The sequence below is a fragment of the Micromys minutus genome (assembly GCF_963924665.1).
Source record: "Micromys minutus genome assembly, chromosome: 1".
Taxonomy (NCBI): Eukaryota; Metazoa; Chordata; class Mammalia; order Rodentia; family Muridae; genus Micromys; species Micromys minutus.
This window is the reverse complement of record NC_137969.1, coordinates 229708119-230284834: the sequence shown is the minus strand read 5'-3', so window position 1 is coordinate 230284834 and position 576716 is coordinate 229708119. Positions and strand designations below refer to the sequence as shown.

General features: G+C 44.4%; 7 protein-coding genes and 1 pseudogene across 11 annotated transcripts; 2 read left to right on the top strand and 6 right to left on the bottom strand.

Moving 5' to 3' along the window:
* Positions 1 to 18907: 18907 nt before the first annotated feature.
* LOC308424452 (high mobility group protein B2-like) lies at positions 18908 to 19513 on the bottom strand (annotated as a pseudogene). Its single transcript has one exon. The product of its transcript is annotated as a high mobility group protein B2-like (transcript).
* Positions 19514 to 36340: 16827 nt separating this feature from the next.
* On the bottom strand, positions 36341 to 84555 carry GPATCH2L (G-patch domain containing 2 like). Of its 2 annotated transcripts, XM_080914639.1 has the most exons (10): positions 84497 to 84555; positions 81888 to 82559; positions 69731 to 69795; positions 67037 to 67213; positions 66122 to 66201; positions 62623 to 62690; positions 60741 to 60780; positions 59073 to 59158; positions 46985 to 47079; positions 36341 to 39325 (listed from the first exon to the last, which is right to left on the bottom strand). In XM_080914639.1, exons 2-10 carry the CDS (start codon positions 82547 to 82549, stop codon positions 39174 to 39176), a joined length of 1425 nt encoding a protein of 474 aa, XP_080770765.1. In that variant the 5' UTR covers positions 82550 to 82559; positions 84497 to 84555; the 3' UTR covers positions 36341 to 39173. The 2 variants fall into 2 exon arrangements, 1 of the variants encoding a protein (XP_080770765.1); XR_013974976.1 differs by lacking the exons at positions 36341 to 39325; positions 46985 to 47079 and having other exon boundaries at positions 59074 to 59158; positions 66085 to 66201.
* A 73604-nt stretch (positions 84556 to 158159) lies between these two features.
* IFT43 (intraflagellar transport 43) lies at positions 158160 to 229618 on the bottom strand. The gene is made up of 9 exons (XM_080917949.1): positions 229555 to 229618; positions 227221 to 227313; positions 201076 to 201140; positions 179950 to 179982; positions 178709 to 178755; positions 159259 to 159331; positions 158972 to 159047; positions 158461 to 158523; positions 158160 to 158334 (listed from the first exon to the last, which is right to left on the bottom strand). The coding sequence occupies exons 1-9, from the start codon at positions 229606 to 229608 to the stop codon at positions 158215 to 158217; spliced, it is 624 nt and encodes a 207-aa protein (XP_080774075.1). The 5' UTR covers positions 229609 to 229618; the 3' UTR covers positions 158160 to 158214.
* Positions 229619 to 233202: 3584 nt separating this feature from the next.
* Positions 233203 to 256564, top strand: TGFB3 (transforming growth factor beta 3). Of its 2 annotated transcripts, XM_080933284.1 has the most exons (8): positions 233203 to 234101; positions 234442 to 234589; positions 243664 to 243827; positions 244072 to 244201; positions 249430 to 249537; positions 251708 to 251879; positions 253906 to 254059; positions 255428 to 256564. In XM_080933284.1, exons 2-8 carry the CDS (start codon positions 234484 to 234486, stop codon positions 255584 to 255586), a joined length of 993 nt encoding a protein of 330 aa, XP_080789410.1. In that variant the 5' UTR covers positions 233203 to 234101; positions 234442 to 234483; the 3' UTR covers positions 255587 to 256564. The 2 variants fall into 2 exon arrangements, with proteins under 2 accessions (XP_080789410.1, XP_080789409.1); XM_080933283.1 differs by having other exon boundaries at positions 233203 to 234589.
* Positions 256565 to 257233: 669 nt separating this feature from the next.
* On the bottom strand, positions 257234 to 476755 carry TTLL5 (tubulin tyrosine ligase like 5). 2 transcript variants are annotated; one of them, XM_080928217.1, is made up of 33 exons: positions 476646 to 476755; positions 475103 to 475274; positions 470580 to 470686; positions 459943 to 460025; positions 458450 to 458556; positions 454518 to 454648; positions 447098 to 447180; positions 440062 to 440131; positions 439079 to 439163; positions 427970 to 428071; positions 426117 to 426208; positions 425092 to 425199; positions 415762 to 415843; positions 413904 to 413965; positions 412779 to 412873; positions 405668 to 405781; positions 405291 to 405382; positions 395843 to 395905; positions 392790 to 392828; positions 388642 to 388799; positions 387454 to 387760; positions 383768 to 383888; positions 381293 to 381439; positions 380127 to 380230; positions 377090 to 377217; positions 374372 to 374455; positions 373444 to 373836; positions 368144 to 368328; positions 350918 to 351072; positions 319605 to 319800; positions 303143 to 303357; positions 292791 to 292873; positions 257234 to 260193 (listed from the first exon to the last, which is right to left on the bottom strand). In XM_080928217.1, the coding sequence occupies exons 2-33, from the start codon at positions 475174 to 475176 to the stop codon at positions 260171 to 260173; spliced, it is 3888 nt and encodes a 1295-aa protein (XP_080784343.1). In that variant the 5' UTR covers positions 475177 to 475274; positions 476646 to 476755; the 3' UTR covers positions 257234 to 260170. The 2 variants fall into 2 exon arrangements, with proteins under 2 accessions (XP_080784343.1, XP_080784344.1); XM_080928218.1 differs by lacking the exon at positions 373444 to 373836.
* Positions 274203 to 274685, bottom strand: LOC308438799 (large ribosomal subunit protein eL21-like; the record flags this gene model as incomplete). The annotated part of the gene is made up of 1 exon (XM_080940301.1): positions 274203 to 274685. The coding sequence occupies one exon, from the start codon at positions 274683 to 274685 to the stop codon at positions 274203 to 274205; it is 483 nt and encodes a 160-aa protein (XP_080796427.1).
* Positions 476756 to 477183: 428 nt separating the features above from the next.
* Positions 477184 to 485046, top strand: ERG28 (ergosterol biosynthesis 28 homolog). Its single transcript, XM_080909020.1, has 5 exons — positions 477184 to 477256; positions 479328 to 479488; positions 481861 to 481951; positions 484267 to 484385; positions 484475 to 485046. Exons 2-5 carry the CDS (start codon positions 479356 to 479358, stop codon positions 484552 to 484554), a joined length of 423 nt encoding a protein of 140 aa, XP_080765146.1. The 5' UTR covers positions 477184 to 477256; positions 479328 to 479355; the 3' UTR covers positions 484555 to 485046.
* A 2268-nt stretch (positions 485047 to 487314) lies between these two features.
* On the bottom strand, positions 487315 to 548353 carry FLVCR2 (FLVCR choline and putative heme transporter 2; the record flags this gene model as incomplete). The annotated part of the gene is made up of 10 exons (XM_080910155.1): positions 487315 to 488197; positions 492959 to 493014; positions 493485 to 493596; positions 493713 to 493818; positions 494892 to 495002; positions 498741 to 498844; positions 501325 to 501392; positions 510068 to 510208; positions 512915 to 513056; positions 547580 to 548353. 10 exons carry the CDS (start codon positions 548351 to 548353, stop codon positions 488117 to 488119), a joined length of 1695 nt encoding a protein of 564 aa, XP_080766281.1. The 3' UTR covers positions 487315 to 488116.
* Between the last annotated feature and the right edge of the window lie 28363 nt (positions 548354 to 576716).

Below are 576716 nucleotides of genomic sequence, written 5' to 3'. Positions count from 1 at the left end.
TGGGCAGCCAGTAGGAAACGATTTTACTGACAGCGATAGAGGAAGTGAGGCAGCCTGCTCCTGTCCTCTCTTCACAGCCCAACTCTGGCTTTCCTTGTCCTCATCCAGACCAAACCACCAGAGAGGTCACACTGAGAGTCCAGTTGCTGAGCCACAGGGCTCCTATGGCAACGGGAGGGAGTCGCTATTTATCTTTGTTACTGCTGCAAGTGTCCAAGAGAAAACAGCTTCAAAGAGCCAGCCTGTTGGGATAACCTATTGATTTGTGTCATGTTTCTCCCAATCCCTGTTTTATTGTTCTTCAAGACAGGGTCAGGGGAGGTCAGAAATCACTGTCTCTACTGGAGTCAACAGAGGAACAGAATTCTAAATTCTGTGTGGCTGGGGAAGCAACGGGGCTGATGACTCAGAGGCTGGAGTGAGGAACAGACTCAGAATGAAGTGCTGTGCTGAAACAGCTCAGGGAGAAAAGAAGAAATGAAGTGAGAACGGATTTTGACTTATCACCAAGAGCCAGGACACAATTTTGGAGAGTTTAGGAGGCTGACTTTCTCATCCTGGCCAAATCAGTTGGCTAATGTGTCTAAGTATTTATGCCAATGGATGACAGAGTAGACACTTCATTAAAACCTGTTCGTTGTTAACTTTTGCTATGTAGACATGATCTCACTATGTACTTCTGGTGGCCAGAAACCTTGTAGACCAGGCTGTCCTCGAACTCACAGAGGTCCATCTGCATCTGCCTTCCAGGTGTTAAGATTAAATGCACACACCACCAGGCCTAACATTTACTTAATTACATTAAATTATTTGGGGAGATGCCAGGCGCATGGCACGGCACACAAGTAGAAGTCGGAGGACAGCTTGGGAGTGCCCGTTCTCTCCAGTACCATGTAGGTCCCGTGGATTGAATTCAGGTCAGCAGACTTGGCAGCAGGCACCTGAGCCATTTCGATGATGGTAGCGTTTCATATTTATGAATGGTAGATCACTTTCCAGACAGCTAATCCATAGCATACGTTGGCACACTTCATCCCCATCCATCCACTGCTGCTTTTTAATCAACCAAGCTTTGTTGGAGCACACTGGTGCCCATTCACCAATGTGCCTGGCCACTGCTATTTTATTACAATGGTAAATAAGTTAGGCAACAGAGATGGTTTGGGCTGGGCAGCCTTAGATGTACACAGTCTTGCCTGTTACAGAAAACAGTTGCCTACATGCCCTACCAAACATAGTCTTTATATTCCCATTTTATGTAAGGAAGATTTAATTATAAGGGCTAATATATCTGCCCAGAATCAAAATCAAAGATGATGTTGGGATCTGAACACAGTATGTTTAATATAAAAATAAACAAATTCCCAAAATGTACACTATTTCCAAAGGAGACATTATTACCCCCCATTAGTAACAGCCTGTAAACTTTTTATGAGTACAAATCAAGCTTCTATCTTCAAGTCAGATTTGACCTACTAGTGTTCAAATCTCAGATTCAATAAAATAGTGGTCCAGTTAAGTCTTTTTTTAAAGATAGTTATTTTATGTGTATGAGTGTTTAGTCTGTATGTGTTCCTGGTGCCCACAGAGGCCAAAAGAGAGTATCACCTCTTCTGGAACTAGAGTTACAGATAATTGTGAGCCACTAGGTGGATACTTGGAATCAAACCCAGGCCCTCTAGAAGAAGATCCAGTACTCTTAGCTGCTGAGCCATTACTCCAGCCTGGTTAAATAGTTAATAGTTCCTTATAGTGTGTGTGTGTGTGTGTGTGTGTGTGTTGCTTATTTGTTTGTTTTATTTAGGAGGGGGTCTCTCTCTATAGTACTTTCTGGCCTGGAACTTTTTATGTGGTCCAAGCTGGCCTTAAACTCATAGAGATCCTCTTACCTCTGTCTCCCCAGTGCTAGGATTAAAGGTGTGCAAATGCCTGACCCATTTGAGTAGTTTTTGAACTTGAGTAAGCTATCATCCTACATTTAGAAAGTTTTTGATTCTACTGAGTCCAGACTAAAGTGATTGTCGCAGAGTTAACTTGACTTCATTTCATCTTACTGAGCCTTTCCTTGGTCTTGACCCAGCCCTACCAATTGGCTGACGGAGCTGATGTGAATTCTCCTGCGCAGGACTAGAAATGGAAGCATGTGTTGTGGTTTGATTGTGGAATGCCCCCAACCTGGCCCCATGGGCCCATGTGTTTGCACACTACGTTCACATTTGGTGGTGCTGGCTTGGGAGGTTATAAAAGCTTCAGGACTTGGGACATGGGCTTAGCTGGAGGATAGAAGGCACCGGTGGGGGCCTAGCTCTGCTTCCTGATCTTCCAAGATGTGGGAGGCACTTTCCCGCCTTCCTGAGGTCATGAACCTGCTCTACCAGCCTTCCTCACCAAGATAGTCCCCTACATTCCTAAGTAAAAACCTGTCACATTTGCATCTCAGAAATATTAAAAAAGTGGGGGCTTAGAGAAGTGATTTGGAGAAGGTTGTCAGTCACCTCCATAACAGAACTGGTAGCTACGTAAGCAGAGGAAGTAAGCAGAGCCAAATTGAAGCTCGCTCGCTCTACCTTATGATAGCCTCCACCAGGCAGGGATACGGAACAGACAGATGCCAGTACCATGCTCCAGCCCCCAGAATCCTGTGGCTAAGCCTCTATTCTTTAAATTACTTCCAGGATTTTGTTAGGACCCCAGGGAAAGACATCAGGGTATAATCTATAATGGTTTCGGGGTGAAAGCCAAGTGCTCTGTGTCCTGCACCTTCCCTGGAGACAGAACTCTCCCCAAGATGCTGGGTATGGTTGAGAAAGTGTATCAGAAAGGTGGGCATTTGGGAAATATTGTGAATGTAGTACTTTCTACACAGTCTCTGATTCTCCTTGTAAGGCAGTGAGTAGTGGAGGAGTCACCAGGCTCAGAATAAAAAGAAGGAAAGGGTTGTTTCTAGATTCCGAGAGAAAACCGTGAATGGGTGAGGTGGGGTTGGCCACATACAGAGGGGTCAAGCCAGGTCTACTAGCATCTCAATAGAGAGATATTTAAGGAGAGCCAGGAGACAGGTCCCTCAAATGTGAAATGCTGAATAGCTCCTCACTCTGGAGGGCTCATGCAAGACCCTGTTTCCTGGGGCCTCATGGCTCTGTGACCTTGGAACAACATACCATGTTACAAGCAGGTTGACAGCATTGTCCTGAGGCTTGGAGAGAAGATGTGTAGAACCTGAGGAAAGACCTCAAAAGATTGAGAAAGAGTGGCTCTATTAACTCATTGGATAATGTGGGACAACATCCACCCAAACAAACATTGTCCACCTTCCCAACTCTACCCAACCTAATTCCCAAACAAGACAATTTCAGGAACAGGATGATGGGTCAGTCAACCTGTGTTCCCAGGAGACATCATGAACTTTGTCTGCTTTTGGAATAGGGTGGCCCAGGTAAAAACCAGTTCTTTCAGGGATCCAAATCTGACCCAAAATTCCAGGCTTACTTCTCACCACTTGATTCCTTCCCTTCAGACACGCTAGGACTCAGCTTCCCATTCATCTCCTGAGCATACAGGCCAGGCTGCATGACCCGATCATAACCCCTCAGCTGACCTGCACAGGAATCCTTGTTGCAGAGCCAAGGCCAGTCCCTCAGACCACCTGTCTCTATGGACACTCCAGGATTACAGTGTGACAGCTTGGTTACAGTGATACAAACACTGGAAGGCCCAAACATAGACATATCACAGAAATCGATGAACTCACAGACAGAGGAGAGAGGAGACAGCCAGACTGCACTGCAGAAATAACCTCAATTTACTTTGTTTCTGCAAACTTCTGACCTTACCACTAAAGGGGAATAGAGGTTGGGAGAGGCAAATAAACAATAGTAAAGATGGGAAATGATATGCCCTTACCACCACCCCTGACCCTGGCTTCCTCTCTCCCGGGGCAGCCCTTCTATAGGTGGTCGACTACCCTGGTCTCAGGTGAGGCACCTCAGGAGTTAAGCTGCTATTTATTTACAGGTTAAGGAGGCAAGCGAAGGCGGGGCTGGGGTAACACTGAGCACAACTAACTAACAAGCGGCTCTCTCAGGCAGCATTCTGGGCGATTACTCCAGAGCACCCAGCCATACCAAAATCAATAAACAATTTCAGCGCAGCCCAGGGAACTTTGCCACACTTAATAAAAGTCTCCAGCTGCGGTTATGGCTTCATTTCACCTTAACGTCTTCTTTAACTGTCCCTTCTTTTCAAGATCAATTAGAGGAACATGCAAAGAGAATAAAGAAATACATGCGCACACACAGGGGCGCAGGGGCCGGCAAATGCCCCCTAAACAAACAAGGTCAAAACTAGTTAACTGTATGGAGCCTCTCCCCTCCTAATTCATGACTCCAGTTTGAATGGACCAATGGAAGTAAGACTGGGGGCCGGGGGTGGGGGAAGGACATGGTTGCAGGACAGGAACTGAGCCTTAGGAGGAAGGACAAGGAAGGAGGTGAGGGAGAAGCCTCAGTTCCTAAATGTGCATAAGGAATTCTAGTGTGGAATGTTTTCTTATTCTCTTCACGGGCTTCTTGGGTCCTCTTCCTCTCTGCAAACCATGTATCCTTTAGAATGAATAAAAAGGGGGGAAATGGAGAACTGGAGCAACGGCTCAGCTGGTAAAGCACCTGCCATGCCAGCCTGAAGACCTGTTCAGATCAGATCTCCAGCATCCAGATAAAAACCTGGTGTGACAGCATAAGCCTGTCCATCCCAGTGCTGGGGAGGCAGATATAAGAGGCTTCCTGGGGGGGCTGCTAGCCAGCAAGTCTAGCCAGTCATCAAGCTCCAGACTCAGGGAGGAGAGAGACCAGATCTCAAAAAGAGAATAATGTAGCAAGTGGTTGATGAAGACCTAAGGCGTTGATCTAAGGCCACCGTACTCATGTGCACACACTTGCACGCACATCTGCATATGTACAAACACAAATGTACGCACATCTATGCTGCACATAAAAAGATAAAGGGAAAGGGAAAAGGTATAGCCGTCACTATTGGAGTCTTCCTCCGAGGGCTGAGGGATACTGCCTGAGGTGGGCAGGTCCTCTTCCTGTGCAAGAGCCTGGATGGTGGGTGTAGTTGAATAATTCGTGTGTCTGCATTTTGGCTCCCAAAAAGCACTTGCCGGGCACTTGTCAGCCCTGTTAGGATGCAACAGAATGAAATGAAAACCTGCTGGCTTTTCTCAAAATGGAGTAAGCCATGTTCTGGGAATTTGCAAGTCCACATCTCCACAGGGCTGATCCTTTCCTCCCACTGTTGAGATTACCGGCCTGCTCAGTGTTCAGAACATCAATAACACTAACTAATTCATCATCTTCCTTGGCTTCTCGGCCACTCAAGTGCACAGATAGGAAAACCCATCAGTGAGAAGTGGAAAGAGCAGGACCTCCCACGAAAACACTTCACAGAATGGTTGGAGAACCTTCTGTGTGAGAGAGACTATGGTAACCCCTGGTCTCACCCTTCCTTCCAATGGAAACAGCTCAGCTAGGACCAAAAGCTCCAAGAGGGGATCAAACAGGCAACATCCTTCTAGGAAAGAGGTTCTTACTCAGTAACATAGGCTGGTCACAGCAATCCTCCTGCTTCTGGCCTTCTACACTGCTAAGACGACAGGGCTGTGCCCCAACAGTTGTCTTGCTTCGTTGTTTGTTGTCCTTTGGTTTTTATTAAGACCCGACGTTTGTAGCTTCGATGGGACAGTACCGTGACTTGATGCATGTGCTCAGCGTTTGAGGATCACATCAGGGTAATAAGCACTTGCCCCTCCTCAGCATTAATCACACTTACACGCTGGGGATGCTTGTGGTGTTCCAGTGAGTATATCAGATTCTGTAGGCAGTGGCTATCCTGCTGTGCTGTCGGAAGTCAGGGCTCATTCCTTGTAGTAGCGTTTGGCTGCCTCTTACCCTGCTCTCTTCTGTACATTCTCCGGTACCTGCCCTCTGCCTCTGGCCTAACTGATGCTGTCCTTTCCCTGACCTTAAAAAATAAAAAATAAAAAGCTTTACCATTATACATGTGAGGGGTACACTTGGAGAAAGGAGTGGCTTGCTGAAGGACCAGAGTCCCAGCATCCTCTCTGCCCCAGCCTCCCATGGCTTGACTCCACCATCACAGTAGCCCTATCTAATGAACTTTATCTTCTGTCTCTGGATCATCTCTCCAGTTCCCAGCATGCTCATCTCACTTGCCTCCCCATTCACTCCCGGGGTACCATTCAATCCAGTTTCGGGAGAACCCGGGAGGGAGAAGAGCTGAGAGCAGTAATTTTAGCAAAATCCACCTTCTCCTTTCCCCCTCCAGTTTATAAAGCAACTCTGCTTAAGTCTCATTTATAAGGGGTATAAAGATGATGCATCTGACAACTGCATGCCATCACAACGGACCAGAGTGCAAAAGGAATTATTAATCTGTTGGGACAGTGTTTAGTAGTTCAGAGTGAAGAACAAAGGCCTGCCAACCGCAGCGATAAAGCAAGCTCTCTAAGAAGCTCCAGTTCTGTTCTAAGACCAAACCCAATTTGTCCACGAGCCACTTACCCAGCTGCCCAGGCTCCACGCATGTCCTCGGGTTCTGGAAGCCCTCTGAATTGCTCTCTAGGTGTGCCGGGTTCACGACACCTAGTTAGCACATTAGGTAAGCAATCCTAGCCCTACTGGGAGATAACACAGATGAAGCCACAGGTCCACCTCACTTTCTAAAACTGTCAGTAAACACATTTGTAAAAATATTCCACAAAACGGAGACAGAACCACAGGAGCCAGTGGAAAACAGAGCTACAAAGGTGTGTGTTCCCGCACCTTCCTCACACCTCCATCCTGTTTAATATTTTCATGGGGAGCGCAGAGGGAAAAGCTCATGGCTAATTCTGTCTTTTGATAGCTGGCAGGGGCTCAGGATGTACAACTGTCTTTATACGCAACCTTCACCAACCGAGAGACACTCGCTTGAAAAAGAAAATCAACTGGGAATCCGGTTAACGGAACGCTTTGCAAATGAGGATGAAGAAAGGCCCGGTGAAGGTAGATGCTGACTCTATCAGGAGGCTGGAAGTGAAAGGCAAGTGGCCGCGTGGGTGTCTGAAGACCTCCTTCACTGTGGGAAACGCTTAAGACTTGTAGGACAATAAACCATCAAGAGGCAATTCAAAAGGCGTCATTCACCGAATCCACAAGTGACAAGATCTGCTCTTTGTAGGCTGTCTCTTCTCTCTACGGCTCTGAGCATCACACAGAGCTTTGAAATATATATTTGGAGTGGAGTGACCTGACTAGGAACGGATTCAGTTATAAATCAACTCCTGGTTCACTGATTACTTTTGCGTCCATTTTTACTAGTCTGTATTAATATACAAAGTGCTGAGTTTTACTACAACATTTGCATTCCTGCATGTGGCACACGCTCATCCCCTCTCATCCCCACCCCCTTCCTGCTTCTCCCCACTGTTCACTGAGGTACTCCAGCTACTTCCACATCCCTTTTCCTTTTTTTCTATTTAAAAGTCTAGGTTATGCATGGGGAGAAAAAAAGATACTCGTTTCTGTAGGTCTGGCTTATTTTTCTTATCTTGAGGATCTCCAGTCCCGTCTGTTTTCCTGAAAATGACATGACTTTGCTTTCTTTCACGGCTAAAGGAAACTCCTTTGCTTTCTTAGTCCACACCATCAATGGGCAGCAGGCTGGTGCCACAGCTCTTGTGAATAGTGCTTCAGTGAATATGGCCGTACCAATTGATGTCTCCAAATTAGACTCCTTTGAGTGGCATAGCTGGATCTGTTTTGGGGTTTTTGAGGAGCTTCCATTCTGATTTCCACAGTGACTAGCTAATCCACATCCTCTCTAGCACATGTCTTCTCCTTCTTCCCCTTCTCCCTCTTTTATTTTTTATTTTATTTTATTTTTTTTTTTGAGGGTTTCACAGGGTCTCACTATGTATCCCTGGATGTCCTGGAATTCACTCCCTAGACCATGCTGGGATCAGACTCAGAGATCCACCTGCCTCTGCCTCCTGAGTGTTAGGATTAAAGAAATGCACAGCCACCACTACCTGGCTGTTATTTTCTTCAGGGGATTATCTGCAAACTGCATATAAGTCACACGAGGTGAACAGAAGTCTTGCCGTAGAGGGGAAAAAAAAAGTCTAGAAATGTACAAACAATAAACTGACCTGCTTTCCTCCAAAAAGGGCAACCTCTAATGCCCACCGTCACCCCACCGTGACAGACATAGTAATTGGTCACCCCAGTCCAGTCTTAATCAGATGTACTCATCTGCAAGGATGTCATGCTGGGTACACCTGTAGTCACACCTTACCCTTTGTCAACTCGATACTCAGATAATCACTGTCAACCCACAATCTTTTCTTTCTTGTTCATCCTTAAGATCACACATTAATAAACACAGCACAATAGTTTACAAATGTAAAAGGTCCCACGGCCTCTAAAAAACTTAAACCCTTAAAAAATTCAGTCTCTCCAAAATATCTAGTCTCTTAAAAGCCAAGGTCTTTTAAAATGTAATGTCTCTCAACTGTGGGCTCCTCTAAAATCAAAAATTAGTTAATTACCTTCTTACTTCAAGAGGGAAGAACCAGGAAATTGTCACAACCAAAGCAAAGCAAAACCACATTCCAACTGCTTTAAAAAAAAAAAAAAAAAAAAACCACAGTGTCCAATATCTGGGATGGACTCACGATTTTCTGGGCTCCTCCAAGAGGCTTGGGTCACGTCTCTGGCTCTAGGTAACACACGGCTTGTCTTCTAAGCTCTGGCTGGCTCCACTCCACCACTGCTGCTGTTCTTGGTGGTCATCTCATGGTACTGGCATCTCCAAAATGCTGGGGTCTCTGCTGTAACTGGGATGCACACTCGCCAATGACCTCTCCTGGCCTCTCCCAGTGCCGAGCCTCAGCTGCTCTCCATGACCCCTTCATGCCTTCAAAACCAGCACCACCTGGGTGACTCTTACCCATTTCCAAGCCCTGTTGCCAGCACGAGGTACAACCTTGACCACCTCTGGAACACAGCTCTTATATGTTGACACAGAGGAAACACTTCCCAGAAGATTTCACCGCAACGAGGCTGGTTTCTTTTTAATCGCTGCTGTTTTCTCGGTTCCAGCATTAACTGCCCCAGCAAGTTAAAACTTTCACTTCAGTGGTGCAGATCTCTTGTTGACTCTTCATCCCCAGCACAACAGAACCACAGGTTCTTAATTCAACCATCCAACAGTCTTTAAATGACTCTTAAATTTCCCCTGGAACTTCACAAGCCAGGTCTCCCCAATCCACACTACCAAGATCCCATAGAACAACTCACCAAGGTTTGAACCCTCAGTGGCTTTTCTAGCTCAAAGTTCCAAAGTCCTTCCACAATCCTCCCCCAAGGCACACTCAGTCCTGTCAGAGCAATATCCCACATTCCTAGTACCAATTTCTATCTTAGGGTTACTATGTGATGAATACCATGACCAAAAAGCAGGTCGGGAAGGAAAGGGTTTATTTGGCTTACACTTCCACGTGATAGTCCATCATTGATAGAAGTCAGGACAGGAACTCAAGCAGGACAGGAATCAAGAACCAGGAACTGATGCAGAGGCAGCGGAGGAATGTGGCTGACTGGCTTGCTCTCCATGGTTTGTTCAGCCTGCTTTCTTATAGAATCCAAAACTGCCCTCCCAGGGCTGCATCATTCCCAATGAGCTGGGTTCTTCCCCAACAATCACTAATCAAGAAGCTGCCCGACAGGACTGCCCGAAGCCTAATCTTATGGTGCCATGGTCTTAATCGAGGCTCCCCCATCTCAGACAACTCTGGCTCTTGTTAAATTGACATGAAACTATCCAGTATACACCTCTACTCCTATTTCACTCAGTGGAAGAGCTTGCTGTATCCCACTGGTGAGTTGAGCAGGGTCCCCTGATGGGCAAGAAATAACATGCATCACTTCTTGGTTCTGAAGAGCAAAGAGGAGGGAAATTACAAAGGCTTTCTTCCCTCTCTCCCCTTTACGATCAAGGAGCTTGTACTAGTGACTTCCTAGAGCAGTGGTTCTCAACCTATAGGTCGCAACCTATATGACCTATACGAACAGTCTTTTCACAGAGGGTCACATATCAGATATTCTACATATCATATTTGTACATTATGATTTATAGTTAGGAGTAAAATTACAGTTATGACATAGCAGCAGCAATAATTTTATAGTTGGGATTCACCGCAGCATGAGGAATTGAATCAGAGTTGAAGCATTAAGGAGGTTGAGAACTACTGTCCTAGAAGGCTCGTAAGGACTGGAGAATTCCATCATGCATCCTAAGTGTCCATGATCAAGCTTCCACCATTTGCTGGAAATATGTTTACTCTGCTAAGCCATTTAGTACCTGTGCAGTTCTTGGTCACGGCAGAGCACCCACTGAACGCACTTGCACACAGTCAGGCTTCCATCCCTTTGGAAGAAGATTCTCCATTGTGGTGCTCCTTCAGTCTCAGGGTTAATGTGGGTCACCCATAGAGGTCACGCTCAAGAGTTGTTCCTCCTCTAAATTAGCATTTCCTAGTAGTTGGACTTCAAATGCATTTCGTTTATTATGAATCCTATAGTGTTTTCTGATACCGCTTTGCATTTCTGTTTGGAGTCCTTGTTGTTAAAAGATGATGTCCTGGGTTTCGGCACTAATGTTATGAAAAGGATGAAGAGAATTGGGGGGGGGGGTATGGCCCCTGGAGGTGAGGCAAGGCCTGGAGGTCAGGGGTATGCCTCTGGGAGATCCGTGTTGGGAATCCCTTCCCCCTGAGGATCCAGCCACATGACGGTATAGTACAGCATAGGGTTTATTCAGGTCATGGGGGAGTTAAGAGGGTAGTAGAGGCAGAAAGAGAAGAGAGGAATAGAGGAGTAGAGGAGTAGAGGCCGGCCATGAGCACATGGAGAGGGAGAAAGGGAAGGGGGAGAGGAGGGATGGGGGAGAGCAAGAGAGAGCAAGAGAGGAGGGGGCAAGCAGCCCCTTTTTAGTGTCAGGTCACTGGGGCAGAGCATAACTGAGGGGAGGGGTATACTTGGCTGTTGCTAGGTAACTGAGGGGTGGGGTATACCTGGCTGTTGCCAGGTAACTGAGGAGTGGGGTTTACAGAATCCCAGCAGTCCTGTTTTCCTGAGTGCTTGAATTAAAGAACTGTGTTTTTGGCATTTAAATGGCAGCCATCTACACCCTACATAACGAGAGACACATTCCTGGACTCATCCTAACCAACTCATAAAATTTCCCTGAGACCCAAGATCACAAACACTAGTTAATTGTTTTTCCATTAGAAACAGGTAACAGAGCTAAACTTATGGTGCAGGGCTGTAACCCCAGCTCTAGGAGGGCAGAGACAAGAGGATCACAAGTTCAAGGTCAGCCTACAGACATAGTGAGTCTAAGGGCATCCTGTACGCACTGTGGTAAGCCTCTGTCTTTAAAAAAGGAAAAGGAAAAAGAGGCTGGTGATAGGTTAGCCGAAGTCATAATTCTAGACTTTTCCATGAGCTTGGAGGTCTTGGATATTAGTGGTTTAATATCAAAAATGTATCACTTGTGGGAAATTATATATTTATGAACAACATTAGATTTTTCCCATGAGACCAATGGAGAGCAAATCAAATATATATTGTTGAGTTCTACTATGATTAAAAAAAAAAAAAAAGATCCCAACACCACAATGTTTCCTTTTACAGAGAGTCTAAAGATTGATCCTGGTTTTGTGAGACAGCTCATAGAAGAACTATGTTAACATCACACTGCAGCCCAAGTTGTTTCCAGCGGATGAATGAGGAAAAAGCATGCAGGAAAAGGTGGCTTGTTGAAAACAAAAATAATTCTAAAAAAATCAATACTGCATCTGAGACCTTGGCCTGGCAGCTTTTACTAGACTGTTCTCCCAGCGAACGTTTTAGTCTCTGCTCTAAATAGCCCACGTGGAACATCTCCTAAGGACGGTGCTGTGGCAGAAAAGCCTCTTTGCTCTGCCTCCTTACAATTTGTCAAATAACCATAAGAACTAAGTGAATTACAGCAACTTCCAGAATGCAAGCCAAAGGCAGCTGAAATATTCCTGGAGACGAATCCATTGATGACAGCATCTAAGATGGGAACGGCCATCCTTGGCTGTTCTCGTATCTAAGGTTGTTTGACACTCTATTATGCTATATATTTTATATTGTATGTCATATATATTTTATACACATGTATCTGTGTACACATTTGTATATGTACACCCATGTGTATGTGTGTACATGTAGTCTTACATTTATATGCACAATGGTGTTATAAATATCATATATATGTATATATATATATATATATATATATATATATATATATATATATACTTTGTATGAAGTAAGTTCTTTGAGTGTGTAAGAACACAAAGAGAAGTAAAAAGTACCTGTAAATTCATTTGGAAATATTGATACTGAGCACAAACATCAGCCTACTCTGTAGCCCATCAATTCATCCCAAAGTGTGTACACACAGGTACCTAGAGAATGTGTGCTTGTTACAGCAATACTGTCTGCAATCGCCCCGAAGTGGAACAGTCTGTCAATAGACTGTCTATAAAGAGTGTGGTAGATATTATGCAATGTTCCTAGTCCACAGTATGAGCACATCACTGGCACATACAACAAGCCGGTAAACCCCACAGCTGTAATGACAAGCAACAGAGCCGGGTAAACCCCACAGCTGTAATGACAAGCAACAGAGCCGGGTAAACCCCACAGCTGTAATGACAAGCAATAGAGCTGGGTAAACCCCACAGCTGTAATGACAAGCAACAGAGCCAGGCCAAAACGCATGCTCACTGACGTTCTGCTTCATGAAACTGGAAGATTCTTCACCCTGACTCATGTTCTTAGAAGCAGAATAATATGACAAGGGGTTGTGATTAAAACAGGAAGGTTAATTTTTTTTCTTTTCCTGCAGAGCTTTGTTGGTGTATGAGCTTTCTGCCTCAGTCTCCCCAAATCGCTAAATGGTGAGATTTTCCCCTTCCCTCCTATCCCATATCCTTCCATACCCCAACCCTTTTCTTTCCTGCTCCTCCCTTTTCTTATCCCTCTCCCCATGAGGGATCTGACCAACCTAGGGCTGGGCCAATCTAGGCAAACAAACATTCTTCCACTGAGCTACATCTGAGTCAAGTGGTCCGTTTCCTCTCCTGAGCACTGCTTACGTAAGTTATGTAAAGCTGATAATTTGTGAGCATTCATCGAGCTAGAACTAGAACCATACGGATTTACTTCAATAAAATCCAGTCACCCTGTTCCGACTTGCAAAGGGATACATAAAACGTGAGTGTGAGGGTAACTTGAGCAAACCTTTCTTTTTCTTTTTTTCATTAGAAATAAATTATGTCTTTATTTTTATTTTATTTTATGTTTCTTTTTTCCCCCATTTTTTTTATTGTGAGCAAACTTTTCTATTGCAGACTTTCTGTGCTATTAGGAAGTTACCATCCGTAAGTAACAACAAGCTCACTCAATCTTCTCTGGACTATCGAATACAAGAGTTCACATACCATGAGGCCAGGAGCAGGCAGTAACAGTACTGGCTAATTTATGTCCTGACAAAAGTCATACAGGCAGGGTGTGGTAGCACACACCTTTAATCCTGGCACCAAACACAGTACTCAGGCAGATCTCTGTGAGTTTGAGATTACTCTTGTCTGCACAGTAAATTCCAGGCCCAAAACAAAAATAGACAGACAGACAGACAGACTCCCACAGTTCCGTTTTCTTGTCCTCTTTACTCTTCAAACATTCTCGGGCTGCCCTCTTTGTGTTAATAAGACAGTAATCATGGTTCTAGACATGAAATTAACGTGCAGCAAAATTGCAGTTATGAAGTAGCAATGAAAATAATTTTATAATTGGGGGTCATAATAGGAGGAACTGTATCCAGGGGCCGCAGCAGCACTGGGGAGGTTGAGAACCACTGCATTAGGGCAAAGGACGAGGCGCTGATGCTGAGAGCACATTGGAGAGCTGGGTGCGCATGATGTTTGACTGACACTCAAATTCAGGAAGTCAGTAGCTTTGGGTATCAGACTCAAGAAGACTCAAGAAGAGTTAAAAGGCAGGATCCTGGAGCTGATGAAAGTCTGAAAGGTGTTCAGACTTTCAGACAGTGCCCAGTCGAATGTACACTGCTTATGGAAACTGAGGGAAAGGACAAGGAAGACTTGTGGTCTTCAGAGCTGTGAACTTGGATGTGAAGTAATAAGTCATGGGAGGTCTCTTCGAGGGATTGTTACATGACTAGAGTCCTGGCAATGGTGGCATCAAATTCTAAGAAGTGCCAATTATTACCATGTAACCAGCAATCCCAAACTTGTGCCTTAAAACTACAGATGTATAAGTTATGGTTTCCAGGAGTCAGGAACTCGAGAGAGGCTTATCTAGGTTGTTTTGGCTCATAGTCCATTCAAAGTTGGAACCAAAGTGTTTGTTAGGGTTGAGTCATTTGAAGGTGTGACGAATGTCCCCACTGTTACGAAGAGGTGTAGGTTCCACACCACATGCCTTTCTATTGCTGTGCTTGAGCCTTACAGGGCAACTGGGTCTTCAGAGAGAAAGACCACAGGACATGGGGAAAGGAGAAAGCTACCATGCCTTTCATGACTCCATTTCAGATGTGGCCAAGAACTGGGTACAATCTAGGCTGGAGAGATGGTTGGTTCAGTGGTTAAGAGCACTTGCTACTCTTGCAGAGGAGCCTAGTTTAGTCCCTAGCATCTGGACAGGGTAGCTCACAGTGACCTGAAATGACAGCTTTAGAAGCTCTTATACCCTATTCTGGTCTCCAAGGTTGTACACACATGTACACACACAAAAATTTATTTCAAAGAATTAGGCAAAGTAGAGTTTCTACAGTATTATGTTCGCTCTAGCCACTGGTGAAGCAGAGCCTACAATCGTGGGAGTCAATGAGTATGTTTGCTTCTTCCAGAAAATTCGGAAACAAATTAGCAATTGGACATGAGTCTGCTTTTGGTATAAGAGGTTCAGGTGGCTCTGTCCCATTTACTCTGCCTTTATTTCCCTGATTGACCTGCCTTTCTTCTCTCTATGTTGCTATACTATGCAGTAAATGGATCCCTGTTAAAAGGGGGAAGAAAGAAAGGCTCTTGCCTTGGTGGAGAGGCAAGGGTTCAGTTAGTTGAAGAGTCTAAAGGTGTGGGGACTGCAGTCCGGCTGCTTAGCTTCTGACAGAGAGAGTTGGGGACAGCAGTTACTGGTGGCAGAGATGCTTTGCACAGGTTATTGCCTGTAGTTGGAATCAAAAGGAGGTTGAGAGACAAACAAGACTGTGGTCTAGCATCTGCTGTCTTGGGGAACAGTCACCTTGGAACCCCTTGCTTTGAGACCAACTAGAATTCATAGGGTATTAGTGAGCCTGCTGCAGCCTCCTAGATGTAAGTAAAGTCCCTCACCATGTCATGAACCTGCCTTAGCTCTAGCCCACTGTCCTGGCTACTCTTATTGACACACCAACCAGAGGTATCTAAATAGAGGGAGCCTCAATTGAGAAAATGCCTCCATGAGCTGGCTGGAAGGCATTTTCTTAATTAGTGATTGATGGGGAAGGGCCTGGCCCATTGTGGGCACCATCACTAGGCAGGTGGTCCTGGGCTCTGTAAGAAGGTAGGCTGGGAGAGTCTTGAGGAGCAAGACAGGAAGCACCACTTCTCCATGGCCTCTGCATCAGCTCCTGACTCCATGTTCCTGCCCTGCTTGAGTTCCAATCCTGACTTCCTGTGGTGATGAACAGCAATGTGGAAGTGTAAGTGGAATAAACCTTTTCCTCCCCAACTCACTTTTTAGTCATGGTGGTTCATCACAGCAATAGAAAGCCGGACTGAGATGTCTACCCTGCTTCTTGCTCAGAATCCTTGGCAAGAAGAGCCAGTAGAACCAGGATGCGAAAGTAAAAACTTCCAGGAGCAACCGACTTGGACTTATTTGCAAATCCCAACAACATTCACGTTTGGCTCGATCTACCTAGTGTGGAATGGGTTGTGCCCCCATTTCAGTAGCAAGGCAGTCTGCCAGGAAAGGGATGGGAGACCACCCACAGAGCAAGGCTGTTGGGAGGAGCAGGGTGCTCCTTTGGCCAGCAGCACCTTCAAGGAATGACTGACTAAACAGCTGTCAGGACTCAGTGCCAATCTTGACCAGTCATTTCTAACCCATCACACTGACCAATCATTTCTGACTCTTCTTCACTGACCCCTGCGGACATGACAGATGAGAGGGCTTCATGGAACATGTCCCAGAGCTGTGACGGGAATCTGTCTCACTTCACTGCAGGGGGAAAAATGCATCCCCCGAAGAGCTGTGAGGAACCCGTCACTACACAGCCACATCTTACCACTACTCTTTCCTTCATCTTTCTATAATAAAAACAGGTTAAATGGTGTATTCTGACCACAGTTTTCAAACACCCAGTCTGGAGTAGGAGAGGTGGCAGAGGGAGTGCTAGAAATAGAACAGGTCTATCTATGGGAGCCTGGACTACAAAAACCAAGAGAACTGCCCTGTGTGTGGAAGAGAAAGAAAGCTGCCCGGGGTTCTCCATCATGAGGTGACCACACAACGCCAGCTCAAAGATAGGCGTTTCGCTTCAAAAGCTTCTTGAGAGCAATTTACAGTCATTCAGAAATCAGACTGGGGAAGCTATGTGTAAAGCATACCAAAGGCAGAAAATCCCAGCGGGGATGCGGTACAAATAGCGGATATCACCTGCCCAGTGTTGCCTGGTGTCAGAAAAATGACTTTTAGGTCTATTGAGCAGATAGGTACTTAGCTCTCCAGAACTTCACCCAAGGGTCCACAGAGACACCTGAAGAGGAGATGGTTAATGAAAAGGAGATAGAGGAGCAAGTGTTGGGTGTACCAGTGTCAGCCAGGGAAGGGAGCTGAGCACACTCAGTGGTGATGTGTCACTAGACCACAAGGCTATGTGGTGATGAAGTTTAACCTCCCAGTCAATGGCTAGAATATGTGTTTAGTGAGTGCTACAAACCACTTCAAACTTGGCAGCTGTAGACAGCATACACTTATCTCTAATTTCTCCAGGTCAGGTGGCTGCATTTGGCTTGGCTGATTTAGCAGCTTTAGGCACACCTGGGACTGCAAGCCAGCTATTGACTGGGACTGTGGTCTCATCCAAGGCTCAACCAAAGAAAGCTGTTTCCAAACCACTTAGTGTTGTTGGAAGAATGTATCCCTTCATTGGCTTGCTTAATCTGCCATAGGTCCCCGTATAGAAACATCTGCTATTGTTCCCCTAAGGGACATGATGTGTCCATCCAATTGCCTTCTCGATAACAATGTTTCTGACCCAGGTTAGTGTTGCCATCAGCTTGGGTGAGGGAAGCTTCCTTCCTGCAGTGATGACTACAAAGACACTGGTCAATGCACTGAGACACATCCCTGATGAATGCTTGGTGAAGAACAAGGTGTCTAGAGCATCCCCTCCACCCAGTGGATACTGCAGAAAAGGGCAAAATGGATGTAGGAACCAGAGAAAAGGGAGAATCGCTGGGATGCTATTGACCTCTGGGTATGACATTCCCATTTCCATCTGCGTAAGATTGAATCCATCAGTATCCTATCATGAAATGGGGACCCACCCTTCTGTGAGGATTTATATTCATTGATGATTGATGGGGAACATTTTCTTCAGTGGTATAGCCATTGGTATGTTCCTATAAACAAACACTTATCCACGATCCTGTACACAAATCTACTAAAACTCATTGATTGGGTCAATGATGATGATGATGATGATAAGAAGAACAACAACAACAACAATAATAATAATAATAATAATAACCCAGCCAGGTATACAAGCCTTTAATCCAAGCACTTGGGAGTCAGAGGCACGCAGATCTTAGTTAGCTCAAAGCCAGCCTGGTCTACCTAGTGAGCTCCAGAACAGCTAGAGCTACGTAGTGAGATCCTAGAGGGGATGGGGTGGGGGAGGGGCAGACACAAAAGATACCAAAGAAGAAGTGAGTTAGTTGGAAAGAGAAACAATCTCAGAGGAGGGGGACAAAAGGTGGTAACAGGTGAACAGAATTAAAATAGATTATGTACATGTATGAAAGTGACATAAGGAAACTCACGATTTTCATATCTGTTAATAAATGATGACAATTTAATACTAACATGATAGAAAGCTTTATAAAATGTCAACACAAAATATTTAATATATAGTATAGTTACTATTCGAAAGTAGATTTTTCTTCTTTTCTTGGGGAGTACAGGGCCTCTCTACATTTCTCTGGCTGTCTTGGGACTTTGCTATGGAGGAGACTATCATCAAAGTCACAGAAAGTCACCTCTACCTCTCGCCCAGAGTGCTAGGATTAAAGTACAACTGTGCCCAGCCCTCAAATACAGACTTTTCTCTTTGTTTTTTGCAAGTAATATACATTATTTTATTACAATTTTAAAAAAGAAAAAAAAAAAAACAAAAAAATGCAACATCCTTAAAAAAATTTACTGGTAATACAAATTCCTATGAAGTTTTTTTTTTTTTTTTTTTTTTTTTGCTACCATAAGAAATTAAATAAACCATTAAATATTTAGAAACATTCAACATTAAAAGCTTTAAATCTAACTGTACATTGTAGCTCCTGAAAAAAAAGCTACAAACTCTTTTTTAAAAGTACTTTCTCTACAAAGAATCTCATTAGCTATACAAAAAATCTGTACAGTTTTTTATACTGAAGCTAATGCTGAGCTGCACTTGAATTCACATTCTTAGCAAAGTCGCCTGAGCACATATACTTTATGTACTTTAAGCACTTTAGGACAGCTACTTATTCTTCATCCTCATCTTCCTCCTCTTCATCTTCATCATCTTCCTCCTCCTCATCTTCTGGTTCATTCTTCTTCTTTGAGCCTGGCAGGACCCTTCTTTCCTACCTCCCCTTTGCCTTGGCACGGTGCACGGTGTGCAGCAATGTCCTTTCCGTACTTCTCCTTTGGTTTAGCTGCCTTCTGCTCATACGGTGTTTATCTTTGGCAGACTGCTCAGACCACAACTCACCCAGTTTCTTTGCAGTATCTCCAACAGACATATGTGCCTGGGTGTTCACTTTTGATCTTTGGGCGATGCTCAGAACAAAACAGGAAGAAGGCAAAGGTGGTCTCTTTGGAGCATTTGGATCTTTTTTTTCTTTCCTTTCTTATCACCTTTGGGAGGAACATAGTTCTCCCTGTCAAACGAGCTTTGTCGCTCTTGGCCAAATCTTCAAATTTCAGCTTTTCCTTTGCAGACATGGTCTTGCGTCTCTCGGAACATTTCTTCGAGAAGTTGACCGACGAGTCGGGATGCTTTCTCTTGTGCTTCTCCCGGCAGGACTGCAGAAGAAGGCGTACGAGGACATTTTGCACCGCGGTTTGTTGGGGTCACCCTTGCCCATGACGGCGTCTGCCTAGCGCGAGTTCTTCCCTCAGACCTCCACAGAGAGACTTCCTTCGCCAAGCTCCGGCGAGAACTCAAATACCGACTTTTCAAACAGAGAAAAGGATCCAAGGGAGTTATATCAAGACGCCCAATAAGAAGCTGTTTTGAGGCGGCAATATTATATCATTTAGCGCTTGTGCTGTCTAGTCTGATTTTTTTTTAAAAAAGTGGTCTGCAATACACTAATATGCATGATGTACTTTGTTACTGGTGTCTTAGTCTTTGTGTGTGTGTGTGTGTGTTGATATGGGGGGGGGGGGGAGGTTTGCTTATCTCGCAGTTCTGGAGACCTAAAAGCAGGACAGCAGAGCTTCCAGGCCAGAAGCTCAGAGCGCCAACGCCACAGGATGGGAGCGTGCGTCAGGCAGAAGAGTCACCTAGGAGCGAGCGTACCTGAAACGCTTGAGCTCCCTCTGCATCTGGCCCTTCTCATGGGCCTGCGGACCCTAACCCACTTCCAGTGGATGTGCCTGACGACAGCAGTGTCAAAGGCCACCCTGCCACCCAGAGAGCCTCCTCGCCTGCCTACAAAGTCCACCACCTTTCGACAAGGCTACAAGAACTCCTGAAGAATGGACCAGATCCAAGCCATCAGCACCCAGAGCCTCTCAAAAGCTCAGAACTCACCGTGGAACTAGAAACGGAGCCAAATGGAGGGAGAGAGAGATGAAGTGCGAGAAAATACAGACGTTGCAGGCGACGCTCGGTCAAGCTCCATGAAAGGTCAAACTACGAGAAAGGCGAGGATTAAGGGAGAAGCAGCCGCTCCTGGGTCTACCCGAGCCAAGGCCCTCAGCACCACAGCGTGGGCCTCAGAGACCAGCTCCGGATGCTGCAGAACAGAACTTCCGGATGACAGACAGCCTGTGTCTCCAACAGGCCTTAGCCTGAGGCTAAGTGTTATTGGGTAAGTGCTATATAGGCTTAGTCCTGGCCTGGAGAATACTGGGAGGTGACACAGCCCCAGGAGGTGGGGTCTCCTCTCCTCTGCTCTATCCCCCTCCCACCGCTGTTTTTGTTTGTTTGTTTGTTTGTTTGAACAGGATTTCAGATAATGAACCCAGGATGTACATCTGAGGGTAGCCCTGAGGTTCTGATCCCCCCCTTCCCCGTCTCCCTCTACTGATAACTTCTCTCTATATAAGTAGATTGATTATCCCAGGCGTTTGTCATGCTAACAGGAATTTCACTAACCACCACCAGTTTTAGTAATAAATACAACATTTGCTTTAAGGGTGTCAGAGGCTGAAGAATGAGTGGAGACATCAAAAAGTCATCAAGGTAGATTTTTAAAGTTAAATTAATGGCAAATAGAAGAAAAAAAAAAAACCCACAGTGACGCAGGCCACTGTTTAAAAGCAGTCATGACTTTTTATCAGAAAAGAGGCAGCACCTCTGTACTCCTGGCTTTCTCCCATCTTTACTGTCAAACACAATCTTTTACCACGAAACGGGTAACAAAGGCATTGATAAGAGAGAATTAGAGCTTAGAGTTTAGAGATTATAGAAAGTGCCCCCTTGCTCTAGCTGTGTAATGAATTAAAGTCACTTACCTCGATGAATTACTTCCCAGGATGCTGATAACCCTTGCAAATGGCGTTGCCACTGGGACCAACCAGAAAAGCAGGTGCCAGAAAATAGGAGCTTGAGTTTTTATAACACACACACACACACACACACACACAGAGAGAGAGAGAGAGAGAGAGAGAGAGAGAGAGAGAGACAGAGAGACAGAGAGACAGAGAGGAGAAAGGTGTTTTCTGTATACCTTCCACTAACTAGTCACACACATTCTTGTTAGTGGAGACAAATAAGGGAATAACTATGACGCAAGCAGTAATACCCATGCACTAGCTTGAAGCTATGGTCAGTGGAAATGACGTAAGTAAGCACTGTGTCCATCTTATAGCTGGAAGAAGCTGAGGTTCAAGCGGACTCATCCAAGTTACACTGATGGCTCATTCTACAAGCAGGAGCTTGTTAGTGACCTACAACCCAAGTTCTCAGATCCTAAGTAAACCCTGAACATCAGAAAACACAGTGGTGACCACCGAGTAACTCCTGGGTTTACTACACACACACACTCAGACTGGCATTATCTTTTGCCATAATCCTAGGCTTCTCCAGTATGGCTCACAAATATGGGCATGGTATATGCATCTCATCAAAGTGGTTCTTAGTCCCCTCCCTGCCAGGCAGGAGGCTGAGCTAGGTCTTGATAGACAGGGGACGCTTATAGAGCCAACACAGAAACATGGCAAGTCAGATCAGTGGGGCTAGATGCTGTGAGTCCAAGCAGGAGCTAAGCGCCTGATTGCAATTGAACCTACCTTTCATGTTACTCGGAGTCTCTTTGCTATGGGTAAGCAGCTGTAATCCCTTAGGCATTTAAGAGCAACAGAGGACTTTCCTGAGAAAATCTTGAAGAACTCACAGGCTAGCAGGAAGAAAGGGCTGCGTATGGATGGGTAGAGCTCACTTGCCCAGACCCAAGGAGGAGTCTAGGAGGTAGGAAGGCAGAGCTTGGAATCCACATTTGCCCCTTGCTTCTGAAGAAACAGACATTGCATCTAGAGCTCACGAGTAAGAGTGAAGGAGCACAGACCCCAGAAGTAATCTTTTTTTGTTTGTTTTCTTGAAATAAAGTTGAGGGGACATAACACCACCTTACAGCTCTTTTGCAGGGATCCAGGTGGAGGGCTCCTTGGGAGAAGCTGTGCTTCTGGGACCCATGTTGACCTTAGAGGGACTTCAGAGAGGAAAATACCCTTCATCCCACACACTAGTCTAGGCAGTGCGAATAAGAGGGGGGCATGGAAAATGTCAGGGAGCCCCAGGACACTTCCACCTCCACTGTCAAAAATGGGGGGAGGAAGGCCTTGTGAACTTGCAGGAGCTGCCTTCACCCCCTCTGATGGCCTACTCTGCTCTCTGCTGTGTCTTGACTTGGCCAGCTAGGCTCTGTCCTCTTACCAGAGAACTGAAACCCCTCTGTGTATCTGATGCCTCCGTATCCTGGGTCTTTGTAGCTGACATCTGGGTCTTCTGAGCCCCGCCCTCTCATGTTTGCCAGGAGAGAAAACTCTTGCTTACAGCATTTCCAGATTAGCCAAAATTGTGAATGAAAGTGGATGTTTTAATAGTGGGACCTGACTTCAACAGAAGGTGATACAACAAATGTGCCCAACCTGAGGATGTGTGCTGACAGGAGCTTCACGGTTCTTTGTGTAGGTCCAAAAGAGGCCAATCATGCAGGTCTAGGATGGAAAAGTGTTACTTCAGATAAAGCATGCATCAAAAGTACAGACACCGAGACACAAGGCTTGCCACAAGTTCAAGGCCAAGCTAGACAGCACAAAGCGTACAAGGCAGGGAGCATGTAGCTCAGGTGGCAGACTCTACCTAACATGCATTGAGATCCTGGGTTCTATCCCTGGCCTTGCATAAAACCAGGCATGGTAGCACACATCTGTATTCTCAGCACTCAGGAGGCAGAGGAAGGAGAATTATTCAAGGCCACCTTCCGCTACATATCAAGTTGGAGCCTAGGTTCATTGCTCCGCCCCCCTGTAATAATAAATGTATGACTTCTCCTTGGAGATGTGAGTATCTATTCATCCCAGCTAGGGCAGCCGCAGCAGACCAAAGAAGGATCCCACCCAAGTCTAGCTGAGTGAAACCATGAGTTTACTGGGGAGGTTTACAGGAGGGTAGAGAAGGGCTCTCAGAACGGTGCACCCCAGCATGGATGCACCCCTGGAGTTCCTGCCTAGCTGGCAGGCATCTTCAGTGGTCTCTTCTTCATCTATTGTTCTTATCCCCTGGGGAGGGGATTCGAGAATGTTGGGGCTTTCTGAGTTTCTTCACTCTTGCAAGTTTCCGTTGAGGACCTTCTCCCCATTCTCCAGGACATGGGTACCCAACAGAAAGCGAAAGGGACTTTAAACTAGAACCACCATCAAACAAATTCAAAGAATATCTGCTGAAGCCTTCAGCACTGTGCACACAGGGAAAATGGAAGGAATCTTTCCCACATACCTCTGGGCTGAAGTGTTGGGGACAGGGCAGGGCAGAGAGGCTACCACAGGGGTTGAAAGAAGGGGCCTGGCATGCTTGAACAGAGGCATGAGGCCTCAATCTAAAAGGACTTCATGGCCTTCTAAGTGGGAGAATGAGGAGTGAGGAACCAAGTCGGAATTGAATCTGAGAGGCCTGAGGAAGTATGGCCCTGAAGCAATGCCCCAAGGGCTTGTACTGATGGCCAGCCCAGCACCTAGCACCCAGCACCCAGCACATGAGGGAACACCAGCTCATAATGAAACTCCCAGGTTAACACACATGAGAGCCCCTCCCAACCTGCCAAGTTTGTGAGAAAGAGTTGCTTACAGAGAGTTCAAAGAAATGGGTCCCAGTGCTCATGGAGAGCCTGTGGTCCCCTGGCCGTGAGCTGCAGGCCTCTGGATGGGAAGCATGTCTGAGTTGGTGCCTGTCAGGAGACAGATGGAAGTGGCCACATGACCCCCTGTCGTCCCACATCCATTCCACCAAGTGGAGAGATATGACAAGCCTTTTATTTTCAGGACAGAGCATCATTGATTATTCCCCGTTAATGCTTCCCCATCGATGGCGGGCAGGCACTAGAGGGAAATGGAAGGATGTGATATCCGGCCCTCCCCACTCCCCCCCCCCAGGGAAAATCGATGTGATACGGTTTGATATTTCATCCTAGGATAACCTCTCTCTCTAAGCTGCAACCCACAGGCCACAGATTCTCCCTCCATCAGCTTGACCAGGCATTGTCATAGCCTTCCATGCCTACCATAGGGCAGGGAGGAGGGCAGAAATGGGGTCCAGGAATAAGGAGCCCACTTCTACCCTCTCCTAGGAATTCATAACAACTAGACACACTACGAGCTACATCAGGCCTCACTCCGCAGCTTCCTGGTCCAGCTTCCCTCCTGAGTGAGCCAGCAGTCAGCCAGTCTCAAAGGATGACCTTGGGAAACCGACAGACTAGAAACCGCCTGCCCCCTGGCAGAAGTTAACAGAAGTTTAGAGCTAGAGAAGAGTCGTAATGCAGAGGGGTGACAGGAAGAAGCGGCCTCTTTTCTGTACACACAGGCACCACCACCAAAAGGAACCAGAAGCTCCTGTCCCCCAAAGTGGGATAACATTCAAAACAAGACCCCTGAGGATCTTGGAATGACAAAGGGGGCCTTGGAGTAAAGAGGAAGTGAACTTACCTGGGGAAGCAAATCTCGACCATCTGGATGCCTGGAGCAATGCGCTGGTGTTCTGAGCAGGCTCCAGTGAGCATTTAACTGAGTTTGTGCAATAGGCACACTGCTTTCTGACATGTCCTGTGTGTGTGGTGGTGTGGTGTGGTTGCCCCAGAAGAAAGTAGGTAGTTTTGTTATTTTCCCGGAGGCTGGGAATCATGGAGTGAGCCTCTGCCTGGGAGAGGCTGGAACAGATGACTTCCTATAGATCAGTGGTTTTCAACATTCCCAGTGCTTCATAATGCTGTGACCCCTTAATGCTCCATATGTCATAGTGAACCCTAACTAATATAAAACTACTTCATAACTAATTTTGCTACTGTTATAAACTGTAATGTAAACATCTGATCTGCAAATGGTCTTAGGTGACCCTCATGAAAAATGGGTCACGACCCACAGGTTGAGAACCAGCGCTATCAATGTTGGACTGTCAAGTCATTTAGGCATTGTGAGTTGCAGATCAGAGTGGCTGAACCCATCCGTCTGTCTGCTGCCTGAAAGGGGAGTTAACTTGTGTTTACACACCTACCTACCTGCCAGGGCATGACTACAGTTTGGATGTGGTTAAATGTGTTCCCCAAGTTAGTTCCCATTTCAAGCACCAAGAGATTGAAAGCCGAATCTCATCTTGGTGTTTACAGGTAAAGCCATAGGAGGTGGTAAAGTTAGCTAAGTTCATTAGGTGGGAGCGAGCCCCCTAAGATGAATCCCAGTGGTTCGCTAAGATGAAACAAAAGCAGAAACACAGAGAGACACCTGTCCTGACTTGACATTGATGAGCCAAACAAGTTAGAATTCTTCCATTAAGGACACATTCTTAAATGTGAACACTAGACCTTGTACATCCTGAACAGTGAGCCAAAACAAATCTCTTTTCTCTGTAATGTTATCCCTCCTTGGGTATTTCATTATAGTAATGAAGGCTGACCTAACCCATTACCCACTGTCCTATTAATTCTACTAGAGTTCTTACAGGTGATACTTCCTCCAGTGCATTTCTAAACGTCGGATGATATCGGTGCTGTGAACATGTACTACTTTTTAATATCTTAAAAGCTTTGTGTCTTAGTAAGAACATGATCCAATCCACAAATGACCTATGAGGATGCGGTCATGAGCTAAAGATTGTGAACATCCAGTGTGGCCTTGAGAGTGTCCCTGCATGTCCCTGAATTCAATCCTCAGAGAATCAGCTTCACACATGGGCTTCTACCCCACCATTGGCACAGTCACTGCTGCCGAGACTCCTCAGCTCAGTAGCTCTTTTGGCTTCGCTCTCCGAACTCCTTCCTCTATGGTAGGCAGGTGCTCAGAGCATCAGTGGATAGCAGCTGAGTCCCATATTGAGGCTTTTGTGAGAAGTTATCCCATCAAGGGAAATGGTGAGTGATGACCGAAAGTCAGAATCCCAGCTTCCCCTCTGCTGTAGGAGTCCATTTTCACAAACGACCTAACATTATTCGTGGCTTCTTGAGGTATCATGAAATAAAATGTCAGGGCACTCCAGCATCCTCAAACGATGGGGCAGAGGGGAGAATCTGAGGCCAAGAGGGGAGGCCTTTGTGCTCCCTAAGCTCTCAAGATCCCCTTACACTCAAAAAACATTCTTTTGTGTTTGCAGGCGTTTTGTGGGTTTTGTGTTTGTTTTGTCTTGCCTTTTTTTAAAAATGGAAAACAACAAACTATCAGGACAGTGCACATCCCAAGGCACAGAACCGAGACCACCTCAGCTTCCGGGGATCTTCAGCCTCTCTTCCCATTCTCTAGGTGAGCAGGATCCCGATTTGCAGCAACACAGTTCGGTCTTCCCTGCTGTACCGATTGACTTTCCATCCCTGTAGCAAGAGGCCTAAGGTGAGCAAAGCATAAGGAAGAAATTTCCTTCTAGCACCAAAGTTCAAAGGTTCCAACCCATGGTCACTGACTCTGTTCCATTGCCTCGGGACACGAAGAGGCCTATTCACCTCATGATGAAGGGAAGAAGGGAGAGGCTATTAGGACCCTAGCCTCTCTCCTCTCTTTTTCTTTGCTTTTCTGCTACCATGAGTTAAATAACGTTTTATGTTTTGTCACACGCTGCTGCCATAAAGTGCTGTCATTGGCCCAACACAACACTGCCAACCGACCAGTGTCTTAAAAGCTCGGAAACTGTGACCCTAAACAAATCTTTTTACTGAAGTTGATCACATGAGGTCCCCTCCTCCTACGGATCTTACCACATCTCCCAGTAAATGCCATGGAGGGCAACCTAGTCTTTACACGCGGGGACATTGCAAATCTACCCCATGGTACTTGGTGTTTACCACACACAAATGGAATTAGATGCTATGTTCACTACCTTCAGATTTGGGGAGTATGGAGTTAGGATCTTCCGGAGGCATTGCCTTGTTTGTTTGTGTTTCCTGTGTTCTATGTGACGGTCTGAGTCTCTGAACCTGTGTGATCTTGTCCAGTTTTATTTGGAAATTTTCCTAGTGAGCAGCCTACTCTTTGAGGACACAGTTACCACTACCCCACAGATGGAATCCAAACCACTGTAATCGTAATGTTGAACTGAGCCAGAATCAGAAATATACTTAGAATATACCAAAGCCCACTAGGATGCCATCAGCAACTGCAGAGAAAACAACGGCAGAGACGATGTAGACTATACTATACCCTAAATTTCTAAATTATTTTATGTATATAGGTGTTTTGCCTACATGTGTGTCTGCACACAATGCGCATGCCTGGTACCCATCGAGATTAGAAGAGGGTGCTGGGTCCCCTGGAACTGGAGCTGCAGACAGTTGTAAACTACCACGAGGGTACGGAATATCAAACTCAGGTCCTCTGGAAGAGCAGTCAATGCTCTTAACCATGGGTCCACCTCTCCAGCCCAACTTTGCTATGAAGTTGAAGTTATTTAGGGTAAAAATAAAATGGTAGATGGATGAAATAAAGTGAGGAAGCTGGGAAAGGGGGAAAGGGAGAGGCAAGGTTAAATGACAGAAGACAAAGAAGGATGGCGATTAATCAAAGGGGAGAGAAATAAGTAAGGGATAAAAGGAGCTGACTGCCCAAGGCTGAGAATGAACAAACAAAATAAATGTAAGAGGAGGAATAAGAATGTAAGCTTTTTTAAAAAAAGAAAAAGTAAAAGCAAAATACTAGTAGTGAGAAGAAAAAAAAAAAAAAAAAAAGAAAGAAACATTGGGGCCAAATAAAGAAAGGAAAGCATGGGAGTATCACCGTTCAGGTCTTCTAAACATGGAGGCTGATGGGTGGGAGAGTGTGGGTGCTCAGCCGAAAATGGAGCCTGGCCTTTTGTACCACTTAAACTGGTGCTGAGTCCAGCTTCCCACACTCATTAGAGCCATGCTGCCTTTTGTACTTGGCACCCGCTCTAGCCACACTTAGCTTTACAGCCCGGGGCCAGGCAGACCCTCTCATGCTCCTGAGGCTACCGGTTTGTATACTTTATATTGACTAGCCATGATGTGTCTGGCCGGTGCATTGGGAGGTAGGGTGAGCAAACGTCACAGGGATGTGTGCTGGGGAAACAGGCTGTTCTTAAAGCCAGCCCAGCTTCAGCGCTTCAAGAAACAGGACCTCCCCTCTGCTGGTCCATCCAGGGAGTCGATTCACAAACCTTCAACTGCTTCCAAGGCTTGGGAGAGCCCTGGGCATGTCCTTGGGTAGGAAGGTCGGTCTCCTTTCTTACCTATTGTCCTAGGCTCTCTTTCCACTCCTGCCAGTGAGCCACGGCTGCGATCCTGTGCACTGAATCCCACCGCCTCTACGTCTCTCCACACTTCTCCACAGCCTCGCTGCCTCTCTGTGGCTCCCGATGCTCTTCCTTAGGAATGAAGTCAATTCTTTGTTATCCTGACTCCTCTCACTCAGCGTCTCACAGACAGCTTTTCACACTCACAGGACATTTTAGATGAGTTCACCCTTAAGGATCAGCATATGGTTTATGGTAAATATTCCATGGGGACTTGAACAGAGTGTCTTAAAACACTGTTGCTGATAGTGTTCTATACCTAAAATGAGTAAACTCTGCCTTCTTCCCCACTCTGGGGACTGAACCCAAGGCTAGGCAAGTGCTCCGCACTGAGCTAACACCTGACCCTAGCACCACAATTTAGGTTAATTACTCCTCTTATCCTACCTTCCGCATTTTAAATGTCTGTACAATTCTATAATTTTTCTTTTCGTATTTTGAAACTATAACATTTGGTACACAAAAATCCAAACTCTATCTTCTTTCTTATTTAATTTTTATGAAAAGATACTTCCGGAACTGTAATCACGCTTCTCCGCTCATACCTACCCAGATATTTAAATAGCTCCACTGGCCCATTGCTTAGCTCATCTTTCCCACCCTTTTACTTTAGCAGTTGATCTTTGCATTTACATTAAAATGTGCCTCTTGGAAGCAACTATGTAAGGTCTGAAGATATTTATTTACTCACACATAGTAGGCAGCCTCTTTAAGATTACCCTGTTCACACACACACTCACACACACACACACACACACACACACACACACACACAAACCAAGAAATCTTTCCTCTTTGTAATTCCCCTCCCTTTTGATGATTATTATTTTGGCCTGTAAAATATTTTTATTTTAACATCTGTGTCACTTAAAAGCCACGTGTGTCATTTTTATATCTATCCCTTGAAATTCCCTCGATCTCTTTGGCTCAGCTTTATCCTGGACTGTAGAGTTCACTCTTTATAGAAACTCTTCTGCTTTAGTTCCTCACCATAATGAAGTTGCCAAAACTTTGCCCAGGCTCTCATTTGCTTGTGGTACTATTAACAAGAATTTTTCGTTTCTTTTTTAGGTTTATATATTTTGTGAAGGAAATGTTCTTCTCAAGTGTATGTCTTGCGCACCACATACTTAGAGGTCAGAAGAGGACATCAGATCCCCTGGGACTAGAAACACCAAGTGGATGCCGGGAACTGAACTCCGGTCCTCGTAAGAATAAGTGCTCTTAATGGCTGAGCCATCTCTCTCTAGTCCAAGAACATTTTATCTAGGAGATTGAATCTAGTAACTTTTATAGCTTCCGTGCGTTGTTTCATACTCAGAAGCCTTCCCACTCTGATGTTTTCTAGCTCAGTAGGTGAAGTGCTTCCCGCACAGGCATGAGCACAGCCTCAGCACCGCGTACAAACACCCAGATATAGTAGCACTTCCCAGGCCAAGGCGAGGCTGTCTTAGAAAATGAGGTGGATGGCTACCGAAGAACACCACCTGAGGGTTAGCCTCTGGCCTCCACAGACACAAACACACCCACACAGCGGTTCCTATGGTTCAGTGGACTCTGTACAGACTGTCCTGGGGTGAGTGAAGAACGGCTGTGCTCATTTTCCAGAGCACCATGGCGTGCTCCCATGCACATTTGGTCTATCTCCGAACTGTTCCATTTCCCGCTCTCTATAATTATTACCACACTGTGATTGCTACGCACTTGTAAACACTAATGTGTAGCAGAGCCACTCACATCCCCATTTCCTTCTGCCTGGGCTACTGCTATTTATTTTTCCATGGGACTTTAAAACAGCCTATGTAAATATTTTTTAAAAGCCTACATGTGTGCTTCTTGGAGATCATAGTTAATTTAAGATTTATTCTATTTTCGGTGCATGTACGTATACATGTGGATGCCTACAGAAGCCAGAAGAGGGCACCGGGTCCCCTTGAGTGAGTTCAGTTGCCTCCTGCAGGAAACTGCTGGAGGTGCTGGAAACGGAACCTGGATCTTCCAGGACAGCCAAGTGCTCTTAAATGCTGAGCCATCTCTCCAACCCTGAATGTTACATAGAATTAACAGATCAAGCATGAGGAGTTGATGTCTTCATGACGCTGTTCATTCTTACGAAAGAACGTGAACATGGCATCTTTCCGTTTGAGCTGATTTTCTCTGGGTCTTGCTTGGTCCTTCACTAGCATTTACATTTTTTTTCTGCAAATAAACAGATTCCTAATATTTTATTTTTTGTTTTAAGCCGCTACTGGAAGTTATTTTCCCTTAAAGCATTAAATTGGACACCATGTATATAGAGATGATCGTTTTCTGAAAATTAATTTTGTAAATTATTTTGTCTTTGATTAGTCCTCTTTTGCTTCTAGGTAAACAATCCAATCATTTCATCTGGGAATTAGTTTTATCTTCTCTTCCCTTCGAATTTCTCTGTCTTTAATTTTATTCTCGTGTCTAATTGTTTTGTCTACGTCCTGTGGAACAATTTTAAATAATACTGATGATTAGTAGACATCTTTGTCTTGTTCCTGGCTTTAATGAAATTGCTTCTGGTATTCTCAATTAAGCATGTCGCTGACTTCGAATTGAGATAAATATATTTTATCATATTAAGGAGACACCCAGCTATTCCTAATATTAAATGATCCTTGTATTCCTGAAATAAGCCTCACTTAGTCATGGTGAATTACTCTTATCTACAGCCATCTGGCTGGATTCAAATCCTATCTCCACTACATAGTACTGGTGTTCAACAGAATACATTCCCTCTTAGGACTCCGTTCCCTTGCGTTTAAAGTGAGGATGGGCAGCACTCGCTGATAGGAGACTGTGCATACCACATAGCTATATGGAAATCTGAGTATCTCTTTAAATGTTTAAAAGCTATTTCTACACACACACACACACACACACACACACCGAGCAAGCTTTTCTTATTTATCCCCCATTCTCCTATGGAATAATTTCTATTTTTAAAGTTCCTTATACATTAAGACTAGCCATAATCAGTGATGTAAATTCCACTGTGCTTCCCAGTGACTACATTTTTGTTTGCTTACATGCAAACAAACGTGCATGTAAAAGCCCTTCTTTAAAGGAGTCAAGTTTCCAGCTGCAGCTGGATTTCAAAAAGCAGTGAGGGAAGATTCCTGAAGGTGGAGAATTTCCTACTAGTCCAAGGAGAAAGAGGACCAAGGAGCAGAGCTGCCCCAGCTGACCACCCCATCATAACCTGGCAGCTGACCAGCACCCCTGGGAAGCTTGCCCACTCCCAGCTTACAGGTGGCCAACTTTCTTATGTAATGTCTTAGGGCTTGCAGCCACAGAACAGCTCCATCTCCCGCTATTCCTTTCTTGCTGAATCCTAAAATTGTGTGTGCATGTGGTAGACCAAATCAAACATTTCACAGCTCCTAACAGCCCTGAGATGGGCATTGGGCTTCCTGACTCCTGTTAGAGATATCTGTCCTGTCATTTCCCCTAATAATTGTATAGTGTCATATAATTAAATTCCTGGCCAGTGTGGGAATTATCCTGCCATTAAGTCTGAGGGTCAGGTTTAATTTCCCTCTTCTGTATTGCTATCTATGAAATTCTATCCAGTTGTCCCAGGATCATTCCATCTTCTAATCCATCTCTACCCACCCACCGCCGCTGCCGCCGTGACTGAGCACACCAACTTTACCGTATCCTGAACTTACCCATGCAGTTGAGCCCATTTCTGAATTGACTGTTTCTCTTCTTGCCTATATGTGTCCCTGTACAACACTTTCAGAGTTAGGTTTCATGTTAATCTGGGCTAAAACAAAGTCTCCCTTCCAATTGCTTTCTCAGGCTGGTCTTCTCCCTTTGTTCTTTCTTATCACAAACACACCCAGCACCAGAAGGAATGGAATGGGGTGGGGGTGGGGGAACAGGAGTGGGTCACAGATCCTTCTACAGAGGACAGATTTTAAATTAAAATCAGGTTTGCTTGATGTCACAGAATTAATCCATCTTTTTCTTTCTCCTGACTGGATAGTTTTAGTAAATTATTTGGGGAGGTTTTCAAGTTTCTTGGCTAAGGTTCTCCACAGCATCACCTTGTTACCTTTCGTATCTTGGCTTCATCTATTCCTGTGCTCGTTCATGGTTTTAACCACGACCTCAGCTTCTGCATCAGCTCACCTGTGGGACTACTTTGCCACTTGTATGGAAGTTTGCTCTTGCCGAGTTTTGACATTGCTTCTGCTAGTCATCTGAAATTATGACAGATCCAGGTCTGCTGCAAATGTGATGCCACACAAACAGTCCACATTGGAACAGAAACCTATGTCAAGGACAACTTGTTAAACATTGTCTAGGTGAAAAATGACATTTCTTCCACTAGGTCAAGATAAAGGCGAACTTGCTTCCACGTAGGTCCATGGTTTAGTTAGTACTTACTTCATACTAGTAGGTGTCATGCTTGGCAGGGAGCTGGCTTTGTGGGACACCTCAGCGAAACCCCCTTCCTTGAGCATTCTGTGCCTGACCTCAGATGCTCACCTCAGTCTTCGTGCCAGAAGCTCAAGTTCATTGGGGCTTGGCGAATACTTTTAAGGTGAAGAGTGGCACTGTCTAGTTTGCCTCCCTAATCTCTGTTTTGTGTATTTAAGATTTTCTTTTTATTCCAGGGGAGTAAAAAGTCACTCCCACAAGTGGTCAGTAGCCAGAAATAAAATTAGCATACAAAAATCAGTATCTTTTATAGAGAATTATAGTGAGAAGGTACAATGGCAGAGAGCCTCTCGATAGCAAGTACTTTGACTGCTAGGTCACACAATTACTGCAGAAGTCCCTTTCTGGAGTGAATCTCATTTTAATCATATGTCACCCAGTTATGCATAGGTATAAGACAGTAAATACGGGATAGACACTCCGTAAAGTTCACTTGAAAACTGTTTTGCCTTTAATGAAAAAAAAAATCTTATTTATCGTGCACATATGTGTCATGGCGTATCTGTACAGGGCAGAGGAGCAGACACATGTGAGGACTGATTCTTTTTACCACGTGAGCCCCAGGGGCAGAACTCAAAGTATCAGGCTTGGCAATAATGCCCTTTACCTGCTGAAACACCATCTCTTTTAAAACTCCCAGTTGATCCTCATGTGCATCCCGGATTAACAACCCTGCTTCAACAGACAACAGAATTCACAGGTAAAGTAAGGGGGCATACTTCAGTGGTATAGCTCAAGCAATGCACAAATCAAGAGGGCCGAGGGCAGCAGACTTGATCGAGAGAGGAAGTGTGGTTGGGAGGCAGGGGGACACTCTTCCCAATGGGCCGAGGGCGAGAGCGTGAGATCCGTTTCTGAGAGGCTGAGGTTAACAGGGTTTGAAATGGCAGGAGGGGGCAGACACCGACCAGTGGGACTGTTCCGTGATTCTGGGTGTTGCTTTGCTCAGCTGTTGTTCAGCAGCCATCGGCTGCAAGAACACAGTTTATAATATTTGAAGATTACCAGGGCCATAAACTACCTTTTAGGAAGCTTTGCTATGAGGTTCAGGCCAGCCTAGACTCCCCCTCTCTGCCTCTGCCGTGGCACTGCTGGGCTCACTGGTATAAACCACCATCAAGACTTTAACAGCATTTCTCTATGCAGCTCTGGCTGTCCTGGAAGTCAATATGTAGACCAGGCTGGCCTCAAAATCTGAGAGTTCCATCTGCCTCTGCCTCCCCCATCCTGGGATTAAAGATGTGCGTCACCAGGTCCAGCACTTTTGGTAGTAATTTAGTAATGCTGCCATTTTTGGCAACTGGTGGCTTTAATTGGGTTTCCCATTTAAGATGGGAAAGAAAAGCCATGTCGTGTTCTAAATGGTTGTAATAACTGAGAGCCAAAGCAACTACACAGGTAAGAAAGAGTATAAAGAACAAGGCCAGACCGTTCTCAGAACACCTTCGCAAACACAGCAAACTCATCACGTCTGTCTGGAAGGGAAGAATTGGGTTGTGAGCTTTGGCAGTAGTCAGGACCTGCTTTAATTATGATGCTAAATCATAAAGAACAATGTCCATTTCTTTTGAAGGCTTCAAGATGAGAGGGAGTGTCATATTCTGAAATGCTGAAGCCACGACACAGATCACAAAACAGTGTGCTATTCCGTCTGGATTCTGAGCCCTCACACCAGAGGAGTTGTGTGTAAAGCAGCCGTGAGAATGTGGGTGGGCTATAAAGAACTGAAGTTCTGAGATTATCAACCTCAATAGATGCTTACTGCATGCCTGTGATGAACCTGGGGTGTTATTTTTAGCTTTCATTTTTCTGAGCTATCTATTGACGTATATACACCATTATGTGGAGAAAAATGTGCTTGACTTTCCCCTGAAACTATGATTTAGTGGACAAATATTTAAGCTCACAGGTGGCTGTATTCTATGACATACATCTTATATTACTGACAACTCCTATCTCAAGCCACTCCCATCTTCTCCTTGTGGCCATTGGGACAGTTCTTCCACATCATCCTTTCTTAGTATTCAGGTGTCTGGGAGGAAACACACGGGAACATGCCGAGTCGGTAGGTAGGTGCTGCTGGTCTGAGGACTGCCCTGAGTTGACCCCGTCCCTTTGCTGGAGAGACCGTTGCCTGCTGTGACTATCTTCAGCACTGAGTTACTGCTAGTCTAAGGACCAGTCTGAGGCTCTGCTAGGAGCGCCCCTTTCCTCTCTCTGCCAAAGATGGCTCCCCTTTGAATCCTCAGCATCAGCTGAGGCTCTGCTAGGAGCGCCCCTTTCCTCCCTCTGCCAAAGATGGCTCCCCTTTGAATCCTCAGCATCAGCGTCATCTTCACATCTGCTAATCTGCCGGGAGATTTCCCCACTGCTAGGAGTGTATTATTCTGCCCAATTTGCATTGCTAGGCTCTTTTTGAAAACCTTACAGTCCACACTCTTCAGCATTGCGGCTCTCTTTTCTTCCCCACTGCCCCTCCCAGGTACAGGCCTCCTTTTTCTGAGACTATGACGCAAGAGTCACCTCTGGTGACTTGCGTGTGTAGTGTCTGTGGTCTCACTCCTTGACTTTGCTTCTCTTTCTGACAGGCTAGGGGCCTACCCTGACTGCTGTTAACAGCTGTAACTCTGACTGCAGCAACAGGAGATAAGGACGTTCTGACAAGCAAACCTAGCTTTCAGCAGAGGGAGGCTGACTAGTGTAAGGTGCTCCCACCAGTTCAGCCTAAGCTCTGTCCCCAACAAGACAGCAGCCATGTTTCGAGAGCCAGCCACTGTTCTCAGCCCAAACAAGGTTCCTAAGACACTGAGTGCAGCTTTTGCTGCTGAAGTATAACTGAGGCGTTTTTCCCAGGAAGTGGGGGTAAAGCATTGCTCAGAACCACAGGAATGATGTCAAAATAAAGCAAAGACCTTAAACGAACCATGCACCCCAACATCCTTCACCCAGAGCCAAGGAACCCATTGCACCAGCAGAGACCACAGCAGCCTGGCAGCGCCTCCTAATACCCACAACTCTTGGCTCCGAGCGGCTTCTGTGACAATAACTCAGGTGCAACAGAACCTCCTAGACCACTGAAGGGAATTTTAGATAGACGGGTATAGGTAGATACAGATGACAGACAGACAGACATGCTTAGTGTCACTTGTCCACAAATGCAAAGCTTAATCAATCTTTTCAGGACTGGTAATTAATTTAATTACTTGTTCTACATTGACCTTTAGTTAATAAAAGACCTCATTCATAAGCACCACAAGTTAAGACTTTATTTACTTTGGGTCATTTGCTGTGAGAACTGCCTTGTTTAAGGGCCAATGTCATCTGAAATTTCTCATTGTAATTGACTTTTGAAAATCTCAAGGCCCAACCACATGTCACTGAGAACACTGTATTCTGCCCTCCGAGTGTAGCACCATGTAAACAGCACTGAATTCCTCTTCTCATCAGCTCTGACCAAAGAGTACCCGGGGGTTGAAACAAACGAAGCTCTTCGTTTAAATGCTGCATCTGAGAATAGTCTCAGATCCCTTGAAACTTCTTGGTAAAGCTAACATCTCGTGAATGGACTTCATGCAAGTAGATAATGTGACTTTTGTCCACTATAGAACAAAACAAAACAAAACGGTGAAGTTCAGAGACATCCATATAGTCCTTAAGGATATATCACAACATGGAAATCAGAACATGGCACTTGACTTCATTAACTCTGATATGAAATGCAGGAGCACAATCAATGGCCATCTCTCAGGTCTGTCAGGTGATTTTCCAATACTGACAACAAAACTTGATTGCAAAACGGTATCTCTCCTTGAAAAGCAGATCTGAATTTATGACATTATCCACTGTGCCATAAAAATGTTTTTAAATATAAGGTAAGGTTTAAAATACAACAGATATTGAAGTTTGCCCCAAGGCTGGTTAACATAGAAAATGCACAGGATAAATGGCTTCCCTAAGCATGCATTTACACTTTAAAATGAGCATAAGTTACAACCCTGTTTTAAAAAGAATTATGTGCTTAATATTCTATTTTCTCGGTAAATAACTTTATTCCCGTTCATTATAGGTAGATGCTATAGTCTTGGATGATCCCTGTCAAAAGTATTCAGAAATGTGTAGAAATGCATGACCAACAAAGATAATGAATAGTCATGAAAGCGCTTCATAGATGTGGGCTTCAGGCTGACTCAGGGCACCAATGAGAAGGAACAGATTATATAACCAGGGCAGAATACCATGAACATCTGCTGTTTCAGTTTGGGCTCGCTCATGTGACTGAGTAAAGCATGCAACTCTGCCTTCACCTCTGGAAATTGGCATGGCTTCAGAGAGATATTTAAAATATAAATATGTATATATAAGCTCCTTTAAACCCCAGGTAAAGAGAGGGTGACCAGGCAGAGTACCACATGAACTACAAAGGAGAGCTACAGGAACACCTTTGCACCTAACTGGAGCCATCATCAGGACCAATGTCTGCATCAAACTGTCTGGAAATACTGAAAATGCATCGTCAGTAGATTTCTCCTCAACCCAACCCAGAACAGCAGAGATGTGTTCCATAGGCTACTGCAGGAACATGATGTCACAGGCGCCCGCTTTCATCTCTGAACTATGTAACAGTGCCACCGGCCCTATCTTCTGTGGATGTAGCTGAGACACCCACAAGACAAGTCAGTCACTCCTTGTAAGAACCAGGGTTATTCTGGGGGACAGGTTTTGGTGTTACCCTTCTCATCCTGTGATCTCTCTGTGCACCCCCTTCCACCATTTTTGTTATGATCAGCTGATACATTCTCAGACATCCACAAGATCTATAAACACCGAGCTTCAGGTTCCCTTTGTAAACAGACTCACATTCTGGACCCCTGCCCACCTCACTGCTAAGGAGTCACAGAGCATTCTCCCAAATAAATGTAACTCCCAAGGGGAACACACTGATTACACTCCGTGTGGGAGGGATAATTACCCTTCAGGAAAAGGAGGCACCGGGTCACCTGGTAGCTGCCTTAAGGAGAGGTTATTCTTTCCTACACAACCAAGGCAGTGAGCATTCAGCTGACGTTACCTCATTTCAGAGTCAACACATTCAGCTAATACAGAAAGAGCACCGTCAAGGAGGCCCGCGAATGACAGGCACTCTGGATGACATTTTTGGGAAATGTGGCTCTTCTCCAGCAGCTCCAGGCACTCACTTATTCCTCACCTTGACAAAGTGGCACTGACTTTGGGCATGACTGTATATACAAGTGTACTTGCAGCTGAGCAGTCATAAACACACCACATAGAAAGGCATGTCAAAAAGACATCTTTCCTTTCTAAACCATGGCCCAACCAACCATTACCGTAACCGATAACAGAGCTCGAGTTTCTGCTTATCACTGGTTACTGACCTATAAAACACTAACAGTGAATCCCACTTAGGAGATAAAGCCTTAGAGCAGGGTCAGAACGTTTTCCACTATTTTGCTGAGCACCCAAAGCCCCATTTGTACTGTGTCCTCTGTCAGCACAACACTGGGCATGAAGATGAGGTCAGGTGCAATGGAGCCGCTGGCCATCCTTGCAGACCATGCGCAGGCAAGGGAATAAGCTCCCAGCCCATACTGCTGGCGTCTCTTCTGGGGCCCCAAAAGGAGAACTTGGTTGATGTACCTTACTGGCACTGAGTGAGTCAAGGCTTCACGGCAAGCCTTGCTGCATAGACACAATTCCATCCAGGAATGTGTTTTGAATTGGCTGAGAATTTAGGACTTCTTCAGTGATATTAAAAGCTCTACACAGAAGGTATGCAAAATCTGTTACTAAATTTTCAGGAACAAAGACACAGCTGCCAAGGAGCAACAGCGCTAAGGCGGGGCAGCTGGAGACCAATGGTGGGTCAACAATAAGGAAAAAATACAGCAGAGGATGCCCCACCCATGTAAAGAAAACTGATATTTCACAAAAGAACATTCCCCAAATATCATTTTCTAAAGAAGAGCGACTGCTGCGTGTGAAGAGGAGTTGGTCCTGGTGGCATTAGGACCAAGACTGCCGATCAGAATGCTAAGACTGTACAATACAAAGGTTCAACACCCATTGGCTACTGGGCTCTAGCTGCATCCAGAACTCTTTTCCTGTGGCGCTTTGAAAAATGTGGCTGGAGGAAAGGCAGTGGCTTTCTCTGCTGCAGAGGTCCCATCCAACCATTCTGAGTCAGGAGGCTTCTGTGCTGGGATGGCTGATTCCAGAGCATCTGGGTGCACTGTGTCACAACAGAAGGGGAGATGGGTTAGTGTAAGTCAGGTGACAAGACATCTAGAAATAAGAGTCTTGGGGGCTGGAAATAGAGAGATAGCTCAGTGGTTAGAGCACCGACTGCTCTTCCAGAGGACCTGAGTTCAATTCTCAGCAACCACATGGTGGTTCACAATTATCTATAATGGGATCCCATGCCCTCTTCTGGTGTGTCTGAGGACAGCCACAGCATACTAACATATATAACAATAACTCAATCTTGAAGGAGGAGGAGGAGGAAGAGAAGGAGGAAAAGGAGAAGACTTGAAGGAGAAGGAAGCAGCAGCAGGAGCTTTGTATTTCATGTCCTATTCACCCATTACTATTTTCTTCATATACAGCATTTAGAACAAATTCACAATTTAAGAAAACCCAAAACATTTCACCCATAGAACATACATGTGCCAGGCACAACTCTGCTAAACACTGCACACTCAGGATTCCCTACCCGACTCTTTCGCTCCCACCCCATGTGGTGTGTGTGTGTGTGTGTGTTTAATAAAGGACATCTTACAAAGTAGCCCAAGATGGCTTTAAACTCATGGTATCCTGGCCTCCGCCCCCGAGTGCTGGGCCCACAGCTGTGCCACTCATTACCTGCATGACCTGAGTTCTGAACAAAACCTCTGAGAAGTAGGCACTGCCATCTGCATTTTATGGATCAGAAATCCAAAGTTACAATTCACACTCAAATATTGGCCTGGAAGCCCTATGGTTTTTTCACCACACTGGACCCCCCAATATGATGGTGTTACTAGTAAAGACAACAAGAAAATACACAGAATCAGGCCCAGTACTTTAGGGAAGTCTCATGAGACACACTGGACTGGGTAATAGGTGCTGGTGCAGAGCTGTGTTGTGTGCTCAAAACACTCAGCACCCTGGATCCTGTCCACTGAACACCAATGGCAACCTACCACAGTACTGTGACTTTCTTCACCTTTTCCAATGGCTCTAGGTTGATCGTGACAGACCACCCTCACCCCCGCCATCATGAATAAAAATTCAGATACAGTAAAATACAGCACATTTTAGATTTTTCTTTCCCATCCAGTAATTCTACCCAAGGGTATACCCTTGGTACCTTTGTAATAGCAGGGCACACAAACAAACTTAGCTAAATGTCACTCCATGTGTGAGCACACCCTGTTTTGATGCTCATTCACCTGGCCATGAGATCTGGGCAGTTCTACTGTGACCAATGTTGTTGTGAACAGCAGTATAGGAAAACCCATGTTTTGGGGGCTGCAGAGATAGCTCAGCAGTTAAGAGCACTGGTGGCTTTTTCAGAGAACTTGGATTCAATTCCCAACACGGAGGCTCACAACCTTTAGTACACAGACATACAAGCAAGCAAGGCGCCACACACATAACATTTTAAAAACATTTAAAATTTTCTACTTTTAACTCTTTAGATGACATTACCGAGAAGCAGAGCTGACCTCATGGTTTTATGATGACCACTGTGAGAACCGGTTCTGACCATGTCTCTGTCAAGTACTGTCTGGTTTCTGAAAAACCACCCTCAAAGGAGTGTGAAGTAACGCAGAAGAATGTCTACGCCGTCCTCGGAAAGTATAAAACAGGATATAATCCAATGGCCATCAAGAACACTGAGCTATGGCACAGGCCTCTTTACAACAGTGACATACTCTGTCTTTTCGTACAAGAAAACATGCATGAATCTCAGGAAAGGAACTGGGAGAAACTTGTCAACAAGAATTCTTTTGTAGGAGGTCCAGAAACACTAAAAAGCAGACAACATATTCTTTAGTGATATCTTTAAAGATGCATCTCTGTTAAAACTACTTTAAAAACAAGTGATGGTTAAAACAAAAGCCAACTAGGAAAACAGCTGCTGCTGAGCAGGGGAGACTTCAAGGTGAACGGGCATGTGTGCCGGCCACACTGTGGTTCTTCACAGCTTATGTATCAATAGCCCTTTATAGCCATTAGGTCTTTGATAAGGGGTTAGAATAACCTGGAGGACACTGTTCCAACTTAAAGATAACTCAGATTTCTCATTTGGAGGTTAGCCCCTCAGTTCTCTCACATTCTCACAGTTAGCTGAGGCTAGCCGTAATGGTCTCCAGCTACTGCAAAACAGAGTGTCATTGAGAGCTGCACCTGATGGCCTTCCCTTCAGTCTCTGCTCCACACTTCATTCCTGTATTTCCTCCCTTGACTATTTTGTTCCCCCTTCTAAGAAGGACTGAAGCATCCACACTTTGGTCTTCCTTCTTCTTGAGCTTCACGTGTTCTGTGAATTGTATCTTGGGTACTCTGAGCTTTTGGGCTAATATCCACTTATCAGTGAGTGTATACTATAGCTATTCTTTTGTGTCTGGGTTACCTCACTCGGGATGATATTTTCTAATTCCATCCATTTGCCTAAGAATTTCATGAAGTCATTATTTTTAACAGCTAAGTGCTACTCCATTGTGTAAATGTACTACAATTTCTGTATCCATTCCTCTGTTGAAGGACATCTGAGTTCTTTCCAGCTTCTGGCTATTATAAATAAGGCTGCTATGAACATAGTAGATCCATCCCATATACAGCCACCAAACCCAGACAATATTGTGGATGCTGGAAGTGCATGCTGACAGGAGCCTGATATAGCTGTCTCCTGAGAGACTCTGCCAGAGCCTGACAAATACAGAGGTGGATGCTCACAACCAACCATTGGACTGAGAACGGGGTCCTCAATGGAGGAGTTGAATGGGTTTGCAACCCCATAGGAAGAACAATAATATCAACCAACCAGATGCGCCACCCCCCGCCCCCCCCAGAGCTCTCAGGGACTAAACCACCAACCAAATAGTACACACGGAGGGACTCATGGCTCCAGCCATATATGTAGCAGAGGATGGCCTTGTAGGGCACCAGTGGAAGGAGAAGCCCTTGGTCCTGTCAAGGTTCAATGCCCCTAGTATAGTGGAATGGCAGAGCAGGGAGGCGGGAGGGAGTAGGTAGATGGGTGGGGGAGCATCCTCATAGAAGCAGGAGAAGAGGGGATGGGATATGGGATTTCTGGAGGGGAAACCAGGAAAGGAGATACCATTTGAAACGTAAATTAAAAAGATATCTAATAAAAGAAAAAAAAAACAAATGAAATAAAAAAAGAAAGCTACACTTAAGGGGACATATTAAGACTGCAGTTAGAGAGCATATTGATTTAAGAAGGTGGCAGCAGTAGATTTCCTCAAGGTTCTATGGCCTCAGTGATTATGTGTAGTTGGCTAGGTTTATAGTACCAGGCGTAAAATCCTACCTATTGACCATGACTTAGGACCAATCAGACATGGAGCTGGAGAGATGGCTCAGCAGTTAAGACGATCGGAGTTCAGTTCCTAGCACCCACTTGGTGGCTATAAAGGGATCTGATGTTCTCTTCTGGCATGCAGGTGCATATGCAGCAGATCACTCATACACATAAAAATTTTAAAAAAAGACCACTCAGCTGTACTATGCATTAATAGTGATGTCGTGTGTTGGTCACTGTGTACAACCTAACCCCTGCATTTAGGGCACACTAATAAAAGATCAACAATATGTCTGCTTAAACAAGACCTAGACAATGACATCGTCAACTGACATGCCACATGAACAGGGAAACAGACAGGGCCTGCCTCTAGATGAAGAGCTACAGAAAATGAATGGCTGCTGAGAGGGAGAATCAGTCTCCCCCAGTGGTGGGTCTTAAAAACATGTACATATGAGCAACACTAAGCGAATCCAATAGGTTGTTCATATATATACACATATGTGTGTGAGTATGTATTTGTATGCATGTATTAAATATATGGATATATGTGTATTTCACAAAAATACTGAAAAAAAAAAACCGAGAGAATATATGAGAGTAGGAGTGCTTAGAGGAGGGGGGAGGGGCAGTGGGAGGGAGAGCAGTATATGAAAATGGGAACTGAAGGTGATCAAAGAATATTATTTACATGTATGAAATGTCACAGTGACAACTAGTAGTTTCATAAATGCTAATAAAAATAAAATAGATACTGTTGGTCTATTCATGAATACTACCTATTAAGTCCGCTGCAGTGTTTGGTGTCTTGTTAGAAGTTGGGGGTTAGCAGTGAACAAATGGATGAAAAACACCCAGCCTTCTGAACATTTGACTAGCTTGATGCTCAGGGTCACTAACAGATCATCTGTTAAACAGCTTCTCAATGAATCATAATCCCAGAAATTGGAAGGTTGGGGAAAGGCTTTGGGAATAACCTAAACTATCCAGGTTCTGAACACAATCTCCAATGGCCCCAGTTCCCCTATTTTAAAAACCATGGTTTACCTTTTGAAGGTAGAGAAGCGGTTTGCATGTCAAGGGCGCTGAGGAAGACAATCACTTCAAGCAGCATGGCTGTTCAGTGAAAGCCTGGTGCCTTATATTTCTTACGTCATCAACTCTCAAGTTTTGAAGAAAATAATTATTTCCACTCCCACCCCCCAAATACATTTTTAAAGTGCCTAATACAGCTAGTTTGATCCAGCATGAGGTACAGCCTGGGAAGCAGTCTTAGAAAAGGCCTACACACTTACTCAGAAGGATCCAGGAAATAACTATGCACTAAACCTCTACCTGCTATAAAGCCAGGGAGGGAAGGGAAGTGAAGCAGAGACAAAGAGAAGAGAATAACAGTGCTCTGGTTCCAGAAGGATCTACTTAATGACCCGCGAGAGTCCTTTCCCAGCCTTTAGACTATTAACACACACGCAAACAAAACAAGAAAGACTTGGGTGCCTCTTCCTTTCTTCATCCCTCTAGCCTTACTAAGATCTTTAAATTCAGTCAATTTCAACTCAAAACTTTCTACGGGTGGGGGAAGGGCAGAGATTTGTGGCTGCATGCTTAAGAAAGAAGCTGAATTCATCACGATGACAGGGAGAGTGTTGGCAGAGATCTGAGCTATTTATTCTTTTAGGAAAATCCTATAAAGAATGACACAAGGAAGCCTCTATCTGCAGTCTTGTTCATCACACGGGTGAAGAGCTGATAACAGATGTATGCAGCTGTGTGATTTAGTGCCAGGAGCTGGCCCCTGATGTGTATTAATACAGCGGCAAAGCGGGACGCACCTCTCTTCATCACTCATTTCTATAAAAGAGGTGGGATCCGAGATGGCCCGATGGTAGGCAGAGCAAGCCCATTTGTTCTCCTGACTGATGGCGCAGGCTCAGGCTGTGTCCTTCACCTCCATGGGGCACTCAGGTTGTGAGTAGAAAAAAAAGGAAGAAAGAAAGAAAGTGCTCGGTGAAGCCAAGCTTAGTCAACAAGTTATGGGAAATGAGTCGGCCCCATGGGACACACTTACAGCTAACATCTTCTTTAATGCACTAACTACACTTCCTGCTTTGAATGTGGAATAAACGCTTCCCAATGTTTCTGTTCTCATAAAGCGTTAAAGCTGTGCTGGCTGGGGTTGTAGCTCAGCACCATAGTACTTCCCTCTGGACATGAGGGCTTGATCCCCAGATCTGGGGGGTGGAGGGGATTAAAATTAAAAGCACAAAATAGGACCAAGGTATTAAGGAGGGGAAAGAACAAAAATGAAAAGGAAAGGCTTAAATTCTTTAAACAGCGCAGGCCAGGCAAGACAAGGAGAGCTGAGTCTCAGTCTGGAATAATCCTATTATTCATGCAAAGGACGCCCAAGATTCAAAGGGCGAATCTAGAGCGGCAGGGAAATGTCTGCTCTGACCCTGTAAAGTTACTAACACTTGCCTTCAGAAGGTGACTTATGCTTACCCCTCAGTTTTCTCATGCATCAGTGGGAATAATAAGAACTGCATTCATTCTTAAAGCTGAGGCAGAGGCTGAAGCAACTGCCATAGACAAAGTGCCTAACTCTGGGCCTGGTCAGGTCAAAACCTCAACAAGAATTCACGATATCCATAGGCCTGAATTAACTAACTGTTCAGGGTGAGCCACAGAACAACAGTTACCCCAAACAGAAGTTCAAAAAGGTCCACTTTAGAGCATGAGAGAAGTCATCTGAAAGGCAAGGTGGGGCCCACACTTGCCTGTTCCCTGTCTCCACCCAGCTCACAACTGATCTCAAGTATGTGAAGTAGCTCAGGCTAAGTAAGCTTTATCCCAGCCGTTTGGGTGCAGGTCTGTTTCGCAAACATCTTATCCTCTTATCCTCACAGCTGAAAGAGGTCATGCGGATGATTGGTTACCAGCTTGCTTCTGACCGCAGCCCATCACACAAAGCCAGGCGGAGAATTCTACTTATGTGCGCATGTCAGTGATTAAAAGTTCTTGTTTGTTTGTTTGTTTTTCAAGGCAGGGCTGCTCTGTGTAGCCCTGACTGTCTTGGGCTCACTCTGTAGACCAGGCTGGCCTTGAATTCAGAGATCTGCCTGCTTCTGCCTCCAGAGTGCTGAGATTAAAGGCATGGGCCACTCCTGACTGCTTTCATATTTTGAATTGCTTCAGAGCTTGAACTTTTAAAATTAGAGATGTTCAACCTGTAGTTTATCTAGGGAAACTAATTTATGATGAACTTGAAATTCAATATATTTGATAACATGTATGGTAAAGTATACACATTTTAAGTGTAAAGCTAAAAACATGTACATACATGAACCCCCATCTCACCCCTCTCTAGTCTATAATGTAGAACATTTCCAGAGCCCAAATTTTTCTGTTTTCTCTTAGGCATTCTCCCACCAAAGATAGCTACTGTCTTAACTTCTAACAACTAGTATGAGTTTTATGTAGAAATAAAAAAAGGTTTATCTAGAAAATTTGTTTTTAATTAGACATTTCATGATGAGTAAAAATGGGCATGCTATTATACATAACCAGCAAGGATGCACTGGACTATATTCACTAATGAAGAAAGTAAACAGGGCCAGGCACAGTGGCACACACCTTTGATCTCAGCACTTAGGAGGCAGAGGCAGATGGGTCCCTGAGTGGTAAAGGCCAGTCTGGTTATATAGTAAGACCCTAACTCAAAATAACAACAGAAAGAGAGAGAGAGAGAGAGAGAGAGAGAGAGAGAGGGAGAGAGAGAGAGAGAGGGAGAGAGAGAGAGAGAGAGAGAGAGGGAGAGGGAGAGGGAGAGGGAGAGGAAAAGAAGCAGACAGGGACTAGGGAGATGGGTCAGTGGTTTAAGAGCACACTGGCTGTTCTTTCAAAGGACCCAGGTTCAATTCCCAGCACCCACATGGTGGTTGATAATCATCTATAACTCTAGTCCTAGGAAATTCGACACCCTTTTCTGGCCTCCATGGGCACCAGACACACACATATGTAAAATATAATAATTACTTTTTAAAGAAGTAAAGGATCCCAGTTAAGCACTGACTGCTGACCAAGCTGCTCTCCAGCTGGGTGTGCACCAGCATGAACCTCACTCCAGCAAAGGTCCAGACAACTGACAGCTGACAGGAGCACAGAAATCCCACTGACAGGATGAAAAAGCAGACTCCACTGTCAGAGAGACCTGTGAAAATTACTGTCAGCATCTCAAACTTCTTACATAAAACAGGATTAGAGGTTCCTTAGCACGAAGATCACAGGGAAAGGCATACAAGTACATAACTTATCGTGCAGAGCATGATAGGTGCTCTGTAAATGACGACTGCATATAATCACCTGTGCTAGGGCTAGAAAAAGATGCTGAGGCCACAGGTTTCCGTTTCCTTTTAATGTCACGTGAACATGGTGGTCCCCAGTGCACACTTGCCTGCCTGCAGAAATGAGAAGAGAAAGAAGAGGAAGAAAGATGTTAATGTCACGGTCCTTGTTATAAGGCACTGTGTTGTCTAGATGAAGTCTCTGTCCTGCTATAGATGGTAACCAAGTAGGCATCACCTCCTGCTACTCGGCCTGCAGCTTCTGCGCATGCTCAGAACTATCCAGAACCCACAGTGCATGGCACTCGCAACTAATCAGATCTCAGGGAAACAAATTCAAGTAAAGATGTGTTTCTTTACATCACTTTTTACAATGTAAAAGAGTTTCTGCTTTCACACAAAAACTCTAACTGCAATTGAGCAGAACTTACTAATGAAAGACCTACTTCCACATGAAAACACATTGAAAGGGTGCTACATTTACATAAAATTATAAAAAGTCTAACCCTGCTGGGCAGTGGTGGTGTACTCCTTTAATCCCAACACTCTAGAGGCAGAAGCAGGTGAATTCCTGATTTGATGCCAGCCTGGTCTGTAGAGTGAGTTCTAGGACAGCCAGGGATACACAGAGAAACCCTGTCTCAAAAACTAAACAAACAAACAAGCCTACCACTACCACCATCAGAAAAAAATCTTAAAAAAAAAAAAAAACACACACACACACACACACACAACAAAAAGTTTAACTCTGCTGTCACTGCATAATCTGGACTTTTAACATTTTAATCTTCTATGTACAAGTACTTCGTCTACAAGTATTATGCACATCCTATGTGTGCCTGTGCCTGATGCCTGTAGAGGAAGGAGGAGGAGGGACTTGGATCTCCTGGAACTGGAGTTACAAACAGTAGTGAGCCACCATGTGGGTGCTGGGGACCCAGGTTTCCTGACCATTGAGCCAAATCTCTAGCCCCAATAATCTCAGTTGCCTTCTTTTTAAAAATTTTATTGGTTCCTTGTGATTTTTCATATCATGTACCCCAAAGATAATTTGGATTTTTTAAAATACTGTTTATATCATAAGTTAAATATTTGGTTTCTGAGACCTTAAAAATATAAATTATAGGTCAATGGCATCTTACACTGTTGGATTTTCAGGTTATTTCACAAATATCACACCTAAACAATCTAAGCTCAAAAAGCAAGATTCTCCAGGAAATGACAGACTTAAGGCTGGACAAGCTGCCATAATATCTTAGTTCCCCACCTCCTCCTTCCCTGCCGTCTGATTAAGCTGAGTGTCACTTTTACACAAAGCTTTCCTTCAACACTGCAGGGCTTACGTGCCACGAATCATTATCTGACTGGTGAACATACATCATGCTTCCCTAATGAGGCTTAATCCCCTTGAGATTAGAACGGGGATCCTGAAAGCAGGCACCATATTTACACTTCTTTCATAATTATCCCATGATCTACTATCCTGAGCACAGGACCAGCGCTGGTCCTCATTAAGTAGATGGTAGCCAGAACTTACAGGAAGAAGAATTTTAAAAATCAAAAGGTCAAATGAGTGAATGAACCCTGAGCAGTAGATTAAAATTGTAAACTGTATATTATTTATATTTTGTCACAAGTAAAAAATAAACAGCTATAACCCATTTAAAAAGAAAAAAAGAAAAACCAGAAAGGAAGTCTGGTGTGGGCAGAGAGGACGATCAGGAGCTGCGAGAACCCAGGTTCCCTTCCCAGCACCATATGAGGTACCTTAGCCCTGCCTGCACTTCCATCCCGGGGATCCAGTGCCCTCTTCTGACCTTCATGGGCACTGTGTGTGCACATGTGTGTGTTTGTGCACACATTAGATGTCTTAGCACTCACAGGACAGGCAAGAGGAGATCACGGCCAGCCTGGGCTACATAGCCAAGTACTGGACTGCTAGGTCTACAGTACTTTTTTCCCCCTAAAGCTAAACAAAAGGAAAAAAGAAAATCCATTTAAATCATCTTTACTGATCACCCTGTCCTACATGCAAGAGTTAACTTCAAGTTATATACTTCATGATGTTAATTCCAAAAGCCGAAACAATTAATTCTGTATAAATGGGAAAAGTAATGAAAACGGTTGATTTTTTTTATATCTTACACAGATCCACTGGATGGCTCTACATCAGCATGCTGACTTAATAAATTAAAGTAGGTGACTGAACACCAGAAGTACACAGGACTTCTGTCAGGATGGAGGGACAGATACTTTGATGCCAAGACTTAGGCAGGAAAGGAGGGGACAGAACAGAATTGTGTTCCTGATCCAGAGACGTACAGATCAGAACTGCACCTGTCCACACAGGGTGCTCACCACACAGACTGAAACTCCAACTACCTGCGCTCTCACCTGGCTTGGGCACAATCAGCCACCTGTTCTCCTCACCATAAGCTTGTCCAGAAACAAAACAAAACAAAAACACTATTGACATCCTTCTCAGAATAAGTGCTGGAAGCAGTTCTTAGATCAGGACAGTCGGAAACAGAAAAGGGAGCGGGTGGTATAGGGGATCCTGGGTTTCTTCCTGCCAAGATTTACTTTTTAAATCTTTTCCAAAGGATAATACAAAAGACAAAACCAAACCAAACCCAAATTGCTTTAAAAGCAGCATTTACGGGGCTGGGGAGATGGCTGCTCTCGCAGAGGATGCAGCTTAAATTCCCAGCACCCAGTTGGCACCTCACAGCCACTGATACCCCAGTGCCCTTGAGGCTCCACAGGCGCTGCGCACACGTGGTGCACAGACTACTTGCCGGCAAAACACCCACAGCACACATAAAACTGACAGATTAATGAGGTGAGTGGCATTTATTTATGTCACATCACTTCCCACGCTTTGCATTTTTGGTTTATGTCTATAATACGGTAAAGGCCCAGATGATCAGCTTCTTTATGTATGTACTCGGGAATACTGACCACACACTTTCAAGAAATCTATTTCAAGTAAAAACTGAATTTGTTAATGTATCAAAATGTTAAAATGTTAACCACGTTAAAGTGAAAATACAGCAGTTATAGAAACACTTCTTTGACGAATGGAGTTAGAGCTACTGACTTACAAGCTCGGAGCAGCCCACACTCTCCTGCCCCGCCCCTGGTGAGCAACACTAAAGACTCGAGGATCAGCTGCTCCTCAACTAAACAATCCCAATGTCTAGGCCCATCATTTCTCAAGGTTTATTTCTATACCCTATTCCCACTTCCAACAGCTTCCTGGGACATTCCAATTCTTCAGTTTTTGGAACTCTCTCTAGTGACAGCTGCGCAAAGAACTGCAGGATTCCTAAGCAAACCAAGCACCCCACCACCACCAAAAATGTAGTTGATCATTCTACTTAATTGTAAGAGTTTATTTTGTTTTGCATCTGTCGTTTGCTAAGCTCTAAATGAACACCTACTATGTGCTGCACATAGTACTAAGCATTAAGAACACAGTGATGAGCAGACCAAGTCTGATCTGCAGTTTCATTGCTTTTCTAAGAACAGACATAGGTAATGGAGAGACTGGTGTTGAGAAAGAGAAGGCACATACATTCCTAAATCTCAGTATAAACACACCTGCCCTCTTACAACACTGAAACCAAGCTCCAGACTGGAGAGCTGCTTCATAGGAGGTAGACTGAGAACATGGAAAAGATTTTGTTCTATGTCCTTTCCTTGTCGGGACTTGAGGAGGACACAAGAAACAGTCAAACGCTGACAAGAGGGGCAGCAAGTCCCTCCCTCTCTGATATTGGAGGTGTACTGGAACTGAGTTCTGCTGGCTTGAGGAGAGCCTGAGAAGAACAAAGGACAAGGAACCCAAAACAAGCCTGAGGAGATGGAGCTGAATGCTCGGAACAAGGAGGCAGGAAGGGGGCTTGCTGTGCTCCTTTCCGGGAGCTCAGGTTATCCCGGAGACTGCTGGCAGAGACAACTGTTGAGCCTTCTGCTTCCTACCCAAGTAGTTCTGATGTGTATCCCAAAATTTCAAAAGTGGATATAAAAATATTTTAAGAAAGGAAAAGAAAAATAAAGCGACTAAAATAAATCCTACTCACATCCTAACTTGCAGAGATCTGGTTCCTGGACTTTTTTTAATGTGATGCTTCTCAGTTTATGTCCCTGCACGGTGACAATCCCAGTCAGCTCTTACAAAAAATGGCAACAACAAAACCAGCTCACAGGAAGGAGAAGGAAGTTACGCTCTTCAGCCTGCAGAGTCTCTCTATCAGGGAAGGCAGAAGACATAGACCTCACCACAGACTTGAACACATTCTTGACAGCAGCGTGTAGTTGGTCCTGCATTAGAGACAACCCGTTCTGGACGAGTCTCCCAGCTACTCTGGGAACAAAGAAGGCCATGAGGAAGTTAGGCCTGTGTGTCTACCAGGCTACAACACCACTTTTGACTGGTGTGACTAGAATCACATAAGGAGTTTTCATAAAATACAGGTCTGGCTAGCATCTGTATTTAGTGTACAGAAATGGTAAAAGGTTTTTTTGGTTTTTTTTTTTTGTTTGTTTTTTGAAATTTGCTCCTGGATAATTCTGATAGCAACTGTGATAATTATGGAATCACCCCCAAAGATAATCTAGTCAAGAACATAGTATTATCCCCCAAACCAATCTAGTCAATAACGGAGTCTGAGCACTTAGACTAAATTCTAATTGAATAAAATAATATCCCCAGCGTATAAGCTGAGAACCCACTCTCCTCTTGCTCCATTCCATCTGCCCACAGGCCGGTGAGTACTTGGGTCAGGCACTTCCTTCAGTGTGAATGTTGGAATCAGCGTTTCTCCTACTGGTGCCATAGTCTCCTACTATGGGTTGTGGTGGCATTTGCCAGAGAATGGAGATTAGAAGCTGGAGGTGTGGCCAGTGGCTGGTAACGTGCATGGTGCACACTGGTGAAGAGCTGAGTTTGGACCCCCAAGACTGATATCACAGTTGTACACAGTTGTACAACACGTGCAATTGCAATTCTGCCACTGGGGAGAAGGAGACAAAGAAATTCCTAGAGTCCAGGGGATGGGGGTGGGGCAGGTGGGGGGGTGACAGCGAGATGCATTAAGGTGCTTGATGCCAAGCCAGATCCCCAGGACACATGTGGTGAAAAGGACAGACCAACTCCCACAAACTGCCCTCTGACTGCAGCCCGAGTGCTGTGTACACGTGCCTCCCCCCCACCTCCAAAATAAATAAAAAACATACAAGTGAGAACCTAAGGTGCAGAGCAGCTGAGGGCGACACCCAATGGCGACTTTTGGCCTCCATGTTCAAGCGTGTGGACATACACACACGTACAAATACCACACAGACACGTACACACACTCAAAGAAGCAGGTGTGGGGGTAGGTAAGGAAAATAATAGTTAAAAATTAATGCTTTAAAAAAATATATTCCTTCATGAGCAGCCTCTAAGTTCTTCTGTGAAGGTGAATGGTGAAGATTAACAATTAATGAAAAGAAAACTCTTTCTATGCTCCTGTAAACACAACATTTCTACTTTATTTGTGCTGCAGAGAGTAAAGAATCAGGTGAGCTGCCCGAACTGCAGGGTTACTTAGGTAACCAGGCAGATTACTGTGTCCCAGGGGCAGGAATGTACTTTAGGTGGAAAATACTTTGAGAGAAGTATATACATGTTTAATAGAACCAGTGCTCACAAAAAAAAAAAAAAAAAAAAAGAAGAGGAGGAAAGAAAGAATGAAGAAAGGAAAGAATGAAGAGAGGAAAGGAGGGAGGAAGGAAGAAGAAAGGGAAGAAAGAAGGGAAGAAGGAAGGGAAGGAAGGAGGAAGGAAGGGAGGGAGGAAGAAGGAAGGAAAAGGGAAAGAAAAACAACTTAAGTGCCGTTACTGGTCTAGAACAAAGACACTGAAAGTCACTTGGAGGAACAAACGCAGTTTTTGTCTGCAAATGGTGAGCCCATGTAAGGAACAGTTCACCTTCAAAACTGCTTGTTTTTAAAAGCTATGAAAAAAAAAAAAGAAGAAGAAAAAGAGAAAAAAGCTAGGAAAAGGATAGTTTTTGGTGTTTAAAGAAAAGAGGTTATTTACCTGCTCTATTTTTCCATATACAACACTCAAGGAAAAGCTGATGTTAGGAAGGACCAAAGGTCATACACATCATACTCTGTAATTATTCTCCTTAATTACAAATCCACTCACCTCAATTTTTCAATAAAAATGTACAGAGACTTGACCTGTGTAAAAAGCTGAGGCAGGAGGCACACAGTGTGGATCCATGTGACTGCCAGGACTCTGTCCCCAGAGAAGCATGGTGGGAGTCAGTTACAGTCAAGGAAGAAGCCAAGCACTGGGTGGGATGAGGGAGAGGGTGGCTACGCCTGCAGAGCAGGGACACCCTTCCTCCCTCCCTCCCTCTGAATGTATCTTTGGAGTCCCAGGCACTTATTAAACACCCAATAGGAGAAAGATCTTCCTTCATCTGCCTGCACAGGGGCTAAAAATGAAGGCCCATAGCACAAAAGGGAGAAACCCACTTTACAAGCATTCAAGAGGCAAGCACTGACCTAGCAAGAAGAAACCCTGACACCTCCTTCATTGCCCCCTACTTGAACCTAACTCTCAGCAGCCTGTGGCAAAAAGCTCACAGCACTTAAAACTGTCTTTACATTCTTACTTTGGCAAGGCCAAGACAGATGTTACCCATAGGAAGAGAATCACTTGGCATCTGTTGGGAAGATGTGTATTACAATGGAAGAACAGATAGACAGAAAGTGCTTTCATCACTCCACACAGGCATTAAGATGGCAGCCATCCAAGAGCTCCTGTAAATAAGCTTCTCCAAGAGAAGGTTTAAGAACTGTGTGCTACACAGCAGGAGGCTGTACAGGCCCAGATGACCTATGGACATATGTGGACACCATTACAGCAAAACCCTTCCTCTCACACTGCTGAAACCCAGGCACTAAAGAGTTGAGCTACTGTGCGTTTCAGCAGCCTACACAGACAGAGGACTAATAAAAGGTTCCTTCCCCCAAGCCCTGGGGTAAAACCCGAGGCTGTTTATTATGGCTCCAAAGGTCAAAATTAATAGCATGAGTTGAGTCTTCTTCTTGCTCTTTGAAACTCCTTGTCAAGTGGTACAGCCAGCTGGGCACACAACTCTGATATGCAGATCGTAGGCTTATGAACAGATAAAATGAATTACAATGAGCTAGGCCCATCATATTTCAACTCTCTAATGGGCAGGAAGGTCTCTCTCGCTCTCTCTCTTTCTCTCTTTCTCTTACACAAGCGCCAAACACTGTCCAAATGTTTCTTCTTAACGCCATTTAAAGTCCTCAAGAATCTGCACGGCATCTTATTAGCAAAGACACCTGGAGCCAGCTGAAAAGTCTTAAAATTGAAATCATCCTAAGGACAGAATAATAAGGTAAACTCAAAAATAATGGTGGTTGCCAGGCTACCGAATATTTACGTGCATCATTTCATTTTGATCCCCACTAGTGCCATAAGAGAAGTTCCACTTTAAACATGTGGAAACTGAGGAACAAGGAGGTTAAGTGCTTGTCCAGGTAAAACCAACCTTCTCACAGGTGTCTGCCAGACATTAACACCCATGCTTTTAAATGCTCTTAATGTTATATCTCTGTCCAACATCTCATGAGCAATGGTGACCATAGGAGGTGCTATGAGACTTTTTGTTCTCTCATTAAAATTCATGTATGTTCTATGACTACAAGCCTAGGAATCTGCCATCCTTAATCAACCAAAAATAAGATTTCGCAAGTGAAAAAAAATATGTACAAGGAAGGAAACTGGCAAACTTGGTGCACATAAGGGGGAGCACATATGCACATGGACACTAGAACAAGTGTTCCCCCTATTGCAGAACTTAGGGTAAGTGGAAATGGATGCATTTCCAAATCACCCAAAACAGAGAAAAGGTCACAGCAACCTGAGAAAACTAGAAGTCCATAAAGCGTTCAGTTATGTGGGCCACTAGTGCACGCTAGGGAGATATAGCAATTGGTAATCTCTGCTTGTTCTCTATAGATAATAATGTTAAGGTTTTCTCCACAGTCGATCTCCTTTGGGGGAAGCTGCCTACAGCTCTGGTCTGTTTGTCTATCATGGCCCTGCCCCTAGCAGAACCCAACCACCCTATCTGATATTTGATCAGCAGCAGTTCTTAGACTGCACATCACTACTTCACGGCAAACGCCAACACTAGCAAACAAAAGTAATGTAAAACAGCTATCTGGACTTAATGGAGCCATCCACCAAGTGTTTATGCACCCTGCCCCCACCTAAACTCGGCCTGCTCACACTCATTCACCAACTATGTGCTTTTTTACCTGAAAAGGCTTCTCTCAAGCTAAAGGGAATCTCAGTGCTCTGCCTTCAGGAAGAATAGTGTTCACAATACCAAAGCATGGAACCTGCACCAGTTACAAAATAGGAGCTCCTGCAAAGGACCAGCTGGAAACTACCGAGGGCAACAGGACTTAACCCCAGCTACCCAGAAGTCACCTCAGAAGCTGGTGAGAAGTTGGCCTTGCCCCAGACCAACAATCTGTGAAGGTCAGTCTCAGCATGGATGATGATGATGATGATGATGATGATGATGATGATGATGATGATGATGTGTGTGTGTGTGTGTGTGTGTGTGTTTGCATACAGGTGCACATGTATGAGTGTGGAGACCAGAGGTTGGTATTAGGTGTCTTTCTGAATCATTTTCCAACCTGGGGCTCACTGACTTGGCTAGAGTGGCTGACCAGCAAGCCCTACAGATTCTCTTGTCTCTGCTTACCCAGTGTTGAGATTACTTATCCAAACTGTGGCACCCCACTTAAAAAAATATGGGTGCTAGAGATCAAACTTAGGTCATAGTGCTTGTACAAGTCCTTACCAATTAAGCCATCTCCCTTATTGCCCATAAATACATTTTTTAAGGCTTCTAAATGACTCCCAAGTCGAGTCAGGGTTGAAAACTATCAGCAAACTTAAGTACTTTTAGAGTGACCCTCCAAATTTACTGAATGGTACGACCACGAGCCTCCTTCCAACCCCCTGCACATGACACATCCACACACTGTTACCCTAAACTAGGTCTCATTAGTTATTTGATTATAGTGAAATGCTAAACTATAGTACTTGAGGTCACTCGCCACACCACAGTGGCCTCAGCTTGTTCTGAGATGTATGTGGTTTTTAAGGTGGTCATGTTCAGATGCTGAAGTCGAGCTGAGTGCAACCGGCAGTGTCCGGCAAGGAGGTAGCTCAGCTCAGATCCCTGACAGGAGGGAACCTTCAGAGCCCAGGCATGATTATCAGACTCTTTGTGCTCTTAAAGGAGAGTAATTATAGGCATGTGAGAAAAGGGAAGCACTCCCTGAGGAACTCTTCCTCACATGCTTCCCAAGAGGCACAAGGGCCATTAAAAATTCCATGATGAAGAGGAAAAACAGCCTGGGAACAGCCAGGAGGCAATACAGCAAATTAATACAGCAGCCCTCCTCAGGGAAAGCTGCGATAAAACAGGAAACACTTCTCTCTTTGCAAAATAAAATTATACCACTAATGATAACACAGTCACCACACACGCGCACAAATCGTTCTAATGATGGGTGTAAAATTCCCACTGCTGCCCAGATGCTTTGAAAGAAATGTCTTCCTACAACAAATAAAATGGGACAAGAAAATGATAAACTCCATCGAAACACTCTTTACTAGAGACACTCAGCTGCCTCTCTAGCGTCCCGCTCCCCCACACCCTGTCCTTGGTGTGAGGCTTCTGCTGAACAGTCCGCTCTTCCTAAAACCCACTCACACCTTATGAAATGGAGTTAGACAGGTCCCGCTGCAGTGACACCTAGCTGCATGGACCCCATCACTATCAAGGTACTGAGCACTCTCCCAAGCCCTCAGTGTTTCTCACTCCTGCTTTCTGAAACCTGCACTGCGGATGTCTGCGCTGATTATTCTCACAGAACAGCCCCTGGCAAACCTTCACGTGTGCTTCACTAAGTGAAACCTGTTAGGAACAGCAGAAATTACATTTATCACACACATGTGGTTTTAGGGCAAACACACATATAACTTAAAACAAAGAAAAATTTAAGGATAAGGGAATGAATGTTTTCAACTTTTTCTTTCCCAAATTCAAAGAACATGCATGCAGCCTACTAACCTGGTCTGTTACCTACAGACCAGACAGAGACAACCGGAAGCCATCTCCATTCTCTCTCCTTTGCTTCCAGCAAGCGCTGAAAACAGCAGCAGTATGCCCTGAGCTGTGCGCTGAGACTACTGAACGTTTCCAAGGCCAGCCACACACGTCACCAGTCAAGAGAACAACAATAATGGCGCTAACAGGACACAGAGGACCAGGGATCCAGCTCTGGGTCCTGGCCACGCAAAGAAGTGCAATGTTCCCCTTAGTGCAGCCCGAGAGTGAACGTGAGGAAGGAGTCAGAGTAATCCACTGCGTTGGATTTGTGTGGTGCTGTTCAGCTGGTTGACCCAAAGAACGCACACGGCCGCTGCTCTGGATTCAAGACAAAATACAGAGTGTGTTCTTCTCCGTACTAAACCTAGAAAACTTCCCATGGCCCTGCACTAGGAGCTTTACCTCTGTGTGCCATAACTTTTGTGTGCAAACTTATCATACTTGTCAGTTTTCATACCTGATTTTTTCATTAGAGGTTCAGTTCTAGACAAAAAGCCTAACATATAATAGGGAGTCAGCAAATATTGAATGAATGAATGAATAAATGAATGGATGGATGGATGGAGGGATGGATGACACTGGTGGAAAGACCTATGGGAGAAGTTTGTATCAGCCAAGTATTCCACATCCGTAGCAATACTGATTACAATGGCCTTTTTTTCTCAAAAGATTATCCTTATTAAAATACTTCTTAGTAAGATCTAGCAGCAGGTTATGAACTAGGGCTCATCATCCAAACCCTATGGAACTATATCCAAAGAATAGTTAACTTCTCTGCGTAGTCTACAGACAAGTCTGAACACATTTACTTAAAGAGCTGACTAATAAAAAGAAACAAACCAAAAACATACAAAAAAAATCATCAGAAGACAGGCATTTGTGAGGCAGAAGGTGGATCTCTGGGAGTTCAAGGTCAGCCTGTTTTAAATAGCTGCAAGGTAGCCAGGGTTACACATAAGAGTGAAAGCCTATCTCACATAAGCAAACAAACAAAACCAGCCAACCAAAACAACAACAGAAAAAGCAATAGAACCAAGGAAAAGAAATCCTTTATGCTACCAAAAATAAAACAAGAGTTCTTCGGTCTAAACTGTTAAGTTTTTACACAGTAACACTGTTAAGAAATGCCATCATCAAACGTTCAGGTCACCTGAGCTAAGAGAGTCTGTAATGACATGACAAACAAAATGTCTAACAAGTGTCTATGTCTAACAGACCTATGTGCTGGGACTTATCTGGGAATGAGACAAGGTCTCTGCATCACAGTGAGAAAGTCAATGGGTAGGGGTGTAATTTTAAATAAACTAGTATACAAAGTCATTTCAGACGAGGTAAGCACTGTGTGGAAACAGATACAGATGGTGCTGCAGGTGGCCCCCTAGGTATCCAGGGCCTCAAAGAGCTTTCCAGGCAGAGGGAGTGAGAGCAAAGGTCCATGGCAGGAAGGACTGCCATTTTATAAAAAGAAAATGGAGCTCCCTGGTACTGTCTGATCTTTCCACCTCAGAGAGAAGCAGGACTGTATGAGAGGAAGGTAACCACATTGGCAGAAATCAGATTATGCAGGACTTTGCAGGTCAGGGCAAGAGGCATTAATAATGTTCTTTGAGGATGGGCTTTTAGCAGCAGAAATAATGCGAAATGTGAGCCAGAAGACACAGGCCACAGTTCAGACTGAATCACAGAAGCATGTGATCACAGGAAAAATTCCCGAGGCCTCAGTCTGCCTCTGCATCTGTGAAACTCCAACTTACCTCTGAAGATTGCTGGGAGGACCAAATTGAATCCTTTGCACATACTCCACATAATCTCAAGTGTTATGAAAAGGGACACAGAATTTTCCAAAAGAAAACAGCAGCCACTGGAAGCCAATTACCTGGCAGAGCAGTGTGCAGGTGAGCACCTTCGGTGAGAAGCATCAGCAAGAACATCCAGGGAGTAAAGGGGAGAGAGTGGATTAAACTGTGGGATGAAAGATTATTTCAGTAAGGCTTAAATGAAACAGACCTCATTCCAAAAAGCAGCTTACATGCTTTTTTAAACAATGTCCAACCCTTCAGCCATAAATACAGATACCATTCAACAAGGATATGCATGTCAAACCTTGTCCATGAATGTCCTAGCACAGAGCAAACAGAACTATTGCCTGTCAAACAAAACTTCCATGCAATAACCACTTAAAGACCAAGCACAGCATTTAACTGACAGTCCAGGAACTTCCACCTCGCAGATATTCACAGTGTATCAGCCCTTTCTCAAGCGGGCTAGCATGAAATTACCTTTTCAGGGACAACTAACTAACCGCATAGCACATTCCAGTGCATGGTGTAAGTGTAGTGTGAAGAGAAGGCGCCTGGGGTGAGAGAGCCCAAGTGAATGTACCAGAGTTGCTGTACGTTTAAGAGTGGCATCGCCTTCGAGCTTTGCTAGCCCGCTCTCCAGGAAGTGTATTCGGCCACCTTACCTGTCTTTCTTTATAACGGGGTTTACGGGCAGGGCTAGCTCAAGTACTGATTTTTCAGGCCATAAAGCAATTTCTATTAACCTTAAAAGATGACTAAGAGAGGGCGAAGAGTTCAGTGCACATGTTAGCAGGACATCCTCAGCACCAAAACTACAAACCCAGAAATGAGGCTGAAACAAAGCTGGTATTCACTGCTCTGCAACATTAGGAATAGCTGAAACTCATGGACATCGGATGTGGAGCAAGTGATGGTCACAAGTCCCCTTCTGCCTTTGCATGCTCTAAAGCAAATACAAGCTTCGTGACTCTTTCCTTGTCTGCCTGCCACCTGCACTAATGTTTATCTAGAACTTTCCTTTATACCAATTACTTACACTTAGCTTTGTTCTGTTTCCACAAAGTAAGCTCGACATAATAATTACTTTTTTCTAATGTATATTATAATATATAACTTAAAATGCATGACCTAAAATTACCTCATAAACACACTGGTTTTATCTTCCACTGTTCTAGTTAATTGTGAAGCAGCAACATCACAGTGAACTTTCCAAGTGTGAACTGTGTAACATAGTAAGCTACTAAGTAGTAGCCAAAAAGACCAACCACCAAGCAAGGAACAAGAGGAAGCCTAAGAACATTCTTTCCCCCATCAGTCTCCAATCCCATGCCTGAACTGAAAATGGCTCAAAGACCTATAAACATAGCAATGACCACCACCATGAGTCAGTTTTAAGTCATGGATACCACTCAAAGGCCTGATCTATCAGGGCCTCCCTAAACATGGAGCCAGGGAAAAAAGACTAATAAACCAAAATAAAACCAGGTTTCCCTTGAAATGTTTGTTACTAATAAGAAGCTGACATCTGCAGTGGAACCTAAGAGGGAACTGGCTACAGTTCGTATAGATGAGCATGTGGCAGTCCAGGAACACAGCTCTCAAAAAGTCACAAGTAATGGCAAAGAGCGAATCTTACTCACCTCATGTGCACAAACAGAAATGTGAGGAAAACCAGAAGCCAATGCTTTATTCTTTCTAAAGAAAAGGAAACTGAATGATAAAGTAAAGATGGCCAATCTTACCTGACTGCGCTCTCTTTTCCCAGCTGATGGTAACCAGAAACTAAAGAGAACAACAGGAAAGATGGTAAGAGGTGCGAGGAAAAGATCGAGAGAAGAGAAAGGGGGGCACTGCAGCGAGGACAGAGAAGGACTCAGAGGACACTGCCACAGGGGAAGTAGCCCTGACAGCCAGCCAGCCCTTAGCTCAGCTGTACGGTCAGAAGAGGGCACTAACTCCAAAAGTAGACTAGGCGTATACTATATTAGGTGAGGCAAGTATAGGACTACCACTGGGGGTTGACCAGAGCATATAAGGAGTACCTTATATAGACAGATGCCTCAGCATATACAATGTGGGGCTCTTTTGCATGTGTGGGTGTGTATGGCATGTGTGCACAGCGTGTGCGTGTATGTGTCTGCAATGTGTAAATTCACAGGTATACATGTATGTGCAGGCCAGAGGCTGATGCCTGATGTCTCCCTGGATCATTCTCCATTTTGTTTATTGAGTCAAGGGCTCTCACTGACCCTAGAGCTCTCTGCCAGACAGCCTGCCCTGGGATCTACTTTTTAAGTGCTGGTATTGCAGTCAGCCCAGCCACACCTGCCTGCTTTTATATGTGAATGTTAGGGAATCCAGACTCAAGTCCTTATGCTTGATTCACCGAACCACCTCTCCAGCCCCAATATGTATGTATTTATTCAGCAAATATTTAAAATTTTGCCACGGAAGATACAGCAAAGCCAGTTGTTTAGGAGACGAAGCTTTTATGAGAAAGGCAGATGATTTGGGCTTTCCACTGTATTCGCCATGGTAACAAGGACAAAAAGACTTCTCCTTAAACAGGTCTAAAGGAGGACAGAAGTCATTTGAAATGACAATTTAAAACAAAAAAAGATTAATTTTTATTGGTTATTTTATTTATTTACATTTTAAATGTTATCCCCCTTCCTGGTTTCCCCTCCAAAAGCCTCCTATCCCATTCCCTCCGACCTGCATCTGTGAGAGTGCTCCCCCATCCACCTACTCCCACCTCATTGCCTTAGCATTCCCCGGGCCTCAGCCTTCACATGGGCCTCTCCTCCCACTGACGCCAGATAAGGCCATCCTCTGCTACATATGCAGCTGGAGTCCATGGGTCCATCCATGTGTGCTCTATGGTTGGTGGTTTAGTCTCTGGGAGCTCTGGGGGAAAGTCTGGTTGGTTGATATTGTTGTTCTTCTTATGGGGCTGCAAACCCCTTCAGTCCTTCCTCTAACTCCATTAAAACAAAACTTTTAAAAGAGAAAAATACATTTAAAATGTGCTCCACTTCTCTTCTCTGTGCTCACGCCCTTTCTCTTCTCTCTTCCCCTCCCCTCTTCTCTCCCCAGGGCACCTCCCCTGGTCTCAATCCTTGGGGCCAGTGAACTCGCCAGAGGCAGCTTCCCAATAAACCTGGCTTTAAAATAAAATATAACATCTTAGTGGTGGACACTAGTACAATACCTAGAAATATAAGAGACAACAAAATAAACACTAATCTAGAAGGGAAAAAGGAAACCAGGGTCATCATTTTTGGACATTAGCCATCTTAAAATCTTATTTCTTAATCAATTGTATGTGCCATAGCGCACTTGTGGGAGCAGAGGACAGGCCTGTAGAGCTGGTTCTTTTCTCTACCTTTATGTGGACTCTGGGACTGAACTCTTTTCACACGCAACACCAGGTGGCAAGCACTCTTAGCCAGGTAGCCATCTTGCCAGCCTGACTTCAGCCATCTTAACTGCTAGGCAGCAGCAATCTTTAAAATCTCCACTTTCAGCTCTCAAGTCTGATATAAAGGTTGCTTTATAAAAGCCTCCTCCGCCTCTGTCTCCAAGGAACAGGCTAGGCCAGCCAGTGGGTGCTCAGTCACTTACTCTGTTTGCCGGGGGTCACTGATGGAATGGCTGATCCTCTCAGTTCCCAGGCTGCTTATGCTGGTCTCCTAAGAGGACAAGAGCAAGAGTGTCACCTAACCACAGAAACAAATGTGTACAATGCAAGCTGTCACCAAGCTTGAATTTTCCCCAACTATGCCAGCCAAGCAGCCTCAAGGTTGTGCCAACCTTAAAAACCAACAGCAACTCTTTTCTATGTGAATCCATCTTAGACATATTATATTCTGCCTATCTATTCTCTGCTCACCATCTATTCTCTACTGATCAAAAAAAAAGTCTTTAAAAAGGCTGTTGTAAATACTGTTTGTTGGACTTGAGGTTTCTTCTGTTTTAAATTTAGCTTTGTGTACGTAAGTGGGAGAGTATATGTGTGTGGACATGTGTAAGAGTATATTATGTTTGGAATCCAGAGGACCATCTCCAGCACACATAAGTGTGTATATGTACAGAATCCAGAGGACCGTCTCCAGTGTGTGTGTGTGTGTGTGTGTGTACAGAATCCAGAGGACCATCTCCAGCATGTGTTAGGGGGGGGGGATCATCTCCAATATCATTCTTCAGGCAATGCTTGCATCTTAGCCAGAGGTTACCATACACACTAGGCTGTCTGGCTAGTAAGCTTGAGGTATCTCCTGTCTCTGTTTCCCCATTGCTGGGATTACAAGCATGCCACCACACCTGAGGCTTTTCCCCCCCTCACATGGATGGAGAACAAACTCAAGTCTTCTGGAAATGCTTCACCAGCTTGAGCTTTCTCTCTAGTTTAATTTTTGATTGGCACATAAGTAAAATATAAAACTAATACCAACAAAGATACTTCCTGGAGTACTAATATAAAAACACTTCCTAGTACTAAAGTATAATAGGAAAACTTTTTCAGAAGATTCAACACTTTTGTTGATGTTGGTTTGAGATGAGGTTTCACCATGTAGGTAAGCTGGCCTCACAGCCTGTAGTGAAAATGAAGGTCTGTGTCACCAAACTCAACAACAGGGGCCATATTTTAACACAAGAGCACACTAAACTCCATGAACTATCTGACTAAGGCTCAACAACCACCATGGGTGAAACCTAAAACATCTGTGTGTTAAATGTGGGTTAAAGAACTGTGTCACTTATAAAAACAATCAGCCAGGCTGGATATACAACGTTCAGTGGCAGACTGCTTGCCTAGTAAAAACAGAAAGCTGTATAAACTGAATCTTACATTTGGGGCTCTCAGGGCTGCAGTGTGAAAGCATACCCGTAACCCCACAGCCAGCCAGTCACCTCCACTGGAGTGAAGGCATTCTCCTCCACATTTACATGAATTTTACCACAGCAACCCACACAGAGCCCAGAGTCACACACCAGAATCAAGTGCTAAGGTAACAGGTCAGTCATGTCATAGGCATGAGCATCAGCATTACTCAAACACTCTGTATCTTGGCAGATGCTGTGTGTATTCAACTATGTGTATGAATTAGCCTCAAGAGTAGGAAACACACTTCAGTAGAAGCACAAGCTTTAGAAAAATTAAATTGAGGTCAGATTCTAAACAGGGGTGGAGCTAAGTGGAAGGTCCATACCCATTAATTTTTTATCTCTCTGGCTATGGCTCCAGGTCAGAGATGGAGAATGGTAGAGAGGCCAAGAAAAAAGATGGATGAAAAATGAGCTATTTATTAAGGCAGAAAAATTATTAACTTAAAATGCCGTAATATTTAAATTTACAGTTTATTACTGTGTAAATTACAAGCAGTACTTTACGTAATTAGCAGCTCACTGGCAGGGAGCTGTGAATGAAACTCATTATTTATGATTACAGTTTAGAAAGAAAGGAGAGGGACTGGGGAGGGGCAGAAGGGGAGGGAGTGGTGACCTCTGCTAGAAATGACAGATCTCCCTTTAAGGTGATGAAGATGAATTAAACAAGTGTATATCAACCTGTTCACTTGAGATCATTAGCTGCACGCCCAATAAGCCCTGGGTCCCTCCGAAGCACACTGAAGAGACTCATGATGAACTAACTCCCTTCCATGGAAGCAGAAGGCTCTTACTTTACATGAGCCTAAAGCACAGCAGCAGATGGTGGGGAGAGCATGACTTTGCTGCTCAACAGAAGGGAAAGTAAAACCTTCTCACTGTCCCCTGCTCCCAAGCTCCTTCTACCTTCCTTAACCCTATCCACACAAATGCACTCCAGTCAAGGGTGAGCTTCCTAAACAGCAAGGGAGAAAGAGGTCCATGGTCTGGAAATGGAACATGCCAAAAGAAACACTGTGTGATCCTTTCAATGATCAAATGCCTCTCCAGTTTGAGGCTGGAACTGGAATTGAAAGGTAAGAAATAAGATCTGGTTGGAGAGGTAGCTCACTTGCTGCCAAGTCTGATGACCTAAGTTCAATCCCCAGGATTCACATGGTAGAAAGAGAAAGGACTTCTGCAAGTCGTCCTCTGTAGTCAATATACACAAATTAATTAATCTCACCTCTTTTCTTCTTCCATGTCCTAAACTTCTAAAATAAGTCCTTAAATAGTTCTCTGGGCAGACTACAGTATAAAGCAACAGCCAGAAAACTGGCCAACAACCACATGCATGGCTTGGCAAACAGACAACCTTGTAGCAAGCTTTCTAAGAGCTTGACAAACTCTTCCTTACTGTTGTCCCTGCCTGTATGGGTAACCTTTGCCTTAGCCTATTTTCAGTCTCCAAGCTAGAATGCAAATTAGGTCAAGCCCTAGGGGCATGCCTATAACCCTAGGATTCAGGGAGTTAGGATACTTTCAAGTTGAAGGCCACAGAGCCAGTGTGGACATCATAGAGACCTAAAAATTACAAGATAAATCAATTTAAAAGAAAGAGCGTTACCCTGGGTCCAAGTCTTGTCTCTACTACTTTTCAATGCAGGTAATGCCAATGTTTCCTACTTCTCCTTGTGGGAGGAATCAAAGGCCAGCATGGATGCCCCTAGCAAGGACAGAACTGAAGGAGCAGTGGATGGCCCTGGGGGCCACAAGGAGCTCCTGGACTTCTGCAAAGCAAGCTTAGTGTTGTTTGTGGAGGGAGGGATTGCTTGTTTCTGTGTATTTACTGTTATATCCCTTTAAATGATTTCTAGGATAAGAAGTTATCTTAGGATAAAAACGCACTCCTGAATTCAGACATCGTAAAGAAGTCAAAATAGATTTTTAACTTAAACAATAATATAGGATTAGTCAAGGAGAGAGATCAAGCCAGCTGGTTTACATTCAACGGAGGCTACAGGGAATGTTTGCTTGGTCAGAACATCTATGTTGGTAAAGTGCTTATCTTTCATGTTTGTAACCATTCAAATCCCACATAATGGTCATTCACCCTTCTTAATTCCCAGAACATTTCAGTTGCTTTCATTAACTCCAGAGAGTCCTGTGATGCCTTCAATTGTCAGTAGGGGACGCAAATCCTATGGGGACTACCACCTTCCCACAGCACCGGAGAAACCATGAGATCTGTCACCTTCCCAGCCAGCCTTCTCCGCCCCTTCCTGAGGCACCGAGCTGCAGCTCCTGGGAACCGATTCAGGCGACCATGGTATCCTGTGGAAAGAAGGCCTCAGTTACTGAACGCACAAACTGTGTAAGCACACGGAGGCCTTACCCCAGCATCCTCAGAAGGCTATCTGCCAAAGACTTCCTATGCCCAAATCTTTGTCCTGAACAATGATGGCAGGGGAGCCACACTAAGGTACTAGATACTAAGAAACTAGACAATGGCTGACTGCCACCTCTTGAGAGCCCTAGATTTACAGAGCTAAAGAAACCTGCACAACAGTTCTCTTCCTCATCACACATCTCAGGCAATGGCTCTGACATGCCTAAGAGTTAAATGACTGGTCACAAGCAAGGAGCTAACTAAAATAGAAGTACCACCACATTTCTGTCCATCATGGGCTCTTTCCACCCCATTCTGCTACTTTAGAACTGGAAAAAAAAAAAAAAAAAGTAGATATGCATTTGTGTCCAAGTACACTATGAGAGGACCTTTAAAACAAATACATTTAAAGAAGTATTTTTAAACCTTCCACTTAAAAATGCTGTCAATTCTTGTATGTGAATGTCCTTACAAAAGCCAATCTTCCAAACTTCCAATGAGCACTCAAAGAAGAATGCATTGGCATTGCCATGCTGTGTGGTTGTGACCGACACCAGGCTTCCTGATGCAGCACACACTGCTGCTGAGCCCCAAGAGCCTACGTGGATCGACTTAGGAGAGCACTGGGCTTTGAGACTCACCCTTTAGTCCTCTAGAATCCTATGCTAGCTCCGCCTTTCAGAGAGCAATGCTTGGTCAGAGCATGCTTGAGCACAGCATGCTGAGTCTTCCAGAGAACCATAAAGCCATGACCTGGACTTCCATCTTCTCCAAACTCACCTCTTTGAGCTGGCCGGGAAGGTAAGAGGAATGTGGGGTCTGAGAGCTTATCCAGTCCGGAGTCCATTCTTTCTACTTCAGTGCAGTGGTCAGGAGCCCACTTGGGCAGAAGATTGTGGACAGTGAATCCGGGGACACATTCTCCTTCATAAAACCAATCACTCTGCTCATCGTCCCCTAAAGCAAACAGATCGTGTGCTAAGCTGTCACAATAAAGTCCAAATCCAGGAGGGGCTCTCAACGCTATAGCTGTAAAACTTTCAAGTAAGCCAAGGTGCAAAAGAACCTGTGCAGCCCCTCATGGTATGCAGCGCCATGAAAAGTGAGGCCCCAACCTAGCTCCTCATGGGCGGTGGGCTGTTTTCACCACTGAAGCAGTAGTCTTAAGTCATGTCCTCCAGAGTCCACACGGAAAACCTGAAAGTAATTTATCTCTTCCAAAACACACAACAGCTCCAACTTACAGTGGGGCAATAAATGTCTGGAAGTTGGGGTTCAACCAGTAAATGAAGTCAGAATTTGAACCCAGAACCTGACAAATGAAGCCCAAGGTATTTTTTATAAAAAACAAACTGCCTTCCTGACCATTACTCACAGTACAGATAAATAGAGTTCAAAGATATAAATGTTCCTCAATTCAAAAATTAGCTGTTACTGATGAGGGGCGTTATTTATTTACATTTTATCATAATACCTCAGTGAAGAATGTACGGCAACACTTGATTTGGCTTTGGTATCTCATTGATAGGACAGAAAATAATCCTGAACTAGAAATCCAAGCTTCCAGGAAAAAAACCAACCACAGTAACAAGCAATCAAACTCCCTAAGGCTTTCCAAGTAACTATGCCACTTGCCTGAACCCACATTGTTCATAAGTGGTAAGTCCAACTGACCCGTACATCCAAACTCGTGGTTCAGACTGCCAGCTAGCTACAACGACAACAGCTGTGTCCACTACAGTGTATTCTGCCAACAAGACAGGTAGGAAAGAGGCAGCTTCATGCCTGCTACCTCATCCCCTTTCCAGACTGCAGGAGTGCAGTCAACTATTACAGTAGTAGCATCTAGTGTCCACGCTGCCCCTGTCCTCTATCATTCCAGACCCCACTTCCCCACTGACACCCAAAATAATAATGACTCTAACAATTAATGTGGAACTTTCCAAGAGGGCAGTGAGACCTGCATCCTGAAAATAGTAGCTAGACTATCAAAGGAGCTGCTCTTTGGTGTATATCGGTGTCTCACTATAAACACTGCAAACAGCTGTCTCAGAAGTAGGGATTCCTAAGCTCCAGCAAGCATCAGAAGCACCAGAAGGGCTTGTTAAAACCAGGATGTGGGGGAAGTGAGAGGATGTCAACAAACAGGAAGGAAGACACATGTCAGGTGACATACAATCTGCTGGGCCCTAAATACTAAAGTTTCTGATTCTGATTTGAACCAAATACTAGCAAATTCCTAATGAAGCTGAGTGTGTGGGGGGAGCACAATCTGAGAACACTATTTGTAGACTGTCCTGAAGCTGTCTGTATTTTAATGTTAACTCCACTTCCCCTAGAAGAGCTGCCTAGTCAGTCATATGACTCCAACTGAACCTTCTCTTTTTAATTAGTAAAATAAAGGAAAGCCAGTGACTGGGCGAGGCAAGGGAGATGGAGAGGGCTGAGAGGTCTGAGGGGAGAAGACGGAGGGTAAAGGTCTTGGCAAGATGGAGGTTCTCAAGGACCAGCTAGACCCAGGTGATATTGCTTGACGTTAAATAGCTATGAACATTAAGGATTTTATAGGTCTAGGATCTCATATAGAAGGGCGGTTTGTGTCTAGTTGATGTAATCTTTTTGTGTAGAGGGTTTGTGGATTGAGAATTGAACATATAAACATGAATAAAAGCTATCGGGCTATAAAGTTGTATATATGTGGGATTTGGGGGTAGAGAAACACCCTGGGACAGAGGCAGAGAACAGGCGGTACAAAACCGACAGGTAAGGGAGTTGTGCAGACAAGTTGGGCCATGGTGGCTTGGACCGGGGACCAGAAGTGTGCACGACTCAGTATCAGGGTCTGGCCTGAGGAGTGAGACCCCAGGGCCGGTAAAGAGATAAACATAGTATTTTTTAATATTTACTGCAACAACTATTCTATAACCAGCCAGTGATACCAGTGGATCAGGACAGGGACTGACAGACATGGCTAGTTTATGCAGTTTGACATGTCCACTCCATTTTCATCCAGAAGCATTCTCAGGACATGCACTGCATGTAAACCGATTAGGTTATGTTCTCTGATAACAAATTGACCCAAAATTTTGGCTTTTACAATTCACTCATGAACCAGTAATAAACATTTTTTAAAAGGACTTGTAACTAGATGTGGTGGCACACTCCTTTAATCCCAGCACTCAGGAGGCAGAGGCTGGAAGATCACTGTTAGTTCCAGGTCAGCCAGAACTACACAGAAAAATTCTCTCAAACAAAAACAAAAGAGGGATGCAATGACTCCCTAAGCTAGAAGAGTCTTTGTGAGATAGCCTTAGCAGTGTGACCCCAATTCATAGCATTTCTACCCATGGAGTAGACCCTCTTCTGGTCTCTGTGGGTGACTGCACGCACGTGTATTTACCAACACTCAGACACACGGGTATATCTATAACTCAAAAATTAAAAAATAAGAGTCTTTAAACACTTTAAGATTACCTTGCCGTCCTTCATCATTGGTGAAGAGCCCTGTGTCACTGCTGCTGCACACACTGCTAGTTTCACTGGGGGAAAAAAAGACAAGAGGACTCAGCAACTCTGGTCAAAAACTATTTTCAAATATTCCAACTGCCTCTGTAAGTTCACTTCAGCCCATTAGCCAATCTGATACGAACATTTCACACAGAAGACACAAGTAAAGTTTATCCATCCTCCCCTCAAAAGGTAAGAAAAGAATGCTAAAACTCTTACATATTAAACTAGTTTCAAAACACTTAGAGCTGCTGTTATAAAAGCCATAGGGAGCCTCAAGCACTAGCTGTTCTTCTTTCTTCTTGTTCTGGTCTGACCCATGAGGACTCTGTGGGCTCTCTGTTCTGCACCACACTGCTTACCTGTGCAGTTGAGTGCAGATGCTGGCAAATGGTTTCTGCAGTTTTAAGTGGTTGAAAGAAAAAAAAACCTCAAAAATGAGTATTTTCTGACACGTAGAAACCACATAAAACTCAGACTTCAATGTACACAGGCTTTGTTGGAGGCAGCCACGTGCATTCATCATGTACCAGCCAGGGCTTCTGCACTCATCCACAAAGGTAAGCAGTTGCAACAGAGAATGCACAGCCCAGAGTCCTCGGATACTGGCTGTCTGGGTCATAGCAGAGCTCTACTCTGAGATGACTATGTTCCCACTGTTTTCATGTTAAAAAAAAACTAAGGGAGGTGTTTATCATAATGTCTGCCAACTCTTTCCATTAATTTCAAGTCACCAGCAACACTACAACATACAATGCCTCTATGATTATTTTTACACGGAATCTAGTCCCTCTTTATAGTGTAAATTAAAAGGGCAGGTTCAGAGGATCTGTTGATCATAAATGATAAAACATTTTCTGTGTCAACAAAATTCACTTCAAGAAAATATTCTTGAAAGAACTTGGACTGAACTTATCTAAGAGTTTCCTATATGGAGTTTTTAAAGACAATGATGTCATGAAATTATCTTCAGGACTCAAAAGACTCTGACCAAGAGAGGTATGTATTTTCTTAGTTTAAAAAAAAAAGTTTATAGATACTTATTCCATGCAAGTATCTTATTCTATCAATTTGGAAATGAGTGTATTACCTGATGGCATTTTCTAACCCTGTGCATTCCTGTAGTGTGATCTGTATTGTAAGTATAAGTAAAAAACTGCTAGTACACTGCTAAGAAAGAAAAAGTGGGCGTGTCATGGCAAGCCTGCACATAAAAGCTAAGAAGCAACTGCAGGAAAGTGTCCTTGCTAAAAGGCAAGTATCCCTTTCTGAGCTGGGGCAGAGGTGTCCAGTCCCACAGCCTCCTCATTTCCTGCTCAAAGATTACAACTTGTTAACAACTAGACTGATTTTATCTTATGTGTGAGGCTGTTTTTGACTGCATAAATGTGCCTGGCTGATAGCTTTTGTTTTGTTTTTTGAGACAGGGTGTTTCTACATAGCCCTGTCTGTCCTAGAACTCACTATGTAGACTAGGCTGGCCTCAAACTCACAAACACTTTCCTGCCTCTGCCTCCCTAGTGCTTGGTTAAAGGTGTACACCATCACATCCGGATGAGGCTGTTACCTTTCAATAAAAACTATTTTCTCTTAGCACCTTTGTATACCATAAGCCAAGAACTGTCAGGCTCCTGCACATTCTTTCCCACCACCAAGCCTTCAAAATATGTTTATAATTTTGTCAAGAGCCTTCTGACTAGACAAGAAGAAAAGCTCTGTTCAGACAGAGAAACTGATCCTACCTCTCTAGCATGTGTACCAACTGTCCTCTGAAGCTTCATAGGAAGACAGATAATGCAATGCCAATCTCTTAAAGAGGCAGTAGCTTGAGTGGTGTCTGCTTTCTAGCTTTGGCTCTGGAGATATCTTGTCCTCCCCATTCTCATGGGTTTATGAGATCCAAACCTACCAACAGTGCGAATACAAACCCTTTCTAGACTAGCTTTGAAATAATGGAGAGGACATTATCTTTACAAATAACTTGTACATAGCCCTCCCAATCCTCTCCAATCCTAATGAGAGAATAGACATTTCCAACAAAAAGGTGAAGAGAAGAGACCCTCTCCGCATTAGCCCAGAGCTTCACAAAAGAAGCATTTGCTCCATGTTTACCAGACACTGCTGGAATCACATCAAAACCAACAAGAACCATCTCAACAATTTAAACGATGGATTTGATACACACTTCTGGTCTAGCTAATGGGAGAGAAATATAAAGAATTAGGAGAGCACTTCCCAGACTCCTCAATCAATAAGGGATAGTGCAGGTCCGGAGTTTGACTTCATGGCACTAGAAAAATCATCCCCTTTAACAGCTAAAAAATCTCTAAAAGATTCATAGGAGGATAAAAAGAAATGTAGAGGTGATCTGAGACAAACTTGGAGGTGAGTTCTCTGATTCACGTACTTATTTGTGTATAGGTGTGTACACTTGTGTGGTGGTCAGAGGACAAGTTCTGGGAGTGGGATCTTGCCTTCCACCATGTGCATCCTAGAGATTGAACTCTGATCATCAGGTGCAGCAGCAAGCACCTTTACCTATTGAGCCATCTCACTGACCCCATACTCCTCTACAATGCTTTCTACTAAAAAAAATAAAAAGTTTCCATTTTCATTGAGCAGCATAACCACAATTTTAAATGAGACACAAAATCAGAGCTAGATTTTGGACTACCAACTGCATTATCTAATTATTACAGTATTATTGGAAAAGCTACTGAAGCACATCCAAACGAAATAACAGAAGTGTAAGGGAAGCCACCTTCGCCAGCTCCTCTAAAGACTGATCCTCCCACCAGCATTCTATTAGAATTAAAGGTGGCTGGCGCCCGCTGATCACTTACACTGAGCAAGGGACACCCTGCTCTATCACACAGCCATCCATCCAAGCCTCCACCAGAGCCTCCTTGTAATTAGAGGCTCTCTCAGTGGAGCAGATGATTGGGCACAGGATTCACATCCACATAAGCATGTATCACAGGAATGAGACCAGTGAACTGCCTGATAGTCTCACCTACTGCACCCATCTCAATCACTGCCAGCCCATCGGTATATATATTATAACCCTCCGCAGTGACTCCGCTGCTTTTGTCTCTGGATGTTGCTCTTTCTGAATTCTGAAAAGGAAGTGTATGTACTTTTGGGAGAACTAAAGATTACCACTTCAAATAAACACAAGGTCTCGGTTTTAAATCTATGGTATATTTATTCTATTGGGAGAATCAATTGTTTCATTTTACCTCATTTTCTCAATTTGAAACCCACGGTATTATATAAAGCTGAGCCAATGAAGTGAAAACCCAATCTCAGCAGAGGAACATGAGCAGTCATTCTCAACGGAGGACTCTGCATCCCACTCAGGGTCCTTTAGCAATGCCTCCCATCTTCTCAACTCTGTTCGAGATAAAAGCTGGGTCTCACCACTGAGTACATGTATGCCACCGCAGTCCTCAGAAGCCATTTTGTAATTCTGACGCATACAGTGAAGAGAGAGGCAGAAGTGCACAGCCACTTGCTATCTAGACAGCCTGACTGACAGCCACAAAGCTCCAGTGTCAGTGGGAGATCAAAGGACTAAAGTGGACAGGCAGTCAGAGAGACACCAATGACCTCCTCATCCAGGGGTACACATCTAAGTGCACACATGCATATAACACACATACACACACACACACACACACACACACACACACACACACACACACACTGATGCGTTGTCACCACAGGTTTATTGCTCTTCATATACTAACCAAAGAGTTTAAAAAGAAGTTATCTTTTTACACATAACTTTCATATATTTAAAATGAAACAGAAATGTATGTCTCCTATTACAAAAACTAAAGCTTTTTAGGTTAATTATTCAAAATAAGTAAAAATATTTAACAAAAACTTTAAAACTGTTAAGAATCCAGGAGAATAAAGGCAGAAAAATGTCACCCCTATATATGTGGCCCAGAGACTCCACTCTAAATCTGCTTTCTGCCGTGCCCCACCTCTGCAACTGCACATGAACCTGATGCCCACAGTGGAACTCAGGTGGCCCAGAGAAAGCTCTGCCTCCAATTCCAGACTAGTCCTGCAAGTCAGAATGGGCAGTTTGGGCAGAGAGCAGCCTCTCCAGGTCACATGATCATAAACAGAAAGGGACTAGACAGTTGGGTGGTTTGCTGAGTAATACAGGCTGGCACTGAGCTCAGAGAAGCCCACCGATCCTCTTAATGTGTATCTTCCTATGTGTAGCTTTAGTAGTAATTCACCTTTAGGAGGGTAAGGGTTCGTTTTTAAGAGGCCTACATATCTGAGACTTGCTTAAAATCTTTTTTTTAATGTATATGGGTGTTTTTCTTATATGTAGTCTGTGTTCTGTGTGTAATTAGTGCTTACAGAGGCCAGAAGCAGGTGTCAGAAGCCACCATGTGAGTGCTGGGAACCAAATTTAGGTCTCTGGAAGTGAAGCCAGTGCTCTTAACCACTGAGTCATCTCTCCAGCCGCCATTTCTGAGACTTTCTGCTACCATTCCACATAAAACTTACCTTTTCTATGTGTGAAATTCAAAATGAGAGACAATGCTTTTCTCCTCAAAATAATACCAGCAAACACAGAAAATTCTTCCCAGAGGATGAAGGTCATGGTATGTTCTTTTTTTTAAAATCTACCTTCATAGCTGTTTCCCCAGACTGCCAATGTAGAATATAAAAACATGCCAGAACACGTATGAAGAGAGGACTGCTTTCATTACTTCTCCCTTTTAAACATTAGGGTTCATTTCTTTTATTTTTTTTAAGATTTATTTATCTATTTATTTAATATGAGTACACTGTAGCTGTCTTCAGACACACCAGAAGAGGGCATCAGATTCCATTACAGATGGACCTGAGTCACCACGTGGTTGCTGGGAATTGAACTTAGAAAGAACACCCAGTGCTCTTAACTGCTGAGCCATCTCTCCAGCCCAAGTTTAATTTCTTAATTGAGGAACCCCCCAGCACCCCTCCACAACCAGCTGTATCTCCTAACTCCTTCTTTTCCAGAACCTTCACATCTCCTTTGGGAGAATGCTCACAGACAGAGCCTCTAATCCCTTATCCCTCACATCTGGTGTCCTCTCTCACCAACATCTCTTCCATCTGTGTTCTATAAAGACTTTGAAGTTCTCCATATCATCAACGCAGTTTTCTGTCCTTTGTTTTGTAATTATAATTACACTTTAAATTTCCTTATAGTTCTCCTATGAAATACTGGCTGTCTGAATAGCTGCTTTCCAATTCCGGTTCCTAGTTCAGAATGTCGTTTGTTTCCTGATCTGCTCCTCCTTGAACTTTGAGAAGAATGTTCACCTCCCCTCCCGCCCCCTTACTCCACAAAATGTGTCCAAAACCCTCTATTTTAGCGAACATGTCCCAAATTACTGCAATATTTCTCTTTCATAATAAATGAAACTGAGCAGAATTGAATTCAGTTCTCCTGACTTTATGTTCTAGTGTTTTCGTCATATCACTGTGCACAATGTCATTATGGTGAGGACACCTGCACACCACACACCTTGCTCTTATTAACTCTTCCTCTGACCTTCTCTTCCCACGCTGGCCCCTGCCTCTTCCTCTTCCCAAATGGCCACCCCACTGCTTTATCGTATATATATTTTTAATGTCTAGATTCCATAAAAGAAAGAACACATGTGATGTTTGTCTTTCTGAGCCTGGCTAGCTTCATTTAGCATAATCTCCAGTACCAGCCATTTTCCTGAAAATAATGTAAATTCATTTTTAATAGCTACATAGTACTCCATACTTTATGTCTGCAGTATTTTCTTTCTCGGCCAGACTGAGTTCATAACTTGATGACTGTAAATAGTATCACAACAAACATGGGCATGCAAGTATCTTCTCTGCCTGCGTTGGCAGGAACTCTAACAGGTACCTCACTGGGAATGACACAGCTGAATCGATAGTTGTCTTAGGAGTCTCCGGGCTAAATTCCATTGCAACCACACCGTTTTACATTCCAACACTGTGTAAGTGCCCCCAGCCCACTCTTGCCAGCATTTTGACTGGGGTGAAACTGAATGAATGTCAGTGTACTTTTGATTGCTTTGCCTGACAGCTAAGGATAATGAACATTTTTTCACCTTTTTATTGGGATTTTGTACTACTTTTGAGAACTGTCTGTTCACATACTGTGCCCATTTCCCAATGGGTTATTTATTTTGGTGCTTAACGTTCTGAGTTCTTTGTAGACTCTGGATATTAATCAGATAAATAGCTGGCACATTTCTTCCCATCCTAGATGCTCTCTTTATTCTGGTAATTATTTCCTTTGCTGTGTAGCAGCTTTTTTATCTTATGCAAGTCTTAAGGTTATCTCCAGTTCTCCAAAGGCCATGGGTTCCTATTTGTCCACAGATACTTATATGGCCTCAGACCCATTACCCTGTGCCAGACCCACACCTGACCAATGGGCATGAGGCGAGAAAGCTTTGAAGAACCCCCGGAGCTCCTGGAGGTTTCAACTCACACAGGTCTACTAGATCATCTCCCTACTTCCATCCCACCCCACCCTAGACATCTGTAACAAACTGAGGTATATGAAACACTACAGTCTCTAGAATGTACTACAAAGTGGGATTTCTCTTTTCTTTTCCAGCCATGCAGTACTAAACTGTCCGCTTGGAGGCCCAACTTCCCAGGACTCAATACCCTGTGGCTGCCTCCAAAACACACAGAGAACCAGACTTCCCCATCCAAGTATACTCCAAACAGAAAACTCAGTTATAAGTTGAAAGTTACGGAAGAAGCAACATTCCACCTGGAAAGTTCAAGTGATGCTTGCATTTCTGAAGCTGGGACTGCCTGGGGAGAAGGCACACTGGGTCTTGCCCATTTGGGACAGACGGACACATTACATTCTGCAGTGCACAGCCTACGGCAGAGGAAGCAGCATTCCCGAAAGTTATTAGACAGGCCAGCTCTCAAGTCCTGATGATGTGAGGGCACAAATGCTTCTCTTTCCTGGTGCCTTAAGCTTTTATTACATTTGTTTGACTGGCTGACTGCACCTGGGTAGTTGAGAGGACAGTCTGTAGGGACTGGTTTCCTCCTTCCACCTCACGGGTCCTAGAGACCGAATCACATCTGCCAGGTTTGATGCCAAGCAGCTTCGCCCACTGAGGCATCTTTTTGGCCCAAATGTTTAACTTTTTGTAAGTATTCTAGCAGGTAGCGGAAACTGTTTCTTAGATGCTTTTTAAGATATGAGTTCACAGAAGCAGGTAGACTAAGAAGCACAATCTTCGGGGCTGGAGAGATGGTTCAGGGGTTAAGAGCACTGATGCTCTTCCAGAGGTCCTGAGTTCAATTCCCAGCAACCACATGGTCGTTCATAACCATCTGTAATGGGATCCAACACCCTCTTCTGGTGTGTCTGAAGACAGCAACAGTGTACATATATAAGAAATCTTTTTTAAAAAAAAGCACAATCTTCTATGTCAGGGTCCTCAGAAATGTTCCAGTTTATGTTCTTTAGAATGCTATTTACCATTTGGCTCTGAACTTCATAGCAAAGTTCTTTCCGGGAAGGAGAACCTAAGGGACAGACCTACAGTCATCTCACAGGTACCTTCAGAGGTGTTTCTAAGACTCACCAGCAGAACCAGACTAAGCTGTAGAAGCAGTCTCCTCTAGCCTTCTAATACCTTTCGGGGAACGCTGCCAACTGCAGAAAAGGTAAGCATGCTCTTGGTCGGCACCTGATTACAGACAAGCAGAACATCCCAACACTACAGATATTCTTTCCACTGCCCCAGTAACCCCTGATTAATGACCTCCACTTGCAAAGGAGACTACTTACCTTAACCATGAAATAATGAAGGCTATTGATCCAACAAGCTACTGCTATAGAGTGTTATTGATCACCCAATCTTTGGTTAAAATGGTGCTCATTTAGCAATTTCACTGTCACAAACACCTGGAGCAAAGCACACTCGTAATTAAAGAGTTTGGGGCAGTTAAAGTGAGAGGTGATGGACAGAGATCTCAGCTTTCTCCCATTTATTCTTGCTTCTGAGCTATTGTTTGTGTCAGAAGGGATATTGATTTTCTATAAAAATAAGAAAACAAGAGGCACCAAGGGGCTGCAGAAGGTCAGCTTGGGCTGGGGAAGGAGGGGGAAGGCCTAGCACTCCATCTCTGTCACTTGCCTTCCAGGACAAGGGAATATTTTCTTTCCTGTGAGACTGGCCTCTAATACATCACCTGAGGAAGGCTCCTGATGTGACTTTTGGGCTACCACCCAACCAATGTGCTCATAAAAGAACTGAACTATATTCAAGAGGAACATCGTGCTGCTGAAGAATCACCTGACGGATAGGTGACTCTCAGGAAATCTGAATGAGGAATGGCAGGAACTAACTTTACAGGACTTGTTAAATCTCAGAGCATTCACTCCCATAGACACACAGAAGACACGACAGCCTGGATCTTTATGCAGCATAAATGATGATACTATGTTGTACCCATTTCTAGATCCTCACTATTCTTGACTAGAACACAACTGAATAAAGAACACAGAGAGAAAAGCAGAAAGCAATGGTGGTAGGGCTTAAAGCTGTTGGCAATTTTCAGTTGTTAGTAATAAGTGAATTTAAGTAAACTAGAAATAAAGCCAAATTAAGATATATATTCCCAATTGCAAAATATGTAACATGTTTTTTAAAAGAGCTATCCATAGACTAGGCTAAGATTAATGATCAACTTCTTATGTCAGTAATTTTACAAGGTAGATCAAGATTAGTAATCTTACAAGTCTGTTAGTAAGAGCCCTCAACATGATGGACAGAAAGTAAAATCCAGCACTTTGATCTCTATGTGCCTGAACCATGGCATTTCCAAGCAGCTCCATTAAAGAAAAACCACTCAAGGACTCTTGAAAGTGCTTCTTTTAAAACAGGAGGTAGGGACATTTTGATATAGCCAATTCACCAAATATTTTTATATTTGTAATATACAAATCAACTATTTTCTATTTGCAGTCTAGTGTTAGCCCTGTTTATAACAATAAGCTTAATACCTGGGGGCAGGGCTGGGGTGAGGTACAGTGTCAGACTACCTGCCCAGCAAGTGCAAAGCTATGAGTTCAATCTCCAGCATCAAACCAAAACAAAGGCCAGGGCACACGTCTGTTAATTCCAGCATTTAGAAAGCTGAGGCAGGAGGATTGCAAGTTGAAGGTCATCCTTAGTTAAAGACCCTATTCCAAATAATGATATAGTAATGAGTAGAAAAAAAATAAAAATAAGTAATAATTAAGAGCTGCTTGAAAATTATAAGATTTTATTCCCCTTCACTGTTGAGCAAAGTCTGGACATACTCTGATGAAAACGAGTAAGAAGCACCGTCTCTACACAGAACGTATTTAGGGGGAAAAATACAAAAGCATTTCCTTTTGTAACTACCCATAAATGGAGACAAAGTCAAAGAGTGACTTAACATTCCCTTAAAAATCAGATCCTACTTATTCTTTTAAAAACAGGGTCTCATATAGCCAAGGCTGGTCTCAAACTCATTATGTAGCTGAGACTGATCTTTAACTCTTGATCTCCCTGCTTCCACGTGAGGTATCCTTTTAGAATGTCTTCTTCCCAGCCATGGTTCACACAGAACCAATGTCACACTAGCACTTCACCCACTGTTTCTTCACAGTGACAAGGACTTTGACATCCTATCACTGCAAGGCTCTGAAGTCCTGGCAGGAAAGGGAGCCCACAAGGGAGAACCAGGTCTCCTCAATGTGAAAACAAGAATTTCACAAGCACTCCTGTTGCCTTTAGGGTCTCTAGACTTTCGAGTGACCAGAACTCAGAGCTTGACAGCCTGGGTGCAAAGGGACAGCACAACTGGAAAACACACACACACACACACACACACACACACACACACACACACGGTAACTTCAGTTTAACAAGAAACTCTGAATAAGAAAAAGACACAAGTAGCATTCCAAAGGGCTAATTTAATTCTCCATTCTCAACTATAAGAATCTAAGATGTATATGCTTAATCTTAAAGTCAACTTGAATTTCTCAATAGGTTTATTATAAAGAACAACAAGCTAGTTAAGGCAATTCTTATTTAATTAAAAATAGTATGATTATGGAGGAAGAGAGTCTAAATAATCTAAAAGCTACATATAAATTAGATAAATAGACTTTTAAAAAAAATCAAATCTAGAAGAGTCAATTGTAAGCCTATCTCAACACAGCTGAGCATGCTGGCAAAATATACAGTTAGTAAAAAGTTTTAAAGTTAACAAACATACAGAAAAGAGGAGGCCTGGAGAGATGGCTCAGTGGTTAAAAGCACTGACTGCTCTTCCAGAGGTCCTGAGTTCAATTCCCAGCAACCACATATATGGTGGCTCACAACCATCTATAATGGGATCCTGTGTGTCTGAAAACAGCAACAGTGTACTCACATACATAAAATAAATAAATCTTTAAAAAGAAGAAGAAGAAGAAGAGGAGGAGGAGGAAGCACACAAACCTACAACAGCTTCACCTCAGCTTACCTAAGCTTCAAGTCTTTGGGGTGCAAACCTTAAAAGAATGAGGTCCTAAGAAAAGTTACTTGTTCTATGGCTGCAAAACAGAGCAGGCAGCAAAACCCACAAAACATGAGCCTGGAAATCAGATTTGATTCTCAGTGTGGCCACTAGATGACCCTCCCAAATTAGCCAAACTCTAAACCTAGTTTTCGCTCCTAAAAAATTAAATAATGAGGTTCTACCATACAGTAGCACTGTAAGCACTAAATAAAAATACCCAGCAGGCAGTTCAGTGCCTACCAGAGTTCTTAAGAAATCTGCAATCCTCAACCCACCTAAAGGCCACCTTTGGCAGTATCTGAGTGGATACAAGGAAACAGGGTAGCAACATGGCAGAGCTGTTAAACATCCTAGTGTGCCACAAGGTACTTCCCAGCCGCAAAAGGCATCTTCACTGAGAGGTTATGTATTAAATATCAAGCTACCAAGGATCCACGTTTTCAGGAGATCTGACACGGAGAAGTGAGTTACCAAAATTACACTGACATTTTAAACATGCAACCATCAGAATACTTGATCCCATGTGATACAAGGTTAAAGGGACTCACTGTCACTTTCAAACCCCACTCTACATGCATACAACTTAAATGTCTGCCATAGACACTCAAGGACTGGTAAGATGGCTTGGTGAGGAGGTGAAGGCACCTGTTGCCAAGCCTGATGATCTGAGTTTGATCACACACACATTTATTTGTGTGTGAATAAAAGAGACTCAAGAAGCCGAGGAGCTGGCTCAGTGGGTAAAGCGCTTACTGAGCAAGCAAGAGGACTTGAGTTTGGAGCCCCAGCACCCAAGTGAAGGCCAGGCACAGCGTGCACCTCTGTAATCTTACTGTCGAGCTGAGACAGGTGGATTCCCAGTGCTTGCTGGTCACCTAGTTAAACCAATTGGTGAGCTCTGGGTTTAGTGACAAACTAGTCCCCAAAATAAGGTGACAAGTGATAAAGGAAGACACATGCCTTCCTCCTTGGGCCTCCACATGCACCTGCACACACTTACACACACAAAAAGGAAATGCACTCGATATAGCCAAAGTAATAAGTAGCAGAGAACAGAATTAGAGCCCCAAAGTCTACAAAGCCACGGTTCTTAAAGAGCAAACATAGCTCGAGTTCATTTACAAACTGCCTAGTCCTGGCACCTGCATGGTTTCTCTGTCATAACTGTCAACGCCAGCCCTTGCTGATGCCTGGGTTCTAAATACCAGTATCTTTGTATGAACCGAGTGGTAGAAAGAACAGCAGATGATTTTTAAAACAAATTCTTGGTTATGCATTTGAGGTACATGTTTGAAATTATTTTTAGGATCAAATTATTTCTGTTACACACAACCTTCCTGACATAGCAAAAAAGATTCACGAAGGAGGCTTTGCAAAGCAGAGATCAATTACTATCTGACTAAAAGAGGGCTGCAAAGGCAGTTCTAGTAGGGCTAGTTGAAAAGAGTGGAACTTATTCAGAGGTTGCGGGTTTTCACTTTGTGGACATTAGCCATGGAAACCCTCACTTTAAGGAGGGAGAGCTCACCATTCAGACATGTTCTCGTCAGAGCCGTGTTTCTGTTCCTCTGCTTCGCACTCCATCCTCTCTTTCCTTCCTGTTTTGCTTAGGAAAGTCCGATTTTCTGCTGATTCACACAGCCCGTGGCCAGATGAGGTCCAGGGAGTATTCTCCTTCCAGCGGGATAAACGCTGCTTCTTGGCAGACTTGAACCTGCAGCCTCTCTCATAGCTCCAATCTGACACTTTCAGCTTCTGCTGAAGGCTGGCAGCCACCTCGGATGTCACTCTCTTCACCTTCCGCCGGCGCCTGAGTGGTCGACAAGGTGCATTTTCTGTAAAGGAGTCAGATTCGTGCCAAGAATGCTGCTTACCCCTAATGGCGGCGCTGAGAGCTGGGAGCCGTTTGGCCACCACTGTGTCATCAGAGTCACTGAAGTTGGTAAGTGGAGCCACTTCCCGACAGTCCTTGGTGGCCTCGTCCAGACTTGACTCAGAGGCCTCACTGAAGCAGCAGGCGTGCTCTGGTAGATGAGTAAAGTCAGAGCGGCGCTTCCGGCCCCTGCGCTTCCGAAGCTGCCGCCTCTGTTGTCTGGGGCTCAGGGCCATCTCCTCCCACAGTTCACCGAGCTTATTCTGCTCAGATGTCTGCTCCAAGGCTGAGGCTAAGTCATGCACCAGCTCATCCATGAGGCCACATCTGCCAAATAAAAGAAGAAATGCTTGCAAAGACCTGCTGTTTTTCCAGTAATTTTATAAAGCACATAATGACATCGTGGCTCCCTGCCTGGCTACAGAAAATAGACTTTCATAGCTTACGTTTCTACCATCCATGCACCACAAAAACAGGTTTCCGTTGTGAAGTACTGGAGATGAACATATCCAGGAGCTCGACAGGTGACAACCGTGATATTAGCAAGAATGAACAAACCGAGCTTTTCCCTTTCTCCAATTAAATGCACCTCTTGGTTGCCTAATCATGAGTAAGTGTCTCACTGGAAAAGTAAAGCAAACCACACGTCATCACTGTGGTAGAGCCAAGGGAGCACCTGAAACGATCCAGCCATGATGGAGGGCCACAGTGTGGTCTGGGATACCTGCTAAAAAGCTTTCGGTGGGGAGAAAAGAGCTGAGAAAGAACCTGAGGAAGACTTCACAATGTTCATAATCCCAGAACATGTGGTGACCCAAGTAGGTACCCAGGATGGGAAAAAAAGAAAGCCCACATCTGGTACTACCATGGTACCAACTGCCACCTGAAAGTTCCTAGAAGCAGACTGCTGTAGAGTCTGTCGCTGACTTGGTGTTGCTATTATTGGTAGCATCAGCAGCATTGTACCATAGGACTTCTTGGACTCCTTATCCTGGTCACCCCAATTATGTGCTTTAGTACCAATCACACAAAAGCAAGGACATAAATGAAACCAAAATGGAGGTAAAATCTTTAAGAAGCAACCTTTCAAGGCATGCGTAGTAGAGACAATCCTCAAATGTTTGTTTTTCAAAAGAAACGTCTAATACCATCTGCACAACACCTAAATTTTGTATGCTAAATTAGCACTTTCTCTCCAGCTCTTGGTAAGCCCAAAATACATCTTGCCCATAATTGGAGCTTAAAGCTAAACTCAGCCCATATTTCTCTTCATGCAATTTACATTTTGCAAGGGGCTTTCTAAAAATTAATTCTCACAGAGTCCCTATGTCAACAAATTCAAAAGCAGGAAAAGTCTTCTGGCTTATGTGTCACACTTGTGAGAGCAATGGGGCCACCTAGCTCCAAAACCACCACTTAAACTTCCTCAAAGTGTCAAAAGCCTTACACATAAAAAGATCATTTCCCTTTATCAATCAGTAGTAGTTTAAAATGCCAGGGCTGCGGTTTGGAAGACAACTGTCCCTAAGCCCAAAGCTGATAAACAAGTGGGAACAATACGTCTAAGTCTCTAATAAAGAAGTACAGCTTTGAAACTCAGGCAGAACTGTGTAAACTTTAACGGGGGACAAGTGTCCTAAACAACATGTCATCAAAAGCTGCCACAGAATTCTCCTGCGTCTCAAAGGGGACAGACAGAGAACCCTGGTACACCCACACCTCCAGTCTTTCTCAGGAGCACACCCTTGAGACCTTGGTCTGAGGCACAGGACGCTGGTGGGCCACAAAGCAGCGAGCCACTCTCTGGGTCAAAGTGACAAGACGTGGGGAAGACAGGAGTCTCATTTGGATTCACCCGAGACTGAGGGTCAGCTGTCTAGGGCAGAAACTGACTGGACTCCCTCTGTGATGCTGGGGAGAGGGATATCACAGCACCACCATAGATATGAAAAAAGCCATGTTTTGGAGGACTCTCCACCATGCCCAGCCCGTCCTCGTGGGGCTAGGAAGACCCTGGCTAGGAAAACCAAGCCTGAGCTCTCGCTGTCGCCCACCGAAGACACAGTCAGAGTGGAGGGCACTGTCGCCGTACAGGCGGCCCGACCCTCATAGCCCAGGCTGGGAAGATGCGCCTAGGGCAGCCAGGCCCCGCCACCCTCCGTCACTCGCCGCAGCCCTGCGGTGCCCTCGATCGCCCTGACGCAACCCGGAACCCTGATCCCGCCCGGCACTGGCCCCAGCCTCGCCGCCATCCTTTCCCTCACCGGCTGCCGCAGTCGCTTGCACCCGGCGCCGCCTTCGGGGCCGTAGCTCCCAGCCTGGGTTTCCCTCTCTGACCTCATTTCCGGTCTGGGCCTAAGAGGTGGGGCTGAAATGGTAAGGGAGGGACGGGCTACAAGAAAAGACAGGCGCCCGCCCTGCACTTCCGCCCTACGGTGCGCCCACTTCCGCTCCACGGTGGGCGGGGCTACTGGGAAACTAGGAAGTTGTGCCTGGAGGCAAATCTGGACAGAATGGGCTAGTACGGGGTGAGAAGACCCTTAGGCCTGAGTGAGACAGGACCTCTCCCTTAGGGTGCTGATGTAAAGTGGGTCATCTACCTTCACATTAAGTTACTCATGACATTAAAAGTATACCTGGCTTGGGCAAAAAGCAAGTCATATATATTATAACTCAAAGCATTAAAGAAATATTAATTCCATATTGAGTGGTTATTGACATTCCATATTTAGTAAGTGGAAAAGAGATACATTTCCCATAGAAGACATAGGCTTTCTTGGAACATAACGGGTTTCCTCTTAAGCATTTTAAACTGTGCATAGCAGCTTCCTTTGGAATAATGCAGCATCAAAGAAGTCATTTTATACTAGAGAAGCTGGCTAGCCTGGTCTATGGAGTTTGTTCCAGGACAACCAGGACTACATAGAAAAAGCCTGTCTCGAAAAAGCAAACAAAACAAAGAAATTACACCACGTATGGTTAAGAACTAGCCTATAGAGCACTTCACCAGTATTCCTCAAAACTGTTAAGGGCATTGTATTACTCAGGGTTCTCTAGACTCACAGAATGTATGGAGTTTATTATGATGATTTACAGTCTGTAGTCCAACTTCCCAACAATGGTCAGCTCTGATCTGGAAGTTCAAGAATCTAGTAGTTGCTCAATCCCACAAGGCTGGTAGTTTCAGTTGATCTTCTGTAGAAATAGATTACAACAGGTGTGCTAACAAGAAGATACAAGTGGTGGAGAGCAAGTCTTCCTTCTTCCAGAGTTCTTATGTAGGTCTCCAGCAGAAGGTGTGGCCCAGATTAAAGGTGTGTGCCACCACGCCTGAATCTGGGATTTGTTTTGTCCCAGGCTGGCCTTGAACTCAGAGATCTCCTTGCCTTGGTCTCCTAGATTTAAAGGTGTGCACTACCTTGTCTGGACCTAAGATTTTCATAGCTACTATGCTTCAAGATCTCCAAGCCAAGATCCAGTTGGAAACTTGTGTCTTCCAACCTCAAGATCTGGATCACAGGTTAGCCCTCTAATCCTAGATTGTAGTTCATTCCAGATAAAGTCAAGTTGACAACTAGGAATAGCCATTACAGGCATCAAAGATAAGGAAAGCTACCTAAAACACTTGTCAAAGCTTAGGGGAGCCTAAAGTAAAACATGCCAAGTTATATTCTAGGTGGGATACTGGAATAGGAAAGAAAGAGTTTCAGATAAAACATAAATCTGAATAAAGGATAGACCTTGGTTAATAATGTAGTAAATGTTGATTAATTACCTGGATGTTTTGTATAGTTTTATGTCAACTTGACAGTGGGAAACCTCAATTAATAAAATGGATAGGGCTGCAGGCAAGTCTATAGAACACGTCTTAATTAGTGATTGATGGGGGAGAGCCCAGCCCATTGTGGGTGGTGCCATCTCTGGGCTTGTTGTCCTGAGTTCTATAACAAAACAGGCTAAACAAGCCATAAGGAGCAAGACAGTAAGCAGCATCACTCCATGGCCTCTGCACCAGCTCCTGCCTCCAGGTTCCTGCTCAATTTGAATTCCTATTCTGACTTCTGCCAATGATGATCAATTCTGTGAAAGTGTAAACCAAATAAACCCTTTCCTCCCAAGCTTGGTTTGTGTTGAGTTCAGGAATCGCTTTTCAAACCAAACAAACACCGATCTTAGTTAAGCGATACTGGACATTCAAGACCAAAAAAGGACTGTGGTATGAGTCTGCTCTCGGTGTAGACTTTTTATATGAGAAACCAAGTTCAAAATTTAAAGGGCAAGAAGAGAAGCAGTTGGCTCACTAGGTTAAGTATTACCAGCTGACCTTTAAGCTGATTGGTCCTGAGTAAAGTAGGGGGAGGTGAATGAGTGGTGAACAGGGGAACTGCAGAACATTGAGATAACAGCATGAGTATGATAGTCATAACTTTCTGTCTTAGTAGTAGTATTCTTCAGTGTCAGTCACATAAACCATGGTGAGCTCAATCAGAAGTGCACAAAGGGCTGCCCAGTGGTCATCTCTGACTCAAGCCATTTTAGACATAACAGTTCATATTGTCCTTTGATTTGACGGGTCCTATGTTAAGCTTTGTGGAATTTCTTAAGATTAGCAAACCTCATACAAAACCTTCAGAACATACAAAGAACAAAAGAGGGAATGTGTTCAACATGTCCTTGAGCCAAGTCACTTCTCTGTGTATGTTACCGCAACAAAATAGCTGGCAGACATGGATCAACGTGGCTACAGCTATAAGTGGGGGTGGGGGGGTGTCAGAGTTTAACAGTTTGGTCATGGTGTTTTGTTGCAACAACATAAACCGTAACTATGACACTGGGCGTGGGGAAACATGCCTATGATCCTAGCTCTTAGAAGGTCAAGGAAGAAAAAATTGCCAGCTTGGTGCTAGTCTGAATTACACATCAAATCCCAGTTAACATAGCAAGGCTTGTGTAAATAATGTGTTAGGGCTGGGGAGATGGTGCATTGGTTAAGAGCACTGACTGCTTTTCCAGAGGTCCTGAATTCAATTCCCAGCAACCTCATGGTGGATCACAACCATCTGTAATGGAATCTGATGCCCTTTTCTGGTATGTCTGAAGACAATGACAGTGTACAGTGTACTTACATAAAACAAATGAATAGATCTTTAAAAAGTATTAATTATGATGAATATAGTATATGTTATATAAAATGTAAACAAAAGAAATTGGGTGTGCAGCAGCTGATGGAAACAGATGCAGAGACCACAGCCGAACATTAGATGGAGCTCAGGAGGTCTTGTGAAAGAGTTGGGGGAAGGACTGAGGCGCCCAGAGGGGATAGAACTCCACAGAAGACAAACAGACTCAGCCAACCTGGATCCTTGAGTGCTGCCAGAGTCTGAGCCACCAACCAAAGGGCTTACAAGGGCTAGAACTAAGCTCTCTCCCCCCAACCCCCGCCAACATATATAACAGATGTGTAGCTTGATCTTCATTCAAGTCCCCAACAACTGGAGCAGGGGCTTACCCTCTGTTGCCTGCCTGTAGATCCTGCTGTCCTAACTGGGCTGTGCTGTCTACCCTCAGTGGGAGAGGATGTACCTAGTCCTACAGTGACTTGAGGTCTGCAGGGTAGGTTAGTTCCAGAGGTGAAGGGGAGGGGGATTGGGGTAAGTGCTATTTTGGGGGATTACTGAGAAGAGAGGGGCTGCGATTGGGATGTAAAATGAATAAATAAATAACTGAAAACTTTTAAAACAAACAAATATTAAAATTAAAATTAAAAGGACTGGGGGCTGGAGAGATGGCTCAGTGGTTAAGAGCACTAACTGCTCTTCCAGAGGTCCTGAGTTCAATTCCCAGCAACCACATGGTGGGTCACAACCATCTGTAATGAGATCTGATGCCCTCTTCTGGTGTGTCTGAAGACAGCTACAGTGTACTTATACATAATAAATTTTTAAAAACTTTAAAAAAAATTAAAAAGACTGGATGTGTATGGTTTATATAGAAACTGTACAAATCTTCATAATTTTTATGTACACTTAAAACTATCTCAAAATTAAGTTTTTTTAAAAAATGCATATGAATTTTGGCTCAGAAAGTCTTCTAAGACTTATTCTAAGGAAAATTGAAATAGACTTTTTAAAAACAGCAAATATGTAAATATTTTTCTGCAGCATTCATTGCAGAAAACAAACAATGCCTCTGGCTTAAAATAGCCATATATCACAGGTATTAGCTAATGAACTCATGGTATATCTATGAAACAAAATTGTTTGCAGCCTCACAGAATTGATGTCATCAGACCTAGTTGTCCTCAATGATAAAGCATGTGCTTAGCATGCACAGGGCCATGCTAAGGCCATCAGTTTCATTCCAGCAATAGAAATAAAAGTTGACGTAGCAAATTATTTGATGACATGAGAAATTACTTATTTAAACCATGCTTGGTGGTGCACACCTTTAATCCCAGCACTGGGGAGGCAGAGACAGACAGATCTCTTTGAATCTGAGGCCAGCCTGATCTACACAGAGTTTTAGAATTGTCAGGACTGGGCTAGAAAGATGGCTCAGTGGTTAAGAGCACTGATTGCTCTTCCAGAGGTCCTGAGTTCAATTCTCAGCAACCACATGGTGGCTCACAACTATCTGTAATAGAATTGTCAGGACTACATAAAGAGGCATAGTCTCAAAAAAGTTACTGATTTATAATTGTATATATTTCTATATGACATTTCAATAAAGAAATGACTATAGAAAGTTAGAATTAGACTCTTAATAAATATGTTCATACAGGAATAAAACCAGAATATTACACTATGTAACACTCCAAGTGCTGGGCATGGTAGCACATGCTTTTAATCCCAGTATTCATTAGGCTGGGGCAGGCATATATCTGTGAGGTCAAGGTGGGATAGGTCTACATAGGGAATTCTAGGCTAGCCAGAGACAGGTACATAGTTTGATGCTGCCTGAAAAAAAAATGGTTTGTATAAATACCTGTATCTTCAATCTGCTGTTTTGTGGATTTCCAGAATTGTCTGTCGGTAAACTGTGTGAAGAATTAGGAAAATAGGAGCTGTAGAAATGGCTGAGTGGTTAAGAACTTGATGCACAAATATAACTTCAGATCCTCAGAATTCACATCAAAACCCAGGTCCCCGCCTATTTTAATATTCTTGGTGCAAATTAGAAGGACCTTGGGGCCTACTTGACAGGCAATATCTGAAGTCATCCTCTGTACACACACACACACACACACACACACACACACACACACACACACAAATTGCCCACAAAGAAGAGTTGGGGAGATAGACAAAGATAACAAACTTGGAGTCAGAGTAACAGAGAGACTGATCAGCAGAGTTGTCAAAGAAAGAAAGAGGTTGGTGGGAAGATGATTCATTCTGTTTTGATCTTGAATTTGTGACTCCCACAGGGCAGGAAATATGGATATATTCACCAGGTATGCACAGCCAGCAGACCTCTGTTCTGCTTAAGTGAAAATCCTCTCCCATGGGTCTTGTCTGCTCCTGTCCTGTCAGATTCCTCATCGACATTGAAAGCTCCCAAACGTCTTAAATTCAGCTTTAGTATCTGCTTCCTGCTAGATGTCATGTGTACACACTCTACCGCCATCTATAATTTAAGATGTCAAAATATAGCTCAGTTTCCTCCATAGTTCATATCAAATCTGTCCCTGTTTTGGGAAATGTCACTGCCACCATGTAGTCACCAAGGCCCAAAGCTCCAAAATGTTTTCCAAATCTTGCTGCTGCTCCTCCTCCTCTTTCTCCTCCTCTTCCTTCTCCTTTCTCTCACCTCCCTCGACCTCCGAACAGGGTTTTTCTGTGTAGCCCTGGGTATGTCCTGGAGCTCACTCTATAGACCAGACTAGCCTCACAGGCTCAGAGATCTACATGCTTTTGCCTCCCAAGTGCTAGAATTAAAAGCAGGAGCCACCACCTCCTGGCCTCTTCCGTCTATCTAGCCTGTGATTAAACCTAAGCCTCAGGATGCCAGACTTACAGTATTCTTGAACCCATCTATTTTGTTTGCTCTCTGCCACTGACAGGCAGGCAGTCTGCTAAATGACGCAACAGCGTCCTTACTGGTCCTAGCCCTTGTCACCCACTCCTCCAGAAAAGCCATCTTTTGCTTCCACCATTTAGCTTCCTAAAACACAATTTGGATCATGTCATTTCATTCATGGTCTACTGCCTCCTGCGTCACACTTGAGCGAGGCATACCACTTGCTGCTTCTGGAACAGCCGTGGGATTTGGGGATGATTTAAAGGCTCTAAACTAGAGGCACCTCCATGACGACTTCTCCTTGCTGGTTTCTCCACTCCTCTGCCCCCTCTCAGCATTTATCAGAATCTTTATTACGGCACTTTCTTCATTCAACCTTGAATTAGAGGCAATTATGAGCAAGTTTGCCTCTCCAACTAAATCACTCAGCAGGCAAATATTTACTGAGCACCTTCAGATATGACTATGTAAACAAAGCAAAGGCTGTACCACCTCCCTGAGGCCCAGTCCTATGTTCATCATCTTACAGCTATGGCGTGGGGCTATGCACATGGCAGGCACTTGATAGATACAAAAACCAAATGGTGGAGTTTGTTGTTGTTGTTGTTGTTGTTTTATTTTGGTTTTTGACAAAATACTGAACCAGGAAATTAGAAGCACTTGTCCACGATCCTAAAATAGATTTCTAGTAAAAATTCCATCCTTATGAAAAGATGGAGGCCATGAGCAGAGATTCAGAATAAAAGAACTAAGGAGGCAGATCATTTGGAAGAGTTGTTGCCTAGCACATGTGATGTCCTGGGTTAATCTCCAGAACTGCAGAAAGCTGGTGTGGTAGCACATGACCCAAGTCCCCAACCCAGGAGGTAGAAACAGCAGGATTAGAAGGTCACAGTCACCCTTGGCAACAATGAAGCAAGCCTGGAATACAGGACACAGTGTCTCAAGGGAGAGAAAGGCAGAGGACAGTGGAGGCAGAGGTAAGAGAGAAGGGAAGCAGGACAGGGAAAGAGGAGACTGTCTAGACACTTTCCCAGCCTGGTCAGGATCATAGCTCTGTCTGAGGACATCTAGCACAGTAAACGACCATTCTTTACATTTCTCCTATTTGTAGCTTAAATATTCTCTAAACTAATCCCTGACACCTGGAATTTTCCCAGAAGTTTGCTGTTGTTGTTGTTGTTGTTGTTGTTGTTGTTGTTGTTGTTGTTGTTCTTCTTCTTCTTCTTCTTCTTCTTCTTCTTCTTCTTCTTCTTCTTCTTCTTCCTCCTCCTCTTCTTGTTTTCAGCAACCAAAGAGGGCAATAACATTACCGTTTACTTAGAAAACAGGTGATTCCCAACAGTGCATCTTCCTCCCCTGCCCCCAGAACTCTGGTATCTTCTTGAAAGCTCCCTGGAGACAGGCACTTAGAAACAGGGAGAGTTTTGGTCACTTCTTGGGAGCAGTGGTGGTAGACACAGAGTTGCTGCCTTAAGGCACGTCAAGAGAGGTCCCTGTTGTGGTCCAGGATGACAGAGGTTTTCCTAAGCCACATCCCTCAACTTACCTCCCTCTCTTTCACTGTTGAATTTTGGGGTTTTGTTAAAGTGGTGCTTACTAAAGGCTTCCAATAGGCAGGCACCATGAGAAGTCTTCAAAGTTACTATTTTCTTCAACCCTCTTGTTGTGTAGCTATTTGAAACATCCCCTCCCAGAGGAAGGAAGAAGCTCCTTAAGACTCAGGAAGTGGAGGAAACAGGTAAGGCTAAGGAAGTACACAAACTTAAAAGCGTCTGAAGATTCATAAGGCCCCCTTCCCAAGCATATGTAAGTGGTGATAATGACTGCTAGAGAAAAAAAAAATCTCCCACTGGCCTTCTAGACCTGCCAGGAACTTAAGGAATAGGGATTTGCCCCAGGCAGGGGTCAGCTTTTTTGACAAAGCCACAGCCTTGGATTCATCCATGTTACTGCAAGTTGCCCTCCACCTGGACTTCTGCAATCAACCGCAATACTCACAGGTACACTATACTTCCGTGGGATCATTTGGTCTGTAATCTGTGTCCTGTCTGAAGTAAATATGGAGACATTTGTTTGCATCTCCCCTAAATGGAAAAGTCTACACCTTACTATCTCAATAACCACTTGATATTAGTGGCTATCCATTTCCTGTGGCTGCTGCAACAAGCCACAAAACACATAGTGGCTTAAAACATCAGTTTATACCCTTACAGTTCTATACAATATGAAATTGTATGCAGGCCTCGTCAGGTAAAACTCAAGGCATCAGATAAACTATGTTCCTTTCTGGAGGCTCCGAAGAAGAATCCAACCTCTGGACTCTGCCATACTCAAGAGACCACCCACCATCTTTGGCTTGTGGCTTCTCCCACCAACCTCAAAGGCAAAGACATAGAATCTCTTTGGCCTGTGTTCTGTCCTTACTCTTTCTCTGTGGTCGTAAGGGGAAGGAGGGAGGGTGGTCCCTGTCTTTAGGAGCTCATGAGCCTAGACTGGGCCCACTCAAATAAACTACACTGTCATCCTCCTAAGGTCCGTGACTGGCTGGATTTAGGCTGGGGGTGGTTTGTTTGAGACAGGGTCTCACTATGTAGCCCTGGCTTGTCTGAAACTCTCTATGTGGACCAGGCTGGCCTTGATCTCACAGATTATCTGCCTGCCTCTGCCCCCTAAGTCCAGGGAATTACAGGTATATGGTACCACACTCAGCTCAAGGTCCTTAGCTTTGACAACAGTGGTAAAAACAAAATTCCTTTTATCACAGATTGTGTGGGGCCATTTTTCTCACTAATATACTGTTTACTATAGATGTTACAGATGAGAAAACCTAGAGCTACAAAGAAGCAAGATTTGCCTGAGTCCACAAGCTGGCAAATGATGGAGGCAGGATTGAAATTTAGCTCCATCTGATGCCCTGGTTTTATATAAACTATGTTCATGTATTCCTACTCCACACTGCCCTGGCACACCTTCTTTCAAGAACACTCTTGGGTCCTCACCAGAAAGCCCCCTTCCTACTCCCTTTCTACATTGGCATTCTCACATGGGGCTTTGCTAATGCTGCCATGATGCAATAGTGGGTATCTTACCTAGTGGAAATTTGTTCTCTCCATATCTAGAGAGCCGAAATCTAAGATCAGGGTGGCACAGGAGTTATTTCCCCTGAGGCCTTTCTTTCTGCTTGTTTTGCTTTTTTGTTTATTTGTTGTTTTTTTTTCTTGTTTGTTGTTTTGCTTCTCAGCAGTGTTAAACATCACTCAGGTCAGCAAGGATTCTGCCTCTGAGCCACACCCCGAGCTCAGGACTCCCTCCTTAGCTTGCAAATGGCTACCTTCTTGCTGCCTCTTCAGATGGACATCCTTCTGGAGAATGTGCTCCCCTGGTGTCTGTGTGCTTCTTCTTTTCAAGTCACCAGCCAAACTGGATTAAGGTCCATCCTCACAGCTTCCTTGGAAGTTAGTCACCTCTTTAAAGGTCCATCTCCTGCCAAGTACAGTTGTTACATTCTGAGGTATTAGAGGATCGGACACATCCCATAATATCCCAGAATATCTCAGCGAAAAGATTGCTGCTCCTTACCCTGTTTCAAGAGGTAACCAATCCCAGTCTCTGTGCTGATTGTTTCAATATTAGGTACACAACTCCACCACTAGCAATGAGATATGAGACACCTTCTGAGGAGCATGTCTGCTCCTAAGTAGAATCCAGCACGAGAACATCTCCCCTCTTATTTGTGCCGAGTATTAGATCTGGGAATGCCACATCCCCTTGCTAACCTTGAGGGAAGCAGAATATGGAAAGACAACCTAGATGTCTCATGAGATCCCTGAACACCATCAACCAACTCTCACAGATCCTTTCCAGAACATTCTGTTCTGTTAAATAGTAATGTTCCTATGTAAGCAACTCTTGGGTTGTCAGTTTCTGTTGCTTGCAACCCAGAGTCCCTAGCTTTCACACTTGACAATCGTTCAGGCCAATCTCCCAAACCTACCACTGTCTTCTTTCTTACCCATCCTCAGGACTGAAAAACAATGCTATCATTTACTTGGACAAAACCTACAACTCCTCTACTCATGTTGGACTCTTGATGTCTTTACAGAAATGACAATAAACTGTATACCCAATTTTCTATCCATGGTTTGATATGCTTGGCTCATGGGAAATGGCAGTATTAGAAGGTGTGGCCTTATTGGAGTGGGTGGAGCCTTGCTGGAGGAAGTGAGTCACTGTTGAGGTGGGCTTTGAGGTCCTATGCTTAAGCTGTACTCAGTATGGAAGAGAGGTGTTTTCTGCTGCCTGTGGATCAAGATGTAGAGCTCTTGACTCCTCCAGAGTCACATCTGTATGCACACTGCCATGTTTCCCACCATGATGACAATGTACAGAACCTCTGAAACTGTAAGCCAGCCCCAATTAAACATTTTCCTTTATAAGAGTTGCCTTGGTCATGGTGTCTCTTCACAGCAATGAAACCCTAAGGAACATAGATACTTACAAATTGCTCAGCCACTAAAAGATTGGCATAGAAAATCCTCAAAGCTCTGTTTGAAAGTACTCTCTCGAGGTAATGAGAACAGATGACTCGCTTTCTCCTTTGGCTGAGCTTGTTCTCACATGGTTCCACACCAGAGATAAGTTAGATAGCAGGAACTCTCAGAAGGACCAAGGCTGCCTACACCAACACCCACCTCATCTATGAACTGCCAGAGCTCGTGAAGAAGCCTGTCCTGCAGATTTGGTTCAAATGCAGAATATCCATGACACAGCAACAACAGGATATCTGAGAAGGGATATTTCTAAAACATACAACTAGTTATTGTGTAACCAGCTAGAGTAGCTCCTAGAACCAAACACTCAACCACTTAAGCTATAATGCCTCTAAATTAGCAATTTGTCTGGCTGGCATCTTGCCTGGTACTCAGAAGGACACATGGATATAGATATATTAACTGTTGGGCATACACTGTGATACAAAGAAAACCATTATCTCTCTCTCTCTCTTTTTTATTGATAAGTTGGTCTCACTTGCCCTCAAAATAACCCTACAAGCTTAGTCAGTGGTTCTCAACCTTCCTAATGCTGGGACCCTTTAATCCAGTTCCTCATGTTGTGGTGACCCCCAACCATAGTTATTTTTGTTGCTACTTCATCATGGTAATTTTGCTACTGTTATGAATCCTAATGAATCTGATATGCTGGTGTCTTAGGGTTTTATTGCTGTTAACAGACACCATGACCAAGGCAAGTCTTATAAATAAAAACATTTAATTGAGGCTGGCTTACAAGTTCAGAAGTTCAGTCCAGTATCAAGGCAGAAGCATGGCAGCATCCAGGCAGGCATGGTGCAGGAGGAGCTGAGAGTTATACATCTTCATCCAAAGGAAGCCAGGAACAGACTGAGCATCCTCAGGCAGCTAGGAGTGCCTCCAAGCCCATTCCCAGAGTGACACACTTCCTCCAACAAGGCCACAACTTCTACTAGTGCCACTCCCTGGGCCAAGCATAAGCAAACCATCACAGCTGGGTATCTGATATGTGACTCCCGTCATGATCCACAGGTTGAGAACAGCTGATCTAAGTGATCCTTACAGACGTGGAAACTGGGAGTTATGGCTTCAACATATAAGTATAGGAAAACTCTCCAGCCCACAACAGTTAGGCTTGGATATAACCCTTGTTAGCTTACTATGTCCACCTCTGTGTTATATGTTCAGCAGTTGCTTTAAGATTTAAAACACATGGTTCAACTTGGCCTGCCTTTCAAGCACTATTATTCCTCCCCAGGCTTAGTATAAGAAGCTTACACAGTATCCTGCTACCTCCTGCTGTGACAGAGGCAGTATGATTTGAAATGAAATGCTCCAACAGGCTCCTGTGTTGAAAGTCTGTTTGATCCCCAGCTGCTAATGTGATCTTGAGAGGGTCTGGAAACAGGAGGAAGCAGGACGGAGCTAGAGAGGAAGTAGACCACCAAAGATGGGTTCTTGGCAGATCTTGTCCCCAGCGCCCTCATCCTCTACATCCTATTCACCAAAAAGCAGACATTTTCTGCCATATGTTCCCACCACCATCATGTTCTGTGTCACCACAGGCCCAGAAACAACAGAGCTCACCATGATGGATAAAACCATGAACCAAAATAAACGAGGTCTCCCTTAAGTTACTGTCAGCTTCATAAAAGTAACCAGCAGAGGGCCTGACAAGAGAAAAGCACAAAAGTTATATAAAATGAGTTTTACCTGACCCGGAGGAGACTACATAAATAAAGACTTAAAGAACAGCAAAGGAGTTAGAGATGTGGTCCTGTGGTTAAGAACAGTGGCTGCTTTATCAGAGAACCTGAGTTCAAGTCCCAGCACCCATGTGGTGGCAGCTCAAACCTCTGTAACTCTAGTCTGAGAGTATTCAGTGGCCTTTTCTGGCCTCCTCAGGCGCCACATGCATGCGGTGCACAGACATACATGCAGGCAAAACACTCACACATGTAAAATTAAGTTACATTGTAGAAAAAGAAACAGGGCAGCTTATGTTTATCAATCATATAGAAGTATCATCAGAGGTTGAAGGGATTTAATTAAGTGGTAACAGAGATCAGTAACTCAAGAGTTTTTGGTCCAGATTCTTCTTGTCAACCTTGTGTGACAAGGATATCCTTTTCCTGGGTATGAGGTACCCTCTGGAATGGGAGTCTTTGGATCTGTTTTTCAGGACAAGACCAGCTGTGTTCTACAGCCCATTTCAAGGAGAGGTGAGAGGGCTATGTAGCTTCTGTGGTGGCGCTGGCAGCCGGCAGTGGCTGCTGCTGCTGTTTTCTGTGGACACAGTACCATATTTTTAGGTGGCATGTTCTGTACCTACCAGTTGTCATGCATTTTATTTCTTTATATGGCAGAATTCCCACAACATATTGCTACTTCTTGCCTTTAGTCACTTTATGTTATTGCTCAAATATTTTAAATAAAATATTTTTATAGTCACACAAATCTTATTCCCATACGTAGATTTAAATCTGCATCTATAACGTTCTTTCTGTCTGCAATATTTTCTTGAGGATTTCCTGTAATTCTGGTCTGGTGGTAATGATTCATTCAGATCTGATTTCTCTTGGGGAGGGAAGCCTTTATATTTTCGTTTCTGAAAGATGTCTTTGGTGGAGAATCCTGGGACGATGTTTTTGTTTATTCTCTTAATGTTGCTCTGCTGTCGTCTGGCTTACTTCATTCAAAGACTCGATCAAGTTTGTCTTTGCTTTCTTTGTGCGTGGTAGGTCTTTGCACTTGTGCTGCTGTTAAGATTGCTTCCTTATCACTGGCTTTAAAAACGAGTTTTTAGACTTATGTTATGAGTATGAGTGTTTTGCCTGCACAGATATCTGTGTACCAAGTGAGTGCCTGGTGCCCTTGGAGGTCAGAAGAGAGCTCCCTGGATCCGGAGTTACAGATGATTCTGAATCATCATGTTGGGAACTAAACAGGGCCCTTAGGTTCTACAAGATTAACAAGTGTTCAACCACTAAGGTGTCTCCTTACCCCTTATCACTGGCTTTTTTTATGTTTTTAAAAAGATTTACTTATTTTACATCTATGAGCACACTGTTGCTCTCTTTAGACACACCAGAAGAGGGCATCAGATCCCAATATAGATAGTTGTGAGTCACCATGTGGGTGCTAGGAATTGAACAGAGAACTTCTGAAAAATAAAACAGTGTTTTTCTCCCCATCCCATGACTGGATTTTTAAAATTATGTTTATGTTATGCCTTGGTGTCATTTTCATCCTGTTTCTTGTCTTTGAAGAAATAGGACTACTTAAATCTACGGATTTTTAGTTTCTGTGACTTTAGAAAACCTTTAGCGGTGATTTTGCTCTTCCCATTGCTCACCTACTTCTGGAATAGAAATTACAGGCAGACTTACAATGGTTCAATTATCAGCTAACTTTATTAAAAGTTTCCAAATAACCATTGTGTTTCTCCTCTAAGTATAATATCCAACAACTAATGTGAGATAGTCAACCCTTGACTGCAAATGGGCATTGTGTTGGATAATCTTGTCTAATTGTAGGCTCAGGTAAGCCTTCTGAGCATGTTTAAGATAGAATAAGCTACAATGGACAGAAGGCTAGCAGTATTAGTTGTATTTTAGACTCATATTTCAAATTATTCCAGGTCTGTTGGGATATAACTCCATCTTCTGTCAAATCTGTGCATACAGACTGGGTTGTTTTAAGTTCTTCTTTTTCAATCTTTCTTTACATTTAAATTTTTTTTCTGGTGGGGGAGGTGACTGAAACGGGTCTCTGGATAGTCTTAGCTGTTCTTGTAACTCATTGTATAGACCAAGCTGGCCTTGAACGCACCTGCTTTGCAAGTGTTGGGATGAAAGGTATGCACTGCTATGCCCAGATCTTCCTTTTTAATATTTGAAACCTTTTTGCTTTAGTCTTTCTTGTATGCAGGTACATGAGCCTGAGAATATGGATGTGTTTGACATATGTGCAAAAGCCCACAGACTCCAAAAGAGAATGGCAGATCCCCTAGAGCTGGAGTTACAGGAAGTTGTGGGCCAACTGATGTAGTATTGGGAAGTAAACCCAGGTCCTCTGTAAGAACAGCAAATGCCCTTAACCACTGACCCATCCCTCCAGTCCTCTCTTTTCTGTCTTTCTTTTCTTCATTCTTTCTACCCTGTGTTCTTCTCTCTCTCTCTCTCTCTCTCTCTCTCTCTCTCTCTCTCTCTCTCTCTCTCTCTCCTTTTTCAAGACAAAGTTTCCCTGTATAACCCTGGCTGGCCTGGAACTCATGCTACAGACTAGACTGGCCTTAAACTCAGAGAGTTTCACTTTTTCAGAGAGGGCCTGCCTCTACTTCCCAAGTGCTAGGATTAAAGACACATGTCACCACGCCCGGCTCTTTTATTTATTTATTTTTCCTTTTTTTCTTTCTCTTGGCCTTTTATTTTAAATAGCTCATCGCTGTCTCCAGAGTCAGTCATTTTCTCCAGCTACAGTAGCAAACAAACTGCACATCCCACGGATGAAAACTGTGTTTTCTCATCTCAGGTGCTGTGGTAAGCTGCAGCTAGATTTGAAATTTATTTGTGTTACTGTTGTGGTTTCTAGCACCATTTTCTATTAATTTCTTAACTGCAGCTTTTCCTCAACATCCAATCTTTCCTTAATGTGCTCACAGTTTTCTTACCTTGTTAAACCGATGAAGTATAGGGATAGGGTTTTCGTTTGTTTTTGTTTTGTTTTTCAGGACAGGGTTTCTCTAATAGCCCTCACTGTCCTGGACTCACTCTGTAGACCAGGCTGTCCTTGAACTCACAGAGATCACCAGCCTGTGCCTCTCAGTGCTAGGATCAAAGACTCATACCGCCATGCAGGGCTCAGGAATTTTTGATTGTTTCCTTTTTATCTATAGTATTTAATTTTATTCATATCAACTTCCTAGGAACATACTAATACATAATCATGTTTGTTCATTAATTCTGTTCTTTAGCAATGTTGGGCTCTGTTTTTATTGATTGACTTTCTTTCTTTTCTCTTTGAATTACTTATTTATTTTACATATGTGAGCACACTTTTGCTGTCTTCACACCAAAAGAGGACATCGGTCGTGAGACACCATGTGGTTGCAGGGAATTGAACTCAGGACCTCTGGAAGAGCAGTCAGTGCTCTTAACCACTGAGCCATCTCTCCAGCATCTTGTTTGACTTTCATTATACTATAATTATAATTTTTATTTTCCCTGACACTGCTGGATGCTGAAAATGTTTGCACTCCTTTGTTTGATATGAGGTGAAAGCAGTTCTTGCCGGTCCATTAATATCCCTGTTGGCCAACTTCCTATCTCTGTGATAAAATGCCCTAGAAAAAAATAAAGGAAAGGTTGAGGATCTGGAGAGATGGCTCAGCAGTGAAAAGCACTGGCTGCTCTTCCAGAGGACCGGAGTTCAAATCTAAGCACCCCCATGGAGGCTCAAAACTGTCTGTAACTCTAGTTCTAGGGGATCTGACCCCCTCTTCTGACCTCACAGACATACACAGAAGCAGCATACACATAAAAAATATAATTAAACTCTAAAAAGGAGGGAGGAGGAAGAGGAGGAAAAGGAGGAAGGTGAAATCTTGGGCTGTACACATTCTGACAGCCACAGAACCCACATTACTCATTACTGGATGCAGTAGCAGAAAGGTCTGTAGTTGTAGCCAGCAGAGACAGAATTTCCAGAAACTCTCAGCACTGCCATCCTGACTGATACAGCATCAAACAGACAGAATGGTGAGGACCAGCCCCTAAAGGTTTTCCTTTGACCTTCACCCATGTACTTAGGAGTACTCAACCTGATTCACACTCATGAATATACAGCAAGCATTCACACAGCTAACAAACACATGTAAACATACACATGCTTGTTCATACATACACACATAGGGTTCTTTGTTTTATTTTGTTTTAGGGTTTGGGCTTTGGGGTTTCCTTTTTTAAAAAGATATATTTGTTTGATGTATATGAGTACATGGTTACTGTCTTCAAACACACTACAAGAGGGCATCAGATCCTTTTACAGATGGTTGTGAGCCACCATGTGGTTGCTGGGGATTGAACTCAGGAACTCTGGAAGAGCAGACAGTGCCCTTAACCTCTGAGCCACCTCTCCAGCCCCAGGTTTTGGGTTTTCGAGACAGGGTTTCTCTGTGTAGTCTTGGCTGTCCTGAAACTCACTCTGTAGACCAGGCTGGCTTTGAACTCAGAGATCTGCCTGCCTCTGCCTCCTGAGTTCTGGGATTAAAGGCGTGGGCCACTACCCAGCTTTATATTATCTGCCTTCTGTCTCGGGTTGCTTGGCTCTGCTGTTTGCAGGCTTGGGTGGGAAGGCAGAGCATCATTTAAAGAGAGTATGTTGCAGGTGTGCTCCTCACACCATAGCATCCAAGAAGCAGAGAGAAAGAGAAGATGGGATTGGTCTAAGACAACACCTTCAATGGTACATTAATGAGGGTCTCCTAAGTTTCCACCACTTCCCAATGGCCTGTCAGAATATGAATTCCCCGGTGGGTTCATCCACTTGTTAACCCATGAAGTCAAAGTTCTTATGGTCCAGTCATCTCTCCAAAGCCCCCGTCTCAAAACATTTCTGTGCTGGGAGCCCAACCTTCAACAACTGAATGATCATCTGTGGGTATAGGAATGTCCAACGCCAAAGGTAGACCTCTTAAGCCCTGCATTTCATGTAGTGTCTTTTATGGCTCAGGCAGCTGGAGAGAAGAAATAGTCCCCCCCCCCCAGCCAGTTCTGGGTCCTTAATAGTCTCTCTAAATCCTACTGCCTGGTCATCTCCTTCTCTACCTCTTTCTCACAGTATTTGATCAGTTCAGCAGCCAAGAGCATCTGACCCTTTCAGAAATCTACCAGTTCTCGTTACTCACACCTATAAGTCCATTAGGTGCTTCATCTCCACATGACCTCAGGCAACGACTCTACCAGTTATTTCAGCGGACACAGCACAGGTGACCCTCTTTCCCAGCCTGCTGTGGCAGTACCTTCGCATCCTTCTTGCTCGGCTGCCCTGCCTCCCAAAGCCAATGTTCTGATGTCCTGTTTAACCTGAGTTTGGCTTAATACACTGGGTCTCTCAGCACCTGCTTGCATATTCAGTTTCTGCTATCTCATGATGCTGCTTAACCAAGTCACCTCAAAGCATCCTTGCTGGGCAGCTGAGATGATTTCAGGCAGTGAAGAAACTCGTCTCCAGTCCAGACAATCTTGTCATTCCAGGGAGCCACACGGTGGAAGGAGAGAACTGGCTTTTGCAAGTTGTCCTCTGACCCCCACACCCTGGTTGTGACAACCCCACATATACAAACACAGATAAATAAAGATGTTAAAAATAATGAGCGGGAACAAGGTATGATAGCACACACGCATGGAAGGGCCATGATGAAACTCAATGCTTTGTCTGCTGATGTAAAAAAGAAAAAAAAAATTTTATAATTTAGTTACTGGGGTGGTAAGATAGCCAAGCTAGCTCTGCGGATGGAGGCAAAGTAAGTTCAATTCCCAAGACCCTCACAGTAGAGGGAGAAAGGTAATTTCCCCAGTTTTTCCCTCTGATGTGCATTCTGGCATGGGCTCACATGCACGAACACACACACACACACACACACACACACCAAACAAAACTAAATAAATGTAAAAAGTGAGTTACTCAAAACAACATTCTATTCAGTTCTCATAGATCCCTGTGCTCGCTGGGACATTCTGCCCATCTGGGCTGGGCTGATCGTGGCTGTGCGTACTCAATCTATCTACAGTCAGATGAAGGTTATATATTATCCTAGGATACTGTTGTGTAGGACAACCTGACTCTCCCCCTGTGTCTACCTCATACCTCCAGCCGATTTAGCTGCTTTCTCGGGATCAGAGTTGAGCCCTTACATGTCCTTCCGGCCATAAAGACACTAGGAGAGGAGGCAGAAATGCTCAGGACTTAACGTGTTTTCCAGCCCTCCTTGAATTAAGGTTGTGAGTGACATATTGGACAAATCAGGTAGGTCTCGGAGCCAAGCGTGAAGTCACCAAAGAAAGGCTATATGCAGGAAGGCATTAAAGAAAAGCAGTAACGACATCCAGAGCAAACTCCTAGGGTAGAGTCAGTACTGAGATCCATTTCCCCACCCACGAAGTAGGCATCAGAACAGTTCTATTCTAACATCATGTTCTAGGACTGTAAAGAACACATACATTAAGGGTCCCTGCCAAGGTCCCGTACTGAGACCTTGAGGCTTGAGCCCAGGTAACTGGGCCTTGGTGTTACCTACTACAGATAACCCAAAGAAGATCCAGCCTTGGGTGTAACTCTTCCAGCCTCCTCTTGGAGCCTTTCACAGCGTAAGCTCAGCCACTGACTTCGGACATCGAGCCAACAGTCCCTCCAGGAGTCTGACTGCCTGGTGCTAATGGAGAACGCCCGCCCCTCCGGTTCCTCACCCCTAAGTACCCAAGGCCCCACGGAGAAGCCATTTAGGGGTTAAAAGCAAGGAAGGGAGAAACAAAGGAAGGAATAAAGTCAAGAAATGTGCCATGAAGCTTCTTGCAGCGCAAAGCAGAGAAAGTCATTTCCAACTTCTTTCATCTCCAAGATGAAGCCACTAAATAAAGGGGCAAAGCGGCGAACACAAGGGCTTTTAATCTGTCTCATCTCCTTCATAATAACTGCAAATTTTCCCTGGGCCCCTGGGAGGGAGCTCTTCCCTGCGCTCGGCCTTATCTCCCCCTCCACATTGCGCGCGCGCTGCCCGGGCCGTCCCGGCGAGGCCTGGGGGAGCCGGCGCTCCCCGCCGCATTGTTCGGAAGCCCGGGGCTGGAGGAGGGCTGCGGGCCCGTCAAAGGGAAGCGGGCTCCGCGCCTTCATTAACGCGGCCTTTCAGCCGCCCGCATATCAGAGCCAAGCCTTTTCAGAGGCGCTAATTAGCAATTTGGAGCCTTGCCCCCTCTGGAGAGCGCCTTCAATGTAACAAGTGGGAACCGCAGCGCTCCCTTTCTTCTTGCACTTAATATTTATTGTTTTCCATTTTCTCCCTCCCCTGGTCTGTCCCCTCCTCCTCACTCGCCCCATTGTCCGGCTCACTGCCACCAGATAAGGCCTGGGGGTGGGGGTGGGGTGCATCATTAATCACTCTTTTAGTTCTTGGCTAATGATAACTTTCTTCTGGAACTGAGAGAAGTTAATCTTTCTTGGATGTGGAGAGAAAGGAGGGAGTCAAGCAGTGTGTATGGGGTGGGGTGGGGGTGAGGAGAAGGTGGACACTGATGAAGACGACAGAGGGATTTGCTATTCTGCCCAACTTTCCTTGTGACCTGTTGGCTTTACCACTAGAGCCCTCGTTTTCCTGCCCCCCTACCCAGCAGCAACCTGTACCAGCCTTTATTATAAAAACTCAATAAGCTCTTCAGGGTTCCACTGATGGAGGCAGCTGTTAGGAACACTTCCAGAGGACAAGGGTTGAATTCTCAGTGTCTATGTGGTAGTTCAAAACCATCTTAACTCCAGTTTCTTTGAACCTGACACCCTCATCTGGCCCCTACAGGCACCAGATGTGCACACAGTGAAAGGAAAAGTCACGGGGCACCAATGTTGTTAAAAAATGATATCCCGGGTTTCGGCACCAGTGTTAGGAAAAGGATGAAGAGATTGGTGGGGATATGGCCCATGGAGGTGCGCTGAGGCCTGGGGGCAAGGGAGATGCCTCTGGGGGGCCCATGTTGGGAATCCCTTTCCCCTGAGGGACCAGCCACATGCCGGTATAGTACAGAATAGAGTTTATTCAAGTCATGGGAGAGTTAACAGGGTGGTAGAGGCAGAGAGAGAGAGAGAGAGAGAGAGAGAGAGAGAGAGAGAGAGAAGAGAGGAATAGAGGAGAGGCCAGCCATGAGCACATGGAGGGAGAAGGGGGGAAGGGAAGGGGAAGAAGAGGGGTAAGAGGGGGAGAGCAAGGCTGCAAGAGGCCAAGAAAGCCAAGAGCAAGAGAGAGAGGAGGGGGCAAGCAGCCCCTTTTATAGTGTCAGGTCACTGGGGCGGAGCATACCTGGCTACTGCCAGGTAATTGAGGGGTGGGGTTTACAGAATCCCAACACACAGTGCATTTACATACATGTGAGCAAAACACTTGTATAAGATTAAAATAGATAAATCTTCATAAAAGGAAAAGTCCCACTGAGAGGTCACCTCCTCCGTGAAGCCAGTCTTGATTGTGCTGGTTGAATTTCCCAGCTTTTTCCCATGGTAATCCCATAGCACTTTTCATAAGGTGAGAATTCCACGCATCCTGTGACTACTTACAACTCCGGGCATATGGGTACTGATACCGAGTATTTGAAACGCCCACATCCTTCATGGGAGCAGGACCTGGAGGCTGACAAGTGAACTTGCCCACAGATTTCTGGGTGCAGAGACATTCCTTTGTCTGTATCAAACTTTTAGGTAGCACTTGCTATGTTCCACAAGCCATTCTAAGTACTCACCAACTGTCATGGTTTGGATCTTGAATGTCCTCCAACGGCTCATGTATGGGAGGCGTGCTCCTGAGGGTGGTTCTATTGGAAGGTGCCAGAACCTTTAGGAGGTTTAACAGAACACACTTAGGAACATTGAAAGATGAGATCTTGGTGTTATTTCTCCCCCCTACCCATCTCTCAGTTTCTCTCCCTCCCTCCCTCCCTTTCCCTCTCCCTCTGCCCCTCCCCCTCTGTCTCACTCACTCTTTCTCTCTGTTCCTCTTCTTTCCTCTTCCCTCTCTTCCCTGGCTTGTGGTAAGTATACTCATTCTAACATGCCCTCCTGACATAATGTGATGCTCTGGCCAGAGGTCCAAACCAACATAGCTCAGAGACCTTGGCCTTGAACCACCAGAACTGTGAGCCAAAATAAAACTCTGATCTTAGATATTTCATGAGAGTAGTGCAAAGCTGACCAATGCAATCATTTCTCATTTAAACTTTACTGCAACCCAGGAAGGCCCCTTTGCGCCCCTCCCCCCGCCCTGCCCCCATATTACAGGTGAGGAAGTAAAACCACAAAGAAACAACTTTTCATGTCTTCAGAGTTGCTGAGCAGCAGGACCGAGCTTCCAACCCAAGCTCTTCAGCTGCAGGGTCTCGGTTCTTAAAGACATTTCTCTAGGATGTGAACTTCATCATAGGCCTCTCTGCCTATTTACCTGGTCAGAGACCTGACTGGAAGGGAGGTCACCAAGCAAACAGGCAGGTTCAGGAGGGGCGGTTCTAGTGGCTGACAGTCAGTCTCTTGCCTAAAGGCCCACAGGACAGATCAAGTGAGCATTACTAATGGAGGTTTATCCAGGGCCCTTGGTTCTTGCTTAGGAGCCTGGATAACTGGATCTCTCCTCTCACTCTGGGCCACTCCCTCTTTGAGGCTGCAGGAACGACTTCCCAGCAAACCCTCCTGCAGAAGTGAGTGGAGCAGCGTGCCCTGGAGAGGGAGGGAGGACAGGAGAGGCCCTGAAAATCCCCTCCGAATTATAAACATATCCTCTTTAAGTACATTTCTAAGGATAACATTTGTATTACTCTGTCCTGTGCCTGCAGATAGAGCCTGCTTATCGCCCGCATCTCCCTTCCTTTCTCTGCGCTCTGCTGGGAGCCGTCCCTATCTGAAGCCACGCTAGCAATCCGCTTCTCGGCAATTGTTTCGATCGAGGGGAAAAATTAATTTCTGCCTATCGTTAATTGAGAGAATTGTGTGGAGGGTGAGGGGAAGGGAGGGGGGAAGAGAGGAAGGAAGGAGGTGGAGGGAGCAATCGTGTTATTAACCGTGTCCCTTTCATAAGCAAATATCCTGATTGCCATCAGTGAGATGAGAGGCTCATTAATGCGGGAAGCAGAGGTGATTAGAGAAGTCTTCAGGAGCCATTGAACTGAGCTGGAGGAAGGGTTGCAGGGACCTGAAGGCCCAGGGAAGCCAGGGAGGACAGGGTTGGGGGGAAAGCCGCTGACCTCCTAGATGAGCTTTTAGCTCTTCATCCTTTCCTCTCTCCCCAGGTTCACAGCTTAATGCCTTCCAAAACATCGACTAGTGTCATGAAGAACACAAACAAAATTGAATGAAACGTCACACAAGTCATACGCCCCTAGAAATCCCACCCTGACACTGACCCAGAAGTCTGCAGGGCCAACTGTCTGCCCCTTGCCTATGTGCTTGGCTGACGGCATTTGGTTGGTTTTGCTTTGGTTTGGGTGTTTAACGATGCGATTGTCTTTGTGCCCCAGTTTCCATCTTGCTTCAGTTGTTCTTGGCTTCTTCTGACCGGAGGATTCTGCCCCTAGTGTGGCCTGGTGCTGCAAAGCTCCTAGCTGGCTGAGGCAGGGAGTGCCGGGGGACTGGAGAGAGGCTGCTGAGAGATGATGTGCAGAAGGATGTGTTGCAAGAAGGAGTGATGTCCTTCTGGACCACCTCTGGTTTCACCCTTTGCATATTTGTGCTGGCCAGTGCCCTGTGACCCCCATCATAACCCATTATGCTTCCAACAGGGTACTCATCTTTTCAGTTTGTCTTCAAGACCTTCCCCAAGGGAACTGTGCTTACAGCATCACACCCTAAACATATACACATGCACACACATACACAGAGCTCATGGAAGAAATATGTAACCCGCTAGTTTCGGGTGGGCAGGAGTTTACAGATAAATACCTCGGTCCACAGAAGGAGGATGGGAGTGCAGCCTAGCCCAGGGAGCCTATTGGAGTCAAATTTGCCCTCTCCAATGGCTCCCACATTCCCATTTCTTCTTCTTAGCCTCATTCTCTCCATCCTCCCCTACTGCTTCTCAAGCTGTCCACTCTCAGACTGACCAAGGTCAGCTTCAGAGGGACGTAAGTAAAGACAGTTTGGCTTGTGCATCTCCCAGTTCAAAGGGCAGAGGACACCATGAGGGGTCAGGGCTGCCTGTGACTCCAGTCGGCAGCTGGTGCTACACCCATAGCCTCTGCAAGAGCAGAAGAGTCAAGACCATGAACCAAAAAAGACAGTTCGAGCTGCAGGTGGAGCTCAGGTGCTGAGACAAAGTCACATGAAGAGCCAATGATGGGAACTAGAGGTTTGCTCGCTTGACAGTGTGGTGTCCTAGTCTGGGAGACCTAGGCTCATACCCTGTGGCAGCATAGCCTATGGCCAAGTCCCTAGGCCAGCCTTTGTACCTGGGCTCAGGGTATTCAGGTCCAGCATGGCCATCCCTAGGCACTTTTACTTACTTCCAAACTCTGCTTGGTAAGCTCACCCAGCTTTTCCTCACTCTCAGCTCTGTTCGTTTTCAGGATCCATCCCAAGCCTGATTTCAAAGTGAGGGCTTTGCTGAAGGCACAGAAAAGAGCCAGGCATCTCAAGGAGAGACAGCGGATACACAGCTCAAGGGATGGGGCTATGGTTTTCCTAGACCCCAGACCCCACACTCAAAGGACAACTCCATTTCATTTTTGGAAACCCCAAGTCCCCTCCCCACACATTCTGACTCTAAAAACAGGTCAAGGGTCCAGACCGAGAAAGAGCTCAAGAAAAGAACAAGAAAGAGGAAAAGAAGAAAAGAAAAAGAAAAGAGAGGGGGATGAGGGTAAAGAGGGAGGGGAGCTTGGAGATTTTCAGAACAATCTCCATTCTCTATGGTGCTTTCTGTTTAAAAAAAAAATGAAAGGAGTGATGGAGAAGGGGAGAGAGTCAGACAAGTTTAATGATGTGTGTTCAAAGCTCAGATTGGAAAAATGACAGAGAAAAGCAGCCTGTTTCGGCGCTAATAAATTGTTCTCTGCTGTAAGAGGCTCCTGTCGCGGCATTAATACAGGCCCCTAATACACGGGTCAGGGTTAAGTAATTCTCTCCGGCAACTTAAGCGAATAATGAAGCTGGCAGCGGCTGGTGGTGCGGAGGGGAGATGGTCTCTGCCGCCGGCACTTTGTCTTCATTTATTATGCCAGCGGCGGCACGGACTGGAAGCCTCCGCGAGGAGATATCGCTTCATTTCGGCAAGGTAATGAAAGCCGGGTTGGGGGGAGGATAAACCAATTTGCCCGCTGACACTGGAAGGAGTGATTTGCGGACTCCAGAAGGGGAGAGGAGACCCAAGCACAAGGAGGCGCAACGCTGAGCCAAAGCTGGGCCAAGGCCCTTTCCAGAGCTCTGGTCTGCCATGAATGGAGTGGGCACTGGAGCCAAAGCAGGGAGGGAGCTCGGACAAACAGGGAGTGGAAAGACCCAATGGGAGTAAAGGGAAGAACAAAGAAAGCCCCAAGAGAAGGGGAGGTCACAGAGACCAGAGAAAGCAGTGGTCTGGAAGAGAAACCAGTGCAGAATCCAGACATACAATAAAAGGCCAAGGTTCATAGAACAGAGAAAGTTGGGTGGGAGGTTGAGAGTCCATCACTCTGAAGATCCTGGTCATATAATTACTTCCCATTTGTGTAGCTGGCCCAAGGCAGGGTCAGGACTGTCCTTGTTTCAGTCCTCCAGGAAGGTTCTCAGGTATCAAGCTGGATTTGGGAGCAGGGGACATAAACTGTCATCCTGGAGATCTCTCGCTTCTGGGCTTGTCTGGATCAGTTACTACAGGAAACCCCCACCTCCCGGCCCCGTTAAAAATGGAGGACTTTCTCTTAGGCCTTGCACATCAGCAGTCTGACCCAAGCTTGACCTACGACTTCTTTTTGTGACATAGTAACCGTATAGCCGGCTCACTGGAGAGAGTCGCTGTAGAGTCCTGGCCACTGTGTGCTTCAAACTCATCTCTGAGCCAGTTGGTACATTTGCTAGTTCAGCTTTAACTGCACGGGTACCACCAGGAAAATACAATTGCACGTGTTCCCTGAGCACAGTCTACTAGAGTCCCTGCTTCCCTTCAGCACCACTATCGCTGGACAGCTCCAGACATTTCCAGACATAGCATTACTTCCCTTTGAAGTTTTTAAATTCCTTATAAGACTAATTATTATAGTCTCAGAAGTCAATAAGTAGAGAAGAGTCTTCACTTCCCCACTGCCCCATAGCCAGCATACAGATTTTCCCTCCGACCCTATGCCAAATCCTGTGCACATGTGCTCATAGACACACACACACACACACACACACACACACACACACACACACACACACTCCCCAGGAACATAGCCACTTTTCTCCCTTGATGTGGGTTAAGGATTTTCAATAAGGACCAAATATTTGAAGCTTAACACTGCAGTCTCTAGAGAAGCCGGGCCAATTTCACACTAATCTAACCCATGAAGGGAGAGAGCATCCGAAGCAAAAATTACATCAAAGAGAAGTTAATGCGGAGAAGCAGGTAACATAAAAAGAGCTACTTTCAGTTCCAAATGACTACACCAATCTGGATTAAGAGATCAGCCTGCCCAACGCCGGGATCACCATGTCTGCTCTGGGTACCTAGCAGAATGAGGCCTTGTCCTCGGGGACCAGTGTGAATGGGGGTTACCTCCACATCCATAGGCACGGCACATGCTCTCGGCTACAGGGTTTTTGAGAAATCATTTGTAAGAGCTCTAGCAAGATGTGGGCACAGGGGGTGCTCATCTGTAATTCCAGTATGTGCAAGACAGAGGCAGGAGGATCATGAATTCAGAGCCAGCCTGAATCACATAGTGAGAACCTGTCTCAAAATGAAACAAAACAACAACAAAGATTTTTTTTTTCAGAAGAGAGAGAGAGAAGACCACAAGGGAGTCAATCAAAATGCTAATGTTGTATGTAGGTGACTTTCTCTCTCTGTGTTGCTCCAGACTTTCTGTGATGGAGTTTTACTGTTTTAATGATCACACACGCACACTCGCACATGGACACGCACATATACACACACACGGGGGGGGGGGGACAAGCTTCTACCTGGCATTTACATGTCTAGGTACTTTCCTCAACACGACCATTATCAGTTATGTTTATTGGTGAGAAGCCCTTTCTTTTATAAAACTGAGGAATTATAACTGGTGTGGTCAGCCATGGCGGGGAGGGGGAGGGGAGAAGGAGGCCAGCTAAGGACGCATTTAGTAACTCAAAGGCTGTAGAAGACCCTAACTTGAGCTGTTTTAACACTATTGTTAGGTAGCTTTCCCATACAGTCCTTGGTGACCTTGAACTTCAAAAGTGCTTGGAGCTGAACGGAAGGGGCTGCGTGCTAGGCAAGTACTCTTCCAGCAAGCTACACCTTTAACACGCTTACCCCTCCTCCCTTTCAGAGTGTGCAAGCTCAGTGCCGATGAATCTTCAGACCACCATAGAAAGCAACTGGATAGCATTTACTGGATGAGCAGAAGAATAAAAATGGGGGAAAGCCCCTTTTTGCGTATTGTTCCCCCACTGGTAAAATTTGCTCCGAACAGATCCATTTAAATCCACTCATCTTTGCCCTCACTGCGCCCTCCCAACAAAGCAGACCTGTTGCCTTGGAAGGAATCTTTTTTGAATTCACAGTTGCCAAACATGTTGAGGGATGCGGCAGGCTGCTTGGGTATCCCATAAGGCTCACTCCTCGTCTGCCAATCCTTCCTCAACCCGAGTAAGGGGACCCAGCCTGCGAGGACCCTGGGGGGAAACCGCCAGTCATTTCATTTTAAGTGAAGCTGAAGTGAGACCAGCCTCCTGCCCACCCCCAGGCGGCTGCTTGACAAGTGTAAATCCCAGAATGAATGAAAGCGCCCGGCCTGGTGGAGCCTGTCTCCGAGTGCGCATCTCCGCGCTGATTGACTTGTCGCCTCTCGGAGGCTGACTCTATCAGCTCCTCGGTGGCTCCAATTCCAGGTGTGATTTAGTTTGGAGATGAGAGGTGACAGTTAACATTGGTACTCGTCACTGTAGATCAGACACAGTCACGCTGTCTTCACCCTCCCCCTCTCCCTCCCCCAGTTCTCTGCCCCGCCTTCTCCCAATGTCTGGTCAGTATTGGCTGCAGCCCGGCCCACTCGCCAAGCTCCAGCCTGGCTACCCAGAACCCATCCACAGACAGCACTTCTTCAACGCCCAACACCTTCAATACCCAAGTGTCTTTGTCCTCTGGAAGTTTCAAATCATGTCTCTTCTTCATCTCTTCCACCTGTTTTCTCACCCTCCCTCTCTTTCTCTTTCTCCCTCTCCTTTTTTCCCCCTTCTCTTCCCCCATCCTCTCTCTTCCCTCTCTGCCCCCTCTTTACCAGCCTTTGAGCGCCCTCCGTTCCCATCAGCCTCCGACTCTGCCTGTACTAGCCAAATGCAAACACACAGATAACTTTGTTTTTGCTTCTCTTACTGTTTCTTTGCACTGTGCAGCTCTTAGGGTTGCAGGCCATGGTGTTTTACATTTGCACCCCAAGGCATCAAAGAACGAAGACTTAGACTATACCTAAGCACTCTCTTGCCACTCCCTGGCAGGGAGATGTTTGAAAGTAATCACACTGGTTGAAAAAAAAACCCTGATTTGCCAGTAAACCAAATCCCTTCATCCTGGAAGACTCAGAATAATCCAGAAAATGGGGCCTGAGGAAAAAGCACCTCTGTGGAGAATACAGGCAAAGAGCAGCCAGTGAGGTTGAATGACTCCTGACTTGGGCCAGGATTTGGGGTTGTTTCCTCTCCTCTAGATTAGGAGTGTAGAAGGGCTGAACCAGCTGTCTGGTGGATCCTCCATCTCTGGGCCTTTGTTTCTGAAGTTACCCTAGACTCAGTAGTGTCTGACATGTCTGTCTTCCTCTATATTCTTGGTTCTCAAACTGTGAATTGGGACCTCTTTGGGGTCTAATAACCCCTTTGAAGAGGCCGCTTAAAAGATATTCCGTGGGCTGGAGAGATGGCTCAGTGGTTAAGAGCACTGACTGCTCTTCCAGAGGTCCTAAGTTCAATTCCCAGAAACCACATGGTGGCTCACCACCATCTGTAATGGGATCTGATGCCCTCTTCTGGTGTGTCTGAAGACAGTGATGGTGTATCCACATACATGAAATACATCTTTTTTATAAAAGGTATCCTGCATGTCAGATATTTACATTATGATTCATAACAGTGGAAAAATACAGTTACGAGGTAGCAATGAAAACAATCTTATGGTTGGGCGTCCCCACACCATGAGGAGCTATTGCAGCAGTGGGAGGGTTGAGAACCACTTATCTAAACCCTCCCCCTCTTACCTCTCCTGTGGTGGGTGAAGGTAACATCCAACAGAGATGGAAGAATCATGGCCCTTCCCTAGCAGTCCAAGTCCTCCTGGGGAAGTAAACATGGCCTCCAGGCTACATCCAGCAGAGGTAAGAGCTCTGGAGAGGAGCAATAAAAGAGACAATAGTTGAATCTATCTCAGGGTTTTACACTGATATTCCCGAGTACCAGCAGGGATAAGCACTTATGCTACCTTTCAGTTCCAGGATGCAGAGACACCAAGGGTGGGTACCTCCATGAGCATCCCAAACCCTCAGAGCATGAACCTAGATCAGTCGTGGAAGGACACACACTTAGGCTGGTCCAAGCTTTACTAGTATCAAAGAAACTATTTTATGCAAATTCTAATTTCTGGATAGTGAACAAGACAGAGGAGTCTTGTTTTACAAAACTCGGATGGGGAGATAATTCTCTATCTCTCTCTCTCTCTCTCTCTCTCTCTCTCTCTCTCTCTCTCTCTCGTGTGAAGCTGGTTCCTCAAGGGTCCTGCAGGAAGCCCCAAGTATAACATTTGCCCATTTCCTGGCACCAACATTCTATTACTGATCAGAGTTGAAAAAGAATGGAATCGTCCCTATCCAAAGCTGATAGGACCCAGTGTGAGAGAGCCATCTTTAGTGCCTGTCCTTGTGAACTGTTGACTAGAACACACCCAAGTGAGATCTGCACAAGACAAGAACTAAAGCCCAGAGAGCCATGGAAGACCAGTACCAGGAGGTTGCTGGGGAAGACAGTGTCTTAGATGGAGAACTGCCTTTTCCTAGACTTCTGGGAAGTGAAATGTTGAGTGAGATTTGGGGTTTGGTCCACATGACCTGCAGTGACCAGGAGAAGTGGGCGGCCACCTCATCTGACTCATCTTCAATTTGAGTGGACTCAGCTTCGCTCGTGGCTTTCGTACACGCTGGCCTAAGCAGGCTCTGTTTAAGAAAAAGTTCTGCCGGGAAAGATGGCCCCTAACTCCCTCGTTGTTCTAGATGGCCTTTACAGGATTAACATGCATCTATAGCTACTATCTTTCTAAGGAAGCCCTCTTCACTCAACTCCTCGCTATGCTAGGACTCCCATCCTGTCAATATGGAGAATTCCCTTTCTACCTCCAGCCTCCAAACACCTACCAACTCTGCCTTGGTTCATCTGCTGGGTGCACAGGCCCCTCCCTGCCTTTAGAGCATTCTGCTGCCTTGAAGTGTTGGGGGTGGGGCTAGGAAGAGCAGAGAAAGAGGGAAGGGGAGGTATACTTTGGCTACTGTCATCTAACCTGAACTGAAGCAGAATAATTTCTTTCTCTTGTCATTGACCAAGGGCCTACAAATACCTGGTTAGTTTCAAAGAAGTTGATATATGGGGGAGAGAAAGTAGCTTCTGTTGCCAGAACTGGCCTAGCACTCACAGAGACTTTGTGGTGACATTATCACTGCCCTGGCACTCACAGAGACTGTGTGGTGATGCTAGGCTTTCCCTGGCACTCACAGAGATGTCATGGTGCTTTCCTGGTGATGGTGAATAATTTTGCTCAAATCAAACAAAGCTACTCCATGACCATGATGAATCAAGTATTATCAAGGTCACAAAAATGTTGCCCTTTGCATACCCAATAGGATAATGGCTGCCTCTTTAATTAGAGCTTTAACTAGAGGCAATCTATTCTTAAAATTGATGGTATACATCATTAGAGAATTAGCTACTTTCTAACAACATGCAGCATAGAGCAAAGCTTCATTGAACTCTTCCCAAATCCTAACAAATCCAACTGAGGGTATATTCACGGGGACTGTGGAGGACATGGACACTTGTACTATTTATTGTTTGTCCCATCACATGAATCTGAGGCTCAAATACAGATGGCCATATGCATGAATTAAGAGGAAGAGAATATAGAGTCCGTTAGGGACCTGGGTTCCAACACAAAGCAGGTGTTAAGTTGCTAGGCAACTGGGGCTTACGTCTATAGGTTTTAGGAACTCACCATAGTCCTTTAAAATGGGGCATGTGAGCTATATTTTTTTGACTGAGTAAGCAGAGTTGGAGGGAGAAAGGTAGCATGCCAAAGTCATGCTACAGTGACTGGGATTCTAACTCAGATATTGTGAATGGACTGTTTATGTCCATATGGTGAACTCCTAATATCCAAGGCAATAGAACTTGGTAACGGGTCCTGAGGAATTTAGGGTCAAGTGGGGTCCTGTGGGCAGGACCCTCACTTCTATTCGTGTCCTTATAGATAGAAAGGAGGTACCCCTTAAGAGAGAACAAGAAAGAATGCAGTCATCTGTGGGCCAAGAAGAGGACCCTTGTCTGCAACTCTGTCTGTCTGAGCTGTGACCTTAGACTATCAGCCTTCAAAACTTGGTAAAGTGTTGTTTGTCTAAGCCATCTGGTGTACAGAGATTTCCTCTGGCAGCAGCCAAGACAGACAAACACATCAGGTTTGTCAGAGCTCAAGGTTTATACCACAAAAAGGATATTCTCTTGATTGACTATTCCGTCTTCATATTAAAATGTATCTATAGGGCTGGGGTTCTATAGTTCAATATTCTCTTGATTGACTATTCCGTCTTCATATTAAAATGTATTTATAGGGCTGGGGTTCAGCGGTTAAGAACATTTGCTGTGCAGCCATGAGCACCTGAATTCACATCCCAAGCACCCACATTTTAAAAAAAATGATCCTGGAACCCAGGAGATGATGGTTTATCAGGGAAAGCAACTCCTGTAAGTTGTCCTCTGACCTGTACACACGCATGCACGTGTGCGCACACACACACACATTAATTAAGTAAATAAATAAATGAATAAGATGTAACACAATTTAAATAAAACAGAAATGATTATTCTGTGGTGTGGTTTTACTTTTTTATGTGTTTGATTCATTGCTTTTTTTTTTTCACTTAGCAATAATTAGCAGCCCCACTAGTGCAGGAATTTGTTTTTGCTTTTGTATTATTTTGGTTTTATTTCTTGACTCAGGGGTCTCACTGCAACTTGCTGTGTAGAACAGGTTGGTCTAGAGTTCACACAGATCTGCCTGACTCTGCCTCCTAAGTTCTGGGAATTAAATTAAAAATAAATTTATTTTTAACTGCAGGGGCAGGGGGGATGAATGTGCACATGTGTGCACACAGATGCAGTGCCCACTGAGGCCAGAAGAGGATGTCACATTCCCTGGAGCAGGAGCTCTAGGAGTTGTAAGTGACCTAACATGAGTGTTAGGACCCAAACTCAGGTCCTCAGCAAGAGCAGGGTGTGCTTTCAACCTATGACCCATATCTCCAGCCTTTACATTCTTTATAGACATGAAATTATTTGATCCTCACCCCTGTTTTAATGTGATGAATACTGTGGTTAATCTCATCTGGTGAAGAAAGGAACCGGCACAGACACATTGAGACATTTACCCAAGGACACAGAGTCATCCCGGGAAGAACTACACTATGAATCCAGGTTGCCCAGCCCACGTAGCCACAGCGGTCTACACAATGCTGTAAAATAGCAGCAGCTGTCGCTTCTTGGCGTCACGGTGAACAGTGAAGAAAACATCCCCAGTGTCTTTGAGAGTGTTTAGAAAGAGCCATCCTGGCCTCTGTCATCAACAGCAACCTTATCTGGGACACCCCAGCTTTAGAAGCCAGGAGTCAACTCTCAACTTCACCAGTATTAATGTTCAAAATCCCAATGCCTGGTGTCCACATCCTGGCCAAACCACCACCTTGTTCTGTAAACTCATGGGCTTCCTGCCCTGGATATGGTTCTTCTCGGGTGGTATACCCAGAACCCACACTTCTAACCCCAGCACTGGGAAGGCAAAGGCCGGCAGATTCCTGGGCCTTGTTGGCCAGTCAGCCTACCTTAATCTGGGAACTATGGACCAATAGGAAAGCCTGTCTCATAGAACAAGGTGGATGCCTAGGGCGAGGTTGCCCTGTAACCTCTATAAGGGGACACACACACACACACACATACACACACACACACACACACACACACACACACACACACACACACTGGGTTGGGGGATTGGATCCTAAGAACAGAGACAATAGCAGCTACAAAAACTCTAACTGGCCCTCTCCTCCTGATCTTCCTGCCCTGGATTCGAGATTGGCAGCTCCATAGCTTTTTCTTCCCAAAGTTCACATTGCCCTGAGGAAAAATAAGGAGTTTGACATGTTAAGAGCATCTGTGGACAGGTGATAAGATTAAATTAAATAAAAAATACAGTCATCTCTTCATGCATAAAACTCTGAGGTAGTCACTTTGTAGTGGTAGAGTACATCTTTGATACCAGCGCTTAGGAAACAGAGGTAGGTGGATCTCTGAGTTCGAGGCCAGCCTGGGTCTACAGAGTGAGTAGAGAAACCCTGTCTCAATTATAACCCCTGTTTTCTTTAACTCTTGCAGACTCCCAGCTATGACTAGTCCAAAGATTGTGACAGTGTGCTAAGTTTCATGTCAGCTTGACACAAACTGAAGGTTTCATAAGAGGGAATCACAATTCAGAAGCTGCCCCCATCAGATTGGCCCATATACAAGTCTGTGGGGTATTTTTTTGATTGATGGTTTATGTGGGCGTGCCCAGCTCACTATGAGAAGTGCCCCTCCTGTGCAGGTGATCCTTGGGTATAAGGAAGCAGGGTGAACAAGTCATGGAAGCAAGGTAGTAAGACAGCAGTCCTCAACCTTCCTAATGTTGCGACCCTTTAATGCTGTTCTTTATGTTGTGGTGACCCTAAACCATAAAATTATTTTTGTTGCTATTTTATAACTGTAATTTTGCTACTGTTATGAATCCCAATGCACATGTCTGATATGCAAGATCTCTGATATGTGACTCTCAAAGGGGTCACAACCCACAGGTTGAGAACTGCTGCTAAGTAACATTCCTCTATGGCCTCTACTATAGTTCCTGCCTCCAGGTTCCTGCCCTGCTTGAGTTCCTGTCCTGACTTTCCTTCATGATAAGTCTGTAACCTTGAAGTATAAGTAAGACAGTTTCTCCTCATATTTAGTGTGTGTGTGTGTGTGTGTGTTTGACTATGATATTTATCACAACAAAGAAGTCCTAATGAAGACAGACCACAAGCACCTCACATATATAAATAAGCTTTTCTCTAAAGCAGGGACTTTCCTCCAGAGACTGTCCTGTGTGTGTGTTTCCCTTTCCCTGATGCTTGAACACAGAGGCCCCAGCGCAGCTTCGATCAGATGCTGTTTCTTGCCTCTTCATGATTTCTATCTCAAATAAAGTAAAAGATCTTAAGGAGGAGATGGGCTGACCTGTAACACGATTGTTGTGAAACAACATGACTGAAGACAGACATGAGTTATTCTGTGTGACTCTATGATCCTAGAGTCAGCAGGGCAGGGCTCAGCTGGGAGAGCTCATCTCTGCTCTGACTCTTTGGGTCAAAGACTCCAAAATGACCTTTTCTCATGCTTGACCCTTAAGCAGAGAGATTGGAGCTCTGAGACATCTATCTGGGTCTCCCTCTCCCTCCCTCCCCCCCATCACCCTCCAAGGCCTTTCTCTTGGTGTCTCTAATGTGACAGTATAGACTTCCTTAAATGGTAGTTCAGAACCCTAACACAACAAAAGGGACCTTACAGGCCCTGTCACATCCAGGCTTAGCACTCACACAACATAATTTTGACAGCAAGTCATAGCTAGTCCAGGTACCCTGTGTGAAAAGGAACGAGAAAAGAGTGTGTGACTATGTAAGGCATCTAGCTCATCTAACTACACAATGGACTTGCCCAACGACAGTGTCTTCCCTGATAGGTCCCTTTGAGATAAGGACAGTAATGACAGCAATTAGTGCCTCCTGTCCCAAGGCTCTTGTGAGAATTCCTGGCTACGGAGGGCATGCTTTCTCACAAGCTGAAGATACCGTTTGGAACTCCATACTCATGGGGAAGCCCATTCTACAAAGCCCCTTTCCACAGGTCCTTCAGGGCACCCCCCCCCCGCATCACTCCCTCCTCCCCTCTGAGAGCTGTACCGAAGTGTGTATATCTATTATGAGAAGGGGGGGACAACCAAGCAGTATGTCACAGGAGTGATAATTACATTCCAAACTCCCATCATGCCGTCTGCTGCTGACCTCTCACCCTTCCTCTCTTTTAATCACCCTCTGGCATCACTCACTCTGACAGAGCAGCAGCATAGGCCCTGTGACCTGTCAGCCTGGGGACATGACTTATAGGCCCTTGCAGGTGGACAAAGGGAAGGGAGATAGGCTACATAAATCTCCCGGATGAATAAAAGAGAGTAATGGAGTGTGCTCCCCAGGCCTGTGCGGGCAGATTCGGTAGTCTTGTTATTTGGCGTAGAGTTACGGTGGTGAGGAAGGTGGACCCAGCTGACATGTGGGTCCCAATCAACCTTGCCAAAGCTGGCAGCCTCCACTCAAGGACCAATGTCACATCCTCCCTGGGTCCTTAGGGAGGGCAGAAGAGAAGCGGCAACAGGATATAGTCGCTGGTTTATCAGATTGCCGGAAGAGGAAAGGCCTGCCTTGAGCCAAGAGATCCTGACTGAATCCCTCCAGGGTGGGGTACTCTGAGGAGCTCACTCCGAAGCCTTTCTAAGGTTGGCTTCAGGCAGGAGCATCACCATGCCTAGATCTTTCCACACTCTCTAGAGAGAACTGGGTGTGGTGCCTCCTATAGGTAACTAGACACCTCTGGTAAACAGAGGGCACCGGTATAGATGGTGTCACAGGACTTAGGGCACTGATGGGGATGATGTCATGGGTGTGTATGGCACATCTCCAATCCTTTTCTAAGCCTCTCAGATTAAATAAAGCATTAGTCCTCTAACAGCATCTGAGAATGAATGCAAACTCCAACCCAGGCAGGCACGTCCCCATCCAGAAGTATATCTTTGAGCTGGTATGAGTTGATAATTCAGAAATGCATTCACTTCTAAGACACCAGCTGGTTTCTAAGTCCTTCTTATCTCTTCCCCAAGTGTCACTTGGTGACTAATGGGGACTCATAACTCACAATCTCACATTTGCAGCTCTGCATCTTTTATTTGGTCATATTGAGTTCTTAAGGTTCAGATTTTCAGGTCTTCAGACAGAATAGGTTTTCTGTAATCCAGGTTTCATGGATACTTGCCATTTTAGCTCCTCCAGAATCTGTCTGTCACTCATACCACCTCCCTTCTCCAAGGGTGACTCCAGAAGAAGCGCCAGCAAGCCCCACCTGGCTTCAGGAGGTCCCCTTCAGATACCCCCTACTTCTTACAACCACATCTGTCTATCTAGACAACACATCTGGGAGTTTTGATAACCTCAGAAGACAGCGGAAGGCAGTCTGAGAATTAACTGGCTTGCTCTGGTCACACAAACATACACACAGAGCAAGAATGAGGCAAGAACCTTCTTCTGGGGGTCCCTTGCTGCTGTTATTAGCCCTTCTGCTCTCCAGATGTGCCTGGGGCTCTCCTTCCTGAGTGGGAAATGCCATTTCTTGGCTCCTGTGCATGGAGTCTGTCATCCCATCTGGTGTAGACCCAGCCTAAGTCCCACCAGTTCAACAAAAGTGGTGATACAGGGGTCACTGGAACGGCTCCACGCTAAAAGCCTTGACACCAGAAATCACAAGCCCGAGGCCTCCATTTGATCCACAGAATCCCTGAAATCGAAAAGTGACTCCACAAAGTTGTCCTCTAACCTCTATGTGTGAGCCATGGCATGCATGTTCTCTCTCTCTCTCTCTCTCTCTCTCTCTCTCTCTCTCACACACACACACACACACACACACACACACACACACAAATAATAATAACAACAACAACAACAAAAACAAATACAAATACACTTTAAGTTGTCAGATGATAACACCCCTTGTCCAGTACAAAGACAACAACAGACATTTCTTTGACTTGGTTTGGGTCACATGTCTACTTCTGAACCAGTGGCCAGGAAGATGCAGTATCTGAATGGCCAGGACTGCCTATTACACCCACCTATGTAGGTTGGACATTCCTATATGACCACATCTTTCCATGGAGAGAAAGGTGGGTGGTGCCCCAAGGAAGATGTGAAACTATTTCCAACACAAAGAGGAACAGAGGCTGGCTTCAAATAACCAAGACAATTGCAGTTGTTCTGGCCTGGAATCCTGGCCCATCCTGGTTTTCCTCTAGTGTCAGGTCTACTTTAAAAGGTATTTCAGCAACCAAAAATGGACCCCAGGTCTATCAGGCCCTGGGCACCCAGGTCCCCAGGAAACAAGGCTTTGCTGATATTGTGCAGCTCCAATGGTTCTCTAGCTCTCTAAGGCTACAGGCAACCACATACCCATGACTTTTCCCACATGTACAACAGTCAGCCACCATGTTCCTTTGGAGGCCACCTTGTAGCTCAAGATAGCCTTGAAGTCTTAGTAACTATCTTGCCCCTGCCTCTTAAGTGCTTCAGTTTGAGCCAGAGTTTCAGGACACAAAGCTGCATGGCTCCTCCACAGGTAATCCTTAGCAGCTTTGGACACCTCATTCCAGCTCATTGCAAGAAGGTAAACCAGGAAAGCATTCTACATGTATTCAAAATGCCAGGCATGGGCTGGGCTCTCCCTCAGTTGGTAGGGTGGTTGTCTGGCAAGCCTAAGAACCTAGGTTCAATTCCTAGCACTGGAAAAAAAAAATCAACAAAGTTTCTTTCACAGACCAAATATGATAATACACACCAGGAATTATAACACCCTGGAAGCAGAAATGGGAAGACTAAGAATTCAAAGTCATCCTTAGCTACATAGTGAGTGTGAAACCAGTTTGCAGTCTGTGTCATGTGTTTCCTATGAAAGTCCTGGTTACTTAAAAAAAGAAAAAAAAAAAAGGCTGAGCAGGATAGGGTTAAGAGCAGTGTCTTTTGGGTGAGCCACTAGACAGTTCATATAGGATTATAGTGATCTAGTGATGAGCCCTCCTTAGTGAGAATAGTCACTGCTTTGTAAGATTGTCAGGATAATTAACGTCCATATTGATAAAGTCCTTAGAACAGGGCCTGGCATGGAACTGGTGATAAGAAAGTATTTGCTCAACAAGCTACAATTCACAGATCAAGAGATGTGAGCTTAAAACGAGGTATTATTCACTAAGATTCCTCCATCTGGCTCTAAACTCACTGTGATAGGTCTGATTAAGAAGCAGGAATGTAAGAATTCAGTGTCTACCGCTAATGATATTCTGCTATACTTACAGAAGGGAGCCTAGCATAATCTTCATCGGAAAGGCTTCACCCAGCAATTGATGGAGAGGATTTAAGGACCAACATTAGGCGGAGCTTGAGGAATCCTGTGGAAGAGGTGGAGGAAGAATCGTAGGAGGCAGAGGGGTTGAGAAAAACCTACAGAATCAACTAACCTGGGCCCATAGAGGCTCACAGAGACTGAACTGCCAACCATGGAACCTGCATAGGACTGACTTAGGCCTAAATGTTACAATTGTATATCTTGGACTTCAAGTGGGACTCCTAACAGCTGGAGCAGAGGCTGCCTCTGACTCTGTTGCCTGCCTTTGGGAACCTTTCCTCCTACTGGACTGCATTGTAGGAGAGGATATGCCTAGTCTTATTGCAACTTGATATGCCAAGGCTGGTTGATATCCATGGGTGGCCTCCCCTTTTACAAAGAGAAACTGAGGAGGAATGAATGGGGGAGGGGGAGGAGAGGAGGGAAGGGAAACTACAGTTGCAATGTAAAGTAAACAATTCATTGATTAAAGAAAAATTCAGTATCTGAACCCTGTCTCAAACCACACCCCTCGAAACAAAACAAAATCAGTATCTCAGGCTTCCTCCTCATGAATCAGGAAGCAGGAAAGGATGATCTGGCTAGTATGAACAATGCTCGGCCCCAAGCCCTACTTGCCTTTCTGTAGGCTCTGTCTTAGCTAGGGTTTATTTGCTGTGAAGAAACACCATGACCCAGGCAACTCTTATAAAGGAAAACATTTAATCAGGGCTGGCTTACAGGTTCAGAGGCTCAGTCCATTATCATCAAGGAGGAAGCATGGTAGCATCCAGGCAGGCATGGTGTGGGAGGAGCTGAGAGTTCTAGATTTGGATCTGAAGGCAGTCAGGGGGAAGCTATCTTCTTCAGCACTGGGCAGGGACTGAGTATATATAATCAGCTTGCCCTCACAGTGACACCCTTCCTCCAACAAAGCCACACCTCCTAATAGTGCCACTCCCTATGGGCCAAGTACTGGAACACATGAATCTATGGGGCCAAACCTATTCAAACCACCACAGGATGCAAAGCCACACACAGAACAGATACTCAGTTGGGCTGCTGTCTAGATGGCACCAGTCCCATTGCTCATATGGCATTACCTATAGAAAAAAAAAAAAAAAACAGGTATTTGTCCCTCTGTTTAGAGCCAAAATTACAGGTTAGTAAGAAGGGCAAATTCAGTTTCTGTGAGTCCCAAGTCTATAGTCCTCAAAGTCAGAGTCTATTCCTGGGTCACCTGACCAGCTGAGTATATAGAGGTATCTGTGGGTTGGAACATAACTCAGTTGATAGAGTACCTGCTTAGCACATTTGGATTGGATACTCAGTACCACATAAATCAGGTTGGGCATGCGTACCTACAATTCTAGCACTGAAGGGAATGGGATGTGGAAACAGGAAGATCAAAAGTTCAAGGTCATCCTCAGCTACAAAGGAATTTGAGGCTAGCCTAGGCTAGAGACCCTGCCCCCTCCGTTACCAAAAAGGGATATTTGAGTCAGGTAAAAATACCATGACTTGAACATGACAGAACATTCATGGTGGCAATAGCTTAAGGATCAAGATGTATATGGTATGCATACTAAGCCAGAGGTCAGAGGATTTGTCTGACCACTTAATCATGTGTCATGGCACAGACAGGCTCTCAATGTTTCTGTTCAGGAACAAGTGTATCAATGCTCTATGGTAAGTGGCAATGAAGAAACCAGTTAGCAATGGCTGCTGAGTGACCGTCAAACAAAGCCTTCTATAGCATCCTTGATAGATTAGCCATCTTTCCATCACTGTGATAAAGTGCCTGAGAAGATCAGCTTGCAGGTGGGTTATGGTAAGGAGGAACATTGTGGTAGGAAGCATCGGGGTGGGCAGAGCTGCTACTTCACGAGGGTTAGGAAGGGGAGAGAGGCGGGGAGCAAGTTATTCCCTTCAGGGGCACACCTACAGTGACCCACTTCCTTCAAATACAACCTGCCTCCTAGAGCAGCCATTCTCAACCTGTGGGTCTGGACACCCTGTGGGGTCTAATGACCCTTCCACAGGGGTCACAGATCAGATGCTTATATTACAACTCATAACAGTGGCAAACATACAATTAGAAAGTAGCAAAGAAAATCATTTGATGGTTGGGGGTCACCACCACATGACAAACTGTATTAAAGGGTGTGGCAGCATTAGGAAGACTGAGAATCATTGCGCTAGAGATGGACTGCCTCCCAATAGCGCCACCAGCTGGTGACCAAGTCTTTAGCACACAGCCTTTGGAGCCCATTTGAGATCCAAGCCATAAGACCTGATAGGACTATAGCTCCGTTTTCCCAGCCCAGACAACTAGAGCTCCCTGTTTTGATTTTCAGAGTAAATGTAATGCAATATTCCCAGCCAGTGATGAAACTGTGTCCTCCCCGACAGAACATTTGGAAATTTCTAGAATTATTTTGGCCACTATTGTAGGAGGCGGGAGATACTAGCATCTGGGGGTAGAACCCAGTATTCTGTTAAGTGACCCTCAAAGCATGAGACTGCCCCATGAGAAAAAAGGATTGGCCCATGTCATTGGTGGTTCTGAGGAATGAGTCGCTGCGGGAAACTTTGAGTTCATCTTGTTGAATGCCTTCATTTGGTCAAGACAAAGTTAGGCCAAAAAAGAAAGACACTTGCCCAAGGCCTGATAGCTAGTTAGTAGTTAATCAGTTTCTAATCAACACACAAGCGAGACTTGAACACAATGGGAACTCCTAGCTTAAAGTGGTTTTTAAATTTTAATTACATTTAATTAAATTTGTTCCTTGACAGTTTCACCCATGTATACAGTGCATTCTGATTGCTCTTCCTTCCGTTGCCTCTCATTTCCTCTGTCCATCTCTTCTCTTCCATACTAACCTCTTGGTATGTATGGTAATGGGGTAACCTATGGAAATATTCATGTTTTTACGTCTGTTTGCTTTTCTGGGTCCTTTGTTTGTTTAGTATGCATCTCTCTGGATTTGACCAGAGCTGTCTGTCTATGTGGCCATGGAGACGGAGCCTGGCATGTTCATCATTGGGTACGTAACCGAAGAGGGTGGCTCTCCGGATCCCAGAGTCTATCAGTTGCTAATATTCAGCAGGAACAGACAGATCCTCAGAGCTCCTCCCTCAGTGAGGACTAACTGTTAAGGCTTCTATTGCTCAGGCCCACTCAGTGCTCTGAGATGCTGTGTTCTGTCCAAGGGATGAGATTTCACTGCCCTTCTCCTTACCTTTTGGCTCCTGTCCATTCTCTGCAATGTCCCCAATCCTTAAAGAGACTAGTATAAATGACTTGTTCAGATCTGACCCCCAATCTGTGTTTCATTCTCAATATCTTAAGGAGCCATGAGTCTCTTGCTGTGGCTGAGAACATCCTTTGTGTAAGGGTAGAGATATAGACATTTAAAAGGCAGTTACATATTGTGTCTCTACTTATGTAAATAACAATACTAATCTCTCTCGTCGGGTTTATGACCTCCTAGAGCACAGGGGCTTTGACCAGGCTTCAAGCTCTAGGCATAGGATCACATTTGTGGGCTCAGTCTCAAATCCAGCTGAAGAATGGTTGGTTACCATTGTAACAGCCATGCCGCTACTGCATGTGCCTGCCAGGTTGGTGTTATGGTTCACAGTGTTCACTGTTCGATAAGACCACTCATGCCTTTTCTCCTCCAGCCGCTTGCATAGCACCTCCCAGCATGTTAACCAGCAAGTACGAGGTTTCTAGCTCAACTCCAGCTTAGTTTCTGTGTGTGGGGTCTTTAGTAATAAGGTCTTTTTCATCTAGGGATGATAGGCATCTGAACGCAAAGGCAAGAACCTGTGTTGCTTTGGGGATCTCTGGGACCTCCTCGATCAACAGCACCTCAGCAGACAATCTTGGTTTCTATTTTGCTGCTCCTAAAAGCAGCATTTTCTAGCGTAGTTTTTGCATTAGAGTTTTAATAAGAGATCTTACTACATTCTTTTCACCAATGCCATATCTCTGGAAAGCTGGGTTTGCCTTAGCCAGTGATTTGAAAACAAAACACCTTGATACAGAACTGCAAATGAGAGTTTTAGAGTCTCCTATGATTTGAATCTGACATGTCTCCCCAGGGCCCTTTGATGAAGGCTTTGGCCCTTTGGCACTACTGTAAGATGGTAAAACCTTCAGTGGGTGGGCCTAACATAAGAAAGTGCGCCGTTGGTTGCATGCATTTAGAGAGGGTATTTATAGAGGGTATTGGGACCATATAGTCAGGGAGGAACAGAACTGAATAATGAAAAATTATATATGTTATATCTAATAATAATATATTATCTAATTATATATCTAATTAATCCCCATACATATACATGGGAATTTATTAGAGTGGCTTACAGGTTGCAGTTCAGCTGGTCCAGCAAAGAATATAGTAGTTAAATCCATGAGGCTGGATGTCTTAGCTGGTCTTCAGTAAATTCTAGTCCTGAAGAAGAAGGCACTAATGCCAGTGAAGCAATCGGCTTGCCAGTGAGAGAACGAGAGTGAGACAAAGAGAGTGAGCTTCCTTCTCCCACATCCTATATCTAGGCTGTCAGCAGAAGTTATGGTCCAGATTAAAGGGGGATCTTCCAACCTCAAAGGATCTGGATTAAAGGTTTATCTTCATACTTCAAATGGTCTGGATTAAAAGTGGCTCCATGTCAAATGATTTCATTAGAAAAAAAAAATTCCTCACAGATATAACCAACTGCTTGAGTTTAGTTAATTCCAAATATAGTCAAGTTGACAACCAAGAACAGCTATCCCAAGTCCACCTCTTGGCAGATTGACACACAATCATATCTCCTTATATCATCCTAATTTCCAAGTAAAAACAACAAGGTCATAATCATACCTAACATGATATAAATACCCACCCACACACAAACTCATATATTTAACCTGATCAAAACCATGCCTAATGTGCTCTAACCATCCTTCTGTTGTACAATGGCTAATGTATTACAAATTTTAGAATGGGTGGGCCCAGTCTTCTCTTCCTCAGTCAACAGATCATAATGCACACCCCATGAGGCTGCAGGTGCATGCTTGGCTGCAGATGGCATTATAACGGGAGTTATAGGCATTTGGGCAGCTTCTTCATGGAACTTGCTTGTGCCTTCAAAACCTGCTCAGAACCAAACTTGTATATATCACTTTCATTTGATAATGAATTGCTGCTGTGTATATCCTACTTTGTGACCTGGTGAGTCAGATAACACACAGCGCATGATGGACAGCTCAGGTTGCCTGGTAACTAGGTGGTCCATTCTCAAAGGTTCAGTTTCCACTAATGCCACCAGCAATAGCAGACCTAGAGCTGTCTCTCAAAGGAAGAAAGGTTATCATTATCATGATGATGATAGAGCCATGTGCATCCTAAAGGTCTCTTTTGTGATTCACACATAGGGGCCTGCCAAAGGCTCCAAACAGCAGCCATATCTGCAGTGACACCTCAGTTACCATCAGCTGCTGGATCATACGGTCCAAGGAGTAGAGCAGCCTGTGCAGCCGGGACCTGCTGAAGAACCTTCTCCTGTTTAAGGCCCCATTCTAAGCTAACAGCTTTTGGAGTCACTTGGTAAATGCGCCTGAGTAACACACTCAAGTGAGGAACGTGTTGTCTCCAAAACACAAATAGGGCCACTAAATGTGCTTCTTCTTGGTGGTGGGAGGGGCCAGGTGCAATAACTTATCATCCACCTTAGAAGGAATATCTACATGCCCCACACCACTGGACTTCTAAGAATTTCACTGAGATACAAGGCCCTTGAATTTTAGTTGGATTTATATATCCTCTGATGCATATATATGTTATCAACAAATCCAAAGTGGTTGCTACCTCCTGCTCACTTGGTCCAGTCGAATATTATCAAAATAGTGAGCCAATAATATTTTGAGCTGGTATGTGGAAGAGACAGACAATCAGGATTTAATTAAAAATCCCTCACATGTGTACCTACTCACCTTGGGTCTTAGTTCATTCCAGGTGTAGTCAACCAAGAACAGCCATCACAAACTGCCTCTCCTTTCTCTGCTTCCCAGCCAGACTGGGGTTTACAGATGACTTTACCACAAGCTCTTGCCATGGCTACTGTCTCACCACAGTTCCAAAGTGACAGAGGTCAACTGATCCCAACAAAACTTCCCACAATGTGAGCCAAAATCAATAGTTCTTCCTTCCTTCCTTCCTTTTTTGCTTTGCTTTGTTTTGTTTCTTAAGACAGGGTTTCTCTGAAAGGCTGGCCTCAGACTCACAGAGATCTGCCTACTTTTGCCTCCTGAGTGCTGGGATTAAAGGCGTGAGCTACCAGCACCTGGCTTTTTTAATGTTAAGATTTTTATTTTGTTTTATTTTATTTTATTGTTTTTTTGAGACAGGAGTTCCTTGGGGAACAGCCTTGGCTGTCCAGGAACCTGCTTTGTAGACCAGGTTGACCTTGAACTCAGAACTCTTCCTCCTTTTAAATTGATTACCTCACAGAATTTGTCACAGTGACCAAAACTGGAGTAGTACAGTACCTAACTTGATGCAAGACTTGTAAAGCTACAGGATCCACAATGTTCACAAATCCAACCTGTATGAAGTTAGTTGTGTGTGAGTGTATGCACATGTGGGTTGTGGTCAGAGAGTTTTGGATGTCCTGTTCTTTCCATCTCTACCTTATTCCCTTTAGACAAGGCTCTTCACTGAACCTGGAGCTACGATGGCGACCAGCAAACCCCAGTGGTCCCTCTGCCCCACCCCCACCCAGCGCTGGAGTAACAGGTATACACAGCTTTACCCCGATTTTTACATGGGTACTAAGGTTTTGTTCTTGGGTCCTTCCTTGTGTTTGTGCAGCAAGCACTTTTACACACTGAGCCATATTTCCAGCCCAGGTATTTTTACACATTAATATTAATTTTTTATGCGTGTTAGTGCCCACATATTTGAGTGTGCACCACATGTCTGCTTGGAGCTCCTGAAGGCCAGAAGATTGTCAAATCCTCCGGAGCTGCAGTTACAGATGTTTGTGAGCCCCACATGTAGATTCTGAAAGCCCAACCTGGATCCCTTGCAAGAGCCCCTCCACCAACTCTTTCTTTTGTTTGTTTGTTCATTTGTTTGAGGCAGTGTTTCTTTGTACAGCTGTGGCTGTCCTAGAACTAGCTCTGTTGAGCAGGCTGGCCTTGAGTCCAGAGATCTGCCTGCCTCTGCCTCCCAAGTGCTGGAATTAAAGGTGTGCGCCACCACTGCCTTTTATGTATATTGGTTTTGGATATGTGCATATGTGTGTGTGTGTTCAAGTGTATTTTAGTGATTGTGTGTGTACAGACAAGAAGGCAATTTTAAGTATTGTATTGTTCTGCAGCTTCGCCCACCTTTTCTTTTGAGACCGGGTCTCTCACTGGTTTGCCGCCTACTAAGGAAGCCAGGCTGGCTGGCTAGGAATCTACCCTCTGTATCTTCAGCACTGCAATTACAAAGGCTTGCTACCATACCTGGCTCTTCTGTGAGTTCTAGAACACAAACACAGGTCCTTGTTTATCAGGCAGACAGTTGAAGATTAAGTTATCTTTCCTAAATGGCTTACTAGTTGTTCAGAAGAACATACATTGTGTAGGACTAAAAACAAAAACAACAACAACAACAAACTACTGATACTTCTTCGGACTTGCAACATCACAAAAAAATATTGTTAGGACTCTCTAAGAAGTTGTAGTCTAGGCACCTCTGTTCTTCACTCCAGGGTGTTTCCTCTTAGTTCATGGAGTCCTTGTCCTACCCAGTATCTAGACAGACAGAAGGACAGGCATCTACTTCATCTACTCCATGACTGAATATGCGTCTGTGGATGCCTTCTGGTACAGGTTCTGTTCTCAGTGATGCTGTGTATGAGACAGAAGAGGCCTCCCATTTAGAGTTCCCATCACAGGGCAGAGAGCGCGCCGTGGACCCTCACCTAAGAATGGCTAAGCAGGTGTCCAAGCAGGCGAGGCTGGGCTGTGGATTCTGAGGAGTAAACAGGCAGTTCCTGGGATAGGGCATTTTGGTGCCCCCCCCTCTGGTGAAACCAGGAGGCATCAGTCAGGTGGGCCTCAAGGTTACCCCTGCCCAGCCCTGGAGAAGCAAGCTATAGCCCAGAGGCCACTTTTCACATCCTGGACCATTGAGTGGATGCTCAGCAAAACATCCCCTCCAGCACCTCTTCTCCCCTGGCCCTCAACCCTGCAAGCAGGTCCCGGCTCCCAAAAATTTCATTCCTGCTTAGGAAACGGTTGTCATGCAGTCCCGGGTTAAGAGAAAGAAGAGGGAGACACTCCTCTTGAGCCTCACTAGCTGGGCCTGCGCGCCTGAAGAGCTGCAGCGAGCAGCCCCCCTGCCCTCCCCCCATCTGCCGTTTAACGATGATGGAAGTTGCTGTCAGTGCGTGGCGACAGTAATAAACACTCTTCTTAATAACACAGGGTGTACCTCTTATTAAAATGAATGGACTCCCACGGCGCAGCCTGGGGCCCCACGGCTGGCAGCCAGCTGGGGACATCAGCCTCAACTGGAGCAGTTTATCTGCGGTAATTACTGGCAGGACAACGCAGGGGGCTTCCAGGGCAGGCTGGGACTGGGGCCAGCTCCACCAAGCTCAGACACAGCCATACACTTAAGAGATATTCATAGCTCTCCCAGGGAGACTCCCAATCCCCCAGACCTCAAACCCAAGAGTATTCTATCGGACATCTCTAGATCGCATCTACCCCGGGGACACCCTCAGGTGTACTCAAGCATGCCTCGTGTGTAAAAGCGACAAGAGAAATATGGCCTTCAGAGGCTGGAGACACCACCACACGGTGACACAGATGAAACAGGCTGTATGCAGACACAGAGGCAGGTGTGGCTGGAGGGTAGAGGCCGGGAACATGAAGAGTACTCTCAGTGACCTGGCAAGCTCAGGAGCAGGTGTTGACGTCCTTGAGACCAGGAGGACATGGTCCCCAGAGATCTCATGGGCTTGTGACCTCATAAAATGATGGGCAGTGGAGTGATCCCATAATCTGCTCCGATGGCACCATGGCATTTAACAAAATTATAATTTATCATACAGCTACTTAGTGAGCCAAAGGAATACACCATGTGATGAACAGGTGAACTAGTGGGTTAATAAAAGTTCCCACAGAGGAACATGCTAAAACCACAAGAGTCTCTCTGAGGAATGACATTCATACTTACACACATATGTGAAGATTTATGTTAAGGCAATACATGATAAACAGGGAGAGGAGGTAGGAAAAAGGAGAGGAAACAGAAAAGGAGGAGTCAGGGAAGAAAGCAGAAGAGAAGGGGGAGGAGGGGGAGGAGAGGACAGATCAGAAACAAGAGGACGGTTCACAGCAAGTGAGAGGGATCTCCTAGGAGGGGAATAGAGAGTATAGCGGTAAATCTGCCCAAAATAGACCACAGTTTGTTTTCCTAATTACTGAGTCGTGTTTTCATTGGATGGGTTTATTTGGGTTGAAGAAAAAAACAATGCAACAAATTGTCGATTGGGTTGTAAAGGATATTGCAACACATATGCATGCACAGACATATGTGCATGTAGACATATGCACATGTGCCAACATGTACAGTACATAGGACTCACACTCATACATGCACATATATGCATGCACAAACATATGCACGTGTGCCAACGTGCACAGTGCATTCATGCAGATATTTAAAAACAGGCATGCCCGCCTTCATCCCGTATCATTCACACATGACAAACATCTTTCCTGCCTGTCTCAGTCATGGTGCTGAAACAAATATGCTATCCTCATTTCATGCAGGGGATCCATGACCTACTATGTACTGGCTGGTTTTGTGTGCCAACTTGACAAGTTAGAGTCATCAAAGAGAAAATATCCTCAGTTAAGGAAATGCCTCCATGAGATCCAGCTCTAAAGCATTTTCTCAATTAGTGATCAGGGTGGGAGGAGCCCAGCCCATTATGGGTGGTGCCATCCTTGAACTGGTAGTCCTGGGTGAAAGCATGTTGAGCAAATTATGAGGAGCAAGCCAGTAAGCAGCATTCCTCCATTGCCTCTGGATCAGCTCCTGCCTCCAGGTTCCAACCCTGCTTTGGGTTCCTGTTCTGATTTCTTTCAGTGATGAATTATGATCTGGAAGTGTATGTCAAATAAACCCTTTCCTCCCCAACTAGCTTTTTGGTGCTTCATTACAGCAATAGAAATCCTAACTAAGACACACCATCACAAACCTAGCATCTTAATGCTTCCTCTTGAAAATCAAGGGGGTTCAACATGGTGATGCAAATACTTGTAAGTAATTCCAACACTCTGGGGCTTGAGGCAGGACGATCATGAGTTTTAGGAGAGCATAAACTAGTGAGACTCTCTCCCAATAAATAAATGCATTAGGTAATTAATAAAAGTGAGGGAAAGGTTGTTTGGTGAGGATCTGAAAGAAGCTGAGGCAAAGGGACAGAGGCTCCCAGTCTTTCTGCTTCACTCATTCCTTCAGCAACCCAACCAGCCCCTAGTGACACTGAGGCCTCCACTCCGTCTCCTACTGAGCACAGGTTTCCACATACTGCACTGTCTTTTTATTTACAGAGTCCCACATCCTTCCTAGTCCCCTCCAGGGATGCTCTCCAATGAGGTAGTGGCTCCCAACTCTATCCATGGAGTCACTGAGAGCAAGGACTACCTCTAAAGATGCCATGTACACAAGCTGCCCATGGGGTCAGTTCTAAAGGTGAAGCTTAGAACTTTGGATCCATCACCTGTCTGTGTCCATTCAAGGTTAACTTTGGGTAGGGGCAGTTTTGAAGGAGAGCATGGACTGTAGTCAGGAGTCTCAGCCCTGTGGCATTGAAAATGATTGTGGTGATCACAAGTTACTGTCAAAGTGTCCACTCTGAGCCAGGCACTTGCGGACATCATCTGTGTCTTTGCTACTAAATGTCACCCTTATACCCACGGCGTCAGAATCACTGCGAGCTTGTTGGAAATGCAGGACCTCAGACTCACCCAACACCACCGAGACAGAATCTGCACTTTACTCTTGGGAGATTGGAGGGCTCTGCAGGGGTTGCATCCCAACATCTCTCCAACATTCCAGGAAGTGGAGTATGGTGTTTGTTTTGGTTTTGTTTTCTTTTTTCTTCCCCCACCCCACCCCCCCTTCAGCTCTTACAGATGAGGAGACAGAGATCCAGACACACGGAGTTAGTTACAGAGTCGCACTGATCGGCGGTGGTAGTGAGGATTTCAGCTCCTGGACAGTCACTTCAAAACCCAAAAGGAAGAGATGATGTGGGGAGGGTTGTGAGCAGCTTATCTCTAAGCTTTTGGTTCTGGTCCTCTGACCAGCTCCCTCCCCCAGCTTCCCCTGGAAGGACATCTAAAGCCCCCTTGAGATAGGACAAGAATAGGGTGCTAGGAGTTCTTTTCCCCTCAATCTCTTGGGGACATTGCAGGGTTTGTGTCTGTGCAGGACAGCCCTTATGTGGGCTCTGAAATAAGCCCTATGTACTGTGAGGCTCCCACCTGACCATAGTGAGTTGAGGGCCAGCTTGGGAGCCTTCAGGGGACAGCCTGGCTTTCAGATAGCCAAGGGTATTCTCCATGTACCCAGGGACAGGGAAGCTCTAGTCATCAGACACTCCCTCAAGAAGCCTCAGAGTTGGGCTGCTCCCTGCCCACTGCGTCTCTGCCTGCAGTGCCAGCCTACAACGTGTCTCATTCTGAACCCCTCAATCTTCCCCATTAACTGAGATTGCAGGTTCAGAGCACAAACATCACCGCCTGTCACTGCTGCAGCACGTCAGCCATCAGCTGGGAATGGTGCAGTCTCCTTCAATCCATCATGCGGGGTTTCTAAGACTCTCACTCCAGGACCACTCCGTGGGCCCTTCCCCCACCCAAGCCCATGGGAGTTTCTCTCCAGGTATCCGCAGTGTTTGGGGAGGGAGGAGGAAGGGAAATGAAAGAAAGGACAGGTAGCTGAAGAGAAAGGTAGAGAGCCTATAGCTGTAAACTAAGGGAGGGGACAGCTCGGAAGCTAAGCCCAGTAGCATCCTCAGAGGCCAGGCTAGACCATGGATTAAGGCCTGCTGGAACATTCTAGGGAAAGCAAAGGATGATGGGGCCAAGGCCCCTCCCACTACCTTCATGACTGACATTTATGCTGGAGTCACTCACATAGCTCTTGTCCACCCCTGACCACTCTGATTCAGTACCTCTGGGGCAGGGCCTGAGAATCTGCATGTTTAACAAGACCGTTCCATGGGATTTTAAGACCAGGGACCCTGACTCTGTAAACAGCACTGTATCAGTTAGGTGAAGCTAGGTTGTGTTATTGTAACAAATGGCTCCCCGAAGCTCTTGGTTTGGAACAATGACAGCAGTGTTCAAGATGTATGCCCAGCCTCCTGGGAAGTCTTTGGTTCACTGGTCACATACCCTTTAAGGGAACTAAAAGAACCACCCTCTTTTGTTAGCATTTTCCATTGTCACACTACAACAGGCCTCAAAGTGAGCCACAGGGCCAACAGCCTGGGAACGAGAGCCTATGAAACAATTGGGTACTGTGGATAGCCTCAAAGCCTGCCAGAGGGCCAAGCCCACGGTAGGGTGGGAAAACCAGAGCCCCCTGCAGGCCAGCCAGGAAACAGCAATTCTCCCTGGAAAGCTCCTCTGCACCTTATTTTTATCCTCCTGGGTTCATTCATATGTAAAGCTCATTACCGATTCTTGCTTCAGCCCAACTATTTACAAACGTTTATGTTGCTTACATATATTACTTACAGCATTACATTATTCTCAGTTAGCTTTTAGGGAAGCTAAGGAAGCACTCTAAAGTCACGCCGCTGCTACAAGGGAAGGACTGAGTTTAGTACCCAGGTGCTCAGGTACTTAGTCTCAGGCCAAGGCAGGACAGGTGAGCACAGTGTCTGCTTGAGCTGACCAAAGGGAATAAGGTGAGACTTCAGGTGAGGCTGGGGATGAGGAATAGTCCAGAACCAATTGAACGAAGGGTTTGCAGTTGTTGTGGAGGTCCTAGGGGGATAATCAGGACGAGGAGGGCAGCCAGGGTGATGCTGCCAAGTGACTAGTTAGACTGGGAAGTCAGAGACCAGCCCTCCCCCCAGGAGGCAACTTTGGGCTTTAAATAGTGTTGCTTATGAGGATCTGGAGCAGTTCATTCAGTTCAACAGAGATGCAAAGATCCTGTGGCAGAAAAGGCCTGGGGGTAGCCCGTGCATTGAGACACAGAGTTCGGAATGAAGCCATCCCTAAGAGGGAGTGAATAACCCCTGCCTTAACCTGGGTTACCCTGAGTCAGGCTGGGGACCTAGGGAGCAGAAATTGAGGTCTCTTACTATGTATCTCTGACCTTCAAACCCGGCTCCCTTTCTGCTGTCTTAATGAGAAACAGGAAGCGTGCCGAAGAACCCTTGAGCTGACCATCCAACCTACATCTAGACAAACTAGTCTTTCATGGGACAAATGCCTCAGAGACACTGAGACATGGTTGGGCTGTCACCTGACATCACAGGAGGAGGTAGCTAGGCTCAAGTCTGTTTTCCTGAGGAAGAGTGGCCTCTAGTGATGGGCACCCTGAGAAAGCAGACAACAACCCTGCCTCAGAAAGCTAGAGTAGGTAAGGTCAAAACAAGGTGGGGCCCAGCCTTGTGGGGGGCAAGGGGATGCTAGGTAAGAGGCAGTATGGTGAGCTGTGGACCCAGAGCAGGGCTGGGGACAGCATGGAAGGCTGTCAGGAGCACTCAGCTGGAGTCATGGGCTCAGGGGTTGCTCTGAGTTGCCTGGGTGAACAGAGCATTAAAATGATCTGAGTCTCTGAGTCCCCTTCTGGATACCCCTAGCATCTCCCAACTCTCCATGTGTGAGCTGAGGAGGCACAGGCAGTGCTAGAGAAAGTTGCAGCCAAGATTCATTCAAAGATGTGTCCCCTCGAAAGCCCTGTCCTTGTGCAAGGTCCTGCTCTGGAGACCAGCACTTCCCAGGAAGCAAGCACAGTCTGCCTCAGTGGGCCTGTTTGGAGCTCCTGACTAGGAGGCAGGTCATCCAGGGTACATGGATAGGATGCCTACATGTTCAGGGCTTACCCAGCACACACAATGACCTGCCTTTTGTTCCTGTGGAGGCTGTGGCTCCACAGCTCTGGGAATGATGGGGGAACAGGGATGCCCTCAGATTCTCCCACAGGCTCCAGCATCATGCTCACTTGCACCTCAGCCTCCACAATAGAAGAACTTTACAGTTGAAGTGAACTTTATAGGCCTAACGAGGAGGTCAGCACCTAATGCACATCATCCTCTACAACATCCAGCTTCTAATGGGATGCCCCCAATAATTGTCCCCACCCTAACTGGGGCAAATACTATGCATAGAAAATGTCTTCCCATCTCCTCCCCTCTGCTTCTAGACCCTTCTCTGGATCTACTTCCCTCAGGTGGTGGGCAGAGCAAAGCCAAGGCCTACAGCTGAGCAGCTGAACAGGATGGGTGGTGGGTGTTTTGCAACACAATCTCCAGGATCTTGTGGGGCAATGCAGGCCTTGATGAGTTTGGTCACCTAGGAGACAAGCCTCTCAACAGGCCTGGGAAGAACTGTCTTGTTTAGAGTATCTGAGGTGGGAAGACCCAGCTTAACTGTACCATTCCATGAGCTGGGGTCCTGGGATGAATAAATAAACAGGGGGAGGGAGGCTGGGATGGCTGTGTTTAATTGGATACTTGACTACATCTGGAATAAGTGCAAAGCACCCACCACCCATCCAGCAGTGAAATGGAGGGAAATGAGAGACGTATTGCTTAGTCTGAATTGAGTTCATTTCCACTCCAGACCTTTAAGGTAGGAAGACATAAACCTTTAATCTTGTTTTTGTTTCTCCTCCTCTTCTTTTTATTTATTATTTTGAGGCAAGGTTTCTCTGTGTAGCCCTGGCTGCCCTGGGACTCACTTGTAGACCAGGCTGGCCTTAAATTCAGAGCTCTGCCTGCCTCTGCTTCCTGAGTGCTGGGACTAAAGGCTTGCACCATGCATGTTGAGGCACAAAGACAGGAGCCTTTAATTAAGATCATGAGGGGAAGACACACCTCTAATCTGCCCACCCCTTCTGTTAGAAGCCTATGTAAGGACATGGGAGAAGGATGTCTTTGCTCTTTACCTGCTTGCTCTCAACTTGCTAGCACATCCAACCCTTCACTGGCAGGAGAGCCTCTTTTTTGGGGATTTCAGGATCTGCTGAAGACCAACTGAGCAACTTCTGGATTCCTGAATTTTCCATTCATAGAAGTTGGACCATAACCTGTAAGTCATTCTAATAAGAGAGAGATTCATTCTATAAGTTCTGCTACTCTAGAGAACCCTGACTAATACAGAAATATTTATAAATATAAATAAAATAGAAATATAAAATATGTATATCTAGTGATTTCCAGGTGGGAAACTTCTTCTGCAATTTCCAGTCACGGGAATGGCAGTGATGGGTGCAGTTCAGTCAGTGGTGGGACAGAAAGATAAAGGCCACAGGATGGAAAAGAAGTGCCCTCTAGCCAGCTGAGAGCTATGGGCTCCAGCAACAATGGTAGTGTTTGCTGTGAAGGCTGCTACCACAGAGGGGGACCCCCTTTTCTGGATCTTCATGCTCAGATGGCAAGGGACCAGGCTGACTGTAGGTGACCTTGGGTAGGGCCTCGTTGCTCACTTAGGCAGTTCTGGGAATCTCACAAACAAGGCTGACTATTTCTATTGAAGGTACCCAACCCCTGCATCTTGTCACTTATAGACTTACTTTAACCATAATTACCCTGTAAGATTCTTCTCAGAGACCATCTATGAGCTCATTTCATTTCTTAGTAAAGCTTTGACTTCAATAATCAGCCAAATTCTTCCTCCCTCTTCCCCCCTCCCCGCATGTGTGTATGTGTGTGTAGACAAGGAAGGGGAAATTCTTTGAGAAACCCACACCCACAACCTAGGGTATGTCTTTCTTCTTCAACCTTCTTCTTCCTATTAAAGCTTTATATTAAATTAAAGTCCCATGATAAACTCTAACCGTGCTTGATTAATCTCATCCTGAAACTCTCTTCTGCATCCAAGCCAGAACTCTTGGATTTGTTGGGGTGAACGTCTCCGTGGATGAGAGCAAGGTGTGTCTCCATTGTCCCGCCCCACCACTGACAGTCCACGTCCATCCTTGCTTCATCTGGTACCAACTGGTGACCTTCCAGGCATGTGGCAACAGAGCAAACAACACAGACACAAGTCCCCACTCTACTGGGGATGTGACTTGAGCCAGGGACTCTGCTCTAGGGAAAAGTAAGCAACTACCCAATAACAGTAGTGTTCTGCAGAGCATTTAAATGGTGGGCACTGACAGTGACTGACTGGGGACTCCTTTAGCCCAGGTAGTCAAAGAATCTGATTGGAAAAGAGTCAGCCTTAGGAAAATCAAGGGAAGAATATTCCAGGCAGTAGGTGGAGCTAGTGCAAAGGCCCTGTGGTGGGAAGGTGTGTTGGTCTGATCTCTGGCCTTTGTTGTGTGCTCATTCTGTCCTACACATGTGACACCTTAACTCAAAGCTCATAGCAAGCCTTTAAAGCATGAATGTCACCGGTAGCAAGAGGGAGATTTCGGAAAAATCAGGCGTTCAAGGTCACCCGAGTGCCAGATGGCACAGCTGAGACTTAAATCCAGATTTGAGGCTGTCAGCACAAGATAGATGTTATCTAAAAGGCCAAGATGGGTGAGGTGACTTACGCCTAGAAAGCATAGGGCTGAGGCCAAAACCTAGTAGCCCCACTTTCAAAGGAAAAACAGAGAACATAGACAGGGCAAACTCAGAGGGGAGGTAAGCCCAGAGGTGTAGCCATGGAAACTTAAAAAAAAAAAATAGGCTGCTCCAAGGAGAAGGGGTACTCCATGGTCATGTAAATGGGATTCTGGGGAGAAGTCAAGAAAGGAGAGACCACTGGCTTTGTCACAGTGTTGTGAGCCACTGGTAATCTACAATGGGACATTTTCAGAGAATAGACAGACAGACACCCTGTCTTAGGGTTTTATTGCTGTGAAGGGACACCATGACCAAGGCAACTCTTATAAAGGAGGACATTTAATTGGGGCTGGATTACAGTTTCAGAGGTTCAGTCCATCTCTGCGGGAAGCATGGCAGCATGCAGGCAGACATGGTGCTGGAGGAGCCAAGAGTTCTACATCTTGATCCACAGGCAGCAGAAGGAGACTGTCTTCCGTAGGCAGCCAGGAGGAGGTGCTCTTCCACACTGGTTGGAGCTAGAGCATAGGAACCTTCAAGGCCCGCCTACACAGTAACACACACTTCCTCCAACATGGCCACACCTCCTAATATAATTTAGCCACTTCATATGGCCAAGCATTCAAATACATGAATCGATGGAGACCAAACCTATCCAAACCACCACACACCCCATGGAGGTGGATAGTGTGAGGGGGTAAACCTCACTGGCTCTGTAATGGAGGAAAGAGCACTAGACTTGGAGTCCAAATACCCATGCACGAGCTGCCCTGTGACTGTGAACAAGGCATCTGACTTGTCCAGGGCTTGCTTTCCTCATCGATAGAGTAGAAATGACCCGAATGTTTCCTGCTCCAACATTGAGGAATCAACACCAGGAGAAGGTTCCAGAACCACAGAGTGCCTTACAGACAGAAGGCACTTTCAGTGCTGAGATGGCTTCCCCTGGGTGGCAGTCAGAAGGACTTACTACCTCCCTCTTTGTCTGCTTTAACCATCTGTCTCTCTGAGCTGAAATCTGTTCCACTGACCCTTAGAAGACTAGAGCCCTCTCTCCCTCTCAGTCCTGCCACAGCCTTTCCCTTCCAACCCCACCTTGGCTGGGGGGGGGGGGCAGCTGAGTTGAATATGCAAATATCTCCCTAACCAGCTGGTGTCTGCCTCTCCAAAACACATGTTCCAAGCCCCTCTGCCTCACCAGGAACGATACCAAGCCCGTTGCTCCAAGGCTCAGAGTGGACAGATTACAGAGCAAGGAGCAGTACAGCTAGCAGATGGGGAAGAGCTGAGAGACAGACAAGGGAGGGGTACGAGAGGAGCAGGTAACAGGCCTGGACCAGGAACAGGGTGGGCACGGGAAGGGAGGGATGCAGACTCATCGGTCCGGACTGATCTGTCTCTGAGACTTTTTGGTAAACTGTTACCGCACCATGTCCCTGCCACCCTATATTGGGTTTGCAAAATTAATGGTGCATACATTAATCTATTTCTATCTCCATCACTGTTTCTCTATCTCTACTACTATAGCTATCTGGCAGGATACCTACACACACACACACACACACACACACGAATGTGTAAAACTCAAATATTTGTGTGTCTGTGTGTGTGCGTGTGTGCATACATGTGCGTGTAAAGGACTCACATTCATTCTCCATCTGAAGAAATCATTTTTTTTCTCTCTCTCTCTAAGTTTAGGCAAAATCCTTGGTCAACCCTCCTGACCAGGGACCTGCGGTCCTATATGTTGCTTTTGATCTTCAGGACCCTGTCCCTAAACAATCTTCAGTGTTGTCCCACAAGCTCTAATATCCGTGGAAATGGCTGGCACACAGTCCATCTTGTGTTCCCAGCCCTACTCCCTTTCTCTTCGCCATCTTATTATTTTCATAGTACCTCTAAACCCCAGTCAGAGGACACTCAGCCCACAACCTTGACCCGCTGTTCCCTCTATTACTGTTACAGGCTTTGGGAGCAAGATTTTGGCATAGACTCACCATCTAAGACCCATCCATGCATCTTGGAGCAGCTAATGAGTCTGTGAAGGCCTGAATTGGAGGTAAGGTAGGACTGTAGAAATCTCCACTTCCGCCCAGTAGACCTGGAACAGCAAGTTAGCCAGAGCAGCCATCCGGCAGTACTCACAGCCCAGGGGTGTTGCCCCAGGGTTGGGGTATGTGCTGAGGGTGTGTGTGTGTGTGTGTGTGTGTCCATCCTCAGCAGCACCCAAAGGTAATATTATGTGTTCTGTGAAGTATATAACATATAATAAAGTTATATATTGTGTACCAATCGTATCGTCCTCTCACCTTGTTCACATGGAAGCAGGCACCCTGCCCAGCCCAGAAAAGGAGCATTTACTCACTACATGCTCACACGGCCCCAGTGGGTAGATGCTGTGATATGGTTCATTTTCTGAGTAAGAAAACCGAAGTCACCATATACCCAGAACCAGAGCTGGAACCTGTTTTAAACCCACACACATAGACAGCCCCCAAGTTTCAGTTTTGTTACCAACACGTCTGTCAGGTGGTCACCCTTGAACCCCCAGTCTCTTGCGTACTCTGTAGGTCATGAGCCCCTAAGCCTGAAGACATCATCAAGGATGTTCCTTGAGACTCAGGCACAGATGACGACAGAGCACAGGGGAGGATGGCTAAGTCCTGCTTGCCAGTCTCAGGAGACAGCCAGGGATCAGGCAGAAGGAAGGAGGTGGCTGAGGAGGGCAGCCTCCGGCACACAGTAGGCCTTGGTCTGCTTATTTGGAGAGTGGTTGACTGAAAAGTGGGGCTGCCTAAGTTCTCTCCCACCCCCAAGCTTTGAGTGCAGAAGTTGGAAAATGTACACCGGAAAGGCCCAGAAAGTGTTTATTCGAGGTCTCAAGGACCACACAGTCCTTGTCACAAGACTTCGTTCTGCTGCTGTAGTGGGAAAACAGATGGACAGTCAGTAACCAAGTGAGCATGACTGTGTGTCAACACAACTATGCACCAACAGGGACATCTACTTCACAGAGTGTGCATTTGTGAAATGTTTCTCTTTTCAATCTTCCTTTACACATATAAAAATGTAAGATGCTTCCTCCTCCCAGAGCCCACATTACCGTACGCTGAATGTTTGTTCTTATCTCTGACACCTGCCAACCCCTGTTCTAGAAAGAACCGCCTAAACAGGAGGAGGTAAAGAAGTCTGGAGTCTTTGCCGCTTTTTGGCTGAGCAAATCTGACCAAGCCCTTAACCTCTCTGGTCTGTATTATCGGCCCTCTACAGTAGTGATGCCTCACACCCGCCTCTGCTAGCATGGAGGGACCAAACTGAGAAGATTCGAGAATGTCACAGCCCCTCTCAGGAATGTGAGCACCTGTGTGCCTACATCCCCTTCCCTGCAAAGCCCCCCTGGGTGACAAAGTCCAGAATGGTGCCTCTCTTCTGCCTTCTCTTTGCACTGTGCGTTCTCATCTACCTTGCACACCTGTTCCTCAGATGCCCAAACTAACCAGGGTGTGAGTCAGGAACAGCGCTCTGTGCTGGGGCTCAGGATCCCGGTGCCCGCAGGCCTCATCAGAGGACTGGGCTCCTTCCAGAGCCTGCAGACAAGAAGGGGAACTGCGCTGTTCACTCCTCATGTCCGGACATGAGGAGCCTCACTCAGCACTCTTTACTCTCTCTCCCTCTGCCCAGAAATGCTACTGACTGCAGATTTCCAGGTGCCAGGCATAGTGTGTGTGTTGTGTGTGTGTGTGTGTGTGTGTGTGTGTGTGTGTGTGTGATCAACAATGGCAATGGGGAAAAATGCTTTAAGAAAAATTTTACAGCAATACTATTGTGTGTGTTATATGTGTGTGTGTGTGTTACACATGTTTGAGTGAAGGTGTATGTTGTTATATGTGTATGTGTTTGTTTAAATGAGGGTATATGTGTGTTATATGTGTTTGAGTGAAGGTGTGTGTATGTCAATGTGTTATATGTGTTTGAGTGAAGGTGTGTGTGTTGTTATGTGTATATATGTTTGTTTGAGTGAGGATATATGTGTGTTATATGTGTTTGGGTGAGGGTGTGTGTGTGTGTGTGTGTGTGTTACACATATTTGAGTGAAGGTGTATGTTATATGTGTATGTGTTTGTTTGAATGAGGGTATATGTGTACTATATGTATTTGAGTGAAGGTGTGTGTGTTGTTATGTGTGTATATGTTTGTTTGAGTGAGGATATATGTGTGTTATATGTGTTTGGGTGAGGGTGTGTGTGTGTGTGTGTGTGTGTTACACATATTTGAGTGAAGGTGTATGTTATATGTGTATGTGTTTGTTTGAATGAGGGTATATGTGTACTATATGTATTTGAGTGAAGGTGTGTGTGTTGTTATGTGTGTATATGTTTGTTTGAGTGAGGGTATATGTGTGTTATATGTGTTTGGGTGAGTGTGTGTGTGTGTAGTCATAGGACAGCTTTGGGGAGTCGGTTTTCTCCTTCTGCCTTGTTGAGGTAAGCACTGTTTCTGCTGTTAACTCCAGGCTTGCCTTGGCCGTATTCAGGTTGCTGACATGCTACCTCGCCCAGCTCTTTCACATGGGTTTGAGGATTGAAATTAGTTTTTGGGCTTGTATAACAAGCCCTTTTACCCCTCGAGCCATCTTGCCTGCCCTGGGGGAGGCTGGGCATCACTGTGCCATGAGTACTCAGGTCTAGAGCCTGGTGCCGATGGCCTTGAATCTGAGGCTGTGCAGGGAAAAACCCAGCCTGTAAGATCCTTTCCTCCAGACTGTCAGGGAGGGAAGCAGCTGGAGCAGCTATCTGGTGTTTTGGGAGCACATTTCTCTCTGGGAGGGAAGGAACCCGCAGGCTAAGGACCACCCAGCCTAGCCTCTCCCTGCCCAACCAGAATGAAGTACCACAGATGGCTTTGCTTAGGCAACAGAAACTTATTTTCTCACAGGTCCGTAAGCTAGAAGTTCAAGAGCAAGCTGATGACAGCTCTGAATTCTCCAGGGACCTGTGTCTAGGCTTGCAGATGGCCATCCTCTCGCTGCATCCGCACATGGCCTTTCCTTTGGCATATACCCTTGGTGTCTTTTTGTCCCTAAATTGCCTCCTCTTATAAGGTCAAGCACTCATGAGTAACTCACCTCTGTGACCTTATTTCAAACTAATTACCTTTTGAAAGTCCTGGAGGTATTGGAGTTATCCCTAGTAATATTATAGGATACGGGGGAGGGGGGGAGGCGAACAGAGTTCAACGAGGGAACAGAGTTCAACCTGTAACCCCATGGATACCCCTCCAAGCCTGAACTGCTCACAGCTGACTGAAGCCCCTCTTGATGATGTACCAAGGCTGGGGAGTCCTGGATATCCTATGTCCCATATACTCTTTAAAGACACAGAATACTAGTACTCTTAGAGGATAAAGGGTAGATTTAGGATGTCCAGAGCGCACCTTTGTCTCAGTCTGGTTTGGTTTTTTCAGAGACAGAATCTCACTCTATGTCACCCAAGCTGATCTTGAACTCACCATTTAGTCAAGCCTGGCTTCGAAGTCAGGATGATCCTCCTAGTTCACACTCCCAAGGATTAGAATTACAGATGTGCACCCCCATGCCAGATGGCTTTGAAGGGACACAAATGCACAGACAGGAAGTTGCACCCACCTCTCACTATATCTACCACACGGGCGGCCAGCCCCTGCCCCCTCCACAGCTGTTGTGAGCAACATGCGCCATGTCCCAAGCTTTGGACCCAAGGAGAAAGCCACGGTAGCCTGTGGTAGCCCCAGCCCCCCCCCCCCCCCCCCCCCCCCCCCCCCCCCGCCTCTAAGGGCTCCTGCTGCTCATTTAGGCATGTTTAGTCCACACACGGGGAAGGTGAGGCCACCCAGCAGGGAAACTAGGGTGTTCTAGCTCAGGTGCCCCAGCTGGCCCAGGGTGGAGCAAACTTCCTCTTCAGAGTCTCCCTCAGCCCCTCCTCATCTCCTTGGCTGCTTCTGCCCGGCTTGGTTCCTCTCTCCGAAGCAGACGGGCAGGGTGGCCGGCAGGTTTAGAGCTGGCTTTGTGTATCCCTCCTGGTACGATTATTAAACGCAAATTACAAAAGACGTGACCCAAACGATCTTTATTTCTTCCTTCAACAAGGGTTGCCTGCAGGGCCTTGATTCCAAATTCCGTTTCAATTATCCCGGCCATTTCCCCACACAAAGCGGCTGGTGTTTGTAATTGCCAGTGAGGAAAGAGGCTGGGAGAGGAAGTCAAGGGGGCTCTGACTCATGGTGTCTGCCTCTCCAGTCAGAGCTAGCACTTGTGGCCATCAAAGCACCACACTGGGCTGTATCACCGAGGGGCAGATGCTAGCAAAGAACGGGTAACAAGAGACCCGAGCCCCACAGCCACATAAAGATCTACAGTTTTTCTCTTCCTCCCTGGTTCTCTGAGTGGAGGCACCTGGATGGCTGCTCCGGAGAGTCCAGGAACACAGGGTGTGGGGGGGGGGGGGGACTGGGGGCGGGACAGAGAGTCAGAGAGTCATGTGATCTCTACCTTGTCCTTGGGCTATGGGGCCTGATGGGAGGAGCTTCAGGAATCTAGGAAAGAAGCCACTGTGAATGTCCCTGTCAGCTCTCCGCACTGAATTACTAACGTTGAGAGTTGTCATAACATCTCACTGTGTTCTGGATGTGGTGTCACTCACACTGGAAAAAGGGATGAAAGTTCATGCTTTATGGTCCTGGGGGTGTGTGTGGGGGGTAGTGTCTGGCTGTCCCACTCACGGGGCAGCCGACCTTGAACAAGTATGTGACCTTGTTGAGCTTTCATGGGACCATCATCTGTGACACTGAGGTACTTGTATTTCGACCTCATAGGGATGCTGAGACCACTAAATTAAACTCAAGGTGAAACCTCGGCACAGTGCCTGGCACACAGTAGGTGTGCCATAAATGTCAGCGGTTGGAGTTACAGCCCAAATTAATACACAAAAGCAGGCTAAAGCCATAGGTATGAATGGCTCTGTAGTTCACCCCATTACCCTGTTCCCTTCAGGCATCCAGGATCCCAAGGAGGGTCTTGAGACCACCCAGATTCAGGGTCGGTGGCCCCACCGAGGGACTGTGGGCAACAAGCCCCAGGCCCAGACTGGATAGCACGAAGGGCGATTTACAGCCCCGCTTAGCCAAGGCCGGGCAAGTCATTTGTCACGCCAACCCCGGGCACCTTGTTCTACCTGTGTTGAGTGTGTTTTATTGGTGTTGAGCAGAGTGAGGCCAGAGCAGAGTCGGGGACAGGAAACCCAGTCAAGTGAAAAATGAGGGAGCCAAATGGGATTGAGTGGAGACGGACAGGCAGAGACAGCAGGGAAGGCAGTGAGGAGAGATTGGAAAACACAAGACAAATGTGTGTGCCAGCCCCCGGGGGTTCCCAGAAAGAGGGGCACATAGCACCTCCCGGGCTCTGTCACACACCCCAAGGAAAGACATCCAGGAAGACTCAGGGTTCCAGCCTCAGGGGTCCTGGAGCCTATTGGCTATGGGTTCCAAAAAAGGGTTTAAATAGAAAAGCTAACCCTGCTCCCCAGACTGCCCTTGGGGAGGGGGGGTGGAGGGGGGTGGAGGGGGGGTGGAGAGGGGATGAAGAGGGTGTAGAGAGGCCCCAACTGATCTGTTTAGGATTCCTTCAGCTTCCTTCAACATCCCTCTGCACACAAGTTTCTAAAATTCTGAGATGAGACTCTGGGGTAAGGTAGATGTAGAGATCTCCATTAGGAACAAGAAAAGAAAGAACAGGAGAGGGAGGCCAGGGGAGAGGCAGAGAGAAAGGGAAAGAGGCAGATAGATAGATAGACACTGGGCTTTGTGCCCGCAACAAGCCACTAAAGGTGCATTTTTAATTAAATTTATACAAAATGTGTCAGTTTTATCTCTAGGTTTCAAACCTGACTCTTTGCTATCAAAGGAAAGTATTGATCTCCACTGCCCCGGAGCTACCTGACTGAATTAAACAGAATAAATAGAAGGAGGAGGACAGAGGGTTCAGAAACAACTGCAGAGAGGCGAAAGCTAATGGCCCCACCATCATTTGCTGCAATTAAAAAACAAAATCATTTAGAGGGCCTGTTAACACCTTGAAGTCAGAAAACTGCACACACACAAAAGCTCTAAACAGCTCCCAGGCAAAACATTTTAATTGCTATGAATGCTTCCATCTCTGGCTGGCGCTTGGGTATCTGTGCATTTTGCTGCAATACCCACGTGCATACGCACTGCACTCCATCCACTGTGCCCACCTGCATTCGCCCCTCCCCCATGATTCCTGGCCCTTTGTATCCAGAGCCTCCATGGAAACAGTGTTTCCTAGCCCCAGATGCTTCTGGTTTTAGGCCTCTCTCTGCCTTGGTTTCCTCATTTCTAGAAGGGAAGGAATAACAGGCACCAAGTACTGTTGCAAAGAGGAAGCAATCTCTTAAAGAGTTTACAGGGCTTAGGGCAGAATAAATGCACAATGTAAGGGAGGAACAGGAAGTGAGTGTCCACTCAACATCTGATGCTATCCTGAATGTGGGGGACTTCCTAGGAATACCCACATGGGACCTACCCTGTGCCAGCAATTGCTTTTTGGGTCTAATCAATCGTGCCTTCCTATTTGTGGCATTTCTCCCATAGGCCTCTAAAATATGAATCTGAGCTCTGACCTCCCATTTTGTTTCATACGGCAGTAAAATGTATGTGCTAATCACCCTGAGGTCCACAGAAGAGGGATAAGCTGCCAAGGCGGTAGTCCATGCTGGGTGGCTGTTGCCACTCAACTCAAGATCCACTTGTTGGCATTATGGCCAGTATAGGTGCCTGAGCCACACACAGAAGAGACCACCGTGATTTCATGCTCTGTGATTCCTTTTTTGGACTAGCATCTCACTATGTAGCGGAGACTGAGACACGTTCTCCCACGATCACACCCCTTTGAGAGGTATAAGACCATCACTCCAAGGCCTAGCAGGAGAGAGGTTATTCTCCTCTCTACCTGGGAGCAGTGGGCTGACCAGCACTGCTTAATTAAATGGGGGGGAGGGGGAGATCGGGTCAATGCTAGATAAGCAGGCAGGGTTAGGACACACACCAAGAATGGGCAAGGGAGAGCTGTCAGCACCCTGGCCTGTGGAGCGTGATCATTAATAATGATAAGCAGGAGAATGGGAATAATAAAGAACTAATGAACTGGCCCTGAAAGTGACAGGAGATGGGATCTGATAGAAAGCAACCCCCCGCCTGCCAGTGCCCACAGTCCTGAGGCTGTTGGGAGAGGGGTACCAGGTCCACCTGCTTTCAGAATGCTCATTTGTCCAGAGGCTCAACTAGCCCCCACATACTCTTTCCAAAATGCACCTTCCCAGACCACACCCCCAAGGTTCCCTAGGTCTCCAGTGGAGGCCAGGCACCTGCATTTTGTACGGCTCCCCTGGAGCATAAAAGGCAGGTGGTCTATGAACTATGCCAGGCAGGGTATTCAACCCAAAGCTGGATTTCATGTCTCCATCATTCTAACAGTATGTGGGCGGCACCTGCCAAATGACAGACAGTGGCAGAGTGTGGAGAGACAAACCCGAGTCTTACACAAGCTCAGCCAAGCCAGGCAGTGCTGTGTGCAGGAAGGGAGGGAGCATCCGAACCTTCCTAGCTAGTCCTCTTCCCGATCCTGGCATTGGTGCTGACAGACACAAACACTGTCATCTCTTCTAATCAGAGGTCACCAACTTGGAATGTCCCCAAGACCTGAGCACGAAGGCCACTGGAGGGCCCTTGTGAACCTGGCAAGGCCCATGTCACCCCGTATAGCTAGTGCTTCTGAAAGAAACTGTGTGGGGCTGGGTTCTTTCCAGGAGGCTGAATTTTATCTTAACTTCGAGCCAGAAGTTTGTGTCTCTGCATTCAACAAAGTGTCTCAATTCTGGTTCTGAGAAGATGGCTTGTTTGGTGCCTACCTGCAGTCTTCCTCTGTACCCTGTACCCAGGAGCCTATATGTTTCAGGAACATGGGTGGTCCCTGTGCCTGCAGTGAGCCGTCACCATCTATTTGCTAAGAAACATGTTAAATATCCACTTAAAGCAGATCATAAGAAAGACTGATGTCCTTGGCTCAAAGGCAGGACTCTTCCCTCCCTTTCCAGTGTTCCTAGTAAGCGGAGCCAACAGACAGAGGCTGCAAGAAGCAGAGCCTCCCGAGCCGGCCATGTATGACAACTTACATGTACGGCCAGGGGTCGCTCACCAAAGGAGAGCCTAGTGGAAGGCAGAACCTTACGGGCCCCTGTCAGGAGGAGGAGCTAACAGGCACATGACACAGCCGTGGCTGCTGCCCTCTCCATCTGGAACACTCCATGAGGACGCACTGGGCTCAAGCCTCAGCTTCCTGTCTCTGAGAGGTGAGTGTAGTTGGTGGCACATCTTGCGGTTGAGTGAGATGACAGAGAAAGTAACTGGCCATCACTTTGGAAACACTGCTTCTCGGTGTGACTGCTCGTGAGTTATGTGAACATGGTTGCCCAGCTGCCGCCGGCGTCGGAGGGCCCTTGCTTGGTCTTACCCACGAAGGACACCAGTTAATAGAACACCTGGCCATAGAGCACTCTTCGGGTGTGAGTTAAAAACCACTGTGCTGTGGATCTGAGAAATAAGTTGTTGGTAGAGGGATTGCCTCACATACACAAAGCTTTGGGTTTAACCCCCAGCACCAGGAAAGGAAAAAAAAAAAAAAAAGAGGCATAATGTGGATACCCAGAATCCCGGCACTTGGTAGAGGCAGGACCAAAGAGTTCAAGGTCATTCTTGACTACATAGTGAATTGAGGCTAGCCTGGGCTACATGATACCCAGGAGACAGAGGGAAAGACAGAGAGAGACAGGCCAAGAGACAGAGAGAGGGCATGCACAGAGCGAATTAAAAACCAAACAACAACAAACACAAAACAAAAACACAAAACAAAATACCAATGGCTCGCAGGGAAATCCATCTTCGATTTTCCTTCTAAGACCAAATACAGCACCTTCCTACCTCTGGCCCAGCTTTGCAAATTGACTGCTGTGACTTCACCATCTGGACCTCCTCACTCCTTACCCCAGGGAACAAACACCCCAGAGAGTTTGTTTCTTTCCTCTACCTTCTCACCCAGGGCGTGGTTAAGGAGAAGCACCCCAGTCCTTTCAGTGTTGTTAGAGGCATGGCTAAGGCAGAATCCTGAGGTTAGACAGTGTGTGGTAGAGCCCGCCCTCTGTGCACTATCCTTACAAAGCTGATTGGCTCTTTCAGATTCCCTGTGTCCTTCCTTACTTTGTGCCCAATAAACCCGTGTTTGGAGGGGAATGTCAAAGCTGACTCCCAGAGGCCTGTAGTTTTACTGTGCCATCTGCTTTTTTGAATCACCAAAATGACTAGATTTTCCTTTCCAAACCACATAGTGGCAAATCACACTGAAGGCGGTTAACACCAGCTCGGGCCTGGCAGCTCCTTGCTGCTGGGCTCAGCAGCTGAGGTGGCACAACATAGCCCATTGGCCTCCTGACCCCAGCTGGAGCTCAGGAAAGACCAGGTAAGACCCTGGGAAATCCTCAGTCACCTTTCTAAGAGAGCTTGTGGAAGAGATGCTTGGGCCACTGAGGAGGGATTTAGATGCCACAAAACTAACCTTATTTATGAACAACAGATACAACCCCCCACGACCAAGGCAGGGGATATTTCCTCCACCCCAAGTCTCTCAACCTTCCCTCTAGTCAACCTGTTTGCACCCCTCAGGTCTGTAGATCCTCTCGGACCAAATATTTAGTCCTGGCTTTGCTTTTTAAAGCATCTTTTTTTCTTTCCCCACACACCCCCTGTACCCAATGAGGCCAGTTTTCACTCTGCTCTTGTGCCCCAGCCTTCACCCTCAATGCTATTAGAGCCATCCCCCAGTGCCCTATTAGAATGAGACCAGCCCGTCGGCCACCCTCAGACGCTTTCATTGGCCAGCAGGGTACAAGCCACCCTGTTCTGCCTGTGGAGCCTTGTTACATTTCGGCCATGGTGAGGCCTGAGGTGTGCCTTTGTCTAGTCTATCCCTTCCCCTGAGATGAGACCCTGAGCCTGGCTCAATTGTATCACTGGGGATGAATCCATTTCCTCCTGACAGGCCCAGCATAATAACATCCCCCTTTATACCCAGATAGCACCAGTAGGAGCGTACTGTGCATTGGCCTGTTTCCTTCTCCAGCTTGGAGACTGAGCTCTTTTACTAAATGCCTGTGGTGGGGATGCAGTTCTTCCTTTTGAGCCTCTTCAGTGACACTGGATTCCATCTTGGTACCCACAATTCTCTGTTTCTGACCCACCCGTTGCAGTTCCACCTACAGGCAGCCAAGCCAATGGATTCATAGATAGCTTCAGAGAAGAGGCCACTGGCCACACCTCCACTGCCTGCCTGTTCTGGGGCCTTGGCCCTGCAGAGCAGGACCACCTGAGTGAGGCCCGCTTCTTCTTCCTTCAAGTGGAGTGGGAAATATTTATTGTGGCTCACACATGTGAGCAATGAAGAGGAGACAAGGCAGGAGGTATAAGAGAGGCTTTGTGATCACTGTAACTAGACAGCAGGGAGAGGTAAAGGCCGGAGAAGCAAGCTTCAGAGTCAGCCTGTCTCTGAGAGGACCTGGCCAGCTCAGTCCGGAGCTCTGCAACTAAGCTGGTGAACAAGTCCATGCTGGAGGGAAGCAGCAATCCTTGTATCATTGCCATACCTAGTAAGCAGCCAAGCACCACCAGATTTGAGGCAGCCCCTAAAGCAGTGTTTCTCAACCTGTGAGTCATGACCCCCATGATGGGGGTGTCTAATGACTTCACAGGAGTGGCCCAAGACCATTGAAAACACAGATCGTTACATTATGATTCATAAAAGTAACAAGAATTCAGTTACAAAGTAACAACAAAAATAATTTTATATGGGAGCGTCACCATGACAGGAGGAACTCTATTAAAGGGCTGAAGCATTAGGAAGGTTGAAAACCACGGTACATGCACTGTTGGTGGAGGCCACACCAACCATGCTCCTTACACATGATCCTTCTTAAAGAAAGGCTGTGCCCTGAGCCCACTGTGGATGCTGTGTATGGGTGGGCATGTTCTCCAGCCCTAAGGAGACTCCACAGAGGTATTGGGGTACAGGCAAACCCTCTACTTTCTCATGTAGGCCAAACATATTTCTGGAGCCGAGGCTCCAGGCTTTGAGGGCAAAGTTTAGTAAACGTACTGGGGAGGGCCAAGGTGTCACTTATTGGCTCTAAAATGTCCCTGAGGGATCCATTAAACTCTTGTTCGAGCCTCAGTGGATCCATGAGCCAGCTCCTGGCCAGAGGACAGCCTAGCAGATGAGGCTGGCCCTCCAGAGAGAGCTTCCACAATCTCTCTCTGTATCAGACCGGGGCCCGACTGTGGTGACGGGAGTGGGAAATGGGATCCAAGGCGGAGAGCATAACTGTGGGGTGGTATCCTCGGGAAAAATCCTCACAGACAACAACGGAGCTTTGGGCAGGACCCAGGCAGACATGGGGATGGGGTGGACTGGGGTCTTTCTGCGCGACTCTAGGGAGGTCTGCCTCACTGTTAAAGTCTTCGCCACCACAGGGACTGCAGCAGCAGAGCAGAAGCATCTTCCAGCTTGGCTCCCAATCCGAGATAAATGTGAGATAAGACCTAGGGTCCAATGGGAACGCTTTCAGTTCTAAATGTTCCTGAGTAGCTGAGCAATTTTTAAAAAAACATGCACATCATATAAACAAGTCCTGTGGGTCCAATGCAGCCTGTGGACCTCCAGTTTGTGACCTTAGGAGAGATGCCCATGCAGGCCCTGTCTGTACCTACTGTCAGTCACAGGGACCTGTGACTTCCAAAGTATTTTCAACCTCCTCCTCTAGACAGAAGTCGAGACATGAGAACATTCCTAGGTCATCCCACACATGATCTGGCAGGGCAGAGAACTGGCATGATCTTGTGTCCCTAACCATCTTGTCCTCCTGCCTTGTTAACTATCATCTCCTTAGGGACAGTTAGCACCGGGCAGCCCAAATGGCATGCAGGGGTCCTGGGACTACACTTGAAGCTCCAATATTACCTGCCACTTTACCTAGGGTCAGGCTTCCTTACTCCTCCTGCGGTTCCATGTGTTCCCACCTCCAGCCAGACCTGTGGTTGCTGGATAGAGTTGACTGCAGTAGAGCTCAGGACTAGAGCATTTTGCAGGGCTCTCAAGTCCCCAAGCCCTGTTTCAGCCAGGTGTTTTCTTGCAGAGAGCCTGCTGCCGAGCCGCTGTCTCTTTCCCCCAAAGGCAGGCTGGTGGGCTGCAGCTGTGGCAGATGTTCTTGGGCCGACTGGCTGGCCCTCATCCTGTGGAAGCCAATAGCCCCAGCAGCCTGGGGAATTCTGGGCTAATGCTCAACCCTGGCATGGTCCTCGCTTGCTAACCCCTCCAGTCCAGGTCCCCGTGACAGATGCTGGGAACATATGCTGTGAATTAATTCGATCCAGCACAGCCGCAGAGGCCCAGCCTCCTCCTCTGTCTGTTCCTGCTACCTTTGCTTTCTGATTCTCCAATGCCAAGAGAGAATTCGGATTTTCCTCTTTTCCTTGTTTCTTATGCTGTGTCCACCGGGCTCCCACCTACCCACCTACCAACCTCTGCCTCTCCTGGGCTCACTGCTAAAGTCCTAGAGACTAATAGCTTCAGAGGGCTGAAAAGGAGCCCAGAGGCCCCTCCCCCAGCCCCAGCTTCGAAAGTGGCAGATAGGTTATGTCCCAATTTTTCTAGAAGGAGACATTCATTCTTTTCATAGGGAACTCTCCCGCCCCCTGAGAGACCCGAATCTCTCCATTCTGCTAGTCTTTCCTTACATCTAACTCAAATCACTCCTGCTGCAGTGATTGGATGAAAACAAACAGTGAAGCTGTGAGTTTTTCCTCTAAGAAGGGGTTAGCAACCCTTTCTCTAGAAGGGACTAAATAGTATATATTTTAAGTCCTATAATCTAGATGATCTAAACTGCAGCTGAATTCTGCTTGCTTGACTCCAAAGCAGCCACAGAGCACACATCAACATATGAAAGTGGCTGTGCTCAGGCAGAGATTTTGAGAGTAAGGGGTAGGCTGGTGTTGGGCAATGGTCTGTGGCTTCCTGACTCCAGGTGAATCAAAGCACTGAGCTTCTTAGAGGGGAAGTTCCTTTCTCTCTGCTCTGCACTTCCTGCACTTCGGAGCAAGCCCAACTGTTCTTCTGCTTTGGGGATGGGCTCTCCAGTTTCTTCCTTCGCTACCTCATTAGCATCTCAAGTCAGGGCCAGGCCTCTTTGGGCTCTGTGCTCAGGAAAGGAACAAGGAGCTTGACAGAGACAGAAATGCACACATCTCCCACTTATACGTAGAGCACTTCCAAGCTGGAAATGTCCCCACAAACAAAGATGAGCTGGGTGAGAAGGAAAATAAAGAGAAGAAAGTAGAAGATGCCAACAGCCACCTTCGAAAGACTCAAGGAGACATGAAAAATAATGACCTAAGGATTGAAGACGGATGCCCTAAAGTGCTAAAACAACAAACAAACAACACTGCTGCCCTAGGAAAGTTTGGCAGTTTGTGCAAGTGTCACATAATCATATGATGCAGCAACCTCACTCCCAGAATCCACCTAAGAAATCGAATAGCCTTTGTCCCCACAGAAAGCCTTGTATGCAGATTTCAGTCCCCAACTGGAAGCCACACAAATGCTTACCAATGATGGATGAAAAAGAACCAAAGACAGTGGAGAAATACCACACACCAACAGAAACCAGGGGAGTGTTTCTCTATGGAAGATTCAAAACTGTACATGTACGGGAAATGTTTAGAAAATGCCTAAGTAAGGAGTCGCAGCAAATGAGTCACAGCACAGGGCTGGAGCTGGGAGCAAGACAGAGCAGGGCAGCCAGGGGACAGCACGGCAGTGATGTGGCCAGCTCCCCAAATTTACTAAAGTCACTGAATGAAAAACATGTTCAATAACACCTTTGCACAGAGGGTCTCTAGCTCAATATGTCCACAGGACCCACAAACCACCGGGCAGAGCCCTCCATCTTTAAGGCCCTCACTGCTATCAGGAGGGTATTTTAGTTTGTCTTTGGAGCATGGAATTGAAAAGCCTTTGAGATTCCTGGGGATCAGTAAAGACAAGTGAGAGCCTTTAGCCATCAGCTTCCAGAGACAGAGAAGGCCCCTGGTTCTAGTGGCAAGCCTCCCCGGAAGAGTTCTTCATCAAGAGCTGCAAATTCCAGGCAGTGTTGTGCCATGCAAATCTCCTAAAACATTCTGTCTTGCCAGCCCACTGGGCACACCTGGTCGGCGGCCTAGGGTGTGGCAGCTCCTCCTGATCATGGCACAGGACAGAGCCCATTGCTCCCATTGCTCACAGCATAATAGCTCTGCTTCTCCAGGCTGAGGCATGAATAGGAATAAAAAATTAAAATTTTCTTCCTCTCATGCTTAAAGGCTGGAAGAAGCAGAGAATACCTGTGACACCCAAGAGGCCTTTGGGCACATACCTTATCCCCTCTGACTGGCCTGACCTCTAATACTCCTCGGGTCAGGCCAGGTCCATCCTAGCCTCCTGGTTCTGGGAAGGTTCTCACTGGACCAGCAGCCTTACTCTTTCCATCAGTCCCTTCAGCGACAGCCAAGATAAAGCCTCTCCTGGTCATACACTTATTTCCATTTTCTTTTAGAGCCAGGTATGCTGGGCTGATCCTAAACTTGCTATGAAGCTGAGAATGACCTTGAACTTCTGCTAATCATGTTGTCTCCACCTACCAAGCTGAAAAATTATAGGTGTGTGTGTGTGTGTGTGTGTGTGTGTGTGTGTGTGTGTGGTTATTTCTGCAGTGCTGGGCTTGAAACCAGGGCTTTGGGCATGCTAGGTAAACGCTCTACCAACTGAGCCACATGGGCTCAGTAAAGGTCTATACCACAAGCCTGTAGGCACTCCAGAATAAGAAAGGATGCCTGCTCTGGGACTAGGGGTTGTGGTAGAAAGTTCTAGAAAATGCTAGATTCTGCCCATTCGTTACATTAAATTACTTTTGCAAGTGGAAGGTGATGTGTTTATAAAAAGGTAAAGGGGGGTATTTCTATGGAGGTGTGAGGTGTGAGGCAAGGGTACCTCTGGCAGGCCCATGTTGAAGCATCCCTTCCCCGAGTTTATTCAGGGCATGGGGAGGGGAATTAAGAGGGTAGTAGGGGCAGATAAAGAGGTGGGGTAGGGAACAGGGGGGGAGTAGAGGCCAGCCATGAGCTCATGGAGAGAGAGGGGGAAGAAAATGGGGGAGAGAAGGGACAAAGGAGGAAGAGGTTAAGAGAGCAAGAAAGTGAGGAGGGGGGCAAGCAGCCCCTCTTATAGTGTCAGGTGTACCTGGCTACTGCCAGGTAACTGTGGGTGGAGCTTAGACAGAATGCTAACAGAAGGCTACATAGATGCCATCCATGCATGCTGTGGAATAAGCTTTTGAACATCACTGTCACTCAATACTGGATGACCCTGAGTACTCGCCCCCAGCCTCAGGATCTGTCACATGGGTGTCACATGGGTGAAGCATGTTTCACCGTGTCCCTGACAGCTGTGGGATGGTAGGCTGGGGAACTGCATGTGCTGAGAGTCTCACGGCTAGTACACTAGAGCACTCAGTGTGGGTTGGAACTTGCAACTATTGTAGGGAGAAGAAAGGAGCCAAACCCTAGCCACTAGCTTGGGCAGGCCTAAGACCTCCAAGGTTGTTAAGAACTTGGAGGCTGCTATGGAGTTTGTTGGTAATTAAGGGACAAGAATGCAGCCTTTGTCCTTTGGGTTTCAGCAGGATGTAGGCTCAAGAAAAACCAGTCTGGATGAAAACTTCTCAGTGGCCATGGGAATTATTCCAAAGAAGGCCTGTCTACTGTATGACTCTGAAACAGGAGGCAACAGGACCCCAAAGCCACTAAGTCCCCGAGTTTATAATTAACCGACAAGCATCCATTCTGCAGATCTGGAGCCCAGTAGCTCACCAGGGAAGGACACTGTAGTTACACAAAAATAACCCCCCAGTGGGTTTTTGAAGTGTTGAGCCTCTTTGTTTTTCTGAATTTTAATGAAGGGCTTTCCAAGTGGGAGGAAGGCTCAGTGCTCAGCTGCCCACTCCGGGCCAGAAAATGGGCCTTGACTAGTAGCGGTCTTCCTGTACATCCAGCTTAGGCAGCTGAGGAAGACTCCCCTTGTCCCCCCACCCCCAAGATGTTTGGGGGAGGGGGAGAAAAACAAAACAAAACAAAACCGGGAACTGTTTAGAATGTGGGTAGGGCTTCCTGTCCACCTCAGCACATTCTGAAGCAGGCAGCGAAGCTGGCGGACAGAGGCCAGCAGTACCAGGACAGTCAGAGGCAACTGAAAGCAGAGGGCTGGCTCCACAAGAGAGTGCTTCTGGGGGCTTCCTTAGGGGGTGCCAGGATAGAACCCTCCAATTTGAACCAGCAGGAGGCTCTGGGGACCCTCACGCAGAAGGAAGAGAGTGTAGTCTGAGCAATCACTCATCCTGCCAATGCCCTTTCTGGGAGGGCATGGGGGGCACCGGGAGGCTGGAACCCAGGAGTGCAGATAGCTCCAGAGGGCCACAGTCAGAAAGGCACACCCCCCCCCCCCCCCAGGTCTAAGGTGAGCAAGCTCTAGCTGTCACACTCCAGGGAGCTAAGGCCTCCCGAGATATGGCAACTGCTCCTGGGAGTAGCCATCTTCCCCACTCCCACCTCACCCCACCCCACACAGCCTTCCCTCCTGCTCTTCAACTATGTGGAGTTTGGAGCCCTTATCTGATTGTTTAAAAGTCACCTTCCTGCTGCGCAGGGTGTCTGGAGACTGAGGTAGGAGAATCAGAAGTTTAAGGGGAGCCAGGCCTGTGTAGTAAGACCTGAGCTCAAACAAAAGCAACACCACAAAACAGAGAAGAAATGGGTTGCCTTCCACCACTCATGAGTCTAAGATGGTGCTGGACAGACAGAAGAACTGCTCACAGAATAAAGTCATTTATTGAATTGGAATGCTCCAATGTGTCCTCCTGAAAATAAATATTCTATTACAAAATATTCTGTATAAAAATTGTAAGCTGCTCACAGGCTTTCTTGGCTTTAGACTTCTTGTATTTGTTCAAATGCACAGTGATGTTCCTGGGTCAGATGTGCTTAGATGGTCCCACAGGATCCTCCTTCTCTGCCCGCAGCAGGTCCCATTCTGTGAGGAGCTCTGAAGACACCTCAGTGTAGAGATGGTCCCAGTCCCAGCCGACATCATCCTGCCAAAATGAAGATTGCTGGGTAAGAGAAATGAAAGCCTTCCCTCCAGCCAGCTTCTCGCCCTACCCAGGAAGTTGCAAGCTAAGCGGGATCATCCAGGTGTAGGGCAGGGAAGAGCAACTTACCTCTCGCACTTCATGCTCTGGTGCCAGCACTTTGGTGAGGAGCTTTAGGTCAATTTCTCCATCCTGCAAATGCACAAAAAGCAGGCTGGACCCTTGGGGGCTTCAGCATTGCTTTTACACAGTAAGGGACTCCTCAAACCAAGACCCCAGAGAGTTTTGATCAAATAACAAACCCCCGAGTGAAAGGCATGGCCACTGGGGAGGAGGGGAGGCTCTGGCATCCTCAGCACTGGTCTCACTGGGGAAAACCAACAACAGAGGACAGAACGCATCCCACATGGGCAGATGGCAACAGGGCAGCCATCAGGTAGCCGTTGTATGCCATGAGGGTGGCTAGAGTGGCTAGGAGCCTGGAACACTATGGGTCTGTGGCCCGTGGAGATGGCCAGGGATGTCATCGCCAGTATTTCTCAGCAGCCTCGGGGATGTGGAGGAGTGTATATAGCTCTGGAGGAACTGAGAACTTTCCTCGTGGAGATCCTGGGCTCTGGGCTGAGGTGGGTCCACTCACCAATGTCTGAAAGGCTGAGTACTTCATGAGATCATTGTCCAGATCACGGTAGGTCATCACCCGGTTCACCTGGATGCTTAAGGAAAGGGAAAGAACCACAGGCAGCATTGCTTCCAGGAGAGAGCCTGACCCACTACTGTGTCTAGAACCTTGTGTACAGACAAAATGTCCCAGTAGAGTGTGAAGAACAAAGACCAGCAAGGCCTGCTGCAGATGGCACTTGGAGTGTGCCCGTGTGTATGTGCTGAGCTTCCTCACCAACTCCACCCCTACCTAGCTTTACCTACCTGGGAGGGGACGCCACCTGCAGCACAAACTCTTCCTCCTGCACCTCTTCCAGATCCGGGATCACAGGAATATCTGCAAGGAGAGGTGGAGTGGCACATCAAGACCGGGGCTCCTGCCTGCGTAATGAGCTTCCACATGCCAGACACTAAGACACAGCCAAACGTGGAGCTTTATCCATTTCTGAGTCACAAGCTGCCCCCGAGGATGCACAGGAGGGGCACCTACTGATGGACTCTGGTCCTTGTGTCTCCCTTAGAGTTTTCTTTAGTAACTCTGATTAGTCACCGGGTGTGGTGGTTTGAATATACTTGGCTTAGGGAGTGGCCAGTACCAGGCCTTGTTGGAAGAAGTGTGTCACTGTGGGGGTGGGCTTGGAGACCCTCCTTCGAGCTGCCTGGAAGACAATCTGCTACTGGCTTCCTTTGGATGAAGATGTGGAGCTCTTGGCTCCTCCAGCCCATGCATGCCTGCACACTGCCACGCTTCCTACCATGATGATAATGGACTGAACCTCTGAACCTGTAAGCAACCCCAATTAATTTTTATTTTTTAATAAACACCTTGGTCATGGTGTCTGTTCATAGCAACGGAAACCCTGACTAAGACATCAGGGAAGGAGCTCAGGATGAATCTCATGGAGAAATGTAAAGCTCTCAGCCCTTGGAGCAAGGCTTCTAAGGGCAGATGAGAGTGGAACTAGTGGACTTGGCACAGTCAGACACAGAAAGAACAGTGTGTGGTGTCACAAGCAGAAGTGACACCCATTCATGATGTAGATCTACCATGCACTAGCTCCAGACAGCAGTTATCCCTGCATGGTTACCTCCGGGGGACACTTTAGTCAGAGAACCCACTCCTGACACTTCAGAGATCAGGGCTGCCACTGGCCAGGCCCACTGTGACGCCAGTTTAGTGGCCCCACTCTCTCCAGGAGGTTTTCCTTCTTGGAACTCTCCAGGCACATTACAGACACATGCTCCTCCCATCAGCCCAACAATGTCACACAAACAAAAGAGAAGCAAGAGACAGACCTGTCACCTCATTAGGACAACATGCTTAAGTTGCCAAAGAGTGTCAAGAGAGATAAAGACGCATCCTCCAAATGACTATCACAGGCTGGTTAAGGGGTTTTGTTTTAATTGATCAGAGAAAAAAAAAAAGAAAGAAAAAGAAAAAGAGGTGGGGCAAGAAGAAAGGCCACTCAGGGTGAGGCAGTCCTGGTACCCTAAACCAAGAAAACATCCCAGAAGGAAGGCCAGTGCTTCTATGGACTAGATACAATTTTATTTCCAGAAGAGGCACACGGCCATTCCAAGAACAGCTGGGAAGATTCCTGTCACTTCTGGCCTAGTCATTATTTAGACGCTGTGACTGTTCTAACCAAGCTAAGCCAAGAGCACATGTCTTTATTACTACTTCCAACAGCAGACTTCAGTCATTGTACCAGGAAGGGAGAGTGAGCCTAGGAGGGAGACACGGAAAATAAAAGAGAAGAAGGGACAGAGAAGGGTCCCTCTGTGAAGAGAGCTAAACATAAAGAGAAACTGCCAACTTAAGAGACACACACCCTAGTCCCCAAATACTGAGCCACATCCAGGAAGTCCAGTATCTAAAAGGGGGCACAACCCTGTTAAAAACACAAGACATGGTATTCCCCCAGATTCCATTCCTAAAACTAATAGAAATTTAGATTTCTTTTTCCATTCTCTCACGCTCAATACAACATGGTGCAGGGCTTCCTGGCTAAGGCTGCACGGTCGGCCCGGCAGAGGGACAGGGAAGGTTGGCTATTCTCTGTGCCATCCGCAGAGTGACAGTTTTAGAGTGAGCCAGTCAGCAGCTCACTGTTGGCTCTCCTTGGCTGTAGAGTCCAGGCTGAGATGAATATTCAGGAGTTGCTGAGAAATGGCCCATGCTGAGTTGGGGCTCAGGATGGGGTCTTCCCCAAGTCCCCTTTCCCTCCACAACTCCAGCATTTGGACCCTGTCAGCTCAGCCCGGCCTCTTCAAGCTCTGAGGAATTACACTTCTGCTCAGCACTCACTGTCAGCTCCCCGGTGGGCTTTCCGGTTGGGCCCCACTCCCCTCCTCCAAATGTGCACAAGGGAGCGTGGGGCCTGCCCATCTGCGACAGATCAGAGGTCAGCGCAGGCCTTGGCAAAAGGCCGCTCAGAGTGGCACTGCTGGGGTTGGCCACACAGTGGGGCTTCTCTCTAATTGGAAGCCTGGTGCCCAGTAGAACCCGGTGAACTGCCTGAGTGGGACGGAGCCAGCGATGACAGCCAGGCCAAGACAAGCTGGAACATTCCGGGACAGTGACAGCTTGAGCTATGGCAGCGGAGGCAGGCTATCCAATTCCCGGCTCCCAGTGGAACAGGTGGCCATGGAGCAGCTTTTGGGCAAACTTCAAAGAACTTCACATTTTAGTTTTGGATTTACAACCACAGACAAGTGCCTGCTTATGTGTTCAGAGGACATTCTGGGAAACCCGTTTGCATTTTTCTCCTTTCCTTCCCCCATCCTGACCACTTGGTCACAGATACCATGAACAAAAAGCTAGAGAGAAAGAGAGGGGAAGAGAGGGAGGGACAGAGGGAAGGGAGAAAGAGAAAAGGAGGGAGAGAGGAGAGAAAGAGAGGAAATATAGACTTCAGAAATCTGCATCTTCAGGGCTGGAGAGATAGCTCAGTGGATGTTGTTTGCTGTGCAAACCTGAGGAACTGAGGCCAGATCCTCAGCACCCAGGAGAAAACTGGGCGTGTCACTTGTAACCCAAGTGCTGGAGGTGGGGATGAGCAAGATCCTTGGAGCTTAGCCAATCAGAGAGCTCCAGGTTCCAGGGGAGCACTTGTCTCAAAAACATGAAGAATGATGAAGGAAGACACCTCATGCTGACCTCTGACCTCTGGCCTCCACATTCTTGGGTGTGAGAACACACACACACCACATGACCAGCACACACACACACACACACACACACACACACACACACCACATGACCAGCACACACACACACACACACACACACACACACACACACACACACACACACACGACCGGAACACATGGGTTTTAATTTGACACTTTCAGAACACAAGGGTCAATAGCGACTAGAGGGAAGGAGGAGTCAGTTTGGGACTGTTGAGAAGTTATTTTCATCTTATTTTGCAGCACTAACCCCATAACCAGGGTTCTTTGTATGTCAGGCACATTCTCTCCCTCTGAACTATATGCCAGCCAGTCTGCCACTGTTTCTAAAAACCAACAATTCCATGTACCCTGTTCTCTTTTTCCCTTCCGACTCTTGTTGAAAAGCAGTGGTGGTGCGGGCTAGGCAGGTGGGCCGGTGTAACGTCCTCTCTGTAGTCAGGAGTCTGAATCCAGGCTCCACTGCATCCTGTGTGCCTTATGCCTTCTGTGCCTCAGTTTCTTCATCTATAAAATGAAGGTCATGACCGCTTCTGGCTCTTTGGCCACTGAGTATCGAATGCAATAATGAACGTGCTATTGGGTAAATCTCTATGAACAATGTAAAAAGTAAGAAGAAACTCAGCCCCGGGAGCATGGCTTCTAGGAGGGCAGATGAGTGTGTGGAACCATCATGTTTGGCACAGTCAGACACAGAAAGGACAGTGTGTGGTATCAAAAAAACTGACACCCATTCGTGATGTAGACCTAAACATGCACTCGCTCTGACAGCAGCTCCAAGGGCTGGCGGCTGTAAGTTCCTCGATCAGTCCTCTAACGAGGGTAGGGTTTTCAGAAGAGAGCATGGAGGTGAAGCAGGATTAAGTAGACTGTGTGAGATGAAGCCCTTAACGAGCGATGGAGCCAGGCTTCTAACTCCTCCGAGGCTCTTGCAAACCAGGTAGCTTTCTTTCCTAAGGTAAGTCCTCTCGCCTCTAAAGAGCCCTCTCATACAATGGAGGGCGAATAGACTTCCAGCAGTAAAATGGCTTTCCTTGGGCTCCCAGATCTAAATAAGCTTAGTCCCCACTGTTGTGATTGACTTGCCACTGTCCACAAAATGGAAAAAACGTGCCTGTACCGTAGAACCCAGAGATACCACCCCAAAAATGTCTCACAGAATTAGGTGAAGAGGGCTAGGCATCTTCAACAGCCAGAGAAGCACTCACCTCTCCTTCCCCTTCACTGGGGCTCATGTCTCATGTCCTTGCTTAGAACTGGGGCACAGATAGAGTCTCCCTGCCCCTCAGCATCGGCTGTGTGGCCCCAGGCCAGAGCCCTAAGGTGTCCCCCTCGACTGCATATTCCCTCCCCGACCATGTCAGCTACCTCAGCAAACTGCAGGCTATTTCTCTGCTTCACAGTTCCTGTTCAGTCTAACTGTAGGAAATACTGTGCTCTTAATGTCCAGTCTGATCACCCAGCCATCTCTCCACCCACCCACCCATCAACTTGTAGATCTGAGGCACTGACTGAGCATCTGACATGTGAAAGGTATCACGCCAGGTACAGCCAGAGGCAGCAGCAGGCAAGACGGACAGTCAGACAAGGATGATAAACAGAAACACGTAGCCTGCTTACAAATAAGAACACATACTAGGAAGGAGACTGACTTTGTTCTAAGAGAAAGCGATAGGGAGACCTAATTGTGAAAGTCACGTTATGCGTGCAATAAATTTGGGAGCGGTAGTGAAGTTTAGCATGGAAAGTTTGCCTTCCTTCTGCAAGCCTCTCCGTGTATGGATTTATGGAAAGATCAGGCACACCACAGCACATCCTATCCTTTAAAGTGCTGCGATGTCCTTCGGTACCTACAGGTGTGTAGTACTCTTTCCAAGAGCCATCTAGTATTCTAAGTGAATTCCCCATGACGCATGTAACCCAGTCCAGAGAGGGTCTGGTTCGAAGTATGAGGTGAGGATTTATAGAAGGCCCTGCTGGCATTAGGGAAGAGCAGCTGAGAACTGGAAGAGAGGCAGGATAAAGACGGGCAGGGACACTGTGAAGGTCCCTGGGGGCGGGGGAGTACCTTACAACCCTCAAGGTAGGTTGGGGTGGCTGGGGCGTGGGGCCCAGAAGACACTGGCCTGGCTTAGCAGCAGAGGAAGGACATGCAGAGGCAGTGAGAAAGCGGGGGTTGGCTGCTTGCTGTGCGTACATTATGGACACCCATGACGGGACAAGCATGGCAAAACTGCAAAGGGGGCTCTGCACACAGCAAGGACTATACCGGGAGGATAAGAGAGATGCACAGCTCTTGCTTTGTGACCAACTGAGTCCCGTGGGCAGAACTAAAAGCTTCACACATGGTCCTTGCATAATTCATTTGTGACCTCAGATGGACTTCACAGTGGTCTGAAATTTACCCTGTGCCTCCCACCCGCACAGTAAACCAGCAGGGGTCAAAAGTATGTCCTCAGGTAAGTACTAGCAAAGTGAAGGGCTGAGAAGAAATGAATCAACGGATGCCCCCCAAATGCCAAGTCATGCACAGGGCACCAAGGAAGGCCCAGTCCATCTCCTTTATGGTCTTTGGACTACAGTCCAATGGAGTGCCACTGGGGTCTGCACCGACACAGGAGGATTTGTTCTACAGGCCAACAAACAATGACTCCTGGATACTTCCTGGATTTCACAATATCATAGCAAAGGCTTTAGCTGGCTTGTAATCTGCAAGGCCTGCTGGGAAACAATGGATGATTGGAGACAAAGGGGCTAAAGTCAAGTTGTTCATCTAGACCCACTATGGACCACCTGGCTCCATCCTGAGGCTAGGTCACGCTGTTCTTCCCTAATCTCCATATTCTGGAAGCTCCTGATAGAGGCTTGTGTAACAGAGCTCTAAGAATCTGGTTAACAAAGGAAGATCTCTCTCTCTCTCTCTCTCTCTCTCTCTCTCTCTCTGACACACACACATTCTCTCATACATACACTGTCTCTGTCTCTCTCTTAAATACACACACACACACACATACACACACACACAAACATACCAAAACCTAGACTTCTGCTACCTCCTAGACCCACACTATCAGCTAAGAAACTGAAACTAGAAAAGGCTGCAGATAGAGAACTTGGTAGGTAGAGTCTTCCAAGCATGTGCAAGGCCCTAGGTCTAAGTCCTACCACAGAAGTACATAAACAGAAACAGTGCCTATAGAAATATAAAAATAATAAATGTACATCTCACAAGCACACCAATTGCAACTGGTTTCACTGGGTGAGACATTATCTTTTACCCTGAAACATTTTTACCATGGACAGCACCATCACCCCTAGACACTGACTTCTGACCCTCCTACTCCCTTGGCCTGACAATGAAGACCTCAAATTCTGCTTCAGGTGAGGCCACTTTAAACACCCCAGGTGGCAGCTTCTGCTCCCATCCTACTGTTTGCACTAAGACAGACTCTGATCACCCACCCTGAGCTTTGGCCTTCTGAGACAGTCCCCCTCTACCTCAAACTGGCCTCAAATCCACAGGGATCTTCTGCTTCAGTTCTCAGAGTGTTGGGATTACAGGCCCTGGCCATGTCACCAGCAGAAAGCAAATTACAAGGTGGACTCTGTTTACCCTGAGTACAGCTTGAATACCTCATAGGTTTTTCAGAGATAGGAATCAAAGCAGACCCCCTGGGTGTGGCCTCTGGAGATGATGTCTTCTTGGGTTCTGATTCTTAATGAGCTGATTTTTCTGAGACCAAACCTGGGCCTGGGCCACTCATGGCAAATGTTCTACCACTGAGTTTTATCCTGGTCCTGCTGGTTTTCTTGGCTGGGGATTTCTACACGCCTTGTTAGGCTTCTATAGAATATAGCATCTCTTCTACTTAGCATGTTCTCACCTTAACAGCCTCACTTTCCCAGATCCCTTAGGGTGTTTATGACAACGTCTGTACCCACCGCTTCGTCTGCTAACTGCTCGGAGCACACACCTCTTGGCGAACTTCTCTTCCGCTCTGTGACCTGGCCGCTGCAGGGACTTCATGCTCACCATTCACAAGTTCAACAACCAATCCACAGAAAGGAAATCTGGACAACTGCTTTAGCGGCCATGTTCTTGGCACACGGTGACCTGAAGACAGGGATCACTGCGCCTTCTCTCGGTAGCTGAAAACTTTGTTTTACTGAATGCTGTTACCTTCTGCATCACGTATGGGGAATTTTAAGCAGGCTAACGGAAGAAGGTCTGATTGAAGATGAAGTTAAGTGAAAGAAATTGGTCTCATTTAGCACATGACAGGATTCATCTGTGTTCCCAAGTCCACTGAGGTGGCATCGTGGGCGTTTCATATTCATGAGCCGCTGCGACACTGTGTCCCCTCATTTACAAAGAGCCGTGTTCAGCAAATTCTGTCCCTGTGGACACCCTGTGCATTTCATGGTCTTGTCAGAGAGACATCAAACGCTCCAGTAACCAAATACCAGAAAATGGCTTTAATTAGTGGAGCTCAATCGTATAAATAATTTTTTTCTAAGTGAAAAAATGGGGAATTTTTTAAAAGGGAAAAGAAAAGGGAGAAAGCAGTAGGCAACAGGCTTCAAACACCTGGAGGAACAAGGCAGAGAGGTCTCAGAGGGGTCCTGAGTGTTCCCCTGTACTGCCCGTGTCAGGAGCTGAGGTCTCCAGGTCCCCAGCAGGCTTGCTGTCTGAAGGCTTGTCCCTTGTGATTTCTACTCCTTAACACAGGGTCCAGGCTGTCCTCATTATGGGCAGATGAAGCACAGAACGCAGAAATGGTGGCAGAGGCCACAGAGTCACACTACAAACCCAGGACTGACTGGAGGCAAGAGGGTGGCTGAAGACAGAGCTCTGCTTGGGCAGCTCCCTGAAGAGGTCTGCAATAGAAGACAGAGTGCAAATGCCTGGCCTCGCATAGTGAAGCGCCCTGTGCTCTGCTAAACCAAAACTCGCCTGTGCTACTGGGGAGCTGAAGGTCAAAAAAGGCACTCTAGCAAGTGCCTGGCTCCTGAGCTGGGCTCACTCTCCATGCCGAGTTCTTGGTAGATCAGCAGCAGAGAAGGGGTTTGGTAAGAGCCTTCACAAGAGTCGAAGCCTGACCCCACTCTACCCACAGTGGGTAGCACCACAGACACAATTCCTTCCTTAGCACTCCGTTCTGCGAAAGCTCTAGAGGAATCAGTGATGGGCAGCGAGGATGAGCAGCAGGCAGGGCTGAGCTCTGGGGTCCGTTCCAGGGCAGCACTCATGAGAGACAAGTTAGCCTAAGAGGGCTTTAAGGGACTCAGTTCTGAGAAGACCCAACTGTTACATCTAGGGTGGCCTCTTGGGGCCGTCATCCCACTGGTGACTGGCAGCTGAAGAAATGAGGAGCAGGCTCCTCAGAGCTCCCTGGCAGTGTTCTCCAGCTTTTATCGGCAGGCCTGTGTTGAGGACGAGGAGGGAGAGAGGACTTTAAAGATAACAAAAGAACGTGTGGCTCGAGGAAGGGAGACTGAGGGGCTGTTCAGTGAGGCCTGGGATGAGGGACACGGTGTCAGTGAGAACGCCATCGCAGAAGTGTGTTAGAAACCAGGCATTTTGGATTCTATTTCATCCTCTTCATGTTCCTGGGAAAAAAACAAGACAAACTACACTGCTTTCATTCCAAATCCTTAGGTTTTGTGTTTTTCCTTATATATATTTATTAAAAAAAAAAAAATGCTCCTTTGATCGATGCCACCCGTGACACCCCACATACGGAACGCCTCTGAGCGGCTCCCTCCACGCGAGGCCACTGCTGGTGACAGCCAGCTGGTTTTGATCACAGCCATTCTGAATCGGATTTTCATAAGATAGATGAGGAGTCTTAGTGCTGCTCTCTCTTATCAGATGAGAAACGGAGGGGGAGGGGAGCACGGGTCCTGAGGGAACAGCGCAACAATCAAGGGCTCTGTGGTTCTTTCTCTGTCCCTCAGCAGCTGCAATTTTCAAAAGAGTTTGCCTCGGGCACTTTTAAATGATGGTGTCTCAAATCTGTAATCATCCTTCAAGAGCTTTCTCTTAAAGGGTCTTTTAGGTAAACCTAGTCCGTCAACCACACTTATGGACTCAGGAATCAAACTGTCCCCCAGCGAGCGGGTGTGTATCGTCCCCATGGTCGGTGACTGGTGGTGAAGTTTTATAAAGCTGGGGAACCAACACCAGGAAGAAAGATCTACCACTTGGCTAAGTTTACCTTGTGCAACGGTTGTGTGTGGGGGAGCCCCTCTTGCTTCCACCCCAGATTTTGGCTACCTGAAGGTTTGGCTGCTCAGGATTTATACGAATAAATGTCCATTTATGTCAGAAGGAAAAAAATTGTCCAAGCAGGGGCGAAGTGATACCCCATGTCTAACCTTAGACACATAGCCACACCTACTCCTTCCGCCATTTTTCCTAGGCAATGCCCAGCCATCAGGTTCCACATAAGCAATCAGCCATCTAATGAAGAGTGCGTGGGCAGACACCGCCATCCAGGGCCATGCTGGGCACGGGAGCAGCTCTGAAGCCAGGGTTCTCTTCACTGTAGACACATTAGGCTTTTTCTTTACACAATTCCCATCATTTGAAAAAGGACTGAGGACAGCGAGCCTCTCTCCTGGTCATATACACTCAAGGAGCTTAGAGTCTCTGTGTAGACTGTTCTCCTGAGGAGCTGGCTCTACAGACTGGCTCTCCTACTCTTGAGCCGCAGTTGCTCACTCCCTTCACAACTGTGTGGAAGAGAGGCTGCATCTGGCTCTGAAAGCGGAACCACCACTCAGCCACATCTGGACAACTAAATCGGAGCAAGTCCATCCTATTAGAGTCTACCTTCTGCCCTCAGGAGGAAGAAACCAGGAGCTAAGAACACATCCCCTCTTTTTTATCATGATTTCAAAAGATATAACTCTCCTTCACATTCATCAGCTGAATGTTGGGGACCCACTACGAATCACATGTGGGAGACACAGCGCTGACGGTGCTTTGCCCATGTTCTGGGGGGAAGGTTACACAGCCTTCTTCATCAAAGCCATCCATGCATACATGGTACGGAGCTTTTGATCTCATTCTGCCCCCTTCATATGAGGACATGCGAGTAACCTGTGCATGTGAACAAAGACTGACCCAAGAGAAAGTGGCTGTTGACTGTGCTTCGTTCAGACCTAGATGTGATGACAGCACCTCTGGTGAGTCTGTCACGGTCTGAATGGGAAGTGTCCCCACGAGTTCCCAGCCATGGATCCCATTCTCCAGTGGCAGTGACACCATGAACCTACGGACCTTAGGAGGTAGCACCCAGCTGGAAGAACTGGTGACAGGTCTTTGCAGGTTATATCATCAGTGGTGCACCAAGATGTAAAAAGCCACTGCCACACCCGCACATACATCTACCACTGTGAATTTAACTACCTCATCATCCATCTGCTCCATGATGGACTGAGACCCTCCAAAACTGTGAGCCAAAATAAATTCCAGCTTATACTGTGGTCACAGTGATTCAAAAGTGAGGTGTGACCTGAAACTTCAGGATACCGCTCAGACAGAGCTCTCTCTCTCTCTCTCTCTCTCTCTCTCTCTCTCTCTCTCTCTCTATCTCTATCTCTATCTCTATCTCTGTCTGTCTGTCTGGGCTTTGCCAGTTGCAGCAACAGTATTCTACTGTGTGCTTCTTGCCAATGCTATGCAAAACCCCCTCCAGGGGCCCAAAGTGACAGGGCTCATCTTAGACTGAGATGTTTAAAATTATGAACCCAAACAAACCTTTCTCTTTCTAAGTCCATTGTCTTAAGTATTTCATTATAGTAAGGGAAAGATGACATTACAGCTACTTTCCTTGTTGCTATGACAAAACACCAGACAAGAAGCAACTCGGGAAAAGGTTTATCTTGGCTCACAATCTGAGGGAATAACCCATGGTGGCAAGGAAGCTGAGACAGCAGGAGCCCAAGGTGGCCGCTCACGAGAGCAAGGGATGCTGCTGCTCCGTTAGCTTTCTCCCTTTTACTCAGGGTGGGTAGGTCTTGCTACCACAGTTCCTCTAATCTAGAAAGTCTCTCACTTGTCTCTAGGGCGATTCTGCATCTTGTCAAGAAGAAAACCAATATATATCATTACACTGATTAAAACAAGGCCGTTGAACATAAATATCGATGAGGGCATACAGCCTCTTAAGTAACACTGGAAACAAAGCTACCAAGTATTCAGGACTCAGCACTTCCTACAGACTGCTTTCGCCATATTACAGTTAGGTACCTACACGGTGGAACAGAATATGCTATGATGTTGTTCCCAATTGTTCCAGCCCTGGCAGTAGTGAGTGTCACACTGGTAGCTTGTAACAAGCCAACATGGCACCACAGAACCTGGCAGGCCCTGCCCTTCCTGACTGGTTTTCTTCCTCTGGAGTAGCTGGTTGCTAATTTGCTGGTACCGGCTTATTTACTGGGCTTGTGACCTGGATGAGTATAAACTGCAAAGCTTCTGCTTCCTCCGTGAGAAGCTGCAATTCACCTTGGTGAGCCCACACAGCAGCTTCACACAGTCAGTCAGCACCACATAGTCAGAACCACACCATCAGCCTCACAGTCAGCACCACATAGTCAGAACCACACCATCAGCCTCACAGTCAGCACCACATAGTCAGAACCACACCATCAGCCTCACAGTTAGCCCTGTGGTGGACACAAACTTTATTATCAATGCTCTTTCCTGTAGGATTGGTTTCTGTTTCAAAATTCTTACCCAATGTCCTGTAAACAAAGTAAGGCCAAAGGGAGGATAGCCTGGCTCTTGGCCCACAACCTTCGAGTGCTGGCTTCAGTTACCTGCTGAAGCCGGGAAGGTGACATAATGCACTTCTAACCAGTGGTAATTATTATTGCTTAACTAAAATTATGAACACAAAGCAACCAGGCTTGGGAGGCACCTAGGAAATGCCACGGCTGCACGAAGCTTCGAGAAGGCAGGCAACACATGAAAACTGTTCTCACTAAGCATGGGAGGTTAAGGCATCGGGGCTCCATCTTATCTGTTCTTAAAGAAGTCTTTCCAATTCTTCTTTTTCTTCGTTCAAGCTCAAAGTGACTCTGCTGTTTGCAGGAGGGATGCGGGATGTGGCAGAAGGGTTAAGCAGGAATGAGGCATCACTAAAGAGAGGCAGAAAAGCCCAGAGATGACTGGGGAGCAGGAGTCAGAGCACAGAGATAGCCCTCTAGAGATAGCGCGTTTCCAATTCCGCTGACAGTGCTCACCTCGCATCTCTTCCAGCCTCATTGCGTAGCTGTGTTCAGCCACTTTTACCTATTTTCCCTGTTGACATGGATAGAAAATTGAGCAATTACCCTTAAACTCAAAGCTCTCAGATCATCCAGATTGCTACACTTGAAGAATTAAGTCCCTAGTCGCCCCTGGCTAGAAGTGGCTCGACTCAGCTTGTCCTTTAAGAATTAAACACTTTTTTGGTTGGCCAGAAGGATTTATTATTCCTAGGTTTAAGGCATTTCACTTCTGTCAAAACTGGACCTCAGGATGTGAAAGAGACAGCTCTCCCCAGAGGGGCCGAGGTGCACCCACAGCCTGGGGCTGCTATGAGAGGGAGTCATAGTGCCAGACATGGTCCTGCCGGATGCAAGAAGATAATGCTTTAATACAGTGGCTCCTTTTACTGAGCTCCCATTTTCAAGGACTTTCCATTCTCAAAGGCTTGGTTAGGGAGGCTCATGGATGGTTTTCTAACTTGCATTTTGGTTGGACATAAATGACTTGAAAATAGAATCTATGTCCAGTAGTATATCCAGAGACAGTTTTAGCCTGAATATTCTTTGCATATGTGTATGCACGTTCACATGTGTGCTTGCACGTCATGGCTAGAGACATGAGGTGTCTTCCTCAATTGCTCACCACCTTATTTGTTGAGACAGGGTCTTTCATTGAAATTGAAGCTTCAAGTTTGGTTACGCTGGGTAGCAAGCACCCCAGGGATGGCTCTTGTTTCTACTTCCCCAGTGTTGGGGTTGTAGGCACACACCGCAGTACCCAGGGTTTTCATGTGGGTGCTGATAAAAAGAGTCCTTTGTCAATGGAGGTTTCTCCCCAGTTTCCCTGAATACGCTTTTCCCTTCTCCATATCTGTGCGACCTCTTGATGTCTTTTACAGCCTCATAAGCTACCTCGGGCTTGCCTTGTACTACTGGGTGAGTTTTAGGGCTGACAGAGACCATGTAGGGCTAGAAAAGGGTAGAAGGGGAATCCATCTTTCTACCTGTCATTTCCTACTCTGATCTCCCACCCACACTGCCCTTCCCTGGCAACTTCTGCTCTACTATCAGCTGATGCTTGGCGTCACTTCTTTGTACTGTCCTTCCCTTCTGTCACCCAGTTCAAGTTAGGTTTCTATTTTCCTAATGCCACTTGCTCTCCTCTTTCAAGGGACTGAGTCAATGTGTGTTCCTACTTATTCAGTTGCATGATAAGGCCTTCTGCTCCTGTCCCCTGATAAGCTATAAGCTGCCTTGACGGCAGAGACAGTGAGTATCTCTCTCCTTGCTATACCCTGGAGGCCAGCCACTCAGCAGAGTATTGTACAAATGGTGGCCAAGTCAATGATTCAGTGAGTGGCTTGTCCAACATTACTCTCAGAGACTGAGTTCAATGCTATTCCAGAGATGATATTTCTTTTCAAATGCCACATGACCTTCCAGTGACAGACAGCCAATGGCTTTACAACAGGACAAAACCATGACTTTAAGAATGAACGATCGGGGCTAGAGAGATGGCTCAGTGGTTAAGAGCACTGGCTACTCTTCCAGAGGTCCTGAGTTCAAATCCCAGCAACCACATGGTGGTTTACAGCCATCTGTAATGGGGTCTGATGCCCTCTTCTAGAATGGGTATATCTGCAGATAGAACACTCATATACATAAAAATAAAAAATAATAAAAATGGGATATAATAGAAAATTACAAATAGCAAAAGAAATAACCACTAGAGAGAGGGAAAAAAAGAAGCCTACAGAATGGAAGAAGAAAATCCCTGGCAACTATGTATCAGTGGATGATTTTAAGGAATTTAAATGTGGCACATATAGAGAACTTCAAACATTAAACACCAAATCCCTCCAACTGATAAATGGGTCCATGAACTGGATAGAAAGTTCTAAAAAAAAGAAATACAAATAAATACTTGATAAAGTGTTCAACATCCTTAGCCATTTGAACTTCTTTGAGAGTCCCCCTCACCCTAGTCAGAATAAGCATCATCAAGAAAACCAGTAACGATCAATGCCAAGACCGTGGAGAGAGGACACCAGCACTGCTGGAGGGGAGAGAGATGGGAGGAGACATTAGGGAGGAGCCACTGTGGGAATCAGTCTGGTTCCTCAAACACTAGAAACAGAGCTACCATGACTTAGCTGGACCACTCCCAGGAATATGCTGGAAGGACATGAGTCCATGCACCATGGAGACCATGCCTCCTTCTGCTCTACTCTCCATCACTAAGAAATGGAATCGGCCTAGCTGTCCATATGCAGGTGGAAGAAGAAATGTGGTCACACAGGGGAATTTTAGTACCCCAGAAAGGAAGGTGAAATGGTGACCTTCAGAGGAAAGGGGTGCAACTGAAGACCATCACACCGTGCAACAGGCCAGACCCAGAAACATAGTTAAATACTGCATATTCTCTTATACATAGTCTCTAGATTTAAATGTACATATACTGTGTGTGCATGTATGCATGTGTGTGAGTGTGTATGTGTGTGAGTGTGTGTGTGTGAGTGAGTGTGTGTGTCTATGATATGAAAGGAGAAGGGGAGACCTTAAGGGAAGAGGAGGAGAAGAGATTAACAGGGCACATATGACAAGAAAGCAGGAGGGAACGCTATTTGATGGGAAGAGGGACACCAGGAAGTCACAGGGAACAGGCATAAAAGACCTAAGTATACAACACATGTGTAAAAATCCCTAAATGAAACCCATATACTAACTTGAAATGTATATTAAAAGAGTACATGGCTCTGCCATTGAAGGATGCTCATCTAAACAGAGAAGACTTTTCCCTCCCCCGCCCACAAAGGTCACATGGTGCTCTGGCTGCCCATTACTCTCCGGATGTTTTCTATAATCCAGCCTCCCACTTGTCCAATCACTGTGTGTAGGGTCAGTGAAGTGCTTCAAGCTGGGACCAGCAGCTTAGAAAGATAACCACAAATCTCCAGGACATCATTTAAGGCAGTATGTAGTTGGAAAGGACAAGTATCAGGCCTAGCTCTGCAAACCAGGGTCCTGACTGAGTACACCAACCCTTCTCCACCTGCAGTCTCTCCTTACACTAGGTCCTTTCTTCGAGTCCTATTCACCCTTCATGACCTGGGCCAAGTTCTCCCTACTTCCTGAAGTGCTTCAGCCCACACACATCTAAGTGTGCACACGAACATGTAGCCGGGCCACCCCCCAGTCTGCCATAGATACATAATCCCTGCTGTGTTTTTGTTCTTACATCTTCTGTTTTGCTTCCCCACAAGAGTCTGCTTTCCTTTAGGGTAGATAGAGCCGTCCTTGGTCTTGTAGAGGATTTGCAAATCAGTTCCCAAAGACCTAATCCAACTTGCACAAGTGTTCTTACACAATGTTTTAAAATTCTTTCTTGGGGTATGGGAGCCTAGCTTGGTGACAGACAGACTGCTTAGAACACTTACAGCCCTGGGCAACAAGCTCCAGCACCACAAGCCCGAGAGTGTCATTTTTAATTTCGTATTTAATTTTCTCATGCTGGGGACTGAAGCTTACAGGATATATGGACATTTTACAATCAGAAATACATCCTTAGTCTGTCTGTCTTCTGTTGGGATATAATTTGAAATCTTTCAAGCTGTACTCTCTGCACTCATCACAAGCTCCAATGCTGTGACCTCCGGTTGTTACATGTGCTTGTATTCTCTGTCTGGCCTCTGTATCCATCTGAGCTCACAGCCTAGCCATGGTCTTGCAAACAGTCCCAGGTCACGTCTTTTGTCTCACCAGCAGATGCCCAAGCCCATTATAAATGTCACTCACTCTGTTTCTATTCTGAAATCATCAAAGTTCCTTTCTTCTTCTTTTTTTAAAGAAGGGGAAGGCATTGTTGGGAAGATATCACCCTCCTTCCTCCTCCAGGTGGCAGACAGAGTGAGTGTCATGTGCTCTTTCTGTGAAGTCCCCGAGACTGTAGCTAGTAAGACAAGGCTCCTGAGCATGTTCCATGGGAAACATACAGGGAAGCAGTGGGAGTGTCTTCTCCCTGGATCAGACACTCCTACAATCCTGGGACTGCCTTTGTTGCCACCATCTCTAGCACCTTGGGAAGATAGGCCCCAGGGCCACGGGATGAAACCCTATTGGCTTTCCCCCATAAACCTAAGCCCCGAGGCTGGCGGCAGGAGAGCAGACAGAATGAGAGATTTGGGCTCTGCTCTTCTCCCTTTGGGATGACCACCAGTGACCCATCCCTGCCAGGTGTGATGAGCCCTTCCCATGTGATAACAGTCCTTGCTCCCCTAAGAACCTGGATGAGGTTTTATCAAGGAAGCCAGTGGGTCTCCTTAGAAGTTCAAAAGGCTGTTTAATATCATTGACTGTGTGGCCATTAATGACGGAGGAATCATTCCAGGGGACCCATTGGATACTCTTAAGTTCAAAGGAGCAGCCTTTACTAGCCAATCAAGTAATTCTCTGAGCAAAGTAATTCTAGAAACTAGTTACATGCAACATATGATTCTTAGTGCATAATGGGTTCCAAACATTCTCATTCAACGAAATGGACTAAGCCGAGTGTGAAGTGTGACGTATGAGCTGACTTTCCATTAAGGCCACAAACAGAACTGAATGGACTGTCGGATGTAGGTGTCTCTCCTGCAGGGGTTGGGGAGGTGGGGTGCTCTCTCACAAGAAAGGAGTTTGTTTCAGGCCCCCATGTCAAAACCTCAAGTTTCAAGTGCCAGGTTTGTGAAGGAGAAACCTTCACAAACTAGAGCTATTATCTGAAAACAGGCCTCTCTCTTCTATCCTTTCTTGGAGAAACCTGACAAGCACCTGTCAAACACTGTAAGCAGTCTGTGGTAAAGATGCCAGCACACCTGAGACATTCCTCACAAAGGCTGAAAATAAGAGCTCTGAAGTCAAAGGTCAGCCTCAAAATCCTGCTGCCACCATTTACTAGTTGTGTGACCTTGGGCAAGGTTACTCCTCTCTGACTTAAGCTTGCCTGTTTTCAAAAACGGGGACAATGAGCAATCCAAGTGTTCATCTAGCAGGTTAATACACTGTGGTATATCCATATAATGGAAGATACTAACAACACATGTAACAGCCTGGACCAATGTTGGAATCATAATGAGATTTTAGGGGGGGCAGGATGTTCATGCTTCTAATTATGTAAACTGGGGTAAAATGAGTACATGTGCTTTCATTTATTCTCCAGAATGAAATTCTTTTATTGTGGAAAAAAAAAAAAAAGCACCAATAGTTGTTGAGGCCAGAGGCAGAGTAGGGATGAGCTGAGGTGGGAGATGTATGCTCACTGTAACAGATGTTCACAGGACGGAACTGTCAGCCATACTCGGAAAGTCTACCTTAAAAGGCTCTCTGTACTTAAACAGACTCAGTGAAGTTCATTGAAAACCTTTGGCAAGGGGAGATAGGTTCAGGAAAATCCTTGGTGCCCAGATCAAAAGCTATAAGCAGGGTGGTATGTGCCCAAAACTCCAGCAATGCAGGGCAAGGGAAGCAGGCACTGAGCACACCGGCCAGCCTATCACACTGACAAATTCCAGGACAGTTCTTTTAAAAAATAAAGGTAAAGAGTTATCAAGAAATGATGATGCACACAACACACACACACACATACCCACCGTCACACAGCATGGGGAAGAGTCCTAGCCATAGAATATTGATCGTTCTTGAGAATTACATGACACAGTATGTAAAATGTAAGCTGTATGGCTATCATCCCAGCATGTAGGAATCTAAAGCCAGGGGAACAGAAGTTTGAGGCTAGCCTGAGCTACATGGAAACTGCTGTCCAAATAAGTAAGTAAGTAAATAAGTAAGTAAGTAAATAAGTAAGTAAGTAAGTAAGTAAATAAGTAAGTAAGTAAGTAAGTAAATAAGTAAGTAAGTAAGTAAGTAAGTAAATAGTAGCAAACAAGAAAACAAGAAGCACTGGCTTGGTGGCTGGTACACGGTGAACATTTAGTAGTAAACGACAGTGACATTGACTGAGGGGCAAGAGCAGATTCTCCGGTGTCTCTCTGAGTCCTGCAACACTACAAAATGAACTCTAAGCCTCAATGTCTTAATGTGTTTAAGGGCAGGTGTGTTTGAGACAGCCTGTGGAGCCCCTCCAAGCGGTGGACATCTGATGGCAACCAGTACGGCCTCCAGTCCCTCGCATTCACACACAGCAAGTGCAGCATTTGCAAAGGTTGGCCTGTGACATTTTATAGTTACTCCCTGAGATGTATCATTTTCCACAATGGGGGGAAAAGTGAAGAAACTAGTTTCAGAAGCCCTTCCAAGGGTGCGGGAAGGCGGCTCCAGGCAGAGTGGCTAACAGCCTGGGGACAGGTCAGTGGGCAATCACCCGGGATCACGAGATATGCTGTTTTCTTGTCGTTTCCATTTGGTTTCTGCCAAAAAGCCCTAGAAATCATGTTTCCTGGATTTAATGTTTTCTTACACAAAACCCAAGTTTCCTGGTATTACAAACAAATATACAAGCAACTGGAGACAGAAGTCACCCGGAAAACAGCCCGCAGGACATGACTTATTATCTATACACTCCTACCCACCCGTCCAGACTGGCCTGGTAACCCCATTACCATCCCCATCTCCGGGTTCCTAGCTAAGGCTGCTGTCTTCTCCAGACCTCAGCAACAACATAACTCAGCTATCAAACTTCAGCCTGTCATGAATCCATTCAGGCAGCTTGTTTGAATTAGTTCAGTTCTGTGTCCTCCCTCCCCCTCCAGGTTCTATCCTGGGCATGGCCTGGGACCTGTATCTGACCCGCTATCCCAGAACATTTCACGAGCCTTCTTTCTGACCCCACCCAGTCTTGGGATTGCCAGGTCTTACAGACTGAATTCTCCCTCTTCACATGTAGATACACACAAACTTGCTAAAAACACGTAGGGGCAGTGCTTCCAAAGAGTGAGCGGTACCACACTTGCTCCCACTGTAAACACTGGGGTGGTGGAGGAGTGCGTGGCAGGCTGTACTCAGACACTAGAGCTGTGAAGTGAGCCAGTGGTCATCCTGGCTTTCTGCACAGAGGTAAGCTGAGCACTGTCACTGCAGAGACGCCCATACTGAGTATGGAGTCCTTGTGAGGTGAGGAGGAGACTGAATTTTAGGGGAGCTTTGGTGGCTGCAATTGGAGAAGCAGAGGTGTGAGTAGCTGTCTAGGATTTAAGCACAAGCCCAGGCCTCCCTGGAGGCTCCCAGGTCTCCTGCCCACACCGTGACTTCCACTGAGGCCACTCACCTTCTCCTTCCTCCGACCCCGTCTGACTCTTCTGTCTGAGGCGGCGGCTGTGAGAAACAGGAGAGAAGAAAGAGTATTAGCCCAGAGTTAATACGCGTCCTGACTACTGTTATGTCAACTGGACACAAGCTAGAGTCAGCTAGGAGGAGGGAGCCTCATTTGAGAAGATGCTTCCATAAGATCCAGCTGTAGGGACATTTCCTAAAGAGTGATTGGTCGGGGAGGGCCCAGCTCATTGTAGGTGGTACCATCCTGGGCTGTGATCCTGGATTTTATAAGAAAGAAGGCCAAGCACACCATGAGGAGCAAGCCAGTAAGCAGCACCCCTTCAAAGCCTCTGCATCAGCTCCTGCCTCCAAGTTCCTGCCCTGTTTGAGTTCCTGTCCTGACTTCCTTCATTGATGTGGGAATGTGAGCTAAATAAACCCTTTTCTCTTTAACTTGCTTTTGGTCATGGTGTTTCATTACAGCAACAGAAACCCCAACTAAGACAACAGTTAATAGATAAAACTTCTCCTTCTTCAATAATCGTGGTTAAACCTTTTCAGGCAAACGGCGTTGCTGGCCGTGGAACACAGCATTCCCAAGGGCAGTACCCAGGCTGACATGGATGCTCCCCACCTCTGGAGGGGTGAGAATGCCTGCCATTAGATCCTGCTCTACAGTCTCTCCCCTTAATTTTAACTAACTTCATCTTTCAAATGTAAATCTTGGGGGAAGGACAGCATCCGTGGACTGTCATTACAGCTGCGAACCTGTGCTATTACAGTGGAAGTCTGGGCTGGTAACCTGATACCTGGACAAGTAAACAGCCTGTGGTGAGACTGTGACACGGATATCAGCTGTCCTTCAGGGAGGAGGCAGTGTGAAGCAAGCTCTGAATTCACCACACAGATCCCAGGCCACGGCCTGATTCTGGACCAACTGATTTCTCTTGGAAAACTTACAATTTTTATCTGTATTTTGTCTGCATATTTGTATGTGCCCCGTGTGTGCCTGGTTTCCATGGTGGTCAGTAGAGGGCGAGCTCCAGTTCCATCCTCTAGAAGTGGGGTAAGGATGACTGTAAGCTGCTATGTGGGTGCTGCAAATCCAACCCAGGAGTCCTGTAAATACTGAGCCATCTCTCTAGGCTTCCATCTGCTTTCCCAATGCTCAACACAGGCTGGAGAGACAATGACAGCCACGGTCACACCACTGGCAAAGCTTACTACAGGATACACAGTAATTTGGGGACTTACTCTTCCATCTCTTCAGAAGCTTTCTTTCCCAATCTGGAAAAAAAAAAAAGAGAGACAATATTTAAGACAACCCATGAATCTCACACACTGAAACATTACCTTGGAAGAAGCACAAGTGGGCACAAGTCAGCACATCCCAAATGCTTTCTTTGCAGCCACTGTAAGGGTACATGCATCTGCACACATGTGTGCGTGCCTTAGTGTGCATATGTGTATATCTGTATCTGTCTGTCTGTATATGTATCTTGTGTATGGTTCTCTGTGTGTCTGTGTATATGTGTATGAGTGATGCCTCTGTATGTGTCTCTGTAAGTATCTGTGTGTGTGCCTGGGCATATGTGTCTCTGTGTGTATCTGTGTGTGTATGTGTCTCTATGCATCTGTGTGTGTGTGTGTGTGTGTGCGCGTGTGTGTCTGTCTGTCTCTGTTTATCTATGTGTTGGGGAGAGAGGTACACACTCAGGTATACATATATTGAGCAGAGGCAGAGATTGCATCAGATGTATCCCTAGATCCCCCTTTACCACCAACCCATGTTGCGCTCTTTAACATAGAGATGACTAGTAACTCTCTATGTCGACCAGGCTGGCCTAAAACTCACAGGAATTCATTTGCCTTGCATCTGCTTCCCGAATGCTGGGTTTAAAGGCCCATACCACCACACCCTGACACCTCATCTTTTGAAACAGGATTTCTCTCATTGAACCCGGTACTCACTGACTGGCTAGACTGGCTGGCCAGCCATCTCTGGACCTCTGCCTCATGCCAGGGTGACAAGCATACATGACCATATCATGTTTTTTTTTTCCAAGATTTGTTTATTTATTTTATGAGTACACTGTAGCTATCTTCAGACACACCAGAAGAGGACATCAAATCTCATTACAGATGGTTGTGAGCCACCATGTGGTTGCTGGGAATTGAACTCAGGACCTCTGGAAGAGCAGTCAGTGCTCTTAACCACTGAGCCATCTCTCCAGCCCCCATATCATGTTTTTGTTTTGTTTTGATTTTATGTTTTTCCAGATGGGGTTTCTCTGTGTCATCCTGACTGTCTTGGAACTCACTATATAGACCATGCTGGGCTTAAACTCAGAGAACTGCCTGCCTTTGTCTCTCAAGTGCTAGGATCAAAGGCAGGCACCGCCACCTATTGGCCCCATATCACATGTTTTTTTAAATGTATATCTGGGGATCAGAACTCAGGTCCTCAGGATTGCACTGCTGGTTACTTTACTGACTGGGCCATATTCCCAGTCCCCTGTAAGGCCCTTTTAAAGCCTTAACTCTATGACTACAATAGCAAGCAGAACCTGAAGGGATGCAGACAGTGCCTCTTTTACCAACCGACAGCATGCTGTTTGCAATGATGAAGGCTCTGGTCACATTTGGGTCTATTCCAGCCTAGGCTGTTAAGCTCACAGGAGCAACAAGGATGCAGGGATTCCTCTGCTCAGCAAGCCATCTTCAATCTCATCAGCATGAGGGACCAGAGACACATTAGTGGTCCTGGTGAGGAGTAAGTCTAAGATGCTCCATGAGAATCTGGACCTGTGTGGCACCCAAGCCTTAACCTCAGAGAGCAGTCCCCACATGTCAGTGACATGAGACCCATCAGGAAACCTGTTAGACATACAGGCCGCTGGACCAGATATGGAAAGACTTCTGGATCAGCTGATGTAGGGATGGGGAACCCAGGGTGCCAAACTGTTGTTGCTATTTGTGGTATTATTATTGCTGCCATTATATGATATTATCATTAATATTTTGTTATTGGGAACTGAAGTAGCAACAAAAATAGTTTTTTTTTTTATTGCTGGTTGGGGGTCACCACAACATGAGGAACTATATTAAAGAGTCACAGCATTAGGAACACTGAGAACCATTGTTCTAGAGTATAGGTGAATTTGGTTTGGACCACACTGCTGATTGTTCTTGTAAACAAATGCTCATCTTTCTGGATTATGGCAATAAAAATCTTGGCAGCAACACAACCTCTGGGACAGAAGCCTGAACTTTGCCACCCTGGGGTCTGTCCTACAAGGTCAGGAATAGTTCTGAGTCACTGAGTCTGTGCTGTTGGTTTTCTTAGAGGAGCCAAGGGACAGGAGGGTGATTCCTACAGTTGTGTGGGTATCAGTGTGTGAGCCAAAGGCAGCCTAGGTGGAAAGTACATTATATTATACTGGTGTCTTCCTTATAGAAAGGCAAATGGACACATATGTGTGCCTTCAGGAATCCAATATCAAGTATTGCCTCACAGATCCATTACATCCGTTTGATCCCCAAGGGCATCTTAGGTAGCCCTTAGGTGTGCCACGCACACAACAGTTTTCAGAACTTTCCAAAGATGTCCACACGGTGCTACTGCAGGTGTCTTCGGTAACTAATGGCACTCAGGATACGGGGCACTGAGGCCATGTATAACATAACACAGCTAGTTATCAATAAGCCTGACACTAGACTTTGCTTCTCTGATTTTCACCCTGGGCTGCAGACACACTGCCTTAACCGACAAGCCAGCATCCCCACTACGCCCACACATCTGTTCGGATTCCTGTTCACATAGCCTTTTGTACTGCTCCTGCCTAAACAAAGAACTGAAGGCTGCAGATAATCCTCCAAACAGGCAGCTCTTAACCACAGGAGGCCACAAAATCACATACAAAACTCTCTCAATGGAGAACTGCCAGTCCCGCCACCCCACCCCCGGTAGTAATTTCTAGAAACAGTTATACAATGGTTACGAGAGTCACAACTGTATTCCAGAGACAAGGCTGGACTGCATTGGACTTGAAGAAGAAATTGCCAGGAACCCAAACAGCTCACATAGCAAAGCTCCTGCTCCTGAGACTCACAGAGTCTGGTGTTGGTATAACCCAACCAGGAGTTCACCACCATGGCAGGGCAGGCAATTCAGACCCATTAGAGATGCTCACTCAATATGCAAAATATAAAAGCACGGAGCTTACTGAGCCAGCACTTAGAAGAGTTAATCAAATGCCAGGTTTCTTTTGAGGGGCCTCTCCATCACTTGCTTCCTGCTTTGACCTTTCTGCAGAACACAGCTTTGCCTGTGGACTAGAGGAAATAACCCCACCCTGCTCCCACCCTGCAGACTTGGTATCAGGGGCACACCAGCGGCAAGGAAGCGTGTCTCATCAGCCAGCAACTAGAAAAGAAGGGATCCTGACCGTCTCTAGTGACCTTTTGCAAACCACTTGGCCAGGAGCTGCTGGACTCCCAATACTAGCCTCTCAGATCGAAGTGCTTAACTGCTGCCCTGTCACCTTCCTTTAGAGTCCAGAGTCTTCACTCAGCCCCCAATCAGTCTCCTCCTGGTCTTCATAACTGCATCTCTCTGCCCTGTTCAGCTTGATGAAGCCACAAGGTTCTCAGGTGAGTCGAGAGTTGGCTTTGGGGCTGCTGGACACCGGGCACCAACACTTTAACTTAGGAACTGTGTTTATATTTAGCACACGCGATGCACCACAATAACCCCTATCACTTTTACTCTGTGAACAATGGAAGAAGCTGAAGAGAGGTAAAGAACCCAGCTTCCTGCTTCCCACCTGGACAGCAGCAGGAGTGAAAGCAAGCCAGGGTGGCTAACCCCAAAGCTCGGCGTTTAACCCCTGCCTGACAAGGATACCCAGACATAGTAGTAGCTCTACGTGGGCAAATACGCCCCTTCCGTGCTCTCTGCTAGGAACCCATTAACATTTTCCATGGGACAAACATGCTTCCAACTTATGGCAGGGCTACAGCTTTGCCAAGTCTCCCAATCTGGTGGATTATTTGTTTTGTGGGGTTTATTACACACTTTGTAATATGGCAGAGACAGCGGTGTTACCTAGCTAGGTCACCTTCTCTTCCCCAGTCTCACCAATTTGCTTATTGGGCTGGCTGAGGACATGCATAACCTCAGTGCCACACTGCATGACTACAGCCACGGGGAACCCAGGGACTCTGGGTTCTCCTGCCCTGGGGCAATTCTTCAGATGAGTGTCTGTCTACCTTTGTGTGCATTACCTGATATGTCTCTGACTCTCTTGCTGCTATCTGTCCTGACGGCCTGACCCATCAAGGCTACTATAATCAAATAAGGACCACATGCAAGGGACCTGCAAGTGATTATGTCTGCAAACTGCAAGCATTGCAAGGACCTGAGGGGGAGGCCCCCAAAGCAACCTGGGTCCCCTCTGGCACCAGACAAAGCCTTTGCTGCTTCCACTGGGAAAATGAAGGTGGCCCTGATGCAGACCTTGTGGAAACAGTCTCTCATGCCTAATGGAACACAGCGGAGGTGTAAATGGAGATAAAGTACCACGGCTTAGAGGACAGCCGGGGTCCCATCTTTGTGTGGCATGACAACGTTCGGTGGTTAATTAGACACCGTTAACCTAGTTTAGCAGGGGACATAACTGGGATAAATGGGGGAAAGTGTCCTTGAAGTCAAATGGACCCCGGATCCCCTACACATTCCCAACAACCATCACGTCTGACCCAGGAAGCAGCGCGAAGAGTTTGGGCCCACAAGGACAACTGCAACTCACTGCAGGTGAGAAGACTCTAAAGTCACATGGGTCCACGCAAAAAAGATAAGACTGCAGCAGGCACCAAGTTCACAGAAGAGAATCAGTCAGCGAGACATCGGGATACAGTTTACCAATGTGTCGTCCCGTGGAGGGAAGCCATCAAATCCCATTCCTTACAAAGTGTTCTAGTCTCGTGGTTAAAAATGCCTCATAGAAACCTCCAAACTGCTGGACATGGTGGTGGACACCTTTAATCCTAGCTAGCCTTCAAGAAGCAGAGGCGGGTGGAGTTTTATGAGTTTGAGGCCTTGCTTGGTCTTCATAGTGAGTTCAAGGCCAGACATAGTGAAACGCTGTCTCCAAAAATGGCTCCACATTATACTGCATATGGCCTTCCAAATGGCCTTCATGATGAGACTGAAGGGAAGGGAAGGTCTGCTGTTGTAAACATGACTACACCATGCACTCAAGATCAGGTAATAAACTGAGCATTTGAGTCTCTGCTTCAAGCTCCCCACACACACCTAAAATTCCTGAGAAAAGCCAAAAGATTTCTCACTGGTCTCTTCTGAAAGAGGAAGCGCTTATCTGTCCCTCAGTGCCTAGCTCCGGTCATCTGTGTGTTTAGTGTCCAAAAAGAGTACTATTATCCTTTGTCACTTACTTTATAGATAAGTGACAACTCCCTAGCATCCAAACTTTGTCACTGTGTGGCTCTAGGTCACGTGGCATCCTATGAAGTTTGTGCAAGAACAGTTCATCGTCAAGTATCATGCTGAGAGATGAAAACTGCATTCCAGTCCTGTCTGAGCATAAACCCAGTCCTCTGAACGAGACAGAGAATCACACGGTCATTCCTGGATTAAGTCTGCCCCCTGCTGGGAACATTAAAAACAACATCGTTGTTAGGATTCTAAGACAGCAGGAAGAAAAAGCAGTTCGAACACGCAACAGTTTTTGTAGCTGAAACCAGTTGCGAGACCACATAAAATATGTGCCTGTGTCTGCTGCAGGGAAAAGCCGCTGAGGGTTTGAAGTCTGTACCTTAGGAACTTCAGCTAAGCATTATAGTACTCAAAAAAAAAAAAAAAAAAAAAAAAAAAAACCTTTACTGAACTGCAATTATAGACTAAGTAGGAGCTGGGAACTGGAGAAATTCTGTTCTATATTTTTTCTCTGCTAGAAAAAAAGAACATTATAGAAATAACATTAAACCCTCCATAAGCTCATACTGCAAAGCCCAAGACAGCCATTCCACTGCCATCCACTCTGATTAGTGACTGCTGTGGAGATGACAGGGACCCAGAGAAGCCCCAAAGCTTGCTGGTTGCAGAGCTAGGACCTCACATGCAGCCCTCAGGTTGGTGCTGTGTGCTCTACTATATTCCAAACTTCATGAGACAGGGAGACTGATAGAAGCAAAATGCCAAGGAACCAGTCACCACTGTCAGGCTTCCTGGAGGACTGGCCCAGAGAGAGACTAGTGGTGAAGCCACAAGAAGGGCTAACTGGAAAGCCCAGACAAGCTCCTGGAGGCTAAGCAGTGGCAGAAAATAAAGAAGGCCTCAGAGCTGGCAGGGGCAGCGGGTGGGCTGTGCTGAGATGAACATCAACTTTCATGGGTCCTGGGCTCCCTTCAAGTCATTCAAGCCAACAAGAAGCTGGATTTCTGAGAGCATGCAGCTCACCTTGTACTCTGCAGCTCGGCAGCAGCAGAGGCGGACATGAAAGAAGTTCCTTTGCTACAGCAGGACTGAGGCAGATAGTTTCCCAAGCTTCCCCACGTCACACACCACCGCCTGGCCTTCTACTGCAGCTGCATGTTTTTTACGACTGCTCCATATTTCCTTTAAAAGGTTCCTTACTTACCCTCTAACCAACTTATCTGAAAGGAAACTACATCCTCAATGGGCAGACAGGATCACCAATCAGAGAACCATAAGGATAAAAACACAATTTTATAGAATATATGCCTTATTTTAGGGTAGCTACTTACTACAGTGTGCCAAGAGTCTGGACCTCCAGTGTATTCTTTGTTAGGAGTGGGCGATAGCAGGGCTGGAGATGTGTTAAAGAAATACTGGGGGCGTGGTGAGACTCATTCATTGGATGGTCAGAGATGAAAGCTAATGGAATAGATAAAGTCCAGCCCTGGGGAAACTGCTGTGCAGAGCATGAGAGAAGAATATGGCGCTGAGGCCAGAAGAAACCAGGGCTCCCTGAGTCAGAGGCCAACTGCTCAGTGTTTCCAGAAACCTTGGCTTCAATTCTCTTTTGTTTGCTTTCAGTTTCTGTTTTGTTTTGTACTGAGATAGATCTGTCTATATAGCTCAGGCTGGCCTTGAACTTGGCTTCCTCCTGACTTAGCCTCCACAGTGCTAGACTTTAAGGATTCTATGGTTCTACCAAAGCCTTTAAAGATTTCCTTCTTCACTAACCCATTGCTTTGTTTCTACTTTTACATCCTATACCCACCCCCGGAAGTTCATAAAGGCTCCCTCTGGCCTGAGTAATGAGGTGTCCTCTGTGAGTGTCCTGAGACTCCTACTTCCCCCTTGCACTTGAGGCAAGAGGACCAGCAGCAGGGCTGTGTGATCCTGGAGATCTGAGCACCGTCCAGGTATAGCGAGGGGAGATATGAGCCAAGGACACAGCGATACTTGAAAACATGGATTCTTACTTAATGACCACCACGAAACCAGGAGACACTGGCAAAGACACTGGTAAGCAGCTTTGGGGAGGGGATGGACCCAAAGTAAAATCTGTGACAGCCCATCAGATCAGCGGGCTGGAGGCTTTCTGAGAAAGCTGTTTCCTGTACACATACGCCCAAACTGCCACAGCTCATAATAAAACTGCTCTTGGTTATTTCTTAATAGAGGACTGAAAGCAAAGGGAGGAGTAGGTATGATGTTCACAGCCACGTTTTAGTTTTGAGAGCACGGACCCATCAAAGGGAGAACAAGGGGACCACTCTGTCAGGAGAATTTTAACCAATGGCTGGCGTCACTCACCAGTCCCTCCTGGCTCCCTCCTGGCTTCCAGCTGCTCAGACTACAAGGCAACCAGTCTCCCTTTAGCTCAGCCCGGCTGGCTCAGGGGACACAACTTTTTTCCTTGAAAGTTTTTTTTATTTTTGGTTCATAAGATTGCTTCATAGGATCAACATCTCATTTCTGTGAGGGTCCCAGAGGACAGCAGTAAAGACGATTTTATTCTGAGCACCTAGCTCTTGTTCAAATAGTACAGTGTGTGGCCTTTTCATGAACTTGCGATGAATGTGAGCGGCTCTCAAGGTTTCAGAATGGGCATGGCAGTAGAATTCGAGGCACATTCCATTATACTAATTAGCTGCATGACCTTGGGTGGTGGGGCAAGGGTAACTGCCGTATGCTACAGTTAGGATCTAACTGTAAGATCCTATAATTCCAAGCCACTTAACCTCCACGGGCTTCATGTTCTCCATCTCCAAACTGAAGAAGCCAGACTCGGTTGGTGCTCAGGGCTCTCCCCAGTTAGAGAAGGACACTAGTCCTGCCTCCCCTGGTCCACATCCTGTTTACAGGGAATATCCTCTATTCTGACAGCCCCTACTCCACAACGGGCTTAGCCCTGCCTGAAGATTTCAATAAGACAGTGTAACGCACTGCTACAGACCTGTCTGGAGACCCAAACGTGGAGGGGCAGAAAGCAGGGGGGAGGGAAGATGATTTTAATGAGGAAGACAGGGAGGACAGGAAGGAAACTGTCCTTTACCAGTCTCATTTGAGGGACAGTACTGTCACTTGCATGGAGAAATCTGACTTTCTCTGAATGAGTCTTCTAACCCATCCATGAGCTCTCAACTGTCCTGCCAGGTGGCTAGAAGAAGGGGTGTCCGCACAGGTTCACTGAATCCCTAAACCTCCGAACCCAGGCAGCTTCAACCTTCGTTTTCACCTGGATGTACATGATGGAAGGAGAAAGTTAACTCTTCAAAGTTATCCTTTGACCTCTACAGCTGTGCTATGGTGTACACACACACACACACACACATACACACACACACACACACCCTGATTTCAGCAGTGAAGTGCTGAGTATTGGTTCCCATTCCTTAAAAGGTGGTCATGCCTGCAGCTCCAGGCTCTTTTTCAGCCATGAGCTACCCCTGGGTTACCGTTCCCACAGTAGCTTATTCTAAACACCCATGGTGCAGCTAGGCCTCCACACACCTGCCCGAGACCAGAAGGCCCAACCCCGCCTCACTTCCATCCACTGATTCATTTCAAAGCAGTAATTCTTGGATGATAATGACCTCTTCGGAGCCGGCAGCTAGGAAATGTGCTGAATGCTCACTCGGGCTTTCAGAGGCACAGAGGCCTTTGAGGTGTGTGTGTGTGTGTGTGTGTGTGTGTGTGTGTGTGTGTGTGTGTGTGTGTGTGTGTTTTGGTGGGTTGTGTTGGGACTAAACCCTAAACCCAGGGCTTCACATGTGCTCTACCCCTGAGCCTCAACTACAGTCTGAGGCTTGATTTTAATGAAACTTAAGCAGAGCCAACGGTGCTGAGTTACAAACTCAGAGCCATGCCCCCCCCAGCACCCCTACAGGACCCACCTAGGGATCTGCATCCCACTCATTGCCTTTCCTTAAAACATCCTCACTTGCTGATAAGAAAGCTCAAGGCTCAGTCTCCTCAAACTTCCTGCCTCTAAGGTGTGCATGGATTCATAGAGTTTATTTCCCAGAGTTAACACATGCTACAGCTGAGAAGGGAAACTCTGGGGTCATCCAGTTCTCATGCGTGTTTGTATGTGTTCATGTGCATGTTCCTGCATGTGTGCTACCATACAAGTACATGTTTAGTGTTTGGGTAAATGTCCATACACACATGTACATGACATTCGCTGAGCACGGAACTCATCAATTAGCCTACACTGACTAGTCAGCAAGCCCGAGAGCTGGTCCTGTGTCCAGTTCCCGGGCACTGGAAATACGGGCATGTGCCATGGTGCTTTGCTTCTTTTACATGGGGGTTGAGTTTATCAACTGAGCCATTTCTCTGGCCACGTGACCATCTAGTTCTAGTCCCAGTTCCTCAGGGAACCGTGGGCCAAAGAATACACCTGATGTGACCATGGCCACATGGTGAGGAAAGGAAGAGAGAAAAGAATGCTGGCTCCCATTTCAGACACAGGAAAGGGTATTAGCAGAGGACCAGTGTTCAGTCAGCAAGCTAAGCGAACAGATGCCTGGCCATATTAGCACATATTCTCAGCACCTCACTCTGGGTTACTGTGTCCTGGGCTTGGCACAGGAGTCACAGCCCTAGAAACAGGGACAGAGGTTGCTGGGGCCCCAGGGTCTAACTGCCTAGTTCCCAAACTGGCTGGCTGGGAGCAGATCCAGCTCTTGGAGGGCACTACGGGGTTGGAAGAGACAGTCACTTCCAATGCCTAATTGAACTTAATGACTGGCCTAATTAAGCCTGTTAATGGTAGGTCTAGTAGGGCCTTGGCTCATGCCTCAGTGCAGACTGCATCCTTCGCGCTCACCTTCCTCTGCAGGGCAGGGAATGGCAGAAGCACAGCTCTAAAGAGGACAGGCCTATGGAGGTTGGGGGCTATGGCTATGTCTGCTAGTCTTGCTGTTCTAACCACACACAAGACTGTATATGGAAGACGTGTATCAACAGAGTCCTGGGAAATGTCTGATGAGCTCTAGCAACAGGCAAGGGCACCATACCAGATGTCATGTGGCAAACTAGAAGGTGGTGAAGTCCAGGGAATATGAGTGTGACTCTTAAAATAGCCAACCACCCCCCCCCAAAAAAAAAGAAAAGAAAGAAAGAAAGAAAGAAAGAAAAAGAAAAGAGAAAAAAATATCAGAAGTCACCTGCCAAACTGGTCAGGGGCCATCTGTACATCTGAAGTATTCCAGGACACTGGCAAACAATCCTGATTCTGGGAACTTACCTCTAGAGAGGCGACCAGGATTGGAGAGGCAGTAGCTGTGGGTAAATTTACTTTATTTCTGTCTTGTTTGCAGTTTTACATCAGGAAAATGGCTTTATTTTAAAACAAGGTGGTTGTCTGTGAGCTCTCTAGAAGTGCAGGGTTTAACACAGACCCCAGGTGACTCTTCTGGCAAAAGCAGAATTGGACAGATAAAGAGACACAGGTTTGAACTTTCTGGAGAGGGGACCTTTGCACCATGGGAAGTCCAGAGAAACAAGAATGCTCCATGGGAGAATCGGCTTTTCGCCTGTGGCTGTTCAAGGGCTACTACCCAGGGCCGTCCACTCCGCTCAGGCAGCCTGTCTCCAGCTCTATAATCCCAGCTGCGGTTCCAAGAAATGACCAGCTGTAGTGAAGCTAGACAGCTTCGGTTCTGCAAAACTAGATACTATGAAAGGCTAAAGGTCAAAGTCTTCACAGGACATGTAAGAATTCATTCTAGCAGCACAGCTGGACTTTAAATTACAATGACATCAAGGATAACTTAGCTAAGAAAAGGTTACCATGAGAGAGGGGCTGGGGAGTGAAGAGATCTGGCACTCATCCCCGGTCTACCAGGCTAGCACACAGACACTAGGACAAGGACCTGAGGACTAAGGGCCTTAGAAAGCTGCACCATGGATTTCCAGATGTTCTCTCCCTGTAGATAACAAGCTCAATTCAGACGGTCAGTTTTCCTCTCCTTGATGCCTCTTGAGGCATCTGGTGTCCGTGCTCCAGAGAGAGGTAGCGAGGGCCACCTAGCAGCCAACTGCTCCACTCTGCAGAGCTAAATGCTGCTGTGATTGGAGAAGCAGTCACAAAGTCACTTCATGTTCATGCGCTGCTGCACCAGAGAATTGGCTTTGTGACACTACACAGGGCCTCAAGCTGCCACTGACTCTGCACAGAATATCCCTGGTTCTGTCCAAGGTGGAGGTGTGTGAAAGTGCCCCCCAAATCACAAGACAGAGTGAGGTGCATGTCATACCTCTTCCCTAGCCTATCCCCATGTGCATACTATGAAACTTCCTAGGGCCACGTGATAGCTGCCTTCCTGGTCTCTTTCCCCTCCGCCTTGGAGTGAGATTTGGAAGACTGGTAAGAAACAGCACTCTGAGGTCCAGACAGGAAAGTCCAGAGGAATGGTTCTGCCTCTTGTGTTAGGGTAGGAAGGGGAAATACATTAACCAGTGTTTGTGTGTGTGTGTAACAAATACGTGCACATATGCACACATGGTAACTGTGGTTGCTTCTAGGCTGGGAGGCGGGATGGGGGACTTTCATTTCTTATTCCACCTTTTTGTATTTTTTAAATTCCATCCAGAGTTTTCTCTCTCCCTCTCTCTCCCTCCCTCCCTCTCTCACTCCTTCTCTCCCTCTCTCTCCCTCCCTCTCTCACTCCTTCTCTCTCTCTCCCTCTCTCTCTCTCTCTCACACACACACACACACACAATATGACTGTAATCCCACCACACTGGAAACAGAGGCCACCCTGGCTTATATAATGAGTTCCTGGTCTACAGAGTGAAATCCTGTCTCAGGAAAAAAACAAAAAAGGCATGAAGCAAACTTGCAAAGCCTCCACATGTCCTCTCCTCCCCTCCTTTTGGAATTCTCAGTCTGGTTATACTTAGGTTGGTTTTCTTTTTTTAAACAATTTATTTATTTTTATTTTTTATACATTAGTGTTTCGCCTCCCATCTATGTCTGTATAAGGGTGTTGGAGCCCTGGAACTGGAGTTACAGAAAGTGGTGAGCTGTCATGATAGGAATTGAGCCCAGGTCCTCTGGAAGAGCAGCCAGTGCTCTTAATCACTGAGCTATTTCTTCAGATCCTATACTTCAGTATTAAGCCTAGGTTTTCCTCTACAAAAATGCAACAAGTAACCCCAGAAGGCCCAGGCTGCTGTCTGTGCTGGACAGAGGGCCCGTCTCCAGTGCTTGCCTTTCCTAATACCAGAGAGAGATTTGGGAAGCTTCTCCCTGCAATGAGGCTGCAGGGCTGAGTAGGAAGGGGCAACTCAGCCTCCTCCATCTCCTGCATCATCCTCTTCTGCCATGATCTTGCCCATCCTCCTCACTCCTTCCCCTATCAGCTCCCAAACAAACTAACTCCAGCAGAATAGAAATGCTGGAGGACAGGGCAGAAAGGCTGACACACCAGCCCACTTTCCCTACTTCCAAGAGGATCCTTGCCATTTACTTCTTAGTTCAATGCACACAGGCTGGGTGTTATTTAGTTTATCTTTGGGTCCTATTGAATATATCTGATATTCAGCCATAGACAATGCAGGTGGACTAAAATTAATCAGGATTAATTGTGGGGCTTGCTTACTCATGCTTGCTTTTGCAGAATGGAGACTGCCCATGGGGCCATGCAAACAGCTGTTCCACCACTGAGCTGTATCCCCAGCTTCCTTTGGCCTCTTTTTCAGTTTTGAGACAAGGTCTCGTTGAGCTGCCAGACTGGCCTTGCAATCTCCCTGGCTCAGAAGCCTAAGAGGTTAAAATTATAGGTCTGAGTCAGCATGCCTGGCGTGATTGTGATTTTTCTAAATTCATTAAACAAAAACCTCTCTACATCATCTTCTTCCTTCTTTCAGCCCAGGCTCTGCAGATATATTTAGAGAAAAACAGAACTTACTCTTGGAGGATGTTTTTTTTAAAAAAAAAAAAAAGTGAGGCAATTTCCATAAGGGACAAAACTTTCTAGACTACTGTGAAGCTCCTAAAGCCCTAGGTGTTCTAAGATTCCATTGTTTGGGAAGCTCTTTAAACTCAGGGTGGAGACAACTCAACACCTTCAGGAAGTTCCTGAAACTGGCTAAGTTCATCCATCCATCTCCAAACATACAGAAGCAGTAAGAATTTCTGGAAGACACTCTTAGACAGTCAGAGCTATCTGGACAACTAGCTGAGGTACCTACCTAGAAGAGACTCAGACCAGTCAAGCTGTCTGGAAGAGACACTCCAACCTGTTGATCTGCTGGAAGGCTGTACAGTGTGCTCTAGTTTCCAGCTTTCATGAGCTGTCACCCATGCTGGAGTGAATTCTGGTGATTTAGCTGTCTTTGAGTAATCCTTGTTCTTATAAGTCACCCCTCACTCAGTCACTTGCAGGAAATCCCAGTACAACTCAACTAGGTCATTGGTTGGATTTTGGTGGTGTTCATACTTTGGTGTGTCATTTGTCCCCTATCTTGGGTGAGTAGATGTTTATTCATGTCTTCCCAGGAGAAGTGTCACACAACAGAGGGTTTTACAGAATGTGTGCTAAATGTCTAAGCTTACACTATCTCAGAAGCTTACTGTAGGAAAATCTCTCTTCTCTCTCTCTCTCTTCTCTCTCTCTCTCTCTCTCTCTCTCTCTCTCTCTCTCTCTCTCTCTCTCACACACACACACACACACACACACACACACACATACACACATAGACAACATATGGATGCAAACAGGAATTCACATGAGCATCTCTGAAAGTCATACAGATGAGCCCTAAGTCCTAGTGTCAGTTGTTTGGGACATGCATTCATGTATGTGTGTTTGTGAGTATGTGTGTGTTCATGAATCAATCTTGGACCCTCATCACCTCACAGATTAACTTGCTGTAACTCAAGGAACTGCTCCCTCTTGGTGCCCAGGACTCTTAGTTTTGGTTTCTTTTTAGGTAAAGCTAACATGTACAAAATCAATTTTCAAGACTTCCAAGTTTATGTAGTTTTTCTTGAAATCCAAACATCAAAATTGTGTTCATTAATGAAAATCTGAAAGTCAAAAGTTAAGGGCTTTCCTTCTCTGGATTCAGGGACAACATGGTTCCTTCTTAATTATGGAGCAAAAAGCAATATCACAGATCAACTATGTATTGTGTATCTATGTGTGTCCAGCATTATAGACCCAGAAGTACAGAAAATGGACAAGAATCTTTAGTAACTCTGTTCTAGTGATCTGCAATGCAGGGGCCCCAAGGTGCTCAGTGAACAATTAGGAAAAGAGCAACCTGGACAACTAGGAAGGAGCCACATATTCACAAGTATACAGACTCACAGGTACACACACTCACAGGTATACAGGCTCACAGGTACACACACTCACAGGTATACAGGCTCACAGGTATACAGGCTCACAGGTACACACACTCACAGGAATACAGGCTCACAGGTATACAGGCTCACAGGTACACACACTCACAGGAATACAGGCTCACAGGTACTCATGCTCACAGGTACACACACTCACAGGTATACAGGCTCACAGGTATATCAGCTCACAGCTACTCACACTCACAGGTACTCACACTTACAGGTATACAGGCTCACAGGTACACACACTCACAGGTATACAGGCTCACAGGTACACACACTCACAGCTACTCACACTCACAGGTACTCACACTTACAGGTATATAGGCTCACAGGTACACACACTCACAGGTATACAGGCTCACAGGTACTCACACTCACAGGTACTCACACTTACAGGTATACAGGCTCACAGGTACACACACTCACAGGTATACAGGCTCACAGGTACACACACTCACAGCTACTCACACTCACAGGTATACAGGCTCACAGGTACTCACACTCAGGTACACACACTCACAGGTACTCACACAGGTATACATATTCACAGGTTCACACACTCACAGGTATACAGGCTCACAGGTACACACATTCACAGGTACACACACTTGCAGGTACTCACACTCACATGTACACACACGGTGCTCCTTCAGATGAAGGGATGTGGGTGCTCACTGAACCACTCATACCCTTGCATAGGTTTGAAGTTTTAAAAAATAAAGGTTATCAACACAGAGGCAGGATATCAACGACAGATTATATTTTGGACAATCCAATCATTGGATGAAAAAGTTTTTAGAGAATAATTTTTAGTAAGAAGTAGAAAATTTTAAAAACCCACTATATGATAGCCGTTATTGAAACCACTTCCTTAAGCAACTCTCACCAATGGATACTGTACATATTAGGAGTCTGAATAGAATGGTGGAGTGGAAGGAATGTCCTTCTTGTAGCTGTACCTTCCCACACCTGTACATCCCACATCCAGGCCTCCTCACACCTGGGCCTCCTCACACCTGGGTCTCCTCACACCTGGGCCTCTTCACACCTGGGCCTCCTCACACCTGGGCCTCCTCACACCTGGGCCTCCTCACACCTAAGCTTCATACAATGAAGAACTACAACCACAATAGTGCATGTAATTTGAATCTCCAGCTAGATCTAGCTCTAACTCTCCCTTGGAACAAGGCCATGAAGAGATTGAGAATCAATTTAAACATCCCAACTCAGAAGAAATGGTCCAAATCCAGAATATCGGACTCTCTGTGGGTTGTTTCTTACCTTCTGCTCTCTGCCTAGCAAAGAAATCAAAAAGCACGGGGAAAAGGAGGGAGTGTGTAACACAAACGAAAGCAAAAGATGTAAAAGCTAAACAAAGTGTGGGCCTTGATTTTCCCTTTTTACAGCCCAACTCTACCAAGACATCTTTGCTACAGTGAAATTAACTGACTATGATATGGATATCAGATAACATTAAGGAATTATTATTAATTTTGATGGGCATGAACCAGCATGGTGGCTAATAAACGAAAACAGTCCTTATCAATTAACAAAAATGATCTCCTGCAGGAGCGAGGGATTCAGCAGCGCTGTCAGGCTGATCTGCTCACCACTGGATTTCCATTTCCCTACGTACATCTTCATCAGATGAACTGTTTATCCATACCTGTGTCTAAACCAGCAAATTCCCATCGTTCACGTTATGGAGTGCTGAAATGAACCATCTGCGTGGCAAGCCAGGATGGATGGATAAGACTTCTCACGGCCTCGGGTGTTGGCAGCACAAGGCCTGGCGCAGACCCAAGGGCAGAAGATCATAGCAAGCCTGCATCCGCAGAACCACACACAGCACACGGAGGGAAGCCCCAACAAACCCACGCCTATGACACCTTCCTAATGAACAGGCTGTGGTGGGGCTGGGCAGGCTGTAACATGGCTGGGTTAAGAGGACAGAGCCTGTGCCTGCAGCTGTGCTTCCAGACCACCGAGCCCTCTAGCCCGGTGAGTTTTTGCCTTTCACACTTCTGTAACCTAATAAGAATTAACTACTCGCTGCTAACAAGAAGGTAGAGACTCCAATATGGCAATGACATAGAGACGAAAGAAGCCCTTTAGTATTCTTGGAACATCTATGCCATTAAAAGAGAGAGAGAAGGGAGGAGGAGGAGGGAAGGGGGTAACCTCGGGACCAGCATACAGTTCTCCCGCCATCTTGATGCCCTTGACACGTGCGGCCGGTGTGGAAGTGGCTGGCACCGGAGCGGCCCGTGAGCAGGAGTGAGCGGCCAATGGAGATTTATGCGAGCAGAGTGAGATGGACAAGGTAAAATTGTCAGGAGGAGTTGTTGGAAAGTAAAATATATTGTGACAATTCCACTCCTGCCGTTCATCAATAAACTGACAGATCATTTAGTGTCAATTAGGAGTGATAGATGGACAAGTCCCCATGATCCTGGGCCAAAATTAATGGCTGGGAGGGAGAGGGTGATTGAAAATGACGGCTGACATTGAGAGCAAAGTCCTCAAAGTCCCCGAGGGGCCGTTACTTGCCTCATTCCCTTGCAGATCAATGCAGGGACAAACCCAAAAACAGACACTTTGAGACAAAACTTAGTTAGAAGGCCTTTCTTCTCCTCCTGGGTCCAGTCTATGCTCAGCTCTATGCACATGGCCACGTCAGGGACCCATCCACTCTTTAAGTGTCCCAGTTCACAGACAACTTTAGGCAGCTGACTCCAAGATGGTGGCTTTGGCACAGTTAATGCTTTTAAGCCAGGAGAGGGGACAGGTCGTAATGTCCCTTCACAGGCCGTTTCTCAAGCCAGTCCTGTCCTGTACTTTGGAGTGAGTTCTAGAACACGGTATCTCCCAGGGCAAAGGCCCACACACACTCTGCTTTGTCCTGAATGTTTCACACTCTGAACAAAGGTATCACAGGATCTGTGTGTGTTGCCCGCAAGCTCATTATCCAGAGCCGGAACAGCCCTCTTCTTCCCACTAGGGACATGTACCTGCCTGTAGCTCTGATCTCTCCTACTTCGATAAGTGGAACCTACTGGACCAAGTTGGTCCAATGCATGTACAAGGCACAGCCAGGAGTTGTTTCTTCTCCAGCCCCAAATTCTTATGTTTTGCAGGTGGAAACAGGCTGAGCTGATGTCACAGAAATGGCGCTCTCATGATGGGAGAGAGGAAGAGGAACAGGATTTCTCTCTGTGTGTGCAGACCCTAAGGGAAGACCACTTGTGGGTCTAACCAGAAAAGCCCCGTCACCAAGAACTTTGTCATGCTGCCGTCTGTCCTCAGGGAAAGCCTAGTGCCCTGTCTAAGTTTCTGGGACCTGGTAATTCCATACAGCAGCCAGACTGTGTCAGACATAGCACCATGTAGTTATGGTTATCCCCAAAGCATTGAAAGTAAGCACACCATTTACCAGTGTGAATTCTCTGATCTAACCAGTGCCCCAACACCAAACCTTAATCCCAAACCTCCTCACAAGCCACCGTCTGTCAGGATCCAGCTAGCCTGATGGCCATCTACTATGACGTCACACGGCTAGTACTGCCCGTGCTGTCTCCCTGTACTTGCCCCGGGCTCCTTGGGCACCGACTCCTGAGTTTTTGACTAGAGATGTCTAATGTCTTCAATTAGAATCAACCTCTCCCAGGTCAGGAAACACACATTGCCCTATGTCACTCACTAGAGCACCCTGATTCACACAAAAACACTGGTAGACACTAAAGCTGCTAGGAAAAAAGTTGTGGAGAACAGACTCAGCTCAGTGCCCTAAGACAAAGACAATCACTATTCACCCTTAAAGAACAGAACCTCCTGAGGGTCTAGGTCCCCAACAGAGCGGTGATCACACTCAGCACCTTAAACACAGGACTCTCCACAGGCCTTTGGGTTAGGTGTGGAAGGTGTTGCCTGTTCTTGCCCCAGACCTTCAATTGAATTTAATAGTGAATTTAATAAAATTTAATAATTTTAATAAATGGGAAAAATCTAAAGAAAGATCCTCTGTGAGGAACTGGGATGGACTCCTCAGACAGTCCATGTAATCCACAGCAGTGGGGGCTGTTTTAGTTCAAGGAAGGTAAAAAAAGCTGGCAGCATATATACATGTAATTGTAGCACCTGAGAAGCCGAGGCAGGAGGGAAAGGAGTTTGAGGCTAGCCTGGGCTGTAAAGACCCTGTCTCAAACAAACAAACAAACAAACAAACAAAACTAGAAGAGGGGGCAGAACTAATTGGTATAGTATGTGATTCCAGAGCTGGAACAACATTCTAAGGACAAATAGGGAAATTACATGTAAAGTACACACTAGACACTGTCAGGTAACTATGTAGTGACCTAGTGACTGACTGTGACTGTGCTGGAAGACAGTACCTTTAGTCCTGCTGCTGGGTTTGGATTTTCTTCTGGTGTGAGGATTAGAACCTGGAGCCTCCTACTTGCCAGGTAAACTCTCTTCTGCTCAGCTGCAGCCGCAGCCCAGGGAAACCTTTCTAATAGTATTATTTTGAAGACAGCTGCTCAAAGAAATTCTAATTATGGGTGATGTCGCCTCTTTAAGACTGTACATGTCTGTATCTTAAGTAACCTTGGCAGGTGACACTCCAGCAAGGTGTAGTGAACAATGTTTTGTCTACTTTACATCGAAGGCTTAACTGGAGGTATTAGAAACAAAGCTGATTTGGAATCCTGCCTTTGGGAGGGAACTCTGAATGGAGAGGGCACTTCCCTCTACTGCCATCTCAGCTGGTTTACCTTATCCGTAAAATGGGACCAAAGGCAAAGACTAGAAAAATATCTAACAGTAGTCTTTGTGTCCCTCTGGCCTTGATTAACTGGCTTACACAAAGAAACCACACTTCAGGAATCCACAAAAGCCACGGGCAACCAAACCTATCCATTCTACAAGCTGTCCACCCCAGAGCTGCTGAAACCAAAGGTTCACAACAGGAGCTGCAGGTGGTAGCCAGCACTGCCCACAGGACACCTTCCTATCTTATAATCCTGCAACTAAGAAAGACCCACACCATCACCTTATTTTTAAGCACCACTGTTAGGATTTTGTTGTTCCTTGAGCCGGGGATCAAATCAGGGCCTTACACACACTAACATACATAGCCACGCCTGGTTGGACACTCCATTGAGCCGAGTGCTTCTTCTGTGCTGTGTGCTCCAGCCTCACAGAAACTCTGTGCTATGTACATCACACTGTTTTATGGGTTCTGTAACATCCCTAAGTGTTCACTGCCTTTGAAGTCAGTGCGGAGCTCCGAATTCACACCCAAGTGGGTCTGGATCAGACGCCTGAGGCTTTAAGTGATGACCAGTGATATGTGGCCATCCACGTGCAAATCGGTGGTAGTAAGAAGTGGGGGACTATCCTTCCTGGCCCAAGACAAATCATTTGGGAATTATCCCACCTTGTCCTGGATGGCCTAAGAGTCCCAGCTATGCTCTAGACTTAAGAACACTTGTCACGCTGGGGACGTCACTCGGTTGGTGGAGTACTTGTCTAGCAGTTTGATCCCAACCACTGTGCAAGTCGGGCATGGTAGGATACACCTGTAATCCCCGCTCTGGAGGTTGAGGCAGGGGGATCAGAAAAGTTCAAGGTCATCCTTAGCTATATACTGAGCGAGAAGCCAGCCCGGGCAACACTGTCTCAGAAACAAACAAGCCCAGCATGAGCGCGCAGGTCTTTAGCCCAGAAGGACTGACTCCCTAATAATCCCTTGAGTAGAGGCATACACCCCACCATCTGCCAGAACACCCGTGGAGAAATACGATCAAAGCTACCCGAAGGGACTCGGACTCAAGACCCAGTCATCACCATAGCAGCCCTCTCTGCCTAGGCCTCCTCTGGGCTTCTTTCTTCTGTGAACCCATTAGATTCTCACATCAGGCCCTTGAAGTAAGAGCCAGTTTAACCCTGTAGCAGAGACGAGGATGCAGAAGCCAAATATCTTAAGTTTAAGCTTGCTCCAAGTCTCTGGTGTAATGCACAGCATAGTTAGGATTTGAAACCCATTTCCCGGATCTGTGGCTATCGATCACTGTGCTCTGTCACCTCTCAACATGGAACCCGAAGGCCACTGGCCTACGCGGTGGAAAAGCAGACACACTACAGAGGTCGGCCACAGCCACCACCATGTTCCAGCATGCTGAAGACATGAACAGAGCAGGCCTGAACCTTGAAAATGATCAGCCAAGCAAAAGAAGAGTCATAAAGGATGGAAGGAACCAGGGTCCCATGGAAACAAACCTCAGAAGAAGCAAATCAGAGGCAGAGACTGGCTGCCCATGGCTGGGGGTGATGTGATAAGGGGCTGTGAAGAGGCACTGGGCTTCCTGACAGGATGGGAGAAGAACATTCTACAGTTGCCTGGGTGACAGATGCAGAACTCTGGGCCTATACTAACAGCAGTTATATTGTACTGTTTAGCAGTGTGACAATGCAGGTGTGTGCCACCCCGACTCCACGCCACCATGAGGAGCTGAGTACTCACTTTGTCGCCTTCATGGAGTCATCCGCCCAGCCGCCCTGCCTTCGAGGTGGTTTTGGTGGGGGAGTCTGTGTGAGAGAAGCCAGAATGACAGTCATGTAGCCTGTGCCTCCAAACACTCGAGTATCAGGTTCATGTCACCTAAACAAAGTCAGCCCGACAAAAATGCAAAATCACCTCAATTTACTATAAAAACCAGGTACCTTCATCCCTCCTGCTTGGTGTAGAAGTCGGCACACTTCCTGGTGGATAGTTTGGCAGATGGTCTACTAAAGACTTAAAAATACTCAAGCCTGTTTTTTCTCTCCAGGGCTGGAGATTAAACCCAGGGCCTTATTCATGCTAAGCACAATCTATACCAATGAGCTGCATTCCCAGCATGTGTGTGTGTGTGTGTGTGTGTGTGTGTGTGTGTGTGTGCATATATGTGTGTATGTGTGCGTGCACACGCACATACCCTCAGGACTAGAGGTACATGCATGTGTGGGGGGTGGAGAATGTGCTCACATGTACAGAGGCCCGAGATTGACACTGGGTGCCTTTCCTCAACTGTTTCCCACCCTGACTTCTTCAAACATGGTCTCTCACTGAATCTGAATCTCACTGATGAGCTATGTTGGCTGAGCTTCAAGGATCTACATGTCTTTCCCTCCCAGAGGTTACAGGACCACACTTCTATGCCAGCTTCTTAATGTGAGTTCTGAGAATCTAACACTTTATCAACCGAGCCATCTCTCCAGTCTGCTTACACCTATTAAGGCAGTAAGCCAAAGTTTTCTTCTAATATTTCTTTATTTTTATTTTATATGTAGGAGTTGTTCTGCCTGCATGTATGTCTGTGCACTATATGTGTGTAATGCCCACCACAACCAGAAGAGGGCAACAGATCCCCTGGAACTGGAGTTAATAGGTAGTTAGGTTAGCGTCCCATACCAGATGTGGGTGCTAGAGAGATTGAACCCAGGTCTTCTGGAAGAGTTGTCAGTACTCTTAACCACTGACCTGTAACTGCTGACCTATCTCTCTGGTCCTAAGGTAGCAGTTCTAAACCCAAAACTTATCCCAAGGACATAAACACAGAAGGACATAATGTCATTTCTACATAACTAACACTTGGCAACAAACAAATGGTCAGCAGTAAGGAACTGGGTAAAATGAAATAATATATACAAAACAGTATGCAAATAATGCAAAACTATATTATAAAAACAATGTCAAAGTTCGTGTACATTAATCAAAAAAAAAAAAGTTTCAAAACAGTAGGAATGGCCCGATTTTGCAAAAAGATCTATGGATATGAAAAACTTACGGATAACTTAAATTTCCCATCCCTGTGCTGTGAGGCATTTTCTGACTTTTAATGGTCTATTTATGTTACTTTTATAAGAATAAAAGTAGTAAAATGAAGATTTCAGAGTAAGGTTTGCTTAGCAGACATAAACACGGTAACACCGGTGGGTTCAACTTTCCTCAAGTTGGCCAGGAAGTGCTTACCTGGAATCAGCACATTCGGAAACCATACTGTACGAATCCTTACTCAGCATGTGCTAACGAAAAATACCAGCAAACAGCAATCCTCCAAAGTACCTGAGCGGGGTGAGCCGGCACAGTGTGTTTCCTATTTTGAATGACCAGCTTTCTTCCAGGAATGTTTCCTGAACTATCAATTTTCTTTTTCCAAGAACTGGACAAAATTCTCAGTGTGGTTCTCAGTCTGGAGGGGAGTTCGGATAAACAAACATCAAGGGGTTTGCAAACCTCCACAAAGGACGAGGACAGAACTCTTTGTTTTTATGGGCCGTAGTCTCTGCTGCAACTACTGAGCTCTGACACAGCGGAGAAATAAACAGTTTAGACACTAAGACAAGCAGGGATAGCTGGCTTTCAAAAACAAAACAGAAACTCTAAAACCAGGCAGTGGGCCAACCTTGAGGGGAAGGATGTGGTTCGCTGACCCCTGAACCAAAGTGCCGTGTCTTCATGACCTTCTCTCTAAAGCCCAGCAGGGTCCATTTGAAGAAAATGCCCTTTCGATATGCCTGGACGCCTTTATGCTTTTGATGTTTTGTTGTTTGTTATTTTTTTTTAACATGGTGATAGGTTTTCTTTCCTACCTGTGTAGCAGTACCTCGGCCTGGCAGAGACGTGGTCCACTTACATACAGGGCCTTTCTGTGACGTGAGCCAGGGCCTGCTAGAAATGACTGAGAAGAATCCAAGTACTGGAATAAAATACCTTCACCCCTATTAAGCACTTGCAAAATATAAGGGGAACTTTAGACAAGATCCATCCCAGATGTCTACACTAGAGGCTAGCAACAGAGCCAGAGAAGGCCCTGAAGGCTGATCCCACTTAGAAGCATTTAAAATACAGAAGTGGGGAAGCTATTTATACCTGGAACAGGGGGTGGGAGACACCCAAAAGATTTATGGAGGCACTGTACCGAGCCCTCGAATTCTACCCCGAGAGCCCACCTATGGGCTGGAAGCAGCAGCCATGTATTCCAGGCCCCATTTCCCCTTAGACACAGTGTACTGGAGCTGGGCAGAACTAATTAGATCCAGTGTGATAACGCGGGCCTCTAATCCTAGCATTCAAGAGGCTAAAGCAGGAGGATTCCAAGTTCGAGGCTAGCCTGAGTTACACTGTGAGACAAACAACAGAAAAGAGTCAACTGGGTTTCCTATCCAAGGAATCCAGAATTGGGGGTGGGGTGGGGGCTCCCAGACAGCATGGAGCAGTGTAATGCTGAAGACCAGGTTGAACCAGGGTGACTCAAGACTATGAAACACTAAAATGCTGCGCAGAATCAAAAGACCTTGTCTCGTCTCTTGCCATGTATAAGTACGTCTCAAATGAAGAGACAAAATTCTGAAGCAAACTGTCTCACACTGAGCCCCAACCCCACCCCTGAGACATTTTAAGCCAATATATGGCCAGCCCAGGTGGTGTCTGTTTACTGTGCCAGCACTTGGGAGGCTGACTCATGAATTCAAGACCAACCTGGGCTGATGTAATCATAAGGACCAAGAGTTCAAATCCCAGTGTGCACAGAACATCCCGTCACCTTCCTACCCCAGCTCTGAGGACAGTGGAGACAAAAGGATGGCTGAGGCTTGCCGGCTTGCAGCCAAGAAAACTCACGCTTCAGCTCAGGGAGAGACCCTGTCTCAAAAGAGATGGGTGGGGAGAGGAAGAGGAGGATACGCTGTGCCTCCACTCATGTGCACAGATTCACACCCATCCAGGCATTCTCAAGCACACTCATTTACTCAGACACACACACACACACATTCTCAAGCACACTCATTTACTCAGACACACACACACAGAGAGAGAGAGAGAGAGAGAGAGAGAGAGAGAGAGAGAGAGAGAGAGAGAGAGAGAGAGAGTTCAATACATCTATTAAAACAAATTTTAAAATAAATCAGTTTGCCCACAGCCTCTCCCTATGCCCCAGGAGCACCTTCCAGGAGCACCTTCCAGCGCTCTACCCGATGTCGGGCCCATCTCTCCAATAATAATGCAGTACAGCCATTAGTTGACTGCCATGTTTTATTTGGCCCCGAAGTTTCTTCTGTTTGTTTGTTTTTAATTTATGATACCATCTAAGAATTGGAAAATTTCCACATTAAAAGTCAGTTTCCAGCTGTCTTGACAAACTGGAATCTCCAGTGATGCTGGGGCCATCCCCTGGGGCAGGAGCATGTTTGCCAGGTAGCTGCGGTCCTGCGTCTGGCTCCTTCCTGCTAATGTTCCTTCTGTTACTGCTGCACTGTGGGGCTGGTTTCACCCCTCCTGCAGAATTTCCTCTGCACTGCTCTGTCTGCGAGAAGTGGATGGAGGGGCTATGCCATGTTCTGAGAAACACAGGCAGCACAATCTTTCCTTACGTGGTCAATGGGCAGATTGAACACATTTTGTCTTTGCAATTAGTTCAATGGTTCACAATCTGTGGGTCGTGACCCCTTTTGGGGGTGGGGGAGTCAATCGACCCTTGCACAGAGGTCACACATCAGATATCCTGAATATCAGACATTTATATTGTGACTCATAACAGTAGCAAAGTTAGGATTATCAAGTAACAACAAAAATAATGTCACGGTTGGGGGTCATCACATGAGGATCACAGCATTAGGAGGGTTGAGAAGCACTGAGTTCACTGGACCTAGGCCTGAGGCTGGCGTAGCTGATGCCTGAGTGTGTGGTCTCTGACTACTTCTCTGCTTCAGGTATTGGGATAGAACAGACTCAAGAAAACCCTATGATATTAAACTGTTCGAGCATCCAGTCTGTTCACGAGATTTTTCTAATGCTGTAAGATGCCAAGAGTTCAGAACAGGAGAGAGAGAAAACTGGCTCTCCTGACATTATCTCTTCTCCACTCTGGATGGGGGTCCCAGTGACAGGAGGGGCAGAGACTGACCTGGAAAAGGAGGGTGGAAGATGAGGCTGCGTGGAATAGGAGCTGGAATGATAGATTTTTTTTTTTTTTTTGAAATGTAGCCGTTGAGCAATCAATCCCTAACAGAAGGGACAGAGCTGTTGATGGGATGGTTAAGTGTGTAGAACATACCAGGTAATAATGCCATGACTCCTCTACAACCCATCACCACTGCTCCTACTGTCAACTCGGAAAAGATCACAACACAACCAAATGCAGTCATTTGAGGAGAAGATTAAAGCCAGATTTGGTTCAGGCAAGCTGGATCTTCTCAGTCACTGTACCCAAGGTGACACACTTCCCCTCTAACCAGACCCCACAAGGCCACGGCCACTGGGAAGTTGGAGAGGGGGTGAGTGAAGAACCTCAGGTGACAGTCACAGTTCTTCTCATTTCCCAGTTGGAAATGGTGCCCTCGGATGAGAGGCAGGAGTCACTCCTCCATTCCCAGCTCCTGATGTTGCTCTAAAACCAAAGGCTGTCTTCACAGGTGGCAGGAGCCTCCCTGAGCTGGCATACTGCACAACTGCGAAGCTGTTCCTTATCTTCTACAGAGGCCAGAGCTGCTTGGAGAGGGGACCATGCAGAGGGACCCTCTGCAGACAGGTGGGCGACAGGGTTACAGTCTACCATCGTCTTGGCAAAGCTGAGGAGGTGCTGGGGCAGATGGGATACACACATGTGCCTTCACTCACTGCTCTCAAGAATAAGCTAACAAGGGACTTGAAGGTAGAGGGTTGCGTTTTAGTTCATACTAGAGGTTACAGGCCATGGTGTCGGGGAAGACACAGTGGGCGGAGGGGGGTGAGGCAGCTGTCACACTGCATCCACAGTCATTATGCACAGAGAGATGAATTCGGCTGCTCTACTTGCTTTCTCCCTTCTGAGTGTGCCGCCACCACCCCTACCCATGAATAGTGCTAGCCATATGCAGAATGGGTCTTCTTGGTTAAATCTTTCTTCACAGGCACACCCCATATGTATTTCTGTGGCTGCTCTAAACTGAGTTGACAAGTTGATACTGTAAGAGGTACAGAAGGACAGGTGGGACTTGGGACCTGCACGTTCAGAGGGAGACCTCTGTCTCCTGGTAAGAAACGCTTATGCTCTGGGTTTGCTACTGAGACCAAGGTCTGGAAATAGTCTCCAGACCCATGAGTCTTGTCATGGCCACACATAAACATCCTGGCTGGAGGAGACCGACTTCATTCCCCACTATTCCAAATTACCAGGACTTTTCTACAGAGTTTGCCTCCATTCCTCAGGCATTATCCTGGTGCACAGAGGGACAAAAGATGCCATCCTTGTCCTCAGATGCTCCAAGTTCAATGAAGCCAACAGGGAGCAAAGTTCAGGCCTGTGTGAACTCTGTGTGAGCAGACACCAAGGTGAAGCTAAACCCAGGAGGCTGCAGTGGCCCAGAAGCAGAGTTTGGAGGGTGGGGGTCACAGTGTTCCTGGGAGGTGAAGCTGAGGCTGAGGTGAGACACCCCCTCAGGTACAGTGCAGTTCCAGTCACTTGTGTACTTTCTTGTCACCCTGGCGGTTTATGGAGCCACTCCATCCTGGTGCATCTTGAAAGTGTTCTAACACTCGTACGTGTCCTCAGTACACAGCTGAAGGCTGGATAGAATGGTGCGAACCCAGGACATGGAGAGGAAAGTGAGGTAAAGTCATGTGAAGAATAAGCTGGGACTCAGGAATTTGAGGGTCTGGCCTCTCTTCTGGCATTGAAAGTCTCCGGGCCTGCACATTCTTTCCTCCCAACACTGGGATAGCAAGGCTGCCTCTTCCAAAGTGCCTGCAGGAACAGAGTAAGCTAAGCCTCCCAAGTGTGTCCAGGCAGGCTCTGTAGTGAGGAGCTCCAGGGAGACAGGGTGGTGACTGTTTCAGCCTGTGTGAAGACTGTCTCCTTCCAGGAGGGACCGCAGGAAATGTTTCTCCCTTTAAGTGAGTGGGTCATTATGTAGAGAACTCAGGCAGGGAAGAGCTAAGGAAAAGGAGAGTTGTACATTCAGGTCTCTGCTGGTCTCACTCAGACCAGATAGGCAGGATGGAGAGGTGCCTGTGACCCCAGTGGAGAAGGTGTGACTGCAGCTGGGGCTCTGAGTGTTGAGCTGGTGGGACCTTCAGGCATGCAGGACCTCCTGCCTTCCAGCTTTGACCTCTAGAGGCAAGTCTCCAAGGCATCAGTTGGAAAAGCCACTTCCAACTTTGGCTGACTTAGTGCTAGGTAACATTACACATCTCTCCTTCTCCCTCTCCACTCCGTGTGTGTGTGTGTGTGTGTGTGTGTGTGTGTGTGTGTGTGTGTGTGTGTGTGTGAGTCTGTGTGTCTGTCTGTCTGTCTGTCTTGTAAAGAAGAGCCTTAAGATAAGTGACATCACACAGGTTAGAAATAAGGCCTGGTGACAGGGGCCCTCAGGCAGTGTCTCACTGTTCTCTCTAGAGTGTGGGAAATGAACGAAGCCTACTGAGGCTGCCGCTGATGGGTGGAGGGGGCAGGACCCTGCATAGCTCCTCAAGAGAAGCAAAAATGTGCTGTCTCCAAAAATAAACCCAACGCAGGGATGACTGTGAGTTGAGAGCACGTGACCGCGGCTGCAGTCCTGAAATACCAGCATGCTGCAAAAAGGAGCCTGAGAGAGGCAGAGCGCGGGAAATTCAGGAAGCGGCCTCTTTATATGGTCTCATCCGAGTGGGCCAGGATTCAAGAAACTGAAATTACCATGCCAGAGGGAGCCTCCTGGGCCAGACTCGTTTCTGATCTTTATATGGTTCCCCCAGATTCCTAAGATGCCGACACAAACATGCTGGCAGTGCCAAAAAAGGAGCCTTTCGAGTTTGGAGCCTTTGCTCATACTCTCAGGAACTCTGAAGAAACCCCACTCCCACCTATCCCTAAGATGAATTTGGTTCATTTGAGCTCTCAATCTAGAGGGCAAACTGTTTCAAAAAGCCAGTGCAAGCACACATAAATACCCAGTGCAAGCACACATAAATAATACCCAGTGCAAAGAGACACGGGAGCAAGAGCTAGTACAAAGTTCACACTAGCCACCTTCAGTTCAAGCTGTGGTCACTGACAAACTTCCTTCCTTGCTCCAGCATGGCAGGTGCACACATCCTGAGAGCGGTTATCCCTTCCGCCTCTCAGCATCCTGCGCCAGTATGCTGCCAGTCTCCTGCCTAAGCGCCGGGTCTCCCAACTAAGACATCATAGAGCCCAGTTTTCCCACGGTAGAGTTAAGGTCGAGGAGGGGCCATGGATCCTCGGAGCTTTCAGCTGAACCCTTTTGAGAGTAAACACAGCTCTCTCTGTGAAAGAACAAACTGAAATGGACCTCATTTGATTTTACAAACAAGAAGGGAATAAATAAATCTTAGCATTAATGCACACCAAAGCCATGTGAGGAAGACTGTCGGGAAAGAACAGGCTGTTTTCATGATTCCAAAAGCAAAAAGTGCCCTATACACTATGTTTTGAGTTGCGTGGAAGACCATGTTTGTCACCACCCCAGCTCAGCCAGCGAGTTGTGTGGCAGTAACAATGGGACAGCCTGTGCCATCCCTTGAAGCTCACAGCACCACCCGGGAAAGATCCCTGCCAAGAATGCTCCACTGGAATCTAATCAAGCCTTCTGATCTGGTTTCCAGTAAGCTGAAAATCAGGTAAGAGAGGGATAAGTCAAATGACACTAAAATTAAAGAATCCAATGGATCTAGAATGGGAAACCTTGGGAAGTCATCTGTTAGACCTCTACAAAAAGCCAAAGCCATTCAAAAGGGAAAGGAGTGGCTTCAGAGCCGTGACCAGAGTTCTCTGATGGATCATGGATTTTTTTTTTAAAAAATACCTCATTACAAAAGCAATTTTGAAATAGAAAATGAGGGTACATTTGGTAGTAGACAGTGCTGGGGAGTGGCCACACCACTATAGTGACAACTAATTCTCTAGGAAAATGTCACCTTGGATAAATGGGAAATATTTAAGTAACACATCCTGTCTGTAATTTTTGTAGCTACAACTCAACAAAGACTATACCAAAGCATAACTTTTACATTTTAAAATATTTTACAACTTGCAACCTAAGCCAACAGGGCAAGTGTTACTTCCAGTCGAGTCTAGGAAGGACTGCAGGCTGTACTTACACCATCCCCCTTCTTTTCGAGATGCGTCTTTCTGTAAGGAATAGATGACCCAATAAGAGGAAAGCACAGTACAAAGTTTGAGTTGACAAAGAACAGAAGAAGAGAGCTGGTGTGGAGGTGGTCCATTGTGCAAGCTGTCCACGGATGTGTCTGCTCAATAAAAAGTGACTTTAACAGGAACAGAGACATTCTCCACTTAATGGCCAGGAATTCCTAATGCCACAGCCAGAAAATAACTTTCCAAACACATCAGGTCTTGTGATCCCTGACACGAGCGGAAGCGAGGGGGAAAGGTACTTTTATTGCTTATTTGGTTTTGTTGTGCTGGCCACTGACCCCTCCCCCAGCTTCAAACACACTCAGCAAGAGTTCTTCCGCTGAGCTTCTAGATAGAAGTATGCCCCTATCCCTGGTCCAATTTATGGTGAATGATACCTTGTGAATATATGCATTATGAAATTAGGGTAGAATGTGTGGTAGAAAGAACACCAAGCAACCCAGCTCCGGGTCTTTGCCCAGCCACTAACGGAGGATGTTTCTCCCCTGTAGAAGAATTCCTTCTGTTTACAATCCATGGCTCTATGGAGCTATGGGCTATAGTATTTTGGATTCTTGGAACAGGGACCTAGGCCAAGCAAATCAATGACAGATGGAACATTTGTGACCCATGTTAGTGGGTATGAAGGTGATGGGACACAGACAAAGAAGACAGGCTATAAGGGAAAATCAGACATCAGCATCAAGAATTGATCAAAGGTGCCAACCTGGGCAAGCTGAAAGAATACACTAGTTAAGGGTCAGTGATAATGACGGGCAGCAGGTGCAGGAGGTTACTTTGTCTCAACTCAGCGAAGGCTCTCCTGCCATATCAAGTTGGAGGAAGTAAGGCAGAGGTTAGCTCATGTAAAACAGTGTCATTTGTAGAAGGTGAGACAAGGACTGAAAGCCAGGCCAGTAGGATGGTACAACTTGTCCTGAACCAGCTGAGACTCCTTGACAGCCATGTGCATGCGAGCTAGGATGTGGTGTTGAATGTAATGGTCACAAACAAGCAGCCTGAAACAACCCCATCACCGCGTCCATCTAGTCGGACATTAAAGAGAAGCCCTGAAAAGCCAAAACCAAAACTTCACTTTCTACACCAAAAGTAAGAGGTTCCTAATAGTGACGTAAGTGTCCTGTCATATAGGAGCACCAGCAAGTGGCTTGGGCTAACCTCTACTCTGCTTGCACTGGGTTTACACTGAGGGAAAGGTCAAGGGCAGAGGCAGGATTAAAAAAGTGATGCAGAAAATAAACCAGGACAGCTTCAACATCATCACACCAGGCAACAGTGATTAAACACAGGCTTTGGAGGAAACATCCTTCATGGCCAGGGTAGAGGCTGTGGAAAGGTTTTGGCAGCATCATAGGGCCTTTGCAGGGTTTGCCCTGCACATGGTCTTTCCCAGAATCTAATAATTATCTCCCTTGCTTCGCACAGAGGAGAAACACGAGCTCTTCTCTCCCTGGGATATAACTGTGGTGCTCAGGGAGCCATGCTGTCTGCCAAATGATCTGGTGGCATTACACCTGAAAGCCATCAAACTGTCTACTCTAAGTCGCTCCTGGAATATGGCTGCCAGGAGTTTTCAAAGAGGCTGAACCAAAGGGAATGTATTTCAACCCTGAAAACTATGCTTAAAATTAACCCTGGATTCGCCCATCTTGGACAGCCTTCCCAAACTATACCCCCTGGGTCATAGTAAAACCAGCTCTCCCCTCATACCTTCCAGACACGAAGAAAGACATGCTCAGTTCCCCCCATGCATTTTGCCACTTAGCCAACATAAACATTCTTTTCAGCTTTCATCAGAAACCAAAACCTATACATTTTTGTCATTCTCTTTACTCTTTTCCATTTGTTCAAATTAATCCAGCATGTGTGGAGCGAGACATGTGCACAGTGTGGAAGGGTGTAAATTCCTGGATCTCTAGAAAGTCACCCCTCCTGGCACCTGTGACTGTGTGGCTCTGTGTAATCAGTCTAGACTTGCCACCTCCACCAAAGCCGGACTAGAATAACGTCTTAGCCAGTCGAGAACAGAAGCACGCTGGAAGAAACCTGAGCTCTTGTGTGGTTCCTCAGGGGCGACCTTGGAAAAGAAGTGGGGGTGGCTGGAAGTAGCGAGCCGGGGATCCCAGGGCTGGCTGCCCCACTGTGTGAGACCCAGAGAGGATGGAGGCTGGCTGCGCCACTGGGTGAGACCCAGCCTGCCAAGTTCCATTCCTACTGCATGTCCCAGAGGTGACACAGGAACATCAGGTTGCACACTGCAGTCCTTGCTCCAGCTCTGAGAATTCAGTAGGGCAGGCTGTCAGCACACAGCGAGGACCTAACTGATGGTTCGGTCTGGCCACACTCGGCATTTCAGAAGTGGCTCCTCTGATCCTCCCACGACTTTGGATACTTCTAGAATTGTCCCCCAACTCCCAGCTTTCATGGACTCTCCAATAATTTAAACAGCAAGACTTTGTTTTGGGTTGGGGGGTGGGGTCAGAAGTAATGGGTTGAGCTTTAATCTTGCTAAAAACTGTCTTTACATAAAAAATTACCATCTTCTCTGGCCTTCATTTCATTAAAAAAAATGGAACTATTCAACCTACCCAAGTTATAAAGGCACAAATCAACATGATAAACTGTCTTTTACACTGAATAAATGTACTTTGTGAAAACTGGTAACTTTGGCTCTTGAGTTTTTCACTTGCTAAAAACTTCCTTCTATTCTAGTGCTGAAAGATGTTACTGGCAGAATGCCTCAGGCACTCTCTCATTTATTTATTTATATGATGCCGTGTGTGTGTGTGTGTGTGTGTGTGTGTGTGTGTGTGTGTGTGTGTGTGTGTGTTGGATTGTTGGATCCTGGGCTGAAATTGTAGGTGATTATGAACTCCAGTCCTCTGGAAGAGCCACAGGGCTCTAAACTCCTGGACCATCTCTTCAACCCCTTTCCATTCTTTCTCAAAGACATGGGCTGAAGGCACTGCTCCCAGGTGACAATGGACTGTCACAAAGACACGGCTGACTGCATCACTCACTCCGGTGATCAGCTTAGCACAGGTTGCAGGAAGGCCTCCACCATTAGAACAGCACAGCACCGATTGCTCTGACTTTTCAGAGTGCTACACAAGCTACATATCTGCTCAAAGTTCAAACTCAGAGGAACAGAATCCAAGTTTCTATAATGTTGCAGCACAATGTCTCACATCCCAACAAAAACTGCTGGACATGTGAGACAAAGAAATGCATGACCCATATCTAAAATGTAAAAGCCTAGGAAAAACACTGACCTCACATGAGTCAGGTGTTGGAATTAATAGTCAAAGGTGTTAAAGAAAACACACATAAATAGGTTGGGGGGGGCTAGAAAAATGGCTCAGTGGTTAAGAGCATATACTGCTCTTGGAGAGGACCCAAGTCAGTGCCCAGCACTCACATGACAGCTGATAATGGCCCATAACCTCCAGTTCCAGGAGCTCTGCCTCACTTTTCTGACCTCTGAGGTCACCAGGCATACCCATGATGCTCCCTCAGACATCTAGGGAAAAACAATAAGTATGTTCAAGGCTGTAGAGAAAAAGATGGCCATCAAAAACGAATAGATAGAAAATCTAGGTGCAAAGCAGAAATGATGTGTTTAAAAAAAATGAGGGGGTGGGAAGCCAAAGAGCAATTTAGTACCGAAATATAAGCTAACTGAAGGAAATGTTCAGTTAATGGGTTTAACAGCAGCTTGAAGACAGCAGTGGGAATAAACAGAAAAAGATCGGCAGAATAGATGTTAGAAGGGGGCACCAAACAGTGTCTCATGGGAACAAGACTGCAGCTCACCTGAGAGAGCAGCCAGCCCCTCCCACGGTTTTTAGAACAAGGAGCGAAACGTGAACGGGAAGCCGTTTAGGTCTATGGCTACCTCACCGTGAACACTTCTGATCTCGGAAGCTACGCAGAGTTGGCTTTGTTAGTACTTGGATAAGAAAAGCTACCTGAGGAAAACCTGGACAAAACATCACTCTACCGATGTGAAAACATTCAGCAAATCCCAACACAATAAATATACATAAAAATCACACCAAGGAGGATCCTAGGAAAGCTGCTAAAAACTAAACATTCCAACATCCCAACGTGATATGACCAAGGCTAGTCCTGAAATATCAGTCCCCCTGCCTCTGTGTCTGCCTGTTGGGAAGAAGAAAAGATTCACATATAAAACTACCATCACCAGCTACAATGGAGGCCGGTGGTCAAAGAAATAGCAAGCTTGTTTTGAGACAGGGTCTCCCTACATAGAGCCGGCTACCCTGAAACTCACAGCACAGATCAGGCTAGCCTCATAATTGCATCTATCTTCCTATCTTTGCCTTTCAGGTTGTCAGGATTAGGAGAATTGTGCCCCTAAGCCTGGCTAATACTTTCAATTTTATGGGAAAAAAAAAAAGAAAAACAAAACAACAACAAAAAAAACCCACCATGGTCTAGAACTCTATGTACAAAGGGAATACCTTTGAAAAGTAAAGATGCAATGAAAACATTTTCAAATAAACCAAGCAGAACAGCCCCTGGCAAACAAGAACTACCAGGTAAGGGGAATGTCCAGGCTAAGGAGAAACTATAGCTGACGGGAACCCGGTCACCAGAGGAAACCCTAGTGCTCAACTAGGTAGAAATGACATGTTCTGAAGAAGTCATAATACATGTGCTGTTGATAGCACACAAAAAGGAAGGGAACAGAGGGACTCACCCTGCAAGCAAGGTCCCCACATTGTGTACCCAGTTATAACTCCACGGAACTGCTGGTCAGTTAGGGAATCATTTTCTAGCTCCCAGAGTAGCTGCTGTAAGAATTAACATAAAAAGCGACACACAAAAAGCCAATGGGAGAGCAGAGATGGGACAAAACTCAATTACACTGAGAAAAAGTATGTGACCAGAAATGTTCTGTCTGGCACAGATGACATCTAGCCTTAGTCAGGAGCCTTCTCATCTAATGTACCATTGCTAAATGAGTTTTTACTATCAGCCTGCTCCACAGGAATTACTGGAATGCACCAATGAGAAGAGGCCCAGCCTAGCCGTCTCACAGAGGCCTTGCAGCCAGCCTCTCATGGTTCCTAAGCAGAATTAAAAACATGCATTCACTACACAGTCTCTCCATCTCCTGCCTCGCCTAAGTCCTGGCTTTCCCCCACAGCCTGTTTTGTTTCTCTTGCAGCTCTTTCAAGCAGGGCCAACTCCATCAAATTCTACTACAAGGTACCTTATTCCTTCAGGCTCCTCTAGACCCTGACCGACTTTTCTAGACAATTACAGAACACGTTTTTTTGAGCTCATGATATTTAATATAATCTAAGTTCTTTTATTCTCCATCTTTGTCACTAAAAAAATGGGTGAGTTTTTATTGTCAACTTGACACAACCTAGGAGTCTTCACTGGTGACTGATGTAAGAGGTCTTTGCCCACTGTGGGCAGCACCATTCCTAGGTAGGTGGGCCTAGGTAATGCAAGAAAGTTGGCTGAGCATGAATGGGTAAATGAGCCAGAGTGAGAGGGTAAGCAGGGTTTCTCCATGGCTCCTGCCCTGACATCCCTCAGTGATAGACTATGGCCTGCAAGTATAAAGAGGAAACAGATCTTTTCCTTCCCAAAGTTCTTTCAGTCAGTGTTTTATCACAGGAACACAATGCAGCTAATACACTGACACAGGCATCCGGCTGCCTCTCCACTGGCAGTTTCATTTGAAACCACCTGTAACTTCACAGCTTCCTGAGCTTCAAGTGACAATGACCTTGCTGCTTTTCAAACTCCAGTTAGAAACTGGAACTGTTCTATATCCACTCCGAAATCTCTAAGTACCACAAACTGCAATGCCACTGAGAAGTTTTCTTTAAAACAAACAAACAAACAAAACCCAAAAAACTTAAGCACAAAAGGGGGGGTTGTTTTTATTTATTTGTTTACAGTTAATTATGTGAATGGCATTCCGGCACCAGAAATCGTCAAAGAATCCAGGGGAGGCCTGAAGCTTGGGACTCGGCCTTGGCTCTGCTACATCATCTCCTATGACTGCTCCAGATGCCTCCATGCATCTTCCTGCCAGCGCGCTCTCTGTTCTAGACTATTCTCCAATATAGCGGCCAGATTTCTCTTCCTAGAAAACAGAGTCAATAACATCTTTCCCTGCTCAACACCTTTGTGTGGATCACACAGCATACAGAATAAGCCCCAACTTTTCTACACGGAACACGAGGCCTGTGTGCTGGCCGACCCTATGTCCACCTGACACACAAACCAGAGTTGTCTGAGTGGAGGAAACACTGAGAAAATACATCTGTAAGATCAGGTGGTAGGAAAGTCTGTAGAGCATTTTCTTAATTAGTGATTGATGGAGAAGGGTCCAGTCCATTGTGGAAAGAGGCATCTCTGGGCTGCTGCTGGGCCTGGGCTCTATAAGAAAGCAGGCTGAGCAAACCATAGGGACCAAGTCAGTAAGTAGCACCCCTTCATGGCTTCTGCATCAGCTCCTGCATCCATGTTCCTGCCCTGCTGGAGTTGCTGTCCTGACTTCCTTTGATGGTGAACAGTGACCTAGAAGTATAAGCCAAACACACCCTTTCCTCCCCAACTTGCTTTTTTGTCCTGGTGTTTCGTTACAGCAATAGAAAGGCTAAGACAGCCTGTGTTCAAACACTCAGTAGTGTTCCCCATGTGGCCTTTTGCTCTTTCTACATCAGCAGATTCCTATCCGTTCACTTGTGTGCAGACCAGAGTCACCTCCATTTCGAGGGCTTCGCTAACTCCCAGGAGGAGGCTGTGCTGCCTCTGTGATCTAGGTTCTGCTGTAATTTCCATATCCTCATTACTCAGTGTGTGGTTCTCAGCTAGAATATGTTGACTTGATGGTTTTTGTATTGGAAAGTGCATGTTAAAGGTAAGGTGAATTAATAAAATTCTACTTAGAAATATATTTTAAAAGATTTCATATATACTTATATATTTACATATATGCATATACATGTATATGTTTACATATATGGCTCAGCAAATGGCTCAGTGAGTTAGAGACACTATAGAGCCTGAAGACATGATTGAGCTTGAGATCCAGGATCCATCTGGAAGGAGGAGAGACCTGCCTCCCACACATTGCCCTCTGATCTCTACATGCATGCTGTGATGCTCATGGCGCTGTCCCCACCCACAAAATAAATTAATTTAATAAAAAAAATATTGTGGTGGATTTGCACACACACACACACACACACACACACACGTACATGGGTGGGGCAGTATGAGAGATTCTCCATAACCATTGGTTAAAAGGAAATCTAGGAAGGGATACCAGAACAAGAGAAACTGGGAAGATGGAAGGGAAGCAAGGGAAGGCCTAGCAGGGAAGAAATGAACCGAGAGAGATGCCAATAGGGATAAGATGGCTTCTCATTTGGTAGAGAGTGTATAAGTGACAAAATGTACTTGCTGGATTCTCCCAGAAAGCTCCTACTGAACCCACTTAGTGTGTGGTTTTGTCCAGGCACACACAGCCTCTGACAGACTTCTCCCCAGCATCTACAGCAATGCCCCTCTTGCTGGGTCCAGTAAACTGCCTTCCTGGAGTCTCTGGAGATATGGCACATGGAGACCCCTTTTTCCTTTCTGACACTCTTGCTTAACTTGGCTTGCACACACCCCAGACCCCTGCTTTTCCCCCTCTCCTCTCTGGTCCCTCAACAACTTTTTATAGACTGTGTTCTTGCCAATGTGTTCTTAAACTGGGGGTGTGTCTCAGCTTCTGCCTATTCCTCAGCTTGCCAAGGGGCTTCTTCTCTTCTGAGCCTACAAGCTCTCTCTGAGTGAGAACACAACTTCCACTCAACTTCCACCTGGATGTTAGTGACACCAGCCCAGAGCTTGGCACACTAAAGGACTGGGCATCCTGCAGGTACCTCAAACTGGCACACCTCTACAGAACACAAAGCCCTCCTACATTTCTTCTCTGTTCCTTTAACCAGAATGAGCAAGAGAAACTAGCAAGCACTAGCTCCAAGGCCAGAGGAAGCATTGAAGAAACATCTGGAGTTTATATTGATGGGAGAACAGGCCTAAATAATTACACAAATTAGATATACACTGGGAGAGAGGAAAAGTCAAAGAACATTATAAACGTGTGACAGAAGAACAGCTTACACAGAGGAATACTTTTTAAAAGAGCCAATATTTAACTTGAACCCAAAGAATGACTAATAGGCAGACCAGCAGCAAGTCGGAATATAGTGCTAGGGAGACAGCTCAGTGGGTAAGGCTGCCTGCTGAGGTTTGAATCCTTAGCAATCATGTATTGAAAGCCAGGCATGGCTGTATATGACTATAGCCCTGGTGTTGGGAATGGAGACAGACCTGGGAGCTCACTGGCAAGCCAGCCTAATCAAAGTAAGTTTCAGGTTCAATAAGAGATCTTATCTCATGGGAAAAAGACATAGAGAGATAAGAGACACTTGACAGCTTCCTTGCTTGTGCATGGGCACACATGCACCTGCCTGTGCGTGTGAGCACACATGCAGAGTAATGTGAACCATTCTGGTCTATGGAATGACAGCATCTGGGGAGGGAAGAGTAGGTAAAGAATCACATCACAGAAGTAAAATGAAGAGTTCAGCTTCCCTGTAACAGGAGACAGCTCTGAGGAGAGGCTGGAGTCACATAAAGACCAACCTCAGGGGGTCAAGTGTGAGTAACACATGTGAACACACACACAGGGGTTTTACTATGTAGCCCTAACATGAAACTCCCTATATAGATCAGGCTGACCTCAAACTTAAAGCAATTCTCCTGCTTCAGCCTCCTGAGTACTGGGATTTTAGGCATGAGCTACAACACCCAGTTAGAATTTTTTCTTTAAATCTTCTGAGAAAAATGGGTATCTGTTGAAGGAAAAAGCTTTTCTGAGGTACTGGGATGGAACCTGGGGTGATGCAACATTTTGAGGTGCTCCTTGAGCCCCATCAAAGGCTTCTGTATGTGAACTAATATGCATCAGTATGGGGACAACCCTAGCTGGCCCTCAGGAGTCTGGGCACACACAGGGAAGGATGGGGAAAGACTATTCCCACAGGACCAAGGTGACACTACAGTGGCTCAAACTATTTCTCTATTTCCATTTTGTTTGCCTCACAGAATGCTATTTGGAGCCAAGGCTTCTGAGGAGCCTGCCTTGGAATCCCTGTCTAAACAGACGTTGGCTCTCATTACAACACAAGCATCATTATCATGAAAATCTTCACCAATCAAAAAAAACTATTTCTGAATATGTGCCAGCAGTCCACTTACTCCTAAAGGAGACAAACCAACTTCAGTGTTACAACAGTGTGAGACTCTTGGGCCCACCTCAGAGATTTTCTAGACCATCTGACACAAGCCTAGGGAGAAAGTATAATGGGAACAGGGCTAGTTTCACATCTAAGAGCACTGGTGACCCCCAGCACAAGCCATACTCTGTCCCTGCCTCCAGAAAGCCCGTCCCTTCCCATGAGAAATCTCCCCTTCTCTTCTGGTGTTAACCGGATCTCAGCTCAAACTGGGCTTCTTCCTGAAGAGTCTGGGTGCCCCTGGGACTGAGAGTCTCACAGACGGCCCTTCTCTGTCATTCTACTTCTACCTGTCACAACTTCTCTGCAGGCTCCCAGACAAAGGCTCTAGAACACAGTGACCATGAATATATACATATACATACATACATACACACACACACACACACATATACACACACATACATACAAGACACACACACACATATATATATACATACACACATACAAGACACATACACACATATATATACATACACACATACATAAATACACACACATATGTATAAACATAAACACACACATATATATACACATAAAGACACACACACATATATTATACACACACACACATATATATTATACACACACACACACACACACACACACACACACACACACAAGACCCGGCACACACACAGAAAACTTTCAATCAAGCTCCATCAGTGACAAAATGAACGTCAGCTTTGGTCAGCGAATGAATGAATGTTAGCTTTTATCTAAGACGCCTGGAATCGCCAAGGTCACTCCCGTCTTCATTTCCTCCTCGTGCCCTCAGAACTACTGAAGGATGTGTCAACAGCTGAGGATTATTCCTTGGAAAGTAGACAAGTACTAGAAAATAACAGGCCACTAGTGTGGTCAGGCATGCTCACAGAGGAGACAAAATGCTCCAGTGACAGACTCTCCAAAGAGTTCCCATCCAAATGCCCTTTTGTTTTGTTTTGCTCTGCTTTGCTTATTTGTTTAGGGGAGGCTGCCCTAAAGATCAGTTCCCTCTGTGAAATATGAACACTTCTGACTCTTGACCACAACTGCAAATTTCTCGATAGCAGGTTCTAATTCTCATGACTCATAAATGTCAATAGCACCTGCAAGTGTTGGACGCTGTGCTTTCTCTTGGTTAACCCAGGGATGCTGTGAGGTAAGTACCACCACTATCTCCACTCAGCAGATAAGGGAGCAGGCTTACTGTGGCTAAGTAGCTTGTACAGAGATCCGCATAGCAAATGGCGGAGCTGGGATTAGAGGGGAAACATCAATCCTCACCTTTTCAGACAGAGAATGACAACGGATGATTTACTGGCACACTGGACTGAGCCTTTGGTATGTATGTACTTCTGCCTTAACACATATGAGGAAGAGAATGTGAAAGTGCTTGGTGAGCACTGAGCTCCACCACGGCACATGGATGAAGTCAAGAAGACAGTGCACTATCCCACGGCAGCCAGAAAGCTTTGAACCAACACTGGAGCCAGGCATGGAGATGCTGATTCTGGATCATGAGCTTTCCCCTGACATGACATTCCCGCCCACACAGCAGCTAGGCTTGGGGATGGGTCAGTGATGTACATCTGCCCACCCAGAGGGGGAGCCGAAACCCAGGCATCCAAAGCATGACATAAATATGAAGTGTGGAGAACGCATTCCTTGTGAACAGTTCCGCATCAAATTCCCTGCATCCCTGTTTGGCAACGTTATTAGAGGCATCATTCAGCCCAGCCGATTGGAGAAGAGGCTACGAAAAAGGCTGAAAAATGTGACCAATCATGAGAGTTATTTTTGTGAGAAAGGAGAAAAATGTCACCAAAAAGGGTCAGTAGATAACCCTATTGGGCTGAAAATAGCTACTCTGCTGGCAGACCAGTCAGGGAACAAGCTGAGGGCGAGGGACGTGATACAAAGAGCCACGGGAGCGCTGAGCGAGTGAGGTGCCGGGGATGAGGAAATTGGCCTAATTTGGGAACATGAGTCCAGCAGCATTTCTCGGATTCCTGGGCAAGATTCTGGCTAACTTTGAGCCCTGTGTCCTTGGGAGAAACAGTGAGGGCATGGGGGGAGAAAAGGAACAGCTGGGATTCCAACTCTGCTCCCCACAGCCAGACCAAGAAGGGAACCAAAGGAGGACTCATTGACTCTGCAGAGGGCAGAGGATAACACCCCCTACCTCTGGCCTCTCTGCTCTCTCCTAAAGCCCTTTCTCCACAGGGAGGTCTACACACCAGCCCATAGGGCAGGCAGGGGAGGGCTCAGAGTAGCTGTCTACGGGCAGAGATGAGGGCTCTGGAGTAGTTAACCAGCTTCCCAAGTCCCACCTACTTTAAGAGGTACCTTGAGGCTTTACAGGTTGCTGCACAGACTTAGCAGACAGGTAGCAACTGTTTCCACAGAGGCTCTGATCTCTATCTACAAAAGAAAAGGCCACCTTATATAAGCATGGGGGAGACACACATCCATGCTAAACCAGCCTTGGAACGGTTTTGCTAAAGACTACATTTGCCCAAATTCAGTGTAACATAACTGGATGGCCCAGGGCTTTTCTCAAAGGAGTTACGTAAGAATCATTTGAATCAGAAGAATGGCTTGTTGGGTAGAAACACCCACTTTAACTCACAGCTGCTTTTCCTCAGACACACTGTAGAATTAGAGGGCCTCCAGCAAAGCCCTCTCCTAATTTAAATGTCTGGCAACTTGATTTGCTAACTGAACTAGCTATACACCTGATCCAAGTCTGATTTGTGACCAGTCTCTCTCTCTCCCTCCATGCCCCCCACAATGGTCCTGAGCCTTCTCAGGGCTCCGAAGTTTTTGGAGGTTCCATTACTAGAATCTACATTACAATGCTTGTATTACCCAATTTGATCTTCATAACAGCCTTAAAAAGGCAGGTACTAGTCTGGGGTTGCCACAATGGCTAAGTTGGTAAAGTGCCTGCCACACAGGCATAAGGACCTGGGTTCGATTCTCCAGCACAGCATAAAAGTCAGGTACAGTGGTGTGCCTCACATGGGGTAAACCTCAGTGGGGTAAGGAAGTCAGGAGAGACCCGTAGATTCCTGGGGCTCATGGGCCAGGCAGCCTAGCTGACTTGACGCATCCCAGCAAGAGTTTAGCAAGAGATCATGTCCCAAAATGCAAGATGGAGAGTGATGAAGGAAGACATTTGATCCACATCAACCTCCTATGTTCACATGAACGAGCCCGTACATCACACACAAAGTCAGACAGAGAGGCAGACACAGAAAATATGGTACAATCCCAGTGGACTCCAGTAAAAAGACAAAGGAGCTCAACTTCCTGCTAAGGAAAACCAGGCAGCTGTGTGTTCTCGGAAATCTGAAGAAGGACCAGGTAAACCAAAACACCTTTCTTCCTCTCTCAGAGTGGGCCTGGGTTCCATCACTTGGGTGGAGCCACATGTACTTCACGGGGAGAAAGCCCCTGAATGGTGACCACAATGGCAGGGAGATGACCAGGGGGAAGAGTTCACCAGACCACTCACTTAGGAATGCTGGGATACAGGGTAGTGTTTTCATGGAGCCCCACACAACTCTAAGAAGTTGGAGAGGAATATGGGGAAGGGAGTAAGCCAAAAATAGAATTCTTTCCTTTCTTATCCCAATCTATTTAAAATTTTTGTATACATTATAATTTTGTTGGTGGTGGTATTGTTTTGAAACAGGGTTTCTCTGTGTGGCCCTGGCTGTCCTGGAACACACTTCGTAGATCAGGCTAGCTTTGAATTTACTGAGATCTGCCTGCCTCTGCCTCCTAAATCCTAAGATTAAAGGCATGCACATGTACCACCAATGCCCAGCTAATAAAAATTCTACTTTTTAACATCAAGTTACTTTGTATCAACATCTCCCACCCTGTCTGTGTCTATATCTGTCTTTATATGTTTGTGGAGACCAAATGTTGACATCAGGTGTAGTTTCTGACCTGCTTCCTACCTTAGTTTTGGAGACAGGGTCTCTCACTGAACCTGGCTGGCTCATCAATTGCCAGTAAGCCCCAGGGACCCTCCTATCTTCGCCTTCTAGTGCTGGGTTTACACCACCACTGAGTGTGACTTTGATGTGGGTGCAGGGGACCTAACACAGACCACCTCAAGCTCACAAGTGTGATGGTCTGAAAGTGTGAATGACCACAACAGCTTCTTATGTTTGAATACCAGATCCTCACTGGTGGAATATTTGGGAAGAATCAGGAGCTGTGTCACAGGAGGTGGGCTTTGAGGCTGCAAAAGATTCAAGTCATCTCTCAAACCCCCCCCCCTTTTTTTTGCCTCCTCAGGATGGAAGACCCTGGGGAGGGTGCAAGGCATACATGGAAGGGTCAGGAGAGAAAAAGGAGTGGGAAATGATATAATTATAATCTGAAAAAAATGTTTTTAATGTAAACTCTCAGCTGATGCTCCAGCCCCATGCTTGCCTGTCTACTGACAGGGTTTCCACTGTGATGTGATAAACGCATATTCCTCTGAAATTGTGAGCCCCAAATAAATGCTTCCTCCATAAGCTGCTTTGGTCATGAAGTTTCATCACAACAACAATAAAGTAACTAATGTTCACGATGAGTTAGCTCCCAACACCATCCGATTAGCTGGAAACAGCTCACTCCACAACCATTTGTCCCCCCTCACCACGAAACACCAACATCCCAGATAAAAACTCCACTGAAACTCTGAGTAGTAGCTACCAGACCCAATTCTAATTGTGTTAAAACCCCCAGGAGCCAGATGAGCCATCCCAGCTCCCAGGAATCAGAGGCAGGTAGATCTCCGTGAGTTCAAGGATAGTCTGGTCTACAGATCGAGTTTCCAGGACAGCCAGACTTACACAGAGAAACTCCATCTTGAAAAATCAAATAAAATAAAGTAATAATAAAGCTCTCTCGAAAGCTAGGACATTTATAAAACTGTGCGTTGACCAATAACATGCAGCTAGTCTCTGTCCCTGATCCTCTGGCTCCCGTTTCCTGATCAGAAGGGTACATCCAGGGGATACGCCCTGGACTCTTCCTGCCTAGAATGCAGATCTGACCCCTGAACAGTCAGCTCGAAACCGTGGGAACTAAAGCCACAAGCTTCCAACAGCACAGCAGGAAACTCGGATGATACAGGACACGCCCAGTAACCACATCCCTTGGTCCTTCATGGAACTCCTCGAAAGACAATCCTACTTCAGGCCAGGTTGGATGGAGCCAAATTCGGCACTAACAGATGAAAGGGGACGCCTGGAAATCATCCCCAAACAACACAGGTTCAAAACTCAGGAGGAAATGGACACTATGCAGACCAAGAAAGTCTGCTAGGGTGTTAAAGTGAGGCGTGGCCAGGCACAGAGGCACGTGCCTTCAGTCCAGCACTCAAGAGCGGAGACAGAAAGGCCATGAAGTTTGATGCCAACCCGAGCTTCAAAGTAAAACTGTCTCACAAACAACCAAGTCAGCAAACAGAGACAAGTGACGGGGCATGGTGATGTGCCACTTTAGTTCCAGCACTCTGGAGGCACAGGCAGGCGGATCTTTGAGTTCCGGGTCAGCCAGAGCCATGCAGAAAAAACCCATAGCAAAAAAACAAGAAGAAGAAAGAGGAGAATGTAACAGCAGTGGATACAAGCTGGAAACGGGAGCATGTACCTATAATTCTCGCTATTTGGAGGCAAAGCAAGGGGCTGGCAAGTTTTTAAAAAGAAAGAGAAAGGAAAGAAAGAGCTGGGGTACTGCTCAGCAGTAAAGCACTTGTCTACCACAGGCAAACCCTGGGTTCCATCCCCAGCACTGCGAATAGAAAGAGGGAGACAAATGGAAGTGAATTGGACAGGCCTAGCTACCTGTAAAAAGCCAGCACCAGTACAGTGGCCAACTCCTGTCACACAGGAAATGCCAGCCACTGCTCTCACTGGGAAGCGCTTCTGACTTTCCAGGGAAACCCCAAATCTCAGGTTTTTTTTTTAAATCAGGTTTCTCAATTGTATAAGTATTAACCAAAATATTTAAGCGTATAAATTAAGCACAACGTGACTGCAGCTCCAGCAAGAAGCCTCCGTGGATCAAGTGCCTGCTGTACAGACCTGGGAACCTGAATTCAGTCCTCAGGACCCATGGTAGAAAGAACCAAGACCTGAATGTGCCACCACATGGGGCCTGACCACCCCACTGCAGCCCTTCAACTGGAAGGGCAAAGACTCACTCACCCCCAATGTGCTCAGTGAATGGGAGCTTCTGCAGAGCCTTTTAGTTTACCAGAGCTTAAGCACAGAGCTCACTTGATCCTCGCATTCATCTAATGGTACCGTGGTCACCATCTGACAAATGATGAAATGGAGGATTCCAAAGATTAGTGGATTTAAGATCCAAGCAATTAGAAGAGCCAATGGCAGGCCCCGTGCCCCTCTGCTTCCTTCCATGGCCCAACTCCACTGCCTCGCTTTAAAATAACTATTTATTCAAAACTAAGTCCTGCTTAACTCTAAAGTAACAGCAGCTTGACAGTTCCCAGGTACCACACTTACACTTTTAGGATATCTCCACTGAATAAAGCTAATGAGGAGATAAAAATAAACATGTCAGGTAGTGTGCTCAGAACTGGGTGTAAATGGGTACAAGTCCTGGGTCTAATTTTAGAAAGAAACAGTCAAAGAATCTCATACGATCTGGAAAAAACCTGATCCCATGGGAGGCTGCCCAGGCAGCTTCAAACCCCATTGACACAGGAAGGAGAGGGTAGCATTCCAGAATCCTGCTGCTTACCCTGTGTCCACAGAACCTCTCGGAAAAAAAAAAAATGCTGAGAACCAGAGTCAGCAATAGTTGTGCACTATACACACACACACATAGACTGTCAGCATCTTAGAAGATCGGGCCATGCTGATCTGTATCCTGCCAGCATCAGCCAGCTCTGAGGAGGTACCAGTTATCCCTTTACAGTGGTCACATGACCTTTGGGCCTAATACCCTCCTGAGTCTAATACCCTGAGAGTCTTCCTGCTGAGGGGGAAGAGTCAGCGGCCAGATTTTATGTGCTGGCATTGAGGTGACGACACCTCCTTATACTCATGCTTCTACAGCAAGAGGGGAAATGAGAGCTATGTGGACAGGGCCACATATAAAGCTTAAGAAAACCGTGACATCGCTTCTGATGCCCTCCTCTGTGATCCCTGAGTTCAGTGTCTGTTTGGTGTTTATCTGTGTGGTTTGTCAGGCTTCTCAGCACCCGCTTTCTCCACCGCTGCCAACTGTTGAATGAGACAGACGGCTGCCAAGACGCCAGGTTTCCTACTGTCTGGTGACTCACTTCTAGTGCAGCAGTGCATGGAAGTGCATGGAAGGCTGCAGTCAGCAAATCACCAGGCCTGCCCTAAGGTGTGGGTGCTGCAAAAACAGGAGGCAGCAGTCCTAAGAAGACAGCTTCAGAGGCCAGGGAGACTCCGGAAAGGCAGAGACTGCACAAAGGAAGAGGGCTGAGTGAACCCCAACAGTAAACGTTCATGGATTTCCCACCCTTCACAAAGAAGCCGGATCATTTCCTGAAGTCTCTAGAGAAAGTTCTCAGTAGGCAGAAGCAGCCCAAGGCTCTTCCTGCCGGGAACTGGAGGAGACAGATGTCACTGCTTGCAGCAAACCTCCAGTTGTGTGATCCAACCTTTTAGCGCTGGTACACCTTCCTGGACAGCTTCCCAGCGCCTCCCTTCAGGTGGCATACAGAGTTCTACAGAGCTGGGGATGTACTCAGGGAGATGGAGTGCTTGCCTAGCATGCGCAAAGCCCTAAGCCTGATCCCAGGACCTGCAAACAACAGGGCGAGCAATCATGGGGTGGAGGCGGGAGATTCAGAAATTCAAGGTCATCCTCAGCCACTCAGTGAGTTCCACACCAGCCTGAGCTGGAACTTGAGACCTTGTCTTTAAAATAAAAATAAAAATTGCACACTATGAATATGAAAAAGATAGCCAGAAGCCAGTATGGTCTCAAAGGAAAGATGTTCCCAGTAAAACAAATGTCCTCAAAGGGAACTTCCAAATTGAGACACACATAAAGGCTAGCATTCCAAACAAATATAGAATACCACAGCCCTGCCCATTGAGGATTCACTGATTCCTAAAGAGCCTTTGGCCACGACGTCCTGTTTCCTGTCTCTGTGACACTCACCTCTCCAGTCTGAGTCAATGAAGAATTCTTGCTGCTTAAATAATTCTCAGCCGGAGTCGACTCCTGTTGAGCTCGGCGTCCCATCTTGGCCCCCTAAAATGAGAGAAAGAGAGTACAACTGATCCAGTGTCATTGGAGGTCTTGTGGGTGTGACATACAGTAAGCCAGGAGTTTTATGGCATGGCAAAGAACAAGATTTGAGTAACGTGTGTGTGTGTGTGTGTGTGTGTGCGTGTGTGTGAATATATCAAGCAGAAATATTCATAGAGAATTCTCTAAACACTTATGAGAAAGTAGCCAAGTTAGTTCTATTTGTAGAATAGAAAGCACACGGGTTATTACTGATCATGAGATTTTCAACAGGCACAGTTACAGCAAAAGCAAAGTCACTATTCTGTCCATGACACACAGCTAGAAGCACAGCTAGCCTGGGCAGAGACCTCAAGTCATGTAGCTCAAAGCAGGTGGTAAAGGCTCCCACAATCCTCGGCAGGACTTGAGACCGCTAACAGGCTTTAAGAGAGAATTCCTCAATCTACAGCACTTGAGTCATCCAGACACCTCTTGCTCTGCTGGTTAGATGCACACCTACAGGCATGGAGCCCCACCACAGGAATGCTGAGACAGCATCTTTGGAAACTAAGAACAAGCACCTCAGGATTCTGAGTCAACAGATGAAACATTTGCAGGTGTCCCCAGACCCTCCTGGTGGGTAGGAGTTCTGTCTCCAACATTCCTCAGAACAAAAGAAAACTCTGGGGCACACTAATGGGTGCTGAAGAGTGTCTGTACGGTCGTGTATTTAAAACAAAACAAGACCAGCATCAACCCAGCATCTTCAGGTCTCATTACCGCGGCTGTATTCCAGTCTCAAGATGGTATAAACGAAGACCGAGACCAAGGCCGTTCTATAAAAAAAGGAAACCAAGGCCCAGGAAGGTGATAAAGTAGCAAAGTCTTTGTTTGAATTAAAATCCTGTGTTCATCCCACATCCCACGACACCCCACTGAAAACTCGGTGCTCTGTGTTCTAACAAGGGAGACAAGGGTTTTAGAAGAGCCACATTAAAAGCAAACAAACAACAATCACTAAAGTGGAATGTGGAAATCCAACCACAACCATCGACCCTTCACGTTACAATGCCAATCTTTTGAAGTTTCTAGGGTGATGGGAACAATCTTGCTGATAATACAACTCATTTTCTTCTCTACAAAGATACCCTCTTTTGTTTGTCCAAGTACCTGATCCTATAGTTACCCTAAACAAAAATTAGTGATCCTGTCCATAAATGCTGTTGACAAGCGATTTCTAACAGCTGTTAAAGTTTGAGACTATTTGAAGACCCTGTAAATTGATACATAGAAAACTAGAGATCATGTATTTTAAGGGAGACTTTTTTATTTTCCCTTTCCCCTTATCCTTCTCCCCTCGACGAGGGCAAAGGCCAGTCTGTTCTCTGCTATCTCTCTGGTGCCTAGAACAGTGTCTGAAACACAGTAGAGCTCACTACATATTTGTGGAAAGAATGAAATAGTCACTACATTCACATCCCTGGTACAAAAAGGTTCGTGTGTCAGAAAGACCTGGTGGCCTAATTCCCTTAGCTTTTTAGAAACCCTGCTCGATTCTCAACCAATTAACCTCTGCCCATTTATCTCCCTCCAACAGGTGCCTCTTTAGCATCTTGGAGGGCCTAAGATGGTACCAAGGCCCTTCAAAGCACCTGAGATTTTACATCAGAAACTAAGGACTTGCCCAGGTGGCCCACTCCTTCAGCGATCTCAACCAACTCTAAAGGCAATGGAGACATGGAGGAGACTGTGACAGTAAGAAAACACAGAACATAGGTCTTTAACTCAGCTGTGGTATCTACTAGCTAGACGCCGGTCATAGGCTGGAAGGAAACAACCGCAAAGGTCAGGGACTACAGCATTTCACCTGCACAGCAACACCTCCATTCTAGCATGGAAGTCTAGGTGTATTCTGGCCCATCACAGTTCTGTTACCTAGTTACTCTCTCCCCCGCCCCCCACACATAAAAACTGGAGTAATGATTTCCAGTCCTGGGAGAGCACAGATTAGAGAGCACCAGGAAAAGACTTCTCCAGCCAGCTCTTTTCTCAGCCCCTTTCAGGACTTCTGAGGCTAGACTGCCCGGAGCAAACTCCGGGGCGGGAGCGGGCGTGGTCGGGGCGGGGACAGACCCTGTGTTAAGGAGGAATTCGCACTCCGGCGGTTGGGCCGGGGTCTGTCCCGACTCCGGGCTTCTGAGAGAACCGGGCCACTTGTCCCACCCGCCTAACCGGACCCCAGCCCCCAGCATCGCTCCTCACGGAGGTGGTCGAGCTGCGACGTCTCTCCTCGCCCAGGTCCAGTAAGTCGTCCATCACCGCGACCACTGATGTCACTTCCTGGATACGGCCGTCTCCGCCGCGTCCCTAACAACGACCCCGCCCTGCCTTTCCAGTATTTAAAGAGTCCCTTTCACAATTCCTAGGTCCGGTGTTTCACCTTCCAATTGAAACCAAATCTTTCCTACACTAACTTTGCTTGACCGGAGAAAACAAAACAAATCTCCAGATAGCAAGGTTAGCCCTGGGGGGTGTCTACATTTGTAACTCCGGTTAAATACATTTGTGCGTGGAAGCTCTGCGCTCAGTGATTAATCTGAGCCCTCACATTCACAGTGTACAGAGACTTCAGAGTTATAGTTCAAGGATAGACGTGCGCTGTTATTTCTACTTAACCGATGAGCACTGATGAAATAAATCGTTTACAAATTTACAATGACTTGCAAAAAAAGTGATGTATGTGATTTCTGCCTTCAAGCAGTTTACAGAAAGCAGTCACACGCGGTGGTGCATGCCTGTAATTCTAGCACTTGGGTGTCAGAGGCAGGAACATTTTACTTCCGTGTCATTCTCAGCTATCTAGTGAATTTGGGAGGTGGGGCTAGGTCCTATGAAACTCTGTCTTCGAAAACAAAGTTTAGGGGCTGGACAGATGGTTCGGTGGTTGAGAGCACTGACTGAACTTCCAGAGGTCTTGGGTTCAAATCCCAGCAACCACATGGTGGCTCACAACCATCTGTGATGGGAACCAGTGCCCTCTTATGGTGTGTCTGAAGACAATGCACTCATATACATAAAAGTAAATTTTTAAAAAAGTTTGTATAAAAAGTTTGTATAGAGGCCAGATTAAAGTATCCAAAACTTGTACTAATCACTTCCAAAAATATAAATATAGCCAACCGTGGTGACAGGGGCCATAACTCCAGCTTGCTACTTAGCAGGATGAAGTCTAGTTTACTAATTCATTACTAGATTACTAATGCCTAGAAATTGGACTCCAGTTTTGGCAACATAGTGAGACTCCTTTTCAAAAGAAATAGAAAAGAAGGTATAATATTGGGGTTCTGGTTCTAACTAATCAGAACAATCCCACAACGTGGGTAGCAATGACTCCTCTAATCAGCAAGACAGACAACATAAGGAAAATAACTCCAGTCCGCACTGTTGGGCCAGCCTTTGCAATCTGACATGTTACTGCAGTGGTTGCCAGCCATCCTCCTAGCCCACGAATTCCCAGCCTAGTGGGTAGCAAGGTTGAGTCTTTATTGATTCTACATAAGGTCCCTAAGTCAACATCTCTGGCTAATTCTTGGCATTGGTCACTGGGACTCACAGAAAATGGAATGTGGATCTCCGCCGTTTAAAAAACATTGGTGGGAGGGCTGTCCCTAAAGCTTAATGACAAACATTGAAGTACCCAGAAAGTGACACTCAACTGGAGGTTTCAGTCCCCCTTTGACTGAGTGAGACCAAGTGATTTCCATGCCCAATGACACTGGCCTGTGAGCTGGAAGAATTGATTTCTCAGCCTAGCCTTGCTTGACCTCAGTTTCCTCTCTTGGAACAACCTTCAGTGATTTCTTCTGAGATCCTTACTGGCTTCTTGGTGAGAATATTTTGTTAGATTTTAATCAGACAGAACAATCGTTGCCAAAAGTCTAAGCCAGCTTCGATATAGGCACCAACAATTCCCTTGTTCCTTCTCCCTTGGCACCAGCTGTGCAAGAAGGGATTAATGTTTGGATTTTTCAACTTCTTGTAAATTCCCGCCCACTTCTACCCCAACTCTGAGAAAACAAAGGGTGAATGGTACTCACCCTGGGCAAAGAGGAACCTCAGCAAGCAGGGGCTGGCAAGTCTTAGTTGAATCACTTGAAAAGTGAGTTTAAAAACATAGCTGCTGTCAAGACACTGGGGTAAGAGGGATGGTGTGTAGCCCAAAAGAAAATTCCTTCAATGGCCCTGCCTCCCATGTTGTACAGTTATACCCTAGCTTCAGTGTCGTCCATTTTAAATTTCAACACAACCCCTTCCCAAAAGGGTCTCTCTCCCCCTCCTTCCCTGCTTCATCCCCCCATAAATTTGCATATGTCCTCAGTGTTTTGACACTCTCTCCATTCTGAAATGCAAATTCCATAAAACCTTGTTCAATGTCTTATCCTCAGCACCTAGAAGAGTGCAAGGTGTGTAACAAATACCAAGGCTATCCCTCAGGGCCTGCACACACTCCTCTTGCAGAAGACCAGGGCTGAATTTCAGGTACCTATGCTGGGTGACTCACAACCCTTTATAACCCCAGCTCCAAAGGAATGGCTGCCCTTACCTGGTTTCCAAGGGTACCTGCACACAAATTCACATGCCCACATATGGACACGGGGACACACACACACACACACACACACACACACACACACACACACATAAAGAAAGAAAAGTTTTAGAAAATCTATTTCTTAAATTCCAGAAGCAAACATGTCATAATGGCAATGGCAATGGATGGGCTGGATTGAGATGGTGGTTTTGACCCCTCAACGCTGTGTGGCCAAGAAGTCTCTTTTAAGGTTTCTCCACACGTAGGTTTCCTCATAGCTGTGCAAGTTAAAACAGTGCCCTTCCAGACAAGACAGCCTATGATTGGTCTCTCCATCACCCACATGCAGTGTGGCCTTGAAAAAAAAATATTCTCAGTTTCTTCAGTTGTAAAATAATACATTAACATCTCCCCGATTGAGACTTCGGAGCCAGGCCTCTCAGAAAGGGTCCAGGAGTCTTGGGTTATAGGAAGAACGTGTGCAGCCCGGTCTGGGTCTGGCCAAACTTAAGTTGCTGGGGGGGGGGGGGGGATGATGTGGGTGGGGAGGACGGGACCTAGAAACCCTCCTGGGGAACGGGTTGGGGCCAGGTGCTCAGTCGGACTAGAGGGGAGCGGTGCTCGCGCGCGTGCGCGCGTGGGGCCGGGGACGCGATCGCAGGGTCTGGTGATGCTTGCCTCCTCCGAGCCTCTGTCACTAGCGGCCCTGCCTCGCCAGAGGGCACCCTCGGCCTTCCGGAAAGCGCCACCGTTTACCCCAGCAGCCGTCGCCGGGCTCGGGATGGTCAATGAAGAACCGCTGCCAGGATCGCGGCCGAGTTCCACCCTGGGGCCTGGAGAGAGTGGCCCGGCCGCCCGGCCCTTCTCCCCTAGCGAACCTAGTTTGTGTCCCCGATCCGGTCCGGGGGCGATCGGGGACGCGGGGGAGGCGAGAGAGCGGGGCGGGGAGCGTGGACTGACAGCTGGCCCAGAGCAGAGGGGCCAGGGTAGCAGGAGGGAGGGGGCTCGGGAGTAACTTTCCAGAAAAACAGCCAACGTGTAGCAGGAATGACTCCAAGAGGAGGGGAAAAAAAAGTTCAGTTACCACGTCGAACCAGAGGACTCACAAAGTATTTTTCAAATGGGCTCGGCTTTTCCTGTGCCTGTTTAAAACATTAAAACCGTGCAGCGAGAGAGGCTGTGCGCGCTGGTCCCTCCCTCCCTCCCCCACCCCAGGCCGATACGTCATGGGAGGGAGGTATAAAATTTCAGCAGAGAGAAATAGAGAAAGCAGTGTGTGTGTGTGCATGTGTGTGAGAGAGAGAGGGAGGAGAGGGAGAGAGAAGGGGAGAGAGAAAGGGAGGGAAGAAGAGGGCCGACTGTAGGGGGCTGAGCCACAGAGAGGCGAGACACGCACGGGAAGAGCCTTGCGGAGGAAGGAGTAACGCTTTCCGGAGTCAGCTGCGGTGAATCAGCTTCTATTTTCTTTTCCTTTTGATTTTTTTTTTTTTTAATTCCTAAAGAGAAGCAAGGGACAGAAGCCATGGCCGAGAAGACAAGCTGAGATGCTGGTGACCGTGGGTCCAAGTGGATTATCGGAGCTGTCTCCAAGAGGCCTGCCCTCCCAGCTTGCCAGTTGTACATAATCCCTCATCCCAGCCAATGAAGAGGAGAGGCAGCGTGAACAGAGTCATTTAGAAAGCCCCCGAGGAAGTGTAAACAAAAGAGAAAGCATGAATGGAGGGATCCAGAGACAAGTGTGTCCTGCGCTGCCCCCACCTCTAGCTGGGCCTGCCGCAGCCCAGCCCTGCCTCTCCCCACATACCCACTGGTGATTTTTTTTTTAAACATTTTTTTCCCTTCTCTTTTCCATTTGCTCTTCTAATTGTCCCTTCAGGGCAAGGCAAAGAGCTTGATTTTTGGGACCCAGCCATGGCTCTTCTGCACTTTCTTTAAAATACTCACTTTCTCCTCATCGCCAAGCGGCGTTTGGCAATATCAGATATCCGCTCTATTTATTTTTACCTAAGGAAAAACTCCAGCTCTCTTCCCACTCCCAGCTGCCTTGCCACCCCTCCCAACCCTCGGCTTGCCCTCCACCTGGCTTGCTGGGAGCCAGAGTCCAGCAGAACCTGTTTAGACATATGGACAAGAATCCCAGCGTTACCCAGCACACAGTCCGCTACTTCGTCCCGGGGTTGCCAGCGCTTCCTGGGAGTCCTGAGGCTCACACAGCGCAGTGAGTTCATGCACCCTCTTGCCAAGCCTCAGTCTTTGGGATCTGGGGAGGACGCCTGGTTTTCCTCCCCCTTTCTACTGGGGTCTCCTCCTTGCCAGGCCTCCCCAGTCCCCTGGCCTTGTTCCTGGGCTCACACATGAAGATGCACTTGCAAAGGGCTCTGGTGGTCCTGGCCCTGCTGAACTTGGCCACAGTCAGCCTTTCTCTGTCCACTTGCACCACCTTGGACTTCGGCCACATCAAGAAGAAGAGGGTGGAAGCCATTAGGGGACAGATCTTGAGCAAGCTCAGGCTCACCAGCCCCCCTGAGCCATCGGTGATGACCCACGTCCCCTATCAGGTCCTGGCGCTTTACAACAGCACCCGGGAGTTGCTGGAAGAGATGCATGGAGAGAGGGAGGAAGGCTGCACTCAGGAAACCTCGGAGTCAGAGTACTATGCCAAAGAGATCCATAAATTCGACATGATCCAGGGGCTGGCGGAGCACAGTAAGTCCAAATGCTTGCTGGGTGTCTTCTTTGGAGGGGATGAACTGGAAAAGTGAGCTCCACAGAGGGGGGCCTAGGGGTCCTTACACAGCAGAGCGCACCCTGGGGTTCACTTCAGAGGTCAGGCACTACAGCTGCAGCTGGGTAGGTGGGTGGGAACGGAGACAGACATTCTGGTGAGAGCCAAGTGCTTCAAGAGGCCAGGAGTCCTAAAGCCAAGTGGCGTTCGGGATTCCTATGACATCCTTGGTGGATAGTAAGTGGGAATTGTATTGTGCCACCTAAGGAAACATGTTCGCACACATTTGTGAGTAAGAAATGCATAGAGGCTCACTGAGAGCACATGAGTTCTGTAAAAGGGTGGGTTGGCTGGCTCCCAAATCCTCCTGGTCTTCTGAGTCTGGCCACCTCTGTATTCTCCCTGCTTTTCCTGGCTCCTTGTCCCACATCTCTGGGTCAGTCTCCTGGCTCTCAGGAAACACAGTGTACCTGCCTCAAATTTGTGTTTGTCAAGCTTTTGGAAGCCCAACTGAGGCCTTTCAGTCTAACACACACACACACACACACACACGTGACCCACATGAGCTGGGAGGGGGAGGGTAATACATGTATATTCCCACATACACGGACTTGAACAACGTGGACTCTTACATTACACAGTAGAAAGATTCATATGTGTAAAGCAGGGCCTCCTAGGCTAATGGACACAGGAGGCCAAGATCGAGGTTCTGGATAGCCCAAGGCATCTGCCTGCCATGGAAGGATGTGTGGGTGGGAGGGATGGCTGCTGGGGTGATGGGGATGTGTGTCTGGGAGTGTTTCTTCCCAGGAGGCTGCTGTCTGCAGAGAAGCTGCGAAGCTTCTGGGTGAGACGCCTGTGTGTTTGTACACGTGTGGAAGTCATGTGTGTTTACTGAATGGGGATTTAAAAAACCTCAATACAAGAGAGAGAAATTTGGCAGATGTTGAGAAACTGACAGCCCAGGAAAGAGGAATGTAAGCTGCTCTGGGCCTGAATCCGGGAGCTGCTCTGTTTGCTTCTCCTGCCAGCAGGTGTCCTCTGTGCCCCGGTGACTTCAGACCAGGCCCACCTCCCAGGTGGGCAGTGCCCAAGTTGGGGTGGGAGGGTTGGATGGAACCAGGAGGCTGGCATAGTAGGAGTGGCCATGGGGCAAACAGCAGAAGGCTAAAGAAACCTGGCTGCAGAGAAAGAATAGGGGTGAGTGCCAATGGGTGGAGCAGCTCTCAAGGAAGATGCAAAGGCCAGTAGGGAGCTGGTCTACACCAGGCAGAAAGTTTCTGGAGGTAGGGATGCCGGTGTTCTCGGGCAGTTTCCTGTCACTGGCTGGAACATCCTTTCTTAGGATCTGGTTACTTGTGCTTTTGGAGTCCAGGCTGGAAACTAGGCAGACCTAGAGCTCCCTGCCTGGGGTCTGCTTCCTGGTGTCAGTTCAGGGACTGCCTGGTGACCACAGTTTATAGAGTCGTCTGGGACTAGATTGGATGAACCCTTGACTCCTTGGTCACCTGCCAAAGCAAGTCATAGTAGCCACAGATATCAGAGAAAGTTACATGTCTGAGGAAGGTAGAAGATAAGGGGGTGGCCCCGAACCCTCATAGTCAGAAGGAGAGTCGGAGTCACAAGGACCCACCCTGTCTGGAGTCCTGAACTGAGAATGAGCTATCCACAGGGGTACACAGCCACACAGGTAGATGTGGATGTGGATTTTGTGTAGAAATCCAGGGCGCAAAGGGTGTAGCCTCAGACAAAGCCAGGACAGCTCCCCACAAATGTTGTGCAATTCCCAGGCTGTAGCATCAAGGGAAGTTGAAGATAGCAGGAAGGACATGGGGGCAATGGAGCAGTGGTCTAGCCTGTGACAACTTAGCACAGTGAACAAGAACATTTTCTCATTGCTGGGGAGGAGCCAGGGTTCAGTGGGGCACAGGCAGTGCCACAGAGGCACACAGTGCCGTCAGGAAGCAGGCCCAGGCACTCTGCAGTTGGTGCAGGTGATATGGTAGTTGAGCAGACACCAACCTGAGCCCACCCTGCAGCTGGTTAGGTGGTGGCTCACCCTGGCTGCACAAGGCACACTTAGTACAGAGAGGGCTGTGGCAGCTGCTGAGCGGAGGACAAAGCCATCCTGAACTTCTTTTTGTTTGGTTGATTTTGTTTTGTTTTGTTTTCCAAGATAGGGTTTCTCTGTGTAGCCCTGGCTGTTTAGAACTCATTCTGTTGACCAGGCTGGCCTCAAACACACAGAGCTAGGTCTGCCTCTGCCTCTTGGGTGCTGGGATCAAAGGCATGCAACACACATTTTAAGGCCACTGTTAATCTTCAGGCTGTGGTAGAACCATGGCCTGTGACACAGATGAATCCTAGGTTAACCTCACCAGGAGAAGACAGCGGGTACTTTTGTAACCCAGTTACCTAGCTGCTTGAAAATAAACCGAATTTGTTTCAGCTTCACTGTTGGAGGTGGGGCAGGAGATTTGTAAGCCATTGCGTGTTCACTGAACCCAGCTTCAAGGAATGGGCTTCCTTTCTGTCTTACATAGCCTCAAGCAGGATAAGCAAGCTCAGCCATGTGGTGTTTCTTCCCAGAGCCTCCATTTCCTCGTGTGAGGTCACCTCTCAGCTCTCTTTCACTTTGAATGAGTTTGTCAGGTCTGGAGATGATCTGCCCGATGTCTGCTAGGAGACAGAGGCAAATCTCTGTAATCTCTTAATTCTCTAAGATGTTGCCATGGGAAATGAGTACGTGCTGTCTCTGCTTCATGTAGTGGGAAGAATACAGTCTTTTCAACTCTGTTACCATCCACACAACCACTGGCATAAGCATGATTTTCACCTTCTGGCTTAGAAGTATTTGTGTCTTGTTGTGGGACTCTATCAATCAATGTGCCAAGGCAAGCCCAGGGCTCCCCAGCAGGAAGAATGCCATGGTGGCTGGAGAGATGGCTCATCAGTTGAGAGCACTGGTTGTTCTTCCAAAGGACCTGGGTTCAATTCCCAGCACCCACATGGTGGCTCACAACCAACCATCTGTTAGCTCCTGGGGATTCAACACCCTCACACAGACATATATGCAAGCAACACACCAATGCACATGAAATAAAAATAAATAACCATTATGGAAAAGATTTTCCACGTTGAAAGAACTCATATGCCGTGGCTATTGATGCTATATCAACAGGAAGGTAGGTTCAGGCTACCCAAGGGCAGCCCTGAGAAAACACCTGGGTTCCATCTCTCCCTTACAGAATAGGGATAATATGGAGGCATCTTGTGTTTTCAATAAGCTTAAAGATGAGGTGGCCCAGGGGCAAAAAGGTTCCTAGGAGGGATGGTAAGCACAAATGCCTTCAGAGAGTAGGTTGGAGGTGCAGACGGATCTAGCAGCCATGGGCAAAGTACTTGAGTTCACAGAGAAAGAAGGCATATATGGTGGGCTAGGGGTGGGAGGATCTGGAGCCCCAATGGCCTGCTAAAAGAAGCTACAGTGTAGCTCTCACTGACTTTTGTATCCGGGAATGTAGGAACAGCTTGACTACATCTTATCATTTCTCAGGATAGCAGATAAACTGGAAATTTCTGTGAAACTTTCCAACTTGTAACAGACTTAAAATGTTTACTAGCTTCTAATGCAAAACTTCTTAAACAGTGGCTAAACAAACAACACATGTAACTCAATTCAAGGTTAATCCATGTGAAGTTTGAGACCATCCAGACAATACTCTCTCAAGCTCCTGGCACATCTGAAGTCATGACCCCTTTCGCATAAAATGATAAACTTTGCTTCTCCATTCTGGCCGCACACCAGAAACATCTGGAAAACTCGGGGGGGGGGGCAATGCTATGCACCCAGCCAGTGCAGTATGCTGCTGAGTACAGGGGTCATAGTTCACTGCTTTAAATGCTGTCCAGGTGGCCCCATTGTTCATACCATACCTCCCTCCATTGGCTCCCACAGAAATGAGGTGTTTAAGCTGGGACACACCTGTCGGGAACATTCTAAGAGCCTAGTTAACTACATGTACAGTTTCCTGGCTTCTCCGGGAATACTGTGCATGCATTTTGTGGACCAAGTGTTAGTCTCGCTCCCTAAAGCAACATAGATGAAGGGTCGCCCATCACTACCCAGTGTTCTGAGCAATGGGAACAGTTGGAAACAATGTTTTATAGGGGAGACTCCTGCACCCAGCAATGGAAACAGTTGGAAACAATGTTTTACAGGGGAGACTCCTGCAGCAAGCAGAAGAGCCAAGCTTAAGCACAGTGGCTCCTGGTCATGGACTCTAAGACTATGCTGGGATGCTAAGCCACTTTAAGGACTCCCATCATATTTGTTGCTGAAATTATTAATATCTTTCCACTGGGTAATCACCCAGGTACCCACTGACTTCCAGAGTCTCAGATTCAACATTTGGGCTGTGATCAAGTCTTACCTGGGTTCAAGTCCCACATCTGCCCCCTATTACTTGTGTAGCTATGGAAAAACCACTTAGACTTTCTGATGTTCCATTTCCCCATGGGAAGGATGATAAATTTTATATATTCGCATTAATTTTCAGTATTGTTAGAGGAATGACATACAGTGTAAGGCGGTAGATCATGTATTTGCTTTTTTTATACGACTCATTCCACTGTTTTAGCTATTTTTGCTTGACTGTTTTGAGGAACGGTCTTACTATGTAGCTGAGCTTGGATCTGAACTCTTAAAATTTTCTTATTACATTTATTTATGTGTCAGGGAATCCGTGTCTACTTGTACATGAGTTGAGGCCAGATGGAAACTTCCAGAACTCTGTTATCTTCTTTGTGAGTCCCAGAGATCAAACTCAGGTCATCAGACTTGGCAGCAAACAAGCACACACACACACACACACACACACACACACACACACACACACAAATGTGTATATATATATATTAACATGGTACATGGATGTGTGGCTGAAGCCTTTATGTGTATAGCTGTGTGTATGCCTGGTGCCTATAGAGGCCAGAGGGGGTGTCAGATCTCCTGGAACTGCATTTACAGATGGTTGTGAGCCACCATATGGTTCCTGGGAATTGAAGCCAGGTCCTCTGGAAGAACAGCCAGTGCTCTTACCATTGAGCCATCTCTCCAGTTCTGGCTGATCTCAGAATCTTGCTCCCTTAGCCTCCACCTTCCAAGTGCTTTGTATTTCTTCTGGAATCACCTTAAAATTTTTACTGGAGGTGGGGATATGTCTTGGAGTATGGTACGTGACAAAACGGAAGTTAGCAAGAACAGTCATCAGGGTGTCCTGAGAGTCTGTTAGAGTAACACTGTTCCCATTTCTTGGATGTCCCCTACTTCCTCCCCACTCCAGCCCCTTCCTCCTCAGTTACCAATTCCTGCCTCTTATAACAGGGCACATATTGCCCTGACTCCCCTTCATGCTCTCCTAACAGACAGTTATTACAGAGGCCAGATTGATAACATTTTCTGCCAGGTTAGTCTTCAGAGGGGGTGACTGGTCCAAGGGCTTGTTGTCCACATCCGGAGATACAAAGCTGTCAACTTACACATGAAATTGTTGGTGATTTAGCTCCTTTACAAGATGGGTGCTTTGTGGAGAGATGTTTTAGCAGTTAAGGATGTGTGCCGTTCTTGCTGAGGGCCACAGTTCAATCCCAACACTCACACCAGGGGGCTGACAACCACCTCTAACTTTAGCTCGAGGGGATCTGATGTCCTTTTCCGGTCTCGTTGGGCTCTGCACTTGTGTGTACAAAGCCACACACAGGCACACATAAGTACACATAATTAACCTTGAAGTATTTTTTAAAATGTGTACTTTGCATGTGAGGGATGCTGGGTACCATCCCTCTCTACATATACATACAAGAGTCGCCAACACTGACTCCTCCCTCTGGTCCTATTTGGATTGGCTTAGTGACTAATTGGCAGTATTTCTTCCTTCATGGCCAATTAGTAATCAGGGCTTCATTAGCTGGGATTCACACATTTGTTTCCTACACCTGTTCCATTAATTTTCCTTTAGCCACCAACATCAGGCCCACCAGATGGCAATTTCCAGAGACACCCACTCATCCTTTTCTGAAGACCAGGATTGTACTTGCTGGCTTTCCGCTTCTTATCTGCCTCACGCAGTCCATGACTCCTAAACCACCCCTGGGGGTACTTATGCGCTCACTCCAGCCACGTCCATTAGGTGTGGAATCTGGGTCTAGGAGCTTGAATTTCAAGTCCTGGTTGTCGTAGAGAGGATTTATATGGGATGAATGTCCACAGACCTTGACGTTGTAAAGGACGCAGGAGCAGAGGAAAGACAGACACTTCTGTTCTCTGTTATCTGGCTTGCAACATCGGAAAAAGCATCTGCTGCTATCGGCTGATGGGTGGGGCTGAAGGGAACAGTGGGAAGATGAGTAGTGGGCAGCTACCAAGGGCAGAGACCCCTTGTCTTGGTTGGTTTTATGTCAACTTGACACAAACTCCAGTCATCTGAGAAGAGAGAGTCTCAGTTGAGAAGATGCCTCCACAAGATCCAACTATAGAGCATTTTCTTAACTAGTGATTAGTAGGGAAAGGGGGCCAGCTCCTTGTAGGTGGTGATATCCCTGAGCTGGTGGGCCTTAGTTCTATAAGAAAGCAGGCTGACTGGGTGTGTAGTGTGCACCTTTAATCCCAGCACTCAAGAGGCAGAGGCAGAGGCAGGCAGATTTCTGTGAGTTCAAGGCCAGCCTGGTCTACACACACACTACACACACACACACACACACACACACACAGAGAGAGAGAGAGAGAGAGAGAGAGAGAGAGAGAGTTAGTTCCAGGACAGTCAGAACTTGAAAAACCAAAAAGAAAAAAAAAAAAAAAAAAAAAAAAAAAAAAAAAGAAAAGAAAAGAAAAGAAAAAGAAAGAAGGAAAGAAAAAGAAAGAAAAAAAAGCAAGAAAAGAAAGCGGTTGAGCAAGCCAGGAAGCAGCACCCTTTCATGGCTTCCTCATCAGCTCCTGCCTGTAGGTTCTCATCCAGTTTGAGTTCCTGTCCTGACTTCCTTTGGTGATAGACTATGGATGGAGGAAGCCTAAGCCAAACAAAACCTTCTCTCAATTGCTGAGGATCATAGTGTTTCATCGTAGCAATATTAACATTAACTAGGACACCCTTAAAGATGAAGAAGTTGATGACAGCCAGCTCTTTTGACTTGAAAAAAAAAAATTCTTCCAGACTCAACCTCTTTACCATAGAAACTGCCCTTTGTTTAGGTCTAAGCCACAGCATGGATACAAACACTTTCTGTAGCTCTCAGTATGATGAAGTTCATTGATGCAAACACATACATACTACTCTCAGTATGATGAAGTTCAGGCTCCCAGTGTGACACAGCCTGATGCCTCAAGCTTCTTTCTCTTCTCTTCCTCTCTGGTCTGTCTCTGACTCCAGTAGTCTCTCTGTATAAAAATCCCTTTGTAGCCCCTCCCCCACCCTCCTCCCATTAAGTACTGTTCCTTACTTGATCCATTCTCATTTCTTCTTGCTGTCCCCCTACATCACCGAAGGTCCTGTGATGTGGGTCTGTATACCTGCAGGCAGGGACTGTGGCTTCCTGACATCAGCATTACACTTGGCTCATGGTATTTATTATACACATGTTTACATTTTTAAAAAGCCACGTGGTGGTGATGCACCTTTTCATCCCAGCACTTGGGAAGCAGAGGCAGAGGGATCTCTGAGTTTGAGGCCAGCCTGGTCTACAGAGCAAGCTCCAGGACAGCCAGAGCTACACAGAGCAACCCTGGCCTGAAAAAACAAAACCAACCAAACAAATAAAAATGTAAAAGATTTTTTAAAATTTGGGTATGTTTGTGTGTGTGCCTGCCTGTCTGAGGAGCCCAGAAGAGGGTTTTAGATCCCTTGCAGCTAGAGTTACAATCAACTAGTTGCAAGCTGCCCAACATGGGTGCTGGGAACCGAACTTAGGTCCTGTTGAAGAACAGCAGTTTCTCTTAACCACTGAGCCACCTTTCCGGCCCAATCCATGTTTGAGACATGAATAAATATCTACTGAACAAGAACATGGATGGACCAACTAGCTAAAAGATAACTAAGTGACTAGCTGCCATCTTCTTAAAGTCTGTGTTTGTTTGATTGATTGTTTTGTTTTGGAAACTTAGTCTGGGAACTTGCTTAAAGAGACCAGGCTGCCCTTGAACTCAAGATCTTCCTGCTTCAGCCTACCAAGTGACAACATTACAACATGTGCTGCCAGGCCTGGATAAGAATCTTTTTTTTTTTTTTTTTAATTAAGAAATTTAGTCTGAAGCACTTAGCAACTTTGGGTGAGCAAGACAATGGGAGGAGAGCTAGGGAGCTGGCTCAGCAGTTAAGAACACTTGATGCTCTTCCAGAAGACTGGGCTCTATCCCTAGTATCCCTGTCAGGTAGCTCAAAATTGCCATTAGCTCCCATCCCAGAGAATCTGACACCCTTTTCTGGCCTCTGTGGGCACTGCACACAAATGGTATATATATATATACATATATATACATATATATACATATACTCAGGTCCACACACATACACATAAAATATAAGGTTTAATTTTATTTTTTTAAATATTTATTATATAAGTACCTTGTAGCTGTCTTCAAGACACACCAGAAGAGGGCATCAGATCCAACTGCAGATGGTTGTGAACCACTATGTGGTTGCTGGGATTTGAACTCAGGACCTCTGGAAGAGCAGTTGGTGCTCTTAACCTCTGAGCCATCTCTCCAGCCCTCAAGATTTTATTAAATGTGTAGAAGTGGGCAAAGAGGACAATTACACTTGACTGGTTCAGTTTCAATTACGTGTCTTGGGGCTCCGAGGTCTCTCTGCTCCTTATTTGGGAGTCTATATAATTCTTATATCTAAGAATCTCCCTTGCATCTCCACTTTCAGGTCTGAGACCTCAAGCCTCTAGGGAGGTCATAGACAGGACTGTGGCCACTTAGTGTGGGTCTGCTGGTGGCATACCATTTCTGGGAGTCCCTCCTCACTATGCCTCTCTCCATTGCTTTTCCTTCTAGATGAACTGGCCGTCTGCCCCAAAGGAATTACTTCTAAGGTTTTTCGTTTCAATGTGTCCTCAGTGGAGAAAAATGGAACTAACCTGTTCCGGGCAGAGTTCCGGGTCTTGCGGGTGCCCAACCCCAGCTCCAAGCGCACAGAGCAGAGAATTGAGCTCTTCCAGGTATTCCTTCTGGCTGGAAACCAGACAGTAGGCGCCAGTTCCTCCTCCATGTCTGGCCTCCATTGAGCATGGGGTTTGACAGACCTCAGTCTGAAGCTGACTCCTCCCAGCCTCTGTCATTAAGAGGTGCACAGAGAGGGTGGCATTCAGAAGCCTTTGGTCTCCCCTTGCTTGTCAGCATTGTAACCCATCCCTGTTACTCTGTCCCTGGCCTTAGCTATTCACTCTCTTCTCTGCCCCACAGATACTTCGACCTGATGAGCACATAGCCAAGCAGCGCTACATAGGTGGCAAGAATCTGCCCACGAGGGGCACTGCAGAGTGGCTGTCTTTTGATGTCACTGACACTGTGCGCGAGTGGCTTTTACGGAGAGGTAGGTAAACTCTTAGCAGGAACATCTCAGAAGGAATCCTAGGTTCCTTCTGCCTCGTGAAAGGGAGAAGGAGAGAACTAGGGGATACCATTCGTCTGGATTCAAGGCTTAGCTTTAACTCTGTTCTCCACTTGTTCTTAAATGCTGGCTCTGAGTCAGACCCTGGGAATTCAGCAGCAAACAAAACAGGTGAGCGCTCAGACCTCCTGGGGTTTTCATCCTGGTGGCAGAGGCATAGAAAGCGTGTCAGAGGACACATTGACAACTCAAGAATCTAGGTGATGATACCCGGGGGCTCCAACACTGGCTACTTAAAAGAGATCACTGTGAGGAACTAGTCTGACAGTGAGATCCAGGCCTCAAGAAGGAGCTAGCCCTTTAAGGTCAGGAGGCTAGGCTAAAGGGTGACCTAAGCAAAAGAATCCGTAAGACCCAGACCCGAGCTTGATCTTCTGTAGCAGCAGCGAACAACAGTCTGGAAGACCGTGAGCTGAGGCCATCTGGTCAAGTGTGTGTTAGACCAGAGAAAGGTTAAGACTTGTTCCAAGTCTTCTGATTGCTAGAAGCAAGGTGGGTATGAGTGCAATGCTGTGGCCTTTAACAAAAGCTCCTCCTGTTGCTGGGAAAGCAATGGGAAAAAGGCAAGGAAAACATTTAGGGAACAATGTAGCAGCCTAGAGAATATTGTAGCAACCTAGCGAGGATGGCAGGGGCTTGGATGCAGGCAGAGCAACGGATACAGAAATCATATGAATTCATTCTGAAGACACAAGAGCAATCTCCGATGACATAGGTGTTGGATGGAACAGCCAGGTGGTATCATCAGCTGTTGGAGGACGACTAGAAGAAGAGGAGCCTTAGAGCAGGTTCTCAGTGGCCGGAATTTCAAATACCTGTCATCATTGAACATCTACCGCACTTATATCAAATGTCACTTGTCCTAAATATCATATCCACTCACTGTGTCTCCTCACCTGGAAAATGAAGTAATGCTTCCACCCTGTAGGCCTCCCGGAGCTGTTTTAGGAGTTCTGTGTATTTGAGAGAACTTTGTGGGTTTCAATGTGCCTTGTAAGAACAAACTCTTGTGATGTCAGATAAGGATGCTAAGGACCAGAGTGGTTAGGTCTGAGCTTCTCTGGCCTGGATTAGAACTTTTGTCCCCTAAATCTCGTGTCTCATGACACCATTTTGGTACTTCCTGCTCTGACTGCTTAATGGTGATGGTGGGGAAGGTGGTGGTAGATTTACATATAGGGTTCCTCCTCTGCCCACCAAGGGTTTTCCATTCCCATCGGCTGTTACACAGATAGATCAACTACATACTGATGGCCAGATGTTCTTGGTGTTTCAGGATAGTGGGGTTTGAAGGCAGAGGTCACAGCTGCCTGCCTTTACATTTAACTCTTGGTCACTTGGGGCTTTGTTTGTTTGTTTTCTTTTTCTTCTTCTTTTTTTCTTTTTTTTTTTTTTTTGTTTTAAAAGCCGGAATATTTCTTAGAAAACTGGGCTGGCTGTGGTGGTGCACACATTTAATCCCAGCACTCAAGGAGGCAGGAGCAGATGTATCTCTGTGAGTCTGAGGCCAACCTGGTCTACATAGTGAGTTCCAGGACAGCCATGGCTATGTAGAGAGACCCTGTGTCAATACAGAAACCAAAGATGCCTTATTTTTCTTGACTGATAATTAGAAGATTGGCCCAGCAGATGACCAGTAGCCCGAAATGTGCTATGCACTGTCTTCCCCATCCCTCAGTGCTCCCTGTGAGTGAGTCTCTGAGGTGACTCCCTCACCTCCGAGATTTCCTGGATGCTGTAGGTATTCATGTCTGCAAGCTCCCATCTCTGGGACTTTGGGAACTGAGTTGACACATGGTAGACCCTGCCCTGGCCCTTTCAGGAAGGTATGTAACGCAGCCTGTGAGAACCATCAGGACTCAGCCAATGGTGTAACAAAGCAACAGGGATCCAGGCAGCTGTCCACTCACTGCTCAGCTTGGGCACCGAGAAGGGGGCTGGGTGGACTTCATCTCTGAGTTCCCCGGTCTGATTTTAATCATTGCCACCTGGATTTCTTTGAAGCCCTGGGCACTTGGAGCGCTTCTGTTCACAGCTGCAGAACTGGATGAGACATTTGCACAGAACATGCTTTCCCGCCTCCTTGAGCCATCCGAAAAGATAATTTCATAATAAAACCTGTGGGTCCCCCACCCACCACCCCACCACTGCCAACTCTGAGGTTTGTTTTTCTTTGGAACCTTCAGTTCACACTTAGGCAAATTATGCCCACCCCTCCCTTCCCTCAGGGGAAGTAGCTGAGGCCTTTGTTCGTGAATCTCCTCAGAGTTCATGGCCCCAAACCAGGCAGCAAACAGACTCGGGAGTTGGAGCTGCTGGCAGTGTGAACTGATGAGAACTGAGTCACACTTGTGGTTTAGGAGTCACTTAGGAAGCATCTGTGAGCTTGTGTGCTCTGGGTACCCAAGCTGCGTTCTGGGGTTCTCTCCAGGATGGAGGACCCAGGTTCTTCCACCACTGTGTGGGTTCTCCTGCAGCCTACAGCTTCTCTGTATCCAGAGACAGGCTGGTAGGATGTACCCGACTGTCACGGTGAAGGTATGGTAAGAATGCACCGGCATTCTGCATCTCAATGAATGGAGGATTTTTGTTTATGGTGCCTTTTGGTGTCAGTCCTTGTCCCTAATAAGTAGGTGTGAAGTATCTCAGCCGGGGAAGGATGGGCACACACCTGTAATTCCAACACTAAACTGAGGGGGTGGGGTGGGGGTGGGATCCTGAGTTCCAGGTTAGTCTGGGCTATATAAATAAGGCCTTGTTTAAAACAAACAAAATGTATAGTATAGGATCTCTTATCAGAACTCACAGGCTCTTTGTCTGAAATAACAACTTACTGATTGGGTAACTTGGGTAAACTACTTAATAGCTCTAACCTTGGTGATCTCAGTGAAGTTTTAGTTAGCAGAATTATTATAGAGACTAAATGAACTATACTGCTGGCACAACCCCACAGCAGTGTGATAGTAATGTCAAATGTTGCTGATTGTCATCCTCTCTGAGCTATCGGTCCAGTAAGGCTACCATCCAGTGCTGGCCATATGTGCTTTGACCTTTCCTTTCTTTAACACGTACCTTCACTCTCGAACACACAGAATCATAGAACTTGCTCACTCCAGAGTGCTTCCATCCCACCTTGGACATCCTTGAACAGAAAATACCGTGTGTTGCTCATTTTAGATACTGTGGCTTCTACCAGCTTCTAACACCAAGTAAAGGCCTTCGTGCCTGGCCATGCCTTCTCTGGATGGGGCTCAGCTGCCTCAGTTTGTCGACTTGCTTCCCTGGCGAGCTAACCTTGGGGAACAGAGGTCATCAAGCTTATCAGGTGCCCTTGAAGTTCTCCTTGGGACAGCACAAATCTGGCTGGACTTTGGAGTTTCTGGAGGGAGGAAACTAGTTTTTAACCATTTGTCTGAGTCCGTGGCATCTGATGCCAGGCTTACATCACATGTCTTGGGTCACCATATCAGTTTCAGTTTGTCTTGGAGAAGGGCGCTGAACCAGGTGAATTTTGGACTGTTCCTTGATGACAATAGATTTTAGGAAGACATCAGGCTGGTCCTGAGGCCAGATGACCAACCACTAAGGTGACTCCAGGAAGCCAAGCATCTCACTGAAATGTTAACCTGGAAAGATCCGTCTCTTGTGATCTCTCCTACACCAGCCATATAGCTAGTTGCTACCCTGGAATCAGCAGAGCTATGGTCCATCAGCATTGACTGTACTAGACCCAACCTGGTTTTCTCGAACTATTTGATTCAGTCAAACTTTTGTTTATGTGCGTGTATGTGTACCTGTGTGTGTGTGTGTGTGTCGCCTGTTTTTGGTTTTGTTTGTTATGTTTTTGTTTTGTAATACAGTTTTTCATTGGGATCTGGGGCTCACTGATTGACTAAAATGACTGCCCAGAGAGCCTTGGGGATCCTCCCAGCTCTGGCTCCCCAGTCCTGGGATTACAAGCATGTGTTAGCACTTCTGGCTCTTCACGTGGGTTCTGAGAATTGAACGCTTGCTTTTGTATCCCTGTAAAGACTGAACTATTAACCCAACCTTCACTTCCTTTTGTTTTTCCTCTTCTTTTTACTTCACTCAACCTCTTACACCACTGTCTGTGTTGTTTGGATTTTGTTTGCCAAAACACCCGCCTGCAGCCAAGAGGAGGGAAGGCCTGAGTTGACCTTTTGGCACTCAGTGTCTGACCACAAACCTTGGCACCTCTCGGTTTCCCCAAGCTCATTCCATCTGAGCCCCTGTTGTCTGAGCCCTTGAGCATTGCTCTCTAATGCCATCAGTGATAGACCGAGTACTCCGTGCTCACACCTGTATCCCCACTCACCTCAAGAGCCATCCACACAACCAACTCCCCATCATTGTGACAGGCTTTTCAAAGAAACTTCCATGTCATTTTACCTCATGACATCTTGTTCTTTAGAGAAAATATGACTGGATAGGCACTCAGTGTCTGAACACAAACCTTGGCACCTCTCGGTTTCCCCAAGCTCATTCCATCACACATATACCCATAACATGCCTCTTACCTCCTCTGGATCAATCACTTTCTCAGTCTCCACGGTGATGGTAGAAATGTTAATGTCATCTATGGACATGGAGTTGTAGGTAGTGTGACGTGACATCAGGCTTTGATTTCTGAGTCCCTTCCCCCTGACTGCTGTCATTGCTTTCCATCTTGTGCTCTTTAAAATTCCTTCCCCCTCAGAGGTCTCTCAGTTTCTCCCTTAGCGTCCTCCCATCCCTGACTGTCTCTCCTACTATTCAGCAGGCTAATGGACTCAAATACCTTCTGTCTCAGAAGACACCGAGGCAGTGTGAGCTTTCCCTTCCTGTTGTGTGTCCTTGCCCTTTCTTCCCACGTACGTAGGCAACAATCTCTTTCTCTCATCCATTGAAAATGGATGGTTATTTTCATACTTCACAATGCCCACTATTTATGCCCTTACCTTGTTCATAATATAATGGAAATGTGCAGAATGTGGCACCCTATGCAGAAGGCTCACTCTGAGCTTTGCAAGTCAAGCTCTTCCTGTTGCCCGTGACTCTCAGCATAACTCACTTCCACTTTTGCCTGGATGGTGGGCACACTGCCTTGCCACTCAGTATTTGTCCCCCTGACTCTGGGTCTTATTTTGCAGAGTCCAACTTGGGTCTAGAGATCAGCATCCACTGTCCATGTCACACCTTTCAGCCCAATGGAGACATACTGGAAAATGTTCACGAGGTGATGGAAATCAAATTCAAAGGTAAGCTGGAACAGATAATGCAGTAGGAGACCCCTAGACAAACCTAAGAAAAGGAGCCAGTTTCCTTTGTAGAGATGGCTGACTGTTCTACGCTTGGGTGATTTTGTCTTGTCCTCAGAGCACTGAGCGAACTTGGAGAGAACATATTAGCATCTAAGAGGCATCAGGATTCTGAGGGGTGGAGAAATCCTGCAGGCCAGGTGTCCAGGGAACTAGGCCAAGAGTTCCTCTTTCAGAAGCTCAATCCACAACCCAGATAATAGATTGCTCAGGAAATGACAGCTGCCTCCTCCTCTCCTCGAGGAAATGAACTCCAGTGGGGCTGAATAAGAGTACCCCGGACATGGAGCTTCAGATGGGGCTGAACCTACTTTCCTGACCCTTACCCAGGGATTGTCTGGGTTAGGATGGTTGCTTCCTGGCTTGAGCATTTGACTGTGGGCATTTGTACAGAGTTGGTGCTGGAATTTGAGTCTTTTCTTGGTTTCTAATATAAATACAACTTCATGGGCTTCAGGGAAGCTCCTTTTTTCCCTTTCCTGTCTCCATTTTGGGCACCTGAGAAGTGGGGTGACCACAAGATTATCTGGGGAGAGCAGAAGGATGCTTCTGACCCTGCACAGATCTTGGACCTGGGCCTCACTCACTCCTTACTCTGCATGGGCTTGACCTCAACCCTTTTCTGTATTTATTTTTTAAAGCTAAGAGTTTAATGTCCTAACCACATCCTCATATACAGGTTAAACTAAGGCACTATCTTACCACCACCACAATATTATTCCTTGTGCATAAAGACTTCAAAAAGAAGGCACCACACACCCAGAGCTTCTATTTATTTTATATACCCAAAAGCCTCTTTCTAAGATCCAAGTTCTCATGCAACTGTAAATTACCAGTGTTCTTGCCCTGGTAAAGATGGTCACTCAGTGGCCAGTGGCTGTCCTTTGCAAATGAGATTCCCAGCTAGAACAAACCCTTCTGAGACAGGCTCTGCTCTTTTCAGCAGAATCTGGGCTCTCTTACTGGGCTTGTCTAATGTTTTATTGCATCTGAATTTCTCAGTGAGAGCACCTCTGAAGTCCTAAGCTTGATATGAATGGCAACAGTTCTGTAGTCTAGCTTCTTTGGTGCCCACACAGGCTATCTCAAATTGTGACACCTTAAATTGTTAGGACTTCTGCAGTATCATGACTAATTCAGGTTCTACCAGGAAACCCAAACCCTAAGGTTCTAAGTCTCAGAAGAACCCTGAAGTGGCAGCCCCAAAGTATCTGACAGGTACCCACCTAGTGTTGGGGATACTCATGTGAAGGAGCCCAGGACGCATCTATCCCACGACAGTGATGAGGTCTTGTGCAGGTATCTGATTGGTTGTCTATAGGGGTATCCATGGTAACCTGTTTCATAAAATAATAAAAAATGTACTAACCCACACTAAGTCTGGCTACTCTCTGGCCCCAGGGTCTCACTGCTTCCATGGCTAGCCCCATGTATCAGCCGCCCACCTCAAGGCTCTCTTGCTGTGGATTCTGTTCACATTCCCAGTCATCCTCCCCCCTGTGGTTAAAGTCACAGATCCCTGTAACCCAGTAAAATAAAAACTCTAAAGGCTTGTAATTTATCAATCAAATTTATATCAGTAAATTTTCACCCCACAAAATGTCCACACAATGAACTTAGAGCTAATTGATATTGATATAAACTGCTCACCTAGATAAGACAAATTGTCCTGTAATTATCCATCCCATATAAGATATTCATAGCTACCTGTGGCTATTTAAAGCCACACGGAATCTGGATGGTCTTTCTCTTCTTCCATCTTCATTCCTTCCTCTGTCTCTCTGTCTCTCTGTTCTGTCTCTAAAATTCTCAGCCCGCCTTCCTTTTCCACTGCCCAACCACAGGCTCCTTGCCTAATCTTGTGCCCGCCCTCACCTACATATAGACAGCAACCCGCAGCAACCACTGAGTGTTTCTGACACTGGTTGATCCTCAGTCTGTGCCTTCTTGGGGGAGGGGATGAGACTTGCCCCGTGCCCTCTCTCCTTCATAGACGGTACTATCCCTCATCTTGACCAGGCAGTGATGGGCTAAGATGGGACATGGACACAATCTGCAAAAATACTGCTTGAGTTTAGACAGGAGGTTGTGGCCTTGCTTCCCTTTGCAGGAGTGGACAATGAAGATGACCATGGCCGTGGAGACCTGGGGCGTCTCAAGAAGCAGAAGGATCACCACAACCCGCACCTGATCCTCATGATGATTCCCCCACACCGACTGGACAGCCCAGGCCAAGGCAGCCAGAGAAAGAAGAGGGCCCTGGACACCAATTACTGCTTCCGGTGAGCTCTGACCCCATAGGGGGTGAGATCAACCTTCCATCCCATGGGCTTGATGCTCTCAGCCAAGGGTCCCTGATGCTTTTCACAACTGAGTCTAGGAAAGAAGACTGGAATTCTTTTCCAAGCCCAGTATTTTCAGCAGTCTGGCTCTGGTCAGGGCTGGATAAAGTGAGGAAAAGCACAAGGAGAGGCACTGGGGATGCGTAGGGAAAGCTTCCTCCAGGTCTTCCTGTTTGAAGTACTTGTAAGATGTGTCTGGGGTGGGTATGGGAGGAGACACGAATGTAGGAGTCCACAGAAAACGTGCTTGGCTCCCTACTGTTATTCTTTCCCATGGCTGTGATAAAATAAATACTCTGACAAAAATGAGCATGAGGGAGAAAGGGCTTATTTTAGTCACAGCTCTAATTATATCTAGATTACAACTAGATTACATTACAAAGGTGACGTCAGGGTATATCAGGAGCTAGAAGTAGCTGCTCACATTATATTCAAAATCAGAAGAAAAAAAATGAATTCAACTCATTTCCTCCAACTCACATTCTCCAGCCTAGGGAATGGTGCTACCGGTGTGGGCGGGTCTTCCCATCTCAATTCCTGTAATCAAGGTAATCCCCCAGAGACACACCTAGAGGCTCTTCTCCAAGGCACTTGTGGATTCTTTCAAGTTAACAACAGAATTGATCCATCACATCTATGCAGGGCTGGAGGGTGCTATTGGATGGGGAAGATGTGAGTCTCAATCCACAGGAGAGCTCTTGAGCTAGAGAAACCACCAATGACTTCAGAAGGGACCTGCCCTTCTTTAAAGTTCTTCTTTATGAACAGCTGTACTTCTCACAGATGTGGGAAGGATGGATGTCACGACATCCCAGAAGTAACAGGAGAAAAATGACATTCGGAGGGGGTTTGAAGGGTGTTCTTGCAGACTGGGAGCTTGGAATAATACATTTACAGAGGAAAAGCTGGGGTTTGAACCCTCCTTGAAGCCTTCCTTTAGGGACAGGTGAAGTTCAGATATGTAGGAATCCAGGGAGTTGGGACACTTCCAGAAAAGGGAGCAGAAAGGGTCAGTTGGCCAGAGAAAATGCCTGTATGGAGTTTGGGTGGAACAACTATGTTTACTGTTAGAGATGGTGCAGGTCAGGAAACAGAAGGAATGGAAGAGGTGGTGTGGTTGTCACCACCCGTTCTAAGACTGGTGAGTAGGCCATTTTCTGTGTCCATTTGTGCAGGCTCTCAGCTGTAGACTTCAGCCCTAGGGGGTTTCTTGGGGCTGACTTAAGGTTGGTCCAGCAGTTTGATTTTTGCCCTTGAAGAGATAGATGGGTGTTCTGATCTCACCTGGATTGTTTCTCGAGAGGGCTTTTCTTGCCTGTGGTCATGGGGATTTCTAGAATGCCAGGTGACTTGTCCATGCTGAAGAAAAAAGAGGCAAGAGCCAACAGCTTTCTTCTTCCAGCTCTTTTCTAAATAATTAGGTAGCTTTGCCAGAGCTTTTCCTAATCTCTGCCAACTTCTCTAGTTCTAACTGGCCATTAATCAAGTCACATGACTGCCCCTGCCTTCAGGGGTGGCCAAGAAAATGAGTATCCCTGGAATGGGAGGAGTCAAAGAAGAAGGGGCTGGGAATGACTGTTTAAAAGAGAAACAATGGAGTCTGTTATGGTTCAGTCTTAAACCTACAAGATTTTGATCAATAGCTGCCTTTGGAAATGGTGAGTTCCCGGTGTTTTCAGAGACCTGTTGAAATCAAGAGTATATGCCCACAGGATGAGAAGAGGCTGCTAAAGGGATTTCTGCAGACAACAGGATTGGAGGGTTTGATAGCCTCACCCAGGTTATCTGGAAGTCATGGTTGTGAGCAAATGCATTTGAACCTGGGATTCAATGGTCTAAAGTTACCTCCCAGGATGGCCTCTTATAATGGCAGAAGTGCCTCAAAGGGAAATAGGAAGAAACACATGAGACTCATTTTTTCATCACTCTTCCTTTTTGTTGATTTCATTATATGTTTTCATCGTAGCAACTTGGAGGAGAACTGCTGTGTGCGCCCCCTCTACATTGATTTCCGGCAGGATCTAGGCTGGAAATGGGTCCATGAACCTAAGGGTTACTATGCCAACTTCTGCTCAGGCCCTTGCCCTTACCTCCGCAGCTCAGACACAACCCACAGCACGGTATGAAGCTTGGTGCATGCTCTTTGGGTACCGGGGCTCCACTGACTGGGCTACTTGCCAGTATGAGTGAATGGGAGATTAAATGTTGAATGGGTGGAAATCTTGGATGAGAAAATCCATGTAACAACGTTCTGGTCTTGGCAGGCTGGCCCAATCCTACTCAGTTGTACTCTGCAATTCAAATCCCTCCCTCCCGTGGGGGGCTAGCAACATGGGTAAAAAGTATGCTCAGTGTGTGCAATGCTCTGGATTCAGTCCCTAGCAAACACACTTACCTGACCATGCATACAGTCACGTGCATGCACATGCACAGTTCCCACTACAGTTTCAAGCATCCTTTTTATTTACTTTGTCTAAAGCTCTTGTACCATGGAAGTTATTCAACTGTCACATGTAACCTTGTGTCACAGATGTATGCACCTGGCTGGTGAGATTCGGGGCCCAGAGCAGTTTCTACCTTCGTTAAGACAGCATAGAAAAAAAATAGCAATGGAAAGACAGCCTCTGTGACCTGTCTTCCTCAAGGGGGATGCTGAGCAGGGCAGTAGGCAGAGTCAGTTCCAGGCAGCACATCATTGTTGAATCCTGTCTGGGGCACACATTCTCACAACTACTAAATGTGTCAAGGCAGTGGTGAGTGAGAACATTTCCCACCAAGGTAAAAACTTACAGGAAGGAAGACCTTTTGGGGGAGTTTCTTAACAGCCAAGTTTTTTTCTTTTCTTTTTTTTTATTTGATATATTTTATTTATACTTCAAATGTTATCCCCTTTCCCAGATACTCCTCCACACCCCCTATTCCATCTCCCCTCCCCCAGCTTCTATGGGGGGTCCACCCACCCACCTACTCCCTCCCTCCCATCTCCCTGCCCTGACATTTCCCTACACTGGGGCGTCAAGCCATGGCAGAATCAAGGGCTTCTCCTCCCATTGATGCCCAACAAGGCCATCCTCTACCACTTGTGCAGGCTGGAGAGATGGCTCAGCGGTTAAGAGCACTGACTGCTCTTCTAGAGGTCCTGAGTTCAAATTCCAACAACCACAGTGACTCACAACCATCTGTAATGAGATCTGATGCCCTCTTCTAAAGACAGCCAAGAGTTTTTTTTTTTTTTTAATTAATTAATTGCAAATCAACTACACCGTTGTTGGCTTCAGTTAGGAACATAATCGAGTCCATGGGTTATGCTTTCTGCCACACTGGATGACTGCAGCTGGTCTTTTATCCAAACTGTTCTTACAATCCCTTTGAAACACATCTCTGTGGCCATTCTGCCTACTTAGGGTAACCCCCACAACTTGCATAGTTTCTGGGTCACAGGCTCAAAGCTTGCCTTTTTCCTGCTAAATGTGTGACCCCACCCACAGGTGCTTGGACTATACAACACCCTGAACCCGGAGGCATCGGCTTCGCCATGCTGTGTGCCCCAGGACCTGGAGCCTCTGACCATCCTGTACTATGTTGGCAGAACCCCCAAGGTGGAACAGCTGTCCAACATGGTGGTGAAGTCGTGTAAGTGCAGCTGAGGCCAGCCTGCAACAGAGGAGGAGAAGCTGCCACCACCGACTGCTGCTCCTTGGAAAACCAAAGCAACAGACCTCTCCCTAGAGGTCTGGAGCCCACAAGCCCTGGCTCCTGGTGAAAGGCTGAGAGGAAGGCTTTCTTCTGGAACATTTCTTTCTGCTAGCTCTGAGAATCACTGTGGTAAAGAAAGTGCGGGTTGGTTAGGGGAAGGCAAACTGTTGAGAACGTGGATTTCTATGGTGCAGGCTGAGGTGGTGGGGTAGAGAAGAGATGCTGAGTGGACACTGTGAGTGGCAATGGGCCTTGGGCTACCCTAGGGAAGATGAAGGGCAGAGTGGTCAGGTGAAGGCCAGACTGGAAGGCACTTCAGATATGAGGTCAGCTTTGCTCACTGCAGTAAATCTGCTCCAGGGAATTGGGCTGTTGTTAGAGGCGGCAAAGATTTTTCTTCAGTTTACCAAGCCAAAGTCCCCTGGAATCGTATCTTGCACTGCCTGGAATTAAGGACAATCTGTTCTTTCTGCAAACTGTCTTTTCACCTCGATCAGCATCATGAGTCATCACAGATAATGTAATTAGTTTCTGGGCCAGCAACTAGTTATCTCAGGTCCCTTAGAGATGCTGCACTCAAAGGCAGAGGTCAGAATTGGTTCTCTCATGTATTCCCTCCGGGCCCCTTCTTCTGCCTTCCTTCTTGGCCATACTGCCCCTTGGACATTTGGCTAGACACCTTCCGGGTCAGGGTGCATTCTCTGGATTCTGGATCCACACAGTCTGGGGCATCAGGCATCATTTCCCTCCTACCCTAGACCCCGGGCTCCCCGGGTGTCCCTGGAAGCAGGTGCTACATGCAGAGTATTGGGGAGCCTCCCATGTCTGACATGATGACTTGGCCCCAGATGCACAGACTGAAGCATAAAGACAAATACAAATATTACTCTCAGAATCTTTGTATAAATAAATATTTTTGGGGAACCATGGATGATTTCATCTTCTGGAAGGTTCTTCTAGAACAGTTAAAGACATCCTTCTAAGGTATATGTTGACCTCCATAAATATTCTTTAATTGCCTGTTGGCATCTACTCACCAGAGATAACTGGAATTCAGGCAGAGCATCTCTCAATCACTGTTTAGAACGAGTATGCTGGGCTCACTGTGTTGCCTCTAGCATTCGAGAAAACTGTACCACTGTCTGGGCACACTTCCCTTCTGCAAGGGGCATAATTCTCAAACATAGAGACAACGGCTTAGATATGTAAGCATCTATACCAATCTGTGGCTGGGGAGAGTCAGTCCAGTTGGGTTGAGTGTCTGTGCGTTTGGCTCCCTGGCACCCATTCAAAAGAGAGGCATGGTAGTGCCCCTCCGGAATCTCGGACCTGGAGAGGGGGACGTGGAGGAGACAGGTGAATCCTGGGGGCTCTCTGGCCAGTAAGTCTAGCTGAAGTCACAAGCTCCAGGGTCAATAAGAGATCCTGTCTCAAGAAATAAGGGGGAGAACAAGGCATCTCTAGCCTCCATGTATGTGTTCATGGGGAGGGACACACACACGGGGGGGGGGGCAAGGAGAGAGGGAAGAAGAGGGGGAAGAGAGCAGAGAGGGGAGAGAGAGAGAGATCTTCAATCTTTGGACAGCTGTCAGGTGTACAGGCTTGCACGTAGAAACGAGCCATCGCAGTTTCAACTGAAATGCTACACACATCACTAGTTTTTGGAAGTCTCACCTCTGCCTCCAAATCACATTGGGCATTAAAGAAGCTACCTGCAGGATATGGCCCCAAAATGAGGCAAATTCTGTTATCAGAGCCAGATGTGGGCCTCTCTAGAGGCAAGAGATCCAGGGCAATCTGGAATTCCACTGTGGCTTAGCATTCATCTTTGGTAGCATCTTTAGGGAGCCATCGGAGCAAGAAAACCTCTGGTCTTAGCAAGCTCTTAAAAGCCATCAGCCTCCAGCATGTTAACTGAAGTACAAGTACGGAGGTCTGACTGAAGTCTTCAGGTTGAAGGATGTATGTGTGAAACCCTGTGTGAGTGTGTGCATGGATTGTGTGTTCTTTGCTCAAGACTAAACTCCTGAGCTTGGTCACCAAGACTGCCTCTGTGCTTTGTCCATGCCCAACCAATTTATCCAGTGGCCCATGGTCCTGGATTGAAATCCCGGCAGCGGCAGTGCTCTCTCTGGTGTATGTGTGTGTGTATGTGCACATGCATGTGAGGAGGAGAGAGCAGCATGCTGGCATGTCAGCCATGGGGTAGCTGCTGCCATTACCACGTAGTTCCGGCTGCCCTGAAATGCATGATGTAGACAAGGCTGGCTTTGAGTGCTCTGCCCAAGTTTTGGGATTAAAGGCATGCACCACCACATCTGGTCCAAGTTCCACAGTCTATTGTGACCATTATCCTCAAACTTAAGTACTTGTGAAGATTAGTTCTTGTGTTCACTAGAAATGTACTATCTGGGCTTAAAAAATGGCTCAGGGTAGAGGACTGGCTGCTCGACTGGGGAACCAGGGTTTGATTCCCAGCACCCTTCCATCTGTGGCTCATGTTCCAAAGGATCTAATGTCCTCTTCTGGCTTCCTTGGACACCAGGCACACACATGGCACAAGAAATTACATGCAGACAACACACACACACACACACACACACACACACACACACACACACAGAGAGAGAGAGAGAGAGAGAGAGAGAGAATATTTCTGTCCCTTTTAGCCTGGCTCCCAGGGTCCTGCTACAAAGTTTGAACCCAGGCTGCTAGATGTCCTTCTTTAACCTATCTCAATGACCACATGGCAATTTCAAATGTTTTAATGACAGACACTACTCATGTCAAGTAGCAGGTATGAACACATGGGAAGGTCTGGCTTTCCCTTTCCATGGCTGCTCATAAGTGCTAGAGCCGTTGGAGCCGTGTCTTCAGAAGCATACCCTTGTTTTGAGGTGAGCAGTAAGATTGAAATGATACCTCTGTAGGAGGAGGAAGGCTAGAACGATCCACCTGGTTTACAGCCAAGCCCAGGACCAGAAAGAAAGCCTTGGAAACACTGTGTATGGCAAGACAATGCTAGCTTTGACCCCGGTAGGCAAAAGGACGGAACTTGAGGATTCATTCTGATCAGATGCCTAGAACTAGTCCAAGCAATACAACTGTTCTGAAAATTATCGTCCTAAGCTCATGGCCTCTATTCCCCTTTTTGCAAGATTATGTGTGAACTCCTAGAATCTTTTCTCTAACTCTACAAATCAGAAAGGGGCTATGAATCTGTCTCCTATTCAACTCAAACCAAGTGGGCAGTTTAGATGGTCTCAGGACTACATGGAAACCCTTTCTTTCTCCTGCTCTTCAAAGTCTGCATTGTCTATGATGCCTGAATCTGGTCTGTGCACTAAAAAGACAACAAAGCCCCCCTTTCTGTCTTCATCTCCTTCCCTCTTCCCTTCTTCAGTTTATTGAGACAAATTCTCAGGGACTGTCTTCCAGGCTGATTCTGAACTTCCTATATAGCATAGTCCAGCCTGGTGCATAGCTCATGGCAATCCCCCTGCCTTTCTCATGCTGGGATGATAGGTAACGCCCACCACATAGGACATTTTCCTGTCTGGATTTCAGCAGTGTCTAAGGGAAGGGCCACTGAGATGGATGGCGGTGTGCTGCACCCACCCAGAGGAACTGTATGGGGAGGCTGCGGGCAACTGGGCACATTCATACCCCTGAGGACTACATGACTAAGTCTGCTGGAAGACAAGCAGGGAGTGGGGACACACAGCAGTTGCACGTGTGGGGAGTTGGTTGCTTTGGGAACTAACCTGGCCCCAGCATCTGCTTAAAGCTTCTTGCTAGTTCCCATTCTAAAAGGAAAACTGAATCTCCAGACAGCTGTAAGGCGCACAGGCCCAACAATGAAATATCAAGATGAAAAGTTGTTTCCATTTTAGCTCTGAATGAGAATATTGACTGGTAGAAAACTAGTGAGTAGAAAAAAAAGGAAATAAAAGTTGAATTACTTTATTAATCTTAGAAGTCAGTAATTCCAAATGGCGCCTGTACCATGGCAGCCGCCTACCTGCCTCCCCACACTGGGGAACCGGTGCTGTTGGCTCCCCACCCCCCACACTCTTGGGAAAGGGAAAATCAAGTTTGGTGGATGATGTTGGGATATGAAGCTTGTACAAAATAAAATAAAATTAATATTTCAATCTGGAAAAGAAGAGAAAGCCAGATGTAAATAGCCAAAGAGCCTCTTTTATACCATCTGTGAGCAGCAGGAGGAAAGACAGAAGGGACCTAGCGGGAGAGGGGAGGCAGCAGCAGGGAAAGACAGACTCTGGAAGGTGCTCTGACAGGGACACAACACATCAGGCGAGAGTCCCCACTGCCAAGTCTCATCCAAACCCAGAGGGGCTGTTTCCCTGTTGTCCTGGTAAAAGTCTGGTTTGGCTGATGACAAGCATCTACTGTCACTTTTGCTTAAAGGCCTTGGGGACTCAGAGGAAGCAAAAAATTACTATGGACTCCTCACAGCCCCTGTCAAGCTCCCAGGAGTGTACGGCAGGTTCTTCTTCCCCGGAGTCTCTGGTTCATCTGTCAGTGTGAGCAGGGTCTGGAAAAGAGTGTCAACAGTCAGTGACCAAAGGCTGTTCTCTCTGACAACAAACAGGGCTGTCCCTAACAAAGGAAGCTCACCCAGAGTACAAATTAATTCTAACTGCTGCTCAAATACATCCTAAAACATCTGTGTTCTGTTGCGGCTGCTTTCTGGGTGACTTTGATTCCTCTTGTTTGGGGGTTAGTAAACGTTTACTGCTGTTTACTTGACTACTCTTTAAAGAGACTGGGTTTTACCGTGTTGCTAAGGCTGACCCTGAACTCCCAGGCTCAAGCCATCAGCCTTCTGAGCAGCTGGAACCACAAACAAAGCCGCTCCGTCCAGAAGCAGGAAAACACTTTTTATTTCTCCTCATTATGCACAGTGATGCCCTTGGACAGTCCCAGCTACATAGGAAGCTGAGGCAGGAGGATCACCTCAGCCTAGGAGTTCAAAGGCAGCCTTGGCAACAACAGTTAGACTCCTCCATCCAAAATAAACTAACACTTGCACCACCTCTTCTTGTTTGTAAACTGAAGACACCAAAAGTGTTCAACTTTTCAGAGTGCAGGGTCAGTGTCACCATTTTCAAACTGTGAGGTAAAAAGTCTCATATCTGAAGCCTCTGTGACAGGTTGTCAGCTACCGGGCTGTCTCAGACCCACCCCATTCTCTCACCTCATGCTCCTAGTACCTGCTCCTTCCCCAGCTTTGGGAAGAGCACTAAGGAACCAGTCAGACACTCCCAGGCCTTTCCCAGCTGCCCTGCTCAGCATCTCAGTTTAAAATAGGTTAATAAAGTTCTTTTTAAAGAGCCATTATTGATTATGCTTGTGGGATATGAGGTGTATGAACACAAGTCCAACCTCCCCCGGACGCACAGCAGTTGCATGTGTGGGAGTTGGTTGCTTTGGGACTAGCTTGGCCCCAGCATCTGGAGCTGGGGAAACAGATGGTGGTAAGCTACCCGAGATGAGGGGTGGGAAACTTGAAGTTGATCCCTGGCACTGAAAACTGAATGAATGAATGAATGAACAAATGAAACACCTGGCAGAGAGTTCTTCATGATTATCTTCTTGTTTACTTCATTCTTCTCAAGTGTATTTGTTTCCCTGTGCATGTGGGTGTGTGTCCAGGTGCTCATGGTGAATGAAGGTCATAGGCCAGTGTCAGGTGATGTTCTCCTTGGCTCTTAGTCTTTTGTGACAGGCGTCCTGCTCTCTCTTGAAGCCCTGCCACAGCGTGTGAATGTTTTATCAGTCCTAAGACATTTTCACCATCATCTTCTTAAAAATGATCTGTTTCCCAACTTTCCTGAACTCCATTTAGATATCTGTTAGGCTCTCTCATCTGGCTTTCTATTCCCCTCGCCCCCTTCAATTCTCTCTCTGGTCTGTACTCCAGACAATTTCCCTCTAAACAAACACACCTTTGGGTCTAATGTGCCATCTGGCTAGCCCACCTCGGACATCTTTTCAAACAGAATGTGCTACCTGGTTCTTGTGGAAGTGTGCACGTCACAGATGGGAGCTACTGTGCATGCTCCTTTTTATCCTTCCGATCTCCTGGCCACGCAAGTGTTCATTCGGCAGCACATGGTGACCTCAGTATAAGTCTCTGCAGACCTAGAACCGGCTGTTTTATCCTTTTTTGTTCATGGGGCTGTTCTATTATTTTTAAACTGTGACATCACATTTCTTAGAGTTTTACCTGTGAGAATTATTTGAGAACTGTAGCAAGCAGACATCCACAGGCCCAGCTTTCAGCCTGCTTTTCTATTTGCGTATATTTATGGCCTCACCGAATGGCACTGTTCTTGATACTGATTTTTGCCATGCGAGTGCTGTGAGGCCTCCCTAGACAGAGAACACTGCAGAGAGAGGAGCAGGCTCTGGTTCATGCCCCTAGGAGGCATAGTGCCTGGACAGCAGCACTGATGGGCTCTGGAAAACAATCCCATGTGCTTCTGTTTCTGGCCTAGGTCTGGACTCCCCCATGGACTTCAGGAATTTCTGGCACAACTCACCACGTAGCTCCCCCTCCCTTCTTGGAAGTGCAGAGGCCATGCCTTATACATTCTCACACCAGCCTGAGCACTTCTGTCCATTAAAGATTTGCATGGGAGCTGCTTGGTGAATAGCTTACTGCTGGGAAACATGGGAGAAATGCTGCAAAGTAGGTTTCTGCAACAGAAAAAAGCTGCTGTGCTAAGTGCCCATCCATCCATCCAGACCCGAGCTCCCACGCCAGTCAGCAGCTGGCTCAAGGGGAAAGACACCCAGGAGCTCAGGAAAGGGAAGATTGTCACCTCTGTGCCATGAAACACGGCTGAAACACACTCATAAACCTAAAATTACATGAGGTTTTAATTTAATTTTATTTTTTGCTTTGTTTTCTCTGTGTAACCCTGGTTGTCCTGTAACTCACTCTGGAAGACCAGGCTGGCCTCAAACTCAGAGATCTGCCTGCCTCTGCCTCTGCCTCTCAAGTGTGGGATTAAAGGTGTGCACCACCACGGCTTGACAAATTTTGTTATTTTTGATCTCTCAAGGTTTGATAAAGTTTGAAGCAAGGAAAATGTTTTTGTTTAAGACAGGGAATTTTTAGTATGTAGCCCTGGCTATGCTGTAACTCACAGCGGTCCACCTGCCTCAGCTCCCAAGTGCTAGGATTAAAGGCTTGCATCACCATCCCTAGCTAAAAAAATGCATTTTTAAAGACTGAGTCTTATGCATCCCATGCTGGCTTTGAACTTGTTATACCAAGCTGAGGATGACCTTACATTTCTGATCTGCCTGCCTATACTTCCCAAAAGATGGGATTACAGGCACATACCACCATGTCATTTAATGGGGTGCTAGGTTTTTTGTTTTGGTTTGGTTTATATAAATGTAAGGATCTTTATCTCTTAGTTCAGTCCCTAATGTTTCCAACTGATCAGAGTGGTCCTGGTAGTCCCCTCTGACATCCTTCTAGTTTGATGAGAAGGGAAGTAGACTGTCCCCACCTCCCATTTATAGCCTGAGTGACATTGGCCGAAAGCAGAGCTGGGGTGAGCAAGGCCCACGCTCGACCCCTCCCCTTCCGGGCACCACCCCAGCCTGTAGGAATAAACACAGGCACACAAGAACATCAGATCTGTCTCATGAAACCCTGCCCGGGTGACACAGCTGCAAGGGGTTGCTCAGAGCTAAGTCAGCCCGGAGTAATGGCGAGGGTTACACCGACCAGTGCTGACTGGGAACTGGCTTTAACTCCAAACCTTCCCAGAACCCCTATAATTGTGAGTGAACAATGAGGGTACTTGGTCTAAGCCACAGATGTCAACACCAACGTTAACTTCAAGATGTTCTACTGCAGATGTGTGAATAACTTTTAGTACAAAGCTATTTTAAGGAACTACTGTTATTGTTTTTAATACAATAAGCCTTTTTATTTGAGGCAAAGTCTGCCCAGGCTGGCCTTGACCTCTTGACCCCGTTCTAACCTCCCCTGTCAGTCAGTATAACTATGTGTACCGCTCCACCAGGATGACTCTTTTTTTAGGAAAAATGGCACACCATTTTTGAAAATTTGATTCTTACTAACCTGTTTTTCTTATTACAGCTTTCTTATTACGGTTCCTTTTCTTAATAGTGTAGTCAGGTAAATCTACTGATAAAATACCACCAGAGAACAGAAATGTGTTCCAATGTGGCTCAGTGGAACATTTCTTCCTGTCCCTGCACATAAACAGTGATAACCAGAGGGAAGGCCATTTTACATGCGTAACAGCCTCTTTTGGCACAAGGATATTTAATATCTAACCTTTTATGAAAATTTAAAATTGTATAGCTGATCTAAATTAAACATCTTGGGTTCTAATTCTGTGATGTGACTATGGTGCTAGTTTTGAATCACAATCTACCTAAGTATTTCTGACTGTTTCTGTACATATATACAGATTTAGATTTGTAGCTGGGTGTGGTGGTGCACGCCTTTAATTTCAGCACTTGGGAGGCAGAGGAGGGTGGCTCTTAGTCAGTTTTAGGATAGCCAGGGTTGCACAATAAAACCCTATCCCAACAAAAAAAGTTGTAGAATAACCATTGTAAGAATAACTATTCTGTGAAAAGCTTCTGACCCTGTAACAGCCATGCTGTGATGGAGAGGGTGAGCAGAGCCATGGCCTCTAATCTGATGGAAACATTTCTTCACAGTTGCTTTTGTGCATATTCCTGTCACAGTTGTGAGGTCACAGGACACACTGAGGGGCAGCTCGTCCCTCCTACCCTGAGCTCACCTTGGTGGCAAGTGCCTTTACCCACTGAACCATTTCAAAAGTAAGCCCATAATCTTGTTTTTGTTATTTATGGTTCTTTCAACTTTGGGCTTTAATGCTCCCTGATTTGTTTTTAGCTCATTGTAGTAAATGTGTAGTGGGCTTTGAGAATGGAGTTTATGTGGTTGGGTTCAAAGAAAAGACAGATTGCCCTTAGCAGGGATTCTGGTCTACTCTACAACAGTGACTCAGGATCTGTAAAACTCTGACCCCATCCTCCTGTAGCAGATGGAACACCACTGAATCACAGATGGTACTGGGCACAGATCTGTCCCTGAAGATCAGGGAAGTGGAATTTCACGTGCTGGAGGAACGTTGGAAGTAAATACAGAGACCTAGGTGGCCTTTAAAGTGAGACCACAATGTACCAATTAAGGAAAAAAAAAAGTCTTAAATGGTCATGGAACACGTGCTATGACTTGAACAGAGCATGGTGATTTTCTCTTTCTACTCCATTTTCTTCCACTGGGGTTGGGGGCAGTTGATGGTTGTGTGTGTTCTAGTACTGTGAGGTCAGCTCTCCCTGTAAAGCAAGCACAAGCTCCAACTTTGTGTTGGTGGCTGATTCATACCAAACTGAATTCAAATAACTACTATGATTCTACTGACTGGTTCTCACGAACCCGAATGTGACCCACTGATTGATCCAATGACCCACTACTGCTAGGTCATGACTCACAGTGTAAAAGTCTCTGTTGTGAACTGGGGCATGGTGATCCATGCCTGTAATCCTAGGACTTGGGAGGCTAGCATGGGAGGATCACCCTGAACTCTATACCAGCTTGTGTACATAGTGAATTTTAGGTACATCTTAACTACACAGTCTCTGTCTCAAACAACAACAACCAATCAAACCAAAATACAAAATAAAAAAGACAAACCACCAGAGCATGACAAATACAGAGGCAGATGTTCATAGCGAACCACTGAACTGCAAACAGGGTCCCCAATGAAGGAGTTTGAGAAAGGATTGAAGGATTTAAAAGGGTTTGCAACCCCATAACAACAACACTACCCACCAAACAGAGCTCTCAGGGACTATACCACTATTCAGGGAGTAGAAATAGACTGACCCATGCCTCCAGCTGTATATGTAGCAGAGGGTGTCCTTGTTGGGCATCAATAGGAAGAGAAGCCCTTGGTCCTGCCAAGGAGCAGTGCCCCAGTGTAGGGGAATGTCAGGGCAGGGAGGTGGGAGGGGATGGGAGCACCCTCATAGAAGCAGGGTGATGGGGGATGGAGGATGGGATAGAGAGTTTATGGAGGGGAAACTGGGAAAGAGGATAACATTTGATATGTAAATAAAATATACCCAATAATAAAAAAAGAAAAAGGACAAACCACTGTTCTCATGAACGAATCATCAAATTCCTTAATAGTTTAGAGGAAGTGGAGAGGAGTGGTGTATTCTACTCTAGAAGCAACTGAAGAAGATGGCACATGCTAAAGAGGCTGAGTTCCCAGGCATTCGAAGGGCAGAATCACGTTCCTAGTATCTCTGAAGACTTAGCCTCCAGACACCCCAGGCCATCACCCTGAGCAGCTGGGATGTGCATGAATAAATTCAGACAAACCACAGTCTCTGTGCTGACGTTCTTCTTCTGTAATGTGGAAGTAACTTGACAAACGTCAGTGGTTACTACATGACACTGTTCTGAATGTCGAAAGAGTTCAATGGAGCATGAGTCACAAGGAAATAATCTAAGCAAAAATCTATCCCCAGAGAATTTAAAAAAGGCACCTGTGTCAGCATATTAGCTCAACAGTCCCCTACATCATGTATTTCTGGGGTCTAAAATACTCAGATGTCTATAGGGGCTACCAGCTGGGCTCCCCAGGGCTCCTTCTCAGCCCTGGTCACTGTGCTGTTCTTCCTCACACTCGTTCCTTGGAAGTTTATCCATCCATAGCTTTAAGCTCTGTAAGGATGATGCTGAAAGATCCTCCAGGCTATGCCTGTCTCATCATTCTCAGGCTGCGGCTGCCGGGGGCATACGTCATAGTTCATTATCACAGCTGACTTCGGAAGCTCGTAAGGGACTAAGGAACATCACAGTCATCAGAAGGGCGCCTGGATCATCCCCACTCATACTCCTGTGAGCAACCCAGTTAAACTCCTTGGGTCCCCTTAAGGACATGAAGGCAGAGGGTACACTATTTGATAAGGGAAAAGTGCAGGCACAAGGAGGAGTAAGTGCATAGTGGGGAGTGACTATGACTCAAACACATTGTGTGCACGTACACAGAAGCCATAGGAAATCCAGGAGTACGCACACAGGCCCCTAGAAGAAAATGAGCATTGGGGAAGACACAGAAATGACTCGGGAACTGCTGGCGGAATGTAAAATGGTATCCTCTCTGTGGACACTAGCACCAGTCTTAATGGTCCTCAAAAATCTTAAAAATACAATCACAAGACCCAGTGACTCCACTCCTGTGTGTATATGCAAAGAAACAAGCACAGAGATTGAATAGATAATTGCATGGCTACGATCTCAACAACACTAAACACAACAGCCGGAAGGTGGTAGCAACGTGAGTGTCCACTGCTGGATGGACCGACAAGGAGCCAAACAGGCATGTTCACACAATGGAGTAGTATTCAGTCTTAAACAGGAAGGAGTAATGCTGCCACTTATGTGAGGCTTCTAGCAGTAAAACCCACAGGGACGGATAGCGGAATGGTAGGTGCGGGACAAAGGACTTCGTTTAATAGGTACGGGGAGGCAGTGTTCCAAGATGAGAAGTCGCCACATAGATGGTGGTGCCAGGCTCCGGACACGGATGCGCTTGACCCCACTGTACTATGTACTAAACACAGGAAGAGTGGCAAATTTATTTGTCTCCAGGCATAACATGAAGTGCTTATTGCTTGTATTATCTTGTTTAAAACCTATGCTTGCTTCTGGGCATATACCCCAGAGATGCTCCAACATACAACAAAGACGCATGCACTACAATGTTCATAGCAGCCCTATTTATAATAGCCAGAAGCTGGAAAGAACCCAGATGTCCTTCAGTAGATGAATGGATACAAAAATTGTGGTACATTTACACAAAGGAGTACTACTCAGCTATCAGAAACAATGATTTTATGAAATTCTTAAGAAAATGGATGCATCTAGAAAATATCATCCTGAGTGAGGTAACCCAGTGACAAAAGAACAGACATAATTTGCAGTCACTGATAATTGGATACTAACCCCAGAAAGCTCTGAACACCCCAGAAACAATTCACAGACTATATGAAGTTCAAGAAAAGAAAAAAAAAGAAAAAAAAAAAAAAAAAAGAAAAGAAAAAACCATTATGCTTAATCCTTACACACCAAGAAAACTTTGACTAATTCCAGGTTACATCCTGTTTTACATGTACTTTATACTCATTGTAACGAGTAAGATCTTAATGCACACTATCAAACCTTTAAAAAAAAAAAAACTAAGCACTGACAAAAATGTATTCGTATACTTTTATGCAAAAATGCCTAAAATTTGTACATTTATCTTTGTTTTTTAAAATAAAGTTGTTAAAAAATCCCCTATGCTTGCAATGTAGACTTTAAAAAGTCTGAAGTGGAATGAAGGGGAGACTTTACTGTTTTGTCTGTCCTATGGCCCTTCCTATTTGCTTATGGTTTTAACCCCTTTGGGAAATGTCCCATCTGCCTCCCCTGATATCAACTAGATTTTTTGGCCAGACTGGAAAGTCGTTCTATTCCCCCTGGGTCGTGGTGAGCTGGCCCACTGGGCCCAAGTCCACATTCCCTTGACCACAGCAACTGCTTCAGGAGGTGGCCTCAATGTGTGAGCCAGGCCCTCAGGCCTCTCTTTCTGTGAAGGAGCAGAACTGTTCCTTTCAGTCCCTGGGCTGTGAAGAATAAAGCTGGAGTTGCTCAAATCGCACAAAAAGCCTCATGATGCTTCTACACAGAGGAAGCCACAGAAAGTGAGAACTAGGGAGGCTAGTGAGGCCGACAGGAAGGAAAGAAAATGAAGGAGGGAAGTGCACGAGGTGGAAAGGATGGAGACAGAGGACAAACATGCTTAGCTCTAGGATCCCATGAAGATGCAGATGTGAAAGGCCCCCACAGAACCACCTTGGTCCTTTCGCTTTCACAGCAAGTATTCTTATCCACCGAGGCCTTTTCTTTAAGAAGAAAGGAAGGAATTTAAAACTAATTCATGTATGTATTAATACAAACTAATAGCACAAAATAAATGGATGTGATTTAAGCCACCTGAAGAAAAAAGACGCACCGTGTAAGCGTTGCTCTCTTCCCCAGGCTTTGCATTTCCATCTCACAGGCAGGCGGTAGCCTTAGGGTCACACACATGCCTTTCTCAGGACAGTTAACACACAAACATGAGCATGACCTACACTGTGCTTTGCTTTCTGCTCGTCTTCATTCTCTATTTAACAACGTATCTCAGAAATTGTTCCTTATCCACAAGACGTCTACATCAAGAGCACTCCTTTGGTAATCCACATGCAAACAGGCAGTCTCAAGACAGCTCTGAAGATGACCTGGTAAGGTCTCCCAGGAGCTTACTCTTTGGTTCTACAGCTCTTTGCAAGTCTGTCATCTTGTCATCCTGCAACTAGGAGATAACAGGAAACAGCTTCTTCCTCCCTGACAACCAAGGCCCACCCAGGAGAACCCACAGTCAGCCACAGCTTACAAAGATGCTGATTCTCAGGATGCTCTGAAAGGGAAAGGTGGGATGACCTGTCCCCCACATAAGTGTCCCTCAAGATCATAAAAAGAAAGTTTAACTTTGGTTGGGAACAAGAACCACTCTGCCACAAGGAAAAGAACACATGATAAAGGATTCATTGCTAACGACACACGTGCATTGGTCCACCTTACATTGTGTAGTTGGGCTCCACTTGTTGGGACTCCATAGAGAGAAATACACCAAAAAACTCCTGGTGATGTGCTGCTAGACAGTGCTGTGATTCATGTTTGCTGTCCTGACTCTACCAAACTGAATGCTGGTGTCTCCGTGAAGTGTTTGCCGGTGGACCGAGCTGCCGCTGCTGACCTGTGGACTGAACTGCTGATTTACAGACAACACAGATGGGATTTGCTCTAAAGAACCACTTCAAAACATTTCCCCCGTGTCCTTTCTTTTCCACTACCTGTGGTGGGTGGTAGGCTAGAAGGGAGGTTAAAACATTTAAGGACTATCTTTAAAAGTAGGCTTTGAAAAAATTAAAGTTATACCGGGCTCACTATTCTCACAGCTCTGGGGTCTAAGGTCAGGATGCTGAAAAGTTTGGCCTCTCTCCACTCCATGCCTTCACTGGGTCTTTTCTGAGTGAGCACACGTGGTTGAGGTTTCTTCTTCTAGGGGTCAGAAGGAAGGAGGGCCCAGGGACAGCTTTGCTTTAACTTAATCGACAGCTCCAAAGGCAGTCACTTTCTGAGGACCTTGGGGGAAGGGAGAACTTCCATAGCTGAAATTCAGAAAGACCCAATCTGACCAAGTGCATACAGACAGACAGACAGACAGACAGCTTTGGGAGAGGTCCACGTGGAGGCTGGCCAGTAACCACGAGAGTGAGAGCTTGGAAGCTGGTTTCCAGTTCATCTCAAAATGAGGTCAGAGTCCCTCAATGCCAGCTTGACCGCAACTGCATGAGAAACCAAAGATGGACGGCCACACCAGGAAGCCCGGGCCACAGAAACTGTGAGGTAAGAAAGGCTTGTAAAGCCCGAAGTTTGGGGATAAAATTTGTTACACAATACCTACCAACAAAGAAAAACTTGTGTTAACTGAATATTTATGGGGAAGAATAGCTTGGCTGGAGAGCTTTTCTGTGAAGTAGGATGCAGGCCAAATACCTCTTCCTTTCAAACTTTGCTACAATGAAAACCAACAATATGTTCTAGTATGTGTGGGGGTAGCTGGTTGGCCTCTGAGGACTAAGACAGTTTGAGGTGTCACATGATAGTAAAAAGCAAGAGCAGAAAGCTAGCAGATTCATTTGTACCCGGCCTCCACAGCAGCCCTTTGAAAAATGACAAGGCAGCTGTTTTAATTCAGGTGCACAGCAAAGTATCTGGCATATGACAGATAAATACAAATATTTCTAAGTCACAGTGCTTCTGATGTCCTATGCCAAGCTAAGTCCAGCAAGGCCAGCTGCTTGTACAGCCAACAAGGCTAATATGTGGCAAACTAAGGGGCAAAGTATAGCGTCTACTGAACTGTCTCAACTGTTTTCTATTTGCATTTTTTCTTTCTTAAAATTATGATTAAATTTTTGGTTTTTTGTTTTTGTTTTTCAGACAGTGTTTTTCTGTGTAGTCCAGGTTGGTCTCAAACTCAGAAATCCTTCTGTCTCTGCTTCCCAAGTACTGGGATTGAAGGTGTGTGCCACCAAACCCAGCTCAGATCTTCAGGTTACTGGTGTTCCACCACATATCAGGTACATCTTCACAGAAAATTCTGGGTAAATAAAATAGTGCAGAAATGAAGGGCATTTATGTTTCCCCTTAGGAGATCAAGGGACAGAAACAAGGGTGGAGATGGCTCTTAGCTATCTCACACTCACTAAGTATCTACTATATTCACAGGATGATGTGTGTAATGGATGAATGACATAATCCCTAGATTCTTTAGAAGCTCAGCGATCAAGGACAACAGTAAACCATAGTATTTAGCAAGTTTTATTAGAGGATGGTCAAGGCTGATGGAAGAGATGGGTAAGAGATTGGGGCTCTGTGCACGGCAGCATAATGACTGGAATGGAGAGGGGTGTGCTGGGCCAGTGGTGAGCGACAGCAGTAACCTAGTGCAGACTTGTACCTACTGACCTCAGGCCTGCTAGGCCAATGCTTGACCACTCATCTATATGGCAAACTGTGGGTTTGGAGGCAGTAATTGACTGTGTAGACCAGGCTGGGCTAAAATTTCTGAATGCTGGGAATGGCACCTTGCAGGCTCCAGAATTTTATACTGGGTTTGTTGTTAGGTCTTTTGTTTTGAGACAGGGTCTTACTATATGCCCTGGCTGGTCTAGATTCTCTGTGTGTATAGATCAGGATGGTCTAAACTGAAACCTGCCAGCCTCTGACTCCCACACACTAGGATCAAAGGCATGAGCCACCACATCCTGCCCAAGAAATGATTCATTTGTTTGTATTATTAAGTTATTATCTTAATTAATTAGTTAATTTGGGTGCCAGGAGTATGGAGGTCAAAAGTCAAGGTATCAAGTCATCTCTCTCCTGCCACCACATGGGTCCCAGAGACTGAAAACAGTCTGCACAATTGGAGACAGGCAACTTTATGTGCTGGGCCAAGCCATCTCCTTTTTTATTCCCACATTTTAGACAGGGTCTCACAGAGCTGGAGAGATGGTTCGGCAATTAAGAGCACTTGTTGCTCTGGCAGAGGACCTGGGTTCAGTTCCCAGCACCCACATGGCAGCTCATAATATCTCAAGTTGCAGAGGGATTGGACTCCTCCTTAGGACCTTCCCAGACACTAGACACAAATGTGGGCATATACATATGTGCAGGCAAAATATTCATGACACATAAACAAATCTAATAAAATTTTAAGCAGGACCTTCTCAGAGTGGCCTGGAATTAAGCCATGTAGCCCTGAACTCAAAGTAATCCTACCGTGTCTGTCTGGTGAAATAACTGTTCTTAAAAGACTTTTAAAAAAATGTGCATGCAAATTTATTCACATAAATGCAAGATCATGTGAGTGTTCCTATGTGTGGAGACCAGAGGTCAGGCTCAGTGTCCTCCTTAGTAATTAACCTTGGTTCTCCGTTTGTCTTAACAATTTATCATTTTAAATTACGTATATATGTGTGTATGCATGTATGTTTTCATGTGCACACATGCACATGAAGTACCATTGGAGGACAGAGATGTAGGATCTTCCTGGAGTTGGAGTTAAATGTGGCTATCAGTGGTGTTAGGATCAGAGCTTGGTCCTCTGGAAGAGCAGTACAAGTTCTTACCCATCTCTCCCACACTCACTTTGTTTTACTGAACGTGGGCTGACATGGCTGGGCTGACTGGCATCTGAGCACTAGCAATCTCCTGTCTCTGCAGTGCTGAGACAGTACCTCCTCACTGGACCTGGCTTCTTCCTGGCTCTGGAGATTGGAATTCAAGTTCTCATGTTTGTTTGGCCAATATCTCCTGGCTGATCCATTGCCCCAGGCCTTAGGACATCATTTTATGCTGGGCATAGTGGCAATGCCTTTAATACCAGCCCTTGGGAAGCAGAGGCTGGTGAATTTCTTTGAGTTTGAGGCCTGTTAGTTAGAGTGAGACCTTATCTCAAAACAGACAATAATGACAACTACGTGAAGTTAAGAGCACAGTGCGTGATAAGATCAATATGGAAAAACTCCAGTTCAAGGAAAACTTGACACATCTCAGTTAGGGCATGAGATATGTGTAGATTATGTTAAGTCAATACATGATTGGACAGGGAGAGGAGGTGGAAAAAAGGAGAGGAAACGGAAGAGGAGGGTCAAAGGAGAAGGAGGAGAAGGAGCGGGAACAGGAGGCCTGGAAAAACGGCAGGTGAGAAGGGATCTCCTAGGAGGAGAATAGAGAGTGTGGTGGTAAATCTGCCCAATGTAGATACGTATCTTGTTTCCTAATTACTGATTGTGTTTTCATTGAACGGGTTTATTTGGGTTGAAGAGGAAAATGGAACAAATTGGCGATTGGGTTGAAGAGGCTATTGAAACAGATATGAATAAAACTGTACGTGACACATAAAAGGTATTTAAAGGATAAAATATAACAACCGAGAACCAACTGGATGGGTACATGGGGTTGTGGGGGTAGGGGTGAAGAAACTCAGTCACAGGCTTTGTCTCTGAGGAAGATGGCTGAGGAAGGTCTTAAGAGTGTCTAAGAGAACCACAAATTCAGTTTGGGGTGTGTTATGCTTGAAAGGTCTGTGCAGTTAACAGGAGAGATGCCCCAACATGTCTAGGATATGTGGACCTAACAGAAGAGTGAGCAGAGGGTGATACCCAGGACATGCCCAGGACAAGGCCTCCCAAACTCTGCTGTCTGTCCTGACCCATGATGCCATGTGTGTCAGCTGTGGCTGGACGCCTCCGTTGGAAACTACTACAGGGAGTCAGCGCAAAATGAGGGAGAGGATCGAGGTGGGATCCTGGAGAATGAAAAGTCAGCCAGGAAGAGAAGATCTGTAAAGAAAGACTAGAAGAAACAGACAAATAGGGATGTGTGTGTTTCACATTATCAAGCTCAAAACTCAGTACCACTGAAGATCAATGCCTTAACCACGTGTCTAACACCATTAATAGCCACCAATGGCAGGGGTCCTTGTCCTCAGTGGTTTACCACTAATTACACTATGCTCCAGGAAAAAGCCCTTCATGACTCATGCGAGCACCTGACTTGACACACACACACACACACACACACACACACACACACACACACACACACACACGAAGACTTGTTGACAAGGAGTGGAAGGGGGATGGCTACAAGGGAAGAAGGACTGTGATATGACCAAAGTACATTATATACATGTATATAATTATCAAATAAAAATATTGCTGTTTCTCAAGAGGACCTTTGCCCGTTCCTATTTTCCTCTTATAAATTTCCCATGCAGTTTCTCAGTCAGTTGCTCCTGTTTTTTTTTTTCCACTTTGCAGTTGGGGTCCTTTATTTCTCTTTGTACATCAGGCCATGAATTCGTAGGGAACGGGCTCCAGCAGCTCAGGCTCTTTTCCGTTAGTCCTCACAAAGTGCGCTTCTCTGGGTGGCGCAGGCTGGCGCTTCAGCTGAACCCAGGCGCCCTTCTCCTTGGCTTCCGTTTTCTTCTGATCGTTCTCCGTCACCCGCTTCAGGAAGCCGTCTCTGCTCTTCGAGTGCTTGATGTGCTCAATCCGCACATCGATCCTCTTGGCCGGAATCTTGCCTTTAACTTGCCTGTTTATGATGATGCCCACAGCATGCTGGGTGACATTGTAGACTCTTCCGGTTTTTCCGTGGTAATACTTAAGGGGCATTCCTTTCTGAACAGTGCCCATTCCCTTGATGTCTACAGTACCACCCTTCTTGTAGATTCGAATGTATATAGCCAAAGGGACAACTCCATGCTTTCTAAAAGGCCTAGAGAACATATAGTGAGTGCCTCTCCTCTTTTCTTTTGTGTTCGTCATGCTGGTGAGTCAACTGGAAGATGGCTGCCGAAAGGAAGAGGGCGTGGCTGCCAGCCAGTTGCTCCTTAATTCCTTGTTTTACACATTTTTTTTTCAGCAGAAATTTAAATAAGTAACATAAATACTAATGTAAGGTGAATTTACAACCATTCTTTGTCTTATAAATCTGGCAATTTAATTTTTTTCTTATATGTGCTTCTAACTGAATTCAAAGTTAGGGACCTTTTGATTTAGTCATTATGTTATTTCATATGTGTGCCAAATTTTGGGGTGAGCATGTGAGTACCATGTGAGTGAGTACTGGGCACTGACTACACTGGCGCTCTGGGGTGGGCATACTTAATTCCCAGAATTAACAAAGCCACATACCCCTAAACCACATGACAACAATAAACCTGGCAGGTGGAGAAAGAGTAGAAGTCTCAGATCCCAGAACTTTTGTTGTTGTTTCTGAGACAGAGTCTGAACACTGTAGCTCTGGCCAGCACATACATAGATCAGGTTGACCTCAGAGTCTGAGTTTCTCCTGCTTCTGCTTCCTGAGTACTGGGAGTAAAACCATGGCCACCATGCCTGGCAGTTTCCCCCAATTCTACCTGTAAACTCTGTGTTGGCTTTTAACACCCCTTGCCAGGTTTGAAACATATTTTCTATTTCTTCCTTGAATGGGATACGGAAGTCAGAAAGCTAACCTGGATACAGCAAGCCCCGTCACCCAGTGACTATAGACTGGAGAAAGGTAACCTCATCTCTCAAAATGTCAGGATGGTATCTAGCATTGCAGGAGCCAAACAGATGTGAGACCCTGCTTTAAAGCCTCTCGGAGGGTAGGTTCTTCAGTCTTTAATGTGAGCCTTTCAGAACCGGCACGAAGGCAGCATTCCTCAGACCAGCTGCAGGTGGAAGCCTGTATATTTTGAATACACTTTGGGAAACATGGCCCCACTTTTACCAGCTAAGGGAGGGTGGATGACCTGCCCAAGCTCACACAAATGGCAAAGCTGAGGTGAGAACACCCTTCCCCCGTGGAACCCCTTCTTCTTTTCTGCACACCACACTCTGGAATGCACCTCACATTCTGTGCTAAACCTGTGGAGAGCAGAGCGGCACACAGACCCACAGACACTCTGACTTCTAAGACTTGGAAATTCTCTTTTGGTAGCAATGACAAAGATCAATGGGATGATCTCTTTGGGAGCCCTTCAGCTGTCTAGGCTGGGTGGGTGGGGGGAGTCAACAGGGAGGAAAGAGGGTGAGGGAGGAGCTCTTGGGATGCTTAAAAGAAAAGTGGATTTATGAGAGGCTAATTCCTGGAACAGATGTGAAACCAAATACTTCACAGCCCATTCCTGCCCTGCTCTTTCAGGCAGGGAAATGAAAGCAGGGTTAACCTAGTCTTCCACACACCAGGCTTTGCTGCTTTCAAAACTCCCATGACCAGGGCACAGGCCTTTTCCTGCTCCTCCCCCTTTCCTATAGAACTAAGGAGAGAGCTGGGACTGTTCAGAGAGGCTGTCTGCCCTTTCCTCCACCTACAATTTCAGAGCAGGGACGCGTGGCAGGCTCCAGACCTCCTTCACCCGGGAACACAGCTGTGTTCCTGCCCTGGACCACGAGGAAGCAGTTGCTTGTAAATGTGATTTAGGATCCTGATAGCTCATCTGTGGGTCGGGAGAAATCAAAATTAGTTTAATTACAAGTGCCCTCTTGGAGAGGCCACAAGCACAGAAAGCATTAGACTAATGGTTGGGAATTCTAGCTTCCTAAGACCCAAGGTTTGTGAAAGAGAGACAGCTGAATTAAGGAGAACTAACATCCTGGCCATGTAATGACACTACCGGTACAGTGGAAACATACAGAGAACATGTGTGTAGGCACACATGTATGTGTATATGTATTTTCTTCATCTATCATGGCTGTGTGTGCCTCAGAAGTCATGTGTTAGAACAGATGCTCACTGGTATGAACCAAGCTGACAGAAGCTCATGGCTTCTTTGGTTAACATGGAAATGCAGAGTTCCTTAAAGACATGGGCAGTAAGGCCAGAATCCCTGCGGGGAGTCAGCAGCAGGCCCTCACTTTCTCAGACCAGGCATGATTACAGAGGGTTAGCCAAGAAAATGTTTGGTGCTCCACAGAATGAAAGTACCAGGAACACCCTGGCCAGCACTGGGTCACTTAAGGTATCTCTAGGGGTCACCTTTCAAAGACAAAGGCACATAGTCTCTGACGGAGCAGCAGGGTGGTGTGGAGGGAGGTGGGAGGTGTGGAGGGAGCAGCAGGGGAGGGATTATCCAGGGCAGGAGAGCAAGTGCAGGCCAGCCCGCCCCATTCTCAGCTGCTCCCTCATGGATTTGGAGCATGAGGTGAAGCTTAAAGCTCTGAAACTATAGTCAAGGTCCCCTGAGCTCTGGGTGGACTAAAGCTATAGAAGTCCCCTAGAGCCTGTCACCTTTCCAAACAGGGACAGGCAAGTGAGGCCAGCTCCTAGTAACAGCTGCCATGCACCAAACACAGTAGCTTGCTTGGCAATGAGAAACACTGTGGGCAACACAGGCCCCAAGGCTTTCCTCATAACTTTTCATAGCACATCTAAGACAAAATGGACAAATACCATTGGATTAAACCAATATTACATTTCATGATCAGGACACACTAAATAGGCATTTTCCAAACCTTTACATTCCTATTGAAAATTGTTTTTTTTTTTTAAATTTACTTTCAAGGTCTGGAGAGATGACTGAGTGGGTGAGGGCACTGACTGCTCTTCCAGAGGTCATGAGTTCAATTCCCAGCAACCACATGGTGGCTCACATCCATCTATAATGAGATCTAATGCCCTCTTCTGGTATGCAGGCATATAAAACAAGATAAGCTTATAAAATTTACTTTTAAAGATACATTTTTATTTCTTCTTATTACATATAAATGTGCTGATGCCCAAGTTGGCCAGAGATATCAGGTTCCCCAGGAGCTAGAGTTACAGACTTTTTGATGTAGGTATTTAAAATTGCACCCTGGTCTTCTGGAAGAGCAGTACTTGCTCTTAACCTCTAAGCCATAGCTCCAGCCCTAAATGAGAGTTTGTTATAGAATAGGGATCTGTGTATAGGGGAGGAGAAAGAAGAAGGAATAAATTACTGTTGACACCAAAGCCTTTTGTCTTAAGAGAATGAGGGTCAGGCTGGCCTGGAATTTACTATGTAGCCCAGGCTGGTCTTAAACTCATGGCAATCCTCCTGTCTTATACGCCCACATGCTGAGATGACAGGTCTGAGTCACACCCAGCTTGTTCTATTCTCGATTTTTAAAGTGCTAAATTTTGATAGATGTCATGGTCATATCGTTTTTGCATTTTGTTAGTTTGTTTTCTTTATTTGTTTTTGACAGACCTCTCTTCAGGTTGTCCAAGATGATTTCAAACTCAAGGCAGTAGAGGATGACCTCCAATTCCCTGTTTCTCTGCTAGGGTTTACAAGGTGTGTTTCACATCTGAATAAAATCTACCCACATAAGAGTATATAACTTGGGATGGAGAGATGGCTCAGAGGTTAAGAGCACTGTCCTGAGTTCAATTCCCAGCAACCACATGGTGGCTCACAACCATCTGTAATGGGATCCAATTCCCTTTTCAGGTGTGTCTGAAGACAGCTACAGTGCACTCCTATACATAAAATAAATACATCTTTAAAAAAAGATTATATAATTCAAGAGGTTTTATTACACAGAGTTGTGTGACTACCACACAAAAACTAAATCTTAGAAGTTTTCATTATTCTAGAAAGCCAGCCCCATTCTCCCTCCCCCAACTAGCCCTGGGCAGCCACTAGTGCTGTTAGTTTCTATGGGATCAGCTGTTTATTTGTTTTAGTGTCTATATAGATCAGGGTATCCTCAAACTCTTAGCATTCAAAGTGTTAAGATAACAGACATGTGTCACCACATTCAGCCTGTACATTTTACATCAATAGAATTGTGACATATGACACTTTGTGACTGGCTTTACTCTATGCTTTCAAAGTGTGCTCAGACTGCGTGTATCAGCATTCCATTCTTTTCCATAGCTGTGTGTGCATTATATCTCATGCTTTATCATCTGGTAGACATCAGGTTGCTTTCACATAATGGCTCGTATGAGTAATGCTACCACACATCCATGCATCAAATACGCCATCAGTTATGGGGTGGCTGGGTTAATTGGTAACTGCATATTTAACTCTGGGGGACTGCTCTTTCCAAAGCAGCAACACTACTTTACAGTCTCATCAGCAGTGTGTAAGGATCCCAATTTCTCTGTCTCACCCACACTTGTTATTACCTAGCTCTGATTATAGCCACCCTCCTGGGCGTGAAGTGGTTTTGGTCTGCATTCTCCTAATGACACATCTTTTCTAGGTGGTTATTGGCCCCTGGCACATGTTCTTTAAAGGGATGTCTTTGAAACCCTCAGTTCACTTCTAAAATTGCCTGTCCTTTTCTTGTTGAGTTGTAATTATTCTGAATATATTCTGGATAAAGTCTCTTACCATATATATGACTTGCAATTATTTTCTCCTACTCTGTACCTTTCTTTGTGTGGCCCATGTGTGCACAGAGGCCAGAAGAGAACATGAGACATTCTGCTTTCTCACTCTCTACCTGTTCACTTGAGACAGGGTCTCTCACTAACCTGGAGCTGGAGTGATGTGCAGCTGCCTGTGACCTTCCAGTCTCTGCCTGCTCCCCCCCAGTTGCCTGTGACCTTCCTGTCTCTGCCTGCTCCCCCTCAGCTGCCTGTGACCTTCCTGTCTCTGCCTGCTCCCCCTCAGCTGCCTGTGACCTTCCTGTCTCTGCCTGCTCCCCCTCAGCTGCCTGTGACCTTCCTGTCTCTGCCTGCTCCCCCTCAGCTGCCTGTGACCTTCCTGTCTCTGCCTGCTCCCCCTCAGCTGCCTGTGACCGTCCTGTCTCTGCCTGCTCCCCCTCAGCTGCCTGTGACCTTCCAGTCTCTGCCTGTTCCCCCCCCTCAGTGCTGAACTTGAACTCAGGTCCTCATGCCTGTACAGCAAATGCTCTTACACACTTACTCATCTCCCCAGCCTCCCTTTTGGCCCTGGACCGTTCTTGATGGAGTCTTCTGAAACACACAATTCAAGCTTTTGGATGAAGTCTGCTCTAACTGCATGGTTTCCTATGCTCTATGGAGGGCTGTCTTAAAGAAACAGCCGCTTGGCCAAAGTCAAAAGAACATACTCCTATATATCCTAGGCATTTTATCCTTAATACTTATACTTTGACAACCTGGGGTTAATTTTTATATACAGCATGAGCCAATTATTCTTCTGGAGGTGGACAGGCCATTGTTGTAGGTAATTTGTTGAGACCATTCTTTCTCCACTGTATAGCCCTGGTAGTCTGGTTCATAGACGTCAGTGGCACCATATATCGGTTCATTTCTGGGTATTTAATTTTATTGTGCCAATTTATCCTACATCACACTTATTACTGCATAGCATCTGTATTCATTACTATTTACTTATTCATTCATTCATTCATTCATTACTCCTATTTAGAGTTTAAATCCTGAGTAAATGTCTGTTTTTGGGTTGTCATTAGTCCTGGTCACACTCCTACTTTTCTTTTGGAGAATCTTAGTGAAGACTTAAAACACAAGAAAACTTCTTCAAATGCAGCAGGGTCCTCAAGAAGCTCTTTCAGTTCTTATTGCAGCCACAGCGTGAGCACACCTAAGGGCACCGTGAACAGACTTTCTAAGGTGGTAAAACAAGCTGAGAATGCAGGTCCGGAGTGCAGCAGCCTAACCACTGCTCTGCTGCAGGCCATGCCAGAGTGACCTGCGCACAACTCAGGGTATAAGATGGTGTATCACCACTACAATGGACCAAGAAAACAGTATTATTTCAATCAGCAAACATCTACCATTAGGCCTTTCCATCTATGCTTCATTTCCCACCTCTAACTCCCCCAGGAAGATGGAAGATAGAGATTCTCAAGTATTTCTGGAACCTCCAGGTAACAGGGACCCCAATGCCATTTGCTGGCCAGGATGAGGGCCAAGAAAGGTCAGCGATTAGGAGCACTGGCTGCTCATGCAGAGGACCGGAGTTCAATTCCTAGCACCTACAGAGTGCTCATAACCATTTATAACTTCAGGCCCAGGGGATCCAATGCCTCTCTTTTGCTTCCTGTGGCAAAATACTTACATATATTTTTTTTAAAGGTAGACTACAGCAAGCTGCCCTGACCCGCATATGTTTGCATACTGCCAGGAATCCTGGAAAGAGCAAGCCTTTTGTGAAAATAGACCCAGGCCACACTGACCAGCAGCTCCACTAGGAAGGGAAGCTGATAAAACAAGCTACTTGAGGAGCCCAGTGCTCAGAGGCAGCCTTTGGACCTGAGCTGCCTGCACCTGAACTTCAGCCTGACCACTGTCTGCATGGCAACATTTTTTCTCAGATTTAAAAGTGAGGTCGTGAACACCTACTTTTGTGTAGCATCTCCACATTACAGTCTGTAATCACTTTGGAAACTTTAACAGATACACAGAACATATAACTTGCCATGCTGACAATCTAAATCACAGTTCAGCCTCATAAGCATCCCAACTGCCTCTTGTGAAACTTACCTGAGTCCATCAAACACCAACTCTCCACTTTCTCCCTCTCTAGTCCTCAGCGGCCAGGCCATACTTGTTTATGCAATGGTAGCTGGTCTAATAGCCTAACTGGTGTGAAGAGGGAGGAGTCACTTCTCTTGTGAGCAGTTGGGGTTTCTACACATGCACTGCCATTTGTAGTCTTTCCTTGGGAGAAATGTCTATCCAAGTTCTCTGTCCATGTTTAAATTGGGTTGATCTATCCCGAAGATGACTATTCTTATGTTTATCATATAGAGGAGAAAACTGAGGCTCAAAGAAGTTAATGGATGTACTAAATTGCCAACTGGGAAGCAGAGAGTCCATATTGGCTGGTTTAACTTCAGAATGGTGCCATTTCTATCTTGTATTCTGAATTCTTTGCGAATGCAGACACGGTTCCTGACAGTGACAGCAATCATGGTAATAATGCCACACGGGACTCAATTTATGTAAAAGTGAAAAAGGTAAAGGCCAAGAGATCGCTGGTTCTGTCCTGAGTCCACTACAAACAGAAATACAAAGTACATTGCTCTATTTTTGCTTGTTGCTACGTTTTACTTGATGCTCAACACTAGTCACAGCTCTGATGCAGAGTACAGCCTCCAGCAGATGTAGTATATAATCTTAAAGGACACACACACACACACACACACACACACACACACACACACACACACACACAACCTACCTACCTACCTACCTACCTACCTACCTACCTACCTACCTAACTTTCATGTTCAGAAGAAAATCTCATCCCAGTAAAGTGATAAAACCCTGAAAGGACTCTAAGGCGTGTAGAAGAGGAAAGCAATTGGAGGACAATGTATCTCAAACAGACTGAGCCTCACTGTGACGTTGCCTTCCTACAGTAAGGTGAGTGGTGTGTGTGGCCTGCAGTCAAGGTCCTCATGAGGAAATAGCATCATAATAAGCAGGTTCATAGTTAGGTCGGGTAAGCAGGTCAGAGTAGCCATCAGTGGCTACTTTATATGAAATAGTTTTATAGTGCTACAAGAGATGGCACATCTAATTTTGAAGATTGTTTAATAATGAAATGTATCATTTATGAATTTTCCATTACATTTGTCTCCTGAGATTATTTAATTCACTTCAAGGATGAAAAACAGAATTATTCTCCAGAAGAAAATTTATGTATGTGGTTATATATTATTTATTTTAGATCTCATATTTCAAGGCATTGAAGCATTTTGGGTGATCTCCTGAATCCCTGATACTGGGAGTCAAATTCTACCTTCAGTTTATGGTCTTACTGAAGATACAAAGAACCAGGGAGTGACAAGAGATGACAAAATATAGAGAACTGTTAAGCTTGATGATGAACTGTTAGGTCCCAAGGGACCAAAAACTGACAAGAGAAATGCAATTTTACATATAAGGCTTACTGGAGGAAGCAAAGTTTAACTGGTTCCCTCAGGAGGGAAGGGTTTACAAATGTACACAGACATCCAAATATTAGCAAAATAAACCAAGGAAGAAGAACAGCATTTACCCATTCATGTCCTCAGCAGGATCTCTCAAACTTCTGCTGTGCTCTGATACTGTGCTGGGATTTCAGACTGGACCCGATTCCTACCTTCTAGAGACTCAAAGTAATCCGTGAAGGCAAGAGTGTGGGAGCAGCACTCAGCTCTGCCACAGCAGACCCAGAAACACTAAGTCAGATCAGGGGTGGAAACAGGACAGGCTCGGGCAGGAGGGAAGTTGCCACAGGCCAGACATGGAGAGGGACAGAGGAAGGAGAAAGGAAAGGGGAGAGGAGAGAGCACCAAAGGAGGACATGGCATCCACACAGCAGAACCCATTTATGCACAGAGGCCCAGAACACAGGCTGCAGGACGTGGAGCCAGCACTTATGTTGCCTGCTTTCCAACCATGTGGTGCATCTCATGCATCGAGAGGAAAGCCGGATATCTGAGCCCCTACATGAGTGTATATAGCTCTGAGAGAAGCTATGTTTAGGATGGTCTAAGTCACATGCAATCCACACAGCCCTCTAGGCAGTCATTATCTCACTGCTGGCTTTATCCTGTCATGATGCCATCTTTACAGACATGCACCATAATATTTTTCCTGCATGTACACCGTGTCAGAAAGTTGCCAAGTGAAACCCGTTTCTGGGCTAGCTGGCTAGGAGTAAGTAGTATTACTTCAGTGAACTCTACATAAACCATGCTAAATGGTTACTTTGAAATAAGATGTAGGAAAAAACTTGATTTTCACCCTCCTGTAGTTTTTGTGCGTAGGGGGTGCTGTGGGGCAGTGCTGGGAAAACCCCAGAGCCTCATGCAGGATTGGGCTCCGTTGACTGAGCACCCTTTTCAGGTGACAAGAACTCCAAGTTCTATCATCATGTTTCCTTCTCTGGACGACACAGCACTCAGGACCAAGTTTTACCTCAACTATCATTTATCTGACCTCTCATTTTTTTTTTTTTAAAGGTGAATTTTTCTCACGTCTTGACTTGGGTTTCCCTTCCTATTTCATGCTTTTTTGCATTGTATTTTGAGACTTCACATTGGAAGTGAAGTTTATGTTATACCTGCTTAGTTATAATCTCATCTGAAAGAAGATGGGAGCCATGTATAAACTGGTATCTTTGACTGCTAACTAGGTTATACTGGCTCATGCTGGCATGTGACTGGAAGGCTGTTGCCAGAGAGGAGCGTGCACTCTGGCTACCAGTGCACATCTGCTGATGAATGCACGGAAGAGTTCTGATCATGTATTTTTTTAAAGAGTGGATGCAAAATGGTGCCCAATACCAGGTGGGCCAGGAGTTCCCCAATGCTGACATCCTGCAAATCGTACTTGGTAATAACATTTGTAGTTTTTAACCAGATATTATAATATGGAATTCTGAAAAAACTTTTCTTAGAAATAAGACTCTTCTCAACCTTTACCTGTACCTGTTTGCCCTTCTTATTGCTATGTATATATGCATACATTTGCCTTCTCCTATGCCGAGGGTCTGAGAGGTCAGAGACCTGTGTCTGGAGTCCACAGATGCACAGGCAGGTGGCCTTTTCATGAGCCTGGTACCTAAGAAGACTGTCCCTTCTCAGAGCACACTGGGGGCTTTTCTCCTTTTGTCTATATGATGTGTGTGCATAGGATGTGTGTGAACTACATCTTGTGCTCACTTGAAATAGACTCTTTATTGTGGGCTAATGAATACACCAGGCATGCTAGCTCCCCGAGTTTCTTCAGAGTTCCCTGTTTCTACCTCCCACTTTGCCGTAGAATAACTGTGATTGCAGCTCTGCACTATTATGCCTGGCTTGATGTGGGCTCTGGGTACTGGAATTCGGGTCTCACGCTGTCACAGAAGGCGTCTGACCACTGAACCACTTCCCTAGATCTTGGGGCGTCTCTCTTCTTAATGACTAAAAGTCTGCATAAAAGAGAGACAATTCTTTGCACACATGCATAATAGAAAGAAGGACAAACAAATGTAAAATAAAAGACCAGAGGAGAATCTTCTAAGAGCAGTAGTTTTGAAAATTTCATATTATGACATCTGGTTAAAAACTATGAATCGTTCATTAGCCAATACAGCCTTGAGTTCAATTATGAGAACAAACAAACAAACAAACAAACAAAAACTTAAAATATCTACATTTGGGCTTGGCTTCTATTCTTGAATTTCCATGGCAAATAGGAAGCAAATAGGAAGTGGGGAAGGGGACGAAAAACCTCAAATATTTCAGTACAAAAATTAAAAAAACAAAGCAAACCTTGTACTTAATAACAAGAGACTAATAAATAAAAGCATTACAGTGACTTACTACCAACTGACTTTTCTTATCACCTGAGGAAAAAAGTTGGCTTTCCTACCTACATCTCTATTTTGTGGTGGGCTTACAGGTTATGTTTTACTGGTGTAGCTAAAGGAACATTTCATCCATTCAGGCTACTCCCCTCTGGTGTCAGGTATAGATTAGCTGGACCAGGTTAAGAGCAGAGAGCCCTTGCTATGCAGGTGACTGGAATATCCACACTCAGAAGGCGGGAACACAAGTCTAAGCGATGCTTGCTTTAGTCTAACTAGTGATGCTTTTCACCCTGAGGACAGGAGGGAAAGACTAAAGGATAAATATCAACACCAGTCATGTCAACAGGGCAATCTACTTCATCATTTCCCAAGCCCTGCAGTTAACACCTACACTCCCTGGACCCAGTGCCAACTCTGCAGGTCAGGTAAGCACAACTGTAAATCATCCACAAGTAAAGCTTGCTTTTTCCAAAGACAGGCATGGCTTAACATGCCATTTTCTTTTTGTAGAACATTTAGGAACAATTGTGTCCTAAGGATACAAGGTTGGTAAAGCTGAAGTATGTGGCTATAAACAAGCATCCCATTAAGACTGGTAGCAGGGTATGTGGGTTCACTGGCTGTGTGACTGGAGGCTGGATTGCTAACAGGGAGTGATCTGCAGAGAGACTCTGCACTTTTTACTAGTTCAGGGATACAAGAATGATCTGGATCTTCTTCCACCCAAACCAAATGGAGGTTACACAGGACCACACAACGTTGCTACAAAATGCAACTGTAGGTACAAGTCTAATGACATTTTTTCCAAGAGCAGTGTGTGCTTCAGTAATATAGCCTGAGACTGAGGCCATCAACTCCCTCGTCTCTATAACAAGGTAGTAATTGTTAACTGTTGAAGAAGCATCACTCTTCTCTTGGGATCTGGCCAGCATTGCAAGAGACGGGATCGATTTTCAGATGTTATCTTTCCCAGTAGCTTATTTCTTAATCCATTTCAGAAAGAGTTCCTTGGCTATCTTTCAAGCAAGCCAATCCCCTTTGGGTGGGCTCTTACACGTACCCTCCCATTTTCCCTAAATTGAAAGCCAACTATCCTCTCTAACTCCCAACCAGGGAGTTCAGCTAGACTTTCCTTATGCAGAAAGAATTACTAACTGCAACACCAGCAGCCTCTGGACAGGGATGCATGAAGTTTCACGGGCTGGCAGCGAGGCCAGTCTGCTGGCTAGTAGAGGCTGCATCCTTCTGCGTGGCTACAGCCAGATCAGAATACCCTGCATAAGTACCACTGTGTGATGAGACCTATTAGAGGCATAGAACTGGGTGACAGGACCCCAAGAAATAACTTTTGTTGGTTCCCGCTGATGCAAATTAGTGAAATTCTTCTTACTGAATGTGCTTGCTGGCCATGGTATGGAGAAGTTGGTGTGGCTATGGGAGGAAGAGGGAGGAGCATGGGAGGAGACTTCAGATCGTGGAGAGGCGGGTGACAGTGTGCAACACAACCTCTGGTCAGGAAAACCACCACCACTACCACCACCAAACTAATGCTTGTCAGTCTACAGATGGGTGAGAGGAAAGTCTAGGCAAGCACCTTCACTGGTGTCCTGGGCAAAGAGAAGGCTTATCAAGGACATGGTTTATTTCATTTCTAGTGGGCTTTCGAACTCTGAGGTACTCAGTAAATGCTTGGGAGCTAGTTTAGAAATAACTGGGCAGAGGAAAGTCTTCGGATGGATTGGTGTGGGTGAGTTTGATAAAAAGAGTTGCTTGGGGATACGAACTTGGGACCGGTTGGTTTACATATAAAAGGCATGTTCTGGGACAAGTTGGGGTTATATTCAGGACTGAATGAGGTGATCACTTTCCTGGTTTGTAGGAATCCCAAATATCAGAACACTGAGAATAAAGAAAATACAGTTAACATAATAAATAGATTTATACTATACTGGTAAAAGTAGACTATAGGAAGACAAGTAACAGCAATGTCTGGGATTATAACTACTCTAGGGCAGCCCTGGGGGTGGGGTGTCTAAGATGGGCTTCTGTTCCCGATACCCAGTGCATAGATTCCTTGAAGAGGGCAGCTGGTATTTTCTCAGCATTATATAATGTATTTTGCAAACACAGAGCATCTTCTTTAGTCTATTATGTCTGTCTCTCCAACCTGCATAAATAAGGCTTCTGGGACTGTTGCAACCGGTGATGCTGCTCATTAGCAACTGTGGCTGCAGAGACCTCTGCTCCCCACACGTTCACAAGACTGCTGGGGAACGAGCTGTGGCCTCCTCACCACGTAAGGTACTTCTTTGTTCAAGGAAGACAGCCCACTGCAGAAGGTGGTACGAACCAAAGTGAGTTTTTGCAGATACCGGGCTGGTGGCCTGCTTGGCGATTCTTCTCTGCAGCTGTACTGCTCATAGGAGGCTGGTTCTGAGACCATGACTGACTCTGGGCCCATGTCCATGCGACCTTGGCATGCTGTCTCTTTACCACAGCTGTCCCCAGAGGATGGTGAGCTCCAGTTCAGCAGGACAGTTTTTTTCCGGAATTCCAGGTGAAGAGATGAGTTTTCTCAGGGCTGCGTTGCTGACAAACCTACATTGCCAAAAGCTGATTCGGAGAGGACTGCAGGGGATACCAGGAGAGAGGCTCAAGGAAAGTGATACAGCATGGCAGGTCCAAGTCTTACAGACCTGGAAACGGAGGGACGCCAGTACTCCTTGGCAGGCCATCAGTTTGGTTTGGAGCTGGCCGTAATATTCACCCTTCTGGATGCCAGGATACTAAGGGACATTTTGACCTTTTTGCTCAGCTTTCTATACTTTACAAGTTGTTTATCATAGGACAACATGCTTTGTGTCAGCAGTAAAATGCTATTGGTTGAGTGGCACCAGAATTCTGGGCGTTTTCGTTTTCTCTGGTGCATTTTGATAGATGACCAAGCCATGGATTTGGTGTTCCAGTCTCTCCTCTCATTCCTTTCTGGAGAGAGTTTAAATGAGCTGGGGAAAGATATTTGAAGCTTTCTGATCCAATGTAAATGAACCCCGTGGTGGGTAAATAACTTTCCTTTCTCCTTTGCTCTCCTGGGGTATTTTAATGAATAATGCTTCTCAAAGAAGTTTATAAATATTCCCCCAGAGGTAAGAAGAATATTAGGCTCATAGGAGGTGTGCCATTAATGCTGAGTATGTGAGACTGAGAGAAGAAGAAAGGAATAATTACAGTCTTGAGGTTTCAGAGACATTTCTGGTAACTTCTGAAGGCTATAGCTGGAACATAACACTCAGAGCAACATTAGTGAAGTGAGGACAGTTTCACCAGACCAAGCCCAGCAAGTCCTTAATTGCATGGCCTACCACGGGGGTGGGGGTGGGATGGAGGATGGGGTATGGTTTGTTTTGTTGCCAACTAACAGCTGTGTGATGATTGAAAACCTGTAACAAGTAAAACCTTATAACAACTGTACTCTTGATGTCACCAAATTATCAACGCCGTCAAAGCCTTTCCAAAAATATTTTGGTTCTCTTTCCTCCTCAGTATCTCAAAGCCCTACCCCTAGTCTATAAGTTTGTCCTGATAATAAATAGCTGGTCTCCTTTGAGACAACTGGATCTTAACAGCATCTCCTTTTCCCATACACAGTGAGCCCTGGTTATGGCTTTCATGTTTAATTAATTGCTCCAAGAGACCCCCGTATGTTTAAACAAAAGCCTCTAATAACAGCAGAGAAAGTTCTTACTGCCACAGCGCCACCTTCTGGAAGGTCAGTACAGTACAGAAACTAACTAGGCATAGCTCAACTTTGACCCAGGTTTGAAGTAGTCCTTTCTTGTGTTTTATAAAGTCCCTACTGGACTGCCTTTTTCTTTGTTGGTGTTGGGGATCTGACACAGGGTTGTGTGTGCTAAGCGTGTGTTGTACCACTGAACTATATCCCAGACTCTGCACTGCACTGTTTTTCTTCATAGTTACTAAGTCCCTTGCTGCGGCACAAAGTCAGAAGGTGATAAGGACAAAACCACGCTCTTACTCTTACTATTACCTTAAATTGTCCCTGACTTCACCGATTTTGATTTTCTCTGTCCTATAACTGTAGCAAGGGCTCCAGACTGTGTGGGTAAGGGTTTGGATCTTGCGAAAATAACTTGGGGAGCTTCCAAAGATCCTGAAAAAATGAAGAAAAAAACCCCCACTTAACATTTATTTGATCTTGGCCCAAAGGACAAGAGGTAAACTCCCATACTGGGTTAAGGGGATCATTGTTCTCAGATGTTGTCACCCAGCCTCCTACTAACACCAACTCCACTGTCTCTTTTCTGCTTCTGATGAGCAGAACACCTCAAATCTTACCCCCTGGCCCTGCAGAGAGGAATGTTTGGGAGTAGAAGGTAAAGCTCCAGGCAAGGGGAAAATGGAAAGGAAAGGAAGAAAGGAGAACACGGACACTAGGGCTGCTGCCCCAGGAACATTGCTCATTTTATTCTTAACTTCTTATGCTCGACCCACCAAGGAGTGCCAGGAACTACATAATGTGTGATGAAACTAATAATCCGATAATGAAAACAGGCCATTCTCAGCCCTGAGGGTGTAAGCCCTGCTGGAGCTACTTTATATAGAAGTAAGTTCATTTCTCTCATCTTAAGACACAGGGGAGTGGGTGGGCACAGTCACCCTGGGGTGCTTTTGTGCTGCTCCCATGAAAAGCACGTGGAGCTACTACATATTTCACTAGGGCTAGAGACATAAGGACTTAACAGGACATGCTTCTTACTTCCTGTAAATCACATCAGTCATTGATTTTTAAGATAGCAATGTCTCATCTATAACTACAGTTCAGTAGAGTAAGGATGTGGGGCAAGAAGAGGCTGTGTTCCAGGACAACATGCTTTTCAAAAAGTTAGGATGGAGAGTGTGGCTGCAGATTCCTAAGGTACTGGTAGCTGACCTCAGCTTGCCTTCTTTGCTGTTTTAATTCACCATTGCACTTTAGAGCCCAAGAAGGAGCACCATGGTTATAAAGAAGGCAGCCAATGAGCTTGGCCTCCAGCCAAGGGCCCTCACTCCAGCCTTCTTCTCAGGTTTCCAAACCTGCTGACTCTTTCCCTTCCTTGCATTGCAAACTTGGATATAAGGCCAGAGGCAGGGAAGTCAAGGAAGATAACACTCAGGCAGCATTTCCTCCAGGCACTCTGCAGGAGAGCTGCTATCTCACCTAATGCACAGATTAGGAAGAAGGCAATTAGTCCACCACTGACAGTAAAGGGCTCAGCTGTTTTGCAACTCAAGGAGTGGGGATAGCCACTACCTTGCTACCTGCAAAGTCACAGAGCTTAAAGTAGGGTTAGCCAGATAAAAGAGAAGGGTTAAGAGGGAGAAAACAGTCATAGGCTATATTTAAGGGCCGGTTACTGCACAAGACAGAGGCCAGAGGTATTTGGAAGACAGCTGAGGATATAATATGGCATTACTGTGTTCTTTCTTGGTTGCCTTCCTTCCCTCCCTATCCCTCCTCCTTCTGGGCTTAAGTAGCCCTATTTCCTTCACACAGAGCATCCTTCTGAAACACTAGAACAGTGTTTACATCTAACTGCTGCAGAAATTACAAGCTGCACGGCTAACACACTGCCATGCAGGGCAGTTACTTGTTAGCAGCTACCAGTACCAATGTGCTGGGAACTAAGTGTCAGCTTTTACTAGCTCCTGCACGTCAGCATCTCTTTAGCATCAAGAATACCAGGAAAGTCACAGACAACAAAATCCAACAACAGGTAGAGCTGGAGGCAGTGGGTGACACAAGCCCTGAGTGTCTGGAAGCGGGGAAACGGACAATGAAGATAACTGCTTGATACCAAATACAGTAAGGCTTTGAGAAGATCATCTAAATAATGTCATCAAGGGCCACTAGGCTGCTGCAATCATGACCCAGTTGATCCTTCACAGTTCTAATTCCCTCAGCTAGACAGCACACAGAGTTCAACTCCACACGGTCCAATTAGACATGCATAGGAGGTAGTAGGAGTTCCTAGATCTTGCACACATCTCTAGGTTAAAGGCATGTGGAGAGGGAGTGCTAAGGGCGACCCAGAGCGGCTTCAAACCTGCCCATGACTCTCAGTCACTACCTCTCCCCATCACAGTTCCAGGTGCGAGCTTTACTTCCCTAAAAATAGCTGCCATGTTCTAAAGAGCTTAGGGTGTTCTCAGTGGTAGAGAAACTACCTGCCTCAGGACCAGCAAGCACTGCCATGCTCTAGCATGGGGGTAGGGTCCCAAGTACAGAGCCATGAAATATCTTCTGAATTCGGGCTCTGACACTGAAGGAGAAGTTCTTTTTATACTCTTAGTAGAATGCTAATATGGCCCAATAAGCCGGGTGTAGGAAGAGTTCTTCCTTTATACTGCTTCAGTGAGCCCTCAGGTAAAGCAGTGAGACATAGGAATCTTCTCATGCTCCAGCCATGATTCCCGGGGCATCTGCCGTCACTGTCAGGGTCACTGCCACCTCTTACCACAGTCCCTGCACGCTCCCCCCACAACTCAGCCTGGCCCAGACACTTGCTCATTTTTCTCTCGCCGTCTCCTACGCACGCTCTCTCCCCAGCCATACTGATGAATGGGGTTTGCAGAAAAAGCAAATATCTTGGTACTCCTTCTGCCCCAGTTTCCCTGCTTCTGGCAGGCTACCTAGCTTCAAGTCTTGGCTTCAATATTTCTTTCTCTAGAAAGCAGTCCTACCACTGAAAGCCCGTGGACTCACTCCTTGGGTTTAGTGGTCACGTGGACACGACACTTTAGGAGTACCTCCCAATCCGATAAAGAGGCAGGAGCTCTCAGTTCTTGTATCTGCACACCTGACAGTGAGTACTGCAAAGCTCTCACCACACAGCAATGCCAATGTTATCTGCTGCCACTCCCCATGCCCCCAGTACAGGATCAACCACAGATGCCCCTCTAGCCACCCCCATGGCTGTTCCATCGCCTTGAGTCTCTCAGCTCCCTAAGCAAAATGGAGACTATTTTGTTTGCCCTATGTTGTGCAGAACTCAGAGGCCAAGTGATCTGTCTTGCACTGACTTAGTAGTCAATATTTGCTGACTTGAGTTAAAATGACTTATTTTTCTGAATCACGTGTTTAAGAATTACTATACAAAGAGTCTCTGGTTTACTGATATATCACTTGCATGTATGCAGCTAGAATGAGAGGTTACAGGTCCTGTCAACCAACCTTTAGCATTAATAAAGACTTACATCAAAGTCCAGACATCTAACTCTGGATGCATGTTCAGCTAATGTGCTGGGTCTAAGCTTCCTCATGGGAGAGGAGGAGGAGAGGGATCTCATCAAGCTGTTGTGAGAGTGAGAGACCCACCATTCAGAAACATTACACGGACAGTGAACACAGACACAGGAAGTGTGCACTCACCATTACAACTTTGAGAGTGTTCTGCCAATAAGGATATTGCATTTACCCCATCTGTTTAAAAAAATGCCAACTCCAGGAAGTTGTTATCATTCTAAAGAAAAAACATAATCAAATACCTATATGCCAAAGCTTTCAAGGCCTGGACATCTGTTCTTTGAGCTGAAGTTCTCAACAAGACAAAGAAAACTTCCAGGTGCCACCTTCCTTGCTGTCCCCCCGCCCCTAAAAGGCCTACAGTCCACTGACCTGCGGAGTTGGCGAGGGGCATGAAGGCTGCAGGGTTAAGGCTGCTCTGGAGTCCGTTCAGCTGCCCTTCTGCAGAGGACCCTCTGAAACACAAAGGAGCCTGTGAGACCTGTGGATAGAAGGTGCTGACAGAGAGCTAAGGACACATTTCCAGTGGCTTTTCCTCTTGCTCTTGGTGCTTCTTCTCATGGAACACGATCCCTCGCTTTAACCTGTCTTTGTTGATGTCGTATTCCCACAGATGACTTATTTCACCAGTTTATATCCATCTCCTAGAATATTATGTATTTTAAAACTGACATCTTGTCTGTTCCCAGCTTCAGGATCTTGTCTCACACAGTGGCTCACAACTCAGTGAGTAGTGATTTAGGTCCTGGTTCTGACTTAGCTAAAGCATGCTTTTTAAGGGCTCGTATGGCTCTTAGCTGGGAAGGGAGGAGGAACAGATTTGGTCGCCATCACCCTTTGCTGGCCCTGAACATCTGTGACTGTACTGCACTGAGCTGCCTGGCTAGCACAGGCAGGAATGCTATTGAGCATTTATTCTGCAGCTCATAGACTACGTGGTCCCTCCCCTCAGTCCCGTGGGCACAAGTTCCCAGCAGGTCTAGAGAGTCCGTTCTGGCACGATGGCTACAGATCATGTTAAGCTCCCTCTCAGAGCTCTCTCATTTTTCGCCTCACTCACTTTGAAAATTATAAGTTTCAAAGTTATAATTATCAGTTTATGTAGATGGATACACCCTATTTGTCATCTTGACTGGAACATAAGCTTTATGAAGACAGAGACTACTAACGATGCATTTTGCTTATATCAGATATTTAATGCGTGTCTTTGGAAGAAGTCTGACCCACTAGGCCTATAAGCACACCTAACTTGCTGGGGCCATCTACCTTGACTTTAGTTGGTATATAAAAGTTCTAGCTGGGAGATTACAGCTCTTGTTTGCTCATTCAAGCCAGTGTTTGGAACCCCTCCCCCAATGTGGCTTTCCCACTCACTGATTCACATAAACCCCTAGGCAGGCCCTGTATTTCATGATGGGGCTGAGTGGGTTTTAAGGCAAATGTGGATGTATAAAAGATGTAGATGTGTAACTGATTGATGCTAAGGGGCAAAGCAGGACTGAGTAGGAGAAGGGGCAGAAAGCCTGAGTCCGCTGGTGAAAAGAGAGGTCAAGAATGGCCTTCTCGGAAAATCCCATTTCTGTTGAGTTACAACATTCTGAGAAATAGGTGCTGGGCTGGAGTGGGGAAGAAATAGATTTGTTCAGTGACTCTGAGCCAGAAGCAGGCTGATACTATCCTGAGAAGCTACAGGGACCATTAAGGACAGGGTAACTATTCAGTCTAGGTGAAAAAGAAGTACTGGGGGACCTAGCATGGCCTTTTCCTTAATGGATGTAAACAGACAAATAACACGTTAAAGCTGCTGTGTTTACTATAAGTTGAGCGGCATTCAGAAGAGCATGGAATAAAGTCAGTCTCATTAAAGAAGCCTGTGTGTGACAGTGAGAAGGAAGGCAGAGCGGGCACACTCACTGGGTCAACACAAGAGACAGGCAGTGAGCTGCTAGACAAGAGAGACCCGGACTCTTAGATCCAGGGCGTTCTGGGTCCTCCAAATCGCTTAAACTTTTTTTCCCCCCGCCTGGAACTGCCAACTCATTGTAACAGGATCAATCCTGTTCTTCCAAGATCTCCAGGCCCCTCTGTCCAATTCCACTCACTCCCCATCCTCCCTCCACCACCAAGCACTTCAGGCTTGAAGTTGGGGCTTATGATTCTCCAGTTTCTTCCATAGGGCCCCTACTCCTCTTTGATGGTGAAATGTGTCCACAGCAATTCAGAGGGAGGAGAAAAGTTGAGTGAAATTTTCCATGGAAACACTAGTATCCAAAATGGTTTAGGTCTGTTATGACTGCTTTGGCATGCTATGGGTAAGCATGTTTTTGTTGTGCTAACATCATTTCCTTGGGAAAACACATCACAATTTCTGAGCAACCCACTCTGAAACATGGTTAGTTAGGGCTGAGGGTGTTTTTTTGAACTTGGCCCTGAAATGATTCTATGCTACGTTCCTAGGAGTAAATCTATTTCAGGGATATTTACCTAAGAACATAAGATGAAGTTGTCCTGGTTAGCTATCAACATGATGCAACCCAAATCGTTTGAGACGGGAGCCTTAGTTGAAGAGTTGCCTGGATCAGATTGGCGCGCACACGAGTGTGTGTGTGTGTGTGTGTGTGTGTGTGTGTGTGTGGTGCTTTGGTTAATGTTCAAGTACCTTTGTTGAATGGCTAGTGATCTGTGTGACCTTGATTTAACCTCCATCAGCCCAGCAATGTAGATATGACTGCCTACAAGAAATTTAAGCTCAGAGAGGTTAAGTGAGTAGAGTTAATCGCCCAGTTAGTAAACATCAGACCAGCATTTGAGACTAACCACAAATGAAGTAAAGACTACCTTTTTTTCCTACAGTCCTTGGGTCTTTCTGTCTTTCACTGTGGCACGAACTTGTTAATTGATTTAGGAGAGCCAACTACTCCCTGTGGTGGCACCACCCGTAGGCAGGTGGTCTGTGAACTGTAGACTAAAGCCAGTATAAGCTAGACTACGAGGCAGCTAGCCTCTCTGGTTCCTGCTGAACCTCTGTGTCTGGGAAGTGTGGAATGGCAAGCAGGCTTTAAAAACTGCAAAAGCTATTTTTTTTTCCAATTATTTCCAACAAGCTCATTATGGATAAAGAATTGAAACTGTTTGACATTGATACTTTGTGGCACAGTATATGCTGAACTTTTGTGAACATACACATTTACTTTAAAAATGTACTTTCTGGGGCTGGAGAGATGACTCAGAGGTTAAGAGCACTGACTGTTCTTCCAGAGGTCCAGAGTTCAATTCCCAGCAACCACATGGTGGCTCACAACCATCTGTAATGGGATCTGATGCCCTTTTCTGGTGTGTCTGAAGACAGCTACAGTGTACTCACATACATAACATAAATAAATCTTTAAAAAATGCAAATTCTGTTGGAAGCAGTCACCTATCTATAAATATTAAAGTTTTTTTTTAAGAGGCTGAGTTGTGACTCATATGTGACTTGTAAAATCAATCTAGGGGCTCACAATTAGCATTAAAATAATAAAATATGGGACTGGAGAGTTGGGCTAGTTATTATGAATATGCACTGTTTTTATAGAGGACTTTCGCTCCAGGAGACCCAACACTGTCTTCTGGTTTCCTTGAGTATACACAAAGACACATAATAAAAAAGAATAAACCTAGATAAATAAATGAACAAGTAAACAAAAAAGAACCTAAATAAATGAAAGCATAAATAAATAAAAGAAAAATAAGAACAGAAAATACTTATGACATTTTACTTCAAAATGTACATAGCTTTCCCCCCTTAGATTGTATATCAGATGTATTTTTATTATGTATGGTGGGCAAAAGAATTATTTGCTATTTCTACACTTCAATTATCAAACCTTCAGTAGTTATTTGGAGATACTGATAGGGGTATTAGTTCAATAAAGAAGAGCTTCAAGGTGGGGAGGGGAAATGGGGGTGTGTGTAAACAAAAGAACCACCAAGGAAAATGGGTCAACTATATGATGAAAAAGATACACTAAAGCTGGGTGGGGTGTTCCATGCCTTTGATCCCAGCACTCAGGAGGCAGAGGCAGGCAGATCTCTATGAGTTTGAGGCCAGCCTGATCTACAAAGTGAGTTCCAGGACAGCCAAGGCTACACAGAAATCCTGTCCTAGAAAACCAATTAAAAAAAAAAAAAAAGACATGCATATTTAAATAAACCAGCCATTATGATTGACAGTTTGGCAGTTTTCTTTGTAAGCTTTGACTTACACATTTGGATTATAATGTTAAGTACATACACATGCTTCTTAAAAGCCTTGTCAGTGTCACATAAGCCCATCCACCTAGACTGATCCAGTTTGTTCCCTGGACTCATGTAAAGAGCTGGATGCAATGGCAGGCATCTATAAGCCCAACACTTACTCCTTAGAGCTACAATCAGAGTGAAAATAGGGGAACAGAAGCTGACAGGCCAGCTAGCCTGAGCATCAATCAGCAAAGCAGCAGAGTCAGAATCAGGACAGGTGTTGCCTCACCAAGTGCAAGGGACAAGTCACTCCCATGTGTCCTTTGACCCTCAAAAATGAGTATGTACAAACTCCTGCATATTCTCTCTCTCTCTCTCTCTCTCTCTCTCTCTCTCTCTCTCTCTCTCTCTCTCTCTCTCACACACACACACACACACAATACAGTAGTTTAAAAAAAAAGAGAAATGAACAGGGAAGTGGTGGGTAGATTTAGCTGAGAAGTTGAGGACAGGACATGAGGTAAAGATACAGAAAGGCAAGAGATTAAAGCCACAATGAAAAGGTGAGACCATGGGCTGGAGAGATGGCTCAGTGGTTAAGAACACTGACTGCTCTTCCAGAGGTCCTGAGTTCAAATCCCAGCAACGACATGGTGGCTCACAACCATCTGTAATGAGATCTGATGCCCTCTTCTGGTGTGTCTCAAGACAGCTGCAGTTTACTTAGATATAATAAATAAATCTTAAAAAAAAAAAGAAGAAAAGGCAAGACCTGACTCAAGGGGTCTCAGGGCACGCAACAGGGCTGGCACCCACGACAAGCCAGGATACCTACATTTTGGTTCATTTTTAAAAAACCTTTCTGTACCTTAAAAAAAATATTGTAGATTATGAATTTATCTTGGAGTACCTCTGACCACATTTTAAATATAACTTTTGGTACATGCAATTCTTATTTTCAGTATAGTCATCAAATGGCTTTGATACAAGTTACTTAAAATAATACTTAACATTTCCCAAATTATTTGGGTATTTTGTTATTTCACTATAAAGTCATCAGGTGATAATTTTTTTTTCTTTTTCAGAACTGAAATGTTGGGGAAAAAGCTATTTCTCTATTAATTTGACTATTCCAATCTTCAAAGCCCAGTGTGTTCTTGCTTTAGAGCTAATGTACCTACAATAATGACAACTCTTTCTGGAAGGCATTGTGTTAGGATGAATTTCTCTTCTAATTTTTTAAACCTTTATAAAAACTTTCTATGAAATTTTTCTGACAGCCGTCTTTGCTTTAGGAATTCCCTGCACTTCAAGTCACGCAGTTGCTGGGTTTTCACAGGTCGCTTTGCTCCTGTGCAGCCAGGCCTGCTGCTTCAGCTTTCTCTGACACCTTTGCTAACTTAACACACGATAAACTTCACTTTTGAAGTCTGTTAAGAACACAACTAAAGTGTTTTCTAAAATGCTGTTCTTTTTCACACTTGAGCTTATTTTAGGAGTTGGCAAAGCCTCTAGATCTTTACCATAAATCCTTTTAATCCATCCTCAGACCCAGGGGAGCTTTCAATATTTGTTCGTCTTAAGAGATGTAAAGCAAGGGAGGGAAATCTCCAATCATATTGCCATTTTACCCACAGCAGGCAGGGAAGAAAGGATCCACCATTCTGTGACTCGCACTCCTCACCTACACACAACTAGTATGACTTTTACTGAGGAAGACACTTGGCCCTGTTTCTCTGTTGTCACTGCACACAACAAAGCTTCAGGCTTCTAAAGCCTCCCTGAACCCACTACTCAGGTCACAAAGGGAAGACAAGAGAATCCAGTAACTAGACTACTGCTCTCTGCCTTGTCCAGGCTCTGTCCTGGAGTGAGGGGATGTGTGGAGGCATCCCAACTTCCCACTCATTTCCCACAGGAAGCCCCGTGAAAGCCTTCAATGTTGTTCTCCAGTCTGGCCTTCCTGGGCAGAACCTAGCAGGAATGCCTCAGAGTGACATCCATCCTTCACCCTTTCAAGTGCTCTAACAGTCGCTCAAGTGGTAAAACTGGCATGGAATGAAGGGGGGCTGAGTTTCAGGTGCTTACTTTGAATTTCCCAAAAGCGGTATTTTAGGATGATTAATCTGTATTTGCTGTACTCAGGCAATTCAAGAGGATTCGTAGGGACTTCTGAAGTCAGTGGTTTACTGGGAAGCCTGTGGTTAGGGTTCTGGGTGTAAGAATACCAGCTCTGGCTTGGCCACCTGTGTGCCCTCCTGTGTTGGCAGCCTACACTCATCCCCACTCCTTTACCATCTAGCATGAACATTGTATACTTTCAGAAATGTACTGAGAACTCCCCACATAAGGATGGATGCTTCTTCACTATATAATAAAAGACTGAAAGATCAATGTTAGCCTACAGTACAACACTGGCTACACCCACAAGGAGGTTTGGACATTTCATCTCTTGAGCACTCAGCTCTAGAATCTTCTCACTGCAATGACTCACATAAGAAAATGCTATTAACACATATACATGAGTCTTAGTGGATATTTGTTTTTCTGTATTTATTCTTCTGACATTTATCTCTGATCATGTTTCATCACACTGCTGACCTCAGCAAATGCTCAGGTCACCTTGCTAATATCTGGTTTGACCGGGCTGCTTAGCTCTTGATATTATCTTCTCCTAACACCAAAGTTTTTAACAAACACCACCGTTCTAGGTGCTGGTATAATAGAGCAGTGTAAAAATTCCCACTAAGGTCACCTGAGGCCAAGTGACTTAAGGACTCAGTTCAGACTCTGTGTTTTTCCTTCTCCCCTACTCCTCTTTTCTTGCCTTTCCCTCTTCTCTCATTTCTCTCCTCTAGGATCCTCGGGATACACACCTGCTTAGCATATGCTCTACCACTGAGCCAACATGGCCACCTTGGTCCGCTTGCTTTCTTAGGAGAACTCGCCCAAGTTACAACCACTTTGATCTGATTCAAACCCATCACAAGCCTGTTAGTTTGCCTGGCGCACTTTAATCTTGGTTTTCTTTCTCTGTATTTCCTGGGAAATATGTGAGATTCTGGCTCTGACAACAAAGGTCGCAAGGAAGAAATAGTTCCAATGACTTGGTTGTTCATAGCCACCATCCCTTTTACTTCAGTTATTTCTTAGAAAAAATGCTGTAAGTGCTTTTGAAAGAAGAGGTGAGATGGACACTAATTTATCAAGTGTTTCAAGCAATAGAGGGAATTATGAAAGGTGACCGTCCCTATGTAAACGGTTAAAAGTAAGTAAGGGAGAAGGGAGAAAAGTCCACTGTCGTCGCAGAGCTGATGACTTACACCTGAGTAGAATGAGGCATATGAATCTGTGAATGAAAACAAGAACTGCTGACCCAAGACGGGGACCAGACAAACAGATGTGAGGCAAGTCTAGAACACAAATGCACTCATAAAGAAGGTTTTAACTGTATCAACAGAAAACAAGCTATTTTGCTAATTATTCAGGAGGGGTAGTGGTTTTGTTTTATAGATGGGAAAGTGACTTGAATGTTATTATAATAAAGCAGGACCCCAATATTTTGATTTTCAAATCTCCTTTCCCCCAAATCCAAATGACATTCCACCCATTATGTTCTATTGTTTTCCAGCCTCAATCTCTAGGATGTGGAAACTTTGATGATGCTCTTGGAAAGTGCCTCTCTCTGCCCCATGCCAACCTCTGTGCTGGGAGAAGCCTGAAGTTCAACCCAAAAGCACAGGGCTCGGCATGTAAAATGCTCATTACAACTTCTCATTAGCTGTGTCTCTTGGGGCAACAGTGGCATTCTTGAGCGTGACTCAGTCCTACCACTCTGAACAAACGTGGCTAACCTGAGCTGAGCCGGAAGGAAGGCTATAGCAAGATGGGAGCAAATGAAGCAACACGTCTTGCAGGAATACAGTAAAAAAATTATACAAAATTTCTTGACTTTCTTCTATCAATCATAATAACACAGACCTTTATTTAGCATGCACTGTGCGGTGCACACCGTACCTGTGCTCAACACTCCTGAATTCACTTTTCTTAATGATCCCTTCACTATGTGCTCTTGTCATTACTCCAGTTTTAACGTAGGAAACTGAGTCAGAAAAATGTGAGGAAGTTGTTAGGCTGGTCAGGAGCTAGAACTGCTCAGAAGAGCAGGAAATGACCAAGTGATGTTCAAGAGTTTGATTCTAGAAGCCATTAAAAACTCTTGTGGATTAAAAAATGACTGCACTGATCCAAATAAAATATAAAGTTTAGCTCACAGGGCTGTATTGGGCATAGTTTCCAGTCTGCTGTAGTCTTCAAGTGCAGAATGACATAAGCCTACATAAAGGAAGCATGCCAGCAATAGGCAAAGCCATCGGACACCTCCAGACTGTCTGCGAGCTCCTATCTTCTTTTTTTGATGAGTCTAAAATTTAGTGTCATTTATTGAGTTGGTTCAGAAAAAACAATAACAAAAATACACTATTTTCTCTTAAGTCAGAAGAGGCTCAATTCATAAACCCTTGATGAGCAAGCCTAACAATCTGAGTCAGGGCCCTAGGACCCAAGGCAGCAGGAAAACACCGGCTCCCTAAAGTTGTCCTCAGACCTACATGTATGCCACTGTGTATAAGGGTCACTTTCTCTCTCTTCTTCCTCTCTCTCACACCATTCAGTAGTAGTAGTAATAGTAGTAGTAGTAGTAGTAGTAGTAGTAGTAGTAGTAATAGTAATAATAATAATAGTAAATGTCATCTCTGAGGCCTCCATAACTCCATAACACTGGGCCTTTTACATGTGAAAGATGTTAAGGTCTTCATTAGTGCTAATGTAGCCCCACAGACTCATGCTAGTTTTAAATCCAAACTGGAAACTATTTGCTGGAACAATGCCTCACAGCATGCCTTCTGATACTTGGATTACATTTCTTAAATTCTGAAGAAATCTTTGGTTTCTCCCTTCTGTGCATTTTTGATGCTGAGCTGTTTCCGGTTTTCCCACACTGCTGCCTGTCACAAAGGAGAAACCACAAAAATTCAGCAAAGCAGAATTTGCCCAAAGAACTGCAATTCCATCTTGGGACTTCTGCAGGGCTTCCCTGCCAGCACTGAGTTCAGGGTAGCAAGCTGTACCTTAAAAATTCCAGCCCTGTCACCCAAGTCCAATTCTTCACTAGCACCACCCAGGGCCTCAGGCCCACGCCGGAGAGTCCAAAAGGAACCTATCGCCAGACTCAACATTTGCTTTCAAATGGTTAGCTGTGAGCTCCTCAGAGCTGTGGCGAGTGCCTCAAACAATCATCAAAGGATAACTAAGGTCCTTTAGTTCCTGTTTATCCACTTACTTCTGAAGTAAGTGATTACTGCCCATTATTACAGAGGAGGAAACCAAGACCAAGAGATTAAGTAACTTGCAAGGGTGAGAGTTCTGTAGGCTGGATCCAAGGACTCCACTCCTTGGGAGCTGACTCTTTTCTGGGTGCAGAGGAGAGGCACAGTTTGCTGTCTGCCTTCTCACCAGCATTCACCCCAGCCTTCCCGCTGCCCTTCACTCAGGCTCCAGGGATCACTGTGGTACTGCAGTGCTGATGTAGCAGGTACTGAGTAAATGAGTAATGACAGCAATATGGTTGAAAGAGCCACAGGGGATTGTTTTCATTCAAATCCACAACTTGATTCACTCTCCAAAGGGGAAAAGGCAATAGCAGTTTTCTGAGATTCTGATGACTAGACTTGGGCTTGTGAAGGACAAATGTGTAAGAATAATCTGTAAGCAGCCTAGGTACCCACACGGCAGGAAAGGCTCAAATCTCTCACACTTTTCTTAGGTTCTCTGGCTTTAAACTGGAGCAAACTGCTAGAGGCAACACCCTCCCGCACCAATCTGTTTTAGTTACCTAACTAAAGGGCTGGGGGCAGAGAAGGGCAGTGTGTTTCAGGCACGGGGATAGCTTTTTTAGTATGAAATAGGTGGCCTACAAAGGGCATCAGAAATACCATTGCCACACAGGTCCTTGATTAACACCAGCCAAGTTAATACCTAAACACTAATGAACAAAAGAAGGGAATGGGGGCTAAATTTGACACGAAATTGAAAGGATTTGATCTGTAGAGTGAGCAAGAGGGGATACAGGAAGAACTCCTTACCTCCTTTCTCCAAGCTGACAATTCAGTACCATTGCCTGGTGCACTATCTGTGGCTCCTATCAGAGGCCAGCAGAGTTGGTTAGCAATAACAAACTTTAAAGCTGACTCTCATCACAACTACCGGAAAACCTTAAAGCACAGTGGCTACCCCTCCCACAGGACAGAGTCCAGACACTGTGTAGTTCAATTCCTCCCCAGGTGATTTCAATTTGCAACCATGGCTGAGTCCCAAGTTTGGCACTGATCCTCATCAGGTATTGGGATTTTAGTTCAAATGGTCTTGAAGGCTCTCTGAAGAGTGCCGCAGGCTTAGAAGTGATATAACCCTGGCAACTGTGCGCAGCACTACAGATGACTTACTTGGAAGCCCTCTGGGATGCCGGCTTTCTCAGCACTTGCTTGTGATTGGATGGGGGCTTGGAGACCAAGGTAGACGAATTTGAAGGTGCCACCACTTTTTGTGGCAAGATGTTTGGCTTCTGGCCACCAGTTGTGGCACTTGAAATTCTGCAGCCTGGACCATTATTCATTGTCCATAAACTGGAGTTAGGTAGTGTCTGGCTACCAAAGATTGCCTGTAAGAAGAAAGAAGGTGATTGATGGAGAGCTCCGTCATCACTCCTGGCTGTGTGCAACGGATCTGCAATCCAAAGGGCGGAAAGAGGAAGTGCCCTGAGGTTGTCAGGACACATCCTGATTCAGAGGAGAGAGATCTCTCAAGAGTTGCCACATGCTTTTGAGAGCACTGACTCGGGAAATTGGGGCACCTGGGCACTGTGTGTTAGTTACTGCACATGAGTGAAGAAAGCATTTACTCTCTCGGCTTAGTTCCCTTCACGATCAGTTCAGGGAGTGTTTAATCAATGTCCTTCTGCTCCGAGGAAACGGGCTGGAAACAAAGCTGGGATACAAGACCACTTCAGTATTCTGAACTGCTCGAGAAGGTCTACATTTGGAGGAAAGTAAAAAAAGCCAATGTGACCTGGGCACCTTGAGCAAGCAGTAGAGGAAATGAGGCTCAAACAGAAACTAGGAGCCACCAAGTCATGTAACAGCCTGAGGGCTAGTTTCAGAATGTCAGCACAAAAATACTTCACTGTTTAAAAAGTTTAACATGAGATGTGACATTTGACAACACTTAATTAAGCTTACTAGGAAGACGTCACCTGATAACTACATGACCCACTCCAGTGACTGCTGCACGAGGGGGTCCTCAAAAGACCCAAAGCACCACCTCAGCATGGTAAGTGCTGCAAGTAAAGGCGCAGTTCTTCCAAATGGATGCTTAGCTAGTATTTTCTTTTCCCACGTGCGTGCATGTGTATGTGTGTGTGTACGTGTGCATCTCTCTCTCACACATATGCAGACACACACACACACACACACACACACACACACACACACACTTTTGTAGGGAGAGACTTGTAGTTGATGCCGAAATCATCCTTGATGGTTCTTATATCTTATTCATTGAGGTGGAGTCTTATTTACATTAGTAGAAAGCGCTTTTGTTACTGGTCCTCAATAGTATAAACACTGCTTTCAGTCGGCATGCACTAGAAAAATTTTAACTGTAAAGTGAAAATAATGACTGACAAAATATAGAGTGCTTCTAAATAAAAGGATACCCTGTAACTGACTTCTGCCAGTGGATACACATATAAAGTGGGGTCATGCCATCATGCCGTCTGCACATGCATGGACCTGTGGAATCCACAGCCGTTATCACAATTACTTTGTCTTTTTTTTTTTTTTTTTTTTTAAAGATTTAAAACATGGCTTGGGAGGATGTGGGGAAGTGTACAGCAACTCTTCCCTATGACTCTAAGGCATCCCATTTTTGGGAACTGAGTCCCAAACTCTGGCTAGGGAGATGTGAGATGGACTGAGATGAGAGGTCTTGTTTGGAATAAGTGCTGACTGAGAGGCCTGACTAGGAACAGAGGTTTCTAAGGCAGAGAAGGGGACCTGAGTGGTTCAAGCCGATCTGTTTGCTGTAGGCTCAGATTGGGCCACAGTGAAAGACAGAAAGACCCAGGGACTGTAGGAAAAAAGGTAGTCTTTACTTCATTTGTGGTTAAGCTCAAATGCTGGTCTGATGTTCACTAACTGCGCAATTGACTCTAGTTACTCAACCTCTCTGAGCTTAAATTTCTTGTAGGCATCCGTATCTACATTGCTGGGCTGATGGAGGTTAAATCAAGGTCACACAGATCACTAGCCATTCAACAAAGGTACTTGAACATTAGCCAAAGCACCACACACACACACACACACACACACACACACACACACACACACACACACACACACATTCATTATACACTCATTTCTTCACAAACCTCATCCTTAGTTATGGGGGAACTGAAGAACACACAAGCTCACCTATCTGTAATCCTTTGCAAATGGTAGTTGGTTATGCATTTTTCCAACATATTTTTCTGGTCTTGTGATGATGCTCACTAGCTGGGAACGCAAACTCTTAAAATGAAAACATATGTTTAGGTTTTCAGATCATATTTACTCAATTCTTTCTGGCAGAAATGATCTTCTCCTCTTCTGAACACTTATGAACATGTATTTGTGTGGTTCTTATCAGAGCCAGGCCATTCTACCATTACATTACCCATTTAAAAACAGGTTCCTTCTTTTCTGGACGGTGCACAATGAAAATGGCTGGATTTGTTTGATCATCATTTTTTTTTTTTATCGTTTGTATTTAAATGTTCTTTAGGAGTATGTGCTTGCACATACAAATGCATATGTAGAGGCTGGAGGTCAACTCTGGGTGCCAGCTAGCTTTCCGGAGGTAGTAAGGAAGGGGAGCTCAGGTCCTCATGCTTGTGCAGCAAACACTACTCACGGAACCATCTGTTGTACCTGCAGTGCCTTACAGCACACAGAATGAACACACATGCATACTTGTACATGCACAGTCACAGTGATATATCAGCTATTCATTTTTTTAAATTAATAACTTGGGGCTGGAGAGATGGCTCAGCAGTTAAGAGCACTGACTGTTCTCCTAGGACATGGGTTCGATTCCCAGCAACCACATGGCAGTTCACAACTATCTGTAATTCAAGTTCCAGGGGACTGGACACCCTCATACATACATATAGGCAAAACACCAATGTACATAAATAAATAAATGAATAAATAAATAAATAATTTAAAAGTACAACCGGATTTTTTTTAGTAACAATAATAGGAACACAGAAGATATGTATTTACATATAGATATAATGTTGGGGTAGGACCTTTTCCTAGATTTTATAACCTAAAGTGTGTGTGATTTAAATCCAACTCACAGTCAAAAGTATGAACAAATCCTCTGCAGATCCCAAATGAAAGGAAATTCACTTTCCTAAATGAAAATTTTGTACAAGGCTCTGTGACACTGATGTCCTTAAAGGGCAAAACGAAGCAAATGTGGAGATTCTTCCTTGGAAGGTTCAGCTGGCCCGGATATTGTCACTTTTTCCTCACCGTCTAGTAACATTCTGATTGTTTCAATAATGTGTGCTTATCTTAAAAAAAAAAAAAAAAAACAAAAAAAACAAAAAAACTATACCCCCTATTCCTTGTCTACCTAAAAGATAATAACGTAGCACAGTCTGGCCAGTGAGCTGTAGTCAGTGTGTAGGGTGTGGTTTTAGGACAGCCCTTTCAGAGCAGACAGACCACAGGTTTCCTGCCTCTTCCCGCTAGCATGGACAACCTGCCGGGGTGGACAGGGTGGAATGAACATAGTCAATAAGTTTGCTCAAGTCGAGAGGAGGAGCATGGATTTCTGATGGCACCACAGTGTCTGGAAGAGCCTATTTCCAAAGATTTCTAATTATATGGGGAAAACCCTCTAATGTACCCAACTTGGCTACTGGTTATAGAGAGGTTAGCCTTTACATGCAGTTAATTGTAATCCCGATTTAACTGATTCTCAGTCAACACAGATTCAAGCTTCCTTCGCCTCAAAACAACAGGCATGACCTACAGTTTCTCTTCCCAAGGACAGTAAGAAGCTCTCTGTGGCTTGTGGTTTGGTGACCACATTCTTATATACTCAGTGTACAATGGAGTGATAACCATTGTTTATGGTGACATATTAGCTGGACATCACCAGAAATGTTAAAGGCTCAGTAATGGAGACAAATCCCTAGCCTGAAGCCAAGGCTAATCACGACAGGGTTAAAACAATCTTCTAAGAAACAGCCAAGGAAACACTAGGGCTCAGTAAAAGCAGCCTTGTGAATGAGAGTGCTCAGATCACTGGCAATCATCCTCATCTTCCCAAGGTTCCCTTCCCTACTCGGTGTCTTGCAATTCAGTCCTCCCATTTTACAATCATCAACTATGTGGACATTCTCTGTACTGATAGCTGTGCCTAAGAGGAAAAAGTAGATGAAGTCCCTCCTCCAGACACACAGTATCAGCAACATAGGGATGATGGTGGCTGTCTGTCCTGTTGAGCATGAAGTGAGGGTAGAAGTGAATTTATTCGCCTGCTCAACATATCCATGTCTCCTGTTGCTCTGTTGGGTGTGGGAAACTGCCCACAAGCAAGGAGACTCAGAAAACCACAGGTTGAGGGATGGCATGGCCCTAAGGAGAAAGACTGGAAAGGTCCTCCTTCTCCCACAATACAGGGTGCTCGTGGTCAGGAAGGAAGGATTTCTGATACAAGCACACAAGCTGCCAGTGGGAAGATCACAGGAGGTCATCGGAGAAGCAAGATCTTCTTACTAGAGAGATAATGCTATCCAGAGATTAAATTCTAGGAGGCTTTAATTTTTTTTCTTTCCAAAAAAATACTTCTTTTGGCCTTCACTTAGGCTGGCTTGGGATAGAGCAGAGCTCTCCTCACTAGAGACTCGCAGTTTACTCTTGGAGCACCGTGAAAGGGCAAGAGGCACCTGGCCTGTTTGAGCAGGGCTGCACCTCTGTGCGGCCCTCTGACTCCAGAGGAGCAAACGCTTGTAGGTAGCATTCTCTCTACATCAGATTTTGACCTAACCAGGTTGAAATGCCCATTGATAAGCATACAAAGCTACTTCTAGAGGGCCCCTCCTCCAGCAGCTCACTGGCAGGGATGGCAAACTTTCTTGCACACATAAACCACTACTCACACACTTGTCTACTAACAGGCCGAGATCTGTTCAGTTTAAAAGCATACCACTTTTGAGAGAGCCAACGGGAGGGTGAGGAAGCTGTTTATATTTTGGCAAAAGTAAGCTTCTAAAAGGCCTTTGTTTCTCACCGTATGCAGTTCTTGGCTGTCTCCCACTCACAATGTTTGTCAGCTGGGATAAGATTCAGGCTAAGGGGAAAGTGCAGCTCTTGGTAGTGCTGTGCTCTGAGCAGCGCCATGGCTTGGGAAGGGATGGAACAGAAACCCAGAAGTGGTACTGTTTGTAAATGGAGAGACACCAACCACACAAAAGCCAGGACATGATACTGACTTACCCAAAGAACTCTAGCACACCCTCCCATTTCTAACATCAATGAACAAGGAAGGAGGCCTTAATGCTTCTGATGACTTACTTATTGGTAAGCAGCAGATACAGGCGCTTTCCCAAAAAGAGCTTTGAAATTCATATTATCAACCAGCTGAAACAACAGCTTCAATAGATACTTCCCAAATTAAGTGCATTTGCTAACATCGTAGGTGCAATGAAGATGATTAAAACCAGGTAACTGAACGTACTTGTAAGCCACAGAACCCTCATTGCTAACCAAACTGGAGATACTGTTAACACTCTCGGAGTTAGAGGCATGCAGCTTGAGGAAGGGCTGCTGTGCATGACTACAAGAAAGGGAACTTGCCTAAAACACCTCATGGCTTGCCTTGCTCCATCAGCAGCCCCTCCCCACCTAACAGCAGGGCCAGTCACTTAGACACAGGTGGAGGTGGTGCTCTACCGGTCACTCTCGACTTAAATGACTGCTGTCTCTGACATGGCCCCCACTTCCTTCCTTGCTCCCCCATGCCAAGCATGGTGTAAACACAATCTCACATGTACACAAAAGCTTGGCAGGCAGAAGGCTCATCTTCCTTTAACACATTTTCATTAGAGAGGGAAAACAGGATTAAAAGTCAGCTCCAGTTCTATCTGGGACACACCTGCTCACATCTCAGCGTATGAAGACATTCTCTGCATATACACAAACATATGTGCTTACAGAAGAGGAATCACATGACATCTCATATTCTGAGGTTTGCTTTTTCACTCAAATATCTTGTCATATTTGAAAAGGCAGACCTATCATTGCGTCTTATGATTATACATTTTCTACATAGTTATCAAACCTGACTTAACACCAACCGTAAAATGACGAAGTGACATGGGATAGATTTATAATTGCTAGTCATATAAGTAAAACTGTGACATGTTTGAATAGAATGAAAAAAAACTTCAAATTTTTCAGTATCAATTTTGAAAACACATACATTTACTCTCGCTCTCTCCACACTGGCTGAGATATTGTGTGTGTGTGTGTGTGTGTGTGTGTGAGACAAGCTCTGACACCTGAGCCATCTCCACTGTGCTTCACATTCTTCCTGAAGCTCCCGAGGGTTCGTTTTCTTGACTCTCCTTTGGCCACAGTGCAGGAATGGCTTGTACTCCATAAGAGCTCCACCAGAATTTGATGCTGATGCTGTTTTTCTCCTTCAAATTACAAGACATTTCTGTCTTTGGACAAATGTATTAACAACCCACAGTTACTATTCTAAAGAATATTCATTTTAATCCTGATATTTATCTATTTTTAACTAATTCTCATACCTCCCTCTCTACATATCCCATTTTAGTTGTCCAAATAAGTAGCTAGTTAATATTTTATGAGCTTGATCCTTCTCTCAAGATATATTTAATATTGTCTTAACCAACTTCTACTTCTGGAGAAGTATAGGGAGTTTAACTAAAACTCCCAAGTTGAAATTACAATATTATTGCAGATAAGGTCTAGTGAGGCATATGGATAAAGCCAAGCCAAGACAGCAACTTAAGTATTTAGTGATGAGCCGATGGACAGGAAACGTGACACACACAGACAACAGAATCCTATAGTTAGGACACTGTACTTTGGACATGTACACATGTGTGGTGGGAAAATTTTTTCCTACATGCTGCAGCGTGGCTAAAACTTCAGAATGCGATGCTAAGTAAATAACTGTTCACAGAGAGGCAAACCCTACAACGGTCTATGTATGCGAAAACCCTGAAGCAACCAGATCCTAGACAGAGCAAATAGCCACGCCAGATGCTGGGAGGAGGAGGGAACACTTCCCTATCAGGGACACTGAAGCTCTGAGGTTCAGGGAACATGCAGCTAGCCATGCTGTACTGGACGGCCAGAATTGCTGAGAGGGCATATTTATGTGCTTTTTTTTTTAACCACAAAGAAAAGTTATACTAAGAGCAGATAAATTTTTGCTTTTTTTGAGACAAGATCTCATTCTGAGGCTAGGCTTGCTTCAAACTTGGGCACCCTCCTGTCTCCCACTCCCAAGTGCTGGGATGAGCCAGCTTAAAAGCAGTTAATTTTTAGAAATCTTATTCTCTAAATGCTTTATGTGTTATACACTGCTAACCACCATCATCTCTGATTACAGAAGGACCAAGGCACACTAATACAAAAGTGTCTGTGACTATGTAGTTACTGTGTAGTAAGCTGGGATTCATAGCCCACAGATGGCGACCACACTCAGCTGCCTTCCTTCGCTGTGTTACACTGATTTCCTTTTAGAGAACATACATCTAAATCTTCAAAGTCAAATCTCTTTTCTAAACCTAACACTGTCACTAGCTGAAGAGGAAAACAAATTTTCTTGTGTGTATATGATATGCACGCACACATGTGTGCCCATGTGCCTGTCCAGGGTGACATTGAGAATCTTCCTCTATTACTTATTGCCTTTATTGTATTACTTCAGACTATGTATCTAGAATCCACTGAGATGCTCCTGCCTCTACATCGATGTTTGAAGTGCTGAGATGAAAGATGTGTACCATACCACCATTCCTGGCCTCTGCCTTTATTTGTTGAGATAAGATCTCTACCCAGGTGTGGTAGTACATTCCCTTCATCCCTGTACTTCGGAAGCAGAGGTCAGTGGATCTCTTGAGTTTGAGGACAGCCTGGTCTAAAGAACAAGTTCCAGGACAGACAGGGCTGTTACACAGAAAAACCCTAACTTGAAAAACAACAACGGTTAAGAGCCCTGACTGCTCTTCCAGAGGTCCTGAGTTCAGTTCCCAGCAACCATCTATAATGGGATCCAATGCCCTCCTCTGAAGAGAGCAACAGTGTATTCACAATTGTAATATAAATAAATCTTAAAAAAAAAAAGAAAAACAAGCAACAACAACAATAGATCTCTCACTGAACCTGATGGACCAGCTGAGTGGAATGCCTAGCTAGGAAGCTCCAGATCCTCCCGTCTCAGTCTCTTAGTGCTGGGATTACAGGTACGCATCACCACACTTAGTTTTTATATGGGGTTGGGGATCTGAACTCAGGTCCTCACACTTGCTCAGCAAGTAGTTTGTTACCCAGTAAGTCATTTTCCCAGAACCAAATTTGAATTTTACAAAATCACCTATAAGCAAATCCTTGTTAATTATTTTAAAGGTTAGCATTCATGTATGTGTATATATATATATATATATGTATATATACAAATATGTGCACAGGCATAATGCATCAGTGAGCATGTGTACATACGTCTACACACACACACACACACACACACACACACACACACACACACACACACACACACGTTGAGCATCCCTTACCCCAAATGCTTGGGTAATATTTTAGATTATAGACTACTCCCATTTATATAATGAGACATCTTGAGAAAGGGACCTAAGTCCAAACATTAAATTTGCTGAAGTATTATATATGCCTTATACATGGAGCCTTAAAGTCATTTTATACAAGACTTTTAGTAATTTTGTACATGAAACAGTCTCATGGCATGGAATTTTCTCATGACCTGGTATCACATCAGGTCTCAAAAAGTTTTAGATCACGAAACTTGGATTTTCAAGATACTGATGTTCAATCTGTAGAAAGTCAATTAAAAACAACAAAGCAATAAACTTAGATTGAGAGTTCAACTGGTTAACGAAGAAAACAGTCCCATTTTCAATGACTTATTCTGTACTTTATTTGCCAGTAGCTGCAATCAATTGTGTATTGTCTGTCTGATTAGTGAAATAAAATGGTAAAATGTACTTGACCCCCTAACAACTTTAAATTCTCTATAGATATCTGACTTGTCTCTGTCCTGAAATGAATGGTTTGTTTTATTTGGCCCAGAATCATATGCAGTTGGCCTACTGTGCATATCTTACACAGACCTTGCTGTCATGTGGTCATTAAGCAATTTTCCTGTGCCTGCATCCATCTCAGATGGATGGAGTTCTTCCTGTTAAGGATGTATTTCTTTCATCATTTTATGCAAAGCTACTGCTTTGAGTTTTCCCCTATGTGTGCCTAGATAGAAACTACAAGGAAGGGTGCAGAAGAACAGGTTTTGCAGCAATCCCCATCTTAACTCTCTAGAGCAGTAGTTCTGAACCTTCCTGTTGCTGTGACCCTTTAATACATGCTGTGGGGACACCCCTCTGACCACAAAATTATTTTCATTGTTACTTCATAACTGTAATTTTGCTACAGCTATGAATCATAAATATCTAATGTGACCTTCAAGGGGGACACGACCTACAGGTTGAGAAGCACTGCTCTAGTTGAATAAGCCCACTCCTTAGTCACTGGCACCAGAACACCTACAACCAAGCTGAGGTCTGGCTAAGGGATGGTACTGAGCGTTCCGTCTCCAGGGGATTAAATATACTAGTGCAGCAGCAGTAAAGCTGATAGCTCATCTCATTAGTGACATGCTGGTAAAGGAGAAGATGAAGTACTTTTGAGGAGGACCAGAGGAAAAGTGCTCCAAAGTCCTCTGGCCTGGCACAGCTGTGTGACTAAGGGAGGTGCTCTGATTTGTGGGAGGTCCTTCGTTAGTGGACTAGAGACAACAGTCACTGGACACAGAGGGACATTATCACAGCAGTAGCTTTACAGAGCAACCTGGCAGAAATCAGGGGGCTTCTTTTACTACTAGCAGCAAATCAACACAGCAAATTACACATTTTTAGTGTGACAATGCATTGAGATTTAGAGTCACTGGGCATTGGACATGTAAATCTAATATTAATCATGCAAAAATGTCAGTGACATTCACATTTGTAGATGCCTAGAATGTTCCCTGGCAGTTTTCTCATAACATCTATAATAATATATAAAAAACTATATAAAGTAAATATAAATATATATATAAATATTTTATTTATAAATATGTTTATAAATATAAAACAGCATCATTAGTAACAGGGTTAAAAGAAAAAGAAATAGCTAAGGCTGAAGAGACAGCAGTGCACAAAAGCTCCACATCAGGAAGTCTCTGGAACATTTCAGGAGCATGCGTGGCTTACTGGCTTCTAACTACTTAATAATGGAGTACAAACAAGGCCAGAACACGCGTAGTTCCTAAGATCTTTGCGCCCACTAACTCCTTAAGATACTTACTAAAGTAAGCCTGTGAGGTGACTGGGATCGTGTCTAGGCCTTCAATAGGTTTAATAAACATTTCCTTTTGAGACCATGCATATGAACACCAGCGGTTAAGATAGTTTTAAGTGTATCACTTTTATCTGCACTGTGGAAGTGGCACACAGCGTGGAGTTCAGAGGTCAGATGTTGACGGCCCCAAGCTCCAATGCCAGTTTCCCTTTTCTTACTTGTGTGCCTTTGGGGAAGTTATATGAATGATTTTTTTTTTTCTCCCATTTTGAAAAGCTGGGCTAATCAGAGGCAGTAATGGCAACTCAGTGAATCAATACAAATATAATGGTTTGGCCACACTGGGAATGTTTCATTTGAGAATTACAATCCTAGTGGGTCCCCCACAAGTCTCTCTCATCACTTCCCAAATAAGGAGAAAAAATGATATTCAAAGGTGTTCTAATAACATGTTTTAAATCATGCCATGAACAGGGAGGAATTAATCATCATGAACCCCAAAGCTTGTCTCAAGTGACCATTTTTAAAGTCAGCAAGGGCAGTTTTCACACACATTATTCATGTATTTTCAATAGGAAAGAAGAGAGTTTAGCTTGGCAAAATCTACTACATTAGAGTGCCCTAAGAAAAATAATTAATGAAAAGCCAGAAACACAAGGGTTAGATGCGTTCCCGATAAAGGTCAAGAGAAAAGTGTGCATGTGTGTGCGCACATAGGAAAAAAACAAAAAGACACAACTGGTCACGTCATTTGAGTCCACACTCCAAGAGGTACCTGTACCTGACTTCCTCCCCTGCATACCCAAAGGGAGCCCTTCCTGTCACACACAAGGCTTTAAGGACACCTTCTGCAGGGCTAGCCTGCTAGCAGCTCACTGCTTGAAAAAGAATGATTTCTGCTCTGTTCAGCCCTCCCTCCCACCCCCTGAACTCCCAAACACAGAGCAGCTGAAGCTTAAGGGAAAATATCTTTCTTCCGACAGGGGGCTGAGCTTTTCTAGACAGATGCAATAGGCTTTTAGGAGCAAAATAACAAGACTTGAATGTTTGTAAGGGAATCCCTACCACACCTGTATTGAATACATACACATATTGGTAGAAATAAGTTACCTGCTGGGGCCTCCCAGATATTCCTTCACACAAATGAGACCCTCCCCCCAGTGGATGCCAAGGTCCTGGCTCTACTAACTGGAGAACAGTAGATCCTGGCTGCTTCACAGGATCTAAGTTAGGTTAGACTTGTCCCTGTGGGTGAGAGAAAGAAGACACAGATGTAACAGCCTTCCTACTCTGGGGTATTCTATGCAAACTAGGATTCTGAAAAATGGAAGGCCTTTGGAAAGAAAACAGAACCAGTCAGATGTGTTTAAAATCTCTCCTTGCCCCCACTGTTACAAAAAGAGACTTCAGCGATTCTGCCTTGGCCACCAGAATGTCCTTAACTTTTTTCTGTCTTCTGGGCTTCTTTTCAGTCTGGAAGAGGCAGAGAAGAGAGTGGGAGGGAAGGCAGGGGGACTGGGTCTGGGAGCAGAAGTTTAACAAAGGATCACTTTAACAGAGACTACTGAGTAATGGCTTTGCCTGTGCCAAGAATAACATCAGCTCAATGTCGCCAATTAGAATCAGGTCAGTCGTGCCTCATGGCTGCTCCAGCTCTCCACCCGGACCCGAGCCTGAGGTGCTACTCATGCTGATGTCACCAGTAGTCACTGTGGCCCCAGCAAGTCCCCCACTCAGTTCAAAGAAAAGCACTTTTGCACTTTTCTCTTACAGAGGCAGGAAGCCAATAGGAGAAGGAAGTGGCAATCAGGACGCTAGAGAACATCAGTCTGTAAGAACCAACTCCCAGCCCTAACTCAGGATTCTAAAGCTGCTAAGCACCCAAAGCTCATTTTATCTGAGTTCAGAAACAGCAGCACCTGGAATAGTGCTTGAACATGCCAGAACGTATGGAGCAGTGGCCATTACTAATAAAACAGAAGGGAGGATTTTGTCCTTTCTTATCTCCTCTATTCTAAGACATGAATCCTGAAGCAGTGGTCACTGAGCAGAATGTACCCTGATAAGAAGGATAATCAAAGAGGTGTTCTGATAGCTTATGAGAAGGCTGTGGGACTGGACATGGGGTGAGGAGGACAGCAGCCGAGTTCCCACAAAAATGACTGCATGGAATTGTATAAGAGCGGTATAAATTTTAAACACAGTTTTTCTAAAAGACAGAAGAACAACCTATCAGAGAGACAGACAAAGATATAGACAGACAGAGGCAGGTGGGCAGGCAGGCAGACAGACACATATACACACACAGAGGGAGGGATAAAGGAAGGGAGGGAGGGAAGGAAGGAGGAAGAGTGAGAGGGAGAGAGAAAGAATGAATATGAAGAGAGAATGAATATGAATGAATGTATATCTCCTTCCTTCTGGATGGGTCCCTGAGAGAATGGCATTAGCATCTCTTGGGAGCTTGTGGGAAATGAAAACTGAAGCCTCTCCCCAAACCTACTTGCATGAGAAATGGAATGAATGGACAGTCAGTTTTAACGGGCTCTTCTGCTCTCCTGGGATTGGGGATATATAGACAAGTACCTGCAGGCCAAGTCCAGTCTGCTGCTAGTTTTTGTAAATTAAGTTTTATTGAAACACAGCCACAGTTTTTCATGCACACATCATATATGCCTCTTTTCACTTTACCATGGCTAAGCTGAGGAGCCACAACAGATTCCATGGCCAGTGAAGGTTATTTATAGGAAAAGTCTGTCAACTTTGTGCAAAGTTTTAAATGTTACTGGGTTCATATGAAAGTTCATAGTTCCAGTATTCACTCCTTTTGTTTATCAAAGATAATATTTTCTCTTATTTCTGTCCCTAAACTTTGCCAATGGTTCTAAGTTACTTTCTTCTTTTATTCCCAGGTAACAGGATCCATTTTTCTCATGGGTGAACTCACTGCATGATAATTTCTAGATATATGAGTACAATGCCAGGCAGCAACAAAGAGTAAACTGACTGGTCTAGATGGTTGGATACACTGTATCCAGCTCACACCCTGAGTTGGAACTTGTCTTCCCAAATGAACATCTTAACAGTCTGAATAGAAGTGCTCTGACTGAAGGCAGAAAAGGATGCACGTAGTGGAAGAAAAGGCATGCAGTCTACCCAAACATTTATTAAGAAATCACGATGTGAAAGGTGCTCTTAGTTCATCATCCATACCGTATGATTATGTACCTGAGCATAACGTAAATATAAAGACCCCTTAACATACTAGTCTCCAAATATCTTGTCTGTGGATGCATGCTTGGTAAACCCAACTTTAAACCAGAAAGGCAATAAGCCAAATTGTTAGTTATCAATACTTTAGAAAAATGGCTTAAAACCACAGGGAGTTCATTAGATAAATACAATCTTCACCCCTAGAAAAAAAAACAACACAAGGGAAGAGATAAAGGCCATACTGAGATGCAACGCATGCTTTAGTCAATAGTTTGGTGGTGATTAAGATGGTCAGGTCTAGCACAGCTAAGCTAAAAGCTGAAGGCTTGACCTCTAGCAAGGACTTTGCGTCTGCAGTGGACTGAGATTCGATGTCTTCTAAATAAAGTGCTCCAAATCCCTCAACTATTCAAGTACAACACCTAAGACCTCATTTGCTGCCATGCTATACATCTAAGCTGAGGGGATTTGGTCTCCTGAGTGCCACAGCCCTGGCACTTAACCCTTACTCACCTTTACCTAAATCAGTTGTGGTTTAGAAGAACAAGGGATAGGGATAAAATTTATATAAACTGTGATGAATGATTTTCTGTTCCCTCTCCGGGAGACACGAGATAACTCCCTTCTTGGGAGTTCTGCCTCCTCCCTAAGACAGATACTCTGACAGATCTGAAAGAACATATTTTCCATATACTTCATAATTCAGTGAAACTAAACTAGGATAATCCTCATTGGAAAAAAAGTCCACACAAGAACAGCAGTACCCGGAGTCTTCAGAGGAATGTGAGTTGCTGGAAGCTAATCAAAAGCACGAGAAGTACTCAAGCATGAAGCAGTTTCTAAAGTGAGAAATCAGCAAAAATGGCCCTTCCTTTCCCCAACCCTGAGTGCTCTGTAAAGAGCTCCTTTCATGTTGAAGCTGCTGCTTACCACTGGAGCGTGTTAAAATGTAGTTTAAAAGGAACCCACGCGGCCTAGGAGATGGTTCAGATGGTAAAGGCAACTAATGCTAGATATGGTTACTAGAGTTCCACCCCTGGAACCAATGAAAAGGGAGGAGAAAACTGATTCCCAAAGGCTGCCCTCTGACCTGTACAGGAGCACTGGGCATATAGATTCCCACATAGTCTATAATGAAAAACAACAACAACAACAACAACAAACAAATACCAAAAAAAAGATCAATGGAGCAAGAAAGATGGCTCAGTGGGTAAAGGTGTCTGCATCCAAACTAAACCTCCTGAGTATGAGTGCAGAGCCTGTATGGCAGAATGGAGTACCACAGTCACAGGCATGCACACACACACAAATTTGTAGAAAAGAAAAGAAAAAAAAAAAAAAAGAAAAGAAAGAAAAGGGACCAATGGCATAAATTCAACTGATTTGCTAACTATACTCAGACATGTCTGTACAGGTCAGCATCTGGAAAAATCGGCTGTGTTGGGTAATTAACATGACAGAAGTTTAGAACTGTAAATAGCTCAAGAAACTTACACAGATCGATAAAAGAAAGCCTCAAACATGAACTAACATCTGCAGCTGTGAAAATGCAAACGGGCTTCCTTGATTCTCCTGCCTCAAAGATTCTCTAAGTGAGCGCATCTCTATGTGGCAGCAGACTAGGTGCTGCGGTCTATGCTTTCCTAGTTAAAAGGTTTAAAATTTTCTCCAGTAAAAATGATCCAAAGAGCCACTCACAATTGCCTGCATTCATTTCTCTCGATTCTCAAGGATGCATTAATTAATCAGCCACACTACTGTAGCTACATCCACTCAGGTGACTTGGGCAGGCAAGGCACAACGGGCACATTTCATTCCGGAAAACATTCTGATGGCTGGCCTGGACTGTCAACTTAATTAGCCTAGCATGTTAACGATTAGTGTAGCATGCCTTTGCCTGTGGCTATGAAGTGTTTCCAGAAAAAACATTAGATGAAGCTAGAGCCCTTATGATGTAATAATCAAGATGGAGGCAGTGGGTCACCAGGCAAGTCTGGGTTTGGCTCCTTACTGTTACCTCTGCCTCCTGGTTGTCATGAAGTGAACAGCTTCCTCTGCCAAGCTCTTCCTCCACGCTGTCTCTGCTTTGCTATATGCCTAAGAACAACAGAGTCAGCCAGCCATGGACTAAAACCTCAAAGCTGTGAGCCCAAATGGATCTTTCCTCTCTTAGGTTGACTTTCTCAGGTACTTTAGTTTTGATATGTAAAGAGATCAGGCATGAGGGCTTACCACACAGAAGAAAGCAATGGTAGAAACACCGTTTTCATCTTTATGCACAATCCGATGCATATTATGTACTATACACTTATGAAAAGGAAGCAAAGGGCAGGAAAAACGGAAAAAGGTTTTTACCCTTCATAATGAAATACCAAAGAAGCTTACAGAGACAGTTTTGATTCAACCAAATACCCCTCGTGCAGGACAGTCACTGGTTCCAACCACTGTGTAGAGCCAACAAGAAAAAGCAAACTCCCCCAACATTTTTCTGGGGCCAATCTGGTATACTATACAGCTCCTCAAACATTCACCCAGGAGCTGGTATGTAAAAAACAGCACCTGGTGAGTGGCTGACATTCAACAAATAATTGTTGAACAAAGAGAAGTCAAACAACTTATCTTACAGAGATTTTTCAGAAATTGCAAGTTATTTGCAAGACTGTGAGGGACTCTTATGTACTTATCTGTACCAAGTCCAAGGAGGCTAAAATTTGATACATTTACAGATAAAGATGCTTACAATGCAGCTTTAAGGAACTGGAAATTAGACTGGAAGGCTAGTAAGATCGATCACTCAGAGGAAAAGTAAACATGGTAATAAAGGCTTTACAAATTCAGATACAGCAACCATGCCCAACACCAGTTCAGTACCATCTACTGAAGATGCTAACACTACAGCTCAAGAGTGGTACTGAGACAACCCCAGGGAAGGTGCGGAGACTGTTTAGGGAAAAAGTCGTTCACTGCCCTTAACTTGCCTCACCAGATATACTGTCTCATGATTTTCAATTACCTGGTGCCGGGCTCGACTCTGGTCCAGAAGTTGCCGGGACTGAAGTTTTTGTTGCTCGAGTTGCTGGAGAGCAAAATGGAGTTGGTAACTGCCTGCTGTGGGGTGGTACTTGTGTTGGGGAACCACCCCTGTAGCCTTGCTGTATGCGTTGTTCTCTACCTCGCCCTCCCAGGCAAAACCACCTGTCTGGAGGCTCCTGAAGAGAAAAAGAATAGATGTTTCCACATGGGGATGAGAACAATCCAAAGGAAAGAAACATGTCTGCTATTTCCTTTACAGAAGCAGACCAGTAAGACTTACAAAGCTACTTGTATCAAATACTACCTGGCCTCTCTACCAAGCCACATCTTGGTATATTTTCTCCCCTTTGTTTCCCAACTTTTCTTAAATTAAGAGATATCCAAATATCTAGTTAAAAGTATGTCTGTGAAATGTGTTCATGTGTAAAAGATTTTGCATTCCTATAGTCTCAACTTCTGATAAGCCACACCCCTTCTGCTCAGGGATGAGGTGCTCAGTTTGGCTTCCACACAAACTGCTCAACTCCATGCTATCTGCTAATCTCCTTGGCCAACAGGGATCAGAAGCTTCAGAGCTTAGCTTATATGGCCTTTGAGAAGATCTGATTTTTTAGCAATTCCTGTGAAAATATCTCAATGTGTATTTATGTATGTATTAAATACAGCTATCACCAGTGCTGTCATAAACGTAATAGAATGTATACATAATTAATATTTACCAAAGGAATATGGCAACCACTGTGAAAAACAAATACCTAAATGAATGAATGAAATGTTAGCCTAACTTACAGGTAGAGGACTGAGTGATGATGAGATTATACAGTCAGGAAAGGAAACAGAGGCTTCTGAGGGTGCGTGCGCGTGTGGAGATGAATGTGCACATGTATCCATGTGTATGGAGAGGTCAGAAGTCAATATTGAGTGCTCTCCTCAATTACTTATCCAGCTTCCTTTAAAGTCAGGGTCTCTTCCTGATGGCAATTCTGTTAGAAAGGAAGCCCAGTGAGCCCAGGGCTCCTCCTGTCTCTCTCCCACTACGATGAGATGACAAGTACAATTTTGCACTTGCCTTCTTGTGTGGGGGCTGAGGATCCGAATACAGATCTTCCTGCTCATATAGGAGGAACTTTACAGGTAAAGCCTTCTCTCTAGCTCCTGGAGACTCTTACCTTTTGTCTCCTTAGTGAGGAAAGACTGACTGCTAACAAGGCACTGAGAGGGCTGTGAGTGGAAGGTGCAAAGGAGAAAGACAATCAGGTTTATTTTATTTTTACATGAGCTCTTCCAGACTGGCATTAAATTTGCAAACCTCCTGCCTTCAGCCTCTAAGTGCTGGGAATACAGGTGTGTAATGCTATGCCAGCCAGGTAGTGGGGTTTAAAAGGTGGGGAAGACCAAGCAGGAATGCCTCTTCTTCAAATGAAGACAAAGGGAGAAGACAGGCCAGTGGGTTGAATTATCTTGAGATTTTCATGTCAGACCCTGCTTTTAAAACAGAACATAAAGTTTGATGGGTACAGATCTAGGAAAAATTGGGTGAGGGAGGGAGAAATATGATCAAAACACAGTGGAAGAAATTCTCAAAGAATTAGTGAAAATATTATTTAAAAACTCTGCAAGGGGAACTGTTATTAGTCATTGAACAGAAGGCTAGAAAAACAACCACAGAAATATTGCTTCTATTTCTGGCTTGATGGTTATAGAAGTTTCCAGCCACAGGGAACAATCTAGATTCGGTAAGTCGGTATTAGAAAGTAACATGGACTTCATACCACAATTAACCCCACTGGATGGCTTGAGTGATTTTATTTGCTAATAACTGTTTAATCGACAAACATTCCCATGGGGGCATTCATTTCAATGTCTTCTTGCTGTGCATCAGAGTCAGGAAGTTCTTGGTTTGAGGAGATGTTCCCAAGGTTCTTGGGTATGTGAACCAGGGCACTTGGATGCACAGGGCAGGGCAGTGGGCAAGAAATCAAGTGGATAAGAAGTGCTCTTCCAACTCCACATATACTGAAGAGGCTGGAACACCATAAACTTTTACAGTGAAATATGTTTTTAATCTCATCAATAACATAAGCTCAGGCTGCAAATCACAAAAGGAAGTTTCTCAAGCCAGTGGAGGCTTTTAGCAAAGAGGCAGGAATTTTTATAGCTCAGCTCTGGGTGGGGGTGGGGATGCTCAACTGTGTAAGGTAATAAGGGGCACGAGAACCTTCTTGTTTGAGGTTCCTGGGGTTAGCTGGACAACATTATCTCATATTCAAAGCACAAATCTTTGGGGGTTTCTAGCATGCACATGCTCTGATGACTGACACGGGCCACGGACACTGCAGCAGGCTTCCCCTGACTTCTGGCACCTGAGTTTAATCCATCTCTTCTTTCTGCAGGACATAATGGCTCTTTTTAGACATCCATCTCAAAGTCCACCCCATTTTCATAGTCATTCTGCTTCACCAGATTTTACCCCCACCAAAATTTTGAGATTGGTTGTTCTCATTAACATTTTGTGAGATTCCCTGATCCAAAAAGCTTGAGGCATGTACTGAATTGGGTTTTCTTCCCCTCCACCCCTCACCCCTCTGGGGTGGTGGTGGTATTGGTTACTTATTTTGAAAACATTCATACACACATGCACACAAACACACACACACACACACACACACACACACACACACACACACACACACTCACTAATGAGATACCTTATAACATCTAAACCATTTATGTTTCATATACACATTATACTCCAAACTTCTAGTCCCAGCTAACTGGGGAGACAAAGGGAGGAGAACTTAAGCCAGTAGTTTGGGGACAGCCTGGGCTATACCATAAGACTCTACTATGATAAGCTTCTTTTTAAGTTACAAATATGTAACAATATGGCATGATTTTCAAAGTCAGTTTCTTACTCCATTATCTCTCAAGATCTCATCTCACTTTCATAACCAGCCCAACTGCTAGGCAGTTACGGTTCCCACTGTAACTGGTCTTCCCACACACCACACCCATTTCTGAATGTCCTAGGTGTTTCTCTCTAGGAAGAAGAAGAGAGTATGAAAGAAGCTTGGGGAAAACTGTAAGATCCACAGCAACAGTTCTTCAGCTTACAGGGCTACACCCTCTTCAAAAGTCCTGAGGCCTCCTAAGAAGAAAGATGTCACAGGACGGGGAGGAGGCAGAGGACAGTGACAGTCATGCACTTGTGATTCTGTTGTCCATTTCCTCTGTCTACCTCACCTCCCCCATGCAGGGATACCCCGCCCCTTACAACACTGCACATCTCTAGGACTAAGCTTTCAGCTGTCTTCATGATGTGTGGGTGTTGGGGGTAGAACAGTATTGAATTAAATGTGGGTCATGATATTAACTGTCCAGAATTTTAAGGAACAGTCCTACACTAGAAAAAAGTGTGGTGCTGCTCCACAAATGGCCTTAATGACAAATAGTGGTGATTTCTGGACTGCGTAGGTATTTAAGGATAGCAGACACTGTACTTTCTTCAAATATAAATTCTTAACCACAAACAAATTCGTCCTGACAAATGTCAAGTGAAGGAAGCCCTCAAGATGGAAAAGGGAGCAGACCAGCTCCCTGACCGCAGGAAGTGACATGATCAGGTGCTGTTATGTGACGGGATCTCCCTGGCCTTAGGGGAAACGGGACTGTTTTATGGAATGAACACTTTGCAATATTCCTACTGCTAATGCTCCTCCTGTACACTGATAATGGATATAAAACTATGCAACAGGATACTGTCAGGTTTTTTTTTTTGTGTGTGTGAAATCAAACATGTTTATGCAAATGAGCTAATTGCTTAAATAAAAGCATGTGGTTACCAACAAAGTTGTAGAAAATTTTCACTGAAATATTTATAACTATCAAGAATTGAAGCCATTCTTATCATTAGAAAATTAGATTAATAATAAAAGATATATTCATATATTTTAATAGTAATTGATAAAATGGCTGAATTACTAAGACAATCAATGAAAAGATGAATGTCAAAAACACTGGGTCAGATGAAAGGCAGATCCAGGAAAGAAAATATGCTACTAATATGTGGCAAGAGGCACAGAGAGGGCCATCTTCACAGGGATCAGATACAAGGGAACTCTCAAGTATGATAGAAATATCAGAAGTATGTTGTACTACAAATATACAAAATCATCCCTACTAAATATAGCATGATCTGGAGGAATAAAGTCAGGAGTGGCAGGGGTTGAGAAGACAGCACACTAGTACAGAGGAGCCTAGGACAGCAGTGGGTGACGTGGCCTTTATGACAACAGTAATGGCATCCTATTAGCTTGATCATGAAGGTCTGAGGAGGAAGGAGAATCAATATAAGGCAAACACTAGAGAGCACCCTCACTGGGGTCAACTGGGGATGAAAGGCAGGGAGAAAGGTCTGTCCTGAAAAGCATCCTGAGGACATGCAGTACATTAAAAGACAAAGGTAGAGCTGGGCATGTGTCTCATTCTTGTAATCCTGTTTACTCAGATAGACTGCCATCAGTGTGAGGTCAGCCTGGGGCATGATGTAAGCGTATGTCTCAAAAAAAGAAAAAAGAGACATCATATGCAATTAAAAGAAGAAAGTCAACATGGCACTGAAGGGGGGTTCTGTGAAAAAAAAAAAGCATTTGTTTATGAGATACAATTAACGAACAATTCAGAACTACTTCCACCGATGGAAAAAAAGTCAAATTGTAAAACAGTTTCTGAGAACGATTCAGGACCATTTGCAAAATGTGTCACCCTTAGCTCCTGAGTATGCTCACGGGGTAAAAGGACAGCAACACTCCCCTTTCCCTTTATACCTGTGGTGTTAGACCAAGATGGTTTTTCCACAGGGTGTTAGAACACAGCAGAGGCAGTACTAGAAATACCAAGGGCACACAGGTCTTCTGGAAGTCATGTGACTGTCTGATGACCTAAATGTTGGGTTGAAAGTCTGTGCTACAGAAATTCCTACATGCAGGCCAGGCTCCAGAACAGGGAGAAAGGCATTAATATTTTGTTTATTTTATATGATAAAAAGGCTCTTGGGAAAGAATTAAAAGAAATAATTCAAGGAACAAGGAAAAAGTAAAGTGTGTAGGTCAAAACCAAATGATACGCTAGGTTAATGAGAAAGTTCTGGAGTAGCTGAGGCCCTGGATCCGCACTACCCAAGAATAGAAAGCAGCCACTTAAGAGACCCCGGGGTCTAGAACAAGACTGCTAAGTTAAAGGCCCAGCTTTGTTGTTATAAGCAACACATTTAACCTCTTTGTACCTTGATTTCTTCAGATGGGAATAAGTACAAATCCCAGCTCCCATGTATGGCATTTAGCACATATCTGGCACTGTAGAGCAAGTGCTCAATCACTAATGCTCTTCCCACTGAGAGGAAGCCTAAGCCCTTGGGTGGGACAGGAGGGGCAACACAAAAGGGATACACGGAGCAAGAGGAAGCAATGCTACTTTGGAGAAAGAAGAGCTGGTCTCTCCAATCTCCTTATTAAGTACTGTCCCTAGGTGACAAGTAAGGGACATGGTTCTAGTAGGTGCACAAATGGGTTGAAGCGGAATGTAGTGACACATGTCTAATCTCAGCGCTAAGAGGCAGAAGCTAGCGGATCTCTGTGAGTTTCAAGGCCTGTCTGCATATTGAGTTCCAGACTAGCCAGCCCTACAAAGCAAGAACTAGCCTCAAACAAAACAAAATCAACAAAATAAAGAAGAAAAGAAAGTGGGCTGAAGATGTGTGAGCAGCATGTGCAGGCACTGGTATCACTGACCAGGGCAGCTGCAGAATAGTAGTCCTTGCCTGAAGGGGACTTCATGACAGAAGGCTGCTGGCTGGGCCAAGCCAGTTGGAGAATATGCTACCACGTGTGGGGAGCAGCAATTAGAAATGGAGATTATCAGCCTCCTCAGCTCTACTCCACCCAAACCAGAAATAAGAGCAGCAGCCATACCCCTTCCACCTTTGCAAAATAAATGTTCTCTCTCTCTCTCTCTCTCTCTCTCTCTCTCTCTCTCTCTCTCTCTCTCTCTTTCACACACACACACACACACACACACACACTCTGTTTTGTTTTAGAATAAAAGTGGTATGTTCTCAATGATTTAAACTGTAGAAACACAAGAAACTCATCTTGACCCAACAAACAAAATGCCCATTGGAAATTTTGTCAGTATTTTTTGTTTTTTAAATACAGAGACTCATTAGGTATCCTAGGTTGGCCTGAAACCTGCATTCTTTCTGCCTTAGCCTCCAGGTCTGAGCCACTATGTTGGATTTACCAATGTTTTGCCAGTCCTTCCTTTTCATAAGTAGTATGTAATACTTAGCCTATCTGAATCTGTAAGCCTTCTTCATACCTGAATGTTTGAATTCATAATTTTCTTCCATTAAATTCACAGAGAACAGTAATTCTGGTCTTTAAATCATTCTAAATCTTGACTGTCATCCAAGATAAACCATTCATAAAAATGGAAAATTAGTTAGCCAATAGCACAGTTTCAGGTCTTAATTACCAACTGCAGATTGGCTGGCTGCTGGATAGTTACCCATTTAGTTATAAATATTAATGATGACATTTTCTCATTCACATTTCTCTTTAGTACACACAAGATTTCATTATGCTTAATCCTGAAACCACTCACAGTCATCCTTCTCTGTCCCAATCTTCTTTCTCTAGAGTAATTCTACAGTGAAAGGAAATGAGGTTAGTCTAACATGACTTAGTTTTCTCATGAATCAGTGCTGGGCCAACATGATTCCCTTTCCTTTCTCCACGAGCTGCCAAATCATTGGGGCGCTAATCTGTTACATTCTGACCTGGAACTGACATCTCAATTACTAGTTTATATATTCAGCATCTAATTTATCTCTAGCTCTTCTCTTCCTTTCCCAGCGTCTGAACTCCTTCCCTTCACATTAATCACACACTGAGTCACCATCTCAACCTCCGAGACATAAATCAGGTATCATCAGTAGTCATAAGAACTGCTTCTTTCCACATAGTGATTCAATAGAGAAAGCAAGATTGATTCAATAGCCTGACTCCCTGTGAGTTTCACTGTCCTCAAATTAATTTTTGGAATCAGACCAAGATGTGCCCTGAAAATGAAAGATGACTATATGTCAATTAGCAGTTGGAAAATACATATGGCTCCTGCTGCTTACTAAACATTTTAGCAGAAAAGCTGGAAATAAGGCAGGGAAACATTGAAACGGGGTGGTTCAAAAATCAACTAAGTTCTCACCCCATCCCACCTTCAGAGCCAGAAAAAAATAAATAAATAAAAGAATTAAGACCATGAGCAGCATGCAAATGAGATCCTACTGTAAAGCAGAGAGACACGCAGTGGTGAGGGAGAGCTTCAGATCACTTCCTCAGTGAGGGAAGCTGCCTGGGGTCTGTTTTTGGCTAACTCTGCTTTGATTTTATTAAATAACTGTGACAATGACATGACTTTGGGAAGAATACAATGAGGTATCATGTCAAAACACTGGGAGTTGATAAGCCTGTCCTTTTAAAGTACAGGGAGATCACAGCCAGCTGGACTTGACAATGAATAGGGAATGTGAACCAGACCTCTGCTGTCTCCACCCCCCCCCCCATGATTGATGGAACTCAGGAGGAGGGAATAAGGACAGAGCTGGACTTAGTGAGTCTGGCAGAGATTCTGGGAACAAGTTTCATGGAACACAAAGCTAGACATAAAATCAAACTTTTCAAAGGTTAAAGTTCACAGTCCTCCTCTAGAAGACTTATGGAGGGTTCTGGGAGCCAGCTAGTTATGTAGATAGTGACTTCTGGATTCTTTATCCATTAGCTTCCTGCATCTGAAAAGTCAGACTGATCCTTTGCCTTACAATCAAGAAACATCTTGTCTTTGATCCAGCCCTTTATTTTGGCATAACCAGTACACCACATGAACGCCACATAAGCCTGAAAAATGTAGCTGTGAACTAAAACAGAAGTGAGCAAAGAGAGACCTTTAAGATCGCCACAGGACTTCCTGATACCAACCAGCCCCTTCAACAAGACTGAGCCCAGCTCAGCAGGACTTCTGTCAACTAGAGGGAAAGGGCTGATGTCTTAGAACAGTAATTGTGACACACACAAACACAGCTGGCCCTGGTAAAGCTGGGCTGCCTTCCCCTACCTTCCACACCCTGCAGAGACAAGCCAGGAAAAGCTTCCAGAGCGAACGTGAATATGCAGACTGTCTAGATCAACTGGCATCCTAGTTTCTAAGAACTGCCACACTGCCTTGTAGTGAGGTTCAAACCCAGTATACACAAACATCTTGCAGAAGTTGTCAAAGTGGAGATTCTAGCCCCATGGCCTCAGCCTGGCTCCCTTCATGTCTCTTCTTTCCCCCAAGAAACACAACAGCAGGCAACTTGGCACTGTCAAGTTCACAGCTTTTCTAGCGCCACTGACCTGCATCTCTGTCCTTTTCTTTCAATCAGCAAGGGAAATAAAACACAACCCTAAAGATTACACCATTGTCTTCATCTTCTCTACCTGTCCCTTTTCTTTCTTTATAACTCGTGATATATTCATAAACACAAACAGTAAAACACTAGGGAAATCATAAAACTGAAAACATTCTAAGGAAGTAGAAAGGCCAAAGGGTGTTGAAATGTTACTTCTGGTCAAGCCCTTTTTTCTACTGCAGTTGAGAATGAACTGCTTCTGGGAGCCTGAGCCTACGCTGCCTTCACACACAGACAGTAGTAGCGACCCTTCACCAACAGCAAGTGGCACAGCTTCAGCTGCATAGAGCCTGCCATGTCAAGGCATGCTCAATAAAATCTGCCTGAGATTTTCTAGAAAGGCTAGATCAAGGCCAAAGCTGACATGAAATGGGGCAACCTGCCTCAGAGGATCAGAACTTTGAAACACATGACCTCACTTCTTGCTGCTTCCACTGTATACCTTTTTACTATCACACCTGCAGGAGAGGAAGCATAGGCGATGACAATGATTTCCTAAGAGTGGCCCTTGAGTTAGAAACAGTGGTGCCAGCTTCACTTTGGAACTTGCTAAAGATGGCAAAAAAGAGACTCGGTCCCAAGGGTACTGTGTGGCTGAGGCCCAGTAATATGCTAACAAGCTCTCTGAGTGATTCTGATAAGCTGAATCACTGACAAAGTAGTTAAGAACATGGATTCTGCCACCTCACTAATTAGTTTGCATTCTGACAGCTGCTCACAGAACCTTTTGAGAAAGTCACTTTAGAAGTCAATGAACTCTTGAAGTGCTCAGAACAGTTGCTGAAGCAATGTAAAAACTACTGGCAGGAAGCATCAAACTACCTCTTACCTACTGCTCTTACTGGCAGGCATATTTCTCAGACCAATAGAAAATGGCATCATGCTATTTGGTAAGCTGACCTCCCCTCTCCCCAGCCAGCATAGAGAAGCAAAGGAGCTTTGGTTTGGAAGCAATGAGGACACAGAGTGTGCACTCAAGTATTGAAGCCAAAGTTCCAAGTTCAGACATTGTACTTGCTGAGAAGAAATACAGGGCTCATTTCTGTTTGTCTTGAGGCCTGATTCCCATACTTGGAGCCCAGAAATTATACAGAACCCAACAGGGACATCTTTCATTACCTCCCTTTGTCATATGCTTTTCCTGTTCATGGTTTCTCTCTAAAATGCTAGCTATTAAACTATGTTTATTTCACTGATGAAATAACTGATGACAGTTAAAATACTCATTGACCAACACCTGCACGGCTTAGGCTATTGTTAAAAGGACAGGACCAGATCCCACACAATTTCCATCCCCTGCAGTCAGAAGAGTTTCCTTATAAAACAGACATGCCTTAATTTGCCTGACCTGGCGGTTCAAATCTGTGCAGTGAGTTACATCAAGGGTAATGAGCATGCAAATCGAGTAGACATTTAACCCATGTGCTAAGTATATGTCACACATTCACAGTTAGCATGTTTAGGCTACTGATAGCTTCTGCCCATATGCAAGGCTTCTAAATGACACTGGCACTTGGAGCCAAGTAAGCAATCGTACAATTCCATTGGCAAGGATGAAGGTATTTATGCTGCTAAATTTATGTGCTCTACTAAATCCTGAACTCACTTGCTCATACACAATTGTTTCCCAGGGCCCATCAGCAACATTTTATTTTCAGAGATACTCCACCTCTCCTTTGCATCATCAACAAATATCCATCTCTCCTTTGCACAGCATCATTACCAAAGAGATCTAAATGGTCTGAAATGCAACTGGGTAAAGATTAATACTTACTTCCCTCCTTGCTTCTAAAGGAAGGGAAGTTACAGTAGTGGAAAGAGTGTGAGCTTACACATCAAAAAAGGGTGGGGCTCAGACACCTGTACCATCATGGTCTGTGACCACAGATAAATTGTACCATCTGTAAGGCTGTTTAAACAGTCACACAGGAAGAATGCAGTGCTCATATTACAGCCATTTTTCAGTAATAAATATGATAAAAGGAATAAAGCACAGATGTGGCAAAAAGTCGACCTTAAATATTATTAATTTATGTCAGTAAATATTAATCTCCTTTTGTTCCTCTCTTACAAATGACAAAACACAATCTTATCAAAATTGCCAAAAAAGAAAAATCCCCAATAAATATCAACTTGTAGGGCACATCAAACAATATAAGATCAACGTGGCTTTAACATCTAAAACACATAATTAAAATCATAAGTACTAAAAAGCGTGAAGAAAGGGAAGTGTGCCCACGGCCCCCTGCGAGCATTGGAAGTGTGTTAGTGTGTTGGTTTTGGTCTTGTTACAGAACATGGCAGTTAAATTATTCTGCTTTTATCATTTTAATGTCAATGCCAACACATAATCGACACATTTATGTAAGTATGAAACATTCATCACTTTTTAGTTAAGGAAAATACTCCTGCTACTGCCCACAAAGTTGGCCTCTGTGCTTGGAACAAGACACTACTAGCTTTAGTTTCAGAAAGCAGGAGAAAGGGGACAACTTTCTATGAACGAAAATCAAGGAAGGTTTTAAAATAGACACAACATTGAACCTTGGTCTCAAAAGATGAACAGAAATTTGTCAGCTGGAAAAGAAATGTCAGGCAGTGGGATGATAGCATCCAGCACAGCACAGAACAGGAAAGCCAAATGGCCACAAGCACAGTATAGCAGGAGGGTCGACTCCATCCGTCAAACTCTGGGATGCAGCTCTCCCACGTCAAACGCACATCTTACTAGTTGACATCACCATTCAAGTAACATACAGAGAGAACACAACGCTCATGCTCTAACAGTGAGAATGCAATGAAAAGGAAAAACTATAGCCTGGGAACTGTAAGGGCACAGCAAGGCCTGAGGCTCAGGTCTTACTGCCCTTACCATGGTCTGTCCCCTACCACTGTCCCCGACTACAGTGGTGAGAATGTTCTAAATGTGCCATCATTCTGACTCCATGTATTCCTCCTCCTTGTTTGTTCCATAGCAAGTGGTTGGCAGAGGTAGATCATTCCAATTGTAGTTGAGAAAATGAAGGCTTCGGTCATGTCTGCAACTGCACAGAGGAAGTGAGAGCAATTCTTTGGAGCCTAAAACCATATGACATCACATTTACAATTAAGCCACCAAAAATTAGCATGCAAAACAGCCACTGCCAAGGGGTTTCTAGCTATCATTGCCATAGGCGGCATACTAAAATTACCCAGAGACACGGACATACTCAAATGATTTCTGACAAAGGTCCAAAAAATCCTAAAAAAATGATCTTTTAAGAGTCATTGATTACAAATAGAATAATTGTAATACATAGACAAAAATAAACCATAGTCAACACCTTATAGTTCATTAAAAAATTAATTCAGGAGGAATCATGAACTTAACACAAAATCTACAAACATCCCAAAGACGTTTTCAACATCATTTCAGTTAGGTATGGAACACAGTCTGTAATTCCAGTACTCAAGAAGCAAAGCCTAGAAGAATGCATGCTCAGGTCCATCTGTCTCAAACACTAAACAAACAAGTCTTTAAAAAGATGTTTGCATCTGGGCTAAGTAGAGTATATGTGTAATGATGTGAGGACAAAGGTGGACACTAGGCACCATGCTGAGTGCTATCTCACTTAAATTTTTAAGACTCCTAGATGTGGGAACAAATGAGCCAGAGCCTGGATGTCTGCTTGGCCCCTGCAGTAGCAGCCACCAACTAAGGCCTGCTTCACCATAAAGGAAAAAAGGAGGTGAGATTATTTGGCATACAAACCACGGCTTTTTTTCTTCTTTCTTGTACAAAATAGACCTTGTCTATTTGTTTTTGAGACAAGTTCTCCCTATGTTGGCTAGTTTCCAACTTGCTATGTAGCCCAGGCTGGCTTCCTATCTCTCTGCCTCCTAGTATTGTGATGACAGTCACACATCACCATGTCTGGCTACAAGATGGGCATCTGAGGGTGTGTGGTCAGTGTGATTCTAGACAGGAGTCAGTGGAGCCAGGAGCTACATATAGTGACTTGGTTTCATGTCTCCTCTTTGGATGAATGGCTGGGCAGAGGCCCTGTGTCTATTCTTTACCTGGAAGTCAAAAGTATATGGTGAGCCCACACACACCCACTCTTCTTCATACCTCAGTTTCACAGTGGCCAGCATGGACTATGATCCGCTATGGCCCAAGACTCCAAACACAGACCCTTCTGTTCACCGGCATGACAAGAATTTTGGATTAGAGGGTATTCAAGGGATGGGTTATAGCTAATCAAAAGTGACTGCCTGTCCCTCAAGCACTCCTATTGTTCCCTCAAAAAAGCATCATCATCTAAACCTGGTAAACCATTGGTCAACAGACTACCACAGGGAGGGACAGGCAGCCTGAGGGGTTTCAGTACGTGTGTCTCACTCTTCAACACCTGCCTCCACCTGTCTTCTGAAGCCATGCTGGCCAGGGCTTGCAGAAACTGCTCATGTGCAAGGACATGTCCTCCCTGGAAAATACACCTCTGCAGCCACTAGAACTGTGCAGGTAGGGAAGGGTTAAAGCATGTCCTAGCTGTGACTCTCTGTTGGGATCATATTGAAAAGCTGAGGGGTTTACAGAAGAGCGAGGATACTGCCTCCTTCTTAGCCAACATTTGCTTTCAATTACCGGGAGTAATCTCCTTCCTCCCTTTCCCCAGCCTCCACTGTTTCTACCACACTCTATATTAAAAATATATTAAACCATCTTTTCCTATTTAATATTTTCCTTAAGCTTTGTTTACTCAGCTTCCTGGGCTCACTGACTTTCCTGGTTAATAAAGGAACAGAGATGATTAGGTTCCTTGGAACACACCAGTCAAGGCAGAACCAGGAGAGAAAGCACCTAGATACAAGAACTGAACCAGTGAAGCTTTATAGTTTCAATAGATTAAGACAAGGGCCTGCTGGACCCTTTACCCTTCTGGCTTTCTGTCCCAAACACACCCTTAGCATTGTTATATCTGAAGATAGGGTCTTTTTTTTAATTAATAATTCTGCTATCACTAAAAATGAGAGGGATAAGCACAGTCCAGCAGAGTATCTGGGAAGCTCAATGGTAGGCAACACAGGTGGGGGGTGCCGCGAGTAGGGTGGGCTTCAGTTCTCCTGACTGGGCACCTCTCTGGAGGTCAGTTTCACAGTGGCTGTAAAATGTTCAAATGGAACATTATCATGGATATAATAATCCCACCTCCTAGGCTTGCTGCTGTAGACATACGTACACACGTGAAGACATGTACAGGAGAGTCAATGGGATGGCAGTTGGATGCAGTTTACCATTGGGATGGCAAGATGAGTTATGGCAGACTCATACTTTAGCAGCCTGGCCACTGCTACACTGCACACGTGGAACAGCCATGTGTATGGTACATGTGAGGCTAGAGCTTCCTAAAGGTAAGAATATTGATGTTTTAAGCTACAAAGAAATAAAAACAAAGATGTGGTTCTTCCTAGCCCTATGCAAAATGTCCAGAGCTAGACAGATCACATGTTCTAAGCCAGACTTAGGGAGGAGAGTTAGAATTTCTGGAAGCACAGACAGGATGACAGAGAGGAGGATACTGTAAATCCCAAGGTTTCAAGGACACGGCCATGATAACAACATCCGGGAACAAAGAGCCTACCAAACAGTCTACTTAAGTCTACTGGGGGGGGGGGCAGGGTAGGGTGGGGAGGAATGGGGAGAGGTAAAGTGTGTGTGTTGACGGAACCACACAAAGCTCTAAACACATACATAGAGATATTAACAACAGATAAGGGTTTTGGATAACATTTAAAACAAAAATTAGAAAGTGTGACAAATACCAAGGCAAATGAGAAAAGAAACAACTTTTCAAAGTTGAGAGTAGTTCTGGAGGACGGAACTTCAAGTTGGGTAGCACTGGGGGGCGGTGGGGGGGGAGAGGAAGGGCCAAGTGAATTACTCAACTTCTAGATTAAATTGAACAGTTGGTTTTTTGAGACAGGGCCTCCCACTGGAGCTAAGGATATCCAGGAGCACACCATGTGGTCCAGGGAGGCTTTGAAGCTCCTGCTTCTTTCTTAGTTTCCTCAGAGTTACTTTTCATTCTTGTAGGATGGCCCTCATGAGCTCCACTCAGACATTCATATTCTGTGCAGTCCCCTCAAAACTGAATTGGCTGGCCTGCCTGTGTCGACCAGAGAACCAAACTGCATTTCATTTAATTTAAAAACGTTTATATATAATAAACAATTATACTGTTGAGATGACTCAGTGGTTAAAAGCACTTGCTGTTCTTACAGACGATCTGAGTTTGGTTCCCAGCACCCACAAGGCAACTGACACCAAACTCTTGCTCCAGAGGGTCCAACGCCCTCTTTGGCTTCTGCAGGCACATGCATGTAGACGAAACACCTATACACACTACAAACAAAAACCAAAAAACCCAACAAAACACTTTTTTTTTTTTTTGTAGCTCTATCTGTCCTGTAACTCACTATGCAGACACTGTTTGTGTCTGCCTCCTCAGTGCAGAGATTAAAAGCATGCTCTACCACCCATGAATAAATAAATCTTTAAAAATTTTCACTGTTCAAAAAAGAAGGCAACAATCCATAGAATAGAAAAATGTTTATAAATAAAAACTTTAGTAAGGGATTAATATGCAAAATATAGAAAGAATACAAATGTAAGAAGAGAGCAAGCCTGATTTTTAAAGTGGGCAAAGGAGGTGAAGAAGCAAATGGTAGCTAGACACTCATGAAAAGATATTCAACATCCTAAGTTACCAGGGAGACAAAAATCAAAAGTACAAGATACCAACTCATACCCATTAGGATGGTTACAATTACAAGACAAGATCGTAAGTGCTGAGGATGAGGAGTGCAAGGAACCTATGCATTACTGTAGGACCATGACCCTACTATGGGACTATGACCCCCTGTGGGTCCATGATTCCACTATGGGACTAGGACCCCACTGTGGGACCATGAACCTACTGTCAGAATAGGAACCAGTAACTATGAAAAACAGGATAGTATGGCTTTAAAATGGTACTGCCTTTCTCCTTGAAGAAAATGCCAAGAGGCAGGTTTCCCTAGGGCTGAGTAGGGTCCAAAGGTCCAGGGAAAGCCCCAGACAGCTCTACAACAGTATGGCACTGACAACAGGGCTAAGCTTCAGCAAGATGGCAGAGGGCTGAGGAGGGACAATGACCTTGTCACACCCCTTGAGCACACCCATTGCCTACGTGTCCCATCAAAGGTGGAGTTTGGTTGTCCTATTCCTGCACAGAAACAGACCAATGTTCTCCAAAGTAGTAGCTCAAGGCATCCGTCACCACTGGGGAACCTAATGGCTACTTCGATCATGTTAAATGTGTCAAGGAGGCAAAACCAGCTCCTCAGCACCACTGTCTTGGCTTCCTTTTGCCACATGCAGGGCCTATGTTGGAAAAGACAGTATTCAGCAGAGCCCCACAGCTTCCCTGTAAGGTGCTAGGGTACACAGTCTCTGTAGTTCAAGGCTGGTGCTCTTGACTGCAACATGAGTGCTCTGGCAACACATTGGCCCCTGTGCTTGGAAGCTACTACAATGGCAGTACTAAGGGCTGCTGTACTTCTATGGCTATGCAGTGCCCAAACACGCCTGATCTTATCTGAGGACTGCGAAGCCACAGCTAGTGGGCGCTCTGCCCTTATTACTAATGTTACTAAGACCACCTCCGATTCCATCTTTGACATCAGTAGTTACATGACCCTTGACCTCTGGAAAGAGAATAGTATTAAGTGTTTCTATGGGACCACCTCATAAAAGATTCTCACCAGAGCATACTGGCCATCACCTAGTGTTTTTATATAAGAAAAAAAAAATTAATCCAGAGGAAAAGAGCCATAAGTATCACATAATCCAGTAATTCCATTTCCAGGTACTCTCCAAATAATCAGAGGCAGGGTCACCAAAAGAGACCTGTGTTCCTTCATATCTATTCACAGCAGGCAAAACTTAAATGTAGATCAACCACGTAGACAAATCCACTCTGACACGTGTTATTTATAAGGATGAACCTTGAAGGCATAATGCAGAATGGACAGGTCATGTAAGCACTGTAGAAATTCCACCAGTAGCTAGAGTAGTCAAATTGGCAAGACAGAAGGCAGAACAGAAGTTCTAAAGGGGAGGGGTGGAGAATGAGGAAACCATTTAGTGATACCTTCCAGTTTTACAGAATGAAAAAAACCTACAGATGATGTGATGTTGCAGAGTGAATGTCTTAACTGTACACTTGGGAGTGATTAAAATACCAAATTTTATGTTGTTTTGACATAAAAAATTAAATTAATTTCATGTTATGTATATTTTAGAATCATGAGAACTGAATACAAATGAGAACATGTAACTCCCATGGCTCTACCTTACCCTCTGTTGAATCATCTGAGGAAGCCAACACTAGCTGTAAGCTGGACAGAAGGCCCCGTGGAAAAGTCCAGGTCATGAGACGCCAGGACCTATATATGAGATGCACTAGCAAGCAAAACCTCCACCCGAGAGAGCAAGCCATCTAGAAATGGACACAGAAACAGAAACGGACCCCACAGCCCCAGGGAAGCAGCAGCTGGCCATGGCCTTCTGGCTGCATTCTCCTGACTGTGTCACAGGAGAAGTCAAGCCAGAACCACGTGGCTAAGTTGTTCCTTAACTCCCCACCCACAGAACGGAGACAGCAAATGCTTATTGTTTTAGATTAACTTGGAAAGGACAAGAACCAGCTTTATAGGGCTGTCATACTGCAGCAGCCTGTATTCCTTTGGGGTACAGTTTAGGGTACAGTAATGTTACGGGCTACAGCTGTAGGCAGAAGGCTCTCAATGGTTCTGGACTTAGCGGCCTTACAAGTATGTGATGTTTGGTCAGCTTTTTACATATATTTAGGCTACTTCTTTGTTTCTTTTGGTGCTGGAGTCAGAACCCAAAGCCTCACACATGCTTGGCCCCAGCAGTCCTCTAACTACATGTTTCAGTTTCAGTACAGTGTTCCAGCTGTGTTTATCACACAAAACGTCTAGCTGGTTGGCTCTTGTGGCATAGGGTGGGGCTGGGTATGTTTATAATATTTATGAAAGGAAGTATGACATCAAGCTAGTGCCAAATATAGAATGTACATTTACTTGGTACTGAAACAACTTTGCCTGAGAGCACAGCGGAGTCACACCAGGGTAGTCCTGGTGCCAAAGGCTGGGTCAGGGAAGAGCACAGCACAGTTCTTCCACAGTTGGCAGCCCAAGCTCTGCTTTCATACGAAGTCCAACTCAGAAACTCACGAGGCTAAGGACTTTTATTGTCTTTGAATCTCTTCAATTGTGTTGATTGGAGTTCAGTTATGTGGATGTGTGAGGCACACACAAAACCAGGGAAGCAGCTGCTGCCTTAACTAGGCCAACTGTGCTTTAAGGTGCATTACCAGAGAAAACCCTATCTCCTGTTCAAAGCCAGCAAACTGATCGATGGTTCAGTTTGAAGGACCTGATGTGATGATCTTCATAAAGAAAAACATTGATTTTTTTTAGAAAGTCATGGTGGAAGTTCTAAAGTCAGCCTAGGTGCTTGCCAATAACTGAGTGGATAAAGAAATGTGATAGGAATTAGTGTTACTCAAAAAGGACAACATAAATTCTAAATTTAAACACACATGCACACACATTCTCACATAATCTCCCTATAACATCTATAAAATTGCATACAGATGGCATGGGATGTTATTCCTATTTACTGAGCATGCACTCAATACAAAAGTGGTGTCCTAAGCACACCATCCTCATTTTCTCCTAAGAACAACTCTGAAAAGGAGACATTTGCCTTGATCTGAAGGTAAGAATATTAGCTTCAAAAGCTGGTGAAATAGTGGCTAAAAAAGTGGAATCCAAGGTGGTGAATCTCTAAAATACATAACCTCAAGCACTAGGTCATAATGTATTGATGTAAGACTTCAGGATTTCAAAATAAGAGAATCTGAAATTACTTAAGCCAGACTACGGTGCTAAAAATGATATACTTATTTATCTCAATTTTTTTCTTAAAGATATGCTTCAAGGTACTATTCTGTCTGTCTCTCTTGGGGTGTTTGTGTGTATGTATGTGTTTGTGTGTGGTATGTTATGTGTGCATGCGTATGTATGTGGGCTGTTAAGAGGCACTGAACATTAGAATCTTGACAGACAGTGCAGCCTTTCTAGATGAAAGGTCAGAAATTAGAGAAAGGAAGATATCAAGAAAAGGGGTGCCATGGGTTGAGGGTCACTGGATTTGGGGAACATCTAACAGAGAGAAGCAGGTCATGGAGAGGACAGGAGTAGGGACACTGAGGAAGGTGTGTGCATGACTGAGGAAGACAGAATGAGGGGCACAGGGCCTAAGTGAGTGTATGGAGACCAGTGGTCACTCTGAGGACAGTCGCTGAGAGGGCAACTGCAGTTGCCCTCAGCTCAGAGCCTGGCAGGCAACTCTTGCTGGCAAAAGGTCCGAGGGTTAAAAGAGGGAGCTCAGCAGGCTGGACAAGAGAGGGAGGCAGGCAGTAGAAAAGAACGTCCTCACAGGTCTGAGAGGAGGAGCTGGCAGGCGTCAGGAGAGTGATGATAGGAAGGACCTGGAATGGACTCCGGGCTTTAAACCCTTGCCAAGTTAGCCTAGTAACGCTATACTGCTCGTGACTCAGCAGGGACATCAGGCTGTACATCAGCAGCATAAATAAACAGGGCTGCTTTACAGGGATGCAGAGTTACTAGAACTGAGAATACTGAGTAGGCAGGGCTTTACAGCTAAAAGAATATCCATGAACAGGATCTCTTTAGAACCTTTAGAACCTCCATCACTCTTCTGTGGCAAATTTTGGCTTACATTTGACGATTTGCCCCAAGTCAGGAAGTCCCAGGCAGATCTGGGCCTGGAGCCTAGGTCTTCCCAAGTCCTGCTCCAGGGTTCTCTGGATAGATATAAAATACAACCCTTCCCTCAACAAGCTTACATCTCAGGAGTGGAAAACAAAGGTAGCTCTGCAAGGGAACAAAGGCTGAACCCCACATGAGTGGAATCCAGAGGCAGAAGCCTGGGCAGAGAAAGGGATAGTTCAGCAGGAGAGCAGAGGCAGAGAACACCGTGGACCGCACCTGGCTTCTTGGACCTACTCCATCCCTGTCCCCAGCACAGTTGTGGCTACCAGTTAACAAACATCTACTGCTGGCATGGATAATGAGGAGCCAGGAGTGAACAAGAAATTTCTTCCAGAGCCAGCACAGTTCCTTGCTGGGAGACATTGGGAAAGGGAGTGATAAGATAGCTCAGTGACATCTATCACTAGCTCATATGTGAGAGCCCAGTCTTCCCAAGAAATGCAGGACCTCCAGGTCTCCAAACTCAACCATGTTCCATTCTAGAAGAAAAGGCCCAGCTTCTCCTACAGCAGGTGTTAAGAACAGGACAGCCAAAAGGGAGGGGAGGGTGGGGCACTCAAGGGGCTAGTTCTCAGCAGAAGAGTAGTTGACTGGTAAAGCCAAGTGGGTGTGTTTAGCCCTGAACTCCACAATTTCACATTTAACCCTCCAAAATATGTCTAAGCTCTTTTGTGTATGCTATGCACATATCATAAAGAAATATGCAGCAGGGGACACACAGTGTCGGCAAAGTGCTGAGACAGCATACCTGGCAGCTGCTAAAACAAAACTTCAAAGATCTGGCTTCTTTGGAAAGCCATCAGGCAGGACCCCACCCATTCCCTCACTAGCCACAGCTTCCCTGGGAGCCAGGGCATGTAACCACTTCCGCATGTTTGGCTTTGTTCCCCAGGGCTGGAGCTTTAGAAGCCATGTCAGGACTACCAGCGGGGCAGGTGGGGAATGGGGTGAAGCAGAGGGGTGAAAGGGAAGCAAGACCTACCCAGCATCTAGCCAGGGACTACTCAGAAAACAAAGTGCTAATACTTTGAAAGCTCTTCCTGTCAGGTGGTCCGGCTCCAGACTGGTTAGGCACTCACTCATAACACAGAGATTTCCAAGGCTTTAGAATTCACCCTTCCCAGGACCACAAATCAGTTCAAGAGCAGCATCTGCGGTAAATGGCTAGATCTAAACAAAAGAGGCTCAAGTCTATAGAAGATCCTGAGAGGATGATCAAGAACATGCCTTTCATAGAATTTCATTTCTTTTTAGTTTTCTGACTAATTTGGGGCTTTTATTATTCTCTGGGTCTGTGCTGCCCAAAATGAAAACTGCAAGCTACATGTGTCTTTTGAGCTTTGACTTAAGGCTAATGAGACTAAGAAATAAAACTAATTTTTTTTTTTTTTTTGAAAAAAGGTTTTCTATGGCCCAGATGAGCCTGGATCAAGCCATTTAGTGGAGGGTGACCCGAATTTAGATTTAAGTACCAAAGTGTAGTTTGTGACTGCCATACTGGATAGTGCTAGCCTCCTTAGGGACCCTCTGAGCTTCACTGAACATTTTGGTGGGGCTCTATTCAGAGACAAAGTTACAAAGCATGTGGCCTTCATCCTTCCAAGCCTTTTACTGTAATGTGGGCAGCAGGGCAAGCACACAGGCTACCACTATACAAGGCAGAGCACAACGCTGTGTGTTAGGAGCAGAGCTGGGGGCTGGAGAGATGGCTCAGTGGTCAACTCTTCAGAAGACCAATGTTTAGACCTCAGCATTCTCATCAGGCAGCTTGTGAGAGCCTGTAACTTGTGTTCTAAGAGACCCGAGTCCCTCAGCTGGTACTCATACGCATGCATGTAGTCCTTTGAACGTATACACCACACACACAAATACAACTGAAGTCTTCTTTTTCCGGGGTGGTGAGCTGACAACGTGCATTCCCTCCACATCAGTCACTCACATAGAGGAGGCCAGGAAGCTTATGTCGAAAAGGACCAAGGAGCGCCTATAATCAGAGGCACACATTCAGCAGATGCTACAGCTTTTTGCCAAGATGCATGAAAGAGGCTGGGAATGAAGGGTGGACATAGATGGCAGGCCACTCAAGTATGCTAGAAACGGCTTTAAGAGTCCTGCAGGTTGTACTGAATTGGAGAAGGTGACAGGAGCAGGGAGCCTGCCCATCTCATCTCTATATTCAGTAGCCATCCTCTGACTACAGAAGGCCTCTTGCTTGTAGGATACTTCTGATTTTGTATAACTAGAAGAAATAAATCAAAGTAAGGGGCCTGGTGTGGTAGCTCACACCTATAATCCTAGCACTAGGGCCTATTTTTATTTTTTCACTGTGTAACACTGGGTGGCCTGTGCTTTGTGGAACAGGCTGACCTCACACTCACAGATATCTACCAGACATCTCCCCGAGTGCTGGGATTACAGGTGAGCGCCTAACCCTCGCCAGCTGGTTTTTGCCTCTCTGTAGTGCTGGGACTAAATGTGAAAAGGAATGATAGGAAGGCAGGCTGAGGCCATAAGGATGGCCGGTCACCTTGGAGATTTAGCCCAAATCAGTCTTTTTGTTTGTTCTTCAGACTGTCGCATTATTAGGTCAATTTTTCCTGAAAAATTGTTCTGGTGACACAAATTAACAAGGTATTAATGAACAAAGAAAGATATTTAGAATAAATAAAACATTAGAAAAACAGCCTGGAGAGGTGGGCTCTGTGCTGAAGCCCAGCACTGACCCATTACCAGTGCTTTGCTCTCGATTTTCTCCTGCTAGTTTCTCATTTAGCTATGAATGTGGAAGAGATCAGAATAAGCGATTATCTATACTTCTGAAAGATACCCGACTTTTTGGTATCTTAGTTGTGTAAAATAAAAAGATCTCAGAACTAGCTAGATTTTAATTCCTATTTCTGAGGCTTAGAATTATTGTATTTATCCAAACTATTTCCCATCCAGGCTCTCAGAAATACCCTGCCCACTTTGCAGGTCTTTCCCTGCCTCCAATTTTCTTCACAGACCTGTATACTGTTCACATCCTGGGACTGGATGGAAATTCTTACTTTCCACCTACTGGTACCTTGTCTGCACTGTGAGGTACCCTGGCTCCAAGTGCTTCCTTTTAATCACCTGCTTTGGTTTTTACATGGAAAAAAAAAAAAAACAAAACAAAGCCAAAAAGCCATATAAACTAGTGTTCCCTAGTCCACTTGACCAATCTGTCAAAGCTAGCTAAAAGAACAGAAGCATGAATCCTAACTGTCTGATGGTTCATAGATCCCACACAGTCAGGTACCAAGAAACCCCCACCTACCCTTCCTATAATCAGCTTCCACCTTTTCATAATGTTTTGGTCAGTTTATTCAACCAGCATGAATATTCTTGTCCTCTGAACGTACCACTTTTAGAATAATGCTATTTATCAATAAGGCACATACTTTCTTATAGTACTCACATTAACAATGTCACTCCTTTTTCTTCCTGAACCAGCTCTGATGGCAGGCTGATGGGCAAGGCACATTAGTACACCAGCATCAGATGAAACCATTCTCCCTGATGGACCACTACTCACACCAGTCTCACCTCCCCTCTCTCCCCAAGGAGTTCCATGTCCTAGGTATCTGGGGAAGAAGTAAGGAAAGTCTCTGGAGCTTGTACTTTAAACCCAAGCGCTAGCTTTCCGCAGCCTGGAGAGAATGGTAGATGCCAGCAGCAGCACGATGGGGCTTCGCAGCCCACTTTCTTTGGTGTCATCTGGCCACAGAAGATGATTCAAAACCCCTAGTCATTACGCACTGGTCATCCTTCAAGGGATCTTCCCCTGTCATGTCAGAAAGCCTTAATTCTCACCTAAATTCTTCCACATCACAGTCACATCACTGAGACATACCCATATTTCTCTCTTGTTGAAGGATGACAGCAAAATCTAAGAACCAGGCCAAATGTCATGTTGATCATTGTCTTGAAACCTAATTAATATCAACTGGAGATTCATCAAAGTTGCAAATCAAGTCTTTGCTACCCCTGAAGCACACAAATGGTCACATTAGGACAATTCTGCTATGACTTACCACAAATGCTGGGTGGTGAATATTTAAACCTCAAGTTCTCCCATACTGTTTCTCACCTGTCACAAGCTTTGATTATGCCTCCTGAAGAACACACACTCTGCCCTGGTACTATGGGACACCACACAGTGACAGCTTCAGACTCTACAGGGGGTACAAAAGGGTGTGGGGCAGGAAATGCTGACCCAACAGTTCCCTGGTTCTATCACTGAAGTGAGGGAACCGAGAGCTCCCAAGAAACCACTTCAAACTGCTCCTCATTGCAGCCTCGAGGAGGAGGACCTGCACGGTTTCGGTTTCAGGTGTTAGGAGTCTATGGTCATTAAAACACAGGTACAGGAGTTTTTCCTTCATGCTTCTTCAACCCAAACTCTTGTTTGTTTTTTAAATGTTATAATGGCTATCTGTATACATAATATTAGGTATTACAAGTGGTCTGTAGACAAAGCATGTGGGCAGGTATGTGAGTTATATGCAGACACTACATAATGTCATATGAGGGACTAGAGTACCTGAGGCTTTGGTATCTGGAGGGTCCTGTAACTTCTCTTTCAGTGATACTGAGAGGTGACTAGAATTTCTCAGTTCTAACCAGGCACAGGAATCTGCTATTTATCACTCTAAAAACTAAAATAAGCATCAACTTCATTCAGATAGCTAAAATCTTACCAAGTTAAGTTACTTGAGATAGGAGTATGTGTCAGTGTGTGTGCTCACCCTGTGAGACTATGGGCTATGAAAGATATCCTGGTTCCCAGTGAAGAGAGATTTGGGACCCTGGTGACCCTAAGGGACAGTAGGAGTCTTTGTTTTACTCATGAAACCATGAGACCGTCACTAGCCACAACCCTCCATAGATTCGTGGCCGTCAGTCACGTAGGGCAAGCCCCAAGCCCTTCTACAGGTGAGGACTGACCATAGGTCACATAGCCTACAGAGCCGCTGACTTAACTCCTGTAGAAGCCCAGCCGTGGCTGCCACCAAACCCTGCAGCCCCGGCAGCAGCTGCCAAGACAAGGTCTTCCCAACCCTTCCTGTGTCCCCTCCACCCCAGGCTAGACACCACCCGCAGGCCCCTGCTCCATTCTCAGCTCTTCTTCAGCACACCGGCAGAGCCTGAATGTCCCAAGAGCCTGGAAACCAGATGGCCCCAGGCCTCTTTGTAGGCCAGGGGATGCTCTGGCTATCCATTCCTGAGCCTCAGGCGGTGCTTCCCCAACCCCGGAGCGGTGTCCTTGGGACTTCCCACAGCTCGACAACTGCCGGGGTTAAGCGCGGTCCAACTTCCAGTGTCCTGCCTCCCAACAGCCTGAGCCCCGTGGTGGAGCAGACACTGGACTCCCGCCACTAACCCAACACAAAGCAGCAACACACAGCAGTCTGTATTTCTGACTTGTGGATGAGAAGGAGCTCCTTCTTTTTCTTCATAGAGTAGGCCCTAAGTTCTCAAGCATCCTTTGCTTTGGTATGATGCCCAGACAGTTGTGAGAGACACATTTCTTATATTTACCAACATCCCCTCATAGTGAGTGTTGTGGCTGAGAGGGCACAGAAAGCAGGGAGCTTCAGGGAAATATGCAGAACTTTGCAAGTCCTATGCTGGGGAAGCCTCAGGCTCTGGGGTTGTCGGTGTGGAAGTCTCAGGGGGATGAAGGTCAGGTAAAGTTTGTTTTATGAAAAAGAAAAAGAGAGAAATAAGTAGTGAAAAATCACTTCTGTAGAGCTCCAACATAAAAGAGCTGTTTTGTTAGCCTGCCCCCTCCCCCCAAAGTGGTTTCTTTTTGTGATTGTGCTCTTTGGCTGAAGATGGTTGTTTATATAACAGGATGAAGTACAAAATTATAAAGCTCCAAACTCCTCCAGAGAAAGGCTGTCCCAAAGCTCGACCCCCAGGATAGATGGAAAATATGAGTGTTTACTGGCGGGAACACTGAGCTGCCATGGAAATGTCAACATTCAGAAGATAGCAGAGAGGAAGGGCGCTGTGCAGTCTCTGCCCTTCAACAGAGTTCAGCAAGGGTAGTTTCTCCTTGGCTCATCCCTGAGACAGCCCATCCTCCGAAAGACTGCCTCTGGGTAATCTTTCTGGCCTCCACGGGGCAGTGGCTATGCTATCTAGACTAGCTCAGGGTAGAGTGCTACAGCAGCATCTTGTCTTGGACAATCTGATCTCCCCACCCAGTGCCCCCAACTCAAATTATCAAGAACCTATACCTAAACCAGGCATTCTACTATGCTTGCTACTTTCACACACAACTCTACTTAATCTTTAATAACTAGCAAGGTAGGTATTATTATGCACATTTTTAAAAGATAGGAAGGGCTGGGGTATAGCTCAGTGAGAGAATGCTTGTCTAGCAACAATAAGGCTGTAGGCTTAATCTCTATTAATAAACACACACTGTAACTTGTCCAAGACTACAGACTCACTTGAGGAAACCAAGGTCTGTCATATATACCCTTCGGTTCTCTCCCTTTCTGTTGCCATACACTTTCCCTGCAGGGACTTCAGGGTCATTTCCTCTTAAGTGGGCAGCTTGGTTATTGAACAACTTCTGTGGAGCACAGACCTCTCTTTTAAATCTTTACACAGACTTTCATGTTGTTGTTTTATAAAGTGTCCTATTTTGTATTTCCCATTTTACGTGAACTGTCAGGCATGTTAAGTACATTCACGTTATTTTACAACAGATCCTAGAATATTTTCATTTTGCAAGGCTGAAACTCTGTGTCCAGTAAATGCTGACTGGACCTTCCTCTCATCTTGCCCAACTCTTGGCAATCACTGACACTCTATCTCTATGGCCCTGGGTGCTTTAGAGAGTGCACGTTTGTCCCTTTTGTGATGGCATCATCTCAGTGCACTAGCTAAAGGTTCTGACATGCTGTGGCAATAATATGTGACAGGACTAAAGTCTGACCTGTTCTTCATTCTCTTTCCTGTGCCATAACACACAGTTACCTGCTATGTGCTGTCTGGCATGGCTCTTTGTTTCATGTGTATATAACCCCTTTTCATACCAGATGTTAACTTCTTGGTGATCAAACACCATAGATTACATATCTTTTAATATCTACCTGCAAACCCTCTACTATGAACATGGACCATACAGTCAGGAGATCAGCGGCTACTGTGTTACTTGACTTTCTACCCTGACATATAGCACAATGCCTGACATGGGAAATGCGCAGGAAATATAGTAAAAAGAGATAAACACAGCAAATGCTGCTGACCAAGAACTAAGAAAGATAAGATGTTAAGTCAGAGACATGACTCCCCTAGTACTATCTAGGAGAAGTAATAAACTGAGAAAAATATTAGCTAAACAGAAATCTGAATCTTTGAAAAACTTATTCTAAATGTTACACACAGCAGGATACCAGGCTCTTTCCGATTGGCTACTGAAGAAGAGGACAGAGGGGAGGAGTAATAAAGACTGCCTTGAATTGTCAGGATTCCCATTCTCCGGTAGAATGCCAAGATGGAAGCACTTACCTGGGAGTTAGGGCTGGCTGAGCTGAGCATCCCATGCCCACAATATCTTGACCCATTACAAGTAGGAATAGATTCTGCTTGTATTCTGCCAACTCTCCTAACTTTAACATCGAGGAACAGACAAATCCCAGGATATATGTGTGTGTGTGTGTGTGTGTGTGTGTGTGTGTGTGTGTGTGTGTGTGTGTATAAAAGCCAGAGATGGATAAAAATAATTCAATGACAAATGCTGGAAAAACACACAAAGAAGCAGAGGCCAGACATTCGTGGGATTCCCTGACAGCTCGACCCACAAGGAAGGGCTGGTCTGGAAAAAACAGGGCCTCAGGTTTCTGCCAAGCTGTCTGAGGCCCTGTCCTTCCCAAATCACTCCAAGCAGCAGCCAAGACTTTACAGTAATCCTTCCAGGTCTCACAGAAGGACTCACAAAGAGAAAAGCATCTTGAGCCCACCAGGTGCTCATCGCCTAGAAAGTTTCCTTGGTGATGTGGTCCAGCTTCATGAAAGGCTGGCAGTAGAGGGGAGAGAGACTTGCATACCCGCTTTCATCCTTAAACGGTCCCCTCTATGCCCAGAAAACCCAACCTTGCTCACTATCTAGGGAAAATCCCAAACAGCCAGGTATAACATCTAGAGACCAGAGATGAGACCTGAGGAAAAGGTCATAAACATGTGATACCTGCATCCTGGAGTCCTACTGGGTAATTCCACACTGGCCTTGCTTGAGGCATGCCTCAGGCTTATACACATGTGACTGCATTTGGCCCTAACAAGTCCCTCTTCTGGAGAATGGCCTGCAATTAATCTCACTTATTACCTCTGAAAAGTAACAACAGAGGAATGGCGGGCCAAGTCCAACTCCAGAGTGTCTAGGGAACTGCAAGCTGCATGGCCAGGTCTCAGACTGTCTGGGCAAGTTGTGGCTCTCTGCCTTACTCTCCCACAACAAAGCCTGAGCAGGGACTCCAGACAGACCAAAGGAACCAGGGGATTTGAGGCGTTGGACTGAGCTCACACTGACCCAATGGGAGACGACAGCCCTGAGGCTACATTTGGAGCAGTTTCCAACAGCAAGGGAAGAATAAGGTTGTCTGGTGAAAACTTGTGTGATCCATAAAACGGAGAACAATAGCAACAGGGGGGAAATGAGGAGTAACACTATCTGTGAGCCCTTATGAGTCACTGGTTATTCATTCCTGTGGCTACCAAGTCTCCAAGTTCTCCAACATGCTGACGAGAGTACAGCCAGCACCAGGAGTCTCTTTACATCTTAGCTTTGCTGGGCAGCCTACTAGCAGACTATCAGCTTGGAATCTGCTGTTGCCAGCACAGAAACTAGTGAGAGTACCTTTTATTTACCTAGCCGCCACTTCCAAGGAGGTCAAAGGCAATCCAAAAGCTCTCAAAACAAACCAGTTTATATGTAAGTATACTTAGCCTATAAAAAGATTAAATGAATAGCTTAGGGTCTCTTGGTGTCAAAAGAAGTAATAAAACTCACATCTCTAAGCTATGACTCCCATCCTCATTAAGCTTAGCCTTAGCCCTTCTTACTAAAAAGGAGGAACAAAAGACTAAGTCAGTATCCAAAAATACCCTCTTCATGGGACTTACCATGTGAAAATGGAAATCAGGACTCAGACTGAGCAGAATGCCTCTGGCTGGGACCACAGCACAGCCCAAACTGGACCTCAGAATTCACTTAGCACTGCTCTTGGGTGGCTGCTCCCGGAGTTCCACAAGAAACTGGAGTACTAAGTTGAGTCCCCTACCTGTCCTAGCAACCATAGGTTACCTGGGAGCCACAGAAGAGTTCCCAAGGCTCCTTAGACTGCAATGGAACCTGGCAACAGGCTTTATGCTTAAATAGAAGCAAGTAGAGCTATTGTAGACAATTAAGTCAGAATGCAAAGCTCAGGAAACCTCATGGGGGCTGCATTCTGGCTTCAGAGGCACTGAGGCAAATACAATAAGCCAGGTCACTGCGGGGCTGAGTCTGGCTGGGAAAAGGTCAAAGGAAATTAGGTCTTAGTTCGAACTTTGACATATCCTATCATCTTTCCTCTTATTTCTAACAGGTGATACCAAGAGAAACATCTTCAGCCAGCCAGAACTTTTATTAAAGCCACCCCCACCAAATACATCAAGTGCTACAAACTCTGCCTCAAATGTGTGTTCTGACATCTTGTCTAAGTAAGAAAGTACCTGCTGTTGTCATCTACAGCAGAGACTACAGCACAAATGTGTTCCACAGGACTGATGACTCTGCTGTGCTGTGAAATAGAATACCTGCAAACATTTGCAAGGTAAATAAAGCTATTAAGTATAAACAGCTTCCTTTCCATGCCTTCTGTTTCAGGAATATGGTTACTCTGTAGATTGTGGATCAGACAACAGACTTTTCCTGTGGGAGGACTTTGTGGAGATGGCCCAGCCTTAGAGTGCTGCAGCCTTGCTTGTCTCCAACTCTTCTGAGTTGGTTCTTTTTATCCCAACCACAATGGTTATGGGAATAAGAAACACCATTCCTGGGCATGACGTAATGTGCTTAGGTTTATGTCACTTCCGGGACATGGTTTCTGGTTCCCAAATTAGCTCCTTAAACACTAATTCTGACACCAACAGCAACTTCAGAAGTTAGGTAATTCCTCCCTCCCCAGGTCTTTCATCTTCCTTCTCAAGCTTCCAGCAAGTAGCACAGAAGAGATGGAGAAGAGATGGCAGCTTGGGGGTCCCATGGGGGTGCAGGGAGTGGGACCCTGTGGTCAGAAGGCCTCACCCACAGTCAAGAGTACCTTAAACAGTGCTAAGAAATGCATCATCTATATTACAATTTGCCATTGTCCCTATATTGTTGTTTAAAAAAAATGTTTAGGCATGGTCGCACATGCCTTCAATCCCAGTACCCAGGAGGCAGAGGAACGGGGATCTCTGAGTTCCAGGCCAGTCAAAAACAAGACAAGTTGAAGTTAGACAGGTAGGGAGGTGGGGACTGGGGATAAATATAAAAAAGCCAGTAAAATGGGGGAAAACACAAAACAAAGTAACAAAACATTTCAATTATGATTCTGTGTGTCAGGGGGCAACATTCAAGAATGCCCCCCCCCCCACAGTGGACTAGATCTGGTGGTTAGGCTTGTGAGGCAAGCACAGTCCCCAAGCATTTTCGTCAGGTTGAGGCTTTAGCACCAAGATCCTTTCATTGCCTTTTAGAATACTGCCATATTTGAAAACTGAGAACCAGGTATTTCATATTTAGGAAACTATTTTTGTATTTTTTCCTTGTTCTTTGTTTCTTTCTCTCAACCTTCCTACCTACCTTCCTTCCTCCTTCCCTCCCTCCCTCCCTCTTTTTCATAGACCAAGATTTGATTTTTATTTTTCAAAAAAGCTGCCATTTATTTCACTTTCTGACTCTGTGATTGTGCCTTCAACACTTTCATGATTTTCTGCTCCTCAATAAGGAAAGCCCGTTCGATCCTGTCACGGACACACTTGGCACACATGGAACCACCACAGGCCCTGCTGACTGCTTCTTTGTCTTAGACAATCACAAAAGGACTTTAGGCCTCACGCCATGAACCCCTCGCAATCTGCCTGGGCACCAACTGCATGCAATTTAGGTGCTTTTCCAACCTTCTTGGTATAAAGATAAGCAATTCTATTGGCAGGGTTTTGTTAGGGGCTGTACACAGGAAAGCCTATGTCAAACGCTGGACCACACTCTGAGTGACTCTCTAAGCGTTGCCTTTGGAAGAGGAAAAAAAAAGAATCCCTCTGCCCCTGCTCCTTTTAAAATTTTTTCCTCATACAGGGATTGTTAAAATATAGAAAGAGACCATAATTCAACATAGTGCTTTCTTTCTTAATTCAGAACTTGCTCTTTCCAGATTCATTTGGATTTTATTCCCTACCACATTTTTCAAGTACATAAAGGAAATACCTTCTTCCCACTGCTCAAATCAACATTATTAAAGGAAGCCTTAGGCACCTAATTATGTAAACTGGTTTTGAAAACGTAAGAAACAAATGCTCTTCCAAAGCAGAGTCCAAAGCCCCCAGAGCACAATGTAGCATGGGTATAAAAACAGAACCGAAAGCAAGCACAAAGCTAAAATCAGACATCTACCACAAATGAGGACAGACACAGATTCTCCTAACTATCAGGAATTTCTTTCTTATGAAAACAACCTAACAAATTAAACCAGGCCTTTGGCTCAGTGCTGGAGGACGTGGACAGGCAAAGAAAAGATGGGTGCTGGCAGGATGCAGTGCAGGCAGGTCAGTCCTGTGCACCCCAAATGTTAGCCCCAGGCCCTTTACTTGCTCACCTGCTTCCAGGGGGGCTGGAGTGGTTCTCAGGCGTGTGGAGGTCTGACTGTATAGACCACGTCGGGCCACTAGGACTGATGACAGGTCGAAGGGTTGGGGGGGTTGATGCACTGCTTCTGTTTATGACACTGCTTGCCAAATTCAGGTTTGTCACCTAGAAATGAGGGGACAGAAAGAACTTGATTTCAGAGTTTTAGAAAAGTATCGTGAGAAACATATGGGAGCAATCACAGTCTGAGAGATGCTGACTCATCTGGGCTGAAAGCAGTGGCTGTGACAAAGGCACAGAGCAGAGCCTGGCTTCTGTGCAGACAGCAGAGCGGGTAGAATCTGAGAGTGAGATTAACAAGCACTCATTCTGCCCCATGCTTGGGATGGCGCTGGGCTGAGCCAGACAGTGTTCAAACCAGACAGCCTCCTTCCTCATCTGGAGGTCCTAAATGCTCAACACGCTTTAGTTGTAAATAATAATAGCAACAAAGATGATACAAGGACTCAATCACTTAGAGAGAAAAACCTGGACAGTTCATTAACCTGGATATTAACATTCATAAATAATTTACTCAAGGATGGAATGTGACCAGCCAATTTAACATTTAAAGTTATTTGTTTTCATTTGTGAGTGAGATTTACTTATTTAAAAATGTAAATTACAAAGGGAGTGTAAAAGAAACCCGTTACACTGCTATGTAGTAAACGTGTCCAACAGTGGCAAGGGTTAGAGCACAGGTGTTCAGATCACTGCTGTGACTTCAAGGTGAGAGAATAGTTCCTGAAATCAACTCAGCAAGTTACTCAGGCACACTACTTAGAACATCGTACACTCACGCTGATGTATACTTCTAGACCAAAAAATGCAGCAGCTGACAATGACAGTGACCATTACAACAGCAGGTCACATTTGTTAGAGTCAAGGAAGAACCATGCTTTGCACGAATGAGTCCATTCCATACATCTCATGCAAATTCAGAGTGTGGTATACAGTGATGCTCCTAGCCCACAGCATGCACAGCAGGAAGGGTAAGGAAGGATTGCATCGAGGCCTCCTAAGCTGGGAAGCAGAGAACGAGGGTTCAAGAGACTGAGTGCCAAGGTCCAGCTTATAAGACACACCATAGAAAGCGTGGACTTGGAGCAAGGTTGTTTTGAACCGTGAACTAGGGCGTTTCTATGGCTACAAGATGGCTACATTTGCTCTATTCAAGTAAGAGAATCTGTCCATTCATTAACTTTTTTCCCAGAATACTTGAACTAGGAACACGATGCTAACTCAAGGGGGAGGGGTGGGGAAACTCTAATAAAAATCACAATGTAAATCTTTTTTATTTAACTAATAAAAAATTGTATTTACTTAGAAGCATTCAGAATGTCAACAAAACAGCTGCAATTATTTTTGCAATTACAGAGCAGTATTCAGTTAACAGGACAATTACCTTCGCATAAGCTGCATCAGAGACAACTGAAGGTGGGGGGGGGGGGGACACAAACAAAACAAAATAAAACCAGAAGCAAACAAACAAAAAAACAAAACAAGCTCCTGTCCCCATATATAACTAATTTGTGTCGTGCATCAACAAGAACCTGCTTTAAATTTCCATGACAATTTACAACCACCAGACTGTACCAGGCAAGATAAGTGACTATTGAAAACAAGGACAGGGCTATCTAAAGATACATTTGGTAGTGTGTTAACTATACAAAAAAAAAAAAAAAAAAAAAAAAAAAAAAAAGGACAGTGTACAGTTTAAAAACAAATCTTACACAATTTCATTTTTTTCCCCAAAAGGAGTGAGTTGTGTACGAGGGGACGAGGGATCAATGCTTTATAAACAAGAAAAAAAAACTGTGCTAGAACCAACTTATTCATCATCATCTTCATCATCCTTTTTTCCCTCCTTTTCCTCATCATCTTCCTCTTCCTTCTTTTGCTTGCTCTTTTCAGCCTTGACCACCCCCTTTTTCACTGCATCAGGTTTTCCTTTAGCTCTGTAGGCAGCAATATCTTTCTCGTACTTCTCCTTCAGCTTGGAGGCCTTCTTCTCACAGGGCGGCTTGTCATTAGTGGCAGTATTGTTCCACATCTCTCCTAGTTCCTTTTCGATATCACCAATAGATGAGCCAAGATGCTCCCCTTTGATTTTTGGGTGATCCTCAGAACAGAACAAGAAGAACAAAGGAGGCTTGTTGGGTGCACTGGGGTCCTTGAACTTCTTTTTGGTCTCCCCTTTTGTGTGTGTGTGGGAGATGTAGGTTTTCATTTCTCTTTCATAACGAGCCTTGTCAGCCTTTGCCATATCTTCAAATCTCCCTTTTCTTTAGCAGACATGGCCTTCCACCTCTCTGAGCAATTCTTGGAGAACTCTGAGAAGTTGACAGAAGCATCCGGGTGCTTCTTGTGCTCCTCCCGGCAGGTTTGCACAAAGAATGCATATGAGGACATTTTGGCTCTCGGCTTCGTAGGATCTTCTTTGCCCATGTTTAGTTGATTTTCCTCCGCAAGGCACAGAGTCGCCCAGTGCCCGTCTGGCTCCTGCTTGCCCCGGCGCTGTCTCTATGGAGCTCAATGTACTGCAATGGCTTTGAGAGTGGGAGCCCCACAATGTAAATCTTAAACACAAAGTAGACATGTGGATAAACTTCTAAAACTTGGAAAAGAAAACTCCAGAATATATAGCATCTACTTCAGTACTGTGATGTCATTTTTTTCTTGTGCTTCTGAGTAGTCTCTGTATTTCTCTATTATTTAAGGAGCCATGACAGTTTTTCAAAGTTGTCAGGATCTCTGGAGTGGGAAGGTGTTCGGTGTAAGACCTGGGCAGTGACAGCAGGTGAGAGGAAAGGAAGGGATGCAGGGAAGCCCTTCAGAGCAGGACACAGCAAGGGGTGCAAAAGACCCAGGGTCGAGTGCAGAGCTCCTGTACAAATTGCCAGAACAGTGTCTCAGATCATCAGGAAGAGAAGCAAGCAAAAGGGAAACACTCGCCTACAAAGCACCCAAGGTACCTAAATAATCTTAATATAGGAAAGAATTCTAAATCTTAAAATGATCTTAAATCATGAAAAAAAGTTCTTTCTAGCAACAGTACAGTGTTCCCTCCTAAGTGATAACAGCCCAAGCCAGTATCTCCTCACCAATGACTCAAATACTTTTCTTGGAAAGAAATCTGTTCTCCACAGGAAGGTGCTGACTAGTGCACATAGAAGAGAGTACTGAAAGCTAGGGTGCACCTCTCCTCTGAACGCCAGTCTCTTTGAAGTACTCCTTGCTACTTCTCTCTATACCCTACAGGTATGAAGGGCCAGATTCTGAGACAGTAACACTGGTTCCAGCAGGGCTGGAGGATATATTCCTAACCCACAGACTCCACTCCTGTCTGCTCTGTTAAACACCAGGAATTTTAAATTAGTTTGACATGATCTTGTAGGTTGTAGAAATACCACAATGTGAGAAAGGTCACTGTGATAAGTCATAGTTATACTAAAAAACTGGTGCAGTGGTTAAGAGTGCTTGCTGCTCCTCTAGAGGACCAGGGTTCAGCGCTTACCACCCATGGTCTAATGGCAGAAAATACCTGTTACTCCAGCTCCGGGGACTCCAATGCCCTCTGCTGGTCTGTGAAGCTACATAGCCAGACCTACACACTTAAAACATAAAACAAGTTGTACCAAATCATAATAAAGGGGGCTTAATAGTTTATATTGGCTAAACAATAGATTAAAAAGTGCACAGTTTGCCATGTTTAGCACAAAGGGCAGAATCTGGAAAATAGAGTGTGCAAAGGAGAGGATGGATTTGACAGGTTGATAGATAATCACTTTGTTGGAGCAGCAGTCCCTAATTCAACACCAGCGTTTACACCCTCAGAGCAAACACCTGCCTACTGAGTACTCTCTGTGTGACCTGGACCGCCATCCTTGCTTCACCTCATCCGACCCTGGGTAATGCTCAAGGAGCTAAACAGGTTCACAAACACCACGTATCTAAGTGGTGTCAGGGCCAAGGTGAGGCATGCTGGACTTCAAGTGCACTCGGCATGCTCTCCCTAGACAGCACTGCTTAGCATCTGAGTGGCCCAGGTACTCTGGATGTGACAGTTCACTTTCACTCTACCCATTACTCACAGAGGACACTATTTCATTTCACAATGGAGAAAACTCAGGTTCAGAGTCTACTACGGCTTTACCCAAAGCCATGCAACACTTGTAGAGCTTGGGCTGTAGTTTCAAAACTCATTTCCTAACCTGGATGTAGGAAAACAATGCTGTTTACTCTTAACTATTAGGAAACACTTTAAAACATCATCATACAGAAAGCAACATCAGCTCTTCCATCTTTCTTTAAATGTGTCTTAATTTACCCATTATACATATTTGTCTATAGAGATAATCAAGACTAAAGGAAAGTGCTGGCCAATAAATTAGCCACTAACTAGTTGTATTTTAAAATTAAAGTGTAAAATCTAGTCCTGGTCCTCTTCTAGCCTCTTGGTCTTTTCTATAATGGGCAGAAAATATTCCTAAATGACTATGGACCCAAGTGTCCTTTTTTGGCCCTAGTACTACCTTAAATTCGCTAAGAAAGGCAAGTCTCCTGGCACTGGTGAGTCCACAGGCTGATGAGGTCTCAGACTGTGAAGACAACTATGGGTGTTAGCCACTGCATCTTCTTCTCTGCCCACCTACATTTTCCTAGTTCTGACCAGATGAAAAAGTGAGAAACGGAACTGCATATATGGGACATGTAGCCATAACAAACCTTTTATTGCTATTTTTTTTTTCCCAAAGGACAGCTTTAGCTTATAGTATACAAAAATGTAGCAACACTTACCTTTTTTGTTAAAGGGGAGGTCAATGACTTGGTCCAGCTGGCTTCCATGGGCTAATGCATGCTACTAAATACTACTAGAATACATGGCACATGTAAAGCTTAGAATCATGACATTGGCACAAATGGGTCTAGAGAACAAACAGCAATTTAAAACCTTTTTTTTAAATGAAAGAAACTGTGATTCAAAGAACATGTCTATTTAAAGAGATGGCCCAGCAATTAAGAGCACTAGCTGCTCTTCCAGACTGGGGCTGGATTCCCAGCAACTACATGGTGTCTCCCAACATTCTGTTAACTCCAGTCCCAGAGGAACTAAAGCCCTCTTCTGGTCTCTTTTGTCCACAGAAATGCAGGAAGGCAAACCACTCATACACATTTTTAAAAAATTAAAAATAAAGTATAAAAAGAGAACATGCTCAATTCATGATGAACACACATCTTTTTAAAGATCTATTTTATTTTATGTGTTTGAATGTTTTGCCTGCATGGATGCATGCGCATCAGGTGGCCATGGAAGTCAGAAGAAGTTGCTGGCTTGCCTGGAACTGGAGTTACAAATAACCATTGGAGCTACTATGTAGATGCTGGAAACTGAACTCAGGCCTTCAGCAACAGCCATCAGTGCTTTTTAACCACTGAACCATCTCTCCAGCATCTTTATCTTTGTGCATCTTTATATACAAAGTCAGTACAGCAGTCTAAGAGGAGCCATGTGCATCTGTATGTGCATATCTGGGATGTCCTGCTATAGGTACAATGTCATCCCTTTTTAGTTCCCACTAACTGTCATCAGTGACTATGGAACCATAGGAGCCTAATAATAGCTGAATTTCTTCAACAGCTCCTGGAAGGCACTGTGCTCAGCATACTATGTGTGAACTAATTTATTCTTAAAGACAGATACAGAAACTGAAACTGAGGTTGAGAGGTAAAATAATTGCTCAGTGTAGCCCTTAAATTCAATCCCTAGACTCCCTAAGGATAAAGTTCCCAATCTTGTGATTTCAACCATGTATCAGCATTTCCACCTCTGCATCTCACTTATTACGGCTTTATTCTGTGGAGCAACAGCACCTGAACTCCTGGATGGCTGATCTAATGTAGAACATAGTCCAGCCCATGCAAACTGAAGCCTACATTTAACAGAATCCACAGATAGTTGACTTGCCTTGTAAGTTTGAAAATCACCCTTCAGCGATGATAGAAAACCAAAGGCAAGAATGGGAGAGGGGAACCCAGACTGCTTCCTCTCCTTCACGAGCTAAGGGGACCTTCCACAGATAGCAGAAACATCCTGAAGGAAGTGAGACAGAAAACAAGGAGGACAAGGAAGAAGAGGAAATAATTCCAGGAGGGACATTGAGGGCTTAACAGTTTCTTGGAGTTTAGGTGCTCAAACTTTAAAAGTATGCCGAGGATCCAAATGCTTACAAAAGATTCAGAACAAACTTCAGAAAAGTCTAAGACTACTTGCTATACTTCTGTTATTAAAAAGCAGTATTTAAACATAAACCCCACCAGGCCATTCATTACCTATGCCTCCACCCCCGCCTTCTTCTGGCTGGTTCGCTAAGTGAGCAATTGCCTATGGGAAATCTGGTCACCAAATCCTACCTCTCCATCTGAGCTTTGAGGCCTGCTTGGCAGATGTTTCTCCCTTGCTCCTTCCCTCCTCCTCAGCTCCCACTCTTGCAGCAGCTAATCCAGATGTTCTATACCATTCCCTGTCTCACGTCCACTGCCATGGTGACCTCAGTGAATTTCTCCTTTTAGTACCAAACACTATTTATTTTAGAGTCAGCCTTCCGAATAAGGCAGGTGAGCAAATATCTGAGTGTGTGGGGTAAGGACACATTGCATGCATTCCATCTAGACAGGTGTTTAAATTACAGCAGGAATAAATCCAGGTGATGGGTTGGAGAGAGGATGGGAGAAACAAAGGAGGTAGCCAATTTCCGGTGCCTGGGCTGCCCAAGTGTTACTGCTTGTTACTGCTGTTTGCTGAAGGTAGCGCAGATCCCAGCACTATAATTAAAATAACCACGGAACTGGCCTGATGGATTCCCAGAAAACAGGCGGGCCACTCAGATACATATTCTTACAGCATGCAAAAGGGTTGCCTGGAGGCAAACCTAACTAGATCTCCCCAGCTGAAGTTACTCCCAGTCCTGCATGCTCAAAAGAACTTTATACCACAAATATAACTCAACAAAGAATCCCTATATTATCTATGAGAAACAAGGCCACGGGAGAAAGAGAAGGTACAAAGAGAAATGTAAATGTGGCTTCTGCCCCACCCTTAAGCCACATAGAATTTGACCACCTAATAAAACTCTAGATAAAATAGTATTTGAGATCTCCAAAACATAGCAGTAAGAAAATTCAAACAAGGCTTATGAGCTGCTTAAGAAGAGGACAATACACTGAGAACAGCAGAGAAGCAGGAAGAAATATCTGAGACACAGATGTTTGACTTGGTGAAGGGAGGGTGATAGAAGACAGCCAGATAGTCAATACCTTGGGAAGAATATACCCTTGCTCTAGAGATAAAAGGGACCTTCTGGGAGCCCCACCCAAGCCATGGGTGAGGATTGTTGTGAGGGCAGGCAAACCGAGAACTGTTTTCTGGGATGATCTGACAAAAAGAGCTTTCAGAATCCATATCCACTGTTCATGTTCCCAAAGTGATAGTGAGGTGAGACGGAGCTTCCTATCATTTAAAAAGGAAAGACTAAAGGGTGGCACATACCTTTAATCCCAGGACTCAGGAGGCAGAGGCAGGCAGTTCTCTGAAGTTGAACCCAATTGCCAGCCAGATCTACATAACAAATTCTAGGGTAGTCAGGACTACAACCTAACCTAAAGTAGAGAGTAGTGAAGTGGCAGATTATCACTAGGAGGCTAGACCTTCCTAGGTCCCATATTACCTCTTTCTGCATAGGTCATAAGGGAGAGGGTGCTTTGTAGTTAGAGGAAAGCAAGCAAGCAGGAACTGGAGTAAAAACTGGGTGGCTGGTGCCTCACATAATTTTACAGACAATGACTGCCTGGCCTCAAAGCTCGGGCAAAGCTCTCAAACTCATGAAATAATAGCTTTGACACAGAGTTTTGTTCCCTCTCTGCACAATCACTACACTGCATGATTTTTCCTACACTGAGACTGAAAAAAGCTGGAAAAGCATTTGTGACTCTTGGTGACTAACCTCGGGTTTACCAGGCTGTTTGCACACTTCATGCACTTTATGCTTTATCAAGATGCAGATAGACATTCAACATCAAACGTTTAGTTAGTAACAGCTTGACCCCTGAGTAACGGTGGCACAGCATGCAGGAGTGGCATCACCAGTCAACTGTGCCATGGCATGCCCCTCAAAATCTTACAGTTCTTGTAAGATCCAGAGGGGTGCTGCAGAAAATGACTTCTCATCAATGCACACAAATATTTACTGGGCACCTACTTTGGGCTTGCCATTCTTTGAAACATGGAGGAAGGCAGATGAAAGTAACCCTTGCCTCTATGGAGATGACAGTCTAATGCAGTCCTACTTTAATATTCATAAACGAATGCAGCAATGATGGTGAGAGATTTGAATTTGGGTCAAATTATCCTGTGTAGGATGTCTATGAACACTCTGGAACTGAACACAGTGCTTTTATATGTACACTTCTTTTTCCTCAGAAGGATGCGCCTTTCATTTGTCTAAAGCTGCATTTCTGCTGCCCTCAGAAGCACACTGGTGCCAGTGGAGAATGGCTCTCTCTACTGTGTTCACACAGACAGACCCATCAGAACATGGGTCAATCTGCCTAGTGCTGTGATGTCCCCCTCCCAGCTGTGGAGATCTGAGTGGTCTAGAGCAGGGCAATGTGGTGGCTTGCTCCCTCTAACTTGTTTCATGTGTATTTGCAGAACAAATGGTAATCCTTGAACAGGACATATCACATCTGCTACAGACTAGTTCAAGGAGAACTCAGAGGCAGGAATGCACTTCTTACAAGCTGCTTACTTTGGAAAAGAGTGGCGAACATGACAAGAGTCACCCTTAAGCAGTTATACACTGAACACTCCTCCAAAAGCACTCCGCAAGTATTCATTCAACTACTAGCTACAATAAGCAATAAACACATGTTGTAAGGCAGTTTAAATTCCTCTTTTAATTCCTGGGTGCTGATAAAATGAACCACAAGTTTATATTCCAATCACTAGGAGATAAGGGTTATAATGTTAATTATCTTCTAAAGGGAGCTAGGAAGTGCAAGGAATTCTGAAGCACTCCTTCCTGTGTTAGTGCTGAAGGTTCTTGGTCATGGCCTTCCTCTCTTGGACTTCACTGGTTATATAACCCTTATATACCCATAGTGCCAGACAGGAAGAGTTCCAGATCAAGATTCTTGGGAAGCCAACCTGAGAAAATGGCCAAGTCTCTTTGTAGTGTTTCCAATTTATGTATTCTGATTTTGCAAGCTAGTAGGGGCCATTGATGGTCCATAGGTAGACTTACACATATTGGCCAGGAATGACCAAGGCTGGATTCCTTCTCCTCCACTAAAAAGAAAGCACTGACCATCCCACAAAATAATCTGATAAGGGCCTAATTCAATAAGTAGCCAATCATCTTGACAGGGTGCATGTTTTAAAACCGGCATGTGGGAGGAGAGTGCTTGTAACCATGGAAGCAGAGATGTTTATTCTGCTGTCTCTGCAGGCTCCAGCAAAGGTGCCGTGATGGCTCTGCAGTAGTGGTACAGAACAGCAGGCTGATGGGATGCACAGCCATTCCCGCCTAAGGAAAGAGCTATGTTCTGACTAAAAGAAGAGGCAGAGACAACTAAGATAAAACACAGCCATAGAGATGAGTCCTGGGACTTTCCAGTGTGTGACCTTAACAGAGCCACTTGTCCTACTAGCTTCTATCTCTCCATTATCATGGGCTTAAAAAAACAAAAAAGGAAAAGAAGCACTGTCCCAAGTCTTAAAATGAAATGTTCACAAAGTGTTGTTACCATACTGCTTAAGACAGAGTAGGAATGTGATGCATGTCGGCTACTATGGTATGCAGGGCAGGTGTGCAATAATCAATGAAAAAGAATGGAAGAGCTATAGTGTTAGTGTTAAAGGAACACAAAATTCAATAAACAACATACAGAAATTCTTTTCCTTTTAGCAAGCACATGGGCATGTAATAAGTGGTGGGTTAGAAAGAACTGCCATTATGTGGTTTACAGTCAAACAGGCAGGAGATGAAATGACTATCATCCACCTGCTTTAAAGAGTGGCTAGTGAAGGGCTAAAGGCAGGAACACAATAGGAAGACTGCTGGCTGTAGTGGCAGGTGCTCTTCATCTATTTATTAGCCACTATGTCCAGGATGCATACTTTAGAGAACACTGGTGTGGGGGAGGGGTGGGCTTGAAAACTATGTGTAGTTTAATCTTCAAGGATCTCACAGTACAGTGAATGAGCGCAATGAAAGACCAGGCGTGTGGATCAACAGCTGAGTTCTTGAGTAGCATCACATGACCCTGCATTCAATCTCCACACTGTATAATGATGATGGTGGTGATGATAACAACAATGATAAAGAATAAAACACATTTATTAAATAAAGTTGTCCCTCAGTAGCCATAAAGTATTAATTGTAGGGCCTCTTGAAGATACAAAAATTTACAAGATACAAAAAATTTCATGATCATGTTTCTCATGAAAAATATAATTATATTTGAATACAGCCTCTATATATCCTTTCACAAAAACACCCACTGAGAGATTACTTATATGTTGTAAAGGCCAGAACTTCATTATACTTAGTTGTTTAGGGAAAAATGACTAAGGGAAAAGGTCTGTACCTGTTCAGAATAGATGCAGGCTTTTCAGAATTTATTCATACAAATACAGAGGACCACTTATACAACCAGAGTCAAGTCAACACACAATATGAAGAGGGAATCAACATAACGGTGAATGAGTGAGGTGGCATTTGTGCAGCCCCTGGACAGATGCACAGATCAGATATGGTGACTAGAAATCATTTCTTCTGAGAAGATGCCATCAACTTCCCAACTTCCGAGCTACACAAAACCCTATGTGCTGGAACAGAGACCAGAATGCTTTAGCTAGACTTTCAGTCAGATCATGGGTAGCGTCACTAGTTTGGGTTCCACGTAGAGATTCTCTCTGAGCAAAGAATAGTAGAATCAGACATGTGATTTAACATAGCAAGAGGTCTTTAAAGATGAGGAAAAGCAGGAGGGCACTGCCAGGAGATTGTTTAAGAGGTACCTGTAGCTGTCCCCTTGAAAGAAAATGAAGGCCTTTAGCAGAACAGTTGATGTAAGTTAAACAGACAAAGTATGAAGGGGAGCCACCAGAGTCAGAATGAGCAACACTTGGCAGCAGCTTGATGCAGAGAGAATGGAGCTAGAGATGCTGATAAGCCAGATTCCACCCTCAGGTTTCTGGAGTATCAATGCCACTAATAGCAGAGATGACAGGAAAAGGACAAGTAACAGACTTCAGATACACTGCACAGGAGTCTACCTGCATGCTTCTGAGATATGTTCAAATATTTGGATGTTGACAAGATAGTTAAGGGGAAATGTCTAGCAGGCAGTGGATATGTGGGCCTTGCACTCAGAAGTATCAAATAAAGCTGTATATGGGAGACTTATACCTTAAGGAAAGGTTCATTGGAAGATAACCACAGCATGAAAGGACAGAATCCAGGGCCACCTCACATTCTTCGCTCAGAATTACCACAGCTTCTAGCTCTTGTGTAGGCTGAGAACTTGTGAGTGTTCCCCTTCTACATTAGCATGTCTATTGGTATCGTCCTTGTTCAGCTCATGTTTAGGAAGCCAAATTGAAAGACTTCATGGGTCTATCTTATAACATTTCCACACAGCAAAATCATACGAAAACCTTCTTGTTCCTCTGGCTATTATACTCTGAGCTTTGCCCTGTCTCCTGCAACAATCCCTAAGCTTTAAATGCAGGAGTTGAGTTGTAGATCTATCAGTTGATCTATCCACAACTCTGCATTAGGATAAGTTGTGGTTTTCTGCAATGGTCTCTGCCTCTCTAATGATGAGGAATAAGGACTACACTTATCTGTGGTATAAGGACAAATATTTAGAATGTAGTTAGGGATTATGCTGGTTTAGTAAAGTGGTAGTTATAGGTTCTCCTCCAAGATGCATGACTTCACCAGCCCTATAGTTGGCTAGGTTTCCAGTTCCAAGCATGATTTCCCTCTTGTTAAGCAGGTCTTAAGTCCAATTAGAGAGCTGCTGGTTATTGCCAAGGTATGCACGCCACTACTGAACCCTTAGAATTACTGTGCCATGCTGGTTGTTATGGCTTACAGGCATCATAGCTGGGCAGGACTGTTGGCCACTTCCCTCCTTTGGGTTGTTGTTGTTTTCTTTCTTTTTTTTTTTTTTTTTTTTTTTTTTGTTTTGTGGTGCCTTCTGGTACATGAAAGCTAGTCTGCAGGGAGTGGGGGTTTCAGGTCAGATCCAGTTCAGGACCTCTGGGTCCTTTGCCCAAGGTGCATTGTATCTGCAGCAAATGATGGTGATTTATCTTTCTTCTACCACTGACCCCCTTCTTCTTCCTTATTTTTTTTTTTTTTTTAAGATGAGGTAATCAAGGCTAGATGGTAACTTCCCAGTTCTCACTGATTCCAGAACTGCTATAGTTTTCCCAATCTACCTTGATATCTTTCTAGAAACAGGAATAGGTAGCATATATGGTATCAAAAAAGTACATTTTCTACCAACATGGGCTACAGAGTCAAAGAAAACAGTAAAGAGTTACAAGACCAGAGCCTAAGTACGCAGCAGTTTGTGCATTCGGTAAGCTCAGAATCAAGAAGGAAACTTCTGAAGACAAGTCATGTTGCCTGTCATGTCCAGGGAGGACACTGACACCCCAGTGCAAGGAGTCTGCACTGACTCAATGCCAATCTCCAAGTGGAACCTCTAAAATTGAGTCAGGGTCCACTGTGGACCTCCTGGTAGCTATTGAAAGAGGGTGATAAAGAATTCATTCCTGCATGTGGATAGGGGTGGAGGACTAACGTACTGTGAAGCAAATGTTCAATACCTGATACATTTGTCCTCAGCATAGGCCTCAGAGTCTTAAGAGTAAAGAGTAATGAAATGAGAGAAACCGAGTGGATTTCTGTTCTGTTCCCCATCAAAATGAAAAATCTCAAGGGCTCAGAGCGTCTCCTCCCTCTTCTGTGTCTGTCAGCACATTTCAGGAGGCCTGGCCACGTTGCTGCACGGCTGGCTGTGGAGCAGACTGACACAGCACATGGGTTCGTGGTAGGGCCCTGCCTGGGTGATCTGCTGGTATCCCTTTGATTAAATTCCCAGGCTGGGAGAGCTGGAGCTGCTCCTAATGATAGCTGGGTCCTGAAATCTCAAACTTGCCGGCCGGAGAAGGCCAGTGCTCCTCTAATGCCCTGCCTCCCACTCCTCACCACAGGCTGGGCTCCTCCAGCACATTCTTCTGTACACTAGCAGCAATAACCACAAAGAGCCCTGTCCGCATCGATCTGCTCACCCTTGCAGCCCTGACTCAGGCAGAGGTAGAAAGATCTCACACCTAAACTGAAGCCCTATGCCAGCACCTCAGCAACCCCCACCCCCACACATGTACAGATGCTTCTCAGCACTGCTTTCAGGAGCACACACAGTAATTACTAAAGATCCTATTCCAGAGGATGGCTAGCCTGTCACACACCAAGGGAAAGGTCTAATCCAACCTGCCTGTTTTCTAAGTTCTGCATTGAGTCCCCATGTGTTGGGAATGTATCATACACCTCATTTATTTAGAATGCACATATACTGTACAAACCTCGTTTAAAGGGCCATTGCTTATATGGAGATAATGTCTACTATTCTTATATGTTCTAGGATGTAAATAAAGCTGACTCACAGCAAAAATGATAAAAAGGAAATTCAGGAATCAGTTTCTGCTTTTAACTATATAAATTCCTTTAAAATTCAGGCCCTAAATAAATTCTAAGATCCTCAAAGCCTTTTAACCAGTTGTAGGCTTAAGCACCTCCTCTGTCCAATTTACCATTCCTTAGCATGGCACTGCCTCATCCTCCACTCCCCCTCTTCTCAGCTACCTGAGCAGCCCAGATCAAACACATGCCTGTGAATGGTATGCAGTCACCTACATGAGCACCCAGTCCCTCTGCAAGCCTCCTGAGGGGTTGAGTTTTCCCTCCAGCCCCAGCTGAAATGGCCAGTGCAGACTCCCCAGGTCCCACTCATCACCCAACCTGCTGCCCCAAGACACACATACCAGGGCTCCTGGGGGCCGATTCTGCACTTTCTGTGATACAGCCGAAAATGAGTGCTCCCAAGAGATGGCTTTGGCCTTCTTTCTATTCCCACTGACAAGCTGAGTTACACTTTGGCAGTTATGCTATTCTCCAAAGAAACAGCGTGTGGTGCCCCTGGCTATTAGGAGCATGCGTGGGTGGCTGTCCCTTTCATAAGACCGTGAGTTATTTCTCAGTCAGCACGAGGTCACATCATCAATGGTTACCACCAAAGCCAGGAATGCTCTTAAGAGCTTTGATAAAGTGTTTTTATTTCAAATAAATAATCACAAAAATACAGAGTTTTCTAGAAAATACCAATGAGTAACAGGCTAAATAGCTGAAATTACAGATAAAGTTAAAATGTTTTTTTTTTTCAAAAATCTCCACAATTAATTTTGTACAAATCTCCAATATAGCACAAATAATTTAAAATCTGCCTTCCTTGTTCAATGAAAGTTTATTAACTCCTTGGCTACAAAACAAATAATAGTTTATGGGATATAACTAAAGCAATGCCCAGAGGAAAATTCATAGCCTTTAATATAGAATGGTTAAAAAGAAATTAGAAATTCAACTCAAGAAATAAAGAACTAAAGATGAAAAAGCACAAAAAAGGAATTAGTTAAGATGATGCTATAAAATAATCCTATAATAAGAAGAAAGCAATAATATAAATATAGAACGAATCTTTTAGGACAGGGGTGCAATTCCAGACAGGCTTTCTTCATGTAGCCCTGGCTGTCCTCAAACTCAGAAATCCACCTGCCTCTATCTCCTGAGTGCTGGGATTAAAGGTGTGCTCCAGGACTGCCCAGCTCAGAATTAATCATATGAAGGAGAGTTATCCACTGGCCAATCCAAAGAGAGAGAGAGAGAGAGAGAAAAGAAGCACAAATACAAACCAGAACTGAAGATGAGGGCTGTATTAGGTCAGGGAAACAGTGGCACCTGAGGAGGTTTCTGTCTGGACACAAAGCTGCTTATGCTGACAGCAACAGTTAGCACCCAGGAGCTCATTCAGCGACTCCTGGAGCTCCTGCCCACTTTTCTGCAGGAAGCCACAGACATTTGTCACTCAGCTCAGCTAAGAAATAGTAACAAGTTTCCTTTCACACAGAACAGAAAAGCAGCTAGAAAACGAATATGTTAGAGTGTATATTAACAGCCATCACAATGTATTATGACTTATTAAGCAAAGTAAAAAAAAAAATAACAGAAGTTTTCTAATTACAAATTAAATTCCTGTGTCCACTGAGAGGAGATGGCTGCAAAACATGCAAAGGGAACTTTTCTACACTAAAATGCACTTACCTAACAACCTGCTTTCATCACATTAGAAACAATGTATCCTAAAGCTTTAAGGGCTGTAATAATCCCAAGTACTCAGCAAAGAGGCTTTTACACCCCATCCTTATGACCCAGTTGTGTTTCCTCAGCAATGAACACATTCAGAGGCTGAGAAATGAGGTGTTCAAGGTCACACAGGCAGTCAGTGGGAGAAGGACACAAGCCTTGGGCTGGCTAATCCAACCCTTCCTAGGTTCTCCACCCTGGTTTTTTGCACAACCCTGCACCTCTCTAAGTACTGCATCACACAAGCACCCTATTGCTGAGACTCTGAAAGTTAAGACTGACATCTAAGGGCAGATTCTGAGTCTTACAAGTAAGAGATGATGGACTTGTAGAGCACAGGTCCTGGGATTATAGGCGAGAAAGACTGAAGGGAGATAGCTTCCCAGGAAGGGTATAGAACCTGGATATCACAGGATCAGGATCTTAGAATTTTTTTGGGCTCTGTAACATAGCAAATGATAGGAACTGAAAATATGTGAACACTAATATTGACTGTTTTTTATACTAATCACAAAGAAAATAACTTAATAACTGGAAGCCAAATCGCAAGCTAAAGTCCAGCAATCTTTCCTTTTCTCATGGACAGCTGACACTTTCAAATTTCTTCACCATTTACTGTAGTCATATCTAGTCCCATCAGTCTGCTGCCAGCTCCAAACTACCCAGTGCCCTTCAAGTCCGATTACCAGCTTGTTACATTTCTTTGCTTCCAGCTGCACATTAGGCCTCTTCATCTATTGGTTCCAAACTACCAGGGACTGGAAACAATCCCCGCCTCCCTGCTGAGAGGAGATCAAGGTCAAGCCATGTCCATGTCAGGAAACTCTGTGCTCAAAATTTTTTTTTATTTTTTGAACAGAGAACTATGGTACCACCAGAGACTGATGTGTTGTCTACTTTCACATATACTTAAAACAATTTCACCTACATACCTCCATTTCCTCCCTAGATTTAATTATTATTATGGGGTTACAACCAACATTAAAAATCTGCACAACAGCGTCTGTGGAGTGAGACCTTGGGGGCCACAGTCACATACCATACATATGCACACATAGGCATGCACTCTATCAGTGTCCTTGGGTCTGTTTCTGCCGGATCTGCATCAATAATCAGACATAAAATCAGGAACTCAATGGAAAAATGGGGTGGGGTTGACAACAAAGCTAGGACACTCTGATTAAAAAGAAATCTATAAAACCAGGGCTCACTGGAAAATTTTAAGAATAAGAGAAGTTAAGAGATCCTGGGCTGGCACAATGGCTCAGTGAGTAAAGGTAAATAAAGGTTTGCCAAGCCTGGTGACTTTAATCCCTGGGACCCTCATGGTGAAAGAACAGGCTACTGCGACTGTCCTGTCACTTCCACAAACCCTAAGTGATGCATGCAAACAGACATGTGCGTGCACGTGTGTTTTAGTCCCTTTAAAGTATATTTATAGTTGGAATTTAGATGTTACTTATGCAACACTATATACCATAAGATCCAGTAATAAATTGAACTTTGCAATGTCTGTAAGAGTTATTTTCTTTAAGGTTAGGGAGAAAAAATATTCCAGTTTTAGAAATAAATATAAATAGACAGAACAGACTCACCAGAGACCATGAACACACATGGACAGCCAAGTGACGGAAGGACCAGTATGCCCTGCCCAGCACCCCAACTCCAAGAACCTCAGTGGCAGCCTGGTCTGCCCCTACCTGCTGGGTGAGAAGACTGATGTGACTGGCTGGAGAATACTGCCTGGCTGCCTGCTTCTCTGCGAGCCTCTGGAGTTCAGCCGTAACCAGACTTTGGTTGTACCTTCTGCTGAATGAAACATCTTCACCCTCTTTTTGTGCTTTGGCTATTCCTGAATGATGCTTGTGTGGATGGCATGACCCTGCTGGAAAAGCAAAAAGAGTTCTCACCCACTTAAAATCAAGTTTTGAATAAAGTTACAACAGTGGCAAACAATTACCAGGCCAACAGACACTGATGAATCCTAGGGAGCTCTAACAGCATAAAGGTCAAAGATGGCCTTCAAATGGTCAGAAAACTCTATAAACCCTTATCACACCCTGCAAAGTCTTCCTAAGCCAAACGGCCATGTGTTTACCAATGTGTGGCAGCTTATGAAGGATTCCCATCCCAGGGAGCTGGGAAGAGCCAATGTCAGGATTTACTGGGGATTCAGCTAAGCAGCAAGGCACTGGGCCTCATGAGGAACAAAAGAGAACCCAAATACTGGGATTCTTATTCTTCGTTGGTTTATTGTGTCAATACAAACGTCAGTCTGTGGCACTCACAATGCTTACAAAGCTCCAAAAGGAGACGGGTATGAAAGAGAAATCAAGCATACTTAGAAAAACAACAGATTTAAATTTTCTTTTTTTAACTCCATGATTACAATAAAATCAAGGTTCAAGTTTTCTTCTGATTATAAAAGCTTACTGAAAAGCTATTTTTGGAACTACAAAAGCAGAAATGCTGTACCTTATTTCAGTTCTAACCACTCTTGTCTTTGTGGTGCTGGGGACTGAGCCAGACTCTCAAGCTCTCAGTCCCCTTCTGTCCTTTTCCAGTGCTAATGAAAAGCAAACACATTCTGTATATGCAATGTGGTGGCATGCCTTTAAAAGGCCATTCCGTGCTTACTGCGTTACCTGGACAATGCAATGTACACTACAAGTGCATTAGGATGTGCACCTGTAACTTTCAACTAAGCCTAGGAGCTATTAGCAATAACACGGTTAACCAATGTGCTCCTCTCAGGTGTAAATCTCCCTTTCACTCAGTCTTTTCCTTCTGTACATCATTTTATCATATAAGTTTTCCTGTGGGTATATGTCCATATATGTACATGTTTACCATACATATAGATGGATACATATATACTAGTTAATTTGCTTATATTCAGGCTCCATTCAAACAGCATCTTACAACTGTAGTTTCCCAGTGTTAGCTTTCATCATTTAGTACGACATTACCAAGAGGCATCCTCACTGGGTCAGTATATATAAACTCATGTTTTTTTGCTTCTTATTTTTCTTTGATCCATCAGCAGATCCTCTGAACCAACTACAGTTATAAATAGCACAGTACACACACTCAAGCACACAGAGCAGCAGGGCTTTGCTTGTGCCTACGCCCAGGAGTGGGATGGACTGCTGAGTCCTGGGGTACATGTATTTTCAAACTGATGTGACAGTATCAGAGTGGTATGCTTAGCACTCCTACACATGCATTCTTGCTGACCCACACATCCTTTACTACTTGGGACTGTCAAACATTTAAATGCTCCCTTCTCCAACAGGCTAACAGTTGCATAATTAAGAATGATGCTGGACGTTGTGGCCATCCTGAGAAACCTCATCATCTTTCTATTGTCTTTTTCTTGAGTTATTAAGAGTTGTGATTCTGCTTTATACTTCTGCTCCGTATAATAAACCTGCAAATATTTTTTTTTTAGGTATTGAGTTCTACATCTGAAAAGCCGTTTTTGGTTTTGAAACAGCATCTTACTAAACTGCCCAGGTTGGTCTCCTGAACTCACGACCCTCCTCCTAAACAACCAAGTGTAGGTATCATCATCATTCACAACTGAAATCTATTCTTATATATGGGTGTGGCAGGAATCTGATCTCACTTGCCACAGCATCATTTATGAGATGAACTTTCCCACTGATGAACAATGCCACCAATTGTTGACTTTCTTAGCATTGTTAAACTTTCTCCTATGCACCTTGGTTTGTCTGTGCTTTCTTAGCTTTACAGAAGTTACAGAAGTCTTCAAAAGCTCGACAAGTCCCCAGTCCTCCTCCTCATCATGTAGAGCAGGCTTATTATGAGTTAGACAGTAAACTTGCTGAGGTTTTTTGAATGAACTTTTGAACCCAGAGATCAATTTGCTTCCTAAGACCTGAAGCTTCCTTTGCCCACACACAACATATTTGTCCACCAACTTGATTTTCTCTGAAGACTTCTGATATTTTATAAAAAGTCTTTTCTAAACCTTTCCCAGGGTAGCTTATAGTTTTATGCTACTATCACACATACTTTCTAAAAACAGTTTAATGCATAATAATGGATTTTAAATGCTGTGTATAATTAATACTAAGAAGTTTGTCCATTTCAATTTGGGGGAAATAAAGTTGTTGATCAAATCCTATTTTTTCTCATCTATGCATCTTTCTTTGTCTGCTCCTCCATTGCTTGTATATTGTTCCTGTCAGCTCTCTCTACTAAAAGCAGTCTTACTAAATGCTTCTCTACTGTATTAGAGACAGCCCACAGTAGCTTTGTACTGTAATTTTGACCTGTGTGGGTTTGCATATCTCTCTTCTTAGAAGGAGATCATGGTTGTTTTCCTTCTTCCCCACACACCAGGGCATGCAGCCATCCATTACTACTCAGATCTAGAATAGCAATTTTCTTGACAATAAGATTTCTTTTACCACTTCTGATTTTGAAATATACAGAGATTTTGCTCTAGATCCATTGGTTATTGGCTTTTAGCTTAATTGTAGTGTGGGCCAAGAATGATACTATATGACCCCAAGTCTTACAATTTTTCCCTTGCTTATGATACAGGACATAACTGATTTTTATAAATGTATGTTTCAGTAATTTTCTATTTTTTGGGTGCATAGCCCTAAATATGACCAAGTGACCAACTTATCATCCTGTTCAAATCATCTATCATTTTTTAATAAGATTACATTTATGCATATGTAAACAGGGAGTACAAGAAGTATGTGGAAGTCAGAGAACAATTTTCAGTTGGGTCTTTTTTCCATCAGGTGTATCCCAGAGATAGAACTCAGACTGTCAGCTTCGTGGCAAGTACCTCTACCCACTGAGTCATCTTGCTGCCCACCCTGGACTCTTTTAAAGACAAGGCTACTATATAGCCCTGTCTGGCCTAGAACTTACTCTGTGGAAGAAGCAGACCTTGAATTCCGAAATTCATATGCCCCTGCCTCTTGAGTGCTGAGATTAAAGGCATGTACCACCATGCCTCACTAGGGTAGTTATTTATAAAATGTGGCTTATAACTCATGTTGAACATGGTCATTACTAAATTGTTTAAAATCGCAACCAATGTTAAAATACTACCCAAAATGATTCGTGATAATATCAATCAATGTTCTGAGGACCTGCTTTTTTAAATACAGAATCTCACAGTACTCATGGAAATGTAATAGCCTCAGAAAAGCCTAACCAATTTTTTAAAAACTTTGGTGATATATAATATATACAATTATGTATATATAATGCTACAGCAAGGCACTGTGATACTTGTGTGAGAGAGATAGAAAAATCAACAGGAACAGAACCGATACTCCAGAAATAAATCTCTCACATTTGCAAATAACTGAGTTTTGACAAACCTGCTAAGGCAATGCAGTAGGGAAATAACATTTTTAAAATAACTAGTCCTGGAAAAACTGAATATCCATATGCAGAAGAATGGAGTTAAACACCTACATTACCTCACACAATAAGTAATTGAGAATGACCAAAAATCCTAAATGTGAGAACCTAACATGAAACTCTCAGAAAAAAAATATAAGGAAATATTTATAAATTTGGGTTAGATAATGTTTTCAGATATGACACAAAAATTACAAGCAACAAAAGAAAAACATTAAAAATTAGACTTAATCAAAACTTAAAAACTTCTATACCTGAAGAAAATGAAAAGAACAAATGGAGAAAATTTTTCTAAGGCAATTACCTGATGAAAGACTTGTATGGAGAATACATAAGGAACATAACTCAATGATAAAAACATACCTCAACTTACAGACTAGCAAAGAAATCAAATAGACATTTCCCCTATAAAGATATACAAATATTCAAAAGGCATGGAAAAAAATCAATACATCATTAGCTGTTAAGGAAATGCCAATCATATCCCTTCTATTAGATAGACAGACAGGTTCTAACTCAAACCTTTTGTGATGAGTAAAATAAAGATATTAAATGTTAGCAAGGACATGCTTGATCAAAATGAGGACTCCTGGAACTTACCATTGTGACCTAGCAATTCTGTAATCTGTATACCCTACAAAATAAAAATGTATGTCCACAAGTAAACGCTGCAACGTTGCTTATGGCACCGCTACTCATAATGGGCCAAAGTGAGAAAGAAAGAGATGCTTACCATTGACAAACAGAAAAACAAATGCTGCACAGCCATACGATACACCACCACGCAGGCATTAAGCGTGACATGTGCTATAACACACATGAACCTAAAAAACATGTCACTATGTGAAAGAAGCCAATCACAAAGACCATTTATTGAGTAATTCTAGCTATGTGAAATGTTCAGAACAGACAAATCTGCAGAAAAAGAAAGATGCCAATGGTTTCCAGAGGCTAGGAGGAAGAAAAAAACCAGATGACTGCTGATAGATTTGGGATTTCGTTAAGGGGAAAAGAAAGTGTTTTGAAGTTATCCAGTTGGTGTTGATTATACATATCTGTGATCATCACTAAAAACCACTGAACTTACATGAAACAACCAAGTTTCCAAGAAGGGGTTATTATCTAAATAAAGCTGTCATGAAAAAATGGACTGGAGATACAGCTCACTGGGTTCACTTCTCAACATCATAAAATAAATAGGAAGAAAAGCTGACTGACAATATGGGTCTACTTCATTTAAAACTAAATGTCTTATCTTACGAATTCTTTGGTCAGGTCATTTTGAAGTTGTCTGGTGTCAGGAGTAACTACTTACATCAGACAGGATGCAGAGTTAACTTCCTAGGCCAGTGGTGGTCTGCAGGAGGGCTCTAGATGTACTGCTCTTTCTGTCTCTTTTTATAGTACCTAAAAGCAGCCCTGTTTCATTCTGTATCAGTAAAGGACTGCCAGTGGACAAAACGCAAGACCCTTCTTCAGTCACAGCAGAAGGTAGCAAAAGAGAAGGCAAAGGAAAAGAGGCGCTCTGTTTTCACGGGGCTGGGAAGGAGCTGACATGGCAGGCAGTCTTCGTGCTCTCACTCACCTGCCTTTGCTGAAGAGGGACGAGACAGTTTCTGGCTATAGATGTGTGCGGCACTTTGGAAAGAGGAAAAGGGGCCAATGGTGTAGCTGCCTGATCGACAGCGTGGCAGCCCAGCGGGGCTTACGTTCTGGGTCCCAGGATGTATGGAGGGAGAGGCACTGTCGGGGACGGGGTTCAGTAAAATTGCTGACTGGTGAGGCATGCTGGGGATAGCTGGGGAAATTTGAGATAAGGAAGAATGGTGGCCAGGGCCTGAGGAGAGGGCAGAGGTTGTGATAATAGATGACAGATGGGTGCTGGGGAGTCTCTGCAGAAGAACAGCAGCAGGACCAGAGAAAGAAGAGCAATTGGTATACACTAGTTTAGCCTCTTTTCCTGCTGAAGTGGTAAATCCTATTAAAGCAAAAACAAAACAAAACAAAAAAACAGGTCATTTTGGGAGAAATAAGCATACAATCTCTATGACATATAAATATTTTACAACATCAAAATAATGTTAACATGAGACAGAAATCATGCAGACTTTAATGAGTATTTATCTTGAACTTTGGTTACCAGAAACAGCCTGGTAACAAAAATTTTACTTTCTTTTCATCCCTTTCCTTTTTATTTTCATCCCTTCCTAAAAGCTTGAGTTGAGACTTCCCCAGAAATCAGAGCAGGCACATTCAACAAATGCTAGGCAAGCAGGAAAAAGTCTCTACCCTCTTAGAAAAAAAGCAAGTGCTCAGAATTTCTAAAGAAAATGAAAAGTGCTTTTGAAGGAAAATTAAGTTACATACAGTCAGGAGAACATTCTAAGGGAAAGGGAAGAACAAGAGGAAATGTCCCTGGTGACGATGTCCCATGCACTTGTAACATAGCACACCTGACAACTGTTTTTCTTTTAGAGGTATATCAAAGAGCAATGTGTGTTTCAAGCACTCACGAGATAATTTATCGGAATGGATTTCTGTTGCCTGTTGCTGTTTGGGTTGCTTTATTTTCACTTCTTGTATTGTCTCGGGGTGATCTGAAAAAAAAATATTGTCTTAGGCACTTTTACTAATCAAAATCATTAACATGAAACACAAGTGTTAAACAATGCTGGGAAGCACTGCACATCTCACTACGACCTTTTAAGGATGGTAACATCTGCATGTCCAGCTGAGTGATTCCCCTGACTCCCAGCACCAGCTCCATCTATTGAGTATGACCCTGCTAGGACATGCATAGAAAGTCACATAAGACAATTCCGGTGCTTCCACCAGGACTGTAGACTGCAGCAGGGGACAGGATATAAGACATCACAGTGGCTGGCAGGACCTGCTGGAGCCAGGTCAACACGCACAAGAGTGGTACTGTGAGATGCAAGCCAGCCTCACTGATTGTTAGTGTGCCACCTGACTCTATCTTACAATATGTACCTCAGTTTACCTGGGGCAGGTCGATCATATTTAATAAAATCAGTCTCCACTGTAGCTGGTTTTCTCTACTATAAAATTCTGAAACAGAACAGTCCTAAGTTATTCATATACTTAAGAGAAATGTCCCAAGGTCTGTGGCAAGGACAAGATTTATATAAAAACTTGAGAGACTCTCAGAAGGATGAATAAAAGTGTGTGGATTCTGTCCTCTCCACTGCCACTGTACGGGTAATGCTGCCACTTGCCTGCTCAGTTATGAAATGAGCCCAGACACCAAACAATCAAATGCCTTTTTTTTTTCTTGTTTGAAACCTTCATACCCCTCTCAATGTTTATACAATAGAAAAGCCAGGAACTGTCTTCTAATATAAATATCGTCATTAAGAAACAGATCTAAAGGGCCAGGTGCTCGTGCTGCATGCTCTTAATCCCAGCACTCAGGAGGCAGAACTGCATCTCTGTGAGTTTGAGGTCAGCCTTGTCTACAGAGTGAGTTCCAGGATAGCCAGGGCTACACAGAGAAACCCTGTCTCAAAAACAAAAACCCCAAATAAACAACAACAACAGAACCCCCCCCCAAAAACTCCAACCAAAGCAAATCAAACCACAGTAAAAACAAACAAACAAACAAAAACCAAACCACTAAAATCAAAACAAACTAATCAGATCTGAGAGTTTGAAATGACTCATCTGTATTAACAGGAGCTGTTGGCACATGCTACTGGGTATTCTCCATCACTGGCAAGAGATAAGCTGCCACATGAATACCCAGGAGGGCCCCAACTCACCAGGTGAGCAGGCTTTTCCCCACTCTTTAAACCTTACTGTAAACACTTCTCGGCCTCCCTTCCACAATACACTCCATTCATCAGACAACACACTCTATAAACACAAGGGCTTTGATGGCTCCAGTGATTAAAGTGCTAGTAGTGGCTATCAAAGGGGCTAACATGGAACATAAAAAATAAGAGAAAAATGTGGACAGAGAAATGAAGTTAGAAACAAGCTCCAAGAGGAAGCTAGGCTTATTAAGAGGACTATGAAAACTACAATTCAGTAACAGTTCCTAGTAAGGCTTTATAGAGTAGCCTACATGAATTTTACAGCACTGGACTGAGATGTTGTAGCTCAGTGGTAGAGAGCTGTGAGGCTCTGGGATCAATCCCAGCCCTGTAAACACAAAACAAAATTAACATTTCTTAGGGAAATTTGTTTTTTTATTTGAAATGGCCAATTTTCCTGAATATTTCCACATTAGACTGGGATAGCTCTGAGAGCCTGGAGATTGAATCTAGTACTTAAAATACTGCCAAGGAGCTGGAGGATGGTTTTGTGGTTAGGTGCAATGGCTGTTTTTGCAGAAGACCTGGGTTCAGTTCTCAGCACCCACATGGCAACTCATAACTCAAGAAATTCTATGCCATCTTCTGATCTCCATGGCACACATAGTCTATAAACATACATATAGCAAACCACATGCATAAAATAAAATATTAAAATGTTGACAAAACAGCAACATTGATGTACTTGTATCAAGGTTTGAAATGAGCCTTGCACTGAAAGCACAGGACTTGCTGATACAGCTATGCTGTAGTCTTTGTATAACAATAGGAACCAGACAGTGTAGTCCACAGAGGATTCCAATGGTGTCCCTCAGCAGTGAAAACTTCCAGAAACACAAAGAATGTCACAATGCTTGGAGGAAACCAATGACATCTAGGGCTTGGGACCTAGAATATCAGTCACTTCATTAGGTATGGAACAGCCCCCCACAACAACAACAACACCATTCTATCCAAGATGCCAATGATGCTGAGAGGTATGGGCAGAAAAGGGCCAAAGAATGGAAGCTAAGAGCAAAGCTTTGAGCTGAGCAGACGACAGCTCGAAGCCTGGCCCCTGTGTGCTGAGGAGGAACCGGAGCAAGCGCCTAGCTCCTGAAGCTTCCTTTTCTCAGCTAGAATTAAGTTTGAAAATGGAACCTGTTGTGCATGCTTTGTGGATGCTCATTAAAGACCAGGTTTTCAAAATGAAAAAATGAAATCCCAAACCCTGTTGTTGCCATGAAGATGAGAATGGAGCTCTAAAAGATGCTCTTCTGTTGCTTTAGTCTCCCAGGCCCACCTCAGCCTCAGCCCCACTGAAGAGTTCAGTCTTACCGCTAACTTATTCCAATTCTTCTCTGCACAGCCCCATTTTCTGCTTGCTTGTATTTTTCACTCAGTAGCTGGCATACTTACCACCTTTTGCCCCGCTATCAGAGTAACTACTGCTGTTCTTAGAACTTTTAGAGTGAGTACCCAGGAAGACACTGGCAGACTTGTTTTTTTGGGTATAAAAAGTCAGCACCTCCTCCAGTTCAGCCTCACTGAAATGAAGAAAAGAGTATGGTCAGCACAGAAGCTGCTCTGGAAAATCTTTTGACATTTATTATGGAAACAGTAAGCAGAAGAAGAAAAAGTGAGAGACACAAGCCGAGAGCACCTTGTGAACAGTTTAAAATAAAGCACAAATGCAAGCAACTGGGAAAATGGAGCCCACGGTAAGGCTTTATTAATCCACACAGCTGTTCAAGATCTGTACTCTGATCCAGCAGAAACTAGTTACACGGAGCTATTTAGACTTAGTTAAAATTAAATAATATTAGAAGATTCTTTTCTAGAGTTGTACTATGCACATTTCAAACACCTGGTAGTCACCTTCAGAACCTTTTACTGAATCACAACACTCTTGGTAAGGAAATGAAACCACAGACTGGGTCAAGGCTTAACAGCAACCTTCTTTTATATGATACCCTCTCCCCAGCTTACACACACACACAGCAGGCAGTAAAGGGAAAATGCACCTTTAAGAAACCCAATAAAAATGATTGTTCACAGCTACAGAGTGCAACTATCATCTGGCTGTATTCTGCGATACATCTACGCCATTTCTAGATAGCTGAAGTAACTTTCCTAGAAGGGCTACTCATCATTTTAATTGGCTGCGTCAGAAATAAGGAGACTTAGAGTGACCACAGAAAAGATCCTCAACCATCTGAACAATGCATGAGACAGAACTAGGTGGGCACTTTGAATTAAGGAAATTACTTATGTAGCCACAAAGCTTAAAGTGTAAGAAAACAAAGGAGAGTCTAAAGGGGTCCCAGTAAACACAACATGCAGATTTCACTTGATCTTAGCCAAAGGGTTCAGAAGTTATAATATGAGGATTTTCAACATGGTCACTTTTTTATAGCCATTTTCCTATGCCTGGAGCTTGGTATTGTTCCACATGGGTATCCTTCAAGGAGGCAAAGCAACCCACCAGCCATCTCTAGAGCACAAATGAGAACCCAAGCAACCACCTCTATGGATCTCTATAAACCCTCAGGTCCCCAAGGAGCAAAGCATCGCAAAATAGAGTCAGAAACTAGCAAATATCGACAGCGGGTGACAGTGGGCCCTGCCTCTCTCCAGCAGTGTTTTATTTGGCACTTCTCAGAATATTGGAAGGCAAGGGATAGCTGGCCTAACTACAAGCCACTCTGTACCTGTCTTATCCTCTGCCCACTTCCTCAGTTAGGTCTTTTTGTCTCCTTTCTGCAGGCATTTGAGTTTGTTAGCCCATTGAAGGAATGAATCCATGTACTCGCCCTAACTTACTAAAAAACCCTACTCTACCCACTGTTCCCAGCAACTCTTCCTTAACTTACAATCAATAAACACTACCCGATGTATTTTCATCTCCAACACTTTAGTAGTTTAAAGTATATATGGCTTATATTTAGCATCCAGTTACTCTTTTTTGTTTTCTTTTTTTAAAATTTGAGGTTTGTTTCCTTCTATTTTTCTATTTTAGCCATTTATTTAAAAGATACTATTTTCTTGAATCATCTACTTTTTTTTTCCTTCTCTGCTTTTAATCTCTTTCATTTCTTTAATTAGTGTGAGTGCATCCACATGGTGCAGGTGTGGAGAACAACCTGCAGGGGAAGATGTTATCTTCTAGCACAGGTCCTGGGGATGGAACTCGGGTCTTTGGCTTGGAGACAAGCACCTTTACCCACTACGCCCTTGTCCTTTTTGCTTTTGCTGTTTTTAATAAGGCTGATGTGGGAAGTTGTTTCTTGTTCTTCTATACCTGCTTTCTCAAACATATTACTCATAACTTTAGAATATCCACAAAATAGAATATATAAATATAGACCCTACAAAATGATGTATGTAATTGTAGCATACCTAAAACACAAGACAGTGAGGCCACGGTGAGGTCTGTGAAGGAGTTAACCAAGGGCCTTACTGTTAGCAACTGATAAACCACTACCTAACTTAACTTCACATATAATGAAATGCTGTTTTTCTAGTGATACACCACCCACTGTGATTTGGACAACTGCAGCCTAATTAAAGGGCCTTCGAGTTGCCTTTTTTCTTTAGTGGTTTCTGTACAACTCTCTAATTTGAAAAAAAAAATAAGATTTTTACATTTTATTATTTTATGTGTATGGCTACTTTGTCTGCCTGTTTGTATACTACATGCATACCTATTTCCTTCAGAGATCAGAAGAGAGTGTCATATCCCTTGGGAGTAGAGTTAGAGATGGTTGTGAGCTATCATGTAGGTGCAGAGAATAGAACCCAGGTCTTCTGTAAAATGGGAGAGTGCTTTTAACCTCTGAATCAACTTTCTAACCTTACAACTCTCTAGTTTAAAAAAGCACCTTCGTTCTGAGTCTTTACAAATGTTAAAATTAAGTGTTTTTGTTTTCTTTTCCTTTGGAAATACAATGTTAGTGAGCAAAATGATGTGGCTGGCTTACATCAAAATAGAGTTGAACACAGAGATTTTAAATTTCTCAAGGTCAACCCTAAGCGTGAGAAACTTGTTCTGTTTTATGTAAGTTGGTTGTGAGCCTTACAGTGCTGAGAAACTGCCGATTCCTCACCCTACTCGATGTGGGTAAAAATTGGTCATCTCCAAAGCACCAGTACGTCAGGAACAACTCTGGACTCGGTAAACATTAGAAGTCTCTAGCTTCCCATTTCTCAGAGGATCTTGGTACACTCAGGGTTGTGTACTTTGAAAGCTGTCTAGAGCTGCAGCTCAGACCCCACGCAGCAGTGTTTGCATAACTGAAGCTATGACAACAGCAACACAACTGGCAGAGAGGCCAAGCCCACAAGACGATCCTTTTTTTGGGGACCAAGTTTATCCACATCTTTGTATTAGAAACAAGGGGCTGCTGGGGACTCAGGACAGCGAAGGACATGGTTACTCATCAAAAATGATCTGTACCTTGCTTGTCTGATAAACTCCTGAAAGCTTTCTGTGTTCACCCCATCTTCTTCTTCTTCTTCTAGTTTCTTCTTTGATTTCTTTTCAGCCATTTGTTCTGTTTCCTACCCATGTCCCACCCCAGAGAAGAACAACAAAATTAAACTGACTCCTGATAAATGCACTTTGTCTTCTTTATTTCCCTTGGATTAATGGCTCCTTATGGTAAATACTTTAATTCTTCCTGGACTTTCATCACCTATACATTTGACATGCTACTTTTGGTCACCATTTCATGCAATGTTTTAAAATTCCCAAGTAGCAGTGGCAGAATGTAGTATTTAATCTTGTTTTTACTTTTTACTAACACAGTAATAGAGAGAGGCCCTTTTATCTGGGATGAGAATTCCAGCTTCACAGTGTGGCTGGACAACAGACATACTACATTTTGTTGCAATTTATAGAGGACCGGTCTTCAAAGAGTCTCTCGAGTCAGCTTCCAAACTGATTGAGTTCTGACAGGGAATTCTCAACAGATAATAAAATAAGCTCTGGCTGCAGGTTAGTGTGCTGACTGGGTAACTAGCCTAGCCTTTCCGTGTAATTTCAGAAAAGCTATGTCAACTTCCAGTACTCAGCTGTTCCTCTTACATAGTGGTCACACCTTTTCTCCTGAGAATATTTTTTAAAATGATGCTAGAACCTTAGATATAAGACATTTTGGAAAAATTCTAATTAAATAATGAAAAGAAAAAAAGGCTAGTAATTTTCTCTCATTCATGAGAGTCTCCAGATAGATAAGACTCATTTTGGGTCTTATAATAGTATATCACTTAAGTGTGAAATCATACCCGTTTCAAACATCTCAAAAAAGAAAGTCTAACACTTACAAAACAGAAATACAAGATGTCATTTTAAATTCACAGTATAAGTTCACTCTCAAATGGTCAACTAACCATTGTCTGTAGGCATAATGCAATATACAGTTAGACATAGCAAGACCTTTCTTAGGTATACTGGAGCACAAAAGAAACATGCGGTTTCCTAAGAGTTGAGTATGGCATTAGCCCTCATGATAAGTACTGTCCATGAGAGCCAAAGGAAATGGTACCATCAAGAAAACAGCAAAGCAGACTGGCTGTTCCCAAAAGAATCCGATCAACCAGCACACAGGGCTCTTGACTCACCTTGTTGTACACGACAATAAAGTCACCTAGCTGGTGGGCAAGGATTCTTCTGCGCTCCAGAAGTGCCAACCTCCGACTAGGTAATACCATCCTCAGTGAGTGTTGTAGGTTACTTGATGCTCGTTTAAGAAAACGAACCACTAGTTCCTGTGGACATTAAAGAGAAAGAGAAGGACAAAAGTAGGAATTGTGTCACCCATCAGAAGACAAGCCATAATGGAACTGAACACATGTGTGAGAAGACGACAAAGACTGGATTCAACAGGAGACTTGAAGAGAAGCATGGCACACAGTACTACAGACAGGTGAGTTATAAGATGTACAGAAAGGCAGAACACAAGGATCTCATTCTCTTCCTCAGTACACTGGCAACCAAAACCTAAAAACAAGATGTGGATGCAAATAACTAAAGTTATTTAAGTAAGGCAGTAGTTAAACACTACCACACACACACACACACACGCACACACACATACCACAGTACCATCATAATTCAGAGTGTAAAATATTCCTTCTAATAAGGTGCTGAAAGAGAGCCAGTTAGGAAATGTAGCATTCAAAGTCAGTGCAAACTAAAATCACAGGGGCAGATGAACTCAGCAAAGGTGAGAAGGCAGGAAAAAACAGAATCAGGTACAATGCTCATAATTCTGGTGCTTGAGACAATGAGGTAAGAGGATGGCAATTAGAGGCCAGCCTGGGCTACAGAGTAAGAGTCTATAACAAAACAAAACAAAACAAATCAGTATAGAGAGAAACCTAATTGAAAATAATGCCACTGAAGCCAGAGGAAGGGGTTAAATGGGAGACACTCAAAGAAGCGGGAGCAAGAAAGGATCACAAGACAAAGCTCTGAATTTAGACACTAAGGTCACATTGAGACACTTCATGTAGAGACCATGAAGAAAAGCAGGAAGAAATGCATGTGGAGTGAGTTGAGAAACACAGCAGAACTACTGCTTATAAAAGCTGGTAGCTGCAAGGTGACACCTTTCTTCTTTCCAAAGGGTAAAGGAACTTGAGAGCTGGGCTGGAGAAGCAAAGTGGGGGTGTGGGGTGAGGGGTGTGGGTTGGGATGGGTCTGGGGAGATAATGATGGCAGGAATGACATTGACTTTAGTAAAAGAATGGGCACTATACCTTACTTAAGAGGAGACAAATAACTGAATTTGGAATTGAGAAGATCTCAATTAGGTCATTTAAATCACCACAAACTCAGAGAGATTATGTGGAGCCAGACACCGCAAAGAAGCAACATCCCATAAACTAATAAAACTTTTTTCAGGAGGGTGGGTCTTGGGACTTTAGGTAAGGTGCTTCTGAATTATTACATACAGAGCCTAGCCTGGATTAGAGAGAAAACTGCCTGTGTTCCCATGTTCCTCAAAAGCAAGGCTACTTACTGGCCCTCAAATCTAGCTAGGGTAGCTCCAGGTATATTTTCAAAAATTCATAGTGATGATCTTACATCTTATATAGTCTTATAAAAACCCCCAAATCTTGGGTAACTCCTCAGCTAGAAACTGAAGCTGTTTTTGTTTGTATGCGCCTGATTTTGGTTATTTTAAGTGATTTTTTTTAAATCCAATTTTTGTTCATGGCTCACCCCTCCAATTTTCTCAAGTATAAATGGTAGAGACTCAGAGCTCAAGGCTTGGATTTCACAGTTCTCTGCTGTCTTTACTATATTTTTTCAGTGGAGCAGACAAACCAACTCTCAAAAAGGCATGTTCAATTTTCCACTTGGAAAGAGCAGAGCTAACATTTTCCACTAATGGCTGAAGGATTATGCATGACACACAAGGTTTATCTCTGGGTTCTTTTGACTTTAACTTCATCACTTGCTTCTGAGATCACCAAATTGACTTTTAAAAGTGTACCTTGCATTATATAGCGAGAATTCAAAATTAAAAGTCGGCACTGACAAAGGACACAGCGTCCTCAGAGTTAAAGACCCCCCTGTGGTAATGCCTGTAGTTTTAAAAGGCCTTAAGACTGTGCCATCCTCTACAAGCTCTGATCTTACCAAATAATTTGATTCTCCCTGTGATCCACAATATTAAATTATGGGTGTGTTCAAATAACTGATACAAGATCAAAATTGTCATTAACCTAAAATTTTACACAATTACAAGTAAGAAATTAAGCTGACTAATGGTACTTTCTGAGATATTACAGAGGCATTGACTTTCAAAGAGCTAATGGAACCAACTCCTTAGGACAGAAAATAATGGAAAAAAGTGTGTGACATGGTGCCGGTGAGCACATGTGCCACACATTCATCTAGAGTTCAGGGGACAACTTGTGGAACAGAGTCTCTCGCCTTTACATGGGTTCTGGGAATCAAACTCACATCTCCAGGCTTCAGTGGTAAGACCTTTAGCTGTTGAGCCATTTGCTGAGTCCTACAATAATTCTTTTTTTATAATATATTGCTGAACTGGGGACAGAGAAGAGAGAGAAGGACAGTCTCACCATCTGTTCATCCTCCTTGGCGGCCCAGCTGGGACTGAGTGTCTGACCACCACTGTCTTTTGTCAGACGGACTTGCACATGCTGAAGATAGGCAGAGAATGCTAACCGGGCCTGCACTTTGCTGTAGAAATCCAAAACAATACATCGTATGAGACAGGATGATAAACTTACCAATCACATACCTGCCTCTCTCCAAGTTATCTTTAAGGATCCTTCTGTCTGGCTGGCTAAGTACATGAAAACTGCTACATAGACACTTCTCAATAAAGAACACTTCCAAACATTGTATGAGCTTTTAAATTGTTTCCCATACAGAAACTGAAAATCACTTCTCCTACCTATATGTTGCCTCTTTGAACTTCTAAGAATGTTCTTAGGAGAATGTGGTATTCAGTGTTCGCTGAGCCACTGGTAGTAAAAAGGAAAGGGTATGGTATTGGGAAGCCCTTCAGGACATAGCAGTTAAGATAAAGGTTCAGATTTTTGTTATGAAAACTAATATTCTTAGCATGGAAAAGTTTCTGAAACAGGAACTAGATTATCCTACAAAGAAAGTTTTAAGCCCAAAATTTCAAGGTCATGCATTTCTTAACTACATGACAGGAGTGGCTGGAGCCCAGAACAAGTGACTGTGTTCCGACAGAGCTTGGCGTGTATAGCCTGACGACAGGGACGAGCGCAGATGTTCTGCAGGGAAAATATCCTTCAAGATGGCAAAGTACCCCAAGGGACGGTTGTCTTCTGCCTGGTGGTTTCAGTGACAGGCAAAAAGTATCCTCAGGTTGCAGTGGGAAAGCCAGAGAGAAAACTTTCACTTTAGTGGCTAATTGTGGCAGATCTGTTTTCTTTCAGGCAAGATTTTGGTTACTTCAGTTGATCAGCCTCCCGACAGTGGAGCCAGAATTACATCAGCTAAGATTAGGGCCCAACACAGGCTCTGTTCACAATCCTTGGACATGTAATCACTGAACACTGTCTGCTCATGTTCCCCAAGGTTAAGATGGATTCGTCCCAGGCAGACTAGAGAGGCAACAGTAGTCTAGGACTGTGTTTTGGAGGACCGGAGGACAGGAAAACCAGGCCAGGGAGCCTGTTTACTCCTGGATTTTCACTTGTAAGAGGTTCCAGCAAGTGAGCTATAAATAAGGTTACAATCTAATTTCTAACGGGCAGTTATAGAAGTACAGTATAAATTTGAAACAATGAATTTAAATGTTCAAATATTCCCAACAAAGGCATTTCTATTCTCATCTAGAGAATAATAGCGTGTTCCAGATACTTTCAAATGTAGCTGATTCACCAATTGCACTGACTGAAGTTCTCAAACTGATAACTGAAATTTCAATCCTTATTTTGTTTCAAATGAAATAAGGAATACTGAGTTTTTCATGTCTATAAACCATCCTAAAAGGACCTCCCTCCAAGCATATCCTGAGATGGTCTCAAAGGCATTCATTAGTCACTGGCATACCCTCTTACTTAGGAAACCTGGACAGAGTATGAGAAAGGCGTGATTAGCATCAAAGCAACCTGACTTTAGAAAACAAGATTGCTACACAGATCCTTGACAGGTACATCACAAAGGAGGTGGTATATGTGGTCGCCACCTTAGCCTTGGCCTTACCCAGATCCTGGGAACCACTGAAACAGCCTACAGGACAGTGGGTAGCAGTGTGGAGTTTGCTGACTTATAGAAACACATCCTACAAGCTCAGACTCCTACAGCAGCTCAGGAGAATGTTACTGCTGAAATGGAGTTCTGAATACACTTCTATTTCCAATTCTCATATCCCTTCCCCCTTTCAGGAAATCAATTCATAAATCCTGGTCTGATCCTGTACCTTGACTTGTCCTCAATCCAAAGAAACCAGAGCCCAGATAGAAGAAATGAGTTCACATAACCTGAATTTACCAATGAACTATTCTCATTCTCCCAGCGCCCTCCCAAACTCAAGCTTACACACATCTGTTAGCCAAAGTGTAAGATCTGGCCTCTAGAAAGCACAGGCCAGTGCCCAGGCTCAACTTCTCCCTAGGCCTCCATCAGCCACCTCTCTGTAGTCCATCCTTTATGATTTGGAAGAAGAGCTATCCCTCTACTGGCCTCTTTCCACCTGTCTTTTAGAACTTCTCTGCCAATGCATCCATTTCTACATCTTAATCCTCTGGCCATCAAGTCCTTCCTCTCTAAGTCTATAAATAAGTTCCAGAATCCCTATCTTTAAAAATAAAACCATCTTTTCTCTCTCCATGATGTGGCCTCACCTTCTACTGCCAAGCCTTGTGGAACAGCATTATCACACTTGCTGACCTCCTCAGTTCACAACTGCTTTTCCACCCACAAATTCAGGAGTGCCTCTTTATTCCTTCATGCAACAGGCATGCTAGGCAGATTTGACAGTCCTCCTGTTGCTGGCAGTGTTACCCCTGCCACTCTGAACTGTTCCCTCTTGGTCTTGTACTGACTTAGCCAGAGTGATATTACCTCAACCCGTGGTACTCTCTGTTCTCTCCCCATCCATAGTGAGTTATTCCAAACTATCAGTAATGTCCACTGTAAGGCTTGAACTATGAACCTTGACCTCTAAGTTGTACTTTTGCTGGTCAGCACAAGGTACATCTTCCTGTTCTTTCTACCCACTGACATCACCACATTAGCCACTGCAGAGCGCTTTAGTCTGCCACTCATCCCTAACAAACAGCCTATGCCTGTCTCCTTCTCTCAGTTCCTATAATGTCATTCTCTGGCCAAAACCTCTACCTTTTGAGTTTGGACAATTCTAACTGTCCCCTTTCTACACTGAGATGCTTCTCTTACCAACTGCTCAGGATGGAAGCAAAATTTACTCTCTGTAGCAGAGTCTGACTCATGTAGCTACTTAAAAGCCAATCAAAAACCAAACCCCAGTTTCCTTAAAGCCTTTGCACAATCTAACAGCATCTGTTTTGGGGAAATCTAATTCCTTATTACACCTTCGTGAACCTCTTTTAGCCCCCAAGCTTGCCAGGTTCCACATACAAAGGTTTGTGCCATTTCAGTGCCTTTTGTTCCTCCTGCAGTCAGAGACAAGACTGATTCACACGGGCTCATCACAAAGCTCATCTCTTCATGCACACTACCCACCCTGACACCACTGTACCATCGTCACGACATTCTTTACTGCCTGGAATACCATGTTTCTTTGTTTGCTGTCCATCTTCCCAGCAGCATTGTTTTATGGCCTAGCATATTCCTGGCCACTTGCTTCTATCTGTTCAGTATTCTCGATACCAACCACTTCCCAAGCCTTGGAAAATATGCATCAGTTAAGGCTAGGAAAAATGTCATCTCTCACATAATGCCTCTCGGGCCTTCTATTTCTGTGCCTTGAGATCTCCATGTCCTTGTGGGATCAGAGTCCCTACTTCTGAAGGATCTCACACCCTAACTCTGAGCATCTTGAGGTAGTCTTGGTTACTCAGCACCCTTAGTAAGACTAATGCTATCAAGCATCTGTCGAGCATATGAAACCTGGGTCCTTCTCTCAGCCACCGTTTCTGAGATAATAGTAATGTCTAATCCATCAATAGTTCTCAGGACTTCTGTGATTTTTCAGAGGAAACTGAAGCCGCTGACACAGAAGTTGGTATTCAGTACAGTTATAACTATAACCACCTCAACGACCATCATTCTCAAAAGAACCTACCTTAAATTGCCATTATCCTGGAGAATCTGCATCAGATTAAATTTAGACTCTGGCTCTTGAGTCTCGATTTTGCAGCAGGATTCACCTTTATTAGTCCACTCGGCAACCTTCATAGCATTTTCTCTGGGTGAATTTTCTACTATAACAGTCAATGAAGGTGTGTACTTGGCTTGATTTTCTCCAAGAGACCCTGCAGACTCCTCCTGGGAAGCTTCCTGCTCTTCATCTTCATTGTCTAATCCAACTTCTTCCTCCTCTTCACTCTCTGTCTCGGTTTTAATATTCATTTCAGCTGGTTGGGTAATCACTAAATGCGAAGAATCACTAATGTTGCTGAAAAAAGGATTAAAATGTCCTCTCCCAACACCTTCTTCCTTTTATCTTTGTAGTAAAAGCCCATATCTAAGTCAAACCACCAAGAAGACACAGTTAACCGACAGCTCACAACTCTCTTATCTTACACTGCTAATAACTTAGTAATGGCCACTGCTGGAGCTGAGCCTTTCTCATCACACTGCGTGGCACTCTCTCAAGGCAATGCCTACGACAAACTGCCTTTGACTGAGTGCTCTCTCTGGTATATCAGGGGGCATTAAAACACAACACAACAAAACAAAAACCTTCTAAGGGGTACAAAGAACAGAGGACTATTCTCTGAGTCTGTGTTTGCTGCTGTCTTAAAACAGGAAATATATATGTTCCATCAATGAGACAGGTGCTCTACAGAGAAAGGACATGGGTATGGTTGATCCATTGATCAGTCAGTTAAATATACATCTGATTTTGTTGGAGATTATCTGGGAAAGAAACTCCTTTGTCTAAGTGCTCATGCCACCAGCGACTTTCCAACAATGAATGAGCCACAAAACCCATCAACTCCAGCACACTGCTCAGAACCCACTACAGTGGAAGCTGATTATTTCTAGTATCTGTTTGATGGTGAAATGAGGGTGAGAGCCAAAACATGCACTTCATTTTGGATAGTCACTGCTGCAAGTACAAGGGGATTAGACATTTAGAAATTTATAATCCTTTCAAAATTAAGTTTCAGAGCGGGGAAAGATGACCTAGAACAAAATTACCCTCATGTGATCAGTTCTGACTCATCAGGTACTAAGGAAGAAACTGGTTAACTGGCTTTGCCAGGACCCAGACCATACAGTTTGTTGAATGCTCACTGGCAGGTACCTGGGTATTTTGGCCTCATTGCCCTCAATCTGCCACTCCGTCGTCTACGTTTTCGCACCTCCAGAGACAGTAGCTTCCTCTCATAAAGAGCAGCATGCAGCTTGGCCTTGGAATTCATGCTCTCCACCTTAAGTTCTGGAGCTCCATCCATATTCACCCTGCAGACACAGCACGACAGCACTCCTTCAAAAGGGATTCCTTCTAAACTGGGTATGCAGGTATATGCCTGTAATCCCAGCACTCAGGACAGGCAGCAGGGGCATCTTAAACTCAAAGGCATCTATAGCTACACAAGATAGTAAAGTCCTCTTCTTTACTTCAAGACTGCCATTGGAACCCTCATGAACTCTAACATGGTTAGAGGTCCCAGGAAAATGGGAATAGCATAGTCAACATTAAGACTTCATTAATGATTTTCCTGAATTTATAGAATGTTCTGAACAAAAATACATGTAAAGACAACATTTCAATACCTTTAAATATCCTGACTATTACTTTACTGTAGGGACTGTAAAATGTCTCTCAAAATCCTATACCCTCAGAAGGACTAGCAGTAATAGTTTAAGTAGTTGAGATATAAAATACATCTTGTTCACATTAAAGTTAGTTACAATTTTAAACATTCCTTTGAATGTACATAGTCCTTAATGCACACAAATTTGACAGAGCTGGCAATAGAGAACAGACGATAAGCTGAGAATGGGCAGTGACACAGAGGGAACTGTGACTCATAGGGAAGTGTCAACAAAAAGCTGAAGAGACTGTGAGTGTCTCCCAGTCTAATGCTCCAGAGCCTGGGGATAGGCCAAGGCTCCCAACCTTCTTTGGAACCTAAATAGCCCCACAAGGAGATAGGAGAATGGCAAAGTCCCTTCAGGTGTTAAGTATAATCAAGAATTAGAGTTAGGGGCACAGAGATGAGCTGGCAGCAGAAAGAAGACAAGGCCCATGTAACCAAAGCAGGTTCTGAATGAGATGTGGAGTAGGAAAGGGGGCTGGTTATACCTATGCCAGGTCTGAGTAATATGAGTCACAGACTAGGGATGTGAGTTATGTGGGGCCCAGTCCAGACCAGGAGTGGACAAAACACAGGGCCTCTACCCTCTGAAGCACCTCACCACCCTCTTTGGATGCAAGCTGTCACTATGATACTGAGCTTGACCTCAAACTTTCGGGCTCAAGTGATTCTCCTGCCCTAGCCTCCCAAAATAGCTACAACTAAGAAATGCTCAAACATATCTATTATCACACTCTCAAAGACGAAAACCCACAGAGCCCTGAAAATAGATATCTAGCCAATAAATAACTCAAACTGAAAAACACCACTCAAGCCCTTTCTTTACAAATAATTGGCCATTGTTCAAATGTGGTAAGAATGACGACAAAATATCAAATGTAACATTAAACGTAGCATCAAATGTGAGGTCTCTGTCTTTCTAAGGAAACATTTTTTAAAACTTGACCTGGAGCCAGGCGTGGTAGCACATGCCTTTAATCCCAGCACTTGGGACGCAAAGGCAGGAGGATCTCTGAGTTCCAGGCCAGCCTGGTCTACAGAGTGAGTTCCAGGACAGCCAGGGCTACATACAGAATTCATGTCTTGGAAAAAAAAAACTAATTAATTAATTAACCTGGTTTGAAATAGGCTAATATTTTAGGTGACTGTAATTGAATAGGTTGAAGTGGATATCTTAATAAAGCCCAGTGTTTATTTTCATGAGCATGGGAGATCTCTCTATCTTCTGAGATCTTCTTCAATTTCATTCTTAAGACTTGAAGTTCTTGTCATACAAATCTTTCACTTGCTTGGTTTGGGTCACACCAAGGTATTCTATATTATTTGTGACTATTGTGAAGGGTGTCATTTTCCTAATTTCTTTCTTAGTCTGTTTATTCTTTGAGTAGAGGAAGGCAACTGATTTGTTTGAGTAAATTTTATATTCAGCCACTTTGCTGAAGTTGGTTATCAGGTCTGGGAATTCTCTGGTGGAATTTTTGGGGTCGGATAAGTATACTCTCTTATCATCTGCAAATAGTGATATTTTGATTTCTTCCTTTCCAATTTGTATCCCTTTGACTTTTTATTGTTGAACTGCTCTGGCCAGGACTTGTACTTCAGCTTTGTTCAGTCTGCACCAATGCTATCCACCACAAGGCATTTAGTCACTTTACCTAGGTTGTCAGAAAGACAGAGTAACTTTAATAGTAATGTTTCCTTAACATCCCTCCACGGAAGCATTTTTGTCTATCGATCTACACTCAAGCCATCCCAGTGTATCTGAGGTGGCACTTGATGCGCCCCCCCCCTTCACTGTTTGCTTGAACAGCTTCATTCTTTCTTATTTCCTCACGTCTGCTTACTCTACTCTGCTGTGTGAAATTCCTCAAGATGGACTCCAGATCTGTGACTTCAGTCCTCAGAGTCCTCGCTCCTTCTTTTCCTCACATGTTTTTTTTCTTATTTGAGACAAGGTCTTGTTCCCCTCAAAGCCCAAGGCTAGCTTTGAAGTCACAAACTTTTCCCTTAGCATCCAGAGCAGGCCTACAGGCACATCCACCAGACCTACTTCTGTGCAAGGATTGTAATGTAAGCACTCAGAATTACAAAGATCCATCAAGACTCCACCTTAGCTGAAAAATCCACATTTTATGTTTTATTACTAATGAATTCAAAGTACTTTCTAATTTCTTTTGTGATGTCCTTCTTGATTCACAGAGATAACTTAGAATTGTGCTGCTTCTTGCTCAAATATCTGAAGATTTTCCAAGGATATGACTTTTGATTTCAATCCTTTTAAATCTAACAAGACTTGCTTCATTCTCTAGCATATAGCATACAGCCCGGTTTTTATATACTTAATCCTTGAGACCACCAAAATAGCCATATAAATATTATTAATATTTAAAAACAGGTAAAAATTGAAGGCAAAAGCCCATTCATTTAAAACAATTCTTTTCTTTTTCTTTTTTAGAAACAAGGTATCTATACTAGCCTAGGCTAGTCTAAAAACATGTAGGCAATGCTGGCTGTGACCTCCCACCGTACTCCAATGTTAGTCTCTCATGTCCTAAGATTACATGTACCAGCCATTACACTCAGCTTTTAAACAGTCTTTTCATCCATTTTTTTTTTTCTTTTCTCCAACTTCCCAATTGATGGTAATATACCCAGGAAGTCTATTACTTGACCAAATGCTATAGAAAACTTATAAATTATGACTTCATTAGAAAATAAACTACATGAATTTATTTCAGTTTTCCCTTACAGGCAATCATAATGACTTCCTGAAAAGAAAAGTTAAACTTATGCTCAGAAAGTTTGTTGTAGATGATGGGATGGCTCTGTGGGTAGAGGAACTTGCTGTACAAGCCTGGCAACCTGACTTTGATTCCCAGAACCCAGTGTAGTAAAGGAGGAAGAGGAGAATCACCTCCATAAATATCTTCCTTGCTTGCACACGTGCTATTGCAAAAGTCCCCACATGCATCATATACTCACTGACACACAAACAGAAATTTAAGTTACTGGATGAGTAACTAAGTTTTAGTTGACACATAAACCAAAAATAGCTGGATGCAAGGAGCTGCACCATCCTCCTGGTTAGACTGCTTTCTGATGAGGACAGCACGGAACAGATCCAAGTAAACTGCTGAACTGTAGGAGCCTGTAGATGTGTGTAGGTTTAAGAATTTCTGTGGCAGCTCAAGTCTTAACTGAGATAAAGTCATGTTGGTCTTTTCTCTGGTTATTTTCTGCTCTGCCCGATGAAAGCTCCTTGTGTGCTGACTTCCAGCAGGTCCAGCCATGTATGTCAGCAGAGATGCGACATAACCATGGATATGACATGGTGACAAGCTTTCAACTCTCATTATTACTCTAGTCCCTTTTGCCCCAACAAGCAAAAAAGGGCTACTATTGGTTAAAACAATGTACATATAATTAAACATACAATGTTTAATAAGTTAAATCTTATACTTATTTTCTAAGATGTGGCACCAGAATACTTTTTCAATAGACAGGATTTACATATTGCTGCTATTAGTGATGAGCCAAACTGAAAATAGCTGTGCACAGCATGATGTTCAGTCTGCGCAGGCGACACATCATGCGGATGAAAAGGATTTGTTAACTTGGAAAAATTAGTTACCGTGCTCTTCCTGCCAGCAAGCTTCTTCTGGGGTTTCCCCTGCAGATGTAAAAAGCACAGCAGGGTCAGAGAATACCACCACTTCCTCACTCCAGAGTTCACACACATGGGGACTGCATTTGTAAGAGACTCAACATCTGATTAGGGCAGACTGGCATCTTTGGGAGAAGCAGAGCACTCTCAGAGAAAAGTAGGCTACTGGGAGGGAGGAGGCTACATTTAAAAATGGCAGAGAAATTACAGAGAAAAACAAGAAAAATGACATGTGTCCATCTATTTATAAAGCAATCTATAATCATTACTCATGACATGTGAAAAAGGTAGCTACTGCCACCCCCGTGCCTTGTGTGTGTATGCATGCACGCATGCGTGGGGTGTGTGTGTGTGTGTGTGTGTGTGTGTGTGTGTGTGTGTGTGTGTGCATGTATAGATGAGTGGGAGATGATACTTCTGCATTCTGCCCATGGTCAGGGTTTGAAGAGTTCTACACTGTACTCCAAGGCCTACATCAGACTACAGAGCTTTCTACTTTCATTGAACTGTTCCAGAGTAGAAAATCAAGTTCCATTCTCATGGGGTTCATCAAAAATAGATTTTCCACATTAATGGGGGAAAAAAACCTGTTTAAAAAATAAAAGATGTTCAAAAGCTAAATGCCAATTATATCACCACTGTAAGGTTCACGTATTTACCACAAGACACTTGACAACAACACTACCAGGCACGAGGCCATCACTGCCGGCCTTTTATTACTATGCATATTTACTAGCTAGTTCATTTCATGAACTTGTTCAATCATGTTGGTGGAGACACATGGTATGAAATCTGTGATATTTTTTAAAAGGCAAAAGTATTACAGATAACATTTATAGAAAAATCAAGTAAAAAGAGTCAAATCTTTACCAGGATGTTTTTTCTTTTCCTATCCCTTCCTGTCCCTGCCAGTGTCCTCATAGGGGTGTGGCAGAAAACTCAGCATGATCACCCAGACAATGGTCATCTCTAGAAATCTGCAATCATGGCCTCTAAATACAATCCCATGGGCAGCTCTTAATAAGTACTTCCACTTCCCTCCAGGATGGAGATGGGGTATAAATATCACTTACAAGATCCCCCTGGGTTACTAATGTGCAGCCAGAGTTAAAACTATTGCCATACAATAGACACTGGGTTTGCCAAGGCTGGAAGAGTAGATGGGAAAAGGTGGAGAAGGGATGGAAGGTGGACAAACTCAACCTACAAAAAAATGAGTGGAGAATTAGTTTAAAGTAACAATTTAATGTGTGTGGGAAATATCAATTCAGACTGAGAGAAGAAATTTAGTGGAAGATGTTAAGATTTAGAATGAACACAATTTCCTTTTTTTTTTTTTTTTTCCAAAATTTATTTTCCTACCACATGCTAGGTCCTGAATACTGACAGGAATGAACACGAGTAAGCTCCTACTCAGAGGGCAGCAGGTGAAGTACGAGTCAGTAAACAGGAGCTTTTAACCCCATCCGGGAATGCAAGGATGACTGCAGATAAAAACCTGAGCTAGAGCTATCTACCACAGGCAGCGGGGAGTTTGAGAGGATGATATGAAGAGAAAGGAATGTGTCCCGATTGGGCTCCAATTAGCACGGCAATGTGGAGAGGAGGTGTCAAGAGGTTAGTAAGAGTGGATCAGAAAGGGGTTCCTCTGCTAAGTGGGAGCTTATGCTTTCTTAATAAAAAATCCTAGGAAGGTTATAAGCAAGAGTTGTTAGCTGGAGCCTGCAGAAATAATACAGAAACACTAGTGTGGATGATATGTTCTAATTAAACATAGCATTTTATCTATATAACTTTAGGAGCATGCACAACAATGGCTTTTGTTGGTTTTGTTGTCTCAAAGACCTGCACAGATAAAGAAACCTTCTGACAACTTCTCAGGCCACACTAGTTTTTATGCAAAAATATAGAACTGTTTTCCAACCAAATTCAAGGATCAACAAAAGCCATGTGTGCAGTTATTCAACACTATTTACCACAACTGAACAGATGCAAAGTACAAATCTAATTTCCTATAATAACTAAGAAACTGCAAAGAATGGCTGAAATCTGCATATCTATTTTAAGACTACCTCAGAAAAACAGTAAAACAAATTTCTTCAAACAACAAAGGAACGTCATTAAAAGAATCAATTACTGAACTGTTCTACAATGTGGCTATACTACACAGCTACAAGCATCCACAGGGGTCCGCTGCCCTGGTGCTGTGCCATCTGGATTGCAGCTTCTGCTAATACTGTTTCCCAACTCCCCTGGCACTGAGCTCACCACATGCCATCTGTGCCTGAGTTTATTTTGCCATTTATGGACCCTTTACCTTTTCTGACCTGGTAATCCTTTTGTTCTTGAAAATCAGTATTGCACCATTTCAAACTCTGCCTGAAGCAACCACTGCTCTCTCCTTCCTGACTGTGGATGCAGCATAACCGGCTACATCAAACTCCTGCCTCTGTAGCTTCCCTGACAGGACGAAACTAAGCCAAAGCAAACCCTATCTGCCTTGAGGGAGGGAGGGAGGGGAAAGAGGGAGAGAAGGCCAGAGGAGAGAAAGAGGGGAGGAGAGAGAGGAAGAGAGAAGAGAGGAAAGGAAGGGGAGAGAGAGAGAGAGATAGAGAGAAAAAGTGGAACAGAGGGAGTTTTGAAAACAAAAACAGTATACAAAAAGGTGCTGAGTTAGAATCTTTTTAAAGAGAGTTAGAATTAGAGGAAGAAGAGGAAAAAGAGGGAGGAGAGGAAGAGGAGAAAGAAGAGGAGGAGGAAGAAGGAGGAAGGTGGAAGGAGAAGAAAGAAGCAGCAGCACTGGACGTCTGGTAAGACTACTCAGAAAATTTTTTGGCTTTTACAAATATTACAAAATGCTGAGAGCTGTTAGCAAATGCTGGAAAATGAGCTATTGTACTGGGATTTTATCTCAGGCCCTGCATGAGACTTGGATGAAGTCACTACCCTTTTCTTTTACATATGTTTTCTCTTATGCTTTGCGAGCTAGTTCTAAATATTTAAGCTGAGCAAATTCCTACCTGTCCTGGAAGAGGCGTGTTGCCAGCATGTAGTTCATGGAGGTTTTGTGTTCAAGGTAGGATCTGAAGGACAAAGAAAGAAACCAAATTATTTCTTAAGTTTCGTTCAAGAGGGAAAATGTAGAAATAAAACCACAAACCAAGCACAAAATAAACTACGTATGCACTATTTCTAAAGTGCCAACTGAGGAGATGGATCTCAAATTAAAATGAATGACTGAGTAAAAATAAGAGTAAGGAAGCTACATCCAGTCTGGAAATCAGTCTGGCGGTGACCCAGCTATACCACTCCTGGGCATATACCCAAAAGATGCTCAACATATAACAAGGACACATGTTCTATTATGCTCACAGCAGCCTTATATATAATAGCTGAAAGCTGGAAATAATCCAGATGTCCTCAACAGAGGAATGAATACAGAAAATGTGGTACATTGTACATTTACACAACAGAGTACTACTCAGCTATTAAAAACAATGACTTAATAAAATTCTAAGGCAAATGGATGGAACTAGGAAATATCAGCCCAAGTGAGGTAACCCAGACACAAAAGAACACATATGGTATACACTCACTGATAAGTTGATATTAGCCCAAAAGTTCAGAATACCCAAGATATAATTCACAGACCATATGAAGAAGGAAAGCCAAAATGTGGATGCTTCAGTCCTTCATAGAAGGGGAAACAAAATACTCACAGGAGAAAATACAGGAACAAAATAAATGGAACTGAGACTAAAGGAAAGGCCATCCAGACACTGCCCCACCTAGGGATCCATCCCAAATGCAGCCACCAAACCCAGTCACTATGGCTGATGCCAAAAGTGCTTGCTGACAGGAGCCTGATGAGGATGTCTCCTCGGAGGCTCTACTAGAGTCTTACTGATACAGATCAAGATGCTTGCAGCCAACCACCAGACTGAGCAAGGTTACCCCATTTATTAGAGAAAGGACTGAAGGAGTTGAAGGGGTTTGCAACCTTATAGGAAGAATATCAACCAACCAGACTCCCCAGAGTTCCCAGAGACTAAACCATCAACCAAAAGAGTACACATGAGGAGACCCAAGGCTCCACCCACATATGAAGCAGAGGATGGCATTGTCTGCCATTAATAGGAGAAGCCCTTGGTCCTGTGAAGGCTTGTTTCCCCAGTGTAGGGGAATATCAGGGTATTGAGGTGGGAGTGGGTAGGTGGGAGGGGGAACAATCTCATAGAAACAAGGGGAGGGGGATGGGAGGGGGGAATCAGGAAAAGAGATAACATTTAAAGTAAATATATAAACTATCCAATTAAAAAAAAAGATAACAAAGAAGAAAAGGGGGTGAAAAAAAAAGAGCAAGGAAACAGCTCAAGTCCACTCTGGTGCAATAAATAAAACAAAAGGAATAAAAAGTATTTAATACAGAAAACAGAATTTCTTAGATTAGTAAGAGGAGATATGCTACATTCCAAATGCCATAATGAAAGGTTAAAAACAACCACCACTATCAAAAACTCTTATGCACCAATGAGGCGACAACAGAAACTGGAGAGAAAGCTGTACAAAGGAGAAAAACAGGAGACTCGGTCCAACTGTTCCCAAAGTGGGAGCATCCAGTGCTTCCATGCTGTTTGCAGCGGAGGGCAGACTTTCAGAAAATGGATAACCTGTGTCACAAATTCATCCTATGTTCTCCACACAGCTGGTGAATGGTGATTCTGCAAGACCAGTCAGAAACATATCCTAGGAGCTTTTTCATCCCACATCTCCCTCAGATCCATTTGCCTCTAAATGGAAAGCTTCCCAGCACAATGGCTGGCTGCTCATGTCCACCCTGCTGCACAAAGCCTTCCTTACTAGGCTCACTGTGAGAGCACAGGTGACCCTGTCGATCTGCCTGCTCTTCCCCAGAGACATGTACAGACTGTCTCTGACAACACCTCTTCCAGAAAAGCTACACGACACAATCATTCCTAGATGCACACCCAGGAGACATGTTCAAGAATGGCAACAGCATAGCTGCCCTTCAGAGTTATAGACCAGAAGTCCCATGCCCATCAACAAAAGAATGTGAAATTAATATTAGTTCCAACACACAGTTTAAAGAGAAAGGAGAGGTTAATGGGAATGGGTTGCAGCTACACGAATCCTGGTAAGACAGCACTTAATGAAAAGAGCACACATTTTCTATCTGGAAAATGTTCAAAACCGAAGATACAAACCATTCTGTTTCTACACACAAGAGGATAAGTACTACAGACCCTGTTCTCCTGGCACACACAGCCAGAAAAGCGTACACAATATAGAAATGGCTGTTTCCAGACATTTAAAAAAATGGTGGCAAAGGGGTGATTCTTATTAATGAGAAACAACAGAATCAACTCTTAGAACTGACTTTCTTCCTACAAGAGATTTCCAGAGCAGGCATAAAGGAGGATTCAAGTGGAGACCAACAGTGTCTAAAATGAAAAGCCTAGATCAAAGCTATAAAAAGCATCTAGAATTTTCAAAGCAATGTACTGAAGAGGATCAAGTTATCCATGAGGGGGAAAAAATCCCAAAATAATGATGAGCAGTCCCTTGAGTTTTGGGGTACATACCAATCTGCTTGGGCAGAGGGTAAAAGCCCCCTAGGCTAAGGAAAAAAGCAACTGTCAGAATAAAGAACAAGCAAGACTAGATGTAACTCAAACACTACCACAGGTCATGGGGAGCTGTCAGTTGAGTGACAGCTGCCAGAACACAGGGATCTCCTAGAAAGCTGGGTAACTTCACAGACACCCCAAAAGTGTCTTTTGAGGTAGGACATATGTTGGGCTTCTTTTAAAGGAACTCTAACTTTACCATAACAATATACACAAGGAAGCCTGAAAATGCTGATCTACAAATAACTCAAGTGCCTGAACAGAAAACTCTTTAACAGGGTTTTTAAAGGGAAAAGAAATGCAAACACTGCTGACACATCTTGCACAATGTACAGTGTCTAGTAAAAACTTACCACACATATGAATAAAGACAGTGTTTCCCACAGACCAAGCGTTCTCAACCTGTGTGTTGTGACCTAATATCAGATACTTATATTACAGTTTATAACACTAACAAAATTACAGTCATGAGGTAACAGTGAAATAGCTGTATGGCTGGGGTCACCACAACATGAGGAACTGTAGTAAAGGGTGAGGACCACTGCCATAAACCAAAGGAATGTCAGTCCATGAACTCAGAAATGACATATGAGTAAAACGAGCATGACATATTTACCCACATTATTACAATATATGCATAAGGATCTAAGATGCAGACAAGAAAATATACAAATAGAAATTCTACAAATGAAAATGAGTCAACATTGGAGGTAAAATGTTCACTAGAATTAACAGAAGTTAGGATGCTGCAAACAAAATGAAAAATGACCTTAAAGACAGAAATAACGGCCAAGGCATACAACAGTCGGACAGATGGAGACAGCAGTAAAAACCATCGCGGGTTGTACAGTTGGCTCAGTTGGTAAAGTGACTGTTGTGTAAAGAGGGCCTGAGTGTGGATTCCCAGCAACTGTATAAAAATCCTGGTGTGGTGGTGCACATCTGTACTGTCAGTGCTGCGTGTGTGGAAACAGACGCCCAGAGCTCATTGTCCAGGTAGCCTGGCCAAGCTGAAGAGCTCCATCAGGGAGAGGCCCTGTCTCAGATACAAACCGATCAGAGATGGCCCAGCAGGCAAAGGCAGTTGCTGCCATGCTTGGTGGACCTGAGGTCTGTCCCTGGGAACCACATGGTAGAAGGAGAGAGCCAATTCCTGCAAGACATCTTTTAACATCCACACAAGCTATGCCATACACAAACCCTTGGCTCATCCTATAATAAAATTAGGTGGAGAGCCATCGGGAAAGACACCTGGCATTGGTTGTTGTCCTCTACATAGTGGGACACACATGTGAAAAAACATCCACATGCACCCTTACACAACCTGGACCCATCCCTCAGAAGTGAGCACTGTGCTCACAAAGAATAACACAAGCTGGGCATGGTGGAGCACACCTTTAACTCCAGCACTCTGGAGGCAGAGGTGGAAGGATCTATCTCTGTGAGTTTGAGGCCAGCATGAACTATAGAATGAATTCCAGTACAGCCAGACCTACACAGAAAAACCAAAACTAACACACACACCACCGCCCCGCCCCCTGCCTGGAAAAGGAATAAGCACAACTTCTACAGCTTGTCAAGAAAATCTCTCAACTGCTGAAACAAAAACATCTGTAGAAAACCAGAAGTGGCCAAGTTGTTACCATCAGAGCTGCACGGGATTCATCAGATCCTAAAAGAGGTTCTTCAGATGCAAACCTAATGAATGCACAGTGAAGAATATGGAAAATGACAATGTATGCATAAACAGAAGACTTAAACTTCTTTACATTATAACTGACTCTTCCAGCAAAAGTGGCAATGTAGTACTGTGGGATTACAGCAGAATACATACTAACAATAACACGAGAAGGAAAAGCAGTATGGTTGTAAAGACCCCACATTATGCATGAAAGAGTATAGTATTTGAAGATTACATTGCAATAAATAAAATGTACGGTCACTGGAGAAATAGCAGAGGAAGGATAAAGCCAAAAGATGCCATTAATGACAAAGTGGGTTGCTTTCTTTAATTATTCAATGTACTTTGTCATTTAGCTTGAGTTTATTCTATAACAGCTGCATGCATGTGCAATGTACTGTGGTTACACCTCCCCTCTGCTATCCTCTTATCCTCCATCCTTCCCTCTAAAACCCGTCCCCTCCCTAACTAGCAAGAATTTGTTTTTTTAATCTTTATAAATTTATTCTTTGTATTTTATGTGTGTCTTACCTATATGTATATATACCTGTATGTCCATCACACATATGCTTCATGACCATAATGGTGAAAAGAGGGCATTAGATCCCCACCCCCAATTCAAGTTACAGATAGCTAGCTGTGAACCACCATGTGGGTGCTGGAAATTGAATTTGGGTCCTCTATAAGAACAACAAGTACTCTTAACTGCAGAGCCATCTCTCCAGCCCCAAGATGATGTTTTTAAAAGATATAATAACCACCACCACCACCACCAGGAGCAGCAGCAGCAGCAGGATGAAAAAGAAGCCATTTTACTGGTTAACAGAGATGCAAAGGATCGTGGCTGGGATGTAGCTGATGTTGGAAGTCTGCCTTGCAGAGTGTGCACCCACCTGTGGATTCCATCTTCAGCACTATGTAAACTGGGTATAGCAGCTCAAACCTATAATTCCAGCAATGCAGAGATAGCAGAAGGGTCAGAACTTCAAGGTCATCCTTGGCTATATAGCAAGTCTGAGGCCCACTTGGAATACATGAACCCTGTCTTAGAAGAAGGGGTGAGGGTGGGAGGAATGCTGGAGCTGAAGAAATGGACCAACAGATAAGAGGACTTCTACAGAGAACCCGACTTGGTTCCAAGCACTGGCATTGGTCAACTTAAAATCATCTGTAACTCCAGCTCTAGAGATCCAAAGCCCTCTTTTAGCCTCTACAGGCACCCACATGTACATACCCACAGAGAGACATACAAACCAACACATTTTTAATCCTAAAGATCATAAGACATCATTATAAACATTTACATGCCAACAAACTGGATATTCTAGAAGAAATGAGTAAGAGCCTGTGCATATACCATACATCAAGATTACATTATGGACAAATAAAAATCAGAATAGACAAATAAAAAGTAAAGAGATTCAATCAGCAATAAAGAACTCATTTTTAAAAAGGAGGAGGAGGAGCCTAGTACCTGGCTTCTTCACATTAGCATCTTCACTAATATCAAATCACAAACAAACAAACAAAAGAACCATGAAGAACAAAAATCAGAAGACTTCTAAACTCTTTCTACAAGGTCAGCATTATCCTAATATCAAAACCAGACAAAGACACCCCCCCTCCAAAAAAAAAAAAAAAAAGTAAGAAAAGGGGAAAAAAGGGGAAAGGAGAGGGAGGAATGCAGACAGACAGACAAAAAGACTTTTACTGTAAATGCAAAAATCCTTAACACACTGGATTCAAAGCATATTAAAAAGACTGAAAAGACTTCATCTTAATCAAGAAACACCCATCCCAAGGATACAGAGTGCTACACCCCAAATGCACCAAAGAAAAACAAAGAGAAAAGATAAAATGAGCCAGCAAGGATGCAGAAAAGGACGTGAACTGCACTGTGCAAAGCAGCATGGGATTCCTCACAGGAACTACCATGTGATCCAGCAAGAGACACCTGTATCCCATGTTCATTCAAATACTGCTAACAGAATATAGAATCAATTTAAGTGTTCCATCAAAATGGAATGGATAAAGAATATGTGGTTCATACCCTGTAGAATATTGTTATACCACAGAAAGAACAACTTAAAGGTCAGAAACATGAATGAAGTGAGCCAGACGCAGAAAAACAAATGCTGCATTATCTCCCTTATATGTACTATCCAGAAAGATGGCTGACATCATCCTAGTAGAAAGCAGACTGGTGATAACAAGGGTCTGAAGTAGTTAGGGAGGAAAAAATACGGTTGTGATTTATTATACAGCACAGTGACCACAGGTAATAATATTCTTGCAAAGTGGGAAGAATTTTAGGTATTTTTACCACAAAAAGTAACTGTGTGCTTTGGCCATTGCAATCTCTAAACATCATCTGTATAAAAAAAGATAAAAGTCACTTTTTTTCTTTAAATTGTAAGACAAAGCAACAGAAAAATACTAGTCATAAGAAAGCTGGTGTGAAGTATATTAAGGCACACTAAATAAGCTTCAGAATTAAAGAAAAAAAATGAAAAAAAGCATTATGAGGAACACAGCATTTCCTAACAAGGAAGAAGCCTGTTTCTCATGGAGAGAGAGCCTCCTCAGCACGGCCAACAGAGCTCCAGAGAGCAGGAGGACTGGAGAGCCGAAGGAAGAGGGAGCAGCACCTAGGACGACGACTATCAACCTCTAGACCAGCTACCCAATAACTCAACAGTGGTCAAGGGGGCTGAGACAAGAGCACAGATGCCTGTGACCTGGTGCACCTTCGAGGAGCAGCCCAACAGCCATGGGGCAGATACCTGTTCCACATACTTGTTATATTTTCCATAATGAGCCACTTAAGAAATCTCTGTACATTTTCAGATGCAAGTTTTACAAAGTATATTCTCTGATCTTGACAGAAGTAAACTGAAAAATCAGTAGCTAAAAGATCTCTAGCAAAACCCCAAATGTTTGAAAATAAACACACACCTAGATAATCTGAAAAGAAAATGATCACGGAAATGAGAAAGCATTCTAAACAGACGAAAATGAAAACCATCAAACATGTGGAGTCACTAAAGAGGAGCCTAGCTGCAAATGTATACATGCAATACTTAGAACACTACAGACCTTATGCAAAGACTAAATCAACACTCATCAAAGAAAAGAGCTTTTGCATCACAGAAAATGGCAAATATTTCTTAAAAAACAATAAAAATTTCTAAGCTTTGTAAAACCAACCTTTATAAAACTGAGCAAACCATTCACTCTGCTCTAGGTATTTACGCAGGACAAATGTCATATTAAAGGCACACAGGGACACTCTTGGGGTTTTCTTCCCTGCAGCCAAACACTGAAAATATTATCTAGACACATGTATATATGTACATATATGTATCCGAGAAAAGACTTGTAGCAAATATATCAGTCTTTTATAACAGTGATAAAACACAGAAACGTCCATTGCAAATGCTCAGTATAGCTGTTACTCACAGAAAATTATTCAATCACAGAAATGAGCTAGTCTGCCTAAGGTGAAATGGTGCGGGGACAGGAAGTGACAGACAGGAGGCCAACTAGAGCTCTCCAACACCTTGGATAATATTATATCACCACTGGGCAGTGGCTTAGCAAACTCTGCTCTAGGTGTTTACCCAGGACACCTTGGGGTTTTCATCCCTGCAGCCAAACACTGGCCACACCTGGCCCACAGCAGGAGAATGGGTAAAACTGTGGTATAGTAACACAGTCAAACAGTACACAGGAGTAAAGAGTGGACTGTTGCTTCATATGATAACACACATGAACCTCAAAAATACTGTTTAAAAAAAATTAAGTGAACCATGTGTAGTGGCACAAGCCTTTACTTGCTGCACTCAGGAGACCGAGGCAGTCAGATCTCTTATGATTTCAAGGCCAGCCTGGTCTTACAGAGTGAACTCCAGGCCAGCCAAGGCTACAGAGATAAACCTAGTCCTGAAAAACAGAAATTGAGAAAAAGAAGCAGCAGCCAAGTGTGGAGATTACATACCACATGCATAAATGTTCCAGGGAGACACAGGAACACACACTACATGCATGAATGCTCTGAGGAGACACAGGAGACAGAATGCTGCTCTGCTTACTCCTGAAGCCTGGGACTACAGTAGAGCGTGACTGTCATGGGCCATAAAAGTCTTATGGAAGTGTCCCATGTAATGGCTGTAGAATAGTTAAACTGGTGTTTAACTTGCCAAGACCACCATCAAAGTACATACTTAAAATGGAGGCACTGTATCTACTGCCTGGAAACTAGGTATGCGTGCTTATCAGAAATGAACAATGTATTATGTAGGTATATACAGTGAAGACAAACACGTTTTCAAATCAAGATGACTGAAAACATAAAATTAAAAAGAATTTATTCAAAAGAATAAGCACAAGCTGGACATGGAGGTGCATGCCTTTAATCCCAGCACTTGGGAGGCAGAGTTCTCTGAGCTGGAGTCTTGCCTGGTCTACAGAGCAAGTTCCTGAATGGCCAGAGCTACATACAGAGAAACACTGTCTCTTAAATAAAGAAAAGGAAAGAAAAGAAAAGAAAAATTAAGGGCAGGGAATGGTTAACAGGGAGGTGGAGGATTAAAAATGGAGAGGGAGCCTCAATGCATAAGTGGATTAATAATAATATTATTATTATTATTACTATTATTATGATGTTCTTGGATGTATTAATATCTCTAATTTGTCTCTTTTACCCTCTCTTTGAAGTCTGAGTCTCAAGAAGGCCCGGGAGGCCTTGAATTTACTATGTTCAGAGAATGAACCTCCTGCCTCTGGATATTATAAGCATGCACCTTCATGCCTGGTTTGTGGGTTAATTATAATTTTAAATAAAGTAAGAAAGGCACCTGGGCTGGAGAGATGGTTCAGCAGTTAAGAGCACTGATTGCTCTTCCAGAGTTCAATTCCCAGCAACCACATGGTGGCTCACAACCATCTGTAATGGGATCTGCTGCCCTCTTCTGGTGTGTCTGAAGACAGCTACAGTGTACTCATATAACAAATAAATAAATCTTTAGAAAGAAAGGAAAGAAAGGCACCGCATTGGAAGCAATGACGACTGGGTCACAATCAAGCCAACCCTATAGATCTGAGGTACAAGTTAAGAAAAACAAAAGGTAGTCACCTCACCCATATATTTCCCATGTCTCAGATGTAGGAAATATGCGAATAAATCCTCCTCTCCGATCATTCTCCTCCTTTACCCTCCGTAAAACTTTGATCTAGACAGAGGAACAGAGAACAGAATAAGATAAAAAGTACCTACTTTGATACCTGAAATCCATGTGGCTAAAAGACAAAAGCAGTTTACACAGGAAGAAAACAACAAAAACATATGTGGAAGAATTAATAACATTTAGGATATTTCTGAGGAGAAATTTCTCCTATATAATATCTTTCTCCTTTCAGGGCAAGACACGAGTTATTCATGAATATTATAAACCACTCACTAAGTTGTACCAAGCCCTGTGTTAACCCACAAAGGCCTGAAATGAAATAATCTTTACCTCCTCCATTGACAGACCAAGCACAGAACCGCCTAACTTCCCCGGTACCTTCTCCCGGGCTGAGGCCACAAGGTTTTTCATTTCTGCATCACTGGCAGAGAGTGGGCGGGAGCGCTAAGGGAAGAAGAGCAAAGCAAGGTTGAGGGGAGCAAACTCCAATATCTTCCCCTCATTCGTCCCCTCAGCATAAGCACCATTCAAACCTGGAGAAACTCAAATCTACAGCCCAATCAATGTCTCTAATCAATCACTTGACCGCAGACCTCAGGAAACAGAAGAGCTAGTGAATAAAAAGAGGAACAGCAGCAAACTGCTGACAGCAGCTGGCCTTTAGCTCGCAAGGCTGCACCGGCCTCTCCCGCCTCAGAGCTGAGATTCACGGTGTGCACTGCACTCCTGACCTGGAATCTTGTCTTAAATATCCCAGCTACGAGAACTGTAAGAAATAAATGTCCTGCTAAAGTAACCTAGTGACACATTATAGTACTATAGTTTACCCTTTAAATACAAGGAAACTAATTATACCCTCATCTGCAAAACTAGCATAGAAGGTATAAATGCTAGATTTTTATAATGGGCAAAACTCCATGATAAGTTACCTAAATAATGAAAAATTACTAAATCAACATTTATTTGTCTGGCATTTACTGTGCTGTCTTCAACATCTAGTGAAGTAAATTAATATATATTTATTAAACAGGTGAGTGGTTGTGTTGCATATAGCCAGTATGTCCAGAATTTAGAACTGCAGAATAATTTTGGGAAGCATTTTAATTCCCTTCAGTCTCTAGGAATAAAGTGAACAACAGTATTTCCTGGAATCAACATGTTAAAGGGAGAATTTAAAGATTCAGACAAGAATACATCACTTTGTAAATCTTCTAAGCACTTACACTATGGGTATGTGTCACCACATCTTCCAGCTGAGGGTTCTTTAAAGTCATCTCAAGTAAATACAATGTAAGACATGCTACTCAAATGATTACATGCAAGTGAAGACTTTCATCAGATGCCTAGACAGAATGTTTATAGGGCAACCCTTACTATGAAGATTGCTGAAGGGTACTAATTCCCAGAGCAGCTTTCAGGGACACATCACTGTATGTTGAGAAACATAGAACAAGCCAATAGTAAATAACACCAAATGACTATTTCCACCTTTGCTTCTCTTTAACATGGTTTTTAATACCACTGGGTCCTAAATGTTGAGACAGCACTTTCTTAGCACTAAATTAATGGCACGACTATAAACAATTAGCACCCTAAAACTAAGCTTCTCTATAATCACCTTTAAGACATGCCTTGTACTTCCCTGTGTTTGCACAGTTCTGTTCTTACTCACATCCCACTGTGGCCCTAGCTCCTGTGTGCTGTTACTCAGAGGAATAACAGGCAGCATTTCAGACTGGGTAGTTTGAGGTAAGATAAAGGAAAGTGTGGCTTAAACTACAGACACACGAGAAAAAAGACAGAGAAAGAGAGAAGACCATTAGGAGAGGAAAATCGGTGTTTTGGAGTGCCATAGCCCACTAGGAGACCAAAAGCAAGCCTAAAAAGAAGAAAAAGAAAAAAGGAGGGAGAAGAAGAAGGAGAAGAAAGGGGAAGAAGAAGAGAAAAAAGAGAAGGAGGAAGAAGAGGAAGAGAAGAATCAGACTGATCTGTCAAAGTACCACAAATACTTTAAAGTACCTCAAATCAAGGCAGGGCTGGGGAGAGGTCACTGGTAAAGTACTTGCCTAGCATGAGAAATGTCCTCATTTCATCCTATTATCAAACAAACACAACACTTTTAAGGAAAAACAGCTATCCCATAGTTTTAACCTAGAATCCTTCTGCTACAAAATTGAAGAGGTAAAAATAATAAATTACATATTCCAACAAGCTTGCTCTACAAGAAACAAGGCTCCACTGAATTGAGAAGCCATCATCTCTGAGAGATGAGTTATTTGTACAATCAAGTATATAAAATTTAAACTGTCCAATTAATATATGGGTAAGAATTATGCCATGCCACATGTACCACAGCTCTCTCAAATGAACATGAACACAACTTTGCATTTAGAATCCACGCAGAGAAAAAATGTTGATGTCTCAGCAATATTGTTTAAGGAAGAACCAACTGATAACTTAAGAATATAAAATGGCTGAGACAAAGGAACATGTGCCCTGATTCAAACAATAAGAAGTAAGTAGTGATTCCAAAAATTCTCTCTCAGCCTAAAAAAGATTGGCAAAAATCTGACCAATCAGAGACTCAGAATAAAGGTGAACTGCCCTAAATGATACCATAATTGTGGCACAGAAAATACAAGAAAAAAAAAAAAGAGCAAATGTAAATCATAAGAATGTCCAATTTTATATACAAAGTTTGGAACTCAACAGTAAAAGAAAAGGAAACTAGAAACTGTCCAAGTCCTATGTATTGTGACTGGCTGCAGAGAAAATAAAGTTAAAACAGAAAACTAAGATGAATTAATGCTACCAAGTGAAAGAAATAAGAAAACAAATCACATACCATTAAATATTGGTAGACTAGATCAAAAGATGGCTTCTAGATAATGTTAATCACATGCACACTTTGAAGTGAAGACAAAAATACAGTAAGCTAAGCAGCCCTGTGTTACAAGGAAACCAGATGAGCTATGTAGAAGTACGGAATAAGTGCAAACAGGCAGGTCTGAGAGAATTCATCTGGATATCAAGGAAACTGGATGAACAATAACAGCATGACAAAAATGAGACAACTACAACTACAACAACTTGGCTGGGCCCTGTGCAGTTACATCTGAAGAGCCAGGAAGCACTGAGGTGGCACCAAGGACCCAAAAAAAAAAAACAATAAGTGAGGTGCCCATCTTCAAAAGGTGAGCTCTGGAAGCCTAGTACAGGAAAAGGCAAACATAAAAGGAAAAGACTCACAAGTACTTTCACCAAACATGACAGTCTAGAGACTGCTTTATTTATTTTAAATAGGTTTGAAAGTTTGGTTTTTAGAACAAAAGTTATAAATCTTTAATAAAAAAGCATGACAAAGACTACAGCAGATATAGGATGGTTTCAATATCCTTGGATTTTACAGAACATTTGAGAAAACTTAATACCACTTAATAATTAACCTAAATTTTATTCCCAATCAGGGAATTATTGCCAAAATATAACAAACAGGATATATCACAAAAACTAAAAAATATATAAATATACTAGAGTGTAAAAATATAACTAGAGCACCATATAAATGGCAATATCAGGAACTATGAATGAAGCATTATTTAGAATCTTCACTAACGTCTGAAAAGAGAAGCAAATAAATAAAACATTTGTGGGTGATGCCATGTGCAGAATGTAACTATGGGCTGATGAATATTAAATGCCAGGGCAAGAAGACTCGACATGTGAAGGAAACACATGAAGACACTGCCTAAACATTCTCCAGCTTCCACAGGTGTGGATTTGCCCCAGCGACAGCAAGAATCCCCCTGAAGTCTAGCAGCTAGGCACTGGCAGGGAATGAGGTTGAATCCAGGTCTCTGCCGTTCTCAAGTTCACTTTTTCCCACAGCACCATCACAGCCACAGAGCTCATTTTCCAGAAGGTGAAAACATACACTACAGTCATTCAAGGGAGGAAAGGATGCACATGGAGGGAGAGGAGTCAAAAAGAAAAGGCACATGGAGAAAACAGTACTAGAGATCTTTCAATCCACCAGCCACAGAAAAGTCTACATGCTCAGAAATGTCTACTTTTCCCTCCCTCTCTTGACATCTCCTTAGTTCTGATATGAAATTTGGGAGACACTGAGGGCTTCATTTCTAGAAATACAATGGCAAAGAGAGATAAACTCAGAGAATCCAACATTCAAACTGGGCTCAATATAGCCAGGAAGGATTCACATCATGTAGGCAAGTCTAAATACGTAACTAGAGAGGAAACTTACTAATCAAGACTACAAAAAAAAAAAAAAAAAAAAAAAAAACAAAAAAAACAAATACACACACACACACACACACACACACAAAATCCCAAGTAATGCAAGCAATGCAGCTACAGGTAAAGGAACTGAAAATGATACAGGGCACTAAGATTGGAATCACACATAAAGACATTGAACCAAACCAGAAGGCCATGGGATGGCTCCCTGCTCTCATCTTAAGAATTAGTTCAAGGGCTATTTTGAATGGAGGCTGGTTGGTTGGTTGGTTGGTTTTATTGGCTGGCTGGCTGGTTTGGGGTTTTGCTACAGACAGTAAATAGCAATTAATAAATATGAAATGTCACATTCTGCAGAGTTTTGGATTCTACCATCATGACACTAAAATGCACATTACTGAACCATATGAAGCAGTTATCAAGCATGATACTAGATACCCTGAGGACTTTGTTCACCGTATAAATCACTTTATTGGAAGCAGGAGCTCAGCAAGTCAGCACTCAGGCTTCCAGTGTACCACTAACTGTACCAGAGAAGACAGTGGTGAGGACAGATGCAGCGGGGTTTCCTGCTGGGCATCATGGAACAATGCCAATGAAGTCCAGTTCTAACCCATCACAGCAAAATAGTGCCAGAGCCCCAAACTAAGCAACACATAGAAAATGGCTGTCAATTTTAACAATTGCTTACAGGGACAGTAAACGAGCAAAGGTTGATTGTGTCAAAAAAAATTTTTGTTTTTATTTTAGAAGTCACAACATTTACAGCAGGTTCTTAAGTTCAGTCACAAAAATAACTTTTCACAAGTATCACCTGTGAAAAGAAGCCCAACACTGCGAGGAGAGAGCGCTAACACTGAGCTGCTGGGAGCAGTATATCTCCTAGGAAACCTGAACCAGACAAAAACTTCTTGTAAACTGTAGTATTTTTTTTTCCAGAATATTTGTGTAAAAGGATGGTTAAGCTCTGTTCATCAGTGCAACCTAACTGCCTTTACCACAGCGTGGTTCCCCTCAGGAATTCCTGCGGCCTCTGCTCTCATGATCTATAACTAAGAAGATTTCTTTCCACGCATTCTCTTTTGTTTTCAAATTATACAAAAAGCAGATGCACAATACATGTACCATGAAAGTCCACAGTTAAAGGCTTTCTATTTGAAAACTGGGAATAAAACGGAGTCGTGTCTCTCAACACTCACAACTTACCTGTGTGATTTTTGTTGACTGAACTTAGGCAAAAACTGAAAGCTCTAAGAGACCAAAAAAAAAAAAAAAGGAATACAGCCTTACCTTCTCCTAACAGGCCTATGGTTCTCTATCTCCTGCATCTAAGATATTATAAAGCACAGACCACATGCAAAAATCCTGCCTTGAAAAGTGAGAGCATTTTTCTCCAATATTGCTTCATTGATATTCTTTGTGTTTCGACTTCAACTTCTCAGTGCTGTCAGATACAGAAGGCCTGAAGTGAACCAGCCCGCCTGACAGTCCTGTTTCATACAGTACACACAACTCCTACATGGGCCTTTATGGATGACAGCCTGAGGCCCACCAGGAAACAAACACAGGGTAAAATTTTGAAGATTTGCAAAACGTTGCCAATAAAAGCTGACCAGCAAGGTAAAACAAGGAATCCATTCTTTCAAGACTGGAATGCTTATCCCCAGAAGAAAAGCCTGAGAGAAATGATATCAAAGCTTTAAGACACATTTCAGATCTGAGTCTATGGTTTGTCGCAGGGAATGTTTTGCAGAGAACAGTTAACTCGGGAATGTGATTGCCGAAGTTCTCACTAGAGCCAGGTTAATAATTCTCTACCTTTTTTTAAAATTACAAAATCCCTTTCACCTGTGATGGTTGACTCTGATGCCAGGTTGTAATTCTAATTTGAGACAGTACCTCTTACAATATAGTATACCCTGATCCACAGCACACCACGATCCAGGGAATCATCTCAGAGCAGGGCTCACAGATAGGCAGCTGTGGACCCACTCTAGCCCAAAGACATGCTAAGTTTGGCTTGCAGTGGTTTGGTTTAGTTTTGAATGAGCTAGTTGCTAATATTGAAAACAAAAACAAATTTTAAAAACCCCACAATTTCTGATTTTTCTGACTACAGGAGGCTCTCAGCACCACTGGCCCACAGAGGAGCACGGCAGTGATCAATCAGACCAGACCAATCAGCCGGACACCTGTTTTCTGGGCTCCAGTCACCCTATCACATTACAGTGTTGGGCGTGCCCTTACTGTCCTTTTTCACATTACCCGCCTGCAGGTCTGAGAGGTATCTGATTGTGACAATCCTGTTCAAATATGAAGGTATCTGAGACAGCAGCACTCTACATAAGATCAATGACTGGATGGACAAGGAGAAAGTCTGGAAGAAAAGAGGATGGGAGAAGGAGAATGGAGAGATGAAATTTAAAAAACAGGGTGATGGAAAGGGAGGGAGAGAAGGGGATGCAGAGGAACACAGGACGATTTAAAAGCCAGAAGTCCAGAAATGCTGAACAGTAATGAAAACAAGGAAGTCGTGGGGGAGATGGCACTAAAGCTCCTTGAAGACAGGCCAGCCTATAGACAGTGCCAGAGAATCAAACCCGATGGGGAGGAAGGAGGCAGGGGCAGCTTCTTTAGTAAGAACACTAATGAACATCACTCAGACATGCAGACTGATGAAGGGAAGGAATGAGCAGATCCCAAACCAAAGTGCAGAGACTGGAGCGGACTTGACCAGATGAAAATCTTAACTCAAGAGCTTCTTTGGGTACTTACTTTTAGCTTTGATCAGGGCTCATGACCACTGAAGGTCCCTTCAGAGAGGATAGAGGATACACGGCTTCAGTGGATCATATTTATAAAACTAGTCTGAAGATTAGAAAAAACGTTGTCATGCTTAAGAATCAGCAGGCTCCCCTCTGCCTTGTTTATGGGAATGTAAATCTGAGGGGAGAAATGGTGAGTTTGAAAGAGAGAAGGGAAGGTATCGGAAAGAGAAAAGGCAGAATAAAATCGAGGTGTAAGTTGTTGGGAAGCAGTTGAAAGCATAAGCCACCAGAGGCTGCTGAACACATACATCCCTCAAGTTCTCCTGCCCTAATGCAGTGCTTCAGCCTTCTCACTTCCACAAGCTGCCACTCCTCAGGAAGCCTTCTCTGGGCTTCATGCTCCTCAATTTGCTTACCTGAGGTTTCTGAAAGGGGTTCCGCCTGGAAGACTCAAAACTGGGATAAATTGACCGGTTGGATGCCCGCTGGGCAGGATCTTGGCACACAAATCCTGAACAGGGAATTAGCAGTATTAAGAGCCACCCTTTTCTAAGAAATCAGCCTGTCTGGTTTGGTTCAAGCATCTTTAGACTCATCCTAAAGAGGATGATGCTGACTGGGGAGCTAGATGTAATCCTGATTGACAGAGATGTGGCATTTTGATGACTCTCACACAAATGAGCCAATAATCTTTTTGAAACACATAGCTGGTCATAAAGAAAAGTGGTTTGTTGATATGTTTTTAAAGTAGCTTTCTCGATGGTAACTGGGGAAACTTTTGTATTCTTCTTTTTACCAGAAGAATACAAAAGTAAGTAATGTCCTGTTACAACATCCTGGGAATACTGAAGATAGCCTACTGCTAATTTATGCAATGATTTTTTTGAAAGCTTAGGAATTGGATTTCCAATGGCTTCATTTTCTTCCTTAAAAAGAACTAGATTCTCAACCAAAATGAAAAGAGTAGCTAAACTTTACAACATCTGCTGGTGCAAGTACTAGTTCACATCAGATGGATTTCACTGTGTCGTTTTTGGGGAATTCTAAAATCCAATAATAAATCCGAATCATACCCACCTGACTACCCATCTCCATTTCAAAGTTCTGGCTTATCTACTTAAAATGGGATTTCTTCTTCAGGCTGCTTTGGCTGTAACACTGCAGAAGGGATCATGTTGAAACCAGCAGAGACTGTCAAGGAGAAATACAGCCAGTCTCTCCTTTGTATAGGGCCTCTTCACTGGGTTTCATTTTCCCAGCTCAGAGAAAAATATATTCTCTGCAGATCTTTGCTTAATTCTCTGCCTCAGCTCATAATTCCCATGCCCCAGGTCTCAGCCTTAGTTGTGGTTCAGCCCCAGGACAGGATGGAGCCAGGGGGAGTAGAAACATATAAACACTTCCCTGAAAATATAATTTTTTAGTACAAAACATTCAGCATGGCTTAGGAACTGCCAGTTGGCAACACCTACGAAGCCTGGCAAATGGAAGCTCTGGCTAATTTTTTGTGAGAGTCCAGTTCAGAACACACTGCTACTCACCTACAACAGTGAACATATCTGAGATCATACTGGCTTTAATCTTTAGGTCCAGAGGAGCATCACTAAGAGAACAGAGAAAGAAAAGAGCAATCAATCACTTTGTAGGTTAAGAGAAGACGTGCCTTGTTATGGGTCCCAGTCCAGCAAAGTTCCAAAGAGCAGAGAAAGAACACATACAGGACAGCAAACTCACAGAAAAGGGGAGAGAAATCTAGGTGGAAAAATAACAGAAATACAAGCCTTGTGCTAAACTCATCCTCTGTTAGGCCTAGCACCAACACACCGATTCCCTGATAAGGAATCTTTTTTTTCCAGAGCTTGTGCAATTTAAATTGCGCAGGTCAGGGCTCACTGTGGGACTCAAGACTCTGGACTGTCAGTGTATCTTAAGTGTATGAGTGCTCCTTATTCAAACCATGTGTTAGCACTCCCTTCTTCACTCAGGCACATGCAAGAAAACATTTTGGGCACCTTGGTAACTTTTGGATGTCTTCATTTTCTGTGCTAACTCAATCCCCTTAGGCTTGCAGGGTTATAAATAGGGCAAAAAGATCCAAGCAAGTCCTATCAACATCTCACCATACAAGAAAGCAGGAAACCATGTGAATATTGGAGCAGTGTGAACCAAAAACAAGAGGCCTTTGTATGGACAGGCCTACCCTAGAGCTTAGGTGCTTCTCCACGAATCACACTACTCTTGCTGCTGGCCCCACTGTGTCCCTCTGGGACGTTTTAACATAGGCTTCTGGATTTCACTGGGCAGTTTGTAAAGAGCTGACTTGACAAAGTGCAGTGCTAACAACTGAAGACACTGCCCAGCGGCACACCTCACACCTAAGGTGAGCCAAATCCCTACTCCACCAAGTGCTCAGTATGTCTTTATTTGATGACTTGGCATTCTGCCAGTCTCTCTCATCCTTAAAAGCCCAACAGCTGGGTGGTCTCTGGCAGAAACCTCTAGGGTTTTCTGTTTAGAAAATCACATAGCTAATAGAAATTCTGTCACTCTGGATGTAAGCACAGTCTTCTTTGGTGTTTAAAAAGTATACCTCTTCCCTTCTAAATACCAGATTTTAAATTTTTTAAATCTAAGACTGTTAAAAGTTTTAGACATTAACCTTAGGTGGACATCAGGCCACAGAACTGAGCAAAAAGACAGTTCTACAGTACTTTAAATTAGCCCAGTTTTACACCTCTATAGGACTTCCCCAAGAATAATTTATTTACTACTGCAAAACTGAGGAACTTGGCTTGGATGGAGAAGTAGTTGTTTTAATTTGGTCTGCTCTGGCTATTCCAACTTCAAAGTTACTGGGATGAGTACAGATCATGGGCTGAAGTTCTGAGGTGCCATTAGTACCCACAGAGACAGTGAAGAAACCAAGTGCTTGGTATTGTGTTCACATTCATGTTCTCTAATGAGTAGTATGCTTTGTACATACTGTTTGCCGTTTGAGGTATCTGGCAGGATATTTCCTCAAGACTATTGATTGTTCTTTCTTTCTAATAAAGTAACTCGTTATTTGTGGGGTTTCAAGTGGCTTAGTAATACAGGTAAGAAGACACAGTCTTATCTGAGCATTTTTGAAGAAATATCACAAATCAAAATAAGAATTATCCTTTAAAAGCCAACAAATTGACAAACACTTATCACAGACTGGTTGGGAAATTAGGGGTCCCTGTCTCCCACAGGGGTTTTGATAAAATACCATAAACCACCTTGTTTTTAAATGTCTAGTCATTACCGTGTAAAAGTCTTTTACCACAAGAGAAATAATGCCCCCTCCAAAAAAGCCAAAACATATTTTAGTATCATGTTCAGGTTCATCTTTATTACTCATTGATAGAATTGACTTACCAGGCCAAAGAAGGAGAGAGATTCACTTCCAACAACCATGGCTTCAGAGTATTATCTATGAGCACATCAAAGCCATACAGTTCTGGAAATATAACACAACATGCAAGGTCATTTTCCATGCAAAGATCACATAGAGTCATTCAACTCCCACCTGAGGCCCAGAAACTCAATGAGAGTAAGCAGGAAGCAAAGAACCTGAAGTTCCAGAAATGATAGTCTCCCCCAAAAGATAATGAGAAGAAAACACTAAAAACCCAACATGAGTCTTAACACACAAGACCCCAATGTGCTTAAGGGTAAACAGTGAAGGAGGAAGGAAGCAAGAACATCTATTACCAACGCCAGGCACATGAGGCTTGCTCTGCGCTGGCCTCCTCTATCCCCTCCCTAACATGCTATAAAAACAATATCCCCAAAAGCACAGCTCCAGGATCCTTCCTTCATCTTTTCTTAACTTTAAGATCTTGTTCTGCAGCCCAGCTCAGAAGAGATCCAACTGTAAAGCACGCTTACTCTCTCCCCTCTCCTACAGTTTCAGCTTCTTTTTGAAGAAAGTAAAACACAGACAAGTGGTAATGCAGGCTGTGACAAGCTGTCATGTATCACTAGTGTTATTCAAGGAAAGGAAGGGGCCAGAGATCAACTTCCCATGGATTCTGGATTATTTGTTGATTCTCTTCCTCTACCTCTCCAGCTATGGTAAGAAGCAAGCTAATACCCACTAGGCATCTCTCGTAGGACCCCTAGTTTCAATGTAAAGCTTCGAGAGTGGGAGGTGAGCATGGAGCCCTCAAATCTGACTGCTGTGATCCTCATGACAGGAATGACAGTGGCACACAGTCCTCAGAATTCATACTCTAAAGAGACTCAGATTCCCACTCACTCCTAAACATCAAACCAAGTGTCACTCAAACCCTCACTTGCATCTCCTCTCCAAGAGAAAACCTGCTACGTCAAAGCTCACACGCAAAAAAAACAGGGGTTTTCTAGAAATTTACTGCAACATAAATTTTCCTGTTTGAAGTTTTTTTTTTTTTTTACTCTTTAATCTTAAAAAAAAAAAAAAAAAAAAAAAAAAAAAACCTAGAAATATACAGTCTAGAACCTAAAGCTATAATTCAGACCAAGAAACCTAGGACAGGATCTAATGATCTGGCAAGCAGTCTGACCTCACACTACACTATAGCTCAAGGATCACTTCAGTCTAAAACACAACCTTCAGGCTCGCTAACTCTTTTCAAAAGTCACGAAGTGTCAATAATTGGATATACAGACAAGCTACAGCCTATTTCTACTGTATAAGTCAAATAGATAAGAACACTCTTTATTTGTTACTTGAGAGAGGCCTTGTTGTGTAGCCCAGGCAGACCTCTAACCCACAACCTCCTAACATAGTCTCCAGATACTGAGACTATAGGCATATATCCTGCCACACTAATCTAGACCTAGATATTCTAGTACTTTCATGAATATATCAGCTTACACAGTAACCAATTAAAACCATAGGAGCCAATTAAAAAAACCAATAAAAGTTTGGGGTTTCATACATTTTCAACTATATAAAACTTACTTTAAGATGTAAAAAGAAGGAAGTACCTCAGACTGGCTCCTTGCGGTAACAAATTCTGCTTTTTTTCAGATGCTTCATCTTTTTAATAGTTTTTCTAGTCTTCAGTAACAACAACACACTAATCCCTTCCCTAATCTGAGAAAAGATTTTGTCATGTGGCTCTAAATAAGACATTTGGAAGGGGACACCTAAACAGGTATGTTGGCATATTATCTGCAGTCACAGCATTTGGGAAGCTGAGGCAAGAAGATCATGAGTTAAACCTGAGTTTGGGCTACAAATCAAGATGAAAGAAAGGAAAGAAGGAGGGAGGGAGAAAGGGGTGGAGGGATGGACAGAGGGAGGGAGAAAAGAAAATGATAGAAAAAGTGAATGAGAGAAGGAACAAAGAAAGGAAGGAAGGGAAACAGAAAACAATGTATAATCTACAAGTCCCATAGCATTACATAAGCAAGCTACAGACTCTGATATAAGAAAACATTCCTTTCCATTTTTAAGAGCAGAAGCACAGGACTCAACAATTTCATAAAATATTTAATAACAACTGCATGTAGAACACAATGACAATCATGAATGAGACACATATGGTATGTAGAAAGAAACAGCCACAGAAGAAAACCAATGTAAGATGGACCAACAGTCAATGAAAGCCACTATTTAAATACTCCACACTGAGTTTTAAGCAGTCATATACTTAACCATTTCACTGCATCTGAGGCAAACTCCAAGAACTCAAATTTGGCTAAAAGTCTGAAAAGCAACATTCTGGAAAAAGAAAAGCATATCTTACAGTGAGAAAAATCACTTTCACCTCAGTAAACTAACTTTTACTCCTATGATAAAAGCTGCTGGGATAACAGTGCCTATGGAGTGTCCCAGGCTCTAGAGTCAACCAAGCCTCAATCTTACCACACTTAGACCAGACTTGAACGTATAATCATGAGCACTGGGAAAGCAATGCATGTTGCTATGTGACAGCAGAGTACCAGGTCCAACTCACCTTAGTAAGGTTGGCCTCAGTGGTTGGGAGTAAGGTAAAAAATAGCTTGTGTATCAGATCAAACTCTTGAAACAACCAGCTCAACAAAGACACTGAGGGCCACCTTCTCCTTAATTCAACCAATCATTTCTACTCCCTTATGAGGTATAATTTAGATATGATGAGATAGATGAGTCTTAAAGATACATATTGATGAATCTTGGAATTGGTTACATCCATGTAATCCACACTCATATCAAGGGACACACAGAACAATTTCATCACCCTGGGAGACCCTTCAAGCCTCTTCCTGGTAGATGGCTCCTTCCTGACATCCTCGACACCATTAAATTCCTCCATCAATTTGTTCTACTTACTCTAGAATTTCATATAAGTGGAAATTATACAAAGTATACCTGTTTGTGTCTAGCTTCTTATATTTACCAAGTTTTGGGGGAAGCTCTTTCAGGAAGATATACAGAGATATATAACTTATGTGTAATAAAATTCACCACTTTAAAGTGACTCTTAAAAAGCATCAGCTGTGTAAACCCAACCTCAGTCATGATACAGAAAGATCTTCTCACAGATGCACACTCATGCCTCTGTGGTCAACCCTCGCTTTCCATATTTTCCAACAACCACCAATGAATTTCTGTTTACCTGATTTCCTTATCCAGAAAGTCAAATAAAATATGTATAGTCTATAGTCTTTTTTAGAGTAGTTTCTTTAGCATAGTACTGTCTTTTGAAACTGACCTATGCTGTTACATGTGTCAAAAGTGTAGTTCATTCCTTTCAACTCAAAAGTAGTTGGTATTCCATAACATGGCAATACCACAATTTATCCATTTAACTGGGTATTTTAGCTGTTCCTAATTTTGGATCATTACAAATACATTATCAGCATCTGTGAGTAGGAATTGTGTGCACATCAAGTTTTGTTTCTCCTAAGTAAATAATTATAAGTGGTCACATGTTAACAATATACTACTCCATGTACCTCTCACCTCCTGGGCCATTGCCCTAGTTGTCAAAGAGTGGGGTTTCAGGTGAGGGTGGCATGAGTGTGGTGAGCTTCTGTTTGGGAGATGCTGTCCTGTACTAACAGTGTAGCTTCCATATCATAGTCCTTCTGTTAGGGTGTATTTCCCTGGCTCCCCTAGGCAAACAGGTGGTAGCTTGCATGGTCCAAGAGCACTATAGTCATTCTACTATATGAACTGCCTTTTATCCCTTCCTGTGTCTCTCCTTCTCTAGAGAGTAAGGCCACCTCTCACTCTCAGCTTAGATTAAGTGTGCTAGTTTGTGTGATGCCAGCATGAAAGAGGGAACCTCAATTTAGAAAACGTTCACACAAAAGATTGGCAAGCCAGTAGCAGGTGCTCTTGGGTTGTGTAAGAAAGCAAACTGAGCAGGACAGGGGTGCAGGCCAGGAAGCAATGCTCCTTCATGGCTTCTGCCTCAGTTCCCGCCTTGAATTCCCACTCTGACTTCCCTCAGTGATGAACTGTGATTAGAAGTACAAGCTAAATGAGCCCTTTCCTCCCCAAGTTGCTTTTGGTCATGGTGTTTATCACAGTAATAGAAACCTAAGGCAGAAACAATCTACTCCATAAGTAAAAACACTTAGGAAATGTACAACAAAGGGAAAGGAGATGGTTTAGTTAAAATGCTTTGTGAAACCTTGAGTTCAGGCCCCCCAGCACCCACATAGAAGAAAAAGATTGGCATGAGAGCATGCACCTATCAACTCTGTACTGGAAAGCCACAGATAAAAGGAGAGCTGGGCCTTTCTGGCTAGCTGAAGCAGTGAATTCCAGTTTTAGTAAAAGACCTTGTAATAATAATAATAATAATAATAATAATAATAATAATAATACAAGGCAAAGTGGACAGTAGCTAAGGAAGACACCAGACACTGACATCTGGGCTTTACACACTTGTACATACATGTACATAAACACACATGGATACACATACACACAGAGAGAGACACACAAATGATTAGGAACCCTAAAGGAAGGGAGAGAGAAAATTATGTATAAGTAGAAGCCAATAAAGAGCTGGTCTCTCCTGGCCTACCTACTGAGTCATAACAAAGCTACCAGTCACAGTGAAAATAACAAGAATTCATTTTTTAAGAAAGAAAATAAATTTATTTAGTTTAGTTAGCAAAGAGAAGAGCTGGCATAGCAGTAGCAGAAGAACCACCTGCCAAAAATAAACAGAAATGCTTGTTAAGAAAAATGTATTAAAGACACATTATGGGAAAAAATCTGATAAAAGATGGCTTTTGAAGAAAGGGGTAGGGAGTAGAAATAGTCTCACTGAGACTTAAAAGATCATTCAACACAGCACCCCTCTCAAGTTGGGAGACAATGTACTAAGCCTCGTCAGAAAGAGCCCACTGAAGCCACGGTCACAGGCAAATGGACCTGATGGCACTAGGAAAGTGCCCATTGTCACTGAGATCTTTTTCTGTAATGAAATGTTTGCATTTCAGCCTAGGATTTGAGTTTAAAAACAAAACGAAAGTCTTTATAATGGGTCCAGAAGAGAACTCTGAAAAAAAGTAGAGCAAGATCCCACAGGAGAATGAACTGAGTAAGAAGGGAACAACAGTGCTGACCTTTGACCTCTTCCCCAGAATCACAATGGCATCTATCTAATGCCTATAATGCTAGGTCTGAAAGGAGTGTCTAGGACTGAGCACTTTTCCAAGCCTGGTCTGCTAGAAAAGATATCATTGTTCCTGAGATCTAGTTATAGGACAGTACAGGAGAATCCAGGAGGTGAGGCATGCAGAAGGATTGGACTTATCAGAGTCATCTTTATGTGGGTGGGGAAAGGGCCAGATATCTGGCCTCAAATTTGGGCTGGCCGTTTATTAGCCACATGACCCAAGACAACTTTCTTAAACTTTCTATGATATACGGTTGGTAATAAAGGCAAACAGTAGCCTCTTAGCACCTATACCCCTTCTATAGCAAATGCTCCTCCCCGTCTAAACTGGAGCAAGGGGTAAAGTGAAGAGGAGCTTACCTTGAACACTGCCCCTGCCTTCATTCTTTTACTGTTGGTGAAGAGGTTTGCAAATGGAGAAAGCATGCTACCTTCTTCCATTCCTCTGACAATCATTTATGGACACCTTCCTTTTAAAGAACATGGCCTTACCCTGAAAAATGGTCAAGAGCAGAGGTAACAGAAAACTAAACCAGACTTCACTCAAGAGAGGTATCCTGAACATACTTAGTTCTCGGCAGACATGACATTGGTCTCTGATCAAAGCAAGACAAAGCTAGTCAGTTCAGTGTCTAGTCCACATGATCCCACACTAGAGAGGGTCAGGATCAGAGCCCATCACTTCAGCCATTCTCATAGACAAAGATTAGACCACTGTCAGCAGCAACATCTTTGAAAGACAGCTAACATCCTGTTGGTTTTGGCTGCTTTCCTTCAAATGGTCAAAAACGTTCTCATAGTCAGTAATTTCACAGTGCCAATTTCCTAAGCATAGTTAAAGAGTTGCCATTGAAGCCTATTAGCTCACATTGTACCACACTTTCACAATCTTGGAAGTCAGTAAAATCTGACTGTTAGGAACATGTTTTATTGAGGGAGGCATCCAAAAATTGTATACTTGAAGTCCCATGATTAAGATGGGAAATTGCCAAGACTCATCCTCTGAGGCCCCTGGTTTCAGGCTGAGTCTCTTTCATTCAAGTTCTTTTTACTCACTAGTTCTAGGACCCAAAACAAAGGGTGACCATTTAGGGTCTCCACTTCTATATCATGACAAATCACTCACAAAGGTCCTTCTGGATATACAAGTTTATAAAATAGCAGTAACTAAGTTTCAGACGGCCTATTAAGGTTGATATATAGGTAGTAATAACAGTGCAGGCACATGAATATAGCCAACATCCCAGGGCAACCTGATTTTGAGAAGACAAACTGCTGCCAGCAATGCGCTGCTGTGACACTAATCTCTGCTCAGTACACAGCATAGAAGAGTTACATGTGCAGAAAAAGTGCTCACTGGGAATACTGAAGGTATCTGGAGACAGTACAGGTGGCAACGGGGGAGAAAACCACAGGACAGAAATCCCAGTGACAGTAATCTGCAAGTGGAAGGCCAGAAATGACCACCAAAGCATATAGAAAACCCCATCTTACATTCTTTGTTTCCCCTGAAAGTATGACTGCTTTGTTTAAATTAAAACTTCCAGGAAGCTCTCAATTTCTGTTTACTCTGACACACATTCAACGCTTACGCCTTATAATACAAACCCCAGGGGAGACTAAGAGTCAGAGGGAGGCAAAGAGATTCACACAACTATACAAAAATACACAAAATTCTATCTCACAGGAGAGGTTAATAAAGCACACAGAATACCAAGGCTGACAAGGATTAGAACCACAGAAGCCAAGGAGACAGTCAAGTTAAAAACCTCCAGATGCCCTGAGTTTACTAGGGCTGGGCCCAGGCAGGGAAGGGGAGAGGAGACCCTGGCTGGTGCGTCTCGGAATATTTCTCTGAGTCCGAGAGAGCTGCTGCCCTTCCTTTCACACTGAGTTCTGAGAACCCATTCCAACAAGCAATCAGGTTACAGAGTAAGATGCAAAAAAGAAATACCCAGAAAAGCCTTCAAGATTAGCTACGTAGAACAAAGGATTTCTTTTTTTTTTTTTTAATACCAAGGGCCATGAGAAATTTACTAACATGGCAAGCAGAGGTACAAAGGAAACCTTTGATCTTGAAAGATTTCAGCATGTAGAGTCAATTCTGTCAGCTTCCACATCCTTCTTCAAATAGACTACAACCACTCTATTGTAGGCCTGACCAAATCAGACCTACAGGAGAACTTCCTGCCAGGCCACCAAAAAGCAATGAAAAAGAAGCACCCAACATTCATTTATCAAACATTTTCCAACATTTTCTGCAAGCAAAAGACGATGCTCTGTATGAGGAACAAAGTCAATAGTGACACTGTGACAGCTGTCATCAACGTGCTTCCACTACACTAGGAGAAAGACACATAAATAATACCAGAGGGCATGCAATAAACACTACAGAGACACAAGCAGAGGACTGAGGACTGAGTACTCCTCAGGGTGGGTGATGACCCTTACTAGGAGGGTCAGGAAAAAAGACCACCAAAGAAGTGATGCTTGGCTTTGCCTGGAAGGATGCTGGTGACCTTCAAGGTAAAGCAACATGAGAAAATAAGTAGTTCATCCACTAGATAAATTAAACACACACAAAGGCAAGGAGTTAGGAAAGGTACCTGAGCGCTGACTTGATATAAGCAGATGAGATGGAAAGGCAGTCACAATGACTATTAAGAACTCAAGATAAACTCATAGACTTTGGGGAAAGCATATAGGCATAAGATAGAAAAAGTATCATAAAGCAGTCAACAACAGCATGTGGTGGTAACATGACAAGGCCCTGTGCTCAGCAAGGTTTCAGAGAAGCAGTAGAATGGATTGAGTCTTGAAAGAATGAGAAAGTTCAAGGCAGACAGAAGGGTGTTATAGCTAGACACAGAGCCTGTCCACAGATTGGGGTTTAAGAGACACTGCAGCCTTTTCTTCTACTCTACAATAATTCTAAACCCTGACTTAGCTGCATCTTTTATTCAGTCTCAACAGTTCTCCTACTTGAGCACCACTCAACTAAATGCTACTATAATCCATTAAAGAGACCAAAAATCAGGATGTCAATTATAAAATTAATATAGGTAATTTTTATGAAGTGTAGCTTCAAGGCAAGGCATGGTGCCAGGCGCTTTCTTTGCCTGCACCATCTCACTGGAGCTTCACAGTCCTCTCGGGAGGGAGATACCTCATGGCTGTCACTTATGATCTAGAAAATGGAAATTATAGCAACTTCCTGAAAAATACCCAACTAAAAAGGGGTGCAAAAGGGGTTTCACATTCAGGCTATACAAGCCCTATAAACCATGTTCTTTATTCCCTCATCTCCAGCCCCTAAGGAAGGCGCACCTCTCGCATCCTCACTGTGTGTCGCTCCATCCCACACTTTAACTAGCTGTATCAGTAACCTCATGTGCTTTTTTTAACCAAAGTCCAACATGTGCCCAGAGCCAACCTGGCCTTATGGGCTTTCATGCTGGCAGATGGTGCTAAGTTCCTGTCCATGGAGAACGCAGGCATGCACATAAGCAGCCTTGGTGTGACAGGCAGACACGGCTAGTTGGTCAGGAGGTCACGGGTTTTCTGATCCAGGTTGTGAACTGCTTGTTACATTCTCTCTGTACACTCAAAAGGATAGAGTGAAACAAAACGGGAGGGGAGGAGAGAGGAAAACAAGTAGGGGAGGCAGAACCCACTAGGAAGAATAAAAAAAGGAGGAGTCATCGGAAAACAGGATAAAGCACACACTGGTACCAGCCAGAGCTTCTTGGATCTGTTCCCGGTCTGGCAGCTAGAGAGCTCTGGAATATATTTGTTAGAGCTGGATTCCTGTGCAGCCTATTGCAGACTTTCTGAGTGTACTCTGACAGAGAGACCACACTTCAGTTTCAAGCCCTGTTCCCCACACAGAAAGGGAGTTATTCCACCAGAGATTCCAATGAAAATTCACCACCTTTACCACCACCAACTTCTTGACAGAATTTGCATCTACTCTGTGAGCTTAAGAAAGCAAACCCAGGATGTGTCCCTGACTCCTACAGAAATCACAATGCCCCACTAGCTGAGGATCCCAAGACCCTCCTCACAAAACACAGCAAAGCGTCTGGCAGCTCCTTACCAAAACAACTGCCGCGGTGTGGAACAAATGTTTTACAGGCAGTGGCGATAGCTAGTTCAGCAGAGATTATTGTCTTAATGATCAGGTCTTCCACATGGGCCATCAATGCTGCAAAAACAATCTTTTGTAATGAAAACAGAAACACTACAATGCATGCATTAGTAGAAGCAGATTCCAGGTCACAGTGCAATTATAAAGGCATGTGTGCTGATTTAAAAAAAACAAACAAACATCAAAATGGTGGTCTTCAGAATGGGTGCTACATAGCCAGCACTAACGCAGAGATGGACACAGGTGCAGGTGACCTGTGACAGGTACAGACTGAGGAATGAGCCTTTTCTTCCTTCTCACTCCCCTAGCACCCTTTGCCTGTGCATGAACAAAGTCTATTTACACACTGCTTCCCAAGCTGCTCAGGGCTCAGCAAGTATTCTTTTTGACTCCAAGCCCCTTACTCAAATTCCACTCTACATCCTCCTACTCAGCAACAAGAAAAAGGGGAGTTCAACTAGGAAAATTTGAACTCCGAGCCAACTGCACATGCACTGCAATGTGGTATACAACACCACAGTATCTTAGTTAGCAGCACAGCACTCAAGAAAGATAAACTCATTGAGGACTAAGTGAAAAGTGATACTTTCCAAATTAGAACCAAGAACAGGGATTTGGGGGTTGTAGGAAGTCTGTTCTCCACTAGAAACCACAGGAAAAAGAACAAGAGCAGGCACCGTGGGGCTTCTCAGCAACATTATCAGGAGGCTCTGGTGAGAAGCAATAGTGCAATGCACTAAGGAGTGAAGTCAGGGGCTGGAAAGATGGCTCAGCAGTTAAGAGCACTTGCTCTTACAGAGGACCTGCATTCGGTTCCCAGCGCCCATGTGAAGCAGCTCATAACCTCTTGAAATTCCAGCTCCAGAGGGTCTGCATGCTCGCACACATGCACGAACACATGCACACACACACATAAATAATAGAACTTTTTTTTTTTTAAGTAGAGACTAAAAGATAAAATGTTTGCTACTCACCAGTTGTATCCTTGCCTTCTTGCTTCAGGTACCTAAGCATGGCACTCATGCTCCACTTGTTCCCATAATCCTCCACTTCTGGATCATCACAACTAAAAAGAAAGGAATTGAGGCTACATATGCCAAGAGGTCTGCCTTTCTCTGTGCTTTGAGTATTTTAGAAAAACATTCAGTTTGTTGACTTCAACCTGGTTTTCACTGGTTCTTCTATAAGTCACCCTTTTTACCAATTTAAGAGGAAAGGCAAATTCAAAGAGTTTGCTTTTGTAAAGAGGGTAAAGGAGAGAGCTAATTCTTCCACATCAAGAATAAGTGAAGAAAGGTAGAAAAAAATGTGAATGAGTTTAAGAATGGTTATAATACATTAACAATGGGATATAGCACATCTAATCTTTGAAGTGAATGTCACCTGAGGCCAGCAAACAACCTCCGATGCCCTTCAGACCAGAACTGAGTTGGGACAGGTTAGTAAGCTAATGTGCTATTATTATCTTACAAGGAGCTAACACCAGACTTGCTTTGACACACTAGCAAGCCTCCTGTCTGAGTAGAGACAGCTACCTTCCCAAACCTCTCAAATCCCACTGACGATACAAGGCCTGGGGTAACTGGAAGAGTTCTAGACATCCCACTGCCAAAAACGGAGAATGGAGTGAGCTCCCATGAATGTCATCCTGCAACCTGTGCTTTGCCACTGACGTCTCAGCGCCCAGCACCCTCTCCAGTTCTACCCCTGCTCTTCTACGCTGAGGGACGTGGCAGCTTTAAGCAACTCAAATGCTGACCATAGCACACTCAATGAAACCTCCTTCACTTTAGCAACTACCCAACACCTCCAGATTCTTTCCTTCCTTCCTTGGACCTGATGGGAACTTATTTTTAGTCTGAATAGAAAGTGACTGTTTGGGTTTCTTTTCTATTTTTCCACTTTCCTGGCAAAAATTTTCAGGATGAAAAAAAAAAAAATACAGAGCAAAAATAACATTTGCACACAGCTGGGTCGGTGCCGCTTTCCACTGGTTCTTCTAGGAGAAGCCTGGTTCGTCTCTTTAGTATTTTTCCTTTCTTTTTTCCTTTTCTTTTTCTCTGATCATTGTAGTGTATTATTAGAAATTTTCAGAAAATACATAAAAGCAAAGGAGAAAAACCTAAGAACTGACGACCCTAATCCTATACTTTGTTGTTAAAGAGAGTTAACATTTCAGGACCTGTCTTGTTTTTTCATTTCTCAGCAAAAATAAGAAACGCCAGCTAACAGACTGATTCAATCAAGAGCATCAAGGGTTTGCTACTTGCATTGTCTCGATACAGTGAAGATGTACTGATAAAATGATTCTGTATATACACCCTTAAATTCACAGGAATGGAATAGCAGTGTCAAAGATACAAATAATTTTAAGTTTTACATATGACTTTCAAGCCCCTAAGTCAAGTAGGAAAAGACAAATGGCAAGGGCATATTTACTAGGATAAGGCGCCCTCTGTCTGGGTACACCATGGGGAAGCAGCAGAAACAGCAGCAATGCCTCAAAACTGATACTTGAGGGGCTAGAGGTGGTTCAGCAGTTAAGAGCACTAAATCTGTATTAACCTGCTGAACCTGTATTCAATTCCCAGCACCTGTACAATGGCTAACAACCACATATAACTCCAGTACCAGGGATCTGCTCCCCTCTTCAGGCTCCTGAAGGCACCAGACACATGTGTGGTGCACACAGAGCCAGAACACCCATTCACAAAATTGTACTTTAAAGGTCACCCCTCAGTGTCACCTATGTGTTCCTTTCTTAGCAGTGCACCCTGTTAACTGCCTCGCAGCTGAGGCTGACTTCTATCCCTGACCCAGCCGGTACCTCACATAGTCTCCACTCTTCTTGTTCACACTGTAGTTTGTCAGGTGCATGAACTGGTTCCGAATGTTCTTGGAGCCTTGATCGTATCGCACAGTTGCAAACCTGACAGGAAGAATGGTTAATGCCAGGAAGGTTCAGTGGAACTGAAAACTGCAGAGACTGCAATAACATGCAGGATGTTAGCATTGTCTCATAAGAAGAAGGTGACAATATTATCTAATAAATACTGATCTCTGCTAAGTGACAGTTGCTATGAGAAGTGTCTTCTACACTCTGTCACATATTAGTTAAATCCTACAAGCCACTCTATGAAATAGATCTATGTTACACCTAAATTTTAAATAGATATAAAACCAAATATGATCCGTAAAGACTAAATAACTTGGCCAGGCATGGTGGAACACATCTTTCATCCCAGCACTGAGGAGGCAGAGGTCTGCCGGGTCTACATAGAGAGATCCAGGTTAGCCAAAACTGTAGTAAGACCCAGTCTCAAAAAACAATGAGAGAGAGACAGAGAAAGAAAGAAACAAACAAAACCTGAGTAACTCATCCAAGATTGCAAAGTCCAAAATCCTGTGGATTAAACACTCTTAGATACTGCTTCTCTTACATCTTCTATCAATGGGGAAGAATGAAAATTCAAAATATAACAAATTCACAACTTTGGAAACTCCACACAGGATACTAGAGCTATGAAGCTTCAAGGGCACCTACTCAAGGTCCACACAGTGACTGGAAAAAATGGCATTTTGCAGGAGAAAAAAAAAAAAAGGAAGCATGGTTCAGCACAAGGACTGCAGACTTGAAGCACATGTACAGAGGGAACAGCATGAGCTACTGATGTAGGAAGCACCATGAAGCACTGAAGACCATGAATGGGCAGCACAGAAGGCCTTCTGAACTTTGAATGAAAGCAAAAGACAGAGGGTTTCAACATGGAGTCCAGAGCAAATAGGACAGCCACAAGTTGTCCTGGATACTGTTAATAGAAGACGAAAGCACAAAGCACGCTCGCCTCTGCAGGCAGCAAGCGGGGAAAGAGAAGACTGTCCAGCAATGTGTGGCATCAAAACTGCCTCTCAAGACCATGCTTACAGTGAACACGAGGGCCTACTCACTGCTAGTGCCATATCACCCTGCCCTAAAGTGCCTTCCCAAGACCCATATCCCAGTGTGTGAAAAAGCCTAGAAGGCCACAAGTTTATTTTCATATGATTTACAAATGGTTTAGATATGCTTACCCAGACTATGAAGTCAACATGATTTTTTACCACATTAAAGGTCAGCATTTAAAATGTTTCCCCTTCTCTATTTCTTTTCAGCCACCCCACCATCTCCACTCCCCTAATTCCCTGTACCAGAAATACACAGGAGCCAAAGGGGGGGGGGAGAAAAAAACAAACCCAAGAAACTAAAATAAACAAACATGAGGCCAGGAAAAAGGATGTGGATGATGGGAAAATTTTGACCAGGCATGTATGGTTAAAGAGTTTGACAAGTATTGTGTCTACGCTTGAGAAAGACATCAAAGCTTCCATAAACTTCTAGGAGTTACCACTTAACTCTGCATCATCACTTGGTGGTAAATGACCTTTGCCTTACATCCCAACCTTCATATTCTCAGAGCAGGTGAGAGAATCACTCTCTGAATTCTCTCTGAATAAAATGCAGAGGGACCACAGAAGATTCATGACGTCTCCTGCCAACAGACGTTAGCTCATGGTGATTTCTCTTGCCATCATCTCTCGTAGCAAGTATTAAGTATGAGAAAAAGTTTTGGTCAGGAAAGGAGGTATCTCCTCTTGTCTAACTCTGCATGCTTGACTCCACCTGGTCAATATGAAAAGTCCAGGGACGCACACAGTGAGCTGGATCTGGGGTTCTATGCATTTGAACCCCACATGGCTTTCAAAAAGGCTGGACGTCTACAAGTCATTTTTCTTTCTCTTTCTCTTCCTATCACTGGAGCATCTGATTCTAAGACCCAGCATGGGCAGTATCACATGTGGGCTTTTACTGGGTCTAGGAAATAAGATGAGAGAATCAAAGGTGAAGAGAAGTGAACAGCAAATGCCCCTGACAGGGAAAAAGCACTGACTTTTGTCCCTTAGCCCAAAGAAAAACACAAGGAGGCCATACCGAAGGAAGGCTGAGCTTAGCCTGTTAGATCTCACAGCTTTCATGAATCTGTGTTAAAACAGCCACATTCACCTCTGACCTAAGCAAGAAGTCACACAACTCTCATACCTGATCTACTAGTCCAGTTCTGATAATCTAGTTAACCTACAATGATTTGGTTTGGGATGGTCTTTCTTTGTTTTTGCTATGAATGACTTGGCTAGCTAACTTGTTGCAGCCCCATGAGAAAGACAGTGTATGGGCTGAGAAGCAATCCCTGGGAAATGCAGGTTATCTAGACCCTAAACCACAGACTGGAGAGCATCTAACTTGGGAGCCAAGAAATTGGCCACAAACAAGAAAACTGAGTAAATAAATAAATGTGTTAAAGACTGGTGGTAGTGGGGCCAATGCCTTTAATCCCAGACCTTAAGAGGCAGAGGCAGGTGGATCTGTGAGTTTGAGGCCAGCCTGGTCTACATAGTGAGTTCCAGGATAGCCAGGGCTACACAGAGAAACCCTCTCAAAATAAATAAATAAATAAATATTAAAATGCTAAAGATAATGGGAGACAGCTTTTTATTTCTTAAAACAAAGAAATAAAAATATGTTAAAGATAAAAGCAAGTTTGTGGTCTGAACTTTAAAGAATCATAAGTGCTAATATAAGCCCATTTCTAGATAAACAAATGTAGAAATGAAGGCAGAGGCACATATGACAAGAGGCACCTATGACATATGCACATATGACATATACATGCGTCCTAGGTCTCTCTCCTGCAAGCCCCAGAGCAACGAGATCACCATGTGTTTAAACCTTCAACTCTAAATGCAGCTCTCCAAGACCAAGGAACCAGTGCTCCCTGGAGGTATGACTGATTCCAGAGCTGGATCAGAATAAAAGGAACCTAAAACGTCTTACAGTCAAAGAATGATGGAGAGGTGTCAAAAGGACACAAAAATCAGTGAACAGGGGCTCTCACTGGCTAAGGCTGGGAAAACAGAGCAGGAAAACAAACAGTATATAATAAAGGGGCCTACTAAATAAAATAAAAATACCTCTGTATACATTAATAAACAAATGAATATATAATAGGAAAAAAAACTTTTCCTTGAAGTAAAATCCAAAATAATACAAACAAAAGAATAATGGAATTTGAAAATCATCATCCAGTAGTCATTGCTATAATAATTCACTTAAGCAGGAAACATCAGTAGATATGAAAGATATTGGTTAAAAAAAAAAATGAGACAATGAATGAGGTTTTACATGGTTTTTAACTACCTCCTCATAATTCTTGGTAATCACAGAGAGAAGATAAAGTCATTTGACAATGGAGGACTCTGGTAGGCGCAACCTTTAATCAAATACTAAATGATTAGCATGTGCCATCAAATATCCTGAAATGAGAATTTACCATCACTTCTGTGGTATTCTGACCTCAAATGAATAACCAAAGTCTAATCATGAGAGAATATAGACAAATCCAAATTGAAGGACAATTTGGAAAATGACTAGTCTGTCATTTTCCAAAACACCGAGGTCATGAAGTCACAGAAACATGAAGCTGTTCCAGACTGGAGTCTGGAAGAGACTCGACAATTGAACTAAACAGTCATTTTTGATAAGATCCTCTGGCTAAAAAGAATGTCAGTAGGACAGTTTGGGGTCTCAGACAATAAGAGGCGGCTCTTCACACTACTCGGAAAACATTGTCACACGTCCTGATGGTTTCAAAATCCAAGTGTAAGTTGTAAGTAGTAAGTTTCTCGTGAAGTTTAGAACAACAAAAGACCTTGTCGTTCCACTGAGAGTAACTGACTGGCAAGCCTTGCACAGCACAAGAGCCCTCAGACGGGAAAAGCGGCCTTCTCACTCTTAGTGCACTTAGGTCTGTGACCTTCACATTAGAACAGTGGCTCTCACCTTCCTAATGCTGCAACCCTTTAATCCAGTTCCTCATGTTGTGGTGACCCCCAACCATAGAGTTATTTTCATTGCTACTTCATTAACTGCAATTTTGCTATTGTTATCAATTGTAATACAAATATTTGACATACAACCCCTGTGAAAGGGTCAGTCAGCCACTGAAGGGGTCCCAGCCCACAGATTGAGAACCAGTGGGTTAGACCTGTCACACACTATCACACTTCAACCTATTCAACCCTGAAAGTTTCAACATAATTTCTCTATTAACAAGCCAGAGGAATCAATAATTTCCTAGTCAATTCAAGATCAAGTCTGCAAATACTCATTTTGACTCAGCTGAAAGTCATACAGTGAGCGAAATCCTTAACCTCTGACTTAACGGAGATCAAAGTTGAAGAGACCTGAGCCCTCCAATGGAGTGTCTCAGTATATACACACTTCAGAGCAGGTCCTGTGCCCAGCACAAGGGCTAGAGAAAACAAACTAAATGGTATTTTTGGTAAAATTTTTTGGCCTTGTGTTGCTTTGTTGGGACATGTTTTGCCTTCCTGGTTTATTGCTTATATATTATGGCTTCCAATTTTGTGTTTTCATGTGCTTTTGTGTATGTGCTTCTCATACTTTTCCTTCCTGTTGCTTAATACCAGTGTGTTTTTTATTATTATTCACTTGTTTGTTTTCTAAAGAGAAAGAACGGGTACAGTTGGACAGGTAGGAGGTTGGAAGGATCTGGGAGGAGAGGAAGAGGGGAAACGGTGATCAGAATACATTGTATAAAAACTATTTTCAATTAAAAAGAAAAGTGAGTGCTATTGGGGGGAGGAGGAAGTATGTTGGGCCCTCAAGATGGCTCAACAGGAACAGGAAAAGTCACTTGTCACCAAGCCTGAGGATCTGAGTTAAATTCCTGGGATCCACACAGAAGAAGGAGAGAACCAATTCCCATAAGTTGCCCTCTGACTATGTGCACTGTGATGTGTATGTACAGAAAAGGACAGCCGTATATGTAAGTTTTAAAATCTAAGATTTAAGAAAGCCCACACATTTTATAGCCTTGACCTTTATGCCAAGAAAAAAAAAAGGTATCTTACTCCCTTGGGCAATGTGAACTCTGGACCGTATGTCCATTTTTTAAATCAATCTAAAAACAAATATAATGTGAATGGATTGTATAAGCTCGGCCCAAGGAGTGGCACTATTAGAAGGTGTAGCCCTGTTGGAGTGGAGTGGCACTATTAGAAGGTGTAGCCCTGTTGGAGTGGAGTGGCACTATTAGAAGGTGTAGCCCTGTTGGAGTAGGTGTGTCACTGTGCCTGTGGGCTATAAGATCTCATTCTAGCTGCCTGGAAATCAATCTTCCACTAGCAGCCTTGAAATGAAACTGTAGAACTCTTGGCTCCTCCTGCACCATGCCTGCCTGGGTGCTGCCAGGATCTTGCCATGACGACAATGCACTGAACCTTTTAAATGTAGTTCTTATAAGTGTTGCCTTGGTCATGGTATCTGTACACAGCAGTAAAACCCTAGCTAAAACATATGGATTATCTTTATTTTGAAAATGAAGTCTCAAACGTGATGATTTCTGTTTGCTGATGTTTCTCACTTGGAAGCAGGACAGTAGTCGTGACTTCTCTGAGCTCCAAGAGTGTGACTGAAGAAAGGCCTTCAATAATAAGAAGACATACAACAAGCCTCGACTTACATTAGTTTAATTCACAAGTGTTCTGCTTTACAATGGTGTAGGAATAATCTGCATTTTGAAGAAATTACACTTTGAGTTCTGGATGCTGATCTTTTCCCTCTACCAATATGCACTGGTTCTGTCTTGTAACCCTGAGCAGTATAGCAAGCTGTAGCCAGTTGCCCACACTGTCAGGAGGGCAACAACCAATACATAGTAGTAAACCACACTGCTAAGCTAACATTTCTGACAAGTTAGGTGTGTTAAATGCATTTTCAGGGGCTCAGCAATTAAGAACATTGGCTGCTCTTCCAGGGAACCTGGGTTCAATCCTCAGCACCCATGTGGCAGCTTATAACAACCTAGAACCCCATAATTTTTCTTTTAGCCTCTTTCAGCAATATTTGTATGTAGCACACTTACATTGTTTACACAAGTAAAACAATGCGCATGAAATAAAAATAATAAAATCTTTTTAAAATGTACTTTCAACTGATGCTACTTCCAACTTGGGTGACTGGTGTCAGCCAGATCTTGATAGGCAGACAAAAGGAAGAGGGGCCATGACTAGGAAACAAAGATAGCAAACATCCAGCTTCTTCCTCCTATTTCTGACCACACACAAAGGCCTACAGGCTCTCCCTCCAGCCACTACAGCCACAGAGCCGGTGGACCAGCTTGACAAGGTCCTACAATTTCAAGGCCAGATCAGGACATGTTTACTCCAAAATTGTGGATCGATCAGTCTCCCTTCATTCAAACTGACCAACCCTGAACTCAGGGAGGAAGACACCTTGAAGAGCCCTCAAAGACCCCTAGATCCCCAGCCACCGAGGAAAAACCAGGCTTTGACTTCTCAAGTCTCCACTGTGCTCACAGGGTCCTTCTCTGAATGTGCCTTGCTTTGTGTTTCCTCGCCCTAATAAAAGCCTTTCCTTAACCAGCTGATTCTGTGGTCTGTCCTGAGATCTGTCCCTGCGACTACTTGTTGCACTTGATATTTGAAGTGGTGTTTGTTTTTCCTGTCTTTTAGTTCTTTAAGAGAGGGAAATGAAACAAACAAACAAAACAACCTACCAAGACCCCTAGATGGTAAGAAAGTGATGACAGCTATGCTGGAACATGACTCAATGGTAATCAAGACGCATCTGCAGTGGGGATTTATAAATAGAGCTGCACGGTGCTCCTCAGCTGCTTGTTTCAAGACCTTTACCAATATAGAAGCAAGCACAAAGTCAGTGAGGTCTTACTAACTTTTCTCCCATGTACAAACGATGACATGGCCAGAAGAGCCTGATGGCACATACTCTTACAGTCAGTTGGCATCACAGAGCCTAGCTGTAGAAGAGTTAAGTACTCAGTTATCTTCACATTCAGAACAAATGCACAAAGAAAGGAGCTTGCAGTAGTAGCACCTGAGTTATCTTTAGCATGAGAGCTTACTAAGGAGAGGGTCATGGGCAATGAGACTTCATCTCAGGCACCCTTGCCAGAAGCCACTGGATTTCATTCTGCCTGACCTAAAAAAAAATCTGATGGAAGAGAACAGGAGGCCCAAAGCTCTGATCCTCTGTCAACCAGCTGCAGCAGGGAAACTGCCAAAATGCTGCAGTGACTGGGCAGCGCCCTGCAGAGTCTGGGAGGGGATTACCAGCCTGATCCTGTCCACAGAGCCAGAAATGACTCAACCTTCACAAACAGCAAAGGCCTGCCAGGGAGAGTGACAGGAAGGCTAGGAAGGATTTCTCCCTGTCGCTGGTATCTCTTTCCCCCCACTTGCTGCTGTGGCAGATTCTGGACATTGTGCAGCCTGTGAGGTAATCTGAATTCCTTGGCAATCAGCAAGTACCTGAATTCTTTCAAAACCACAGGAATCTAGCACAGAAAAGGTAAATATCCCCCAGGAGCCAGTGTTAATTAGCAAGCAAGGCTACTGAAAACGGGCCCAGAGGTGGGGGAGGAGAGAAAGGCATTACAAAATGATCTGGGGTCTTTTCTGCATTTCTACTGGGTAATATGGCTGGGGAGGGCTGTGCTAGAAGGGGCCTTTTCAGAGTTTTTTCCACTTCTCTGACCTGAGTGCACCCTTCAGAACTCCCCTTTAATGCTTTCATGAGCTGGGGCTACCTTTTGTTGAATCACTGATAACACACGTGGCTTCCAACTCAGTATCTTTTTAATTAAAAATAAATTCTTGTTTCAGTGCAAATTTGGCTATTAACTTTTTCTCTCAAAAAGGACTTTCTCAAATCATTTATATTCCAGATCAGATCCTCCGACGGTTGTAGAATCCAGAACAAAGTCTCCTTAGATTCTATTTTTGACACAAAAAGTGGATCACCACCATTTTGGTGAGAACAATATCCCTATCTCTGGAAACTCAACATCTTCTTCCTACTAGGCAAAATAGCAACCTGCATGGGGACTCTAGAGCAGGAACCTGCACAGGAAAACCACAGCAGCATTCGGGCAGAAGCACTACTGCCAGGACCATGAGACAGCTGACTCAAGTGCCACATAGGCAATTTCATTTTAGCATCTCTTCAATGCTTTACTCACATATAAGAAATGGTGAAAAGGAGCTGGAAAGATGGTTCAGTGGTTAACAGCACTTGTTGCTTTTGCAAAGGATCTAGTTCTGTACGCACATGACAGTTCAGACCAGTTCTAAGTTCAAGAGGACTTGATGCCCTCTTCTGGCTTCTGCACATACTTTATACATTTAATGTACTTATATATGTGTAGGCAAACACTTCCACACATAAACAGTGAGTGGTCTGCTTTTTGTGTGACTAAAACAAAGACAAGTGTATTTATGTGTGATGAAACAAAGGTATTTTTCTGGAAAAGGTTTAAAGGGGAAAGGAATTTACACAAAATAACCTATTTCACAATGCAGTGAACTTTTATAATGTGAACTTTCAATCTCCTAGCATTAATTTGAAGCTCCCAACAGAAATGACAGGGTATAAAAGTCTAAAGAAGGAAACTAATTATTTTTGCCTTTAGGTCTGTCTCTTTAGGAAAGATTATGGTTTTCCTTCTAGTCTCAAAGTAAAGCAACTTGGTGATCTCATCCCAAACTGATTGCCTTCAGTTATGTCTACACAAAACACACGTGACCCAAGATTAGAGAAGCTGCAGGTGTGGAGGAGCTGCAGACGGATGCTGAATGTAATGACACAGCTGAGCGCACTCTGAGGGCTGAAAGGCAGTGAATGCCAAGATAAACAGAGACTATTTAGGCACACTGAAGAACACACAGAACAGTGTGCCTTGTGTATCTGGAGCAAACAGCTCACGATAATGCCATGTATATGCCTTCCAGAAGGATTTCACATCCACCTAGGTTTCAGGCAAATCCACCAAAGACTTGAAATGTTTTTTCCTTTTTTGGGTCAATGTGGACTGAGTTTTAAAAAGCTATTTTCCTAACAGTGAGGAAGAGTATCCACTGACCATATAAATGTGTTTATGTACACATATGTACATGTTACTTCCTGCTGGAAGTGAGACAACTGTCACTAAATGAGTAGCTTCTGACACCTAATGCACAAGCAGCAGAGTACTTGCTTATCTGTAGCAGACTGTGATGGATGCCAGCGCTGCTCTCATTTTGTACTTGAACCATAAAGATACAAAAACTATGTAAAATTTTCCTCAGGAGGAAGGCTACTAATATTGCAGGTGAAACATCTTTAGAATATGATACAAAATACATTGGCATGACACCCTTGAGAACCAGTGTCATAAATAACCTTCTCTCTTTCAAAAAACCAAGCAGGACCAAGGCCACAAGTTGGGGTACAGATAAGTGGAGGAAGGACAGAAGGAAGCTCTGCACAAGAAGGGAAGCTCAGAAGCCTCTGAGTATAAAAGCACAGTTCACAGCACCCTAGGTCCCAGAAGAAGTGCAAGTATTTTACCTTCTCTCCTTTCTAGATAATATGGAAAGCAGGCTTTTTAAATTTTATATTGGTCTTCTTTCTGTGAATACTTCCAAGTACAGAAGCTCATATCCATAAGTGCTATAGAAAATGTCTGCCTATGACAATCCAATTAGAGCAAATAGTTCATGTGAAATGCTGGTCCAGGACTTCCACAACTGGGAAATGTTTTATTTTTCTTCTTGAGTTTTAAAGGGACAGGAGACCAGGACTGTGGAGTTTAGTAGACTCCAGTGTCCTCAGGGCTCAACTCATAAATCCTAGTTAGGAATATGACAGAACTTATAAAAGCTGTCATTGCCACCTAGAGGTGAAGGGAAGACATGGCTCAGTCAGCTAGCTTAGGTTAATCCTCTCACCTGACTCCAAAACAAATTAAAAGTAAACAAAGTAAAAGACACCGCTGTCACAGTACAGTGTGGCCTGTCAAGCCCCTATCCATAAACAGGTATTGGGAAACTGTTTTCTTCTTCACATAAACACAAATGGCCAGCCTTCATGTAGTCCATTTTCAAAATTAATTTTCTAAAATCAGAAGCACGCAGAGACTGTGACTTTCAGCTTATCATGTCCATGCGCGGGTGGAAAGAACACTCTTATACGGCTGTAAACAATCCCAACTAAGTCATGACACAGGGGAACTGCAAAGCAAACTAGATGACTAAAAAAAAGTAAGAGAAAAGAACACAAGAAAGTTACATGCTTCTTAAAATAACTGCGAGGATTTATGGAAACTGCTGCCTGTAAGTCTTTGTGGATATGGGAGACAAAATTCCAAGTTATTATAAATTTAACTTAATTCTGTTGACAGGTAGTACCTTAAAAGCTACTAAGCATCACAAAAACAAAACAAAACAAAAAAAAAAAAAAAAAAAAAAAAAAGCCCTGGATTTATAACCACAGCAAAGAATATGATTTATATTTTAAGGGGTGAAAGCCATGAATATCCCATGAATATGAGAAAACATGACCATTCAATGAGCTCCAATTCCCACCCACTACCCCATCAGAACTCAGAACCCAGAAACCACTCTTATGCAAATCTCTCTTCTGCTGCAGAAAAGGCAGCAGGTATTGCGGTTGTAAGAATTAACATAAGGACCTGGTGTATGACAAGTAATTAAATGTGACTTATTTCCCTTCTAGATCTACTCTGAAAAACATTACTTCTCTTAATATCCTAGAGCTCTGATAACAACCCTCAGTGCATGAAACTACCCTGTGGCCTCTACACCTGAGAAAGCCTGTGTATCCACCTTATGCAGACCTGCAGGTGAAGCTGTAGAGTACCAAGACTGTTTTCTGTCATTTGAATCCCACACTCTATTTCCCCAAGTTGAACTAACAGAAAGAAGCCTAGTCTTAGAAACTTTTTTAATGGATCCACTCTATCATATGCAGCCAATCCCTTCTCCCAAGAAAGCCTCTTACCTAGCCAATCCTTCCTCATAGAGATAGATGACAAGGGGATCATAGGAAGTCACAAGCACATAGAGGCGCACGTCAAACTTGAAATCTAGGAAGAAAGTTGGGAGTCACAAGAAAAACTAATTTCATCTGTTTTCTGTTACAAAGTATGCTACAACACAACCAAGAGTTATGAGAGAATAAACAGTCCTTATCACATAAAACTCATGGCACACATCTTGTATTTTGATTCTAAGTAACTGCTCATACAATGGTATGCAGTATAGTCGCTAAATACATACAGTGTGATGTTGTAACATGATCCAAACACAATTCCAAGGTTGTGAAGATTTCTAAGTGCTTGTGAGAAAATGTCAAGAAGCCAAGAGTCTTACAACCTCAGTTTCCTCAAAATCATGGGAATGTTCTTATATCAGGCTTTGTGCCCCTTCCAGATGTAGCAGATTAGAGTGAATTTGCTTCAAATTATTCATTATAATTGCTTATTATTAGTTGTTTATACACATCTAAGGAAAAACATGGTTTGCCACATGCAGTTTGCCTTTGTGCCTCTAACACTTTACTCATGTGATTCTTCTTAACCCTTAAGAGTATAAATTGTCTGAGCTCTGAATAAAGTTAGCTACTGTATGCAACTTTAGTAATCCTCATTTACTGGCTCCATTCTCCCAGATGCCACCACCAAATAGAGAAAATAAACAGATATTTTCAGATATTTCAGTTGTTTTAGATAATACTGTGACCATTTCTAGAGTATGTACATGCACACGTGTGTATGCATTTGTTTGTGTGCCTGAATGAGCAGTATATCTCTCCTGGTAACAACTAATTTCAGTTTCAAAAGGTAAAGAACTTTCCTCATGTCTGGAACAATGGGTACCAGAAATGTCAGACCAGCTTTAAAAGACTTACTAGAGAAGACTATGAAAGGTCACAAAGTTAAGCAAGATCCAGCCCAGTCTACTGAAGAGTCAATCGAAACTCACCATCTATGAGTAGGGGGTTGTTAATGTAACGGGAGACCAAGATGTTCTCTTCCAGGGAGATCTGGTTTGGCTGTTGAGCAAACAAAAAGGAATGAAAATGGAAAAATCCTAAAATGTATAGCTGAGGGGGAGTTCTTTACCTAAAGAAAAAAAAAAGATACTATGGAAAAATCTGTAATATTCAAGTGGCCAGAGGACATGCCACTGTGGATACTCAATTACAATGGAGAAAAATAAATTTACATAGCACTTCTCATAATAAATGCAGTTAAATAGCTTTCAAGATTTATATGCATGGTATAAAATAGTTATTTGCCAAGAAAATAAGAGCTACTTTAAAAATACAAAGTTGCTTCTTTGAAAATGTAAAGACCAATGGAAGTTTTAAAACATTCCACTATTCCCAATGCACCTCTCATTAGTTGTTCTGAAAAGTCACAGATGCACAATGCTGTCTAGCATTCCCAGTGAGATGGAATGGATACTTGACTCACATACAGCACTTGCTAAGCGACCGTGTGTAAAAGACTGAATTAGGACGTTTTAAGATCTCACCAATGGGAAGCTGTTTATATAAGAAGTAGTGGGTACTGCCGCCCGTGTGTAAAGCACTGAGCACACAGTGATGGAGAAAACAGATGCATCTGTGCCCTCACGGAACTTCAGAGTCAGCAGCTCCTTTCCCCCAAAGGGTCTACTGTTTCAGTTAGAACAGCAACATGTAGACTCTAAAAGGGACACAGAGCAGCAGTTCTACAAACATAAGATGTCAAGCTGCCAAAAGGGCAGATCTGCAGGACTGTGAAGGAAGAGCAGACACAGAGGCAAGCAGTGAAAGCCTCAGGCATGTGAGTGCTGGGGAAAGGAGGCCACTGCCACATGCACAGTCCAGCAGAAAGGACTGAGGCAGAGTCACAGGCTTGAGGCTAAAAGCTGTAACTAGGAACTAGGGCAAGGGGTGGGAGAGAACCAGAAGGGAGGGAACCCTCTGGCAGAGCGATTTGAATTGGCAAGAGAATCAAGACTGAGTATGGTGGGAAGCAGGCAATTGTTACAGACTCCACACAGAGAAAGCCGTAAGATAAAGAAACCTCAAACAGAACAACTGCATGTGTGATTAGACAGAAAGATCAGCTTCCAGTCAACCCAGAAGGGTAAGGGGCTCCCTCCTAACTGTAAATGGTAACAACAGCAATGTGAGACAAACTACAGTAGCTGCTTGGAAATGACTGGCAACATTCGAAGAAATAATTACAATTTAATAGAGGTACTGAGCATTTACCACGTGCCAAGAGCTGTTCTTAGCATGTCCCAAGTGTTATTTTATCCCCACCCAACCCCAGGGGCAGATACAACACAGTCCACATTCCATAGATGAGTGGTGTGGACCTGCTCTGACACAGAGCTGTAAGCACCGGCGCAGCACTGGAGCCTGCGCAGGGTCTCAGAGGTTTCACTTTCAAGCACTGTTCACAGTGCTCCCCAAATTCTGGCACAAAACAACTGTCCCCCAAATCAAAAAGTCTGAAACAAGAAATTTTCTAGCCCAAGTACCACTGCTGTCATCTCAAAGTCAGACGTCAGCTTTTACAGCATCTTTATGTATCCTATGAACACAGTGGCATCAATATCCCTAATGAATTCAATCACCCATCCTATTTTCTGATGCCCTTACACTTCTTGATGAGTCTATGGCAAGTACCATCTCCATTCTGAGTCACCCAGTAAGTAAGAGTGCCTGTCATCTCTAGAAAAGCAAAGCTTCAGGCTGTAGCACCAATGGCTACAATTGAGCAACAGCTGTAGATTCCATCTGAGAAACACCTATGGGCTACAACAGTACATGACTGATACCCAGCTGTGCTCCAGTGGAAGGGCTTCACTCCATGGCACAGCTAATGCCCATCCCTACTTCTCCTCTACTCCCTAAAAATCTAACCACTGAATTATGTATAATATCAACTTCTGTTCCAGAACTTTAATACTTGCCCTTTACCTCTCATTCCTATCTGCATAAGAAAAACTAACTTCTCATAAACTAAAGGAATATTTGAAAATGGTTCCTTTGCCTAGTATTATATATTAAAGCCCAAGTAATAAAAGTTTTTGACATCCTTTAGAGAATTTCCTATTCACTAATCCTCAGTTAACTAATTTAAAAGTATTTCCATTTCAAGGTAGAATTTCCTCTCAAAGTAAAAGGAGGCTAATGCAGGAATCAGAATTGCTATGGAAACTTGACATATACTTATTTTCCTAAACTAGATCTCAAGCTTGGGGTATTAAGTAGGGTAGAGAGTGTCGTGGTCAAGAGTGGATGCCCTGGAACCAGCTGGACCTCAGCTATAATCATGGCTCTACCACTTACTAGGAAAACGGGAACTCTCATACAGGGTTCTTATGAAGAGAATTGACTGGTTCTATTTGGATTCAAATGAAAGGCACAGGTTAAATGCTCTCAAAGTATCAGTTGGTGCTAGAAGTAGGGGTCTACACCTTTATTCCCAGCACTCAAAAGACTGAGGCAAGTGAATCTCTTCAAGTTCTGGCTCTATATGGAGAGTTCCAGGTCAGGCAGGGATACAATAGTGAAACCCTGTCAAAAATGTCTCAAAAAGTATCGGTTGTTATTGCTACTGGTGCACACTCAACAGGATCTATGTGGTTCTAGCTTCTGCATTCCACAACTCAACAACATTCATCCCACATGCCAGAGCAGTACACTCAACTACAGTGAAGACACAGAAGATTAGAAAGTATCAAGAGGGTTAAAGTGCACACAGCCAGCACTTCTTAAATAACTGTCAAACAGTAAGAAACACAGAGAACATAAGATAAAAACATGCAAAGAAATGAAAGCAAGGACATATGGGTTATATTCATGAGAGGGATGAAGAGTGTGGCTTAACAGTCTTCTGAACTTCACCATCTCAGGATGTATATTAATAGAACTACGGATAACAGAGGACACAAAGGTGACTGAATTAGACCTCAATAGTAAAACCCATACCTTAATCAGAAAACACCAGGTCTTCCCCAACCTCAATTTGAATATCGTTAAACTGGGAAAGTGTGGCATTTAGTCGGGTTACTGAAGAAGCTGGAGTTAAGAGCTCTGTTCCTTTATGCTTCATTTCTAGATGAAAGCACATCATTAGGAGCCCTGTCAGGCTGCCACAGGATGCTTCCCTCTGCAGGGGTTTACAATGCCCTCCTCAGGACTGCCACACTTTTCTTGCCTTTTTTTTTTTTTTTTTTTTTTTTTTTTGTTCCCTTTATATTTATTTATTTTTTTAAAGTTGCTTTTGTGGATATTCTCCAGTAGGCTCTGACTACTACAGGGCAGTTTTACTAATAGATCTCCTTATGCTTGTGGAAAGATAGGGACTGAAATTTTCATTTGACCTTCACATCTACATCCAGCCTCCTACCACAGTCCCTCCCCAACTCCTACAAGTTCTACACAGACCCTCTGTCTTAGTGTTCTTTCTCTCCCTCCCCCTCAACCCTGAAAGAAAAGCAGGCAGCAGCCTTGGAAAGAGTTACTTCATCCAGTTGGCTAATGGGTCACATATTCCAGGGAAAGGATCCAGGTATGGAAAAGAAGGGATGGTTAAGGGGAGAAGAGAGGATTAACAGTGCAGTTTGTCGGTCTGGGTAAAAGGCGATAAAATTCCAGTTTTGGGGTGAAATGGGAATATGCTCCCATTAGAATCATGTGCTGCCAGTTCCCCTTGTGCATGCTGGCATCTTCCCAGGCTTCTGTCTGGCACCTCCACTAAATACCTAAAAGAATCAGATTCATTCCAAAGCTTCACCAGTGGGGAGGGGAACTGGCAAAGGTGTAGCCAAGTACTTTGATCTATGCAGGGGGTCTCAAGGGATTGAGCCCATGGAGAGGTGGGAGGGAGAAAGAGACTCTTACATAGGCTGCCAAACTTACATTCCCTAAAGAGGAGTCATTCCCTTTATGAGCCTCAGCGAAGAGTTGGAGCAAGGGGTTCCCAGCTCCATTAAGGAAAGTTTAACTTTTCTATTCTTTATGATGTTAGCTTTAAAAGAACAAATCACTAGGGCAAAAGATCATTCCAAAATGAGGGGGGGAAAAGCCCCACATGAGCTGGGAATAGATCCTATTCTCTTTGACTCATGTCTACGAAAATAAAAAGCAAACTTGAACCGTAGCTGACTCTCAATAGCAATTCCATTTGGCAGCTAAAACCCAAACCCAAACTAGTGCAGTCCACGCAATTCAAACAACACTGTGCTCCTGGCAAAGAGCTAAAGGCAAGACTGTCAGATGGGAGCCTTATGCCAAGGTCACAGAGACAAGACAGAGACAAGGCATACCACCATGTTTTATACCACACAGGACCCAGGGTTAAGGGGCTCCAGGTGACAGGACTGGTGACTGAGGTCTGATGCTATAGTAGTTGCTCTGCCAGATTCCGAGTCTGTCCTTTCCCAGTAAGAAAGGTCTGACCATAATTTGTTTACTGTACAGTTTTGGACCCAGAATGAATCTAAGGACTTTCCAAAGTAAAACACTTTAGAAAATTCATTTCTGCACACACAGAAAATAGCTCCAATGTGAAAAAAATAACTGGGGAATTTAAGATGGAGTACTGACCACACACACGATGTATCTAACCCAGCATTCCTTTCCAGAGCTCACTGGAAAGACAGAAAGGATATTTTCAAAAGATTGAAATAACAACAAAGGCTAGAGGAAAAAAGGAGCCAGAATAGATCAAAAGTCTAAGTAAATCTTCAAAGATAGGGAGCAGATAAGATTAGGGTTTAAAAAACAAAAAACAAAAAACAAAAAACAAAACAAAAAAAAAAAAAAAAAAAAAAAAAATAGCAGAGCAGAGAAAGTTCTAGCCCCAAATACCAGGTAATGAAGATTCTCAAGGAGGCCACTGCAAAGGTCCAAGCTGGTGGCCAGACTGAAAGTAATCCAGCCTTAGAAAGTGGAAACAGGAACTCTTCAGAGCAGTGAATACTGGTGAGCTCCAAGTGTGACTAAAAGACCCTGCCTCAGAGAATAAGGTACAAGAGCAAAGCAAAGATGTCAGTTATCAATCTTGTGCTTCAAATAGGTGCACACACACACACACCCACACACTCACATACACACACACACACACACACACACACACACACACACAAACATACAAATATATGCATTCACCACAAATACATATGAAAAAAAGAAGGAAAATATAAACAAAGATAAAAAGAGGGTATTTTTCCCCAGAGTAAAGAAAAAATAGATAAACAGTGCATACCAAATATCTAGAAGGAAGAAAACGAACTCTGGACTTAAGTACTGGTTAAATTTTGCAATCCTAGTGTTGTAGTCTATTACTGCTAAGCTTAAATTTTTAATAAACTTATAAAGGAGAAAAAAACTAAATCAGTTATTTTTAAAAAGTAATGTTATATAACTCTAAAATCTGACAGCAAAAACTAATTAAACATAAGGGGATCTACCCTATATTCAACCACCAAACCCAAACAATATTGCTGCTGCCCAGAAGTGCATGCTGACAGGAGCCTGATATAGCTGTCTCCTGAGAGGCTCTGCCAGAACATAACAAATACAGAGCGGATGCTTGCAGCCAACCATAGAACTGAGAATGGGGTCCTTAATGGAGGAGTGAGAGAAAGAATTGGAGGAGTTAAAGGGGTTTGCAACACCATAAGAACAAGACCAACCAACCAGAGCTCCCAGAGATTAAACCACTATCCAAAGGGCACACATGGACGGACCCATGGCTCCAACTGCACACATAGCAGAAAATGGCCTTGCTGGGCATCAATGGGAGAAGTCCTTGGTCCTGCCAAGGCTTGATGCTGCAGTGTCGGGAAATGTCAGGGTGGGGAGGTGGGAGGGGGTGAGTGAACACCCTCATAGAAGCAGGGGAAGAGGAGATGGGATAGGGGATATGGAGGAAAGGGGAGAACATTCAAATTGTAAATAAAAATAAATAAATAAAAGCAGAGGAAAAAAAAAACTAATGAGCAAATTAAAAAAAAAAAAAAAAAAAGATCCAAAAGAGAAACAATGGATTCAGATGTTTTGCTTGTTTCTAAAAAACATTAAAGACCTAGCACAGAGATTAAAAAACAAACAAACAAACAAAAACTAATTAAACGTAAGAGATGAACAGGTAGAAGTAATATGGGTGTAATAAATGTAAAATGGGAAATTACTAAATACAATTAAGAATTTGAAAAAATAGGCTGGTGAGATGGCTCAGTGGTTAAAAGCACTGGTTGTTCTTCTAAAAGGTCCTGAGTTCAATTCCGAGCAACCACATGGTGGTTCACAACCATCTGTAATGAGATCTGATGCCTTTTTTTTGGCACACAAGTGTACAGGCAGATAGAGCGCATATAGATGTGTGTGTGTGTGTGTGTGTGTGTGTGTACACACAGCTATTAAATCTTTAAAAAAGAATTTGAGAAAACAAGAAATATAAAATGACCATGTTATAGAAAAATCCAATGAGACTGGAGTTGACATTTTATTTCATTTATTCTGAATCTATATTATTATTATTGTTGTTGTTTTTGTTGTGGTTCTGAGGCCTAAACCCAGTCTTGTACATAGCTTCTTAGCACTCAGTCATGCTCCCATCTTTATTAATTATCAAAACAACATTTAACAGGGATTTTGTCAAGAATGAAAGAAAGGATGGGGGAGGAGCAGGAGGAGGGAAGAGCAGGAGAGGAGGAGGAAACGGTGGCAAAAAAAACGTCTTGTACTCAAAGCCTGATGGGTGACACTCAGAGCTGGGAGCTGAAGACAGAAAAGACACCTCTTTTGTGGAAATACAAAAGCCTGCCTTCCCCCAAAACCCATCTAGCAAGTGATGCTTTGGCCATGGAGTAAGTGTGTCCCAGTGAGAGAGGGGGCTGCTGCCCAGAGTGACCAGCCGAAGGGCAGCAAACAGCCTGCCTTCACTCTGCTGAGCTCAGAGCAGAAGGAAATACCTGCTCAAACCAGTGCTAGGCCTACAGTACTTACATTGTTGATCAAGTAGACACCCCGTCCCCTAGAAGAGGCCACTGGTTTTACTATCCAAGGTCCTCGGTCCTTCGAATATGAATCTGCTCAAAATATTGGGAGATAAAGAGGGAAGAGAAAACAAAGAAAAAGAGCATGAGTTTGTTATCTTAAACTGCAACAATCTCTTAGATACCCAAAGAACTCCACATCTCCAGCTAGAGCCAAAGTTAGAATCACCTGTTTTCAGATTGGCCGTAAAGAGGAAAATGAGGCAGGAAGAAGAGGAGGAAGGAGGACAAGAATAACTCATCACTCGAATAATTACCTTCCACTGTTTCCTCTTTCTTACAAAAGGAGGAAAACAAAAATGAGGTAAAATCTGAATGTTAGTCTGTTTCCAAAAACAACCTTTGGGAACCTGAAAGTCTCGTCTTTGTTAACTGAAGGACTGCTAGTACAAAGAGGCAATTGAGGTTCTTACTACATCTCCAAATAGAGTTACTGACTTTGAATGATTCTTCAGAGCTTATAAACCAGGCAGAGCTTTAGGGTAGGGAAGCATTATGATTTCCGAATAGAAGGGAGTCTGTCCATTCACCAGCTTCAGCTCTGCTTTTAGGTATCTTTGGGTCGTGAGAAGAAAAGGCAGAAAACTGACACAGAGACACCCTAGGGCTCATGCATGGTCTAGGGAGAAGCAGAGGACTCGGACTGCTGAGTGTAACCCCAGGAACAAGAGAGCTGTGGCAGTACTCACTGCACCCCCTTTCTGATGACCCTGAAGCACTAGTTTAAAGGATAAGGGAAAGAAAGACCTGGAAGCTAAGGTTTCTTGCTACTTTTCTTCTCTGAAAAGTGGGAGTATAAAGATAGTCCAGTGAGTCAAAATGTCCTGGGCCTCTCAAACCACCTGGCTCTTCTACACCAGAATAACATCATCTTATTCAGAACACAAAAGCATAAACTCAATAAAGTCCCCTCAAGGTTATGCTCTCTGGCTTAAGTTTTTAAAAGGCCAAATGCTGCCACCTGTGTGTGCTAATCCCTACCTTCACTCCTCCCACAAGAAAACACAAACTTCCCCTAATCCTCAGCAGGGTCCCACCCAGGCCAACCTCAGGACCCTGCAGCCCAGCAGCCCAGCAGCCCAGCAGCCCAGCAGCCCAGCAGCCCAGCAGCCCAGCAGCCTAGCACTAACAACAACCCTCTAGGGCACCACATCTTTCCAGACCACATGCCTGCCTTTTCATCCCTCTTCTGTTGGCAGAAGCTAAATCAGCTCTTTTATGCTCCAAAAAGGAACTTGACTTTGTCAGTACCGCAAACCCTTCAATCAGGGTTTACTTTTATGGGAGACCAGGGGATGGACCAAGGTACATTTGTCCACCTTTCCCCATCTACCCTTGCCTTTCCCTGGATGCAACTAAACAGAATCACCAGTAGAAGAAGAAATGGCTTCTAGACATTGGATATGTTTAGAACTGTATCCTCTGTTGGGGATGAGGGGTGGCACACACCTTTAGTCCCAGCACTCAGGAGACAGAGGCAAGTAGATGTCTGGTTTTGAGGCCAGCCTGGGCTACAAGTTTCAAGACAGCCACAGCTACACAGAGAAACCCTGTCTTGAAAGAAGAAATAGAAGAGGAAGAGGAGGAAGAAGAGAAAGAGAAGGAACAAAGGAGGAGAAAGAAGGGAGGAAGAGGAGGAAGAAAACTGTTTCCTCTATCACTGTTCACAAGAGTGTGGAACTTGTGCAGGGGCTGGAAGTATGGCTCGGCTGGTAAGAACACTGGCTAAGCACAGAGGATCCAGCAGATCCATGTTGGGTAGCTCACAACCTCGTGTAACTTCTACTCCAGGGAATCTTCTGGTCTCTGCAGACACCTACACACACACACACACACACATACACACACACACAAAAAAAATTTAAAAATACATCTTTAAAAATTCCATTGTACATATACATGAAGTTATCCCATGCAGTGCTAAAAAAGGGAGAAATTAATTAAATCTACTCTATCATATCTACATGAGAAGTAAAGCCAGGCCATGAGCGATACTGGTTTTGTAAGAAGTGCAAGCTCTGTTGTGAGAGCTCAACTCTGCTGCTGGAACTTAAGACAGATAATATAACACAGGACAGTGGCTGTGTTCCCATGAAGTCTCATTTATGCCCTGAATTTTACGCCATTTCCACATGCCACAAATTTACAGTCATCTTTACTTAAACTACTGACTGGAAAATGTAAAAAGCAGGCTGGAGAGGTGGCTCAGCGGTTAAGAGCACTGACTGCTCTTCCAGGGGTCCTTTGTTCAACTCCCAGCAACCACATGGTGGCTCCCAGCCATCTGTACTGGGATCTGATGCCATCTGGCATGCAGGTGTAATGCAGATAGAGGAATCACACCAAACATAAATAAATAAATAAAATCTAAAAAGGAAGGAAGGAAGGAAGGAAGGAAGGAAGGAAGGAAGGAAGGAAGGAAGGAAGGAAGGAAGGAAGAAAATGTAAAAAGCATCCTTAGCTCACAGGAATGTCTGCAAACAGGCTGAGGACTGAATGACTCAAAGGCCACATTTGCAGGTACCTGATTAACACGAGAACCTTCGACAAACACAGTCAATGATAATACTGTTAATTAACTGATGTAGAAGGATCTGTGGAAAAGAAGAAAGCATGAGGCAATAGTGCTTGAGTCCCTCCATCCCACACCCATTTAAGCTGTCTGCTAGGAACTGCCAAGAATATCTTCAGAAAGACATGCAAAAAGAACTAGTAGCAAGCACTGGTGAGTCCTGAGGAAAGAACTAAGATTACTATTTTATTTAGCTTTATACATTACTCTTTGAAAGAGTGTAGTTTAGATCATGTTAAAATAGTGCCATAGAAGAAAGGTATATAGTTCCATATGAGAAAAATTTAAATCTAAGAAAAATGAGGCTACTGAACACAAAATATGTCACTGTTTTATGATCTCCCACAGATCTCTGAGGAAGCAGAGTGGGCGGAGTGTGCTTTGAGTAGGACATGTCCCACATACGCTCAGTTAGAATACCTGGTCCCCAGCTGGTGGCACTGACAGGGAAAGTCCTGGAAACCTGAATGAGGTGGACCTTGAGGCTTTATAGCCCAGCCCCAGTTCCTGTCCACTCTTTATTTCCTATGTATAGATGCAATGTGACCAGCCAGCTCCCTGCTCCCACCACAATGCTTTCCTGACCTGGATCCCTCTGGAAGTGTCCGACAGAATAACCCTTGCTCCCTTAAGTTGCTTTTGCACAGGATTTTATCACAGCACCAGAAAAGAAGCTAATTTAAGAAGCTATTAATATAAAACAATGATGATGATGATGATAGTTTTATAGGCTCCATGCATTCATTCATTCAAAGCCTGTTAAGTTTCTAATCTGCCCAGTAGCTTTCCTAGATATACAGCAGTAAGACAGTCTTCTCCCTCACAGAGGAGGCTAGCAGACAGACAGACATTAAACAAGCTCTTACAGACACTGAGAGTTATGCAGTAGAGGAGTGTATAAAATGCCTCAGACAACAAATGTCTGGAGATAGCACCTTCCATGGATGCTGCTGAAACTCTCACTTTCAGAGAAAGGCAAGTGTACCTAAGATGCAGCATCTGCCACTGGTGTGCTTGCTGGTCATCGGCCCTGCTTTGTGAGCTACTGTTTGGGGTTCAGGAGGTAGCTCAGTGGCCACACACTTCCTCAGCATGCATGGGATCCTGTGCTCAATCCCCAACACTGCAAGGAATAAAATTTTTAACTAAAAAAAATTAAATTCTACTTCTGGTGCTTCATTCCTGGTATGTCCTAAGAGCTCCAATCTCAGGATTCTTCTTCTGTGCTGGCACTTTTACAATGATTTGCAATATTTTGAAACAAAGATCTATTTCTTTTACAAGTATTTTTAAAAAATAAGCAAGAAGCAAGAAAAATCAGAGGCAAAGGTCCGAGCAGTCTCTTTAAGACATTATAGTCAACTCTGACAACACTTCCCATCACCTTCCAGTTCCAGCAGCAGCTTGTTCAGTACAGTGGAGGGAACACAATGGGAGCAGGAGCGCTGTCTGCTTCTCAGGTTTGATGAGGCCAGTAGATAATGCTCTTCAAAATGAGCAATTCTTCTCATTTGCTAAGGTATCTTATAAAATTATGGTCTTAGAATGCACTGATCTGAGGTCCTCCAATAAAACATGGAACCCCAGTTTTGCTTGCACCTCAGAACTATTTCTCAGCCTCCATCTTTAGGTAGTGATGCCACAGAATACAGTTCCAGGAAGATGCTCTGCTAATCTGTACTGCTGCCGCCCTAGTCTTCCTTGTCATTTCCTTTTTCCTGCCTAAAAGTCATTTTCTTGAAGAAAATGGCTGGAGTGAGCAAAAGATCCTTAGGCAGGGTTCTCTAGGGTCACAGACCTACAGTCTACTAAACATTACATGGAAATAGGCACCAAGAATCTGCAAGAATCTGTGCTGTGTACCCCCAGTCCTACTCAACTGTGATTCAGAGCAGCTCAGGGGACCCCAAGCTTTCCAATCTCTGGCTATAGTGACTGGCTTCTAGGCTCAATCTCTTCACATACAAACTTAAGACTTTTTCTTATTATGACAAAAAGCTCATCTTCTCAGTGCCTCTGAAAAGCTTCCTGTCTTGCTCAATCCTGTCAAAGGTGCTGCCGGGACCTTTCTGCCCTTTTAACAAACACAAACACACTTTGCTCTCACTCTTGGCATAAGAACATACCACCCTCCTTACTAGGCAGGCTGGGAACTCATCACATGAGTCTAGCAAACTGCTCTCTTCTCCATGGGAAGTCTCACGAAGCCAGAGTGAGCCTTCTTCCCTCCCTCCTTTCAGGGGAGTGGTACCCACTTCCTTTCTGAGGGTGCCTCTTGTGCATGAGTCACTGCCTCTTCAGAGCCCTCTGTCCCGGGCTCTCCTAACATCTCTCCTTCCTCCCAGCTATGTCTGTGGGGCTGCTTCTCTGTCTTCATATAGCTCTTATCATCACTTTCATCTGGAACCTCCGGAATCTGTTTTTACAACTGTCTGCAAAACATCACTGCATGCTTCCCCACAGCACCCCAAAAGTACACCATGTCCAAACTGGCCACTCCTCTTTTCTCTAACAGCTCCTCTTATATTTTACTGGTGGTATTCTTGCTTAGACTCACAAGTCCTGTGGGGCAGTGGTGGTTCACACCTATAATCCTAACTCCCAAGGAGGCTGAGGCAAGACTGCTAGGGCCCCGACTTTGAGGTCAGCTTGGGTAAACAACTCCACCATTACCCCAGTGATCCCCACAGCCTCTATAACTCGCATCTTTGGAGGTTTGTTTGGACCTTTTGGCTGATACTCCTCACATCTAGCTCATACATCCTGTGTTCCCTTCACCCTACCTACTCACACTTGTCTATTTTCATGATCATGGTTGCCATTTACACTTGGTCACATGCCCTGCACTCTTGATTCTTCCTACATCACACTTACTGAGTCAGGATCTGGCCTGAGGGGAACAGGGAAGGGCTGGAAACAACCTAGCTGCTCAACCAGGCCTGGAAAGGTTAATTCAATGAGGCCAAAGGAGTAAGTATCTCATTTTAAACTGAGATGCAGGCCTGTGTTCCTGTTACTTGTAACTTTAATTTTTTTTCAAATCCTATTTTTAATGAGGGTTCTTAAAGGCGTTAATCTCCCTTCTAGTCCACCACTCACCAGAAGAAGTGAAAAAGAAAGAATATGGGGGAAGTGGACCTGTTTAGAAATGGTTCTTTGTTGTGACTCCCATCTATGTTGTCTGGAAATCAGCAGCTCAGTTTACAGGTCAGCAGGGGCAGCTCAATCCACGGGCCAGTTCGGTAGAGTAAGGATAGCAAACACGAATCAGCAGCGGTGGCACTACCTAGCAGAGACAGCCAGGCTTGCCTCGAGTCAGCAGAAGGGACCAGCAGGGATGCTAGAAGAAGTTCTTAGCTGTGCCTCTCTCAGTAAAGCAAAGCCTCAAGACCAACAAGCGTTGCACAGCTAGCTTTATAAGCAAGCCTTGCTCAGTCTCCATCACTGTCTGAGTCTTTCTTATACTCCCTCTAAACATCACGTGTCCTCCACCTGTCCTGCCTCAGCACGTGAGCTGTCTCAGCTGACATCACTCTGCCAATCAGCCCAAGTCAGGGAAAGCAGCAAGAAACATCAGCACATCACCTGAAGTTTTTTGGTGCATTTCTCTCTATGGAGTCCTGACAAATGGAGCTCAACTATTCGATGTAAGGCAGACCAAAGCATGCTCTGTCATTAGCAATGAATCCTTCATTGTTCCTTTATGTGTTTACTTTAACAGAATATCCTTTCTCCTCTGTCTGGTTCATCAAAATGTTTGTTTCTTCATAAGTCTGCCTTAGCCTTTCACTTGTGCCTGCATCAATAAAACGTTCCTTCACATGTTTGCCCCAGCAAAACACCATCTGATACAACTGACTCTCCAAAGAACCCTTACGTTTTCACTTCAGTTACTTACCAATAGATGCCCATGTGTATATTTTATTAGACACCTATGTATATTTTTTATTAGGATGAACTCAAAAGGAAAAAAGAATATAACTGATATCACCAAACTCTTAACACTGAAAAACATAGGCTGCTGGCCATGGTAGCACCCTTTAGTCACAGCTGGGAGGCAGAGGTCAGCTTGGTCTACTAAGCCAGTTCTATTTAGGCCAGCTGGAAATACATAGTCAAACCCTGTCTCCAAAGGTAAACAAGCAAGGACAAGTTTTAAAAAGACATATAATACTTGTTCCCCAAAGAACACAAGCCCAAAAGTCAAGGCAGAAAAAATGTAAAAGTATAAGTTGGAAAAAAAAAAAAAAAAAAAAAAGACGCCAAAAAGAAAACATGCTGGGCTGGAGAGATGGCTCAGTGGCTAAGAGCACTGCTCTTCCAGAGGTCCTGAGTTCAACTCCCAGTAATCACATGGTGGCTCACAACCATCTGTAATGGGATCTGATGCCCTCTTCTGGTGTGTCTGAAGACAGCTACAGTGTACTTATATAAATAAAAAAATTAAATAAATTTAAAAAAAGAAAAGAAAAAAGAAAATATGCAGTTCACAGACACAGGACAAAATGCCCTCAACACATACTGTCTCTCAACAACAGAAAGATAACTGGGCAAAAATGCATGTGCCTGGGTGACACCACTGTGTTCTTATGTAAATTATTACTGTCAACCTATCAGAAGTAAACACAGAAGAGCACCATCCAAATACTAATAATTTAAATTTCATATCTGTAACTGTACTTAGTAGTAGAGCACAATTTTTCAAAGATTTGGAAGCCCCAGTTAGATGTAAGATCAGCAATCTCTAATAACTATGCCTCAGGTTCAGAAGCTGGAGCATTCTCAGTGAAGCACTTACTACAGAATTCCGCATACTCAGCAGGCAGGAGAAAGGTCTGAGGGAGAATGTGGAAAGCCTTAAATCCATGAGTATGCTGCATCCGAATGATGTTTTTGTACAGTCGGTCCTTGCGAGTTAGTTCATAAGACCTGAAAAACAAGAAAGTTGTTCTATTTCAGTGAGCTACACCTACGAAGTTGTTCTGTTACCACACTGAGAGGCCCTCGGATCTTGAGTTCTAAAGCAGCTACTGAAGAAAGCAGGTTACCCCAAATCTATCACACAGCCGCTCTGATACTCCTTATTAAACAGTCCATCAAATGGACATTTTTTATCAGACTTGTTCATAAAGATGCCACTTATATACAATACCCTCCACCTTTTTCATGTGTAATTCTGATGTATTAATTAGGTAATGACCACCACAATCAAGATACAGGACAATACGAACATGCTAAAGTAGCCTCAGTCCCCTTGCAGACAGCTGTTTCAATCACTACCACACACAGGGCAAACACCTGTTTACTTTTCCTTCTGAACAGTCAGATGAGCAGGATCATGCAGTGGTATCCTTTCCACTGAGCATGAAGCATCTCAGCTTTATCTCTACTGGCTGTATCCATCAGCATTTTATTCTTTATGTTCTCAGTTACAGGTTGTGGTGGATATATTACAGTTTATTATATATTCACCAGTTGAAGGCCATCTAGATTATTTCCAGTTTAGGAGAAACGGAATAAAGCTGCTCGGAAGCATTTACATATAGGTTTGTATATAAACATCAAGTTTTATGCAAACATTTCCATTTTCCAAGTTGCACGCCCGCCATGTAACTTACCCAGTTGCATTAGTTATCTATTGCTAGATAATCAAAAACCCTAATGATTTCAAGTGGTAGCTTGAAATAGTAGTTTGCATCTGTGATGTCACATGGTCACTGTGGCCTGCGGTGTGGGATGACAGGTGACGAGGTTAAAATCAGGTGTGTGCCTACACTGCCATCATCAGGCCTGACTAGGATGGAGCGTGCACTCCACAGGATGGATGCTTGCAGTTCCTCAGGGGAACTCTTCCACAAGGCTGCACACTTTCATGTTGTGCTGCTGGCTTCTAGGACCACTGATCCAAGAAAGAGGGTTGTAATGTGTGTAATGACCAAGGCCCCAAAATAACACACTGTCTTGTGTCATATCCCATTTGTCAGAAAAAAATTAAGTATGGTTGATAATCAAGAACAGAAAGATTTAGCTCAACCTTTCAAGGCACATTTTACAATCACCATTTATTCTGAGGATACTAGAAAAACAGGCTCAGTATCTCCTACCGTATTCTGAGATGTAGAGGAAAGACCAAAGCCTTTTCTGAGTCTCCACTCTCAGCTCCACAGAACTACTCAATACTTTTGACACCAGCTAGGGGTCTGGGATTGCTTTCCCACCACCAGCAGGCAATGCCAGTGCAGATACTACTAGGTGTCCTCTAAGTCAACTTGGAACTGTCTACCTGGACGTGGTATCAGATCCTTCAGGATAAAGGCTCAGTCCCCATGGCTGACCCTAGTTGCAACTAGCAGACTGTTGCAGCTGTGCTTCTGACCAGCTAACCCAGGACCTTTTCTTTGGGTTTAATGTGTTTGCTTGAGTGGGTCACAGACCTCGGTAAAACACACTTTAACGGCTGACTGTAAAGCATATTACAAAGAACACAGATGGGGCTGGAGAGATGGCTCAGAGGTTAAGAGCACTGACTGCTCTTCCAAAGGTCATGAGTTCAATTCCCACCAACCACATGGTCGCTTACAACCATCTGTAATGAGATCTGATGCCCTCTTCTGGTGTGTCTGAAGACAGCTACAGTGTACTCACATACATAAAATAAATAAATCTTAAAAAAAAAAAAAAAAGAACACAGATAAAGAGATATGCTCAAGATGACATGTAGAGGAAGGGATACAGCGCTGGCTGCCCTCTCTCTGGCACTGTACCCGCCTGGACCTCCACATGCTCTATCTAACTCTCCTAAGCTAGCCCCTTTGGGGCTGTAATGAAAGCATCACTAAGCAGGTATCACTGATCAAGTAACTGGTCACTGGTGATCATGTTAAAACTTCGACCTTGCCCCGCTTCCTGATGGTTGAGTGGCAGACTGAAGCACCAACCCTATTACCAGGACTTAGACTTTGCTAGGGCCTGTGACCATCCTGAAACCACTGCCAGTCACCAAGCAAACCATTAGCACACAAAAGACAGTGGTGATGCCACAGATTCTAGCAATAAAAACCAAGAGACTGAGACTGAGACCAAGAGATACTTAACAGTTTCCAAGTATTCAAGGTGACTGTAGCATTTGCCCTTCTACTAGCAGTTGCTAAGCACATTAGTCGCCATACATCTGGCTTTCAGAGGCACTTGGTGTTAACTTTTAAAGCCATTTTAATAGGTATATTCAGTACTATATGATTTTAATTTATATTCCGAAAATTTATATGCCTAATGATGTTGACAATCTTTGACCACACAAAAATTTTCCTTGACACATCTATTTAAAGTTTTCCCTATTTTGCTAAATTCGATTTGCTAAATACATATATACATGCATCTATTTATGTGTATACACACACACACACACACACACACACACACACATATATATATATATATCTACACTAAATCTTTAGTATTAGTATTCACTAAATCTTTTTTCCATTTTTAAAACTACTGAGTTTATTGGAGATTGTGATATACTTTGGATAAAAAATCTTAATCAGCTCTTTATAACTACTTCTCCAGCCTATGTCTTGTTTTCTCACTTTCTTAAAAGTCTTTTTCCACTCTGGTAAAGTCCCTTGTGTTTCTATCTTTTTGCGAATCAAACTTTTTTCTAAGAAACCTCTGTCTAAGCAAAGATCATCAAAATCTCCTTCATATGGGTTTGTGTTTAAATTTTACATCTGTAATCTTTATTTCAATTTTTTAAAGATTTATTTATTTTATTTGTATGAGTACACTGTAGCTGTCTTCAGACACACCAGAAGATCCCATTACAGATGGTTGTGAATCACCATGTGGTTGCTAGGAATTGAACTTAGGACCTCTGGAAAAGCAGCCAGTGCTCTTAACCACTGAGTCATCTCTAGCCCCAAAATGGGTTTTTTAAAACTTGATTTTAAAGTATAAAATCTATTCTAAAACAGATTTGAATATAATAAAAAGATGTTTTAAGCCTGATTTTTTATAAATATGCTCAAATTTCAGAATGAAAGAACTAGAATTATAAGGTTCCACCTCAGAGCTACAGCATGAGACCTTGTCCTGAAATAAACAGATCTGTCATTAAAATTAATGGCCTATGAGTTGACAAGTTTGTTTAAAACAAATGGAAACCATCATCACGGAAGAAGGAAGTGTTAAGCTAGAATCTGACCTTAATGTGTTGTGTCTTTAGAATCCTAATTTATTTATTTTGTCTGTTTCTCTGAGACAGCTGGCACTGACTTGTTCTATAGCCAAGGCTGGCATAAACTTCTGTCTCCTGCTTCTGTGTCCCAAGTATAAGGACTGTAAGCATGTGCCACCACACTCCAATTAAAACCCTGAAAACACTTTCTGCCCGAGAAAAATGTACCATATTGAGACATGAGTTGAATCATTCTTCAGTAGAAATGAAATTGTAACAGTGAGAGGAAAGGTGAGAAGAGAGATCCCATCCATATAGGATGCTGTGAACAGCCTCAACTTTAGGAAAGAGAATTAGAAATTGTCTCTCTAAAAACTTTCACATCTCCATAGCCCTTGAAGGAATATGAACACCCCAGTCTCAAGCGTGGGCTGTGGCACTTCCTAAGTTTATTCTTCTTCCACTTCCCCCTAAGAACACTAACCCTCTCCACTGGCTACATATTCCAATGACAGCTACCTTTAAACCCTACAAAGAACCCAGAGGAGCATTACCTGGGGAAGTGATTAACCTTTTGTGCTTCAGAGAGGGTTCGAAGTAAGAAGGGCTTTAGGTGGGATCCTGTCCACATCAAGTTATAGTCAGTGCTGCTCGGGTGAACCTAGGCAAAAAGACACATGAAAAAACAAACAAAATCAGCAGCAGCCTGTCTCCAGAGGAGCAAGGGCAGAGAGAATCAATGGCTTCTTACCTACAGAGGCCTCTCAGCATGGCCAGCTACTACATAAGCCTATTACTGCAGCAGAGTACTAACTACTACAGCAAACAAGATAATGAGGGTTAAAGAAAGGGAAAGCTAGGGAGAGCTCAAACCCAGACAATAAAGCAAATTAATCCATCTGTACAAGTCATCTCTAACACACAGATCAAAGTATGCTCAAAACTGAACCCCAAACCCCATTTTCTCAGATTTTCCTTATGTTCTTGTAGATCATAACTAAAGCCAAATCTAGAAAGATGGCCCAGTGGTTAGGAGTATGTACTGTTCTTAAAGAACAATTCCTAGCACCTCCACTGGGTGGCTCAGTAACCACCTATAACTCCAGCTACAGGAGATGCTGATGCCTCAGGCCTCTATGGGCACCTACATTCCTATACACAGACATGAAACTAAAAATTAGAACAGTAAATATAAGAAAAGATTTAAGCCTTAGATTTCTTTTATTCATTTATTAGAATCCATTTGTCCACTCATTATTAATATGTACTCTGTCCATACAACATACTAGGACAATGGCAAATGCTGAAGATAGAAAAATATCAAAACAGGACATAAACAGTATGAGGTCCCCAAGTGTCCCCTATTGATACCAACCTAGAATAAGCAGCTAGCAAGCAGGCTTTCAGCAGTAGGATCAGTAGTAGTGAACTATGGGGGCATCTGTGCCTGTCCTTATTAATGACAAATTTCAGTTCCCAGTTTCCACAGGGGATGACTTGGTTCTAGATATTAAAGTACCTGCCAGTCACCCACCCACCCTCTTCTCTATAAAACTTATGACCTAAGCTGGCCCAACAGTCCTATCACAAAAAAAGGCATAAGGACAGTGAATGGAGTCCAATAACTTTCACAGAAGCGTCTTGAGTAACCCTAGAGATCCCTGACCTTTGGTCCCCAAGGCTGCTGTCACCTCTCTCCTTCCAAAGCAGCCTCTACTGTGAGCCACCGTTTCCACAGCATTCTACAACTCTGCCTTTGTTTCAGTTAAGAGTCTGGTTCTGTTGCATCAGAAAACTTGTCATGGGCAACTCTGCCCAAATCTAAGACCGTCACAGGAAAAAGGGGAGAGGGGGATCCTGTGGAAATGCTTCCCATGTACCAAAAGGAGAAACTGCTGGTAGTACCAAGTTCTGTATGTAGAGCCTCTAATCACTGGTCCCGTGCGCTTCCTAGCGCTGCCTCTGCGGATGGATAAAGTCAGTTAGGTAGCTAGGATTTCAGCTTTTGAAGTGATCAGGCAAGGTGAGGTCATAAAAGTGAGCTTACTTCATGAAATCCATGGGCTGTCAGAATGCTTCGCACCAGGCGACTGTCCGTTCTCACAATCTTATAAGACAAATGATAACGTTCTAAAGAAAAATACAGAATCAAGTTTAGTAGCCACAAAGTTTAATTACAAGGACAAAAACTAAAGAGCAACATGGGAGTTTGCTTAATGTACTCTAGTGTTATGTGCCAGCCTTAAAGCTACTATAAGTCAGTTGAGAATGCTTGGAGCCAATACAATAAATATATTTTAAGTAGTGTGTTGTGATGTGCATACCAAGCCCTGGGTGGAGGACACAGGACAACTCTGTGCAGCCGCTCCCTTCCTCCTCCCTTCCACTGCCCCAGGCACCGAACTCCGGTCCTCAGGCTTGCAGGACAAGCAATCTATTCTCAGTCTTCTTGCCAGCCAGAAACCAAGCAAGCGTTCTTAAGCTAAGAGCCTGCAGAGTTCACTCAATATCAAAAGGGGAGGGAAACCTACATCTTTGTTTTCACTAGTTTCCAGCTGAAATTTAACAATGCTTTCAATGAGGAACATCCACCACAGAAACAAGTAGTGTAACAGTGCTGCTACACATGAAGACACGCCAGGCATTAAGTTCACTTCACAGATGTGACAGAGTTCACGGTACTTACAAGTTTAACAAACTAGCACGTTAACAAAAACTACGTTATGTTTGGATCTGGGGTTCCAATACATTTTTATTGTGCACTCCTGCATCAAGGATTACAAGCATGCATCACATTTAGCTATTTGTCTCTTTAATTACTGTATTTCAATACAACTCATTTCTATCTATTTGTCTATTTTTCCACCTTAAAATCATTACTCTGGGGAAAAAGCCCTCATGCTTTTCCAGACTGACAATTGTATTTAAAAGGCTAAGAGCTCCTGTTCCAGACAGCCCTCTATGTCTGCAAATGCTGAATATCAGCACATCTTAGACAAGAGGTCTCACCACTAAGAAAGGCCAGCAGGGACTGCAAGTGCTCCTTTTAAGTAGGCCTACACATGCTTCCAGTCCAGCTTCTCACCAGCCTCCTGACCTTGTGCACACTTCCTGCTGGCCCCTGGAGACAGAACCTGTGCCCTGACTGTGTTTGAAAGAAAAATCTGTAATCATGTGAACATTTTACTCTGAGCCTTGGAACTAATTCTTCCTATATACCCCTACAAACTGAGAATCTTAGCTAAAAATTCTATGGAAATTCTTTTACTATTGTTTATTTGTTTGTTTTAGGGACAAAGTTTACTCCAGCCCATGTTAGAGTGACTTAAGGATCCCACCTTAGTCTTCAGAGTGCTGAAATTACAGGAACAAGCCGGAACACCTGTCCAGATCTGTGTTTTTAAAGGCCCATATCCTGAACAACTATGAGTACAATGCAGACATCTGCAAGTACCTAGCACCACACTCAGCTCCATCATCAAAGACAACTATGTTTTTGATAAACATATAGAGACGCTGCACCCACAGACACATTAGGGTCACTGGAAGTCTTGGTTCGAACTCTATGCAAAACTGAATCACAAAGATGGACATGAACAAGTCAGACTTTTTCTAAAGCCCAGCCACAAGCTTTTGCCAGCAGCCCCCTACCATTACATTTTCTTTAAAGCTTCAATGAAGTTAAAAACGGGGCAGGGCAGAATCCTGCGTGTTTGTTTCAGTGCAGAACAGAATGTCAAGAGCAGGAGAGTGCTATAGAGTGATCAGACTGTATGCAGAGAGGCTGGAACCATCCTGCCAGACCCCGTAAGACAGAAATGTTCAAAATTAATTGGAAACATGTCACAAAGAGCTTAAATGGGCTCCCAGGAGACAAGTTTGAGACACTCTAACATAAAGTGACGAAGCAATGGGGAATCCACATGCATAAGATAGGTGGCATGCCGGTTTTCTCTTGCTGCTGTAACAAACATGCTCAGCAACTTAAACACAAATTTGCAGCCTCCTTGTTAACACAGGCCCCACTAGTCTGAAGCCAGGCTGTGATCATCAGGCTCTGCTCCTTTCCTTGGACTCCAGGAAGGACTTGGGTCCTTCACTTTTCCAGCTTCAATGGCCACCTCCACTCAGTGCTTTGCGGCTTATGCTCCCCTCTGACTTTCAAAAGCAACAATGGCAGAGCTAGTCTTTTTTCCCCTTGTATCACTCTGGCTAGGCTGGCTTCTCCTTCCAAGTTAAGGAACCCTTTGGTTGCATTAGACTTGATACTCTGGGTAATCGTCTTACTTGAAGGGCAACTCACCAATTAACAATTTTAATTCCCCTTTATTTGAAAGCTTTATATCCATAGGCTGTAAAGATTAAGACCCAGACACACTGGGGGCCTACCACCCTCTATTCCCCACATATTCATACTCCTCTCTATTGCAAAATAAATTCAACCCACACCAACATCCCTATCAACTCAACCCAAAATCTAAAAATCTCATTCAAATTTATCAGCTCGGTATTCCCTAATCTCATCATCTAAATCAATATGATTCACCTTGGGGCAAAACTGCTTTTCATCAGTGAACCTGAAACAAATGATTCGCTCCCCAAATACAATAAACAGAACTCCAGCTACACGGAGGCTGGCTCATACTGGGAGAGAATTTAAGGAGGAAAAAGGAGTCACGGTATGGATTTATAGATTCAAAACCTGGCAAGTTAAAGTCCCATTTGTTCCCAGGTCTTGGTGACTCACAGGTCGGCCCTCGCTCTGAGGCTATAGCTCTGAAGTAAAACTTACTCTTTCACAAAAGTTAGCACTTGTAGTTTTGTCATCTGGTTCCCTGCCTGGGGGTGTGGCGGTCTTACCACTTTCCTTTCCTCCTTAGACCGCCCCACTCAGTCCAAGCAGGCAGTGTATTTGCTGATAAAGCATTCTAAAGAATTCTGCAGGTCCCTTATATGTGATCTCACTCACTCAAGGGAGTCTTCCACAGAACCATCCTTCACAATCTCCTGTGACAAAGTGCTTCGTGACATTGGTGTGTAATCATCCTTTCCCACCCAGAGCCCCACAGCAGGCCTAGTCCTTCCCACGGCCTGTCACTGTCACTCCTCCCCCTCCTTCCAAGGACTTCCTGGCTATCTCCTTATCTTCTCCTAACTTCCACTATACCCTCATTCCCCTTTGAAAGCATCAGTCACGAGTTATGGGAATGAGAAGATGGTCACCTTTGGGGGACTATTTATCTGCTCACTACAAACAGAAAATCTAGCTAAGTGTAGAGCTGCATGGCGGTGTAGCCCTCAGCTGGTGGAATGCTAGCAAGCATGAAGCCCTGGGTTAGATCCCCAGCACTACATAAATGATGGTGCACACTCATAATACCAGACCTGGGAGTCAGAGGCAGGAGGATCAGAAGCTCAGGGTCATCCTCATCATATCAAGTTCAAAGTTAGTCTGGGCTAAGCTTGCCTCTAACTATGTGAGGTTGAGAAAATGGCAGAGAGCATCCCACTACTTCTCCAGCAGCTCAGAGACAAGAGACACAGACAAGTGCTACATACTCATCCGCTCGACCACGTCTCCATTTGCCCAAAGATGTTTATGACAGATTTAAGGAAATGAAAGAAAATCTTGATCCTTTAATTATCACAATTGCTGCCACTTCTGCAGCTGCAAAAGCCAAAACAAGCCTGCTAGGTATCTTGGGCATGTAATCCCAACACTCAAAAGATGAGGGCAGAAAGACCTTGAGCTCAAAGCCAGTCTGAGGGACAAAGCAAGACCTTACTCAATAAAAGCCAAAATAAATTTTCAAATGTAAAAACAGTAGGAGCCAAAGCATCATCATGTACACAGTTCCCTCTGGAGGCACGAGCGACGCTCACCTCTGTGCATGCCTCAGCACCGTGCCAGAGGGAAGGTGACCAGAAGGGTGCGGGGAGAACCGGAGCTGCTTACTTGAGGATGACCCCACAGCACAACCACCAAGGCTGTCCCACTTCCTGCCTAAAATCGTTCATGAATTATGTAATTTCTCTAGCCTCAACTGCCAACCCCTGGCCCCCGACAAATGGAGCTGACAATAACATTAGTTACCTTACAGTACAGCTGCAGATGTTACCTGAAGCTGCAGAAAGCTGCTACACAGTAAAAGTTATCTTTATAAACTAGTTAAAAAAGCAAGTAGATAGTGAAATAAAGAGTATATATTTTAATACTTATCACATAGTAAATCATATAGTTGATATAGCAAACAAATTGAGTGTGTGTGTGTGTGTGTGTGTGTGTGTGTGTTACATATGCATGTGTGAGCAGGTATGAGTACCCAGAGGCCAGAGGTTAATGTCAGGTGTCCTGCTCTGTTACTCTCCACCGTAGACCCTTGAGACAGGGTCTCTCACAAGACCTAGAGCTGAGCTCACAGCCAAAAAACCCTAATAATCCTGGTTATGTCCCACACAGTGCTGGGGTTTCAAGAGCACACAGCCAAACCCGAGTTTTATGTGGCTACTGGGGATTCGAACTCATGCTTGCAAGCATTTTAAACCACTAAGCCATCTCCCCAGAGTCCACTAAGGAGGTACCTAAGGACCAGATCCAGCCTGAAAACATACTCTTTGGCCTGTGGTTTTAAATAAAAGTGAATTAAAAATTGTCTTTGAAAATTGAAAATAACATATACAAATCTAGTCTTTCGGAACCTTTCTATGTTGATGTGATGGACAACCACAGTCAGACGGTATTTCTGAGTGGGCTGAGTAACGCAAACCACCATCTCCTCTGGGGTGGGCACCGCTCATTCCATGAAGGGCTGATGAAATGAGTGCAAGCACTATTCTCCTTCTCCCTCCCCTTATACTCTCCCCTTCTTTCCTCAGATACACTTAAGCTAGAATTGTAACTGTAAACAGAACCTACCCAGATGCCCAAGAAAGAACCATATATTCATCCATGTAACAAGAGGCAGGACCTGATCCTTAGCTGCCACCAAACTGCCAAATATCCTGCTTTTCAACCTTTGCAGAAATTTCATGTCAACTCTACACAAGACTGGATTTTCTTCTGTAAATGCTCACATGTACCCCAGCATGCAACTTGAAATGGTAGGACCCCAAAAGTTCCAAGACTGGGTGCAACAGAGCAGACAAAAACAAGGAACCAACTGATAGCACAGGGTCGCCCTAGACAACAGGGGCATCCCTGAGGGCGTTAGAAAGAACAGCGAGAGCAGACCTGGAGAGACTACTCAGTGGTTAGGAACACTGGCTGCTTCTGGAGAGGATTCAGGACTGGTTCCCAACATTTACATAGTAGGTAAAAACAGCTTGTAATTCATTCCAGGAGTACTGGTGCCCTCTTCTGGCCTACATCAGCACTGCACACATGGTGCACTCCACTCATACTGACAAAACACTCAAACCCAAAATTAAAATAAAAAATAGCATGGGGCCGTGAATGGTGTTACACACCTAAAACCCCAGAATGTGGGAGGCTGAGGCAAGAGGATCTAGAATTTGGGATGAGCCCAGGCTACACCGTATGGTGCTGCCTCAAGAAACAAAGCATGCAAACAACACAATAGCATGGGAACCCAGAAGGAAGATATAAATGATACACTGAGAGAGCTTAGCCATCCGATTCAATCACAGGGACCAACTCTTCAAAGTTGTCCTCTGACTGTGCATGTGTGCACATTCTTTCTCCATTGGCACCAATGAATACTTTAAAATACCAGTATAAACTCTTCAATGGTTCACTGTATAGTAATGTTCTAATATCAGAAAATTAGTTCCACACCCAAGTTCTGGAGAACAATATTCACCAACCACATGTGACTAATGAGTATTTGACATGGAACCAGAATAACACAGAACCAGATGTTTAATTTTACTTAACTTTAATTGATTACATTTAAATATTTTAGGATGGAATACTTAATAAACTAGTGTGCTAGCACAAGTCTGAACTCCCAACACCAAGGAAGTGGAGCTAGGGAGCACAGGCTCAGAGTCATCTGTTAACAAGGTCCAGATCAGCACGACCTATGTAAAGTTAAGTCTCAAACCTAAACAAACAAACAAGCTTAAATAAATAAAAGGAATGCCTGGTTAACTTTAGAAAACAGGGGCTAGGGTGTAGCCACATGGTACAGAACAAGATCTGTACGTAGAAGACCCTGGAGCTCAATCCCCAGCAACTAAATACAGAAACAAGACAAGAGAATGGAAAGTTCCAGAGCAGCCTATGTGGCATAGTGAGACCCTGTCTCAACAAATCTTAGAAGATACCTTTGAGGGGTGGTGAGATGTCTCAGAGGTTAAGAGCAATGGCTACTCTTCAAGAGTCCTAGCAACCACATGGCAACTCACAACTATCTGTAACTAGTTCCAGAGGATCTGTCACCCTCACACACACATGCAGGCAGAATACCAATGCACATAAAAGCAAAACCTTAAAAATAAATCTTTAAAATACTTTTTAACTTTTTCAACTATAATGTTCATGAAGTCTAAACTGAAATACACAGTAAGTGTAGAAAACATACTCAATATAAAATATAAGTTTTTCATATTGAACAAATGTTAAAAATTATGCTGGGATATATTGGGTTAAATAAAACACATTATTAAAGCTAACTTCACAATTCAAATTTAGAACTACACACGTATCTTGCATCACTTCCAATGCTAATCTACGAAAACAAATTTCCTGAATGGACACGTTAGGAAGATTATAAAATGACGCTCATTCTATGATACGTTTATTGTCATTTGGAAATATCTGTGTTACCACTAAAAAAAAAAAAAATCCTACTTATATGTGAAAGTACATACAAGCAGGAAGAGGGTTGAACATGGAAAGAAAAGCCATGGTCCTAGAGTATTTCACAAATTAAGCATAAAAATCATACTAAACCAAATCATTAAAAGCCAATTCAGGAAACAGTCAGTAGATAAGCAGTACTGTGAAGCCAGCACTTGACACTACAGGGTCAGTAGGACATAGCTAATGCCCCAGATAACGTCTTAGACAGATTTAACCACTTAAGAGCTGAGCAGACAGACCACATGACCTACTATTTTAGAGAAGGAAAAATATTACAGCTCGATTGTGCTTGATAATTCAGAAAACAAGTGTGATGGTGGCGGCACACACCTCTAATCCCAGCACCTGGGAGACAGAGGCAGGTAAATCTCTGTGAGTTCGAGGACAGTCTGGTCTACAGAATGAGTTTCAGGACAGCCAGGGATACACAAAGAAACTCTGTCTCAAAAACCCAAACAAACAAAATAATAATAATTCAGGAATCCAAAGCATAAATTAGCAAAAGTCATTAAAATTGTCATGTACATTAAAAAAAATAAACTTAATGGAACTTAGAGAAATAAAGAACAAATTTTATAATATATAGTTGAAATATATTTAATAGCATTCTCTCTTTTTTTTCAGACAAGTCTTGCTATGAAGCCCAGACTGTTCTTCAACTAAAAATCCTCCTGCCTTAGCCTCTGTGTCCTCTAGTTACAGATATGAACCACCCTAAGCCATGGAAATGAATAATGAAAAACACTGTGTGTTCCAGAAAAACTCTAATAGCTTGAACAGTGGGTGGCAAAACTGTTGAATATTATTTTCATGAAACGAAAGTTACTCCAAGAATAAGAAAAGGATCTTTCTGGTCTGTTTGCTGTCATGGAATGCAGACTGTTTTAACAGGACAAGCACAGCAACAGCAGCACATTGTAAGGACACTGTACTCACTTCTGTTGTTTTCAATCCACATTTGCCATTTTGGGTCAAATCATGTTTAAGGGATTTTCTCAGCAGTCTTCAATCATTAAGGCTTCAGAGAAAATCAGTAAGACCTGTCCCTTTAAAAGGTAGCCTAGCAACTCACTGAGGGGATTAGAGCACAAGGACCCTTGGGAAGAAAGAAACATTCAAATCCCAAAAGTAAGTCTACAGTTCTCTCTGAAATCGCTTATTATGGGGTCATTTAAAAATAGAGCAGCTCCTATGCAGCAAGTAGGATAAGCAGCCTAAGTTTTGATTGCCTGTTATGTGCCAGACATTAAACAATCTCATTTGGTCCTTATGATGCCTTCAAGAAAGAGACTGCCTCCATTCAACAGTGAAACTGGCAAAAGACTTGAAGTGATCTGTCCAAGACACACTACTTCAGGCTGAAGCTGAAATGTAAACTACTGACCAAGAACACAAGAATGGACTCTCTGCCACACAACCAGTGCTGATCCATATTATCATAAGCTTTGAAAGCAGATATAGCTTAAGCTTGGGACTCAGAGCTCAATCTATCCACACCCCAAAGGCCTATATTTCAGAGAGGACAAAGTGAATTCTGAACAATCAAAGCAATCCTGAAGAACAAAGCTAAAATATTCAGGTCCCGTTTTGAAACTTAATAGGAGCTGAGTGTAGCTGTACATGCCTGCAATCCCAACACTCGAGAGGTAGACACGGGGCTGGGAGATAGCTCAGCAATTAAAAGCACATGCTGATCTGCAGAGCACCCAGACCAAGCTCCCCGCACGTACACAGTGACTCACAACCATCTGTGGAGCCAGTTCCAGGGGATCCATGACTCTCTTCTACTTCTAGGGCCCAACACATATACGGAGTACATACACACATGCAGGCAAAATGCCCATACATGTAAAATTAATCAATCTTTTAAAAAAATTTAAGAGATAGAAGCAGGAGGATGAGAGCTCAAGGTTAGCCTTGGCCACAAAACAACCCAAAACCAGCCAGAACTGTATGAGAGTCTGCCTTTTTTTGTTTTGTTTTTATAAGACAGGGCTTCTCTATTTAACTCTGACCATCCTGGAACTCACTTCGTAGACCAGGCTAGCCTCTAACTCATGTAGACCCCCCTGCCTCTGCCTCCCAAGTGCTGGGACTATAGGTATGTGCCACCATGCCTGGCCAGAGGCCCTGTCTTAAAAGAAAAAAAAATTAATACAGTGGTAATCAGAACTACATTATACTGGCATAAGGTTAGTTGTTTAAGGACCAGACAGATGGTTCAGTTCCTAGCAGCCGTATGGCAGCTTACAACCATCTGTAACTTGAGTTCCGGAAGATATGGCATGCTCTTCTGGTCTCTGGGGACACCAAACACACACATATTGCAATTACATGCACTCAGTCAAAACATACATACATATAAAATAAAAACAAATTTAAAAAATGTCTAGACTAATGGCCTGTTACAAGTACAGAAATGGGTTGGAGAGATGGTTCATCGGGTTAAAAGCACCGAAAACTCTTCCAGAGGACCTGGGTTCAATTCCCAGCACCAATATGGCAGCTCAAACTATCTCTAACAGACATACATGCTGGCAAACACCAATGCACATAAAATTTTTTTAAAAAGAGAGTACAGAAACACATTCATAAATGGATTGCCAAGTGATTTTGACAACAGTTCCACTCTCCTGAACTCATTATGCCGGACAACTGCTAATACAGGAAAGAGTGATGGCGGACTCTGGCTAGCACTAAAAACAAACTCAAGATGGACCAAAAACTATTCAGTTCTAAATATAAAATACATAGAAAAATTCAACTTAGGTTAGGCAACGTCTGCTCAAACACAATCATTTCAGACACAGAGAACAGAAAATAGGTAAGTCAGATCCCATCACCACTAGAAAGCACTACTGAGGAAAAAGTATCTCACAGAAGGCAAAGCCTGCAAAAATAACCTACACAGTAGGGAAGCAAAGCACACATCTGATAAAGATCAGACCCTCTCCCAATTCAATGACAATAAAGTTCAATTTGGGAAATGCACAAAGCCTTGAACAGGTAAGGTCTTGTCAAAGACATACAAATAGCAAAATGAAATGGGAAGACGTCCAGGGTTGTTAGATTAAGCAGATGAAAATCAAAACCACAATGAGCTACTACTTCCCAGTCTCCAGATGATCCTACTCTATGAAACAAAGTGTCTATCAGCTGGTGATGGATAAATAAAATGATTATAATCCAGGAGGATACAAGGGACAAGGACTGCGAAAAAATGCTACATAAAAGAAGCCAGACACAAAGGCCTCATACAGGGTGAATCCATTAGTGGTTCTCAACTGTTCTAATGCTGAGACCCTTTAATGCAGTCCCTCGTGTTGTGGTGACCCCAACCATAAAACTATGTTTGTTGCTACTTCATAACTGTAATTCTGCTACTGCTATAAACTGTAATGTAAGAATTTTTGGACATAGAGTTTGCCAAAGGGGCCACAACCCACAGGTTGAGAACCACTGACTTTTGTGATATGCAGAGTAGGAAAATGTATAGGAAACAGAAAGTAGTTGCAAGGCACCTGCAATATAGAGAAGGAGTGGCTGCCAAGTGATTCAAATGTCCTCAAGCTAGACCCCGATGATAAACGTGAGTGAACTAAACACCGCTTGACCGGACACTATAAAATGACCAAAATGGCAAATTCTGGTACATGTTAAGTAACTATAATCTGAAAAATAAACATATACATAATTTTGAGAAACTCAGGAAACAATTTAAGAAACTATGAATAACACTTCAAGTAACAACCCAAAGCATGTTCTCATGGCCAAGTCCTCTCTGTCTGTGTCATACTAACTTCCTCTAAAGTGGTCAGGGTCACACCCAGATCTTCTTTTATGGGAGAGGGTACACCTACCTCCAATTACTCGAATATTGTTGTCCTTTGTCAAAATAGCTTCAGCATGGAAAACCAAAACTGGAATTCTCCTGCAGCCTCCAGTCCACATAATACATGGGTGATCCCTACAGGCATAACAAAATGCTCCATTAATTCAAATTTTGAGTTAATAGTGAAGCAGATGACTATGGTTTTTTGCCACCTCATACCTGGCACTAAACAGAGCTGCCCCTTACTTCACTTTACCCTCTCGCCCATACAATCAGCAAGAGGCAAAAGTGTCTCTGTTACTTGCCGAAGGCCATACAACTGTACAGTGTAAGAGGAGAGAATCCAAGGACTACTTTCTCACGGTTTTTGCTTCAGTAATGCTCTGCATAGTGAACACCGAGAATTTAGTCTAGCCATTCCTTAAAGGAAATAGGACCCACATCACAAGACTTGCTCTCTAAAAACTTACATGATCACAAAAGCCAGACCACGGGCTGCAGAGCCAGGATCTATCCTCCAAATTTACAACTGCACCATAGCCAGGACACCAGTTTTAGAAACTTAGCAGCCTTGGGATTTGCCTTGAGCCACCAAAGCATAACAGTGAAGAGGGCAACTACTGTATCTAGTTTGACCTCTAGTAAAATGAATGTGGATTCTTGATGTTCTTAATGTTAGAAGTAGACAAGAGTGTCTATTTAAATTAGCATTCTACTGCTGATGACACAACTACTGAAAACAACGTGGGGAAGAAGGTGTTCTTCAGTTTATAAGTCCTGTTAGCAGTCCATCACCGAGGGAAGCCAAGGCAGGAACCCAAGCAGGGCAGGAACCTGGAGGCAGAACTAAAGTCTAGCTAAGCAGGAACACAGCTTAGGGTCGCTCAGCCTGCTTTCTTATACAATCTTGGGCCACCTCAGGGTAGACCCTTCTACATCAATCACTATCAAGAAAATGCCCTACAGACTTGCCTATACACCAATCTAATGGGGATATTTTCTCAATTGAAATTTCCTCTCCCTAAATGACTTTAGCTTGTATCAAGTTGACAAAAAAATCCTAACCAACACAGAACCCATTTATGAGAAATGCCAATTATAGAGTCTATTTTTTTAAGCAAGATGAAGTGTGTGTGTGTGTGTGTGTGTGTGTGTGTGTTTGCTTGCTTACTTTTACATTTTACACTTCTGGCATGGGCCCACATGATCCCTCTTCTCTCCAAATAGAGTTATTCCACATTTCTTTCTGTGTCAGTAGAAACAGGAAAAATAGGCAGAAAGTCTGGAAAGTAGCCAAAGGTCCTTGTCTGGCACTAGCTACAGACTGGTACCACTGTGCCTTCACATTTACAAACAATAGATTACGCTTAGTTAAGAATGCCTGACAAGACTCAGCACCACAATAAACAGATCCACAGCTGCGAAGAGCCCTGAAAGAGAACTCTTTCCACTCGTAGGCAATGAAAAGATAAAAGAAGAAATAAACTATTAAGATAATTATTAGTAAAGTAACCTAAGAAGCACTTAGGTAGTGACTTTAACTGCCATTAAAAGCCATATTCTTGGGAGCTAGAGAGATGGCTCAGTGGTTAAAATTACTGTCTGCTCTTCCAGAGGTCCTGAATTCAATTCCCAGCAATTACATGGTAGTTCACAACCATCTATAATGGGACCTGATGCCCTCACATATATTAAATAAATTAATCTTTAAAAATTTTTTAAAAAACCATATTCTCTAACAGAGGTTGATTACAATAAAAAAAAAAACATTTTCTCTTTAAGAAAATAAAACAAAAATAGCAACACTTGCAGGTGGTGTTGAAGGGAAAACATTCAAAATGATTAGGAAACTAAAAACTGGAAATTTACATCTTCATTTTATACCTGAACTGGCATACAGTTAAGGAAGGTTGCTTTGTTAGGTATGAAGTATTTGGAGATGTATGATGAATTTTCATCTTATGTGTATGAATGTTTGCCTACATATATGCATGTGCACCTAGTGTCTTCAAAAGCCACAAGGTGGTGTCAGACCACCTAGAACTGGAGTTACAGACAGTACCTGTGCGCTCCTGCCGGGTGCTGAGAACTGAACCCAAGTCCTCTGAAAGAGCAGCCAGAGCCCTTAATCACAGAGACACCTCTCCATAGCAAAGTATGTGAATGATTCAGACTGAAACACACCAACTGTGCAACTGAACTGATGAAATCTTACAATGTACTCACTCCTGGGAGTCGGCAGACGCAACCCACAGACAGACATGAAGCAGCTCCAGCCTCCTGCTGCTAAGCCTTCTTCACGCACCCACCCCAGTCTTCTCCCTGCCTTTCTATGAGCTCCTGCAGGAACTGCTGCTGGCCTTTTAAACTGACATGATGCTATCTTGTAGAATAGAAATTAAAATTACTAATTTTTTTTCAGTGACTAAAAAAGCCCTATGTCATTCTTCCATGGAAGTTTCCACAGCTACATATAAATTTGTATTTGGGGTGTCCAAGCAAGATACAGAACAGTTTCGGTATACTTGCTATCAGAAATAATGCTATGTAAAACAAAGACAACAGCACAGTTAGGTTCAGTTGTCAACAGAAGGCACTGAGAAAGAGAAAAATCTCAATTTTGGAATTAAAGCCAACAATGGTAGCTTGTTTTGTGTCCCGGGACTATAAGATTAGTGTTCTAATAAGGCCTAGGGATCTGATCAGATCTAACAGAGGCCGTGGCCACGAAACAACTCAACTTGTTCAGATGGTAAAAGCCCTTCTCATTCCTATAACTTTTAAACGTAAGCCTACTCCCCTTGATGTGAAAAAAAAAACTGATTTCTAAGCTTCTGTTCTGGTTGTTGGTTTTGTTTTTGTCAACTTGACACAAACCTAAACATAGCTAGAAAAAGAGAAGTACTACTAAGAAAATGAGTCCATCAGACCGGCCAGCAGGCAAGTCTGTGGGACATTTTCTGAATTAGTGACTGCTATGGGAGGGCCCAGCCGATACAGGCCCTGGGTTGTAGAGGAAAGCAGGCTGAACAAACCACGAGTGAGCAAACAGTCAGCAGCATCCTCCATGGCCTCTGCTTCAGCTCCTGCCTCCAGGCTCCTGCTCTGAGCTCCTGCCCTGACTTCCCTTCCCTTCATGATGGACTGGGATCTGGACATGTAAGCTGAAGTGGACTCTTTCCTCCCCACGCTGCTTTGGGTCTTGGTGTTTCATCACAGCACCAGAAACCCTAAGTCAGCTTCCCAGAGTAGAAAGCCAGTCTCCGACAGACCAGTCCATGAGCTGATGAGACAAGAGTAACCGTGAAAAATCCATAATAGATGTCTGCAAAAACTCCATGAATTTAGATGAGGGTTGGGAAATCTACTAGATATTTAGCATTTCTCAATTATGAATTTAAGCAACAGTCAGAGTTATACTGGATTATCTGTGCTTACCATCTAAGCCACTTCTCAGAGATTGAAATAAAAATGAAGGAAAAACAAGAGTAAAAGAACAATCTTGGTTGGCATTAAGTACTTTCTAAAATGAGTAAAAGTATACTGGAAGTAAAATGGTGCATAAAGCAGAGTAACCAGAGGGAATTACCCATTTAATTATCTAAAGAAGAGTGACCCGAATACACTGTCAAGTCATCATTTGCTATGAACTAATAATGATATGACTTTCCTCAAAACTTGATGCTTTAACTATTTCTCAAATAACGTTAATCTTCTACCTTATAAAGTCTAAATGCATTAGCCAATATAAGAACTATGCCTTACATTTATATCATTCTCCATAATTCTATCAAGTAATTTCATGTGTATTATAGATTTTGAACCTAATCATACCCTTTCAAAATAGGCTGGGAGTCAGGTTCCAGAGTATATATTCTAAAGGACTGAGAACATCGTAATCTAGGAATACTGATTCATTCATGCCTATAATCCCAAGCACTCAGAAAGCTAAGGCAGGAAGACTGCTATGCATTTGAGGCCAACCTGGGTTACCTAGTGAGCTTCAGGTCACCCTGGTCTCCTAAGGAACCTGCACACCCATGGTGCACATAAACTCAAGCAGGCACATGTAAATTTAGTATATATACACTATATATATATATATATATATATATATATATATACACACACACATATAAATATATTATATAATTTAGTATGTATATATACACTCATATATGATTTAGTATGTATATACAAATATAATATATGTGTATACACACACATATACATAAAGCCAGATGTAGTGGGAGCATGGCAACAGAAACGAGAGACCCTACCTCAAAAACAAAGCAAAAGAAAAATAAATAGATAAATAAATAAACACGTTCACCTGAGCCGCTCCCTGCACTTTACACCATCTACAGCTGATGTTCACTCACATGTCTGGGAGCACACAGTCCACCCTTTGAATTTCTGACAGACGAATGGAAGTAAATAAATAGGATCTTGACTTCAATCACAGATGGAAGCTAGAGCCAGGCAATACCAAAGAAGGGGACCTGGAGGTGAGTGAAAGAAACTATCTCCCACCTGCTTGCTATCACTTACTCTTGGTTTACCAGGTCCTCATCCTCTGAGGATGATGCTGTCTCCTCCAGGTCCCGGGCCATCACAACTGGCATTTCCTTTAGGGTCTGTCATACAGTCAGCAGACAGAGGCCTCAGAGACCTTTCTTCCTTGCAGTCTCTCTGGATCAAACAATTTGGATGGCACAAACTCCTGTAAGAAAGTTGAAGGGCTTCAAAGACAATGCAGTTGCACATTTCAGGGTTTTGTGCATAATCTTTAGGATGAAAAGAGATATATTCCTGAGTATTATCAACTCCAGAAGCTTACCTTCTGTCATGGTGTATCTCATATACCACAAAAACCAAGAAATCTTTTTCCTGGTTTTTGTTTTTGAAGACCAGGTTTCTCTGTGTAGCCCTGGCTGTCCTGGAACTCACTCTGTAGACCAGGCTGGCCTGGAACTCAGAGATCCACCTGCCTGCCTCTGCTGGGATTAAAACTGTGTGACACGATGCCAATTTTAGAATGTCTTCAAACACTCTCTGCTGTGTCTAAAAAGCTGCTACTAAATTTGAGTTCCTCATTTGTTTTACATAGTAAAAGTAGCATGTACCAAAAAGAATAGGCTTTAGGGCACTCTGATGTGGATAGTTCATTGCCTACATTTAGAAAATTCTTTGCTAGACAAATCTGACCAGCATCAAAATAAAAATCCAAGATTCAAAACACTTGTGAATATTTACACAGACTCTACCACAAGCATACAGAGTAAGCTGCTACATTTCTAGGAAAACCAATTCACCTGAACTATTAATAAAAGGGTAGTGAAAATATTTCTACGGCAGGGATCACATAAATAGCTGAGAAAAGGAGAAGTCAAATACTCTATAATTATTGTTACTTTAAAAAAAAAATCACACATTTTAATCCGGATCTCAAGTACACACTAAAATTAGGAAATTTCCAACTCCACGTTTCTAACTTTTCAAACACTTTTTATGGAGGAAAAGTTTCATGCTCGTTGTAGAGAAAATAGAAACTTATAGAAAAAAAACGCTTAAGCATAATATCACTACTAAAAAATAATCAATTAGGGGCTTTTGCTTGTCTATACATTTGCATATATAAGACTCTAAAAAAAGCAATTGCAGCAACAGCTACTAACCCTGACCCTACACATCTTCAGCAGAAATGAGTAATACCTAACAACTTCAGTGATTCTTTTCGGGTGGTTCCTGAAGTAACTTCCCGAAATGCTTGAGTCTTAAGTTAAACTAAAACCTTCAGGCAGAAAGGGATGCCCACCTTTCCTTGGCTTCCTGAGACAGATAGATGCTCAGAAGATCACAGACACTAAACCAAAGCCCGTACAGGGACTTGCCGCCAGCTCCACCCCAGCACACTCCAACCCCAGGGACCTCCGCAAGTGCTCCGCAGACAAGGACGCGGCGACTCTGCCGCAGCGCTTCTGCCCAGCACGCCCGGAAGCCAACAGCAGCTCCCGGACTAGGAGAGAAGCACAGCGGCGCTCGCCTAACCCTGGAGCGCACCTCCCCGGAGCGCGCCGGCGCAGGCGTTTACCTGTCTCATCTTCTCATGGCTCGGGGCCGGCAGGCGGGGACCACGCTCTGCTTCACCTCCCTTCTCCTTCCCCAGCCGGAATCAACGCAGCCGCCGAAGGCTGCTTCCCCCGTTACTACAACAACCAACAAGCAACCGCCCGCTCGGAGCCACTGCGCAGGCGCCCACCAGCGGCGCGAACAACGCTCAGCTGAGGGCGCAGGCGGATGGCGTCACCACGGCGCGCTCAGTCGATAGATTCAACCCCAGGTTATCACCAGAAGGTTTCTTGGCTCCTTTTCTCTCTGCGTTTCCCCCACTCACTCCTAAAAGACTGACTCCAAACTCAGAGTTCCGCCACGCTCAACAGAAGGGTTTACCGCGTGAGCGGCTCAGCAGGGAGGGGCTAAGGCGGCGGCAACTGCAGATTGGCAGCAAAGGGGTTCACTCCCTATGGCCTGCTCGAACTGAACCATCCTAGCCAATCAGAACAAGGACTGACAAAAGCGACCCAATCCTGGAGCAGGGTTGAGGGAGGGTGCGGGAACAACTGGCCCTGGTGGATTTGGGACCTCCCGGGGAGCTGATTTGCGGATGCTGGTGACTCTGCTGCAGTAGTGCTGGGTCGTCAGGTAGGAGAATTTGGAGTTGGATGTAGGTGTTCGTTTTGCATTAGAGTAAGACTATCTGCAAATTTTAGGAAGATGAGGGTTGGCTGGAAAGCTACCAGGGCTGATGGTGGAGGGAGTCTAGAAACGATGTCCAAGGGGGGTGCTAGGAAAACGGAGAAGATTGGTAAATTCTGGGGATGGATGAGTGAGCAGTCATTATGAACCTAGCTCTGCAACGACCTTTTGCTTTTTTTCTCATGTAATCATCAGGTAACCCTCGAAGTAGATGTTTATACCCCCATTTTACGGGTGAGAAAACCGAGTCTCTAGAGTCTCACTGACTTGCCTGAACCCCCAGAGCTGAGTGGTGGAGCTAGGATAGGAATCTGCCTTTATTGATTGCTAATTCGTATCGCGTCCATGCCGTGTGTGTGTGTGTGTGTGTGTGTGTGTGTGTGTGTGTGTGTGTGTGTGTGTGTGTGTTGTGCACACAAGTGCCACACGGTGTTGAGAGGAGAAAGTAAAGAGTAGATCTTGGCATATGCTGTGAGCACCTGTGAAGTTCAGCACACTCCACCATCTCTAGACTGGGAACATCTGTTTGAGACCTCTTTTCTCTGGATCCACCCTTTCTCTCCTGGAGCCTTTTTAGTTGGTTTGTCACCCCGCCCACCCAACTTCACTTGATTCTCTATAACCTATTACCACAGTGATAGAGGAAACAGATAAATGAAGGGCCAGAATGATGGCGCTCATGACAAGTTGTCTCTAGGATCCCTTTAGATCTGATGGAAATCACTGCTCAGCAAGCTTGACTCCTCTACCAGCTGAGGACAGCAGCATTGCTGGTGTTTTTAGCTTCCTCAAAAAAAAAAAAAAGAAAGAAAAGAAAGAAAGAAAAAAGAGAACTTTGCTGCACAGGGCAGCACCCACCTTTTATCCCCGCACTTAGGAGGAAGAGGCAGATGGATCTCTGTGAGTTCGAGGCCAGCCTGGTCTATGTAGAGTTCCATACTAGCCACATAGTAAGACTCTGTCTCAAACTAAGTAAATATTTTTTTAAAGATGAGAACTTTATCAAAACATTCTATGAGGGAGTATTGCAACAGAGTCTGCAGACCCTGGCACTCGGCCACCTACCTATTAGCTGTTACCTAAGCCAATCACGTAGATTTGGTTCTGACCCCTATCTTTAAAATGGAAATACTGACAGTGCCTGCCTATTCTGATGTAGGCAGTGAATGAAATAAGATGTTATATACTTGGGGCAAGTATATGTGTAGGATGCAAGCGCTCCGTAACTATAGCTAGTGTACTTTTCTTGCAACCTAACACCAAGCTATGACAAAGTCTTTTAGATTGTTTTAGTTTATGAAACATGATGTGTCTGGGAGCCACGCAGAGGAAAACTAAGAATACCAGTCAGACAGTTACACCATAGCCGTCATTCAAATGTATGATACAGCTTCTATAAGTTTGGAAAGACATGTTCAGTATCTGAGTAGATTTTGAATCTCCCTTGAGCTACTTGTGTTGCGAAGGAATGGCTTGAAGAGATGACGGCATGGTACTGATTGCAGACACATGGAGGGAGTTTTGACTACCGCAGGACTATGCTTTCGGGATTACTTGAACAAAGGTAAATGCAGTGCCACTTGCTGCAAGGTGTACTGGTCATTCACCCTCATTAGAGTAGCGAGCATTAGCAGGAACACAGGAAGACCCAGAAATCCATTCCATTACTTATAGAAATGTCAGAATTGCCCCATTTCTTCCGTCCTCCTCCTTGCCATGCCTTTTGCATTAGACTTGACATTTCCACCCATTGCATCTTTTTTTTTTAACCTCTGTTAGAGAAGTTTGCTGAACAAAGATCAGCGTACCTCTGTTTAGGGTAAATATTCCTAGGCATCTTGTGAAATAAAAGTGGTGTAGCAAGAGAATAGGGTGGGGCGGAAGGACTGAGAGAGGAATTTGTAAAGCGCTCTACCGGTGTCACACAGGACAACTCTCATGAGTAGCACACAGGTTAGGTGAGAGAGCTTGTGATTGTTGTGGAAGTAACTTTCAGCATGCCTTCTTTGTTCCCAAGGCAGAGCGGCCTCTCTTTGAGGGCAGTCATGAGCCGCTTCCTGAATGTGTTACGAAGCTGGCTGGTTATGGTGTCCATCATAGCCATGGGGAACACACTCCAGAGCTTCCGAGACCACACTTTTCTCTATGAAAAGCTCTACACCGGCAAGCCAAACCTTGGTAAGAAGTCACAACTGTCTGGGCATCATAGCACAAGCCTATAATCTCAGCACACCGGAGGATAGGGCAAGAAGGTTGAGCATTCAAAGCCAGACTGGACAACTTGGTGAGATCTTATTTCAAAAAAAAAAAAAAAATTAAAATTAAAATAATGAAAAGAATGTAAAGAAGTATATTCTGTGTAGCACTGACCAAGCTGTTAATTCCAAAGTCGGCCATATATATCTGACCGACCCAGGCTTCTTATTAAGTCTAGCTGGAAATCCATTTCGAGAAATATCCAGGTTGTTCTGATGCCTAATCTAGTCTTGGTAGCTACTTAACAGCAGTTTTCAGCCTGTGGGTCATAACCCTTTGGGAGTCAGACAACCCTTTCACCGGGGTCGCGTATCCGATATCCTGCATGTTAGAGATTTACATTATGATTTTTAGTTGTAGATGTAGCAATGAAATAATTTTGTGGTTGGGGGTCAGCACAATATGGGAAACTAAAGGACTGCAGCTTGAGGAAGGTTGAAAATCACTGCAGTAGAACATGCCAGAAGCACTTGATTCTTTTTCCCCAAATTTCTCTGGATACCTCTCCATTCATTTGCCACTGCCCTGGGTAATCTGTGTGTTCAGAAGCACTCAAATGACAACAGGCAAGGGAATAGAATGACAGGTTGATTCTGGAATGCTGCTAGAAAGCTAGAAAGCAACCTTTTACTGTAGCTCAGTGTCCTTATTAGAAATCCGAGTATGGCACACATGGTTCTAGTCCATGTGTCAGGTAGACAGTTAACTCGTCCAAGATCATGTGTGGTCCCTGAGTGGATCCCCCCAGATCCTTCCAGGTTCCTCTCTTCAGCTCACAGTGCCCTCTCCTGACTCACCAAGCCCTCACTGCATATCTGTCCTCTGCAGTGGCACATTCACCACACTAACACGGGGGTACTTAGAGCAACATCACTGATTGACAGCAGCTGACAGCTTTTGTCACATTTATAGCTAACCCAGATCCAGGCTCTGACCTACTCTTTTCTCTGAAGCATTTAGGTAGAAAGAAAATTAAGTAGGCTGAACCTTATTGTGAACAAAGTTCAAATATAATGGGAGTCAAGAACCTGAAGAAGTGAACAGGAAGGCTGATTTTTTTCTTTTTTCTCTCAGTTGCTGCTCACAAGTAGTCTTGGAAGCTATGTAGATACATGAAGCAGGGTTCTACGGAGCTTAAACATGTAAACTTTCCCTTGACCTTCGTCTGGTTTCGAGTATCTCACACTAGAGGGATTTCTTCAGTGTTTTTATTAGGAAAGCCATCGACTTGGTTTCTAAAGAATGTATCCCCAAATGGCTGACATAGCAAATGTTTTCTCATTGCCACCTAAAAGGTCTTTGGTGTGAATTTAGTATAGATGTCTGCATTTCCAAAGACTAGAAATCAAAGCTCAAGAGAACATTAAGCCTTTCTTATCCATTGATCTCTCTCTCTCTCTCTCTCTCTCTCTCTCTCTCTCTCTCTCTCTCTCTCTCTCTCTCTCACACACACACACACACACACACACACACACCAGTGCTGAGAATCAAACCCAGGACATCTTGTATGCTAAGTGGGTGCTTTACAACTGAACTGTTTCTGGACTGTTTTTACTCTGTAAGAGACAGATCAGCAAAAGAACTAGCTGTGCTCTTAGTGTTCAAACGTTTTGAATATGTGCGGTGCTTCAGTTCTTTGGCTTTACACTTAAGTCACCTACACAGGGTGTTTCTAGAAAGTACTCATGCCAGAACTCACCCCTGGAGAGTACCATGTGACTGGTCAGGGGTCCAGACCCTGGTAATTTTATAAAGCTCCCTTGGGTGATACAGAAAGCAGTCAGGGTCAAGTCGGGCCATTGTTAGGGTGAAATGACTCAATTTTTCAGGTCAAGGTAGGTATTGAACACAACAGTATCACAGTGAAGCCACTCAGAACAGGTGGTCCCAGCAACCCCCAGAGAAATAGTGCCTGTTTCTACTTTCATGTACTCAAGAAGCCATTCTGGCTGGAACTCTGTCCCAATAGAGCAGATATTAGACATCCTAAAACCATATCTTTAAGACATCTACATTGCTGATGGTATCTGGTCTCTCCTAGAAGTCTAAAAAAACTATTGGTTCTGCTAGGCATCTTGTGTGTTCCAACCCAGCTCTTTTGCATTCCCTTCCAACTATAGACATCTGAAAAGGATTGAGCAGCACTCAGAATTCCTTCCATTCCCCAGGGGCCCCTCACAGAGAGGTCAGGCTCAGCTGCCTTCCGTGCATCAGCAAGGGAAGCTGACTAGCTCAGGACGAGGCTCATTTCAGCCCTCCCTTCTCACCACTCTTGCTTCTTTTTAACTGCACAGTGAATGGCCTCCAAGCCCGGACCTTTGGGATCTGGACGCTGCTCTCGTCAGTGATTCGCTGCCTCTGTGCCATTGACATCCACAACAAAACGTACGTCACGGAAAGAAGGCCTTTGGCCTCCATTTGCTGGCAGTCAGGCTCTGCCCATGCACCCTGTCCTGCCGTTGGTGCCTGTTGAATACGTACTGCATTAGCATTAGCATAGAAAATGAGAGACCTGTTGAACTATTCCTTCCAGGCCTGAAAGGTTTATGGGCCTAACAAGCCATAGCAAATGGTGGGCATCACACCCCTTGATTAGAGCACGCCTTTCTCCTACTAAAGAACTAGAGTACCATGCTCACTTTAGCCTCAGGATTTGGTTTGGTGTTTTACAGTGCTGGGGGATCAAATGAAGGACCTTGAGCATAGTTGACAAGTGCTCGAGTGCTGGGCTACATCCCTAGTAATGTGCACACCTTTTGCACATTCCTCCTTAATCAGAAATCAATGAAAAGGGGAAAAAAAATCTTTCTCTTCCCCCTTCCCTCTCTCTCTCCCCATAGCATATATATGAACTCCAAAAAAGGCAAACACATGCTGCCTCTTTAAAGAGAAAAACATCTTGTCTAATGATGCCATTCCCATTTCTGGCCACTAGAGGGGGCTCAAGTTTTCTTCCCTGAAGTAATTACCACTGGCTTAGTAGAAACCGTCATTGCTCAATTCACTGTGTGAAGCTGTCAAAAGGCTGACCTCACACTGAAATCTTTTTATCTTGTCCCTCCTTCAGCATCTGGGGAAGAGAGTAAGCAATATTTATGGATTCTCTCTGATTTTGCCAGGAGCTTTCACCTACATGACATTGTCTGCTTACCAACCCCTTGGGAGGAAAGGGGTAGTGGTTTTCATTACTGATTGTGCAGTCTAAATATTAAAAAAAAAAAAAAAAATCCAATTAATTTAAGTAGAGGAAGAGTGGCTCAAGTGGGATTTAAAGCAAGACTATTAGCCTTTGATCTTTCCATCTTTATTTTTAATTTTTTTATCTGAATTACATGTCCTAGATTGGACACATATTTTTAGAAGCAGGATAGTTTAGTGGAAACTGCCTGGGGTCAAGAAGGAACACACATTCTCTCGTTGTTTTGTTGGTAATGGGTTTATTGGTTCACGCTCCGTCTGAGGAATGATACCAGATAGCTGTTCTGCCTCTCAGGGTGGACGAAAAGTCCGGAGAATCAGGTCATCATTTTGAGGACCTTTTGCCACCATGGAGGATTGCTGATAGGTACTGGGGATGTGGCCTCTGTTTGATGTGTGTTCCAAAGAACATCCCCTCAGCCCTTCCCCCCACCCCCATTCGGTGTTCTCTCTTCTGACCCAGAGCAGCTACAAATGCTGACTTGCCCTTTCCAGTCCTCCCTGGCTTAGGACTTTGACCCACAGACCTCTGACATGCATCCCAAGCTTATCAGCTCTCTAGCCGGAAGCTCATAATCACCTGTGTTCACACACACACCAACATGCACCAGCATGATGGAAACCAAATTTAAGATATGGGTTCTTTTAGAAAGAGGAAGGAGGAGAAGACAGTCGGGGCAGGCTACAGGCATGAATGTTTTCAGTTTTTAGTTCTCTAATATAAAAGAATCCATCTGGGGGAATCTAACTCAGAGGTAAAACGCTTTCTTGGCATTCATGAGGCCCTGAGTTTGATTCCTAAAACCAGAAAAAAGGAAATCTAAACCAAAGTGTCCACCTGTTAAAACCGATAGGTCTCAGTCCTTGTCACAGTTCACTGTCTTGGAGCGTTTCTATTTTTTTTTCATAGTTTACCCAAAAAGGGGGGGGGGGGAAGATACCTAAAATCCAAATGGTCAGCTACCACCTTGTTATCAAAACTGATGAAGAAGTTCTTCTCCTCTGGGATTCTTATATTTTCTCCTCAGACCAGATTTTAGGCCAAGATATAAAGCAGCCAACGTGTAGTACAAGAGCATCTGAAAGCCTCATGCTACTGGCCCCCATTCAGTACATTCATTTACAGTTCTGTCATACAGCTCGGGCTGGCACATGGCCAGACACCTGCTAGGTTAGCCTTAGGCTGCCGAATCTTGTCAGTTTGCACTGAGCACACAAGTGCACCTAGTCCAGAATTGCTGCACTGTCCCAGACTGCAATCCGGACTCTCCCATAGTGGAGTTCTCTACCTCGTTAAGTCCTAGACGCCCACTATGGCTGCTTGGCCCATGCCTCAAAAAACTTGAGTTTTGTCCCAGAAGAGAAGGACTTGATGAGATTCGGTAGCCAGGCGTATCTGAAGAATGTGTGTCCTTTCAACCGCAGTTGTGTCACGTCAGCTGACACCCTCTGCACCAAACGTACAGTAACTTTGGTTCCCACGTCTGTCTGTTCCCTTTCAGACTCTATCATATCACACTGTGGACATTCCTCCTCGCCCTGGGACACTTCCTCTCGGAGTTGTTCGTATTTGGAACAGCAGCTCCCACAGTTGGCGTGCTGGCTCCCCTAATGGTAGCGAGTAAGCACGAGGACACCCTAGACACCTTGCAGTGGTGGGCTGGTAAGGTGCTGTTTCTGTCCACCATTGATCGTTTCTGTGTGTTTAAGGTTTCTCAATCCTGGGTATGCTAGTCGGACTCCGGTACCTGGAGGCAGAACCAGCATCCAAACAGAAGAAAAGAAACTGAGACCAGCCTTGCCAGCTCTGAAACAGTCTTCTGCCTCTGCTGTCTTCTTCATTCACCCTCTGCCCTTAAATCATTTCTTTTGGCTGCATCCTTAGCCCCTCCATCTAAGTTCAGCATCTTAAGCTTTTTAAGAGGGTTTGGGTTTTTGGTTTTTGGTTTTTTTTTTTTATGTTTTTAAATTTTTTTAAGTATTCATAAGAAAAATTACATAACATGTATGTATAATTTAGAGTCATTTAATACTGTTAGTCTTTCAAAGTAAAGGAATTCTGTGAAGCCCCCTAATCTGTCCTCCCTTAGCTGTAACCCCTCGGGGCTCCCTTTTCTAGTGTTTTGCTTTTTTCCGTTTCTCTGCATTCCTTAGTTTGACTCGTGTGTCGGGAGCAGAACTGTGACACTGCAGCTGCTACCTGCCCAGAGCAGCTGCAAGGGCTGCTTCAAGGGGCTGGGCACACACACTGGGCTCCTTTCTACTGCTGGACCAAGACTCGGAACCAGCCAAGGCACAGGCAGTTCTTCTGAGAAGGGCTGCCCTCGTGAGCAAGGCCAGGCTCCTCTTACCTACAGATGGATGAAGGCTGGAAGAGTCTGGGCTGTTTTTAGACCTTTCGGTCAGGTGTATTTGTGTGATGCATTTTATAATAAATAGGGAAACCTTCTATTCGGATCTGCTGTTGTGCTTTGACCTTTCCTAAGAGCTTTTTACCAGGAAGATCATAGCCTGCTTCATCTTTCCACCCACTGTTCTCAGGAGGACAGCCGAAGGTTGGAAAGTGAGGATGCCCCCAGCTCCTCGTTGTCCACTTGCTGACTCATGTTCTTGATACCACATCTTCTCTCCCTCCTCCTTCACCTTCCGGACTCTCGTTGGCACCTCAACAGTTATGGCCCTTTCTCATTTTTTTTCCCCAAAGAAGCAGATTCTTGAGAACAGATACAGGAAGTAGACCAAAGCAGCCCAGGACAGACAGCTGCATGAGTGTATAAAGAAGCAAGGTCAGGCCACGTGTGATGGTGGCACACATCTTTAATCCCAGCACTTGGGAGGCAGAGGCAGGTGGATCTCTGTGAGTTTGAGGCCAACCTGGAAAATCCAGGAGACAGAGAAGCAATAAGGCTAATGCTGCCACATGAACTTAAAACAGAATTCTATAAGAAAGAGATGGAACTAGATAGATGATAATTAGATAGATCAGATAGATGATAATTAAATAGAACAGATAGATGATAATTAAATAGATCAGAAAGACCTCCCTGAGCTGGGGTGAGAGGGAGGATCTCCGCTGAGACTCAAATGCCCAAAAGGTGGATGTCTTGAGATTCAATGCCCAGAAGGTGATCTAAAGCATTAAATGGTCATTTAATGCCTAAGGCACAAAGTAGCCATGAAAGAAATGAGTACCATGAAGCCACAGAAGTGTGAAGGCTGGAACTGTGAAAGGCAGGAGGTCAGAAGAGGGAAGTGGTCCCAAAGGTAAAGAGGATGGCTGATGGTTTTAGTTAAGTGCATAGAAAACTTCAGTGCTTTACAGGGAAAATCTGCCTTAAATGACTTTAAACAGTAAACATGCCAGGGCTGTTGGAGCCAGAAATGTCGGTCCCTCTGGAGCTGAGCAAGTATAAGATGATGTGGCTCCCTGGGTATACATCATATGAGTGCCTTCACTGAGAGTCCAGAAGGTATGACATGCAGGTATGCACTTAGCACGTACTATGAATATCAGACTCCACAGGAACCGGGCTCGCTCCAGATAAAAATTGCTGAGAAATTGAGCACCAGGATGTCACAGGCATGGGGCACATCTCAAGGCAAGAAAGATGTAGAAAAAGTGACAGCTGTGAGCGCAGGTTACAGTCGTTAAGTAGATCAGAATGGGGAGGACAAGGAGGGAATGCCATTTGAGAGAAAGTCACCAAGCTGCTGCTGCTAGAACCAGACTGTGGACACCAGCCAGGGCAAGCTGGTGTGGGTCTGGGGTGGTCAAACAAAACATTTCAGTGCCCTTTGAGGCAGAGCCAAAGACAACACGGGGCCTTCCCGTAAGGAGGAGCACATTCCAGCATGCACACAGGACGGGGAAAGTCAGGGTCGCAGGTTGGCCACTGGGTTATAGCTTCTACGTATGCGGCCAGGAACCTTTAAAGTCTCTTTTAAAATCCAACAGGATGTTACACCCTTGTCAACAAAGGACACAGATATGCTGCTGGCCCCAAGTCCTGGCCTTACCCCCAGCCATCTTCCAGACAGTCTCAGGAAAGTGTAATAACCTAGTGGGGACCTCCCAAAACTGCCACTACCTCACTCAATGACAAGGCAGACCACTTTGAAAATCTTTATTGCCTTAAAATATCTGGTATCACAAAATACAAATTGTTTTTTTTTTTTAAATAAAAAAATGGATTCAGTAAACATGTCCACTTTGAAAAGTTGAAGAAAAAACACCTTTCTCTTGACAGAAAGTAAGGCATCTCCCTATTCCATCCCTAACACTCCCTCCCCAGACTGCTACTTCCCTCCCATCTACTGCTCAGGTCTGTACACATACACACACAAACACGTGTGTACACGCAAGCAGATCCCTTCTGGCCCAATATCCCAGTACTGCAGGCAAACTGGGTAATCTGGTATGCTAAAGCCAGACAACACAAAGATTCATGACCAGAGTTGCTCAAGACACAGGAGCAATTAGCTGCCAGTTCTCTCCAGGGAAGACACAAAGAAAGCCCAGGAGTATAACCAGCAGACAGCAGGAGGAACCATCAACTGGTATTTGTTTAAAAGGAATCCTTTTAAATGCAAAATATCTGACAAAGATTCTTTCTAACGGGCAGGGAGGGGGTCTGGTTGTTCAAATACAGTTCTCAACATACCTGGGATCATGTTTAACTGAAACAAACACCTCTTTTTACCATTTAGCTCTTTCCTCAGAGATGGCCTTATGTGTAGAGTGAGAGACTAACTTAAAGGGTAGAGCCATGAGCCCCTGATGGCTGCATTTCCCAGTGCAATATCCAGTGAAGATATTCTGAGTGGTCTGGGACACAAGGCCCTGGGCAAGCACCTCCTTTGTCGGAAAACATCCAGAGTTAGGGGAAGGGCCAAGGTCAAGAGTCCAGACAGAGCTGCCCTGGTGGAGTGATGCAGGCCCGCTGTGGCACCTCCTCTCCTCACCCTCAGACGGAGCTGCTCACCCCTTCTCAGTAAGAAGTGGTCTGAAGACATTGGAAAAAGTAAGTATCCTGAATAAGCTTTCTTAGGATAATTTTGCAAGCATTCTCCATGACAGAAGAAAGGGGTAAGAGTTGGCGAGAGACCAAACAAGGATGGATTCCAACAGCCTCTCCCAACACTAGCTCAAGACCTAACAGGGAGTGGGGACCAGAATCCAGTCTGCATCTGGAGAGAGATGAGGTTTTCCCCAAGTAAACCATCCGAGTTCTCAGGTGTGGTCCAGTAGGCTTAGGCACCGCCACACAAGGCACACATCTTCCAGTGCGGGCAGGAATGGCTAACTGGAACCAAGAGGTGAGTGTCTGTGTCCCTGAGTCTCTGCCACCTCTCTCAGAGACGAGCCTCCGACACGATGGTGGGTACCTTGCTGGTATTGCTCTCTTCCTCTTCGTCTTCCTCCTCCTGGACTTTCTAGAAGGTAAGGAAAACAGACAGCCCTGTAATAGAATCATACAGACCACAGCCTGGCTGAAGCAGCTACCATCCATGACCGATCAATGCAGTACAAGCTCAGGAGGCCACAGGAAACAAGCAGCCCAGCCTGCATGTGTCCCCAAAACCCCATCTCCCACCATCACCACTCACCAGAGGAAACAAAGTTTCCTGTTCCCACAGCCCCAAAATCACCTCCCCTCCTCATACCAGCAACTAAGCTGTCCCAGGTTCCAGATTGGCACCTCCCTCAGAATCTCCTGCTAGCCCATTGAGAGGCAGCCCCCAGGATGGGGTTTATCATGTCGTCCGTGGAATAGATGTCATTAAAGCAATTTTTAAGACACCCTGCCTAACTATATCTGAACCCCATGGCTATGCGGTTATCCATACTCAAAAAAGCACTGCAGAAGCTTTTGGAAGGAACAAGTTTGGGCATGGCTTCTTTGGGGAAGGATGGCATAGAGTTTGTAAGTCTCCTGGCTCACACTTGGTTAAGTGGGTTTGGGATTAAGTATGGCCTGGAAATTCTGTAGGAACCCTGGTGCATATTGCCAGCTTGGGCATTTGTCTGTCTTCTAATTGCCAAAAGGGCCTTGAACACGGACATTACCACAGAGCCAGCAACGCTCAAGGCCCAGAGGAGGGTGTTAGGGCCAAGCCAGAGCAATGCCAGCTGGACAAACGGTGCTTTTGTCCCTAGGAATGCTTGGGTCCTATCCATGGCCAGGGCCATAGCTGTAGTAACCCAGCCTTTCTCAGTATCAACCTCGCAGGCCTCTTGGCACCCCATCTGCCTCCGCCATTACTAACCCCCATTCAGACAACTTAGAGCTGACTTGGTCACTCTCTGTTTCACACACAATGTACACATGCCTACCTCCTTCAAAGCCACCACCTCAAAATCCCCCTCAGAAATAGCTTAGGAACAATGCAGCCCTACTGTCTAGGTGCTAGAAACCTGAGGTTTCACAGTCAAGGCCAAGTCATCTTATCCTTAAGTTCCCTCTACCTAAACAGCATCTCAGTGATTTATAGCATGGGCAGCTGCAACCAGACCTGATGTATGTATGCTCTGTCCTCGCTGGCCTCTGACAATGTGTTCATCTCCAAGTCTCTGAGTCACACTGAGTGCCACAGGACAGAAAATGATCAGGGCTCCAGAAAAAGAATGTCCTGACAGCTTCCTTCCTGTCTGCCCAGCATGACTGACCTACCCTTAATTCCAACTACCTACAGATGCCAATGAGGGCTAAAACACAAGGGTACAGCATGGGCGAGTCCTACAGCGACTTAAGGTGCCTAGTCCCATTCAGTGCTACCTCTAATGTTCTACACAATGAGACTGAGCCAACAACTCTACTTGATTAACAAATGGAAAAGATGTACAAGAATCTGGCTCCAACCAGAGTGAAGTTTTACAACTGAAAAAAAAAAAAAAGATGGAAATATGCATATCTGTAAATGTGAGGTATAGAGTGTAATTGATTACAAAGCTTATCTTTCAAAAAAATTGTGTGCGAATAAGAGCATATTCGAGTACAGGGCCCGAAGAGGCATCAGATCCCCTGAAGCTGGAGTGCCAGGACCTGGTAAGTTACTTTAATTAAACTATTAAACTCGGCCAATATGGTATAAGTTTACAATACATAGTCATAGGTAATATGTAAATATATCTTATTTACATTTATTGTTTGTCTTTATCTCCTAGCTTAAATACAGCAAAATCTCATGTCACGTGACACAAAAAGTCACAGTCCCAATTTAAAAAATTTTTCACCAAGAGTATATTTTATTCCAGATACTTTTGCCAGCATTATTCTAGATCATTCTGTCTCTCTATACACAGCACAGTGAAAGCCCATGTCCACAGTGGCCTTTGCTCTTCACACAGGACTAGATAACAGCATTCCTACCTTAGGCTTTCCCGGTCTCCCAGTAAACACTCTACTATTGGCTCCTCCCCCTTGCTGTCTACTGCCTGCCAACTCTAGAGTGTGATTTCAGAATACACAGTAAAGAACTAAAGATCCTTGGTTATAAGCCAGCACATAGCCTTGAATACCCCAAGCACTTCCTACAGAAAAGTTATGCCATAGAAAATTACAAAGGTTTTCGATGCCCCAACCTGGGCACTCTTATACACTACCGAAGGAACACAGGTAGGATTAGCTGCCTCTCTCCAAAGAAGTTAGTAACCCATAAAATGTTTAAAACTGCATGGCAGCTGACCCATTCTCTCAGGAAGTACTGTACACTTAGCAATCCCGCTTCCAACATATGAATCCCCAGCTTAAGGGAGGAAGCACAGAGCTCTGTGTTTACCCATGTGTCCCTTCTACACATGGTTATCTCTGCCAAGGGAAGGATGCTTAACCTTATCTTCCCAGAGAGCTAGGAGTGGGTGTGGTTAATGGCCTGGTGACCTTTATGACCTCGTTGGATCCTCCCCAGACTCTTATCTAAGCTTGTTTTTCTCAGCTTATCTATAGAGCCCATCTTTATGGAAGGTGTCACATGAACTTTACTGAGAGTTTCCGTGTGGTCACCTCTGATCTTTAGCTTACTTTGTTCCTTGAGGAGATTTATGTGTGTTTTGTTGTATACATAGGATTGAGTTCATTATACCAGGAAAGTTCACCAAATTGGTCTGTGCTTTAAAAATGCCTAGAATAAACTACTCAGAGTTAGACTCTCCCAAGTTTGAACCAACACCGGCTTCTTAGTTGTGCCAAACCAAACTGCCTTCTTGCATCCCAAAGATCATTAGTCTGCAGAACATGGTGGTCACAAACACAACCCCTCCCCCATTAGAATATTAACATCACACTCAAACCAAGTGAGTTAACCAGCACAAATCATAGTAGTGTTTATAATAATTATGAATACTTTTAATGTCCAAACAGAAAATCGTTAAATTATGGCTTCCTCATATTAAAGAACACTGTGAAGTTATTAAATTAAAAGTGCATTGTGGAAAACTGGTTACCTTGGGGTGTTGTAGTAATAAGAATAGACTCAATTCAGAGAAGGAGGGGAAGGAAGTGGGGAAAAGAGGAAGGGAAAAAGGGAGGAGAGAGAGAAGAGAGGGAGGGAAGGAGAGAGAAAGAGTGAGAGACCAAGACCAATCAAACAACCAAACTGTCCAAAAAAGAAAACAAGCCAGGCGTGGTAGCTCAATGCCGGTACTCCCAGCACTCACAAGGCCAAAGCAGGATAATCACCATGAGTTTGAAGCCTGCCTGGGCTACACTGTGAGTTCTACACTAGCCACAGATAAATAAAGAGATGATGTCTAAAAACAAAGAAGCCAAGGCTGAAGAGATGGCTGGTTTAATGGTTCAAGCATTTCCAGGTAAACATGAGGACATGAACTGAGATTCCTAGAACCCAGTCAAATGTTTCCTGGTCATGGTGACCCACCTGTAATTCTAGCAACAAAGAGTGGAGTCGGAGTCCTCAGAACCTGGCTAACCAAACTAGCTATATGCATGAGCTATGAGTTCAGCTAAATAGTCTGCTTCAGTGAAGGTAGAAGATGAACAAAGAAAATTCCTGCTGCCTCTACATGCAGGCACATACCCTACCTGTATGCACATTATATGTATTCAGGTACATACATGGCAGATAACATTTCTAGATGATAGAATTATGGCATGATTTAAAGACTTTTGTATATTTGCTATGTACATTTTTTTCTATGAAGGATGGTTTGTGTGTGTGTGTGTGTGTGTGTGTGTGTGTGTGTGTGTGTGTGTATAAAACAAAACAAATTTTGTACTTGGTTCCTCACACTCAAAATTCCTTTCCTTCTCACTTGAACCTGCCTCCTCCTCCATGCTGGGACTGAAGGCAAGCTCTGGGGATGCTAAATAAACACTCTGCCATGGAACTCCCGACTCAGACGTAATCCTATCATTGGTTAAAGTAGTTTCCAGCTGACATGAGCAGATGGGAAACACTTCTGTTCTGGAACATACCCCTGGTTCCATTCCCTGATGCCACCAGCTCCTGCATCTTGCCCTTTTAAAGGTCTTCTTTCAAACTTTGGGCTCCATCCCCATAACTCTGCCTATGAAGAAGCTAGCCCCAATACCATCACAGAGAGGTCAATTAAGGTGCCTGTATTCCCTCGATAGTCACAAACACCAAGTTTATAGTTTATAGCAGTGAAGCCAAGGACCTAAAACTTAGTTCAGGACCACAAGAGGAGATGCTGTTTGCAGTTTGTGACAGCAATGATAATGCTCTGAGGACAACAACAGGATCCTGGAGGCTGGTTGAAAGTCAAAGATGGGGATAGAGAAGCAGCTCGGTGGCTAAGAGAACTAACTGGCTGCAGAGGACCCATGTCTGGTTCCCAGCACCTACATGATAGCTCAAAACCACCTGCAAACTCCACTTCCAAGGGATATGATACTTTCTTCTGGCCTCTGTGGTTTCTAGGCACATGCATGGTACACGTCTGTATAAGTAGGCAAACACTCATAACACATAAAAATATATCTTTTGAAGAATTTAGAAAAGAAGATGGAAAAAGATGCTAAGACATAGGAGCAATACTGGACACCCACTAAGGAAATTCTTTAAATGCCATGTTTATGAGAGATGAGCTTGTCTCACAGTCCCCCACAAAAACCAGTTCCTCTGGGAGCTCCTGTAAGCCCCACCTGTGTTACTACATCCTTATCAATAGCCTCAAACCCAGATCCTACCCACACCAAGCTCCCACACACTCACAGTCTCAGGAGCATCCTTGTTTGCCCTCTGTCTCCGAAGATCTGACTTAATGAAAGCTGAGATCAAAAAAGAAGAAGAGCATCAAAAGAGAGTCATCAAGCAAATCCACTGATCAAGATTACCTAAGAAAAGGAATCCTTATTTACGGATATCCCAGTCCTACATCAGAGCATCAGGACAGAACTGGCAAAATCACCCTAAGGCACTGCTGTGCTTGATAGGCAGAAGCCAATAATGACACTGGACTACACCTAAGGATCTCTTCAAAAGAAACTTTATACACATTAACCCCCCATCTGCAAATCCTCACTATACAAATTAGGAAACCAAGCCCCACTTGTATAAGCTGTGGAAGTCAACATCAAACATGGGCCTTCTGATGCCAAAAGTCACTAACCCATCCCAAACAGATCCACCAAGCCCACTCATCTGTCCCCACCTGTGTGCTACCCATTATAATCACCAGTCAATACACAGGTGCCAAACAGTAGCCTGGGCCTCATCTGGCTCTCAGACCTCCACTCACCTGTCAGAGCTGATCCAAGGGCAAGGAACACACACAGGAAGATGTTCCCAGGCACAGACCCATAGTTGTCAATAATCTGGCCTTGGGAGATGGTGAAGATGATCCCGAATACCTGGGAAAACATAAGGAAGCTGGGGAACAAGGCTTAATCCAGTAGGCCATGGGGAAGATTAAGATGCCATACAGGATCACAGCAAGGCAAGGGGCAAATCAAAAACAGGGCCCTACCTGTGCCGACACATTGAGGAGGCCAGATGACATGCCTTCAGATTCTGGGTATGTGAGCTCCACCGCAAACTCAAACCCCAGGGGCAGATAGCCAGTCATGAAGAAGCTGAAGTCCAAACCCAGAGAACAAGACAATGGAGTGCCTCCAGAACAAAAATTGGGAGCCCTCCTTTTCCCTTTAGACTCCTTCCTCCCCTGCTTTTCTCTTCCCAGCAGGTTATCTGTCCATCCTCTACGGTGGTGTTTGTAAAAATGGAGCCCTCTGTGGATGTCTAGGCCTTGGGCTCAGTGAATCTCTAATGTCTTCCACATTCTTCCCTCCAGCAAGTAATGACACATTAGCATTTATGGAAAGGACAAGAATGTCTGGTGTGTTTCAGTTTCAGTTGAGAATGTGTCCCAGGTCCACGGGTCCTGGGTTAGAAGGGGAAGTCCCTGGAACCTAGGAGGAGGAGTTTGGAGTTCTCTTTATTTCCTCCTAAATAGGAGGCAAAGAAGCACTGAGAGCCGGGTGGCTATCTCTCACACACTTTCATAGACATGCTCATACTGCCTAAGGGAAAAGAGCTGGGAGGTGGAGCTCAGCAAAGTCCCTACAGCGTCTGTAGCTCTGTGCACTTAGTCACAGAACACATCTGAAGATTCCGGTTCCTCCCACCGGTTCCACGCTCCCTTGGGTCTTCATATCATGAGATCTCTCATTCCTTCCAACCACCCTACAAAGCTGGCCATGCTTGTTTTCATTTTTAGATGAGGAGACAGAAGCTCAGAGCATGCCTGTGCTCTAATACCCTAGACCCAGAGCCACTAAACAGTCCCTAGAATCTCAGATGTCTTGAAGGCATAGGCCATGCTTCATTCCATCCCAACAGAACAGCCCAGCTACCGGATGTGACTCAAGTTTTGTTTTGTTTATGGTTAAGTCTCTCTACATAGCCCTAGCTGTGTAGGAAACTAGAACTTACCATGTAGACCATGCTGGCCTCAAACTCAGAGGTCTGCCTGCCTCTGTCTACTAAATGATGGATGGCATTGAAGGCATGCTCCAACACCATTTCCACATTTCCTGGGGCCAGTGAGGAGGCAGCACAGGGAACATGCATTGCATCCTAGGCTACGGACCACTGTAGAAGTCAGGGGATGTGTTTTTCAATTAACTAGGTCAGGCATGGAACTTACCCCAGTGTGCCAGCAGTGATGAATACTACCCACAAATGGTTCAGGTTCAAGGTGAAAGTGTATACCACCATGCCCACCAGAGTCATGATATACACTACCAGTGTTGTCTCCCTATGGAGAAATGCAAAACAGTTGAGTTACATATTCTACTAAGAGTACCTAGCTGGCTAATCTGTCCATTCCACAAGGATCTGCTGAATATCTGTTCTATTTCCAACTCTCTGGAGTATGCTGGCACATATGCCTTTATAGAAGCATCTCCATATAGGTGTGTAACACTCATCCAACAATTATTCATTTCACAATAAATAATTACACCATGACCAATATTACAAAGGGTAAGACTAATAAAATATGAAGTCATTCTACTATAGCTGCGTACTCTGTTTCTGTACAGATCTCTCCATATATACATTGGCTATGGTCAAGATACTAATGTTTGACACTACTTAAAGCTCGCTTGCTTTCTTCTTCTTCTTCTTCTTCTTCTTCTTCTTCTTCTTCTTCTTCTTTCTCCTCCTCCTCCTCTTCCTCCTCCTTTTCCTTCCTTCCTTCCTTTCTCCTTCCTTCCTTTGAGATAGGATTTCTCTGTGTAGCCCTGACTGTCCTGGAACTCACTCTATAAACCAAACTTTTCTCAAACCCAGAGATCCACCTGCCACTGGTTCCAAAGTGCTGGGATTAAAAGCATGAGCCACCATTGCACAGTTTCCTTAAAGCTTTCAAATACTGCCTTCTACATTTGGAGTAACAAACCCCCATAGCAACGCTGAACAGCAGTCTTGCTTGCTGACTCCCTCTATATGTTCTTCTGGTGGCCACTTGCATAGCTTTTCTGGTTGACTAGTGGATCTGAACTACTTTGCTCCAGACAATGGAGCTGAAAGAGAACATTCTCTAATCTTGAGCTCTAATTTTAAACTAAGTGCACTCTACTTTGAAAGCTAAGGGAGAACCTGCCACCTACTCCCTGCTGCCTTTATCTTTGTCCTGGGTCTGATTAACCCCTCCTACTGTCTTCCACACATTCCCTTCACAGTGTTGGCCACCCAGGAATGTTGTGTAACCCTGATTCCTGCAAACAGACTTGCATTTGCTTCCCCCCATACATTCTGCATAGGGTGCTGGCTCAGCACACCCTTCTGCCTGCTGTGAACACCAGGACTCAGACATGAGTGCTCAAAACCTTTACATGTCTCCTCAGAAGCCAGGAACACAGTGGAACACAGAAATCACACTATGATATATGAAACTAACACTTTGATTTGAGCTTGTTGTGGTCTGACCCCTCCAGCATAGCATTACATAGGACCCATCAAATCAAAGGCCAATATGAACTGTTATGTCTAAAATGGCTCGAGTCAGAGCCAACCCCTGGGAAGCACTTCCTGCACCTGTATACGAACTCATGGTTTTTGTGTTTTCTTTTCTTTTTTTTTTTTTCCTTTATAAGTTGACACAAAAAAAGATGTCCATTGTCATAGTTTCAGACCTAATTCTGAACTATGTCCATGGTCTGACCAGATTTAAGGTGTGCATTCAACAAATCATTCCTGTTTGACTGAGATTGGTATTCATGTGGTTTGTGGAGTAACTCTAAGGCTACATCAGTGTTCAGATTCTGTTACATATTTGACATATGTTTATAACTGCAATCTCTGACCACCCATAATTTTACCAATGAAGGAACAAAGGTTCATGAAGAAACAGAGGTTCATTATGTGTTCAAAGTCACTAACTGAAGCTGGCTGCTAGTGAGCACACACACACCTTTTAATCCCAGCACACAGGAAGTAGAGGCAGGTGAATTTCTGAGTTTGAGTCCAGCCTGGTCTACAAGAGCAAGTTCTGGGATAGCCAGGACTACACAGAGAAACCTCTCAAACAAACAGTCACTAGCTGAGTCAAGACAGGAGGTAGGATCTGAACCCAAGTTTGGTTTGAAACATCAGTAATGTCTCAAGCTGCACATCAGAATAGTAATTTATTATGCAGTTGTATTTTTCAAAGAGTTCAAAGCCATAGCCTCTAGAGGACGCAACTCTGTCCTGGTTTTGAGACTAAGGGGCCTCCACCCTTCACCCATCCACCCCCCTCTTTCCACCACCCTGCAGAAAGCATACACAGGAACATGAGTCACACTCAGTGATTCTATATACCCACCAGAGAGCAATAAATAAATACATAAGTACATAAATAAACCAAACAAAAAATTCATTTTTGCTGAGTTTGTTAAACCATGTCTCTATCTTCACACAGCAGCTACTTAAAACAAACAAATAAATAAAAAAATTTATTCCTAGTCCCAGCCTAAGATAGACCTCAATTCCCAGGTTCCAGCCTCCAACCCAAAGTCTGGAGAGTTGGAAAGTTCGGGTGATTGGCAGCTGGACACTTGTACTGAGCATGGAGCCAGAGTCTTCCCAGGCCTCTACTGTATTTTCTAATTCATCTAAATAAATCATCTAGCTGCCCACGACCCAGCCAGGCCAACATTCCAGTCCCTCCCTTCTGCTGCAGGGCAGGCCCTGGAAGAAGGGACACTTCTGTCCTCTTGTAGGGGGTGGCCAGCCTTTGGTGCTTTTGTATCTGGCTGAAACAAGCAACTAACAGATGTGGAGACAAGAAGGCAGCCAAGCTTCACCAGCAATAATTAAGCTGAGCCAGGCTCCTCACCGTCCTTAGTAAGCCTGGCAGTCACATCCCTGGGAGTGGCCTCAGCTGGCCTTTGACTATGCCAACTGAAGTGAGACTTGACCTGTCCAGAGGCTTACAGAAGTGGGTTTGTGTGGCAGAGAACAGGTCAAGCACTGTTTTGCCTCCAGACATTGGAACTTTGGAGGCTTTGACAAAGCAGCCTGGAATGCTGCCTACCGTGGTGCAGAACCATCCTGGTAGCTGACCCATGGCTAGTGTTCACTGAACATCCTCTGCATGAGGGACAACACAGAGTCACAACCAGAAGGGAAGGACAGGCCTGGCAATGTAGCCCATTTTCCTAGCAGACTCAGGTCCTGAGTTTGATTCTCAACATGTGGGTGTAAGTTGGAATAGGTTGGGAGACTGTCCCCTAGAGAATCTGTTCTCTGGAGAATTCCTCCAAAGCTGATTGGTGAGCTGATGCCCAACAAACACCACAGCTACATCCCTGGGCTCAGATTACAAGCACGTGCCCACCATGAGTGTCTTTTTAAGTGTACCCTAGGGATCAAACTTAGATTCTCATGCAAGCGCTTCTCAATTGAGCCATCTCTCCAACCCCAGCTCGCATTTTACAGAGCAGACCCTTTTACTACATTGGCATCTGGAGAATGGGATGTCAGGATTTTGTATTTCTAGGCCAGGATTTGGTTGGCATACACTAAAAGCTTTTATGATCCCTTAGGAGTATACTGGATAACCAGGCCCAAGGCACATGATATTTGCAAACAAGATAAAAACAAGTGCAAGATTAAATGCACTGCAAACTGGTCTAAAGCCCAGAGCAGCCAGGGGAAGGGTCAGTGAAATCACCTGCTCTTTGCTCCTTGGGGTTTCTGCAAACTTTCCAACTGCTGAGATTCCCCCTACACACACACATTTTGTTTTCACCTCTCCATCCTCTTTTCTTTCCACAGGGCTTTTGGATAGGGAGGAAGACTAAGCTAGCCTTTGTGTTCACTACTCCAAGTCCTCCCAAGATCACACAGATGAATAGAGTTTCACTTTGTAAATGAGGAATCAGAGAAAGTAAGTCAGAACTGTAGACCTCCAGCTGCTCTGCCCCAGACCTAACTAGCTGTGTTCCTAATTCACATGCCATTTCAAAAGCAAGGGGCCTCAAGCCTTGATCAAGAAAGAGTCACTCACTTGTAGGTTTTGGATTTATCCAGCCAGATGCCTGAGATCATAGCTCCAAACATCCCTGCGATGACAATGGTCAGACCAATTCTTCCAGCATTCACTTCTTCCCCCTGGGGAGACCACAGAGCCCACCCCCAAGGTGGCCAGTATTTAGCAAATACCAGGACAAAATAGCCCCTAAGATTAAAAAAACCTCAAGAAATTTCTAGAATATTGTTCTTACCAACAATAATACCCTAGCTGTGCATCTATGGCCCTGTATTCTGGGGCCAACCACCAAAATTTTGTCCTTAAAACAACTTACAGGCACACACACACACACACACACACACACACACACACTAATTTTTTTTGAAACAGGGTCTTAATATATAGCCCCGTCTGACCTGGAATTTGCTAGGTAGACCAGGTTGACCTTGAACTCACAAAGAACCAGCTGCCTCTGCCTCCCAAGTGCTGGGATTAATGAAGTACACCACCGTGCTTACTGAGCCCAGATATTTTTAAATTAGTCCTTGCAGCAGTTCTATCTTATGTATCATTGTTTCCATTTTTATGGAGGAAAAAAAATCTCTTGAAACATATATATTTATTTCATTCCATTATTCAGATGGGTTTAACCTGTGATCATGTATCTCAGGATAGCTATGAGTGTGGCCCAACATATTTAAAGATAAGAATGTCATTTCTTAATGTCAAACATGTTGGACAGTTCTTATAATCTTATAATAATAATAAGAAGAAGAAAAAGTCATTTATATAATATGCATAATATTAATATATAATATGTAGTGTTAATATATAATATGTAATATTAATATATAATATGTTGACATTATTATTTAATTCTCATAATCCCCACCATACAATTAGGAGTCAGTCTGTATCCATTTGATGATATGAAACAGAGGGACAGTGAGATTGACCTGCTAGCCCAAGGTCACAGACACTCATTTTATTAAGAGAGCTGGAATATGATCTCAGATCTAAGGTAGCTTTCTACTCTTAGAGTGACACCCAGGGTCTTGGAGCACCTGACTCTATAACACTCCATTTCACTTTCCAATATCCAGCCTCTAGAAACACTTTTCCTAAATGCTTTAATTAGTTCCAGAACAGCCAGGTCTACTTAGAAAGACCTTGCCTCAAACAAACAAAATTAATTAATTAGTTAATAAGAAATAAAATGCTAGGGCTGGAGAGATGACTCAGTAGTTAAGAGCTAGGAAGAACTTGCTGTTCTTGCCAAAGACCCAGGTTCAATTCCCAGGACCTATATGGCAGCTCATACCTGTCTGTAACTCCAGCCTTGGGGGATGTAATCCCCTCTTCTACTCTATATAGACATTACACATACATATGGTGCATAGGCATTCATGCAGGCAAAATACCATACACAAACAAAGAAATAAAAATAGAAAAAATCACTTTAATTGAACATATAGGAGTTCAAAATTAAACATTTTCCATATAGTAAATATTATATAACTATACATATATCCAAGTATTGCTACTTATTCTCTTTTTTTTCCAGGAGTTCCCTCCCCTGACAGCCAGTAGGGTGTGTGGCAGGCTCCCTGTGGGCTCAGGTGGGAGAGCACTTGCGAGGTTGTTTTGGGGGGCTCAGTCACCTACAGGAAGGTCCTGAGTTTTGATGGCGGTCACCCGGCCCTCTCTCTCTTTTCTAGCCTTTTTTATATAATTTTTTAAATTTTATTTTATATGTTTGGATATTTTGCCTACATGTTTGCAAATATACCACATCCATGCCCAGTAGTTTTAAGAAGCCAGTAGAAGGTTTCTAATCCCCTGGAACTAAAGTTTCAAGTGGTTGTGAGTCATCATGTGGGTTCTGAGTTCTGAATCTAGGTCCCCTGGAAGAGTAACTGGTGTTCTTACATCTCTCTAGCTCTTATTCTCTACTCTTAAAGGAAAACATTACAAGAGGTAATTGTATCTGGGAAAAATGGCATATGCCTTTAGTCCCAGCACTCAGGAGGCAGAGGTAGGGAGGTCTCTAAGTTTCAGGCTAGCCAAGGCTGTATAATGGAACTCTGCTGAGAGAGAGAGAGAGAGAGAGAGAGAGAGAGAGACAGAGACAGAGACAGAGACAGAGACAGACAGAGACACAGAGAGGGAGAGAGATGAGAGACAGAGAGAGACATACAGAAAGAGACAGAGACAGAGACTGGGGCATGGGGAGAGAGGAAGAGGAGAAAGAGGAGGAAGAGGAGGAGGAGAAAGAGGAGGAGAAGAAAAAGGAGGAAGAGGAGGAAGAGGAGAAGAAAGAGGAGGAAGAAGAGAAGAAGGAGGAAAGGAAGGCAGTTTTATCTCTTTTTCAGAAAAGAGAGAAGTCTAAGATGATAAAAAGCTTGTCATATTATGACATAGTTTATTTACTGTGACATAGTTTAAAACCACCCAAACTTAAATTGAGACCCAGGGCCATCTCCCTCCAAATCCCGTAAGCACACCCCTATTGGAGGCTACCTAGAACTAGCTAGACCCAAGAGTGAACCACTACCCAGCTTCTGCAGAGGCAGACTTAGACAGTACCTCCCTGCCCCTCGTGCTTGGGAATCTGGCTTACCGGGAAGTGCAGGATCACCATTCGATTCAGCAGAGTGGATAAGGCATAGAAAGCACCAGCATTCAGACCTGAAGGAGGAAGGGTGAAACACAAAAACTGCAGCTTCCCAGACCACGGGCTAACATCTCCCTCCTCCCTGTAGCCATCATGGAAGTTCTCTAGTGAGGGAAGAAATCTTCAACCCCACTCCCACTCTGTGTGATGTCCTCAGAGGAGAAACATTGGGGAATATATGAGGCTACTTTCTGGTTCTTCTGAAAGAGATACCTGAAAACAATTCCGAGTAGCCATCGTAACCCTTTCTTAGCCCATACCATCACATGATCCCTTTAGCCTGCCCTGGGAGTGACCGCGAGGACCACTCTGATCAGAACCATTCATGTTCCTCCTTATAGCTTCGTCTAGACCTTTAGGGTTCAAACAAGCAGTGGGTGTTCTCCATCTTCTCCCGATGAGCCTACTTCCTCTATGAGCATCCAGAACTTGGAGCCTTGGCATCCTTACACCTGCTGGCTGTTTATCTCCTCTCTCCACTCCTATAGGTCTATTGAAATTAAACCACATCCAAACGAATATTTAGTTGATGTCCTACTTCCTCAGTTTATTCAACAGAGTGCCTAGAAATTACTGATAGAAACTGAAGACAAGGGACTTGGGAGGAGGCTCAGTTGGTACAGTTTCTGCAGCTAAAGCATGAAGACCCGAGTTTGGACACCTAGATTACATGCACAGAGCCAGGGGTCTGTAACCACTGAGCTTTGGGGAAAGGCAGAAACATGTAGATTCTGGTGCTCGCTGGCCATCCAGCAGAGAGAAACTGATGAGCTCCAGGTTTCAGTCAGAGCCTATGCTTCAAAGGAGGGAGAATGGGGGACACTATGGTGAGTTGGAGGGACGCAATAGAAAGGTATAATCAAAATGTATTACATAAACATGTGAAAATGTCAAAGAACAAATAAAAAATACTTTTTAAAAAGGTAGTGACCTAGGAAGGCACCTAATGTTAACCTCTGACCTCTATACAGGTACATATGTACACACTCACATGAACACATATGTATATATAAACATACATACATACATATATATGTTTCTATATATATATAAACATATAGCTTATGAACATGTTATATATGTATGTATAAACATATGTATATATAAACACATACACAAAAGAAGGAAGGAAGAAAAGAAAGCAAGTAGAAATTCAGGTGATTTGCCCAAAGCCACATGATGAACTAGTATCTATGAGAGATAGGAACTGACCTAAAGAAGAAAGAACCTCCTGGCTTTCCTTCAGGGATAACAGCCATGATAATGAGGATGATGAAGACGATGCTGGCAATGGCAGCCCCAGATACATAGGTACTAACCCTGTTCTAAGAACCTTACAAACTTTATAATTTCCCTAGAAGTTAATAGTATTAGTATCCCCGTTCTATAGATGAGAAAAAATGCCCACAGCCAAAAAGCGAACGCAAAGCCAAGTGAGGTGGTACATGCTGATAATCATATCCCACACAATCCTAGCATTTTAGAGACCAAGCCAGAAGGATCATGAGTAAGAAGGCCATCCTGGATAAGATCCTATCTAAACAAAACAAACCAAACAAAAAACAAGCATAAACAGGCATTCCATAAAGTATACTAAGGAACAAGGGTTTTTATTGTTGTTGGTGGTGGTGGTTGGTTGTCTGGGTTTGTTTGGTTTTTGCATTTTGTTTCTGTTTTTGAGGCTCACAAGACTACTACACGCACCCTTGACATTCAGTTTGTGGGGAAGGGTTTAAGACAGGACACACAGCTGTAGCTGGGCTGCCTTGAGAGCTGATCTTCAGCAGAACAAGTCCACAGAGCCGCAGCTCACAGAGGCATCTAGATGCTGTTTCTCTTTGGCCCTCAAGGTTTTGGCTAAGGAGCAATTAAAGTTGAGTACAATAATCTCTCTGGTGAAACACCTCCCTAGAGCACAACTCTCTAGCCATACTGTTCAAGGTCCCCATAAGAATGGACCAGTGTCACTGTACTCAAGGACACACTGAATGACTGGGGCCAGATATGACTAGGTCTTTCTGTTCATTTTTAATCACAGGTCTTTTTTTTATCATTAGCAATACTGCTGACATATATCGCAGGCCAGATCCCCACAGGAAATAGATAAAGAACTTTCATCCTCACCCCTGCAAGCACACAGGCATTAAAGTAAAGAGTAAATCTGGGTTGGAAGTCACCCCTGTGGTCTCCAGAGCCCTTGATGTTAATCATTAGGTTTCCCGAGTTAAAACAAAGGTGTCCCCAAGCCAGGTGGTTTCATTCCACCCCAGCCTCTTTCAGCAGGTTACTCCACAGATAGAAAGGTTGTAGCTTCCTCAAGACAGACCTAAGTGGTCCAACAAATGCCAAATGTTACCTAAAGTTATCACAACTGCCAGGCTAGTGATTGTCACATAAGGAAACATTCTACAGAGGACCAGAAAGATGGCTTAGTGGGTAAAAGTACCTGCTATAATGTCTGAGGACCCAAGTTCTACCCCCAAGGACTCTCATAGTAGAAGGAGAAGATCTACTCCTACAAGTTGTCTACAAGTGTAAGGTGACACACGTGGGCAACCATGCGCATAACCTCACAAATAATAAATATACAGTATCTAGTTGCATCCAATCAGCATCTTACTAGAAAGCAAATCCAACTAACTTCCACCACACACCCAGACACTTAGAATTCCATTCCTGAGTCACGAGGGTCATGGGGAGAAAAGGTCCTGAAAAGTGGGGTGAGCTGGAATGTGGGAGGAAACGGGGAAAAGAAAAACAACCACTTCCTGCTTCTTCTCGTCTCACCCTATTATCTTCCCACCCTTCCTGCTCATCCATCCACCTCCTGGCCTAGGATGAGCCTGCTGAAGCCAAGTGAACTTTGGCTTTAGGTGGAACAACTGTCCTCAGCCTGGGTCTCCAGCTGGGATGATGAGATGGACAGAATCCAGGCAAACAGATACTATCCAACTGAAGGGGGAAGAAAAGAACACTTCAACATTGGCATTTCTGTGAGGAGAGAGTCCTGAGATCCCTGGCCCAGGATGCTAAGCTGAGCTCAGGTTCAGTGAGTTAGCTGCCATCCATGTGTCCAACCCCACCCCAGATCCACTTCATCCAGGGCTCTGGGAATGAGCGCCCATAATCTGGATTTGAGCAAAGCTTCAAGGTGATTACAACACGGCTGAAGTTGGAAATACTGACTGAGTATGGTTTATCTATGATAGCCTCTCCCTGTGCTCAGTTCTACAGCCATGGAAAAGGTGAAGGGCAGGGAGTGGAGGCACGCTCTGGAAGGCTGTCTTTCCATTTCTCTACTCTCATCCCCCAGAGGAATTATCAATGATTCTCAAACCAGTCTTTAGGTGTCCCACCCCATATCTCCAAACGTTGCCAGACAAGTCAGACAACATGAGTCCACTCCTATGTGCAGTCCAAAAGGTTGAGCACCTCACACCCAGGAGCAGGAAGAGTGGGGGATGAAATACAGGCTCTTCCCTGAGGGCGTGGCACCTCCTCCACAAATCCAAGGGATGGTCTGAGATTCAGTTCTGATCACTACTATAAGGTAAGCCCTTATCAGCTCAGTGCAGAGGCAGTGTGTGCACCCTGGAAGCCTGCCAGGCTGCCCGGCACATCACTGGAAGATGTGGGTCCTAAGGAGAAGAGCAGATGTGACAACCATCAGTGGGAGTACCTTTTTTTTTTTTTTTTTGAAGCCCAGTCTCCTCCCCTAAAACACACACACACACACACACACACACAGAAAAAACTCAGGGACCGCTCAAAAGTTCAAAATGCATTCTTTTAAATCAGAATCTTCTAGAATGGAACTTGAGGACCTTAATTTTAACAAAGAGAGAAGGTGCAGGGGTGGGGGGTGGGTAAAAGAGAAAAGAAAAGATATTAGATATTTCTTAAAAATAGTGTTTGGCTTCAGGAATACAGAGAATGAAAGACCAGACCAGGACTCCCAGGTGGTGGGGTTCACGTGGAAGATAAGGAGCCCCAAGCCATGAGACCGCCGCCTCCCACCGCCTCTTCCCCACAGCTACTCCCTAATTAGAGGCAATGCAGAATTGCCTGGAATGTTTATGAAGGGCGGGTCCCCACCTCTGCTGCCTATATCCAAACCCAGGAGAGAAGCACAGAAAATGAAACTTTTAATCAGGTGTGCCACTGGATTCTCTCTTTGAGGTAGCTCGCTGTGCCAGTTGGTTTTGTGTGCCTACAGCTCAATATCTGAGAGAACAACCGTTTTGGGGAGAAAGGTTTCTTTTGGGTTCAGGGGTTTAGAGCTGGTCCCACTGTTTTGGGCCTGTGACAGGCGGTACCCATCACTGTGGGGAATCTGCAGTGGAGCAAAGACATGACAGTCAGGAAGCCAAAGGGGGGTGGGGCAGAGCTCCAATATTTCTGAGTTCAAGGCCAGCCTGGTCTACAAAGCACATTTCAGGACAGCCAGGGCTATACAGAGTGACCCTGTCTCAAAAAAGCCAATCAATCAATCAATCAATCAATCAATCAATAAATAAATAAATAAATACAAAGTAATGAATTTCATGGTGGTATTCGAGTATGTCATTGTAGTTTGTTAAACTCCTTGTAGGCTAGGATCTTACAGGTACTGTGGCCGGAAGAGCCCTGTCTTGGTCCCTCCCACGGGATAGAATAAGGGTCTTTCTAAGAGAAAGGGGGTCTCAAATAGAGGCTCCCAGACCAGATGTCAGACACCTGGGACCGTAATCTAGCACGCACCTGCTGGCAGGAATGGGAACAGCATGGAGAAGCTTAAAGCCTTTCAAGTTGGCTCTTAAGCTCTACAGAGACCACAAGAGAGCCGATTCCCTCAACCTCCTGCATTGTTGAAATGTTCTTACTGCTACTCAGTCATTTCTCTTGACTAAACACTGACTACAATGTGACGAGAGCCATTAACAGTCCTGGGGGAGAATGACTAGCAACCCCACCCCCACCCCAGCATTCTTGCTATTTCTTTATCACCACGTAGGAGCACTTCCCTCATTGTCAGAGTGCTTGCCTAAGATAAACTAAGTCCTAGTATTGATCTCATCACCACATAAAGCAGATGTGGTGGCACACACATCTGTAATCCCAACACCTGGGTTATATGGCAGAAGGATCACAAGTTGCAGATGGTCCCCAGCTCTTTCTAGGCCAGTCTAGGTGTCAAAGATCCTACCTTAAAAAAAATAAAGCCATACATTACATTTAAAAGACTTTCCTATTTCATGAATTATCATTTCACCAAATAGATCAAGAGGCATGGCCAGTATCTAGTAGACTTAGAGTTCTGACTAAAGTACAGGAACACAAGCTACTCCCCTCACCCCCCCCCCCCTGTGTGACCCAGAGCAACCCATACAGCACCCCCCAATAACTGAGAGCAACATCCTCAACACATTTAATTCATGTCACGCTTTCATAGTTCAGAGACCTGGCCCTGCCACCCACAGCCTCCAGCACTGAGGACCACAGCTCTACAATGCACCGTTGTCCAGCAGGTACCACAGGCCTCAGCTTCCGGTCACAGAACACTCGTAAGCACTTAGGTCTCCCAGAGGCACAAGGTAGGCCTCAAAAACCTCACACTGTGAGAAGTAATGTTAACAGGCATCAGACGGATGTAAATCAAGACAGGGAGCAAAGTAAAAGTGTAGGGAGCCGTTTGTGCCACACCCAAACATGGCGCCGGCTTCCTGCGGAGAACTCAGCAAACAGAGCTGTTGCCCAGCCAAGAGACTTAGAGCACATGTGCCATATACGTCACAGCCCGCTCTCGGGGCATGCTATTGAGTTACTGGAGGGCGCACCAATCAGGTAGCGACACAAGTCTCCTGGGCATATATAAGCAATGTTTTTCTCTCCCACATAGGGAAGTCCCCTGCTCAAAGGAGTAGTCCCCTGCTCAGGGAGATCCCCTGCTCAGAGTATTGTACAATAAAGGTTGTTCGCAGAAGAATCCTGTTGTTGCACACCTATTCCTGCCGGCGGGACGTGGGGCGCGCGACATAAAAGTTCTCAGAGTTGTGGAATCCTGGGCCTGGAAGGGAACAGCCACTAAGCATCCAGTTTCATAGTCTGTCTAGAGCAGTAGTTCTCGACTTATGAGTCATTACCCCTTCAGGGATTGAATGACCTTTTCATGGAGGTCTTCTAAGACTGTCAAGAAACAGATTCGTAACACTAACAAAATTATAGATATGAAGTACCAACAAAGTAATTTTATGGATGGGAGTCACCACAACATGAGAAACTGTATTAAAGGGTCATGGCACTATGAAGGTTAAGGACCACTGATCTAGACATCAGTGCCTAATGCTCCCATCCATCTCTTCCCCCTATGCTTGTATACTACACAGCAATAGGCAGCTCATAACTGCTTTAGTTGGACATGTCTAGAGGTTGAAGACTCTCCTAGGGATAAATTTAGAGGCATAATTAGAACCGAGAAAACTATACTGCTTCTCCATAAGGATAACAGCCTCTCACCTGGCATCTCAACACATGAGGGTTTTAAGATAAAGAGAATTGATAAACTAAGTATACCACTGTTTAATTTTTAATTATTTATTGTTTTATGTGTATAGATCTTTTGTCTGAGAGAATGTCTGCAACATGTGAATGCCTAGTGTCTGGGGAGGCAAAGAGGGTGTCAGATCCCTTAGGACTGGAGTTACAGGTGGTTATGAGCCACTGTGTGGGTGCTGGGACTTGAACCCAGATCCTCAGGGGAAAAAAAGTAGTCTCTTAACTGCTGAGCCATCTCTCCAGCCACCTTGGCATGCAGTTTTAAGTACATCTCTGGAAGGAAATATATGGGCAACTGTGGAATATGCAAGAAAATGCTGGCTTTGGAGTTGGGCATGATGACACATGCCTGTAATCCCAGCTACCGAGGAGGCTGACAAAGGAGGCTCACAGGAGGCTTTGTCCGAAACTTGTAACAAGAGAGAAAATGCAGGTCTTCAAGTTTAACAAATGTGTTTGGATTCTGGCTCTGCCACTTGTGGCATATGGCCTTAGTTCCTAGTCTCTCTGAGTTTCAGATTCTTCCTCTGTTAAATGGGGATAATTACAGCATTTCTCTCACGAGGATACAGTAGGCATTAACTCACACCAGATGTCAGTGGTATTAAGAAGCAATGACTTGGGTACCCACAGAAAACAGGGAGTCACTTTAGTTTGTTTTGTCAAACCAATTTCACGTCTTTGTTTCACAGGTTACTATTAAGTGTATTAGACACTTGATTTAATTTTAAGTTTATCCAGTAGTTAAATGGCCAAGTGTAGGCTGTGAGGCAGTGCATTTGGGTAGATCTACAAGTTCTTGAACTAGCAGTGATCATTCATTAGACTGGAATCCATCTAAAGAACAGGTATATTGAATGCTATGGCCTTGTTCTTTTGTTTTGCTTTTCAAGACAGGGCTTCTCTGTGTAGCTCTGGCTGTCCTGGAACTTACTCTGTAGACCAGGCTAGCCTCAAACTCAGATCTGCCTGCCTGCCTCTGGCTTGCAAGTGCTGGGACTAAAGACATTTGCTACCACTCACCAGGCTATGACCATGTTCTTGACGCTCTTTGATCTCAGTCCAGATTAAAGACTGAAGACACCTAAATCAGCGTTGGTACACAAGGCCACACACCAGTCTGAAGGTTAAAATTTATCATACCAAAGCTATGAAAATGAAAGAAAAAAGGAAATGCTGGGTTGCATTCAAGCACTTTTTTTTTAAGGCATTGATGTTACAAGATGAGGGAGAATCGGTTGGGGGTTAAGTTGTGTGGCAAGACTGGTTTACAGATTCATTCATTCACTCACTCATTCATTTATCCATCCCTCCTGGAGGACCCACTGTTTACCATGGAGAAACTACACAAATTTTTAAAAGGCAGTAATTCCTGTGGGCCCTGAAAGGAGTAGGTACTCCACAGGGAGACTAACAGAGCCAGCTAACCTGGACCCTTGGGGCTCTCAGAGTCTGAACTACCAAACAAAGAACATGCACAGGCTAAACCTAGGCCTCCAGCTCATATGTAGCAGATGTGCGGCGTGATTTTCCCATGGGTCCTGAACAACTGGACCAGGGGCTATCCCAATAGCTGTTGCCTATACATTCTACTAAGCTGGGCTGCCTTGTCTGGACTCAGTGGGAGAGGAAGCACCTAGCCTTGCAGAGATTTAAAGTGCCAGAGTTGGGGGATACCCAGTTGGGGGAGGTACATGGTCAGAGAAGAAGAAGTGAAGGAATGGGGAAAGATTGTGGGAGAGGATGACTGGGAGGGGGGCAGTGAGCAGAATGTAAAGTAAATAAGTAAAAAATTAATTAATTAATTAATTAGCTTTTATTTTTTAAAAGGCAGCAAACCCAATCCACTTGCTGAACTCAGTGTAGCAAGGAGCTGGACTGAGAGGTTTTATTTTAAATCCTAAGCATTAAGATGTTAACAAGAGAGGGAAAATCTTGCACAACTGCTGTATAGAGCTGAGACCAAGATCAGCAAGCATTTGTCAGAGCCTGCAAGGAAAGGAATAGTTTTTCTTGAGTGGATCCTTCAACTCATGCAGAGAGGTTCCCAAGGTCAACCTAAACAACTTGACAAGCCCCTTTGGGACTGGGGAAGAGTAAGAGACACAGACCCGTAAAGCTCGTTCTGGGCACTCCTGTACACTGTATGCCTTACCATAGGTGATGACCAGCAGCAAGAAGTTGAGGTTTTTGAAGAGCCGGACAATGGAGCTTAAGTACGAAGCATCAGTGGTTGCCAAGGCATAGCTCAAGGACTGGGCCCTGCTGGGAGGGTACTTGGGCTTCTCCTTGAATACTGAAAGGCAAGTAACAGAGACAATGGGAAAAATCCCTCTGGACCCATCCCAGCTGCACAGATGCCAGCTGCCTCCATCTAGGGAGGGACGGAGACTGCAAAGGAAATAACATTGTTTCCAGAGAAATCTTCCCAACTCCTAAAATTATTTCTCATTGTCTGAGGCTTTGCCCACAGTCCTTCCACTGCCTTTTCTTTTCTTTTTCTCCCCTTTGTCAGTAGAGGGGATGGAAGCCAGGGCCTCCAGCAGGCAAGGCAAGCACTCAATCTCTGAGCTACCAACTCTTAACACTGCAATTTTTATTTTATTGCCTTTTCTTTGATAGCCCCTAGAGGGCTGGAAACCTTGAGCCTCCCAGGCAGTGTTCAAAGATCAAGGCAGCCCATAATACCTAACAAATAACTTATCACAAAACGGAAGGGGACACACACATGGGGGGAAATGAAAGCTGGACTTTGGAAGGTTATGAACCCCGTGAGTGACTGAGCTCCAGGGATCCTTCCAAAAGTGGATGAGCCGTGTGACTACAGAGTCACAGAGTCACAGAGTCTGGTACATGGCAGCCAAGCTGTTCCTCAGGTCAATGAAAATTATGGTAGCAGGAGTTGAGAGCACACGCCTCCTCGCACCAGCTCTGAATGAGACTCATCTTAGGAGAGAGACAAACTCCAGGAGTCACCAACCACTCCTGTGTCAAAGGCTGAAGAGAGACTGGGGAATTGTCATTTAGAGTTCTGAACAGCTGGTGCGATGTGCCACCAAGTGCTATTTGCCTGTCTGCAGGACTGATGTGTTTAACTAGTTATTTGACTAAATTGGTTCTTCCCCATCATCCGAGCAAGCACTTCATGGCCTCTGGCAAGCCCCATGAGACCTCTCCTGGAAGGTGAACAGCCTGCCTTCCAGAGGAAGTTCTGGAAATGAGGCTGGATACCTGAGCAGATCAAAGCGCCCCCACCCCCACCCATTCCAGCTTTGACTTCAGAGCCCTGCCTCTTCCTTCTCCAATAATAGTTCTGATAAAATCTCTGGCTGGAATGTGCCACCCATTGTCTTGGCTGCTCAACTCCCCTTCCATACAAGAAGATGATTTAGGTCCTCAGCATCGGGTGTTGTCTCGAGGATTTGACAGCCATGAACCAGGACTCAGATAAGTTTTTGTTCCCATCCTTCACTCAGCCAATGGTGACCTCATAAAATACCCAAACATAGCAATGTCCTATCACCTAGGTTTGCAGTTGCAAAAAGCCAGGACCTCACTGGCCACAAACACAGCATTTGGAGGCAGGCATGGTAGAATTTAAAACTTCAGTAGAACCAAGAGGTCCTGGACTAGTTCATTCTTCCTTGCTCCCACTCACAGCTCCCTGCTGCTAGACTTGGGGAACACTGATCTGACTAGGCTACCTGGACTAAAATACCATAGAAAGCAGTGGTACCAGGTACACATTTAGTGACGTGACTGCAGGTGAGCCAACACACAGGGATGAACCTTTACCACCTGAGATTAGACTTTAGGGCAGAGGGTAACCTTTAGATGGGTGACTAACAGGCTAACAGGGAAGAAAACTACTTGGACATCTCTGAATCCACTGGGATCATATCACTTACAGAGAAACAAGTGTTTCTTTTTTAATTCTTTTGTTCACTTTTCTTGGGGGTTTGTTGATGTTTTGCTTGTTTGTTTTCTTTGAGACAGGGTCTTCCTATGTAACATAGGAATCAGTCATTCTCCTGCCTTAGCCTCCAGACTGCAAGGATCACAAGGGGCCAGCCAAGAGACATAAACAATCAAACTCTTGGATGAGTAATTGGACGTCTGTGTAACATGTTAATAGCAGTTATCTAAGTTTGCTTGTTGAATTAAGTTTTCAAGGACAAATTAATGGCCATTCCTTTCTACATACTCATTTATTTTTAGATTTTCCACAGTGCATATATTACTCATAATTAATAATAAGGATGAAGAAATTTGCTACCCAAGTATTCTCAGGCTAAGCCCAGATTATTAGCATTTGTGGAGCAATGTCTGTTTATAATTTGAAGTGTGGCATTAAACAAGCTTGGATTTCAATCCACTCCTGGCCACTGCTGGTGATCTAATCTAGAATGACTTCCTGAATTTCCCTTGTCTTAGCTTCCTTGCTGAAGAGGTTCTACAAGGCACCTCATTCACTGGGTTGTTGAGGACTAAATGAAATAAGACATTATAGGCGTTTTGGGGGGAAGGGTGAAGCAGGGTAGTAGCTTGGCTACTACCTGTACTAGAACTTAATCAGTAGATTAGGGTGGCCTCTAACTCACAGAGATCATCCTTCCTTTGCTTCCTAAGTGCTGGGATTAAAAGCATGTGACACCATGCCTACGTTGTAATCAGACTTTGCAACACAATGCCTATAACACTGGAGGTCCACCCTGGGGTCTCTCCAAGGTGACAGCAGTCTATCTAATTCTTCTGGTGAGATGGGAATGAAGAAGTGGTCAACCACAATTAAACCTTTCCTGGGATAATAATGAAGTACACAGTACCAGTTAGAGCTGTATTAGGGACAATTTCCTCCTGATAAAACATCTAAAGACTGTAAAAAGCCCAATTTCCAGTGTCTATAAATATCTGTGGTATTTAGAGCCATGTTCAAAGAGCACCTCCGGGTTAACATAACTTCACCACCCCTTACCCACCAGCAGCCTACTAATGATCTTACCGATGATGACAATGATGAAGAGGAGAGTGGCCACACCTCCTATTATGTAGAACATGATGCTGATGTGGTAGGCAAGCTTTTCCTGGTCTTTGATGTTGGGTACCAGAACAGGAGGGACCAAAAACCCAATTGCAATTCCAAGCTATGTAGAAGACAGATACAACCAATCAGTTATCAAATGGCCAAGAGCCAAGATCCAAATTTAGAGACTACTATTAGGAAACATAATTTCTCAGGCTAGGGAGATGGTTCAGTTGGTAGAGTGCCTGTCATGCAAACATGAGGACTTGAGCTCACATACTTATTACCTACATAAAAACTGGGTGTGGTCTCATATGACTGTCATCCCAATATTAGAAGGACAGAGACAGATAGATTCCTGGAGCTCATTGCCCAGCCAGCCTAGCAGAATCAATGAACTCTTACCAAAAAATAAAAATAAAAAAAAGGTAGAGAATAATAGAAGGTACCCAATGTCTAGCCTCATGTCAACATGAACACATACCCACGTGAGCACATCCATATGAACATGTAAACATGCTATACACACATGCGTACACATACAAAAAAGTTTAATTCCAAGCTTCCAGTTCTCCCTCACATACAAATTAGAATTATTTTCCCCACCAAGAGTCTTGTCCTAGACAACTTGACTCACACATTTCTGACCCAAAAACTATGGCAGAGGCTGGCTCTCCTTTAGTGCAAACTAGTGAGCAATGGTTTTCTTATCCTTATCTCTGGGATACAGTAATATAATGTTGACTTTTTTTTTCTTGTGCTAATGAAATGATCAGTTTCTGTGAATCTGTTAGCCCAGTGCTAAGAGTTCAGCTGAAAGTTCTATAATCTTTAGCTACAGAGAGTGCCTTCAATGAGAGCAGGAAGCTGTCAGCCCACTTATAAAAATGAATGCTTCAGTCCATTGTGTAATACCTTAGCAATAGCCAAAGTTTCTGTAGTATAAGGTCACTGTAAAATGGAAACACACACACACACACACACACACACACACACACACACACACGTCAGTGCTGGAGTGCAAAAAAAAAAAAAATCCCAAGAGCTAGTAGATAACATAACCTGGGTGTCCCTGAGATCAGAAACACCAGTGATTCAGCAACTCCCACAAGTCCTGCCTCCCCTCAGTTGTTTGGAGCCAGGCCAGCCCAGCGCTTTCTCTTGGGCCTGGATGTAAAGAGAGGAACATAGTTTCTTGTCTAAAAACTAGGAACTTGCTCAGTAAAGTCGGTAATGGCCTAAGGCCAGGGCCTTGGGGGAGCTGCCCTTTTGAATCCTGGGAAGCTACTTTGCCCCAATTTGAAGGCCTGTGGTTATCTGTGGTAAGGCCACTGAGTGCTCAGTCTGTGGCACACTTGAGATACCCTGTATTCCCTTTGTGCAACATTGCTTGGCTAGTTTGCTATTGAGTTCATCCTATTGTAGGATAGCTTGAAAGAATCTGATGCTCCTGTTCTGTTTTTCCCTGCATACAGTATAGAAGATACTGTCTTCTTAATAAACTTGCTTGGCGTAAATCATCAACTCATGAGAGACCTGCATACCCCAACTTTCCTATCTTCTTCATTTTTCTCACTCCTGACCCTCCCCATCAGGAATCTGTCAGTGAAGACCAGCCTGTTCATCCAGGTGATATTATACCTAGGCAGAAACCAGAGAGAGGTCATCAACTTGGGTAGACTTGCTATTCCACAAGCACAGGATGGACAGGTGGACAAGAGCCCTTCTCCCTCACTGTCATGCCCTTCCACTGCCAACCTACTCACTTCATGCACAGGTGTTGCCTCTGTCAATTACTGTCAATCAAATGGCCCTTGTGGTTCCTAGCTTTGGAGTAGTCACAGACATCAGCAAAAGGATGTGTGTAGGGACTGGAGAGATGGCCCAGCTGTTAAGAGCACTTGCTGTTCTTCCAGAGGACCCAAGTTCTGTTACCAGTACACACACAGGGGGGCTCACAATCACTTGTAGCTAGGGGTTGAATCTGATGCCCCCCCCACTGCCTTTCATGAGCACTTGCATAAGTGTGCCACACACACAAATAAAGATCTTTTTTTTTTAAAGCTGGCTATTCGCTTTTCTGACCCAGAGAGAGGTCTGGATGACTGCCATCAGAACTCACCAGAAAAAATAAGATTTTTGACTTAAAATTATACTTCATGATGATGATGGAGATTTTTGAGAAGTGCTTGAATAACTCCCTTAAACAATTACAGGAGAACACTCTTAAACAAATAGAAGCACTTAAAGAGGAAGCAAAAAATCACTCAAAAAACTATAGGAAAACACAACCAAACAGGTGAAGGAATTGAAAACAAAAATAGAAACAATAAAGAAATCACAAAAAGACACAATCCTGGAAATAAAAAACATAAGAAAGAAATTAGGAGTCATAGATGCAAGTATCACCAACAGACTACAAGAGATGAAAGGGGCATCTCAGGGACAGAAGACAACAGAGAAAACATTGACATAACAGAGAAAATGCAAAAACCAAAAAGCTCCTAACCCAGAACATCCAGGACATCCAGGACACAGTGAGAAGACCAAACCTAAGGATAATAGGTATAGAAGACAGCAAAGATTCCCAACTAAAAGGCACAGTAAATGTCTTCAACAAAATCATAGAAGAAAACTTCCCTACCCTTAAGAATGAGATGACCATGAACATACAAGAAGCCTACAGAACTCCAAATAGACTGGCCCAGAAAAGAAACCCCGCTCGACACATTATAGTCAAAACACCGAATGTTCAAAACAAAGAAAGAATCCTAAAAGCAGTAAGGGTAAAAGGACAAGTAACATATAAAAACAGACCAATCAGAATAATACCAGATTTCTCAACAGAGACTATGCAAACAAGACGATCCTGGACAGACATCATATAGACCATAAGAGAACACAAATGCCAGCCCAGGTTACTATATCCAGCAACACTCTCAATTACCATAGATGGAGAAACCAAGATATTCCAGGACAAAACCAAATTTACACAATATCTGTCCACAAATCCAGCCATACAAAGGATACTAGAAGGAAAAGGAAACCTACACACAAGGGGGAAAAAAGATCATGCAAGAAAACCAAAAGAAGAAAAGCACACAAATATAAGTCTACCTCTTACAACAAAAATATAGGCAACAACAACCCTATTCCTTAATATCTCTTAACATTGATGGACCCAATTCCTTAATAAAAAGACATAGACTATCAGACTGAATACATAAATAGGATCCAACATTTTGCTGCATACAGGAAACACATCTCAGAGACAAAGACAGACACTACCTCAGAGTAAAAGGTTGGGAAAAACCTTTCAAGCCAATGGCCTCAGAAACAAGCTGGAGTAGCCATTCTAATATTGAATAAAATAAATTTTCAACCAAAAGTTATCAAAAAAGATAAAAAAGGACACTTTTTACTCATCACAGGAAAAATCTATCAAGACGAACTCTCAAACCTGAACATCTATGCCCCAAACACAAGGGCACCCACATTTATAAAAGTAACCCCACTAAAGCTCAAAGCATATATTGCACCACACACAATAATAGTGGAAGACTTCAACACCACACTCTCATCAATGGACAGATCATGGAAGCAGAAACTGAACAGAGACACAGCGAAACTAGCAGAGATTATGAACCAATTAGAATTAACAGATATCTACAGAACATTTTATTCTAAAACAAAGAATACACCTTCTCAGCACCTCACAGCACGTTCTCCAAAATAGACCATATAGTTGGTCACAAAACAGCCTCAACAGATATAAGAAGATTGAAATACTCCCATGCATCCTAACAGATCACCACTAAGGATGGTCTTTAATAACAACAAAAACAACAAAAAGCCCACATACACATGGAAGCTGAACAACACTCTACTCAATGATAACATGGTCAACAAAGAAATAAAGAAAGAAATTAAGGATTTTTAAAAATTTAACAAAAATGAAAGTACAACATACCCAAACTTATGGGATACAATGAAAGCAACATTAAAGAAAAACTCATAGTTCTGAGTGCCTCCAAAAAGAAACTGGAGAGAGCATACACTAGCAGCTTGACAGCACACCTGAAAGCTCTAGAACAAAAAGAAGCAAATGCACCCAAGAGGAGTAGACAGCAAGAAATAATCAAACTCAGAGCAAAAATCAACTAAGTAGAAACAGAAGGAACCATACAAAGAATCAGCAAAACCAGAAGCTGGTTCTTTGAGAAAATCAACAAGATTAATAAACCCTTAGCCAGACTAACTAGAGGGCACAGAGAAAGTTTCCAAATTAACAAAATCAGAAATGAAAGGGGAGACATAGCAACAGAAACTGAGGAAATTCAAGAAATCATCAGATCCTACTACAAAAGCTCAACAAAACTGGAAAATCTGGATGAAATGGACAAATTTCAGACAGATACCATGTACCAAAGGTGAATCAGGATCAGATAAACCATCTAAACAGCCCTATAACACCTAAAGAAATAGAAGCAGTCATTAAATACCTCCCAACATAAAAAGCCCAGGACCAGATGGATTCAGTGTAGAATTCTATCAGACCTTCATAGAAGACCTAATACTAATACTTTCTATTCAAACTATTCCAGAAAAAAGAAACAGAAGGAACACAACCCAACTCACTCTTTGAAGCCACAATTATGCTCATACCTAAACCACAGAAAGACCTTACCAAGAGAGAGAGAGAGAGAGAGAGAGAGAGAGAGAGAGAGAGAGAGAGAGAGAGAGAGAACTTCAGACCAATTTCCCTCATGAACATTGATGCAAAAATGCTCAATAAAATTCTTGCAAACTGAATCCAAGAACATATCAAAACAATCATTCACCATGATCAAGAAGGCTTCATCCCAGGGATGCAGGGATGGTGCAATATGTGGAAATCCATCAACCTAATCCACTATATAAACAAACTCAAAGGAAAAAAAACCCACATGATCATCTCACTAGATGCTGAGAAAGCATTTGGCACAATTCTTCATGTTAAAAGTCTTGAAAAGATCAGGAATCCAAGAACCATACCTAAACATAGTAAAAGCAATATACAGCAAACCAGTAGCCAATATCAAAGTAAATTGAAAGAAACTTGAAGCAATCCCACTAAAATCAGGGACTAGACAAGGCTGTCCACTCTCCCCCTACCTATTCAATATAGTACTGGAAGTCCTGGCCAGAACAATTAGACAACAAAAAGAAGTCAAAGGGATACAAATTGGGAAGGAAAAAGTCAAAATATCACTGTTTGCAGATAATAATGATAGTATACTAAAGTGACCCCAAAAATTCAATCAGGGAACTTTTGCAACTGATAAACACCTTCAGCAAAGTGGCTGGTTATAAAATTAACTCAAACAAATCAGTAGCCTTCCTCTACTCAAAGGATAGACAGGCTGAGAAAGAAATTAGGGGAAAACATCCTTCACAATAGTCATAAATAATATAAAATACCTTGGTATGATCCTAACTAAGCAAGTGAAAGATCTGTATCACAAGAACTTCAAATCTCTGAAGAAGGATATAGAATAAGATCTCAGAAGATGGAAAGATCTCCCATGCTCATGGATTGGAAAGATCAACATTGTAAAAGTGCCATCTTGCCAAAAGCAATCTACAGATTCAATGCAATCCCCATCAAAATTCCAACTCAATTATTCATAGAGTTGGAAAGAGCAATTTTCAAATTCATCTGGAATAACAAAAAGCCTAGGATATCAAAATCTACTCTCAACAATAAAAGAACTTCTGGGGGAGTCATAATCTCTGACCTCAAGCTATATTACAAATCAACTGTGAAAAAAAAAAAAAATCCACATGGTATTGGTACAGAGATAGGCAGATAGATCAATGGAATAGAATTGAAGACCCAGAAATGAATCCACACACCTATAGTCACTTGATCTTTGACAAAGGAGCTAAAAACATTTAATGGAAAAAGGACTGCCTCTTCAACAAGTGGTGTTGGTTCAACTGGCAGTCAGCATGCAGAAGAATGCAAATTGATCCTTTCTTATCTCCTTGTACAAAACTCAAGTGCAAGTGGATCAAAGACCTCTACATAAAACCAGGTACATTGAAACTATAAGAGGAGAAAGTGGGGACAAGCTTAGAACACATAGGTACAAGGGAAAGTTTCCTGAACAGAACACCAATGGCTTATGCTCTAAGATCAAGAATTGACAAATGGGACCTCATGAAATCGCAAAGTTTCTGTAAGGTTAAGGACACTGTCAAGAAGACAAAATGGCAGCCAACAGATTGGGAAATAATATTTATCAATCCTACATCTGATAGAGCGCTAATATCCAGTATAGACAAAGAACTCAAGTTAGACCCCAGAGAATCAAACAATCCTATTAAAAATGGGGTACAGAGCTAAACAAAGAATTCTCAACTGAGGAATACTGAATGGCCTAGAAGCACCTAAAGAAATGCTCAACATCCCTAGTCATGAGGGAAATGTAAATCAAAACAATTCTGAGATTCCACCTCACACCAGTCAGAATGGCTAAGATCTGAACAGAACTCAGATGACAGTCGATGCTGGCCATCATGTGGAAAAAGAGGAACATTCCTCCACTGTTGGTGGGGTTGTAAGCTGGTACAACCACTCTGGAAACCAGTCTGGCAGTTTCTCAGAAAAATGGACATAGTACTACTTGAGGACCCAGATATACCACTACTTGGCATATACCCAAAAAAAGCTCCAACATCTAACAATGACATATGCTCCACCATGTTCATAGCAGCCTTAGTTATAATAGTCAGAAGCTGGAAAGAACCCAAATGTCCTTCAATAGAGGAATGGATACAGAAAGTGTGGTTCATTTACACAATGGAGTACTACACAGCTATTAGAAACAATGATTTCATGAAATTCCTAGGCAAATGGCTAGAACTAGACTATCATCCTGAGTGAGGTAACCCAGTCACAAAAGAACACACATAGTGTGCACTCACTGATAAGCAGATACTAGCCCCAGAAAGCTCTGAATACCCAAGAAACAATTAACAAACCACATGAAGCTTAAAAAGAAGAAAGGCAAAAATGGGGATGCCTCAGTCCTTCTTGGAAGTGAGAGCAATATCCTCACAGGATGAAATACAAGGTCAAATAGAGGAACAGGAATCGAGGAAATGATCATTTAGAGGCTATCTCACCCAGGGATCCACCCCATATGCAGCCACCAAACCCAAGCACTATTGCTGATACCAAGAAGTACTTAACCAGATAGAGATGCCTCCTCAGGGGCTCTGCCAGAGTCATACAGATACAGCTGAGCATGCTTGAGGCTAACCATCAAACTGAACATGGGGACTCCAATGAAGGTGCTAAAGAAAGGACTGAAGGAGCTGAAAGGGGTTGCAACCTCATTGGAAAAACAACATTATCAACCAACCAAACCCTCCACAACTTTTATGGACTAAAACACTAACCATTGAACACACATTGAGCACAACATGGAGACCTATGGCTCCAGTTGCATATGTAGCTGAAGATATCAGTGTCTAGCATCAATGTGAGAAGAGGCCTTTAGCCCAGGGAGGATACATTTTCCCAGTGTAGGGGGAATGCCAAGGCAATGGGATGAAGAGGGTGATTAGGAGCGAGTGCACATTCGTGAAGAGAAGTGGAGAAGGAGGGGGGATGGGAGCGGGATAGGGGAAGAGGATAACATTTCAAATGTAAATACAAATAAAATAAAAGTAAAAAAGAAGAAATTTACTATCCTTTAATGTTTTGAGTATAGCTAAAATCTAAAATAAATATTAAATTGCTGATTTTGCCAATGAAGCAATACTCTTCACGTACATGTATGAGCCTTAGTAGCTTCTTTTTTGTTGAGTTTTATAACTTAAGAGTATATACTATTTATAAAATATCAATCACCAAAATAATTCTCAATTTTTAAGTAGTATAGTTAATTTTATGCATACTTTATCCATTAAACTAAAATCAGTGAAGTCAGGGAAGATTTTGGACAATCACCCAATACTATTTTATTTCTAGAATGAAGAAGACAATAATGGAGGACCTGGGTAAGGTCAACATGATCCTTAGCCATCTTGGCTGGTATGACACACCATGTCTAATAACTCAGACTGGGCTCTGGTTACTCTATCCACACTTTGAGCCAGAGCTAGTGGTGTTCGCCCTGCACAGAGGGCTCCTCTAGCCGATAGGATACAGGCTCTCAGCCAGGGTGACAGAGAATGATTCAGTCTTAGTGCAGCCCTTCCGCAGGAGCAAGTAGCTTTGGAGGTACTTTCCTGCCCAGTGCAGAAAGTCAAAACATATGAAGGTCTGTAAGGGGCTGCCTCTCTGGGTTTTAATGGCTTTATTGTCCCATGCCTTAAGATCAAGGTTCAGTAAGAGCCCACAACTATGTTTCCAGTGTTCATTCAGTCATGAAGAAATGGATGAACAGATGAATGAATAAATGAATGGACAGACAGACAGACAAAATTGATGGAAAACCTGGTCTCCACAAAGCTATGTGGTAACAGGTGTGCTCATTCAGTTCTCGGCTCTTACTACAAAATACACAGTATCCACAGCAAATTAGCTACGCCAGGTGAACATGTTCTAAAAAGATCCTTATGTGTCTCCATTCCCTAATAGATTAGAACCCCTAGAAATTGGAATTTGCCCAGGACCCTGTCATGCTGGCCCCTTTCTGCTTTTCAGAAGGACTTTGAGCACCAGCTTCTCTGTCCAGATTAGAGTGTTTGAATGCAAACATTCTCTAGGTCTTTGTTAACATCTCGAGTCCTCAAGGAAGTAGTTTCTTACAGCAGGGCCAGGTCCTTGCAGGAGTCATTTTATATTTGTATAACTACTTAAAATGTGCCTCTCTAGCCAAACTAAGATCCTGGGGAGGGCAGGTCTCAAGTGTAGCACATACTGCTACTAATCATAGCAAAATGTACGAAGCTTTCTTCGGAATGCCTTGGCCCTCACAGCACCTCCAAAAAGGGGGAATCTATCATTGTCCACTTTGTTTGTCTTAGTTCTTCAAGGCAGTGTTTCTCTATGTAGCTCTAGCTCTTCTGAATTCTGTAAAGCAGGGTGGCCTTCAAGTCAGAGATCTACCTCCTGAGTGAAGGGATTAAAAGTGTGTCAAGACCACCCAACATTATCCACCTTTCACAGTTGTCAGGGATGTTTGATAACACTGACCTTAGTAATGCCAACAGTAAGGGCTATTTCCAGGGCATAGTTAAACACACGTCTACACAGCCTGAAAAATACCTACTTTGTGTGTCCCTGTCACACTTCGTGTGTCCCTGTCACGTATCCACATGGTTCATGTATTGAATGAGTAAAAATAAAGCCAGAAGACCTTCAGGCTGCATGTGGAGCAAGACTTGTACCCCAAAGCTGGCATGGAGCTCAGTGGTAGAGAGCTTGTCTAATGTAAGCAGCCCCTTAGGCCCATTCCAAGCACTGCCTCTTGAAGGGCTCTAATAGGCCCGAGCGTGGTGAACAGTACCAAGTTTTGCCATTAATCCTTCTTCCCTTTGCTGAAAACCATTAGATTCCATTCCCAAAGCCAGCCCCCAAGTCTATTACTTATTTGGCCACTTTCTCCTTCTGACCACCAAGGTCCAGGTATCAAAATATCAAAGCCCAGCAATCAAAAGTTTTCTTTTGGCTCACCTAATTAACTTGCCCACTCAAAACAAACCAAGTCACCCTAACCCAGAGATTTCCCTTTTTCCCTTTATAAACTGCCATTCGCCTATGGGCCACACCTGCCCTCTCCCTATCCAAAGTCAGTCCTTTGTCTCACTAAGGCAAATAGCCCTTCCCCCATTCTCCCTTGGTTCTTTTCTCTCTTGCACTCTCTCCTGTCTTTGTCTCTTATTCCCTGTACTTTGTCCCTCTGGGGCAAATAATCTGCGTTGAGAACGTTGTCTATGTATGTCCTGTGCTAACTCTGGTCTTTTCACCTCCCATCAAATTCAGACATCTAACTTATTATAAAATGCAACATATGCTGTGTCATCTCTGAGGTCCACAGAACCACTGTCCCATTACCATCCAAATAATCTGTTCTCATCTGCCATTAGTGAATCATTGTGTGAGTCACAATCCAATAAGAACCTTAGCACAATGCTACTACTCTCCCTGGTCTTGGCTGGTTGTGGGGTCAGAATATTGACCAGACTGTAGGGAGACTCAGGTTTTTCACATTCTCTCTCTCTCTCTCTCTCTCTCTCTCTCTCTCTCTCACACACACACACACACACACACACAGAGAGAGAGAGAGAGAGAGAGAGAGAGAGAGAGAGAGAGACAACCCTCTATCTCTTTCTTTCTCTCACACACACTCACATACACATACACACACAAACACATACACACTCACACACACACACTCATACACATATAAACACACATATACATACTCACTCATACATACACACAAACACACCAATACACACACGTACACATACACACTCACATACATATTCACACACACACACGCACACACACACACACACACAATCATGGAACTTTATATTCACACAGTAATGAGGGTTTGGGTCTACATGGAACAGGGAAGGAATGCCTGGTTTCCATCTGAGCATTTATTTAGATTTTGGGCATTTCATCTTTCTGACAAAAGCTGTTGGCAAAGTGGACTTGGCTCTTCTCCACCAAGAAACAAGAACCTCACTGGGTACTGGTGACACATGCCTTTAACATGCCAGCACTTGGGAGGCAAAGGCAGGCAGATCTCTTGAATTCCAGGACAGGCCATCTACAGAGTGAGTTCCAGAACAGCCTGGGCTACACAGAAAAGAAACAAGAACCTCAACACTTTAGGTTGATGTCAAGGTGATAAATGATTGGACAGTAGAGAGTGGGGTGGGGGCAACATTTTGGTAAAGCAGAAGACAAGGAGAAATTGGGAGATTCAAGATGAAGGCAGCAGAGGAGGATGATTCAGATCAAGGTGAACTAGACTAGTTTTATCTTGTCTAGGTGGGCAGTTTATATCTTTATCAACTGGCAGTGAATTTATTGTTTGGATGTATTGTGGATTGAGAATTTAACATATAAATCTGTTTGATAAGTTATTATTTGTTGAGTTGTGTTTTTACTGGGCTGTGGAAGAGTGTGAAAGCAATAGCTGAGAGGTAGCTGTTGCCTGCGTGAGAGCAGGATGTTCAGGGCCTGTGGAACAAGATGTGAGGGTACCAGGCTTGGTAACAAATTGCCTAAAGGACCGTGTGGGACCAGGTGCCTGGCTTTCGAGAAGTGAGACCATGGGATCAGTAGCAATAGAACAGATTTCCTTTATTTTACTGCAACATAACACAGTCTTAAAGACCCAAATTCATATTTCCTTTAGCCACCTCCCAGGCATCCCAGGCTATTCTGAAAAAGATAATCTCACTGTAAAACCCAGGTCTGGGCTTCTGAGGGCTCATTCTTTCTCTAGACCCAGTCTCTAGGTTGAGCCAATTGTATTTCTCTGAACTTCAGCGTTCCCAGGAACTAGCTCCCTATTGTAGAATCAAGGGCATTACTTCATTGGGTCAGTACCTCTTTCTGCAGGAAAGCCCACTAGCTCGGAGGGCTGCCCTTCAGTCTGGTCTCCTATGTTCTGATCTGGGTTTGCCTTGCTATTTGAGTAATAGATATATTTTATATATCATGATTCACTATGTTATATAGTCATCAAAACCTTCACCTCTATTGCTTTCTACCTCAGCACATACACACCTTATCACATAGTACAGTATGCACAATGCCACTTATGTGTATGAATACACACATGCACACATGCACACATGAAGGGGGGCATGCATGCAAAGATGTAAAAAAGCATTGTTAAAGGTCTTTTTCCCCAAAATCAGAGCATCACAAAAAAAGAGAGTCTCAAGATGTGCAAACATCAGATTGTTGAAAGCCCATATGATTGATCTTGATTTTAGATTTATTTTTATGTGTGTGTGAGCATGCATGATTTATGTGACCCATGTGTGTACACAGGTCAAAAAAAAAGTCATCAGATATCATAGAACTGGAATTCTAGGAAGTTGTGAGGTACTACAAGGGTGCTGGAAACTAAACCCAGGTCCTCTGGAAGACCGGTAAGTGCTCTAGACCACTGAGCATCTTCCTAGCCTTCATATAAGTAACCTTAAACATGCAGTATGATGTTCCTCTCTCTTGAACATTTCCCATAATGAGATGACCTAGTAAATGTGACTAACTATGTAGTTCTATGTATATTAGCAATGGTCTTACAATCTAAAGATTAATCTAAACCTAAGTACAGATAAGTATAACAAAAATGACTATATGTAAGAACTTGTAAATGGGCTCAAATACAGTATGTTCAAATCCCATTCCATACAAAACCATACCAAGAACTCCTGGGGCCAAGAGGCTAAGCCCTGGTCTCTCAGGCTAGCAAAGTGACCACTACTGAAGTGCCACCAAAGATCAAGTCCCCATGAGCAATTATATGAAGATGATTTCCACATTCTGCTTCTTGTCTTTTCATAGTGGTGTGCATGCTGGAACACCACAAAGATGGTGATATGCAAGCCTAAACCAATATAGAATCCTGGAGCTATTAATACGAAGGCTGGCAAGATAGTTCAGCAGGTCAAGGCACTTACTGCTAAGCTTATTGGCCTGAATTGAACCCCTTGGCCTTATGGTAAAAGTTGTCTTCTGACTATTACATACACTTATGTGAACCACTACCACCCCAGCCTATTCCCACACACATGAAGAAATAAAGGTAAAATTAAACTAAAACCTTTGCATACGCCTTGGCTAATAATATGTAAACACTTGAACCTGCTGCTGAGTAACTGACCTGGGCAAGTGGAGTATAATGGAGACTCCAGAAGTCCAAACAACACAATAGAAGTCGTTCTTGGACCTCTGGAAGAGATACAGAATGAGGTCCTAGGACAGTCTGTGGAAGACTGGGGTGGCTGCTAGGACACTGACCCATTGAAGAACTGAGAGCACAGGGAGAATGTGCTCTCAGTCACCCAAGAATGCCAGGCAGCTCTGAGGGATAAACCATGGTGCACCATAATGATCACACATGCAAAGCCTAGTCAGATGACTACATCTGAAATCCCCAAATCCAGGTCCTTGGCTTCTTTTGAAAAGGCCATTTGGGATTAAGGAAGTAGCAGGCTTTTGTGAACAAAAATGACCCCATTGATTTATGGAAAATCACTCATGAAAGGAGTTTGTGTATCTGAAGGCGAAGCTTAATTGTGGGAGATCAGAGGAGACAAGCCCACAGCAACCTGGTCAAATGCAGACTTCCTTAGAGTTCCACAAGTCACCAGGTTTGTCCTCAGAGCTGGGATTATGCTGGGTGGTTTACATTGCTGTGTCATTTTTAAGGTTCCTGAGTCCTTGAGTGGTGGGCAAGAGGTTAGGGAAGTGTTTCTCAACCTGTGGGGTCATGGCCTGTTTCACAGAAGTCACCTATCAGATATCCTGAATATTGAATATTTGTAAAAGTAACTAATATTTGCAAGATATAATTGTCATCTCAGAGGCTTACTGTTGAATAAACTCACCCTTTCTAGTTCTTGATGAACTCTGACTGGCTGGTTCAACTCAGCTGTTGTGGTTCAGAGTTGACTAATTCATGATGGCTTCTCTCAGCTTCCCACTGAATTGCTCTGCTTGGGAAAACTGCCTCTAAATTCCACAAACTGAACTGCATTGACTGCACTGACCTCAGGAACTGAATGGAATTGCATGGATTCCACTGAACTCCACTGCAGTGACTGAACTCACCCTCTATCCTGACTTGCTCTAAGCTGCCCTTCCATGTGCCGTTCTCATGAGAGTTGGTCATATCCCATCTCTGACTCATTCTGTCCAATCTTTCTCCGACTCATCACTTTGTCTGCCCCTCAATTAGACATCACTTTCAAATATGGCTACTTCCTTCTACAAACTAACTTTACCTTCATTGTTTGGGATTAAAGGTGTGTCATTCTAGCTAGATCACACAGATCTAGAAGTTCTTTGGATGTGATCTCTTGCCAGAGCTGCCCTGTTTCCAGGTTAAAATGCCTCTACAGATATTTACATTATAATTCATAATAGTAGAAAATTATAGTTATGAAATGGCAGCAAAATAATTTATGGTTGGGGGTCACCACAACATGAGGAACTTCATTAAAGGGTTGCACCATGAGGAAGGTTGAGAACCTCTAGGTTTGGGAAATGCTGGGGGAAAGCAGCTGTGGAAATGAGAATAGCCCACTGTTGTTAAGTCCTTTGAAGACGATAATAATGATAGTGAGTCGTGGTACCGTGTGGCAGGTGCTGAATTGATCCCCATTCCAAAGCTGGTTGAAGAAATTAGCCTTGCTGATGTAGCTTGCTCAGGTCCCCTAACAATAAGAAATAAGGGTCCAATCTGGGTCTTCTTATTCATCAGGCTAAGTGCTGCCGGGGTTAACTGTCATTCAAATTAGGAGGAAGTGCTGGGTGTGGTGGCATGTGCCTGAGTCCTACTGTGTCATAGAAGAACTGAGGCAGGACAGTGAGTTAGAGGTTGATCGGAACTACATAGTGAATGTCTGGGCTATGATAGTGTCTCAGTGAAGACTGAAAAGATCCAAAACACCGATCAATAGAAGAGAAACCTAATTTGTGCCAAGCACTGTGTGCTGGACTGCGTGCTGAAGACTTTTTCACACGCTGTCTTATTTAAGCCCTCATAACCACAGAATTCAGTAACATCATTACTAGATTTTTACAGACGAGAAAACCTTTGGAACCTGCTGCTCAGCTTCTAATGACTCAGATTCAAACCCTTGGCCATTTATCTCTAACACCCTTGATGGGAGAGAAAATGCCACAGAACAATGATGCCCTGAGACCTGACATTGCTTTGGCTGACAGGCTAGTCTGTAGTTAGAGCTATTGAAGGAATAGCACGAAATAATTGGCTTTGTTTACCACATAGTGACACCCTGTGGTAGTGTCTGTCTGTCTGTCTGTCTATGTCTCTGTCACAGTACACATGAGTTCAGAAGACAACTTGTAAGAGTTAATTCTCTCCATGATTGGGTCTAGGGGATCAAACTCAGGCAAGTGTCTTTACCCACTGAACTATCTTACCAGACTTCCCTGGTTTCGGGGGATTTGGGGGGGGGGTTGTTTTGAGGCAGGGCCTCACCATGTAATTCTGGCTAACCTAGAACTCACTAGCTAGCCTCTAACTCACAGAATTGCCTAAAGGTATGTGCCACCATGTCAGCCGGTAGTTGTAAGACAGGATCTACCATTGAGAAGGTTGGGTGAATGAGTCTCAGGGATTTGCCCATCTGTCTCTGCCTCCCTAGTACTAGGACGACACATGCATGTCACGGTCCCCATATTTTTCACGTGGGTTTTGGGTACTAATTTTAGGTCCTTGTACTGAGCAACCATTCAGTCCATTAAATGTGTAGCCCAGGCTTGCTTCACACTCATGATCCTCCTGTTCCATCTTTCCCAGCATTCTTTACCAGTGTGCACCCCACAAACAGCAGGATCTTTTTCTTATGAAATATTTAGTTTCGTTTAGCTTCTTTATCAGCAGCATGAAGACAAGGACATTGACTGTGATTTCCTTACGTGGCCTCTCCTCAATAAATACACATTGAATAAATGAAAAAATTAAAGATGTTGTATAAACTTGTCAACTTTGCACAACCTAGAACCACCTGGGGTGGGGAAAGAGTCTCAGTGAGAGACCGTCTAGATCAGGTTGAGCTATGATCATGACTGTGAAGGATTGTCTTGGTTGCCTTCATTGAGGTAAGAAGACCCGCCCACTGTAGCTAGTGTTGGGCCTTGGACTGCATAAAGCAGAGAAAGCAAGCTGAGCACTAGGCTTGCATGCATTCATTTTCTCTTGGCTCTCGACTGTGGTGTGAGGAGCTGCCTCAAGTTTTCGCAATGATGTGCCACAACCTAAAATTTCAAGCCAAATAAACCCTTACTCCCCGGGGTTTTATTTTGTTCAGGGTATTTTATCACGGCTTTGTACTCATGCCTGCTTTCATCCACCCCCAACTCTGAAGCCCCCTGTTAGACACATCCTTCCTTTTAACAGCTGGCCATTCTGAGACATTGTTCTTGTGGCGAATTGTGCAGAGGGTGGGGTGAGTCCTGTTCTCCTGAGAGCTGAAGTAAGGTCTCCTCTTACACAAGAGCACAAATCACTGCCAGCTGCATGCTCACGGGTTCCTCTGGCAAATCTGCCGATCACAAGACATGGCCTCCCGGCACTTCCCTTTCCATCAGGGAAGTGGACAGGAGTGGGTGTTTTGGGAACCACCCAGCCAGGAAGGGTTGCAGCATGTAAACCCCATTCTTGGTTTTTCACATTTGAAAAGACAAGGGGCCAAAGTTCTACTTTGGTGCCTCTGGAGTTTTCATCCTGTGTTTACACATTCAAATTTACCACTTCCTGCTCTTCAGCAGATAAATTGGCCCAAAGGAGGAGAGGAACCTCTGCTTTCGACACAACTAACAGTCAGTCTAAAACTGTCCCTGTGCCTGTAGAGGCCAATCTTCTCTCTCTCTCTCTCTCTCTCTCTCTCTCTCTCTCTCTCTCTCTCTCTCTCTCTCTCTCTCTCTCTCTCTCTCTCTCTCTCTCTGTGTATGTGTGTATGTGTGTGTATGTGTGGGGGATGGGTGGGTAGATAGATGGGTGGACAGACATGTGTATGCCACAGTGCATGTGTGGTCAGAAGACAACTTTTAGGAGTCTTCTCTCCCTCCACTACGTAGGTCCTGGGGACCAGAGATTGAACTTAGATCATCAGGCTTGCTGTCAAGTGCTTTTACCCACTGACTGTCTTGCCCTGTATGGTGATAATGTTCGGTTTCAATTTCCAGTGGCTAACCTCAGCCCTGCTGCCTTACTTTTCACCATGGTCAAGACTCAGGTCCTGAGGTTCTGTCTCTCAAGTACACAGTCCCAGAAATAACTAGGGTGGGCCTCGTAGAGCTTTTTTTCTAAGAAGCTGACTTACCCTGCCTCATGACCCCCCCAGAGAGAAATCTGAAAAGAGAGATCTAAATCTTACACCAGGAAAAATACACACACACACACACACACACACACACACACACACACACACATTCACCATCACCATGAGAACAGTGTCAGCAATGTGGCATTATTATTTGACAGTTACCCAAGTACCACCGTACCCCAAAACATTTCCCAATGCTCAGAACTGAAATCATCTCCCCTTCTTACTTGACCAACAATTTTATCATCGATCCCTCTGATTGGCTTATGAACTAAATCTAGGCCTGTCCAATACAGGTCAATGGGCCATAATGTACCAAATTAGCTATGGATGAGTTCTAACATGAAATCACACACTTACTTAAAACATTATGAGGGTTTTAAAAAAAAATCTTTATTGCATAACAACATCAGAATGATGTCAGAAATGTCAGAAACTTTCCTTTCCATGAGTGTAAACCCTATAGGTGTAGAGGCCTGTCCTTCCTGATCACATCACATCTCTACTGATCAGCTGAAGTGGCATGCAGTAGACCTTCAACCGTGGTTTAGCAAATAAAACAACAGCTATGTTGCCTTGTCTTCCAAAGTCACATGGTAAGCCAAGGGGACAATGGCCTGTATCCACTGGCTTTCATTTTTCAATTGGCCTGCTGTCAAATGGGAAGATACAGGAACAACAGGTAGAATTTGCAGAGATAAGAGAAGGTACAACACCTGGCCAGGATGATGGGGATCATTTGGATAAAGTAGAGGTCTGGCCTATGATACAGGTAGTGTATGGAATTCTGGGTAGGCTAAGAATGCATGGCAAGCCATACCCAGGGCAGACCATGGAGGAAAGAGGGCCATGTTAACAAAGCACCAGACCTCAGCGTAACTGGCTCCATGATGGAAGGACCATTCAGGCTGTATAACTCAGCACTTTGACAGCACTACCTGCCAAAACTGAAAACAATGACCTGATCCATCAAAGTCCACAGTTCTGGAAAAGTCTCTCAATGTATTACCCTTGCTACATTACTTCTGTAGTTCCACTTCTGACTAACTGGTCTTGTTAAGTGAAGTATGTCAACTCAGAATATGACTTTTGTGCTTAAAAGCTCACCCTGAGAAAGGCTAGGGGCAATATTGGGATCCCAAATACCCAGTATACTTGCCAGCCAGCTAATAAAGACTTTCTATTGGCTTAAACCTTTATCTGAGCAGTCTTCTCTGTGGACACCCCACAACACATAGAAATAGTCAACCCCTTCAAAGAGCTATGACTTCACTGAGGTCATCCATTCCTACCTAATCCCATTCTTTTCTAGGAGAAACTTGTCCCTACCAAGCTCCACCTTCTGAGGGTAGGATCTAAATCAGTAACAGAAGATAAAAGAAGCTTGCCAGACATATACTCCTTTTACTACTCTCTGGCAGGCAACTCTGCAGTTATCTGTGTCCTTCCACAGGAACCCAGAAAGTTCTAAAGGATTTGAGGAACTATAGAATGCCCAGCCAGTATGGGTCAAAGACAGCAGCCTCTCTGTACTCATAAAAAGGGTTCAGGGACCCAGAAACTCCAAGAGATTCTGTGGTGGTTTGAATAAAAATGGCCCAGATGGGTCCAGAGTGACACTATTAAGAGGTATAGCCTTGTTAGAGTGGGTGTGGTCTTGTTGAAGGAAGTGTGTCACTGAGATCTCAGATCCTCAAGCCATACCCAGTATGACATTCTCTTCTGGCTGCCTGCCAATCAGAATGTAGAACTCTCAGATACATCTCCAGAACATATTTGCCTACATGCCAAGATGATAATGGACTAACTCTCTGAGACTGTAAGCCAGCCCCAATTAATGGTTTCCTTTATAAGAGCTGCTGCCATGCTGCCTCTTCACAGTAATAGAAACCCTAACTAAGACAGATTCCGACAACCAAAATGATCAGCATGTACTTGGGAGTTGACTGAAAAAGACCAGAGTGCTGATCTTGCCAAATGGAGGGTGTAGTCCCTAGTCCAGTTTTCCTTCTCAAGACAGACAAGTCATGATGTATGTACAAGAAAACTCTTTTCTTTCCTATCAAAGGACACACCAGGAGTCTTTAACATTCTTGTTTGTTTAAAGTTCAAGAAAGGGGACCAAAGGTCAACAGCTGCAGGATATTTCATTACTTTTAAGACTGCTGCACATCCTGAATATTATCTGGGTCTCAGCCCAGTGACACCGCTGCAGGTGGTCCAATATCCAGATGGGGCTGCAGAACCCCAGGAAGATCCCTCTTCCATTCCAGAATGAAATTTAAACAACATACTGAAGTCACAGAGTCAAGTTTGACATCTAGATCTCTAAGATCTCCTTCCTAGGCCTATGCCCTTCCCACAGAACCTGCTTAACTTTGGCAAAGAGTCAAGTGACAGCAGAGCCCACAAGGACTGGGAGAGACTCCTGATAATTCCAACTGCAGAACAGGCTGTGCTGTGGGTCGTCACACACAGGTAACACTGATGAGTCTCTTCCATACCCACTAATCAAAGGAAACAACATTAGAGTCTCCAGAAGTCTCCAGGGTCTTTCAGACCCTAAGAACATAATATGATCCCCTTCCTCGCCCCACAAGCCTTCAAAGAAGCAAACTCCAGCAAAGAGACATCTCCTTATGCCACAGGGGGAAAAAAAGCAAGGTGTTAAGAGGCCTGTCCCAATGCAACAGCAGGCAGTCAGGATGTCTCCTGGAGCTGGGGAAGGATGGAGCAGACACACAAAGGACTGCATGAAGTAGTGGCTGGTCAGATGAGAGGAAGGTTCTGGAGAATTATGGAGCCCGGAGCTTTCCCAGGCCCTACCCCAACCCAGTTCCAGTTTCTAGGAGGCCAAGGAGCTTAACCACCTGTGGCTCCTCTAGGACCCACTTTAGAAACTGAGGAAATGGTGTGAGGGATTTTCTCAAGGAGGCTTCTGCTACACATTAAAGGCAAAAAAGAAACCAAGCTCAGGCCTTTAATCCCAACACTCAGGAGGCAGAGGGAGTCAGATCTCTGTGAGGTCAGCCAGGAAAGCCAGGACTGCACAGAGAAACCCTATCTCAAAACACAAAACACACACACAGAAAGGTGAGGAATATTAGTTAGAGGGCTGGATCAAAGTGCACACACACACACACACACACACACACACACACACACACACACACACACACACACCAGCCTCCATTTCTTCCTGGGCCTTGTCGTTAAAGGAGTTATCCTAAAAAATGTTCCAAACATTTCTTACTGCAGTGAGAATCAGGACAGCCTCGGGTAGCAAAGCACCAAGGACTGGAAGAGGAGACTGTGCTGCGAGGGCTGTCACCCTTCTGTCCCCACTGGTGTCCTCAGCCCCTCCAGTCCAGCATTAGCCAGGGATCACTTCTTCAGATGGGAGTCCCAGATTTCCAGCTATTAGAAGGCAGAGCTCTGCCTCAAAGTGCAAGTGTGGCACACTGACCCCATGGCCTTCCCCCCCATCCCCCAACCCCCCATCCCCGAGATAGTGAGCAGGTGAGCCAGCTTCCCTTGCTAACTTCTATCCTCAGCTTCCCAACTTTCTGGCACCAGAGAGAAGAAAATGTTCACAAAGATTTCTAGAAAAATGGCTGTGATGTTATGAGCAATTGGAACCAGACATTAGAAAGAGTCCATGCGGTGGAGGTTAGGCCACAGGGGTAAGATGGATGGAGAGAAGGGCAATGTTTACTAAGGATGCACTGGGTTCCAGGAGTTTCCACAGACATTGCCTTGCTCGGCCTTTACAACAACTCTGAGTCCAGAAATCCTGCTCCAGACAAGGCCCAAAGAGAACAGGTGTCCTGCTGGGGGCCTCAACCCAGATGCTGACAGAGCCAGACCCATCTTCCCTGGCTTATAAACAAATTCCATGCTCTATTTCTCTCCCAGGGAGGATCAAAACCATAGATGCCTTGTTTCTGCCCCAGAGTGGCCAAATCCTTAGCTCTTGCACTTTGGAATTCATTTCCAAGAAACCCTAAGGTGGTTCTGATCTTAGAGGTTCATGGGTCACTCTTTAGAGACAACTGTTCTTTCCCCAGATTCCAAGCCAGGAAGAGAAGGTCAGTGCTCCTCAACCCTCTCAGAGCAGACATTTCCCCCAGTGTTCTCAATCTGGCTCTGTAAACATGCCCAGGACAAAGGCCTGAGGGTGTTTGGATTGCTCAATGGGCAGTCACTATCCTCAAACAAACTCCTCCCGGAGATGGGCTGTCTCAGAGCTGCAATCTGCAGAGATGCCAGGCACAGATATAGTTTTTGTACTATGAGCGAGCTACTAATAGAGCTGAAGACACAACCATGTCAGCCCGAACATCACACACAGAAAACAGCAATTTCCAAGGTGGACTCAAAATGGGGGGAAAGAAAAGCAGCCAGTTCCACAACTGCCACTTTGCCGTCATTTCTCTGTTCCTTACCCCAGGGTCCTCAGTACTTTGGATCCAATGCAGCTCCTGAAATTGAAGGTTATTTGTGCTCACTAAAGCAGGTTAGAAGATGGACTAGGAGAAACACACACACACACACACACACACACACACACACACGCGCGCGCGCGCGCGCGCGCGCACACACATCTATTCTGTTAGGTCTCAGCAAGTCCATGTATCTAGCTGACTAATGTGGATAGACAGAGGCTCTTAAGTCAAGGAGAACACTTCTGGAACTAGATTAAGAATCATCATGCTGTGGAAAACAGATATGTTTACCCAATAAACTTAGACACCTCCCTTCAGCAGTCTTGGGTCCGTAAGGCTCTAACCTCTATGTGGTATGGGTGCATATAAAAGTGCACACATATGTATATACATATGTTTATATGTATGCATATCTGCAGCTACTGTGAACACTTAAAAATGCCTCTCTTAAGACACACACACCCATACCTTGCTATGTCATGTCCTCTACCTATGTACCTCTATTTCCTTTTTACTTTAGATAGGGACTCATCTATGCCCAGACTGACCTGGAACTTACTATGTAGTCTAGGTTCACCTCAAACATGCAGTGATCCTCCTGCCTCAGCTTCCCTGCAGTCAGGATTACAGACATGAACCACAACACCTGTCTCTTCTGTCTAAATAAGCTTGCTAACTAACTTTGCCCTCCTCTGACTCATCCTGAAATTCTCTATGGTGGTCAGGGATCAATCATGTGTTGAGTAGATGGCCCTGAGCGGAGCACTCCTGGGGCTCTTGGTAACAGTGCTGGGCTGTATCTCTCAGCTCTGCTGACATTTGTCTTCCCTCTCAAAATGAAATCTGGTGGAAGCCGTCAGAAACAATCCACCATCATAACACTGACATTACTGTGTAATCTTCACAAGTTGGTAAGGAAGTAAAATCCAGCCCCCCTCCCCTACAAACTGTTGGCCTGCTGTTGTCTCTGTCTGTTTGGCCAGGCTGAGTCTTGAACTGTGTGTAGAGAGAAGCTGAGGTCAGAAAACTGGGTCACTAGGATCTGTAGCGTCCTGTAATGATTCACCAAAGAAAAGGAGGAAGGGCTTGCTCCACAGGACCAAGAAAAGAAAGATGCTCACCTAAGCTTTAGAAATGGTACTGAGCAAGAAGATGGGAGACTGAGGTTAAAGAGGAGAAAGTGGCAGTTTTCATCGTGACTTTGTGGTTCCTCATCCCTCCTGAAGGGTTGCTCCCTTCGTTCTACATTCCACTCCATGCTGACTGATGAGGGAGGGTAGAGCAGGCAGTTAAGTCTAGGGAAGGGCATTTGCTGGAAGCTCTTCTGGAAACAGAGCAGGAACCAGGCAACAGAACCTAGGTGTATGCACCTGAGAAGTTGAGAAGCCTCCCTTCAGAAGAATCTTGGGTTTATGAAGGAAGCTGCAGTCTGTCATATGACACGGGGGCAACCCAGAATCTGTGCCATCGCAGACTCCCAAGTTACATCACAAATAGTTCTTGTCACCACAGTAAAGAAAAATGACACGTCATCCTTGGACCTCACTCAGCTCTCAGCTTCTGAAGCTCTGGACATCAGGACACTGCTAAGGGGTTTTCTAGGATGACTCTGCCCTAGCTCTTCTGATCTAGCTCTTGGCCTCTCTGCTCATTAAGAATCAACTCTAAGCCAGGTAGTGGTAGTGAACACCTTTAACCCCAGGATTTGGGAAGCAGAGGCAGGTGGTTCTCTAGAGTTCAAGACCAACCTGGTCTACAGAGTGAGTTTCAGGACAGCCAAGGCAACATAGAGAGATCCTGTCTGGGGAAAATAATCAATTCTAGAAACAAGTTAAGAGTACTCTTATTGCTGCTCTTACAGGCGACCTGAGTTGGCTTCCCTGTACCCACATCAGGAAGCTCACAACCATCTGACTCAAATTTCAAGGGATCCAATCCCTCTTTGGACCCCACAAGAAGGTCTTACACACGTGTGCACACATGCGTGCGCGTGCGCGCACGCTCACACACGCGCACATACACACACACTTTTAAAACAATTTCTTTCCCTTAAGAATGACCTCAGATTTCAGCTTCCCAGAAGAGCTGTCTGCTTGCATGTCGCTGTGCCTGTACTGGAGTCTTGTCCTCCCCTATCCTCAGGTTCATCTACATCAGGGCAACAGAGGCCATGAGCTGAATATAGATCTTCATCCTTTAGCATTTCGGTGGTGGGGGATTGAACCTAGGACCCCGTGCGTGCTAAGTAAGTACTGCTGAGCTACGCCCGAGTCTCTCTCTTTGGTACTTCCTCTTTAAAAAGTGCTAGCCAGCTACTTGTTCTTTACATAGCATCTCATTTAACTCTCCTCCACTTCTTCTGCCATAGTCAGTATTGTCTCCAGTTTATAAACAAAATCTGAGACTCACAACACTTATGGGCCTGGCTGTAGGGCAGATGGCTACATAAAGACAGTGTCCAACGTACACAATAATGACAAAATGGCTCCTTCCAGTGAAAGAGGACCGAGTCACATGGTGATGGAGAAGAAATGAGAATAGAATTTACTAAAAAACCTGCTTAGGAGACATTAAGTCACACAAAGTAGGATTTAACTAAGGGCATTCTGCATCCAAAATACCTCAAGGATAGGTAGTCTACTAACCAGGCCTCCTAGAGATAGGAAGTTTAGGATTGCTAGGATAAGGCTTCTCTAAATGTTTGTCCAACAGGATTGACCAGACTTTAGGCTTCATTCCCATAACAGAAGAGATGGCCCGGACCTACAACAGGCCATTAGTAGTAGTGTAACCATCTAGCCTACACTTACACTACCCTAAGTGTCTGGCCTCAAACCCAGAGGTCCTCCTGCCTCTGCTTCTTAAGTGCTGGGATTAAAAGTGTGAGCCACCACTGCCCTGTGCCTATCGTCTGTTAGGGGAAGCTTGAGAAGGCGGCACAGGATGGCATCATCACTAAGACCTGGGCTGCCATTAAGCCCCAGGTTCTCTTCTTAAGAAATGCACAGCTTGGCCAGGAGAGCAAAATCACAATTATTGGAAAAGACCAATGCCGGTGTACTTAAAAATCAGTCTGACGCTGTTTTAATAAGAGATTCACAGTCTTTGCCGTGTAACTCTCCCAGCTGCCTTAGTGGCCAGACTTGCTGTCTCTTGTCTCTGTTTAAATTGTTCAAAGTGTAACCCGAGGCCAGGACCCAAAAGAGGTTTAAGGATGACAAGCATATATAAAATACATACGTCTGCAGTCTACATAAGTTAGGAAAACCTTCTGTCCAAGGCTGGTCCTCTTTTGCGCATTAGCCAAAACCAGCCACGTGCTATCACTGAAGACTCCGCAGAGCAGCTTCTCACTGCGAAGGCATATCCATTTTACAGCAGGAGAGAAAACAGTTCAGGAATGCCCTTTTGCTCTGTAAACTAAGTTCCCCTAAGAGCTAAAACTATACCGGTTTATCAAAAGATAAAGTCCCCTTAATGGGCACTTGTCACCACTCTGTGTATCATACATTCTTTTCTTTTTAAACCTCAATGCCATTGCTTATTTTATTATTCTGTAGATAACTAGTAATAGTATTATTACCATTTATTTATTTTTTTAAGACTTGATTATTTATGAGTATACTGTAGCTGTCCTCAGACACACTGGAAGAGGACATCAGATCCCATTACACATGGTTGTGAGCCACCATGTGGTTGCTGGGAATTGAACTCAGAAACTCTGGAAGAGCAAGCAGTCAGTACTCTTAACCACTGAGCCATTTCTTCAGCCCACATTCTTTTGACTAATAGGAAATTCTTCGGAATGCATTGGCTTAGCATATCATTACCATCTATCAGCCGTAAAACTAAGAATGTGGACATATCCCATCTGAAGCATTCTGATCTTACCGTAAACATCCTTCCTGATGTCCCCATCAGTGCATTTAAAAACTACGCTGATTTATGGCAATCTTGTTCTATGACGATGAAAGCTCATATAAACTCTTCACAATTGGGATCTGTATCCTTTGGACATGGTCATTCCTAGTTGGGGTCAGAATAAACTATAATCTTGTTCCCTTTGGTGTGCATGGACACCTCCAGTATAACTTGAACCTCCAAGGCACACTAATTCCTCATCTTGGTTGTTTTCAGGAGATCAAGGAAGTAAGTCATGTGCCCAAAGGCAAACACTGTTATGCCTAAAGCCCTGTATCTCCTGCCAGACAGGTCTGGCCCTTTGGCTAGTTGTCCACTTATGGGAAAGGGGGGTGGAGAAGGAACAGAGCACAGTAGGGCAGTTCCTAAAGTCCCAGGAAACAAAGGTCAGTAGTCATCAGGGCTGAAAAGTTACAGTAGTCCAGGGCATGAAGGGTTTGGCTCCTACCTCCACTTATCTGGGTAAGATTTCTTTGAAATTCAATGTAAGTATGAAAAATAGAGGAGGATAAGCTCTGTGTAAGCCCGTAAAAACGGGGGTAGAAAGGGACCAAAAGCCTAGAGTCTGAACACTACCAAGCCATCTCTCCAGCCCTCTGAGTCCATTTAAGAAATGATTTTATTAATAAGAGTCTATAAAAAGAGCCAGCATATGGAGTGCATGTCTTTAATACCAGCACTCCATAGGCAGAGGCGAGTGGATCTTTATGAGTTTGAGGCCAGCCTCGTCTAGAGAGAATTCCAGAACAGCCAGGCTATACAGAGAGACCCTGTCTCAAGAAAATAAAACAATAAAAATATAACCCACAAAAAGGACCCCTAGTTTCCCCAGAAAGGGTTCCAGCTGGAAGAGCAGGTGTGGCTATGTTTCCCTTGGTGATGGTAGTCACACATGCAGTTTAAATATTTCATATTTCAGGAGTGGGCCTGGCTCGGTGGCAGAGCACTTACTTCCCTAGCAGACCCAAAGCTCTAAATTCCATCTCCAACATCGACAGGAAAAAAAAGTTTAATGATTTTGAGTGTGTGGACCAGTTCCATTATGTTAAGCATTGGGTCTAGTGTGCAAAAGTCACATGATCCAACTCATCTTCTCCAACTGAAACACCACCATTAAACACTGCTTCCCTCATTTCCCCTCCCCCAGCTCCTTAGCAACCACCACCCTAACTTGATTTTTTTTAATGTGACTGGTATACCTGTAGCATAATACAAGTTTTACTTATATTTATATTATTTAACCTTTGTTCCAGTTTTTGGCTCAGAGCTCCAAAATTCCCTGGAATGACCTGAATGACAGAAATGTCTTTTTATAATTCTTAAAGAGTCCCTCCCCAAAAGACCTGAGCTTGTACTAATGAGGTAACAGGTCAAGACTCCCTGGCCAGTGTGTAGGGGGTGCAATTACCTTTACTTAGGAAGCAGTTACTGGAAAATGGGAACTGTTTCATCTTCCTCTCAACTCCAGGGAGGACCACTCAAGGATGAGCTGGATTAACAGCTCTAGATTCTAGAGACAGAATTCTAAAGTCTAGAATGTTGAATCCCGGGGAGTTTCTGGGCTGTGAACACACAGAGGGCTGGGAAGTTGGCCTACAAGGGACCGGGAGTAACTCCACATGGTCTCTCTCCCCACACCAAACCCTACACATCTCTTAACATTTCCCAAACTGCATCCTTTTAAAAGCCGGTGAATTTTAACTCAGGTAGTCTCATCTGTCTGTGAGCTGCTGTGGGAAATTAAATCTTTGGGATTGAACCTCCAGCTGCTAATCCAGCTTGTGAGAGTACGGGTCATCCCTGTGTGACGGTTTGTATGTTATCTGCTCAAGGACTGGCACTATTAGGAGGTGTGGCCTTGTTGGACTAGGTGTGACACTGTGGATGTGGCTTCAGACCCTCACCCTAGCCTGGAAGTCAGACTTCCACTAGCAGCCTTTGGATGAAGATGTAGAACTCTCAGCTCTGCCTGCACTATGCCTGAACTGATGCTTCCATGTTCCTGCCTTGATGTTACTGAACTGAACCTGTGAGCCAGCCCCACTTAAATGTCTTTGATAAGATTTGCCTTGGTCATGGTGTCTGTTTATAGCAGTAAAACCCTAAGACACCGTGGAAGTCCTTCACTGCACCAGTGTAGGGTCGGGCAGCCTTGTGTGACTGAAGTCTTGCGGAGTCTACAAAGTCCAGTTTGCTTTTAGTGACTGGAGTCCTTGGATACCCAGCTTTTCATCTCTAGCTTTCTCTGTTTTGAGAACCGCTGCTAGAACTCCCCAGCCGAGCTGCACACTCCAGTTAACTTTGCCATAGCTAATGCCTCTTGTTCCTAATGTTGCTTTTCAGGAACTTGGTAACGCTAGCCAGTTGAAAACATTGACTTAGAATTGTGCAAGTGCCCACAAGTGACCTTTGGAACACTGAAACTCCATCCTCAAAGCACACTACTCTTCCTCATTAAAAGACCTTGACTCCCAGTCATCTCTCCACCTGGGGCAGACAGGATGGCTCCGTAGATAAGGTTGCTTTGCCAGTGAGTCTGAGAAGCCTGAGTTCAGTCTCTAGAACTGACATGGCGAAGGCAGAGAACTGACTTCTGAAAGTTGTCCTCTGACATCCAGGTGAGTATATACTACATTTTGTGTATTTAGACACACACACACACACACACACACACACACACACACACACACACTTAATGTTTAAAAAATGAGGGGAGGGGCTGGAGAGATGGCTCAGTGGTTAAGAGCACTGACTACTCTTCCAAAAGTCCTGAGTTCAATTTCCATCAACCACATGATGGCTCACAACCATCTGTAATGGGATCTGATGCCCTCTCTGGTGTGTCAGAAGACAGTGATGATGTACTCATATACATGAAATAAATAAGTAAATCTTTTTAAAAAGACTTTATAAAAATAATATTTTAAAAAGATATTATTTTAAAAAATAAAAATAAATAGGGCTGGAGATTTGGCTCAGCAGTTAAGAGCTCTCGGTGTACTTGCAGAGAGCCCATGTTTGGTTCCCAGCACCCACATGGCAGTTCATAACTGCCTATAATCGCACTTCTAGGGGATCCAATGTCCTTGGCTGGCCTTGCTGGGCACTGCATATAGGTATTGCACATATTCTTAAAGAAACAAGACAACAAAAATCTTTCCCTCATATGTGAGGACTTCTGAATTCACTTCAGAATTTCATTGATCTGTATGTCTTCCTGTCAATGCCATCCTGTCTCCATGGCCACAGCTGCGTTTTGAAACCCTGGGCCTGTCAGTGTTCTCTGTGAGATTACTCCGGCTACGTTGGGCGCTTTGAGCTTCCCTGTGAATTTTAGCATGAGTTCTCTGATTGTTGCAAAACAGATCTCTGGGATTGGAGAGAGGTGGTCTTGAACCTTCTAAGCACACTGAGCAGTGGCCGCCTCAGCATCATCACGTTTGGCAAAGGAAAAGCAGCCTTTCTGTTTATATGTCTTCTTTACTTTCTTTCAGCAACAGTTTATAGTTCTCCCTGTATACTTTTTTTTGTTTTTGTTTTAGGTCTTCTATTGTAACAATGTGTCTATAGCATTCAAAACCCCACTGCAGATGGCTTTCCCTTGAAACAATGCTTGCTCAAAAAGAACCCAGTTTTTACCACCTGACTCCCACAGGTCTGAGGCCATCACAAAAAAGATGAGCTTCACTTTCTGTCTTAAATCGCCTGTCTCCCCTGCCCCTGGAAATCTCACCCTTCCAGATTCTTTCTTTCATACTATACCCCACTTCCCTGGCAAGTTTTTGTGCTAGGTTAAAGGAAGTGGGGTAACTTTAATCCCAGCACTTGGGAGATAGAGCCAGGGGGGTTTCTGTAAACTGAAGGCCAGTTGAGTTTACTTACTGAGTTCCAGATAAGGCAAGGCTCTACAGTGAGACCTTAAACAAACAAGCAACCATCAAAAGTCTTTCTGTATTGGCTGATCTTGTATGTCAACATGACACTAGCTAGAGTCATCAGAGAGGAAGAAGCCTGGGTTGAGGAAATGCCTTTCTGAGATCCAGCTAAAAGGCACTTTCTTAATTAGTGATTAATGCCAAAGGGCCCAGCCTGTAGTAGGCGGTACTATTCCTGGGCAGGTGGTCATGGATTCTATAAGAAAGCAGGCTGCGTAAGCCATGGGAAGCAAACCAGTAGGCAGCATCCCTCCATGGTCTCTGCATCAGCTTCTGTCTACAGGTTCCAGCTTTGCTTGAGTTCCTGTTCTGACTTCCTCCAATGAGGAAGTGTAAGCAGAATAAACCTTTTCCTCCCCAACTTGCATTTTTTGGTCCTGGTGTTTTCTTCACACCAATAGAAACCCCAAGACAAAGACTGAATAAAATTAGAACCTCAGATTCTTACTTTTTCCCCCTGCAAGTGTGTGCATGCGTGCATGCATGCATGTGTGTGTTTGTGTCTGTGCGCGCACACACACAGGATCAAACCTGGAACCTAGAATACATGCTAGTCAAACACTCTGCATATACCCCAGTCCTTGAAAGTTTTGTTTGTTTGTTTGGTTGTTGGTTGACTTGGTTTCTGGTTTCCAATTTTCGAAACAGGGTTTCTCTGTGTGGCCCTGGCTGTCCTGGAATTTGCTTCCTAGACCAGGTTGGCTTTGAAATCAGCGATCTGCCTGCCTCTGCCTCCTAAATGCTGAAATCAGTGCTATGCGCTATCACTGCCCTGCACTTCATTATTTAAAAAAAAAAACAAAACAAGCAAACAAACAAACAAGCCAAAAGGATTTCCCCAGTGAAGTGTCAGTGTTGGCGTACTGACATTTGGACTTTAGAGATAGAGCTAGTCCAACCCTCCTGTTGCCACTCAATGGGGTTAAACTCACTTTTTATGTTCCTCTCAGTTCCCTCACCTGTTACCACAGGGACAATTCTACCTCACAAGAGTTGCTGAAAAGATTAAATTAAAAAATTCATGGAAAAGTACTTTTGCACATTTTAAGTGTTTTATACACATTACCTTCTTTCCCCTTTCCTATAGCTAGCAGCCAAGAAAATGCTTTTAAAAAAATGTCATGGAGAACTAGAAATAAATTTATGCTATGACCTGTAGTGTTATTTCTGAGTCTAGGAATTTGGTATGCATTTTAATCTCTGGTAGAAAATGTCTGTGAAGAGCAAACAACAGTTTCGTGGCCTTCACCAAGAGTCTAGCAAAGATGAGGTGCTCAGTTACAGTCTATTAAGGGCCTGAGGGCTGAATTTAATAGAAGCAGAGGCAGGGGAAGTGCATAAGCATGTTATAGCATGTTATAGCATGTTATAGAATGGACTAGAGAACTAGAGGGGCCAGGGTTCCCAACGTGTGAAAGAAACAAAGTTGTCAGGAACAGAAGTAGCCATGTGTGTCAACCATAACAAAACAAGAACAATAGGTAAACTGTGGCAAGGTGGTGGGACCTGTTTACAATTCCAGCACTTGGGAGGCAGAGGTGGAAGGATCTGAGTTCAAAGCCAACCTAGTCTACTTAGCCAGGTCCAGGCCAGCCAGAACTCACTAAGAATCTGTCACAAACAAAGGTCAATAAAGGGACTGTGAACGGAAACTGTCTCATGGAAGTGACCACAAGAGGTTCTGTTAGACCCTGACTTTACAGAGGTCATTGCACTTACGTGGTGCTGGGGATCCAACCCAGGATCTTGTACATGCAAAGCCTGAGCTCTATCACTGTGTTACAACCCCAGCACCAGTGTGGCATCACAGGAAAAACATTCCATGAGGATATCTGCCCAGGATCTGTCATTCCGACTCAGACCCATACCACTATTGATATTACTCACTGTGTCCAGAGACTGCTAATTCAATTTTTCTGATGTCCTTTCCATTTGAGTCTGTTAAAACTCAACCTTGGGCCAGAAGGATGGTGGATATAGGCATCTCCCAAGGACCTCCATAGTAGAAAGAATGCAAATCATTCCCTGACCTCCATACATGCATTATGGCACATGTTCATATTTCTACACACAAAATAAATAAGATGTAATTTTAAAGTTCTCCCTATCCTTTACTGTTTGCATGTGTGGATAGAGTACCATGATGTATATATTACCATTTTAATATCTTTCTATTCGAAAGTATCAGTATTATTTGGGAAATCTCTTTCTTTGATGGTGCTTCCTAAACCTTGAAAATGATGTAGCATTTGAGGTGATTTATACTGGCAAGGCCAAAGTGAAGCTTGCAAGCCAGGAAGAATTAAGTCTGCAGAAGGTTTGTGTAGTGGGTTGGCCAGATGCTGCTTGTATTTTAATGCTAATATTGGTTCCTTAAAATCTGATTGCCCCAAGTGGTGCATAGACCCAAGTGACACTATTTGATATTGCATCCGAGGTATTTCTGATGTCAACAACCAATAACTGGACAGAAGAAACATAGGACGGTTTTAGGATTCCTTGGCCTGGGGGTTCAGAGGAGAACCATGAGGGGGAGATAGGTGAAGGAGGAGAGAAAAGCCACCATAGGTTAGGTGAGTCATGAAAACATGGCCCTGAGACCTGGCCAGTTGGAGTTAAGAGCAGCCCAGATGAAACATAGTAAGTAATATGGGGCTATCACAGGAAAGTAGAGTCTAATAGCATAGAGGGTAGACATCTGCCCAGCTCTTGTGCTGCTTAAGGCTTTCTGTAAATATAAAGGATGTGTGTGTGTGTGTGTGTGTGTGTGTGTGTGTGTGTGTCTTTTATCCGGGAACTAAATGGTCAAAGGCAGAATAGAAACCCTGGATCAGGAGCTTCCCATCACGTGGATCTAGGAGACCCAACCTGGGCTGGCAGGTTTGGTGTTAAGCTTGGCAGAAGGTACTCTTACCCACTGAACCATCTCACCAGCCCCAGGGTACTTTTAAATGTAAATTTCTTAGCATTTCTTGACCTTCTTGGGGGAGTAGGGTAGGATGGGAAATGAATAACTATTTCTCTTAAATTTTAACAACATATCTAGTATTATGTCCTTCAGAGGTGTGGGTCAAGAGGTTACTTCATGCCTTAGGAGTAATAACAAAAGTGATCCGGGTGGTGGCAGTGGTGCATGCTTTTACTCCCTGCACTGGGAAGCAGAGGCAGGTAGATCTCTGAGTTCAAGGCCAGCCTGGACTTACAGAACAAGTCCCAGGACAGCCAGGGCTACACAGAGAAACCCTGTCTCAAAAACAAACAAACTACTTGGACGGTAAACAGAGAGGCCTTCTATGTTAGGACTGGATCATACCACCTTCTATGAATGCTATTTTGCTAAGAGAATGAGGGGTTTTTGGAAGATAAACTCTTCTTCCCAATAGAGGAACCTTAGAACCAATAAAGGATGAGTCTACATTTCAGGCAGAGACATTAAAACTCACAGCCAAATTACCTTAAGAATTTAGGATTGACAAATGCAATTCTCATACGTATTTATATATATTTGAGACAGAGTCACAAGTGGTCTTGAACTCACTATGTACCCTAGGATGACCTTGAACTCACTACGTACCCTAGGATGACCTTGAACTCACTATGTACCCTAGGATGACCTTGAACTCACTATGTACCCTAGGATGACCTTGAACTCACAATGTACCCTAGGATGACCTTGAACTCCGAGCCTCCTTTGTCTCCCTCCCAAGTGCTAGGCATGCACACTATACCCATTTCTATTTTTTTTCTAAAGTGTATGTTTAAATGTTTATTGCTATAACTTGTGAGTATGTACATCTAAGTGCTGATGCCCTAGGAGGGCAGACGCATCAGGTCCCCTTGTACCGGAGTTACAAGTAGTTGTGAGCCATCCAACAGGGGTGCAGGGAATCTAACGCAGGTCCTCTGCAAGAACTGTTCGTGTTCTTAATGCTGAGCTACCCCTCTAGCTCTCAGTGTCTGTCATGTGTCCTTTACCAACGGTCCCTCTACTTTCATCTACAGACTTTTGTTTCAGTTATTTTTTTTTCAAGACATAATTTCTCTGTGTAGCTTTGGCTGTCCTGACACTCATTATGTAGACCATATTGGCCTGTAACCCACACAGATCCACCTGCCTCTGCCTCTCAAGTGCCAGGATTACAGACACGTGCCGTTGTTGTCTGGCTCATCTCCAGACTTAAGTCAATTCAGTTTTCAAAATAACGAAACTCACGAGAAGAAATGATCTAAATAGTTTTACTCACCACATCCTACCAACAGAGACCTACACCACCACACTGAGAGGGTAAACTTTTTTTTTTTTTAACTTAAGAAGAGAAAAAGAAATCTGCCTTTAGAGAAGTTTTAGAAAGTTTCTGCCTAAGTCAGATGCTACACACCCTTTCTAAATTAAATGAACTGGTAAGACAAAACAGGTCCATGAGAGCTAAGGGCTACCAGTGATCTATCAGCAGCAGCTTGAACAATATGCACTTGGAAGAATGAATCTGAGGACCCAGGCGCCAATGAAAGAAGTACCCATAAACATTGCTTTGCCCTCAAATACAGAGAGAAAGCAATCCAATTCATAACACACCCAAGCTTCTAGATCAGAACCACACTAAGATCATAAGAATGTGGGACTGCTTGCCCCAGAAGGAGGAAAGGAGAAACACAGGAGATGCTTAGACCGGAAGCTGTCTTGGAAGTTCACAGTGAGGTTTCTACTTTCTCCTGCTGGACCTGGCTATAAACCCCAGAGAGGGAGTTGAACACCAAGCCTGGTTTCAGCTGTGTGTAAAAGGTGAGAACAGCCCAGTGTACAGTTCTCTGCACAAGAGTATCTTGAGTGCTAGCAAATCTGGCTGGTCCAGCTAAAACCATCTGGTAAGTATCAAGGACACCTAAACAGCGCCCTGGCAGTCAAAGACTGCTACCGTCGAAAGACCAGGACTCCTAAAGGTGAAACAGGTGCACTGATAAATGTTGGGGGGAGAAACGCCATCAGAGATAATTCTGTTTTGGAAGTATGCTTCCTACTGGCTAGGAGACTGGCTAGGAGAAGCTGCAAATGAAAGAAAAAGTCCTTTGTTTGTGATTCCCCATTAATCTTACAATGTCACTGACAGTCACAATCACCCAACCACACTGTTAGTCCACACCCTACCACAAAGCCACCCAAGAGTCATAAAGGCTGTGAACCAGAAAACTGCAGCTTCTCAAGTCAGGCACCCTCTAACATACCCAGCCCCATCATGGTGAGATGCTCTCTTCGGAACAGCCATCTACCACTCATACACACTCCCTCTACTCACCTGATTGCCAAACACAGCCACGGAGCAAGCCGTTGAAACCTCATCAGCCCCGAACCAGACCGAAGCAATGCGCGAGGGCATGCCCAGGATGAAGACCTGTGCCACAGAGCAGATGATCTGACCCACCATTGTGACTGGGAAGAGGTGAGGCTCTAGGCTGCCCAGCTTTACCCAGGCTCCCAGGCAATTGAGAGCTGAGCCGGTGATAGCGATGGTTCGAAGACCAAATTTCTCCAGCATCCAGGCCACCGGCAGGAGTAGAGGGATGTAGGTTAGCATGTAGCACATGGACAGCCAGTCGATGGCAAAGGCGCTGACACCGTAGAAGTTCATGAAGATGTTATTGATGGAGCCATACTGGATCCACTGGAAGGCGTTGCACAAAGAGTAGCAACTGAACACCAGGACCACGACCCAACGACGCTTGCTCACCTTGATCACGCTGTCTTCTCTAACGGAGCTACTGTGGTGGCTCAAACCGCTGGGCTGAGCCAAGGTACTGGGGGGTGCTGAACTGCTGGGATGGACAGAGACGCTGGGGTCGATGGAGACGCTGGGATGGATGGAGACGCTGGGGTCGATGGAGACGCTGGGATGGATGGAGACGCTGGGGTCGATGGAGACGCTGGGATGGATGGAGACACTGGGGTGGTCTGAGACGCTGGGGTGAATGGAGACGCTGGGCTGGGTGGAGTAGCTGGTGTCCGTCTGGAATTCGGGCTCTGGTTCAGGTCTGTCATCGCTCTCCTCCTGGTTGAGACTTTCATTCACCATGACCACAGCGAGCTCCTGAACCCCAGGCACGTACTGACTCCTACGGTCTTATGGGTCAGCAGCCTTTTTGCCTGTCCCTCTAGAGATGAGTAAGCACTAGTCCGGAGCGCACAGGTGCGGAGAAATCGAGATCTCAGTTTCCTACGCTCACTCCCAAACTCCTTTCACTGGTCCTTGGGAACCTTTGTTCCCTCCTTCGCAAACTGTTGTCCCCCAAGTCGGCCACACACGCCTTGCCACCAGCTCCAGGCTGTCCGGATGAAGCGTTGACCGTCCTGGAAAAAGTTTAGTCCCCGGACTGCGAACGGAGGAAAGGCGAGCTCGGTTTGCTCCGGGCAGGCTGGGGCCTCGCCCCTCGGGCGCACGTGACCGCCCCGCCCCCCGGCCTGCCCGGCCCCCCACGTCCCGCAACCCCTCCCGCCCAGGATCCCTTGCCTTCTTGAGCAGGACTCTCAGGACACCGCTCTTGTTTCGCCATAGGTTGGGGTACATTCTTCTCCGACGTCCCCGGTGCCATGGAAACCGCCGGTTAGCCCCCACCCCTACACGTCCCCTAAATTCATTTGTCCCCCCCACTCCCAGAGGACTTCTCTGGATGATTTCTCACGTCCTTCCGAGGTCAGAGTCTTCTTGGGGCCAGCGCGCGTGCACCGTCCTCCAAAAAGCTCAGGGGAATCCCGGACAGATCCCAGACTTTCTCCCTCTTGCCTGGGCTCCCCAAGCTCTCCAGGTGACAGTTCGGTGTACCTGATGAAAGGAACACTTGCTTTTCTCAGACACCTCCCCTCCCGCCGAAAAAAATCTTAGTTTGGTGAACTCTCCTATGAACTTGTTTAGTCTCTGACGAGTCCCGGAGGCCTCCCACCAGGGAACCCGGCGAGCCAAGCTCAGCCTAGAGTGGGGTGGAATCAAGTCTCGGCACTGGCTCTGGGAGTGGTACTAGGAAGTGATTCTGGCAGCTTCGTAGCCCTCCGCTGCCCCCTATCGAAACCCAGGAATCACCTCTTAGCAGCCTGGAAGCAAGGCTTGCAGGGAAGGAATGCTGGCTTGTGCTGGTCCCCACAACCCCATGGGTCCACAGTGATAACCCAAAATTTAGGTTGGATTCTGGTTTGGCGACTTAGGCGTGTAGACCACGGCTTCTGAGCCCAAGCTTCTTTTGTAAAATGTAAACGGTGAAATAATGGCCCTTAGGGAAATCCCTGGCTGATAATTCATTCAGCAAATGTTGCCTATCCTGACAAAAGGCTAGCATTTGTTGCACGGGATAAACGTGCTTAATGCTTTACTTCATGCGTGAACATGCCGGGAATTCTCTGATGTAGTTACTTTTGCTTGATCTCTGTGTGGGTCTGTGTGTACGTGTATGGTGTATGTGCATGCCCTCAAGGCTTTGAAAACCTTGAGCTGAGCACTTGACCTTCTTGCCTTGTTGTATAGACTAGACAAGCCTTTAGAACTCAGTTAACTAAGGTCCCAGCTGACCTGAAGAGCCGTACTTCCCAACATTTAAGCTGCCATATGGCTATACAAGAGCAGTCCCAGCTGCAGCCCGGGTGGTTCTTGGAAGCCAGGTGGGTTTTTTGTCTTGCTTTGGCTGTTTTGTTTGTTTGGTTTGTTTGTTTATTTGTTTTTGAGACAGGGTTGCTCAGGATAACCTTGAACTCCCGGTCCTCTTGCTCCTAAATGTTGGGCTTACAGGTGTATATCACCACGCCTGCCCATCCCCCACCCCAGCCCAAGCTTGTTTCAAGGGAAGCTTCCCAGATCTCCAGGCCCAGACCAGACCTCCTGGATTAGAAGTTGCATTTTAACAGAATCTCCAGGTGATCCGTGTGTGATCAAGGGTTGAATCCTGAGGGACACTGCTTCCTTGTCTCCCCGAACCCCGCTTTTTAGAGCTTCGCAGTGGTGTTTACAACTGAAGTTTGCACATTAGAAACAAGAATGGGTGGTGGTGAAGAGAGATAGTTCAGGGCTTAAGGGGGCTTGCTGCTTTCTCAGGCGATCCGGGTTCAGTTCCCAGCACTCACACTGAGTGGCTCACAACTATCTGCAACGTGAGAGAATCCTTCCAGCCTCAGGTGCCTGCTGACATGTGAGTACACATACCCAAACACAAACGTAAACAACAATAATCTTTTAAAAATAGAATCGGAGTGGGTGGGGTGTGGGGCATCGGCCAGACAAGGTGGCTCCGACACAGGTTTAAGCTATAGAAAGTCTTAGCTTAGCCAGCTGGGTGTTTGGAATGCCAGTGTAGCACCAGGACTTTCTCAGGAAAAAAAAAAAGCCACTTTTTGAGTTAGCACATCTTATTAAGCAAAAACAGTGAGCCAGAAGCACAGCTACAGAGGCCCAAAAGCAAGGTTGGTATATTTAGAGACTTTTCCAGAACATGGATTAGGTCTTTGTTTTCATTTTGGCAGATGGCGTTGTTTATGTTCTGAGTGTTATGGCCTGAATGGTCCTTCCATCATGAAGCCAGTTGTGGTAAGGCCTCAACACCATTAACATTCTAGATGTCCAAGCTTACCCCAAATCATTGTATCTAAGGATAGCTGGGAGCCACCTAAGGCCCAATCCTAACACGTGTGCCCCAGGGGAGATTTACTACTGGTTCCCAGCAGAGACCAGTTTTGCTAAGCTCTCCTGGGTGAGTAGAATGCTTTCTGGGAGCACACATCTGGTAGAAATTACGGAGGCTCCCATTCTGCTGTGGGATATTTGTAGAGTTTCCATACTCACTCATTATCCCAGGATCTTCCAGTCCTCCCCATGATCTCCCATGGTCTCCTGCAGGAAATACAAAACATGAGCTTTCTTTCTTTCAGCTCTTGTCTCGAGTTTATTTGTAAAAACAGCACAGGATACTGGTCATCTGCAGTGGTGTGTGGGTGGGTGTGACACCGCAGTCTGTCTTCACATTGGCAGGGGCCTTTCCTATGGAGTCTTCACAGGGGCCTGGGCACCTTTGGGGGCCTGAGATGGAGCTGCAGCCTGGGCCTTAGCTAGAGCTGTGGCCTCTGCCTTGGTCTGAACCTTGGGCTTTGGTTGGCAGAGCCTACGACCCTTGGCCATGTAGCTTTGAATCCTCTTCCCAAGCTTGGGGTGAGCAATGAAAGCCAGACGGCTGAGTTTGCGGCTGGGGCCCTTTGGCATCTTGGGCTTGATGGCCTGAGGCTTCACAAGGGCCTTGATGGCCTCTGCGCGTGCGCTCACTGCCTTTGCATTGTTGGCCTGCATCTTCTTCAGGCCTTTCTTGTGCTTCTTGGCAAAACACATGTTCCTCAGGAACTTGGGGTCAACTCCCTTAAGAGATTTGTATCTTTCTCACTGGGATTTCTTGATGTCATTTTTGTGCCATTTGTGGGAATGGTTGTGTGTGGTGTGGTTCTTGGACTTGGCCATGTCTGCACAGTAACCTGCGGCTCCTGCAGCTCCTGGGATGGGAAGAGGGAACATCTGCTTTCTTAAAGACCCTGAACCCACCTCAAACTCTTAGACTACATTTGGGTTTTGTTGCTGTTGTTTTTAGACAGGGTCTTCTGTAGCTCATATTGGCCACCAACTCTTTATCCCCCTCCCCCCTTTCACCTCCCAAGTGCTGGGATTGCAAAGTGTGGGTCACTACACCTGCCTTATCTGGTGCTGGGGATCAAACCCAGGGCCTGTGCATGCTGAGCAGGTACTGTGTTAACTGAGCTGTGTTACCAGCCTTTACAGTCTATTCTCTATCTGACAACTAGGGAAACTGAGGCTGTTTGTATGTGTGTGTGCTCAAGTTCATGCATCTGGGCATGTGTATGTATGTGTGAATGCAAGCATGTATGCACATGTATGTGTGTATATGTTCATGTGTGAGTGTGTGTGTATGTGTGTGTGAGTGTGTATGTGTGTGTGTGTGACTTGTTCTTCAGACCTTAATGATTAGGATCAGAACAAACAAACACAAGGCAGAGAGTCCTGTTCCCTATGGTTTTTCCCCTACACTCAGGGTAGTACTGTAGTCTAGCAGCAAATTCCAGGGTCTAATTTGAGATTCAAGCCAGATTTGAACTTGTTTTTGATGTGGAGTGGGAGAGAGTCTGGTTTGCTGTGAGCTATGGATGGGATCTACATAGATTAAAAATTCTGTTCTTCTTCAGGGTCTTGGTAAAGGGACTTAATTTCTGAACATCTGTCAAATGAGTACTAAACACTCCTGAGTTTTAGGTGGCTTATGCCTTTAATCCCAATGCTAAGGAGGCAGAGGCAGGCAGATCTCTTAGTTTGAGGCCAGCCTGGTCTACGGAGGGAGTTGCAGGGTAGCCAGGACTACATAGAGAAATACTATCTCAAAAGGCAGACACACACACACACACACACACACACACACACACACACACACAAAAGTATTCAGGTAGTCATTAGAGTAGTGAATATTCCTGGCTGCCTTTTACCAGGGTGCAGACAGATCTATTCATATCAGATGGATGTTACATAGAGAGGTTCTTTATTCATTATTCATCCATCATAAAGACATGTATTAAGTAGCTTCCTATATGTTCCCTTTACTTATGTGTCCCATCTACAGGTGTCTGCAGGCACACCTTGAAGAAAATGGACCTACACATCTTAGAGATTTCTTTCTGATAGAGGGCTTTGGTTTGTGGTTGGGACCAATCCCCAGGGAATGAAAGACTGTGAACTCTAGCTTTCCAGTCCCTGTATGATAATAGCAAAGTTTGCCCCCTAGTGGTTAAGAACAGCTTGACACTTAAATTGAAGTGAAAAAAAAAATGTCAACCCAGCCCTCTCCCCCCCTCCCCAATTAAGCAAGGGCTGCAGGTATGGGAGACATGGAGTTTGTTGAGGGTTTAAAAAGGCTCTATTTCCAACAAGATGGGTAGATGAAGTCCCCAGAATATTCTGCTAGTGCTTCCAATTTGTAATGCTGTGCTTGAGTCATTTATAAGTAACTGTTGGGTCACTGTTAGCTTTATCTGCCCATACTTCTCACACATTCTAGCTAAGAACTCATGTCCACTTTTGTCTATTCTGCAGCACTTAGTGAGATGAACTATTCTGCGCACGTGCTCAATTCGAGCCTGTAGGCTCAGCATGGGAGTTCAGAAAACTGGAGACAAAGAGATCTAACATATCAGGGGGATTTAAAAACAACTGGTTTCATAAGAACTGTTCAAAAGGTAGGTCTGGAGCTGGGGAGAAGGTTAGTGGTTATTAAGAACACATACTTCTCTTTCAAGTAGGCTCCCATCTGCTTCCCGGTGCTACTCAGACTGGGCAGCTCAGAAGCCTCCAACTCCAGGGGATCTGATGCTCTTGTCTTGCTCCCATGGGCACCAGAAATGCAAGTGGTCCACATACATACATACATACATACATACATACATACATACATACATACATAGATTCGGGAAAAATATACAGAAATAAAAAATGAAGATTAAAATCAAAATTTTAAAAAGAAAAATGAATTTTGGTTGTGGAGAGCTCTTGGGGCCACTTCTAGAAATCTGTCAGGAATTTGACATTGGGCCAGGACAGGGAAGCAGAATCAAGAGCTTGATCAATCCCTGAATATCACTGGACTTTGTTTATTGCCTTGCTCAACTACTTGTCTTTGATCTAAGAACTGACCCTATCTTTGTACGTACCTAGAATGGTATAAAAGCAGACGGGAGAAAAATAAACCTGCTTGAGCCTCAGCACTGGCTGGAGTCATGTTAATCCTGACTAATTGTCTTTTTTCTTTTCAATCCTTACCCCTCGAGACCCTCTGGCTGACTGAGCTGGCTTGGTCATTTGGTCAACAAATTGAGGAGAGAGGGAATAGGAAGCAAGCATGTGTGTGTGTAAGATAAGGATGGGGCACATAGAGTCAAACTACTTTATGTAACCCAGAAAAGATCAGGAAGTATCAATATACCCATGTGACTTAGAGCTTGGTGGTGAATACCGAAAGAATCATCTGCAGTAATTGCTTCAGGATAGCCACAAAGGAGGGCTAAGCAACTGACGTTTTTGACGTGAGTATTTGATTCCTAAGAACATGAAGAACTTTCATTTTAGAATAATAAAATACCCACCACCAAACATAAAGTTGTCATGGCTGGGAAGTGGCTGTGTTGGAAAAGGGTTTGCTGGGTGAACATGCAAATAGGAATATTTTTTGTTGTCTATTTTCTTGTTTTGTTTTGTCTTTGCTTTTTACATCATTTATTTATTTATATTTTCGAGACAGTTTCTCTGTGAAGGTCTGGCTGTCTAGAATTCCCACTGTAGACCAGGCTGGCCTCAAACTCACAGAGATCTACCTGCCTCCTGCCTCTTAAGTGCTGGGATTAAAGGTGCGGGCCATCACTGATGTCAAGGATGTGAATTTAGATCACCGAAAGCTGGGCATGAGGAGTGTTAAAAAGGTGGAGACAGGAGTACTCCTGAGACTTGGTTAGTTGGTCTTCAGGGTCAGTGAAAGACCCTGTCTTAGAAAATAAGACAATTGAAGAAGAAAACCAACATCAATCTCTGACCATCACAAATATTGCATACACACACACACACACACACACACACACACACCACCACCACCACCACCACACCTATGCACACATATATGTATACATATAAACATGCTTATACAATAGATAAATAAATAAATAGATTAAGTCTAATCAAATTTAATAGAGCTAGACCCTTAGGTAGTACTTAGGGTGTGGTCCACTCTGGGTTTGACAATGCTAGTGCTAAGATGGATGCTCGACACTCCTAACCTGGCCTCAGTGGAGGAAAATGCCTGCTCAGCTAAGCTGTATTTATCCAAAGATGTGTCAGGCTGCCATTGGCTATGGAGGCAGAGGCTCTATAACTACCTATTTCCTGCTCCTGAATCTTGTCTAACTGCTTCCTGATCTTTTTCGTGTCTACTGTCTTTCATATTTACGACTTCTCTAGGGTTTTATCTTTCCCACTTACAACTCAGTTCCCTTTCCTCCATCTCCTGAACCATGCCAAGGTCCACCCACTGGAATCCTGAGGGTGAATAGCTGTGCCAGCCTCACAGAAGCCCAGTGCCTGAACACTGCTCAGAACTCTCCTCCAATTCCCCAGCCTCAAATTTTCCAGCGGCCATTTGCAGCATTCCTCAGCCTACCACACAAAGCCTCTGTGACATCCTTTGGGACACACTGCCCACCACTGCCCACTCCCCTCTTTTGCTTAAGACATGTAGAACCACCTGCAGCTCCCATCAGCACTGTGGACCCAGCATGACTTGCACGCAGCATCTTCAGGGCAGAACAAGAGTTGCCCCATGAGGAAGCCCTCCCCCACACCCGGGTGTGGTTTAGAGGGTTTGACCCATCCTGCATGTGCACCTGTCACATTCTCTCATTGACCACAAGTCATCTACCTCTGTGATGTCCTTCAAGTTTCTGGATCACATCCTCTTCATCTTCATACTTAGCTCCATGTCTAGCCCCCATGAGAACTAGGGACTGACTTCTTGCCTAGTTTCTTAGAAGGTGTCCCACCTCATGTGGCCTCAAGATTTAATGTAGGCTAAATGAATAAAAAGCAAAAAAATGTTTCTTCAACAAATAAGACTAACTAACACACAAAGTCAAAGAGTAAGGAGGTTTTGCTTTGTTTTGTATGATCTGTAGAAAGCCCAGAGGTGAGAGGCCCTCTTTGCATATCAGAATAGAGGAACCGAACCGTATGCATGCAGAGAGCTTTATTGTTGGCCAGGGCAAGAGTATAAAGGTCTGTGGGGTAACCAGGCAGAGAGTGAGTGGGCCCTGTAGTATTGGAGCCCATTGTGTTGGAGAAAATAGAGACAGGATGGTCAGGTTCTGCCCTGATGTTTATGGGGATGAAACCTGGGCCCAGAAAACTGAGAGCTGTTCATTCATTATTCCTTTTTTTTTAAAAAAAGAGTTATTTATTTTATTTATATGAATACACTGTAGCTGTCTTCAAAGACACACGAAGAGGGCATCAGATTCCATTAAAGATAGTTGTAAGCTACCATGTGGTTGCTGGAAATTGAACTCTGGACCTCTGGAAGAACAGTCGGTGCTCTTAACCGCTGAGCCATCTCTCCAGCCCCCAAAAACTTATTTATTTTTATGTATATGAGTACATTGTACTTATCTTCAGATACACCAGAAGAGGGCATCAGATCTACAGATGGTTGCTGGGATTTGAACTCAGGACCTCTGGAAGAGCAGTCAATGCTCTTAACCAATGACCCATGTCTCCAGCCCCTTCATTCATTATTCCTAACGTCCCACCAGTCAGAACCTGGGTATAGAGAAAAGAAACTTAACAAAAATGGGGTTCTTGCCCTCCAAGGAGCCACAGGCTGGTAAATCTAGGACTCAGGAAGAAGTTTTTGATAGGGTCCTGACAGGTGAGACACAAGCCTTGGTAGTAGGTGTTGAGGATCCATAGAGCAAAACAGATGTGGCCCCTCCTTGCCTTCCTCAGAGCTTGTAGTCATGGTGATAGGGTGGCTGCCAATCAATTATACCTGTATGTTTTTGTGGGGGCAGGTGAAAGAGTAAAAGATCCGAGGATCATACCTAATGGTTTGTAAAGGTGAGCTAGAGATCTTAAGAGTGGAATTTGAGCTGACAAAATTGAGAAAGTCGGTGTAGTCAGAGAGGACAAATGAGGGAGGACCCCAAGCTGGGAAAGAGAGTTTTGTTTTGTTTTTTGAAATTGAACCTAGCTGGAGGAGAGGAAAGGGAAGTGAGGAACAGAGGTTGGGTGGAAAGGAGGAGATGGGAAGATAGACAGAAAGGGGAAAGGAAAGGAAGAAAAAGAGAGGAAGAAGGGAGGGAAAGGGGGAGGGAGGAAGAGAGAGAGGGAGGAGGAAGAGAGAGAAGGAGGGGAAAGAGAGAGAGAGGAGAGAGAGAGAAGCTGGAGGCACTGGCAGGTTTAAGCAGATGATGGTGTCAGTTCTGATGCTGGGAGAGGTGGCTCTGATTGCTACGGATTCTCCAGCCTTGTTGAGGACAGAGAGACCTCATAGGAGGATGCTGTGGTTGCCCAGGTGAGGATGAGCCATGAGCTAAACAGAGCTGGCAGGATTGGGAGAACTAGGCAGGTGGCAGAGGGAGGAGGCTGGAATTGCACTATGGAGGGTGAGTCAGAATAATGTCCTGATTGGGTTTTCAGGAGACCTGGGTGGATGGGTGGTGTCTTAGTGGTTTACTGCTGTGACCAGATGCCATGACCAAGGCAACTCTTCTAAGGACAACATTTAATTAGGGCTGGCTTAGAGATTCGGAGGTTCAGTCCATTATCATCAAGGTGGGAACATGGGCAGCACCAGGCAGGCATGGTGCAGGAGGAGCTGAAAGTTCTACATCTTGACCGGAAGGCAGCAAGGAGGAAATATCTCACCTCTGGCAGTCTCTACTGCATTGGGTGGAGCTTGAGCAAAGGACCTCAAAGCCCTACCCTCAGAGTAACACACTTCTTCCAACAAGGACACACTTCCTAATAGTGTCATTCCCTGTGGGCCAAACACTCAAACACATAAATCTTTTGGTCATATCTATTTATATAAACAACTACAGGTGGTGAGATTAATAACTTCAATTCTGAAATGTTGCATTGTGGGAGTTGAAAAGGGAAAATGCAAGTATCTGTGGATGACTGCCTGCTGCTCTTTACCACCTCACCATTATCTCAGCCACTGCCAGCACTAGGGAGGCAGAGGCAGGCAGATGTCTGAGTTCAAGGTCAGCCTGGTCTACAGAGTGAGCTCCAGGACAGCCAGGACCACACAGAGCAACCCTATCTGGCGTGGCAGGGGGATGTGTACATATGTATGTACATGTGTATGTAGCTTTTGAGACAGGGTTTCATGTAGACCAGGCTGACTTCCAAATCACCTTGAACTCCTGATCCTCCCGCCTCTACCTCCCCAGTGCTGGGTTGATTGACACGTGGGATGCTGCCAACCTCCAGAGAATCTACTTTAAATTCAGAATGTGAATTTCCATGAAAGAAAGCCCCGTAGACAAATGGTATGAAAATCACTGAGTCCTGAGTCAATTTGCCTCTTTCCCTGCTGGTGTCACGCCTCCTCGTGTCACCACAAGATGAAGCCACCTGTGCTTCCCAGGGGCTTGCCAGCCTTGGGGGTCACGCATACTCACTCTGTGATACCCTCTCCCTCTCTGCCCTGTTTCTTCATAAGGAACATTCCTGGGGCCAGTGTGTGACCTGGGGGCACCTCTGCATTTGAGCTGCCCCACCCCTAGTCTTCCTTCACAGTGGTCTGTGGGATTCTGCAGATGACCCTAAAATCTGGGCGTGGCTACACCCATTTTCATTGTTTCTTTTTTTTCTTTTTTTCCTTCCTTTCTTCCTTCCTTTTTAAAAAATAGATCTGTCTGAGAGTTTTTCTTTCTAGCCTTTCTTGACTTTTTTTTCTTGCTCTTCAAAAAAAAAAAAAAAAAAAAAAAAAATTAGGGGCTGGAGAAATGGCTCAGTGGTTAGGAGCACTGACTGTTCTTCCAAAGGTCCTGAGTTCAATTCCCAGCAACCACATGGTGGCTCACAAATATCTGTAATGGGATCCTATGCCCTCTTCTGGTGTGTCTGGAGATACCAACTGTGTACTCATAAAAGAATAAATAAATTTTTAAAAATTATTTTTAAAAAGTTAAATTGTGTATGGGTTTATCTGTGCACCACATGTGTGCAGTGCCCCCTGGAGGTCAGAAGAGGGTGTTGCATTCCCTGGGGCAAAGAACTGGAGTTACAGTGTGAGCTATCATGTGGGAGTGATGGGAGCTGGGGGTTGAACCCAGGCCCTCTGGAAGAGCAGCAAGCGCTCTTAATTGCTGAACCACCTCTCCAGCCTCCTCCCTCCTCTCTGAGAAGGGGTGAACATACTGTGCAGAACTGGATGGCTTCAAACTCACAGAGATCCACCGGTCTCTTGCTTCCTGAGTGATGGGATTAAAGGTAGAAGGGTCCAGCTAACCACATGTTTTTCTTGCTGGAAACATTTGCATTTTATTTTAGTAAACACCTAAAGTTATAGTAATGAAGTTCTAAGAATAGTGTTTTCGGCATCAGGTGAGGTATGTAAGCAATTGTTTTTAAGTGCCCCTCTCTCTCTCCCTGCACCCCCCGCCCCCGTGTGTGTGTGTGTGTGTGTGTGTGTGTGTGTGTGTGTGTGTGTGTGTTTGTGGTCACACACATGTGCACTTGTTCTTGGCTCCTGTTCCATCTATCCCCAGCCATTTCCCTAAGGTCCAACCATTTGGCCACTGGACACTTGACCCAGACACTTTAGCACAGGAACAATTTGTCAAAGGGGCACTTTAATATATTACTGTACTAGTTAAAAACCTACTGAAATCCCACGCTTCAATACTTTATTTTCAAGCAATGTACATTAACCTTACTTCACTGTACCCTCATTCCTGTTCCTCTGTGCTTAGCACTGACGATTGTGCTGACAACTGACTTGGCCCCAAGCCACAGAACTTCATGTCAAATAGCTTCCTCTGCAGCCTGGCTTCCCCACTGTGCTGGCCCCAAAGCTTCTAATGGGATTTCATCCCAGTGCTGTGTGTCCCCGGTCCTGCTCTGTTGACAGAGGGACCTTGAGGTCCATATGTGCTTTGGGAGTTTGGAATCCCATGTGTGTTTTATAAAGGAAGTGGGGGGGTCCTACTGTCAAATCTGATGAGTTCATGTGTGTTTATAAAAGGTAGTTTATAAATCTATAGTTTATAAGAAAATCTTTAGAGCAGTCTAGTGACCCCCTAGTGTAAGAAATCACTGATTTAGATTGCTGATCTGCATATTTCAAGTATAAAAATAAATCTACCATGGGGCACATCACCAGATATCCGTTGTTGCTATCAAAACCATTTTTATTTTATCACTATGGCAACCAATGTATGTAGTTGTTTGTCAGGGTTCTCTAGAGGAACAGAACTGATAGAATGAGTTTATTTATCTATATATAGAGAAAGGGGATTTATAAGAGTGACTTATAGACTGTGGTTCTGCTAGTCCATCAACGGCTGCATGCCATTGAAAAGTCCCAAGAACCCACTAGCTGTTCACTCCCAAGATCACATATTGATAAAGACATCAAAAATATAAGGCATTTTACAAATTAAAAAAGTTCCACAGCCTTAAAAACTCAAACACTTTAAATGTTGTCTCTTTAAAAATATCCAGTCTCTGGATAGTGATGGCACATTCCTTTAATCCCACTACCTGAGAGGCAGAGGCAGGTGGATCTCTGTGAGTTCAAGTCCAGCCTGGTCTACAGAGCAAGTTCCAGGACAGCCAGGGCTACACAGAGAAAAAAGTCCAGTCTCTTTTAAAATCCAAATCCTCTGTAAAACCCTCAGATACATTTTTTTATTTCTTCTTTGTCTTTTTCAGGACAGAATTTGTGCGTAGGCTCTCTGTCCTGGAACTGGCTTTGTAGACCAGGCTGGTCCTGAACTTACAGAGATCCTCCTGCCTCTGCTTCCCGGGTGCCACCATAGCCAGCCCAATCCTCTTTTTTTTTTTTTTTTAAAGTTTCAAGTTTTTCAGCCATGGCTACTTTAAATCAATTAATCAACCAATCAATCAATCAATGCTGTCTTACTTCAAGAGGAAAGAACCAGGGCACGATGACAATCTGAACAAAGCAACACCAAACACCAACAGTGTAAGTAACTCAAGTGTCCTTGATATATCTGGGATTCACTTACAATCTTCTAACTCTTCTAAGGGCTTGGCTTGGGTCACTTCTCTGGCTCTGCCCTCTGCAGTACATACAGCTTGTCCTCTAGGCTCCGACTGGCTCCACTCCATCACTGATGCTGTCCTTGGTGGTCATCCCACAGCACTGGCATCTCCAAAATGCCAGGGCCTTCTGCAGCTGGGCTGCACTTTCTCCAGTCTCCTCTTCTTGGCTCTCTTCATAGTGCCAAGCCTCAACCCCTTCATGTCCTACAGAACAATGCCACCTAGGTGACTCTTACACTACCAAATTTGGCTGTCTACTCAAGACACAACCTTGGCCACCTCTGGAACACAGCTTCTGTGTGCTGACTTTCAGGACATGTGCCACTACCATTCAGATGCATATGTCCTATTTTGAATTAAGATTTTGTGCTCAGGTCAGCTGGGCCTAAAGAGTCAACTGTAGTTACAAGAGACCAGCACTACTGAATTAAAACCTTTGCTTTACTGGGACAATTGACATTGGTTAACTGGAGCTGTGTAGCTAGCGGTGGTTAAGAAGAGAACAGTACTACTAAGGTGAAATTTCCTGGGAAAGGGGTGTCCTTAAAGTCAGCACACTGAAGTTGTGTTCCAGAGGTCATCCATCTTTTCAGGGCTGGTGCATATCAAGACAAGGTTTCTTTGTGTAGCCCCTGGCTGTCTGGGAACTTGCTTTGTGGACTAGACTGGCCTCAGACTCCCAGAGTGCCACCTGCCTCTGCTTCCTAAGAGTGCTTTTTAAAAGTTTTAAGTCATTCTCAAACTTTCTTCCAAACTTTTATAAGCTAGGCCATCATTATCTGCATTGCTCTCAACCCTTTCCTTCCAGGTTCCCACAGAATAGCTTACCACATTTTGAACAATCTTGTTTTTTGTTTTTTTTTTTTTAACCCAATGCTCCAAAGTCTTTATATAATTCTTCCAAAAACAACATAGCAATTAGCAATGCCCCAATATTCAGATACTAATTTCTGTCCTAACTAGGGTTACTTTTGCTTGATAAAACATAATGACCAAAAGCAACTAACATGGAGTTTGTTTGGCTTACACTTCCACAGTACTGTTTGTTCATCACCGAGGGAAATCGGGACAGGCATGCAAGCAGGGCTGGTCCCAGAGGCAGGAGCTAATGTAGAAGCCATGGAAGAGTGCTGCTTACTGACTTGCTCAGCCTGCTTTCTTACAGAACCCAGGACCACCTGCCTCAGGATGGTACAACCCACCACGGACTGGGCTCTCCTCCTTCAATCTGATTATGAAAATACCCTGTAGGTTCACTGGCTTGTAGGCGTTTTCCCAACTGATGTTTCTTGCTCTCGGATGACTATAACTTGAGTCAAGTTGACCTAAAACCAGCCAGTATGGGTTTTACAATTATGCGTGTAAGAGGCAAATTTTGAGGACTAGACCAAGAAGCCACTTTTTGGCCAGAACAAGGCTCCCATTTACCGAGGGGGGGTGCTCTTCCAAAGAGTGATCCTTTGTCCTCCTTTTATTTGAAACAAAATGCTGAGGCCCATGTCTGAAAGAACACTGGCTTTCATGGTTCAGATGCCCTGGACTTGGAAAAAGAGAGAAAATCCAGAGGGAGCTGTGTGCAGGGAGTAGAAATGGGGAAGTGCTTCTGATTATCTCCCCACTGATCACACTCAAGTCAGTATTTCAGTTGAGACTGAAATCACTAGGCAGCCAAACACTTAAGACTGAGGTGATGTTTCACTGCCATAAAGGTCAGAAAAACCAGTCTGATGACACAGCTCCCCCTCCCCCACCGACTCTTGAGTCACTGCGTCTGAATGACTATGCTAACACAAACAGGTCTCAGCAGGTGAATCCAACGGGCAGAAGTGGGGCACGGGGCATGCTGGCAGAAGAAACACGGTGCTTGATACAGAAAGCAGAGGACTTGCCATAGAGGAGGTATGGGATTAACTTTGACCCACACATCGAATGTCTTCAGAGGTGATATGTGGAGACCAGGTGGAACCCCCAAATTGTAAAGAGCTTCCTGTCACTCATTTATGAGTCCCTTTATGTTGAGCTCTGGGGTTGCCCAGAGAGATGGCAGCTTACATCCAGAGGTCATAGCACCTGTACACCCGACTCCTGGCAGAGCAAGGACGGACTGAAAGCCTTGGCCAGAATTTCAATGGTCAGGTCAGCACAAAACAGGGACCAAAAGATTGGCGCATGCAGTTCTCCATTTTATCACTAGGTGGCAGCACCAACCAGGCCGCCGTGGCCCTGCCTATAATGTGAGCTAGAGAACCTTCCCTAGCATCTCAAGGCTGGCTTAAAGTCCTTTTTAGGGGCAGTGCAGGCCAGTTTGAGTACTGTGTCCGCACTTAATTAACACTGGCAAACCAGCTAGCCTCTTTTGAGGCTGTTTCTGCATCTAAGATGAGTATTACAACCGTTCCTGAAAACGTCACGAACAGACAATGGGGCCACAAAGGATGCCTCTGGCAGTCTCTGCCATCCCGCAGAGCACACCTTTTCCTTACCCCCCGCCACCATTACAGTTATTTTTACTATTTTGTCCTTCACACCCACCCCAATGCTTATTTTAAATAACCACACGAAAGCATTTTGGGGTAGGGACAGACAGGGCAGGACTCTCATCACTCCGGAACTGTAATAAACCCTTCCCTCCACAGGCTGCCTTGGTCATTATGTCTAATACCAGCAATAGAAAAGTCACTAATACAGGGGAGGGAAGAGGGGCAGAAGGACAGAGGGATCTCCTGTATCTCCTGTAAGGGCACACTTTCAAGTGACCTAACGAGCTCTTCTTGATCCTTGTATTTGGTTTCTGACCAGGGGCAATGGACCAAGGTGCATATTTTACATACCAAAGCCGACCTGGCCTCCAGGTTCTCCCAGAGTTCCTCAGTCCCAACCAGGCAAACCTTGCTCTCAACCTTGAATTTTACAGCCCAAGGGCTGGCTGCCCTTCCCCTAGAGATTCTGCCCTGTAAATCCAGACATTTTGGTCTCTTTCTCATTTTTTTTTTCTTTTTTCATGAAATGTTGAAATGTCGCTCTCTTATCTTCCATGATTTTGTTAATATTGGACTCCAGATCATAAGATGAGTAAAGTTTTTCTGACTCTGAGAGTTTTTTATCCATAAATTTGACTATAACCCTGCCTAGAAAAGTTACGGTGTTGGCATATCTGGGCTTGCAGTTCTGAAGACACTTGCATTTCTGCCTGTGGTCGGGCCAACCTTTTTTCTGACACTAGACACTGAAATATTTGGCAATTCCGTGTAGAAAACACCACACCAGCTTTTCTTTCTTTTTGCCAGGGTTTCAAAAAGGTCAAAAGAAGATGGCAGTCGAGAAGCGTCTGTGATAGGTTATTTCCCCACTGACGATGAAATGGGCCAGTTCAAGCCAGATTAGATTATATTAAAGGCAGGTTTATTGGGAAGCTGTTCTTGGGCAAGTTCACTGGCCCCAAGGATTGAGGTCATGGGAGGGTGCACAGGTACACAGAGAGAGAAGAGATCAAGAGACCAAAATGTCTGGATTATATGGGGAGGGGCCTCTGGAGGATGGGCAGCCCAGGCTCTGTGCTGGGAAGTTCAAGGTTGAGAGCAGGGTTTGCCAGGTAGGGACTGAGGGATGCTGGGAGAATCTGGAGGCCAGGTCGGCTTTAGTATGTAAAATGTGCACCTCAGTCCCATGTCTCTGGTTGAAACCAAACACCTTGTTCTCCTAAAGCTCTTACCATATTCCAGTAACCTCATCTCAGAGACCAAACCTTCAATCATAAAGCTCTGGGGTTTCAAAACCCCAGCCATTGTTTAACGCCAAGCGGCTGTGTTTGGTGTAGGATGGACATGGACAGATGATGGGCCTAAAGCTAGAGGCTGAGCTCAGCTCTCTCTGGAGCCTTCCAAGTCAGAGTGGTTCCTGCTAGAAGCAGCATTGGCCATCTAGGTCAGCTAGGGGCTCTGGAGACTGGTGTGTGGTTAGCCGAATGCCTGGCTTCTAATAGGACTTAGTCATCCCAGAATCCATTCCTGGAGCCCTGAGTGTCAGGGCCCAGTGTCCCTCTCTGGGACACCCATATAAAGTCTTTTGGTTTATGAATTTGCTGGAACAATGTATTTAGCTCATAGAATACAAGGGAAGGTACAGAAGACAGTGAGACACCCCCCATCCCCTCCCAACCCCCCCCCCCAGCTCAGCAGGAGTTCACGGGTCAGCTCTACCCCTGTGGTGATAAAATGGCTACGCTCATCTCTGAGAGCTTCCCCTTGAAGAGTCAAATTCAGCCTGTATCACATGGTTGCACCTTGAACAGATAAGTCAAGCCTTCTTGATTGGCAGTCCTCTGCCTAGAAGGAGGCAATTCTTTCTTTTTAAATGTGTCTTAGCGTATTCATTATACATAATGGATTTTTGTTAAGACATCTTTATACATAATCTATTTTGGTCATAATTACCCATCATTACTATCTTTTGTCCCTCCTCTCTCACTGGTCACCTTCCTCCTTTGGAGGGAGTCCCTTTCTACCCTGTAGGTCCTCGGTGATGATCGGAGGGCTGTGTCTCCAGTTTAGGGTTCTTGGTGACCGGGTAGTCCGCAGAGGAGATAAGACGGGGTAGAAGATTGAGTCAAGCGATGGTATTGGAGAAGTCTGCCAGCTATGATTGGCTAACAATCGGGTGCTTCTTTACTTATACAGGTTTCACAGAACAAAGACGGACTAATGATTATCCAAGTGGAACAGATTATGTGCTTGATTTTTCATTACACATCCAAGGTTACAAGTTCAGTTACAATTATAAAATGCAGACAGAACAAATTTTATTCTTATCATCAGCCCTATAACTCCATTTTAAAGAATCTAAAGAATGTTTCCTCCTAAGGAAACACATTCATTATATGACAGCTGCTTTCAGCCTGGCAGTGTTTTCAGTTTGGGAGCACCCAGACAGACAGAAGATCTGAACGAGTCTTTCTATGACTAGCAAACACTAATACCCAACTTCTTTTTTTTTTTAAATATTTCTTTTAATTAATTATTACTTATATGAGTACACAGTGGCTGTCCTCAGACACACCAGGTATCATACAGATTGTTGTGAGCCACCATGTGGTCGCTGGGAATTGAACTCAGAACCTCTGGAAGAGCAGCCATTGCTCCTAACCACTGAACCATCTCTCCAGCCCAATACCCAACTTCTTTTACTCTATGTTCCATCACCTTTGCTATGAAGTAGGAAACGCTTTAGTCAGTCTATGTTATTTACTGAGTTCTATTGCTCCCTATACTCTGTATCACCCCCATCTTTAAACTACACTTTCAGAGAGCTCTAAGGGTATTGTGGATGGAGGCCGTGAGTCTGTCACCTATTCTGCCGTCCTATTCTCCTGGGCAGAGTTTGTCAGTTGTCTGTTTACCTTGCACCAATTGTACCGTTAGAGCATGCTCAGGGGCAGTTGTAGTTAACTGTGCATAATAATCTGCAGGGCATAAGGAAGAATTCCAAAGAGAGCCAGATGAAGCTAATTTTAGGATTTTCCCAAAAAGACCCAGACATAACCTTTTCAGGAAAAGACATTAAAATGAATCAATGCAGAAAGTCCCCAGCAACACACAGAGATGAAACCCCAAAAGTTAGACAGAAGGACAGCGGCCATAGCAATCACTCAGCTTCGCTGGAACTGTGTGAAGGAGCTGGGCTGGGTGACGTCATGACTCTCTGTTTCCAGTGGCTATGACTGGGTGACCTAATGAATTTTGTTGCTCACGGGAGCATGGGTAAAGGATTATTTACAGCAACATGGGCACCTTACCAGTGGCTACACCACTGAAGAAAATGCTCCCCCCACCAAGCGTTAACTACTTACAGATCCCGGGGAGAAGTGGGGTTCTTGCTCCAGCCTGCTCCAGACAGACGGAATCCGAGAGGGCAACATGTTCTGCCTAGAAGACAACATTCCCTGATATGCCACCCCTTCCTCTGGCTCTTACCTTCTCTCCACTTCCTCTTCCGTAGTGCTCTCTGAGCCTTGGAGAAGATGATCAGTCAACCAAGCATTCTCATCATTTGACTAGTTATGGGGCTCAGCTGTTACCATGGTATCGTCTTCTCATGCCAAAGCTGACAACAGGACTATCCTATTGGCACAGATGTTATTTTATATCAGGTACATGATTTCCATTTAGCGAAATCACAGCAGATGCTTCCCCACTAGGGCCCTTGCCATAGGCATTTAAACATGGTTACAGGTATTGGTTCCCTTAATTATTACTGTAAAAGACTTGCTACTGTTGCAATGGTGGGTACATCTTGCCTGGAAGTAAGGTATCAGGTAAGACTAGATGACCATCTTTTCTTAGCAGCCTGTATAGCACCTGCTAGGGCCTGCAATGAGGAAGCTTCTGGCTCAGTCCCAGCTTGATTTCTATGTCCTGTGACCAGAACATGTGGCCTTCAGCATTGATGTCTTAGCATTCCGATGGGCACCCAACATCAGTATAATTTAAAAAGAGTCCGTTTTAAAAGACTTATTATTATTTTAAACTATGTAAACACATGTGTGTCTGGGTATGGGTATATGGGTTGATACCTGAAGAGTTCAGAAAGGGGCATCGGATCCTCTGTAGGTGACATTGCAGATGGGTGTGAGCTGCCTGAGGTGGGTGTGGGGAACCACATTTTGGCTGGATCTCTGTAAGAACAGTATGTGTGTCTAACCACTGAGCAATCTCACCAACCCCCAAAGAGGCAATTTTTACAAGGGAAATTAGGGAGCTAATTAGGAGGATGAATACTTAATAATGATAAAAAAAAAAAAAAAAAAAAAAAAAAAACAAAGTCAGTTTTATCACTCACATTCCAGTTCTGGGTCACAGTTTAGTGACAGACACCCTGTCTGCCCCACCCAGGTTTTAACCTCAGCCAGAGCCAGGTCTGTATTTTAACACTAGGTCCTCAGCAGTCAGTCCTTCTTGTTAGTCATAGGACAGATTCTAGATGTTCAGACTGAAATAAACCAGTCTTGAGCATGTAAGAACCAATGGATTCTTCACACTCATCAGTCTGGAAAATCCATCAAGTGTACAAGCACACATTAAATGCTCGTTCAGTTAGACACTAGGGAAATGACACTGAACAGAGAGTCTCCATCTACCTCTGCCTGGGGGGAGATGAACAACCCATGTAGACAGGGAGATGCTTTCTTGTCTAACACTGGCCGCCACGTGGGTGGCTTGGCTAGCATGGAACTCAGTATATAGACCAGGTTAGCCTCAAACTCAGAGATCCACTTATGTCTGCCTCCCAAGTGCTGGGGTTAAAGGCATGCACATGCCCGCCCTACCTTTTCTACAAAGAGACAGAAGGAAAGGAAGAAATAAACAAAAGAAAGAAAGGTAGGAAGGAAAGAGAAAAAAGAGAGAAAGAAAGAGAAGGTAGAAATTATCAATATGTAAGTGAGTGTAGTTTAAAAGCATCTCACTGAAGACTCAGTGGCAGAGCCAGGCTTTGGGGGCAGAAGAAACTAGAGAAGTAGGGGATGGGCAGAGCAGGTACAGGGGAAAGACACTATAAGATGTTTCAGGTCCTTGAATCCAGGGATTGTGGATCCCTCATACCTAAGAGTGACCTTGATAAACTCTTTAACCCCACCCATGCTGAGAACAAGTGTAGACAAGATGAGTGGGGTCAAGTATTACTGATGTGAGTCTCAGTCGCGTCGTGTGGCTGCAATGGTACATATATAAAGAGCTTCTGTTGAGAGTTGAGAGTCAGGGCTGGACAGATGGCTCAGCGGTTAAGAGAACTGACAGCTCTTCCAGAGGTCCTGAGTTCAATTCCCAGCAAGGTAGCTCACAACCATCTGTAATGGGATCCGGTGCCTTCTGGTGTGTCTGAAGACAGCAACAGTGTGCTCATAAATAAATCCTAAAAAACAAGCAAACAAAAAGAGATGGGAGTCATAACTACAAGTTGGGAGATGGTTTGGAAAGTTTGGGGTCAGTATTTTTAAATGCTATTAGATAGAGAAATAAGACAAGGACATAGCTTTTCAGAGAAGCACCCTGTAAAAGTAACTGGGGGTTTTCTTTGTCCCCTTTGATCCCAAATAATGACAGGGTGTTCCTACCTCTGCTCTAGTCCATTTTAGGTTCCAAATAAATGACACAGAGACCTAATAAATTTATTAAACGGTTACAAGCCCTATGACTGGACAGAAACTCATCTATTCTAACCCTCTAAGGCTAATTACTTCCCATCTATGTGGTCCTTTACCTGTAGTCTGAGTCTTGCCCCTGCTTGCTCTGTTCCATGTGTGTCCTTATGGTGACTCCTCTTGGTCCCTCCATACAATCCAACTTCTCTTCCTCTGCCCTCTGCTTTCTCCCATCTCTCTGGAACCCCCTGACTAGGATCAGAAGTCCTGCCCTATTATCTTCTGTCCAGCTATTGGCTGAATCAGCTCTTTATTAAGCAATCAGAGGTGATAGGAACTAATTTTTATGCATTATTGAGACTAGAGATGCTTGACAATGCCAGTGTGCAGAACAGATCTCCTGATACTGAAATCAGCATCCGAATACACACTGTACAAAACTATTCCCAAAAACCTCCCTCTTTAGTCCAACAAAGGCTTTTTATATCAATAAACAATAAACAATAATAATTATGAAAACTCTCAGGTAAAATTATATTCATAATTTCCAGTCCAATTTTATTTTGCAATCTTGGATAATGCACTTTATTATCTATCCTGCCTTGACAAGCTCTTAAATAATTTTTTATTACAGCCTGATTTTATCAACCCAAGAATATCTTCTTAGACTTTAAAACATTTTCTTAAGTCCTGAACAACTTAAGTGTAATTATGAGACTATGGATATCTAGTCTTCAGCTCCATCAGAGACCTGAGAAGGAATAATATTACCCGAGTTAGCAGGACATGTAGAACAAGCAGCTTCCAAAACTATAGAAAAGACAGCTCTTATTTTTGATCATGTGTAGGGACCAAGAGGAGTCACATAAGGACAACTGGCTGCCTGGACAGTCACTGAAGGTTTATCTGCAACATTGACACACCATCTTTAGCCTCCTGGCTCAAAATATCTGACAGACTTGTCTGTGAAGCAGGAATTATGAAGAACTGCTTACCTTGTCTTAACAAAGCGCTGAAGTTGTCTACCTTGCATTTCCTGCTTGTCCATAGCTTGAACAGCATGCTGTCATTGGTTGAAGACAGGGGCAGTTTCTTGTTCAGTGGTTAGCTTACCACTTTTGAAGCAAACTTCATGTGGAGGTTTCTCGATGCTCATTGGTTTCTTTGAAGTAGAATGGGGGTGCTGTCAGGAGCTGACATGTTTCACTGTCAAAAAAAAGCCTTTTATTAAGATACAACTTGAAATGCCATATTCTGTGATATCTGCGATGCAATATATAGTAAGAAAAATGTAACCCTAAATAGATAGAGAAAAGAAAAAGAGAAAAGGCAATTTCTGAATCTAACCCCCCCTTACTTTGTTTCCTCCCTGACCAAGACCATAAACAACTTGTGACCAAACCCATTCAACAACCAAACCCCAACCATCCCACCTCTTGGGAGTGGGGGCATCATTTCTCTTAAAAATTCATCCTGCTATCTGGGGGAAACATCTCTTTTGGGGGCCCATAGAAAATTGGGAAATAGGCCAGTCTTAAGGAGCTTCAATATATGTGCACTTGATTTTTATTACCTTCAGCTGAGCTGCTGTTTTCTTCTTGTAATACTGTACACTTGGTTGTGTATAGAAGAAGCTGGTAAGAGTGCCCTCCTCCATAAATAAGCAATTACAGTGTTTTGCATGCAAAATTTTAAAAATTTAAATTGTCCTGATTCTATTTTGTAAATGAAGAAACAATCTTTCTAAGAAGTATGGAGGAAAACTAGTGCTTGTGCATTTTTGGTATATTTGAGTTAATGTTTCCACGATGTCATTCCCTTTGACGCAGTTGGGTTCTCATAAGTATCCTAGTTCATGTACACCCGAATGCTGACTAATGCTGTGCTTAAGTTTTGTGCTGCAAGAACAAATGGAATAAACTTGAATTGTGCTCTAGAGACAAAAGAAAAATAAAGCTAGCTGTAACATTTGTTGTCTAGTCTCTATGTGAGCTGAGTGCAGGGATTAAGTGAGTCCTGACTGGAACAGACTGTAAGGCTGGATCATCGTAGCTAGCCATTTTGAAACAGTCCTGGAAGCAAGTTTTGATAAACACAGATATTGAAGTTGTCTGAGGTTGGATCAAGCAAGATGATGGAATAAATGTGTCTCAGCATCTCCACATTCTTCTGAGGATCCTCGAGGGTAGAACTTGTCATGACCATTTTAACTTCACTGGTGTCTGATTCTTTTGTTCTGTAAACATATAAACTTCCACAGGTAATATACATGTTTGTGGTAACATGTATGGAATGTGCAGTGTGCACAATTCAGTTAAAGATGATTCTCTGCTCTCAGTTCGATTAGGTAAGGCATCTGTTTTTCTTTACAAGGCAGTGTAGGTTGATGTCAAGGTGACACATGATTGGACAATAGAGAATGGGTGGGAATAAAGTTTTGGTAAAGCAGAAGAGGAGGAGAAAGTAGGAGATTCAGGAGGAGGCAACATGGAAACAGTTGTAGATGTTTCTCTCGGTGCATCTCTGTATGGATAAGGTTGCTATGCACATTTTATAAGGAATGGAATTGTACAGGATCATTTGACTTCTCTAGGTGGGCAAATTGTGTTATACCAATTAGATCAGAGTATCTTGGTGTGTTCTTTGGTGTGATAATTTAATTGAGTTCAAAGGGTACAGTGGCAAAACGCACAAAAGCCACCAGAGTTGAGATGTGTGTGTACGAGGCTTGGAAACAACACGCTGGGGCGGTCATAGACCACCTGGGACAGAAGCAGCAGGGGCAGGTGGAGTGAACCACCTGAGAAGAGAGCTAAGTATAGAGGGAGGCTTACAGATCGATTGATAACGTCCGGGTTCCCGGCTCCACACTAGAACGACTTCTGCAGAGTGAGACCGTGGGGCCAACGGCAACAGAATTATTTTTATTTTTACTGCAACAGTTTGGACTTATAATCAGCCCTGCCATTTGGAAGGATGACATAAGTCCTGAGAATTCTGTAGCCAACAAGATTTATTGGTTATGCAAAGCTGAAGTCCTGGCTGAGACATTTTCACATCTCAGCTAGTCTCAGAGCTATTCCCATGAAGAGGTATCAGCATTTCATGTTACTATTTGGTTGGGCTTCTTGACTTCTTACATGTCTTAAGTCAGGGTTTTCTGGAGGTTTTTCTTCTGTCCATTCTAATCTCCATTAGTTTTGAAGGAATCCAGAGCTTTTCTTCTCTTGTTGAAACAAAGACAAAACCTCTTTCCCAACATAATACATTTCCTTCCTTCCATTTTGAAGTTAGGACATTGTCTTAGTCAGGGTTTCTATTCCTGCACAAACATCATGACCAAGAAGCAGGTTTGGGAGAAAGGGGTTTATTCAGCTCACACTTTCACATTGCTGTTCATCACCAAAGGAAGTCAGGACTGGGACTCAAGCAGGTCAGGAAGCAGGAGATGTTGTAGAGGCCATGGAGGGATGTCACTTACTGGCTTGCTTCCCCTGGCTTGCTCAGCCTGCTTTCTTATAGAACCCAGGTCTACCAGCCCAGGGATGGCACCACCCACAATGGGCTGGGCCCTCCCCCTTGATCACTAGTTGAGAAAATGCCTTACAGCTGGATCTCATGGAGGCATTTCCTCAACTGAAGCTCCTTTCTCTATGATAACTCCAGCTTGTGTCAAGTTGACACAAAACCAGCCAGTACAGACATCCTTAATATAAGGGTTGGTTCAGCAGTTTTTCCATAATCTAATCTGTCTCAGCAGCTGTTTTTTTTTTTTTTTGTTTATTTGTTTGTTTGCTGTTTTTTCTTGTTTTGCTTTGTTGTTCATTAGCATTAAAAAATTTAAAGTTAATAAATCATTATGCAATTTATCTCAGAGAGGGGGTTTTTGTTACCCCTTCTTGTTTGTTATACATCCTATTAAAAATACAATCAGATCTCTCTACAACTGCTTGTTTTGTTGGATTGTGTGAGATACCTGTAACATGCTTTCTATTGTAATAAGCAAAAAAAAAAATTGCTTCATTTTACTAGAGACACGAGCATTGTCAGTTTTAATTTGTTTCAGTATCCCCATAATTGCCATAACTTCTAGTAAATGTGTAATTACAAAACCATCCTTTACAGAATTTAAAGCAGTTGCCCATTGAAATCCTGAATTTGTATCTACAGCTTACATAATAGTCATATACAGTTTAAAGGCAAAGTTTTTTGTTTTGTTTTGTTTTTCAATGTAAACAAAAAGAGTGATATGTACATTTATATTAAGTCGATACATGATTGGACAGGGAGAGGAGGTGGGAAAAGGAGAGGAACTGGAAGGGGAGGTGAAGGGAATAAAATGGAAGAGGAGGAGTGAGAGGAGGGGAAGGAGAGGAAGGAACGGGAACAGGAGGACAGTAAATGGCAAGTGAGAAGGGATCTCCTAGGAGAAGAATAGAGAGTGTGGTGGTAAATCTGCCCAAAATAGACCTGCAGCTTGTTTCCTAATTACTGAGTTGTGTTTTCATTGAATGGGTTTATTTGTGTTGAAGAGGATATTACAACAAATTGGTGATTTGGGTTGAAGAGGCAATTGCAACATGTATCTAAGGAATAGTACACATATTTAAAATTTTCCAAATTCTGCAAAATAAATATACCCATTTGCAAGAATTCATTTCTTTGAGTACTTTTAGGGTTACTCCTTTTAGTTAATGGAGGCTGGTTATATAAAGAATAAATAGGAGATTTCCTTATAATTTCCTCAGAGTGTTGTCAAGTAATAGAACAATCCCTTCTTAAACTTTTGCTGTCAATATTGTGGTTTAAAATGAAATTCTGAAGCTTATAGCAAATTAATAGTTGACCAATTTCATCATTATCTTGTGCTAGAGGGCCTGGTAGACCTTTATGGGATTGGATATGGGTTATATAATGGATAATTTCTATTTCTGACTACTTGTTGTTGAATAACAATGGAGTTGATTCTGAATTCTATATGCAAAACAACTCTTTCTGCATAATTGAGAGTCAGTAACTATATTAAGAGATTCAGGAAAATCATAATATCATAAGAATTGCATACAACTCTGGCTTTTTAATTGAGTTGTATGGACTTTAAATTATTTTACTTATATTCTTTTGACTTTTAACCTGCCTTTACCTATTTATTTACATCAGTATAGAATATAGGGGCTCCAGAAATTGGTGTTTCTTTTACTATATGAGGGAGAGTTCAATTAGTTCTTTCTATAAAACTAAAGTCAATTCCTTTTAGGGTATTTGTTATTAAATTTCTCTCAAAATTATTGCAAGCCAATATTCTTTTTTTGCTCATAATAAGGTAATTTTGCATTAGTAAAAGATACCATGATTTATGATAGATCTATTCCTGCTAATTGATGAAGTCTCATTTTTCCTTTTAAAATCAATTCAGAAACATTTTCTATATAGGTCTTTAATTTGTACTGTTTGTGTGCTAAAAGATATCTATCCTAATATAAAGTCTTCTCTCTGCAAAAGGATTCCTGTGGGAGAGTGAGTAGAAGACAAAATCACTAAAATCCAGTCAAGCTTGGGACCAAGTGATTCACCTGTGCCTCCTGTGATCTCTTTTCCACCAGAGCCAATTCTGTCTCAGCTCCAGCTGATAATTTCCTGGGACTATTTAAGTCTTTATCACCCTGTAAAGTTTGAAACAAATTACTTAGCTCTTGAGCAGTTAATCCATTGAGGGCCAATTAATATCTCCCAACAATTTTTGAAAATCATTAAGAGTTCTCAATTGGTCTCTTCTGAGTTATATTTTCTGTGGTGGAATTTTCTTCAGACTTATAGCTTAGATAATTAATGGAATCTCCTCTTTGCATATTTTTTTTAAATCAGGAGGAATTGTAATCCCCAATAAGGTAGAATTCTCTTTACTTCATCAAACATTTTTCCCTAAGGTATTTCCATTTGAATCAGTCAAAACAAACAAACAAAAAACGCCAACTCTCAAAAAATTAAACAAACAACAAACACAAGTGAAGCTTTATGAATGGTTTTAGAACTAATATTTTCCCCCATATTTTTCAAGCTTTCTGAATTTAAATATATGCATTGTTAAATGAAAGAAGGGTACTTGGTCCTTGTTTGAGCCCACTTTTACAGAAACATGAGAATGTCTTACAAGTTCCCCTCCTTTGTCCTTTCTTTTTTATCAAATTAGGAAGCAACTTTGGCAAAAAAGAAAAAAAATGATGATGTAGGAGCCATGATGGCACACACCTGCTGTGCCAGCACAGTGCACACCTGCCACAATGCTGCACACCTGCTGTGCCGGCACAGTGCACACCTGTCACGATGCTTCACACCTTCCACAACGGTGCACACCTGCCATGCCAGGACTCAGAATGCTGAGGCAGGTGGAACTGAGGGTCAAGTCTGGCTGTAAATAATAAGGTCAAATCTAAGAGGTGGGGGGGACAGAGGAGGAGAAGAGGGAGAGATCAGTAAGTAAAAACAGCCATGGTGGTATCTGCCTTTAATCCTACCAGAAGCAGGAGGATCTCTGTGAGTTCCAGGCCAGCCTGATCTACAGAGTGAGTTCCAGGACAAGGTACATAAACAAACATTGCTTCAAACAAACAAATCAAACAACAATAAAACCAAACCAAACAAAATAACATCATCAACAACAAAAACCAAAATCAAAATAGGGAACCAACACTGCAGCCATTGAAGGTGGCCCTGTGGGTTAGCATTGCTTTTCCTATGGTAGTTAGCAGTTAAACAATCCTGTCAATGGACGAGAAGAGTAGAAGTGTAGCCTTCCCATGGTTTCTAGTTCCTCTCTGTAACCCCCATCCTGTGTTCAGTCTGTTAGAATGAGGAAAACTGTCTGCAGCTGATGTGAGTACAGGAAACCGAACCCAGGTCCTCTGCAAGAGCAGTGTATGCTCTTAACTGCGTCTCTCCAGCCCAAGAATGTTTGTTTATTCTGAGACAGAAACTTGTTAATTCTGAACCTGACAGAACAGGATGTCCTCAAACTCAAAGAGATCTGCCTGTCTTTTCTTCCCCATTTGCTGGGATTAAAGGCACGTACTTTCATGCATGTCTGAGAATGGTGTTTCTTACACCATTATGGTTTTTAGCCCATCTTTCTTAAAATTAATTATTTTAATGCAACTGCATTTATTCATGGGGAATTATTTATACCATAATAAATGGAAAGCCAGAAGACTTATTCAAACAAATACAAACTAACCAGCATAAAATAGGTTTAATTCAAGAATAACATAAACTTATGCTGCCCTTCAATTGGGTTTAAAAAAAATTAATAGGATTTTTAAAACTATCAAGGGCTGGTGAGATGGCTCTGGGTCAAGCCCAGGGACCTGAGTTCAAACCCCAGGATTCACAATGGAAGAAGAAAACCGAGTCCTGCAAGTTATCCATTTAGGTCCACATACATGTTGT

Excerpts from the sequence above, each read along its gene's own strand:
- GPATCH2L (XM_080914639.1), bottom strand. The coding sequence starts at position 82,549 with ATGGATGAGCTGGTGCATGACTTAGCCTCAGCCTTGGAGCAGACATCT. Across the intron at positions 62,691-66,121 it reads GGAGAAGGCTGGCTGGGAAG|GAGACCAGCATAAGCAGCCT; the intron begins GTGACAGATCTC and ends TTGTCCTCTTAG. Across the intron at positions 59,159-60,740 it reads GGAAAAGAGAGCGCAGTCAG|TTTAATCCACTCTCTCCCCT; the intron begins GTAAGATTGGCC and ends TTCATCCCACAG.
- IFT43 (XM_080917949.1), bottom strand. The coding sequence starts at position 229,608 with ATGGACGACTTACTGGACCTGGGCGAGGAGAGACGTCGCAGCTCGACC. Across the intron at positions 159,048-159,258 it reads CAGGTGGCGTCCCCTCCCAG|CATCCAGGTGAACCGGGTGA; the intron begins GTAGGTAAAGCT and ends CCTTTCCTTAAG. Across the intron at positions 158,335-158,460 it reads CAGAGCATGAAGTGCGAGAG|GATGATGTCGGCTGGGACTG; the intron begins GTAAGTTGCTCT and ends TCATTTTGGCAG.
- TGFB3 (XM_080933283.1), top strand. The coding sequence starts at position 234,238 with ATGAAGATGCACTTGCAAAGGGCTCTGGTGGTCCTGGCCCTGCTGAAC. Across the intron at positions 234,590-243,663 it reads CCAGGGGCTGGCGGAGCACA|ATGAACTGGCCGTCTGCCCC; the intron begins GTAAGTCCAAAT and ends TTTTCCTTCTAG. Across the intron at positions 244,202-249,429 it reads CGAGTGGCTTTTACGGAGAG|AGTCCAACTTGGGTCTAGAG; the intron begins GTAGGTAAACTC and ends CTTATTTTGCAG.
- TTLL5 (XM_080928217.1), bottom strand. The coding sequence starts at position 475,176 with ATGCCAGTTGTGATGGCCCGGGACCTGGAGGAGACAGCATCATCCTCA. Across the intron at positions 412,874-413,903 it reads AGATATGTTCACTGTTGTAG|GATTTGTGTGCCAAGATCCT; the intron begins GTGAGTAGCAGT and ends TTCCCTGTTCAG. Across the intron at positions 260,194-292,790 it reads GCCCCTCGCCAACTCCGCAG|ACCCTGCTCACACTGACAGA; the intron begins GTCAGTGGACTG and ends ACTCTTTTCCAG.
- ERG28 (XM_080909020.1), top strand. The coding sequence starts at position 479,356 with ATGAGCCGCTTCCTGAATGTGTTACGAAGCTGGCTGGTTATGGTGTCC. Across the intron at positions 481,952-484,266 it reads ATTGACATCCACAACAAAAC|ACTCTATCATATCACACTGT; the intron begins GTACGTCACGGA and ends GTTCCCTTTCAG. Across the intron at positions 484,386-484,474 it reads GGCTCCCCTAATGGTAGCGA|GTTTCTCAATCCTGGGTATG; the intron begins GTAAGCACGAGG and ends TGTGTGTTTAAG.